Source organism: Myodes glareolus, chromosome 1 (genome assembly GCF_982192425.1).
Source record: "Myodes glareolus chromosome 1, mMyoGla1.1, whole genome shotgun sequence".
Lineage (NCBI taxonomy): Eukaryota > Metazoa > Chordata > Mammalia > Rodentia > Cricetidae > Myodes > Myodes glareolus.
The window spans coordinates 114,447,317-115,024,032 of record NC_142026.1 but is presented as its reverse complement, the minus strand read 5'-3'; the positions used below and the strand labels follow the sequence as shown (position 1 = coordinate 115,024,032).

At 43.0% G+C, this 576,716-nt stretch overlaps 4 protein-coding genes, 1 long non-coding RNA gene and 2 pseudogenes across 13 annotated transcripts; 3 read left to right on the top strand and 4 right to left on the bottom strand.

Moving 5' to 3' along the window:
- Positions 1–58,326: 58,326 nt before the first annotated feature.
- Positions 58,327–62,648, bottom strand: Slc35d3 (solute carrier family 35 member D3). The gene is made up of 2 exons (XM_048425367.3): positions 61,062–62,648; positions 58,327–60,100 (listed from the first exon to the last, which is right to left on the bottom strand). The coding sequence occupies exons 1-2, from the start codon at positions 61,498–61,500 to the stop codon at positions 59,271–59,273; spliced, it is 1,269 nt and encodes a 422-aa protein (XP_048281324.2). The 5' UTR covers positions 61,501–62,648; the 3' UTR covers positions 58,327–59,270.
- Positions 62,649–70,656: 8,008 nt separating this feature from the next.
- Pex7 (peroxisomal biogenesis factor 7) lies at positions 70,657–141,226 on the bottom strand. 2 transcript variants are annotated; one of them, XM_087911556.1, is made up of 11 exons: positions 141,023–141,226; positions 139,359–139,416; positions 137,771–137,921; positions 123,401–123,478; positions 122,906–123,014; positions 111,192–111,298; positions 109,781–109,894; positions 106,583–106,638; positions 89,191–89,290; positions 74,228–74,326; positions 70,657–71,833 (listed from the first exon to the last, which is right to left on the bottom strand). In XM_087911556.1, exons 1-10 carry the CDS (start codon positions 141,135–141,137, stop codon positions 74,267–74,269), a joined length of 948 nt encoding a protein of 315 aa, XP_087767682.1. In that variant the 5' UTR covers positions 141,138–141,226; the 3' UTR covers positions 70,657–71,833; positions 74,228–74,266. The 2 variants fall into 2 exon arrangements, with proteins under 2 accessions (XP_087767682.1, XP_085545069.2); XM_085688943.2 differs by lacking the exon at positions 74,228–74,326 and having other exon boundaries at positions 141,023–141,221.
- Positions 141,227–148,875: 7,649 nt separating this feature from the next.
- Positions 148,876–149,443, top strand: LOC125408123 (small ribosomal subunit protein eS19 pseudogene; annotated as a pseudogene).
- A 23,573-nt stretch (positions 149,444–173,016) lies between these two features.
- Positions 173,017–381,137, top strand: Map3k5 (mitogen-activated protein kinase kinase kinase 5). Of its 2 annotated transcripts, none has more exons than XM_048424974.3 (30): positions 173,017–173,795; positions 236,194–236,333; positions 249,498–249,521; positions 254,299–254,492; positions 255,973–256,141; positions 257,182–257,288; positions 260,436–260,606; positions 280,431–280,543; positions 290,473–290,632; positions 292,803–292,956; positions 300,931–301,038; positions 310,504–310,553; positions 313,313–313,408; positions 316,696–316,777; positions 327,765–327,898; positions 332,342–332,469; positions 332,867–333,003; positions 339,511–339,616; positions 343,910–344,067; positions 346,446–346,623; positions 347,390–347,410; positions 357,652–357,829; positions 357,921–358,089; positions 362,742–362,927; positions 366,210–366,315; positions 370,549–370,792; positions 375,690–375,820; positions 376,644–376,756; positions 378,664–378,740; positions 379,764–381,137. In XM_048424974.3, exons 1-30 carry the CDS (start codon positions 173,330–173,332, stop codon positions 379,822–379,824), a joined length of 4,161 nt encoding a protein of 1,386 aa, XP_048280931.1. In that variant the 5' UTR covers positions 173,017–173,329; the 3' UTR covers positions 379,825–381,137. The 2 variants fall into 2 exon arrangements, with proteins under 2 accessions (XP_048280931.1, XP_048280932.1); XM_048424975.3 differs by having other exon boundaries at positions 173,018–173,795; positions 375,708–375,820.
- Positions 353,361–355,239, bottom strand: LOC148123559 (uncharacterized). Its single transcript, XR_015739201.1, has 2 exons — positions 353,963–355,239; positions 353,361–353,698 (listed from the first exon to the last, which is right to left on the bottom strand). It is a non-coding gene; the product is annotated as an uncharacterized LOC148123559 (long non-coding RNA).
- On the bottom strand, positions 355,077–355,327 carry LOC148123558 (Nuclear RNase P; annotated as a pseudogene).
- A 7,036-nt stretch (positions 381,138–388,173) lies between the features above and the next one.
- Map7 (microtubule associated protein 7) lies at positions 388,174–524,327 on the top strand. Of its 7 annotated transcripts, none has more exons than XM_087911523.1 (19): positions 411,196–411,336; positions 411,699–411,838; positions 469,735–469,833; positions 471,799–471,876; positions 489,133–489,296; positions 490,569–490,686; positions 494,246–494,356; positions 500,578–500,691; positions 503,524–503,672; positions 508,927–509,042; positions 509,329–509,600; positions 511,735–511,963; positions 515,755–515,929; positions 516,237–516,338; positions 516,675–516,725; positions 517,014–517,071; positions 519,010–519,109; positions 521,050–521,273; positions 522,944–524,327. In XM_087911523.1, the coding sequence occupies exons 2-19, from the start codon at positions 411,706–411,708 to the stop codon at positions 522,952–522,954; spliced, it is 2,304 nt and encodes a 767-aa protein (XP_087767649.1). In that variant the 5' UTR covers positions 411,196–411,336; positions 411,699–411,705; the 3' UTR covers positions 522,955–524,327. The 7 variants fall into 7 exon arrangements, with proteins under 7 accessions (XP_087767661.1, XP_087767669.1, XP_087767649.1 ...); XM_087911530.1 differs by having other exon boundaries at positions 411,319–411,336; positions 503,548–503,672; XM_087911535.1 differs by lacking the exons at positions 411,196–411,336; positions 411,699–411,838 and adding an exon at positions 388,174–388,316.
- Positions 524,328–576,716: the final 52,389 nt, after the last annotated feature.

The window sequence follows — 576,716 nt, the reverse complement described above, 5'->3', positions numbered from 1 at the left end:
CTAGGTGAGAGAAAACTTCCTGGTCTTCCTCCACCTCGTACAAGGACAGTGGTCCCACTGGACTAGAGCCCCACTCCCACAGTTTCATTTAACCCTGGCTTCCCCATTAAAGACCCCTTCTCCAGATCAGTCCCATTGGACTCAAAGTGATTGTGCCAACACACACGACAGGGAATACTAACCCATAACTCACTGTCTGAGTCAGCGTACTGTTGCTGTGAAGAGACACCATGACCATGGCAGCTTTCTAAAGGAAAACATTTAAGTGGGCTGGCTGACAGTTTCAGAGGTTTAGTCCATTGTCGTCATCGTGACAGGACACGGGGTGTGCAAGCAGTCATGGTTCTGGAGGAGCTGAGAGTTCTACTTCTTGATCCCCAGGTAACAGAAGGAGACTGTGTGCCACACTGGATACAGCTTGAGCATATGAGACCTCAAAGCCCACCCTCACAGTTCTACCCACATGGTCACACCTACTCCAACAAGGCCACACCTCCTAATAGTGCCACTCCTTAAGGGCCAAGCTTTCAAACACATGAGCCTATGGGTCATTTCTATTCAAACCACCATATTTATCATCTATAGAAAACATGTGGTGTCATAATCTTGGATACTACATAGTACTTAATTTGATATCTTGGCCAATCATCACATTTTTCTGTCATTTCTGCATATATATATATATATATGTATATATATATACTGGATGATCAAAATACATTCTTTTGGCAGCTTCATTTTAAATCAATATAATTAAAACTAATACAAGTTTCTCTTGGAAAATAAAGATTGCAAGCATTTTTTTCATAATTTTAACTTTGAGGAAGGTATTTCTATTTTATAAGCTATGATAATACTGAGCAAATTTATGATAAATTACTTTGAAATATGAATATTGGTAAACCCAGGGCTGATAATTATTACAGAAAAATATTCTGCAAAGATTTGATTTCTCATACAAACCAGTTTCATGTCAGCCTGAATTTGATTTTAAATGCAAATTTGTTCAATGGTATTTTATTGTTTCCTTTTACATTTTCTCTGCTTTGTGGAGACTGTGAGAAAAAAACAAACAAACTGACCCCACAGTTTGTATATAACTCAAACTCCTGTTTATCTGCTATCACTAAGTCATTAACTGCAAAAGAAAATTGAATTTAGAACAGCCTGCTTTGTTAATGCCTGAGCCATCTGAGTCTTCACACGTAAAAAGCCTTCTATTCCACCAGTTGAATCCAACTTTAAAATTAACTTCTGGTTCCAAGTTTGTGAATATTTGCCTTTTAAAATGATGTGATAGTTTTCAAAACCAGAAGTTTAAACTCAAAAAAAACCTCATAACTCCCCAAAAGACTTTATCACAATATCAATGTGTACGTTTTATTTTATAATAATTCACTAGTAAACTTTTACTTGCCAAGAAGGACTAATTATTTGCTAAAGATGTGGGTATGTGCTTCAGGGACAGACTGGTAAACTTGGCCCTGGGCAGGATCTTGGTGAAGCTAATATAGAAAGCTTCTCGCTGCTGCTGCTGCTGCTGCTGCTGCTGCTGCTGCTGCTAACGAAGACAATGACAACGGTGATGATGATGATGATGACGATGATGATGGTGATGATGGAGATGATGATGGTGATGATGATGATGATGGTGATGATGATGATGCTGACGATGACGACGATGATGACGATGACGATGATGACGGTGATGATGACGATGATGATGGTGATGATGATGGTGATGATGATGACGATGGTGATGATGATGACAATGACAACGATGATGACGATGATGATGGTGATGATGACGATGATGACGATGATGATGGTGATGATGACGATGATGATGATGGTGATGGTGATGACGACGATGACACTGCCACTACTACCAACCTGGGCCAGGGCAAAAGTCCTGACTATGTAGCCAGATGCATTTCAGACTTCTTTTACTTTTTGTTTGAATCTAAAGAAAATATATTCATATATCAGTTATTGAAAAATGAGGACATATTAAGCTTAACAGGGTTGATATCAAAATACAAAAAAGGGAGAAATCCAAAAATTTGAAAAGATGAAAAGTTTAGCTTCATTTCTGTTGCTGTCTGAAATACACTAACAGAATCAACTTTCAGGGAGAAAGTGTTTGTTTGGCTCACAATCCAGGTTAAGCCCATCACTGTGGGGAAGTCAAGTCAAGAACTTAAAGCAGTGAGTCACATCTAGAGTCAAGAGTTCAGAGAGAGCGCATGCACGCATGCTCAGTGTGTCTCTACACTTAAATGGTCACCATATCCCGCCTAGGGAATGGAGCCACCCACAGATGGCTGAGGTTTGCCACGTCGGTTAACATAACAAAGGTCATCCTTCACCCACGCTGTCTTCCCAGATGACTCTAGAGTCTCTCACACTGACAATTAAAATTAACCACCACAATGATTACTTACTATTTGATTCACACTACCCTTGATTTTATTAGAGAGTATTTCTGGTACATTCCCAACTAAATCTTAAGCATGATGTTACTTAGTCTCCACAGATGAATTACTCATCTTTCTATCAGATCTTATTTTCTCTTCTTCTTTTTAAACCTTTTTCTTCCTTTTCTTTGCACTCTGACAATGATCAACGAGATACTTTGAAAGACATACAATCGTATGGGCAACTTCCTTATAAAATGAAAAACGAATCTATGTTTCTTGAAAATAAATTTTGGTGCTCAATCTGGTTGTACAAGTCTATAATCTCAGCAACTTGGAAGGGTGGAGGCAGAAGATCAAAGGTTCAAGATTTGCTGAGATACAGAGTAAATTTGAGACCAACCTAAAGTAATTTAGTGAGACTCTGTCTCAAAATATACAGAGGGAGAGTTCTGGAGATACAGCAGTTCAATGCTCAAGCCCTTGTCTCCTCCATGGAGCCCTGGATTCCACTACTGGGGAGAGACAATTCTAGAAAGAGAGAGACTGTAACCTAGAAGTGTACAAATGAATGCTAACATACTGCACCAATAAACTTGGTGTTACACTTTTGAAGTTCCAGCATTTGAGAGATAGAGGCAGAAAGATCGGGAATTCAAGGTTATCTTGTCCTTTCTTAGCACCGTGAGCCCAGCCCCAGGCTGCATGAAATCCTGTCTCAAACAAAAGATAAAATAAGTTTCTATTTTCCCGTACAGTGCCATAGGCCTAAGCCACAAACTGTGTTCTGCTTCACACAGCATAATGGTCCAATCAGATTCACTTACAAGGCAGAAGCTCAAAGATGAAGTTACTCTTTATTTTAAGAAGGCAAGGGCAGATATTCACTGAAACATGAGGTTCCTTCCGAGTTCTTACAACTGCCCTCACTCAACTTCTGATTGGCTAGCTTTCCTATCTTCCCAAACTCTATGTCTGTCTTCTCTGAGGAAACTTGTAAGAAGACCTACTGACTTTTTAAAAAAGAAGAAAGAAAAGAGGAAAGAGAAACAGAGAGAGAAAGATAGACAGAGATCCCCTATTGGGTAGCTACTACTATATCCCCACTAATTTTGCTTTTTAAGAAATGTGATTCTTCTTAAGGGTGCCACCTTCCTAGAATACCTGACCTCAACAGTATATAGTTATCGGTTATGGCAAGTTAAACAGAAGTCTGCCAGAGGTTTCTGGAAAATGTTTGCTTTCTTCCTGTTCCCTGTCCTCTTCTGAGGAGGAATAAAAACAGCAGGCTGAAGGTTGAAGGGTCACTTTGCCACCCTGAGAGGACAGTGCTGGAGCAGTGTTCATAGATAGCGTCATGAAGCTGCTACACAAAGCCTCTGCCACCGGTCAGTCTCTACGCTTGGGGTTGCAGTGCAGACGTACTCTGGGTCACTCACTAAGTCAGGTTTCTATCCACTGCAGGCAAAGGCAGGGTTAATTAAGATCCCACTTACAGTTTGTTGCTTGTCTCTATCTCTGATACTTCTGATATCTCTTCTGCAGTCAGTGCCTTCCTTCATTGCGTTTCCACTCCTGCCCAGCAGTACCCACCCCTCTCTAGCCCAGGACAGGCCTCGGACTATGAGCCACTGGAATCCCCATCTTTTGGCTGCTAGTCTTACTCTTTTCTTTCATTGGAAAGTTACATTTTGTCCTACCAGTAGTGTTACATTGTGTTCTACCAAGACGGTTTACACTCTGTACTACCAGGAGTGTTACATTGTGTATATACCAAGACTGTTACATTCTGTACTACCAGGAGTTTTACATTGTGTATATACCAAGACTGTTACATTCTATGCTACCAGGAGTGTTACATTGTGTATATACCAAGACTGTTACATTTTATGCTACCAGGAGTGTTACTTTGTGTATATACCAAGACTGTTACATTCTGTACTACCAGGAGTGTTACAGACAGAGTAAGCAAGAGAGAGCGAGAGACAGAGACAGCCAGAGAAGCAGAGAAGAGAGAGAAAGAGACAGGAGGTGAAAAAAACCCACTTTTTCAAAGAGAACTTAGTGAATGTGCACAGAAGGTCCTCTTAGTGGCTGCAGCTGAGGATGTATCCTGTCAGACCCCAAGGGCAGGCCAGTACAGGTGCCTGAATACTAATACATTGTGTAATACCAGGAGTGTTACACTCTTTATTACCAGGAGTATTACATTGTGAACTACCTGAAGTGTATCGTTGTGTACTATCAGAAGTGTTACATTCTGTACTATTTGAAATATCGTATTTTGTACTACTTTGCATAGTTCCTTGGCTTCCTATTTCCTGGCTCCTACCAGTTGTTCATGGGCATATTTCCTATAAAACATTCTCAAAGGAGTCCTTATTTTCTGGACCACTTCTTGGAAACCCAACCTAAGACACATTCAGAGATAGCTGTGCAGAACAGGGGTTACCAGGGATTGATCCAAAGTAATTTATAAAATAATCAGCTTTGTGTTTCCTTGCTTTCCTGTTTTGTTTTTGAGATGGGATCTTTCTGTCTAGCTCAGGCTAGCCTCACAATCATGATCTCCCTGTCTCTACTTTCCAAGTGATGGGATTATGGGTGTCACTACCATGCCCAGATGGCAAGCCAATTAGTTTAAATGACTGTCCCATGTCTGGAGAAAACCTCAGCGCTTGTCACACATCCCAGCATAGACCATTCCAGGAACTTTTAGAAAGTTCAAATGCAATAGTTATACATACATTTCATTGGTTTAAATACACTGTAGCTGATATTGCTATCAGCTAAGACTGCCCCAGCTTGATACCAACAAGAAGAAAGAAACACAGAGAATTCCGAAACATATAGTTGTTATAGTGTTGATTGGATCTCTGTCACACCTGAGAGGGGCGTTAGTGGAGACACTTCCCAGCATGGCGCTAGCTCCTGTAGGAGTTTAGTTGATGCCCTCAGCCTTCTGACACTTCAAAAACAATGTGATTATCTATTCTTTTGAGGGATCAAAACAGGGGTTCTCTGTGTCACCCTGGCTGTCCTGGAACTCACTCTGTAGACAGATTGACCTCGAACTCAGAGATTCCCCCATCTCTGCCTCCTGGGTGCTGAGATTAAAGGTATGTGCCACCACCACCAAGCTATGATCACCAGTAAGCATGCCCTTGGCCATAAGATATCCATTTCAGAGTTCTGTTTTGCATACAAAAAGCTGTTTTATTCACAGAGCAGATTTTTCTTATCTTGATCTCGATGCTAATGAGACTGACAACTGCCTCTAAAGACCTAAATCGATACTTTCACCGAGAAAACTGCCCAGTTCTGCCAGGGAAACTCAGAACAAACTGAACTGAGCCACTGAGGCCTTGTCCATCAGTACCCAACTGAGGCCCGAGATGGAAATTAATGACTCATCCTCCCTTGAGGTGATTGGATTACTTCTCACTGCTTGGGGCCTGTTGGGTTTGTGAGGAGACACACAACAGCTGTAGTTACATCTCTTAGGAAGCAAAAGGACCCTCTGAATCAATGCTGGAAAGGCAGAATACTCTTTCTGGTTTGAAGAAGAAATCAATTTCTTAAAATTGAAAAGTTCTCCCCGCTTTAAGGTATCTTTGTTAATAATACATTGCCCTATGGCTCCTACTTTTTATTGAATCTCGTGTTAATTTAGCGTTCTACTATCCTAGCCAGCAGGATATGAACAGGAGTCCCTGATAAACCTAGAGGGGAGGAATGGAGGGTACAAGAAACAGTCTTTGCTTCTAGCATTCTACCAAGCTGGGTTTAGAAAATGCCCTCAATATAAAGATTCATTAATTTTAAAGATTCACTGAAATATGGGGCTGGGAGGAAACTTCCACTTCAGGTTCATTTAATATTGAGCTCAATGTTTTTGACTGTAGAAAGAGGCAAGTGACCCTCTGCCATTCTGAGACCACAGAGCCACATACTTTGCCCTGATCTATGGTGGACAAGGAGGTGGCAGTGTACCTAGGGAAGGTTTTTCTATTGCATAATCAGAGACCTAGCCCAAAGTCCCTAAATAAAGAAGAGGGAAAGTGTACAAATGAAGCGACCCTGCAGTTTTTCACAGCATCTGTGTACGTGTGAACCCACTGGAAACGTGAGAAATTTAAAAGCCCACAGGAAGTCAAGAGCCACCCTGTTCCACTCGGAAACCTTGGGGCTTGCTGCATATCTGCACGTTCATCTTGCACATGGCCCAACACGCTTGCCACCTGGTCCTTCTGGCAGGAGCTCTCGGCTCCAGACCTCATCTCGCACTGACTGAATAAGCTAAACCCTCAAGAGGGAAACTTAATTGGTCTCACTCACTGTTGTGCCAGCGTGGCCACTGGCTCCCTACCCTCAGGTCAGGTGCCCAGTCCTAGCAGCCACCTGATGTCTGCGGCTGGAAGGAGCTGGGCCATTCTATAGCAAAGGACCTTGGTGACAGAAAGCAATGAGCAACTTAGCAGCTTTAGAGGGTTTGTTTCCCAGAAAATACTGACAAGCAAAATTATAGCATGTGATGTATATTAGAGTTTATGTAATATAAAAGTAGTCTAACATGTCATTTATCTTTGTTGCAGCCATATAATGCATCTATGGATTTAAAAGCAAGAAAGATTATCAATAGGTACCAGTGGAGCATTTGACAAAATTCAATAACTATTCATGGTTATCTAAAAACGCCATTAAGATGGCAAATTGCAAACCTATTAAAATCTGTGACAGACAAGAAGTTAGAAGCTTTAATATAGGAAGAATCCTTATAAGATAGTGAGTTCCTTTTATTAACTCACAGTGGAAAAAGATGGAGAATGTTAAAACATAATACGTACATACAAAAAGAGTCTCAGGAAAGATTAATAGGCAAGTAAGTGAAGATTGAAGCATATGAACTCCCAAGGTATCTAGCTGCATCATATACACAGTCTCCTGCAATGATGTGTAGTATGAGGGCCGGCTTGTTGGGGTTTCCGTCCCGCCCAGTACCCCAACAAGCCAGCAAGTCCCAAGGAAAATAACACAGAGTCTACATTAGGTTATAAAACTGATTGGCCCTTAGCTCTGGCTACTTATTAGCTCTTATAACTTATGTTACCCCATTATCCTTATCTACGTTAGCCATAATGGCTCCGTACCTTTCTCAGCTTGGCAAGTTACATGCTGCCTCTTTAGTGATCTGCGCAGGAGTGGCGAGAGAACTTCCCTGCTTCCCAGAATTCTCCTGTTCTCATTGCTCCACCCCTACTTCCTGCCTGGCTTTCCTGCCTATACTGCCTGCCTGGCCAATCAGCATTTTATTAAAATATGATTGACAGAATACAGACAATTCTCCCGCACCAATGATGTTAGATGAGATCAGAGCTGTTCGGGATGGTCTGACCACGCACCCTGCCATGATTTCAGGAACACACCTTGGTGAAACTTACAGTTACCTTTTTTTTAAATATATGATTTACCCAAAGCTTTTTATTTTTATCAGTTGCTTTTCTAATGCTGTGATAAAACACCATGACAAAGGAAATTTATAGAAGACAAAGGTATTTGGACTTATGGTTCTAGAGGGGTAAGAATCCATCACAACAAGGAAGTCGTTTGGCATGGAGGCAAGCATGGCAGCTGGAGTCGCAAGCCCAGAGCTCACATCTTGAACTGCAAGCATGAAGCAGAGAGAGTCATACTGGAAATGACTTGGGCATTTACACTCCCAAAACCCATCTCCAATGACATACTTGGTTCAACAAACCCATACTTCTGAGTCTCACAAGACAGCTCCAGCAACTGAAGACCAAGTATTTAAATATATGAGTCTGTGTGGACATTTTTATTCAAACTACCACAAATGTGTTTTGTACTGTCACTGGAAATGTATCAGACATGTTCCAATATTTGTGTAAGTAAATTATCACCCAACATCCCTTACAATGCAGTAAACTATAAACAATGAAACTGTATAGCAAATATGAATTATAATAATTTACAATGTTTATTATAAAATAGAGGTAACATCAAAAGCTAAGAAGGAATTCACACAAAATAGTTCACAGTCTTATTTTCAGGTAGAATATTTGTATGTTATCTATGGCTTTTATTTTATTTCTTTGTGCTTTCCCTACCCTGAAATAAAATTTCATAATATACAGGAATTACTCATGGAAAGGGAAAATATTTATAAAAATATGAAAATAAATTCAAATTACAGAAGAGGAAAATTGTGACGGTAACACATTCATTTCTCTTGGATATCAGTAGCAAAGAAAAGTAAATAATACAAGCACTCAACCATTTTATATTTTGTCAACCTAAGGAGTCAAACATAACAGGACAGAGGTTATGAAAACAGTTTAGAAAACTAGTCAGCTGCATGCAGTAAGTTAGCAATCACAGGCCAGAAAAGTAAACTAGCAATGAGAGAAACACACAAACGCATGCTTCTCAAGGGGTGATCCTGTGTAACTGACTATTCTAAAGCTGGAACTTAAAGAAAATAATAAACTCGAAAGCTCTTTCACATTTTCAAAAGTGGTGACATGGTGGTGATTAGATGGGTGTGTTGTTTACAATTTTAGAAGTTATAAAATTGTATAATCTTTTGCAAGCAATATTCTCTCTTGCCAGAAATCTTGTTTTGTTTTGTTTTATTGACAAACAACAAATACTCTTTATTCCTGCTTTCTGGGCCATGTGAGGTAGCAGAGACAAGGGAAAAAGTAGGGGAGAACTGGGGCTACAAGCTCTCCCCTTTCGAGGCACATACAATAGGAAAGGGGCTGAAGGAGTTTTGCTGACAACCCGAGTCCTTTATCTGGTCAGGAAAGAAGGGATTCTGCCACAGAGAGTCTTCAGGGTACAATTATAGCTGCAGGCACCACTGTTGAGTACCAGTCTTACTGCTTGAAGCTAGCCCCTAGAGCTGGACATCAAACCCTCCATGGGATAAAGGGAGGAGGGGGGGGGGTTCAGCTAAATCTGTCTCTAGCTCGTTGTGGGCAGGTTAGCAGATAAGACCTGGCTTGTTTCAGTCCTCTGATGACATGAAGCTCTTGTTTCCTAGCAAGGATTGTCCCTGAACTCAGCCAACACTTTTGGTGGTATGAGCATGCTTTCTGGGTAAAAGAAGGGGTCAGTTTTTTAACAAGACTGTGATCTCTAGAGGCCTCTCTCTCTCTCTCTCTCTCTCTCTCTCTCTCTAATGTTGCTGAACCTGGAGCTGGCAGATTGGTTAGACTGATTCTCTAGCCAGCCCACAGAAAGTAAAACTCACATTTTTCCACAAGGATGCATTCATTGTCAATATCCGGGTTCAAATCTTTGCTGCCTTGGCTCCCCCTAGAGCGATGGACTGTAACCTGAAATTGTGAACTGAATAAACCCCGTCTCACGGAAGGTGCTTCTGTCGGGATATTTTATCACAGCAACAAAAAAGGAAGCTAAGACAAAATAGAAATTTCCCTAGATATTCTGAGGATTCGGGCTAGAAAAATAATAGAGAGAAGGTAGAGAGTTTAAGAAGAAATTAGAGACCTAATTATAAAGGTGTGTCTGGGGCTACAGTGATGGCTCAGTGGATAAGAGCATGTGCCATACATCATGAGGACCTGAACATGTACCCCCAATGCCTGCATAAAAAGATAAGTATGACTGCATGTGCCTGTAACCCCAGTATTGAGGGTTGGAAACAGGAAGATTTTCAGAGTTTGTTGGCCAGCCAACCTAGCCAAAATGGCAAGCTTCCAGTTCTGTGAGAGACCCTATCAGAAAGAAAGAGAGAAAGAAAGAAAGAAAGAAAGAAAGAAAGAAAGAAAGAAAGAAAGAAAGGAAGGAAGGAAGGAAGGAAGAAAGGAAGGAAGGGAGGAAGGGAGGGGAAGGAAGGGAGGGGAAAGAAGGAAGGAAGGAAGGAAGGAAGGAAGGAAGGAAGGAAGGAAGGAAGGACGAAAGAAGAAAAAGACGGAAAGTGATACAAGAAGACAACCAGAATTCTGCTCCAGCCTCCATATACCCACACATTTGCATACTCGCGTGCATACACTGCACAGATATTTTTGTATACACCACGGGGAGAAGAGAGAAGGAGGAGAAAGTAGGATGGAGGGAGAAAAGGAGAGGCAGAGGCAGAGGTGAAGGGGGTGGTGATTTCATGTTTCATGCCAGGTTCCCTAATCAGGCAGGCACAGGCTCTTAGATATGGACATCTTGCCTAGGAAAAACCATCCCCTGGTGGGAGTTTAGAAGGACCTCATCTGCATTGCTGTACAATTCTCTGCTTCTCCAGGGAAACAAACGCCTGGGCTGGACAATTGGTTTCCACTAGACTAGACCCTGGCCAGGCAGCAAATTTTTATCCCTAGAGTGCAGATAAAGCCCTGGGAGCTATGGCAGTGTGGAAATGGGTAAGTTTTGATTTAAAATACTGCTTCCACATTTGAACTCAACATCTCCCTTTGTTTTAGTCTGTTTACAATCTCCCAGACCTATCACTTCAGGAAATCTGATGCATTTTTGTCTACTCATTAAATTATTCTAGAGTGTCCGCTTCTCATCCCCAGAATACTCACTTGATTTCAGCAAAGGCTTTTTCTGGCAATATTGTTGCTCTTGTCAGCAGATTCAGCTGGGAAAAAAAAATGTGCCTAACTTATATTTCGGTGTTTGTGATTTATATTTCCTTTTTGTCTACCATAGCATTCCATTTTCCTGTGTAACTTTATTATTTAATAACCTTATTGATGTGGGATTCCCCTCTGTATGCTGTGAATATGTCTTATTACCATTGGTTAATAAAGAAACTACTTTGGCCTATGGCAGGGCAGAATAGAGCTAGGCTGGAAACTTAGCTGAATCCTGAGAGAAAGAAGGCAGAGTCAGGCAAACACCATGTAGCTGCCAAAGGAGAAGAATGCCAGAACTAAGTCATAGCCTCGTGGTGATACACAGATTAATAGAAATGGGTTAATTTAGATGCTTAAGAGCTAGCTAGGGATATGCCTGAGCCATTGGCCAAACAGTGTTGTAATTAATACAGTGTTTGTATAGTTATTTGGGCCTGGATGGCCGGGAAACCAAAGCATAGTCTCCTTTTACACCTTATAATCACTTTATTCATCTGTATTAATTTATTTAACTACCCATGCAGGCAATGATGGTTTTAAAGTATAACTTTGGTGTCTGCGCTACTTGAAATGTTTCCCTAGGACAGATTCCTGAACACACAAGGAAAGGACACATGTATTAAGAACTTTTTTGTTTGTTTTTGTTTCTTAGAGGCAGGATCTCACAATGGAGCCCAGATAGCTTCAAACCCCCAGGGGTCCTCATGTCATAGACTCTTGAGTACTGAGATGATAGAGACAAACTCCCATGCCTGGCTATAAAAACTTTTTTGATGCACATTTTGTCATTGTTAGCCAATGGATAAAATGGTAACAGTTTATACATTCTAATAGTAGCTCCTATTAGTTTGATTACCAATATTGATAAACCTTGAAGTATGCCAATTTCACATGAGATAAGGAACAATTTTTTTTTTACATTTTTGCACATATTGTTTTTTCTTCAGCTAGTATTTACTGGATGCCATCAGATGCCATGCATTTTTGTAGGTCCTTTACCTACGGTAGTGATTAAAATATTTCCTGTATAGACTGTACGTACTGCAGGAGGCAGATAAGTTATAATACAATTTCAAGGCAGATGACCTATGAAGTACAGCGAGATACCGGTGTCATTAGGCATAAAGTGGTATTTTAGATGGGAGACAGGGAAAAGCATAGCTGATAAGAAGTCTCAAGGAAGGAAACAAAGAAAATAGAATAAGCAAATAATATTTGTGTGCAAATATGCAGAGAAAAGAATGAACTTGCTGTGTCCAGGAACTGCAAGAAGGCAGAGTAGCCTTTTGGGAGGTGGGTGGAGCATTCTAGGATCGGACAGACTTGCCATTCATTTAGATTGTATTCTGAGAATAATGGGAATATCCGATGGGTTTATGGAAGATCAATCATTCTAACACAAGTAGGCACTGGATGGAAGTGAGTTTATTGGCGAATTCGTGGAGTAAGTATAGAAGGAAATATGAGAAACACCATTGCTTCTGGGAAAAGAATTGGGTGACTGGGGAATGAGGAAGAGATGCTGTGTTATGGAAAGATCAATTTCTGGGGCTGGTGTGATGATTTCACTGCAGGAAACAAGACTGGAAGGATGCGCAGCCTGTGAGAGGCGGTGGAGCTTGACCTCGGGGGAAGTGGGGCTGCAGAGACGTAAGTGATCAGATGGGCACATTTGCACAATAAAGAACTGCTGGTGTGGTCCTGAAGAATGAAGAGGTATCGGCAGTGACCTCGAGATGCTTGAGCAATGCTGATGATATGGAAGGCAGAGCCAGTTAACAGGGACAGGATCAGCCAAAGGAGGATGGCAGGCGAGCTGAACACAGACCCAGAGGTGTCGATGGGACATAGAAGATTTTTAAAGGGACGTGGGACCAACAACAATAATTATTGACAGGAAAAGCAATGTGAAAGTGGAGAATTGATTGAGGAAGATGAAGATCACTGATGGCTTTGTTAAGAGCAGTGTCCATACAGAGCTAGATTAGTAATGTATACTAGCGTACGGTCAGCGTTTTAGCTCGTCATAAATTTTATCACTTTAATTGTCCATTAGTATTTTAGGCCTTTTCAGATTGAGTTCAAAGAAAGCTCTGTGTGTTCCTTGTATTAGTTGTATATGGTTCCCCTGGTTTTATCTTTTTTCGTTTTAATTTTTTTAGACTTTTTGTTAATTTAAATGTTTGTAAACATCTGCTATTACTTTTGCAGGTAGAGTCATTGACTTCCTAAGAAGTAATAAATTCATGTGCATTCTCCTCATTTTCTTTTTTACCTTTTCATATTTTACATTTAACTTTACCCACTTGAAACCTATTTTATACCAAGGAATCCATCTAACTCCCTTACCTTAACTCCAGTAATTTTTTTAAAAAATCTATATTCCATTTATTGAGCAATCATTTCTTTCCTTTCATTTTTATGTTGCTATCTATTATGGGTTCAAATATATCCTCCAGAGAGATGTGACCATTTTCCTCATTTGCAAATAGGGTCATTGCAGATGTGATTGCTGAGATGAGGTCATATAAGACTAGGGTGTGTCCTAAATCCAGACGACTAGGGTGCTATTATAGACACCGATGCAGAGAGGAGAGAGGCAGGTGAGCACAGAGACACAGGACTGACAGACAGCCATATGAAAACAGAGGCAGAAACTGAGTGACCACAAGCCATAGAAGCTGAAAGAAATTGGTCCCCCAGAACCTTCACCAAGTTCATTCTCTACCAACACCTTGATTTCAGACTTTCAGCTTCTAGAAAAATAGAAGAATACGTTACATTGTTTGAAGCTGAGCTGTGATGTTTCCTTACAGCAGCCATAGGACACTCATACATCATCCTGCACCATACAGGGAATTTTCTTTTAACTGGAGTCTGTCTGTGTGACTTCAGTAATTTATATAATTTAAGGTACCCGCCCGCGCTTTCATTACAATTTATTTTAATAGCATTTTTCCATTGACTATGTTTTCTGAATGTTTGTAGGTAACCTTTGAAGTTTCTCTTAGCTATTGTTCTATCGCTATGAAGAGACACCATGACCAAAGCGGCTTATAAATGAAAGAATTTAACTGGGGACTTGTGTCCAGTTTTAGAGGGTTAGTCCACGGCCAGCGTGGTGGGAAGCATGGAGGCTGGTAGGAAGATATAGTGCTGAGAGCTGTAGCTGAAAGCTTATATATGATCCACAAGTTGCAGACGGGGGGGCGGGGAAGAGAGAGAGAGAAAGAGAGAGAGAGAGAGAGAGAGAGAGAGAGAGAGAGAGAAGACGGCCTGGCATGGGCTTTGGAAGCCTCAGAGTCCACCACCAGTGACTCACTTGCTCCAACAAGGCCACACTTGCTAATGCTTCCTAAACCGTCCACTAACTGGGAAGCAGCCACTCAGACCATGTGAGACTGTTGGGGCCACTCTTCTTTAGACCGCTGCAAAGCTGATTTTTACACCAGCACCGTTGCTGGAAGAGATGCACCCCGCCTTATTCCCCCTAACACAAATTCAGTAATTTTCATATATACATTGCTTGATAACTTAACAATAATTTTTAAAAAATCACATTACAGAGCGGCAATTAAGCCCAGTGGGGGAGCACTTGAGAAGAAAGCATGAGGCCCCGGGCTCAATCCATAGCACTGAAGAAAGAGCCATGGTACAAGACTAAACAACAAAATCTGCACTTTCCAAAAGTAATCTTTGCTGTTTTAAAATTCAGTTTTAACTTAGAACAATTTACATCTTTTCCAGATATTTGACACAATATGCTTTTGAGACACTTATAGATCATAAAACACAACAAAAATGTATATTTATAGTTAAATAAAATTTTTAAAATGATTATTCTTGATCATTATGTATATCTCTTTAATTTCTTCATGACTTAAAATTTTCAAAAACGCCTTTCCACCTCTTATCTCAAGTAGACAGAGAAACAGGAATGCGTTTGATGAAAGTCTCCACATTCCCCACACACCCAGCACTAATCGTGATGTTTACCCCAACCCCACCCTGTTTTCCTACATCTTCCCCTTCTCTGGATTCTTGCCTGGCCCAATCCTTCAAGGTCCCCCCCCCCCCCCCAGGAACTTCTTGCACCGTGCTTCAAGCCACCCATGTTAGAAGTATTATTTCTTTGCAAGTATTTCTTTTGCAAGTATTCCTTGCTAAAGTTATCACTTCCTGCCTATAATTAATCTTGTATTTATGTATTATATAACAACATTAACTAACTTTTATCTATAGCTTATTAACTTATATTAGTTTGACCAACTTTTTTTTGCTACATTATACCTGAATACCCATTAGTCAATAAAAAATTAGGTTGGCTAATTCTACTTGTTCCTCCTAAATTTGGTCTTCCAAATTACCAGTTTTGGGGAATACAAATGATGAAAGCTGGTGTTCTTACAAACAAGAACCCAGCATTTAAATGTGTCCTTACATAGGTCATAGGTCACTGTTAGTCCCTGTGCCTATGCCTCCACCTATTAGACACCAGTACTCCACCTACTAGACACCAGTACTCCACCTACTAGACACCAGTACTCCACCTACTAGACACCAGGACTCCACCTACTAGACACCAGGACTCCACCTACTAGACACCAGTACTCCGGCAACATTTTCCCAAGTGCTTTGGTGTGCTAAAATCAGAAAGAACGCACATAAGTCCGGTCTTCCTTTGCTCTCCATCCTGTGGGCCCCTATTGCTTCACCCAGACCATGGCAGGTGCTTTGGGGCTTCGGGGCTTCCTTTTGGCTCTGCTTCATATGCAGCAGCAGCAGGAGAGTCTGTGAGAAAATCCAAGGAGGAGAGGAGGCACTAGCCAAGAGCAAGCTGATCTAGTGGGAGCTGAGGTATGGGGTGAAGATGTGCCTCTTGACCAGTCCACCCTCAGAGCGATCTGTCAAGTCTTGAGGACCAGGTTAGTGCCTGAGAACACTCCCTGGGCCAGTGACCTAGGTCAGGGTTACCCAAGCATCACACAATTGCATGTTTTCTGCCAGAATCAGGATCTACCATGCACTTTTTATCCCTTCACCCATTCAACAAAGACTTAAGGAAGTCTCTGGGACTCAGAGACCCAAAGTTCTTTGTCCAAGATCTGATCAGAATCTAGAGAGGCATGTTCTCTGATGATTTCAAGATTGGGTACTCAGTTTCAGTTCTTCTGAATCTGTCTGGATTTAAGCAGATTTGCCTTCTCTATATATGAGAATTTGGACAAAATATTCAACTTTCCTTTATTTCAACTCAGGTTTTCTTAAAAATAGAGTTCAATGAATTAAATATTAAATGAGGAACTGCATCCAAAGCATTAAGTAATAGCTGTTATCCCTGATCTACTTTTTTAATAAAGTAATTTCTTTAGCTCATTCTCAGCCAAGAAGAATATGCTAGTTGCAATGTTTCTGGTACACTTTGAAAATACATGCACAATAATTTCACTTGGAAATGGTTTACCTAAAGTCGTTTTGGCATCTACAATGCATGTGATACATTTGAGAATCAAGATCACCACACTCCCTTGTATTGCTCGCAGTCTGTGCTCCTGTAGAATAGAGTGCCAGGCTTCATGATAGCATACATTTCCCTTGTGTGTTATCTCTTCTACCTATCTTACAATAACAGCCATTAAATGCTTGATTACTGCAGTGTTTTGTACCTAGGAAACAGCCTGTACCCTTTTTTAATACCCAGGTCAAAGCTACACAAGATTCATTAGACCACAGTCAGACCATCTGGGACATCAATAGATAAATAAATCAGTGATTAGGAAGGTGACAACACGGTTAATCACATGAAAGTTGGATACCCCCTACCCAGAACATTTGAGAGGGTTTCAGCTTTTAGATTGGGGCGGAGGTGGGATATTTACATATGCATGTTGAAAAATCTTGGGGCTAGTACCCAAGTCAAGACAGGAATTTGTTCACGCTTCATGTGCACCTTGTACACATAGCCTGAAGGCCATAAACTATTATGGTTTCAGTGCATCTGCATTTTGACTGTAGCCAATTCTGTAAAATTATGTGTGGAATTTTCCACTTGTGACGTCATGTGGGAGCCGAAAACATTTCAAATCTGGGATGTTCTATCTGTGTTGTTGAAGGACTTTGCACATTGAAGACAAGAGCAAATCCCAGTGGAGCTGCCCATGGAGGCTCCACGTTCACACTCCCAAGACACAGCCTATGAACTCTTACTTACTGTGGATCCTAGGACAGAGATTCCCCGCCCCCTCTTGGTGGGGTTGAATAAAAGCAGGATTCTCCAACCACTCTTCTATCCATGAGTGCACACACAGATTTTTTGTTTCCCACTGTGGTTACTGCCTACCATTCAGAATCAAATGCCAATCACACAGATGTATAGGGAATCTGTAGAGAACAGGTTTTCCAGTGGTTGGGCTGTGGAGAGTCCTCGGAGCAATTCAGAAATTCTCTGTACATGTAGCTGTTGCTTCAACCCTCATCAAAGGCTGCTGCCCTCATGAATCACCTTACCCATTTTTACAGCCCACAACCGGAATGGTGACCATATCTGGGAATAGCCAAGGGCCTGTGCTGTGGACTCAGCCCTATCAGTTACCAGCAATTCCTGTAACCATGAGCAAGTTCCATCTTCTTGGTCTTTTCTTTTTCTTCCTTTTTTTTATAAAATGAAGAGTGTTTTATAGAATTCCTAAGATCCCTTCCAAAGTCAATATTCGAGCAAACAGATTCTAAACTGTCTCAGTGACAGTCTTTTCAATATTTAAATGAAGCTGTCACATCATCTCTCCTCTGCAAATGCTCCCTCCCCTTCCCAGTGTCCCTGTCACTTCTGGTTTCCAGATCCCTCTCTTCTCTGGCCATTCTCCTCTGGAAGTAGGCCAGCTCATAAGCTCGGTTCAGATAAGGGGCACAGCGGAGCCTGCCTGGGACTTCTTCCAGGGCACCTGACCACTGCCAGAACCAAGACTGGCAGACTCAATTAGAACATCTGGTCACCTCCCTTGTCCCCACAACCCCGTGGCGCAACCACCAGCTTCACGGATCTAATGAACTAGATTTGAAACATGAGCTATTAAGAAATATACCTGCTGATATTTCCAAGACGTTTTAACTTAAGTGCAGAGAAACAATAAGAAAATTCATCGAAATACATACTCTAACCCCCCTCAGTTCCCAAAGAAAGACTCCTTCTGAAGGGATGGAGGGCAAAAAGGAGAAGGAAGAGCCATCACCCACCAGGCTAAACAGCCAGAGATGTTGCTGCCACCATGTGGTAGTTACTATATTCCGTCTATGTATGGATAGAAGGACTGCTGTCTAATACCTGAGAATAAGATTTTCATTTAAAAGTCCAACGCTCACATGACTCCTCTCCTCCAAGCTCCTATAATATCAGAAGGGCACATTCTTTAGAGAAGCCCCTGACAAACGACATCCAGCCACAGGGGAGCAAGGACAAACCAGTGCTCAGTCATACCAAAGTGAGTGCTGGACAGTTTCAGAACCACAATCTCTCTCTCTCTCTCTCTCTCTCTCTCTCTCTCTCTCTCTCTCTCTGTCTCTCTCTCTCTCTCTCTGTCTCTCTCTCTCTCTCTCTCTGTCTCTCTCTCTCTCTCTCTCTCTCTCTCTCTCTCTCTTTCTCTCCCTACTCCTCTAAATCTCCACTCCCACCAACTCCTACCTTCAGCCAGTCTGAGTGTGTCACTGGGAGAGATCAAGTGACAAACTTTCTCATTCCTTTTCCCACTACCTGAAAGACAAACCCAACATTTAAGAGTGATCATTACCCAGACTGGAGAGGATACAACTTTCCAGAGATGGTGGCAAAAATGAAAAAGAGGAAAAATATTGGAAAGGTATTTCAGGGCCGAGACAGACAAAGAAGGGACTGCATGTGAAACCGGAGCTTGTGACACACACACACCCCAGCCCGCCCCCCACAATCCTCATCCTGCCCTTCCTACTTCTTTTCCTCTCTAAGCCTCCAGAATGTTGCTGCTGCACATGTAGCATGAAGTGGGGAAAGAATGAAACAGAATGGCCTAGAGACAAAATAGTCTACGGCAGCACTTTTTAAATATGCACACGGGGTGTTATGTAAAGCTGACTGCAATGCCCCTATTTTCTCTAAGGACCCCATCCTTAGAATAGCATACCTCATTATGATAGCCTGCTTCTGTCTCTCCCTTTAAGAATTCTTCAAGAACATCTTATTGTTCTAATGCATGAGGTATGGATCTACACACAGTGTGTGTGTGTGTGTGTGTGTGTGTGTGTGTGTGTGTGTGTGTGTGCGAGAGGGCATCAGAAGAAAATCCAAATATGTTCTTTAGGAGCATGATAATGGGGTGGGCAGACCACCAAGGTTGAGAGGCCCTACCATAATAACAAGCAGGGACCCTTGGAGTCAGGGACCCTGAACACACTCACTCACTACCCTGCATGCCAAGCAGAGAGGCTCTGTGTAACAGGGATTGACAACAATATCCTGGAGGGACAGCAGAAGGGAGGGAAAAGAATATTTGAATCCATGTGTGCATGTAAGGCTACAAACAAGGGCAGACATGGAATATGCTTAAACAATGAACAGCCATGGCTGGCTTAGTTGGAGGTGCCTCAGATAACAAAGTTCTGACCTGATCTCTTCCAGAAAGTCACCCCAAGATAAAAGGCACCTTGTTGGAGCTCCCCAGAGTGCCACAGGCTCCTCTTCTCTCTTGTGCACAGCCTGAGCACACACCTTTTCCAAAGGGTAAATACGTCTGACTCCTGTGTGTTCAACTGGATCGGAGGCAAGAAAGTAGAGTGTGCCCTGAGCCCCAGACACTGCCCAGGGTGGGGAAGAGGGCCTGATGGGCAGAGGTCAGGCCAGTCATACAGGCCATTTAATTACCAGTTCAGAGAGCAGCTGTGTTAGGAGCAGCAGGCTTCTCCGTGGCTCCTATCATATTTTACTACAACTTAATAAAGCGTACAGCTTTTAAATTTATTGTTTTTAATCACTTTTATTTTTTGCTAGCCTTTAATTTAGACTCATTAACTATGGCTGTGTCTCATCATGCCATATACACATGCATGTTCTGGGCCCTTACTTAAACAGTGTGAAAGAAAGATATGTCACCTTGAGGGTCAGGAACCAACACTTCAAAGCTTGACACACGGATTTGCTAAGAACTTTGAACTAAAATAACAGCCTTAGAGAGAACTAAGGTCTCTCTGATCTCCCACGTCCCACATCCCATCACTTTCACTCTCTTTTCCCTCAAATGTGGTACCAGCTTTCTCTAACGGTCTCCTCTTTGGGCAGGTCCTCGGGGTGGGGGGGTAAGTGGTAAGAAAAGCTAGACACCAGAGCACAGGAGAACTTCATCACACACAGACTGAGGTCTGTCCCTCAGGTTCATTCACAGATCCTTAAAAACATCTTCCCTTGTCCTCTAAAACTGATTATATCTTCCACATCCCCTCTTCTAGAAATGGGGCATTTAATCTTCCAGGTATCGCTAAGTTATTGGGCATTTACTTACCTGTGAGATGGCCATATTCATAATTAACTTACATACCTCTTCGCCTGTGTACTTATACTGACTGCTCATTTCAGGGGACTCAATTCCCAAACCTTTGCTGTCAGGGGATAGAGAGAGTATTTTCTTCATCTCTCTGATGAATGCATGAGTGGATAGACATATAGACAGAGAGACAGATGGATGAGGAAGGAGGGAGGGAAAGGAGGGAGGGGGAAATAGGATATTTTATCTGGGGATATAAATAGGATATTAGAAAAGAAATATGGATGAGAGAAGAGGAAGAGGACTTCCACTTTAACTTTTCTGAGTTAAGTGGGTGTCAAATCTTTGTATTCTCAGTTATGAGATAAAGAGTTTATTAATGTCCCTTCCACTCATCGGATTCCATGTCTCGGATATCCTTATAATTTTGGTGCGGTGCAGGGGGTGGGTATTTGTGTTTGTCTGGCAAATACGTTGTGTCTTCTTTGTGATTTTCCCCTAAAAGTTTGAGCTGATCTGAGCTGTCAATTATGATGTTTCGGTAGGAAGCTGCCATCCATTTAGCCACAATTCCATTGTGCCGCAGTTCCCCGTGAGAGAGAATTTGTACCAACAGCAGCCGCCTGCTGGTACGCTCCATTGCAAATAAGCACTCTGTCTTTGAGGTAGATAAGTGGGCGGATGGGCAAACAGAAAGGAAGAGGGATGAACAAACATCTTTGCTCTCTAGCATTAGGTAGCATTCACCGGGGGGCACCGCGGAAATTAAATGGCAGGTGTATGTCTTTCAGCAATTATAGGATTGGATATTGTCCCAGCTCCAAGAACAGGTGCCGAGTGAAGTCTGTAGCTTGAGTCCACACAGGTAGGGCCCTCTGTTTGCCCTCTTTCCAAAGGGCTCAGCGGCATTAGTATTAGATTCTGCTCCCTTTCCTCTGACACCCCAGAACTGCTATACTGCCTTTGCAAAGGTAGCCAAGATGCTCGGGGCTATAAAGACAAGAAAAATTCCTGGGGCTAGAAACATTTCCCTGGTCCCTGGTCCCTCACACATCTTAGAATTTACAGAGAGTCCCTAACAAGTCAGTCTATTTTCTTCTTTAAACTGTTTCATGTAAACACAATAAGTAAATAAACACATGGGCACACCACCATGTATACTCCAGGCCACTTTCAAAGTAGGTAGATTTTCAGCATCTTAAGAGCAAGGATGGATTATGAACATTCCCTCAAGGACATTTTCATCTAGGACTTTTCTCAAGGCTGCTTTTTCTTAATTCTATGAAATAGCTGTGTTGTTCGGTCCTCCCTGGCTCACACAGGAAACCCCACCCACCAAAGCTGGTGTTAGGGTCCCAGGATAAGAAACTCCAGGCACAGGCTTCTTCCTTGCCCCTCAGCTCAACTAAAGCCTTCAACTGTCAACTCCACCTTGTGATTGTCCCTTGAGCGGCCACTTCCTGCAGCTGCCATCTGGCTGATTAGAAGGTCTAAAGGCCTCTGGAGACAAGCCCTCGGGGCATTTCTCCAACCCTTTAGGAAACAGAAGGAAACAGGGGATTCTAATTAGAGACCCAGAGACCACTAATAAACCATTGGAGCAGTCTTCCCGAGAAGAGCTCCTCGTGTATCTTTCCCACATCTCTCCCAACACCAGCATCTCTGCTCTGGCCTCTTCTTTTCTGTCTTTCTCCTCTTCTTTGCTTTATTTAATTATAAATTTGAGCCTCCAGCCCATGAACCCATAACTAAGAATTTCTGCTCTTGTATCAGGCCTTTGCAGCTACCCTACTAGTTCCCATCAGTTACCAGGTGTGGAAGCCTACGCTGGGAACCCAAAGACTGTGGCAGTATGAAATCATCTCTTAAAGGGACCTACGGCATTGATGTATATATCTATATCTTATACCATTTCAGTCTATTTCCTGTTCCTATGTCCCTTCATCTCAGTACGCTTACTTTTGCTCAATATAGCCACTGGTTAAGAATTTAGGCTCTGAGCCCGGAGCTAAACTTCAGTGAATCCCAGCTTTACCCTCCACGTTCTGTATGTCTTGCCTTCATTCACATATCAAACAACTTACTCAAAGCCAAACAACCTTTAAGATGTCTTAAAAGGAGTGGGTTCCACCAAGCGGTCTGGCTTCATGCACTAAACCACTGTGCTGTGTTGCTTTCCCAACTGCACAAGCCTGTTTCACACAAATATATAACACAGAGCTGGGTCATAGCTCAACGGTACAGCACACAGCTAGTACACTCGAGTTCAGTTCCGAGCACTGGAAAAACATAACGTTTAATAAATATATAAGTTTTTTACGTACTAATATACATCCACATAATGATTTAAATAATTTGATAACCCTAGTATTATTCTATCAATACCTGTTCACAAAAATGTAAGTATGTATACATTTTTGTCAGTTTTGAAAAATAAAACCTTTCCAAATAAATACTTATTATTACATGAACACTTCTTTATTAGTTAACTGTCATTTGTAATTTAATTCTTTGGAAAATGACTTTTCCCTTTTCCCTGGTGTTTAATGGCATGTTTGAATTTTTCTTGCTGATTCTAATGTCTTTCTTATGTATTAATACTAATCTTTTGTCTGACACAGGTTGAAATATTTTCCTCAACTTTTAATGGTGAAGGGTTTTACCACCTTAAAACCCATGTATGTGTCTACATATAAATGAGCCATCAACTCCAGGAGAATGAATTGACTCATTTTCTTTGCTTCTAGTCCTTCTCAAAAGCCATTTTTAAAGCCATGATCTCCACACAACCATCATGCATGTGTAATAAGCGGCACAAATAAAGAAAGAAATGTGTTGCAAGCAAACTATATGAGAATATTACTGTTGAAGGATCTCAGCTTTTAGAACCGTAATCTTCTAGTAAGTTTGAAGATGGAGGGAAAGCAAACTGATGAATGATTCACGAATGAGGTGTGGCAGCCCAGAGCGATTGAATGACTTGCTGGAGTCCCAGCATTATAATTGATCAAACAGAACCGAACCACAACCATCTGGCTTCAATACCAACTCCACAGCACTCAATTGCTCTAAAAACCAAGACTGTGGTTAACCTAATGGTCGTGGTCCATGTCATATAATCTGAGCACTCTGGAGGTGGAGACCCGAAGACCAGAAGTTCAAGGTCATCTTTGACTGAAAACTAAGTTCCTGACCCTCGTGGGATACATGGGACCCTGCCTAACGAAAAGAAAATTAGATCTCCTCCAATCCCGCATCTATTGTCTCAAGACTATCACCATTGTCTCAAGGACCTAGTGTGGCAGGTTTACTTTCGCCATTTTGATGAAGTTGTCAGGATGGTGGCATCTCACTGTTTGGGCTCAGGAGAGCTAAACGTGCCCCCACCTACTGCAAAATGGAAATGCCCAGACTACTGGCTCAAAATCGAGTGGGCACGCGGGGTTTTTTTTTTTTTCTCTTTTTCCACGGTTGTTTTATTTCCCATCCCTTCCCTCCTTCCTAACGTTTTTCATTTGCTAGTTTATGTCACGATGCCAGGTGCACAGGAAGACTTGCGGGGTGAGAAAAGATGGTGACTTGCTCCAGGGAACGGGTGAGGGCTGTGGATAGGATCCCGGGAGGACAGGAAAATGGGAAGTGATGGAGGCTCGGGGCCTCCAGCTATCCCATTCCTACCTCACTTAAAACACAAAAATTCAAAACTTGCTCAGAATTACAAGGCGGCATTTGACATTGGAGCCCCTTTGGGGGCACGGATCTCCTAGGTCTGCCTGGTCTCCGGTCCAAATGGCCGGCAGGACCGGTCCTGGTGTCCCAGAACTCAGTCTGCAGGCACTGTGTCATAATTAACTCTTTTCCTCCCCTGTGGGCGGTCTCCAGCCCACCACCCGCGACCCCCACCAAGCTGGCAGAGATAAACAGAGGCCTGGGGAAGACAGAGCCATGATGCCCTTTCCTGTGAGATCGGCTGCAGCCCAGAACGCAGGCACTTAATTACCCGCCCTCTAGGACTGCTTTTTGATACTATTCCTAGAACCAATTAGCCTGAACCTTTCATTTCAATGCAACTTGAAAATGCACAAACAAATGACTATGGCACTGTATTTTAACAGTTTAAACAGCTCCGTTTGTTCAGCTAAAGGCGGATGTATAGCTTAGCTTTCCAGAAATACACAGAAGGGCACTTTGGGGCTGATGAATGCCTGACAATGACAGCTGCGAAGTCACAAAGGAAGTACCACTTAGGTGGCAACTGCTAATGAGTTGTCTTTGGGAAGAGAAAGAAACGAGTTGTTAGGATAATGAAAAAGCCTAAGGAAAAATCTTCTCCTAACCACTTTATGAATTAAGAACTCCCACCATTACCCCTTCAGGATATGATCTGCTGAGACCGGCCAGGTGAGTGCTGAACCTGAACTGAGAGAGGGCTGTTTCCGAGCCCCGCCCCCCTCTTTTTTTTTTTTTTTGACTTCCACATTAAATAGCTACATCGACCCAGGATCAGCCCATCGTTGTGTCATATCTCACAATACATCATCTAGGCGATACGTGTGTGTGTGTGTGCGCGCGCGCGTGCGCATGCTTAAAAGCTACAATTAGCAGAATTTCATCAAAAAGCCAGTAAGTAGCTTATTTCAGGGAACACAGTTAAAGGTTATGCTAAAAACTGAGAAACTCCTTTTCACGTTCTCTTTCACTTTTGACATCATGTATTCAGAATCAATTAACAACTGGGTTTCGTGAACTTAGAAATCAAGCGAAGATTTTAAATTTTAATCTTCACTTCCCTTCTCATTTAGAGACGGTTTTTAAATATTAGTTTAATTGATTTTCCAGCTGGAGCCTAACCCTAACCAGGGTGATTTTGAATTACATCCCTAACAATGTAAATCCAAAGGTAAACATTTCCCTGAATTAATACGGACCTGTCAATTTGCAAGTCAGTAGACTGATCAGAAACACAGCCTGCTTCTAAATGACACCGGCCTGAAACGATCACATCACATTTGTCGCCCTAGAACCAGGTCCCACGCAAACGAAAGGCCGGAAGAAGTTTTGAAGTGAAGAAGGAGCCTATTTCCAGTTGAGAGAGAACCGGGCTGGGTTAGTCTCGCTCAAAGGACGTGTTAACTTAATTTGGGATGAGGAAGCAACATCCGCATATAAATCTGCGCTGATGACAGAAACCAGGGACACAGAAGTCACCTGCTCAGCCTCGCTCTTGAGTTCTCCTTCCAAACTGTCCCCTCTTTATCTTCTGATCTGGACTTCCTTGGTGAACAATGTTCTAGTCTTCATCTTCGTTCCTGTCTTCATCAAATCCTGGAGTAAAAAACGGCCCCTCCAATGTTCTGTCTCTTAGGCAAATGTGCACCCTTCTGCTGGACTGGTTTTCGGCATACAAGTCAATAGCATTAGGTTTTGAGTCTTATTCTGGTGGTACTTGTCAGTGGCCAAAGAATAACACCAAGAGACCAAACACAAAAGTGAATGAATTCTTTGTGTCCTTCGGTTCTCTGTTTTCTTACTTGACTGTGCGACCTCCCCCTTCTCACTGACCTGTCTACACCCTGTCCCCATCCCCCTCCACCCCAGCCCAGAACAGTCTTGCCCCTCTTCTCATTAGAGTCCATCATTCCCTGCTCCAGGGCTCCTTGGGTATCATTATAGAAATCTGTTCAAAGAGCCTTACAGTTTATGCAAGTTTTTAGGTAAAAACCATTGAGGATGAAGAACCTGTGATCCTGATGAGCCTGAGATTATCCAGAGAACATGTCTGCCCTCTGTGACCCTCCCTTATTTCCTAATGTTCCTCTCACCACAAAGAAAGGGAAGCGCTCCCCTCACCTGCTGTTCCTGTGGAATTCTGCATTCTAGGCTGTGGGCTATTGGTCTCATTGATAAAGCAGTCTAAAGATTGATAAAGAAGGGAGCTCAAGGACCATTTTATTAGAGTTTGAAAAGAAAAAAATGACAGGGCAAACAAGCTCTAAGTCCCCAAGCTGCCAGGAAGCAGGAGCCAGAGAAGAGGAAGGGAAGTCATGACTGTTAAGTAAGAAGTTGAGATAGAAGGCCTGGAGACGGGTTACTGGCAGAGAAACAGTGAGGACCCCAGAGTATTGGGAGAAACATGTTATTCTTTTGGCCGGTATCTGACAAAGAGACAGAAAATAGAAAGTTGTGGTTTTTAGTCAGAGTCTGAAAAGCTGATGGGCTTAGCTGGGTTGCTGAGAAGAAGCTCTGTAAACAACTACATGGGAGAGGGGCTTCTGGAAGGGGTTAGTACTTTATCTCCTGGGGGGGGGGGCGTAATTATTCCTCCTTTCAGCCCAACAAGTCTTCCTGAGTCAAACTTCCTGCGGGAGAGGGGCCTTTCACCCAGGTGACTGTTAGGCGTACATGAATTAATTCTAAGAGAGGAGGGTATATCAGAAAATGTTCTTGCCTCTATAGCTTATTGGAATATTACATCTCTATCCAGGGCCAGAAATGGGACTCAGATTCCATGCTTTTGACAGTTAATGGGCTTCAATAGAACCCTGATACCTTCACCTTTTCATCTGGTATCTTAAATCCTAAAGAGAGATGATTGTGAAGTTGGTCTTTCTAATATTATTGGAGAAACACAGATGGGGTCCAAAGTCAATGATGAAGAAGGGTACATCCTCACTGGCTTCCAAAGCTGCTAATTCCTATCTAGTGATCTTAGACTACCTAACATTTCTTCAGGGCTTAAATCCCTTACAACCATCCAGAATGAAAATCAATTTACAATCTTGGGTTGATATCAAATGAGGGTTGACCTTCATAGAGCAATGGCACCAGAATATTTCAAAAGGAAAGGCCTTTTGTGCAGTCATCAAGCCAAGAAGCCAGGAAAGAAGAAGAAAAAGGAAGAGAGATAGAGGGAAAGAGACACAGACAGACAGACAGACAGACAGACAGACAGACACACACACACACACACACACACACACGAGTGGAATACCCAAATTTGCCTTCCTTATCAGCTGGAAGTGAAGTTTATTGGAAGGAAAGAGGGTAAAGTTACTTGTTGGTGACATGATCAGAAATTTCCAGAATTTTCCAGTTCTTTTGCAACAGTCACACCCTTTAACAGGTCATGTGCTTCTTTGGGTGGATTTTGATCTTGTCACATCAAAACATCATTGACTTCTGTGCATTTCCTTTCTTGAAAAGCCAATTTAAAACCATCCTGGAATGGATACTGATAGCTTTTCCCAAAGAAAACTTGAGCAGTTTATTATTTAAGGAATGTGTGCCTAGCTGTGTTTGGGCCTAAACTGACTTCAGAGCGTTGGTGTTGAGATTCCCGGGTGACAAATCCTTTTCAATTCAATTCATCATGCAGACCACTGTGGCTTTGTCAGGATGTATACTTTTGGATCATTTAAAGACAGGGATACATTCTGAGAAATTTTTTCAACATTTGACAAATTTGTCTTTACATTGATATCATAGAGATACTAGAGGCACAGAGTCGAGTCCGGAGGACACTCACTCAGATTTCCAGGTTTCTGTACCAGAACAAAGAACTGGATCAGGGACAAATGGATAGTGATACATATAGAAAGAGTTGTGCAAGGCACTCCAGAGAATGGATGTGAACTAGAGAGCTGGAAAAGGTCCAAGGGCCTTGACTCCTAATCCTTCATAGGTTGTTGAAACAGTATTCTCTTTCTCCTGTGATTGTGGTCTCTGGTTTGTTTGTTTTGTGTGTGTGTGTGTGTGTGTGTGTGTGTGTGTGTTTGCTGTTTGTTTGGTTGGTTTTAGATTTATTTATTTTATGTAGGTAAGTGTTTTGACTTCACCTATATATGTGAATCACATGAATGTCTGGTACTGCAGAGTCAGAAGAGGGTTGTCAGATCCCTTGGAACTGAAGTTACAAATGGTTGGGAGCCACCATGTGGGTGTTGGGAACCGAACCTGGGCATGCTGCCAGAGCAATCCATGTTTTTAACTACTGAGCCATCTCTCCAAGCCCTAACATGCTCTGTTGTCTGCAAGTAGCTCCGTTAGAAGGGGCTCCCAGCCTCCCTCTGCCGATTGTTTTCTTTCATATTGTTAATCTAACGGTACTTTCTTCATGCTCCTCTCCTGCCACACACCCACCTACAAAAATGAAGAAAGCACAGCTAGTCTATCACTAGGCAACAAAATCCTGTAGGAATACTGCCATACTGTCTGCCTGTGTCTTAAGGAATGAGTGCCTTTTCCTGTACCCAAACTCTTCTCATTCATGCCAACCTATTCTAGTGAATGGGGTTTCTTAACACTTAACATCTATAGAAAGTAATAGTAAGAATGGGGGCTGAACCCTATCTCCTCACTATCAATAATTTTACTCCATAAATATGTAAAATAATGTTTTAATAGCCCATCTATATCACAAGAGTTGTGCTTATAACAGAATTTGGGTTGCTAATTAAAAACTTTAATATCCATAATATAAAGACACTAAGGACCAACTGAATACAACTAAAAATTGTAATAAGAAGATGTGACAAGTCCAGAAGACCTTTAAGTAATTGGGATCCTATAGTCAAAGGAAATTAAAGTCAATTTTCATTTTTAATTATGTGGGGCTTTTTTGTTCCAGAAATATATTCAAGCTTCCAAGCATAGAAAATAATGATAAAAAGTGAATAGAATTAAAATATGATTCCAAAAAGTTTAAGGGATAAAAAAATAAAACTGAAACTGTCTTACTCTGTTTAAATAAGACTCCAATGAAGACTTTAAAATGGTTAATTTTATGTCAAATAAAGCAGAAGTAGAAACTGAATCCTTTGAAACTATCCACATTTAGGTTAAAAGTTTTAGATAATCAGCTTTTAAATGCTCAAGAAAATACAACTCTAAAGTTTGGACCTGGAAACTCAAAAGTGGAAATGCTGACAGCCCCCACTATGCCTCTTTCCAGTCCCCACCCCCAACATTGTCATCCAGACTGGTTGTCCACATCTGCAGTACAGCGGCTGAGAGCACAGGCGTTGTTGCCAGGAAGTACCAAGCGGTTTCCTGAGCCAAGAGTCCAGAAAGCACTTGTATTTATATGGCTGTAAGAATTTCTTCACTTGAAAACATACAATAATTTATGTATAGTACAATAGTTCCTAAATACCCAAAGATATTTTGAATGGAAATTCAAAAATGTCCTCAAATATTGGGTTCTATTGCTATGGAACAAGCCTTCTGTATACCGTGTGACTCTCAAATACTGGGTTCTATTGCTATGGAACAAGCCTTCTGTATACTGTGTGACTATATGTCACTATGATTGGTTTAAGAAACAAGCTGGCTGGTCAATAGCTAACCAGGATGAAGCTAGGCAAGAAAGCCAAACTGGGAATGATACAATGAGGAAGGGAGGAGTCAAGAGAGATGTCAGCCAGAAGCCGAGAAAGCAGGATGGTTAGAAAATAAGGTAACAAGATATGAGTCACATGACAAAGCATAGATAAGAAACACAGGTTCATTTAAATGTAAGAGCTAGTTAGAAGCAAGCCTGAACTACAGGTCAAGCATTTACAATTAATATTAAGACTCAGAGTGACTATCTGAAAGCAGATATGGGATAGGGAAACTCTACCTACATTCTGGACGATGTTCTCACAGGAACCCCAGCACTTCCCTCCCTAGACTTTGTATGTTTAGTGCCTTACCCCAGTTCTTCCAACTTATTAGTAAGTTCTTAAGGTCAATTATTTAGTTTCTCTGAGCCTCAGGATCCTCATTTATACAAAAGGAGAAATGATACTACTTCACAGTATTTCAAAGGAAGTTAAAGGAGAGCATTGGGGAGCATTTGGCAAAGTGCTTGCCTGTGGTTGCCATTCAATACTGGTTTCTAATGTGTTCTGCCAAAGAAATTATCCATAAACATCTTCTCTCTCTCTCTCTCTCTCTCTCTCTCTCTCTCTCTCTCTCTCTCACACACACACACACACACACACACATACACACACACACACACACACACACACACACACACAGCTAGCTGACTGTAGACTGTGGATACTGTCTACAGGGGAGAAAAAGCAGTATCTTTTCTTCACCCACAACAAGGCTCACAGCTGACACCCCAGCACAAGATGGATTTATGAAAGGAGAATGAGTAAATTTTCTTAAGTGATGTTTTATGTGGCACTAAAGCCCTCAGAAATGAGGCCTAAAGACCCCAAGGGAAACTGTGGTGTAACATGAAGGGCTTGCCCTTCCCGTTACCCCACAACCAGCAAGCCCCAAAGAAAATCACACAGAGGTCTCCATAAGTTATAAAACTGATTGACCCATTAGCTCAGGCTACTTACTAGCTCTTGTAGCTTATATTAACCCATTATTCTTATCTATGTTAGCCACATGGCTCGATACCTTTCTCAGCAGGGCAGCTCACATCTTGCTTCTTCCGTGATCTGAGCAGAACTGCGGAGGGAGCTTCCTGCTTCCCAGAATATTCCTATTCTCATCGTCCTGCCTCTACTTCCTGTCTGGTTTACCCACTTATACTCCCTGCCTGGCCAATCAGCATTTATTTAAAACATGATTGACAGAATACAGACAATTCTCCTACACTACTGTGGATTGCTATGCTAGGAATTAATGAGCAATGAACAGTCATAGAGAAGCATGACTGACCAGATAGGGAAGATGACCTAATGGTACTAAATTGTGGGGGAGGGGATGGAGGTTAAGCTCAGCTTCTTGGTGACTTCTGTGTGTTAACAGGGCTCCTCTGGGATGAGGGGCCAGAGAATTCCCTTAAGATCACCTGTGGAGAAAAGCCAGAGAAAGTGGGGGTAACCTTGCTTCTACAACTTTCTCAATTGCAAGATGTCAACAATGTGACTATCATGGTCTGAAGGCCTCAACCTTCCTCCATGTCTCCTGCTAGCCTCTCTCTTTTATTGACTCATGCCCTCTCTCTGCTCAAGACTGTTCCTCTCAAAACAAATGTTAAAAGCCAAGTTTTGTCCACATATATGTATATGGACACATATATATTCTCCAATAGATTTCTTATTGGGGTTTTATTAATTATTTTATTGTTGCACAAGGTAGGGAGTTTCCTGACATTTTCATATATGCAGAGGATCATATTCACCCAATCTATTATCCCCCCTTTCAATCTTGATAGTCCCGCTACTATTTTCATATCCTCTCCTCATCCCCCAGATTACATACATGGTAGAAAATGCCTGATACTCAACCTAGTAAGTTTGGTTTATTAATTTAGTATAATGATCTCTAAATCCACCCATTTTTCTCAAATGGCATAATTTCATTCTTTATGGCTACATAAAACTCCATTTCGCATAACCCCCTGGTCAATTATTCAGTTTCTCTGAACCTCCAGATCCCCATTCATAAAATACGGAAGATAATAACACTCTACAGCATTTTAAGGGAAATTTTCTTTGTTCATTGATGGACTCTAGGTTGATTCTACAACTTGCCTATTGTGTCTAGAGTAGCAATAAACATCGGTATGCTGGTACTCCGGAGACTTTGATTTCTTCACTTCTTTTCTTTTTCTTTTTGAGGCAAATCTCAGAGATGAATAGCAGTTCTCTTCTTAGCTTAGTGAGGAACCTCCCAGAGTTCCCTAATGGCGATACTAATTTACATCCCCAGCAGCAGTGTGGAAACAACTTCCCCTCCCTTCCCCACACCATCTTCACCAGCACTGGATAGTTTTCTGGATGACAGACATTCGAACTGGAATGAGATGGAAATCTCAATGTAGTTTTGCATTTTTAATTTGCATTTCCCTGAAGGCTAAAGATATTGAATAATTTTTCATGTATTTCTATGGCCATTTGCATATCTTCTTTTGCAAATAGACTATCACTTAAAGATGGGGCAAGATAACCTGTAACATGAGGGGGCTGGCTTGTTGGGGTTTCTGTCCTGCCCAGTACCCCAACAGCCGGCAAATCCCAAAGAGAAATTACATACAGGACTCCATAAGGTTATAAACTGATTGGTCCATTAGGTCAGGCTTCTTGTTAACTCTTATAACATATATTACCCCATTATCCTTATCTATGTTAGCCACATGGGCTCGGTACCTTTCTCGGTGTGACAGCTTACATGTTGCCTCTTCAGTGGTCTGTACAGGAATGGCTGAGAGAGAGCTTCTGCTTCCAGAATACTCCAAGTCTCTTTGCTCCACCCCTACTTCCTGTCTGGCTTTCCCACCTATACTGCCTGCCTGGCCAATCAGCGTTTTATTAAAATATGATTGACAGAATACAGATAATTCTCCCGCACCAATAACCTAACAGCATGCTCTCCCAAAGAATGGAAATACAAAATAATGCCTCAAAATGCTGGAATATTATGCCCTGTATAAATATGTGCTGTGTCTAGGGAAGAGTTAATAATCTCCTCTTTCACTGTCCGACTGATAGGACCCACTGTAGGACCTGAGTCCACCCTCAAGCTTCCACTCACAAAGCGCTGGGTGCAGATGGCTCAGGACAACACTCCAGGGAGAAGAGAATGTCAAGAAGAAGAAGAAGCACAAGGCCACGCCCTTTCTGCACTAGCTTTAACATTAAGAGGACATGTTTGATTCCCTCCTTCCATTCCATCACTGGCTGCTCGCTTTCTTTCTAGCACCACAATACCAAATATATTTACTGCTGTTTTTACAGAGTCATGAGATACAAAGTGTTCACTCAACCTGTAATTGTCCTGGAAGGAAGGAAGACATTCTTAAGACATTCTTGTGCCCCTCACGTTGACCACAAGATAGGCACAGTGGTCCCCTAGAAATTAATATTTCCTCAGGAGTCTTATGCTGGAAGAAAAAAAGGGGGTCTTTGGCTATAAAGCCAACCAACCAAGAAGAGCTTGTCTTCCAGGAAGAGGTTTCACGGTGCTGACCACTTCTCAGACTATGGAAGAGAGTCTGTAGCTAGATTGTGAGTGATGGGTGAGACAACACCTTGACCAGGACTGCCTAGTTATGCATATCTCTTGGCCTCTATTTAAAGCTAAACTTCCTATCAGGACCCTGAAGATAAACTTGGGGTCCTTGTTTATTCCTCCAACATGATCAGGCAGCAGAGGATGGCAAATGCTTGCGTTCAACTCACTGTCCTGTTTTCATTCATCTCAGGATCCGCAGTCAGGGGAGTGGCATCCACAGTTAAAGTGGATTTTTCTATCTGAAGTAACCTAACCTCGACAATCTTCACAAAACATAAACAGTCTCTCACAGGTATGCCCAGTGTCTCCTAGGTGATCCTGGATATCGTTAGGTTGACGATCAATGCTAACCTAACATAATAAAAAGCAATTTCACTGCCCTAAAACTCCTCTATGCCCCACATATTCATTTTCTACTCTTTGGCCACTAATAATCACTTTTTATGTATCTCCAAAATTTTGCCTTTTCCAGAAAAGCATATAGTGGAAATCATAAGGATAAACTTCTTTCAATTAGTAGCATGTATTTTAATTTCTCCCATAGCTTTTTATGGCTTATATCTGGAAATTCCATAGCTAATTTATCGGCATCACCGTTTAAGCTTGAGCAGTTATAAATAGATCTACTATACGATTTCCATACGGACGTTAATATTCAACTTCATTGGACAATATATTAGTTAATTTTCTATTCCTGTGACAAAACATCATGGTCAAGGCAACTTTCAAAAGGAAGTCTTTATTTGGTTCCAGAGTAAGAGTCCATGACCAGTAGGGAGACATGGCAGCGGGAACAGCTGAGAGCTTGCATCTTGAACCACAAACAGGAAACAGAGAAAGAGTCACTTTGGAATGATATGTGACTTTTGAAACCTCAGAGCCCACCCCCAGTGGCATACCTTCTCTAACAAGGCCATGACTCCTGAGCCTCCCTATCCTGAACAAGGTCCCAAACTGTATACCAAGTACGGGGACTACGGGGGCAGCTCTTGGGGGCAGCTCCCCCAAGCCACCATAGACAACCACTAAGGACCACTAACTACTGCTACATATGGTAGGGGTATGTTTAATATTGTGAGAAGCCACCAAACTGCCTTCCAAAGTGACTGTGCTATTCTGTGTGTTCAGCAGCACTGAAATGCTGACAATGCGAGCTCCAGATTCGGGCCATTCTGATAGGTAAGGCATCTCACGGTTGCTCTACCTACATTCCCCCGGTGACTTGCAATTGGACAATATATTAGTTACTTTTCTATTGCTGTGACATATTTTTTGTATGTTTACATGTTTATATTTCTTTTGTAAGTTTTCTTTTTTTTTTTTTTTACTTTTTTTCTTTTCTTTTTTGGTTTTTGGAGACAGGGTTTCTCTGTAGCTTTGGAGCCTGTCCTGGAACGAGCTCTTGTAGACCAGGCTGGTCTCAAACTCACAGAGATCCACCTGCTTCTGTCTCCCAAGTACTGGGATTAAAGGTGTGCGCCACTACAGAAGTATCACTTAAAACTTTTGCTTCATTTTTTTCCAGTGGTTTTGTTTTGTCTTGTTTTGTTTTGTTTTTTAATCATTGAATCTTGAGAGTCCTTTACATATTTGGGATAATCAGCCTTTAGGGGATATGAGGTATTTTTTTGTCAATATTTTCTTCAAGTCAGTGGCCTATTTTTCATTCTTAAAATTGTCCTTTGGAAAGGGAAGAAAATTAGTTTTAGTGAAGTTCTGTTTATTACTTCTTTTATGAATTTTGTATTTGATGTTTCATCTGAAACGTCATTGCTAAACCCTTTGGATTTTCTTTGGTGGTATCATCTAGCATTTCTATGGGTTTGTATCGCATGTAGGTCTGTGATCCACTTTTGTTTGTGAAGTGGGTAAGACTTATGTCAGATTCATCTTTTTTTGCAAGTATATGTTGAGATGTTGCCTATTTTCTCTGTTGTATTTCCTCTTCTCCTTTTTGAATACCAAAGGACTATGTTTTTATTGGTCCATTTCTGGACTTGACACTCCAACCCACTGATATATTTATTAACTCATTTTTCCAATCCCATTGTCTGATTACAATAGCTTTACATTAAAGCTTTTGTTTGCCTCACTATTTTTGAGACTTGGCTTCATATAGACTATACTGGCCTTGAATTTATTATGTAGTCAATCTTAACCTTGACCTTCTGATTTTCCTGCTTCTAACTCTTTAATGCTGGAATTACAAGCACGTTCCACCAACACTCAGCGTTATGCAGCACTAGGAGTCTAATCTGGAGTTCAATGCATACTAGACAAGCACACAATCAGCTGAGCTACACCCCAGCCCTCCATTGATCTCCTGTTTACTTTTTACCAGTAATAATTACCTAATTACTTTAACTTTATAATAATGTATAACATAAATTCTAATTGCTCTTAATCAATAAAAACCCAGAGTCAGATATTAGCAGATGAAAGCTAAAAGACCAGAGAAGCAGAGCAACCAGTCACTAGTCCTTACCTCTACAAAATCCTCAGACTGAATGGGGTATCCTGTCTCTACAAGTCCTCAGACTGAGTGCTATCTCTATGAAACATCAGACTGAATCCTGAACTCCTGTCTCCTCCAGCCTTATCTTCCTCTCTCCACCCAGCTTTATTATTTCCAGTCTCTACCTCCCTAGTGCTGGGATTAAAGGTGTGAGTCACCACTGCTTGGCTCTATTTCTCTTTTAGACTGATTCAATATTGTGTAACCCAGGGTGGCCTTGAACTCACAGAGATCCGAGTGCCTCTGTCTCCCAAGTGCTGGGATTAGTGTATGCCACCACTGCCTGACCTCTATTGTTAACTAGTGTGGCTAGCTCCACACTCTGATCTTCAGGCAAGCTTTATTTGCTAAAGCACAAGCAAAACCTAGAATAGCCTTGATTTTTCTGTGTAGCCAAGAATGATCTTGAATTTTTGGTCCTTTTGCCTATATTGCCCTGCTTGAGTACCTTGTAGGCATATGGCACCCTGTGCAGTATAACATGCTGAAATCCTCAGACTTCATGCAAACTTGGCAAGTGATCTACCAAATGAGCTACATCTCCAGGCCTACAGTAAATTTTAAAGTAAGAAGTCTTCCAACTTCATTCTTTTCCTTCAATGTTGTGTTGACTCTCCTGAGTTCTCAGGTTTTTGACACCCGTGAAATAAACAGCTTACTAGGTTCCTGGAAATCTTTCTCTCCATGTTTTCCATTAATGTTTAGGGCTCTAGGGCTTTTTCCCTGTTGACAGAGGTTTCTGTCCCACCAGGTCCCACAGTCGTTTATTCCCAAATAAACACACAGAGGTCTACATTAAATATAAACTGATTGGCCAATTAGCTCAGGCTTCTTATTAACTCTTATAACTTATATTAGCCCATAATTCTTGTCTATGTTAACCACGTGGTTTGGTACCTTTTCGGCTGGGCAGTCACATCTTGCTTCCTCAGTGACTGGGTCACAACTCCAGACTGAGCTTTCCTCTCCCAGAATTCTCATTGCCCCGCCTCTACTTCCTGCCTGGCTACTGGCCAATCAGCATTTTATTAAAGTATGATTGACAGGGTACAAACCATTGTCCCACAGCCTTTCTTCTGATAAATGACTCAATCAATAATCTCCCTTTCAGAAAAAGAGTGTGTCCAGAGCAACACAGTACAAGGTTATAATGTTAATACTCCAGATAAATAGACTATTCCAAAGAAAAGGTTCTCTGCAGGAAGTAAAGGGGAGTCGGCCCCATCACCTCCCAGTCTCAGAAACCCCCTAAGATGAACCCAACAATGCAGAAGTCCCAGAAATAGGTGGAATGTGTACATCAATGCCAAGTTAAGGTAAGGGGGGATCAGAGGAAAGTCAAGGCTGGGAGGCCTCTTCCCAGAAAGGAAGGAGGAGAAAGGAAGGCTGGGAACTGACTGGGAAGCCTGTGTCACTAAGGGACTTGACTATGACTTTGCAATTCCAGTTTTATGTCTCCTCTTTTCAATTGTCTCAGTAACAACAGTGGCAGATCGCTGAGAGCTTGGTCACAGCTGAGGAATTAATGTCTGTGTTTACTGGTTTTTTAAAAGATTTTTAGAGGAAAAAAATAGACCTTGCTTATTAACTGTGAAAGGGAAGCTGCTCAAATAATTACCCCCGCATTCCTGCTTTGTTGGTAAAGCACTAAAGATGGAGGGAGTCTGATTAAACTGTTACCTGCAAGAGACGCTCTCTCACCTAGGCCATGTGAGTCAGAGACTGACTTCCCCCAAAAGGCACAAAAACCGCCTCCCTGGTGCATGCTCCCCCACCCTGGACCATTTTTAACTCAACGATTTTCCAGCCTTGCATAGTTATGGAATAGATACCATTTTCCTTATAAATGAACTGAATCTGGACTTTGATGTTGAATAGCAATGAAGAAAGTTATTAACAAAGATGAGATTACACTTAATGATTCACCTTTGAATTTTTATTCTCTGATTTCTGTTAGTGCTTCTGAAGGAAAACAGATGGGGCCAAACTCATCACAACCAGCATTTACTTAGGTTGCTTCAAAGGAAGAAGCGTCTTTGTTGCAGGGGAATGGTTGGAACCCTGTTTAGTTTCCATTTCCTGCTAATGGGCACTCTGTTTTCTATTTTACAATTGGGATTTTGTTTTCTATTTTGCAGTTGGGATTCAAATTCCATATTTCACTTTGATGCATTTGCAAAGAAAGATTCAAATTGTCTGTTGTTTCCTTTCAGCGTGATATTAAGATCTCAGTCTATGCCTTTCTTCCAGGTACTTAATAATTTTTCAAATCGATAACTTTGTTCTATGCACAGAGGTTTATTGGAAGGGGGGGGGGGGGCTGGAACAAGACGAAGGGGATGAGTTGTTCCTGAGATGAGAAAGCTCCCAGGCATCTGTAAGAAGTTTGAGGCGAATTAGGAAAAAGCAGGCTGGGAGGAGTCTGCTGCTGTGGGTGGCAGACTCGAGAGGCTGCTCTCAACCTGACATGTTTCAGATCTTCTGACACGGTCATGCAAGCAACAGAAACTTATATGGTTTTTAGTCTCCCAGGTAGCAGGGAAAAGATGATGTGGGAGGACGAGGGGGGGAAAATGAGTTTCTCAGTTTTTTTATTTAAATTACTTTCGAGCTAGTTCTAGAATGTGGCGTAGCTGATCAACTGTTCAGTTCACAAGGGCTCACATCGCCTGACTCCTTCACAGCAGGGCCAAAGCTTCCCGAGGGCTCATTCTAACAGATCTCTGCTCAGCTCTCTCAGATGATGGTGTGGAGGGACTGGTCTGTGTGGCTGTAGGGTTCATGGCCTGAGACGAACATCCCCGTGCCTCTAGTGAGAACGTCAGGTGAAGAAACACAAAAGGAAAAATACTGCAGGAAGTCTACTAATAGGCCCCTCTACCCTGGCGGGAACAGCATACACAGGGTGGCAGACGCCTTCCCAGAGAAGACGACAGCTCACAGTTCATTGAAAAGGTGGACAGAAGTCATTCAGGGAAAGGAAACACGGGTGACAGTCTCGGCTGTGTGTTTCCCGGATGTAAGAATATGCTATAGAAAAGCAAAGTTTGGAAAAGAGAGGCCATCACAAAGTTCCACAGAGGCTGTGCGGATTTCATTCTGGAACGGGTGGGACGCCATTGTCGGCGTGATAAAGGGGAATCATTCTGGGTTTGTGTTAACAGAGGCACTTCTGGCCATAGCCTACATTGACTTCCTCGCCAAGGGACTCCAGTCAGGGCTAGCTGGCTGGGATAAAAAGCACAGTGGAACCCCTGTACATATGAGAACCAAAGAGCATGTAAGACTCAGGAGATATTTATAAGAAAGGGAGAGGCCAGAGGAGCTGGTGAGTAAAAGCCGGGGCACTGACCTCAATGGTATGATTTGGGACTCAGAACAAGAGTGTCAACGAGGAGGAAGTGGACTAAGAGGCACAAATGGGCACAGCTTGAATGGGATGCATTTCACCAGTGGGAATATCCCTCGGACCCTTCACTGCCCCTGGGATGGCTTGTCTTGCCCCTTGGACACAGCACCGGGAGAGCTGGCCCTGCCCCGTGGGGGAGCTGGCCTCCTCACATTTGGGAGAGATGGCCCCCAAGGCATGAACTTAGGAAAGCCGGCTCAACACCTCACCTTGAGGGTTGCTATTCCAGTGTACCAGACAGACCAGTCAACTCAGCTACCACCCAGACCCACATCCTGGGCCTTCAACTGGCTCACCCTAACATCTACCACATATGTGACCAGCTAGAGTGTGTGAAGGTCCCGAGGAACAGTAACTGCGGGATCTCTATGACCTGAGCCACAACAGGAGGTCTGAGAGGAGTTTCAGTGAGGGTCCAGTGATGACGGTGTGCCAGAGGCTTTGAACCACACCAGTGACTCCACACAGTGATCATTCTATGGGTGTAGCTGATTGGACAAAAGGGTACACTGCTTGATACACAGGAGCACCCAATGTCACTAGACTGAGAGAAGAGGCGCTGGGGTGACAAAGGAGCAAGGTGTGTGTGTGTGTGTGTGTGTGTGTGTGTGTGTGTGTGCGCGCGCGCGCTTTGTTTTTAATTGGTTTTGGGGGTTCCTTTGGGGGAATACTGAATGGGAGAGGAGAGGATATGGATGGAGTGACTGGGAGGTGAGCGGAACTGAGGTGCATGATATGAAATTTCCAAAGAATCAATAAAGAAATATGTTTAAAAAAGAAATATCCCTTGGACAACTGATACAGAAAAGTAGAATTCAATTAGAAAGATACATTTGGGTGCCACTGGGGTGTTGAAGTCGCCCATGAGGAGATATGGACCCCTCAGTATGTAAGGGGCTTTGGAAAAGAGATTTTCAAAAAGAGCAGGCAGATGAGCAAAACTAAAGCCTTGAGAGCGCTGTAGACCCTAGATCCTAGGCTGAGTGAAGTGCCCAGGCAGAGCCCAGAGCTCAGAGACTAACGATGCTGGGGATTCAGAAGAGCACAGGGAATTAGACTCCAGCTTAGAGCAGCCCAGTGCTAGAGGCAAGTCAAAGGGAGTGCACATGTGTTTGTGCAAGAGAGAGAGAGAAGTAAGTTCTGAGTGTACCATGGATTTCTTGCCTAGAGAAAGGCTTTACCCAGCATTCACAAGGTTGAATCTCCAGTATTGAAAAAGAAAATTGCTACATAATACATGCACATTTATCTGTATCTGTACACATATGTTTAATGTTTTTCCTTCCTGTTCAGTAGGAACTCTGGGTCTAGTCTAATTCTCATGTAAAATAGCAAATACTAGTATATGTGGTCCAGGGGTTGATACTCCTGGTGTATGTGGTTCAGGGGTTGATACTCCTGGTATATGTGGTCCAGGGGTTGATACTCCTGGTACATGTGGTCTAGGAATCCACCCTCACAGTGTATATGGCCTGGAAACCAATACTCCAGTCACACCACCATACATCAGAAACTTCACTGGGGTTTGTCCCTTTGTTCTCTAGAAACCCCACCACATGGACATTTTTTGCACTGCCTCTAATCAAATGTCAGGGAAACTGAGTCAGAAATGTTCTCTAATCTGTCCAGAGCCTCCTGCTGATAGCCACACAGCTGGAATGTGGTTCTAGGAATTTGTGGCAGGCACTGGGACTAGAACCCTAGTCTTGCATATGCTAAGCATGTGCTCTACCACTAAGACACACAAGCCTATTTCTTCCAAATTTGTCCAAAGCTAAAGTACTGATACCCTGAGGTGAGGGGACGGCTTTGCATGGAGACTTCTCCTTAGAGATCTGTTTCCCCATCAGTGAAATATCATGACTGGGCTGGGAGGCCTCAAACTCAGATGTGTTTGGTACAATTTGCAGTTAAGACCCAAGTGGCCAGCTGCAGAAACCAACCACTGACAGTCAGAGCACGTAAAAATCCATCTATTTGAATTCTTGCCCCTTTAACTCCCATCTATACACATGAGCACACAATCCTATTCTTTCTCGACGCTATTTAAGTCTAGGAGGAAGTGGGCTGATTTTAGCACCGAAAGGGGCTGGCTCAGCATGCTGAAGTCTTTGCACTTAACACCTTTCCTTGGCGGCTTCAGAAGAATGCATCCAATAAAGGATTTTAGAAATTGTTTTCTTTATATCGGCCTTCTTAGAATACTTAAATTTAAATATTTTCTGGGCATGGCATGGTGACTTGCAATTTCAGAGCTTGGAGTGCTAAGGCATAAAGTTCAAGGCCACCTTGGGCTCCATAGTGAGTTCTAGGAAAGCCTGGGCTACACAGTCAGAAGATGTTTTGTTGTTATTATTGTTGTTGTTTTAAAAAAAAAAAGCCCTCTGGTTTCAATGCCCAGCACAGTATAAAACAAGCATACTGATAGAAATCTTGGTTCCATAGTAAGTCTGAGGCTAGCCTGGGCTATATGAGACCCTGTCTCAAAAGTCTTGGTTCCATAGTGAGTCTGAGGCTAACCTGGGCTATTGGAGATCCTGTCTCAGAAGTTTTGGTTCTATAGTAAATTTGAGGCTAGCCCTAGGCTATATGAACCCCTGTCTCAAAAAGTAAATAAATAATTTACCTTTTAACTTCCTTCTGCTCTGTGCAATAGTGAACACTTCTGAGTATTTTGCTGGTAAATTGTCGTGAGAAGAACACGCCCAGGTTACCAGCACCTGGATGACTGAATCTTTTGGAGAATTATTTGTTCTTTGTTCTCATGGTTATAAAGCTTACTTGGTAATTCAACTCTCTGCCTCAGAGTGAATTTAGAAGGGCTAGCTAATTATAGCTTTACATGTAAAACACTCTGACAAATTCGAAGTAGGTAGAGAGCTTCTTAAATTGATTATAATGTCACATGGTTTCTACTGAAATTATATCACCTGGGAGAATGTCAAACTGTCCTCATTAGCAGATCACAGAAGAGATGTGTTTGAAATTCAGCTTAACAGAGACTTGTGAATTTTTAAACTAGTGACGGCTTGTTACCTGAAATATTCCTGTTTAGATTCTTTGAGTCAATCCCTTCCCCTCTCCACTGTATCCTCACCCTTTCCTTTCCTCCAGCAATGCAAAGCTGTGTTGGAAATAAAATTGGTAGCCCTACCACAACCTCCATGGACTGTGAGTTGGCCCTGTCCTTAAATGCCACAGGTCCCCAGCCTTAATTCCTGGTTTGCACACATCTTTAACACTGTTGTGTAGAGCTCAATATGCAGGTTCAAACTCCATCCTTTCTGAGGCTGCCTTTTGTAGCCTGAAAGGTTAAGGCTGATGTAACATGAAGGGCCAGTTTGTTGGGGTTTCTGTCCCTCCCAGTACCCCACAACCGGCAAGGTCTCAAAGAAAATCACACACAGGACTCCATAAGATTATAAACTGATTGACTCATTAGCTCAGGTTTCTTATTAGCTATTATGACTTATATTAACCCATTATTCTGATCTATTTTAGCCATATGGCTTGGTACCTTTTTCAGCTGTCAGCTCACATGTTGCTTCTCTGTGGTCTGGGCAGGAATGTGGAGGGAGCTTCCTGCTTCCCAGAATTCTCCTAGTCTCTTTGCTCCACCTCTACTTCCTGTCTGGCTTTCCTGCCTATACTGCCTGGCTGGCCAATCAGCGTTTTATTAAAATATGATTGACAGAATACAGATAATTCTCCCACATCAGGCTGAAACAGTTCAGGTGGGCTAAGCTCCGGAGTGATGCAAGAAAGTGGCTGGTAAGGCTGGAGAGATGGCTCAGCAGTTAAGAGCACTGGCTGCTCTTCTACAGGTCCTGAGTTCAATTCCCAGCAACCTCATGGTGGCTCGCAATCATCTCTAGTGGGGTCTGATGCCCTCTTCTGACCTAAAGGCATTCAAGCAGATAGAGCCCTCGAGTAAATAAATAAATCTTCTGGAAGGAAGGAAGGAAGGAAAGAAGGAAGGAAGGAAGGCAGGCAGGCAATTGGTACATCTCCTACCTTACCGGGTAGTATGGGATAAAGAAATGAGCCTCCTGAAACAGACCAATGATGGGACAGAGTCCCTGTCATAAGCTGCAAGGAGACAGGATTCCCAAGCCCAAAGTCAATGGTAGGCTGGGAAGTTGGCCCAGTGAGTAAAGTGATTGGCTTGCAAGCGTGAGAACCTAAGTTTAGCCCCAGAGCCCATATTAAAAAGCCAGGCAGGTCATGCATGTTTGCAATCCCAAGCACTGGAAAGGCAGAGACTGGCAGATTCCTGGGGCTTGCTAACTAGATATCTAAGCCTGCTTGAGGAGCTTTCAAAAACAAAACAAAAACTCAAAAATAGGGGCTGGAGAGATGGCTCAGAGGGTAAGAGCACTGGCTGCTCTTCCAGAGGTCCCGAGTTCAATTCCCAGCAACCGCATGGTGGCTCACAACCATCTGTAATGTAATGAGACCTGGTGCCTTCCTTGCAGCAGTACATTGTATGCTTAATAAATAAATTTAAAAAAAACTCAAAAATAAAAACTCAAAGCATGAACGGTGCCTTAGGGATGACATCTGAGTCTGTCTTCTGGACTCTATGCCTCTATCCTCATGTGTACACATATGCACATGTACCCCTCCCACATACACATGAGTCAGTGTTACATCAGGCATCATAGAATAAAGATAAGCTAAGGAAGCCACTCCTTGAGGCACATGAAGGTCTCCTTTGCACTATCAGCATCAATTTTATCGTTTGTATCCATAACCTAACAGAGGCTATCTGGAGTGACTGTTTCCCTTTCTATAATGCTTTGAATGTGAATTATTCCCCACAGCCTCGTGTGTTTTAAGTGCTTGGTCCCAGTTAATAGCGCTGTTTTGGGAGAAGTTTAAAAAAATCTCTTGAAGCAGTAACATGATTTGAAATAATAGTCAATTTAGATTACTGTTTGGGGGGAATTGTGAAGACTGTTGGACATGGGACCTGGCTGGCAGACACCAGGCCATAAAGGAAGGGCTTGAGGCTTATAGGCCAGTTTGCTTCTTACCCAACTTCTCTGCTTCCTAGTTCTTAAATATGTAAAGAGTTCCAGCTACACAGTCCTGCCTCCCTGAACATCACTGTGCTTTCCTTGATGTGTGGATTGTACTGGCTCAAACCATGAGTCAAAATAAATCCCTTCCCTGAACCTAAAACTTGCTTTTGTCAGATATTCTGTCCCTCATTTTTCTTAAGCCAGGGGCCTCTCACTGTAGACCAGGTGAGTCTTGAACTCACAAGAATCTATCTGCCTTTGTCTCTCAAGTGCTGAGATTAAAGATGAGTACCACCACACTCAGCACTAACACATCTTGTACTTTGTTCATTTCTTTTCTCTTTTTCTTTCTTTTTCGGGGGGGGGGTTGCTTTTTCAAGACAAGGTTTCTTTGTGTAGCCCAGCCTGTCCTGGAACTCAGTCTGTAGAGACCCTAGCCTGGGCTCCAACTCAGAGATCTGCCTGCCTCTGCCTGCCGAGTGCTGGGATTAATGGCATGTGCCACCATGGCCTGGCTCATTTGCTTTTCTGTGTGTGGCTCTGGCACTAACACAATTTTCAAGTTATTTTGATCAATCTAGTCATTTACATAACCTCAGGGAAATTATTTTTCTTTTGCTTCCCATCTGAAAAGATTGCAATAATTTGCTTTGGATTCTGTCTTACTCTCTTAGATTTGTAGGTCACCTACCATGTGTTTCTTGCCTTTCTAAGAGTATTAGTTCTTTTGAAAGCAAGAACAACATCTTTAAAAACATAAAAATGTATTAGTTAAAAGCTCTTTAAAACAGCAACATGGTTTGGAACAATAGCCAATACATATCATAAACATTTATAACCTAATAACTGGAAGTAACCATCAAAGGTAAGGATGCAAATATGTAGTTACAGCAGCTCCCATGTTCAGCCAAAGCTTATGGCCGAGGGCTTGTGCCATTGCCTTCAGTATCCTCTACCAACCTATTTTTCTTGGTTTCAACATCTTTAAGTTTGTTTCTCCCCCTCTGTATTTTTCTATGCCATATGAAACTTGGTTTTGGCATTGATCTCAAGGTAAGTCCAAAACAAGGCTACTTTGGATAGCAGGCCAGACATTCACCTGACTCTTTGGGAGAGGAGATTCCACAACCAAAAAAAGCAGACTTCCAGTGTTTCTCCTACTAATTGAACTCTTCACCTGCTTCTTCTATATCAACCACCAACCAGCCATTTCTATCTTAGGTTGGCGAATTTGTATAAGGCACAGATAAGCTTGCTTAGGAAATAACTCTCTCAAACAACTGTGGAACTCTTAACAATTTATTAATGTTTCCTCTGTGGAAACAGCTTCCCCTAGGGAACACAGCCTTATGTTACATTTCCTAGGATGCCCAAGATGTTGTCCAGAGCAGAGTGTTGATGGATATATGTTAATTAGGTGATTGGTTGCAGAGATGTCACACAAGTCAGTCCACTGTTGCAGAAAACAAACAAAACTGCTATCTAAACTGCTATCAGGCTGAGCAACACTGGTCCTCTCAGGATCCTAACCTAGTTTCTTCAACTGACACCCACTCTCCATCTCTTTTTTCCAAAGACCTGTTTTCCCAGGATTGCTATCAGAAGTAGTCCCCTACAAAACACCTTAGATTATATTCTTGTACTCAGCATCAACCAGTTTGTACCATCTCAAGAAAATATCTTACAGTGACAATTATTCTCTTAGCAGAGTAGAACACCCCTCCTTGGGCAATTCATGTGAGTCACATGAATGGGGGGAAATGAGGAAGCTACTTGAGGATGCGTGTAAATGGGTGAGGGAGGGATGTCATTGACCTTCTCAGACAGAGGACTCTTTATGAACCCTGAATACTGGTATTACTGAGTATTTCAGACGCAAAATATGCACATATCTGTTTTGTTCCTTAAGATGTCTGTTCAACCAAGCATGCAGCACCTCATTTAAATAATTATCTAATGGAGTATGGCCCACTTCTATGCCGTGTCTTTAGGGTGTTCAACCAAGAGACTCTCTAGCATGCTTAGGGATGTTTGTTAATTAAAAGATGAGGAGAATGAACAGGAGGATGTCCAGCTTTGGGAGAGTAGACAAAGTTAGGCCAATAACACCAGGAACTATCAGCACACCCTAGCAGAAATTAGAACGTGCCTTCACGTGCACAGAGGGACCTGTGCTGAGACCACTGCTAGAGGGTTGCCCTGGCTAATCTTCCACAGCTGAGCGCTTCCTGTTTGTCTCGCCTTGCAAATATCCCTAAGGACACTTTTTCATTACTGAATCTGAAAACGAAGCCAAACAACTAAACTTGCCTGTCTCTAACTGCTCAGCTTACATAACGCATCTCTCACCCAGGTTTAAGGAGAGCCTCATCTTTCAACAAGAGAATAATAACCCGCTTTAATGAAAAGAGAAGAAGAAATTAGATGTTGTCTGTGCTGTAATTCGGTGCTGATATTTTCACAACAATCCCCAAGCAGAAAATTCAGTGTGGATTTCTGCAAGTTGCCAATTTTCAAGGGTCCCTTTGTTGCCAGTATGTTGTTGTTCATTTTCATAATAAATGTGTTTGGGGAATTTAGGTTGGTTTAGGAAATAATGCGGGTAAGTCGAAATACTTGCTGGATGCACCAGATGAGATTTGTGCATTGAATAAGCACATACTTAATGTCAACCAGATTCAAAAAAAACCCAAAGGCACAGGAGACTGACTCCCACCCTGCTCTGTGGCTACCCAGTCTAATGGGGACAGAAACATATGTGAACATCATATATAAAAGCACAGGATGTGGTCCCATGTCAGGTGTTTTAATAATTCTTCTAGAAAAGCCAGAGGAGGCTGGCAAGATGGTTTCCACCATCTTTAGATGGTGAGAATACCCTACTTAAACCATGCTGACACTGTTTATGCAAAGCTAGTCAATTATCACATGTTTAACTTCAGATGAGTTGTTGAGTGCTGGGGATGTGGCTCAGACCATTCAGAGTATATAAGACCCTGGTTTAAATCCATAGTAAAAGAAAAAAATAATATAAAATTAAAGAGTAGGCAGAATATATTCATTATTTTGTTTTATTTTAAGGATCTATCCCTGGAGCTCTTTGAACATCTTGGTTTTCAAAGAGGAAAATGAAGCTCCCCAAGGCAACAGAAAACTTTGCCACAAGGTACATGCTCCTTGTGGTTGCCACCCAACTCATTGCTCCCTCCTAATTCTAACTGCAGACTTGGTGCTTAGGTTTAGGATCTTTGTCAGCAGGTGGTTGGCTGCTTCCAAAGGCAGCCATTCCTCTGACTAATGGGACTACTAAACTTCAGATTCTCCCAGACCAACAGCTTCTATTGAAAGCTGAAAGAAGACCTCTAGCCTTACACAGCCTTTGTGAGGTTCCTTCCACTTGTGGGAGTGACTGTAGCTGTCCTTTCTCAATTGGGACCGCCAGCCTACAAATAATGACACAGGGACTTGCTATTGATTATGAGAGCTTGGCCTTAGCTTAGGCTTGTCCCCAACTAGCTTTTACAACTCAAATTAACCTGCTTTTATTAATCCTCATTTTGCCACATGACTTTTTCCGTTCCTCAGTACACACTTCCTACTTGCTCCAAGTCTGCTGGTGAAATCAGGAAGCCGAGATTACTCATTTTCCTCCTCTCTCTCCCCAGAATTCCCACCTATCCTCTCCTGACTAGCTATCGGCCATTCAGCTCTTTATCACACCAATCACAACAACACATCTTTACAGAGTGTACAAATATCCCACAATAAGTAAGTGCATCTTCTTCTTCTTCATTATCATCACTTTCTAGTTGCAGGTTCTCTAGGTTATGACACACATTGTGTTGGTACTGGGATACTACCCCATGACACGGGTACTCCTGAAATCATCTCAGATATCATTAAGGTCTTACGGGCTCATCCTCTTGGTGTTCTTAAAGAAAGGCACCCCTTGGTAAGCTTGGTGTCACAGACCTCAGCAACTGGGGAAACTGAAGCCAGAGGATAGTAAGTTTAAATCTTGGTTGGGTTATACAGTGAATACAAGTGCAGCCTGTGCCCCTTAATGAGCCCTGTCTCGACATTTAAAAATCAGAAAAGGAATGAAGATATAGCTCAGTAGTAGAGTGTTTGTCTAGCATGTGTGAGCCTCTCAGGTCCAATCTTCAGTATAACAACAACAACAGAAAAGGGAGGAAGAGGGAAGAAGAGGCAGGATAAGGAAGAGAGAGAGAAAGAGAGAGAGAGAGAGAGAGAGAGAGAGAGAGAGAATTTGCTAGTTTCATGTCAACTTGATATAAGCTAAAATCATCTGAGAAGAGGAAACCTCAGTTAAAAAAATGACTCCATAAGGCAGGGCTGTCTATACACAAGCCTATAGAGCATTATCTTACAGCGATTGATGGGGCAGGTCCCAGCCCATTGTGGGTGGTGCCATCCCAGGGCTGGTGGTCCTGAGGTCTATAAGAGAGCAGGCTGAGAAAGACTTAATGTGCATATAGTAAGCAGCACTCCTCCATGACATCTGCATTAGCTCCTGCCTCTCAGTTCCTGCCACAATTGAGTCCCTGCCCTCACTTCCTCTGATGCTGAACAGTGATGTGGAAGGATAAGCCAAGTTAACCCTTTCCTCCCCAAGTCGCTTCGATCGTGCTCTTTCACCACAGCAATCGTGACCCTAGGTCAGGGATGGGGGGAAGAGAGAGACGGATTCCCTTGCCTTGTCTCTATCCATCCTCTTCTCTGGCCTCTTCTTCCTTCTTCCTTCGGTTCACTTTCTTGCTAGCTCCTTTTTCATTTTTCTTATCATTGCCATTCTATACTGCCTACCTTCAATGACATAACTCCTCGCTAACTTGGTGGATGCTAACTAGTCCATTAAGGCCTACATTTCTCCATTTTGGAAGTGCTAGGCAGGGATTCCAGGATCGCTACAAGTGGGGCCACATTAGAGCGACTTCTGATATAATACACCCAGTCTAGTCATTTCCTTTTTATTAGTTTTATCGATCACCATCCCCAGAGGAAAGACAGAAACCCTGGCACAGACATTTTGCAGAAAAACTTGCAGCTGCCAAGAACTCTTTCAAATCCTGCTCAAAGATGAAAAGAAAGGCCAGGACAGCTTCACCCTTTGTTTCTTGTCTGACCTATTTCTACCTTCCCTGACTGAATCATTAACAATGTTCTGTATTATTTTTTTCTAGACAAGTATCCTAGCCACTCCAAAAAGAAAAGTTTCTTTATGAAGATGTTTATTGAACTGAATGGAGGAAGGTTGAAAAGCTAACTGAAGTGAGCCCTAGGGCATCAGGATGCTGGGCAGGGCCACTTTGGGCTAGCAGAAGTCCAGTCTGCACCAAGCCATTGTACTCAGCTGCCTTTGACGCAGATGCCGCAAAGCCTGGTCCTGCATCAGATTCAACCCGCAGCATCCGCTTGTCCAAGAACAGCACAGTAGTCAAGTCAGACATACCTCTCAGACCACTTCAAGGGGCGTTAATAATCCACCGTGGTTTCCTACTGAATGAGAAAACTAAAGTTGATTTTTCCTTTCACAACTTGGATTTCTTTTTATCAGTCAGCCAACTAATATACTCATTGAGGGTTAGACCATGGTCCAAGAGCAACGTTAGGCACATGAAGCATGAATGCAGATAAGAAGGCTGGAATGCCGCCTCTCTGAGGTCTACTGCCTGGCCTGTCTCCCTTTCTCCCATCATCTCTCCATATGGTTAGGAAATTAAAGGAGAAGATCTTTACTTACAAAGTCATTCATCAACTGAGAAAGGCAATGCCGTCCTGCAATTGCAGGCGTGCTCTGGAAGGCTTAGGTAATATTGAGCAAAGTGGATTTCCCTTTGTAGCATTGCAATGACAGTAAGTGCCTACAGAAATGGCTGCTTACCAACTTGGTAATAATGTTTATGAAACATATTGCAGAGTTTGGAAGAGGGCCACTAGGTGCATTGCAAAATGTAAAACCTTTTCCTTTGTGCCTGTCCAATTCATCAGAAAACTGATCCTCGTTCCTTAAGGAAGAACAGGAACTAGTCGTTTGGACGGAGTTACTTATTATAGACTGCTGTAAGGGACCTGGGCATAGCAATTATTGATGAGGAAGGATGGGAGTCCTCCGGAGAGCCTGGCAATCAGTGGGAAAGCACTCTGCATATAGCCAGGCTATTGGATTCCAGCCATGACTGCGGATCCAAGGTGGGGTGCCACAGAGCGGAGATTTACAGATGTGGTGTTGTACTAAATCACACAATAGCGCACTAGGCAAAACTGCATGGAAAGCTAGCCCCAGGATCAGCAGCACTTCCTATTTGTTGAGCAGTCTTAAAGTGAGTAGGAAAACACATGTAGAGTTCAGTAGGAAAACAAAAGTCCCCAGGTTTGATCATATTACGTACCCCAAACATCAAGGTAAATAGATTTTTATCCAGACGTTTGGGGTCAGATGATTGGAATCCAGTTTTCTCTCTTCTCGTCACCAAGGGGAGTGGACACCGAGAAAGGGTGTATAACATACCGTTGTCACCATAGCAGGCACAGGGACCAATTTTGCCTGCCCCATTACTTAGCGTGTCAGCAAAGGCATCAGGAAGCCAGGCTCTTGCCCCATGTTCCTGGAAGCCACCCTCCATATAGTGTTCCTCCTTCTGATTGTCCTCTCAGAGTGACAAACTGTCAGACATTACACCTCTGCCACCTGCCCCTAAAGGCAAAATCCAGGGAGTCTCTTCCTAGCATTAAAAAAGAGGACCTCTCCCATGCCCCTTCTCTCAAATGCTTGTTCCTTCCTCTCATTTGCTAGAGCTTGGTTACAGGTGTTTTCCCTAAGCCAATCACTGGCCAAGAGACACCAATCTGCAATGGTTGATTTAAGCACCGCACACCTAGTACCTAAACAACTTTAGAGTTTCCTGTGCCAAGAAGACCGGGGAAGGGCAGGGCAAATGCACAGACCAGCAACTCTGCATGTGGTAAATTTCCCAAGATATTCTCCTGTATGAGTTTGGTGTGGTGGGGTGATATTTTAACAAACTGTTGTATTGTTAGCTTTGCCGTGGTTGTGACTGAGTAGTCGCAGAACCTACCTCAAGAGAGGAAACGTCTAGGTTGGCTCCTGGTTTCAGATTGTTTGGTCCATAGTTGCTTGTGCCCTTGACTTGGGTGGAACATCATGGCTGCTGAGGCCTGCGTCAGAGGAAGGCAGTACATCGTTCACAAAAGACATCAGAGAGCACCGCAGAAGAGGGCCAGGGACAATGCTTCCTAGAAATTATCCTTGGTGACCTACTTCCTCCCACCTGGTCTCTTCTCTTAGGGTCTACTCTCTCCAAATCAGGGCCAGCAGGTGGAATCCAGTGTCTCAGGACACCAGCTGTGGACAACACTTCCTTTTGAAACCATAGCATCTGTCTTCAACCTTCCAAAGAGTGGTTAGAAATCATATAAAAGAAGCCAGCCCTTTCATTTCCGAGGACACTTTCTAACCCTTCTGGTTGCTTCTTAAGAAAAACTATTGAGAAAATGGGAGCTTGAGCCCCCAGTGGGGGTGACCCTGAGGAAAGTCTCCCTTCTGAAGTAGAAGAAATAGCTATGTAGCCACAGGGGGGGCACAAGGATGGATAGGAAACTCATGGAGCAGGGGACTACTGAGCCTAGATGTCAGCTTTGCCTTTATACGTCGAAACGCCCTTGCCTAAAGAAGCTTTGAGTATCCAGTAAATTGTAAAGCGTATCCCAAAGCCAGCTTTGTATTAGCAGCATCTTCAGTAAATCAAGAGTCCAGGAATAGGTTGAGAAGAGCAATCTGAAAAGTAATTTCTAAAGAGCAAGAACTCATTGGTCCAGACAGGCAAACAAATCCAATTAGGTGAGAATCGCCCAGGGCTGGGGAGGATTGGGTAGAAAAGAGAAACTTTGTGATGACTACATGACTTCCTAGGGTGATAAAAAAAATGTTCTGAAATCAGACAGTGGTTGTCCAAGGTAGATTCTCTGTCCCTGCAATAAAACGCTAAGCAAAAACCTCTTGGTGAGGAAAGGGTTTATCTCATCTTAAAGCTTATAATCCATCACTGAGGGAAGTTAGCGCAGTAACTAAGGCAGGAAATGAAGCAGAGAAAATGGCAGAACACTTGCCTTGATCCCCAAGGCTCTCTCAGCCTGGGCCTTTCCACATCCATCATTAGTCGGCAAAATGCTCCCAGAGACTGTGTACAAATCAATCTGATGGAGACAACTTCTCAGTTGAGGTTCCCTCTTTGCAGATGACTCCAGCTTGTGTCAAGCTGACAAAAACCAACCAGCACTGTGGCAATGATTGCACAGTTTTATAAATATATTAATACATAATCATCGAGCACTTAAAATGAGCAATTTTGGTGACACCTACATATTTCGATTATATTCTTAAGATTTTTTTTTCTTAATGATCAGTGCAGAAGCCATCAGCAGCATTGAGCAATGGAAGAGGGAGAGGGAGGATGTGCCAGGAATCCTGGGAAATCCAGTGAAAGGGCTGACCTTTTCAAAGTTATAGAAGGTGAAAAGGTGAAAGAGTTATTTTAACTTGGGTATTAAAGGAGCCATTGATCCAAACACTGGCTAGCCAGGTATATTGAGTTATTACAGCAACGGAGCCCTTTCATCTACTTGGCTTGTCAGAGTGCCTCAACTCTCTCTGGTCACTTACAAGCAGAACTCTCTCTCTCTCTCTCTCTCTCTCTCTCTCTCTCTCTCTCTCCACACACACACACACACACACACACACACACACACACACACACTTTCTTAAAAAAAAACGCAGTCATTCATTCCCAGGAAAAAAAATAAGATGGACAAACTAAAAATCAGTCACTGCTCTTGGATCCATTTAATAACTGAAGACAAAGAGCAAACTGTCACCCCTAACTCTGGGGAGCCGTGTGGATGGAGAAAGTTACTGCTAATCAGAATCAGAAGCCACTAGAGCTATGATTTGTAGAAATACTTAAATGATGATTTTCATAATTTATGGATGAATTTGACTATCTATGACTACAATGAATAACTAAGTGGGGACCACAGCCTAGGGTGCACTCATCCATCCATAGGTTTGACACCCAAGAATTTCACAGCTGGAAAAGGGTTGAAAAAGGTCCCTTAGCCTTCAGGTGAAGAGTGACTTGTGACACATGTCCAGAGCATGTCCCTAACAAATACCTCCTTTCCGGGTACCAAGATGGAGCAGAGCCTCTCCCACCTGGCAGAAGGGCTTTTATTCCTCCTACATTAAGCCTCTTTAGCTCTCCTGACTCATCTATGAGGAGGGGAGAGGTTAAGAAACATTTGCAAAGAGAAAAGGTCTAGGGCCATAGGTTCACTAAGACCGGGACTTCATAAGAATGCATATCCAAGATAGGGAATCGTCCAAGGTTTAGAAGAATGAAGAAAGGATTGATGAATTGAAGATGGGTAGATGGATGATGGATGGATGGGTAGATGCATGCATCCATTCATGGATGATGGATGGATGGGTAGATGCATGCATCCATTCATGGATGATGGATGATGGATGATGGATGGATGAGTAGATGCATGCATCCATCCATGGATGATGGGTGATGGATGATGGATGGATGGGTAGATGCATGCATTCATCCATGGATGATGGGTGAAGAATGGGTACAAATGACACATTTATATATTACAATACTATTCAGTAATAAAATATTAAATTCTTTTTCTTGCAGCACTATGGATGGAGCTGGAGGATTCTAAGTTAAATTAAATAAGTCAAGCATAGAAAGACAATTACCACATACTCTCACTCAAACGAGCAAGCTGAAAAATCTTGCCTTCATAGAACTAGAGTGTTGAACAGTGATGACTTAGAACCTAGAAAGAAGGGTGGGGGACTTATCATATACCACAATACAGTTAAATAGAGGATCCTACGAATCGTCAGTCTAGGGTGGCCATGGCTCACAACAACTAATATATTCTATAAATAACTAGATGAGAAGAATTTGAAATATCTCTACACAAAGAAATTATAGATATTTATAGGAAAATGGCCTATATAAAAACCTATCTCAGAGAAATAAAAATAAATAACTTCCAAATTAATTAATTATTCTTCTCCAAGTAATCAAATAATCCCCCACATATGCAAAAAACCCACCTGTCAATTAGATCAGGATTTGTGAATTTCACCTGCTGTGTTTTATTTTGTTGTTTTTTTCTGAATATTGCCAGCAATGACCTAGAGAAGCAGACAAGGGGTGACCCCGCTGTAAATGACTGGTCTTATGGGAGTCTAGATTGCTGGTCAGCTGCTCTCCTTTCTCCAGTTACAAGCATCCACATTCTCCTCTATGCAGCTCTGCCAATCCTTTCCCACTCTTTCCAGTTGACTTATGCCACGAGCATTAGTTGACAGCTAGATAACATTCAGAGGGAGGAGGCCAGCACCAAGAATGACAGTCTGACACCTCGTCGTGTTGTAGAGAAGACTTACGGTGAAGTCACAGGGCAGTGGAAGGCAGGTTTCTTTGGTGGTCTTGAGAGTGAAAGATAGCGGAGGGATCTGGAGAGTTGGGTGTGGCCTGACAGCCTCTAGCAACCAGGCAATGAGTTCCAGTGCTGACTTGTGACCCTGTAATATACTTTCTCCCAGGAATTCTTCAGTGCTGTCATGCTGGGTGTTTTTGCTTTCAAATTTTAGCATTTCTTTTTTATCCATCCCTGGTTTCCTTCCCTCTGCTTACAGTACCTGTCTTCTCTTGTGTTCTGTCTGCTCTTTTCCTGAAAGACCTTAAGTAGAGGCTCCCAAGTTTTGTCTAAATAGTGTGACAATGACAGAACTTTCTGAATTTTTCTTATCATCATAATCACCTTCAACCTGACTAGATTGTGATGTCAAACCATCAGATTAAATAGACATCTAAGTGTTGATATAGGGACATCTTAAACATGTAATCAGCATTCATAACTAGCAAGTGTTGTAAGAATATTATTTTAAGATGTGCTAGCTGGGCAGTGGTGCTACATGCCTTTAATCTCAGCATTTGGGAGGCAGAGGCAGGCAGATCTGGTCTATAAGAACTAGTTCTAGGACAAGTCCCAAAGCTACTCCTGTCTCAAAAATCAATAACAAAAACAAAAACAAAATATGTGTTATATTTTTATGCTGTGCAACATTTGTTTAACACTGCAAAATGTGCTGCATTCTTTTTTCTTTTTTATTATAATACTGTTTGACCAATAGCTTAGGCATATTCCTAGATAGCTCTTACATCTTAAATTAACCCATTTCTATTAGCCTATCACCATGAGGCTGTGACCTACTGATAAGGTTCTAGTCTCTCTCCTTCAGCAACTATAGGGCATGTGCCTGACTCTGCCTTCTTTCTTCCAGCATTCAGTTTAGTTTTCCAACCTATCTCTATTCTGCCCTGCCATAGGCTAAAGTTTCTTTATTAACCAATGGTAATAAAACATATTCACAGCATACAGAGGGGAATTCCAAATCATCTCTCCTAAATGAAAAGGAAGGTTTTAACTTTAACATAGTAAAATTACATATAACAAAACAGGTATCAAGCAAGAATTAATTAGAATATTTCTTTGTGAGTATAAAGCTTCATATCTAATGTATCTTTTATCATAACTAAGGAAAACTCTATCTGTCTTCAACTCCATCAAAGAACCCAGAAGGATATAATATTACCTAAGTAAACAGTAAGTACATTGTAAGCAACCTCCAAAACTCTAGAATTAACAAAGACGTCTCTCTGCCTGGAGAATACCCCAAAGTTCTTCTGTAATGTTGTGGCATCCATCTTCAACCCACAGGCCCATAGTATCTGGTAGACTTTTTTTGACATAGCGTTAGCAGCAAAAACTGCTTGGCTCCTTTAAGAGTCGGGTTTCTGGTTTGTGCTGGCAGCAAGAATGGCTCTGGCTGAGTGCTCCAAGTTACTTAATGGTGACTTAGACCCACTACATTTCGGGAGCTGGGGCATTGAGCATGGTTCACAGAGGCAGTAAGCATACCTCCACCATGTTGGATGGGGCAGAGCCAACAAGCAAAGCTGCAGTGTTAGTCCTAGACACACCTGTTTAACATTAAAAAAAAATAACTTTCCCAGTCAGAAAATATGTTGCATTCTTTTATGTTACATGTGTTTAACTCTGTGAAGCTGTGTTACTTTGCCTGTCTAAAACATCTGATTGGCCTAATAAAGAACTGAGCAGCCAATAGCAAGGCAGGGGAAAGTATAGGTGGGGCTGGCAGGCAGAGAGAATAAATAGGAGGAATTTTGGGAGAGAGACATCAAAGATCAAGAAGCAAGAAAAGGAGAGGAGAAAAGAAGGGGCCAGTCACCCAGCCAGCCACAGACTAAGAGTGAAAGTAAGATTACCAAAGAAAAGGAAAAAGCCCAGAGGCAAAAGGTAGATGGGATAATTTAAAAACACTTTCTAAAAATAAACCAAGCTAAGACCAGACATTCATGAGAAAGAGCAAACCTCCATGTGTGATTTACTTGGGAGCTAGGTGGTGCCCCCCCCCAAAAGAGCCAAAAGAGTAAGAGCAATAAAACAACCAAGAACAACAAGTAAACTCTGAGTAGAAAAAAAAATACCTTCCGTTAACATGGATAGGCCTCTTCCCATTAGTTTTGAGCCTTAGGAACAACACTAAAATTTCTAGAAGGAATTCTGCCTTGGTGACTTCTGCACAGGAGCCATGCCTGAGTTTGCCACAGATTTCAGACTAGCTACCCCCACAATCATGAATACCTAGATGCCCCCGTCTCTCCTATTTATCTAAGGAACTCTAAAAGAATGTTTCATCAAGTTTGTTGGCAAGAAAGAGTTCCTCTTTTTTGCAATATGTGTAAACGCACACTTGTGATCAAAGAGGAATTTTGTTCGGTACAAAACAATTATTCTCTGATGGTATAAAAAGAAATCCCAGGCTTCCTTCAACTCTGCTGCTTTTAATTAATTCTCAGCTTTCTATTGGTGTACCAGGACATTGCCCTCTGGCATGCCGGTGCCAAAATTAGTGCTTTTTCGCTTTCTCTTTATAAAGCCATTGTAATTCTGGGTTTTCTTATTTATCCACCCCTAACTTCTGAACTATGGTGGCCCTCCTGAAAGCAACCGCCTGCCTGGAAGAAGCCGGAAAGCAGGAGCAATCAGAGCCACCATTCCATTTGCTCACCAGAATGCAGACACCTGCCAATGAGCCACAACATGACTTCTGCTTCTGCTTTTTAGATTGTTGTGACTTTTTTCTTTTGTAGATGACAGAAAAATATAAGATGCCACTATCTGAGCCTCCCAGGAAGATGCTGGCTAACAAGAGTAACCTCAGTGTCAGGGTCCCTCTCTTGCATTCCTTTTGGTGGCTGCTCCATTTGTTCTATCTCAGTTGGCATTTGCACTGCTATCTCAAATGAGTGGCTTGCTTTCTTCAGTACAAGATGGTATTTTACTTCTTTATAGTTTTTCTCACTGGAAATTCTTTGTTGTTGTTTGTTTTATCATTTTAAATCCAACTGCCAGGGTAATTTAGAAAGTCCCCAATGGCAGCTGGGAGGTGCAGCTCAGGTGGTAGAGAGTTTGCCAAGCAGGCAGGAAGCCCTGGTTTCAGTGCACAGCAGCACAATAGAGTAGGCGTGGCATGCTGGTATTCTCAACACCAGGAAGATCAGAAGGTCAATGTCACCATTGGGAACGGTAAAAGGAAAAAAAAGCTCCCAATGGGTTGGAACTTGAACAACAGCCCCTGTATTCCACACGTGGGAAGCAGCTTTCAACTGCCCAACAGCACATAAAGGTGTCTGAAACAAACTCAAACAACCCACCTCTTTACAGATAGGCTCACACTTTATTTTGACAAATATAAGATAGAAAAATATCATAATGCGAATATAGCAGTTGCTCTTTTTGTAACAGAGTTTGGGGGTGTGCAGTATGACTTGGGTTGCTCTCCAAGGCAGCCTGTTTCCCTTCTGACTGTTCTACAGTCAACACTGAATTATATTCCAGCCACTGCATTTGCTTGAGAGAGTATTACATGAGGGAAAATGGACTTTTTAAAAGGTTATAGCATTCAATAATAAATATTAGAAAGCAAGGAACCCCAACAGCCTTTAAGATATATAATTACAAAGAGCAAACTTTAGACTTCATCATCAAAGCTAAGAACACATGTCTTCAAAATAGCGTCAACATTTCCTATTAATATATAATAGAATAATAGAATACTCATTTAAAAAACGAAGGAAGGAAAATTCGAGTAAACAGGATATTGCAGATGACCCGAAGAGTAAACAATTCAGTGCATTAATAAATGCCATTTCAACAATATACTCTTTGCCTCGCAGGCAATAAAAACTATAGTTCTGTCATCAGAAATGTGCCCCTGAATGTGACTTTGAACTTATTAAGTGATGTCATCATTGCTACAAGCCATCTTTGGAAGGGGTGGCCGAGGGACTCTTGGTACATGCAAATATTTGGTTATGATTATAAAGACAAAAAATAAATGTCCAGGAGTCTGAAGCTGAAATCCCTTTTTGATTTTGTAAGCACCTGCACGGGTCTCTTCCTTCTGTGGTACCCCAGGCAAAGTCCCACTAAGTAATTAATAAATAAGAAATAGGTGCTCATTCATCTCTGCTGGCCCCTTTCAGCTTTTGCTGTCTTCTCTTCCCCTGCTCCTCAGATAAAACTGGAGGCCCTTCCTTAAACGTTATTTCTACCATATAAAATAACCGTATGTACATATGTACATACATGCATGCCTTTTTCAAGGACTGGGTAACTCCTCATTTTCTATCAAATAATCCTTCTTCATATACTTAGTTCCCCTCACTAACCTCCACACTTCCAAGTAAGCGTCCTTTAAGGACTTCCTACCCCCTTCATCAGAATGCTCTTCTATGCTTGAGCTCCCAGCGACCAGTGAGACTCCTCTGGGACTGCCCCTTGCCTCTTGCCCACCTTGATGTACAGAGCCACCTGCCCTTTCTGCACCCTCCGACCCGCTATTTCCACCCTCGGCAGGCAGCTCCTCCATAGCAAAAGGTATCAGGTCCCCACTTGACTGTGGTTCCTCTGCTGCCGCCTGTGATTCCAAATCCTCATAGTTGCTCTGTCTTCTGGTCTCCACGAATTTGGCCACGCAGTAAATAATGGAGCCCAGGGTGTTCACCACGACTCCAGCAATAAACAGAGAGGTAGGCTCCACGTCGCTGAAGGCCACCATGCCCACCGTAATAGTGGCAACGCTCTTCACCACGCCCACGAAGCTGGTGGTCACCGCGGAGTTGATGTAGGTGCAGTGCAGTGTGGTGAAGTTCATGGCACAGCCGATCAGGATACAGGCCACGAAGATGGAAACCATGGCGGGGTCCTTCCAGCCTGGAAAGGTCCAGGCGTGGATGGAGTCGGTGCTGGCGAATGAGCAGATGACCAGCAGAGGGGTGGCGGAGACCGCGATGACATACTGTGCGGTGAGAGGCCCGTGCTCCGTGTCTGCGCTCGCCTTCTGGATCAGCACCAGGTAGGCGGCGTGCACCAACACCGCCAGCACGCCGGTTACGTACCCAACGGGGTCGCCTGTCAGGTCACCAGCTCCTGAGCGCACCAAGACGGTCGAGTCAGCGCGGGAAAGAAAAAGAGAGGAGACACAGGGTTGGTGCGGGTGGGCATCCACTCCGGGAAGCGTGTCGCGTTGGAAAAACATGCTTAGCGTCCCACTTCTGCCCACGAATTTCCCGGGTACCCAACAGAAGCCCTTCGTGCCTCCATTATTGTGTCAAAATGCGACAGTCAAGCCCAGTGTCTTCCTTTAGCCAGGATGAAGGTCACCTAGAGCTAAGATGCTCTCGGGGTGGGCGCCTTGGCATCTCTGAACCGGCACGGAGGCACGGTGCCTCCACCCCGCCCCGTGGGCACCGGAAGGGAGAGGGAACCCCAGCTAGTGGCCTCACCCCAGGCGCGGGCTGGGCCCTGGAAAGAGGGTTTCCCCTGCGGACAGCAACTGGATCCTGAAAGATCCTCCCGGATCCTCCTGGCTCCTCCTGGCTCCTCCCGCACCTGAGCCCCAGGCGGATCCCTTCCGTCTAGTGCCCGGGTACTCCGAACAAGCCTGGGTCACCCAGGCTTCGTTCCCATCTCCCAAGCTTCCCGAGCCCGTGTGATCGAGGAAGTTCCCGGCCCCCTTCCTTCCGGCTCAGTCCGGGGCTGGACTCCAGCTCTCCACTCTGGCGACTGACTCTCCATCCCTCCCGGAGGAAAGGGTTGAACCAGAAAGACCCGGGTGGGGGCGACGTGCTGAGAAAAGGGGCGGGGGGCGGAAGCCGGGGCACCGGGGGTGAGGGGAGGGCTGATGGAGGAAGCTGGCTAAAGACTGAGGAAGGCTGCACTGGGTCTCAGGAACAAAGTCCTTTTTGTGAGCCCAAGGACCACTCAAAGCTCTCTGCCTTGCTCTGCCTCAGTCTCCCCGTCTGGCAGTAAGGGGCGTTGCATCGAGTGGTCCCCGCTATCTCTACCGGGAGGGGAGGGTGGACCGGGGGTTGGCGCGGGTCCCGCTCACCTGCCAGGGCGGCGCCGCAGGTGGTGATGAGCACGGCCGCCAGCACCCCTGGCGAGGGCGCGCCGTTCTTGAGCACCAGCACGCCGATGAGCATGGTGACTAGGGGCAGGCAGCGCTTGAAGACTACATACATGGGCAGGCTGAGGCCACGCAGCGACCAGAGAGTGAGGCTGGACTGCAGCGTGGAGAGCACCGCGACCCCCGCGAAGGAGCGAGCCAGGCTCAGGCCGAAGGGGGGCACTGCGATGAGCCCCAGGCGCCGCAGCAGCTCCAGGCTCAGCGCCGCGGTGGAGCTGGTCAGGCACTGCACCAGGGTCAGGAAGGAGAACTGGTAGCGGCTGATGAGGAACTTGAGCAGGATGTTGAGCGAGCCGGAGAAGACCCCGTGCGCGATAGCCACCGAGATGCCCAGCACTCGGCCCCGGCACAGTTGCCGCATCGCGCCGGCCTCGCCGCACTCGCCGGTGGCGGAGCTCCGGACAGGCGGGAGGGTAGAAGAGAAGCGCAGAGCGAGGGCGGCGGGGGCGCGGAGACGGTGGCGGGGCGAAGCGAAGGGCAGGGAGTGCGGGCTAGGTTGCCCAGGGTAGCTCCAGCCAGGCGTCCTCGCAGCTTGGCGGCTCCTCGTGCGACTGCCCCGCAGCTCCCGGGAGGCGGGGGTGGGGGGGACTCCGAAAAGTGCCAAGGGTGGGGGACGGGTCTACGAGGAGTGGCGGGAATCCTAAGGACCGCGACTTGGAAGTAGGTGAGGAGCGGCGATGAGACGTGTCCCGCGCGGTTCCCGGGTCAGGCTGGGCTCTCTGCGGAGTGCGGGCTGGCGACTGGTCCACTGCCCTGGGGTTGGATGAATCTGCGCCCCTTGGGCTCCCAGCGCCCACCTGGGTTGGCTGTCGGGGTGCGGCTCTTCTTCCCTCCCACAGTGGCAGAGCCGTGGGTTGCGGGCTGGGGGATCCCCTGCACAGCTAAAGACGGTATTAGAAACAACAGCGCCCCAGCATTGAACACCGTTCATTGGTTGCAACAAGTGACGGCGCCCCCAGCCCGGTGGCCCGCGAGTTGCAGCGGATTTTCCACCCACGGTCTCTCCCAGCGATGCACGGGAAACAGACACGTCGGTGCTGAAGGGCGGCGGGAGGGGGGCCCTGACACTCAAGATCCCAGTGCCTTGAAAGAACCCGCTGCCGGGAATGCTTTGTAGCCCGGAGGCTGACCTTTTCTGGTGCCAGGCGAAGAGCTTGGAGTCTGCACCCCTTCCAAGCAAAGGTCCTGGGATCGTGGCATTGCCCTGCGGGAGCTTTCTCATAAAGGATGGCATCTCTGCAGGGGATCATGGAAGTGGAGGGACACATTAAATTTAGGCAAAGAGACAAAATGGGCCAAACAGCAGAAACTGGAGTTGGGGTGAGGAGGAAGGGGAACGACGACAAGCAGACAGTACTAGTAGTGGAGGAGCTTGGAAGGGAAGGAAGCAGCCCCAGAGGTGGAGGGGTAGCGCCAGAGGCGTGATAAAGAGGGATAAAGTAGGTGGGTGCGGCAGCGAAGAACCTCAGACTCTCCACCCTGTCGGGAGTTTCCGTAGAAATGGTTTTAGCATCCCTGGGAACCTGCTGCAGCCTGCTAGACAGTCATGGGCAACTCTGGGGAGTAGGATGGTGTGGATGTCGCTTTCCCTGGGCAGGAAGTAACACCAATGGCCCTCAGTACTTGTGAAAGGTGCGTGTGTTCCTTTCTCCCTGTGACCCTCCCTACCCCCACGTCAAACCAGTGAGACTTTGATCTGAATTCATTTGCCGGGAAGTTATGCTCTGACCCACAGCGAACTCAGCAGGAACGCAGCGCCAGACTAGTTCTCACGCTGTTTGAAATGTATAGCCAAGGCCAGGCTGTGGCTGAGAAGCGGGGAGTTCGAGATCTTCGCATTGCGCCCCTTTCAGTCAGTGGGATCTTGTCTCTTAGCCACCGGGATTTCAAACTCATAACCTTAAAACACCGCACCTCCTTGCCTGGACACATGGGATATACATATTTCCTCAAAATCTAATATCTCCTTTTATACGCTTCTATGCTGAACCCGATAGTAGAATACACGTGTAGAAACTGATTATTATTTCATCGTGGGAGAAAACCGTTAGAGCGGGAATCCCAGGTTCACTGCAGTTCCTTGTCCGGGACCAGCTTTTGTGCTGCGGGTGCTTTGTGGTGAGAGCCCACCATCTCAGCCAGTCCTCAGGCTCCGGCTAGCTAGTGCCCAGTGTCTAATACAGCCAGCCACCTGCCTGTCCCTGACAGGTGTGCACTCAGGAGAGTCTGGGCCCCACGGAGCTGACTTTGCAGGAGTGAGTCCCAGATGCTTTGTGCTGAACGCTTCCCCTTCCCCGGGGAACTCTTCGGTTTTATTACTGTAAGCTGTGGTCACACACTATTAGCTATTTAAGAGACTCTGGTCTTCAAGGGTCTAGGAAATAACGAAGGCTGAAGAAGCCGTACAAATTACGTGTATGCGTTAAAGGTATATTCAAAATATGCAGAGAACAGAGATCAAGACTAGACGTGAACTCTTTTTTTTTTTTTTAAGGTTTTCAATAGGTGACTTTTCTCCGGACCACTCCAGTCACAGGGCTGCTGCAGCAAGACATCCTATTATTAGCGGATATTACAAAGAAGTGGTTGTACAGGCCTAGTTTTGAAATGATTCATTTCTGCCAGCAATTATAATTGCTTCCATTTGTGAGCCTAACATTAGGTGGAGGATTGGGGGCTGACTCAGCTACCTTACCCTTCTCATTTAGGCAAGACTATTTAGCTTAATATTTCTGGTCTACAAGGTATGAAGCAGCAGATTTTCCTAGCTGTATTAGATAGAGTTTTCTAGTAGGACCTAACAAATGAACCCCATCTCCAACAAAATTAGTCACTAGATAAGTTCCTAAAGAAAATCAAGAAAAAGGCTGTATTTAGCAAGATCAGTTGAACCAGAATTTGAATCTGAGGTCACAAAGCCATTTGACCAATTGGCATCAAGTTACCAAAGGTCGAGACACAAGCTTTAGAGCTACTCAATAAATATTACTGGCATAAAATCAATCTTTTCGTTCATTCATTCAACAAACGTAGTGGGCAAATATTCTGTGCTGGGCAGTCTGTTAGGCGGAGGACTGGAGGATGAGCACTCAGCTGGTCCTTGGGGAGTCACACGTGGGGGAGGGGCAGCACCAGGCAGATAAGGCAGCAGGGGAGTCTTGCAGCAGAAGACAGGGACCCAGGAAGGCAATTATATTAGCTTGACGGGGAGCAGAGAAGGCTTTCTGAAGAAAGACGAATGGTTGTAAAGAAATTTACTTTACCATTTTTAATTATAAATGTGGCTCATGCTCATTCATTGTCGTCCAGACAAAGGAAACAAGCTATAAATAGCAAGAAAATGGTGTCCTCAGTGCTCAGCACCCTCCACCCTACCATGGCTCATGGTCGACTGCCCTGCAGTCTTTTATACATGTGATCATATACAAACTCTTCTTTAAAAAGTAAAATTGGGGAGTTGGGTGGTGGTGGCACACACCTTTAATCCCAGCACTCGGGAGGCAGAGACCATGAATCACTGAGAGTTCAAGGCCAGCCTGGTCTACAGAGTGAGCTCCAGGAAGGCTCCAAAGCTACAGAGAAACCCTGTCTCAAAAAAAAAAAAAAGTAAAATTGGGAGACCATTCATTTGCACATACTGCTCGTCATTTTTAAAAACAGTTTGTCATAATCAACTTTTAACATAGTTCTATTCTTTATTCACAACCTTGTTGACTTCTTCACTGGACTGTAGTTAGTCTTGGTGACCCACACAACATGACAGGAATGAGTATGTCACTGAGGCTTCGATCTTGGATTTCTCTTGACCACTTCTGGGGAGGATCAGTGCCCTCCTGTATGAACAGCTCACACAGCCTGTGAGGAGTCCACACAGTGACTGGAGTCCAATTTCAGATTCTCATGGTTGAGTGGTGAGCAACTTACAGACTGAGCCATTATCAAAAATACTCTTATATCTTTCTCTCTCCCCTCTTCTTCCTTTTCCCCTTTCCTCCTCCATTTCTTCCCCTTCTTCCCTGTACTAGGAACTGAACTTAGAGTCTCACACATACCAGGCAAGTGTTTTACCACTGAGCCATATCACCAGCCCTATGAAAAAGTTCTGTCTAGACAGGCATTCAGGTTTTATGAAATGCTGATATGATACGTATGGACCTCTATACTTCTTCCAGGACATTCTGAGAACACTGGAGGTGGAACAGCAGGGTCACAGGGGAACTTACAATATTGACTTGTTGCCAGATTGCTTACCAGAATCAGTGTGTAGCCACACTCTCAATTTAACCAGCATTGGATTTTATCAGTATGTTAAATGCCTGTCAAAGCAATATGCAGAAAAGGGAGCAAGATCTCACTTTCATTAGTATTTCCTTACCATCTGCGAAGAACAGTCAAACATTTTGAAGGATATCCAACACTCCTCCTACTCCTATGAACTCTCCAGTGATATCCTCTGTCTACTTTTGTGTTTTGTTCTCTAGTAATTTTTAAAAAGATTCATTATTTTTCTTTATCTGTAATTGTGTATGTTAATGCCATGTGTGTCTGGGTGCCTGAGAGGTCAGAAAAAGTGTTAGCTCTCCTGGGATTGGAGTTACAAGCAGTTATCTCAAAGTGGGCGCTAAGAACCGAACATAGGCTCTCTGGAAGAGAAAGAAGAGTTATTAACTGCTGAACCATCTCCCCAGCCCTTATCTAGTGATTTTTAAATGTTCTTTATAAATTCTGGAAACCAGGACTGGGGAGATGGTTCAGTCACTGAACCACGATCATGGGGAACTGAGTTTGGTTCCCAGAACCCATACGCATATAGTCAGATGTGGTGGTGCAGACTTGTAATCATAGCATTGAGGAGGTGGATACTCACCCAGGTGACGTCCTGGCCTCCCCAGTCACCCAACCTGGCCTTATCATTGAGTTCAGTGCCAGTGAGAAACCCCATCAAATACCAAGGTAGAAGTTGTTCTTTGGCCTGCATGAACATGAACATGCATTCACACACACACACACACACACACACACACACACACACACACACACACTGGCTATTAGCTAGCAGGGGCTAATGCATCCTTTAAAGGATATCCTTTCTTTCTGCCCCCTCTCCATTAGCTCTGCTAACCGTGTGCTTGCTATTTTAGAACTTGCTGTCAATCTTTTTCTTTAGTCATGTCATGTAACTTTTAAAATGATGAGTAAGAACTTGCCAAGCCAAAAGCATAACATCCAAGGTATACAGACGAGTTTAAGCAAAGATAGAACTGAAAACTTGCATGGTTTCCATGGGCTTTTGTGAACATACCGGTGTTGCTGGAGGAGCCTTGCTACAGGCAGTCACTGGGACGGAGCTGTCCAGTTAGTGGAACTGAACTGTTTCTTGTAGGCAGTCCTAAGCACAAAGGTTTAACACTGAAACTGAGATGCTTCGGCGACATTTAGATGAGTCTTTGGCAGCAGCACAGAGAAGGGTGGCTATGGAGGTACAGAACTAGAAATAGAGCAGCTACTCAGAGACTGGTGGCAACTGTTCAGAGAGGCTGGGGTGATAGTGCTTGAATTGAGGAGTAAAGGGACAGGACACAGTGATCTGTTCAGTGTGTGTGTGGAGAGGGCAGAAGGGTTTGAATGTAGGTCTTTAACTGACCTAAACTAATGTTTAACTTGAATCTTCCTTGGCAACTAATGAGAAAGCACACACAGGAGGAAGCTGCTGGTGTAGTGAGCAAGATGATTTTGGCTGGAAGAAAATGGATTCACAGGCTCATGGGAGAACATGCAGCGGAAGGCAGGAGGCAACCAGTATTTCATTCATATGTATAAAAGTTTCAAAAACACTTTTAAGGAGATTGGTGCATCTAAGAAGGGATCTGTTAGTAAGAAATCACTAAGGGTTCATTTCTGGAAAAGCCAAAATATTAAGGGATTCAGTGAAGAAGTGTGAAAGACAAAAGCAATATAATCTAGAGTGAAGATGGACTCCACAGGATCCCAGGCTTACACTCAACTTCTTCACTGTTTAGGCTGGAGAATGTAATTTTGTTATTCCCCTCAAAATGGTGACAATCTAGTCACAAGAGCTCACATCTTGATTCTTAGGAATAAAACTCATCTTATTAGAAAGGCAGTCATATGGCAGGGGCAAAGGTTTGGAGTCTGCTATGCAAGATTTCAGTTCAGTTTATTTATTACTTGCTGTCTCTTGTGACTCCAGACACCCTGGCTTCCCTGTCTAGAAAGCAGCATGGCGCTGGGCAGGTAAGTAAAAAAAGATTTAATCCTAGCACTCGGGAGGCAGAGACAGGTAGGACTCTCTGAGTCCAAGACTTGTCTGGTCACATAGTGAACTCCGGGACAGCCAGAGCTACATAGTGAGACCCCATCTCAAACAAAACAACACAACACAAAACAAACAAACAAACCCAAAAAGGACTGCATACATGGAGCATGTCACACATTGCCCTGGTGGTAGATGAGTCATGTGGTCCTTCACAGCAGGTGCAGCGGCAGTCTGGAAAGCAGGTAGGATGGATGCTCACAGCAGGTGATCGGGACATCTGTGCTGATTTCTTCCAAGAATGACTTTTCATCCAAAAGTTTCTGAATTCATGAGCTATCAAGGTTTCAAAAAGCATGCCCCTTCACTTTTAGAGCAGAATCCAGCTGGGCCCCTTTTCATCTTTCAATACTAGCTCGAGAACCAACTGGTTAATACTTACTCATAGACAGATGCTGAGAACCTGAGCTATGTACCAGAAAGTCAGAGCATAAACAGCCCTCACATGTTGCAAGGAGGCTGCTAGTTAGTTCCCAGCCTCTTAATCCCAAAACAATCACACAGAAATTGCATTAATTAAATCCCTGCTTGGCCCATTAACTCTAGCTTCTTATTGGCTAACTCTTATATTAATTTAACCCATTTCTATTAATCTGTGTATTGCCATGTGGCAGTGGCTTACTGGGTAAAATTCCCAGCGTCTGTCTCTGGTGGATCCATGGCATCTCTTTGACTCTGCCTCCTTTCTCCCAACATGCCATTTAATTTTCCCCACCTACCTAAATTCTGTTCTATCCTATCAGGCCAAGTCAGTTTCTTTATTCATTAACCAATGAAATCAACATACAGACAAAAGGACCTCCTATACCACCACATCACTCACATCCCTGAACACAGGGAAAATGGATGGAGAGATGCTAGGAAATTTTGTTGTCCTTGTATTTTTGTTTTTGAAAACAGGGACTCACTTTATAGCCCAGGCAGCAAGCTCCTCTTGCACCCTCTCAAGTGCTGGAATTATAGGCATGCACCATCACACTTGGCAAACTTTTTAAAAGAGCTTTTGGCTTTTTTTGATAGTTTCACTTATGAATAATGTGCATTATCATTATTATAACCCCCTCCAATTTCTCTCCCACCTCTGTTAGTCTTCCTCCCTACTACACTCCTTCGTACATCCATGACTTTAGTTTCTGAGACCCATTGAGTTTGTGTGATCAAGAATCTGGAACCATCTGCCGAAGCCTGTTTGAATCTTTAGTAGGTACTGAAGAAATGACTGTCCCTCCCCTAGAATATATCAGAAGCTAGTAGTTCAGCAGAGAGGGAGAAAAAGGTAACCTTCATTTTATTTACTATTATTATTATTATTATTGTTGTTGTTGTTGTTGTTGTTTTGAGACAGGGTTTCACTGTGTAGCCCAGGCTATCCTGGAATTCAACTCTGTAGACCAGGCTGGCCTCAAACTCACAAAGATCCACCTGCCTCTGCCTCCCAAGTGTTCAGATTAAAAGTGTGAGCCACCACCTGGCTAATGTTAGCTTTTAAAACTGAAGGTTTTTGTTTCAAAAGATGCATGGTATATTCTTACGATAATCTTTCATATTCAAAGAAGAAAATAACTTCATTTCATTATAAATATGATCTGGATTTAGTGGTGTGGGAGAATTGTCTGTATTCTGTCAATCATGTTTTAAATAAACACTGATTGGCCAGGCAGGAAGTAGAGGCAGGGTGATGAGAACAGGAGTATTCTGGGAAGCAGGAAGCTCCCTCCACACTCCTGCCCAGATCACCGAAGAAGCAATATGTGACCTGCCCCACTGTGAAAGGTACTGAGCCATGTGGCTAACATAGATAAATATAATGGGTTAATATAAGCTACAAGAGCTAATAAGAAGACTGAGCTAATGGGCCAATCAGTTTTATAACTTATGGAGATCTCTGTGTGATTTTCTTTGGGGCTTGCCGGCTGTGGGGAACCGGGTGGGACAGAAACCCCAACAAGCAGGTCCTCATGTTACAGTTTACTACAGGTTCTACCAACACAGAATAACCACTGTGGACCCATCTTTATTGAGATACACCTTGGTGAGATACTATTAGTTCCAGTGGAGGGAAAGGACGGGGGACAGCTGTATGCAACTCCGAGGTCACAATTGGAAGAGCTGAGTGCCCTGCTCACTACCAACCACTGCAAAAGGAACTAGTAGTATTTCTGATTCAGGATCCAAGACAACAGGTGTCCTTGCCATGACATGATCCATTCATGTAAACATGTATACTCTGAGTGTCTCCTATGTGCCAGGCCTGGTGATAAGACAGTCTGGGTCTTCAGACCATGGACACTGAGCTACATGACTGATCATGCTTCTCATTTATGAAGTTGGAAACCTGAAAAGCAAGTCTTTGGTCCAGTCAGTAGCAACTTACAGAACTCTGTGGTTTGCATTTCCCAACCCTGTTCTGGCTCCACTTTGTCTCGTGTTCTACTTCTAAATTTATGCTGTTTTATTTTGTGTCTTGAGCTGTCTTTATCTTATGTTTTCTGGAATAAGACATAAATTTGTATGGCATATACACTTGGATTCATTTTTGTTCTGATTTTTATAAGTATATTTTGTTCTAAAATTAGGATATCCAGTTTTCCTAGCACCACTTATTAAAGATGCTGTCTTTCCCCCAGTGTGTATTTTTGGAATATTTGTTAAATATCAGATGGCTGCAATTATAGGCACTCATGTTTGGGTGTTCTATTTTGTTCTATGAATCTATGTGTCTGGTTTTGCACCAGTACCATGCTGTTTTTTATTTACTATAGCTATGCAATATAGCTTGGAATCTGGTATAATAATCCCTCCAGCACTGTTGTTTTTGCTCAGGATTGCCTTGGCTACCCTATAAACTTGGATTGTTTGTTTTTTGTTTGTTTTGTACTGTATTTTTTTTCTATTTTTGTGAAGAATGTAACAGAGATTTTGACTGGGATTGAGTTCAGTTTGTAAACGGCTTTTGGTAGGATGGTCATCTTTACAATATTGACTCTTCCAGTTCACAAGCATGAGGGATCTTCTCATCTTCTAATTCAAGAGCTGATGAGCTAGTTTGGAGAATTAAGGTGCTGACCACCCAGTCTAACAATCCAACTTCCATCAAGACCTACACGGTAAAAACTAAGAACCTACTCCTGAAAGTTGTTCTGTGACTGCCACACTCATATGGCACCCATGTACACACATACATTCACACTCAGAATAAATATTTATTAAAATTAATATTCTCGAAGGTTTAAGAATCAGAATTTCTGCCATTTCTATAAAGCATATTTGGCATATAAAATACGAGCTATGCAAAATGCTTTGTTCTACTAACTTTCACTCTAAGGTTTTCCAACCACATTTGTAATTTCTTCATTAAGGGAGGTAGCCAGGAGGGTTTAGGGTATAATTTAAAGCCACTTTAATGTGCATTAACTAGAAGACTTAGTAGGATCAGGGCATGGTGGGGCGGTGGGGGGAGAGATAAGAGATGGACAAGGTCTCATTAGGTAGTCCAAGCTGGCCTGAGACTTGCAATCCTCCTGCCTCAGTTCTCCAAGGCCTGGAATTATAGGTGTGTGCTGCCACATCTGGCTAAAAGTTCTGATAGTGAAGAAGTGGGAAGAGAAAAAATGTCATGGGTACATTACCTAAAAGGATTTAAATACAAATTTAAAAGTAAGCTGCTAACTCACGGCACTCTACAGTTTACAGCACAGCACCATCCTGAAAGAACTCCCCTCTGAGTATATATCAGACACATGGTAGATGCTCAGTAAATAACTGCCAAATAATGTAAATCTACATTAGAGATCACAAATAAACATAAGTTACATCTACATTAAATACAAGAATATATCTACATACAGAATACATTTTTAAAAGGCAACCACATTAGGATGTCACAAAATGATATACAATCATGAAATGCAGTTTATTTTTATATTTATCGATAAGAATGGTCATATTTTACATTCAAAATGACAAATTTTGAAATGAAATATATTACTGTCCATGTAATCTACTAACCTCCCATATTTTTGTCCATTTTACAATACAGAGATAACATTTTAATAGACATTACAATATATGTCATAACAATAATTATTCTTTATGATTACAGAAAATATGGCTTATGTCTTACAATATAATACAATGTCTTTATCAGCTGCCTTAAAACTGATTTCAAAGAAAGTTTGAAAATTCTGAAATCTTAGAATCTATAAAGGCCTGATTTATATCCTTTCGGTAATTAATGCTTTGTTAAGTAGTTCATCGGTCAATATCCCAGTTCAGACTAGGGTGGCATATCTTAGCCAGGAACCGTGAGACAAACAGGGTTATAAATCTTTATGGTTTCATCCCAGGAACAGTCAGCTACCTACAAAACACAAGCAAAGTCAGAAAAGCATACAGGTGCACAGAGAGAAAGCCGGCAGCAGATGCCAGCCCCGATCACTTAGCATGTGGGTCACTTACTACTAATCATCATTTTAAATAAAATACACAGGGATCTGTTTCTGATTGAAAGTTCTCTTTTAAAGATATGTTTTGGGGACTGTTTCCAAATGATTGAAGCTGCCTGGGCATTCCCTTCTTCACTAGAGAGCTATATAATTCCTTGCCTCCTGAGACAATGTTGAAAGATGTACTTCTAGCCTGAGAAATGAGACTATTTGCTCAACAGACAGTCTAATGTTTTTCTGACAGCAAAGGTATAGGGAGAGAGCAATAAAGCATGATGGAACAATATCCATATAGATCTGAATACATGCCGGAAGGTATAAGCTGGGGTGGACAAATGTGACAAAATGGCACTTGTGAGGTTAGTCTGGAATACACTCTAGAAACCGGAAGCAGCTGCACCAGTGTCAAAAGCCTTCACAGAGCCATGGCATTCCAACTGAAGGCCCAGAGCTGAAGCCAGCGCTTAAAACCTCTAAAAACGGTCCCTTAAAAAGGGCAAATTGTCTATCATTACTTGCCTAGCCTTAAAGTCAGATTTGACACTGTAGGATACAAATATTAATTTACTCCTAAATACATGTTTTCAAATGTTGAGACTCTCAGGCAAACACCAACTATATCACAAAAAAAAGATTCAAAAAAATGAGGTTTTTGAATACAAAGTATCTATAAATTGTGTTTCTGAATCCCAATCCATTCCTCTTCAATTCAATTTCTTACTTAGTCACGATTTATAATAATTAAAAAATGTTAAGGTCTCTGGGGAGAGCTTGGGGGAGTGGGAGGGTGGAGATGGAGGAAGGGCGGATATAGGATCAGGGAAGAAGATATCTACATTTAGGGAGCCATTTTAGGGTTGGCAAGAGACTTGGCTCTAGAGGGGACCCCAGGTGTTCACAAGGATGTCTTCAGCTAGGTCCTTGGGCAGCAGAGGAGAGGGTGCCTGAACTGTCCTTGCCCCACCATCACACTGATGATTATCTCGAATATCACCATAGAATCTTCGTCCAGCTACAGATGGAGATAGAGACAGAGACCCTTATCAGAGCAACAGACTGAGCTCCCAAGGTCCAGTTGAAGAGCAGAAGGAGGGAGAAGATGACCAAGGAAGTCTGGACCGTGAGGGGTTGGTCCACCCACTGAGACAGTGTGCCTGTTCTAACGGGAGCTCACCAAATTCAGCTGGACAGGGGACTGAATGAGCATGTGATCAAACCGGATTCTCTGAATGTGGCTGACAATGGGGGCTGACTGAGAAGCCATTGATAAAGGCACTGGGACTTGCATGTACAGGTTTTTTGGGACCCTAGTCTATTTGGATGCAAAGCTTCCTAGGCCTGGATGTAAGGGGGAGGGCCTTGGACTTCCCACAGGGCAGGGTAGCCTGCCCTCTCTTAAGGAGGGAAGGGGAGGGAGGCGAGTGAGTGGGGGAGCCAGCGGGAGGGGAATGGGAGGAGGGGAGGAAGTGTATATTTTTGAATGAAAAAATAAAAAAAAAATAGAAAGAAAAATTTAAAAAAAAAAGAAAAATGTCAAGGTCACTGAATTAACAAATGTTCATAAGACTATACTTGAATAGTAGTATAAGAAAGATAAAAACTTTAATGATAAGGGACTATATAGTTATTTAAATTAATGCAAATAAGTATGGCATTCCTCTGTCATTTACTAAGTTCTACAAATTGAAACATATTTATAATAAATATAAGGTTTAAAAATCCAGTATTTACTGAGAAACACAAGCCCCCGAGTCTCCATGGACAGCACTGTAGTAGCCTCTTGGGGAGCTTCTCATGAGTTATCATCAATACCAGATGGCTGCTGGTCAATACCCAAGGCCTGCAGTCAATAAGGGGTTAATTATCTTAGTATTTCACAGCACCCATCTATGGCCAACCTAAACAGTATGCTAAAACTGCTCATAATAAAGGCTGACAAAAAGACAAAGATTTCTAAAGTAGAAACCACTATTGAAGGGATGGACAGCTAAACCCATTTGAGGAGTGGAATGGAAACTTAATATAGTAGAAGCTTCCTATAATACATACATACATATACACACATACATGCATATATACATACATACATGAAGATAATCTAAATGAAACTGCCAAATAATGGGGAAGACAGAGCCTCGACAAGACATCACTCATGACCAAAATTCCAGTATCAGGAATGGTTAAAGTCTAAATGAGTTCTTATCCCAAGACATCTCATGGAAACCCCCAAACAACCTAGACTACAGTCAAGGCTATTGGTGCTATCCACACACTGACAGCAAGGCCCTATTACTGATGACACTACCTACCTACAGAACTCACTGAACATGGAGAACTCAAGCTGGTGACTACAGAGAGGCTTCAGCTTTACATTCTAGCATCTTTGGTACAGGAAGGTACTCTGCATGCTACCAAAAGAGAAATACAAACACCTGTTGGAAGAAGGCTGCTCATTTGTTTCCCAGATGCCCAGAACAGAAATAATCACATAGAAACTCTATTATTTGAAATATTGTTTGGCTAACAGCTTAAGCTTATTTCTAGCTAGCTCTATACCCTAACTATCCAGTAATCTGTGCATCACCACGAGGTCGTGGCCTACCGCCAAAGTTTCAACGGACTCAGATGGCAGGCTCCGGTGGAGGCATCTGTCTCCTGTGGGCAGCTCCATGGCTTCTCACTGACTCTGCCTTCTTTCTCCCAGCATTTAGATTAGTTCTCCCGCCTAGCTCTACTCGGCCCTATCACAGACCAAAGCAACTTCTTTATTTATTAACCAATAAAAGCAACACATATACTTCCCACATCAAACACGAACAAAGCTAAACCTTTCACTCTATAAGAGTGACCTACCTGCAAGATATGCTGGTGTAATAGCAGCAGAAAACATGTAGGAATAACCAACTATCTGATTTAAGCTGATTTAAGGTCCACTCCACGAGATGGCTCCCCATACGCACTATGCTTGGGTGGCCAAGAACCTGAGATTAGATTAGACCTAGGAAAACCAAACTCTGCTGTTCTGCTACAAGGACATAGAAATAAAATGATTCCTAATGGCATTCTGTTATACATCAGTGCCTTGCTCAGTCATCATCGGAGAAGTTTCCTCCTGCAACAGATGGGAACAAACACAAAGACCCACAGCCAGACATTATGAAGAGACCGAAAGATTCCTAAAAGGAATCAAATCCTTCCCCTCAGGGCTCAAGGAACGGCAGAAGAGGAGACGGAGAGAGTGCAAGAGTCAGAGGGGATGGAGGAGACCAAGGAATCGAGGCCTTCTGGACAGCAGAGCTGGTACACACATAAACACCCAGAGAATGGGGCAGTGTGCACAGGGCCTGCACAGGTGTGCATCAGATGAGGCCTTTGAGCCGCTCCCACTACCCTAGCCTTGTTCTCAGGTGGGGCCTTTGGAACAGTATCACTTGGGGTTGACACATAGCTAAGAGTCTTCAAACCCAAGTCCTTAACAGATTTCAAACATTAGGAGGAGAAATATGCTGTGTATACATTCTGGAGTCGCGGATCAATAATTTTAAGATTATAACTCCTGACCTAAAAACTGTAAATGAAGACCATCCTCCAGCTGTGTGGGAAAGTCGTCTGCAGAAATAAATAGCTAATATGCAGCTGGGACTGAAAGCCTCAGACACAGAGCACAGTGGACAACAATTTCCTTAACTGGGTTTTTGGCACTTAAGTAAGGCATAGTTTTTTTGGGGGAGAACTTTATTTGTAGAAACTTTTTGTTGTTGACTAAAAGAAACTCAAATTTGGGAATTAGCTCACATCTATGACACCTCTCTGCATTCAGGATGCAGAAGATCAGGAGTTCGAGGTCATCCTCAGCTACCTACTGAGCTTAAGTTCAACTCTCAGGCTACGTAAGACTCTGTTTCACACAAAACAAAACAAATTGTCAAAGTATATATCTCCTCCCCAACAACTACAAATTTTGTCAGAATTATTCAATAGATACTTAGGGAAGAATTCTCTTCCCTCTTTGAAGAGGTAGCGGTGGATGTCGCTGATGTAATGGCAAACAATATATGCAATATTTTCATTTAAAAATCTAAGTTTGACAAGGAAGAGAGTTGTAATTCCAGAGGCAGAATTGTGAATCTGGTGGTGTTCTGGCATAGTACAGCCAGTCTCTGTATTTAAAAAAAAAAAAAAAAAAGACGAAGCATGAACAGTCTTCAGGAACACCCCAGCCCTCCCCAAAGCACTCCTAAAACCCAGGTCTGCATCTTCCTCCTATTCTGCATAAGCTAAATCCAGAACTGGCACTCAAAAACATGGGGCAACACTACCAACTATTTAAGCTATAGTAACAATTGTTACTAACAATAATTTAAGTTATAACAAGTTAATGTTGCTATTTATCTTATCTGAGGTTTATTATATAATACTATTGGACTCTGTTGGGTTCTAACTGGCCTGTGGTGATTTGTATATTAGCCCACAGTGCCAAGTGAAATATATAATGAGTTAGTAAACTTCAAACTAACAAAAAGCAAAATCTGCTCTTGAGGAAACACCAGCTTCAGACAGGGTGAACACACCGTGAGACTTGCACAGTGTGCTTTGTGTCAGCCAGAGACACAGAAACATGCTGGAGGACTGACTAGTTTCTCACAGCATTCACGGATAGGCGTAAACTATTTAAGCTCTTCTTAATGTGGAAGACTAGCCAGAAAGCACATGTAGGCGTCTGCTGAGCCGGGGTCAGTGGGAAAAGGGAAATGTCTGGTCAGGGGATAAGGAAGACTGAAGGAAAAGCCAAACCTCCAAAACCTCCAGCTCCGAGTCAGCAACTAACTTTCTGATGAAAACCTTCTGAATATGCTTCAGGGTTCCCAGGGGCTGGCTGCATGGCATGTCTCTCTCTGACCCACTTTCCTTGCAGGGTAAGTATATATGGATGCTCAAGGGTAAGAGCCTCAGGTTCCACAGCCTCCACCCAGGTATCCCAAGTGGAAATGTATTCTTGAACTCATCCCTTAGCGCTTGTGGATCTATTTAACCTGAGCCCCATATACAGAAGAACTCAGAATTGACATGTCAACATTACAGGTAAAATGGTGATTTGTCAAATTGCTACATTTTTGTACTTACTGTAAAATTTGAAGAAATTAATCCATTTCCATTCTTTTCAAAACTTGCAGCCTCCCAAGGTAGTGAAAATAATTTAAAGGATTTATGATTTATGCCATGTAAGTTCCACTGTAATGATCTCATTTTCACTTTTATGCATTAAAGTAGGTATTTCTAATTTTAAAAATGTTATGCTATAGAAGTAAGAAATTCCCACTATTGTACTAAATGGTCAATTTCTTTAGAACATTCAATGAAGCATTATCAAAATAATGGAAATTAATTGTTCATCAATACTAGCTAAATATGCTAATGGCATATACATCACAACATCACTAGAGATAGAATGCTTGAGATCAATGATATTGATAAATATTTCAGCACTTCCTGTGTGCTAATGAGGAGACATGCTACACAGATCCAAAGATATGAGTGAAACAAATGTGTTCAATAAAGAGTTCATGAAAAAGACTCATCTTTAGTAGAACAAATAAAATATGAGAGAGCAGGGCTAGCAATAGCTCCTCACTTAACAGCACGAGCCATTCTTTCAGAGGGTTAGACCAGCATCACTGAGCAGCTCACCACCATCTAAAACTGCGGTCTCAAGTGTCAGACACCCTCTTCTGGTCTCGGTGGGCACCATGTACACATGTGGTACACAGATATACAAACAGCCATACACATAAAATAACAAAATACATAAAATAATAATTAAAACCAGAGGACACATGTAATACTAACAGTGCTATGGATTCAACTTGTAGAGAATGAAACTACACTGGAAATGGCAAACATGAGCAATAGAAAATGAATTTATATCTTTGATTTTATTAATTATTAAAATTCACATGCCACTGACACAGCAATTCATCTCAGATAAGGTGATGTGGCCATTCATGTAATAAAGAATCACCACAGATTCATCAAGAAATTTACTGACAACTTTTCCATTTCCTATTTATCACTATAATATTTTCTCTCAATTTTGTGGGCAATTGCTTTTGCCCTTGGGAAACTTGCTCCATCTACTGTAATTATCTGCATGACATATGGCCTCCTTAGCAAGAATAAAGAGAACTAACAGAGACATGTAGAAAAAGGGTTTTGGAAAAAAATCACTAATGGTCAACTTCACGTTTTGAAAAGGCAGCTCAATCACTGTTACCATGTGATGATCTTGGCTGTCAATTTGATGGGGTCTAGAATCAATTAACACATTAGCCACTCACCACTCTTGTGAAGGACTCTTTTGAAGCAGGATAAGACCCTAAATGTGCGCACCACCTTCTCGTGGCTGCCAGTCAAAGGACAAGAAGAGGGAAAGTTGCTTTTGACGGCTTTTCCCACTCTGCTAGCAGGCTCATCCTGCTGTGCTGACCCCTCTGCTGGTGACAGAACCATCGGCTTTTTAGGGCTTCCAACACAGACAGAAGACCAGCTGCTCTCCAGGAATCCTCCAGGCTCTCCGTACAAGACTGGGGAAACGGAGACTCTCAACTTCATGAGCCTCATGTTCATCATTACGGTATTTATGCAAAAGTAAAGAGTTGACTAATATGCTCTGAAGAGGATTCTAGATTCACTCACTCACTCATTGACACAGCACAAATATCTAGTACTTCACATTGTTCTGCTATGTCGCTTCTAACGTCAAACCATTTAGTTTACACTCAAAATATGTTTTAAAATTTAAAACAATTATTTCTAAATTAAAAAATAAAGGAGGGAAAATGGTAGAAAGAACATCACCATCCTGGATGGCGAAAGGTAGAAATACAGTGTTATAGGCGGGTGGAGGACAGTGAGGGAATTTAGGAATAACAAATAATAAAATACAATTGGTCTGCAACAGGGCTGCATAGGAAAGTAAGAACCAAAATTAGAAAGGAACACAGTTTATAGCACATCTAAGAGATAAATATTAAAAGTTCAGATTCTGCTCTAAAGATTTCCATTAAAGGTTTCTAGGCAAAGATGACGTAATGACAACTTTAACTTGTGGGTCTACAAATCAAGACTGGCCTATAATCTACCATTAGCACTGTACAACAGAGCTAACACACTCCCAACAGTATAGACAAGCTAGCAGTAATCCCATTGGTCCTCCTGAGTCAAGAGATAGGGGTTTTCACACTCTAGTATTCTATAGCATGCTTTAGAGACACTGGTAAAGTAAAATCACAGATGTGATGCCAAGCTGAATTAGGGAATGCAAAGAAACAAGCAAATTCAGATGACTTTCAGGTTTCTAGATAGGCTCCACTGTTCAATCATTGACCAGGTCAGGAATTCTGGAGCAAAAGCAAGACACGCAGATTACACAGTGAAAGTAACTGGGGAAACGAGTCAAATAACTAGCGCAGGACTAAATGATAGCCCCAAGCTGAAGCTATTCCTCGGGAGAAAATCATAACTCTGATTTTCTGATTTATCTGATCATTAAATTATGATAAAGTCATAATTTAAGAGAAAAAAATGGGGCTATTGGAGAACAGCTGTTTCTGGAAGTAAGAAAGAAACTGGATATACATTTAAAGACATAACGGCCAGTGGCGGCGCACACCTTTAATTCCAGCACTTGGGAGGCAGAACCAGACAGATCTCTGGGTTTCAGATCAGCCTGCTCTACAGGTGAGTTCCAGGACAACTAGAACTACATACACACATACACAAACAGAGAGAGACAGAGAGACAGAGACAGAGACAGAGAGACAGAGAGAGACAGAGACACTGTCCTGAAAAAAAAAGATAAGAAAGCAAGAAGACTTTTAAATAGCAGATGGGAAAGATGGGGAAGGGTGTCTGTAACTGATGGAAGACAGACTGGGTAAGGCGGTAGATTGGAAGCTGCCTGAAGAGGCAGGCTAATGAAAACTAGACTATTAGAAAAGAACAAGAGCATTCGACATCACAAGAGGAATGACAGAAGAGCTGAAAGGTGTGAGAAGCTGAATGGACACCAGCAAAAAGTAGTACAGGGCTGCTGGTGCCTAGCTCCCTGGTTGGGGAGGGCGCTAAGATTAGTTGGTGTATTGTCCTGCTTTCTATTACTGTAATAAGACACTGAACAAAAGCAACTTTAGGGAGGAAAGGGTTTATTTTAGCTTACAGTTTATAGTCCAGCATGGAGGGGATTCAGGGCAGGAACTACGGCAGGGACCTGGCGGAAGGAGCTGAAGCAGAGACCACAAAGAAATGCTGCTTGCTGGCTGCTCCCTGTGGCTTACACAGCCTGCTTTCTTTTATCACCCAGAACCACCTGACTAGAGATGGCACTGCCCACAGTGGGCTGGGGCCTATCACATCAATCATTAATCAAAAAGATGCCCTACAAGCAATATGACTGAGGCAATTTCTCGGCAGTAATTACCTGAATTTCACCATGAGAAAATAGTTAATTTTATTAAAATGAACTAATAATGTTCATGTTAAAATATCCTAATGAAACAAGGGAACAGCCATTGAGGGAGCAGGCCAGAGACAGAGACCTCTGTAGGACAGGGCCGAAGCCAGGGAACTCCATGGGAGCAGGTCCAAGTCAGGGACATCTGTGGCAACAGGCCTGAGCTAGCAACCTCCACAAGAGCAGGCCCCAGGCAACATCCTTCAGAGGAACAGGTACAAGGGAGCCACTGTTGAGGGAGCACGCCTGAGCCTGAGACCTCTGCAGGGCCAGGCGTGAATCAGCGACTCCCAAGGGAACAGACCTGAGCCAACAACCTCCACTGGGACAGGCCTAAGACAGCAAACTCAGCCAGTGACTTCCACCAGAACAGGTCTGAAGCAATGACTTCCACAGGAGCTGGCCTGAAGCTGCTGTGATCTCCATGGAACAGGTACAAGGGAGCAACCACCGAGGGATCAAGCCCAAGCCAGAAACCTCTGCAGGACCGGGCCCAAGCCAGAAACATCTGTGGGAACACGCCTGAGCCAGCAACCTCTGCCTGAGCAGGCCCAAGGCAGCAACCTCAGCAGGAACAGCCCCAAGCAAGCAACCTCCAGGAGTAGGTCAGAATGACCCTAGAGATTGCAGAGAAACCCCAGGAGCACTGAGTGACCTCTGGGAACACCGAGTGACCTCTGGGGTGACTGAAACCATGGCCCTAACTGCACCATGAGGATCAACCATCTGAGCCTTAGAGCCACGGGCACCTGGAAGATTGAACACCAGAGACACAGTCCCAACTACACCAATCAGAGGAAAATATGGGTAGACAGGGTAAGAACACACTCAACTCCACAAAGGGCAACACTACACCAACAAAAACTAAAACAGAAAGACTTAGACACTCCAATATAGATGAAACAAAAAAAATACCTAAAAAATAACTTTAGAAGAATGTCTGAGGCCCATAAAGAGGAAATGACAAATTCCCTCAAAGAAATGGAGAAAAAGACAAATGAAAAATTGGAAGAAATCAACAAAGACCTTAAAGAAAACCAAGAAAAAGCAATCAAACAGATAAAAGAAGCTAGTCAAGACCTGAGAATGGAAATAAAGACAATAAAGAAAACGCAAACCGAGAAAATTATAGAAATGGTAATTATGAGAAAACAATCAGGAATCATATGCAAACATAAACAGCAGAATATAAGAGATGGAAGAGAGAACCTCAAGCACTGAAGATTCAATAGAGAAAAATAGACTCATTAGTCAAAGAAACATTAAATCTAAAAAAAGCTTAACACAAAATACCCAGGAAATATGGGACACCATGAAAAGACCAAACCTACGAATAATAGGTATAGAAGAAGTCCAGCTCAAAAGCACAGAAAGTATATTTAACAAAATCATAGAAGAAAACTTTCCCAATCTAAAGAAAGATATCTATATGAAGATACAAGAAGCTTACAGAACACCAAATAGACTGGCTCAAAAAAAAAAAAAGTTCCCTCGCCACATAATAATCAAAACACTAACCATAGAGAATAAAGAAAGAATATTAAGAGCTGCAAAGGAAAAAGGCCAAGTAACATATAAAAGCAGACCTATCAGAATTTCACATGACTTCTCAATGGAAACAATGAAAGCCAGAAGGTCCTGGTCAAGAGTTATGCAGACATTAAGAGGTCATGGATGCCAGCCCAGACTACTATACCCAGCAAAACTTTCAATAACCATAGACAGACAAAACAAGATATTCCATGACAGAATCAGATTTAACCAATACCTAGCCACAAACCCAGCACTACACAAAGAAGAAAAACTCCAACCCATGGAAGTTGGCTTTATCTACAAAATCACAGAACTCACAGCAGCAAATCCCAAATAAGGGGAAAACACACACAATAACATCACCAAAAAACGAAAACTAAAATAACATGAACTAACAATTATTGATCATTAATACCCCTTAATATAAATGGACTAAACTCACCAATAAAAAGACACAGGCTAACAGATTAGATACAAAAGCAGAATCCATCCTTCGGCTGCATACAAGAAAAACACCTCAACCTCAACGACAGACATTGTCTCAGACTATACGGTTGGGAAAAGATTTTCCAATCGAATTGACCTAAGAAACAAGCTATCCTAACAGCTAACAAATAGACTTCAAACTAAAATCAATCAAAAGAGACGAAGAATGATATTTCATATTAGTCACAGGAAAAATCCATCAAGAGGAAATTTCAATACTGAATGAACATCTATGCTCCAAATACAAGGGTACTCTCATACGTAAAAGAAACACTTCTAAAGCTAAAATCATACATTAAACCCCAAACATTAATAGTGGGACTTCAACACCCCAATCTCACCACTGGACAGGTCAGTCAGACAGAAAATTAACAGAGAAATAAGGGAACTAACAGATGTTATGACTCAAATGGACTTAACAGACATCTATAGAACATTCCATCCAAACATAAAAGAATGTTCCTTCTTCTCAGCACCCTCTCATGGAACCTTCTCAAAAACTGACCACATGCTAGGTAACAAAGAAAACCTCAACAAATATAAAAAAATTAGAAGAACCCCATGTATCTTACTGGATCACCAAGCTGTAAAATTAGAATTCAATAGCAAGACTAATTTCAGAAAGCCCACAAACACATAGAAATTAAACAATGCTTACCTGAATCATCAGTGGGTCAAGAAAGAAATTAAAGACTTCCTAAAATTCAATGAAAATGATCACACAACATACCAAAATTTATGGGACACAATGAAAGCAGTGTTAAGAGAAAAGTTCATGGCACTAAATGCCTACATAAAGAAACTGAAAAAAATTGCAGACTAGTGAGTTAAGAGAACATTTGAAAACTCTAGAACAAAAAAAAGGCAAACTCACACAGGACACTCAGGAGGACTAGATGGCAGGAAATAATCAAAATGAGATAGGAAATCAACAAAATAGAAACAAAGAAAACAATACAAAGAATCAATGAGACAAAGAGTTGGTTCTTTGAGAAAATCAACAAAACAGACAAACCTTTATCCAAACTAACCAAAGGCAGAGAGAGAATATCCAAATTAACAAACTCAGAAAGAAAAAGGGGGACATAACAACAGGAATGGAGGAAATCCAGAGAATTATTAGGTCATATTTTGAAAACTTGTACTCTACAAAATTGGAAAACTTACAGAAAATGGACAATTTTCTGGATAAATATCACTTACCAAAATTAAATCAAGACCAGATAAGCAAATTAAATAGACCTATAACTGAAAAAGAAATAGAAACAGTCGTCAAATATCTTCCAACCAAAAAAAGCGCAGGGCCAGATGGTTTCAGTGCAGAATTCTGTAAGATTTGCAAAGAACTAATACCAATACTCCTCAAATTGTTCCACACAATAGAAACAGAAGGAACATTGTCAACCTCTTTTTATGAGGCTACAAATACCCAAACCACATAAAGACATTAGTAAGAAAGAGAACTACAGACCAATCTCACTCATGAATACTGATGCAAAAAATACTCAATAAAATACTAGCAAACCAAGTCCAAGAACAATCAGAAAAATCATCCACCATGATCAAGTCAGCTTCATCCCAGAGATGCAGGGATGGTTGAACATATGAAAATTTGTTAATATAATCTACCATATAAACAAACTGGAAAAAACCACACATGATCATCTCATTACGTGCTGAAAAAGCCTTCAACAAAATATAATATACCTTCGTGATAAAGGTTGTGGAGAGAGTAGGGATACAAGGAACATACCTAAATATAAAAAAGGCAATATACAGCAGTCCAACAGCCAATACCAAACTAAATGGAGAGAAACTCAAAGCAGTCCCACTGAAAGCAGGAACAAGACAAGATTGTCTACTCTCTCTCTATCTATTCAATATAGTACTTAGGGTCCTAGCTAGAGCAATAAGGAAACAAAAGGAGAGCAAGAGGACACAAATTGGGAAAGAAGAAGTCAAACTCTCACTATTTGCTGATGATAAGATAGTTTAATAAGCAACCCAAAAATTCTACCAAGGAACTTCTACAATTCATAAACATTTCAGTAATGTAGCAGGATTCAAGATTTATTCAAAAAAATTAGTAGCCCTCCTTTACACAGATGACAAATGGACTAAGAAAGAAATTAGAGAAACCTCACCCTCCACCATAGCCACAAATGACGTAAAATATCTTGGAGTAACTCTAACCAAACAAGTGGAAGACATGTATGACAAATTTAAATCTTTGAAAAAAGAAATTGAAGAAGATACTAGAAAATGGAAAGAGCTCCCATGCTTTTGGGTAAGTCAGAATTAATATAGTAAAAATGGTAATTTTACCATAAGCAATCTACAAATTCAATGCAATGTCCATCAAAATCCCAGCAAAATTTTTCCCAGGCCTCGAAAGAACAATACTCTAATTCATATGGAAAACAAAGAACCCCAGATACCTAAAACAATCCTACACAATAAAGGAACTTCTGTGGCATCACAATCCCCAACTTCAAACTCTAATACAGAGCTACAGTACTGAAAACAGCTTGGTATTGGCATAAAAACAGACAGGAGAACCAATGGAACTGAATCAAAGACCCAGATATTAATTCACACACCTACGAACAACAAAGATGGAAAAGAGAAAGCATATTAAACAAATAGTGCTGGCATAACTGGATATTAACATGTAGAATAATGAAAATAGATCCATATGTATTGCCATGCACAAGACTTAAGTCCAAATGGATCAAAGACCTCAACATAAAACCAACCACACTGAACCTCATAGAAGAGAAAGTGGGAAGTACACTTGAACGCATTGGCACAGGAGACCACTTCCTAAATATAACCCCAGCAGCACAGACACTGAGAGAAATAATCAATAAATGGGACCTCTGAAACTGAGAAGCTTCTATAAAGCAAAAGACATGGTCAACAAGACAAAACGGCCTACAGAATGGGAAAAGATCTTCACCAACCCCACATCAAACAGAGGGCTGATCTCTAAAATATACAAATAACTGAAGAAATTGGTCATCAAAAGAACAAATAATTCAATAAAAAATGGGGTACAGACCTAAACAGAGAACTCTCAACAGGAGGATTCTAAAATGACTGAAAGACGCTTAAGGAAATGGTCAACATCCTTAGTCATCAGAGAAATGCAAATAAAACAACTCTGAGATTCCATCTTATACCTGTAAGAATGGCTAAGATCAAAAACACTGATGACAACTTATGCTGGAGACACTGTGGGGTAAAGGGAACACTTCTGCATTGCTGGAGGGAATGCAAGCTGGTACAGCCCCTTTGAATATCAGTGCAGCAACTTCTCAGAAAATTAGGGAACAATCTACCTCAAGACCCAGCAATACCACTTTTGGGTATATACCCAAAGGATGCTCAATCATATCACAAGGACATGTGCTCAACTATGTTCACAGCAGCATTGTTTGTCATAGCCAGAACCTAGAAACAACCTAAATGCCCGTCAACTGAAGAATGGATAAGGAAATGTTGTACATTTATACAATGGAGTACTATACAGCAGAAAAAATAATGACATCTTGAAATTTGTAGGCAAATGGATGGATCTAGAAAACATCATATTGAGTGAGGTAACCCATACACAGAAATACAAATATAATATGTACTCATTCATAACTGGCTTTTAAACATAAAGCAAAGAAAACCAGCCTACAATTCACAATCCCAGAGAACCTAGACAATAAAGAGGACCCTAAGAGAGACATACTACATGGATCTAATCTACATGGGAAATGGAAAAAGACAAGATCTCCTGAATAAATTAAGAGTGTGGGGTCCATGGGAGAGGATAGAAGGGGAGGGGAGAGGTAAGGGAGGGGAGCAGAGAAAAATATATAGCTCAATAAAAACAATAAAAAAAAATCCTGACGGGAGAAAGAATTGTGGAAAGAATGTGTAAAAATTCCTAAATCTGCACCTGGCTTACACTCTGTGAAAGCATCACTGAGCATTCAAAAGATCAGCAGAGATGCTGCAGAGCACAAAGGCTGGAGTTCTAAAGATAAATTAATACAGAAAGAGAATTTCAGTTATGTAAGTGGGCATATTACAGGCCAAGTGTCCCAGACCTAACAACAGGAAAGGGCTCTCCCATTCAGACATAATGAGGGTAAAGGAAGAAAGAGGAAATGCAAGAACTGTATGAATCATGATCAGACAGAAAAATATCAAAGAAAAAATGTCTTAAGTGACAGTAACTAAGCTAGTTAACAAGCGAAGACACAGAGTATTTCTCAGCAATTGTCCTGAAAGAGCACCCCTAGACATTTATTTGTCAGGTTTGAAGCCTTTAAAGAGAAGATCTTACACTCTGTCGAGAAGAAAGGTGGTGTAAGAACACCTTTGGACCTATTTTTTTCAGATCTTTAAGAACGGAGACACTAAAAAGAACAAGGATTATAAATATGACTCACACAATCCTGAGAGAACAATCGGCAAGGTGCCATCATTGCTAGATCACAAGACATTGAGTAGCTCTGGAAAGACACTAAGAGGTGAGAGGCACTTTATAAGAGAACAAAATATGAACAAAGGGTAAAATTGTACTGACTTGCAATCAATGAATTTGGCCACACAAATTCAAGAAGGGTAATTAAGGGAGATCAAAACTCTCAACAATGGTGAACATGGCAAACTTTCTGTAACTACAAATTCTTTGCAGCCCCTCACAGCTGGAGTGCACAGAGTGGTATGTGACTGAAGCTGGGCTTCTCCAGAGGACTCATGGCCCATATGGTAACTGGCACTGCCAGACAGAAGTGAATAAGGTCACCACACGTCACCCTGCTCTACGTAAGCTGCCAGCTGTCAGGAACCATATGAGGGCCCCAGGTGAGACCAACACAAGAACTGATGGGCCCAAATGGCTGACTCAAACCTGCAAGCAAACAGAACAACTGTTTTAAGCTATTAACTGTAGAGTGGTTTAACCAGCAAGAGAAATGTTAAAATGAGGGGGGTAGTGAGGGAGCGAGAGAGAGAAACAGGCACTTCTGTTTCTAGGGTATCATGTCTGGCACATCTGAACTGTGGGTTACAAGTTAAAGATCCTGCTTCTCCACTCCTAGCTGCTCTCAACAGGAACTATACTTACTTAATATAAATGGAATTTGGTTAATCAAAGGTTATTGACACATGCCAATTGCCAGGCTACAGAGAATAGGTGGCTTTGCAATAAAATCTTACTGCTGTGGTTGATTGATAAACCTCCTGTCACTTTTAATAACCTGGTCTATGAGAGATCTTTTCAGGCGTGAGGAGCCACTACAACCAAGGACACAGAGGAGCTGCAGGTGCCACCACGGTCCTGGCCCAGGTCTCACAGAGAACAGGAAATAAAACTATGTAACAATGGATATTCAATGTACATTTGTATCTGATCCTTTAGTATTGCCTCGTTTCAATAGTATATTATAGCCTTTTCAAAATTAGAATAGCAAGTAACTGCAATTACCTTTATTTCTGTCGTTTCAAGACAGGGTTTCTCTGTGTAGCCCTGGCTGACCTGGAACTCGCTTTGTAGACCAGACTGGCCTTGAGCTCACAGAGATCCACCAACCTCTGCCTCCCCAGTGCTGGGATTAAAGGCATGTGCCATCACCACCCAGCACAATTATCATCTTTAAAAATATCAATAATAATGTTTCTCAGAAAAGGAGCCGGATCATTAAAGGAGTATTATATTTACACTAAAGACAATTCCATTCCATTTTCTTTTTTTGATAGGTTATTAAGTCAGTTTAAAACAATTATTTTAGTGGTAACTTAAATGTCTGAAAGTGTCTCGGGACTATTTTAAACTTAGAATCCTATCATTAAGTTCCTAAAATAAAATAAGGCTAGGTGCTTACTTCAAGTTGGCTGTACAGTGGTGAAAAGGGGGATTTTCATTTTAACTTTAAAATTCAGTACAAAAGCCAAACTTTCACCAGCATCAGGCCCCACCCATCATGGTTTCTTGCCTACACCCTTTCAGCCTATGCTCGATGCCCCTCATTCCTCAGCATGTGATGGCGTCCCAACCTGACCTTAAAATTCCTCATGCTAAAACAATAGGATTTTTAATGAACTCTGAAAAAATATCGCAAGCTCTCAAGAGAACAGAAGAAGAAAAATACAAAGTTTATTAAGTAAAGCAGAACTTCTCTTCTGCTTTCTTCTCCATCGGAAGCCTCCCATTGGGCCTGGAGTGTGGAGATGGGTGAGAGTCCAAAGAGAACCCATCTGCCAGTTGTCTGATTGCTTAGTGCTGCAGCCAGGACCACAGGCCCCCGACTCCTGCCAAGCTCTGGGGACAGAGCACTCCATTTCATCTTTCCCTTTTCCTGCTGCTTCAGGAACAGGCCAAAGAAACTCTACAGCACTTTGGATATGGCATTTTGAGGGAAGGCTCCTTTTCCTGTCAGAGAAGTCAGACTCTCCCTCCCCCCCTTTAATTATCCAAGACCATCAGAGACAGACAAGACAGACTGCCTGTGACAACCAAAGGGGCAAACACCCCAGCACGGCTAGACAGGCTTTTCAGGAGAGCTGCGGCCACTTTCCTGCAATACCCTCTTAGCACTCAGGGAAGTGCAAAGGTCGGGTTAATTGAGTGAGTGCTCCCTAAGGGCCACATGCTCCACAGGGAGCCACCCTGAGGGCCACACTTTCCACGTGTAGAGCTAGCAGTTAATTGTGCAGAAAGAAAAGCCATGAAATTGCACCCATTACCTCAGTGGGACTCTGGAGACTGAAATCTAAGCCACAAGTAAACTCTGTATGATGCTCCACTGTTTCCAGAAGTGGATCAGACTTTGAAAAATTCCAGAATCTGTAACAATAAAAAGAAAGAGGAGATAAAAAGAAAATGCGAGTCTAAAACACTTCTATTAACAAATAGATATATGGCACAGGAAAGATTTTTATCACAACAGGCTCAACTAATTCATAAGTGCAGGCCCCACTATTGATTTACATAAAGTATCTAATAAGGAAAGCATGTATTCCAGTCTATTAGATCAAAGAACAAAACAGAATTACCATCTGCCAAGTATTTGTTTAAAATTACTGTGTTCTCATTTTGATAGCTTGTAAAAAGGAAGCTTAAAAAGTTTTTGTTTAGAAGCTGAATTGTTAAACTGTCCAAGGCGCTGGGAATGAGAGACACTGCTTTCTTTCATAGGCGTTTCTAAAAGCAATCACGCCTGAAGACACGAGTATCGGATCAGATGAACTCTTAACATTTTGTGATTTTTAAATTCTATTTCATTTCTTAACAAGTAGCATGAAAAGCACTCAGGTTTAATTTACATTTCAACAGCAATTCAATTTCTGTAAAATGAATCTGCCCTCTTGTGAACACCACTGTACATGCTGAAACTCTCTTTCAGGCATAGCCTATCTTAGAGATTCCCCATCAATGTCATTTCCAGAGTCAAGCCAATATTTTATATTCTACTTCTCCTTTATAAACTGAGAATGACAATATTTACCATAATACAGCTCTGATTTCTGTTGTTCAGAAAATTATGCTCTATTTTCAATACATAAAATAGTACTTGAGTTTCTTAAAGCTTTATCCGCCTAACATCTTTCTATTTATTCTAAACATGCTATAAAAACAGCATATTCAGAATCCTAGGAATCATCTCCTAATTCAGCTTTTCTAATGATGTACAACATGCAGCACACTGAAGGTTGGGCTGGTCCCTCTGAAAGAGAGCAAACATACAGAACCAATAGTCACGGTTTGTTTAACCTGGTGGTATTATTTCCCTAATAAACACAGTGCTGGCCCTATTAAGTTCTGAAAAGGACTCTTGCTATGGATAATCTCCTGTGTGGATACCAGAGAGATACTGAACAAATAGCTCATTTATCTGATTACTGAGAGCTACAGAATATTTAGGGAGAGAATTTTACTTCTGAATATGTGCCTTTTAAAAATAAATTGAGGGTAGAAGCCACAGACCACAGAAATGCTAATGATAGTTTTCTTGTTTTTGCATACTTGTTCCTAGACAGTGAATTGCACCAAGATCAAATTTTCTGAATCTTAATGATGTTTATATAAGCAAAAGTCAACTTGTAATTGTACAGTCTTGTTTCTAAAAACAAGTTACACATTGATTTGCATTACTTGAGACAATAATCAGATGATTTTGCTTGTATCCACAATGTTCCAACCATTTATAATGGTCTTTAAAATATGCATTTAGCATGACAAAAATGAGTTAAGGGAAAATTAAGGTTAGGAAAGTAAGTTGGAACCTTCAATGAGAGTAATAAATAATAATACATCCTATGAAGTCACATGTGTTTGAAAGGGAGAAACTTCAGGATGCTGAGCTTCCTAGTGGTCCCCAGGAAAGAAACACATCATCAGGCCCTAAATTTGCATCTACAAGCACACTGCTCATCGACCACTCAGTAAGAAAGTCTCTGTTGGGAAGTTATAGACAAGACTATGGTTTATAATGAAACTGTTGTTAAGACATCTTCAGTCCACAGAGATGTGTCACCAGCTGCCACTTGTCGGCCATAGGCATCACCAAAGGATCTTTAGTGGTCACCTGACATAACCTAGGTACTCAGCTCTCTGGTCTGTGCATTTAGGTTTATTTCAGGAGATTGGGGAAGTCGAACCACCTTTATATATACTGCAATAATTGGCTTCTTATATTAGAAGTTTGCAAAGATAATGAGCAACAGGTTCCCAGAATACAATTTGTTATAGCTGCTGAAAGCCACTTGAAGTAACGCTGCACGACAATGAGAGTGGGCGTCATGAAAAAGAAAATGCCTACCAAGGACACATGTGTGGAGCCATCCAAATGACTGCAAGTGTGAGGGGGTTGAGAGACTTCAACAAAGGCGATTCAGATATGCTCAGCATGCAAGTAAATAGGCCTTAGAGGCCTCAGAGTCCTAAACCTCATCACAGTCACCATAAAAGCAGGGTTATCTATCATGTATCTGTGAATTTATTAAAAAAAAATCCCTCAAACAAAAAACATGTTAAAGTTCCTACAATCTTAAAAACAACTAAAAGTCCTAAGTAAAATACCAAAACAACCAAGCCACCACCACCAAAAAAAAAAAAAAAAAAAAAAAACAACCAACCAAGCAAACAAAAAAATATCAAGAGCATACATGAGAAACACTGGGGTAAAAATTAAGTGAAGATTGTAATCCACCAGCAAATGAGTCTGTGAAGGATTTACTAAACATGTAGAAGTATGGCTTCTAGTTTCTTTTCTCTTCTACTTTCTTGTATCTCTTCAGTTTTCTGAGACAAGATTTCATGTAGTCCAGGGTAGCCTTGAGTTGACTATATATCTAGGGCTAGCCTTAAACTCCTGATCCTCCTGCTTCTTCCTATGCACTACGATGACAGGTGTGTATGCTATCCCCACTATGTGCTGGGGATCACATGACAGGTATGTATGCTGTCCCCACTTCCTATGTGCTGGGATCACATGACAGGTGTGTATGCTGTCCCCACTTCCTATGTGCTGGGGTCACATGACAGGTGTGTATGCTGTCCCCACTTCCTATGTGCTGGGATCACATGACAGGCATACTATGCCAAACCCCACTTCTGAAGTTTCAATTTTCTTAACCTCGAGGAAAACAGGAGCCAGGAAAGTTAAAGCACATCTACTTAATACTACAATTAAAAAAATTGATATACTGAATTTTATACTATGCCAGCAGACTATAATTTATCTTCAAATTGCAAATGACATTTTTAATAACAGAAGAAATACTTGTATTACTTCCCCCAATCCTCTGCAATAGGAAAAGCAATACCTGTAATAGCAGCCATAGTGGGTATTTCAGTAAGCACACTTCCAGAATGGCTACACTTATCTCCACTCAAGCTCCACTAAAAAGAGTGAGTTATGAGAGGCAAGTGTGTGTTTCTCCAGGTTTCCTCATTGTGCAATATGTGAGCAGCTGCTTTTTCCTTGCAGATTTCTCCTGGACTCAAGGCTTCACCACAACAGATCAGGGGCTGCCCTGCCCTTTTCTGGTAGAATCCAGCCCATAGACACCATTAGCTGGGCAGATAAGACACACTGTTTTCAAGCGAAATGTTTGTTTTGGTGCAGCATATACACCAGTTGGTGCCCTTTTGTCTCTAGGCTGATAAAATCACTGACTATTTAGGCTCTCTGATGGGAAGTAAATACTGGACAGAGACTCCAATGATTAAAATATGACAGAACTGTAGAACATTTCTCATTGAAATTGGAGATCATATTACAAGTTACTTTTTGTCTTGACGCCACAGCTCTTCAACAAAGCAGTATAAAGCACTATTCAATAGAACATCAAAACTATTTCAAGAATTAAGCAGAAGCTACTTTGTTTCACTGAAATGTAATCTAAAATATCTATAGTAATACTTCTGAAGTTTAGGCCACAGATGAAATCAGTAAAAACAAAGTATTCTTAAACCTCACCCTTTCCCTTGACCAACTACAGCCTGTGAGTTAGCTACCAATTCTTTATGACTCTGCTTCCACTTAAAAAAATAAATAAAGACAGGGACAAGTTTTGGCTATTTTCAGTGTGTTGCCCATATTTTAGTTATAACTGTATTTTCACAATTTTAAATAGCACTACTGAATCACCTCCATTTGTGTTGATAATGGCCAAGTAGTCTCCAGAACAATGATCATACAATGTCACACATCTTTTCTATTCATTTAATAATTTATCAACAATCTATAGGCCCTACTACATGTATATTATGATGCTAAGCACCGTAAGCCAAAGAAATATGGCTCAGTCTTCCTGCAGCTCACAACTCAATGGAACAGACTGACAGATGGAATGGACGGCTCCCCATTCTAGTTTTAATTGCCAAAGAACTAGGAAGTTAGTTCAGAGGTTGAGCATGCACTTAGCATTGATGTGAGGTCTGGGTCCAACCTCTAGCAATGAAAATAAGAAGTAAATAAATAAAATCAAAAGCTATCAAAACACATATGGCAGCAAAAATGACATGTGCCCCTTCCTCCCCAAAGACAATGCAGTATAATGTAAGAATGACAGCCTGAGTAAGGGACAGTGAGCTTGGATCTGAAGGCTGAGGACTAGTCAGGTAGAAAGTAAAAATGCAGTAAAGCATTTCTGCCTGGGTCAGTAGAAGCCTGGCAGTAGGTGAAGGGGCAAGAGCAGAGAACCAAGCCTAGAACAGGGAAAGGGGAGGTGTGGTTCAAGAAGCTAACAGAGTCAGGATGCCTCTTATAGCCCAGGCTGACACTGAACTCACTGTGCAGGTGAGGATGACCTTGAACTCCTGATCCTTTTGCCTCTAGCCACCAAGGGGACAAGGACAAGAGGCTCAATGCAGTCAACCTAGCCTAATCCAGAGACCCAGGTTCCACTGACAGACCCTGTCTCAATAAACAAAGTTGGTGGTTTCTATGGAAAGGCATGTGAAGCTGTCCTCTGGCCTCCACCTGTGCACACACACACACACACACACACACACACACACACACACACACACACACACACAAATCTGCTCCTGATCATTACCCATATCTCAAGGAACACAGAGATGAAAGTTCATTTTACAGCTAAGGGGAATAGGTCACGGAAAATCCTGAGATCCCTAACACCATAGCCAAAGTGCACATTCTACGAGCACCATGTCCATGACCTTGTCCACACAGTCCAGGGTGTTCAGGAGATCACAGAGAGGCACCATCTAGATTCTAGAGATAGTTTTGATTAACATTCTAAAGGCTCAAGCAGGCTTGTATCTTGCATCAACTCAGTTTCCCCCACCTTCTCAAACTACACAGAAAATTCCATAAGCTAAAGCCCATGCCAGAACTCCATCAGCCAGACAACTTACACTCAAACCAACACCCTAAAGGATGATGAGCCAGCATAAACGTGAACTTCCGTGACACAGAGTTCAGGAATGAATTTCCTCTTGTAGTATCCTTGAAAGCACTGACTCCATCCTCCCATCTACTGTGCTTCTCTTCCTAACTTACAGCGACTCAGCCGGTCAACTCTTTTGTCACCAAATGAATTCCATTTTTGGAGTGCAAGTCAAGAAATTAGAAATCCCTGTGGTGTCGAAAGAAGTTGATTGTTGAGTGGCACATAAAAACCACCACAAAGACTCAGGGTAAAGTCGGCCCACTATTTTAATTGTCTTATCACTCCTAGGGGAGCTTAAAAATAAAAATTGTAGCCTAGCAAGACAATTTACAAAGAGGAAAAATTCACCCACTCAAAAACATTTATTAGTATCTAATGTTTACTTATTTGCATAAATGGAAAGCTATTTAGCTTTTTGTTTTGTTTTGTTTCTGGAACTAATACTGTAACAAAAATCAAGTTTAAAACTGAAAAGCTCTAATTGCCTGGTAATGTAAAATAAATGAGTGGTTAATTTTGGAAAACTACTTAATAGTTTTCAAAAATGACTTTTAAAAAGCCACAAATATCCAGAAGCTACACCATGTTTACAAACGTTCAAGGTGAAACAATAAAAATTCTAGACTTAGCTTCTCTATCAAAATGAATGAATTATTATAGTTCAATTAAAACTTTAATCAGATCAATATTTTCAAGAGGCAGGCTCCAGTTCATCACAGTAAGCATCAAGCCCAGGAAGCACACAGCAGGCAGCCTGGAGTACTTGACAAATTAAAGAAACCATTAGGCTGATGGAAGGCTGGCTCTGGGAGTACTCATGGCTGTGATCCACAGGCATGCAGGATGAAATATCAAGAACACCACCTCTCAGCAAGAGGAGGTAAAAGAAAAAGTTTCCATAGAGTTCATTGTTTATCAAAATAAAGAATCATGAAACCTTTTTTGTGACTCACTTTTAAATGAATATTTTAGTAAAAAGGAATAAAGTTGAAAAAACTTACAAAATAGTATCAACATCAATATCTTGATCAATAAAGTAGTAAGAACAGCCTATGTACATATGAATTGTTAACTACTATGGGAAAGTGGGGACCAGGGCTAATGAGAATTCTGCAGAACAAGCAGGTGATGCTGTTGAGCAAGTGTTCTTAGAGCATCACACCTAAATAGTAAAAAATTGGTGCAGGAGAATTGTCTGTATTCTGTCAACCATGTTTTAAATAAACGCTGATTGGCCAGGCAGGAGGTGTAGGTGGGAAAACCAGACAGGAAGTGGAAATGATGCAAGGAGAGCAGGAGAATTCTGGGGAGGAGGAAGTTGATTCCTCACACTCCTGCTCAGATTACCGAAGCAGCAGGGTGTGAGCTGCCCCACTGAAAAAGGTACTGAGCCACATGGCTAACATAGATTAGAAAAATGGGTTAATCAAGATGTGAGAGTTAGCCAGTAAGAAGCCTGACCTAACGGGCCAATCAGCATTATAACTTATAGAGATCTCAGTGTGATTTTTCTCTGGGACTAAACAGCTGGGGGGCCGGGCAGGACAGAAACACAAACAAGCAGGCCCCTTCATGTTACAGAATGGCACCCACATGGATAACTGCATCCACAGAAAGCCTGAGAAAGCTTGGGAAAGACTAGAGGAAAGCATTTCAGTTTTCAATCTTAGCTGGAAAAAAGCTGAGCTGTTTTAAAATGCAGGCTTTCTGGGCCATCCCGCCAGGGAAAACTCTGACTCTTTCAAGCAGGTAGTCCCGACTATGAAAACACTGTTGCAGCTTGCTTCCTGGCAAGGACCTTGAAACGCCTTAGAGCTTTTGACTGTTGTTTTCTCTATATTCCTTAGCAAATTAAAGACCCATGTGGTCAGAAAAAGAGAGATATACAGTAAAAAGAGATTCAAAGAGTAAGAAAATCTCTAAATGGTTTACAGTGTGTTAAAAATATATACAGGCTAAAGGTTAAAGTTCTCAGAGTAAAAAAAAGAATGAGTAGCCTGGGAGGCAGAGACAGACGTATCTCTGGGAGTTCAAAGGTAGCCTGGTTTACAGAGGGAGTTCCAGGACAAAGATATACAGAGAACCTGTCTCAAAAAGCCAAAAATTAAAAGTAAAAATAAAAGAAATAGAGGTTAAAATAAAGCTGCATAAAGATGGAAAATATACAGAGAATCTTGATACTGTATGCTATTATGCTCTCTTTGAATTGTTTAAATGCTGAGGAAGGAACAACAGCTGCTAAAAGATATTTGCTGATAAATGCTGCAGAATTAATCCAAGATAGGTATTTTGAAAATACCTTGGCTTCAAAATTGAAGTCAAAAGGTATGTTACTTTGGAGAAGAGATTTTGCTTTCGTTTCCACAGAAAATGAGAGGTTCTGGATTTATTCAGAGTTAAAAAAAAATCACCTTTGATCAAGGAAGGCCACCTGAAAAATATCCGGTAGGAACAGATGGCCCACAACAGACAGAACAGAACAGAACAGATGGGCCAGAACAGGTTCAAGACTGCTGCCTGAGATGATCAAGACTCACAAGATACTTCAGTCAGGACTTGATCATAACTCTAAATTTTCTTTAGGTCCCCATAAGATTATCAGCACCCCCAACCAGCAGGAAGTAGCCTGGAATACTACGCCCACATTCCCAAAAATGGACTATAGATATTTTCCTTTGTTTTTCTTTTTTTAAAAAAAGAGGGGGAAGTGGTGCGGGAGAATTGTCTGTATTCTGTCAATCATGTTTTAAATAAACGCTGATTGGCCAGGCAGGAGGTGTAGGTGGGAAAACCAGACAGGAAGTGGAAATGATGCAAGGAGAGCTGGAGAATTCTGGAGAGGAGGAAGTTGATTCCTCGCACACCTGCCCAGATCACCGAAGCAGCAGGATGTGAGCTGCCCCACTGAAAAAGGTACTGAGCCACATGGCTAACATAGATTAGAAAAATGGGTTAATCAAGATGTGAGAGTTAGCCAGTAAGAAGCCTGACCTAATGGACCAATCAGCTTTATAACTTACAGAGATCTGTGTGGTTGATTTTGTCTGGAACTTGTGGCAGTGGGGAACCGGGTGGGACAGATACTCAAACAAGCCTAGCCCCTCATGTTACAAAAAAACATTAAACTTATAGCCACTGTCCAGCTGTGTTCTGACCACTTCCTAGCTCTACCACATGAAATACTCAATGTTCTTATTCTGAAACTAAATAGTTATGAATTTATTCACCAAGGCTGTAAGGTGTAGGGTGTCTGCACAGCATAGTCAGTCTCCTTTCTTACCTTAACTCTCTACTCTGCAGACACTGGGCACAGAGATAAGGAGGAGACAGGGGAGCCAGACAGAGATGGGGGAAGAGATAGGAGAAGCCAGACAGAGATGAGGGAGGAAAAACGAGAAGGAGCCGGACAGAGATGAGGGAGGAACCAGAGGAGATAAACAAAGCCGGAGAGAGAAACAGAAAAAGCAGAAAGAAAATCAGTCCCAAAGGGGCTGAAAGCAGGAGTAAGTATGCAGAGTAAAGTAGTTCCTTCCTCAGACCCTGCTGCATGCTTGTCCCCCTTTCCACTAACTGTAAAAGGTTTCTGGTCTACACCCATGTGCACATGCAGGTACACACATGCCTACATGATAGAAAGACAAGAAACTGCTGAATCTAAGTTGAAAACAGATAAACAACTAGTGTTTACAGTCTCTTTAATAGTTCGTTACATTAAATGGAATCCATATTCTAGACTGGGGTTTCAGAATAGACCTAAAGAGTGAATTATTTACCCCTGAGTTCTCAGGGCATATTAAACTGTGACCAGCTGACGTGTAGAACCCAGCTGATCTGAGCAAACAGGCTCACTCTTGTGCAAACAGCAAGCAGGAGGAAAGACCAAGGTTTTCTGCTCAACTACCGCCATACCTCTTAAAAAACGTAATGCACAGATGAGGTCCCTAACGGTGCAGCCCTTCCATCCTGGCTGCAGAAGCAATCACTCTCAATTCTTCTCATCCTTGCTTCTGACTTTATCTTTCTAAATAATATATTCAGTATTTACTGAAGCTTTTTTTCCATTTTCAGATAGTCTTTTACTTCCCACTACAGAATGAGACAAAGTAACACATCCTTAAGAGAAAATATACACAACCAAATTTATTTCAGTGCCTTAATGAAACTACACAACAGAACTCTTAAAAATATAATGCATATTTGCTGTCAAAATCCATAAAATTTCCACTGGAACTAATCACCACAATTCAGAGTTCAAAGCAATGCCTCACACTGCACTGAAGCAAGGCTTAATCCCTCGCTCCCGTTCCGTCTATTCATGTGTTTGCATTAGGCTATGGATTAGACAGGCACATGGGCTGATTCTGAAAATGTTCTGTTCTTAAAAATCAGGGCACTTAAAATCAGAAGACTCACAAGTTCTTTTAAACCAATGTTTGTTCTCTCATTTTATAGAAAATTACTTTAATTGTTTTACTTGGCATTTAATTTACCAAGTTACAACAGTTTCACCTCATGAAAAGAACTTTCCAATATGGCAATAATTGACACAGGATTTGTACATGCCATATGGGAAGTAAATAGCAACGCAGAGAATATGACATGTTACTTTGCAGTTGTAAAACAAACTGAAATATCTGCATGCGACTCCACCTTATCGATGGAGACACCAGCCCTAACTTAAACACCATAAAACAACCCATTTGTCCTTAAAAACATTTTCCCATTCACACAGGATGCTATGTATTAAGTTCTATTTCTTAACGACTACTTCAAACATAACTAAAGTGAAATCATGTTTCTGGGCTTTTATAATCAGAATAACAAGAGTTGTCATAAATTTCAATCTAATTTAAATTCACTTACATTTGTAAACATTTATTTAGCATGTCCCAATCACTAGAGGCAAACAATAAATTACACAAATCCTATCCTGGGATCAAACAATATGCTCTGTTAACACAAAATACATGTAATACTGAAGTGTCCTTGCAAGAATTAAACAAATATGGGAACAGGTGTCCTTTTTAAAAAGAAAGCCAAAGACAACCATATTGAGATAGCTTACTTATATCAGAGAAATGTATCAAACTGTGCTGTAACACAGAAGAGTGTGCCCGGCTGGCAGAGATCTTTATGTTTAGCATATCTTGGAGGTGTAGCATTTAGACACGTCTTTGATCATTTTATTAATTCAATCACAGACCTTGCAAAGGTTAACAATTAACATCATACCATTAGCCATGTGAGGAATTAGAAGCCATCTTAATTAGACAGCCATCAGAAGCTACACTCTGCAGCTCAGCCACATTTCTTCTGTTTGCTTTTACTGACCTTTTTTGTGGGTAAGGGGCTAGGCAAAGCTGAGAGGAACGGTTTGTGAGACAGAGTGCATATTCAGCTACACTATCTGTTGACTTTGGCTGACCTTTTTTAGGGGATGGGGGAAAAGGAGAAGTATCTGCCTGCGGAAATCTCTGCTAATAAACACAAGGATCAAAAGCCCATCAACCACAGCAGAGCTGAGACTGACGGTAGACAGGCAGGTCCCATGAGTGAATGTGATAACAATTAAAGGGATTTGGTAGGTAATGCGTTTTGTCCAGATTCTAAGTTAGCATAATCCAATTAAAGATCATTTTCCTGCTATGCAGTAAAATAACCGATACTTATCTTACTCCAAATTAAATATCATGTCATACTATTAAAAGGCATTAGTAAGAAACATTTTAGTATCATATTTAGCATGAGAAAATATTTTACTTTTCCTTGAGTGTTTTTATTCTGAAAATTACCAATCCACCCAAAAATTTCAAGACAGATATAATAAATGCCATATACTTCTTCTAGTTCACCAACTATTAAAAATTTACCACATTTATTTAGCTTCTCTCTCTCTCTCTATCTATCTATCTATATGTGGTATGTGTTTATATAATATTTTTGTTAACTCATTTAAAACTAAATTTCAGGCATTGTGCCTTGAGTATCACTGATTTTGCTAATCAAAAATATTAGAACATATTTTTATAGTGAAATGGTATTATATAAGTACAAAATTTTTTAAAAAACTAAAATTAATTGGCTGTCTGGTTAACACCAGATACTATGTGTATAGCTTCTATTTAAAGATATTTAAATGTCATAAAAACATTATGAAATAAATAAAGGCTGAGGGATATGAACCACATAAGAGACTAAATATAACTCAAAGTTATACATTAAATAACTGAGTATATAGCTTAAGTATACCAAATAAATATTAAATATGTAATAAATATTAGTAACTAAGTATAAGTATATAATTAAGTATATAGAATGTATATAGTTTATATATACATATGAAAGATATAACAAAAATTCTAGGATTGCAAACTCTTTTTCTATTATATCATGCTGTCTCCATAAAGATTCTTTAATAAAAATGTACATAATATCTAGCAATTTAGAGAACGAACTTAAATAGTATGAAACCCAGAAGTGCCCTCCTAGCTATGGATCTGAATAAAATGCTGCCCTATTCACTGCGGCATGGTGAGCCCTGTCTGGTTCCCACAGCGCCATCCTGCTAGGTTCATTTCTCTCACCTTCACAGTGCAATAAAAATTCCTACTCCACGGCTCCTCGGTGGCTTTGAGCAATATAATTATCTTATTAATATAATGCTAGGTAAAGCATGAATGATTAACACCTCAAGTCTCCCTGAGGTACTTACAATTTAAAATAGGAAACTTATTACTATTAGCATCTAATTTAGAACATCTGTATTTTTCAGACACTCATGTGCCGAGAACATTTTGGGTACTACCTCATCAAATCCTCTAAACATGTCTACAAAGGAGGCATCATTTCCTTTAATCAGCGTCTAGCGAGTGGAGGAGGCAGCCTTTCACCTCAACTACTCAAAGGTCCACATAGCCACTGCACTGGAGATGTCCACAGAGTGTTCAAGAATTTCTCCAAAGAGAAAGGGATATGAAGGGACAGGACTGGCTCTCTGTAACTTCCTACCCCAAGTTTTACTTCTCTCCCAACTACAAGGGGAAGAGAGCAACAAAGAGCTGAGTATAGATTGCTTTTCTTGCTCTAAAGTAAAAGTGACTACGTCACCTTTGAAGATGAGAGCTGAAATGGGCTTTAAGTCCAAAGAGACACACGGTCTTCTGTCACCGCCAATTATGTCATTAAGGCTGACAATAACAGGACACTTAGACAGCACCTAGTGTGCCAGCATTTGTGTATGTTAGCTCACTGGGTCATCACAACAATCTCAGGTTGTATGTCCCATCCTCTCCATGCTAGAGATGTACAATCAGGTAACACGGCTAGTAGATAGCCCGCCTCCATTATGAGGACACCCAAGTACACACCAAACCCTAATAATTCTACAAGTATGTCTTCGATCATTCTCTATCTGTATTTGTGACTACATCTCTCTTACTATACCAGCAAAACTGACAGGCTTAAGCCTGCTTCTCCTCTCCAAACCTACCATTTTATCATCTCCTGCCATGATTTGAATGTAAACTGTCCTCTTTAGACTCATGTACCTGAACACTTGGACCCCAGCTGGGGATGGGCCTTGAAGTGGGACCTCACTGGACCAAGGACTGCAAGGGTAGGCCTTATGGTCTCTTAGTCCCAGGAACTTCCTGTCATGTCCCTGTCTCCTGAGTGTAGGTAGACACAATGTGAGCAGCTGCCTGCTTTCCTGCTGCTACCTCTAACTGTAAACAAACTCATCTTTCTTCCCTGAGATTGTATCTTCTCTTGTATTTCATTATATCAACAGGAAAAATTAAAAACAAAATAATTAAAAATTTTGAGTAAATATACATTTCCTTAGCCATTTACTTCAATCTGTCCATTACAATGCCTGGCAGATAATAACAGACATGTAAATACCTGAGACTTTTAAGGCTGTACACATCTGTCTTGGTTACTTTTTATTGCTGTGCTAATATACCAAGACCAAGGCAACTTATAAAAGAAAGCATTGAATTGGGGACTTACAATTCCAGAGGGTTGGAGGACATGACCGTCCTGGCCGGAAGCACGGCATTAGGCAGGCAGGCAGGCATGGTGCTAGCGCAGTAGCTGAGATCTAATATCCTTATCCACAAACAGGAAACACTGAGCTGCCTGGGAGTGTTGTGGGTTTTGAAACCTCAGAGCCTGCCCCAGTGACGCATCTCCGCCAATAAGGCCATACCTCTTGCTTCCCAAACACACCCACCAACTAGGGACCAAGTATTCAAACATACTAGCCCATGGTAACTGTTCTTATTCAAACCATTACAACATCTATACAGTTTGGTAACTGAAAAGGATTAAAGCATTGATAATGCTAGGTTAAGAGAGACATCATGCATAACTTGAGTACACACAGTTTGATATTAATAGCAATAAACTCTTGTCATATTTTTCTTGCCAAAATATGTATCTTAAAAAATTAAGTTTTGGGGACTGGAGAGATGGCTCAGAGGTTAAAAGCACTGGCTAGTCTACCAGAGGTCCTGTGTTCAATTCCCAACAATCACATGGTGGCTCACAACCATCTGTAATGAGATCTGGTGCTCTCTTCTGACATGCAGGCAGACACTGTATACATAATAAAGAAATAAAACTTTAATAAACAATTAAGTTTGGGTTTGATTTACTACTAAAGGTCAGGTATAAAAATATTCTAAAGGTTTCAATATCTATGAAAATATCAAGAATCTAAAGTGTTAACTCTGAGGCTAAAATGATTATTTCATTTTTATTATATATGAAAACTTATATATCTTTAACTACTTGATACATATTTGTTACAACATAGAAGACATGTTGATTTTTCTAATAAAAATCATCTTTGGATGACTTTTTAAGGTTGTCACACATACCACAAACTTAATATGCTGATTTTGTTTATGAACTGGCTGATATACTTGGTACAAAACGAAATACAAGCACTTAAAACTCAAATCATGTTTATGCATTGGTAGCAAAGCAAACTTAGCTTAATAGGATAAAGAATTAGCCTAACAGAGAGTCTAACAGGAAGAAGTAAGATGCTGAAATCTATGATGATAATCTTCACAGCTACATGAGAATGCACTATGAAACATGTTTAATTTTTATTACACTTATTTATGTGTTGGGAATGAAGAAGTCAAAGGACAGCTGACAGGAGCGGGTTCTCTCCTTCCACCATATAGGGCCCAGAGGTAGCACTCAGGGCATCAGTTAGGCTTGGTGGAAGGCCTCACCTGCTGAGCTGTCCCACCAGTGCGTCTATGAAACATTTTAGACTTAGTATCACCTTGAGTGAAATTCAGAAACAATCAATGTAAAAGAGTGTAATATGAGGGGGCCTGTTTGTTGGGGGTTTTTCTGTCCTGCCTGGCCCCCCAGCTGTTTAGTCCCAGAGAAAAATCACATATAGGACTCCATAAGTAATAAAGCTGATTGGCCCATTAGGTCAGGCTTCTTACTGGCTAACTCTCACATCTTGTTTAACCCATTTTTCTGATGTACTTTAGCCATGTGGCTCAGTACCTTTTTCAGTGGGGCAGCTCACATCCTGCTGCTTCAGTGATCTGGGCAGGAGTGGGAGGAATCAGCTTCTTCTTCCCCAGAATTCTCCTGCTCTCTTTTCATCATTTTCACTTCCTGTCTGGTTTTCCCACCTACACCTCCTGTCTGGCCAATCAGCGTTTATTTAAAACATGATTGACAGAATAGAGACAATTCTCCCGCACCAAAAGAGATTGCATCACAATGAGCTATTCTTGGTAAATCCATCACAAACTGAAAATACTGTAAGTTAAAAATGTATTTATCATTCCAAATTCACCTAACTTTCCACCATCATGAGACACACTGTTGTGTCTGTTCCTCCTGGAGGTCACAGGGTCATAGGACTCTGACTCTCTGCTGCTGATCAGCATGGAAAGAGAAGATTGGCAAAGTGGTCAACCCTAAAGTTATATACTCACAAGCCACACTAAATGGACTCAGCAGGCTATATGTATATGTTTGTGCATTTATGTATATATAACAATAATAACCAAAGAAAAAGAGGCCATCAATTTGAGAGGAAGTGAGGTGGTAAATAAGAGAGGTTGGAGAGAAGAAAGGGAAGTGATAAAATGATGTAATTACATTTTAATTTAAGAAATTTTGAATTAAAAAGAGAAAAAATATTTTCTACTAAAATTAAAATTTGTAATTATTTTTTAAAAGAGAGCATTGGAGCATACTGCTAGTCCAGAGAAAGCTAAAATGTGAAGTACTGTTTCTGCTGAAAACACACTGTTCTCATATAACAATAAAATAAAAGTCTGAAGCAGAACCAGCACAAGACAAGATATATTTTTATGAAGCATACTGTGTCTTAGCTGTAGGGAACTTAACCATTTTTTATAAAACCCCAAGTTATGACTCAACTTCAACTTTACTAAATAATTTACCATGATGGGGCTGCTGAGATGGCTGGCTCATTAGGTGAAGGCTCTTGCATCCAAGCCTGATAACCTGACCTGAGTTTGATCCCCGGGTCTGCCCAAGAACCTGAGTTGTCTTCTAACTCCCAAACATTTTCCCCCATATACATATAAATAAATTTTAAAAAGCAGCAAAACAGGCATAGGCAGTCTACACTGTGACATTATATATTAGTTTTATAGCTTTTATGACTCACTGAACCATGATCTACCACACAAATAAAAGACTTAACGCTCCTGTTACATATCGTGCACACACACTTAACTATAACACACACAACACACACTTGCATTGTAGACACTAAAATAATCAAACATCATCAGTTTTAATATAACACCCATCATGCTCACTGCTCTAAAAGGAAAATAACAAGGTCATCAAAAGATCAACATGCAATCTCAGTTGGTGAAAGTGATCAGTTTCAGACACAGAAACCTTTGGAAAACCAAAGTCCACATCCTCATCTGAAAAGTCCCTTGAGCCTCATAAGTGACAAGGTGTGACAGGGAAGATTCTGAGTCTCCTCTGCATCCTGCTCAGCCTAGCTGAGACACAGACACACGTGACCATCTTTTCCATGCAGCTTCTGTCATACACTGCTCTGGGCCTCGTCCTGTTTTCGGTGGTGTGTGCCCTTCTTCCCGCCAACATTAATTCTCTACTGAAAGCAGTGTCCTGCTACGATTTCCACACGCTCATCTCCACTCAGTGCATTCATTTTTGTGGACTCAATTATCAGCAAATTAATGGACTTTAAGACCCATATACACAGCTCTGTCAGCAGGTGACTTTCGCTCCACAGTTCCAGCCTGACTGGGGTGGATGGCAAGCAAGAGACAAGTTTTTCCTCCTGCCCATTGGTGCTTTCCTCTAAAAACTCCAGTATTGCCACAAACTAAAAACCCTACAATCATGCCTTGCTACTTTAATGTGGCTGGATGTGGTGCCTCATGCCTTCAATCCCAGCATCAGGGAGGTGGGGGTGAGAGAATTAGTGCAAAGTCATCCTTAGCTGCACATGGAGTTCACAGATAGAGTAGGTACATGAGGCAAGACCAAACAATAACACAACACCCTCTATCTCACCCTGGCTAGAGTGTGATTCTATTCCCCAGTTTGACAGCATTCTTTTTTTTAAAAAAAAAAATTTGCAACTTATTTTTATTTTATGTCCACTGGTATTTTTCCTGCATGTATGTCTGTGTGAGGGCATCAGAAGACCTGGAACTGTAACTATAGACAGGTGTGAGTTGCTATGTGGGTACTGGGAATTGAACCTGGGTCCTCTAGAAAAGTAGCCATTGCTCTAACTGTTGAGCCATCTCTCCAGCCAGTTTGTCTGCATTCTTATACAGGCTCCTTCCAGAAAAATAAATTAGAGGCATGCACTTTCTCTCAAGGCACCAATTCAACCTGTTCCATCAGAGGGACACTGCATGAAGACAGCCACGGGAACCCTGCTGATCACACACTGACTGAGAAGGAGAGGAGTGGAGCTCTGGGGGTTAAGGTGACAAGGCTGGTTAAGGTCAATGCTTAGTGTCCTCACACAAACTCAGCAGACTTTACAGCACACGGGACAAGGGGATGTGGCTTACAGAGTGACTAGCTAGGAGGAAAAGGCAGAAAAGGTATATTGTTAACAATGCAATCCATTACCTCAGAAAAGTTACCCAGATACAAATGCTACTCGAAATTGCACACAGTATGTATTTAAAAAATCTCGTACCTTACAGTGAAGTCATAGGAACAGGAGGCCAGCACCGAAGCATGGAATGGAGAAAACTGCAGGAGAGAGAAGTCAGGGGTAGTCACAGCTGCTACTCCACCAGTCGCCCCATAAACACAGTCAACTGAGGCTCACCCACGGGTGTCACTTAAAATTGTGCCTTTCTGGGTCTTATGTACTTATTTTGACCTTTCAAGTATTCATTTATAGCAAAATTTTTATTTTTACGTTCTCCAAAGAAAATCCCTTAAGTTCTACAGAAATAATTTATAACATGTACTCCTAAATGTTGCTATTTAAAAAAAAATTAAATACAAATTCTTACAAGCTACCTAAACATAACTCTACAAATATAAGGGACTGAAGTGTGTCAGTATATAGACAGACAATAACTATAGCATCTGCCCATTATATGAATACATTTGATGTTAATACACTCTCAGCAAAATAATCACTTAAATGTTAAATATAAATTTTTAAATAATTTAACATTATGTATATATCATAGCTCATGAAAAATGATACCAAGGATAAAAATGTAAATTTTTAGCCCAGTGTCCCAATTTAAATGGGCAATGTCCCTGACAGCTCATGCATTTGAAGTGTGTTGCCACTGTTTTAAGAGTCTGTGCAATCTTTTGGACATGGGACTCGCGGTTGAATTTTGAGCTACAAGCATATATGTGGGGACTAGGAGCGAGTTCACTTGTCGCCAATCCAGGCAATATGAGTAGGCTGCTCTGCATGCTCCCATAATCCCAGACCAAGTTAGTCCAAGTCAACTGCCTTGCCACCATAAAACTGAATTACACCTATTTTCCCTAAGTAACTTCTGTCATGAGATATAACCAGTATATCAGGCAACAGCATCAACATAAATGATAAACAACCTGTTGACTGTCATTGCAATTTTTTCTTTTTTTCTTTTTGGTTTTTCAAGACAGGGTTTCTCTGTAGCTTTGGGGCCTGTCGCAGAACTAGCTCTTGTAGACCAGGCTGGCCTTGAACTCACAGAGATCTGCCTGCCTCTGCCTCCCAAGTGCTGGGATTCAAGATGTGAGTCACCACTGCCTGGTTGGCATTACAATTGTATTTGATGAGTATTTGTTTTATTAACACTGTTATGTGTGTACTTTCACTTATTTATATTTAGTGTGGAATCCTAGGGATTGAAGGGCCTCATGCATTCTGAGAAAGCACTCTGCTACAGAGCTTAATCACAGGCTTGATCTGATTTTAATAGCTACACATACATATATAACTGCATTTGGTAGAGGAAGGTCTCCTGCAGCCTAGGCTAGCCTCCAGTTTGTTAAGAAGTTAAGGATCATCTTAACTCCTGATCCTCCTGCTTCCACCTTCCAAGTGCTGAGACTGCAGACATGTACCACCATGCCCAGCTTTATGTGGTAATGGAGATCACAATCCAACCCCTAACTACACCCAGATACTATTTTACAGTTTCCAAAGTACTTTTACCACATTTACCTTACTTCAGTCTCAGAAAAATCTGAAATACAGAAAAAAAGTATTTTTCTACTAATAAAACCTGTCCATACAAGATCATTATTAAAAACGTAAAAGAACTTATTTTTACTTTTGCAGTAGCTGGTGGTTACCAGAGAAACTGACAACTCAAGTGCAAGGAGCACGTGACCATGGATTAGAGAACACGTGACCATGGATTGCTGAGTCCCAGACAGGAGACCCTCTTACATTAGGCCCCTTCTACAAAGTTCAGAGCACACAGGAAGAAAGGGTGGGGAGACAGCGGGAGCTGGAGGAGGGAAGGGCTGCTGTCAGACAACATCCTCTGAACACAAGAGCTGTTGTACTCATGGACTCACGCCGCTGTACTCCTCATAAGACCTGCCCAAGATCAGAACAGAGAGCAGGGCAGCTCAAACAGCAGGGGGCTCATGAGGCCCTTCTCTAACTGAGAGCTACTGTCAGGTAATGGCTGCTGGGGGACCGAGGGCCAGTTCTCTCTGGGAGGATGCCCAGGCTCCAGGGGATGGTCCTACACCCATGTGTATGAGATGCATCTAACTGGATTATCCCAGGGGGTTATTAAGAAAGTTATTAAGAAAGGGGGAAGGGAATGTGAAGTTGAGAAGGGGATGTGCCAGGTGTCTTGGTAAAGCTGGAGGAAGAGTAGAGATGACCAAAATATTTTGTATGCATGTATGAGATTCTCAAAGACTAGATTTAAAAAATTAAATTAATGAAAGTAAAATGTTACTAAGTATTACATAATATTTAAAATTACATAGGCTAATATAATTTAAAATATTAACTTAATGATGATTTGCAACATTTAAAATAGGGCTAATGCACGACTTTCATATTGGAAATATCAGTAAAGTATTTTTTAGCTCTTGGTGTAAAAACTTGAAAATCAGGAGACACCACTTAATCAGGAGTCTTTACAGAAACAGCAGAATCACCAGACAGGAAGCTAAGGAACTGAATTAAGTTCCCTTACAATGAGGTAAGTCTATTGGAAGCAGCATTAAAAAGTGAGTTCCTCTCCTGTTCGGACTAGAAAGTTTCTACACCCTGCACATTAATAGCTTTTATATACATCATCACGCTAGAGAAAAAAACTACCATCTCTCCAAATCATTGAACACACACACTCAACAAATAGACAATTATGAAAAATATAAACCCTAAATATAAACTACTACAGCTAAAAATGTTAGAAGAAATAATCAATTGACTAATAACAAGATGAAAAAATGGTTTTTATTTAACAGCTTACTCAGATGTATGACCCAATTTTAGCTTTAAATATTATCATTAATTGGATAACAAAAGCACATATAAGAAGGAATCAGCAATCCAAGCACTTGGGAAGCTGAGGTAGGAGAACTATAATTTTGAAGTTACCTGGCCTACACAGTGAGATCCTGTCCCAGAAAACCAAAAGCCACAGACATAGCTCAGTAGTAGAGCATTGCCTGTGCCATGGATGAAGGAGTTGAACATTCCCTAACCTGTGCCATGGGTGTAACAGTAGAGCATTGCCTCGCCTGTGCCATGGATGAAGGAGTAGAGCACTCCCTAGCCTGTGCCATGCCCAGGCTTGATCCCCAGCTCTATACAACTTCAATCCCTAAATACTTTTATACAGGCTTCAGTGATTATACTGATGCTTGTGTTTTTATTCTATGTGTAAAAAATAAAAAGACTTACTTTCACCTTCCTAATAGCATACTTGTGACCAAGAAGTTCAAATATAGGTTGTCGTACATTCCTTAAGTCCCAGCCTCTCAAACTACAATCAACCGCTCCTGTCACCACCAGGTTCTGAAAACAATTCAGAAAGAATAAATAAATAAAGAGAAACAAAGCTATGACATCTTTGCAATTAAACAGTACTAAGGATTCCCCACTAGAAACAATAACACACTTTTGTAGTTAAATATATACCCCAATCTATTTTTTAAAGTTGTATAACAAGCAAGAAAGGAACCAAAATAGTCATTTCATAACAAAAACAAAAATATACAACATGAGAGGGAAGAAACTAAATATGTTTCAAGTACAAGACAGAACACCACACACAAGAGAAAGAGGCAAAGTCTCAAACAGCATTGTAGATTTTCTAACTTACTTTTTCAAGTAGCAATAGATGTACAAGGGTTTAAAATATTGTGACAACTCAGCCTGTCTTTCTCTTTAAGAGGTTTAAAACATGCTCTGAGGTCTTACCAGGCATTAAAAGGCAATGTAGTTCAGTGATAGAATACTTGTCTCATAAGCATAAATGTGTCTCTGAGTCCAATCTTCAGTACGTACACACACACACACACACACACACAAACACATGTGTGTCGGGGGGACCAAGATGACACAGTTATTTGAAAAAGCAAAGTGTTTGTTTCATTTGTTTTTTAAGCCTAAATACTTCTATTGAATATACATATTTTCTTTTTATTTAAAGAATTCTGCCAGTGTGGCATTCCTTCAAATTTCCTAAGTTAATTTAAACCTAGGGAAGAGAAAATAAAATAGGTAATTTTAGTTCTCAGCCAATAAACTCCTTGAGGTATATAGATAGGTATATTAACATATTTAATTCATCCCTATATTCCTACTTTTTAATTCTCATGCTCAGATATTTTAGCTGAAGCTTTAAAATGTTTCACATTGGTACCACCATCTTACAGAAGTATAGAAACTGTCTGACTTTAAAAGGAAAATAAAACAAAATCCTAAAAACTGATAAACTGTCAAATTGAAAATTGAGTTATGAACAATTTGGTGGCCTGACTAGACACCTGAAAAAGAAATGAATGCAAACTCTGGAGTACCAAGGTTAAGAGCAATCACACAAATACAAATACATAACGTGTAAAGCAGTTTCCAAAACAAACAAGAAAGGCTGCACTGTTGAACTCTTAAGAATATCTATTCCTTATTTTGATGTTTTAGGAGCACTTAAATCCAATTCATGTTAATGCAGGCCAGGCACTTATTTACAAGTGACAGGGACTGAATTTAACTTAATGGTCCAGAAACAGCACCAAAGTCCACATCAACAAGACAGATAAAGGCACAGGTTACCATTCAGAGGAGCGCTCTGCGTGGAGCCGTACTGTACCTCGTTGTATTTACACCAGTCACAGCTCAGGATCTCTGTGTGATGTGCTGGAATCACAATTCGGACTCCTGCAGTCTTCACATCCCAGATTCTCAGAGTCTGATCACCTGATAGAAAGGGAAGACCTGGTCAACCTCCACAGCCCACTTGGGTGCTCAGAGCAAGGGCGAGCTCATCACAAGTCAAGTGAGAAATGCCACTGCCAGGATACTGCATCTAGACACATTTAAGACCATCACAGGGCATAAGAACTACAGTTTAGAGCAATACCATGGTAGTGCTTTTACATCGAAGAAGGGAGTCTGACTCTCACAATGAGACACCAAAATGGAGATGTTTTAACCTTAGGAGTATCTGTTGGTGTCTGTGTTGGTGCTAGGAAAGAGCTCAAGGCCTCAAGCACGAGAAGCACACACTGTACTGCTGAACCATGCCTCTGGCTCCTTCAGGATTTTATATATGCTACATTCTAATGGAGCAGCTAGAGGGAAAATTTCCTCCTTGGGAAAACAAGCTTTTAAAAATTATTATACTTTGCATTATTAAAATAAGGTTGGTACTGTTTAAATACATAGTCACTTTGATAGATGAAAGTAAGTAATATTTTGGGATCTAAGAATGGCAGGGATGAAAGAAAGAATCTGAATGGGAAGAGTTCTGGTACATGTGAGAGCTTCAAATATCTTCAATGGGCCTAAAAATAACCACTATCTCCAGTTTAGCCACCAGCCAGTAGAATTTGTTTCAGAATTCCAAACAGTCAGGATTAAACAATCTCTTGTGGTCTCTTTTAGCCCTCGGTGCCTACAGTAGTGACGTGGATGCCCAGTGTCTGGTCTGCAGCCACACCTTTCTTCCAAGGACAGCACACGACCTCCACACCAAGGGACTCTGAAATGACCTAAGGCTCTAGAAGGACGCAGACCTCAGCTGGCAGCCAAAGGTGAGTGTTTAGTTGTTTTGCTAAAAAAAAAAAAAAAAAAAAAAAAAAAAAAAAACTATAGGAGAGAGAAAAACCACCCTTCTACTCTATCCTCTCTTTGGTCTTACTGTAAACATGCAATCTTATTTTACAAGTTTTTCAAAATCCCCTCTCTTAAAACAGAATTTACCAAGCACAGCATCTGGAAGCTGCTGGTAACCAAGCTTATCACCACGTGGAGAAAGTTGGGCTATGGAGTCATCAGGACACAGGGACAAGTCCAGGTAAGAGACACATTTCATAAAGACCTGGGTAGATCTAGTTCCATCACTTGCCGGTGAAGAGACACAGCACTACGGAGAGAGTAAATGGGATCCTCCCTAAGAATCAAGTCCCAGAGGAAAACACGAGGCTTCTATTGCATCCCATGGAACGCCAAGTGATGCTAACTATCTTCTCCAAGCTTCCTAACACTAGGCTGGAAACCATAAAGTCACTTTAGCATGAATAAACACCATCTGCAGTCCAATGGGCTTGTGTTCCCTGGGTAATTCCCTTATCTGAGGGTGTGAATGGATTCCAAGCACCAAAACATTACAATTGAGTACAGAGTGTACAGAGTGAAGAAGTAACTGACTTTAGCACAGGGAAAGCAGACATCATTAGAAGACAAATATGACCAGTCATGTACATGCCTTTAATTCCAGCACTCGGGAGGCAGAAGCAGACAGATCTCTGTGAGTTTGAAGTCAGCCTGGTCTACAGAGCAAATTCCAGGACAGCCAAAGCTACACAAAGAAACTGTGTCTTGAAGGAAGGAAAAAAGAAAGAAAGGAGGGAGGGAGGCAGGCAGGGAGGGAAGGCAAGCAAATATGGTTGTCCTGGGGGCAGTAGGGGAGGGGAGGGCCAATGGCTTGCAGAAAGTAAGGGTCCTCAGGCATAATTCTCCCTCGTGATACCAGTGCTGCTTACAAAGACGTGCTATGAAAACTCAAACTGCAGACATAAGGTGACACAGCGCCCATACTGAAGGCTGAGTAAATGGCTCCTCTATTTCTCTGACACAGTATCTGGCTCTGTACCACAGTATTTAGGAAGCATTTCTGGTAAAAAGCTGTGGTTTTTAGGCCATCCATTCTGCTGTTAAGGAGACTGTCTTGTAAATGTGATGGTCCTACTTCCTTGATAGTTATACACAGTTGGCACTCTGTCCTCGCCAGTGTCTCCAGGTAAGTAAGGGACCTTCTAGCCAAATGAAACAATGATATGCCCAGCTCTTCCAGTCCCCACGACATACAATGGTTTTTCATTTGTCTGGCTTTTTAAAATGGTATCTCCAGCCTGTTGGCCGTTTACTGTCATCTAGGCATTTATGAGGACATTACGGTGTTGCCAGAGACCTACCTGAATTAACAGAGTCTTACAAGGTGCAGGCCTGCACTGATAGCGGACCCAGCAGAAGAGGAAGTGCTATGTACCAAGGCTAAGCCCACACAGCAGGAAGTGTAGGGAGCTTGGGAGAGGCTGCAAAGAGTCTGAAAGTGTGGTCTAAAGGGAACTGAGCACCAAAAAAGCAATTTGGGTCCCAAATAAATGAATTTAATTGAAACACCAGATGCCTGTCAGATGTAATATGACTTTTTTCTTAAAGTAGAACGAGGCTTATCTAAGAACCAGCTGGAACCCACACTCAGGCCTGGCTATGACTTATGCAATTATATGGAGTCTGTAATAACAATAATTTAGTTTTCGTGGTTCAAAAGAAAGTTTACTTCATATGAATCCTCTTTATAGAAATAGAACAAATATTTTTCCTATTGACCCCACAGTTTATAAACATGAATTCTATTAATATAACTACCAGAACCACACAAAACATAATGTCCTGAGAGAGCACTGCTATGGGAGACAAGCCTAGATGTGGCACTCTCCTAAGTCTTCCTTATTGGTATTAACGGCTAATGACAGCAAATTTCTACTTTCCAAATACTCCACAACTCTGAAGGTAACGAAGCCCTTCCCATCCCTGCTGTGTGTGTGGTATGTGTGCATGCTCTGTGTGTGGTAGGTATGTGTGCTGTGTGTGTGTGTGTGTACTATGTGTGCTGCATGCGTGCTGTGTGTGTGTGTAGTATGTGTGCTATGTGTGTGTGTGTGTGCTGTGTGCATGTGTGGTATATGTGCTGTGTGTGTGTGTGCATGTGTGTATATAGTATGTGTGCTGCATGCATGCTGTGTGCGTGTAGTATGTGTGCTGCATGCATGCTGCGTGTGTGCGTGCGTGTGTAGTATGTGTGCTACGTGTGTGTGTGCGTGCTGTGTGCATGTGTGGTATATGTGCTGTGTGTGTGTGCTGCGTGCATGTGTGTATGTAGTATGTGTGCTGCATGCATACAGTATCTTGTGTAGTATGTGTGCTACGGTTGTGTGTGTGCTGTGTGCATGTGTGGTATTATGTTCTGTGTGTGTGGTATGTGTCATGTGTGTGTACTGTGTGCATGTGTGGTATGTGTGCTGTATGCGTGTTGTGTGTGTGGTATGTGTGGTATGTGTGTGATGTATGTGGTATGTATGCTATGTGCATGCTGTGTGTGTGTGTGGTATGTGTGATACGTGCATGCTATGTGTATGTGTGTGTGTGGTATGTGTGCTGTATGTGTGGTATGTGTGCTGTGTGTGTTGTGTATGCACAGTGTGCACATGCTGTGTGAGTACTATGTGAGAACCAGTGATGTAAGCATTTGCCCTTCCACTAAAAAAAATAGTATTTTAAGTCGGGTGGATCAAGCCTTTAATGCCAGCACTCGGGAGACAAAGGCAAGTAGATCTCTGAGTTCAAGGCTAACCTGGTCTACAGAGTGAGTTCCAGGACAGCTGGACACCCAGGGTTCCTCAGAGAGAAACCTTGTCTCAAAAGAAAAAAGAAAAAGAAAAAAATCATTAGCATAAGCTTTGTGATTGAGACGATTTTTATGAGAAATCTTGCTTTGTTTTAGCAAGGCTTTATTATGAGCCAGATGACAAAGCAAACTGTTTAAGACCGTGATACAACTCACAAACTTAAAGGAAAATAAAGGATTCTCAGTTCTCTCTGAATCCAGCATTGAAGCTGCTCCGTAGGTTTTTAAAGCAGATGGATATGTGTCTATGAACGCCAGTGTGGCAGCTCCCATTACATCAACAGAAATAACACCATTAATTCAGCAGCTCCAACAGAGCTATTCCAAGACAAGGAAGCACTTCCCAAATAAGGCTAATTGCTTGATTCAGCTAAAAAAACCAGCCCAAACTCACTCCTCCCCAAGGGCATTTTGATTCCCAGAACTAAAAAGGCTCCGAACTCTGCAGCTGTTTAAGCTTCCTGGACGATTGTAGTGACAGCAGGTTTGGAACCACTAGGCTAGTACGTTGTTACCTAACCATACATCTAAAATTCTATAGCCAGTCGCTTTAAAGACTGTTGGCAGGTGAGCCCTGGCTGTTCAAGGGCAGCATGTATAGTAATAAAGGCCAGCTGGATGCTCTTCAGGACACCCTGTCACCACACATTCCACGCCTTTGTCACCTCACTCTTATGAGGCCACTCAGAAGAGGTCTGGGCTCAGACACTGTTTCCTCAGGGAAACGTGAGGAGTCACTCTATTTCCAGAAGTTGGGTACTCACTCATATTATCAAATGAGGCCTCATTCCCGGGGTCGTCCCCTGTACCCAGACAGTGTCTAAGTTCGATGCACACTAGCTTAGTTATGATAATGACCTGATATATTTACTACAGCCACCACTGTTTTAGAGGCAATGGAGAGATATAGGTTAAAGGTACATAGGTTGAAGTGAAGAAGCAGAACTGGACGCCAAGCACTCAGACTCCAGAGTCCATGTTCCTAGAATATCACACTACTTATCATCCTGTGCATCATCAACACCACCATCACCTTCTTCCTCCTCTTCCTTCTTAGCTGTTTTCTTACTAACATGGCTCAAGGAGGGTAAGAGAGCTCCATTCTTCGTCACCAACCCTCCAATGCTGAGCAGCAGTGGGTATTCAGTGGACTAGCTGACAATGTCTCAAAAATCAAAATGAACCCACAAATGATTTTAAATTCTAGTAAATAAGACTCACATTTCTTGTGTAATAATAATCAAGAATTTTAGTGTTCAGCCACGAAAGGCATTTAGTTATAAAAGAGCACACAGCTGATGTAGGAAATCGCTAAGGAAGAGTATTCACGTGGTGGCACACCTATAGAGTCCGAATGCTAAGGAGGCTGAGGAAGCAGACCGCAAGCTAAAGGTGAGTCTGGGCCACACAGGGAACTTCGGTGACTCAAAAATCATACACACACACACTCAAGATAAGCAAAGGAAATCTGCTCAGAGGTTGGCCTGACTTCTCTGGCTAAGGTACAATCAGTTTTATTACCATACCTGCTTTCCATACCACAAATCCTTTTGATAATTTTAAGTCTTCTCAAATTTATTTAGTAATCAATCTACTGACTGAAAACTAGCATGAAGGAATATTTCACAAAATGGCAAACATTTTTGATAAACCAACTTTCAATTAAGTTTTAGGATAGCTTTACTGAATCAAATTTCACAGGAAAGGTTTTAAAAGATTCTTTGTTTTAAGGAACATATTTTATAGCTTACATAATTTAATCCATCAAATCCCACTGATTTATGTTACACTCAAGTGTACAGTCGTCTGAATGAGTGCTGGCTCTCATAACTGATCTCCCTACTATCACCTGGCCAAGCTCACTCCACCCTCCTCACATGTACACTGGATATCACCATCTATTTCCATTCTCAACTACAAGAACTAAGGCTCTGAAGGAATCAAAACATCACATCCCCTTTCCCCAGGGACAGCAATTCACTTAGGAATATCTACACAAACCCATTGGAACCCATGACGGAAAATAAATCCTTCTTAAATGTATAAGAGAAATCTCACTTTTACTCACGGGTAGAAGTCAGAATTAAAGCAGGGGTTGAAGCTACTGTCTTGCCATCATCTGATGGTGAAGCCAACAGAAGAAAGAGCCCTACATCCAGTTGTGTCTACAAAACCAGATCTAATTCCAGACATTGTGCCGATGGCAGCAATTACATTATCATCTGCCGTAAGTCAGCTTGGACACTCGCTTCTTTTTTCTTTTCTTTTCTTTTTCTTTTTGGCTTTCCAGACAGGGTCTCTCTGTATAATCCTGGCCATTCTGGAACTCACTCTATAGACCAGGTTTGTCTCAAACTTAGAGATCTGCCTGCCTCTGCCTCCCAAGTGCTGGAATTAAAGGCATGCGCCACTGTCATCGGCTGCTTTGACCGTTTTAAAAAAAAATAAAAAACAACAACAACAAAAAACTTTTAACTGAAGAAATCTCAGCCTGTATGATCACTGCTTCTATTTCTAACATAAAAGACGAGAGTAGTGTAATTCTAGAGATAGTCAAAGGGTCAGTCTGTGGATTAAAAATGCTTTTTATATACTATTCATTTACAGGGTATGATTAGCTGTAATTATACATTGCTTTTCTTTCTTTTCTTTTCTATTCAGTATCAAACACTGATTAGTCTACCCACAACAGCCACAATCAGCATTACATATACCAGAACACACAAAGGTCATTGGTCATTGAAAAAGGAAGAGGTAAAGGTGACTCAGCTCAGATAAAGGGCTAATCCACAGACCTGTGACAGGGATGTTTAAACAAATGCACTGTGTCAGTTCAATGCCCAACACCACGACAAGGAGGAAGGGGCAGTGACTCCCTTTGGGTTAAAGGTATAACTCAATGGAAGAGTGGGCTTCAATCTAGCACATGCATGCACACATGGAAAGGGGGAAAATGAAGGTAGTCTTATAATATAATAGTAAGGTAAAAGGAATTTTTAAAAACTTACCAGTAATTCAAAATTTTTAATTAACATTTTTATATAAAAATTATGATTGTTAAATTTAATTTATATTTTAAACATTACAAATTAGAACTCCCAGCTTCCCTGGAAGGGAGGAACCCTTCAGTTCATTTTGAGGTAGGTGTAGTCTATATCATTAATTCATTCAGTGTTTGAAATGGCCCCTTTGAAACCAGAGACTGTAAGGTGAAGGGTGGTCCTTCTTTAGAGGGAACTATGCCAATTCCAACTCAACATCCTTATAAGAGTTTAACTCCCTCTGTGGTCTGACTTTTCAGTAATGGTAAAAATACAAAATGGTAAAACTCTAAGCATTAAAATGAACTGTGGTCAACTTACAGATTTGTTTCACAGTAAGCATGAAACCTATAACATTTACATTAAATTAAAAGCATTAAAGATGAAATCAAGGTATTTACATGGCTTTACATTTCAATTTCAAATAAGTGCATTACTATTGCTACCATTCACTTGGTCTATACACCTAGCCTTAAGAGTAGCTGTGCCAAAGAAAGATGACACCCACATTCAGCTCTAAAGGAGAAAACTGAAGAGCTGGATACACGGCTCCATTGAAACAGTGCTTGTGTGGTGCACAGGGAACCCTAGGTTTGATCCTCGGCACCACACAAAACCTAGCATTGGAAGGAGGAGCAGTAGTCCAGGGTCCAGCTGGGCTTATATAAAATTCTGCGGGGGAAAAAAAGGAGCTCATTGGGTACTGAATCCTCATAACTTATACTACTTGTCGTCCTTTCATATGGCAGGGACAGAGGTTTGGTTATACAGTCCAAATAAATTTACAAAGTTAACAGATGCCTTTTAGCTGCATACAGATAACAGAAAATCATCTTGAACTGATTTGTGCACACTGAAATTCCATACTTGTGTTAATGCAGATATATATACCTTTAAAAGCTTATGTGTTTTCAGGGAAAAAAAGGACCAGACACCAATTAAAACAAGTAGCCCAGGTGAGCCAGCCTCTCAGAATGCCTCTACTGCAGTTTCCTCAAAATTCTACACACAGACCAACTTCAAAACTGCTACCCAAGATGGTTCAGCATCACAGACTACTCCAGCCAAGACTTCAGATAAGCTCTACACCTTACCATCACACAGAGACTAAACAAAAATTAATACGGCTACCTCTTCCAGGACTTGACCACTATCCCAATTTTCTCAGGGTCCCCTAAAGATGTCATTGCCCCCAGACAACAGGAAGCAGTCTAGAGAGCACAATGTCCATATTACCAAGAGGTGGAGTGGGTGGTTTTGGTCATTCAGTGGATATTGTTTAGGGGGGTTGGTTATAAGCTGTTATTGATCATAATGGGGAAAAGGGAGATTAGAGTCAGGAATCTCTTTCTGAAGAGAAAAAGGAGGATATAATATAGAAATGATAGGATAAAATAGTAGATTGTGGAGTTTACTTCTGAACTAAAAACAGCTACTAGTCTCAAGTATTTTATATTAGTATGAATTTTTGCATATTGATACAAATTTAAGGTTATTTTTGTTACACTGTATATACATACACATACACATACACACTCTTAAGTATATTTCTACTTTTGTTTAAGGTATTGTACCTATGCACCTCATTTAACAATGTAATGTAAATTTCTAGTCCTTAAAAGATATCTAGAATAATAAAGAAATACAGGTTAGTGGTTAGTTATCTATACCAGTCAAACTTATATTCATGTTAGGTAGGTTTTCAAGGTCAAACAAAATTTTAAATAGACAGATGTTCTTCAAACACTTCAAAGACCTACATAATATAGCATTTAAAATGTTTTAATAACATAATGCTTTTCACGACAGTGAGACATGACTGTTCCTGGCAGCACCAATTTACTTAAAAGAAAAAAAAAGACGATGGACACTGAAGAACCTTCATGTGGAGTTTCCCTCATTTGTAGCAAAGTTAACCACTTGGCACATAAACTGCCCTTGCCTCAAATGCTGACAGAATGCCGTCCAAACTGAACAACGAGAACACACACACACACAAAGACGACTGGAAAATTTTGCCATGACAAGGTAGAATAGTCCTTCAAAGTTCTTGTTTCATGGAAAAGTCTGTCAGACATTCTGGGCCTGTAGGCTGAAGATGGATGCCCCAGTGTTGCAGAGGAACCTTGGGGTAACTGTCTAGGCAGCTAGATGTCTCCGATGTTTCTCACTTTTGGAAGTTGTTTGCTTTGCACTTCCTGTTCAATCAGATATATCAGATATACATATATATATATATATATATATATATATATATCAGTTATATCTTTCTTGGGTCTTTAATGAGGTTGAAGATTAGATAGTTAGAGTTAAAGTGTTCCATAGTTATGATAGAAAGTCAATCAGGTACAAAACTTTGAACTCACCAAGACAGGATAGATAATGGAGCATTTTCTTTGAACTTGCCAAATACTAAGGGACTGAACACTGTGAGGGTATTTCTTACTTGATAATTGTTCTTATTATATATAGTTTTACTATGTTAGAGTTAAAGGTTTTCCTTTTCATTCAGACAAAAAGGGATAAATGTTGTGGAATATTTGTGTACTATGTGAAGATGTATTGCTGTGAATGGCCAACAGCTAGGCAGGAGCTATAGACAAGACTTCTGGGCAGAAGGAGGCAGGAGATTCCATTGAGAAGCAGAATGAGTCGGACACACAAAATGGGAGAGAGGTAAAGAGTCACGTGGTAGATGTAGATTAATAAAAATATGTGTTGGGGCTGGAGAAATGGCTCAGGGGTTAAGAGCACTGGCTGTTCTTCCAGAGGTCCTGAGTTCAATTTCCAGCATCCACATGGTGGCTTATGACCATCTATAATGAGATCTGGTGCCCCCTTCTGGCATACAGGCATACATGCAGGCAGAACACTCAATAATATTTAGAATCTGCCTCAAAAGCCAAAGCAAAAGGAAAAAAAAACCTAATAGAAACAAATAACACAACCCCTAAATAAAGCAACCAGAACAAAAGAAAAAAATAGAATAATAAAAATATGTGTTAGTTTAAGTAATAAGAGCTTCTGGGACAAGCCTAAACTGAGGCTGAGCTTTCATTTAATAAGTCTCATTATTTGTGAGCTGATGGTCCAAAGAAAATTCAGATTACATTAAATCTTCAAAAAAATGGAACTAGAAAAAAAAATGTATCACTAGACTCACTCCAAAAGACTTAATATTTTGGAAAAGATTTCATTTCAATCACAGATTTTCAAGAAAGCTAGAATTTAAACTTGGAAATTTTAGGGGTAACAGTATTCATTCTATAAGCCGTATAAGAGTATACTGCTCTTCATTTCAAAAATGAATACTGGTTATTTTTATCAAGGAACAAGTATTTCTTAAATTAATGATATTTTCACACATAGATATTATTTCGGTAGGGTAGTAATGGTGCATGCCTTTAAACCCAGCACTCAGGAGGCAGAGGCAGGTGAATCTCTGACTTGTAGGCCAGTCTGGTCTACAGAGAGAGTTCTAAGACAGTTAGGGTTATACAGAGAAACCCTGTCTTGAAAAAGCAAACAAATGAAGCGATATTACCATTTCCTACTATTAGAATCTCAAAAACTACATAATCTAAATGGATAAAATTATCTACAGGTTTTTGATTGTCTTCAATCAAACAACAATTTGAGAACTTAGGGAATATCAGTATTCTTAATTTTGAGAATTATAAGCAACTAACAAAGGATCTCTGTGAATCTTACTGCTATGAAAGCCAATTCATATAGTTCAGCAGCTCAGGACACTGATAACAGTTTACTGACAAGGAAGGGACACCAGGTCTACCTAGTGGCTGCCTGCCTCTGGCTGGATTGTTAAATACAAAGACAACACTGGAAGCTCACTACCTCCTTCTCCAGCTACTGCCTTCTCTCTCTAAACAACAAACTGTGAAGAAGACCTTCTAATTCTCTCTCTCCCTAAGGTTCCAGGGATCAACACAGATTTCCTATAAAAGGCCAGAAGTAAATGTTTTTGCTCTGGGAGCTATCAGGTCTTTATAACAACTACTTAACTTGCTAGGACTATAAGAAAGCAGCCACAGCCGAGATGCAAATGAGTTGATGTGGCTATGTTCCAATAAAACTTTATTTACAAAACCTGCCTGTGAGTCATTTGGCTCTGAGGGCTGTAGTGCCTCCATCTGTCTCTCTTCTATCTTCCCTGGATGCTCTGGTTACATGAAATGGCTTCAGTTAACCAACTATAAGCCAAGGACACAATTTTATTCACCAAGACATGTATCTCAGGTCCAAACTCAACCTTCTTGTTAAAAAGCCCAATTCTAAAACAAGACAACAAAAGCAAACCTCCTCTTTCAAATGTATTTTTAAACCTGTTATGACATTATAACCACAAATCTGTCTGTACCAAAAAAACTAATATTTATTGTAAAAGGGCTATATTCACTGAAACACAATCTGGGGACTCAGCTTTAGGTTAATTTTTGCCAAGAAGCTGACCAAAAAAAAAGAAAGAAAGAGAGAGAGAAAGAGAGAGAGAGAGAGAGAGAGAGAGAGAGAGAGAGAGAGAGAGAGAGAGAAAGAAAGAAGAGAAAGAAGGATTGAAGGAAGGAAGAAAGGAAAAAGAAAAAAAAGGAAAAAAAGAGAAAAGAAAGGGCCGTGGATGTAGCTCAGTACATGCTTGGCAAGTCCAAACTCTGGGTTCAACCTCCAGCATTAAAAAATAAAAGATAAATAAATTTAAAAAACCTAACTATCCTAAGAATCCAAAATGGATACACTACACTTTCATTTTCTCTGAATTTAGAGAGTACACAGCGCCACCTAATGGTAAAAAGGTAATCGACCCATAAGGCTTCTGGGAAATTAAGAATTATTTACCTGAGGTTGAAGCAAAACAACCAGGTATGTGGGGAGACCAGATTGTGCTGTAAATGACACTTTCATGCCCTCTAAAGGTATACAGAGAATTCTGAACAGTTGGATCCCACTGAAAATAAATGAGAAAATCAATTACTCAACAAAGGTAAATATAAATGTACTTTTATATATGCTATGTATCACTGTATATGTAAGACATAAATAACATATACATTTATATACACACAAAAGAGACATATATTTCAAAGATTTTTAAGATTAATTTTTACATAAAATAAGATTTTCTTTAAGCAACTAAAACAATCACCACTAAGCTAATTGTTAGGTTGTAGCCAAGACTAAATTTTTAAAATTTTGACAAATATTTAAATATATACTTTGGAAAAGAAAATTAATTGATCATGTTTAAAGCTACAGAATATTTTAGAAAATAAAATATTCAATGGAAGCTTGGAAGGAAACTATTTGCTTTCAAATGCAGTAATGCTGACATACCACTTTGACAGTATGATCCCATGAGCCAGACACCACAAGTTGTTCACCTCTGGTTTGGCTCCAATCAACACTATACACCTAAAAAAAAAATTAATGTTTAGAAAGTAAAACAGCATCAAGTTAAATATTATATTTTAGCTCTTTATATCATTGTCAACCTGCAACTCACTGTATTAAACATTAAGCGATACCCATTTCTACATGGCGTCTGAACAACAGAAATGATCCTGTTGGTTCACCCACTCTGTCTTAACAGAAGTCTGCAGCTTCAAAACCTCCGTCACCAAGACAAGGTATACACACTTTTAAATCATAGCACCACAAGGAAATATCAAAACAGACAGGAAAGTTATCTTAAAGTCGGGCATATGGTGGAGCACTTTTATTCTCAGCACTCAAAGACAGAGGTAGGTAGACCTCTGTGAGTTTGAGGTCAGCCTGATCTACAAAGCAAGTTCCAGGGCAGCCAGAGATGTTACACAAAGAAACCCTGTCTCCAAAACACACACACACACACACACACACATACACACACACACACACACACACACACACAAATAATAATAAGGAAGGAAGAAAAAAAGAGGGAAAGAAGGAGGGAGGGAAAAAGAGAGAGGAGAGGGGGAAAGAAAGGAAGGGAAAAAAAGAGAGAAAGTCATCTTTAAAAGCTTGCTTTCCCAGCGTTCATCAAAAAGCATTAAAACTCAGTTGGTATCCCCACACGGCCTTCAGCAGAGCAAACCATACAGGAACCAGGGACCTTCCTGAGCTCCGGGCGGGCAGCTTTGGGTACCCAGCAGTGCTGCCCCAACACAGTCCTTTGTCTCGGTGCACCAGTTCAACAAGGAGCCAGAACACTCGCAGTTTGCATTCTATCACTTTATACAATAAATTATACACACATTCCTACTCTAACTTGCATTCGATGACATATTGCTAATTATCCTTTAGGAGAGTAGTCCACACATACACCTGAGCTTGTCGTCATTTCTGGTCAGCAGGCTGTTTTGAGTCTAAAAACTCTACCTCTACATACGTGTTGGAAATATCAGTGTTTATGGTTTGTTGTGAAGAGGCTTCAGGGGAACATCAGTAATACCGACCTGGACTTTATTTTAAATTTTGATGCTTTGTCATTTAAGACACTGTGGTGGTTTGAAGAAGGATGGCCCCCACAGGTTCACTTATTTACCAGGGAGTGGAACTGGTTGACAGGATTAGAAGCATAGGAATGTGGCCTTGCTGGAAATAGTGTGTCCCTGGGAGTGGGCTTTGAGGTTTTAAAAGTCCACACCAGCCCAGTCTTTCCCTTTGCCCACAGACCAAGACACTGCTCTCTGCCTTTGCTCCAGTGCCTTCCTGCATGCTGCCAGCTCTCTGTCATGATAATGGACTAAAACTCTGAAACTGTCAGCCATCCCAATTAAATGTTTTCCTTTGTAAGAGTTGCCATGGTCATGGTGTCTCTTCACAGCTACAGAAACCCTAAGACAAGTACTGTGGTGAAGAGTTGGCTTAATACTCAGAAAAGCAGGCTCCAGCAGAACGCGGGGCTGGCTAAAATGTTTGTAGGCTTAATAAGCAGAGGTGAACCAGTGACCAGAGAAACCGCCAAAGACATAAAGGAGCTGGGCATAGTAGCACATGCCTTTGAAACCAGTACTCAAGAGGTAAAGGCAGAGACATCATAAGTTTAAAGCCACCCTGGGCCGCATAGTAAGACCCTAACTCAAAAAGAGTAAAAATATATAACTAGGAAGATTCAGTACCCAGCGATTAGGGCTAGGAAACACTAAAGAACAACACCAAGGTTCCAGGCAACTGTGAGTGAGGGATATTTACAAAGTGAAGGACTGGAGGAAGGAAGGTAACATGAAACTTTACACATTCAGGGTGTCTAGAACAAATGGGTAATTGCCCCAAGTTCTAAAAACAGTTCACAGCCCGAGAGATGCTTGGGAATACCGCTGAAAAGAGAAACCTGGGCTCCACTGGATTAGCCTCGAGTCAGTTCACTCACCTTGTGAACAGACACTAAATACCTAGTAATACGGGCATGAGGGTGAGACAACAGGACACTAGACAAGAGCAGCCCTGGTGCACTTACACGTTTGTGAGAGCAGGCATCTATAAACGCATAAACATAAAGTTGTGCCATTTCCTAAAACCTGTGAGAAAAACTAAAGACTACCAAGACTTAATAAGGGTAGCCAGTTCCTTCTCAATACCATGAGCAGGAAAGAACCTGCCCAGCAGAGACTTGAGCATTATAAAATAGTAGCCTTTGGGGAGAGAGAGCAGGAAAGACTTGAAGCAATAGACAATCCTGCGCTCCCTCAGGAACAGAGAGCTAAGAATTAAGAGGGGACATCTTAATGGCCATGTCTAAATTTGCTAATTCTGCAATGTGACTGTCATCGCCCATTAGCTCCCACTTAAGAGTACAGCAACTCTGACTGCCCTCCCCATCCCTTCCTGCCTGTTTTTATGCAGTGAAGCCTTTCTCCAGGCCGCATGAAAGCATATTTACAAGTACAGATTAATGTCACTGCCCTGGCCAAAGCCTTTCAACATCATGTGGCCTCTGCATCTTTTCAGTTTCACTCAGGGTTCTGTAAGATTCATTCACGATGATTTGTACTGCCCAAAGGTCAAAATCATGCAAAACTATGCATGGCTTTAGAGAGCATACATATGTAAGCAAAGAAAGTGTAAACAGAAAACTAAGAAAGTGCTGTTTCTGAGAAAAAGGAAAGGCAAAGGGAGAGTGTAAGACTATGAAGAGGTGATCAGGGACCCCGGAGCGTAGGTAATCCTTTATTTCTTATGCTACATGGTAAATATTTAAGTGTTCGATGTTCCATTTCTACATCTTATATATACTTTATATATATATGAAATATTTCCTAACACTGTAAGAAATCAGCAATGCCCTCCCATTTATCTTCACTAACGGCCAAATGCTAACTGTTCCAAGCCCAGGCCTCCATCTGCCCTTGCCTTCCCGGTTCCCTCTACTTTGCCTTTCACACTGCTCTTCTCACTTTCCTGCCTAACTCTGCATTCCTATTCTCCTCAGACTCGAGAACGTTCTTCCTGCCCCTTCCCACTGGCGGTACTGTGCCCACTCTCAGCCCTTGACATGGCCTCCCTTCACGGAGCATGCAAGAACCTCAGAACACAAGGTCATGGCAGAGCTGTCCATTTTCCCAGCTGGGCAAAGCATGGTGTCTCACACTCAGCAGCGCTAAGAGACGCTCTTGGAAAACACAGTGACCCCAAATGAAAGCACATCTTGGTCTCTGTGTGCTCGTCTGTTAATTCTCTGTTCCCTGTTCCCCCCTCCACTACCACTCGAAGAATGGGCAGAGCAGACAGTAGAATTAAATATAAATGAAGAAGAAGAAGTGCAGTATCTGACTTGAAGTTTTAAAAGCAGGGTACTTACTATAAAGGCCTAACTTATGAAATTACTCTTAGCACTGGGTAAAATTAATTGGAAAAATATAGAGAAAAACAAACAAAAAGTCACTGGCAATATTTTGTGTCACTTTACCAAAGCTGTACCTCATCAAAACCTGTTTGAAAGGATATATTTTATAACTGAAACCAACTCCCAGAGAGCTCGTGTTAATCTACCCTAACATACTGCCCTTTTGTAAGCTGGCCTACTTAATTAAAAACAGTCAAATAGAAACCTGCCCAGGATTCTCACTTACCTTTGCATGAACGCAAAGGAGGGACAGTGACTTTTAATTACTGAATGATTAAAAGGGGCTATATATTTCTTTTGCTAGTACAAATTCTGAATCTTTTTCAGCATGAAAATTTGAAAGCCTGTATGAAGCTATAGAGTATTTCACAGCAGTCGACATTTTGTCCGTCATTCTGCTCATCTTGTTTCACTGTTTCCACTACCAACTGACTGCTGGCTAGAATATTGTACCGACTGACTGCTGGCTAGAATATTGTACCGACTGACTGCTGGCTAGAATATTGTACCAACTATCAGATCAATTCACTCCTAAGTGCTTCAGCAGATAAGGGCTTTCTTTCAACATTAGCATAAGGCCATATGTATCCCTAACAAGATTAACAGTGGGATTAACAGTGGTTCCCTAACAGCATCCAGTATAAATGTCTCCTGATCCCTTCGAGGCTAGGATGGCATGCCCCTTCCCATATTGCTTTCTCTCCCCATCTTCCACTCTATCTGCTGAAGGAATGAAGTTGTTCACTCTGCACAAGGCTCCACGTGCTGGCTGTGACCATTTCCTCATGGCAGGCCTTCACTCTTCCTATTTCCTTGAAATTGGAAGTTAGATCAGGAGGCTTAATCAGATTCAGTTCAATTGTTCTAGCCTTCTATTGAATCAGGAGGCTTCTAGCTTTTGATTGACCCGCTTTTCGTGATCCTAGACTGCACAGAGGAGGTTTCAATCTTGTATTAATGGTTTTAGCATCTGCAGATGACTCTTTCCCAGAGTCACTATTTCATTAGTGGCCACGAAGTGCCAATTTGCCATTATTCCTTCTGCATATGTTCCACGAGATTCTATTGTAAGGAACTTTCCAATCAACTTCTTGTTTTCTTCACAATGAATTCTTACGGAGACGGCCAGGCCTGCCATGATCCCTCATTAGTGGTCAGAAAAATGGAGTTGGCAATCCAATTAATCTTTACCAGTGGTGACTTTCTTCTGATTTTCACAATTTCATGTGCAAAAAATACACACGATTGGGCGGATGTGTGTGTAGGTATTCCGTGTTTTCATTTGTTCCTTCCAATGCACAGACTGTGACCTTTGGCCACTGAGAGTCCCTTCAAATTGTCTCTTCGCAACCTTGGGCATGGCTCTAAAGTCTTCTCATAGCTTTCTTGCTTTCTAACACAAAAAGATGTCTTAGATTCACCGTGTCTATTTCCTATTCGATTCTAGAATTACTGACTTCTCCAAAGCCCACTGTTTGTGCTAGAAGACTGCTGTCTGGGCACTAAAGATGCTCACCGCTGAAGAGAAGGGAACACTTCTCTACAGGGCAAAGACCAGGGAAGACACATCCTTAACAGAGGAAAAGTGAACCACGTTTACACAGCTAGTTCACCCACAATTTTAAGACGAACATTCTATATATCCTCTTTATTCCTGAGCTCTTACAGGAAAGTGTTTGGTTTCAATGGCCTAACTGCTTCTAAACATCATCTTATGGATATAGATGAGACCTTCAGAGTAACAACACTAATTTTTCTGAATGAAGTTTAAAATTTATTTCTATTATCTCTCCATTCATGAGATACACACATCAGAGACAGCAATCACAATACTGTATTTGTAAAGTCATCTGAAATATTGATTTCTAATACCTGGCTATGGAGCCAGCTACCAGGCCCTAGCTCATCTCTCTCTTTTTTTTGTCCTGCTTTAAATTATGATTTCTAATTTTGTAAAACATTTTCTAATTTTGTAAAATGTTTCACTGGTCCTAGGTCAAAATTATGAGTCATAGTTAGAGAAACCTCACTTCCATTTTTGCGTCAGTGCCCTTCTCTCCACTTGCTTTATATGCAACTGATATTGTTAGTTTTAGAACTGCATTTCCGCTGTTTCTTTTGAAATAAATATATAGCATATATTTAAAACAAAAAATATACATAATTTAAACTACATAGTTGTATCTATTACACTATATTCCTCTTACATAAAATTAAGTATTATATATTTTTAAATAATTCTTACATGAGATACTTCATATGAGCTTATAACAAAAATAAGAATAATTTCCAGTTTCACATATAAAGTTATAAAATAAGACCAAATAAAGTCAGTCTTGGTGACACATTCCTATAATTACAGCATTTGAGGTGGGAGGGTCCTGAGTTCAAAGCCATCCTTGGCTACATAGCAACTTCGAGACCAGCCAACACTACACAACCATTGTGATAGTTTGAATTTAACTGATCCTCATAATCTCATAGGAAGTGGCACTATTAGTAGATATGGCTTTGTTGGAGAGGATAGGTCTTGCTGGAGGAAGTGTGTCATGGGGGTTGGTTCTGAGGTTTCCTATGCCCAGTATCTCAGTTGACTTCCTGTGGCCTGTTGGCTACTCGAACACCACTTCTGCCTGCACATTGCTATGCTCCCTGGCAAGACAATAACAGACTGAACCTCTTAAATTGTAAATGAGCCACTCCAAATAAATGTCTCCTTTGTAAGAGTGGCCATGAGAGAGCAGGGCCTGGTGGGCACACCTCTAATCCCAGCACTAGAGCAGCAGAAATAGGCAGAGCTCTAGGAGTTTGAGGCCAACAGTCTACAGAGTGAGTTTCAGGGTAGCCAGAGCTCTGACACAGAGAAACCTGGTGTAGGAGTTCCTTCTGTTTGTTTGTTGCTTTCATTGGATAATGAATAAAGAAACTGCCTTGGCCTAGTTGGTAGGTCAGAACTTAGGTAGGTGGAGAAGACAGAACTGAATTTTGGGAAAAAGAAGCAGAATGAGAGACGTCATGGATCTTCTGCCTGAGACTGACACTGGTTAGAATCTTGCTGGTAAGCCAGTCAAGTGGCAATACACAGATTAATAGAAATGGGTTAAATTAAGTTGTAAGAATTAGCCAATAAGAAGTTAGAGTTAATGGGCCAGGCAGTGTTTAAATGAATACAGTTTCTGTGTGATCATTTTGGGTGTAAGCTAGCCAGGCAGTCGGGATGACTAGCAGCCCACTCCTCCTGTTACAGAAACCTTGTCTCAAAAGAGCTGCTGTGGTCATGGTGTCTTTCACAGTCAACAAAGACTCTGTCAAAACAAAAAAGATCTGAAAACTAAATAATTCTCCTACATATGTCTCCTAACAGGTTCTAAAACAGGGGATGGCATTCTAATTCTTATCTATGGTTCCCTGCTCTTGCTCTGGAGACAGGCCTAGTATTGACACCCATTGACACCCACACTGAGTACATGAGAAAGATGACAAATATAGTAGCAATGATCATGTATGAAAATCCTTCTCTACCCAAACAAATTTTCTTACCGCTTTATCTATTTAAAACTACCATTCTCTCATCTTTAAATTAGATGAAAGTTTTGAGTTTGGATAAATGGAATATGAATAATAAAAACTATGCATGGTAAAGCTACTGTTCTGGTTTCATTTCTGTTGCTGCAAAAAATACCCAACACAAAGTAACACGGGGATATAGAGGGCTTGTTAGGCTTACAATTCCAGCATATAGTCCATCATTTCAAGACAGTCAAGGCAGGAACTCAAACAGCTGGTCACATTGTATTCACAGTCGGAAGCAAAGAGAGAACCAGTGAATGATGCTTGCTCACTGCTCTCCTCACTGACATTATTCCGCACCCCTTGCCTGGGGAACAGCGCTGCCCACCAGGGGCTGGATTCTCTATAATCCTCAACAGGCCAACCTGATCTAGATAACTGCTCATTAAGACTCACTTTCAGGATGGCTCAGGGTTGTGTTGAGTTCCTAGGAAAAACTAACCTGCACAGCCATTAAAGGTTCTTTACATCAACATTCAAACTATTATACTCTCCAAAACCTTAGACAGCACGCACATGGAGATCATCAGAACTGAATGCCTATGAAGTTAAGGCAGTGATTTCCTAACAATGTTACATACTGGAGTCATCTGGGACTCCTTAAACAACCCTGACAACTTGCCCCACCCCACCCCCACATTGTAACCTGAGCATGAAAACATTTCAATGCAACCTTGGTAATGCTTAATGTCTGAGAACAACTCAGTTAAATATTTTGCATAATTTTTTCATATTAAATTGGAAATTTCAAATGTCAGAATTCTAGTATAGTCCTATCTAACAGCTAGCATCTGAAGCAGGTTAAGTGGAGTTATATCTGCTTCTTCAGTGGTAGCTGTTAGATAGGACCATACTGTACTTGGGCTCCACTGGGAAATGACCCATACCTACTTGCCCAACTTCCTCTCCCACCAATGCACCACATACTGCTTGCTCCAGTCAAACCAAATGATTTGGTTCGTTTGCAAGACCCCAGACTACTGGAGATTGGCATACAAGTCTCATACATGCCTGATGCATACAGCACGTGCTACCAACATAGGCATGTCTAGCACTGAGTACAAGCACAGATTTTAAAATACTACACGATGCTCCTCTACCAGTGATGGCAGATATTAGCTCCTACTGGCAGTAAAATCCAAATAAAGAAAACTAATTAGCACCTATCTAACTAGAAGCTAGTTTTTTCTAAAGTTTCTGAGTTTTAGACTACCATTCTAAAGTCTACTAAAATCTACTCTGAAATAAATGGCCAACTGTGACCAAATATACAAGAGAAATACATATCATGTTAATTTTTCTCTATACTTATACAATCCTTTGAGAGAGAAGCCGGAGCACAGCTCAGCAGGTGAGTGCTTGCCTGACATGCACAGGGAACTAGGTTTAGCATCAGCATCACCAAAAATGTAAACAAAAATATAAACAAATGAAAAGGGGAAAAAATCCCTTTTGTGGAGAAATCTTTTGTTCAGTTTTAAGCATAAAAATACGCCAAAGGGACCACACAATTATCAAATATATGGCTGATTTTGTTTTATATTAATATTTGGTTGGTATCCATCATTACAGATATCTTAGCTTCTGTCATTATCAAAGGGTAGACTTCATTAATTCACATTTAAGGACTTAAGTTACACAGCACATTATTACTATAAAATACACAAATGCAATTTCTCTGTGACAGAGCACTAACAGTGGCACACTCAGCTCAAAGGTCAGTTTTTATAAGCACTTGAAAACTACACTTTTAGCCAGGCCATAGTGGCGCACACCTTTAATCCCAGCACTTGGGAGGCAGAGACAGGCGGATCTCTGTAAATCAAGACCAACCTGGTCTATAGAGTGAGTTCCAGGACAGCCAGGGGTATTACACAGAGATACCTTGTCTCAAAAAAAAAAGAAAAAGAAAGAAAGAAAGAAAGAAAGAAAGAAAGAAAGAAAGAGAAAAAGGAAAAGAAAAGAAAAGAAAACAACACTTCTTGTAAAAAGAAAAAATGAAAGCAGGGGATGTAGCATCTGCCTAGCATGCATGAGGCCCTGGGACATGAGCTCCATCTTCAGTGCCACATAATACATGGGGCCTCGCCATACAGACTGCAATCCTAGCATTCAGGAGGAAGAAGCAAGAGGATGGGAAGTTCAAGGTCATCCTTGGCTACTGGAACTTCAGAACTGGAGGCTGGCCTGGACCAAACTGTCAAGAAAGAGAGAGGGAGAGAGAAGTGGGGGAGACTGATTCGGCAAAATGTTAAGCCTCGCTATTTAGAAGAACACATTTTCAGTGTTTTCAGAAGTACTGCAAACTGCAAGTGAGAACCTGGAGTGAGTGTCTCTGCACCCACCTTAACCTCGCTTTCAACAGCACAGTGCTACTGTAAGTCATGAAGCAGAGAAACCAAATTCTCACGTCACCCTCTTCTTTTTTCTTTATTCTGCTTGCTGAACTTTGAATTCTTTCCTATTCTTCCACCCCTTTATATTTGGCACTGACTACGGCAAAGTTATTTTAGGGGATTAAAAGATATGACAGCCCCTGCAGACACCAATTAAACAACACAGAGAACAATCGGTTTCTGCCTTGACACTAAGCCGGGCGGCACCCTGGCCCACAGAACCATCTCCTCCACCACCCCTGATGTTAAGATGCTTTCTTTTTTCTTTGACCCCAACAAGACCTTCAATCTTCAAGATCTAAAGCTCATCTAAATCTTGGATTTCTCCCTTTTTGCTCCATCTGAAAGTTGACAGTCAAGATATTCTTTCCCTAGAAGAAGCACAATAGAAAAAAAAAATGGAAGAGAAGAATAGTGGAGATGAAAGGGTTCGGTGGGGAAATGTGGGGGGTGACAAACTGGAATGAAATATGTATGAAAACCCCATATGGAAACCTATTACCATGTAAGCTAATTTTTAAAGTTAAGATTAAATCTAAGAAATCAAGTACCTAGAAACGGGCATGGTGGTGCACACCTTTAATCCCAGCACTCAGGAGGCAGAGGCAGGTGGATCTCTGTGAGTTTGAAGTCAGCCTGGTCTACAAAATGAGTTCCAGGAAGCTAGGGCTGTTACACAGAAAAACCCTGTCTCAAAAAAGAAAAAAAAAGGAAAGAAAGAAAAAGAAAAGAAAAGAAAAGAAAAAGAAGGAAAGAAACCAGTGTTTTATTTCCTGCTCTCACTATGAAAGCACACACCACTGCTCATATCAGTCAGTGCTAGAGTTGAAGCATCCACAGGACCCTGACCTAAACCACCACTGTGGTTTAGAGATGAAGGGAGCAGGGCTTAGAAAAAAATAAATAGTTTATCCAGGGTTACTCAAAACCAAAGATACCTACAGCCATGCTGGGTATCTTCATAAGACTTAGCTGTGCAGGAGACAACCCACTGCTTGTTTTACTTTGTAATGTAAGTTTCCTGAACACTGGTGAAAAAAACAGAACTGTAGATACTTACTCAGTTACAAATTGATTCAACAAATAGACATTAGTTTCTGACCTGAACCTATTTTGTTTCCTTTGAACTCGGACTAGGAAAAGGACTTGATCACTCATGTGATGAAAGCATACCCACCAACCCCAGGTGATGCCGTGAGTCCTCTTTAGGCGGCACCTAGAGAGATGGCTCAGAGAGTAACAGTGCTTGCTATACAGGCATGAGAACCTGGGTTCTAATCCCCAGGACACCATAAAAGGTGAGGTGTGGCTGTACACCTGTAACCCTAGCACTATGGGGGCGGGAGACAGAGATCACCGGAGCCTCCTGGCTGCCAGGCTAGCTCTGAGTTCAGTGAGACACTCTGTCTCAAAGAAATAAGGAGGAGAGAGATAGAAAATGAACCAGTATCCCCCTCTGGCCTCTGTACACATACTCAAACACACAACATTTATGCTGCCCCCATACATACTCAAATACATAACAAATATGCCGCCCCCCCACACACTCAGACACACAACATACATGCCGTCCCCCCACACACTCAGACACACAAATTACATGTCGCCTACACATGCACAAACACAGAACATATATGCCGTCCCCACACACACTCAGACACACAAACTATATGTCGCCTATACACACACACACAACACATATGCCACCCCCACATGTACACATATATAACACACATGCCCCCATATTTGAACACACACATGCAAATATATAAGACACATGCCCCCACAAAATACATATCTAAATAAAATTTAATATTTAAAAATTGTATGAGAGGAAAACAATCTAGAATTGTACACACATACACATAGCACAAAACAAAGTACATCTTCAACTCAAAACAATCAAAACAAAAACCCGGTTTCATAAATATAGAATAAACTAAAGAGATTCAACACCAGTTCAAATACCAAGGATCTAGGGCTTTACCTGTGAACCCAGAGTAACCCAGCATTGAGACACGGCAAGGCTAGGGAAGCTGCACGTCCATTTCAGAAGCTATCACTAGAACTGAAGGCTCAGGACTATGGAGGACCAATAGTGACATTTCAGAACATATTCAATGCAGGACAGCAGAGAGAGGAGTGTCAAAAGAGAGTTCTAGAGGGCAGAGGTCATGTCAGCTGAGGGCAAGATGAAGAAATGCCAAGTGTTCTAAAGGGGAAAACCAAAGAGACATGAGGACTATTCCAAAGCCTCTCTCTAGGGGCTGAGGTTCAGCTCTTCAGAATGGTGTGGGAAGCAAGAGTTAGCTGCTAGAGAAGGCAGATTTGAGCCGGGTGGTGGTGGCGCAGGCCTTTTATCCCAGCACTTGGGAGGCAGAGGCAGGAGGATCTCTGTGAGTTCAAGGACAGTCTAGTCTATGAGAGCTAGTTCCAGACAGTCTAGTCTATGAGAGCTAGTTCCAGAACAGGTTCCAAAGCTACAGAGAAACCCCATCTTGAAAAAAACAAACCAACAAAAAAGCGTTTTGAGCATGAGAGAAGCCATTTTTTCTGATCATTACTAGGACAATCTGAAAGACAAATGCATTAGCTCCTAAAATAGAAAAATTCATAAAGAATGGGGACATTCTACACAGAATTTCTTTGAAAATATATAGAGATCACCGGTTATATGAAAATGGTCTATACATTCTTTATAGACTTAACACATGTTAAAAAACAAGTGACCATATATCGGCATGAATCCTGTGGCCCGTGACTATTACATTGGAACAGATGAAAAGCGATTGAAGACAAAGGAAAACACTAGAGCAGTACTGCTTCCTATAACCAAAACGGACCTCATGAGCTGCCCCTATCAGCCTAGTATTTACATAAATAATCAATAAAAGGCAACAAAATTATAAAAGCATCCTAAAAGAATAGTTTCAAAGAAAGAAAGTAAAAATATTAAGTTATTTGTAATTCAAATCATATAAGAACAGGCAAAATAAGCAAGGTGTGGTAATTCTCATCTGTGATCCCAGCCTTGGGACAGGGAAACAGGGAGACCACAGCTCAGGGTCCTTTCCAGTTACCCAGAGAGCCCCCATCTCAAAGAAATGACAACAAAACTGTCAGCAAAGATGATGGAACTCCAAAGCTTCTGGACTTTGGACTTGTTGCTCTATAGGGATTCTTTCTTTCTTTCTTTCTTTCTTTCTTTCTTTCTTTCTTTCTTTCTTTCTTTTTGTTGTTGTTTTTGTTTGTTTGTTTTTTGAGACAGGGTTTCTCTGTAGCTTTTGGAGCCTGTCCTGTAGACCAGGCGGGCTTTGAACTCACAGAGATCCACCTCCCTGAAGGGAGTCTTTCATTGAACACCCTGAAACCCGAGTTCCTCTATTTCCCAGTGATGGTTCTAAAAACACCGTAATTCGCCACCCACCATTCAAGGAGCCGTCCCAACACGAGAGAGTGATAGAAAGTGTTCATGATTTTTAGAACTAATTGTAGAAATACTGATTTTTTTAAAAAAAATAGCTGTAAGTACACAATGTTCTCTAGGATGCTCACAGAACTCAATTTTTATACAAAGCACTAATGTTCTTCCATCCAATTAGTAAACACTTGTTGAAGGCCTACGAGACAGCGTAAGCATAGGTAAAAACTTGAAAGCACATTTGCAAATCTTTGAAGACTCCATTGTTACTTGGAGGTGAAAACATTTAAGATAAAATGTAAAACGCCAGGAAAGAATGGCCTCATCTGACAGGACCCACACGTGGGTCTAATTCTACCTTGACTAAAGGTCAGACAGCTGGAACTACTGCACTCTCAAGATTATTGTCAACAGGTGAGGCTAATACCCAGCCCTGGTATGTCAGGTATTAAGAAGTAAATCTGTTTCTATCTCAAACCGAAGTCTAAGGATCCATCTAGGTTCCTACTCCCTTAGGGAGATAACTATGGATTCCACCCACAGAGTGGTTTGCCTACAGAGTATTTTGGTCTAGGGTGTGAGTATTCATTGTCTTGTTCTGGCAACAGAATGTTTAACTAAGAATGTAGCCCGTAATCCTTCAACTGATATGTTCATTCCTTGTATCATGTCAATGTGGGTTTTGTTTTGTTTTGTTTTGTTTTTTGTTTTTTGTTTTTATCTTATTCCTACCTCTTGGGGTCAGGGTATTTGAGCAACTGGAAATTAAACACAGGCGACTTTCAGTACTCACTGTATGTCCCTCCAGTGCTATCCTATGTTTCTGCTTCTTATTTTTCTATATCTATGTTCCTAGGAATTCTAATCCTCACGCTCCTACCCTGGAACATAAGAAACCACAGCTAGGAGCCCAGTAAAAATCAACCCCCATAAAGGTGGCTTATGACACTCATCGCATTCCCTAAAACCTATGCACGCATTTCAGTTCTTCCAGAGTCAAAACTAGTTCCTATGCCCCATATGACTTACACACACAAATTAAAAAAGTGAATCTTAAATTTCCTTTAGTAAACTCAGCTCCTAGCTGGTATTTGACGCTGCTGCTTGGATATATTCTGGGTCCCTCTGAAGCCCAAGGACAGTGGTGACAGAGCTGTGAACAGCCCGCCCACCCTCTCTTAGGCTCTGCATGGCAGACCTGTTCCCAGAGCATAAGGAACGTCAGGGCGCTGGGTGGAGGGAACGAGGTCACAGCACACTGCTGGAGGCACTGGCATGGCCTGGTGAGCAGCCTGACCTTTTCTTTCTTGTGTTAGGCCAAGAACTACTTTATATTCGAAAAATAAAATACTAAGTGACACTGCTCTGAACAAGAAACATTAAAGCTTAACCTTGTCCCCTGCAACCATTTCCCCGTGTTCATTCACAAAGGGCTTTCAACCGAAGTCTAAGACAGAAAAGCAACCATCCCAGAGAGACGCCCATCCTACCTCCTGAGTGTGTTCTCTGTAGACTTGCAGGGGCCCTGTGGCTTTGGCAGTATCCCAGAGCTGCAGTGAGCCATCACCACTACAGGTGACAAGGACATGCTCATTGTTTTCACTCCAGGTGACATCAAACAATCCATCATTCCAGTCAAAGCTGCAGCAGAGTTAAAAAGATACATCCATGAACTGCTGGCCAGAAAGTGACCGACCATCTGTAAGTGTAGAGTTAGCTTTCCTCCTCAGTTTTTCACATATTGTAACACACATGACCTCATAGGATCTTAAAAAGTATGAGAGAGAAGTCAAGCAGGTCCTTCACAGAAACGGGTTCAGAAAGGCAGGCAGAATGGGTCAGGGAGTGCAGGCAGATAACTAGAAAGCTAAACTAAAGGTTTGCAGCCACTAATATGACGCCATCTACCGAGGGCAGGCCGTCACACCTGCAGCTTGCTGTAGCCTGTGATTCATGGCACGCACCAGCAAGCACTTCAAAATCCTGAGGCCAACCATTTTAAATCCTCCCATAAATCTTTCCTCTGAGCTGTAAGAGCCGTACTGCATAGATCTTTCGTCTGGGATACGAACAGGTAGTCATCTTCTGACGAGACCTCTTTCCTCTGCCTTTGACTAACCCTGGTGGAGTATTAAGAGTCCATCAATCAACATGGAAGACGGGTACAGAGAGAAGAGAAACACTGGGTAATCCATAAGACGGGCATTAGCTATTGCTTACGTAAAGCTAAATTACAGTAAGACAGCAAAGATGGGCAGTGTCACAGGGCACCCTTTTGGCTCACTGTTTAAAACATGGAATTTCTAAGTGGACACTAATAAGCTCGAGAAACCTAAGCAGAAAAAATAATTTCTATATTATGCTAATGCAAAAGTTTCTTTTATATTATAAATCAAAACCCATTAGTACCAAATATTCAAAAGGGAATTGTATTAAGATTTTGACAGTGGTTGAGAGTCTATGTAAGCTTAATTAGAGTCACCGTAGTGGTTTGAAGGAGAATGGCCCCCCCCAAAGCTCTCATATGTTTGAATGCTCAGCCCCGAGTTGACAGACATGTTTAGAAGAGTTTAGGAGGTGTGGTATTTGTTGGAAGAAGTGTGTCATTGGGGGTGGGCTGTGAGATTCAAAAGACCTGTCCCATTCCCAGCATGCATCTCATCTGGGATACGAACAGGTAGTCATCTTCTGACGAAACCTCTTTCCTCTGCCTTTGACAAACAAGGCCTGAGGATCAAGATGTGAGCTCTCAGCTGTTCCTGGAACCCTGGCTCTGCCATCATGGACCCTAACCCTGAGACCACCAACCCACATTAAACACTTTATTTTATAAGTTGTCTTGATCACAGTGGGTTTTGTTGTTGTTGTTATTGTTTTGTTTTGGTGTTTTCTCGAGACAGGGTTTCTCTGTTGCTTTGGAGCCTGTCCTGGAACTAGCTCTTGTAGACCAAGCTGGCCTCAAACTCACAAAGATCCGCCTGCCTCTGCCTCCCCAGTGCTGGGATTAAAGACGTGCGCCACCACCGCCTGGCTGACCATGGTGTCTTATCGCAGCAATAGGAAAGACAGCCACTGTACCTTCTAAAAATCTGTAGTCCAGATTCAGTTTGATCCAATACTAAAAGGGTTCCACAGCCTAAAGGAAAAAAAGAAAGAAAATAAGGCCATGCTGTTGGACTTTCCAGGGGACACCTAAGATGAAGTATTAAGCAGTATAGACCTGCTTTAACTACCACAAATGTCCCTTAAAACAACTGTGACCACGTAAAGGATTAGAAGCTACACAGTGTGCTTCAGTTATTAAATATTCAGCCTACATCTGGCCTGACTGGAACCCAGACACCAGTACAGGGGAAAGATACCCAAGTGCCAACTCAAACCTAGCCAGCGGCTAGGCACACAAACCTTTCAGGTTGGTGCTAACAACTCTACTAACAGAAGAGAAATCTCACGCTTATAGACCCCCAAGACCGTGACTCTGCCTTGCTGATCCACATAAAACACGTCTAACATGGCATTTTAAAATAAAGCATTGTGGAAATAGCATATATTCTTTGGTCAAATGTTTAAAACAGTTTTAACGTCAGTTCCCTACCAGCAATTACTTTTGCTAAGATACTAGTCTCTTTCTCTCCCCTGGCCACCCCTCCCTCTCTACTAACATCTGATCAAAATGGATCTACGCTTGAACTATACAAGGAAAAATGGCTAATTATGAAGCTCACATGCACACCCAGATGCTTCTAGAGTCTTAAGAGAATTATGCTTTGAGTTCCTGTGATCAGTACGATATTTTCATTTGCGAGGTGTTAAAGCTCTTCCACTGAAACATGGCTGATGACAAAATACAATTCTAGGTCTGGAGAGACAGCTCGTCCCCCAGGAGCACCGGCTGCCTGCAGAGGACCCAGTTTCTGGTCCCAGCATCCACTTCCTGATTACCAACCACCAGAAACTCCAGTTCCGGGGGATCCAACGCCCTCTTTGAACCTCCTCTTCTGACCTCAGATGGCACCAGGCATGGCCGTGGTTCACAGATATATATATATATATCTGTGCTTATATATATATAAGCAAAACCCTCAGACACATACATACACACACCCTTCTAAAAACCAATTCCTAAATATACCAACTCCCTATAAGTAACCTTTATAAAAGACTTAAAGTCCTCATCCGAACTGGGGCCCAAGGACGGTAAACCTGACCATGCAAGCACTAAGAGCTAATGATCAAAACTATAAGAAAATAAGTTATTTATCACTGATTTTCAGAAATCATTTTTTTCTACACTAGACAAAACAAATACAACGGATTGCTAACATTATGCAATGGCTTGACACATACTGTGTAAACAACAGATGGGAGGCGACTTAAAAGAAGCCTCAATATATGGCTTGGGCGTCTAGACAGCTCTGCAAATTTATTCATTTTCCATGAGACAACAAAAGGTACTTTGTCTGTTTTAAAGATAGCGTCAGTCTCCCTAGTTGAGGGTGGCTTTGAACTCGTGACTCTGCTGCCTCCCCCTTCCAAGCGCTAACAAATGCATCCTTCTTAAGGAAGGAAAGACAAGTTGTAGATTTCCCCTGGCTCAAATGCCAACTGTGGCTGGGAAAGGGGACCAAGGAGGGCAGCCCGGCCCTCTGTCTCCCCCTGGCGGTGGCGGGCGGCACCGCGCGCGCTCAGAAGCGCGTTCCCGCGCCCGCCCCCGCGGCGGCGGCGGCGCGGCCCGGGCTCACCCGCGATGCCGTAGTTCTGCGCGGCGGCGCAGGCCAGGCGGCCCGGCAGGTACGGGGAGAACTCGACGGCGTAGCCGTGACGGCCCGGCACCCGCAGCGTCCGCACCGCGCTCATCCCGCCCGCCCGCAGCCCCGCGGCCTCCCCGCCCAGGCTACGGAAACTGCCGCGAGGAAGAAGCACACCGCGGAGACTCTCTCAGAGAACTTAGGTAGTCCAGGAAGGCCGGGCGGAAGTGAGGACGCCGACGCCCGGAATCCTGGATTCTGATTGGGCCACGTATAAGGGGGCTGACGCCATGGAGACCATTTTTCTTTTGGGCAATCATCCTCCATTTGCTCTGGCTGAAATCAGCTGACCTTCTAGAAGTTGTTCTAGAACTAAGGGAGAAGGTTCGAGTTAGGGGACACTTCTGACAGCTGTTCATGTTCCATCGCAGCCTCTGTGGCGGGTCAACTTGTGTTTTTAATAATTTCTTGATCTTTCAAAACATTGCTATTCTGTTATTTTTCTGATGATTACAAAATAAAAACCACAGCAAACTCTGAAAGCAGCTAATGAGTTCAAAGATAACAAATAGAGTGCTGTGTTGCCCAAGGTAATTTGAAGCGGAACAATGGAGCTAAGGGAAAGAACTGTTATCATATGCAATTAACTGTCTTTAGATGTTATATAGTTGCACTGTGCTCATATCTCCGGGTAATTAAGGAAAACTTGGAGTCATTAGTTCGTTCATTCAAACATTTGCCAAGCATGTGCAGAGTGGAGGATGAATATGTAATTTGCCAAACCAAACACTGACAAGTGAAAGAGATTATTGTTACCTTTAAACCACTCAACCTGCACAGACCAAGTCATACGCCAAGCACAGGGCTAGGTTTTTCATGAAACTCAAAAGGTGCTGCTGGGGTCCGCAGTTGAACTCAGGAGATCACAAGATAGGAAAACTGTTAACTGTACTGAACATGCTGTTGATGTTAAGATAAACATATTACAAGTGTTTTGGAAGGGAAGTGGGCAGGAAAAGCTTTAGGAAGGGGGTCATCGGGGTGAATGCATGTGGTGAAGTGGGTTTTCCTTTAAGGGAAGAGCTGGAAGCCATTGTGGGATCAGAAGAAAGGTGAAAACCCAGGAGACCTAAATCTAAAAACCCAGAAGACCTAAATCCGTAAGAGATGGAAGCTCTTAGTGCTCTACATGCAGATAGAGGGCATGGTGAAGGGTACTTTATGTAGACAAGGCGTCAGCAGCACTTTCTGTGCTCAAACGTGGTCTCGTACACTGTACACAAGGAACGAGACTTTGGCTGCAGTTTAACTAGCAGAGAACTATTCAGACTTTCAAGTGTGAAGCATTAAGTGAGTTTCATTCACTAGCAGCGCTAACTGGAGACTGGAGATTAGTGATGGGAATGCCATTTAGAGACTTTAGCAATAATTCAAGCAATAGATGGTAAGCCAAGATGGGGTAGTGGTGTTTTGTTGAGAGCTATGGTAAAGGGTGGGGTTAAGGGTCAAATAAAGACGAAAAGTTCAAATTTTTCCCAACTTTCTTACTTAGTGCCTATATCAACACAGAAATTGTTTATTGAAATATGAACAATGGGAGCTTGTGGTGATATTTTGTTTGTCTTTTAACAAGTAAAGCTTGCCTGAAGAACAGAGTGCAGAGCTAAGACACTAGAGGCCATGCAGTGACGGCACACACCTTTAATCCCAGGACTCTGGAGACAGAGGCAGGCAAGATTGATCCCATCTCAAAGAGAAACAGAGTCAGGGAATGGTGGCCCACACCTTTAATCTCAGCACCAGGGAGGTGGAGATGGGAAGTAATAGGGCTGGGCGGAGAGAGGATTATGATGCAGAAGAAGACAGGAGCTGAGAAGCAGTCTGAAGATAAAGTCAGAGGGTGCAGTCTGAGAATTAGTAGAGACAGGATCTCCCCGTCAGTCTTAGGATTCAAGAGAAGTAAACTGGCTTTTTGGTGGTTGGCCACACTGCTTCTCTGATCCTTCAGCTTTCACCCCCTAATGTCTGACTCTAGGTTTTATTTATTAAGACCAATTAGAATTCATGTTACAGGAAAAGAAGCAAGTTTGGGATGACAATAAACTCCAGTTTAGCATGTCGAATGCAGATTGTGTGTAGTGCTTGATGCAGCAGAACAGAGCCCTGACAATGCATGTAGATAATATTTAGGCCATGGGAATGATTGTTTTCCCTTAGGAAGAGAATGGTATAAAAAGAGAAGAAGGCTAAAGACAGAAAATGGGGACACACTGCCACATGAAACCTTGGCAGCGAAAAAGCTATAGAAGGTTAAAGAGATCCACAAGATTGATACTGTCAAGCTGGGAGGATTTGCATGCTATCTTCTTATGTAGATTCAGATGCTTAAGGAGTGGGTTAGACCAGGGTTCTTAATGCTATGTCTGGTGAGTTCCTGGTTTCCATAGCTGTACTGAGTGCAGAGTAGACCAAAAACTGTGGCAATTATTATGATCATAGCAGGTAAGGATTTGCTATCAGAAGCTCAGATGTTTAAGAAATGGAGCATTTCTTTATTTTTTCCCAAGGAATTTACATATACGTCCCTATGGGGAGCCAAAGAAGGCTTGAGTGAGTGTGTTGGGGAATGTGGTGCGGGAGAATTATCTGTATTCTGTCAATCATATTTTAATAAAACGCTGATTGGCCAGGCAGGCAGTATAGGCAGGAAAGCCAGACAGGAAGTAGAGGTGGAGCAAAGAGACTGGGAGTATTCTAGGAAGCTCCCTCTGTCAGTTCTGCCCAGACCACTGGAGAGGAAAGATGTAAGCTGCCCCGCTGAAAAAGGTACTGAGCCATGTGGCTAACGTAGATAAGGATAATGGGGTAACATAAGTTATAAGAGCTAATAAGTAGCCTGACCTAATGGGCCAATCAGTTTTATAATCTTATGGAGTCCTGTGTGTGATTTTCTTTGTGACTTGCCGGCAGTAGGTTATCGGGCAGGAACAGAAACCCCAACAAGCCGGCCCTCATGTTACAGGAATGTTATTTTCAGCTGTGTTACTTTTGTTTATGCTGCATTTTATTAACTGTGAAGCTGTGATTCTCTGCCTGTCTAGAACACCTGATGGTCCTAATAAAGAGCTGAATGGCCAATAGCAAGGCAGGAGCAAGGACAACAAGCAGAGGGTATAAATAAAGGGAGAAATCTGGGAGGAGAGAAAAGAAGGAGCAAGAGGGGGAGGAGAGGAGGACACCAGGGGTCAGCCACCCAGCTACACAGCAAGCCATGGAGAAAGAAGTAAGTATACAGAAATAGAGAAAGATAAAAGTCCAGAGGCAAAAGGTAGTTGGAGTAATTTAAGAAAAGCTGGAAAGAAGCCAAGCTAAGGCTAGGCTTTCATAACTAAGAATAAGACTCTGTGTGTGATTTATTTGAGAGCTGGGTGGTGGGCCCTCAAAAAGCCAAAAGAATAAAACATCACGCAGCATGAATGTGTAGAGAACAGATGAAGACCTGAGGGAATGTGTGCTGCTTAACATGGGCACAGCCATGTCAGGAACAGCAATGCCTCATACCCATGGGAACAGCCAGAGCCTTTCCAGAGTGAGGCTGAGAGGGACAGATGGTACAGACTTCCTCTGCTCTAAGTGTGAACCTTGATAGTGTGTGTAAGTACAAGTGTGTACTTGTGATTGACTAGTGCTTATAAAACCTAGCAACTGGTGGCTTCGGCCTCCCAGACAGTTGCAGCCTGAGACTGTTGTCCTCTGAGAGCCTTGTCCTCGCTTCCCGCAGAAACCAGCTAACCTCCTCCTGTGCTGTACATAATAAACATGCTGACATTCTGGCTCTTGATGTCAGCTTTCCAGGACATGAGTCTGTGTGTCTTTTCTTCCTGTGTGTCATTCCCTCACTACCGCAGTCAGGTTTCCGGGACCAAGTCATGCTGGAGGCAGCATATCCCCCTTAACTTAGAAAAATCCGATCTTAACTTGTTTAAGGCTTTCGGCATTCAAAGGAGGGCATGTTAGCCTCTGACCTAGATTATAAAGCTCATCAAGACAGCATCAGGATGTTGTTCACTCTCCAGTAATTAAACGGGACCTGGCAAATGGTGAAGCGTCCTGTCTTCAGACAGCTCCCCCAGTTGAGTCTGAGCGGGCGTGTGAACGTGCACTTGAGTGTCATGCTGGACATTAAAAAGATACCTGAGGTCTCCATAAATTAGCGGTCATATCTCATACTTCTCAAAGGAGGTAGGTGGGCTACCTCCTTTCAACCTCTTCTTCATTACTGACTTTGCAGAGTCACCTCTTAAGTTGTCCCTCCCCAAGGACACCTCAGTGCTCTTGTTCAGTGAGTACATGCCTTCACCAAAGGTTTGGCCAGCTACTATGCCAAGTAGCTGGAGGTAGGGGCCACATAGGTGCTGGTCACCTAATCGAATGAAGGAAAAATAATGAACCTGTAGGAAAACACAATATCCTAATTGTCCTGTAGCTCTGTTAATATATATGAAAGGATATTGATCAACTATTTAATCCATAACATCAGGATAATAAATACGTAGAGGCAGACTGGCTGGGAACTATGCCACCTCTCACTTCCAAATGAGACAAGCCCCCAAATCTTACTCTCTATTACCTCAGAATCTTGTGAGGTGACTTTCTTAAAGCAGATTCTTAGGACACTTCAGGGGCATATTCATTCAAACTCTCAGGATAAAATCAGACACAGGGTTTGTTTGTTTGGTGCTAGGGACCAGCCCAGACCTTCTTAAGCAATGCACATGCTCTAACATACAACCAGCTGGACCCACAGCCCAGAAATTTATTAGACCATGAGTACACTCCATGTAAGACTTACGTCATCGTGGAAGCTTGCGCCCAACGGAGGCATTTGTATATCTGTTTGTCCCAGGACCTTTGCACCCAGGTCCAGCGCATGTGGTGGTACTTCACTTGCTTTCCCTATGTGCTGTTTTTGAGGATGATACAAGATGGATTACCCAATCCTGAACCGGTGTCAACGTGAAGATCACTCGTGGTTGCCGACACTGGCAAATCCAATCCCATGTGAAACTGTTATTCTGATTACATAAAAGGCTCTCTGAACTCACAGGCAAAGGAGCAAAGTAACCGGCCTGTGCTTTTCAAAACTAATGACGGGTAAACCAAGAGTTTAGCTGGACTCAGTGTCACACATCTGGAATACCAGCAAGTCACAGACTGGGAAGAGAGGGGGCCAATTGAGGCCTGCCTGGGCTATAGAGCAAGTTCAGGACCAGCTTGCTCTAAAAAGTTATATCCTGATTCGAAAACAAAAAGAACGGGCTGGAGAGATGACTCAGAGGTTAAGGATACTTACTGCTCCTGCAGAGGACCCTAGTTCAGTACCCAGCATCCATATAGGGCAGTTGGCAGCCACCTGTAACTGCGGCTCCATGGGATCTGACACTCTCTTCTGACGTTAGTAGGCATGGGACTCACATCCACACCCCCACACAGATGCACATAATCAAAAATAAAGTATTTAAAAATAAACACACAAAAAGTAAAGAACTGTTGTTGGTTAATGCCCTCTGCAGAGATAGTGTAACTCATACCTCATGCCAGACAAGCGTCTCAGCTGGATCCTGAGCCAGGAAGGTGCCCTTCTTCATCACAGGCACAAGCGACAGAAGTATTCAGTGAAATTTCACATCTATGTTAACTTCCTGTCTGTGTTCATTAAGTTTGTTTTTGTAGGCACATGTTTTAGTAAATATGTGTGTGTATACATGCATACATATGTACACATACATGGATACATATATAACTTGCAACTTAATTTTAAACATTCAAAATGATAGGTAGACAATACAAGAGCAGAGAGAAAGATAGAACAAATGCAATAAAATATTAACATTTGTAAACTTATGCAAAAGGAAATGTGGAACTTCCCTACACTTTTCTTCTGCAGTTTCTCTGTCTGCAGGCATTTAAGATGAAGAAGGGTCTTTTAAAAAGTCTGATGCATTAAGAAGAAACTCCGATGACAATGTTAAGTCAACTCAAAAGTTTGAGAATTATTCAAGTACCTACTGTTTACCAACTTCTCCTGCGATTGACTGTTCCTCTCTATTGCCTTCCAGAAGGAAAACATTCAAGAAGCTTCAAAACAAAATTAACTCGCCTTTCTCCACCTCCCTCACACAATTTGCCCACGGATTTCTACTGAAAGATTTTTCTGTTCTTCGCACCCACAGCGTTTCTGTTGTTGGTTTGTTTTTAAGGTGCCACCTACGCAGGCACAGTCTTGCCTTCCTATCCCACAAGAAAACTCCGTCCTCTTTAGCTTCTCCATCAAGGCTGAATACTTTCAGAAATTCCAACCAACTCTAAAACTGAATTTCTAAATTTGAAAGAACAACAACAAATGCTTTCATCACAAGTCTATGAGAATTACAATTGCTTTTCTTCTTTTTCCTTTTATTCTCAAGACATAGAGCAACTCCTCTTTGTAGCAAATTTGATGAAGAGAAATGTTTTTAAGACAACTGTTAGATTAAGACTGCCTTATAGTGCAGAAAGCATGACAAATGACAGGAGAGCTTGCATTTTGACAGAAGAACCTTTGATATTTGGGGGTTGTATTTTCCTATTTATAAAATAAGAATGGTGGATTTGATCTTTTTAAAAATATTTTTATTATAGCATTAAAGCCTGCTTTAAAAAATTCCCCATACCAAAAGGATATTTATATTCAAACTAAGCCCACCAGAGGGTAGCCAAGCTTTATTCTATGCTTGAATGATAACTGGGCAATGTTTCCTTTTATTGGGGAAGTAATGCTGAGCAACCTCCCCACTCTCAAACTTAATTAATAAAGTCAATAATTATTAGAATTACTCTCCTTAAGGACTACAAAACACTGTCACAAAAATTAAAAGAAATGATCTGAACCTAAATTCATTTTCTTTAAAATCTTAGTATTTGTTTTTGAGATATTCATCCAAATATCAAAGATATACAGAAGTTTATTTTAAGAAAACGATGTATGCACACAGTTAATAAATATTTGGAAAGTAAGTAATGAGAAGTGAATTTTCTCCAGATCCTTTAATTGAGTCTTAATTTTCAAAAAAGGAAATGTATCCAGTTTCCTATATCCATGTTGTTCTGAACCTGAAGATTTAACCAATCTACGGAAAACATTTGAGGAATAAAATTATGTCAGTACCAACCACGTAACAGCATTTTTCTTCTTGTCATCTGTCCCAAGACAATGCAATTTGTGCAATGAAGTTTTCTGAAGAAGTCTTATGAATCATGCAGAGCCTCCAGGCTGACATTAGCTGTGTAGAACATCATCATTTGCAGAGCGATGGAATAGTCTAGGTCAAGAGCCAAAGACATCTTTGGCTAACTTTCGTTCCTTTAGACAATGCTTTGCTATCAACCTTTGTATCTGACCTAACATCAGCTTGACTACCAGATAAAACTCTTAGTAGAGCTAAGCAGAGAGATTTGTAATCTCCACCAACCCTAAAGCTAAGAATTATTATTATGTTTTTCTTTCTTTTTTCTTCCTTCCTTCCTTCCTTCCTTCCTTCCTTCCTTCCTTCCTTCCTTCCTTCCTTCCTTCCTTCCTTCCTTCCTTCCTTCCTTCCCCCTTTTTCTATTTTTCAAGACAGGGTTTCTCTGTGTAGCTCTGGCTGTTCTTAAACTCATTCTGTAGGCCAGGCTGGCCTCGAACTCACAGATATCTGCCTGCCTCTGTCTTCAGAGTGTTGAGATTAAAGGAGTATGGCTCTGCTGTCTGGCTATGCTAAGATTTCTGTAACACATAAAAAGTATAGAAGAGAACCTCCTCGGGAGCCGCGGCCACGTGCGAGCGACAGGCCCGGACATGCCTGATGGCCACAAATCCGGGAGCCCAAAAGGGGTTATAGGTGGGCAGCGGAGGGATGCCTGGAGTTACTGTAAAAGACGTTAACCAGCAGGAGTTCGTCAGAGCTCTGGCAGCCTTCCTCAAAAAGTCCGGGAAGCTGAAAGTCCCCGAATGGGTGGACACAGTCAAGCTGGCCAAACATAAAGAGCTTGCCCCCTATGGTGAGAACTGGTTCTACACACGAGCTGCTTCTACAGCAGGGCACCTGTACCTGCGTGGTGGTACCGGGGTTGGCTCCATGACAAAGATCTATGGAGGACGGCAGAGAAACGGTGTCAGGCCCGGCCACTTCAGCAGAGGCTCCAGGAGTGTGGCCCGCCGCTTTCTCCAAGGCCTGGAGGGGCTGAAAATGGTGAAAAAGGACCAAGATGGGGGCCGCAAGCTAACACCTAGGGACAGAGAGATCTGGACAGGATTGCCGGACAGGTGGCAGCTGCCAACAAGAAGCATTAGAACAAAGGATGCTGGGTTAATAAATTGCCTCATTCATAAAAAAAAAAAAATAGAAGAGAACCTCCTCTTGACTGTAGTCCATCTAGGTGAGTATTTCCTCCACTATATAGGGAGTTCGAGGCCAGTCTAGGCTACATAAGACTTAGTCTAAACTTTTTAAAATTGCTTTCCAAGGGAAAAAGGTTTTGTGTGTGTGTGTGTGTGTGTGTGTGTGAGAGAGAGAGAGAGAGAGAGAGAGAGAGAGAGAGAGAGAGAGAGAGAGGGAGAGAGAGAGAGAGAGAGCGCTTGATTTACTTGTATATTCATAGAATATTTCTGAAAAGAAAACAGGCAAACATGTCACAGTTTCTCCAGGAAGAAGAATGGATGCTAGGCAGTAGTGGCTACACCTTTAATCCCAGCACTCGGGAGGCAGAGGCAGGCAGATTTCTGAATTCAAGACCAGCCTTGTCTACAAAGTGAGTTCCAGGACAGTCATGGCTACACAGAGAAACACTTTCTTGGGAAAAAAAGGAATGGAGACACTGAAAGTCAAAATTGAACAAGATTTACTGACTAATCCCTATATTCTTTTAGTTTTTAATTGTGTACCACAAGAAAATATCAATAAAAACTCCTATAGTACATCTTAGATATTATTCCATATCAACACATATTTTTATCATATATATTTTTAGCAACACAGAAGTTTCCAAATTTACTTGAAATGATTTTTGACTGTTTTTACCCCAAATAATATTGCTAACAAGAGGTTTTGGAGGTAAGCAGATAGGAAAAGCAGGCTCCGCCGCTAATCATCAGGACAAAGTTGTCAGGAGCCTGGTGAAGCTGAGATCGCTTTCTCTTGAAGTTTTAGCAATTGAAGAAGTTAATTAGCTAAAATAGGAAGAGGCTGGAAAGATGGCTCAGTGTTAAGATCCAAGAGGATCCAAGTTCCATTCCCAGCACCCACTTTAGGCTACTCATAACAACCTGAAACTCCAACTCTATGGGGTCCTATACCCTCTTCTGGCCTTCATACCCACATGTACATGGCATTGTTTTTCTCTCTCTCTCTCCCTCTGTCTCCCTCTTCTCTCTCCCTCTCTTCTCTCTTCCTCTTCTCTCTCCTCTCTTCTCCAAACATATACAATTTTAGAGATCTTTTAAAACACAAGAAAAGACACTGTTACTGCTGTTACTACTGCAGCTACAGTTGTTTGTAGCTGCTTTTTTCCTTAAAAACACTGAATGGTGGGTATTAAGTCATATGAGTCTAAGATCATATACCTTTTGAAAGGAAACCCTCCCCACAGACACCTAACCCTACTAGCCAGATGTGTAAAAACAGGAAAGTGAGAAGCAGTAAGAGACATAATTAAAACGGGAAAGCATGGAGCAATTAATCTGGTTTTACTATAATTAAACTGCCCAACTTGAATAGTTTAGGTTAAAAATGGGGCTCTTCAAGAAATTAAATTAACACCACCCCCATCCCCACCACCCCCACCCCCCACCCCACCTCCATGTGGTGGTTCTCTTCTGCCTTGTGGCAGCAACCATTACTTGTTAGGATGAGATTCCGCACCCTTCCCTACATCAGACTCATGCATTGAAGTTCTAACTTCTCCATATGGCTGTATTTAGAGACAGGGCCTACATGGCACTAAATAAAGTTAGGAGACAGCATGAGAGAGTGGTCCATATGCAGTGGACTGGTGTCTGTATCAGAAGAGAGTGCCACACGTTCGTTCCTATCTTCCTTGACGTGGAAAGGCCGGTGAGGGTCCACCGCAAAGGCCACCACAGGGCCAAAGACTGCGGGCTACAATATACGCTCTATCACAGGTTTCTAATAAGGAATCCCTTAAACTGCTCATTTCATACATGCGCCCGGGTATAAACCTCTAGTTCCCAGACCAGCAAACAACCATCCCTTTTGTAAGTTGACAGGGTTAGATGAGGTTCCTGGGATGCCTGCCATTAAGGAGCTGGCTCAGTATGCAGGGATGCCTCTAACTGATACTCCCTCCTGTCAGGGGGACAGAGACACAGCGCCATGCTGCCACCTTCAGCAGCCTGAAGAGTTAGCCTAGGCTTTGAGGGACTTCCGCTCAGGCTGTCCAAGGTTTGCAGTTTTGGTGCTGAAAAGAATTTCAGGATCAGCCAGTGTGTGCAACACAATTGGTAGTTTTAAGAATTATATTTTACATATATTAAGCCTATGTTAAGAGTTAAGAGAATGAGGCACTTAGGAAAATGTAAGACATAGTCAAGTGGGAGTATGTGCTTCCCACGGGAGACTATGAGAAGGTAAGACTTAGCCAATTATCTTAGGATTTAACTAACTACCCAAGTATCTATGTAACATGAAGGCCGGCTTGTTGGGGTTTTCTGTCCTGCCTGGTTCCCACAGCTGTTTAGCCCTAAAGAAAATCACACAGAGGTCTCCATAAGTTATAAGCCGATTGGTCCATTAGCTCAGGCTTCTTATTAGCTCTTATGACTTATATTAACCCATTATTCTGATCTATTTTAGCCACATGGCTTGGTACCTTTTTCAGCTGGCAGGTCACATCCTGCTTCCTCAGTGGTCTGGACTGGACTGGGAGGAATCAGCTTCCTCCTTCCCAGAATTCTCCTGTTCTCATTGCATCACCTCTACTTCCTGTCTGGTTTTCCCACCTATACTTCCTGCCTGGCAAATCAGTGTTTATTTAAAACATGATTGACAGAATACAGACAATTCTCCTGTACCAATCTCAGTCAGGGTTTCTACTGCTGCGACAAAACACCATGACCAAAAAGCAAGTTGGGGAGGAAAGGGTTTATTTGATTTACACCTTCACTTTGCTTTTCATCACTGAAGGAAGTCAGGACAGGAACTCAAGCAGGGCAGGAGCCAGGAGGGAGAAGCTGATGCTGAGGCCGTGGAGTGCTGCTCTGGTTAGGTTCCTCTGGCCTGCTCAGCCGGCTCTCTCACAGCACTCAGGACCACCAGCCCAGGGATGGCACCACGCACCGTGGGCTGGGCCCTCCCCCATTTATCACCAGTTGAGAAAATGCCTTATAACTGGTTCTCATGGTGTCATTTCCTCAGTGGAGGCTTCTTCCTCTCTGATGACTCTAGCTTGTGTCAAGTTGACACAAAACAAAACCAGCCAGTGCACCCAGTGTGAGTACAGAGTAACCAATCATCCTAACATTGGCCTTCAATGACTCAGGTTGTGTCTCAGAACATTGCTAAGAAAACCTCTTTACCTCCCCTTTATTTTTTGATACATGGTGGGAGGGTGCCAGTAGAGATGCCATAAATAAGGCAAAACCAGAAGTCACTAGTTGCATAAGAAGTTGAGTGCATGTCCTTTCCCCATAAAGGGGTGTCTGGTGAGATTCCTAGAAAACTGGATTTATGGCTAGGAAGGACTAGGAAGGGTCCCCAAGTAGTTAATTGTGCTGGAATCCTTGCTTTGCTTCTGACAAAGGTGTCAATTAGAGTTCAGAGTGAAAGGGTTCGTTTCCTCCTCACGTCCCCCAAGTTTTTCATCTTTTTCTTCTGCATCACTAAGCAGTACCTGGTGATGCTGCTTGAATGTAACCTGTCCTCCATCAGCCCATGTGTTTAAACAATTCATCTCCAACTGTTGGTGCTGTTTAGAAAGGCTGTAGAAGCCTCAGGAGATTCGCTGGAGTAAGTAGATCACTGGGGTCAGGGCTTGAGGGTTTGTAGCCCAGCCCGACTTCCTGTTTCTTAGTTCAGCTGGTCCCCTGTTCCTGCTGCCATGCCTTCCCCGGCAGCTGTTAGGTCTTTCCGCCACAAGAAAATGATCCCCCAGAATTGTGAGCCGATAGAAAAATAAACACTTCCTTCCAATCAGGTCATAGCAATGAGAGAAGAAAGGAAGCATCTAGAATGTGGACACAATGACTAGATACACTCATTATTTTCAACCATAAGATGACGATGTATGTAAACTAATACAACAGGACTGAGCAGAGAGGAACAGAAAAGGATTCGAGAGCCTCGGAGAGCTGGGAAGATCAATGGAGGCCAGGACTAACCAAATCTTGACCTGTTTTTCATGAGAAGAAAATGTACATATCTTCTGAGCCTCTATTATATTTGGATTTCTATTACATGTAGTTGGTGAATGGAACACATGCTTCTTGAAGGTAACTAACTTTACCACGCACTGATATGTGAAAGGTTTGGTTTGTGCATTCAGGCAATGCTACTGTGGAAAGACAGCCTGTTACCACGCCCTCAGATTTTGCTGTAGTTTTGTAGAATGGGCTGGGAAAATTCTAGAACTTTTTGTATTTGCTATATAGGGGTTAACAAAATATTGAAGTAAGCAGTCATCAAACAGCTGGAACATTGGCAAAGAGTGATATGGGAAGATTTACCCAGTCTAAGCTAAAAATAGTGCAGCCCGCCTGGGAAGGACAGAGGCTGGGCCAGCTGGGGTAAACTGTTGACGGTAATTCTGGCCATAAAGTAGTCGGGTTGGGTGGGGTGGGGCTAGGGCTCCAACATACTGCCTGCCCCTTGCTGTGAGATACGTGAATATATATTGTGAAATAGTCCATCTCCCCTGAGAGATTTCCTGAAGTATATAAAGCAGTTTAACATATAGCTATTAAAAGCCTCCCCTCCCCCCCCCCACACTGAATTTCAGGCACCTTGAGGCAAAGTTCTGTGTTTCTAATTTGTTTGTATCTCTGATGCCTGGAAGATAGTCATTATGTAGTAGACACACCATAAATGCTGGACAGCTGGAGTTGAACTTGAATATTAAGAAATAAAGTTTGTGTTTGCTTCAGCCTCTCCCCGTCTCTTGCTCCACACCCTTTCCTCCATCTGTACCTTCTGAGAGGAGTTCTGGGATGCTAAGGGTTTCTGCAGGAGGACTGCTTGAAATCCATCATTAGAAATATGTTCCCTGTGCATTTATAAATGGCTTACCAGAGGATTGCTCTTATTATGCATATTTGTAATCTTACCACTTAGAAATCTCAGGCTGGACGTTGGGAGTTGAGATCTGGGAGCCAGCTTAGCCTACATAGTGTGTTAGAGGGTAGCCTGAGCTACATGATGATCCCCTGTTTCAATAAGTAAGTTAATAAATAAATGAGCGAGTCATGTGTGGTGGTATGTGCCTTTGTTCCTGACGCTCAGGAGGTAGGGGCAAGCAGGTCTCTGAGTTTGGGACCAGCCTGGTCTACAAAGCAAGCCCCTGGACAGCCAGGGCCACACAGAGAAATCTTGGATCAAAAAACTAAAGTAAATAATAAAGGAAGAAAGGAAGGAAGGAAGGAAGGAAGGAAGGAAGGAAGGAAGGAAGGATGGAAGGACAGATGGACTGCCAGTCCTTCTTACTCTACTTATAATAATATCTGAAAATGAGATCTGTGAAATGATTTTCCAGGATTATCTTAACTATCTCTCTGTATAGTACATCTATCTATCTATCTATCTATCTATCTATCTATCTATCTATCTATCTATCTATCTACTTACCTACCTACCTATATACTATCTATTTGTCTGCCTGTTTATCTATCTATCTGTGGAAGCATACAAATGCTCACACATAATGGTGAAGATTAAGATTACTTTGATCAAGACTGTTGCCAGTGTTGTAACAGACTACAGGACAAAGAATACAGAGGCTTAGTCTCAATATGCTTCACACTTCTCTATTCTATTTTGCAAATTTTTAGATTTTGGTTTCTTCCTTTGTAAAATGGAAAGGGCAGGCCAGAACAATCATTTCCAGCTAAGGAGTTTTGGAGTTTACACAGAGTTTAAGCAAACTAGGCTAAGTATTTCGAAAACCTAGTAGAAATCACACATTCCCAATGCTCCAATGTGGGCCAGTCTAAAATGTCCTTATTTATTTTTGTTTCTAGAAAAAGTGGCTTCTGGTGGCGGGGTAACTTCTGACTGTGGGGCCCTGGGGAAAGGACAATTGGGTTACTTATTCCCATCCCAGCAACCAAACACCTCAAGGAAGCAGAAAGTTTCACCCTAACTCGTGGCTTTAGAAGGCACCGCCCATCATGGTAAGGAAGAGAAGGTCTGAGGGGCTGGAATATATGGGGTCTTTTGTGGGCAGCCTGACCCCAAAGCAGAGTGCTTGGGCCAGACAGAACCAGAATTCTATATAATTTTGAAAGGTGAGCCTCCCGTGACCATTTTGTTAACTATGCCTCATAGGCCAAAGATTCCATGGTCTGTCCAAATAGCAGTACTAGCTGGGGACCAAGTGTTCCAACACACAAGCCCACAAGAGAGATCTCAGACTCAAGCCCTAACTATCTGAAAAGGTTTTTTGGCATTATTTAGCTTAATGTGTAAGGATGTGCAGAGTCCAGACGACTAACATGTGGTCCTGCTGTCTGTCCTGCACACCTACCTTGCTGGGACTCTCGCTAGAAGCCATACTGAAGAGGGGAGGCACCAAGGTACTTACGCCCATCAGAGAGATTCTTTCTCCATCCGTTATAACCTAGACTCCAACCAAACATCTCAGCTTCACTTAGAAAAACTTCCTTTTGTGGTTAGAATATACCCATATATTTATTATCTATCCTCATTACCATTTATGGGTTCTTGGCATTGTTGACCTGAAATAGAAGCCATTTTTGTACGAGCGTTTGTTGCCCTTTAGAGAGTAACTTCCAAAATTGGCCAATACCATGGAAAACAATTAACTAACCGTGTAGATGAGCATGGCTACATGTCAGGTTTCTGTAAACAATATGCAATCATATTTAAGCTGTTCTGTTTTTATAATTACTATAGTGAGCTCATAAATATTCTACTTGCGAACATTTCCCAAGACACCTAGTTTTATAAGGCTGGTTTATCCTTCCTATAAAGATTAACTGGAAGTAAGATAGAAATGCGTTGTGTTTTCTGCCAGGTGAGTCATGGTCTTGAGTAAATTGACAGATTGTCATGGTTTTTTTTATTATTTCATTTTATTTTATTTTTTTCAGATTTTTTTTTCAGATTGTCATGTTTAAGGCTGCATGTGGTAGTTATGGGTTAAAAAACTTAGAAACAAGAAGAATGGATGATGTCCTTCTTCCTCTGAGCCCTGGACAACATTGCCCTTGGGTATGAAATAGACCTTTCATGGATGTTTGATAGAGGGGATTCCAATCATCATCTTAAACCATCAAGCATCATCTTCAAATACACAATGAACACTTAACCTGATGAAGGCCTTTAGCGGCCCTTCAAGTTCTAAGAGTCCATAATTAGGAGCCAATTGTACTCATTTCTACATCGTTCACCACTTGTTTCTCAATCACGCTTCCTTGTTCGAAGATTTTGAACATGTGGAATGGAAGACGGGACAGCCGGTGTGAAATATGGTATAGCAGCTCCTCAAAAAAGTTTAAATATAGATCTGGGCGTTGGAGGACACCTCTGTCATCTCAGCACCTAGAGAATGAGGCAGAAGGATTACAAGCTGGGGGTCAGCCTGGGATACACAGTGAGGCACTGTCTTTAAAAGAAAAAAAAAGCAAGAAACTTAGAACTACCAAATAATCCTAAAAGTTCACTTTTGTGTGTATATTCACAATTGGAAGTAGGAACTCAGAGACTTTCAAGTCCAACACTGTGTTGCTCGCAATAGTAGAGAGGTAGAAGTGACTACTGGCAGATGATGTGGTCTGAACGATTTTGTTATGCCCCAAATGCCAAATTCATATACTGGATCTAGGCACCAATATGATGGAGAACACTAGGAGATAAGACCATTGTAAGATTAGTGACTTTGAAAACAAGAAAGAAGGTAAGATGGAGAGAGAGTGTGTGTGTGTGTGTGTGAGAGAGAGAGAGAGAGAGAGAGAGAGAGAGAGAGAGAGAGAGAGAGAGAGAGGAGAGAGAGACTTGGTATGCAAGCTTGATGACCTGAATTCCATCCTCAGAGCTCATATAAAGGTGAAAGGAGAGAGCCAAGATTGTCCCATGATCTCCATGTGTTCTGTGGCACGTGCCCGCCTCCCAAAATAATATATATGAATTGAGAGGGAGGGAGAAAGAGAGAAAGAGAACCTTTCCTCAATCTACCACATGAGGACCCAGTAAGAAGATTCTACCTGTTAAATGTGAGCCTTTGCTCCCCTGCCAGATCTTCCCGATCTTGTTCATGGACTCTAGAAGAATGAGACGTAACAACTGCTGTTCATAAACTACCCTGTTATAAAGTTTTTGCTAGGGTAGACTGTGACAGGAAGTGACCAGATGGATGAAATGTAGTAAGTATCGAGTAAGTATTGAAAAGTGGGATATTCGTTAGACTTAAGGTGAAGGATATTCTTATATGGATGAACTTTGAGGACATCATACTAAGTTAAACAAAATAGCCAGAAAAGAATAAATATTGTGTGTGTTCACATATATGAAGTACCTAGAGTCACAGAAACTGGAACAGCTGGGAGAAGAAGGGAATGGGCAGTTATATCGCTTGGCGGGTATGAAGTTTCTCTTGATACAATAATACTGGAAACGATTGGTGGTGATTGTACAACAATGCAAATGTATGCATCACAAAGCTGCACACTTAAAAAAGATTAAAATGGCAAATTTTATAAAATGTGCATTTTATCACAATAAGAAATTAGAATTTTAATAAGATTGTTGGTGTAGAATATATATATATATGTATATATATATATATATATATATATATATATATATATATATATATATATATATATATATATTTCATAGGTACAAAGAAAAAGCTACCCAAACTAAAACTTTGGGTAGCTGATATAATATAAATGTAGCCGAATATACATTCCCCCTTTGCTTTATGGAAAGGCAACAATTAAGAGAACAAACACTTAAGTCGGAGACCTGAGATTGAACCTAAATCCAGGGTCTGTGTGATGGAGAGAATCTAGCATCTCCAGGTCTACTTTCAGCTCTTGATCATATGTAATGATGGACCCTGCCTTCTCCCAGTGACTGGAGAGATGTGGGATAGACACCTCCTCTGCAGGCTCAACTCAGTACCTCCTCGGCAGGGTCACATCAGCTGGCTCCGCTACAGCTCCATCATGATAATCCCACCCTGAAGGGCTGTGTGGGTTGCATACATGGTAGGTGTAATTAACTGTGAGTTCTCAGTCAGTAGAGGTTATTTTAGCTGTGTGTTTTCTAGGTTGGCCTAACCACTACCCATAGTTCACAAGGAAAATGGAAGCTTCTAGGTCCCATTCTCTCTTACTCTTCTTCACAATCACTCAGAAATAAGGATTCCTCTTTGCTCAGTTTTACTTACAATAAGAAAATTATTATCCCAATGCATACCATTGCCCCTTAAAATATTTCCTCAGGAATTTCAATAGCTGCAAAATGGCATAAGTTCAAGTTTATTAAAAAGTAATGTCTTTTAAAAAATTCAAAGCCTGTGTATTGTTCTGAAACACACCCAGTAGATTCTAAAAGTAATAGTTGTTGGATACTATTATTGTATTATTTAATTATTGCCATGTAACAAATTTCCCCAAATCTCAATAGTTGTAAACAATCATTAATTATCTTACTGTGTCTGTGGATTAAAGCCTCATCCTGTTACAAGGCTGCCATCAAGGGGTGAGGCAGGGTTCTGGTCTCATCTGCAGGCTTGACAAGATCATCACAGCTCACATATATCAGTGTTGGCTGGATTCATTTCCTTGCTGGCTAATGGCCAGAGACATCCCTCGGTTGCTCACCACATAAGACTTTCCACATGGCGGTTCAACATGGCAAATGGCTTTTCTCAGAGGATGGGAGGAATGGAAGAAGGGAGAAAGACAGAAGGAGAGGGAGGGAAGGAGAGAGAGAGGGAAAGAGAGAGAGAATGAGCAGGAGGACATTAAAGGGTTTCTATTACCTCATCTTAGAAGCCTTGTCCATCCTTTGCTGTGTCCTCTATTGTAGCTGCCAAGGTTTTTCCCTTCTCCTGGTGATTCGCAGGGCCGTGTGACCTCCGGCTCCCTGGAGACTCTGCACTAGCTCTGGCTTGAGGGGATAACCTAGCAAGAACCTGGTTCTCTTTGTTATGGTGATTCCACTTGTATTCAAGGTCTTAGCAATGGGCCCTTAGCCTGACTCCCCAGCTGACCCTGCCCCCCCAGCTGACCCTGCCTGAGGAGCGGGAAGACTTTAATCTTGTCCTCCTGCTCCTGGATGGGAGGAGGCTTTGCATTTTCAGTCCTTCTAGCCCACTGGTATAAATACCCGACTTGAGTTTAATAAAGTTGCCATTTACTCTGGTAAATGAGCAAAGGTCTCTTTTGTGTGTGTGTCTCTTTTCCAACCCTCAGGACAATCGTCCATTCTCGTGGGCTCGCGCAGCCTGAACCGGGTGTGGGTATCCATTGGGAAGTGCAGACTCTTACACTCTATAAACAATATTATGTCAGTCCAGCCCGTACTCTTTATGGGGGTTACGGGGTTTATGCAAATATTGGGTAGAGATCAATGGCTCCATCTCTGAGCATCTACACACCAAAGGGTTAGAGATACCTACTTACCAGTTTGTAAAAGTAACTGAATTTAACTTTTAGAAAATAGCCTTTCTTCTTCTCTTTAGACTCATAGTTCCATTCTTTTATTCTCCTCAGACTTTTTGCTAATGCTTATACTTTTCTATAACTATACCCAACACTATTTTACAATCTTCCTTATGTTATATCATCATACTATATTATATACGTAAACTAAAATTTCAATTAAAACATTTTCTTTGATCCATGGATTTTATATTTTCTAAGTTTAATTATCATTTATTTATTATTAACATTAGTAGAAAGTAATTATATTATGAACATATAGCATTATATTGGTCAAGCCTACACAGAAATTAATTATTTTAATTAATTATTTTAATTAATTATTTTTAATTGATTATTTTAATTAATTAACTAATTATTTTAATTAATTATTTTTAATTGATTATTTTAATTAATTAACTAATTATTTTAATTAATTATTTTAAATTTATTAATTCAATAAATAATTATTAACAAAAAGCAATGTGCCATTTCACTTAAACAATGGGGCTGCTTGCTTTTCTCGTTATACTTTCTTGATCATTATTTAGAATGAGTCAAGGCCACAAGTTATAAACAGAAAATGAAGAGTTTGCTAATGCCAATTGTTAAGTGTCTTGTTTTCAACAGAATGCACATCATATTCCCGTCAAACCAATCCAAACTTAAGAAGCATGTGAAGAAATAATAAACAAGCTGATCAGAGGTTGATGGATGATAAAGAACCCAACTGAAAATTAATGTGGATTTAGAGGATTCAATAAACATCTGGGGGAAAATAATGAAAATATCCCCTTTGCAAAGTCTGAATAACTATTCGTTGAAATAGAAGACACTGACTTAATCCCTTAAAGAATGTTTAAAGCCTTCCTTCCACACTAGCAGCAGTGTGCAGCGCACAGATGAGAAGCCTGGCAATGAGACAAACATCCCAGAGTTCTGTCTCAAAAATCTTTAATTGCACGCTAGAGAGTTGACTCAGAGATTAAGAACACTGCTCTTCCAGAGGTGCTGAGTTCGATTCCCAGCAACCACATGGTGACTCACAAGCACCTGTAAGTCATCTGGTGCCCTCTTCTAATGTGCAGGCATACATACAGATGGAACATTTTATATATATAATAAATAAATAAATCTTAAAAAAAATAAATCTCTCATTGCCAGGAAGCATGGGAATAACCAGAACAACAGCAACGTTTTTTTCAGGGCCCTTCTCTACTACTGCATGGGCGGGCTCAAGGTAAGAGGGACTGACTCCAATTGGGATGCTCAAACACTCAGAGACAGGACAGGCAGAATCATATTCATGCTCATGGCAAAAATATAATTACAATATTTGGTTCCAAGTAGACATAATGGTTTAATAAGACTGTCAAAACTCATTGGTGGGGGTTCAAGAGATAGCTCAGCTTCTACTTCTCTTGTAGAGGACCTAGATAGGTTCCCAGTACCCATTTTGGCAACTCACAACTGCCTGTAACTTGAGTTCCATGGGTTCTGATGCCCTCTTCTGGCCTCCACAGGCACCTGCACATACTGTCACATACCCAGGCACAGACAGGCATGTACACATGATTAGAAAATAAAATGTAAATCTTTTTAAAAGTCATTAGTAGTCTCCTTGTTATGGGGCAGGGCAGCTATAGACAAAGCTGTACCTGTTTGGGAAGGGAGAAAAATCACAGCTGGCGCTGAGAGCAGCTTTTCCAAGCGAGCGGTGCTGGAAAGGTGTACGAGCTTCATAAGGCCAGTCACAGAAAAAAAGAAAAAAAAAAAAAAGAAAAAAAAAAAGTCATTAGTAGTAAAAACACGAAGGACTTTTGTTCGATTGTTCCACTGACACACATTCAATCCCGTTCATGCTGGGTAGCAGGATTAAATATTAGGATAGCATCTCTTGTGTGATTTACTACTTGAGTACTTAGGAAATATTGATAGTGTCACAAAGGCTATAGGAAAAGTGGGTGGGAATAATACTATGGGAATTCATATCAAAGCTGTTAGGGCCAGCAATTCCTCCAAGCTACAAAGAGTAGCCACGAACTTGCAGTCACCATCAATTTCTTCTGCTCACACCTCTGACTTTTCTCTTGGGGGTTGCCATCCACGCTATGGGTCCATAACTAAACAAGCCTGGGCTTAAGACTTCGTGTAGTGAACGTGGTTCCCAGTCTATGCATGGCCCACGTAGCATTAGTTAGGGTCACCCCTTTGCAGCACGGTGGGGACGTCTTATTTGTTTTCCACTTTGAAGAGGAATGTTCCTGAAATAGTCAGCTCAGAATGAACAAGGTGTGGGCCTTAGAAAAGTTTTGTACTACATTGAGGTTATTCTGTCCTTTTTGTTTCTGCTTTTTTCTTTCTTTCTTTCTTTCTTTCTTTCTTTCTTTCTTTCTTTTTTTCTTTCTTTCTCTTTTTCTCTCTTTCTCTTTTTCTTTTTTTTTTATTTTGGCTTTTTTTTTTGAGGCAGAATGTCTTTGCATAGGTTTGACTGTCCTGGAACTCACTACATAGATGAGGCTGGCCTGAACTCTCTTCAGTGCTAGAATTAAAGGCGTGCGCCACCACACCCAGCTTGCCCTGACCTTGAATGAGTAGAAAACACCTTGTCCTGAGATTTCCTAAAGTTGATTTCTGAATAGCCTAGGTCTCTTAAAATTAGAAGTCAGAATAAGTCTAGAACATAAAGGATAACAGAACTACCTGTATCTGAAAAGCAGAATCCTAGCTAAGCAGCAGGCAGGGAGTTGACAAGAGGTTTTAGATATTTATAAATGTTAAGGCTTGGGTTTTATAGCGCAAGGTCATTTGTTTTACAGGTAAACTTTCCAATTCTTTCCAAGAAGAGCAAGGAATGCTGTGAATCACACTAACATTGGAAATCTATTGAATTGGAAACAACAGGGCTCACGGTGAGTCTCTAAGACTCCAGGCCTTCTGCTTTCGTGGTGACTTCGGTGGGTGGGGTGCGTGATTGTCTCACTGAAAACCATTGCATTCCCAAAGGGTGACTGGAAATGTATTGGTACTAAAAGGTGAAGCTCAAAGAACCAGAGGGAAATTTAGCAGTGTGTGTGGGGAGAATAGGGACTTCAAAGGCAGGAAACATAAGCAAGGAATTTCAAAGAAAGAGTGGGGTGCAGTTCTAAATCTCTTCTAATAGTGAGGTCTTTGATTTTACAAAGGTACAGATTGACCTTGTTGCTCAACGCTGCCCTGTCATTGGCAAAAGAGTGACTTAGGAATCTGAGAGATTTGATTTTTACCCCAGGATTTCCTTCTTTCTTTCCTCTGTCCCTGCCTCCCTCCCTCATACTCGCTCTTCGTTTTTTTAAAAAATGATTTGTTGTTGTTCATTTGTCTTGTTTCTCAAGACAGGGTTTCTCTATGTAGCCCTGGCTGTCCTGGCTCTGTAGACCAGGCTGGCCTCAAACTCATAGAGCTAGGCCTGTCTCTGCCTCCTGAGTGTTGGGATTAAAGATGTGTACCACTGCCACTCGAATTTTTTAAATTGCATTTATTTATCATTATTTATTTTGTGGAGAAAGGGCATGTGTCGTAGCTCACCTGTGCAGGTCAGAGGGCAACTTGTGGGTTCTCTCTTACCATGAAATTTCAGGGACTGAACTTAGGGTATCAGGGTTGGTAGCAAGTGCCTTTATCTGTGTTATGACATCGGACATTGAAAAAGAGAACCGTGCCTAATACAGAGAGTCTGAACCAATGAAAGTGCTGGGAATAAATGGTAATGCATGTTCAGTCTTAGGATGGGTCATTCACACCAAACTCTCCACCCCAAAGATCGGAGCAGGGGGTTTCATGGAAGAGGGTATGGAAAGAAGGTAAGACCCAAAGTATCGGTAGGAGTACAGTGAGATGCTGTCTTCTGAATTTAACACTGGTTATAACACATATGAATTCACAGGAGCCATGGTCAGCTGTACCAGACCTGTATAACATCAAGCCATTTAAAACTCTAGCATGGTTAGAGGAGGGGCTTCCAAGGCCTCACCTCCAGCTCGGGAGCTCTTGGCAGTTGATAGCTGCTATGAGTAGGATTGTTACTTTATTGGCAGTGTGGCCACCGATAGGTTGTCCATTCTCCAGTGGATAGCGCACTGCTGACCACATGGGAGGCACTAATTTGATTTAGTGGGTTCTAAAAACAAAGGGCATGAAATCAGGAGAGCGATGTTTTGGGGGGAACTCCAGCAAGTGTTGAAGGTAGGGAGTAGGGTATATGTGTTCATGATACATCATACATAGTTATGAAATTTTCAAAGAATAACTAAAAATACTACTTAAAAATAGAGAGCAAGGCCTGTGGTTACTTAAATGAGATAAAAATTCTTTGAAAACCACACATGGTTTGGAGAGAAGGTAAAATTATCAAGGTGAGAAAATAAAGGAAAATGCAGCGATGTTAATGCTAAGTTATACTGGCCTCATTTACATTGTTGATCAAGTATGTAAAACATAGTAGACATTAGCTATGTCCGGTAGGTGACAGCACTCCACATAAGAGCATGCCAGAAGGAGAGAAGTTAATAACCTATTTCTTTCTGGAAGAAAATATATTTTCTAACCATTCTGATTTTCTTCTCCATGTTTCTTGCATTAGCAGTGTTCATTTCTTCCCAAATAATACTGTTTTAAATATATACATTGTCCTTTTGCAACTTACTATTTTTGACATTTGTTTAAAGATGTTTTCTCTCTATGTATATACGCATACATGTATATATTTTTATGTTTTTGAAATGCACACACACAGAATTCTGATTTCAGGTAGAATAAGTCTGCCCTTTTCACTTTCTTTAAAATTATACTGGTTAGTGTTAATTATTAACTTTAATGTAAAAGTTAGGATCTGTTTGTCAAAAATTTAAGTTAATTGAGTTTGAAATTCATTGACTTTACAAATTAAGGTAAATACAAGTTAATCTGTCTTAGGCATCTTGTTTTCCCATGCATGTTTATGATAAAACTCTCTATTAGTTAAATGTTTTTTTAAAAAAAAATCTTTCCAGATTATTTTTGTTTCTTAGAGTGGAGTAATTTAAACACAAAAGCATGGCCATCTTTTCTTTAACTTTTTCTTTATTTTTGAGAATTTCTTACATGTATACAAAGAAATATGTTATACAATCATATCTACCCCAGCCCCCCTCCAACTGCCTTAAAATACCCTCCTATCAACTTGGTGATTTTGTTTTTGTTTCTAACAACGCAGTAAGATCAGTCAGTGCTGCCCACATTGTCTGAGAGCAGAGCCATCCACTGGAAAGTGGAAAATCTATTATTAGTGGCTACATCTTCAACAAAGAGTGACTCCCCATCCCAGTAAGGACCCATCGCCAATGGCTCCTCAGTAAGGGGTGGGGCCTGGAGGTCCTCCACCCATCTGTTCTGGGATTTCAGCTGCCTTGATTTTGTACCAGTCTCGTGCAAGTAACTGATGCTACTGTGAGTTCACGATTGCAATACCTGGGTTATATCCAGAAGACTGAATTTCACAGCACGCATTTCCAACCTCCAGCTCTTACATCCTTTCTGGTGATGGTAGGATTATATACAGATGCCCCATTTAGGACTGAATACTGAGTCTCTTTCTCTCAGCCCTTTGGATCTCCCCATTGGCTACTGCCCCCTTCAAAAAGATGCTTCTTCAACCAACCCTTGTCTATGGTTATAAATAACCATAAACAGAAATATTTACAAGCCAAGTGGATAGCATGATCATTTAACAAAATAACAATAACTGTTTCCAGTCTTGGGCCTATGAGCTCCCCAGTGATGGACTGTTGGTTGGGATTGCAGTACCAGCATCGGAATTCTTTTCTATGGGGTAAGACTCAACTCCAAGCAGAGTGGTTAATTGATCCATAGCTGTCATGCCATTATTATTGTGCCAGTAGACACATCTTGCAGGGCAGATCACTATTGCTGTAGGCAGGATTCAGGGTTGAGTAATGCTATTGATGTGTTTTTCCACCCTCAACAGCCTCTCATGACCAAGAAAGCAAGCCACCCAAGAAGACATTTCCTGGTCAGTTTGAGATTGATTTCTCTATGTCCCGCCATCTTGTTTCATTCATACTCTACACAATTTTACTTCACTTCTAGTTTTGTTTGTATTTTCACTTATTTTAATGTGTGTGTATGTGTGCAGAGTGTATGTGTATATAAATACATTTTTATAAATCATAATGACCCAACTCTAGTATTTGGAACAGCAGCCTGAATGAAGCAAGCCTTGTGTCTTTTTGTTGAAGCTGAATCTTGCTGGCTGTTGGTGTACTTACTCCATGGTCCTCTGTTAAAATTACTTTGATCTAGATACATGTTCAGGTTCAAGATGTTTTCTTATTTCATTCTAGGTCAAACTATTTCATAGGCCAGTAGTGGTATGACCTTCTATCAAGAGACTTAGAATATCTGGTTTTCTCTCTTTTTTTCTACATTGGTAGTTATTAGTATTAATTCATTAAATGTAGCAAATGTTCATATTTTAATTCTATCATTTGTTGTTTATTTATTGGTAGGCTACGTTTATAGAGAGGAACTTTTCCTCTTTCATTTATGTGGGCACTCTCAGAAATACCTGGGATATGCATGTTTCTTCTTTTTCCTTTTGAGACAGCGTCTTACTGTGTAGTCTTGGAAGGCCTTGAACTCATGACTCTACAGGGTCAGCTTCTTGAGTTCTGGCGTTATAAGACTGCACCTGAAAGATATTCTGCGGCAACCCTGGCAGGCCCCCTGGTGGGCGGGAGATGGTGTCAGGTGGGAGACAGATAGGTGTGCCGTGTTTAGAGAGCTGGGGTATAGAGTTTACCTAGTGGATATTGGGAACGGTATATAAGAGTTAGAGGTTATGAAGGGGAGGGAGAGAGAGAAGTGGGGGGGGCAGAGAAAGAGGAAAGAGAAAGAAGAGAGAAGAAGGGGGGAAGGGAGAGAAGCAGTAGTTACCTCTCCAGAAGAGGAATGGACAGAGAAAGAGCTGGAAGATGGAGAGAGGGACGAGATCAGTTTGTCTTGGCGAAGGGGAGGGGGAGACTGGGGGTGGGCAGGGCTTGTCTCTTAAAGGGACAGGGTACACAGGCGACGGGAAGGTCAGCAAAATGATAACAGCACCCATGTGTCCAGTTCACACTGGGATGTGGGAAGTGCTATAAACATTTAATTCATTTAATCCTTCTTCTTGGCAGTTCACCCACTTTATCCATGTTTAACCAATTAGTTTTTGTAGCTTCATTATTCACTCAAGAATTTTTTTTTAGATTTATTATTTATTATGTATACAGTGTTCTGCCTGCAGGCCAGAAGAGGGCACCAGATCTCATTGTAGATGGTTGGGAATCACCATGTAGTTGCTGGGAATTGAACTCAGGACCTCTGGAAGAACAGCCAGTTCTCTTCATCTCTGAGCCATCTCTCCAGCCCCTTAATTCAGGAATTTAAATGTGCAAGTGTGTTTAAATTAGTTGAACTTTTTGTCCTTATCTCTATTCAAATTCTCCCATGTTTGACCTATCAATGAGGTCAATAACACATCCTAGGTTAATTAATATTGCTCTATTTTTTATTTTTAGAGTTTGCACTTCTAGCCTTTATTATTATATTATTATAACTGTGTATAACAGTATCGTAATTCCAAAGTCAAAGTCTACAAAAATAAGAAATGTTTTATTCAAGTCTTCTCTACATTTTTCCTCTCTTTCCAATTTTTTAAAAAAATGCTTTCCATACTAAGAAATATACAAACTTTAATTAGTTAATTTTGAGACAATCTCTCGCTATTGCCCAGAACTCACCGTGTAGGATGGACTGGCCTCAAACCTGTGATTCTACATCACTGCTACTTCTTGAATGCTGGGGTTACAGACCTACATCATCATTCCTAACTAACTGTGTCCTCCAATAAATAGGCAAAAATGTCTACGCCCATGTAAGTATGTCAATGAAGTCGTCCAACAATTCTGTACATTAATTACCCAGTCTACACATCCATTGTACACATCCTGGGGCCAAGTTGTCCCCTCTGGAGAACGACTGACCCACTCTCTGTTACTGTGAGCTGTATTTGTCTTTTCCATACCCCATACTACTGACGTGTGCAAGTCTGTTATCCTTATCTTTGTCCAGCATGATGTTTTGATTACCCAGTTATTGGTTTTGTTTTTAATTCATGCAATTTTTATAAGGCAAACAGTGTTATTAAATTGTAAGTGACTCCAGTAAGCTGCACACATTCACGGGGTAGAACTTGGAAACATTGTGGGAAGAGGGAACATAGCAGACTTGAGACTACTATTCTCAGAAAGGTCAATGTTCAGCGCTGGGTTTCTGAGCATTTCCTTTATCTCTTGCTAAAAATAGCCATGCCTAAACTGTGCAAAGAGCATGGTTCATGCTGGGCACCTGCTTTCCTTGTGGAGTCTGGAATCTTGGCTACCCAGCCTCTGAGCTTCCCTGGTAGGTAACATTTCACAAGCACTGATTGCTACCACGTGCTGCTGAGGAAACAGTGCCCTGATAGGCTGACTCTACTAGGAGGATTCCTAGTTAGGTTCCTTTGGACATAAACACGAACCACATGCTTAGCTGTGTGATTCCTCTTAGTGAATCTTCTACTTAGAGGAGACCTTCAGGTAGAATTACATCAAGAAGGTATGTGTATTTATGCATTGCTTCCACTACTCAAGTTCATCGATCAGGTTTTCCATGGTGTATAATCTGCTGTTAATTGCATCTAATTAAAAATAAATTTTAAAATGTGCAGTGTGGCATACGCCTTTGATCCCAACACCTGAGAGGGAGGCAGATTTCTGAGTTAGGGGCCAGCCTGGTCTACAGAGTGAGTTCCAGGACAGTCAGGGCTACACAGAGAAACCCTATCTCTAAAAAGCAAAACTAAGAAAAAAAAGAAAGAAACAAAATTTTGAAACTGTTCCCACTCCCTTCCATTTGGTTCTGTTTTGTTTTTTTCCCTCTTCAATATGCTCATGCACTCGTTTGCATCCTATATTTTCAAAAATGATTAACTGTATTAAAGTCTTTGCTATGTCTTCTAGTCAATTCTGTGGTTGTATTTTAGTGATTTTTTTTCTGTATTATTGTTTTTGTTCGGGGCGCTTTGGTACATGTCACATGTATTTTACCCATTTTGTTACAGCTCTTCCAAAGTTTAGATTTTTTTTTGATAGACAATTTGTTACTTATGGGTAACTTTACTTATAGGTGAACTTTCTGGTTTTTAAGCTAACCTAAAATGCCTCTGCTCTCTTCATGTATTCTGTGAGGTCTGTACCCTGGCTAAGGGAGGGTGGGGTGGAACATTAGTTATCTCTGGCTCTGTGTTAGCTATGGTATTTGTTCGTTTTAGGTCCTCCTGATAATTATGCTATGCCCAGAAGTGGCTCTGAGAAGCATTCACCAGAAGACTTAAAGAGCCCTGTACACACATTCCTGAAAGTCTTCTCTGCTTCCTTCTCTCAGGTTCTAACTGCCTCATTCTGTGCTCAGCCCAGGTCTGCTGGCCTCAGTTTATCACAGCACCTGCCTTGAAATTCCTTCTCACCAGAAGGTTCATCTCGCTCATTCCCCCTTTTTCCTTGTCCTATTACTGCTGATAGTGCAATATTTAAATCATAAAAGTGGTGGGGGATGAATATAATCAAAACATATGGCATAAAATTCCTATTTTCCTAGAGATAAAAATATTTTAAAAGAATAAAATGTAGACAGTATGTTGCCATTTTCCTAAGGAAGTGAAATGCAGCTTTAGTTTCTCACTACTCCTTTGAAGTAAAGAGATCTAGAATTTTCTCAGTGTAAATAACTAGAAAAACCAGGGGTGGGGACTCCAATAATGTAGTCTTTCCCTCTCTCTCTTTCTCTGTGTGTGTGTGCACACATGTATGTATGTGCGCAGTGCATGTTTATATGTGTGCATCTGTGTATTCAGGTACATATGTAAGTGTGTGTAGAGGTCACATGTCGACTCTGAGTGTCTTTCTCAATCGCCCTCCATCTTATTTTTTGAGACAGGATCTCTCCTTAGTCCTGGAGTTTATCAATTTGGCTAGGGTGGCCAGCCAATAGGCTTCAGGGATCCACCACTCTCTGCCCTCTCCTGGCTCCCAGGGCTAGGGATCCAGGTGCACACTGTGTCTCTGTTTTTTGTTTTTGTTTTCTTTTTTTTTTGAAGCACTGGGGTGGGATAGAGGCTCCCAACTCAAGTTCTGATGCTTGTGAGTCTCCAACTCTTGAGATAAATCTTTATAAGTGGGATTTCCATGTCAAGCATGAATGTATATGAAATTTTGCTAGATATTAAAAATGTCTCTTTACTTTTTTTTAATTGTATTTTTTGTTAAGACAAGTTCTTGCTAGGTAGCCTAGGCTGGCTTCAAATGTGAACTTTTTGGCTCGGCCTCCCGAGCTCCGGGATTACAGGCCTGTGCCCACACACTCATTATCTTCATTATTTTCCATTCCACCGGAAATGAGAGTGTCTATTTCTTTAGATCCGGTCTCAAAGTGTGTGTTGTAAAACGTCAGGAATTTTGCCAACGCATTTAGCAAAAGTGGTTATATTAATATCATTTTTAATTTGTACTTATGAATAGAGTGGGATTTTTTTCTATATAGATAAGAGTTATCTGTATTCCCATGACCATGAATTGTATATGACTTTATGTTTCTTTCTAAATATTTTTTTAAGGGGCAGGAATGTATGCGGAAGTTTCTGTCCCCCAGTAGCTCCCAAATATCACGCTGAGACTTACATTACATTAACATTACATTAACTATGCTCAGTCGGTGGCTCAGGCTTATTACTAGCTAATGCTTACATTTAAATTAACCCCTATTTCATATCTATCCCCGCCACGTGACTCATGGCTTGTTGCCTCGTTTTCTACACATCCTGTTTTTTTCTGTGTCTGGCCAGCACCTCCCCTGACTCTGCCCTTCCTCCTATCAGCATTCTCAGTTTGGCTCTCCTGCCTAAAACCTTCTTCTGTTCAGCTATTGGTCAGTCAGTTCTGTTTATTAGACCAAACACAGTGATTGTCTATTTTCACATAGTATAAAGGAATATACCACACACAGATGGCTCATTAGTTAGATGTACATACTACTCTAGTAGAGGAGCAGAATTTCATTCCCAGCACCTTTATCAGGCAGCTCACAAGCATCTGTTACTCCAGTTCCAGGGGTCTGCCGCCTGCACTCTGAGGGCTCCTGCATTCTTATGCACACATCCACAGGCAGACACAAGTGAATTACGTCTTAAAAAAGAAATTTTTATCTTTTTCCTATTTTCAGAAACGCACGATTATGGTACCAGTCTCAGATAACATTTTATTTATCTACCTAACGCTACATTTGCCATGGAAACTTGTTATCAAGTTTATAATTTTCCTCTTAGAGTTTTAAATACCAGTCCTGAAGTTATTTTTATTTTCCATGTTGTAAAATATGAACCCTTATATGTATTAGGTACTTGCTTAGTTTAGGGCGGTCCTTGCGTTGACCTTGGGTGGCTTGTTTCCTCTGGATTCATAGAAACTTGGGAGCCTTAAGAAGCACTTGTTTAGGAGCTTGGCAACGCACGCTTACTAGCTAGAAACTGGAAATGACCATGCCATTCAGAAGAAAAGGAACTTAGTGACTGTTTCAAAGGACCTTGAGTGGCAGGTGAGCTGCCCAGGCTTCCACTGTTTGGGGAGTACAAAGAAAAACGCTGTTAAGAGTGCAAGAATTAGGCATTGCTGTAGTCTGAGTTAGTCGCTCCCCCCAGGTTCCCCTATGCAACAGCACCAAGTAAGGCTTTGGGGAGCTTGACATGGGATTTTAATTTTTGGTCTTTTATAATTTGACTCACTAACCTCGAGTTAGGAAATCCAAATCCTTTATCTTTTGCAGCTTGCTCTGGTTTTCCCGACATGACCTAACAGCATTCTGGAAGAGTTCTCTGGGAACTCACCCATCTGGTTTCGCTTCCCAAAATAAGTGAGAGCTTTTTGATTGTGCTCAAACCATCGACCCATTTCTTTTGTGTGCGGTTCGATTAAAGAAAAAAAGGGAAAAAAGGAAGTAAATCAATTTATTTCTTTCAATTTCGGATGATAATTTTCCCACGCATCTTCTATGTTAAACATCTGGCCGGGGGGGGGGGGATTTTAAGATGATAAACCAGAATATGAAATCATTCAGTCCGGGAGCTAATCAATTACTCATTAACGATAACAACGTAAGCCACTGGAAATTTTACAAACGCAAAGCACTAGCGGCTGCCACGATAAATTTAGCCGACCACTTCTAAATTTAGCGCCCCTGTCATTTATAAACCACTTTCCATTTGAGGCCTGGGCTCTAGGGCGCTAGCTGGGATCCTCCCGCCTCTCGGCACGCGGGCCACCCCCGGAGCTTCCAGCGCCACACGCGGTCCGAGTGCGTGCGGCCCACGAGCGGACCCGTGCGAGGCGCGGTGGCTGTGCCCAACGCTGCCACCGCCTGGTGGGCTGACTCTGACAATACAGGCTAGAGACACTTGTTAGCGCCTTCCGTAGGGGTGCGCACCCGGGGCTTTTCAGTCCCCCTTGCAGGTTCTCTAAGGTCCGGGAGCTGTGTGCTCGGTGCAGGCTGCAGCTTCCCAGCAGCGCCCTCCCCAGGGGCGGGCCCTGGCTCTCGGTGCTGCAACGAGTGGGCGGCCGGAGGCGGGTGGCCGAGACGACGAGCGGCTGCGAGACCGACGCTGGGACTAGGAGGGCGCGGTGATCCGGTGAAAGAGAAGAGGAAGGAAGGAGGAGGCGCCCCAGGAGTCGATGCAGGGGAGCTGCGGCCGAGCCGGGAGGCGGGTGTTTTCGGGTGCGGCCACCGAGGTTCCGGGACGCGGCCCGGGGCAGCCCGCCCACCCCGCGTAAGGTGTTCTCCAGGTAGCGCGGCACCCAGAGGGCGCCCTCGCCCGGCCCGCGCTCCGCCGGCGACAACGCGCGGCTCCCCGAGCGCGGCGCCCTTGAGCCGCAGCGGCCGCGCAGGTTGGCCGACGACTGGTTCGCCCGCCAAGAGGAGGAAGCTCTGTCCCTTCCCGCTCGCCGCGGCTGGCGTCCCCACCCCGTGGACTCTCCACCCTGCAGCGGGCGAGCGGCGTGGCCACGGAGGCGCCGAGGAGGGGCGAGCCGCCTCCGGGCAGCGGCGTGGCCCCGGGGGACAGGGCGCCCGAGCGGAGGCGGCGGCGCGGCGGCGAAGGCGCGGCGCGCGATGGCAGCTGCCTAGCCCGGCGTGCACGGAGCAGCCCGGAGCTGTGGCTAGCCAGACGGTGCGTCTGGACTGGGGAACCCGGGGTCGCTGGCCCGGCAGCCCGGCAGGCAGAAATGGGCACTGAAGCCGGCGAGGGCATCACTTTCTCCGTGCCGCCCTTTGCGTCCCCGGGCTTTTGCACCATCCCGGAGGGCGGCAGCTGCCGGAGGGGAGGAGGAGCGGCGACGGCGGCGGAGGGCGAGCCGAGCCAGCTGCCTCTGCCGCCACAGCCACCACCACCGCCGGGCAGTTTCTGGAACGTGGAGAGCGCGGCCGCTCCTGGGACCGGGTGCCCTGCTACCACCCCCGGGAGCAGCGCCACCCGAGGCCGGGGCAACTCTGGCAGCGGGGGCGGCCGGAGGACCACCGTGGCATATGTGATCAACGAGGCAAGCCAGGGGCAGCTGGTGGTGGCCGAGAGCGAGGCCCTGCAGAGCCTGCGGGAGGCGTGTGAGGTGGTGGGCGCCACCCTGGAGACCCTGCATTTTGGGAAACTGGACTTCGGGGAAACCGCCGTCCTGGACCGTTTCTACAACGCAGGTGAGTGGCAGCTTCTTCGCCGTGGCCGCCGCCGAGTTTCTCTTGGCCGTCATCGTGGAGAATGTTTTGTTTTGTTTTGCTTCACGGGCGGGAAGCAAGCTTCCTATTTACATCACACGCAGTGGGAGCAACCAGAGAGATTGCGGGACTGTCCTGGAGCCCGCCGCTCCTACCAGAGGGGGTGTGCTGGTGCAAGAGACTATTTGTGCGGGAGATTCGCTGATTTATGCGGCGGAGCCCCTGGGTCCAAGTCCAAGGCTTGAAGAACATTTTTTTCAGTATTGCGAGATAATTGTTTCAATCAGTTCTCGCCAGTCGGTGTATCATTAGGTTTTACTTTCACACACACCTGTGGCCCTCCGAGGTGCTGTTCTGTTCTCAGTCTTGGGAGTAAGGAAGAAAGCCTTATGCCAAGCAGTCAGCCGCCTGCAGAGTGTACAAGTATAGGTTTTCAAAGCATGGCCTGACCTTGCCCAACTCATTTCACCTTCAGGTTTCGGTGGCTTGAATTTCCCATCTTCTTACCAATTTGAACAGTCAAATAACTACATCCTAGAGTAAAACTACAGTGGACTACATCACATGTGTGTGATCTTTGTTAGAGTCTTACCCAAAGAACCAGTGTGTGTGTGTGTGTGTGTGTGTGTGTGTGTGTGTGTGTGTGTGTGTGTGTTAATTTGCCCCCGATACTGTGGTGGGTTTTGGGAGGGTTTATTATTTAACATTGTTTAAAGAGTTCCTATGCTATCTAATGGCAGTTTTGGTTGTCCATTAAAGTGATTGCTAGCATCATCTATGGGAAGGGAAGATGTCTCCCTTTTTGGCCCGTTTCTGAAAGTCTTAGAGAGTGCTCATGACTGAAGCAATTAGCCGTCTGTTAGCAAATGCCAGGAATGGCAACGTGCTGCCGAAATGCAATGAAATCAAGTAAATAGATGTGCTAAATTTTATAATTGTGGTGGTGGGAAAATCAGGCTTTATGTCTTCAATAAGCTGCTTCCGTTTGTGATCGCAGGTTTTATATTACAATCTAATTCTCTTACAGCCTCCCTTCCACACACCTGAAGTAGGCTTATGTCTGTCTTGGAATTCAGCCAAAGCAGAATATTTTAAGAACAAGAAGAACTTCATGTTAAGGAAGCCAGACTAAATAAACTGGGAATTTCTGGTTTGGGTATTTTTTAAACAGTCTGTGTCTTCATAACTGAACATGAATATAATATATTATAGCTTGGTTCTCGGGGTGGCTGGCTATAAAAATTACATAAACATAACTTTTCTAAAAATTATAGCGCTCTTATTTTTGGATTATATTTTGGAAGAAGCTTCAAAGGACCAAATGATATGAGAGGAAAAAAGCCAAATAAAAACTTGAGCTTATTTTTATTGCAATGATAGAGTGGGCATATTTTCCCTGGGAGTCCGGAAAAAAATTCTTAAACCATCAGCTAATATGAAGGAAACTTTTCTAACAAGGCCGTCCCCTGTTAGTCTCAAATACCGTCTCTGCAGAAGGGAGAAAGGTTAAAGAGAGCAGACTTCGGAATCTGTCTCACCTAATCCTGTGACCCAGCCTAGGAGAGGAGTGTTACTTAATTAGGCGGGATAACTAATCAACCCAGCGCTAGTCCTAGGACTCTTAGGCAGTGACTGGTTAGTGCAGAATGCTGACCCTGAAAGTACATGGGGGCCTCTAGCTGCCTTTATGGAGGGCACATTTGCTATTGGAATCAAAGAAAGTATTCTGCTGGGGGATTCTGGGATCAGGAACTGGCAAAGGTTTGCAGAGACATCAGGTGCAGCGAGGAACAGCGGTAAGTCTGGAGACTCCCTCGTTAGCGGCCAGCCTTACAGCTCACTGTTTCTGCCACCTTAGACAGGCCCGAGTCTAGTGTCTGCCCAGCTGGATGATACCTTTGTCTATTTGTTTGCTTTGTTTTGTTTTTAGAGACAGGGTTCTCCGTGTAGCCCTGGAACTCCCATTGTAGACCAGGCTGATCCAGAGCGTAAGAGATCTGCCTGCTTCTGTCTCCAAGACAGAAGTGCTGAGATTAAAGGTGTGAGCCACGGCCACCAGGCTGTTAGAAGGTCTCTTATTCAGCATGAAGCTGTGATGGAATAGGGGTGGTGCCAGTTTTGTCCTGACCCTTCGTCTTTCTAAACTGAAGGCTTCGGGCGTTGATGGTAGTCAGACTCAGGTTTTCCCCTGATGTCTAAGAGAGTGGTCACTCTCCTTCCGTGTGAGCTGGCCAGCTGATTTGGTTGTTGTTTTGTATTGTTTTCTGTCAGAAGCCAGACAGAAATATTTGAGACTCTGCAATCTTTCAGGTTTCTCTCACAGGTATCCAACTCTGCCATGAGAACTTCCAGAAGCAGTTTCTAAAGAAAAGGATTATGCCATTGAGAGTCTAAGGCTAGCCTGAGCTATACAGTGAGTCAAAGGCTAGCCTGAGCTACACATTGAGACAGTCTCCTTTTCAAAAACAGAAGCCAAATGAAGCAAGCAAAGAGAGTATGGCTGTGTGTGATAAAACTGTACTGGTTGCCAGTTTCAGCTTGCAGGCTGGCTAAGCATAGAAACTGCAGGTCCCTGGGTCATGCATGGCCTTTTCTCTATACCTGTACCTTCATCTGGAGATTGGCTCCTTAGGGCACAGTTGGAAGGGCATGGCCCCTCCTGGTGGGCTGTTTATCCAGTTCTGATTTTGGTCCTATACTTGTGCCTTTCAGTAGGAGTAATTTTATATGAAAAGTTCACCGGGGCAGAAGTGGAGAAAGAGCTGAATCAAATGTTTAAGATTCTGTGTATCAGTGCAAACAAGAAAGCAGGCGTATTGGAACAGGAGCTTCAGGGTCTGGATTTTGGTCCTGTCTCTTCTGTAATCTTGAGTGAGTCATTTAAACTTTCAGGAGAGGATGGTTTGAATGACCTGGTCTGTTCTTTAAATTTTCAATCTTATTACAGCAAATGACTCATTGTACTTCATAGAGATTTGTAAGTGCTCATTTATGGCCTGTCCTTGGTCCTGAGGAGATCAGAGAGTGGGAGGGTGGAGCCTGTGACTGGGCTATCACAGGGTCACAGAGCCCATGGAAAGGTCACCCAGAAGCCACAGATTCCCACACTCAGAGCGAGGGTAGATGGGTTGAAGGGTAACTTTTTTTCTTGTGGTTTGAGACAGGGTTTCTCTGTGTAGCCCTGGGATTCCTTGAACTCGCTCTATAGACCAGAGCTGGCCTCGAACTCAGAGTTCCTTCTGCCACTGCCTCCTGAGTGCTGGGACTAAAGGTGTGCTCTACCATTGCTGGGTCAAAGGGTAATTTTTTTTTTTAATGTCCATTAGTGTTTTGCCATGGATCCTCAGAAACTGGAGTTACAGACAGTTGTGAACTGCCATATGGGTCCTGGGAGTTGAACCCAGGTCTTTTGGTAGAGCAGTCAGTGCTCCTAACTGCTGAGCTATCTCTCCAGCCCCCACAGGGTAGCTTTTTAAAGGATGTGGCACCCGAAGCCAGATGGGAGACTAAGCAAGGACAGCCCAACCTGGGTCTTGTTTATTGTTATGATTTCTTCTCCAGCGCTGGAAACTGCACCTTGGGCATGCCGGACAGGAGCTCTGTCCCTGAGCGGCAGCAGCCCAGAGCCTGGGTGGCAACATTTGGAAAGGAAGGATGGAGCCCAAGTGGTTCAGCTTAGAAAAGCGAATAACGGGATAGAGTGTGCCCGTACTATTAGACTTTCCCCTATTCTGTGTGCTGATGTCTGTTTAAAGAATGCATTGGAGCTGAAGTTTTCACTGAATTCTGGATTTTATTATTATTTATTCTGGTTTGTTTCCGGACTGTGTTTGCCCTTCTCTTCTTCTGTCAAGTAAAGCTGATTCATGCTTAATTAGTGCTGTTGTGAAAACCATTCATGCGTCTTCAAGATAGTTATGGCTTTATATATAAGAGAGTCTCGCTCAGAGGTGGTAGATACCAAGCCAGACCACACCTGCTCCAAGTCCTTTGCATGGTAGGCAGTAAAAGTCTGCAAAGGCTATGGGTGTCATTGATACAGGGTGCTGCCTTTGTGAACAGACCTTCAGTGCTCAGGATTTGAACTTGCTATGCAGTGGAGGATGACCTTAAACTTCCGATCCTTTAGCTCCCATCTCTTGGATGCTGGGTTTATAGTCTCCCATATATATAGTAGAGGGGTTCGAACCCAGGACTTCATGCATGCTCAGCCAACCAAGCAACATTCCCAACTCTTAAAAATACTTAATGGGCACCAATTCTATGTGTATCACTGGAATGACCTTCCGTGTCTCCTTATTTTGCTTATGAAAACACTGAGCCATAAAGAAGTTCTGCGTGTTCATTCAGGTTCAATGATTTAAGATTGCATCACACCTTTCCTCGGTATCAGTGCGCGGATTCCAGATTCTGGCTTTGCCAATTTATGCCTATGGAGCCCATGCACTACTCTAAACACTCGGGAAATGATGTTTCTGATCCCTTACACTGGGGTTTTGAAATGCTCCTCTGAGTCTTAGCCCAGTGGCTTTTGCTCTGATCCTTTTTGTCAAATGCCTCTGATGCATTTGGTAGGAGGAGCATCAACTTGGATAAGGGAAGGGGCTGAGAGAGCCAGTGCGGGAAGAGAAGGGTGCTCCGCGAAAGAGGAGGTGCGAGCAAGATGTGAGAATACTCTCACTTCTTTCAGCTTTCTTCCTCGCCTACCGCACTTAGGGCCTCCAGCTCCCCGCTGATGTAAGGCTTAGGGACCTTGCTTGGCTCAAAACCACCTACCTTCCCCTTGGTGGGCACTGGATTAGATGGACTGCCCACTTCCCCTTTCCTTGCCATGAGCCATTATTGCATCTGCCGGGGCCTTCCTCTTAGCCTGACTCATTGAAGATTGCAATCTCCTGCTCGGTGTTTCATGCTCTAGCAATAGTGGGGAGCCGGAAGGAAGCACGTGGTAGCTGAAATTCTAGGCACTTCAGCTCTTCTATTTTCATCCACATTGTGTTTTCAGTGGAGTTGAGTTTGCGCTCAAAGTGGCCCTTACGCTGTTTTGCCAGAGTGGCATCTGATCTTTCCGGGCTTCGCCTCCATTGCCTCCAGCTCGCCTTCTTAGGACTTCCAGTTCTGCTTGGTAAAATAAAACATGAACCTTGGACCCCTCTGTCTTAGACTGAGTTCTTCAAAGTTTTGCTGCTGACTTCTGCATTTCTGCTCTCATGTCCAGCCTGGATTTTGTAAGTATTATCATTCACTTTGGGAGAGAGGATGAAGTGTGTATTCCCAGTGAGCCAGTAGTTCCCATGAACCAGTTAAAAAAAAACTCAAGAGAACTGAAATGTACTTGCTAAGACTTTGTTTTTCTAACTAAAGATATTATAACACGAAGAGAAAAAAAAGAACAACAACCTAATATAATGTTCCTAAAAAGGAAAGATATTTTTGTACTATAGATGAGCTCGTAAGGAACTGGGGAGATGGCTTAGTGGGTAAGGTGTATGCTTCACAAGCCGGAGGACCTGCGTTCAGATCCTCAGAATCCGCGTGAAAACAGACCGCAAAGGGAATCTGTAGTCCTAGTGCTGGAGACCAGAGCATTGCAGGGGCTTGCTGCTAGCCAGTCTCGCTAAAATGGTGTGTTCCAGGTTCAGTGAATAATAAAAACCCAGAGTCAGATATAGAGGTTAATGCTGAAGATCAGAGAAGCAGAGAGGCTGGTCACTAGAGAGTTCTTTTACTTCTACTAGTGTTCAGACCAAAGGGGCAATCCTGGCCTCAGACTGCATCCTCAGATTGCATCCTCAGACTGTACTGCTCCTCGGATTGCATTGAGCTCCTGTCTCCTCCTGCCTTATATTTCTCTCTCTGCCCAGCCATATCACTCTTGTCTGCACCTTCCTGGTGCTAGGATTAAAGGTCTGTGACTCCCTGGTGCTGGGAGCACCTTTGTGTGAGCTCTGTTTCTCTTTGTAGACAGATTCAATCTCCTGTAGCCCCATGTGGCCTTGAGGCCTGGGATTAAAGGTGTATGCCACCACTCCCTGGCCTCTAATGGCTTAGCTCTACACTCTGATCTTTAGCCAGGCTTTATTTGTTAAAACATAGCAAAATATCACTAGGGTAAGGGACTCTCCTCTTAAAACACAAGGACACAATATGGAGAGCAATAAAGGGAAACTCCTGATGTTGACCTCTGGCCACCTCTACATGTGTTAGTACAGGTAAACACCACGTGAGCATATGCACATACACACACACACACACACACACTTAAAAATGTTAATTGTGCACTCACCCAAATCAGGTAGGAACTGGGGAACATGACTCAACACTAGAACACTTGGCTAGCATTTGCAAGAACCCAAGTTCAGTCTCCAGCACTCCAAACAGCAACACCAGCAACCACAACCAAGGACAACCATAGCAAGAAGACTCTTGCAGTGTGGTGGCCCAAGCCTTCAGTCTTAGCACTTGGGAGCTAGAGGTAGACGGGTTAGGATTAAAAGGTCACCCTCAGTTATAGAACGACTTTGAAATCAGCCTGGACTACATGAGACTGTGAGGACATAACCTCAGAATAAAGGACAGGTCTTTGCATATAATAGAAGTAGGGGAAACGAAGAAGTAGAGTTCATCGTTATTCACCCATGATGCCACGGGTGAGTGAAGACTGTATTTTGCCGATCAACACAGCCGTTTGTGTTCGCAGCCTCTGACCGGCACTGCCCCGTGGCCTCTCTGTACTTTTCAGTCACTCTAGTTCTCTAGAGAAATAAGCCTCAGTCCAGTTTGCCAAAGAGGAAACAATGGTAAGTTCACTGGATCCAGGCGACCCACCTACCTACCTCTGGTTGCTTGAACTTTTAAGAAGAATCGTCCCTGTGGTCACCCACACATGCTTTCTTCTTGTACTGGCATGCCATTGGGTCAGCTCTTGCTGCCTCATTTAAACCTGGAGTACAGTGCTGCCTCTTGGTTTCTTGGATAACTGGCTAATTGAAACAAAGTGTGATTTTCCTAAATGAATTGTAGTAGAACCCTTGCAAGAAAAAATGTGTGTGTGTGTGTGTGTGTGCGCGCGCGCGCGCACGCATGCACACACGCATGTATGTATGCGCGCACGTGCATGTGAATCTAAAAAGAAAAGTTCTCACTATAAAAAAAAAATAGATTCTTTTTGGAGCTCCCATTTCTTACCCCAAATAGCCAACTACAGATAGTCCCGAGTGGCCTTGCTTCCTGTTCCTATGGCCGTGGTTTCTTCCCTCCGCTTGGCTGACTTGGCCTGTTTGAGACGTTGCCAGCTGGTAGCCTGAGCTGGTTCCCTCTCTAGGTGAGAGCCGTGTATAATGCCCAGCATCGTCTGGCCTCTCCAGTGCTCTTGGCTAGTGCCAGTTTCCTGGGAGTTCGCCGCTACGGGTCAGTTCCTCTGTGGTAGCCACAGGGACTATCCCCTGCTTCCTGTTTCGGAGGCCTGGTCTGAGTTCTGTGTAGTTCCTGTTCGGGGCTCGATTGGTTCACAGTTTCTTGTGGTGGAATGGGAGCTTCATACGCATAAAGCCCAGTGAATGCTAGGTCTCTGCACTACAAGGTACCAACTCTGTGACCCGCCTTAGCGCTTCTTCCAGCCCTTCTCCTCAAACACCCATCCAAATCAGTATAGCTACAGGAGACTGCTTTTTTTGGTCAGGGACTCTAAGGTTCTCTCCCCTCCCCTCCTTTTCCTTTCCCTCCTCTCCTTTCATTTTTATATTAACTTTTTAAAGAAGCATAAAAACTCAGAGACAAAACACAAGCTATGCTGTGGTGATTGTCTGGGGGGAGACGAGACAGAAGGGAGAGGGAGAGGGAGAAATGTAAAGAGGGTCTCCTGCATAGCAGGGTAGGGCTCTGTGACTTAGTGCTAACCAAGACACACAGGGTGTTATAACACACTCCTTCCAAACAAGCCTCTTCTCTTACAGTGGGAAATCAACAGTGAGGAAAGCACCAGCCCATGGTACGTGATTTACCCATCCAGGAAGTTGTATTCCTTCACATAGGGAGTCTGAAAATGCCCATGACCTGTCTGTCAGTGCCCTCTGGCATCTGCAGCCTCTTTCATTCATACCTATGAACTTCTTGCTCAACAGAGGCATGGGAGAGCTGCCCTAGTACGTATCAGGGGATGCCCGTCCATCCATTTGCTGACCACAAACTATATGAAACCAAGTATTTCCTAAGCTAGGAAACTCTTCCTCATTTAAAAGTCTTGATTACCCTGGGCCTGGGAGATGACTCAGTTGGTAAGGGGCCTGCTAAGCAAGCTTGAGGACCTGGGCTCAGAGCTCCAGAGCCCCATTAAGGAAGGAAGGGAGGGAAGGAGGGGGGAAATAGTGTGGTGAGTTCCCAGAGGGTGACTTTGTGGGAGAGAATAGATAGATCCCTTAAGCTCATTGCCAGCCAGTCTAACCAAATCAACAGACTTCGGTTTCAGTGGAGACCATGTTTCAAAACACCACGATAGAGACCGAAGAAAGATGCCCTGTGTTAACCTTGGACCTCCACATGTGTATCTGGATATGCACTCTTCTCCACATGCATACATTTACACTAGCAAGTGCACACCACACATGCACACAATAAAAAAAAATCCTTGGCTATCTCAATTTGTTAAGTAGAACTTAACCTGAGGCTGGAGAGAGGACTTGGGGATTAAGAGCGCTGGTGACCCAGCGTTGATGTTTTATCTGAAAAGTGTCTTACTCCTTAGCCCTTTTCACACTGGCAATCCTCCTGTCTCAGCTCAGTGTTGGAATTATCAGCATGCACCATCCTACCCAGCTCAGATGCCTCTCGATGTCCTGTTCAAGCTTTCTAACCTGCATATTGTAAAAAGCATAGTTTAGAGCTGGGAGAAGCAGGACCAGGATTGCCATTCCTGCATCCAGCGGCACCGCTCTCCCCTCCGCCTTGGCATTCCTGTGTATATCCTGGTCACACTGGTGCATGGGTGGTTTCCCGTGATCAGGTCAGGATCCAAGTAGGACGTTCAGTGCTCTGTCATCCGCTCTCGATCTTCTTAGCTGAACTAGAAGAAGTATATGTGGCAGTGTATTGTCTGTATCTTAAAGAATTCATGACTCGGTCAGTGTTAATCAAGTGATTGATTAGTCAAGTCCTCCCACCTTTTTAGTAACCCAGGTTGTTTCCCCACTGTAACACTTGGTGTATGTGGAGTGTGCCCAAATACTCACTGCAGGTGTCCTCTGCAGGTGACCAACAGTGAAAGCAGCAGCTCAGATATCTTAGTCCATGGTTGTCACAGAATCACTGTAAGGGTGAACCGTGGTGGCGCTCTTCACTCTGGTTAGTGACTTCTCGCCAGTTTGATGACATCAGCTGACATTTTTTGCTGTCAATACCATCAAAGGAGACAGGAGCCTAAGCCAAATGCTGGCTTATCAGCCGCTTAAGCCAGGCTTTTTTTCCCTCCACCCCGGGTGAATCTTGAGCCGGATTCTGAGTATGAGAGTCGGAGGGATCAGAGACAAAGATAGAGCAAATATCTGTTCAGTGGAATCATGTACAGTGGAGACAGGCTCCCATCCTAGCCTGTTCTCGCTTTCATGAGTGGTTCCCTTCTGAGTCTGACTGACTCATTCCTCATAAGATAACACTTGTGCAGTAGTTCCGTCCTGATGGTTTTATTAACCGACTGAGGCAGCAGATACACTGGAGAGCTTTGAAATAGAGATGTAAGTCTTTGGGGGAAGAAAAGGTTTATAATATGTGACTGTTTCCATGGGAACAGCTGACATTGAGGAAGTCAAGAATTTCCTGTATTCCACGTTCCTCCCTAACCGGCTAACTAGAAATAACAGTAGCAGCAAAACCACCTCGGGGGCTGGCGGTGTACCTCAGTGTTAGCGCCTCCAACTATCAAGGCAGGGGCGCTGGGATTGGTCCCAGAACCACTAAAATAAGTAAACATTCTTGAAGTGTAACTTGTGAACCATTTCAATAGGAAAAGGAGTACCAGGAAGATGAACCAGACATTCAGATGTTCATGCAGCTTCTGCCCAAAGACCACAGTTGTTAAACACGTTGCCATACCTGGGTCGTTTCTCTTCTCTTTAGAGTCATTCTAGAGAACACTGAAAGCCTCTCCTCTCTTCTGTTTCCCTTCCTGGGAAAACTCTTCATGGAAATTCCTGCTTTGTTCTATTGTAAACAATGATTTTCAAATACATAAAACCATAATCTACACATACATGTATGCCAAATATTTAGTTAACTATTTAACTCTGTATTTAACTATGCATTTCATTGCACATGTGCCAGGGTCCGTGTGTGGAGGTCAGAGGATAATTCTGTGGAAGGATTGAACTCAGGTCATCAGGTTTGTGCAACAGGTACTTTTACCTGCTAAGCCGTTCCACCTTCCCTCTGCCTCATTTTTTATGCATAAATCATGACTTCGCTGTGGCTCAGCGTCAACAATGTCTCCAATCCGTATTTGCCTTTTATTATCCAAATGGAATTTTATTTGTTTACTATTCTTATTCGGGGCCCAGCCATCCAGGAACTTGGCATTCAAATGATGCCATCTGCCTCTGGGAACTGTTTAAAAGATTGGGTAAAATGACATGTGTAGAGCATCTAGCCCAGTGCCCAGCACACAGCAATCATGTTGTTTATTTGAGTATGTCTTGCCTGAAATTAGAAGGCCAAACTCATGTCTTTGGTATGTAGAAGTTTAGAGCAGCTACGTGTCCTCTGGAATAGGCTTATTTTCAATCTAAAAGAATAAATCTATTGGAACCTGTGCAGAACACCAACTGTGTTCTCGTTGGTAGCAACAGCGATTTCCCAGCATAATAACGAATCTAGGTTTGCAGGCGCTACAGGAATCATCCTGACATTCTTGGTGGGTTTATGGACTCAGAGCCTGTACCTCTTACTACATCAAAACCTTGAGGATGGTTATCCTGTTATTCAAATGGTACCATGATCCCCACCATGATTAGAAGCCTGTGTGATAGCAACATGCTCTAGGGCTTTCTCAGGGCAGGATCAGCTTCAGATAGCAGGGTTAGCAGACAGAAGGAAGCAACAGTTGTTTTAAGTCAGACAGAGCTCCAAAGCACCAAGTGTAGAGATGGAGAGACTGGCCAACCTTCAGTCACAGGCATGAATGAGGGCAAGAGAGAGAATTAGGATCTTTTCACTGGAGGGCCAGACTTTATCACATATCCTCTGGGAACTAATTATCCAGTTTGAAAGGTGCGTGCTCCTTAGGTTTTCTTCTGTTGATTTGGCTGTTATGCAGTGTCAATGGGTAATGTGCACACCTGATAGAAATGCAAGTGCTTCTTCTCCGTAGCAATACATACACATATCTTTTGATATAGATTTAATTGATTTCTACCTTATAGAAAAAAATGACTGATATTTATCCCTACAGACTTGCCTTACACACTATTAACCAGTATTCCATCTGTTAGCAAATTCATTTCTACTTCTCTGATTATGTGTGTATCTGTTTCTAGTGTAACTTCTCATTTGATCCAGTTTCTATATCTAATATATATGTAAAATGTTTTCCCATTAAACAATGAGTTAGTTGGTCAAGTGTGGTGTGGTGGCCAATACTCCAGAGACTGAGACAAGAGGGTTACAAGTTTGACCACTTGCTTGGGTGACACAGCAAAACCCTGTATCATTAAATAACAAAAGAAAAGAAAGGAGAAAAGCAAGAATTGAGACGATAGCTCAGTCAGTAAAATGTTTGCCAAACAAGCATGAGGATCTGAGTTCAATCCCGCCTAGTACCCACTAAAAGGCTAGTAATAGTGGACCATATTTGTAATCTCTCTCTCTCTCTCTTTCTCTCTCGTCTGTCTGTCTGTCTGTCTGTCTGTCTGTCTCTCTCTCTCTCTCTCTCTCACACACACACACACACACACACACACACACTAATATATAATTTTTTAAATGAGGCAGACATATGCACTCCCTCTGAAAGCTCTAAACACCATTGCACTTGGTGATGACCAGATGGTTGCTCTGGTAGCTCACACAGCACCTTCGAGGACTCCTAACCAGTTGGGGAGAAGCTTCCAGGTCCATACCAGCATGACTGTGCTGTGCTCCGTGACTCAACTATAGAATTTTGTATGGTAATCAAGAGCGATATATGGTAATACCTTATAATGTTTGGGGGGGTCTCTGGGTCTAAACAACTGTATGAGACATACCCTAGCAACATTTGAAATTATTTGGGGGTCATGTGTATAGCATTAACATATGCTAATCTCACTGTGACAAAGCCTAGGTTTGGAAGAATTGCCTTGGGAAATTGGTTGGTCCAGTGAAAATTTCAGTCTTCAGTTCTGGACAATAGAATTTCGTTTTCCCCAGAACTCCTAGTTTCTGGGGTATGCTGAGTTTTTACTGTTTATACCACAGAGTAAGAAAAGGGTTGTAGAGCATCTAACTGAGCAGAGAGCTTGGTTTACAGACTTACTGCACTTTTCAGTGTGGGCAGGTATGGGTGGCTGCAAAGCAGAGTTGGGGTGCAAGTTGCTTGGCATGACCAAGTGGGATCAGAGAGCAGTGCTGTGCTTGTTCATGAGTTATGACAGAACCTTTTCTTGCCAAGCAAGCCAGCGCTGCCAAATATTTTCTGTGCTTAAAGTACACTTGGCTGTTGGCAGATCTGAAATAAAACCTCAAAGGAAATGCTCCCCTAGGTTCCGAGCAGAGCTGTCGACCCTTCTCGGTCTGAAAACAATAGTTCTCAGCCTGCGGGTCACAACCCCGTTGGGGATTGAATGACTTTTCACAGGGGTCGCCTAAGACCGTCAGAAAACACAGATATTTACATTGTGCTTCACGACAGAGGCAAAATTACAGTCACGACGTAACAACAAAAAGAATTTTGTGGTTGGCAGTCCCCACACCATGAGGAGCGGTATTAAAGGGTTGCAGCATTGGGAGGGTTGAGAGCACTGTGGTAGATCTCTCTTTGTTGCCTCTGAAGTCTGATATGATGGGTTGTCAGCATTATGAAGTCTTCGCACAGATACTTAGGCTTTTTCTTCATTGCTATTAATGTATAGGAAATTTACCAATTCATTTAGCATATATTAAAGGGAGTGACACATTTGTTTCTTCAATATTAATTTGGCTTATATTAGATCAAAATTTTTATTGTTATTATTTGTGTGTGTGTGTGAGAGACCTGTGTCACAGCACACATATGGAGGACAGAGGACAGCTGTGTGGAGTAGCTTCTCGGCCTCTACCTTGCCACGAGTCGCCGGATTGGAACTCAGGTCTCCACACTTGACGTTTCAGTTGCTAAGACTCTTTCCCTGTTGAGACATCTTGTCTCTCGGACCAATTTTTAATGACAAAAATTCATACTATCTTTTTAAATTTTTCTTTTGAAGAAACAACTTGGATGCAAAGATGTAGTAATTAAGAAGGCAAATTGCAAGAGGATTTAAAAGCTGGTAACGTGTAAACATTCTCGGCGTTCATCAGTGGCAGAGTTAGAGGCGGCTTACGTGGCTCTCTGTAGAAGTCCAGACTGAATCCTTCTGTAATTTTACTCTGTTTAAGGCACCTGAAGGCAGCCATGGAGCAGACAACTCCAAGGTGATGAATTAGTAGGTGTCTGAGGCTAAGGAACCTTCATGGAGTATTATTTATAACTACCATTGCCCGGGGCTCGTGGGTGTGTTCATGATAGCTCCCAGATAGTTAAACCTTGATATCCGTGACACTTCTCAGCTTCAGCAAAATCTTGCATCTGTTTGTTACTAAAATAAAGATTTGACCTACCTACTAGTTCCCTGTAATCCTAAATCACACGTTCTCATGCTTGGTGACATAGTAACAGACAGTCCCCTCTCCCTGCCCCTGCCTCCAGTCTCCAACTTTACAGAACTCTGCATAGTAAAGATTTCTTTTAAACCAAAGTCATATTCATCTTGCTAAATAAATAGTGAACGTTCTTCTTGATGGATAGATACCCTCTGCCTTTCTAGACTTGGCTCTGGTGATCACTTATTTCCTGGCTGCGTGGCTCAGGCTGGTTTTGACGCCCGCTGCTTCATCGTTCAGAGTGTTGAGATTATAAGTGTACCCCACCACCCTCGACTGGAGAATCTTGGAGCGATCCTAGAAAGCAGGAAGTTGTCCCTGCTCGAGAACTGTCACCATGTGTCGTGACACTGCTTGGGAGCTTGGGTGCAAACTCATACGGTTGCATCTGTGCCTCGTCATGCTTTCGTTTTCCCGCGGTACAGCTATTTTGATCATTGTTTTTGTTTTCTGCTAAAATAATGTCATTAGGTGCCCTGGAGTTAGTTTGCAAGGAAGACGCAGGAAGAGGTCCTCACTCTTCTGTTTTGAAACTCCGCGATCTTTGGAGTGTTCTTGGTTTGTTTGTGAGACCGTGAGACTTGTGCCCGAAGAGAGATTTGTGCCAGAGGCTAAGCCTCATTCCAGTTGAGATTTTCCAAGGGAATAAAGGAGACTTAGACTGTGACTTGAGACTCTGAGACCCGCTCTGCTTCCAGCCTTCAGTTACCTGGTGTAAATGCTGAAAGATGAACCTGAGCCTTGGGCTAAGGGAGAAACTGCTGGTGACTTTAGCTCTACTTGAGAGAATTCTCTTTTCAGCACTTGTAAGTGTCCTGTTTCCCCACAGAAGAGCTGCTCGGCAGAGCTTCTGAACCACAGTATATATCTGACATGTGGTCACAGGAGAGTTTCCTCCTGAGTCAGCGTATCACAAAGCTGTTTGTGAATGTGACCCCAGCACTCATTTTCATCCAAGAATAATCACAGAACTATTTACCCTTCGACGTTCCTTCTCTTTTTAAGAGCTGTGTAATTTTAAATTGCACGTTTTGAATAATAACCTTTATTTACTCCGTCTGAACCTGATCTTTGGTAAAGTTGCTAAGTAGGTTATTATTTGCCTCTAGGATTCAGTATGCAAAGCAGAGCTGATTCGTTTTTGGTCTGTTCACAGTTGAACGCAATTGTTCACATCAGGAGCCTCAGAGCAAGGCTGAGAGAAGCCCCAGTTCCCACACCTCTCCAGGGCATACCCCAGTGATGGAGGTGGGGGGACACACGACTTCCCACTCTGTCCCACCTCTTAAAGGTGCCCAGTGGCAGCATCCTGGGGCAAAGCCCTTAGCGGCAGGGGCACCTCTGGGGAGGCAGTCAAGATCAAACAAAAGCAGGGGACTCAGCAGTAAATTGTTCTTTCTACATACATATAATTTTTGTTACATTTTATTTAGAGGTGTGTCTTTCTGTCTGTGTCTGTGTGTCTGTGTGCGTGTGTGTGTCTCTGTGTATTTGGCAGAAGTGTCTGTGTGTGTGTGTGTGTGTGTGTGTGTGTGTGTGTGTTTGGCAGCAAATGCCTCTACCTGCTGAGCCCAAGTTGAATGTTTAAAAGAAATAACTGGAATTGAAGGTTACAGTATTAAGGAACTTTGGTCAGGGAAATTTCCGGAACGTAAGCAATGTCAGGTGGGGAGAGGGCTCTGACTGACTTCTGGTGAACAGGCAGAAACGAGAGATTTTGAAAAGTGTGTTTTTCTGCCCGTGAGATGGCTCTGCTGGTAAAAACACTTGCTGTGCCAGTTTGTCTGCCTGAGTTCTGTGCCCAGGTCACACGATGAAAGGAGGGAGCCAACTCCTGAAACTTGTCCTGTACCTGTGCCCTACACAGTCTGTCTAATAATAATAATAATAATAATAGCAATAATAATGATAATGATAATAAATAATGAAAGTAAAATTTAAAAATTAAAGAGCAAGTGAATTGGTGAAAGAAGCAGGAAGGGAAGGCAGTTGCAGAAGCAGAAGGCACTGCTCCCCGTAGAGGGCACATTGGCTCGCCCTGCTATTGTCTGTGCCTGAGAGGCAGGACAAGGTCAGCATGCCCTGCTATGTGAGAACGTGGAGCACAGATTTCCAAGGCCTGTGTCAAGAACCCTTGGAGTGAGGTTAAGATAGTAATAAGGGTGCATAAACCAAATTACATCTACTGGGTTTTGTGCTGGTTTTATTTTAAAGTATAGGCAGCCCAGCCAAAAGTCAGTGTTTTCTTTATTTGACTTTTTTTTTTTTTTCGCAGTGCTGGGGTTAGAGGCACATGGTCTACCTCTAAGCTACAGCCCTGAGCATCTCATTCTGCTTTTCATTGACTTAGAGTTGCTTTTCTGCTGCCATTCAATAACTTAGATGTATTGGAACTCACAGCGAGGCACCTTAAGCTTAGGAGTTTGTTACTGGCAGGACTCAAGTCTATAGAAGTGTGGGGCTTTTTCAGGAACTGAAATAAAGAGCTATCTAAGGCCAGCTAAGCTTTATTTCCATCTGTTCTCAGCAATCAGACTTCAGAGGCTTTCGGAAGTTAAGGAGCCGGGCTGGAGACCACATTCGTTTGTTGTTTCTCAGCTTCTTGAAATATTTCATTGCTTGTAGCGCCAGCCATGCATAAAAATTCCTCCCCTTTTAAAAGTGAGATCCTTTTGCCCACTTCCCCATTTTATAGATCTGCAGGGGAAACAGTTCACATTTTTCAAAGCTGCTTAATTTTTTATGCCTTCTTCACGGTAGTTTCCTAGCCAGTGTTCAGTGGGAGACTGCTCTGACCAGATTGTTAAGTAAGCCCGAGATTCATGTGAAGACACTCCCAGCTACCAGCTGTGCCCGTGCCTTTGCTTTCATGGTGCATTTGCCCATTGCAAAAAGAAGCTGCCCAATCAGGAACAATCTTTCTCTGAAGAGCTGCTGATGTTTCATCTGTATTTTGGGGATCAGCATCCTTACCCGTCTCACTTACTGCACTGAGAAAGGTGCCCTGCGCTGACCGAGGTTTCTGGAGATGCCCTCCTCCATCTCTTGTGCTATCGCCACCACAGCAGGACAGGGAAGGACCTGTCACGGAGAAACACCTGAGGTTTCTGACATCCTTAAGGGTGACTTTAGTAGGGTCTAGGTCTTCTGCTTTTTTTTTTTTAAATGGAGTGGGAAACCATTATCAGTTCAAATACAGCTTTATAATGATGTTCAAATACATCTTCTGCAGTCTTCCACATCCAGGGATACCATAATCCAAGGATGCCCAAGTCCTGCATTAAGAAATGGAGCTGTGTTTGCCTGTAATCTATGAGCATCCCCCGTTATTTTCAAGTCATAATGTAAATGCCCACTGCAATGTAAATGCTGCATAAGCCATTCATGTAAGAAGAAAAAAATGGTACATGTTTAGTAGAGACTCCATCTCCCCCCGCTCCCCATGCCTTTTTCATTCTGTTTAGCCAAGGCCGGTTTCAAATTCCCAATCTTCATGCTTCAGCCTCTCAAGACCATGGTTCCCAGCTGGAATTAAGATTTTTTACAAGAAGAAAGCCATGGAAAATTAATTTTCTCATAAGATATTTATTAGCTTGTACTTTTTCTAAAAGAACTCCTTTAGAAACCTGGTGTTTTGAAGGCTACATTTTAACACTCAGATACAAAGTGAAGAATTGAAATTTATTAGAAATTTTATTTAGGTCAAGTGGTGGTGACAGCACATGCCTTTAATCCCAACACTCAGGAGGCAGAGACAGGAGGATCTCTGTGAGTTTGAGGTCAGCCTGTTCTACAGAGCGAATTCCAGGACAATCAAAGCTACGCAGAGAAACCTTGTCTCAAACAACAGCAGCAGCAACAATAACAACAAAAGAGATTTAATTTAGTCTAATAAGACTCTCTGTGAGATGTTTTATTTAATTTAGGATAGCACTGCGGCATTCATTTGCTCTCAGAGTCTTTAATAGCCCCAGACATCTTTAATCACAATCGCCTGTCCCGTTTGCTGAGCTGGCGGTCCGAGTTCCCTGTGCCCTGAAACCCATAGGTGGGTTGATGAATCTGCTGAGGGCAGTAAGTGAAAACCTGAAAGAGACTTGTAGCTCTGCTGGTTACTGTGGGTAAACTGAGGCACCGCAGGTAAGGAGAACAGAGCTGTCAAGAACCCTCCCTCGACCCACTTGGCCCTGAGACCCCTGGTGCCTAGCTATTTTTGTTTGCAAATCCTGAAGCGTTCCCAGATGTCATCTTCCCCAGCCTTTCCTTGCTCGTTCTTGCTTGATCTTGTACTAAAAGGAAGCGAGCCTCGGCCCAGAAGTGATCCCATTGAGCAGTTTGGTGCGGATTTGTAGGCAGGGTGTTCAGACAGTGTCTGCTTGCTGGGATGGGGTAGAGGGCTGGCTCTTGTTTTTTCTTTAGCAGTTCCCGTGCTTTGGGACTGTACCAAATAGTTTCTTCCCTACCTTATGACCTGTAGTGTGGCCAAGATGGTTCTCTGGGGACAGAGATTATTTCTTGAGATGTGTGCAGTTTAAATGTGTCCACATGTACCCCCAAGTGGTGAGAGAAAATAAAGACTGTCTTGTTAATAGAGAATAGAGGGCTGGAGAAATGGCTTAGGGGTTAAGAGCACTGACCGCTCTTCCAGAGGACCTGGGTTCAATTCCCAGCACCCACATGGAAGCTCACAACTGTCTGTAACTCCAGTTCCAGGGGACCCAACATCCATGGAAAAACACCAATAAACATTAAAGAAAATTATAGAATTGAAGTCATGTATTATAGTGACCGAAACCGAGGCTGGATTTGGAAGACTTCTGTCCTCCAGCTGTTGCTTCTGTGTTCATGTTTCTCTAAGAAACTGGGTTTTTATCTGCTGCTGTTGTGTTTTGTTTTGCTGGGATTAATCTTTGGGCCCTGTGAGTGTTGACCAAGTGCTTGGCACTGAGCTCCTCTCCAGAGCTCCAAGCTTCTTCATCTACAGGATGGAAATACAGGCAGTTACTGCCCTGCAGGCTTCCTGAGAAGTTGAATGTGGTTATGCCTGTAAGGAGTTTTCATGCCATCCTGTAGGCCATGGACCACCAAGAAAATGAGGATTTCAAGGCAGTATAACCTAGCATCTTACCTGATCTATAATCTGCCAGAAGGGTTTTTTTTTTTAAATGTACTTTTGTAACTGTAAATTAAAGAAAAACGTTGAAGGGGATCAAATTTTAAATTCCTAACTTTTATTAGTAGCCTATGTGAATAAAGTCCTCCATAGCTAGGCTGTTAACTCTCCCATATTGTAACAAACTATACCTACGATGATCAATCCAAAAAGAAAGAGGGTTTATTTTGAGTCCATTTTCGGGTTTCCGAGCATAGTTGATTGGGCCTGTTACACAACCTCAGATGATAGGGGAAGCCTGTTTACTGTTTGATGACGGGAAGATAAAAGAAAGAAACAGTGGAAGGGTCCAAGATTCTACCACCTAGAGGCCTAACTGCCTTGCACTAGGCCTACCTAAATCTCCTAGAGATTCTACCAGCTCCCCATAGTGCCACAGCTTGAATGACAGACTTCCAACCTGGGGTCTTTGTGGGGGGGCATTCAAGATTTAAACGGTGGCATTAGGCATTAGTGGCTAAAGTAGTAGAGGATGTCACATGGGAACCCAACCTGGTCACAGTGGTTCCAAAGCAGAGAGTGATCTCTTTCATAGAACTGAGAGCTGATGTCCCAGAGTCACTCATCCCTGTCATGAAGTATCTGTCATGAGGTGGGGAAATCCTGCTATTTAGAGCGAGGAGACTCGCTCTGAATCCTATCTCTTCTGTTTCCTTTTGAGAAAGGATCCTTGAGGTCCTTGAGTGAGAAAGCCGACATTCTGACACCGTGGGGCAGATTAACTGAGAAAGTACGCACAGAAGATAAGCGTTGTCTTGACCAATATTTATGTTTTCGTGTTGGTTTATTATTTTGAGAGGTCCCTGTTCCATTTTTTTTCTGTTGTTCTGTGACCACGTAAAACCTATTTGGCTTCACACAGCAGACTGTTATCTGACCCAGCTTAATGGGTTGAGTGGGCTCCTGGGTGTGGCCCTACTTTGTTGGGTCTATAATCACCTGGAGACCGTAGCTGGGCTGCAGCGTCCCAGAAGGTTCTTCCGATGACTGGGTATTTATTTAGCTGTCTGCTTGCCTCAGATACCCCTCCCGTATGTGCCGTATGGCCTCTCTGTGCAGCTAGGTGGGCCTTCTCGTCTGCCTTCTGAGAGAGCATCCTGTGAAAGAGCGTGCCAAGAAGAAGGAAGGAGAACCTGTTAGTTATCTCAAGCAGATCTCAACTTTTTAAGAACATCCCTTCTGCTACATTCTCTTTGACCAGAGCGGTCACATTGCCAAGCTGGAGTCAAAGGAAGGGGAATGCCTCAGTGGGACAGAGGGCGTGTATGCTTAGAGGGGTCAGGAATTGATGGTGGCCATCTTTAGAAACACTTGCTGCAGTCCGAAATTCTTGTGTACGTCACCCAGATATGCACAAGTGCAGCTGACCAATCAGGCAGGTCGATAGCGCTCATCCCGTTGTTCGCCCCTGTCGTAGCCATGTCTTGGAGAGCAGCTGAGGCTCTGGTTTTGAGAATGGGCATTACGTTTCTAGAAAGTGGTCGTCGAAAATAGAACAGTTACAGAATTTGGAAAACTGTCTTCCTCTATAAATTACCAGGGTCTGTAGATAGGCCTGGTAGACAAGTGTCTGTCTGTCCTGGATTTGTTTCTGTTGTAATGAAATTGACAGAAGGGAGCCTGGGGGAGAAAGGAGTTTATTTTGGCTTACAATTCCAGGTTACAGCCCATCGTCTTGAGTCAAGACAAGAACAGCAGACAGCTAGTCACATCACACCTATCGTCAAGGGTAGAGAGAAATGTATGCCTTCTTGCTTGTGGTGCTTGGTTCAGACTCTCTTTTTGAAACAACAACAAATACAGACAGGGACTCCCTAGGCGACCACGCTGGCCTGGGACAAGTGAACCAGGTGGCCCTTGATCTCACAGAGAACTACCTGTCTCTGTCTCCCAGGTGCCTGGATTAAAGGTGTGCACCACTACCACGCCTGGCAATTTCTCTTTTTAGTCAGTTCGGCACCCCTCGCTTCTGCAATGAGCTGGGTCTTCTTCCCACATCAATCGACTTAATGTAGGCAATCTCTCACAGACGGTCCACAGATCAACCCAGCGCAGACGCGCTGTCTCTGAAATTCTTCCCGGATGATTCTAGGTTGTGTCACGTTGACAATTAAACCAGCCATCAGGCAGTCGCCACCCCAAACCTGTGACTTTTTCAAGTAAGAGTATCTGCTTGTATGCTGACCCTACTCCCTGAGTGTTTGAGCGTGTTGGGGTGCCATGGCTGACCAGCGGTGGGATGCAGTCATTCACATCTGTGAGATGAAGGCACCAAACAAACACGCCGAGACCCTATTTACACGCGCCGCTAAGCCGGTGGTTCTCAACCTGTGGGTCGAGACCTCTTCGAGGTCAAATGACCCTTTCATGGGGTCTTTTCACAGGGCTCGTATATCAGATATATGATATTTACATTACGATTCCTAACACTAACAAAATGACGGTTATGAAGTAGTAAAAATAATTTTATGGTTGGGGTCACCACACCACAAGGAACTGTGTTAAAGGGTCCCAGCAGAAGGAAGGTTGAGAACCAAGGCTTCTCAGCTGACTACTTAGGCAGAACAGTGGGAATACTGCCTTTTATAAAAGCATCTTGGATATACTATTTTCCCCACTGAGGGCTGGGCTGTTGTCACCTTTATCCTCTCCCTATGAAAAAGGCAAGGTGGTTTTCAGAGACCTTCTGGTAGCAGAGGTGATAGAAACCTCAGGAGTCTAGGAGAAAGAAGAGGCCTTCCCTGAGGGTCAAGTGCTTACCAACTGTGTTTCCCAGACTGCTTTAATCTGCAGAAGGCCTGCATCCCCAGAGGGGTTTACAACCAGCGTCAGGCTCCAGATAAAGACAGGTCAGGAGGTTCTTTTCCTCAGGACTTTCCCTGCTTCTTCCCACTTGGCTTTGGAAGCATAGCCAGTTTATTTTTCTTCTAGTGTTTTTCCTAATCTAAATTCTCCTCCAGCCTTATCCTCACACACTCGCTGTCTTATTTCTGGTGCAATCCATTGGCAGGCTGGAGCAGTTAGGAATGGGAGCCAACCCCTCCCATCCCTCCTTACTCTTTGGCTGGGGCACACCTGAGAGTCATGTGCAAACACTGGACAGCTCTTGGCGGCACGTCCTATCGAGCGTACTGTTTACATTTGGAAAAAGCCTTGGTTCTTCTATTAGTGAACAGAATGTCTCCAGTTTGAACCGCACAACGTTGTCGGAGTTAGGTTTTTCTGTTTGCTTCCTCCCACCTCTACCCCCACTCCCTTTTCTGCTCTTCCTTCAGCGTCTCGGGCTGGCTGTCAGTATAGATTTCCCTTCTTCTTCTTGTCACTTGCTCCAAACGTGGCAGGAAGATCCTCAGCTCAGATGGGAAACAAAAGATATCTGCCTGGTTTTCTTTAAGGTCATTGATTTTGAATTTGTATAAGGAAGGGAGAATAAATTTGTAGAATATTTTGTTTCCTTTTTCAAATGTGACCAAACACTGCCTAGGGATTTTTAATCAGGGTAGATTTGCTGGCTGGATAGAAGATGCTGCAGTCTTGAGTGTTGGATTTTTCCTGCTTCTGGGGACCTCTGGGTAGCTGCCTTTCTTACCTTTCTTCCCCAGTGCTTCTCTTCTGAGCTGCGCTGCTCTGAGGGGACCCTATAAGCAGCATCCTGCTCTCGGCTCCTCTCATTGGCTCCCGACCAGTGGAAAGGACTACTTGTTAGCCCACCAAGCAGGGCCCTGGGGGTGACTGTGGCCCCCTGGGACCAGCTCCAACCTCATCCCTCCCTGCTTGCTTACCTCTGAGCGGACAGTTTGCAGGATTTTCTCCATGCCTGCTCCAGCCACACTCTGAGCATACTCCTTCTATGCTTAGACCCCCTTAAGGGTCTATAGTTTTCCTGGACTGGTATTTCTGGAACCGGCAGTTTAGGAAATAGGAGGATTCTTCTGGATGCTTTGTGTCTTCCTTTCCTAGACTCTGCCTCCTGCAGTTTCTGGATAGAGTTGCCTCCTGCTGGTCAGAATTCTGAGAGCCTTCTCCTAAAGCAGCCTGGAGGGGTCCTTTTCTGCCTGCCGTAGTAGCTTAGCTTAAGTCCAGTTTCTCATAATGCTGGCCTCTTGATGAGGCGTGTGCTGTTGGGTTAGGATCATTTGGTTCCTGGTGTCCCTGGTATTCCCATGTGATTCTCTGAAGCATTTGTCATGGGCTGTGGGCTTCCATAGGAAACATCCGTAGGCTGTGCGGTGTATAGCCAGCTAAGATTTTCTCACGGTCTACAGACTGGGAAGTCCAACATCAAGGCACTGGTAGATTTGGTGTCTGATGAGGGCCACTTCCTCACAGACAGCGCCTTCTAATTATAGCCACAGGTGGCGAAGGAGACACGATATCTCTCTGGGCTGTCTTTTATAAGGGCGCTAATTCTGTTTATGAGGGCTTGTGTAATATACTGAGTAAACATTAACAAATACTACTACTAATTAAATTCCTCAAGCAGCTGTGATTTTCTATCCACAATGTATCGTGTAAGAACTCAGGAAATCAGCCGGTTGATACTGGTGCATGCCTTTAATCCCAGTACTCAAGAGGCAGAGGCAGGAGGATCTCTGTGAGTTCAAGGCCCACCTGGTCTACAGAGTTCCAGGACAGTCAGGACCACATAAAGAAACCCTGTCTTGAAAAACAAAAGACAAACAAAGAAATCGGGAAATCTTTTGTCATTTGTTCTATTTTTGCTGTGGCCTAAAAGGGGAAGTTGATCAATATAGGAAGTGACAGTGTCTTGCAGTTTAGTGCAGAATTACAGATTGTAACTGCTTTGAAGTTTCATTGTTTCCAGAAGAAAGGAAAATCCAGACTCATGACAATTAACTGCCTTGGCCTGAATGGTCATGGTCTGCATGCTGGTTTGTGCTGAGTAGGTGCAATTGTGGATGCTTAGACCAGCTCCATGCACATGGCACACACTAAGATGACGGAGGGCATATGGACTCACTGAATACACTCTGTGCATCCTATTTGCTGCCTTTTGTGTCTCTAAGAACAGAATTCAAAAGTCAAGCAATGGCCTTACTCCTTACAAAACAAATTTACCATATTTTCTTGGCACTTAGAGATGTCCTACTTAAAATTAGGAAAAGACCTCCCTCCCTTCTTCTCTCCCTCCCTCCATTGTGTGTGTGTGCGTGTGTGTGTGTGTGTGTGTGTGTGTGAGTGTGTGTGTGTGTGTGTGTGTGTGAGAGAGAGAGAGAGAGAGTGAGAGAGTGAGAGAGAGTTTGTTTTTCGAGACAGGGTTTCTCTGTGTATCACCTAAAACCATTTTATGCAGTGGTGGGGATTGAGAACCCAAGACCTCTTCTTTGCTAGGTGAGTGCTCTACCAACTGAGCCACATTCCCTGCCTAAGTTAAAAATGCAAAAGTGTCGTTTTTAGCATATTTTCACTTTTCTCTTAAAGGTTCTGTGGGATTTTTCTTTGAGAATTGTTGACAGAATTCTACATGTTCTTGGGAAATAGGGGACAATTTGTGTATAGACTTTTTTTTTTAATTGACTTTATGTGTGGTTTCAACATAAAGATTATTTCATGAAACCCCTTTCAGGATTTTCCCAAGATTGCGTTTTTCTTTGTTACAGCCTGGTTTCTGTCACCAATCCCTGCTTGTTACCCACAGTGGAAATGCAGGTAGCGTCTTACTCGCTCACCTTTGCCCCTTATTGTTTAGAGGCGTGCCTGGTGCACAGTATTTATTCAGCAAATGCTTATCGAATGAACGAGGAAGCGAAGTTACACAGAGTAACAGTTTGCTTTCACAAATCTGTATGCATTAAGTGGAAACACAAAAACAGAACTCCTACTGCGAACATATTGTGACCAAAAGCTCAAAACAGGTTTTGGCAGGGTGGGCAGGCTCTCTCTATGTTGCCCTAGCTGACCTGGGAAGATACAGACCAGGCTAGTCTGGAGTTGACAGAGACCTACCTGTCTTTGCCCCATTAAGATGTGTGCCACCATGCCCCCCTTGCCCTGCTCAGACCACTTCTTTATTTCTTTCCTTCCTTCCTTCCTTCCTTCCTTCCTTCCTTCCTTCCTTCCTTCCTTCCTTCCTTCCTTTCTTCCTTCCTTCCTTCCTTCCTTCCTCCCTCCCCCTCTCTTTTTTTTTTTTTTTTACGGGTTATTGCTATACAGTTTTGTTCTGAGACTCACTATGTGGACCAGATTTAGCTCGATTTCACGGAGATCCACTCCCTCCTGAGTGCTGGGATAAAACACATGTATCACTATGCCTGGTACATTTTTGTTTCTTAAGATAGAATGCACTTAAATTTAATAATTTGTTATTTAAATAAAGCCCTTACACTTTTGATTTTCAGTCGCTTGCTGATAGCCTCTTATTTTATTGAGTTCTCTGCTACATAGACAAGGGAGACGGGGCAGGTGAATTGCTTCTAAGACCTAAGTATCTCAACTGATTGCCCAAAGTGTCAAATTATTTGATGGGGCAATTGTAAACATTGAGTAGGTGGGTGAATCCTATAGGTTTTTTAGATTCCCAGGAGCTGGAGTTAGAAACGGTTGTGAGAAGCCCATAATGCATGCTAGGAATTAAGCTCTGGTCCTCTGGAAGAGCGAGTGTTCTTAACTGCTGAGCTAGCTCTGTAGATCCCAAATAGGTTTGATTATAGGCTGGAGCTGCCCCTCGATCAGCAGAGTACTTGCCTGTCTTGGGTTTGATCCCCCCTTCTGCATAAGCCAGGCATGGGGGTGCAGCTGTTGACAACGTGAGGAGTAGGGAGGTGGAAGCATAGGGATAGCTTCACTTACATGGCAAGCTTGGGGCTAGCCTGAGCTACATGAGACCCTTTCTCTATACCACTTCCACCATCCACCCCAAAAGAAAGGAATCCTCCTCCTCATTATTATTGTGTTGTTATTGTTACTAATGCAGAGTCCTAGAAGAATGTCTCAGAGAGCGATTGAGACATTATAAATTCTAAGACAGTTTTTAATTTTGATTAAATTTTTATCACGTGTAAAGTTATGAGACATTAAAATGCGTATCATAGGATGGCATAAAGAAAAAATTAGTTAAAATAATAGAAGTGACTTTTAAACTGTAAGAATTTGTTATATAATAACTTTTTGAGGTACTCTAAAATAATAAGTAAGAAAAATGCTGGGGCAAAGAAAAAAACGAAGATTATTTGAATTTTATTATGGTATAATGACACTCAATTGCAGTATATCTGAGTGAAAGGGAAATGAAAATGGTATTTGTTGCTAAATTGCTGAAGAACCCAATGTACTGAAGAGCATTTTGCAGACATCTTACATTGGCTGCTGGTATTAAAATAGACTATTTCTTTGATTCTAATACTTTTATGTAACATCCCTGCCACCACTGTATCACTTCAATTGTTTCCCCATTTTATTGTCTAAAATGCATTCGTGTACATATTACAACATATGGGAACAGTTCTCTAAGGTATATAGAGCTCCCTGGTTGTGTCCCCTGGAACTCCAGTGTTTCAAGTAGGTGAACCCAGCAGCAGCATTGAATCTGGAGAACTGTTGGTATAAGTATGTCTCTCACACATGTGTGGACCGATCTGACTAGTCAGAGGACGCTCCTATAAACTCTTGCTTCCTAAGACAGAGACAGCGCCTTTGACCCTGTTTCTCTAAAGCCCTGATTTTCTTCTTGGAGGCTGTGTTGAAACTGATAGGCTGTTTGAGTTGTGTTTGGTTAGGTTGCTAAGGAACACCACAGTCCTGACTTGAAATTTCCCAAGAGGTCTAAGGAGTGGGTATACAGTCAGAAAGTGAAGCGAGGCAAGGAAGCCCTTGGTTGTTCAAGGGTTCTGCCCCTGGGGCCCATGGAGAAAACTGACTGCTGAACCAGGCTAGAACTCAAGCCCTCTAGACTCTGTGGCCTGCACGGTTTAGAACAAAGCAAACCAAAGATTCTTTCTATCTATTTCTTCTGTAGCAATGATACATTAGTGTTGTCAGATCACAATACTGATTCAGTGGAAGACTCTGGAAAACTCCAGTGGCCTGGAGTAAGCCTGGCAGCAGATTTCATGCATTCATTCAACCATTCTCCAGACTCGCTGCTGCTGCTGGGCTCACCTATTTCAAACACTGGAGGTCCAGTGGACACGAACCAGAGAACTCTGTATATATCTTAGAGAACTGTTTCCATATCTTGAATATGTAAACGAATGCATTTTCATTATAAAATGGGGTGAACAAAAAGGGAGCCTTTATGGAGAATCTCTTGGGAGACTCCTGGGGGTAATTCTGATAAATGGGAAGAGGGAAGAGAGTTTATTTTTTGCGTGTGCTGAACTGATGCCCACTTGAGGCTGACATACCTCGTCCAAAATTCTCAAAGGTGTAGTTTCCATTCTTCAACTCCTGGTCCTCACCAAACTCTTGAAGGCATCTTTTGTCCCACACATTAGCTTTCTGCCACCATAACAAAACACCTGAGATAATCAACCTTGTAAAGGACAAAAGGTTAATTTGAATTCAAAGTTTTAAGAGGTCCGAGGAGGCCATGACTGGTTGACCCTGCTGATTTTGAGACTTTGACAGGGCCGTATATCATAGTATCATGAGCACATGGCCTATCAAAAGAACCTAGTTTGCTGGGCAGTGGTGGCGCACGCCTTTAATCCCAGCACTTGGGAGGCAGAGGCAGGTGGATCTCGATGAGTTTGAGGCCATCCTGGTCTACAGAGCAAGTTTCAGGACAGGTTCCAAAGCTACACATAGAAATCCTGTCTCCAAAACCAGAACCAAGCCAAACCAAAGCAACAGCCTAGTTCATGACCAGAAAGCAAAACAATCAAACAAACAACAACAAAAACTCAAGTAGGAAGTCAGGGTCTCATAATTCTCCTCAGAGTCACTTAGTAGGGCTTCTTCTGGAAGATTCCACTATAGTCGGACCTCCCAAAAGAGCCAGAGCCTTTTGTGCCAGCACGAACCAGGAAGCTCTACCCTAAAGATGTTGCTGCCAGTGCTGAGTCAGGAAGACCTCTTTTAGAGGAGCTGAGGTGTCCCTGTTCGCCGTCAGCAAATAGAGCCCATTTGAAAAAAAAAAAATGTGACTACGAAGAGGCAGCACTTAACTCTGTTCTTTTGAGTCTAGAATTTCTTTCCAAGCTTTCTCAGGTTTTTTTGTAGATGGAGGCTGCTCATTCATTTCCCGGCCGCTTGGACCTGGAAACTATATTAATTACCACACTGTTTGGCCAATCGCTTAAGCATATTTCTAACTAACTCTTACATCTTAAATTAACACATAACACATAACACATCAGAGTAGTACTGGCAAACCTCCTTATGTTTGGAAAGAGGTCATTTCCATGTAGTTGACTTAGTTGTACCATCCATGATCAGCTCCCTGGAATGACTAGGAAGATGCATCTTTCCAGCCCCCTCTTCATTGCTCAGCTTCTTTTCTACTTTCCCAATATCTGCTGAACGTCTTTGTCAGCCTCAACTTTAATGTGACTTTGACACCATGTGTCTATGTTGTCTCTCGACTGTGGTATTTTGTCTTCTCTTCAGTTCCCTTTCTTGTTTCCTACCCCCTTTTCTCATCCAGTCATCTTTTGTGTATCTTATGTGTATATCTTATGTGTATAAAATAGTATTCTAGTCTGTTTGGATACTGTGAATTCCAGGTTGGAAGGGAAGTCACTTGTCCAGAGAAACGGTCACCAGAAAACAGCTTTTCATTTGTTTAAGTTCTGTGCAGGGTAATATGCCATGGCTCATGAAAGAGTACGGTCCTGGTCTGAGGGTATGAAGGATGGGAGGGTGCATTTCTCGGGTGGAGCAGAATTGTGCATAGAGAGCCAGAGGTAGCTCGTGCAAGAGGCTTGTGAGAGAGGCAGGAGATCGAGGGAGGATGGCATCAGAGACTAAACTTAAAGGTCCCAAGTCTCTTCCTAAGCCACTAAAAGTGGTTCCAGGCAAAAGGATAGTGCTGTCATCTTCACTTTTGTACAGACATCAACATGACCATTGTACAGCAAATGGACTAGAGAGGGGTCAGTAAGGAAGCCAGAAGGGCAAGATAGATGAAGATAGCCTGAGCAGGAAATAACACTCATGGCTTTTCCATCAGTGAGTGACTGGAGGAGGAGGAACCCTCAGAGGCATTAGCAGCTAAGTGAAAGGTGTAATGGTTTTCTCCACACGTGAAGACAATTTGGTCTTGTCTGTGAACCTTGGGACTACGTCTCACTCCGTTCCCTCCTTCATAGCCATAGCTGCCACTTATCAGCTGTCCTTTGTCCCTCTTCCTCATACTGTTGAAGAACCTTCCTGGGGTTTCTTCTACAGATTTCCCCCCCTTCAGCCCGGCCCCTGAATGTTCTGGAAGCATTCCCCCATTGGACCCGAGATACCCTAGACCCTGCTTTTCTCAAACGGACTTTCCTAATATGCCTCATTAACCAACTCAATCTTCCTTCTTCCTAGGAGTGCCTTTCACTGCCTTCCCTGTCTGCCTCGTAAGGTTCTCCCTCCCTACAGGGCCCACGTCTCTGAATGTCAAGGCCAGGTTAACACTTCCCATGTGAAAGGTCATCCATCTTCTCTCACACCTTCTCTGCCTGTCTTGTGGCATTTGGGACCTTCAGATAGATCCCATTATTTACAAAGTGCTCTGTGGTCTCCTTCATCTTTATATTTCACTCAGACGTAGCACAAATGCCTGAACAAGACCGAATAGAGTATCTCTGGAAGAGTGAATAAGTACACCGCAAACCTTTTGGCCTGAGTCAAGAGAATCTTTAGGTAATCAATGTACTGTATCCCAGTGTTTAAGCCTCTGCTTTTAGACAGGATTGTAATAAGCGTACCCAAGTGCTTTCTAGTCCTTCTAAATTCAGGGAAAATCTGTCCATGGTTCCCCTGGTGCCACAGAGTACCTCCTTGTCATTTATAGCCTGGTAAGGCCAAGAAGGATCTATGCCCTGTCCTTCGCAGTCCTTGTTTCTGAACATTATCCCGACAGTAGATCGAACCCAGAGCTTCGCACGTGCTGGCCAGGTTGCTCTACCACTAAGTTCCATCTATGGTCCCTGCCCAGGATTTTTTTTTTTTTAACAAATCCATGATGACTCACTGTGGTGAACTAACACTAGGTTCACAGACTTTTATGATAATAATTCTAGTATTAATAGCAAAAAAATGTAATAAAGGTCTCTATTGCTGTTTTGGTGGAATGATAACTCAGGTATAGCAATTCTCAGGTGGATATTGTTGTGTATAGCATTTATGGATACTCTGATCTTAGAAAGATGTCATGCAATAAGCAAGCAGACAATGAGTTTTTAGTGTCTCCCTATTGGAAAGAGTATGATGGAGAAGGAACAACGCCTCTTGGCTTCTGTGGTAGAAATCCTGGCAGAGCAACTATAAGGAGAAAGGGTTTGTGTGGGCTCATGGGTCCCAGGAGTCAGTGTATCGCAGTGGAGAAGGTGTGTTGGTGGCCCCTGGACAGTCTGTGGTGGCAGGAACTTGCAGAAGCAAACAGAGGGCCAGACTGGAAGTAGGGATAGTTCTATAACCCTAAAAGTCTGCCCCTATGGTCTGATGTCCTCCAGCTAGACCCCATGTCTGGAATGTTCCGCAAATTCCCCAAACAGTGCCACCACCTGGGGACCAAGTGTTTAAACCCAGGAACCCGTGGGAGGCATTTTGCATTCAGACCATGACAACACGTTACTGGGGTGGGCCGGAGTAAGGGATTGTAGGTGAGCTGGTGAGAACCAGGAGGTAATAGTATGAGAGCGAATGTCTGGCAGGAGCTTGGGCCAGGCACAGAGAGCAGAGCTGGGCTTCTGAAGCCCCATCTGTGCACTTCAACCCCATCCGCTTTGCAGCCTGAGCACGCCCTCCTCCTTCCCCACCCATCTGCTGTTCTTAACCAGCCTGAACTTCTGCACTTTTCAACTCTGCCTTTCTGTGCTTCCGTCTGTCTGGAACAGCTTTCCTCTTCTTGCTGGCATGAAGTCATCCCAGAAGAACAGAGCCAGGGTGCTTGCTCCCAGCTCCTGGCTACAGCACGCTCTTACCTCCCGCCTCTCATCACCCTCCTGCAGGGAGAGATAGTCTCTCCCTTCACTGCCTTCTATGTGCCATAGACATTGCTCCAGGGGCCCTTCCTGATTGAAATTACAGGGGATTTCTTTGAAATTCTCCTTGCCCTCTAATGCAAAGTCTTTAAGAGGAGGCACGCATATGGCAGAATCATCTCAGCTGTGCCAGCGCTGAGAACCTTGCCCGGACCAGCAGAAGTATTAAGTTATTGTTGAAGGCTTGAATGAATGATGAGAAGGAGACAAAGAGTGAGTGAGAGAAGGAAGAATGAAGGGAGGCAGAAAATGGATGTAAAATTCTTTTTAAAAAGAACGTTGAGAAAAATAAATTTAAATTAAAATGATTCCAGAGATGTTTCTCTAAATTTAGCTAGTGCCTAAGTGATTGCCATGGTCACTGTGATTGCATCGAGTCCTAATCAAACTGAAAATTCACCTACATTTCTAAGGGTGGCAACCTCCTGAAAGTAGGAGTGGCTTGGCATTGCCTTTTTGAAGTCAGCATGTTTTCGGTGTCTTACATATTTGGTGGGTTAGATTACAAGAATGCGCGCCTGAATCTACTTTCTGTATAACCACATCCCTTCCAGCCTGGGCTGGAAAATAACACTCCAGGCCAGAAGACAAGAAGCTTGACAAATTGTTATTCTCTTTGCAAACAGCGTGCAGAACTTCTCTAGGCTGAATCCTTTTCTTTAGACTTCACAGCACATCATAGCTTGGTTGTTTAGTCAAAGAGAAAGGACTGTTCAGTTCTGCACTTTTGGGCTGTAATTGCCAGCAGCTTCTGTATCGCGGGACATTTTGGTAGTTTCTTGTTCATAGAACAAAAGGAAGAAGCAAATAGATTTTTATAGTATGTTCCTTTTTGTCTCTGTGTTTGTGTATGTGTTCTCTGCGTGTGTGTGTGTGTGTGTGTGTGTGTGTGTGTGTTCACTTGCATACTTGTGCACATGTGTCAGTGGGAGCCAAATGTTGACTTTGGGTGTCTCCCTTAACTGCTCTCTGCTTTATGCTTGTGGGACAGAATCTCTTACCTACTGAACCTTGAACTTGATGAACCAGCAAGACTGGCCAACCAAAGAGCTCCATGGATCCAGTTATCCCTGCTTCCCCAGTACTGGGATTCTAGGCACATACCAAGGCTTTTCACATGGATGTTTGCACAGTGAACACTCCTCACTGAGCCCTCTCCCTGGTCCCTGTATATTCCTTCTCTAAAAGTCACCACTAGGACTGGAAAGATGGATTAAGGTACTTGATGCTAAGCCTGATAAATGGTTTGATCTGTGAGTCTTGCACAGTAGAAGAGAACCAACTAATGCAAACTGTCCTTTGACCTGTGCATCTGCATGCATATGTGCATGTGCACACACATGCAAAACAAATAAATATAATTAAAATTTTTTCCTTATTAAACAGGCCATTACTAGCTTTGACCCAAGTCCTTGTAGCTATATATAGAAGCCTTTGCGTGATTTCTTGAGTGTTTCTTAATGCTCGTATGCTCCAACTTTCACAGATTCCCTTTGGGTTGTAGCAAGACAGTCTGGAATTCAGATCCTTTGACTAATATGTGATTTCAGTGGAGATGTTGCTGTAATTCCAAAATAAACATTTAACATATGTAAGAATTCAGGATGATAAATATTTTGGTGACCTAATCAAAAATGAAGGTGGTAGGATCATCAGCCAGAAGAGTGAACGGAGTCCAAGGAGAATTACTTTGTGCACACGCACACACACACACACACACACACACACACACACACACACACGCGCACACACACACGGACTAGATAGTTAAAAAAGAAAAAGTCATGTGGGGATCAGGCCATTGAAAACAATGAAAAAAGGCTATCACTCACTGGAGTTAGAAGTCACGAGAAAGTTTGATCTAGCAGGAGTCCCAGAAGAAAGGAACGTTCTCCAAAGTCATCGTTCTGATAAACGTAGTTGAGAAGATAGAGCATGAAAATTTGGAACCTCAGCAGTTCCTGAAATGTGTTGCTAACACATTCCTGGAAGAGCATCACTGGAAATGTCTGCATTTTTCAGCGAAGCCGTGGAAGACGGAGACAGTTGTAAACACACTACAGGTCTGGGACATGGTACAGCTGTCTTCAGGAGGAGGAAGAGGATGAAGTGTGTGGGAATGACAGATCTGGGACCAGTTTCTCCATGAGTTTAAAAAACAAAAAGCAAGCCTAATTTTGAAGTCAAGACTTAATGTTTTTTTGAAAGGTTTTGAAAATTGTATGTGTGCATGTGCATGTTTGTGTGTGTGTCTGTCTGTCTGTCTTTCTGTCTGTCTGTCTGTGTTCATGTAAGTGCAGGTATCCAGGGAGTCCACACGAGAACAATGGATCCTCTGGACCTAGGGTCCAGGTCTTGTAAGCCACCTGACACGGGTGACGTGGGTGTTCGGAACTGAGCTGGGATTCTCTGCAAGCGCAGTACTCACTTCTCCACCTCAGAAATAAGTCTTGACATCAACACACTCTGAGCTTGTTGACAGGTCCATGTTCTTGCCAAAAAAGTCATTTCATGTGTTGTTTTCCTAATCAACAAAATCACTCAAGCGCAACATGAACTCCAACAGATGGTCCTGAGAGGCGTAGATCGTCTCTCAGAAACCCACCAGAGAGAGCTGTGGACTATCCTTTAGTAACTAATGAAAGGCTGGAAGCACAGAACCCCGTGACTCGCCCAATCAGTGTGATGTGGAGAGAGATCTGGGCTCCTTCTCTGAGTTCTGCTTTGGTGGCTAAATTGGGGACAGGGATGCTCATAGGCAGGGCATCAATTCACCTGCTCTGTCCAAACAGCCCTGGGTAGCTCCTTAAATCCTGTAGGGACATTGCTTCACAGCCTATCCAGGTTTCCCCACCAGCTTCCTCACTCTCTGGCCTCTGAATCCCAGCATCAAAAAGAAAAAAAAAAAAAAGATTCCCAGCATTTTGTGTGTGTGTTGTGGTTGCAAGATCCAGTTATGGGACGGTAAGTCTTAACATTTTCCCAAGCACTTCCTTTGCTTTGTCCAAATAATATTCTAGAAGCTTCCCAGATTGGGTGTTCATACTTGGTGCAGAAAGGCAGGACAGACACTTGGTGAAGTTGAACCGTGAACAGCAGCGACTCTTCTGTGCCCACACATGCATCTACAGGGCTCTATACACGATTCGGAGACTCCTGCTTTATTTAGGATTTCCTACTTTAGGGCAGAAAATGCACACGCAAGGGATTCTTTTAGAAACTTGGCATTTTGAGTTCTCTTGATTTGTTCCTGGAAATGGACATTTGACTGCCAAAGAATCCCTGTCTATCTGGTAGACCTGCTTTTATTTAGATAGCATCTTGCCATCTGGGCCCAGCTTGCCTTGTAGTATGCTTATAACATTCCTTGTACCCTTTCTGTGGGCTGGTACTCTGATGATACCTCTTGCGTGTTGGGTTCAAATCCAGGGCTTCACATGTGGCAAGTAAGTACCACTGAGCCACACCCCACTTTATATTAATATTGTTCTCTCCCCCTTCCTCCTTCCATTTCCAGTATGGCTATTGTTTGGCCATGCCATGATAACAGTCTCTGCTTAGGCTGCTCAGAGTGTGACTGCTGTACCAGCGTCCCAGCAGTCATGCCTCTCACTCATCTGGAAGAGAGTGAGAAAGGCAGGTTGTTGTCATTCTTGCCTGCCACAACTGCATTGGAACCTGTTTGTATTGTTTTTTAAACCAAGACACCCTGGTGATTCATGCCCACATTAAACACACATACCAGTCTGAACTTGATAATTTTTTTTTACCTTATAAACTCCCACGCATTCTTTGACTCATTATTTTTGTATACTGCCTTTGAAAGACTCTAATGACCTATTAATAGTGAAACGTGCCTCTGTCACCCATTTCCAGCGGGCACCATCTTGAGGATTCGTCAGTATGTCGTCTTCATTAGGAATCACATCCTGAGAGGCAGCTCTGCCTTGCTTTCCGCCAGAAAGCGCTTTGACTCGTCACTGGCTTCTTGTGTTTTCCTGGGCCAGATTATACCCAGTGCAACTCTGATAACTGAGCAGGAAAGGACTGGAGGTGGTGTAACCAGCAGGGGAACCTGTCAGAGAAGCCATGCTCATTGTTCTTGTTGTCCGAATGTTTTTGGAGGAAAGGGGATTTTAGCTGATTTTTTTTTTCAAAGTTGTTTGCTGGAGGAAAGTAGAAGTAGAAGCAAGACTAAGAACTAGAAAGACTAAGAAGTTAGAAGAAAGACAGAGATGTGGCTCAGTGGTAGAACACTCACCTGACATGTGTTCACTCTTCAGCACTGGGAAGAATAAATGTTGGAGACAGGCTGGAGAGATGGCTCAGTGGTTAAGTGTTTTCTGGTTTTTCAGAGGACCCAGGTTTGGTCTTCAACAGCCCTGTCAGGTGGCTCACAGCTATCTGTAATTCCAGCTTCAGGGGATCCAATGCCTCTTCACAGACATACAATCACACACACACACACACAGACACACCCGCACACACACGGCATATTCTCACACAAGTACATGCACACGAAGTTGTTTTAAAAAGAATTTAGAGAGAAAAATATTTTACTTTTATGTTTAAAGTATTTTAAAAGAGTTTGAATATTCTAGTAATGGAGTATGTTCATCCTTAGAACACAGATGTACCACCAGCTCCCAAATAATGATGTGGAGACTTCTTATTTATTTTGAAAGCTTGGCCTTAGCTTACATATGTTCCCAACTAGCTCTTAAAACTTAAATTAACCTGTTTATATTAATCCATGTTATATCACGTGACTCGTTACCGTTCCTCCATACTATGCCTCCAACCTGCTTCATGTCATCTCACGGGTGAACCCCGCCTCTCTTTTCCCAGAGTTTCTCTGTGTTCCTGGAAGTCCTCTTTATCCTTTCCTGCCTAGCTATTGGTCACTTAGCTGTTTATTAAACCAATCAGAAGGCTCCTTAGCAGAGACACATCTTCACAGTGTACAGAAAGATTATCCCAAATCACAGAGATGCTCAAGACAAAGGTCACCAGGGTTGCTGCAGAAAGGTGGTGGGAAAGAACACTTGATGGTTTCTCCACATTGCCTTTTCTGTTACAAAAGCAGAGAGAGAGACAGAGACAGACAGACACACAGACACAGACACATACACACACACACACACACACACACACACACAAAAGAAGAGAAGGAAGGAAAGTGAGAGGTTAACTTACTTTTTCAGGGAGCCCATATAAATACATACATACATACATACATACACACACACATATTGAATTACTGGCTATAGGTCATGTATGTCTTTATTGTCAAACAGCACATGTAGATTTCATCTTTCCTGTGTTCTCTGCATGTAGCACTAAGTGAGCAAGCAGCAAAAACACAGCAAGCAGCTTGCATGAGGCATGGGTGAGAAGAGCCAGGCTTGTGAATCTCAAAGTCTCCTTTGAAAACAGGTGTGATTTTCATGGCCAGGACCCTGGGCATGCTGGGAGCCCAGGCATTCCCATTTCTACTGCTCAAACAAAAGGGAAAAAGGCATTCCAGGGAAAGGTCCTAACACTCCTAGTCACCCAGGAGCCAGAGACAGGCAGAGCCTGCTGGCTTTTCACAGCAAAGCCTTTCTAGGTCACATCAGCGCTGTGTCATTATCAGGCAGTGTGTTTGTGCTCATGGTGGAAATTGAAAGTGCAACAGAGCCACTTTCCTTCCTCGCATTTGTGTGTAGAGAAAATGCACTTCTAATAATCTGACCTAAGAAAGGGGAAAGTTATCATCTCCTCAAACAACTCAGAGAAATTAAAACGATTTAATAACCAGCAAGTGCGTGCCAACTGCCATCCTGTCAGCCCTGTGGATGGGAAGAATTAGGTCCCCTTCAAATCCTGCTGACACCAGCTTTCATTAGAAGAGCAGCCATTTATTTCCACTAATGTGAAAGTGAGTCTTTCTTGACAAGATGGCTAAGGAGCACAATAATGGGTCCAAATGCCGAGGTCGGCAGCCTGCGCCTTGCACGGTTGCTGGATGAGTGGGCAGTTTTAAGGCGGCTTCCAAATCAGTGGTTCTCAGTCTCTTAGTGAAAATTAGAGTCACCTGATTCTAAAAAACAAAGCCCTGTTGCCCACGCTACCCACCCTCCCATGCAGTGTACCAGGACCTCCTGGGTAAGAACTGGGCTCAGTGGATTTTGCAGTGCCTCTGCTAGCAGTGTGTACCTAAGACTGAACTAATCACACTTTCCATGACCAGGCCTTGCAAGTGTACTTTGTCTAGCCAGGCGGTCCAGGTGTGGGCATCAGTGAGCATGGCACAGGGTGCATGGGGCCGAAGGTACCCGTAGGCTTTCTGCTCTAGATTGCTGGCCTGGATGGGTCTTACTTTTAGCCTGATCTTGATGTATCTCGGGAGGGCTTTGGCTTTTGTTAAATTGTCAGCTGACTGTCTTGTAATCCTGATACAATGATCACAGATTTGGGGGGCAAGCAAGAAGGAGGTAGGTGTGTGTGTGCGTGTGTGTGTGTGTGTGTGTGTGTGTGTGAGAGAGAGAGAGAGAGAGAGAGAGAGAGAGAGAGAGAGATTTTAGTTTATATATGATTCTTTTTAGAATATATTGTATACACACATATACATTATGTTTTGGAGCAATTTTAACTTCATAGTGATATAGGAGAAGAGATAATAAAGAACATTGTTATTCTTATTCCCTCCCTATTCCTGTAGCTATACAGCCTCTTCCACTATCTGCCTCCTTAGCAGGGTGACATTCATTACAACTGATGAACTTTCCCTGGCTTATCATTATTGCTCCCAACCCATAGCTTGCAATAGAATTTATTCTTGGTGTACATTCTACAAATTTGGATCAATGTATGACATCATATAGCCACAATAACAGTATCATTCAAAAGAGTTATACTGCTCTAAAAATCTTGCATAGCTGTCCAGCCCTCTCAGCCTACTGGCTACTGGCAAGCCTTGATCCTTTTGTATTTCCTCATGCCTTTTTCAGAACGTCTCATCATTGAACTGTGTGGTATGCCGGCCTCTTTGACCTAGTAACACACCCATCATGTCTTCTCATGAGTTGGCAACTCAGTTCTCATGTCCCATGTGTGCCGCAGTTTACCTACTCACTTATAGGAGGATATCTTGGTTGCTACTAAGTTCTGATGATTACGAATGAATTATGAACATCTGTGTGCAGGGTTATTCTCTTTTATCAGAATAACTTTCAACTCATTGGACAAATGTAGGGGACTACAATTTCTAAATAACAGGGGCAGATTCTGTTTTGTAAGGATCTGCCGATCTGTCTTCTGCAGTGGCCGTACCATCTTACCATCCCTCCCGCCAGGAGTGCATTTTGGTCGCTCTGCATCCTCAGCGTCCATGTTGCTGGTGGTCCATCCTGATGCCGTTCAGTGTAGTCTCACTGTTGTCTCGTGTGCAGTTCCCTCAGGGCAGGTGCTATTGGTTAAATTTTCATGCTCCTTTTTTTTTTTGCCACCTGTTTCTCTACTTTGCTAAAGTGTGTGTTCAAGTGTTTGCTCTACTTTTCAGTCTGATTGGTTTCTTTGGGGTTTTAATGTTTTGTATATTTTTGCACAGTTATTCTGTGTCAGATATGTCTCTTGAAAAATCTATCTGCCGCTCTGTGGCTTATGTTCTGATTCTGTCCTTTTCATTGGCATCAGAAGGCGTTGGTGGTGGTGGTGGGGATAGGGTCTTACTGTATTGGTTGGTATGAAACTTACCGTGTAAATCAGACTGGCCTAGCAATCACAGAGATCCGCCTGCCTTTGCTTCCCAAGCACTGGGATTGTAGGTGTGTGCCAGCATGTCTGGGCCGAGGCAGAAGTCCTTAAATACATCCTGACTATTGTTTTGTGGACCATACTTTTAGTGTCCTGTTTAAGAAGTGACCTCCCTGTCTGTCGGCAGTCACCTAGTTATTTCCTTGTAATTTCTTCCAGGAGATTCAAGTTTTAGACTTTACACTCAAGTCTTTGATGCACTTGTAGTAGTTTTTCTGACGCGTGTGAGGTCTGTGTCTAGATTCATATTCTTTTCATATGTAGAAATGCAGTTGCTGTAGCCTCCTTTATTGAAAGACTGCCTTCGTTCCATTGCATAACTTCTGCTCATTCTATTCGTGTGAACTTATTTCTGGTTTTCTTCCATTCACCAGTTCATTTGTTTTGATTTGTTTTTTTGCTCGTATCACATTGTTTGATCACTGTAATTTTATACTATGCTGTGAATTTGAGTAAAGCCAATGCATTGGCTAATTTGGTTGTCAGATTGATAGATCTGGGAAGAAGGACTAGCTGCAGAATTCCATCAGGTTGGCCGGTGGGCATGTCTGTGGGGACATTGCTGATTGATGTGAGAGGACACAGACCACTCTGGACAGTGCCATCCCTGGGGAGGTGGTCTTGGGCTATATAAGACAGCAGGCTGACCACCAGCAAAGGAAATGAGCGGTGAGTTGCCTTCTTCCATGGTTTCTGTTTCATTTCCTGCCTCCAGCTTCCCTTGACAATGGATTGTAACCTGGGAGTGCAAACCAACCCTTTTCTTGTTACTTTTGGTTGTGGTGCTCATCTGTGCGGCAGAGAGCAAACTAGTACTGCCAGTTCCCTGGCTTCATGCTTCTCTGTCTACTGTATCAGCCATCCTGAGTCTTTTGCCTCTTTAGGTAAACTTTAGCACAGGGGTCCTCAACCTTCCTAATGCTACGACCCTTTAATACAGTTCCTCAGTGGTGGTGACCCCCCACCACAAAATTAGTTTTGTTGTTACTTCATAACTGTAATTTTGCTACTGTCATGAATAGTAATGTACAAATCTGGTATTTCCAGTGTTCTTACTGGGGTCATGACTCACAGGTTGAGAACTGCTGCTTGCGGGTCAGCTTGCCAAAACTCACAAGGATACTTTTTTGCTTGCAATTACTTCTTTCCACCTCTCCATCAACAGAGGGGAATGGCTATTTTGACAGTCTTGAGTCTTCCTCACACCTATGTACATGGACCACCTTTCCACATACTTAGTTCTTCGATATCTTTTATAATAGTATCAGGGTTTTCTTTATATAGATCTTACACATATTTTATTAGACTCACACATGACAAAAATTCATTGTTCAAGGACTGAGAAGAAAGCTCAATTGGTAAAGTGATGACCTGAGTCCGATCTCCACAGATACACTTCAGAAAGCCAGGCACTGTCAGCATTCTCGCACGGGAAGGTGAGGGCTCACAAGCCATCATCCTTAATGAACGACTTACTGACAGTTAATAGCTTCTGGGGAAGAGAGAACCAGCTTTGTCTAAGAATGTGGCCCGTGGTGGGTCCACTATGATTTAGTTGATGACCCCACACCCATGAGGATCTAGGCAGCAAAGACTGGACTTGGCTTATTAAGAGAAAAAAAAATGAATCCAAAGTTGGGAAGGGGAGAAGAGGTAAGAGATGGATTTGGAGGCATAGCAGGTGAATCGGACCAACATAATTAATATGAGATTCTCAAAGAATTGATAAAAATATTGCATTAATAGAAACACAGAGTGGTACACATTTATAATCCCAGCTCTGGGAGGCAGAAACAGTAGGGTCCCTAGGGACCGCTAGCCAGCCAGTTTAGTCAGATTGGAGAGCTCCAGCTTCATTGAGAGACCCTGTCTCAAAAATTAAGGTGCAGAGAAATCGCGCATGTACTAGAAGTCACCCCAGCATGAACATGCGCACACATGGCACACAAATTCATTTTGGGGAGGTGATAATATAATTGATATTGTATTTTTAATTTCAAATTCTATTGTTGTAAGTATATAGAAAAGCAGTTGGTTTTGTATATTAACCTTTAATTTTGAATCTTTATTTTTGACCACTTACAGTTCTGAGAAGTTTTTTTACTTGATTTTCACTGTAGACAATTATCATATTGGTTAATAAAGACAAGTTTTGTTTCCTCCTTTTTAATCAACATGCCTTTTACAAATAGTCCCCAACTTATAATGACTCAATTTTTGATTTTCAATTCTGCAACAGTACAAATGTGGATAGTCATTCTAATTTCATTCTGTCCAGATATAGTAGTAGTGAATGTAGTATATGAAATATTTAGTATATGAAATACTTATTATAAAGTTGTTTTTATGAAGAAATGCTTTTACCCAACTTGATTGAGATATTATGATTCTATTTAAGGTAGGTCATGAAGGCCTGATGTTTCATATTTAGGCTTATTGAAGGCACAGTTTTGTTCGTTTGGTTTTGTTGTTGTTGTTGTTTTTATTTGTTTGGGTTTTTTTGTTTTGTTTTTGAGACAAGGTTTCCCTGTGTTAGCCCTAACCATCCTAGGTCTAACTAGGTCTAACTAGGTCTGTAGACCAGACTGAACTTGAACTCATAGCGATCTGTCTGCCTCTGCCTTCTGAGTGCCGGGATTAAAGGCACACGCTACCACCGCTGGCTTGAATGCATATTTTAATTGCAGGATTTTCAACTCACAAATTTGTTGAATATAACCCTGATGTAAGATGAGTACTATTGTCATTTTTTGTCTTATGCAATTTGTTAAGGTTTCAGTATAATGTTGTAAAGGAACAGTGAGATGAGACGCCCTTGCGTTTTCCTACTCTAAGTTGGAAAGCTGTTAACTCACCATTACTTAATGAATGTTAGCCCTGAGTTTTTCTGCAGCTATTTGAACACAGGCTTTTATCCTTTTTATTCAGTAGCAATTGTGAATATCTTCTTTAGGCTTCCGCAGATGTACGGTAGCAATTAGAGAGGATTGCTATTGAAGCATTATTTATAGCGGAATAGTAATTTTTCTTCCATAGTATTTGGGAATATGTATGATAATGCATGAATGAAATGTACCAAAATGTCTGGTATCTCCACTCAATAATTAGCAGTCATTTTAGCGCATATATTCTGTGACAGTGGCGATTATATATAACATATTTATATGTGCTATCTATATCTTCAAGACAAATCTCACTATATTGCTGAGATTGGCTTGGAACTCACTGCGATCTTCCTGTCTCGGCCTCCAAAGTGATGGGATTCTATGTCAAAGACACATTTGTTTTATTTTCCAGGGCTGTTAACAGTGAAATCATTACATTTTTATCATTTCCCTCGATGTGGCTGGTGCAGGACAATCTGTTTATTTTGAATAAACGCTGATTGGCCAGGCAGGAAGTATAGGTGGGTCAACCAGACAGGAAGTAGAGGTGGGGCAATGAGAATAGGAGAATGCTAGGAAGGGTGAAGCTCATTTCTCCCATTCCTGCCCAGACCACCAAGAAACAAGATGTAATCTGCCCAGCTGTGAACGGTACTGAGCCATGTGGCTAACATAGATACGAATAATTGGGTAATATAAGCTACAAGAGCTAATAAGAAGACTGAGCTAATGGGCCAATCAGTTTACAACCTAATGTAGACTCTGTGTGATTTTCTTTGGGGCTTGTCGGACTGTGGGGAACTGGGCAGGGCATAAACCCTAACAAGCAGGCCCCCTCATGTTACGTGTGGCTTTACTCTTGTGTGCATGTTGTTGATAGTCACATTGCTGCAGTCATCTCAGTAGTCTGTTTAGCCAGGTTGTTGACGGGAACACGTGTGCAATACCGTAGTGAAATGTGGTAAAGGTTACTGGAAACCCAACATCAAGACAAGCAGTGGATCTAGGAGTAAAAACCATCTGCCACGTAGAATTATTTCTTCTTTCAGAATAGTCATAATAAAAGTCTTTCGCATTTACACAGAGTTAAAGTGATTCAAATAAATGGTGGAAAATTACTGCGTTAGTACTGAAGCTCATATTAATAGGTCTGGCTTGTCTATGATGTTACACTCAAAGGAATGGTATGGAACAGTTTAAGAAAACAATTTGTGTAATACATCTTCTAAAGTGAGCCAGCATAACTTCGGAACCTTTGTAAACACACCACTTGGTTCCTAGTGGGATTATGGATGGTGTGGTTTCAAGTTCTTTTATTTTCTTTCTCTGTCTTTCTTTCTTTTCTATGTTGCTCTGAAATAAATCACAATGGGCAGAAAGAACTGGGGGAGAATCTGGGACTGGCCAGATGGATTAAACCAGTTCCCAAAGACTATTTGGACTTTCAGTCCAGGACTTAAGGAACACATGGTCTGACTTAAAGCCACTTTGTCTTGTGGATGTCTGGGGGGTAAAACAGAAAGTCTTGACCTTGGCATGGATGTTCCCAAGTAAAACATGTGAAATGTGAAATACGTGAGAGAAATCATGAGGATAAAGGTGAACTCTTGGAGGAGAGGTAAAAACAAAAACAAAAAAAGAAAAAGGAAAGGGAATGTTAGGAAAGAGGTCCTTGTGCTTCACACCCCTTCCCTCAACTGCAGGACACTGACCAAAGCCAAGGTGAAAGGCTGCACCAAATGGGATGCATTTTGCTCCAAGGTGCATAAGGGCTGACATTTAAAAGCTGGTGAGGTCATTCTATACCACTTATGAAATATTCCTTCTTACTTGGGCCTGGGAGATTTGAAACCAAGCAGCTTGTCTGTAAGACATGTGACCAGTCTACGGCTGAGTTCTTTGTGTCACGACCAGGCCTCTGTGGGCATCTATGGCCACTGTCCCTTGGAAGAGCATTTAATATGCAGTCTCTGCTCCCTTGCTCAGAACCCAGTGAGGCTCCTGGAGATCAAAAGGAGACTCAACCAGAAATGGCAGTGGGCTAGGTAGACATATTGTGAGTGTAGCCATCTGGGACTATATGAGGAGACCAGGACATGAATTTAGTTGGCCACCCTCCCATTTTCTGGGATCTTGTAGCTTGTTGCTCTCCAAACCTTAACACTACCTGCAATGCCGACTGTGCCCCTGCCTCAAAGTGTCTGGAAAATGCTCTTTACAGATTTTTGTCAATACACCCAGAGTTCCTGTGCAAAGAATGAAACTGAAATTGCTGAGTACACGGCTCCTGTAATCAGGAAAAGAGTCGGAACCCATCTGTGGCCTGTTGTTGACAAGGACCCTGCGGTGACAGGAGGTTGTGAGGTGGCGTCCAACGCAGGGCTCAATCTGCTGCACTGCCTAGTGGTCACCAAGGGCTTCTCATCTGATGGAAGTGTGAGCTTGAGGGTCTACGGCCAGGGCTCCTGGTGTTGCTGCATGGTACAGGGTTGGGCTTGGACAGGGTATCTTCAGTCAGTTGTACCCCTCCCTGCAGGAGGTGCACCTTGGCCATTACTAATGCCCAGCAGGTCCTGTTCACTGATGGGTTACATTGCTTTACACGAGCAACTGCGTAAGATTTGATCACATCATCAGGGGAACCCCCATCAACCAATCAGATCTGTATTTTAAGAGTTCAAACTGCCCAGTGTTTTCTCATCACGATTACTACTTTTTGCCTCTATTTTTTGCATGGTTATTTGATTGTCTGTTCTGTGCTAGTCTTAACCAGCTTCCTGGGGCCCTAAATAGAGTGTGTGTGTGTCTTTGTGTGCATGCACGCATACATTCATACGTGCATGTTCCATTTGTTTTGAATCCCTAGGACCCAGCGTATAGTAGCGGTTTAATGACCACAGGTTCAGTGGGTGATTACACTGGTCCCCCACGTGTTGGAGCTGATGTGGCTTCCATTTACTCAGTCTGAGAGCAGGTGGCTCCCGTGCAGGTGGACCTGGCCCTTCAGTGATGCTCAACTGTCATTATAGCTTGCTAGCTGCTTTGCTTCCAATGGTTAATTAGGCAGTTAGAAACAGTGCTGGGCTTCAGGAGGCATGCAACTCGCTTTCACATGATTTAATTTTGTTCATACCTTTGGAAAGTTTATAGACACCTCTGAATCCCATGCCTCTGAATCCGATGTGTTGGTGTGAGGATGGACACCCCTTTTGGTGTGAACTTGCCCTTTTGGGGGAATCTCTTTGACCGTTCTAGGAGGTGGTTGCTTTGTTTCTCTTGTTTTAGGAGCATGAATTAAAAACTATCCTCTTCTATCAGATGTTATTTCTTCAAGGTGTCTTGATTAAGCAGGCAATTACTTTTTCCCTCACCCACACCCCCATTATAGACAGGCAGACACTGTTACAGTTGTAGAATAGTGCATGTATGTGTGTGTATATGTATGCATACACACACACGAACAGACAGTTGCTTTACACGACTCTTTGTTTTTGCAACTGTGTAAGGTTTGATCACCTTGTCAGGGGAACCCCCATCAACCAATCAGATCTGTATTTTAGAGTTTAAGATGTTCAAAATATTTGGTGTTTAGAGTTCAGAATGCTCGGTTGCATACACACACACATATGTATGTATGTATGTATGTATGTATGTATGTATGTATATGCAACCCAAATAAATGGTGGAGGGATTTTTTTTTTCAAGAGAATGGACCCAAACTTCTTGTAGAACTCCGAGCCTCCGAGTGATGGGTCTAGAAAGAGAATACATTTAATAGTAAGTTCAAGCGTATTAAGGCACAAGTAAAAACCAGTATCTTTCCTCCTAAAAGCCAGAGGCAGTACTGGAAGTAAATCTCCCAAAGTGATTGTACAACTCCACTCCTGTAAACTTCCGGTAGCTAGAGCAGCTGGACGGGTGGCAAACCTCTCTTCATGCATCAGAGATGACGTGTGTACACATTTGCAGATGGTGGAGGAGGAGACTCCTGGATGTTGCAATCACAGAACTCTGGGACCTGGCCTCCCTTCCCAGTGTCCCTGTGCTGCCTTGACCCTGTGTCCTGCTGCACCTTCCTTCTACCTCCTTCAGAATCTCCCTTCAGAACCAACCACTCCCTGTTCTGTGCTCTGTAAGAAATTTCATTTGACCCTGGTCTTGCGCTCCTGGGCCCAGCTGTTTCACTCACGGAAGACTGCAGACTCCGCTAACAGCTGCTACCAATCCCTTTGACCCCCACCCCCGGCCCCCATGGTGTCTGTCATGGAAGAAACAACAGAAGCCTGTTAAGTAAACAAGCGGGAGAGCAGAATGGAGTATTTCCAGACTGGGGTGTTTGGGGTTGCCCCAGAGTCTACTCCACAGTGTGACAGGGAGACCTCGAAAGGCTCCCTGGGAGAGTAGAGTTGGGATGGTGCTGCACATGGCAGGAGCTGCCTTGATGTTTTCTTCCGGCCTTACTGGTGTCTGTTGTGCAGGCTCATGCCCTTTGCCCCACCGGGGATCAGCCAAGGCCTTTTCCTCTGCGATCGCCATCTGTGTGGCTGTGTGGTGAATAGACGGATAGCTGTCTGTTCACGTGACACTTCTGTAATTTTGCTCATCTTTCAAATCAAAGAGGAATACCGAAATTCCTAGAAAGTGAGCTCCTTAAGACCATTTAGTTTTAGTTGACACTGGGAGTAAAAAGACTCACTGGTTGCATTTCGGGAGGTCAGTCTGTCAGCACTAAAAAGGTGATTTGGCAGTGAAGGGTTTTAATCCTATTCATTTGCCTGATCTGTCGTACTCAAGGAGGAAGTGTAACACCCCCCTGCAATGAATTGTTGAACTCGAATGGCATGTCAACACATGCGCTAGGAATGAAATCATACTGGCAGAATCATGTTTACACATCTGTTGTCTCAGAATTGCAGAACCATTAGGAGAAGATTTGTAAATCTAACGAGGTGTTGAGCAAAAGTGTGGCAGGAAGGCAAGACCAGGTACCTCTTGGCACATAGTTGAAACCCAGTGAGAAACGTCTGTTGCTGACCCTTTAGGAATCCTGAAGCACCCTGGCGATCATTCACACCTCTGAGATCTAGCTAGACTTACGAGCACAGAGGATGAAGTCAAGTGGGGAATCCTCCAAGCTTACCAGAGTGAGCAGTCTTCTCTGCCAGATAGACAGTGTACATCTAGGTTTCATTCATTTCCTACATCCTGTCTGCTAGACAAGTACCCTGTTACTGAGCTATACCACCAGAGCAAGAAATTATATATATACATTCAAGACAGGGTTTCTCATTGTAGCCTTAGCTATCTTGGAACTTGCTCTGTAGACCAGGATGGCCTCAAACTCACAGAGATCCACCTACCTCTGCCTCCATAGTGTTGGGATTAAAAGTGTGCACCACCACCACCTGAGGAGAAAATAAAATCTTTTTAGACGAAAAATATATATATTGTGTGTAGCTAGGCACCACCTTTCATTTTCAGTGTTCATACAATTTAATTACCATGTTACATAGTTTTCCTATAAAAGATAAGGTTTACTACCACAGTACCTTGTAACACTTAAAATGGTTCTTTTATTTTTTTCCGCTTGATTTCATGTGTGATGGGTGTTTTAACTGTGTATGTGTGTCTGTGAACCACATGTATGAGGTGTCCTTGGAGACCAGAAATGGGTGTTGGACTCTACTTATAGATAATTGTGAGCTGCCATGTGTGTGTTGGTTATTGAACTGGGTCCTCTGGAAGAGCAACCAATGCTATTTGATCACTGAGCCCTCTCTCCAGCCCCATTAAAATAATTGTTTTCTTAATGTCATGAGATATTCTGTCCATTTTCAAAACTTTGTCTCACAAAGAGTAGTTTTAGCAGGATCCAAATAAGATCTACATTGAAACTGACAATGAAACTGAATTGAAGTCCCTTCAATCTTTGAATTTCAATTTTTTTCTCCTCTCTCTCAGTAATTAAAAATAAATAAAACCAGATCATTTTTCCCATATGTTTTTCTAGAGTCCGAATTGTGGTTATTGGATCGCTGTGCTCTGTAAACATAGCACACATAGATGAGAGTGAGAAAGCTTTCCTTCACCAAAGATCGGAAAATATTTCAATCAAAACAGTCAAACATGATGGAATTGCCGCAGCTATTTTTGCTGGAGAGCAACGTCGGGATGTGTAATTTCTCTCTGGCGGCTCTCTGTTGACTCTGTGAAGAGGTTGCGAAGGTCTAGAATGATAGACAGTAGCACTCTGCACGAGATGCATATCCATGAGGAACAGGCTCCTTCCCAGACGGTTGCTGGAAGTTCATGCAGCTGAGACAACGGTCAGTTCTCTGGGTCTAATACTTGGTGTTCATGGGAAGTGGGGTTACTCATGTGAGATTCTCACAGCTACACAGTTCTCGGGGTGCTTGAGACTTTGCTGAAGCATGACAGAAGATTCGACTTGGAAATTTTAATTAAAATTGATCAAGCAAGGCAAGAAATAAATAACCTACACTTCATCTACAAACAGGAGCACATTGAACTTTTTGGAAAAAAAAGTTCAGACTTTTCAGTTGAAAGTTCAACTGAAGTTGAAAGTTCCGACTTTTCAGTGTCTTAAGAAAGGTTAATTACTTAGGGCTGTGATATACTGCATGAAATGGCTTGGTAGAGAACAGAATGTGTGATGATTCAAACCCCATACCTTCAGGAGTGTAAGGATTCTGAGGAGCAAACAGCAGTTGGAAATGTTGATACAGATATGTGTGCCGCCATGGAACCCTCACTTCTACCTATTTCTTCCTCTACTCCAGAGGGTGGTCCCTGCCTTATAATAGAGTTTAGGATTTTTTCTACCTCCCGCCCCCACCTTGAACTCATGGCCATCGTCCTGTCCTTGTTCTGAGTACTAGGATTACAGATATGAACTACCACACCCACCTAATGCCGCATATTCCTTCTAAATCGTCCCCCAATCTATCGTTATTATCATAGTATTAAGAAATAAATTCTTAGCCAGATGTGGTGACTCACAACTGTGATATAAGCACCTCAGAGGTGTAGGTAGAAGGAAGTTTGAGGCCAGTGTGGGCTATATAAGAAACCATAGTAAATAATAAATAAATGAATAAATGCATAATTAGACCCTATTGGAAACTTGGAAAGAGAGTAATATGACCTAATATAAAATCCAATTTTGTAAGCCAAGCAGTGGTAGCACACACACCTTTAATTCTGTGATCTCTGTGAGTTCTAGGCCAGTGTGGTCTACAGAGCGAGTTCTAGGACAGCTGAGTCTACACACAGAAACCCTGTCTTGGGAAACACACCAACAAAAGACCTTAATTTGTGTTTTTTTAATAAACCATAGTATATAGGGGACTGTGATGTGCGTAATAATTGAGGTGTCTCTTCAGTGCCAGCCGATGGGCAGAAAAGTGCCCGTGAGAGAGAGACAGGCATGGTGATGGGTGCTAGCAGTCCCTGTAGTGGGGAGCCATTGCCAGGCAGTTCCTGGAGTTTTCTGGTCAGCCAGCCTGTTACTTAGTGAATCCCAGGTCAGTGAGAGACCCTATCTCAAGAACAAGGACATAGTGCCTGATGAATGACACCTAGGGCTGTCCTACACACACACACACACACACACACACACACACACACACACACACACACGAGCTGTATAGAAAATAATATCTTCGTAAAGTATTGGCCCAGTTGAAGATGCAGATTGTGGCTTATCTAGCTTCTTTGTGAGCTGGTGTGAAGGATTCCTTGAAAACAGAATTTGGGTACTATCAATGTTGTGTGCTCCAAACTCATTGCTGGAAGGGAAGACAACTCAGTCCACCTACAACTAAGAATAATTATTCATGAACCTTCTATGCTTGGACCAGGCTTTGGTCTCTGGCCATTAGGTTCTACAAGACTGAATAGTCTGTAGTTTCTCCCGGTCCATCATTTCTCCTTCACACAGCTTCTTTGTAGGCATATGCGAGCCAGGGCAAAGTAGGGTTTGGCGGTCTCCCAAGACGCTGGGTTCACATCTTGTTCTGTTGTTCTGGTACCATCGTCACTCTCACAAGTGACAGGAACACTAATGAATTCCTCTGAGTGCAAATGGAACGCACAGAAACTCAGGCAAGCCACCATTGGCCCTATGTCCAGTCATGCCCTCAGGATTCAGGTGGGTCCAGCCATTCCTGGTTAGAGAGTTCTCTCTGTGGAAGGACCCCAGCTCTCTGTCCAGAAGAATTCACCAGCTAAAGTGAAAGACCTCAGCCTCCTTCCTTCCATTTCATCTTTCTTTTGTCTTTGCCATGCAATACTTCCCTTCCTGGACTTAAAATATTCTTTCTTTATTACTCCTCCTCCCAGCCACAGAATCTATCCCCGTTGTCCTGTCTACATTCATTAACCCCTTTGGCGCCCTAATCTTTTGCTGGTATTCAGATGTACTATGCTAACCCTAACATCCTTTATCTCTTAAGGGTCATCTGATCTCTTCATTTTCTTACGAAATATCTTTATCAAATGGTGCAGGAGAATTATCTGTATTTTGTCAATCATATTTTAATAAAACGCTGATTGGCCAGGCAGGCAGTATAGGTGGGAAAGCCAGACAGGAAGTAGGGGTGGAGCAAAGAGACTGGGAGTATTCTGGAAGCAGAAGCTCTCTCAGCGACTCCTGAGCAGACCATCGAAGAGGCAACATGTAAGCTGACAGCTGAAAAAGGTACCAAGCCACATGGCTAAGATAGATAAGGATAATGGGGTAACATAAGTTATAAGAACCAATAAGTAGCCTGACAAAATGGGCCAATCAGTTTATAATCTTATGGAGTCCTGTGTGTGATTTTCCTTGGGAGTTGCCGGCTGTGTGGTACTGGGCAGGAACGGAAACCCCAACAAGCCGGCCCCCTCATACTACAATCAAAGATCCTGGCTAATAATCCTGTTTCTCTGCAGGTCTTTGGAGTCTTCTACCCTCATAACCTTTATTTCCTCATTTCATCCAACACCCCGAATTCTGTTGTGTTCACCTCCTTCCTCATGTGGTGACAGCTACGTAATGCTTGTGGGCAACAGAAATGGTTCCTCTCCCGCCCCATCATTCACAGCACAGTTCTAGACCTTCTCAGGCTCACTTATTTGGGAGAAAGGTCTTTGCAGCTGTGAACAGGTTAAGGCTTATAAGATAAGAGCATCTTGGGCTATCTGGGTGGATCCTAAATGCCACGCTGAATATCTTGATAGGAGATGCAGAGGGGAGTTTGACATTCCGTGTACACACAACACAAGCCTTGGCCCTATGACATTTTCGTTTTGGACTTTTGACTTTTAAAATGCAGCAGAAGTTTCTGTTGTTTCATGGCAGTCAAATTTTTGTTAAGTTGTTACAGTGACCAGGGAAGCTCTTTTAACATTCTGGATAAAATGATTAACCAGAGATGCTTTGGTTTTCCCCAAACAAACATGCCCAAGAACCAGCACTTGGGTGGCGAGGCAGCACCTCACCAGCACTCCCACCAGAAAGAAGGCCCCTCTTGACCTTGTCTCCCCTCCTCAGTGTTCACTGTGATGACCTCAGCACTCTTGCCACTCTACATCACCCTCTTTCTTCACGCTGCATTTTTTTTCCTTCTTCTCCGGATGATAGATTACGAACAGGGCTGCTATGAACATTTGTTGCATGTCTTCTGGTGAATACGTCTCTGTGTTTCCATTGGGCATGTAGCAAGGAGGGGAATTCCCAAGTCCTTGTTCACAGTTTTGCTCGGTACTGACTTGACAGTCTCTTCTGCACCCACTGCTCCCTGTCACGGAGGCTCGTAAATCTTTCCCTCTGATTCAAATCTTTCTGCTGAGAGTCAGAGTCACTACCGGCATGAGTGTATGCTTATAACGTCTAGCAATACATATACGTACATACACATTTCTGACTTTTAGTGTGAGCTAATTTAAACTCAGTTCTGGAAAATGAGAAGTTTCTGTTTGTGTCCCTTTCTGTGTTCATGATCATCTTTAATTATTTGGGTTCAAGTCATAATCTTTCATTTTTCTTTGCCTGTGTTCATCCCAACCCTAAAGTCTACTGCCCACCTCCGTACTTTCTCTACCTTATTTTAGGGGCCCATCTTCTTCTGGGCATTTTGTAAGTGACTCCTCCTCCTTCCATTTTTCTTTTGTCTGTCATCCACCCACAGACTGTAGACTTATGCTCTCAAAACAAGCTTTGATCCTGCACACTTCTAATTAAAACTCATGGGCCTGGGTAGATGGTAGACAAAGGCAAACTTATTTACGTTGGCTTTCTATTTATGTTTCCATAAACTTGACCTCAAGATCATTTCTAGGAGAAAGACTCAGATAAGTCTTCATCACCAGATACTGACTTATTAACATTGCCTTCATAAATGTTTTTATGCTAAATTGCTCAACGCGCCTCCTCTGTGCATTTCTTGCAATGGCTGCGTATGATTGTCATAGAATCTTTATTATTTTTTAGTAGCCATAAAATCCTAATAGGTTTGTACAGTTTTTATTTTTTGTTGTTGTTATATACATGTGTGCATGTATATGTACATGTATGTCTGTGTTTGTGGCAGTCAAAGATTAATATCAGGCGTCTCCCTCAACCAATAGCCACCTTAATTTTCAAGACAGCCTTTCACTGACCCTGAGACTTTCTGATTCAGACAGTATGACTGCCCAGTGAGCCCCAGATGTCCTCCTGTCTCTGCCTCCCCGGTGCTGGGATTCCAGGGGTGTGTTGCCGTATCTGGATTTTTGATGTGAGTTCTGGGGATAGGACCCAGGCTGTCATGCTTACAAGCAAGCTCTTTATAGCTAAGCTACCTCTTCAGCCCTGTCCAGCTTTGTAAATGCCACCTCTGCAGCTGCCAGACGCCCCTCTGAGCACCTCTACCAGGCCTCCGTTCTCAGGTAAAAAATCAGTAGCTTCAACAAGCTACCTCAGTCTAATTATGACACATTGTTAACTAAGCCAGTTAGTACTTGGCTGGGTTGGGGAGATTCCATTTTCATTCCTTTAACCATTTGAGAATGGTTAGTGGGCACAGGTGCCTGGAGAGATGGCTCATCTGGGAAGAGCACTTGTTCTTGCGGAGGATCCTGGTTCAGTTCCCAGCACCTTCATGGCAGCTCACAATCATCTTTAACTCCTCCTCCAAGGGATCCAGTACCAGTTTATGGCCTCTGTTGGTACCAGGCACACACACATAGAGCGTGCATCTAAATGTATGCATAATAAACACATAAGATAAAAATAATCTTTAAAAAGGAAAGAATGGTTATTTGATGGAGATGTACTTCAGCGGTGGATTGTTTGACTAGTATGCCTGAGGTTCTAGATTCAGTTTCCAGTACAGAGAGAGAAAGATAGATAGACAGAGGGAGGGAGGGAAGAAGGAAGGGAGGGAGAGGGAAAATGAGAGAGAGAGAGAGAGAGAGAGAGAGAGAGAGAGAGAGAGAGAGAGGATGAGAGAGGATGTTTCATGTGTGAATCACCATGCATGTTAGTTTGCTGATAAGGCAAATGTGGACCTGCATATTTCATTGACAGAAATGTACATCAATATACACAATAGAGTTAGCCAGGTGACGGCTGAGAGTCTGGTGCCATGCTGCCAAAGCTAGGTGCAGAGATTGTAGGAGGAATTAACACTCTGTCAGAACAGTGATGGAGTCTTCTTTTATTCTTCCTGAGAATTCCAACAGGAATTCCAACATTGTCAACGTTACAAGAGGAGTGTTGTAGTTTCCCAACATTATATGCTTACCACTTTCGAAAGGTGACGTATCTATAGAGTCTTCAGAACCCTTCTAGGACACCGTTTGCAGATCCTAAGTAACATTTTAGAAATCCCCATAAAATGATTTAGTTGTAGCTCACATCAAATGATTCTTAAAATAGGAAAAACAGTGGAATGCAAGTGATATTTCTGTCAGGAGTCAAAGGATGTGTATTTGGGGGATGGCTTGTTCTTTAGGGGCCCCTTCTTGCTTCATCCTTTGGGAACAGTTGGCCTAGTGTCCTGTTTTTCTGTATTTCTCTCTGACCGTCCATCTGGCGTCTTTCTCTTCATGGGCATCTCCTGCACTGTGTCTCATGGGCTGAGACTGCTGTGTTTGGCTCACTCTTCGTGGCCCGCGTTCATTCTCCAGCTCTGCAGGCGGACAGTGCCCTGTTCACTTTGGTGTGCCTCACCTCGCCACATGGCACCGAGTGCTCCAACTTCTGAGTGCCCCTATTGATTTTTCCACAGTGCCAGCTGCCTTGACCTCTTTATCAGCACCTGCCAATGTGTGTTTCTAACCCCTCCCAAAGGAGGCAGGACTCTGTTTCCTTTTTAACTTTCACAGTACATCACAGATAACAGAGCCGTGTGATAGGTATTCAGGATGTTTGTCAAATTAAATTGAAGTTAGTACGCTGCCTTGGGAATTAACCCGTTGTGATTGGATAGGGAGGGCCTGTGTGACAACTTGGGAAGCTCTTAGAGATTGGCACTGTGCCATCGGATGGGCAGCTTCGTATAGACTGTGTAGTACTAGCCACATTGATCCTTGGGCTCTCACTTTGTCATGAGCTGTCTGATGTTAAAAAAAATCTATTGAATAGATAAAAATTAGCAAGAGATTAATGTGTTTTTTTCCAGCTCTGGGTTTTAGGAGCAGCGGTGACTCGTATGGGCTATTTAACTATCAGATACAGTATTGTGAAAGGAAAAATTCAATTAAAGAGGAGAAAAGCAAACTTCATATATTATGAAGAATGTTATTTGATGATCAAAGTGCAATTGGGCTCAACAGGTTTGTTATTGCCCTGAACTTCATTATGCTTTAGTAATCTACCACTAAATCTAATTTTATGCTCCATTTAACATTAACCCAGTTGGGGCAAGGAAACAAAGTATACTTTAAGTAAAAATTTTGGTTTTTTTTTTTTTTTTTTTTGGTTTGGTTTTTAAGCCACTTAAAATGACTGGCTTTGTCTAGGGTTATTTAACGTGACAGCTTTACTTGCAACATTACCAGAGAACTCAACTGAGTAGTAATTAAAAGCACTTGCTTGGACTGAACACGGTGGTTTATGCCTTTAATCTCAGCACTCTGGAAGCAGAGGCAGGCGGATCTCTGTGGGTTTGAAGCCCGTCTGGTCTATATAGTAAGTTTCAGGTCAGCCAGGACTATTCAGTGAGATCATTCTCAGAGAGAGGGGAAAGTGAGGAAGGGAGGGAGGAAGGAAGGGAGTTTGCATTTGCTCATGAATCATGTGAGAGGAGGAGCATGCTTTGGTCCCCAAGTCTGCTTTGTTCAGACCTCATTTGTGTTCTAAGGTCATGAACTTCCATCTCCTGCAGGTGAAGGATGTCACTTAGGGAAGACCTAAAAGTGTGGACTCTGGAGCCAGATTCAGGGATCTGAATCCTGGTGCTTCTGCCTTCTAGTCAGTCTGTGCTGATGTGGTCTCTGTTTCAGACAGTGATAGACCACCCCCGCCCCCGTAAGTGTGCTTTGGCAAGTGCAGAGTATCATGTTTGTTCATTGTAATATCCTCCTTCAGAGTGCTGTCATGCCTTCCGGTCTTTCTCATGGAAGCTGGTTTTCACCCGTTTGTGTCCTACTGGTGAGACGTTACCAAAAGAGCCAAAAGGTTGTCATAAAGATTTTTTTCAAGTTAGATAATAAAATACAGCTCCTTAGAAGGTGCTATATTGCTGAAGGCTCTAGCTAAGGAAAAGGCAAACAAAAGACGTAAAGAACATAGCTGTTGGATGGGAGGAAACAAAAACCTTGTCAGTTATAGATGACACAATTGTGTAGAAACCCCAAAGAACATACCAACAAAGAAGTGAATGTGCGTAGTTCAGTTTCATCTTGTAGAGTAGCCTATGAACAATGAACTATTACAAATATCAAAAAGTATATTCTTCACAATAGCACCCCAAATTTGAAACCTACTAATTTGACAAATTGTGTATAGGGTTGGCATATTGAAAAATTATAAGATGCTAATTAAATAAATGAAAGGAGACCTGAATAAATAAAGATATGTTCCCTCTTCACAGATCCAGAGACTTACTATATTAGGAAACGGTCCCAAGCGAATCTCAGGAGGATTATCTTTATAACTGTCAATATACAGTGTTCTGTTAACAGCCTGTTCTACAACTCATACAGGAAAGTTGAATGACTGCTGAGTGTTGGCCCAGAGCTAACCAGGTCTTCTGTGGCTAGCGTGTAGCATTAAGTCCCTTCATGCACATATCCAACACTTCCACCTGGGAAGCACGGGGTGACATTAAACCTCGTGTCCGTGTCTGGCGAGCCGTAAGAAGGGAGATGAGTGACTTTTTGGTCTGAGGTGGAATTTTTCCTGAAATCATCCAGATGCTGTGACCTCAGCGAGGCTCCATACTTTCTTTGTAGAAACCTGTGTCCTGCCACCATGGAACTGCTCCTGTCTGTGGCTTCAGGTTGGGAAGTGGGGAGATTTGTACAACCCAACTAGCATTGCAGCAGGTCAGTGGTTTCTACACAGGACGGTCATAGATAGACCTCAGGTTTAGGATCTGGCAATAAGGCGGCAGAATTTAAAATTTGGTAAGGTTGTATAGTAAGGTCTGAAGTTTGAAAGAAAAATGCCTGGCACTTCCTGAATCTGTTATTGGAAATTCAGGGAAGGCCTTGCTGTTGAGAGTTTCAAGGTCCTGGGAAAGTTTGTAAACTGACTAAAGTTGGTTACTTGAACAGTTGTTTTTGTAGAACTTTGGGGCATTGGATTTCCAGGCCAACCATGTCAGGATGAGAATCTTGGTTGAAGCTGTGAAAATTACTTTTTAATATTATTGATTATTTTTGGGCGGTATAGTCATTTTCTGTGTTTTCCATATAGGTAGCCAAAGCTTCAGCTTTGACTTTGTTATGGACAGTTGAGGCTCCTTAGGGGTTCTTTTAGGGACTTTGGAGGACCCCTTAGTTCCTTAGGGGTAAGAGCAGCTATGCTGTGTACTGGGACGGGTTAAGGTCTTGTTGATCCCTAAAAGCCCTGTGGGTATTTTGTGACTCTCTTCATTGTAGAACATGTCCCCATTAAAGTCCAGTCTCTAGAGTCTCCATGACCCCTCTCTGATATTACTAGAGCTGTAAGGGCTTTATAGAGGTGACTTTTGTTCCCTAGTCCCCTAAGACCTAGCTGATAACAGGGCAAGAGCCAAAGTAATGCCCTCATATTAGCTTTTTTAGCCTATTGGTTTTGCCCTTAAGCATGGCTAGGCACTAGAAAGGTCAGTTATACCCATCATGGAGAATGAATAGTGGGTTAAAATATAGTCGTATGACAGATTTTAAAATAGGACTCAGTTTTTAAAGATGTCAAAAGGTTGAAGCATTCTGTAGAAACTGTAAGCTATTATTACGATGAAACATAAAATATCTTCTCATTCAAAGTAAATATTTAACCAGAAAAGTGTTTCATGCCTATAACTTTTTGTATCTTTTTTCTCAAACTTGTGAATTCCTTTTTGTCTTACTTTCCTTTACAAAATCCTTGTGTAATTTGAATAATTCTTAAAACCCTACAAGCCAGGGCATAGACACACCTGGTCACTTTGTTTCCCCCAAAATGTGTTTATTAACACTTAAGTTGTTAGTTATTTGGTCATGTTTCTCTAATATTTCATTTAAATTATTTGGTATTATTGTTCACATAGCCCAAGTAAATCTCTGTTTTAAAAATTTCAAATAAACAATTTGTTAGATGTGTTTAAGTCATATGAATTAAAAGGACTTATGGCTAAGGTTGTGTGTATACCTGTCTATTTATATGGCATTATTATTATTGGGGGACTTTTTTATACAAACATCTCACATAACAAATATCTGTAGGTGGCACAGATACATAAGCAGAGATACCAACTCATAGATCCAAGCTCACAACTGGGACCAACAGTGACAAAATGACCCAAAGAATTAAATGAGATTAACTCTTAGGAAGGCTCTAGCTGGAAACTCAGAGAACCTATAACACATTTGCGTCAAACTGAAGTAGACTCTTAATAGAAGCAAGGCAGAGAATTTGTATCTCAACAACATAGTCTTATCTAAACACATTGAGAAACTCTAGCCAGGTTAGATAGGGCTTCCTATGTAGGCTTAGGTTAAAGAGCTAAGCTAGCTCAGGTAGGCAGAGGTCTAAAATTGAGGCCTGTGTATACAGTGAGGAAATGCTCAATTATCTAGGTCTTGATCAAACTTGGACTGTGTTTTTGATAATACATCCCAGGATGAGTCAAAGGGAATAAAAGACAAGAGACTGATCGTGGATCCTCCTTGGTATGCAGCGTTCACCCTGATAGTGTCTTTTGCAGTTAACAGAAGTTCCTTGCTGTCTGAAGTGAACCCCAGTCTCAGCATCTAGCCTTCTTTCTGGGAGTACCCAGAGGAAGGTGGAGCCTTCCATTCTGTGGAGGTGAAGCCGCATTTCACCGCAGAGTCCAGGCTGTCTGGTTGGTTGGTCATGTTTTGAGAACCATGAAACTGGCTGTGAGGGAAAGGGAACTTGCTGATCTGGAGAAAGCCCAGATACCCAATGGTCCCTTGGATCAGGAAGTATGGCAAGGAGAGGACAACAGGTGATATATAACCAGCATCACATGTTCTTCACCCTGCAGCTGTGAAGTGCCAGACCGGGAGCGTGGGCATGGGCGGGAGGAAGTCCTCATGGCCTGTGCTGATTGCGCCCTGGATGACCTGTGGCTGTCATGGTGCCACTTTCAGAGACACTAAGGAGGTTCCCCTGAGCCTGTGGATTGTATTGACAATTCCTCCTTTTTCTAGGACCTTCAGGACTTGTTGAAAAGTAGTTTTGGTCAGGGTCTGTCAGGGAAGTGAGAGAAGACACGAAAACACGGCACTTCAGTTTCTGTTCTGTTGCTGTGGTGAAACACCATGTCTGAGGTGATTTGAATAAGAATGGCCCAGCAGGCTCATATATTTGAACGCTTAGGTACCAGGGAGTGAAACTATTTGAAAGGATTAGAAGGATTAGAAGAATTAGAAGGTGAGCTTCTGTTGGAGTGGGCGTGGCCTTATTGTGTGTTACTGGGGGTGAGCTTTGACGTGTTAAAAGCCTACTCCAGGCCCAGTCTGTCTGTCTGTCTGCACCCACCCCCGTTCCCCAGTCTGCCTGCAGGTCAAGATGCCAAGCTCTCTGTTACTGCCCAGCACCTGCCTACAGGCCTGCAAGCTCCCTGTCATGATGATAATGACCTAAACCTCTGAAATGGTAAGCAAGCCCCCACCCCACCCCATTAAATGCTTTCCTTTTAAGAGTTGCCTGGGTCATGGTGTTTCTTCACAGCAATAGGACACTGACTAAGACTGATCAAGGCAACTTGTAAAAGCAAGCACGTAGTGGGGGGCTTGCTTGTAGTTTCAGAGGGTTAGTCCATGTTGTCACGGTGGGGAGTGTGACAGCAGGCATGGGACTGGCGCAGTAGCTGAGAGCTGATGTCCTGATCCACAAGCAGCAGGCAGAGAAAGAGATGGGAGATGGGGGAGGGGCGCTGGTTTGGGCTTTGCAAACCTTAAAGCCCATCCCCAGTGACACAACTCTTCTCATGAGGCCACACCTCCTAACCCTTCCTAAATAGTTCCGGTAACTGTGGACCAGGCATTCCAACATATGAGCCTATGGTGCCCATTCTCGTTCATACCCCCACAGTTGGTCTTCTGGGTCATTTATGAGAGGTCAGTATTTAACAACGAGAGATGGGGTGTTTACTATCGTGTTAGGTGATAAATCTCATAGCACTGTTTGTCTTTCTTGAGACTGGCTGTTGTGAGTGTGGTACTAGGAGTCATTAGGGGCTCGGCTTTGATGTTTGCTTAAGGCGTTGGAAGTCAGTGGGTCAGTCTTCAAGCAGACAGGATTGGATTATTGGAAACTGAGGCAGTTTGCTTGTCATTTGTGACCTGCCTGTCTCCTACTTGGGGGAAAGTTTGGCCTTTTCTTACTAAGTTAACATATACAGTTACCATATGGCCCAGATTTCTGGTGTTTGTCCGAGAGAAATAGAAACACATCTGCAGAAAGTCTTGTATTACAAGAATAGCAGCTTTGTTCTAAGTTTTTCCACCTGGAGGTGATCCAGATGTACTCCAACCAGTGAACAAGACATTTATGGATGAATCTCAGATGCATCTCACCAGGTGAAGGGAAACAAACCCAAAATGGTTTGTGTGAACTGTATGGTGATTCATTCCGATGATGTTCTGGAAAAGGCAAAACCATAGGGATAATAATCAGATGGCTGTCACCAGGGCATGGCATTGGCTTGGAGCATTAATGGCAAAAGGAGATCCTGAGAGGAGAAGTTGGAGGGAGGGGAGTATTCTGTATCCTCCAGAATACAAAACAAATCGCTGATGTGAATTAAAGCAGGAAAAAGTGATGCTTCTTCCGAGTTACTATGTTATATTACTGGGTTTTAAAATCAGATCAATAAGTACTTCTTAATGACTTGAATAGCATCCCCGATGGTTCTCTTCCTTCTTCAATGTTCAGACCTAATGAATAGACCCATTTTACTTATATCATTACCTTGGATATCTAGTTCCTCAGTCTATCAGAAAACCTTCTGTGCTGTTTTCATTTAATTTTACCATCAAATGCCAGTCACTCTCTAGAAGCCTTCTGGCCCTACTGTTACTTTAACTTAATTGACTTTTTCTTTTCTTTCAAATCTCTTGTTTCTCATCATCCACTATCTTGCCTGGCTTCTCTTAGCCCCACTGTAGGCTCCCTCTGTTTATAGCTGTGTAACTGTCGAGTGCTGGTACCTGGGGGAGGCGGAAGCCATGTTGGAGGCAGGAGGAAGACAGCTGCCTGGATGGAATTTGATGATCTGTTTGTTCCGTGTGTTGATTTTTGATGTGTAAATGTTAAGGATCCCCCAAAGAAAAGGCATGGTTTATGTTAACAGTTCCAGCAGTCAGTGTTAGCTTTGAGGGGATGGGGCTTTGGAAGTGACGTTTTTATCTGTGAATCTGTGGCTTTCATCTCTGTTGCATCGACTTTCTAATGGTGAACCCTAATTTCAGCTCACTAGGCAAGGCAGGTTCTGCATGTTTGACATTCCGGGTTCTATCCCCAGCACCACAGAAAAGAGACCTTTGTTTATTTCCGGCCTGATTCTCACATTCAGTTACACAGATGGTTGAAGGCCCTTCTTCTGTGATGGTGGGTTTCTACCTTAGCAATCAGTGTTCCTAAGAAAGACGGTGTGAAGTGGCAGGGAGCATAAAAGAAAGGCTAAATCGTCTTTCCGTGATGGATATTTTGGTGTTTACATTGTCAGTTACTTTTTTTCTTACATGAATATACCTATAGAATATCTGGGTTATCTTTTAATGCATTAAGATTTGAATTTACCCTATTTCTAAGCAGTTTTCTACTTTATAGTTTTTGATGGCTGCATAGTATGCTTGGAACTATCAACAATTATGTGTGTGTAATAGGCAACTTTATTGTTCTGTGAGGACATATATAACCATTTTTTAAGTTAAGTTTTTATTAATATATTATTTTGTTCACACTTATTTGTAAGTACAATTTTAGGTTCATTATAGCAATTTTCAAATGAAGTTTATATTTATTGATTCTCTCCCCTGCTTCTTCTTTCCCAGCCCATTTTCCCCGCCAGGCTGCCTCTCTCTTCCCCTGCTGGAACCACCAGAACTGCCTTTATGCCACATAGTCCTTCTGCCCCCAGTCCCTTCTGCAGTGCCTTTCACCCTCTCAGCTCCCATTTAGTTCCATCGCTGCCTGCCTCCCCTCCATGTTGGGTACATCATATTAGTTCCCTTTATAAATTTTTATTGATGTGCATGAAGGAGATGGAGAGTAATCTCAGTTTCGTTCCTGTGACACTGTTTTCAGGTTTTCGTTACTTGATATGAGGCATTGTTGATTTTGGAATATTTGCATCTGTGATTATATTAACCTCCCTAGTCGCAATGGTCTGTATCTCCAGGTCTTTTTTTTCTTTTTCTTGATCATGCTTGCCACAAACTGATTATATTAATTAATAATTCATTTTAAAGATAATTGTGGACTGGCTAATGCATTTATGTTTAAAAACATAATCTTGTGTGTGACTGTGATAGTCTATGGATCTTTTACTAGTTTTCTAACTGGTATGATTACCTTGTTGTAATGTTGAAACCAAGCAGAGCCTCAGGTGCTGCTTCTCACCTTTGCAGCTTTTCCTTGCTTTGCAATACTTGTTTGACTTCTTTCTTGTTTGTTTTTTTCTTAAAGTACAGGTTTTTTGAATTCTTATAACCCACTTCCGGCAGACCTGCATTCAAAACTCAGTGGTAAACAAAGAGGGAAAATCCCTCCCTTCTCTCCCCATTTCCTCCTTTGAGTACTGAGTTATTGAAGCACATGTGTGCTTACTGGGCATGACACAGGCGTCATCTTCTGGTTTTTCTGCTCGCAGATATTGCCGTGGTGGAGATGAGCGACGCCTTCCGGCAGCCATCCTTATTTTACCATCTTGGGGTGAGAGAGAGCTTCAGCATGGCCAACAACATCATCCTCTACTGTGATACTAACTCCGACTCTCTTCAGTCCCTGAAGGTAACAACACCCTTGATCACTCAGCCTTTGACCTCCACACCAACAGCGAGGGCGACATTTCTGTCACCCAAGACATTCTGCACAGGTTCCATTTGGGAGTTGTTATTTTTGTTAGTGTAGTAATTGGGCAGGGATTACTGGTAACCTTGTGAGGTCTAGCTCGTTGGATATAAAAATGTGATCATACACTTGTAGAAAAGCTTGGTTGACTTCTGAGTTCCAGGTCAAGTTTCAGCCAGTAAGATTGTGTTAATAGGAAGTCACCAGTTAGCCCTCGTGGTGGCAGGTGACTGTAATCTCAGCTTTTCTGGAGTCAAAGCAGGAGGATCGTGAGTTCTAGGTCAGGCTGGGCGACATAGGAAGAGGTCCTGCCTCAAAATGTCAGGAACAAAACACGCATCTACAGTAACGAACTCACAAAACAGGAAGTCATGAGTCCATACCTTTGATAAAGATCATATGAGATATGCCAAGCTTCGCCAGACGGCTAGGGACTTCTCTCTGCCCACCAGGCTCCAACTAAAAGTCTGCTTGCTACTTGACAGTGCTTTCGATAAGACCCTCTCACTTCATAACCCAGAAAACTGTGCATACTTTCAACTAAAATGGGAGAAGACAACAGAAACGATGTTTTCTGTAAAATTCAACCTGCTGTAGTATTGTTTTCTCCATTAATAGGCAACTGCCAATATACAGGCATTTACTCATCCAACATAGTTGGCTGAAAGGCTCTAGCTACGAGGTGTGTAGCACACAGCTTTAATCCCAGGACACAGGAGGCACAGGCCGGTGGCTCTGTGTGCATGCAAGGCCAGACTGGTCTACATAGTGAGTTCCAGCACAGCCAGGGCTACATAGTGAGAACCTGTCTCAAAAACAACAGAAGAAAAAAAAAACCTAAAAGACTACTTGCCAAGCAAATGATTTTACCCTGTGCAATTACTTGAAAAGCAGGCTGTAAAAACCAGGGCTGCTGCTGGCTCCGAGATCACTCATTTCCTTTCTGAAACTGGCAGCGAGCTTCATGAGGCCTTTTCTCATTTCTCTCCTCCAGTTTCCAAATCAGAGTCAACTTGGGAGATGAAGCCTTAGAATCCAGAATCTCGTGGCTTAGCTGTTGTATCTAGACATCCAGCCAAAAATCAATGCAAAAAATCTTAGTACCAACTCGCCTTTACCACACACTAAGGCCTAGATCCTCTGAATGACCTACAGAGTCTCATTAAATAAACACATTTAACTGCCTACCAGACACTCGTTGTTCTGGACATGGGAGGCATAACCCAGCGCAGTCCTAAGACATTCACACCTACTTGGCCTAAATCTGTTTTTTTGTCAAGAAGTATCTTCTGAGACGCCTCAATCGCTCTTTGACTTGCTGCATGCGAATTTGTGTCTGTGTCTTTCTACTTTTGCTATATGAGCAGTTGCTAACAGTGGGATTGTTTCATATATTCTTGGACTTCATTTGTCTTGGGATCAAGCTCTTTTTTTGGGTTTTATATTGACGTCTTCGGTCCATTAGAGTTGACTTTTCTTAGTATGATAGATATGAGTCCAATATGAGCCCAGTTTCATTCTCTCACCCATGGACATCAGCTAAAAAAAAAAAAAAATTTTAGCATCATTTGTTGAAGCTGTTGTCTTTTCTTTAGGGTGTGTTTGACATCTTTGAGAAATACCAGATGGCTGTAATTATGTGTATGAAGGCCAGAGGACACCCTCAGGGAACTCTCTACTTTATAAAAAGAAGAAAAAAAGTGTCTCTCATTGGCCTACATCTTGCCAAGCCATCTAGGCTTGCTGTCCATCAAGCCCCAAGAATGAGCCTGTCTCCATTTTTTTTTTTAACTAAGGGCTGAGATTATGAACACATACCATCACACCTATTTTTTTTTTTTTAATGTGGGCTCTGGGGCTTAAACTCTGGTCACCACAGCCCACATTTCTTATTTGGTCTGTTTCTAGCAAGGTAATCCCAAAGAGTCCTGTTTCAAAGAATGGAGACAATAGAGAGCAGTTTCTGTAGCCCCTGAGTTCCTAAAACGTCCTGTGCTGCTGAGAAAGCTGGCGCTTGCACAGGCCCAGCTGCTGCTCAGCTTTATTCCCTTAGGTTGTAGTTAGCAGTAAGCGCAACTTGGCCACTCTTACCATCTCCTAGCAGCAAGCAGAGCTAGAGTGAACAAAAGCAGCTGCTTCACTGGCCAGTGGTGGCTCAGACCTTCCATCCCAGCACTCGGGAGGCAGAGGCAGTCAGATCTCTGTGAGTTCGAAGCCAGCCCTGTCTACAGAGTGAGTTCCAGGACAGCCAGGGCAGTTACACAGAGAAACCAACCAACTAAACAAACAAAACAACTATTTAAAATTATGATATCATAGAAGAAGCAAATAAAACAAACGAGGGCTCTCCCTCTAGTTCACAAGTTAGATGGAATCAGAGAATTCCCTCTCACTCTAGCTTCACTTACATATGTGGCTTGGATACCAGGAACACGCAACTGTGGTGTAGGAGGTCCTTCTGTCTATGGGTTGCTTTCACTGGTTAATAAAGGAACTGCTTCGGGACTGTAGCAGAGCTGTAGGGGAACAGAGCTAGGCGGGGAAAACTCAATGGAATGCTGGGAGAAGGAAGACAGGGAGAGAGAGAGAGACACCATGGACCCACTGCCAGAGTAAGACATGCTGAATCTTTGCCGGTAAGCCACTGCCATGTGGCGATATACAGATTAACAGAAATGGGTTAAATTAATAAGAGTTAGCCAATAAGAAGCTAGAGCTACTGGGCCAAGCAGTGATTTAATAAATACAGTTTCTGTGTGGTTATTTCAGGGGCTAAGTTAGCCAGATGGCCTTGATGAACAAGAAGCCCTCTCCTTTGCAACACAGATGAGCTGCTTTATTTTTGTTTGCTGCTCTGTGTTGGAGGCAGCAATCATTCTCTCTCTCTCTCTCTCTCTCTCTCTCTCTCTCTCTCTCTCTCTCTCCTTCCTTCCTTTATAAACTTTCATTTTATTTATTCTTTGCATCTTTCATACCATGTGTCTTGATCCCATTCATCTCCCTGTCCATTCATATCCACCCTCTGCCCTTGCAACCCCCTTCAATAAAATGAAATAAAATTTAAGAGAAGAAGAAAAAAGAAAGAAAAATCTCATCACAGAACCTGTGAGTCCCACAGTAAACCTTTTGTCCAATATCTTTACTTGCAAGTGTTCATTGCAAAGAGTCACTGGTCTGGTTTGAGGCCTCTGGTTTTTGCTATGCCACCAATACTAGGCTCTCACTGGTATTCCTCTTGGACATCCTGTTGTTGCCCTGTGTCATGGAGATCCTGCAGCTTTGGATTTGCAGGACCCCTACATGTACTCCAGGAGATCATAGATGGGGAGGATATTGGGCTGGGCCAACTCATAACCCTGGTTCTGGGTCTGGGTAGTTGCAAGTTTGGTCAGCCTGCTAGCTCCCCCCTCGTCCTCACCACCAGGGTCAGCTCTTCAGCATTACCATGGTTAGTTCAGCGTAAGCAGTAATAAGCAGCGGGAGGGATTGGTTCTCCTTCTTTCAGGGCCTCAGGGTTGACTTACCCCCACACCTGCACCAACAGGGTCGGCTCTACTGTGCTGCCCACTTGCCCCAGCGCTGCAGCTGGTAAGGGAGAGGGTCAGCTCCTTCACCTGCTGCAGGTGGCCCAGGCAAGGAGGGGAGGGCATCTTTCCCTTGCCCTCACCTCCACCTGGCAGACAAGGGGAATATGGCCGATTATTCTAGTCTCATATCCTCAGGGCCAGCTTACCTACTACCCTGCCAACAAGGTCAGCTCTTCCATGTGATGCAGCAATTCCTATTTGCCAGTGAGTTCTCAAAAAGAAGTCATAGAAAAAAAAAATCTTAGCAATGTAGGCTTCTTGAAAAAACTAATTAAAAGAAACTAAAAGTTCTTTAAAATTAATCTATGGCTGAATTGCTTGAAAGAATATTTAGAATCCAATCTTGTCATGCATTTGTGGTAACATATATAGTTATTTATGTTTTTATTGAAAATATTTTTTCATAAAATATATCCTGATCATAGTTTCCCCTTCTCCAACTCATTCTAGCTCCTCCCAGCTCTTCCCTGTAACATGAGGGCCAGCTTGTTGGGGTATCTGTTCCGCCCAGTACCCCACAGCAGGCAGGCCCCAAAGAAAAATCACACACAGGACTCCATAAGGTTATAAACTGATCGGCCCATTAGGTCAGGCTTCTTGTTAACTCTTATAACTTATGTTACCCCATGTTCCTTATCTACATTAGCCACATGACTCTGTACCTTTCTCAGCTGGGCAAGTTACATGCTGCCTCTTCAGTGGTCTGCGCAGGAGTGACGGAGGGACCTTCCTCTTCCGTAGCCTTATTCTATTCTCTTTGCCCCGCCTCTACTTCCTGTCTGGTTGACCCGCCTATACTGCCTGCCTGGCCAATCAGCATTTTATTAAAATATGATTGACAGAATACAGACAATTCTCCCGCATCACTTCCCCACCTCCCCACCTACCCAACTCCATGGTCACTCTTTCTCCCTTTTTTAAAAAAAAAATCAGGTAAGCAAAACAAAGTAACTAGAAACACACATGTCCCGAGAACAAGCACACAAAAAACAAACCCATAAAAGTGCAGAATCAGAAACTGTAATGTGCAAGCAAAAGTCCAATGATCTCAGAAAAAGCTGCATAAGACAAAAAGTCTACTAAAATACCATTGAGTTCATTTTGTGCTATCTAGTGATGGGCATGGGGCCTGCCCTTAAGTGTGGTTAATAAACCCATAAGAAATTAACTATTTTTTAAAGTGTTTTCACTTTGAGAAAAGGAAAGTTGACTCTTGCTTTGGGATTGTTACGTTTTCACAATTTTCTTCAAGTATCGCAAGAACTTCAAGTACCTGCTTGAACGTACAGATAAGATTCTTGGCTGAGATTTATCTTTCCGTGAAAGTAGGGACTGCTAATAACCGTTAGCTTCTGATTATTTCATGCATTTGAAATGATCAGAGATAACAGCGCAGTGAGTGCAGCGGGAAACGCTGGAGTGGTAGCGGGTATCCGGACTCCACCGGCCAACTAGCTGTGGTCCCCTACAACTTGATAACCGTACAGTAGACACAGACAGCAGATTACAAGGAGAGGCATACACAGCTGCTGACATGCAGACACTCGGGATCACCGAGTGTAAAATCAAAGCAGGACAAGAGTTGAAACTAAGTACTTTCTTAATGTGAGAGAGGGAAGGGGGGATATATTCGGTCTCAGAGGAGGAGTGAATGGGTTTTGCCCCTTCAGAGAGAGAAAGAGAATGTGATATGCTTGAGTGTGTATGTATATCTTTGCATTATGCACATGTGTATAATGTTTATACACACACATATATATGTATGTATACATATAGGTGCAGTATGCACATGGAAGCCTAAAGTTGATGGATACCTTGTTCACTGAGGTCGAATGTCTCAGTGAAACTTGGAGCTTACTAGTGCTGTTGGTCTTGTTAGCTAGAGACAGAAATTACTGGTGGGCTGCTGATGTGAGATTCTCTTCCGTATACTGTTAATGCATTTTATTACCACTGGTTAATAAAGAAGCTCTTTGGGCCTGTGGCGGAGCAGAATAGAGCAGTCTCCACCTACAGGCTGCTTTGCCCACCTGGCATTTATGTAGGTTTCTGGGGATCTGTTCGTAGGCCCTCATACTTGCAAGGTATGCCCTTTAACCTCTGAGGCATCTCCCCAGCCCTGAGTGGAGTGTTTGCGTTCATGCAATGAATCCAGCTCCGGGCCTGATGCTACGCAGTTACTCTACCATGGAGCTATGTCCCAGGGCATGGAATAAAACAATTTTTTTATGTGAGATAAATACCTGGGTCATAGTTCACTTGGGCTCTGACAGTGGCATGTAGTGCCAATTCTACTCTTTCTGCCTGCTCATTAATCTGCTACAGGATCTGACCTTTAAATATATAAGGATAGGAGATAGAGATAGAGACAGAGAGAGAGAGAGAGAGAGAGAGAGAGAGAGAGAGAAAGAGAGAGAGAGAGAGAGACAGAGAGCGCTCTGCAGGAGAAGGTCAGAGAGGTCTTGGTTCTGAGATGCCTTTTACTTCAGAGTGCTCAGCATGGCAGGGTCACTCTGGAATACTATTTCTTTGAGCCCTAACAACCATTTCTTTCATCGCCAGAAATTCTTTTAAGACAAAACTCCTCCTATGCTTGGTGCCTTTCTTCTCCTCCCCTTCATCTGGGGACATCCCCCTCCCACATGTGATCTACTTGCACAACAGATTAGAATGAAAATAAATAAATGCTGCTGTGTGCATTGGTTGGGAGCTCAGAGCCCTTCTGGGGCATGGGTCAGCGACTTGCCTCTGCAGCCCTGTACCAAAAGCAAAACTGAAATCCAGAAAACCATTTGTAATCCTGACGACAGGGCTGGGATAAGTGGGACAGGAACTCATGCCTGGCAGCAAGGTGAATTGGCACAACTTATAAGAGGGCAACTTGACAATGCCTAATAGTGTTAAGCATACAGAGATGGAACATGTATTGTAGAAAACATGGCTTACACAGCTGAAGAAATACTACCAAGAACATTTAGGTAAGATGGTCTGTAATTCTTCTCCTCAGAAGAAAGAGTAAATTTCTCATAGGAGAATGACAATCTTTCGGTAGTCATTTAGTAGAATATTATAGAGCACTTAAGATGAATTCACTAGAATGTTACACATTTACATGTATATTTCACGGTCATATGGGAAATCATATTCTACATTTATGACATCATACCAGCTATACAAAAATGTACTGATGTGCTTGACAATGCGGTAATACACTTTTACATTATGAATGGATAGAAGTGTGCTTGGAATCACAACATTCAGAATAGTTACCTCTTTGGGGTGGTGGAGATTGAATTGAGGGGTGAGGTGCCATCAACTATATCGCTAATGAAATCTAAGTTTAAGTGAGACTGTGAGGTAGACTTTTTATACACTTGGGACACTTGCCAATGAAATGTTCTGAAGGAAACGATTGTTTCTGCCTTGTTGTTTTCTTTGTACACATGATAACTGCATACATTTGCATATGATTTGGCTATCGGAACTCCCAAATATTTTTAGTTTCTTTTTCCTTGTGTTCTGGCTGTGATTGGAAATCCCAGCAGCATCGTTTTCTCTTTCTGAATTGAGCATCTGCTCTTCTGTAAAAGGAGCCAGTTTCTTTATTAATTAACCAATGAAAGCAACACACAGAAAGAAGACCCTCCTCCATCACTCTTCCCTCATTTGCTCCACTGCAGAGGAAATGCCTGTGTGCATGTGACCAACGGCGATGCGGCTTGTGCCAAATGTGATGGCTATGTTGATTATTCCTTAGTCAAGAGATTTTGTTGTATTTCTCTCTTAAGCTATTAACTGGAAAGTGCTTTAGAGGTGGAAATTTCCCTAACAGATCGTTGTCTGTGGCAGTCTGTCTGTGTATTTATCCCCACACTGTTTTTGCTGGCTGTGGCGCATGCACATTGGCCCAACACACCTTCCCCTTGCCTGAGTACATTCATTATTTCCTCGCTGGCAACTGATCACCATCTCTCAAGGAAGTGACACTAGAAATCTCATGTGCACAAACCCAAATCTGTAAGAACATCCTTAAGTCAGCTCTTAAAATCCAGCTGCTTTTATACAGCAGAGCAGTTCTTTAAAATATTAAAAGTAGATTTACAGTGTGATCCTGCAGTCCTTCTATGGCTGTGTACACAAAAGAACTCAAAGCAAGACACGACAGAAATATTTGTGTGCCCGTGTTTCTGGGAAACATTGTTCGTGGTGGCAGAACAGTGGGAGTGACAGCAGATGTCTGTTGATGAAGGAATGGATGAACAAAGTGTATATACAAATGATGGGATATTAGTCAGCAATACAGGAGATCCTGCTGCGATGGGGTTGGCTTTCGATTGGTTACACGGTTGCTTCTTCAAACAGTTCTCTCCAGCTTGACCTGTGACCTTTTCTCTGCAGGTACAGAGGGAGCCAATTTCCTTTAAAACTTGTGTATGATGTTAGACATTAAATCTAGTTTTCTGATAACACACTTATGGGTCACTGAAGTAAATAGATGTTGTTGTGAAAGAGTTATGATATCCATACTCTACGTTTTGATATTTATGCTCGTTTGTAGTTCATTAGAACATCCGGATAATTTTTATTGCAAATACTTTTAAGTTTAAACTTAATTCTTTTCTGTATCACATAAAAACCACTCAGATTACAAAATGCTTTGAAACTTACAAAAATGCGCTTTTTTTTGCAATACTGTTTCCTTCTCTTAAAGCTTTATCTTGCTGGAATTTAGTTCAAAATTCAGTTATACTTGAAACTCAATTTTAATTTTTCCAAAGGCATAGAACACTTAGCTTACTAATGAATTTTCCCCAACACTTTAAATCTACCAACTTAGATGGTTGTACAAAGTACTCATTCATTAAAACTTCCTTAGAAGCCACTTAAAAATATGATGTTATGAAATCCTCTGGCAATTAGTGAATTGGAAGCACCGGCCGCCCTCCTTTAAACAGCACTGCTGTGGACCCTGGTGACAAACTCCTGCATGGTTCACCAGCTGCCATCTAGAATCAGCAGTTTGTAAACTGACGGCCGGACATCGTCCAGGTCCTACTGCTCATCCCATATACTTTCTATATCACAGGAAACCCCATACATGTACTGTATCACAGGATGAAGTCCTGCATCCCATACACTTACTGTGTCACAGGAAACCCTTTATCCTATACACTTCCTGTATTACAGGAATCCCTATATCCCACATACTTACTGTATCACAGAAGCCCTTCATCCCATATACTTACTGTATCACCGGAAACCCTATATCCCATATACTTACTGACAGCCCTGATGTAGGATTCCCCTCTGTATGCTGTGAATATGTTTTATTACCATTGGTTAATAAAGAAGCTACTTTGGCCTATGAGAAGGCAGAATAGACCAAGGCAGGAAATCCAAGCAGAGATGGAGGAGGAAAGAAGGCGGAGTCAGGGAGACACCATGTGGCTGTTGAAGGAGAAAGATGCCAGAACTTTACTGGTAAGCCACAGCCTCGTGGTGATATGTAAGATGTAAGAGCTAGCGAGAAATACGCCTGAGCCGTTGGTCAAACAGTGTTGTAATTAGTAACCTTTCTGTGTGATTATCTGTATTGTTAAAAAAAATGTTATAGGTGTAATGATTTTCTGTACGAAAAGTCACAAGACATAGGAAAACACTGGTAATTTCAAAGATGGAGGACCCAAATAGGATGCTGGGTTTAGCTGTCATGATGATCAGATTCCACAGAAAGGACCACTGTAGAATGAACGCACCTACAGCAGAGTTCTCCCACCAAGAAATACTGTTTAAATGTGAAAAAAATGATAGGAGAAAAAAGAGGAGGAGGGAGAGGAAAAGGAGGAAGCAAAAGAGGAGGAGGAAGAGGAGAAAAAAGGAAGAGGGGGAGGAAGAAGAGGTGGATGAAGAGGAGAAAGAAGAGAAAGAGAAAGAAGAGGATGAAGTAACAGCACTCCTCATATTGTTTTATCCATAACCATAAACAACATGGGTGCACAGTATCCCTAGATCTGATTGGCAGGAGTTAAGTTGTTTGCTTTGATGTGATGAGTACCTCATGTTACATATGGCTTTTAAGTACCTCGGGTAGCTCCACCAATTTCCGTCATTTAGTTTTAACCTATGATCCAGTGAGAGTGGCAAGTTAAGTACTCGCTCTCTGGATTAGACAGAAAAGATTTTCTTACGGTTAAGAAATTAGCCCAGAGGTACGGAATTTCGGACACACGCAGCTGGCGAGTGTCAGGGCGATGAGTCCTACCTTCTTTGACTCATCGTATTGGTCATAATTGATGACAGTGCTCGCATGGTGTGAAATGAAAGCAGAGGACACGTAAGAGCAGCTCTTCAGGGACACGGCATACTGGCTCCAGCCAGCAGAGGCTGCGGTCATGTTCCACAGAGGCGTTGGCTCATCAGGCCTTCCTAGCACCTCCCTCCATGCTCCTCCATTTCCGTGCCTGGTGTGCAATGGAACAGTGGCTCCTGTTCTAGGGAAGCGAGGACGTACCGCCGTGTATTCAACAGATTTCTAAGTGATGGACATTTAAGGTGCTCCTGCCTCTGCCGTTGCACTGTACACTGTTCCAAAATCGCTCAGCATAAAGACTTTTGGAGGGCGGGGCTCAGTTGGTAGTGTGGTTGCCCAGTGTGCAAGAAGCCCTAGCACTGGCAAACCCTGGGTGTGGTAAGCACACTCCAGAAGAAGAGGCAGGAAGGTCAGGAGTTCAAGGCCATTCTTGCCTACATGGTGAATTTGAGACCAGTTTGGGTTACACTGGGATTCTGTCTAAAAAACAGAGAAACAAGCTGCATTTGACCACTAAATGGTTACAGAACGTACTTCCTTGTTCTGCTGTTCAAAGTCTTTTATACTAAGGTAATACTTTTACCTAAGATAACACTCTCTTCTTATTTCTGGGTCAAAATGAACCTTCTGCTTTAGCTCAATGATTATATTACAGGTCTTTGTCAAATGTTTCTTTAATTCTTTCTTCTATGTATAGTCCCAAATGAAGTGTCTTCCTTGGTTCCCAAGGGTAGCCTTTATTGATTCTTGCATGAGCCCCTGCTTTCCATCTGTTGCAGCCAGATTACCCACCCACTCACGTATTGCCTCTGTGGTTTGCTGTGTTCTTCACAGCTCAGCTTCTGACCCACCTTCTTAGCTGACCTCCAGTTCGTTAAGAATATCTTCTCAGGGCCGGAGAGATAGCTCAGTGGTTAAGAGCACTGACTGCTCTTCCAGAGGACCTGGATTCAATTCCCAGCAACCACGTGGCAGCTCACAACTGTCTGTATCTCCAGTTCCAGGGGATATGACAACCATCACCCAGACATACATGCAGGCAAACACCAAACGTAAAAATAAGAATAAATCATTAAAAAAAGGATATCTTCTCTGAGAAACCATAGCCTATGCCATTTGTATCTTTCTTCTGCCTTTTAGCATGTGTGAGTCCTTTTATGATTGTTACCTCTCTTATTGCTGTGATAAAATAACTAACAAGAAACAAATTGTGGGGGAAGCGATTTATTTTAGCTTCTGATTCGAGGGACAGTATATCATTGCTGAAGTTCATGGTAGGAGTGTGAGCTACCTCCTCACAACAGTGAGTACAGAGATGGGTAAAAAAATAGATACATAGGTAGGTAGAGATAGGTAGATGGATGGATGGGGAGAGAGAGAGAGAGAGAGAGAGAGAGAGAGAGAGAGAGAGAGAGAGAGAGAGAGAGAGCAGACAGAGGAAGAATGGAATATAACCCCAGAGACTCACCTTCCAGTGACAAGCTTCTTCCATCTAGTCCCTACCTCCTCAAGCATCCGTTCTCAACCAGTGACCCCTCTTATGGGGAAGAGCTGTCAAATGACCCTTTCACAGGGGTTGCATATCAGATATCCTGCGTATCAGGCATTTGCATTACAATTCAGAACAGCAGCAAAATTATAGCTACAGAGTAGCAACAAAAATAATTTTATGGTTGGGGGTCACCATAGCCTAAGGATTTGTATTAAAGGGTCACAGCAGTAGGAAGGTTGGGGGTCACCATAGCATAAGGATTTGTATTAAAGGGTCACAGCAGTAGGAAGGTTGAGAACCCCTGCCCTGCAGGTTTCACAGCCTCCTGAAACAGTGCCACTCCCAAGGACCAAGTGTCCACATGAGCTGGTGTGGGGGGGGGCATTTCACACTCATTTAAAATGTAAACAAGTCTATTTGTTTGTTAACTCCATAGCCCAGGATGGCTCGGAACTTGCTATGTATCCCAGTCTGGTCTAAAATGTGCAACCAGCCTCCTTAACCAGCGTATTGTGAGTCTGGCTTGCAAGTGCTTTGTACCAACAAGATGGTGAGGTATTGAAGGACATCATTGCGCGCGCGCACACACACACACACACACACACACACACACACACACACCCTGCTCAACACTGTCCAGTACAATTTCCTGTTCGATCATTTTTTCTCTTCTGCTGTTCTAAAATATGCAAAAAAAAAAAAAACCTTACATACTGCTGAATCCTGAAGCTCTTTGTGGCTACCCTTGGCCCCCTGTGTCGATTTAGCACCCAGAAGCTGGCCACTCGGCTAGGCTCTGTCTCTGCTCTCACCTTGCTGGGTCTGCCTGCTCTCCTGAGCCAGATGGACTCTCCAGAAAGACTCCGCAAATGCCTTCCATTTCCTGTTTCCATGACAACACCCATCCCATCTTTCCTCATATGCAGTCCCATTTTCTATTGTCCAAAGCGTGCCTTCCTCACCAGCAGTGAGGCTAGTGTACCACAGTCTTGCCCAGTTTCTCTCCCCAGTGCCTCTAGTTATTATGATGCCTAGAGACAATAGGAATGGACGTGGCTGCCTTTTAATGCGAGCTCTGGTGGGGAAGCTGCGCGTCTAAATTATCTCCAGGAGCTCACTCATTGCAACCTAGAAGACGGGGATATCGTCCGTGTGGTGTAGTTATCCCATTATGTGTCTCACTGAAAAGCATCTAAATTACACTTACTTTTGTTGTCGTCCTTGTTATCAATGTGTGAGGCTGCCGTTGGCCTAAATACCCTTTATTATTTCCAGCTACCCGGCATGATGTGCTCTGTCCGTTCCCCGCTGTGAGAGAGACGGTACTTAGGGAAATCAAACATTTTGATACTTTTCCCAAGGAGCTCCTGCCTAATTAGGTTATTCTCTACATATGCTTTCTCCAGAAGTAAGTTTTAGGTTATCCTATTTGGGAATTTGTACATGCTGTCTGTAACATGTTATTAAACTGAGGATGACACTTTTGTGTTCTCTTATCTCCCCTAGAGAGATAATAGATTGTCAGTTTCTCATATGCAGAAGCTTAAATATATAATTTCTGACTGAAAATATCAGTACCTTTCCAATGTTTTTCTGACATTTCTCATCACGAATATAAATGGTAACACAAATTTACCTGTATACAGTAGTTCAGTAAGAGTCACTGGTTTTTTGCTATACATTTGCTAAGGTTTTTTTTTTCTTTTATTTTTCAGGAAATTATTTGCCAGAAGAATACTGTGAGTATTTTGCCTAATTTTCTAAAAATATGTAATGTAAGTCTTTTCTTTCCCATGAATTAATCTGTTGTTTTTTAAATCCTCACAGCTGATCGATTTTATTTCTTATAGTTCTTTCTAGAACTTCTCATATATTGATATAAGCACAATTGTGTTCTCTAGCCCATCATAGTGAAATATTTACAATGGGAAACTGCACTAATACCTGCTCCTTGTATATATAATTATGTTTCAGGAAAGACTTTCACAGTACATTCAGTGTATTGGAATTACAGTTGGTAGTAACAGGCATATAACAAAACAACAATATATATGTGTATGTTATTCATATATCAGTACACATGGATATATACATATAGGCATATGTTTATATGTTATATATGATCTATCAATATATAAAACACATATTGTTTGTTTTTCTATTTGTCACGTACCTTCTATGTTGAGACAGTCACATTCTTAGGTTAGCTATTTTTTTTTCCCCTAGTGCTGGGAACTGAACCCATGGACATGTACGTAGTAGGCAAGCGTTCTACCACTGAGCTGCCTCTTCACACAGAATTAAATTAACATGAAAAGGCATGGAGCATTTAAACTTTAAAATTTAAAAAGGCTGCAAGAAAAATGTACTATTCCACAGCAGAAACGGGAATGGCCTTGTGGGCTGATGAATGTGTGTTTCATCTTAGGGAGTAAGGAAGTGTTTAAGAACTCTAAAACAGATATGCACCTACAATTTAGAATGAAAATAATATATGATTTAAGACTGCACGTGATTTCACAGGAGATGATGGGATTAGCATTGCAATTGGTAGTTTTTCTTTGGGTCAGACAATTGAAAACATCGGGTTAAGATTTCACCTCGAGGAAGACGCATTGCAGCGTGGATAATGTGGCCACTGTAAAATCTTATCCTTCACATCTCAGCAGGAAATGGGCATTTACCACTCCATGCTTCGACGCAGTGAAGCACATTTTACTCAGTAGGTATCAGTTCAGCGTGAACTGTACGCCAGGCCCTGTGCCCTCCCTAGGAGACTCACACCAGTGGCTGAAAATGAAAACAATCAGAGGCAGGTGGATCGCTGTGAGTTCGAGGCCAGCCTGGTCTACAGATTCTAGTACGTCCAGGGCTACACAGAAACCCTAATTTAGAGAGGGAGGGAGGGAGGGAGGGAGGGAGGGAGGGAGAGAGAGAGAGAGAGAGAGAGAGAGAGAGAGAGGGAGGGAGGGAGGGAGGGAGGGAGGGACGGAAGAAGGGAGGGACGGAGGGACGGAGGGCACATGTTCAGTCATATTTGTAAGTGTTGTATGTGATGGAAAACGTGGGAGTGCCAGAGTTTAGCTGTGTAAGAAGACAAGTAAACATTTTAGGAAATTAGGGCAACATGACATGCTGCAGAGATGGTGGCCATTATTTTTTTTATTTATTCATTTATTTATAAAAATTTCCACTTCATTCCCGCCTCCCAATACCCTCCCATTCCCCCCACTCCCTCTCCTCCTCCCTCTCCAGTCTTAAGAGCAGCCAGGGTTTCCTGCCCTGTGGGAAGTTCAAGCTCTTCCCCCCTCCCTCCAGGTCTAGAAAGGTGAGCATCCAAACAGACCAGGATCCCAGAAAGCCAGTACATGCAGACAAAACAAGACCCAGTGCCATTGTCAATGTCTTCTCAGTCAGCCCCCATGTCAGCCCCATTCAGAGAGTCCGGTTTGATCACATGCTCGGTGGCCATTATTATATCAAGGTTCACCGAAGAGTCAGCATTCCCTGAGCTTGAAGGGCAGGAAGGATAAGAGGAGTGTATACCTTGTGAGCAAGCTGCCCATTGATTTAGGTTCTGCTGTGATCCAGGGACAAGGGTGTCCTTTAAAGGACTTGACTTGTGCACACTTCCTTCAGCGTGTTTGAATACTGTGACGTTTCCTCCCAGATGTGAGACTCCTTTTCCACACACACTTACGTCCCTTCATCTGGTTCTTAAAGATTGAAAAGCAACATCAACACTGCTAATTTTTAAAACAACAAAGATATAATTTGTTAAAGTAAGACTAGTTTTGGTGGCTTTTCTATGCTTTGGGTAAGAGAAATGACAGGTTTTAGATTTGAGCATCAGTATTTCACACACACACACACACACACACACACACACACACACACACACACACACCACGTGTAAAAATGCATCATGTTGCTTCCTTGCTCCTCTTTCCTGCTCCGGCAGTGACTTGAGTCAGAGGGTTAAGTTGGGTGACTGTGCTCTGAGATCCCGATACCATCATAGAAGGACAGTTTAGTCTTTCTGGTTGGACTCCCCATCACTCGATTTAAATCAAGGACCACTTGATTTAAAACTCAGATCTCCACCTCTGGAAGTCCTTCTCCTACTCTGACCGACAGACTCATTGCTGCCTCTCTGCTGCTATCCGGGTGTTTCAGAGCATAACAGGCTTCATAAATAATCAAATCTGGCCTTACAAGCAGTTGGTACTTCTCATGCTTGCAGCGACCTGTCACTTAGATCTTTCAGGTCCCTGGGAAGGTGCTGTTGACTGGGAGAACAAGTCTACCACCCTGTGAAGGTCACATGAGGAGGTTTCCCCCACCCCCGGCAGCAGCCACATGCCCTACATTGAAAGCGTTTGGGCTAAAATCTTAACTGTACCAATACTAGGAGCTGGAGCTAAGACTGACTGTGCGCCACCCTACCTGTAAAAATGGAGCCAGGAACCTCTTTTCCTCGTGTCATAGTCACGCAGGCACTGAGGTGGTGGTGACAGTGGGCCCATGCTTGTCTTATTCCATGCAAGTACTAAGTTAATGTTTGCCAGGTAGGGCAGGATGGAAGAACACACTCTCCATGTACTCGTGAGGCTGGGGCTCCTATCCTCTAGGAGTGATAACAGAGTTTGTCACATGTCCAGCCTACTGCTCAGCGCTCTGCGTGGGCTTTTCTTCATGGGTTTTCTCTTAGAGGTCCCTGACATTTCATCCAGCTATATCAAATAATACTGTGGTCCGTGTTTACATTCCCATCATGCACCGTTGTTCCCTGGTGGAAAATTTTGCCTTCATTCCCAGTCTCTGGATCTAAGAAATCCATGCTCTTTAAAAGTGAGCATCCCAGCCCAGCCCACTACCAGTTTCAATCTCCTGGAGGTCTTGCCATGGTTGAGCTGGAGATAGGGTTCTGTGTGGGGTTTGTTACTGGAAGTTCCTCAGAAAACTGCGTGCTCATCAGTGAGTCTGGACCTGCAGACTGAAGTCTTACTTTCTATTGACGTGACCATTCTTTGCAGGAAGTCACATTTGAGTTAGCTCTGGCTCCTCCTCCTCCTTCCTGTATATAGGTGACTGCTCCCCTGACCCAGCTGATTCTTCATGTAGGTGTGGAGCACATGCTATGCTCTCTCCATTGCTGTTACTCCGATCTGGTTGTGGCGCCCAGCCTTCTGCCTCCTTCCCTTAAGTCTGGTCTCTTTTCAGTCCATCCTGTTGTCTACCCAGAATGCCAGAGTGCACAGCCACTGTTACTGTCTTCCCTGCCCTGGATTCTCTGTAGATTTCTTCACTGCTCAGAATACATAGTTTAAAATCTTTTGCTTAGCCCTTGCCCTTCCTTAGGCCCTAAACTGCAGTGAGATTTGCTGACCTGGATTGTACAATCCAGTTCCCTTTGTCATCTTCCCAATAGTGTTTTCCTTGGCACAAATGTCCCCGCATTTGGCATAATCTGGAAAGTGCTAGGTTAGTCAGCCCAGGTCTCAGTGAGTGAAGGGAAAAGGCACTGGCTGAAGCTAGCAAGGGGGAGGATGTGCAGGGGTCAGGCACCTGGGGACAACAGTATAAACATCACCTCACAGGCCCTCTGGCGGGCTTCCTGGAGCTGTAGGGACCCACGTGATGTAGGTATTAAAGGCTGGCTGGGAACCATGTAGAGAGAGGCTGGTGGGTAGTCAGCATAGGGGGGATAGTAGGCAGGGGAGACAGTGAAGACCAATTGCAGACTCAGCCTGGTGTAAGGGGCATGGACCTCAGTGTTAGCAGAGAAGAGGGGACAGTCAAATCTGAGGTTTACTATTGGAAGAACTAGCTAGGGCTGTGACAGTCTCAGATTTCAGTGAGTGGGAGGCAGTGCAGTGTGTGTCTGGAGGAAAGCAGCTGTATTCTGGCCTTCCTCTCTGCACCACCTTCCCAGGGAAGCCTGTTCACCATAGCTCTCAGGATTTTGTTCTCTTGATGTTGTGTTTGACTGAATTTTTGATTCCCTGAAGGATGGAAGTTGTGCTTAAATTATTCTTGCTTTAACATGTGTCCTAGTAACTATGCATACATTTATTTATTTATTTATTTATTTATTTATTTATTTGGTTTTTCAAGACAGGGTTTCTCTGTAGCTTTAGGAACCTGTCCTGGAACTAGTTCTTATAGACCAGGCTGGCCTCAAACTCACAGAGATCCACCTGCCTCTGCCTCCCAAGTGCTGGGATTAAAGGTGTGCACCACCACCACCCAGCAAGTACATACATATTTAATGGTTGATAAAGGATACTTTATCATGTGTAAGTCCTAATTATACTGAAGTAAGCAATTAAAGAAACTGGAAAAATTTTATTTTCATGGATCATAAATAAGAAACGAATCCTTTCTGTTTCCCGTTGCACTCAGCGTTATTATTTAAAGTAGTAATTTTAGTCCCTGAAATGTGGCCTGGCACTTTCTTGTCAGTGTGGTGTCCCTAGACAAGCTCCCTACCGCCTCGTGTCCCTGTCTCCACAGATGTGCACTGGGAACTACACCTTCGTCCCTTACATGGTGACGCCACATAACAAGGTCTACTGCTGTGACAGCAGCTTCATGAAGGGCCTGACGGAGCTCATGCAGCCCAACTTCGAGCTCTTGCTGGGGCCCATCTGCCTGCCTCTCGTCGACCGTTTTGTTCAGCTTCTGAAGGTGGCGCAGGCGAGTTCCAGGTAACGCGGTGCTCACACTGGGTGATGACCGTGCAGCGTTAGTCTGCCTCGTGTCTCTGTGTATCTTGTCACATGTTCCGAGTTAACAGACAGGAAACCATGCGCAGCATCCTCTTGGTGGAAAAAAGAATAGGTGTGGTTTTAGTTCCTAAGTTAAATCTCATTCACTTGGTTCATAAACAATTTGGCTCGAAATTGTTTTATAGTAAAGACATAACAATAGATAGATAGATAGATAGATAGATAGATAGATAGATAGATGATAGATGAATAGATAGATGATAGATAGATAGATAGATAGATAGACAGATGATAGATGGATAGATAGATGATAGATACATAGATAGATAGATAGATGATAGATGGATAGATGATAGATAGATGATAGATGGATAGATAGATGATAGATAGGTGATAGATGATAGATGGATAGATAGATGATAGATGGATAGATAGATGATAGACAGATAGATGATAGATGGATAGATAGATAGATAGATAGATAGATAGGTGATAGATGAATAGATGATAGATAGATACATAGGTAGACAGATGATAGATGGATAGATAGATGATAGATAGATAGATGATAGATGAATAGATAGATGATAGATAGATAGATAGATAGATAGATAGATAGATAGATAGATAGATGGATGATAGATGATAGATGGATAGATAGATAGATAGATAGACAGACAGACAGACAGACAGAAGACAGATAGGCAGGCAGACAGATGAGGAGAGAGAGATAATCTGTTATGATTATCCATCAGAACAAATGTCCAGGGACTTTTAGTGTAAGGGTCAGAACTCTGTAAAAACTTGCTGGAAACATAGTTTAGTTACGAATAATCTTCTGGCCAGTGATTTAGCTCAGCAGGTACTCACTGCCAATCCCGACAACCTGAGCTCAGTTGCCGGAGCTCGGATGGTGGAGGAGGGTGACTCTAATCGCCACACCTATGACATGGCAAACACAGATGCACACCTATGGGTAATAGGTAGAAAATGGAAAATAATTTTCTTGAGACAGTGTACCTCTGACTGGCCTGGACCTTTCTATGCAGTCTCAGACTCGTGTGCCACCGTGCCTAGCAAATATAATTTTTTTTAAAAAAAAGAAGAATCAGCGGTTTCTGTTAGTGGATAACGATACTGGACCAGAAAGCAAAGTTGTATTATATTCAAATCATAGGCATATCTAATTTATTTGAGATAATTTTCATTCCGAATAGCAAGATGAAAAATAAGGTTTGGACAGTTTTTGAAATATGGCAGAAGTTAAGAAGAAATACATGGCCTCCCACCTCCCAAATTTCTTAATAATGCCAAATATGCTAGATGTTCCTTTGGTACATATTAATGAGCTAAAAACTACTTATGGACAAATATTATATTTTTCCCTATAAAAAATTACTGTTTCTCACTGAATTGTTTTCTAGAGTTAAACTCTTTGAAATGTGTGGTTTTTCACCAGCCAGTACTTCCGGGAATCCATACTCAATGATATCAGGAAAGCTCGCAACCTATTCACTGGTAAAGAATTGGCGGCGGAATTGGCAAGGATCCGGCAGCGAGTGGACAATATCGAAGTTTTGACGGCAGACATCGTCATCAACCTGTTGCTTTCCTACCGAGATATCCAGGTGAGGAAGATGCTCAAAGTGTCTCTTGGGTAGCATGCTGGGGGAGGAAGGGATGCTGGTGTTGGATTTCAGCCAGCTGATAGGTAATCCACGTTGCCGCGTGGAGCCGACTGATAACTTTCCACCGTGTGATTTCATGATGCGTGGAAGAGACTCCCACATGGGAACTACTGGGGATTATGACATACTCATATTTACTCCCCAGTTGCTCAGATACCCAGCTCATGGAGGCTCGGTTCTCTGCTGTGAGCCTCGGGCACACCTGTCAGTCAGCCAATGAGAGCTTTGTTCTGGCAAACAGCAGACATTCCTACTGCTTTCTGAATGTATCTTTCACTGCCTGAAATTATGCTACTGAAAATTGACAGTTCCAGGAACAAGACAGATGCAACTGATTCTCTGTAAAATAGCGATAGATCCTGTAACACGACACACCGAGACACTGTATCATCTCTATTGCTATCTCCTAGATATTTTTAAGATCTGGAAAGTAGGGTAAAATCTCTCAGAGAAGGATGTGCTGTCAGCATTGTGGTTTGAAATCCAGATAACTCCAGGTTTCTCATTTCTGTATTTGGCCTCTCGACCCCATGTGAAACTTCACCCATGAGAGAGGCTCAGTACTTGGTGAACTGTGGCAGCCCGGAGCCTCTGGCTAGAGGAACTCCCTCACAGGAGATGAAATCATTTTGCTACTTTAACCAGAAGTTCAGTCCATAGCTCCCTGGCCCTTAAAGTAACTGATGGAACCCTGCAGACCGGAAGTCTGGCTGTGTGAAAAGAGCCAGTCATGTTTCTGTGGTTTGTTTGTTTTGTTTCTTTGGGTTTTGTCAGATACCGTAACTGTATTTTTTCATGCTTAAATCCGTGTAATAGGAATGTCTTAGGAGAAACACAGCAGTTGCTTCTTGGGTTTTCAAAGGTCTCAGCAGATTCTAACATTGCGTTTAATCCCTTTCTCATCTTCAGATGCTTGGCTGTCAGAGGCATTTGGAAGTTTCTCTTAATGGTTTAATTCCGTGCTGTTCTTTTGCTGACAGGACTACGACTCTATTGTGAAGCTGGTAGAGACGCTAGAGAAGCTGCCGACCTTCGATTTGGCCTCGCATCACCATGTGAAGTTTCATTACGCATTTGCCCTGAACAGGTGAGATACTCCCTCCTGGGGTGGACTGACGTGATGGCTGTACGCTTTACAGGGTCCACTTCCCCGCAGCTTCCAGCTAGAATGGTGTACTATATCTCCTTTAGCCACGTGACATACTAAAGGCATACCTTCTGATTTCTGTTTGTGTTTGGGGGCCAGGGTTTCACTGTATCTCTCAGACTGACCTTGAGCTTTTGGTCCTCCTACTTTTATTTTTTGAGTACTGGTATTACCAGCCTATAAGACCATGCCTCTTCCAACTCTCTCTCTCTCTCTCTCTCTCTCTGTGTGTGTGTGTGTGTGTGTGTGTGTGTGTGTGTCTTTTTTCTCTCTCTGTGTTACTAAAAACCTCTTGTGCTATTTGTAGATTTCAATTTGTATCATTATTTTCTCTGACAAAGTTTGTGTTTGCTATTTATACTCTTATTCAGTATCTTACCAATATGACACTACTTTTAAGCAAATATATTTATCCTTAACATTGGTTAGGAATTGGTTTTAAAACCTTTTAAAGGACCCCAAATCCAAGAATGTTTAAGTCCTTATATAATGGAATGGTATTTCATGTGACATAGACACATCCTCTATATATTTAAAACCATTTTTAGATAACTGTGATATCTAACACAATATGATGCTATGTACCTGTTTGTTATTTTGTACTATTCAGGGAAAAAATTCTCTGCATGTTCTGTATAGACATTTCCCCAAATATTTTCAGTGCATATTTTTGAACTCAGGACTGAGAACTTACAGACACATGGGTGATGTGGGAGAATTGTCTGTATTCTGTCAATCATATTTTAATAAAACGCTGATTGGCCAGGCAGGTAGTATAGGTGGGAAAACCAGACAGGAAGTAGAGGTGATGCAATGAGAACAGGAGAATTCTGGGAAGCAGGGAGGTTCCTCTGCCATTCCTGTGCAGACCACCGAAGAGGCAGCATGTAACCTGCCCAGCTGAAAAAGGTACTGAGCTGTGTGGCTAACATAGATAAGGATAATGGGGTAATATATGTTATAAGAGCTAATAAGTAGCCAGAGCTAAGGGCCAATCAGCTTTATAACTTATAGAGATCTCTGTGTGATTGGTTTTCTCTTTTTTTGGCATGCCGGCTGAGGGGTACCTGGCGGGACAGATACCCCAACAAGCCGGCCCCCTTGTTACACCTGGGACTGCCTCAACATGGTCCTTCACACAGTGACTGACTGAAGTATGTGGATGGTTGTGAGGAAGTGACTGTCCTCCGCCAGAGACAGGTTTCCTCAGAACTGCTGTGAGCGCAGCGCTGAGCAAAACTCCACTGGTGACATTTTAAATGAAGAGCCCCTGAGTCCATCTGAGTCACTGTTGACAGAGCCCCTGTCTGTTCCCCCCGCCTGCTGTCTGCATCATTGCTCACCTCAGTCCAGAGGCCCAGCTAGACTCATCAAGGAGGGTCATCCCTGCTCTGACCACGCGTGGAACTAGAATCCTGAGTATCCAAAAGTTACTTAGCTATGCCATAGTTTTCTTTCATGGAGAGAAGGGTGGCTATGCATGGTGCTGCCAAAGAAAATGGTTAAAAGAAGGAGGGAGATGTAATTTATATTGAACCCACTGTGTGCCGGATAAGCCTTGATTTCCCTCGTTTTTCCAGCTGAGCCTACTGCAGCCTGGGAAGGTTGAGTAATTGTCGCTGAAGGTTCCCAGTAGACACATGCTGTTCTCTAGAAAGCCAGCATGATTCAGCCAGAATGTCGATGTTTCCTTCTTTACCCAACTCAACTGGAGAACTTGCCAGCATTACCAACAAGTGTAGAATAAAAGCCCTTTTTATCTTCCATTTTTTAAACACCCTTTACATCAGACACCTAAGACCTCCATAGCTTACCTACTCTACTTTCAATCACACCCCCTTTTTTTAAAGTAAAGTGTATTTTGTAACAAAGTGAGAAATATCCTATGAATCCCTTAGAATTTTTGCTCTATGTGTTTTTTTTGTCTCTCTTTCTAAAAGTAAAATCCAATGGAATGAAAAACTTATTTGTATAAAGCAATGTTCTAAATTCAAGGTGTTTTATACAGATGGTAAAAGGGATTTTGTGAACAAAGGATTTGAAATAGTGTTGAGAATCTGAGAATACATATGATGACTTTTATTTGATATGTATGATAATTTTATTTGAAATGTATCTTGTATACCATATAGCTTATTCATTTAAAAATGTCCTCTATCTTTGATTTTAGTATATTTATTGTGTTATATGTCATTCCTACAAGTTATGGAAGTTTTTCACCCTACGAGGAAACCTACCCATTAACAGACACCCTCTCCCCCACACCCCAGATCCTCTTGCCCCTGGTAACCATTAATTCCCCCTTCTATCTCTGTTGGTAGCTCTTTTAAATCTTTCACATGAATGGAATCATATTTATGATGGCCTTTTGTGACTTACTATTTTTATTAGCACAATATTTTCATTATTGAAGAAATGTAAAGTATGATCTTGAGAATTATCTGCACCTATTACTTAAAAACGAACTCCATGAACCTCAAGGCCAGTCTCTGTAACTCAGTGAGTTCCTGTCTCAAAATAAAAATAATATAAAAAAAGACTGGGGACATAGCTCAGTGGTAGAGTGCATGTCTAACATGCCTGAAGCCTCATGTTCAAGTCCAGTACCATACAAACTACATAAAGCAACTTTCTTAGATACTTGGCCACATGGAGGAACCAATCAGACCTTGGATGGATTTGAATTTGGGTATTATCTGTGAATTAATTTGCTCACTGTTTTTGAACAAAAGCCTTTGAAAAATGATGTCAAGAGTTTCTCTTTGAAGTAGTTGGTCACAGGGGTCACCTTTAATACTCCACAGACTTGGACCTGCTCCTAGGTGACTGTGAGATTAGGATTCTGGATGGGTAGGTCTCTCATGTTGATCAGAGAAGCAACTGCTAAGAGCTCCCTGACAGACCCAGTGGACATGCATTAGGATAAGAAAGCTGAAGGCAAGGTCCATAGAGGAATCTGAGAATCTAAGTGTTTTTATTCTGCCAAACTTTACTGATGTGAATCAATACATAAAATAGAATTTTTAAAAGGCAATTGGTCTATAATTGCTTTTGTGATCTCTGTGGAAACCTTATTCTCTACTTTAGGAGAAATCTGCCTGGAGACAGAGCCAAAGCTCTTGACATCATGATCCCTATGGTACAGAGCGAAGGGCAAGTTGCTTCAGATATGTATTGCCTTGTTGGCCGAATCTACAAAGATATGTTTTTGGATTCCAACTTCACTGACACTGAAAGCAGGGACCATGGAGCATCCTGGTAAGACTGAAGGATGGGACCTCTCCACCCACTCCCAGAGTCCATGGTACTCACAACTGTGTGCAGGTGACGGGGCAAAAGCATTTCCTTCTGTCCTTTGGATTCAAACTTAAGTGCATAATTTTTATAAAATTGACTTAACATGGAAGGATAAGTTTGCATAAATTAGTTGGAGAGAGTTTAAAATGTAATTTGATTTGAAGTGTATGCTACGAAAAGCAGAATACCAGTTTGTAAGAAGAATACTGAAAAGCACCCAGAGACTTGAAGGAGTAGAGAAGGCGTGCAAGTATGTGGGTAGGCAAACTTAATATTTTAAGGATTTTAATTGTTCCAGCAGGGTTTATCATGTGATTTGATTTCTAAAGTTTATTTAAAAGAATAAAGGGCCAAGAAAATAGGCAAAGCAATTTTGGAGAACAGATGGAGGGATTTGCTCTATCAGACAATAAAGCTCACTATAAAGCTAAAATAATGAGATCGTAGTGCAGCTGTAGTCTGGGTAGATGAAACACTGGAACAGAATGGTTTATATCCACGAGACTAGATTTATAACAGGGTATGGGAAGGTAATAAGCCAGAGGAAGAAATGACTCTTCAACAGTAGTACTAGGAAATGTATTTATCTCTCCAGGAAAGCAAATAAAGTTGCCTCTCTATTTTATTTTCTACCTTACTTTATTTTACTTTTTTCTGGCAGTAGAGAAGGATCAAACCCAGGGCCTTACATATGCTAGGCAAGCCTAAGTGACAACCCAGCCCAGGACCTCTTTCTTAAGCTCTGTGCATAAATTTAATTCTCAGTGAATTAAAAGATACCAAAAAAAAATGTGCTAAGGAAAATACTTTTAGCATAAAATCTGTAAATTATGCTTATAACTTTGGGTTAGGAATCAATTTCTTAAAGAAGGCTTCAAAATACTAAACAAACAAGCAAGGAAATCCCTAAACACGAGCAGAAAGGGAAAGTTTTGAAGGTCTGACTGTCTTAATGTGTGCCGCTGCTCCTTAGAGTTATGGCTTTGGGGAGGGACTGGGTGGCTTCTGTTCTGCTGATCTTCTTGCTGATGACCGTTATAACTGTTGGGGAAAGTTAGAAAGCAGTTATGTGTGACCAGAGAGCCAGAACCTCGAGAGCTTTGTTAACTGACCCTTCCCCCATAACCCTCTCTGGACTACACGGCACGGGACAGTTGGAACTCAAACAGAAAAAAAAAAACCACAATCTTAATGGCCTAGGAATTGATGTTTGGTGGCCAGAGTGCTGAGAAGTAACCCTTGAGTACTGAACGTGCCATAGAGGGAGGAGAGTCAGAATTTGCATGTGAACTCCCTGGCTGAACTTTGGATGCCTGTGCACAAAGTGAAACTGAAGGAGCTTCCGAGTAACGTGGTAGCTGGAAAGTGACAGCGCTGCACAGATGTGTCAGCAGCTGCTGGCTGCAGCAGGGACAGAGGTTTGAGTTTGCAGTCACTGGGTTAGAAAATCTCAAAGTCTCAATTGACACTCTAAAACGTCAAGCCTTAGGATGGAGGGAGTACAGTAATTTAAGATTATCCCAGAGCTGGGCGAATATAACTAAAACCTAGCCTCCGTATGCTAAGAAACATCAACAATACTTTATTTGCCTCTCATAACCTATGGTGATTTGAGTGAGAATAGCCCCCATAGGCTTCTGTGTTTGAATGCTTAGTTACCAGGAGAGGAACTGTTTGAGAAGGATTAGGAGGTGTGGCCTTGTTAGAGTAGATGAGGTCGTGTTGGAGGAAGTACATCACTGAGGGTATGCTTTGAAGTTTCCAAAGCCTACACCAGGCTTTGCATGCATGTTCTCTCTCTCTGTCTCTCTGTCCCTCCTTCCCTCCCTCCCTTCCTTTTTATTCTTATCTCTCCCTGTTTCTGCCTGCTGTCTATGGATCAGTATATAAAGCTCTCGGCTATTGGTCTAACACCATGGCTGTCTGCTTTCTGCCATGGTGATCACGGACTAAATCTCTAAGATTCTAAGCAAGCCCCCAGTTAAATGCCTTCTTTTTGTAAGACTTGCCTTGGTCGTGGTATTTCTTCACAGCACTAAAACAGTAACTAAGACAGAAGTTGGAACCAGGGACTAGGGTATTGCTGACCATATTGTTGTTGGAGGGATGTGAATTGGGGACTTGGGACTAGAAAAGTGGCTGAATGCTTTAAGGGGGAACTTAATGAGCCGTCCTAGTAGGAGCATGGAAGACTATACAGGCCCGGTTTCAGAGAGGATCCATATTAGCAGCTAACCTAGAGACTACTCTTGTGATATTTTGGCAAAGAATAGCTTTTTCCCCCTTGTTCTAAAAGTATACCTGAGGCTAAATTCAAGAGTTTTTAGATTATTGTCGTTGACAGAGACAATGTCAAGACAGTCTAGTATTGACTGTCATGTAGTTATGATCACTCTTATGCAGATCCACCATGGAAAGGAACAAGTGAGGCAAAGAGAAATACAAAATGTACAGTTTGAGGAGAAAAAGAGCACCAGGAAATGTAACGCTGGGGCCAAATCTTGTGTTCAAGGAGATGAACAGATCAAAGAAAAGCCTGATGCTAAATGGGAGAAAGGGAGTGATGACCTCAGGGCAAGACCCCATCCACCTAATTCTGCAACCTGTGAAAGGAAAAGGTCTGACGGATTTCCTAGGCTTAATCAAAGGAAGGCTTATATAAATATGTTCAAGGAGTGGGGCAGGTTCCTGCTCTAGCAAGCAGAATTTGGCATCTTTGGCCATGTTATTTTGGCTTTAGAGTCAAGGAGGATGCAAGAATAAAAGGGTTGTGAACTTCTTCCACCGGTTAAGGAAAGCCACTGAAGTCAGATGTGCGTCAGGGGAGTCCCTGCATGGATGCCTGGAGAGGCTTTTGCATAAAGCTGTGAAGGTAAAGCCTGGATTGTGTTGGAGATCCCAATGTATTGGAGATGCCAGATCCCTGGGATACCTGCCAAGGAAAGCTGCTGACGGGATATGGAGCCATCCCAAAAAGAGAAATGTGTCGCAGTCAAAAAAGCTGGAGTGAGATGAGGAGAGTCATCTAATATAGAGTTTGGAATTTACCCTGCTGGGTTTCATCTTGCTTTGGTCCAGCATTTCGTCACTATGTTCCATTTACTCCCTGTAGTAATGGTAACGTATATTCTATGCCATTGTGTGTTAGAAGTAGGCCATTCGCCCTTTGATTTTGATTTTACAGTGGGTTACAGTTAAGAGGCTGCCTTGATTCTCAGAAGAGACTTTGGTCTTTTTGAACAGTGTTGATACTATGGGGACTCTTGAAGCTAAACTAAATGGATTTTTGCATTATGATTTGGCTCCAAGCCTATGGGGCCAGTGAGTCTGTGTCCCCCATAGACTCATATACTTAAATGCTTAATCACATTTCTTAATGTTTGAGAAAGATGAGAAGGATTGGGTGTGGCCTTGTTTGAGGAAGTCTATCACTGGGAGTGGGTTTTGTTGTTTTAAAAGCCCATACGAGGCCCAGTAGGCCCTGCCTCCAGCTGCCCTGCTGCTATATATGGATCAGTATGCAAAGCTCTCAACAATTGCTCCAGCACAGTGCCTGTCGGCTCCCCTTCATGATGATCATGCACTAACCTGTAAACAAGCCCCAATTAAATGCTTTCTTTTATAAGAGTTGCCTTGGTCACAATGTCTCTTCACAGCAAGGGAACCATGACTAAGACATAACCAGACTCCTAAGAAAAAAGAGAATCCAGACTCTGCAACATATTCACTGTATCTATTTCTCCATGAAAAGTTACTGAAGATGTGAGGAAAGAGAAAAGTATGATCCATGATCAAAAGAAAAGCCAGGCATAGAAACACATCCATGGGGTTGATCATGGTGGTGGATACATGCCCATAATCCCAACACTCACATCCTTCTTCTTCGGTGTCTGGACAGGACTGGGGAGGAATGGGCTTTCTCCTTCCCAGAATTCTTCTGTTCTCATTGACCCACGTCTACTTCCTGTCTGGTTGTCCTGCCTATACTTCCTGCCTGGCTACTGGCCAATCAGCATTTATTTAAGACATGATTGGCAGAATACAGAATTGTCCTGCACCATTCAGTGGGTCCTAATTGATAGCCCATAACACGTTGTTAATATGGGACGCTGAAATACTCACATTTAAAGTGTATGCCGTCCTACTAGCTTAGAGGAAGACCTTAAACACAGCAATGGCTTGAAAGCCAAACATAAAACTAATGGGACAGTGGTTTCCTAGATCCTTCGCAGGAAGCTGTGGTTTGAAATTTTGAGTTTGTACTCAAATGATTCCTACAACACAAAGAGTTTTGTTGTATCTCTTGACCAAATTTTTTCCCTCTCCTATAAAAAGGAGTGACATAATTCTGCAGCATATTTATTATTGTGAGATTTACATGTTAAAATATTCATCACGGTAGGGGGATTAGAAGCTGTTGTTTGAGGAGTTTTGTGCCCAGAATGAATGCTTGACTGTGGTAGCAATAGTGTGCTAATAATGATCCCAAACACGTGGTTTTCATGGTCTCTGAATTCAAACGCATTAGTCACAGGAACAGTTGAAGTATTTCTTTCCTCTTTTGAAAACAGGACTTCGAACTCCTGAGAGGTAAGTCAAGGTTGTCTTACGTTTACTTAAGGAAAGCAGAGATTTTTCTGTCTTCTTTTGGTTTGGTTTCAGTTTTGCCGGTTCCTTTTTCATGTTTCTTGTTTAGCCCAAGATCAGCTGTCTTTGTGATCAAGGTCTTGAGGACCAGCCAACAAATGTCTTTGTTCTTACGATTTCATTCTAAGCTACGTCTGAGTTTTCTAGTAAGAGTAGGAACAGCTGCTAAGAGTTAGTAGACTCAATGGGAGACCTTAGGAATTCATCATGTGTCTTGTATCGATTCATTTAGTAATGGGAAAATGTCACTTCACCAGGGAGCCTGCCCATAACTTACCTTGAGAGCTGTCATATTCATTTATCTTCCTAGACACTAAGACTAGCCCCGTCTTAAATGGATTTATTTTTTAATGCTTGTACACTGTTTAGCTGTTGCATTTTCTTACTGTTTCGATCCATCTTGAAGGGCATGCCCTTTTCTTGCTAGCACGGACCCATGCCTCGCTTTCTTTCGCTTTCTTTCGGTTAGAGCTGAGAATGAAAGCTGCCTCACTGGGGTGCCGACATTAAAGGACACTGCTGAGTTTACCGAGTACCTCTTCAGATGTGTCCGGCAGCACACCTGCCCTGGGGCTTCCATCCCAACCTCCTGTCTCCACTGACCTTCTTTCTTGAGTCATAATCGTCTCTGTCTTTGCTCGTCCACTGCAGGTGCAGGGGTAAAAAAAATGCAGTGTCATAGCAAGCAATCAGCCTCTCAAGCCTTGAGTCAGAACTTGAATCATTTCGTGTTTGTTTGGAGAAACTGTGATCCATGCTCCATAGAAAGTTTAAGGACAAGAGCTTTGACTCAACAGAGAAGGCCCCCCAGGCAGTTGTGGCAACAGTGATTCATAGCGCCCTTTCCTACAAGTCCATTTTAAATATTGTTAATAAACCCAGTGTTCCTGCCTCATGGTGGAAGGTGAAAGTTCCATCCTTCTCTGTGCATATCACCTGATGCAAGTTGAGCTGTGCATGGCATCCTCCTACTGCCCTAGGGACACTCCAGTGCACAGCTGATTTCTGAGGGTTTTAGTTGGGGGTTCAGAATGTAAAAATACAAAATCAGGAAAAAAATGATATTTTTGTTTTCTTTCAATTTTCTGCAATGTGATTTGTCATTACATTGGACTTTGTTTTTTGAACATGATGCGACCCAAAGGGTAAGGTTGGAATGAATCCATATATTCCTTCCTGTGGTGACTGAAGCACTAAAAAAGCAAAGATTGTTTCAAGTGTTTTTCATGGTCATTGGCTCAGTTATTGAGTTCATTGAAGCCCTGGGGGTGGGCTGGAATCATGTTACTACATTCATGTCTTGGCATTCATGGGGAATTAGATGTAAGACACCTAAGGATCAAAATCCATGGGAACTCAAGTTCTTAGCTGCAATGCTGTGGTAATTGTGTATAACTAACGCAAGCGGTCCTTCCATATACCTGATTTGTCTACACTACTTATAAGAAATAAGGACAGATCACCACGCCAGAGAGGTACCATGCCTCCTTTAAGACCTTATCTATAAAGAAAGAGCTGAAATGGTCACACTTAGTTCTTCTGTGGCACAACCAGCCTAGAATACTGGTTTGTGTCTTTGAGCATATATCTGCACTCTCTGTTTGGGATTTCATCTAATTCACTCTCACTGGATGACATAGCTATAGGACTGATAACTTTTGAAGAACTTGTGTTGCCATGGTTTGTGTTTCTTATTTAACTATTGGGATTTATGCATCTGGCATTAATCTTTGTTTGATATATATATATATATTTTATCAGCTATATTCTTTCCAGTGAAGTTGTCCTGCTTAAGTGGGATTGGGATGTGGTAGATTTGCGAGTGAAGTTCAGAAAATAATTTCTTAGACCAGAAGCCCTGGGTGACTGGTCTAAGCATTTTGCTATTTCTTGAGTAGGAACAACCGCAGCTATCTTCTATAACCATAATGCAATTGTTGTACTAGCCAATTTATAACAGCGGCCTCTTTGACGTCAATAATTGTTAGAGGATCAAAACACTCAACCTTTTGTTTTCATTATCTCGTGGCAAAGGGGCAAAGAGACCAGAATATTTTGACAAAGGCACACTATGAAAGTTACTTCTACGCTGATCTTGGAAATATAAATTGACAGAATCTTTCTGAGATGCAGTTGGCATTGTGAGTATAGAGCTCTGAAATAATTCATGTTCTTTGATGCAGTTCTGTCATTTGGAACCTATCCTAAAGACAGAGCAGATGCCAAACAAAGATTTACTTACAGTGGCATCCACTACAGTGAATTTGTGATAACAAGAAATAAGAAACCTAAATGCTAACAAAAAGGAATTGTTTAAAATGAAGGATAGCATCCCAATAAAATGGAATGCTATTCATTCAAAGTTGTGGGTCTATTTTCTGTGTGTGTGTGTGTGTGTGTGTGTGTTGTTTGTTTTGATGGTGGTGATACAAAATATACCTTAAAAGAAATTTACCACTCTAACCAGTTTTGAGAATACAGTTCACCAGCATCCAGTACATTCATACTGTTGTGTCTTTTCAGCCCTGCCTGTTCACAGACCTCTGTTGTAAGAAGACTGCTTGTTTGTTCCCAGCTGCTCAGCTCCAAAATAATCACATGGAAAACATATTATTTGCAATACTGTTTGGCCAATAGCTTAAGTGTATTTCTGGCTAACTCTTATATCCTAAACTAACCCATCTCCATTAATCTGTGTATCACCACACCACGTGACTGTAGCTTACCGGCAAAGTTTCAGCATGTCTGACTCTGGTGGCGGCTCCATGGCTTCTCCCTGACTCCACCTTCTTTCTCCCAGCGTTCAGTTTAGTTTTCCCCGCCTACCTCTGTTCTACCTTGCTATAGGTTCAAAGCAGTTCCTTTATTCATTTACCAATAAAAGTAACACACAGACAGAAGGACTTCCCACACCAGACCTCTCTCCATCTTCTAAAACTGAATTTCTGCACCCTTTAAATAGCTTCCACTCCTCCCTAATCTGAGTCCCTGGGAATCACGATTCTACTTCCTGTTTCTGTGAAGCTATTGGAGGTACCTCATATTTGCTTTGTGATTATGATAACTGACTTAGCATAATATTTACAAAGTTTATGCATGTGATAGCCTATGCCAGCATTTCTTCCCTTTTAAGGCTGACTCCTACATAGCTCTCTCTCTCTCTCTCTCTCTCTCTCTCTCTCTCTCTCTCTCTCTAGATATATATATATGTATATATATATATATATATGCCACATTTTGTCCCTCCGTCTCCAAACATGTTGGGGCTCCTATCTTTTGCACATTGTAAACAATGCTGCTGTGAATATTGATATACAGATATCTCCCCAGAGATCTCAATTTCAGTTCTTTTGGATGTGCATGCTCAGAAGAAGAAAATTGTAACTTTAGAAAAATGTTTCTGGTGACATTTATCATGACATATCAAATTACAAAGCAGATTATAAAACAGCATGGTTTTTCTCTTTTCAGGAAAAAAAAAAGATTTTGTATAAATGAATGAAAGAAGCACTGTTGGGGACTTTTAAAATTCTTCCTCTGAAATTTCTGTTGTGAGGAAGGAGTGTATAAGTAGTTGGAAGTAGAGAGAGGGCCGTCCCCTGGTCGCCAGGTCACGGTGGCAGGGGAGGCGACACTCATTTCCTACGCATGCCGTCCTGCTTTGCCTTGAAAATTTCATGGGTGATAATTTCAGGGGTCTCTAGAGGCAGGAAAGAGCGTGAGATTCTAATCTCATGACCCAGGTGTCACCAGCAGAATCACAGCTATTATGTCACGAAGGAAGAGAAGGGGCAGCGAAGTGGAACCTGAGTCCAGTTCCTCCTGGCTGGGATGCAGGCACTCTCCAGCTGGCAATAAGCAAGTCAAGAACACTTGCTTGTACTCAATGGGTATTGTCCATCTCAACCAAGATGCCAGCGTGCATGGGGTCTTTTTTATGAGAACACTGCTCACTTTACAGGTGGTGCTAATCAGAGGACATTTTCAAATTCTGTTACCTTGAGAGCATGAATGAGAAGTGATTTGTTTTAAATGTAATTATGATACAACTGCATTTAGATGCAAAATATCGCTTCTCAAATGTAATACTGAACTGAACCTATTACAACGTATTGGCTCCCTTTCAACAAATATTTAATACTAAAACATAAAGAGTGACAGGAATGGAAGTAACTTTATGCTATTATTCAAATATTGTTGGAATTCTCTTCCCATGTGAATGGTAAGGTCCCCGCCCCCAGATGAAGTTGCCTTGATTTGATTTCTGTTCCTGTGATTTCATGTGACCAAAAGCGGCCTTGAGAAGCAAAGGGTCCATCATTGAGGGAAGCCGACTTAGGAAGTCAAGGGTGAAACCCGAAGTGGGAACTGAAGGAAGCAGAACACAGAGGGATGTTGCTCCCTGGCTGGCTCTCCCAGCCCTGCTCAGCTTGCTTTCTCACCAGCCTAGGCCCACCTGCCTAGGGATGGTGCCTCCCAGAGTGGGCTGGGTCCTCTGCATCAGTTAGCCATTACAGAAAAGCCCCATGGACATCCATCTCCACAGGCCCATCTGGTCTAGGCAGTTCTTTAGTTGAGGGTCCCTCTTCTTAGGTCATCGAGTTTGTGACATGCTGACAGCTGATGCTGTGGCGGAAGTTTCCTCTACTTTAACATTACTCTTGGCTCATTTTAGTTCTTTCTTAATAATTTTTTACTACTTACCACTGTATATTTCTGTACATAGAGGTGTACTCATTTATCCTTCTCCTAATTAGATTGTAAATATTTGAGCAATGTAAAACTTCTTCTTTGGTGTATTTTGTGGGTATATTTTAGTAGTATTGCTGTAGCAACGTTTTCTTAAATGTTAGTTTTCAGCCTCATAGAACTGATTAACTGTATATGTTGAGACAATGTGTTTTCCTAGAAGATATTAATGTCATTAGAAGATATAACTTTTATCCTTAAGAAAAGCAATTCTCTCTGATTTTGTGCATTTTATGTTTTTCTGTCCAACTTGCCTCGGTTTTACTTTGTGAAATAAAAGAAACAAAGGAGGTGTCCCTGACTATAGAGTGCTCGCCACATAAGCATGAGGACCTAACTTCAGTTCCCTCCTGAAAACCAGACACAGTGGCAATCAGGAGGTAAACACAGGCGGTTTCCTTCTGTTCAGCCATACTAGCTCAGTCAGTGAGCCTCACGTCCAGCGAGATACCCTGTCTCATAACGTCTTAAGGGACACCTGTCATTGACTTCGGGACGCAACATGTGCATGCACAGGCATATACCAAAAAAAAAAATGAGATGAAAAGCAACTAAAATAATTTTTAAAATACAGACCGAGGGTAGAGAGTGCTAGGAACGAAGGCTCAGGCTTTGGAATCCAGCAGAGCAAGGTCAAGTAGGAACTTGACCACTTCTACACTGCAGGACTTGCTCCAGTTTCCTTATTGTTGGGAACGCCCCCTGGGCTCAAACAGTTGTCAGTGCTCTAAATCCCGGACCCCAAGTGTCACTACCTAGTAAGAACTCAATAATCAGAGGCTGCTACTTTTGTAACCTCTCTTAGTAGTTTGGTGTTCACCACAGATTTCTCTGGTAGACCACATCACAGGAGCTGTTATAGTAGTTAGTATTAATAGCGTTCTCCGTAGGAAGACCAGCTCCAACAGCTCCTAGCTCAGGCTCCTAGGTTTGGTGCATGTCTTCGTGGATGTGCATTCCAAACTCCAGGACTCTTCTGTGGTTGTGATGCTAGCATTTTTTCCTGGCCATTCCTCCAGTGGCTGGCTGCTCCTTTAGGTTGAGTCTCAGAGGGAGAGCAGAGTGGATGACAGAAATCTGGCGCTGGCGTGAGTTTGGACTGTCAAGAAGTTTGCTGCCACAGTTTGCTTGCTTTAAAATGACTCGGCTTCAGCTGAAATCATTTCATTATTTGGGCATCTATGTGTACTTTTTACCAAGTGCGACTCTTGAAATAAACGCAAACTCAGTGGGTCTCAAAAAGAATGAAGGTTTGAAAGGGAATTGTAGGGAGGGTGGGCTCACAAGGATGGGAAGGAGGCTGGAGGTAGTTTTTCAGGATGTAAGAAAACTAGAGGGGATGGGATTATAGTTGTTAAATCACTTTATAAGTATATGAAATTGTCAAATTTATTAAAATTTTAAAAGTAACATATATATACATATTATACATATATAATATGTATAGAGAAAATTTATATCGGGGAACAAGGAAATACAAAAATACAAATGCTCACAATAGTGATCTACATGTTTATATGACTGGTATTTCTAATCAATAAACTTTTTAGTAATGAGAATCATATACATATTGTTTAGAAGAAGCTAAACCTTCCCTAGCTATACATTCACTTCCTGTTAAAGGTGTTATACAGGGAAATAAATTCTTTATTAATAATGTCCTCAATATATGTATTAGATAATAAATTCCAACAATATTAAACTGTGGCACAAGGAGGGTGATGTGCAAACCACTAATACTGTCCTAGGATGGAGTTTATGACCATATGGTTTATGCAAATGGGGACCGAGTGCAGTAGCAGAAGCCAGCAGATCTCTATGTCGTATGACCTGCTGTGTTCATCGCTTGTTACCTCTGGCCCTTCATTGTATGTTGAGTGTAGTTGCCGGCATTGATTCAGGAGGCCCAATGATTCAGGACTTGGGGACTCACTGGCAGCTGGAATGGCAAAGTCTCTGCTGGCCTGAAATTCACATTCTAGTCGGGGGGATAGAGTAGACCCTCTTGTCGTTAGTTTATATTCTGAAGCATACAGGATGAGCCAGGGCTTCGTTTTCTTTTGTACCACTCTAATATTTGAATTTCAAGAAATATTTTTATTGTACCCACATTTGTCATGCCCAGTGACATGGTGTTGTCCACTGAGGAGTATCTTTTGATTCTTTTTAATATGAGTACACACACACACACACACACACACACACACACACACGAATATGTTATACCTATAATTCTGTCCCTTTTTGTTCCTTTACCACAGCAGCATTTTTTTTCTTCTCATTCTCTTCCTTTTTCCCTTTTTGCCTTCTTCCCTCTTCCCTTCCTCTTTTCTTCCCCACCCCTTTCATCCTCTGTTGAACTCTCTGCTTAGGTCTTTCCGCCATTTTATTAAAATCTGCAAAGAACTGACTTTCAGTATTGCTGGGCTTTAAGTTGCGTATCTACTTCCTACTTCATATTTCATTGATTTTTAAAAATCATTTCTTCTACTTCAGTGATAATAGATAGCCCTTTTTGCTAGATGGAAGCTTGGAGCATTGATTTTTTTTCTCAATCTTTTTCCTTTCCCAGCACATTCTGTTAAAGGTATAAGTTATTCTACACCCCAGAAAAGTCAGTATATTGGGCTTATTATATAGTTACATTCAAATGTGGTTGTCAGGGTGATTTCTACTGTGATCTTCAGAAGTGGGATGTCCAGTATCCAGACATATCGTTTTTATTGCTTTCTACTTTGGTGCAGTTATGAGAGAGAATATATTGCATTATTTCTGTTCTTTGAAAGCTGTTTAGAGGTCCTTTCTGCCCTAGAAGGAAGCCTGCAGGTGTGGGGAGCAGCATCTCAGAAAACACAGATTAAAATGGCTTGCTGTGCTGTTCAAATCTCCCCTACATCTGTTGTTATTCTTGTTTATGTGTTTCATCATCATGGAGTATTTTATAATCTCCAGCTACTATTGTAGACTCATCAAATTTCTAAGTTCTATTATTTTTTGTTCTGTATGCGTTGAAGTAATGGTAATAGATGCATGTCGGACTATTACATTTTTGTACTATAGTCTTATCACTATGAAGTACTCTGCCTTGCTTTCTGTCTTTGTCTCTTATAATGATTCTTGTATGAAGTTGGCTTGTTTCGGATATTAATAAAAAATCATATCTGTATACATCATTGTAACTTACCTGTGTCCTTATACTTAAAGCAACTCTTTAAAATATATGTATTTGTATCTTTTTCTTTCTTTGCTCTTCTTGTTCAATTCTGTTTGTGGAATCTTTGTATTTTAAGACATGGACATTTAATGTGGAAACTGAAGCGTGGGCTTGTATTTTTATCTTGCTGTTCATTGTTTCATGTTCTTTGTTCATTTTTTCATGCCTGCATGATTTTTAATGAAATAATTGAGCATTACTTTGTCTTGTCTAATAGCTCATTAGTTCCTTAGTAATGCTTCTAATTACATTCCTTTAGTAGCTCCCTAATGGTTACTATTACATCCATCCAAGATCTCTAAAGTACAATAACTGATAGAATGGATTTATATGTGCATATATATGTATATCTATATGTATGTGTGTATGTATTCATTATATGAATATATATGTGTGTGTCCACATATCTATACACTTTATGAGAGTGGCATGCAGTCTGTGGTCTGGGTATTCTAACAGGGTCTCACAATGGAAACATGAAGAATTCAGTAGTTGTTCATCCCATGAAACTGAACGTCGTACCAGACCCAATCTGCTATTGGAGTACTAAAGGATTCATGGAGTACTAAAGGATTCATGGAGTTGTTGATTTTGTCTGTGATAGAATTCCACAGAAGGAGGTGAAAAACCAGTGGAGGAATGCCTCAGAAACAGAGTAGCTGAACCTGCCAGCGGGAGTGAGGGCAAGCAGGCAAAAGCAAAAGCTTCCTTCTTCCACATCCTTTTATGTGGGTTGTTTGTTGTGAGAAGATATGGCCCAGGTTAGGTGAGTCTTCATGTCTCAAGTATTCAGATCAAGAAAATCCCTCACACCAGCCTGCAGTCCACAACCCCACTGAACCTAGACAACAAAGAAGACCTTAAGAGAGACATTACATGGATCTACATAGGGAGGAGAGTAAGACAAGATCTCCTGAGTAAATTGGGAGTGTGGGGGCCATGGGAAAAGGGAAGAGTGGAGGAAGGGAGGGGAGTGGACAAAAATGTATAGCTCAATAAAAATAATAAAAAAGAAAATCTTTCACAGGCCAGATATGGTGCCACAAACCTTTAATCTCAGCATTCAAGAGGTAGAGGCAGGTTGGCTGATCTCTGAGCTAGAAGCTAGCCTCATCTACAGAGCCAGCTCCTGTCTATGGGACAGCCAAGGCTACAGAGAAAAACAATCCCCCCCCAAAAAAAAAGGAAAAAGAAAAAAGAAAGTTTCTCACAGGCAAGCCTAGAACTTGTGTTTTATTTAATTCCTGATGTAGTAAAGTTGACAACCAAGGTTAGCCATCACAAGAAAGGGTAAGGAACCTTGATTTAAATAATCAATAGAGGCTATAGTTAGTTGAGTTTGTATATAGCTGTGTATTTGCCCATTTTGATATTTGTTCTTTCCGCAACTCAGATAGACTAAATCACTCTTCTTTGGTCTGAAAACACTCTGATGGTTTTTGTGGTATGGATCAACCGGCAATGAGTTCCAGTTTTTGCTCGTCTCAAAGATCCTACTTTATTATCCTAACTGTGAAGTTGCATTTCTGCTAGCTTCTATCATTTGCATGAGAAACATTTCTTGTAGCTTCTATTATTTGGATTGCAAAACCAGCTCAGTTTTACTGACTCTCTAGGGGTTTTGTGCCTTTAGTCTTGTCTTCTCTAGCTAAATTTCTATTATTTCTTCTTTCCCTTCCCCCTCCGCTTTCTTCCCTTCTGTTTCGGGACTCCAGTCATGTATGATGAAGGCTCATCCACGGAGCTCCCCTCTGGTCAGTTTTAGGATTTCTCTCATGAACCGAATGGGGTGATGCCTACCGGTAGAGACACTGAAGCAGGAAAGTCCCTTGTGCCCACACTTTGGCAGCAGCTGGGCAGCCGAGCAAGGCCTTTGACTGAGCAATATTTTTTCCTCTGTGGGTTTTTGGTCTCAGGATTTGGACTGTTTTATTTTATCTCTCTTGAATTTTTCTAAACTTCCTGAGTCTGTGGGCTGATGTTTTCAGCAGCTTTAGAATATTTTTATCCCCGTCTTGAGCTATTCCCTGTGTTACATGTCCACTCTCTTCTGGGCACATAAGGACACATATGTTGGGCTTTTTAACTAGGTCCCATATGTCTCCTGCCCTGCCTTCTTTTCCTGTTCTGATTTCTTTCTCTGCTTCATTTTAAATACTTCATTTACTGTTTTGTGTCTGTTGTTCTGTTGTAGTCAGTGTGTTTTTATAAGCACGTCTTTATTTCCACACGTGGAGTATGTGAGATCCAGATTGTTTGATATTTGTAAGACTCCATCTCTGTGTTGTTCTTTTTTTCCGCTTTGTTCATCTCTTCCTGTTCTCTTCGCCTCACGCATCGTCAGTTTACAGTCCGCATCTTAAAGACCGCACTCGCCAGCGAGGCCATCAGCCTTCCTGGCCCATGCGGACTCTTTGTGAGTGGTTCACCTGCTCTGACTTCCCGTGATTCACAACTCTTCATCTTGCACCAGGCATCCTGCACTCCAGAATTAAATGAAGACCAAAAGTCACGCTGTGTTCTCGGACAGAGCACGGAGGACAAGAAGCTGCTGATGTCAGCCATTGCGACTGAGTTGAACTGTGCCTGAGTTCAGCTTGGGTTACCTAACCTGTCTGTTTTGTCATTATCTTGGCTGTGACTTTTTGACTTTTGACAGAGAGCCTGGAAAGTCTGCCTACCTCTTGATCCCTTAAACACTACGGGAGATTTCCTGTCCACATTTTGGGGTTTGAGATTTAGCTTTATTCTTCTGTTTCAAACCTTAGTAAATTTCTTGTTTCTTCAGTGTGTGTATGTGTGTATTGTGTATGCATGCTCATGTGTCTGTATGTGTGCCTTCAGATGCATGTGTACATGTGCACATGTGTGAAGGCTAGAGGTCACCATAGGGTATTTTCCTCAGCTTGTTTTTCAGACAGTTTCTCAATGCACATGGAGCTCATTGATTCTCCAAACCTACCTGGCAAGCATGGCCCACATATCTACTTGTTTCTATTCCCTAGTGCTGGGGTTATACTGCTGCCCCACCCAGATTTTTCTGTGGGGGCCAGGAGTCCAAACTCAGGTTCTTGTGCTTGCTGAGACATCTCCCCAACTCTAGTCATATCTTTATGGAATGATACCTTTTATATATGTATTCCAGGCTCCTTTGTCTAATGAGACTTTAACTCACTGGCGCTTGGGCATTAGCCTCAGTTTTCACCCTGTCACCCCAGCATGCCCCATCCCAGGGTCCTATAAAACCCAACCCATCCTTCAGTGTACATCCTACGGGAAGACTTCTGCCATATCGTCTGAGGCTCCTTCACATTTCCAACTTCTGCAATTACCAGGCAGCCCATTAGTTTCAGTTCTCCCAAATAGACCTACAAATCGACAGTGTCTCTGCTTACACCAGGGCGAGCCCCAGATCTCCCTTTTTAGAGCACTTCCTTCTCCAGAATTGTGTTTTATTTTACTTTAGAGATGTTAAACTTTCACATTTTTAAATGACATCATTTTCAAAGTAGTTTTTAAAAAGTTTTTTTTCCATACAATATATTCTGATATATTCTGATCACAGTTTCCCCTCCCCCAACTCCTGTAGATCCCTCTGGCCTCTCTACCCACCCAATTCCACTGCCTTTCTTTTTTATCTCTCTTTAGAAAACAAGCAAATAAAAACCATAATAATAATAATAATAATAATAATAAAAAGAATACAGGAAACACACACACACTTCATTTAAAAAAACAAAATTAAAAGCCATAAAATACAGGCAGAAGGCCGGTGAGAAAAACACTGTCCAAACACAGAGTCTTAGGACTGCTTTTGCTGTGATGAAACACCGTGACCAAAAGTGACTAAGGGAGGAAAAGGTATCGCCCTCCAAGTTCCATATAACTGTTCATCATCAAAAGCAGTAAGGGCAGGAACCTGGAGAGGGGTGCTGCTTACTGGCTTGCTCCTCATGGCTTGGTCAGCCTTCTTTGTTATAGAACCCAGAAACACCAGCCTAGGATGGCACCACCCACAATGGACTGAGCCTTTCCACATTGGTCACTAATTAAGAAAATGCCTTACAACTGGATCTTATGAAGACATCGTCTCTGATGACTCTAGTTTGTGTCCAGTTGACCTAAAACTAGCCAGTACAGAAAGCACCGTGAGACAGAAAGTTTACAAAAAAAAATGAGTTTGTTTTGTTTTATAATGGTCATCTGTTGCTGGACATGAACCTACCATTCGGTGTGGTTGATGTACTCAGTGAGACTCCATTGGAGAGAATCGATTTTTTTTCTTTGCAAGCAGATGCCAGTTGGAGAGAGGTTGGTTAGTGGTACAAGCCCATGCCCACTTCTTCTCAGCCCTGTGATGGCACCCCATCTGGTCTGAACCTGTGCAGGCATGCTGCCAAGTCACTATGAATTCATATGTGCATCCATCCTATTGTATTTTGAAGGCACTGTTTCCCTGGAGTCTTCCTGCCTCCTCTTCTCCATAGCTCCCTGAGCCCTCAATAGAGGGGATTGACGAAGACATCCCATTTAGGACTGGGTGTTCTAAATATCTCAGCCTCTTCACACTGCTCAGTTGTGGATCTCTGTGCTGTCTCCCATCGCCTACAAGAACAAGTTTCTCTGATGATGGCTGAACTAGGCACTGATCGCTAGCAGAATTGCATTAGGAGTCATTTTATTGCTGTTTTTCCTTAGCAGAGCAATAGTATTTGGTTTTCCTCTAGGCCTATAACCTGTCTAGTCTCAGGTTCTCACCTACCTGAGCCGTGTCAGGTATGAGTTCTATCTAAGAATTCATGAAGAATTTTTAAATCCAGTCAAAAAGTGGTTGGTTACTCCTACAACGTTGGTGCTACTATTGCTCCAGCGTTTCATGCATGCAGGTTACTATTGTGATGGCAGAGTCTGTAGCTGGGGTGGTGGTTACCTTCCTCTCCCAGCAGCATGCAGAGCACCTTCCAGTACCATGAACACTCGTCAGTAGGGGTAAAAGCTCTATATAGGCACCAGGGTGTTCAGCGAGATATGTAAATGGAGTCTTTAGCAATAGGGCCTTACCATTGGTGTGTGGAGAGCAACCAATAGCCTCGGCAGTAGCCTGAGATGATCATGGGTTACCATGGGGCCTCTTTGGCCAACAGCTCAATTAGATGCAACCCATTTACTTGGCAAAAAGATGTCTCCCCTTAATTTAAATGGTGAGTCCATTTCAATTTCTCTTATGTCTGTATATATTTTAAGAAACTTCTACAGTAGTGGGTTTCCATATGATGCCTCAAATGCCCCTTTTTGTTAGTTGCTCCTCCACATCTTCCTACCCTTACCTATCTCTTCCACCCAACTCCCTGTTTAAGGTTCTCACTCCAGTATCACCAATTGTCTCCCTATAACTGTATATTATATTTCCCCCTTCCTTGAGAGATTGTATTCTCTCCACTAATCCCTTACCTAAGCTCTGTGATAATATGGATTGATGCATGCCTATCACAGGCTTAAATGCAAGCATTCACATAGAAGAGCAAACGTACACTATTTGTCTTTTGGGGTCTTTTTTCTAGAATTTTAATTCAATGATTTTTATGGTTGATTTCAGCAATCTCTGTAATATATAAAAGTATGGTAGATAGATAGAAAAGATAGATAGATGGATAGATAGATAGTTAGATAGATCCCTTTCCTTCTTGTATTGGTTACTTTTCTTGTTGTTTTGAATGAATACCTAAAAAAAGAACTTGAGGGAAGAAGAGATTATTTGGTTTCATGGTTTCAAGGATTCCAGTCCATCATGGGTAGGATATTCCATACTCTTTAATTCTTTATTGAGCAATATTGTGTGGTTTGATATTACTTGAAGAAAACAAAATTTGATTTCTCTCTTCTCCTACAGTTTTTTTTAAATTAAGTGTCCCCTTGTCTGTGAACAAGGGTCTTTAAGACTTAAATGAGAACTTGTATGTTGTGACTTCCCCTGATGTGACCCTCGTTTTCCATTTAGAATGTACATATCTGTATTTCTAAGAGGATACAAATATTTTGAATAGTTGGAATTTCCTTTTATAGTCTGCAAATATTTCTCAAACAGAGTCAAATGATGAAGATTAATAATTATTTGGGTTTTTTTGTTGGAATTTAGACATTTGTTCTCCTTTATAGTAAGCCCCTTGAGGAAGACACAGAATCTTCAACATTCCGAAAGATGGGTTTTTGTTTAATGTTTAACTTATTTTAAATTATGAGAAATACCAAGTACAAATGAAAGCCAAGAGTATAAATATACTACTCTACCACCGCAGCTTTGGTATTCCCGTCTTTCAGCTATGATTTAAATAGAATAACTTTTCCTTACGTAATCTTTTTAAAAGCTGCCTCTTCAAATGGTTATTTATTGGGAATCTAGTCTGGTTGCTTCATTCTGATTTTCTTTTTGAATAAAGATTCCATTTCTCATTTGTTCATCTCTAGCAGATTCTGTTGGGGACAAGAATGCTTACTTTTACTTTTCTTCTTCATGTCCAAATGAACTAGTGTCACTGCCTGCTTAATATTGCATATGTGGGATCCCTTAGGTGGCCCCGAGGATGTGTCACCTTGAAAACTGCAGCAGATATGCAAACACTGGTCCTTGTGAGTGTGGGTGGGCTTTCCGGGATTGACATTCGGGCTCCTGAACGTTCAGAGAATGGTTTTGTGCCCTTCCAGCTGAGATTACTGTACAGCAGCACAGCCTTGGACTTCATCAGTGTCTTCCTGTCACCGGCATTTTGTTGTTTCTGTCACTTACCTGGGACCCAGCCCTTCAGGGTGTTGCCCAGGTGATTCTCCTCAGTGCCTTGTGTATCTTAAGGCATTAAAAAATATGTTCAGAAGTTTCATTTTAAGAATTTATGTCACACATATTTCTGGTAGATGGTTGAAGACAAGAAAGTTTTAAAAGATGGGGTCACTAGGTCAAGGATGAATTAAGTATTGGAATCAGAGGATATGGGGAGTCAAGGATGTGCACTCACTTAGGCATTAAATCCTAATAGCACACTCGATTCTGGGGCGGAAGCCAATGGAATATTTTTTGCTTGGGCACTGGAGTTATGCAAACAGAAGTTACTGCACACCCAGAGTTTCATGATTGAGAAAGTAAACTTGTACATTTCATCTTTTTTTTTCCCCCACCCTAGGTTCAAAAAGGCATTTGAGTCTGAGCCAACACTACAGTCAGGAATTAATTATGCGGTCCTCTTGCTGGCGGCTGGGCACCAGTTTGAATCCTCCTTTGAGCTTCGGAAAGTTGGTAATTGCAGCTTGATATTTTTAGAGGGAATCAAGAAACTGGACCCAAAGTCATGTAAAGGAGAAGACCCTTGTGCTTTTTGCTATAGCTAATCTAAATTTCGGGGTAGGGGTGCTAATGGACCCCCTGGATCAGAATTTCATACTAGTGTACAGAACTTGTGTTGGGATATAATTCCCAGTCTTACTGTATCTTTTTCCTGATTCCTGTGGTTACAACTCCAACTCATACTGATGGTACAGGGTCCTTCCTCACACCCCAGGTCTCTGGGCCTGTTAGTTTTGTGGGATATCAGACGTGTTTAAGATCATGTGTCCAGGTGCTTCCAAAAGAAAACAAAAAGCAGAGAGACTGATGGGGAAGGGGGTGCACAGCTGTAAGCCCAGCATGTGGGAGGCAGAGGGTTAGAGGACCACCCGCTAACCCTCTGCATCACCCGCTACATGATGAACTCAAGGATAGCCTGGGCCACACAAGTCTCAAGACAACAGCAAAACTAAAATGGAAGGACAGGAAGGAGGGAGGGATGGAGGGAAGAAAAGTGGGAGGGAGGGATGGAGAAAGGGAGAGGAAGGAGGGAGTGAGAGAGACAAAAGAACAAGGAAGGCAGGAAAGCAGGCTGGCTAGCTGGTTGACTTCTAGTTTGTTTGTATTCGTTGTTTGCTCTAAACACAGATGCCCCTGTGATTTCCTGGTGGTGGGAGTGAAGCCCACTAAGTCCCTAAAGTAACCATAAAGTAGTTGACACTCTCGGTGATAACTGGTCCCCTCAGAGACGATTTCTGAATTGTTGCCCTTGATAGAACGTGCCCTTTGCTCCTGTAGCAGTTCTGTCATCTCATCTGCTGGTCTTTGGAATAAATTAGGATTCACATCTTTGTGAACCAATTTTGAGTGGTGGTTTTGATTTAGTTATGGGGTAGCATCATCATCATCATCATCATCATCATCATCATCATCATCATTATTATTATTATTATTATTATTATTATTATTATTGTAAGTTTCTAGATCCCGGAATGTCTTCTGTGGTAACCAGATGTTGTTCTGGTGAAGAGTTAAGCCCCTCCCTAGAGACCTTCCCAACTCTCACAGGCATTATTACCACAGCTACAGAAGTCTTGTGCCTTATTTTTCACTAGAGAATAAAAACACTTATGTTAGTTTAATTATTCGCTATAAAAGAAAATTTTCTTAATATTTTAAACTTGAAAATAGTTTAAGTATCTCTAAGGAAAAATAAAGTCCCTGCTTTTTGAAAGCATCTCCTAAGAAGGACTTTCAAAATCTCCATCATGAACTGTTCTAAGATATTTTTGAAAGTAAACAGAGTCCCAGGCTCAAGGAATGATAAAATCTAACGCTGACCACTGCTGGGTTGCACTTGCCTTAAAGCACAGAGTTGGATCACTCCATCCTTTGTCTAAAATCAAGTGAAATAATTTTTTGACTGATAACTAAAATCAGAGAAATGAACATCAACTTGTGCCTTTTAGAAATCACTCTAAAATATTGCATCTTAATTTAAAAACTTACCATAGCCCAAACTCGCTCTCCATCAGTGGTCTCCGCATCTTGTGGCTGTGTTCTTTGGGTGGGGCCCTTCAGTCTTTATGGGATTTGACCCTGATTTGCATTTGTAAGTCGAGCAGTGACAGTGGTTTGGAAATGCACTTATTCTTGCTCTCATTTTTACGTGGTGTATAGATGAGAACAGCCAGCTCACTGAGGTTGGGAGAGCTGGAATGTAACTTCACAGAGTAAACACTGTGTTTTCTGCCAAGAAGAACTCATAACGTAGGTTGAACGAGCACTTAAAACATGGGGATGGCTTTAAGGTTTTGGAAATTGGGCTGGGAAGATACCTCATTCGGTAAAGTATATGCTGTGCAATCAGGAAAGCTTGATTTTGACTGCCCTCCTCTCCCAGCCCACATGAGAAAACTTGCTGTAATGGGCCACCTGCAGCCCTCTTTGTTGGAGACAGACAGGTGTGAGCCTGGGGCTCCTTGGTAAGCTCTAGACCAGCAAGAGACCCCATCTCAAAAATAAACAAATACGAAGAGAAACGGCACTTGAAGAACCACACCAGAGGTTGCCTGCCGGCATCCATATGCCTGTGTACACACAAACACCCTCCAGATACATTATCCTCATGGATAGGGACATGCACAACAAAAAATTAAATTATCGAAACCTGGACATTTCATCAAGTACGAAGACTTTCAATTTGACTTGATGTGAATTTTAGCTTCTATAACAGCTAAGTTTCAAGGTTATACAATACTATCATGTAAAACATAAATTGCATACCCTCATTAAATGATACTTAACTTTATATGTTATATTTCATTCAGTCAGAAATTATGCCAATCAAAAATGGGCTGACCTAAAATTAATATTAATATAGTAAGATTAGACTATGTATATTTTTAAGAGAAATGGTTTAGGCAAATAAATTAATAAACTATAGTAATAATATATCGTAATGTACAGGAAAGGAAAGCTAATGGCATGTTTGGCATTTTGGGGTTTTTTTTTTTTTTTGAGACAAGGGTTTCTCTTTGTAACAGCCCTGGCTGCCTTGGAAGTAGCTCTTGTAGACCAGGCCGGTCTCGAACTCACAGAGATCTGTCTGCCTCTGCCTCCTGAGTGCTGGGATTAAAGTCTTGTACCACCACCACCCAGATATAAGAATCAATTAAGAAGTAATTCTTAACTATCATGTCTGTAGCCAAAGATTCTTTTAGTCCTTTTCCTATTCCTTTAACAAAATACCAGAAGATGCATAGTTTACTTAGACCACAAGTTTGCAGGTTGAAAGTTCAAGATCAAGGCGCTCCATTGATCTGGTCTGGTCTGTATCCCATTATGGTGGATGTCAAGAGGCAACAGTTACATGATGGTGCAGGGATGTAGGTTCAATAGTGACTAGACCGGCTCTAACTTATGTAACAGCTGACTCTCTAGGAGCTAATGAAGGGCTCCATTAAAACGACCTTGATCTCTTCTGAAGACAATGAGGATGGTGACTCCAGTGAGCTAACCACTTCCCTTAAGGCTCTATGTTTTAAAGGTTCTAATACTTCCCTATACCACTATACTAAGCCCCGGGCTTCTAGTACATGAAGCTTAGAGGTAGATGTTCAAGCCATGTCCGAACGATCACACACTCTTGATTGTAGTTATGGGTTTGTCTAAGGTTATACTAATTGCTTCATAGGTCCTAACTTTTGGGTAATTTATGGTTCAACTACTTAGAATTAGCATTTAACACATAGGGCAATATCTTAAACCTTCTATTTTAAGCTTCATAAGCTTTAAAAATTAATATTCTAACATTAAATAAAAATAATTTCTTACACAGTCTGTGGAACTTTTTAAAGATGATACATTTTATAGAGAGTCAAAATTACTGTTTTGGGCCCATATTCAGTAATAGTTGTGTAAGACAAGGAACCCTATTTTTGGAAATTGAGATGGATTAATATTTTAATCTCATTTTCTCTGAGCATTAAAAAATATAGAACAGGGCCACAAATATAGCTCAGATTGGTATCCTGGCATGTAGGAAACCCTGGGTTCAATCCCCAGCAACATGTAACCAGTTCCTGGTGGCCATACCTGTAATTCCAGCACCCAGGAATGAAGGCAGGAGAATCAGAAGACCAAGGCCAGTCAAGAAAACTCTGTCCACTTCACCCAAAAGCAAAAACAAAACCGAATCAGAACAAACAAAGCCTCAAAACAAAATAAAAGAAAAATTATGAAATAAATGTATTACTGAATATAAAAATCCACATGTCAATAAAGATTGAAAAAATTAAAACAGAAGCAAAACCCATTTCCAACCACAAAGGACTCCCTTGTCCCTTATGGACAGAGCTTGGAAGGGAAGGGTTAAATACTTTTCCTTTCTTTTAAGAAAGTTCTCTGGCTTACGTGTTTTGAAGCTCCTCTTCAGTTGAAGATTGTTCCTTACAGTTTTACTCCCAAGAAGGATGCATTCTTTTGGAAAATACTGGTTAATTAAGTAGAGAAAAAGGTAAAGCTGATGATGACAGCGATGTCATGGTAAAATACTGGGGCAGAGATTTCCAGTTAGAACTGAATCCATTAAGTAAGTACCTTTGTTTAAGAAGCAGACATCTTGCCTTATTTACATGGTGTCTCAGCAATTCCCTGATGAAACTGCTTGTCACAAAGGAAAAGATGTGCACACACGTACTGCACAGACATACGTGTAAGCAAAACACCCATATACATAATGGAGTAAGTAACTTGATAAATCTTCCAAAAAAAAAAAAAAAAAGAGCAGATATATCTAAAGGGAAAGGCCCTGCAAAGTCACCAAACTCAATCACTATTTTAAGTGATTACCATTGTTACATTTCTCTTAATTTGATGAAGTACATATTGTCCCTTGTGAAATATTCTCACCAGAAATGTTTAACTGGAAGCTTAAGGTCCAATATCCATTCAGTAGGCACCATGAGATCTAATAAAGTAAGTTAGACAATGCTATGAAATGCCAGTAGGCAGGTCCAGAATACACGGGTAATCTATCAGACAGCATCTCTGCTTTGAGGAAACAATAAACAAATCTGTGTCATAGGAAAAGAAGCATGGCTGGGTTAGGTAGATTAAAAGATATTTGGAGTCATAAATACCAAATGAAATTAAATAACCATTTAATTTACTAAGCTTAGTTATGGAAAAACCTATGGGGAACATTTTGGTAAAAATTAGAGGATTTATTTGAGTCAGGACAAATCTAATATATAACCTTAGGGAATTATTGCTGTTGTAATGGAGAAAGATTTATAGAAGAATTTTCTAGATTTTTTATAATCTGTAAACATGAAATATCTGTGATTTAGTTTGAAAAGCTCAGCAAAAATTATCAAGAAGCGGAAAGACTAACCATTGTCCCCAAACTGATCATTCATTGCGGTGCTTATGTATGTATGTATGTATGCATACACACATGTAGATCTGTTTGGCTCCTCTGTGTTTCTTAGACATTGCATACTAAACTAGTGTTCTACCGCTAAATTACACTCCCTACTCCCTTACTATAGTATATTTTCTAGTTGTATATGTTTGAAATTCTTTATAATAGAAAGCCAAAATGAAAGAATTAATCTCTGCCTTTTCGGAAACTTCCAGAGCTCTCTGGACTCTGTTCTCCTCGTTGCAAAGGGTAATATCCCCTCGCTTGCTGTGTTGTGTGCATTGAAAGAGTCAGCGTGTTTAATGTGCTCAGTGCTAGGCAACTAATGAGTGCTTGGTCAGAGCTCTGTGTCCTCATTTCCCCGTAAAACAGCCTTGAATTTAGTCGCAGCCTCCAGGTAGAACTATGATGATAAAAGCTATACCATTGAAAACTCCCCGGTGCTTACGAGTCAGCCAGTTCTAATGAGAGCTATGTTAAAATGCAAATTATATCAGCAGACAGTTCAGTGGAAGAAGCTGTAGGAAGTTATATGAAATCACAAGGATGCAACACCCATTGCTTATAACTTAAGCCAAAAAAGTTTTACACAGAAGAAACTTACACTCTTGGTAAGGAGTTGGTAAAATCATAATTGATGGAATTGCATTCGCAGTTATGCATAAAGACCTTTAAAATGGTCCAGTGACACACACCTGCCCTCCCAGCACCTAAGATGTTGTAGCCTAGAGCCTAGTATAGTGCTCCTTCTGAAGCTCTGCTCCGTGGAAATATCCAAAATACGGATGTGCTTCTGTGTACTGAGGTCCATAATGTCTATGTGCTCATGAGAAAGAAAGGTCTCCTAAATATAAAAACATTAGCAGAACTGAAAGATGGCTCAGTCAGTAAAGTACTTGCCTTGAAATCATGAAGACCTGAGTTCAGTTCCCAGGAGCTACATTGAACAGCAAAAAATAAAAGCAAGCCAGGCTTGGTGGCACGTGTCTTTAATCCTAGCACTCGGGAACTAGAGGCAGGCAGATCTCTGAGTTTGAGGCCAGCCTGGTTTGCAGAGGGAGTTCTAGGACAGCCAGAGTCACACAGAGAAACCCTGTATCAAAAAAGCAAACAAACAAACAACAAAACCAAAAACAAAAAAGTAAATAGATAAATAAGTAAAGCAAGCAGACTCAAAGCTGGAATGGCAGTTGCTCTTGTAATCCCATTGCTGAGAAGGCAAAGACAATGGATCTCCCAGGCTCGTTGCCCAGGCAGCCAATTCAGAGGTTGTAACACCCCGACTTGCTCTCTGGCCTCCATACGTGTGCTTATACATGCTACATACATGTGCTTATACATGCATGCACCTGAACAAACACAGGTTAGAGCCATGTTTTAACACCAATCTTAAAAGCATAATGGTTTCACATAATAACAAGTTTTGTTTTTTTAAGATTTATTTATTTCTTATGTATGCAGTGTTCTCTACACATGTCCACAAGAAGAGGGCACCAGATCTCATTGTCGATGGTTGTGAGCCAGCATGTCATTGCTGGGAATTGAACTCAGAACCCCTGGAAGAGCAGCTAGTGCTCTCAACCTCTGAGCCATCTCGTCAGCCCCAAATGTGTAGCCCAGGCTGGCCTTGAACCCATGATCCTCCTGCCTCTGCCTCTGTTAGCAAATCCTACCAGCATGCACCAGCACAACTGGCAAAACCAAGTTTTATGCATCGTATCTGAAGAACGCACAAACTCATTTGCAAAACAAACAAAGCATGAAAATATGGTTAGTCACAATGGTTTTAAAAAAACACAAGGCAATATTCTAGTGGCATGCACCTCCCATCTCCAACACATCAGCAATTAGATCTTCATGATGAAGAGGTTACCGAGTACATACACAAAGCTGGGTATACAAGAATGTAATAAAACATGGCTATCTATCCATCTGTGCTTTGGTAAATAATTTATGACTTGTTCATATGCTAAAACACTATCTGTCATTAAAGATAATGCATTTTGAGATTGGTGAGATAGCTCAGTGGGTATGAGTACTTGCCACCAAATCTGATGACCTAAATTTGATCTTCAGATTTCCCATGGTTGAAGACAGTCAACTCCACCAAATTGTTCTCTGAGTTCTACATGCACACTGTGGCGTGAACATGACGGATGCATAGACACACACGCACACACACACCACACACACACACACACACACACACAGACCACACAAAGGGAAGTAAGTAGATTTAAAACATTTTTTGTCCAAATATTGAAAGGGTGGGGTCATGATCCTATGGCAAATTTATGCCATTGTTAAAGTCAGATATCATTACCATAGAATAACATTCTAGATTTTTTAAAAATCCTGAATTTTATTGTAACTATTCTTGTTTTACATCTAAGCATTTTCAGAGTCGCTGTTTGGAAGTTTGAGAGCAGGACTCTCTATTAGATTGTGTCTGGATTTTACTTGTTCCTGGAAGTGTCACATAATAAAAAGTTGTTTATTTTCACCCAAGGTTGGTAGATAAATTTTTAATGTCTCATTTTTTCCTGCCTACTTTTTTAACTTTTTTGGAGTGGGGCTGCCCAGCTCAAAGATCTGTGCTGTGTTTGCACAGGCAGGTGCAATTGGTTCCAACTTAGGAGATTTTTTGGTGGCAAACTGTTCTCTTTTTAATTTATCCTCACAAAATGTGAGGATCATCCAAATGCTCATTTTCCCTTGGAATATTTATGGTTTAAGTAAATTATATAATAAAAAGTAACTTAAAGTTAAAGGTTATTTTGTTTTAGTTAAAATTCTCAAAAGGGTAAAATATTACTCTCCGAAAATATAAAGTAGACAAAAGTAAAATATTTTATTTAAACCATTTAGTGTGGAAATCTTAATATGACTATAATTCTGGTCTGGGAGGTGGTGGTGCATGCCTTTAATCTCAGCATTTGAGAGGCAGAGGCATGCCAATCTCTGTAAACTGGAGGCCAACTTACTCCACAAAGTGAGTCCCAAGACAGTCAGGGCTACACAGAGAAATTCTGTCTCAAAAAAAAAATAAACAAAATCATACATCTGAGTTATAGAATGTTTAAGAATTAATAAATGCTTTAACAAGAAATATTAGGATAAGATTTCTACACTTGATTTTCTTTGAAGCTGGTTTATGTTCTAACACGTCACAGATCCTGGGGATTATATATCCTACCACACAGGGATTATTTGTACAGTAACTGGACAAAAATTACAAATTAGTAAGTAAGCTTCTATTCATGAACCTTTAACAGGCAGTAGATGTACTTCCCTTGAGTGGCCTTCTGCCTCTGTAGCCTGTTACAATGATATGTCCTACCTTTTAGCCCTGTTTTTAAATAACAAATATAAAATTAGATGATACTGGGAATTGGACTCAGAATCTTATACATACTACAAAACACATGTGTTCTACTGTGAATAGCACTGAGCTATCTCACCCCACACCTTTTATCCTCTTCTTGTTCTATAACAGTCTTGTTAAGTTGCCCAGGCTGGTCTTGAATTCTCTCTGTAACCCAGGCAAACCTTCAACTTCTGTCTGATGCTGTAGCCACCTCCACAGAAGCTGGGATTATAGGCATGCGCAAGTAGATCAGGTTTCAAATCCTTTTTAAGGTAATGAATACTAAGAGCATTAAGCAATTCTGCAAGGATATATATTTTAAGCAAATCAATATAATGAACAAATAATACAAAACAATTATAATAGAATGTAAGGAATGTAGACAAGCAAATATGTCTTGAACAAAGTTGAAAAATTCACATTATATTATCAAGCCGTGTTAGACAGTAGCAGTAGCAGGCTGGGGCTGTAACTGTAGGATGCCTGCCTCTCATGCAACAAATGTCACCAGTGTAACAAAGAGAAAATGGATGGTACTAATGAGACAGCACTGTCTAGAGTCTTTGGCTTTATAGGTTCCTAACTGATAAGATATATGTAATATAGTAGCATTTCACTTGTATTTTAAGAAATAAAGCTTGCCTGGAGATTGGGAGAGTAAAACAGCCACACTGGTGAGCCTTTCAGCCCGGCAATGGTAACACACACCTTTAATCCCAGTAGCCACACCAGTTGCCATAGAAACCGGGCAGTGCAGCCCATTAATTCCAGTAGTGCATGCATTTAATCCCAGAACTAAAGGGGATTATAAAGAGAGGAAACAGCTCTCAGGCACAGTCTCATTCTGAGACTCCTGGAGACAGGATCGCCCTTTTGGACTGAGATTGAGGTAAGAACCAGTGACTGGCTGTTTTGCTTTTTGGATAAAATACAATTGAAATGCCACTACATTATATTGTGAGTGTATATGTATATGCACACTATTTATACAGACATGCACTTGTGTTTCCGTTTACTGATAGATTTTTCAACCTACAAAACACAAGAAAATCCCCTTTCCCATTATTTCACGATCCATGGTAAAACAAAAATATACTGGATTTTCTCATCTTACATGTATGCTCATGGACACATTAAAATTCCAAACCGTGGCACACAAATGTTGGGTTTTTCAACTAAAGATAATTTTTGCTGGGGCTGGAGAGATGACCCTGCAGGTAACACTTGTTTCTCTTGCAGAGGACCCAAGTTCAGTTCCCAGCACCCACACCGTGGCTCACAACCATCATAGCTCCACTTCAAGAGTTCAGACACCCTCTTCTGAGCTCTGAGGGTGCCATGATGCACACACATATATGCAGGCAAAACCACTCATACATATAAAAGTAAACAAAGAAAAAAAGAATACAATTTTTAAAAGATATTTTTATTTTCTTCTGTGTACATTTTGTTTGGTAAGACATTATGCCCTTCCAATGCATTTGATCCACATCAAACATAGAGCTATTTTGATCTTTCTGTACAATGAAAACTTAATTTCATGTCTAAATGAAGAGTCAGCCCTGCCTACTTGCGGTGTAACACCCTACTTCCTCTTCTTTCTCCTAGGGGTGAAGCTGAGCAGCCTCCTGGGTAAAAAGGGGAATCTGGAAAAACTCCAGAGCTACTGGGAAGTCGGCTTCTTTCTGGGAGCCAGCGTCCTGGCCAATGACCACCTGCGCGTCATTCAAGCATCTGAGAAGCTGTTTAAACTGAAGACACCAGCGTGGTATTTATCAACCCTCGTGTGCTTCTGCAGCTCTGTTTATTAGATAGCCTCACACTCTTCAGTTTTACAACTTCTACATGATATTATTTCTTCTTAGGCCAATATCCGGAACCTACAGGAAAAATAAAATTTTTCGTGAAGAAAATGCATTGAATTAAAAGTTTTGATGACCTCAATGACGTCACTTAGCTTTTCCTAGACATTGGCCTTCCCAGCCAGTGTCACTCATGTGAACTGTAGAGGCTGCACAGTCTGTGCCTTCCAGTCCGACACATGCCCCAGATCTGAGACCACATCTTCGTCTCGGCCGCTTTGGGCTCCATTCCAAATGCATGTTCTTTGTTTCTTTCACGATTCAGTCTCAGTTTGGGCATTCTCGTTCTTGGTTTTCACTCTGTTTCACTCCTAGTGTGAGAGACACATTGGAGTGTTTTCTGATGTGTGTGTGTTTTGTTAAAATTTTCAGACTTTTGGGGGGAGCTATCCAAGTCTCACCATTGTCTGTATAGTATTAGAGAAATAACAAAATTCTTTCTATACTTTGGACTACTTTAAAAATAGTGCTAGTTCTGTTCTGTCACACGTGGTTACTGACTTTCAGGGTAGAGATGTGAAAAAGTTTAGCAGCCGTGCAGAGAAAGTCCCTTCCTAGAGCAGGTCTGAGTACAGGCTCTGAGTGCCCATGTCCCCAGAACTGACTTCCATGTTAACATAGTCCTCCTGGTTCCTTACAGACTTCCTCATCTGCAGGTCTCTCTCTCTTAACCAGTCCTCCTCCATGGCATCCCTGCCCAGCCTTTCCTCTTCATCGAAATCCTTAGATCTGGATTGATCCAGTTTAATAGTTGTCACAGCTGAGGGATAAAGCCCATCTTCGTTTGGCAAACAAGGTTCACCCTCCACCTTCCCAAACCCGCTCTTGTTCTGCTCTGGGATTCACACTGCACTCTCCATATAATGAACACGTGGCACCGTGGTGTTTACACATCTGAATTTAGCACTTGCCTAAAGATGCCTTTTCCAGCCTCCGTGTTCATCCACCTGGGGGAGTGCTCATCCATCACGTTTTGAGGAGGATGCTGACTTCAGACCTTCGTGCCCCCCACTCTCATCCCATCCCGCTTTCCCGCTTCTGACGTTCTTCAGTATGTCTCTGTCGATGCTGAGGTCTTTCTTTAAATATATCCCCACTGACTTTATCCATGGTGGTATTATACCTTTTATATTTGTCTCCATGGCACTGTCTGCAGCTTGGGGACAAGGGGCTGTACCCACAGTCTCATGCGTGTCCACAGTAGGCTTTGAGTCAATGCCATGAACTAAGTGAACCATAAGTGATACACTCGGTCATATGTGCGCTTTCTTTGTGATGACTTTTCTGGTGGCAGAAGAGACTGAAGTGGGGATACAAAGAGCTGTGCTTTAGTGCCCTGTCTTCTGTTACCGAGAAAGCAGACAGCATCCTGTGTGGTAGTAAAGCAGCCGCACAATAATGCCTAATTACGTAATGTCAGCTTCCATGTCTGTGGTCTGCAAAGTGCTGACACAGCCACCATCTTGCATAATTATCTTTTTCCTCGTTTCTCCTTTTTCTTTTGAGGCACCATCTGTCTTCTTACGTTTGTGGATATTTGTATGATTCCTAAGCTCAATGGCTCAGAGTAAAATAACCTCTCACGAAGGATCTATTTCTGAGACATTCCTTGAAGAGGCATATTTAAACACACATGTGTCCACCTTGTCCTCAGATTGAATATAGGCATTTAAAACTCATGTGTTACAAATAGTCACATATATGTATTTTTAAAAATGTGTTGCTGGGAAGGGAGCTCAGCATTTGCCCGGCATGCACACGTCCTGGGTTTGATCCTCAGTACAACAAATAAAACCATTTTAGGGAGATGTTTGACCCCGGGCCCAATTTACTTAAACATTCTAAACATGAGTTTTCTCGTCTTTCAGAAACATACTTTGCTGAATTTTTGTGAAAGCTGAACATGTGAAAGTACCTGCTATTTAGCACATAGTAAAACATGTTTGGTAAATGTGGAGGCACAATTATAAGGACAGTCACACTCAGAGACTAGAAAGAACACCTAGCAGGTGAAAGTGGGGTTGAGGGGAGTAGGTGGCCCTAACTCTGCCCCGTTTTGCGTCCTTTAATTCTCAGGTACCTCAAGTCTATTGTGGAGACAATTTTGATATATAAGCATTTTGTGAAACTGACCACGGAGCAGCCCATGGCCAAGCAGGAGCTGGTGGACTTTTGGATGGATTTCCTGGTTGAGGCCACCAAAACAGACGTTACTGTCGTTAGATTTCCAGTGAGTACCTTCATTTGCATCTGCATTCAGTTCTGTGTTGCTTCCTGTCTTTAAGGAACATCTGCCCCGCTTGATTTTAACTGTCCTGTGTGAGCACTTGCTGACCAGGCTGATTTTATACAGGTTGACTTGTTTTGCCTGACTATGTAGAGCTTTACCATCGCTTTATATTTTGAGATATAGTATAGTTAGTATAATTAAGTCGCCCAAACTGGTGTTCCACTCCTGCCTCAGCCTTCTGCATGCTGAGTGTGGGATTACAGGCATGTGCCTCCATGCCTATTTTAGTTGAGTTTTGAAAATAATGACTCTTCAAACCGGAGAAATGAGTTACAACTTGATGTTTGGGGCAGGGATTTGAGTTGCTCGTTATGATAAGTCCGGAGGCTGCTTAGAAAGCAATAGAAATATTGTGACCTTGGTTAGGTCAAGGCGGCTCTTGAGCCCAGACAGAGTCCAGACGTTGTTGGATACTGCAGTCTTCTTGCCCTGTCTTCAGTGTTATCAGCATTGTTGTGCCGAAACTATCGGCTCACTTGTTTGCAGTTCTGTCTCAGCCACTGTCAGCCAGGTAGGTCAGACAGAGTTGCCCTGTGGCCACATAAGCCTGTGGAGCAATCACTTTTTATTGCTGCAACTCTAGAAAGCGATGACTTGCAGTTTGGCCTTCAATTCAATTTGTCTAATTTCAACTCATGTGTGTGCGCGTGCATGCATGCATCTTTGTGTGTGTGTGTGTGTGTGTGTGTGTGTGTATACGCGCACGCATGGGTACACAGACATAGACACAAATACATACATACATATATATATATATATACACACATATGGTATGTGTGTATATACATACTAATGCATAGACAACTTTGTTTGTTGTGTATGTGTGTGCCTGTGTCTGTGTGTCTGTGTTGTGTGTGCAGCCATAGGTCATCCTCTGTCATTTCTCAAGAGCTGTCCACTTATGTTTTGAAATAAGGTCTTTCTCTGGGATTCGGCTAGGTTGACTGGTCAGCGAGGACCAGAAATTCACCTGTCTCCGCCTCTTTTGTTGCTCAAGACAGGGTTTCTCTGTGTTGCTTTGGCTGTCCTAGAACTCGCTCTGTAGACCAGGTTGGCCTTGAATTCATAGAGATCCACCTGCCTCTGCTTCCTGAGTGCTGGGATTAAAGATATGTGTGTGCTACCAGTGCCTGACCTGTCTCTACCTCTTTCACAGTGGGATTATACAAGCATGCACCACCGTATATGACTTTTTACATGGGTGCTGGGGCTCAAACTCAAGCCTTTGTGTTTGCATGGTAAGCACCTTACTGATTAAGCTAACACGCATGCACACACACACCTTTTAAAAACTGCATGGTTCATCTTCACAGCTAATGCATTCCCATCGTACTACACTCAGGATACACCAGATTCAGAGTAATATGACAATGGCATCCAATCCATGTCTTAATAGCAATTGGCTTTGTGTGCAAATTGTTTCCAATGTCAAAATCTTACATCCCTTGTTTGCACTCTGTAATCCCAGTCTTCCATATGCAGGGGATGTGACAATCCCCAATTCTTTTCATAAACCCCGATTTCTAGTTTCTGTTGATAGGATCATCTTCTTCACTTAATTCAATCCATTGCTGGAGTGAGCATGCTTTGCTCTGACTTCCCCCACAAAGCCTTGAGCTCAGCAAGACCCTCAATTGAAACATCTTTCAAATTAAAGCACTCTGCTCTGTTTCTTAGTGCAGATAATGTGCAGCCTAGGAAGGCCCGTACCTCGGAGTGAGCTGGCAGCTTGCCCCAGGGCTCTGAGTAACAATAAATATGCTGCTGAAAGCAGAGTGCACGCCCTCCGGCAGAGTTTAATGGACTGCCGACTTGATGAGCTGACTGTCGACAGGATAGGCGAGAAACCCGCGGGAAAGGAGAGTTCCTGCTCACCATTCCAAACTGCTTTACACATGTTCAGTGTGAGCCAGCCAGTCTGTTGTAGTGTAAATACGTGAGTAAGAAGTAAGGCCGGGAGATACCGAGGAGCTGTGAAATTATAGACTCTAGGTCAAATAGACTTTCTTTTCTTTTCCCCTTTTAAAATCTTTCCCCTGTTTTAAATTTTCTCGCACCTTCCTTCCACTCCCCCTCTTCTCTTTTCTAGACTGAGGATCAAACGAAAGCTGAGCAAGTGTTCTGCCACTAAGGGACACCCCTAGCCCTTGCCTAAAACAAAACATTAAAAAAAAAATGGAGGTGGGCGTGGGGGACAAGCCCTCACTATGTATCAGACTGGCCTTGAATTCCGTGTGTATCCCCAACTTGTTTCGAACTTGAAATTCTCCTGCCTCAGCTTCAAAACTATTGGCATTTTAGGCACATGCCACCACATCCATCTTAGGGAGTTTCTTAAGCAAGAAAAGACCCATAGTTCCTTAAAGAAAATATTATCTCATCCGAATTGATTTAATTTTTAAATGGAGGAGGGCTGGAAGATAGCCCAGTCCGTAAAGAATTTGCTGTGTAGGTAGGGGTACCCGAGTTCCACCTGGATAGCCCACATTTAAAAAAAAAATCCAGATTCAGTGATATTCGTCTATAATTCCAGTACCAGGGAGGCAGAGAATGGGAGAGCCACTGGCCAGCACACCTCGTCTGCTCAGTTCCGGGTCAGTGAGAAACACTTTCTCAAACACTGAGGTAAGGGCTGGAGAGATGTATGGCTCATTGGTCCTCTTGCAGAGGACCTGGGTTTGATTTCTAGCACCCACATGGTGGCCCACAAGGGTCTGTAGCTCTAGTTCCAGGGGATATGACGCCCTCTTCTGGCCTCCTTGGGTAACGCACACATGTGGTGCCCAGACATTCATGCAAAGTAAATGACCCACACATAAACAAAAATAATTTTTTTAAAAAAGCAGATGTCCTTCTTAAGGAAATGCTGCTGATCTTGTCCTCTGTCCATATTCACACATGTGCACAACACTTACCAAATACACATATGGACCCACACAGACAACACTAACAAGTACATACACACAACAAAATGGAGGCTCTGGTGGTGTAGAGCAGTAGAGAGAGCTTGCTTAGCATGTGTTGAACTGTAAAAAAAAAAAAAGAAATATTGGTCAAAAAAATGCCATAAACATGCAAAATAGACAACAATGAAGCAAGAAAAATATTTAATGCAAATGCCGAATATGAAAGTTAAAGAAGGCGATCGTATGGAAAGCTAATTAACCTGATTAAGTAGACAAGAAAACACAAATTGGGGCAAGAAAAGGTTCTGGGTCTGCTGAACTCAAGTAAGTAGAAATTTTACACTCAGCAAATATCCAGGGACAAGAACATTTTAGATTTTGCTGGTGGACATTAAGATTTGCCAGGCTTTCTGGAGAATTGTCTAGGGAGGGGATGTTGAGAGAGACTGTGGAAGGGACTGTGGGGACTTCAACTGTATTTGCAAGGTCTGTTTCTTTAAAAGCTGTCATGAATCTAATGCAGTAGGACATTGCCGGTGTGTTCCGTGGGCATCAGCATTGTGTTCCATGGGCATCGCCATTGTGTTCCATGGGCATCGCCATTGTTTTCTGTGGCATCACTGTTGTGTTCCGTGGGCATTGGCATTGTGTTCTGTGGGCATCACTATTGTGTTCCGTGGACATGGCTGTTGTGTTGTGTGGGCAGAGGCAGAAAGGCACATGTTATCTTTCAGACTCATTTATGACAGTTTGTTTGGCAGCAATCCCATTTCTTCTCAAAATATTTCATGCTTTATTTGTGACTGTCTGGTTTTGAAGAAACTAAAATAGAGTGCTTTGTGCTTATTTCTTCCTCTCCTACTCCAGAATTCATAACTTGAAAACTCACAATTTCTTTCCCAGGCTTTGTTGTCACACTGAGATCAAAATTGTAGTTTTCTAATTCTCATTTTACCCAATGCCTTGACAATGTGATGTAGACACCCTCAGTGACCCACATGCCTACACTCTACCACCGACCAGACCGCCCCCTACCACTGACCGGACCCCTCCCCCACTCTACCACTGACCAGACCCCCTCACTCTACCACTGACCAGACCCCCCATTACCACTGACCAGACCGCTCCCCCACTCTACCACTGACCAGACCTCCCCCCATTCTACCACTGACCAGACCCACACTCTGTTTGGCTTTTTATAATTTTTGAGACAAGGTCTTACCAAGTTGATCATGCTGATCTCAAACTTTACATCCCAGCCCAGCCCCCAGAACAAGTGTGCATCACTATCGCTAACTAAACTCTCGTACACTTCATTTTGTATCAACTCTATAAAGCGTGAGTCTACCAGGAAGTTCCAAGTTGAGAAAAAACTGCTTTCCAGTTAATCACATGTCTATTTTTCTGTATTTGCATATATGAATAAGCGTTGTAGAAGCTGCTAAGACATTATTTTCAGAAATAAGAAAAACATATGGTAAATACATAAAATATATACAAGACATAAGTCATAAAGTAGCAGAGAGGAGTGAGGGAGAGAGACATACGCACATTTGTACATGCACACGTTTGGTAGTAAATTGTCACTGTATTTGGGTTCCCTCGGAAGGAAAGGCCCTTCCGGTGCTGTGGCAGTCACTGTAGTATCTTATCTTCACAGTAGCAGCTTCTGTGACTCATGCTTAGGGGTCTTTGGTGGTCTTGATTAGGATGATCACATTATTTTATGAAGTTCATCCAAAACCCAAAAGAGAATGCATAAGAAAATGTATTGGGAAACTGGGATTGTTTCCATTTATCTCATTTCCATATTTCCCTTCTTGTTATTCAAAGAAAAAACAAGCAAACAAACATGACCAGAGATACTGGAAAGTTTGCAAAATTATTTGGATGGTCCTATTCATTTGTACTCAGTTTGGTTAACTTTCTTTCCTTACCTCCATCAGGAGAGGCGTGAGGAGGGGGGTTTGCTTCTCACCTTGCATAAGCCTGAAGACCACCAACTTATCACCTAATGCCAGGAGCCGGAAGGGAGGAGGGGCCTGGTGCTCAGAGGCTTTGAGAGACTTAGATATACACAGCCTGCTAATATAGCTTCTGTTAGGCCTTGCCCTGCTCTCCTGCTTCAGAAGTCAGCAGTCATTGCAACGTTGGCTAGTGTGAAAGGCAGAGTATACACCCCATGGGAGCTTTATCCAGCACCACAACTCTGTTCAGTTGTCTCCTTTTCTTGGTTGGTCGCTCTTCTCTTCTTTCCCTTTCTCCTCCTCTCATCTCTTCCCTTCCTTTTCCACTTCCCTTCCTTCTTCTTCACTTTCCCCTCCATTCCTCTGCCTGTCTGTGGTTCTTTTATGTATGCTACAGATTCCTCTTATTTTGTCATTTCAAGGGCAGATCGAAGGGCTTCACAAACTTTAGGCAACGATAACCTTGTTTTCGTTCCCTGTCCCAAGTTGAGAACACACAGTGTAGAGTTCATCTATTAGAAACATTTGGGATGACAATAAAGACATAGTTTAACAGGAGAGGGAGTCCATAAGAGGCTGTGCTTCTCTGAAATAATGTACCCATAGCATTGCGGAACAGGGGCTGTCATTTGTTGGGGAGGAAACTTGAGAAGATGTTTTGGGAATTCTATCTTTTGTTCTCTGTTACTTGTTTTAGTATCTGAAATGCTGGGTTGTTCAAATGTAGTTGGAATTTTCTTTAGGCTGTCAACCAGCTTCCAAATAAAGACACAGAAACTTATTATTAATTATGCATGCTCAACCTTAGCCTAGGCTTGTCCCACTAGCTCTTTTAACTTAATTTAACCTGTTACTATTCATCTATGTTTTGCCTCAAGACTCTTTACTTTTTTTTTTTGTTCTGTATGTCCTACTTTCCTGCTTTCTCTATGTCTGTCTGTCTGCCCCCTGGCATCTCCCTGGTGTCTCTTTTTCTTTCCTTTTTCAAACGCCTAAATTCCTCCTCCTACTTATTCTCTCTGCCCGGAAGTCCTGCCTGTACGTCTTCCCTTGCTATTGGTCATTCAGCTTTTTATTAGACTAATCAGGTGACTTAGGCAGGCAAGGTAAAACGGCAACCCATCTTTACATAATTAAACGAATGCAACACATCTTTGCATAGTTAAACAAATATTCTACAATGTAAACAAATGCAACACATCTTTCTATAGTTAAACAAATGCAGCACCTCTTTGCATAGTTAAACAAATATTCCGCAACCTTCAGCTATGACAGCACCATTTCTACAGTGTTGCTTGAAAATCGGTCTTCAGTCTTAATCAGTAGCACTGAGCTTGACTGACTAGAATTGGAACCTTGGTTTACCCAGTAAGGGACATAGTCCTGAGTCAGAATGCAAGCTCTCATTGTGAGGAGATTTGTGGGAAAGCCTCTTATTTGATAGTAAAGGCCTTATCAAGAGATAAATTGGTGAGCTCTAAAAGCTTTTTATATTCAGAGTAAAAGAAAATTTGGGGGTTTTCCTGCTCCCTTTCTATTTCTATGTATAAATTAAGTTACATACATGCTGTATTATGGTAATCTTAGAGGTGAAATAATATATATATTGTTCCTGGTATGTGGCAGTTTTCTGACCCATATGCTTGTCCTTCCTTGCTCAGGCTGCATTGTATGTTTTAGTGTATTGGGAGTTTGTTATTTCTTGAAGACAGAGCCGTGGGAAGGCTTTTCTCCCCAGTTCTATCTGGTAAACTTGTTTGATTCATGATTGCTTCTGAATGTAATTTTTTAGTCAGCAGAGCACAAAGAAGCATTCCAGCTTCTCTGTAATGAGGTGATGGCTTTTCCTTTCTTCCTTCTAAACATCCTTAACTGTTAACTGTGTACAAAAAATTCAGGGCTTTGGTCTAGAGATATAGTCCAGTTGATAAAATGTTTGCCTAGCATGCACAAGTCCCTGGGTTCAGTCCCCAATGCTTCTAAAACCAGTAATGAAGGTCTGTGGGCTTCTGGGAGTTAGAGTCAAGATGATCATAGTCATAGTCAAAGTCATAGCAAGTTCAAGGTCAGCCTGTGGTACCCACAAGCCTGTCTCAATTTAAAAAATGGTCCTTAAGGGTCTATACAAAAAATAGCTATCACAACTTAAAAATTAGGGAGCGTACAGCATATTGATGTTATTCCCTCTTGGTATGAAGTATTAGTAATAATTAAACTCTTTCGTGTAACTTTTCCATGTAGATTCTCAACTAGCTTATCATATGCCCTTCATAACATCTCTAAATAAAATAACAGGAAATTTTATTTCTCTTATTGAATATTCTAGTTTTATATTGAAGGCAGTGCAAAGATAATTTTAATATTTCACATAGCTATATCTGATTCTTTGGGTTATATATAAAACTCTTTCAACAAAATCCCAAATTATTTATAAAACCGTTTTCATGGGAAGAAGTACCATACTACCAGCTTCTTATGATAAAGTGTGACAGCAGAGATCTGGAATTTCTATTCTAGAAATAGAATCTTTTTGGTGTATAGAAGTGTTTTTATCATGTTTCTTCCGTTCTTTGACACATTTATTTTAATAGAAATAGCATATGCATTACAAGATGATTAATTTAAGCTTTGGGAATGAGGTATGTATATTGCTTTGTAGCTAAGCTGGCCTGAAACTCACGATGTAACCCAGACTGACTCTGAACTTTCAGGGGTTCTCTGCCACATCTCCCGAGAGCCTTGCTTAGAAGCATGAATTGCCATGCTTGCTGAAGCTTTCCAAACCGGACCAGTAAGTTCTCCAGGGATAACCGAACTATGGACTTTGAACTATGACTTCCAGTCTGTTAGCAATAAATGCTGATGTATTGCTGGACCTTAGGATACCTGTATATCATGGAAAAACTCAGAAAGCTCCTAGCGACTCTCCAGAAGTTAAGGTGTTTTCCGTGGCTGATGCATCTGTAACCTCTTCTACATGGTGTTGGATTTACTGTAGCAGTTGTCACTAATGCAGGTTTCTTTGCCTTTTTTCTTTCTAGGTATTAATATTAGAGCCAACCAAAATCTATCAACCTTCCTACCTGTCTATCAATAACGAAGTCGAGGAGAAGACAATATCTATTTGGCACGTGCTTCCTGATGACAAGGTAAACGGCAATTAAGATAAGACTTTCTGCCTTTCCAGGCTCACTTCAGTAAAAGTGCTGATTAGGGGGAAATAGCTTGACTGTGTTTGTCTTGGCATACGTGCATGCTGCCATATAAACATTGCTAATTTGGGGTTATGAGTTTCATCAATTAGTCGGATATACTTGAAATAATTCAGCTTTTTAGTAGCGACAGTATTAACCATTTCAAGTGTGCTAAAAAATTGGGATATTTCTTTGTTTGAGAAATTCGTGCTGTAAGCTCAGTTATGCCCCCGAAGAAGTAACTTTTCAAAATTATGCCATAAAAATAGGTTTTAAAACTGAGGTTGCAAATGATGTATGTCTTAATTCTAAGAAGCTGGTTAGGACAAAGCCCCTTGTAAGCTATTGTTATCTTTGTACCTGCTGCTTGTTTATCTAAATAGCTGCAAAATTTCAGATTAGTGCTGACTCAATGTGGTCTGGATAAAGTAAGAGAGGATGGACTTCCGTTTGGTTCCTGAAGGGTCTTAGACCCACCCCCACCCCCTGTTCCTTATATGCTTCTGGCGCATGCGATCAACCTTCGCATGTTGGTTTGTTTTGAGACAGAGTCTCTACTTATAAGGTAGGCTGGCCTCTGCATTTCAGTCCTCAGCCTCAAGTTCCAAGACGACAGGCATGATTTTGTCCATTCTGATGCACATGCCACAACGCTGTACTGTTGCAGTCCACACAGAAGCATGCCAGAGGACCTGTCCGAGCAACAGGAAACGGTGTAGATATTAGAGAAATCTTAGGAGAACGTTTACTTGAGGGTTTTTTTTTCTAATTGTTTTCCAAAATACCCTTAATTTTCTTTAATCACCATTCATTCACTGGTTCCATGTGCAGATGTTGGCTGAGCTGTTACTGTGTGCCAGGCACTTACCAGGCCCTGTATTAAGCAGCGGGAAAAGTACTTTTTACTAGATGAGTGAAACTCCGCCTCTCATGCCACTTTCTCCCTGGGGAGGCAATAAACCTGCAGGTGATGAGCGAAACCCGCAGGTGTACACAGAGGCCGTAAGGGCAAAATAAAGCATGAGCTGGGGGCGAGTTTGCGGTACTGCTTGCGTTAATAGACCTGAATTTGTTTAGACTTTTGTCACTGCTTGCATGCAACATGGATTCCCTAAGTTACAGTGTCCTTATCTGTACAAGAGACAATAAAATAATAATAATAGTAATAATAACAACAACAGTAACAACAACAGCAACATCCACCTCCAAAGACACGGCACTGTTGCCATGTCTGTAATCCCAGGATTTGGGAGGTTTAAACAGAAAGATCATAAATTTAAGACCACTTTCAGAAGCATAGTGAATTCTAGGCCAACCTGAGCTAAAGGAAACCCCGCTTGGCCCCCTTTGAGTTTGTTGTGAACAGTGTATGAAGTTGTGTAGATAGGGTGCATTTCACAGAGTCCTTTACTATACTGAACGCCACAGATACTTTAAGGATAATAGCAACAAACACTATTTAAATGGCTGCTTTTTGTAACCCTATTTTTAAGACCCCAGAATTTAACCTTGTTTCATTCTTTAAAACATATGAAGGTATCGTTTGGGAGAGTGTAAGTATCCAATAGGTCACAAATTGAGCTACCTGTCGTATAAGCCTACAAGCTAGCCATAGGTTGTGATCTTTTGTGTTCTGCTCAGAGTGAGTCCTGGGCACATATGCACACATTGTTAAGAAAATCGCTGTATGATTCTGATGTGTGGCTGTGGTTGAGAACAAGTTTAATCATGGGTGTGGCCATACCGAATGACTTAGTTGGGGAAGAATCATTGTGTCCTTGACTTTATGGCTCAACTGGGCTCTTAGGGGTTGTAGTTTCCGAAGGCTCTCTCCTGGAAACCTCAACATTTGAGTGAGAAGTGGCTTCAGATCTGGATTTCCACTCTGTGTGTCCCACCTGGTTAGCAGAACCCACATGCATTAGCCACCGCTGTAAGGAAGCTCCGCAGGCCCATCCATACAGCGTGTCTGGAAGAGTAACTCATGCTTTGGGGTAGTCACATCCGCTGGGCTGAGCCTTTCCCAAATTCCAGGCATGGCCAGGTCCTGTAACCTCTATCAACACAGCAGCCGGTCACCTGTCACGGAGCTGTCGTTTATAGAAGAAGGGGTGCCTTGTGTTTAAAACGACCAGGCAGCTACCCAGAAGTCCTGGCATTGTACGTTATTGTATGTCTGAATGCAGTTGGTTGTGTGAAGCCTGGTAAGGTGCAGTGCTTTGGCAGACGTACTAAATGCCGGATAGCATGGAATCACGGCACGAGTGTGCCCAGGAATCCGTCTTCAGAAGTACGTCTGCCAGCTGCGTCTGAATGGCTTCTTTCAGAACTGTGGCCTTTCCAGGTCCAACCTGTGGAACCCTGGCCCCGCAACTACTTTCCTAGGACAGCTATGGATTGGCTGTGCTGGAATTTTACACTTTGCCCACTAACAGTTTTTGATAACTGTGGAATCTTCACCCAGCAAAACACAGCTTACCCCTGCCGGGACCTGCCTCTATGAGCAGTATTACTGTGAGGCCTGGCTGTCTAGCCCTTAATGAAGATAGTCCCAAAAGATAGTTTTGTCTTTTCCTGTAGTACTAACTTATTCGTAAAGGAAAACTGCCTTGATAAGAAACTTTATGACAGCTAAGACATTCTCTGCGTTCATCACTTTGTAAGGGGACAATGGCCGACATCCACATCAGTAACATTTCTGGTACATAAGTGAGTTTGGCCCTGGAGCATCATGCTACATGGAAGGAACATACTGTGATCAGTGTGACACTCTTGATCCTGACTATAAGGACTTCTGTGGTTCATGGGACCATGCTGGGTTGTGAGGAGGACCTCTTGGACTTTTGCTCTGTGAAGTTCAGTGAGGAACACTGAGTAGAATATGATGTCTTTGGGACGCTTCAGTTAGGACTTGGAGTCTGGGTTTTGGCTGTGGACTAAGGAATGATTCAGGTGGGGAGAGGAGAGCAAATTCCAACAGAGACACCATGAGCAAATGTGAACATGGGATGCTCACCAGGGGGACGTGATGCTGGCGGTGGCAAATACCCTGTAAACAGCATGGTGTAGAATCACAACCTGTTTCCTGAGTGAGAAAGGAGAACTTGGACACATGCTGATAGGAAACGGTTCGTCACTGAAGCCACTTAAAATCTAAGAGCTGTCAAGAGTGCAACCCGGAGCCGCCAGGAACAGGGTCAGAGTGAAGCCCCGCAGGTGTGAAGGCCGCTGTTACCTATTGCTTGCAGGGTGACCTGGGCGTCTGTGTGACGCTTCCTGTAGCCTCCATACATGGAGAAAAGACAGTGATGGTATTTTAGGGGATGTTGCAGAGAGTGCCTGAGATAGTTACCAGGAATTCTCCAGCAATAGGCTAAAGGCATAGAACATGCATTTATCATGTTACCGCTGTAGCTGGAAGACTTAGCGCGCCTTGACGTAGAGTTAGGGAATCTTGGAGCCCGAAGGGTCACAGGAAAGAGTATTGAAGGAACTAGTTAGAAATGAAGTAGCTAGAGATGTTGTACTAGGACAGTGGGTCTCAGCTGCGGAGTGACGGGTCATTTGCAAAGGAAAAAAAATAATAAGTGTATGGCTCAGCCACTCATTAGGAGAGAAACTAAAAGGGAGGAGTAAGTATTAGGAGGCTCAAAGTCGGCTGGGGGTCGCTCCAGTAGTTTAGAAGGAAAAGGTGAGCGAGCGGTAGAGGGCTTTTATTTTGGAGCCGGGTACTTGGTGACCTGCAAGCACCTACAGAGACGAAGCTGAGTGTAGTCAGCATGACTGTGTGTGTTCTTGTCGTGTTGCTTTAAAGTGCAGTGCCTGTTCGCAGCACTTTGAAGTGGATGCAGACATGTTCTTATACTGGGGCAAGGGCAAGATGGGAAGAGATTTTCAGAGGCTTGACCGGAAAGCGCAAGGTTACCCAGGGACACTTGGATCAGAATGTGGCTAAAGGAATTAGCGACAAACACGGTCCCGAGAATGAGCGCAGAGCCAATAGAATTTGGAAGACAGGAAACGAGCAAACAGCGAGCCAGAGATTTCTGGAAACAGTGCTGCTTCTGACTGTTGTTTTTGTTTGCTCTTCCAGAGCGGTTCCCTGGTCAGTGAGCCAGTGGGTGTGGTGGGGGGGCGTTCTCAGCTCTGGGACAATTTTAGGAGCAGCTTTTACATTGTGCTGAGAGAACTACATATGTTGTGATATTCACTGAGTATATGAGGAAGGGTTATTTATTAGTTAAGGCATGAATTATCTCTGTGCCTACTTCCACCGTCTTTAAAAAAAATACTACTATTTTATGAGCATTTTGCTTGCATGCATGCACGTGTACCATGAGTGTTTCTGGTGCCCGCAAAGGTCCCCTGGAACTGGACTTATGGACGGTTATGAGGCACCATGCAAGTGCTGGGAACCACACCTGGTCCCTCTATCAGTGCTCTGGACTATTAGGCCGTCTCTCCAGCCCTCCCGCTGCCTTTTGGCGCTCGTGGACCGCAGTTGTGGCATCCCATCCGTATAATCTTCATATTAAAATTGTCCTTGTCAAATGTCCCTTTGGTTTGTAAATTGATTCTCTGTAAACTGCTCGCTATTGACATCATTCTCTCTACCTTTTACCAGCAGAAGTGGTAGGATCTCAAGAAAGACAAACCTTTATTACCAGCCTTAAGTCTGTAACTAATCTGTAAGCAACCAGTTTAATAGATTGTTTGGTAAGCAGGAAATGGATTATGACCTAGAATGTCGTGATTTTCCTAGAATTGAAAATATTGCTTTTTATTTGTCATGTTTCTTTCTCTACCTGCTCAGCAGTTTCTAAACTGTGGGATGAACTGTTGTATTGTCTCCAGACTCTATGCTTCATACTGCAATTTTCCAAAACCTTCAGACAATGTACACCAGTTCCTGGAACTCTTGGAGAGCTACTTTCCATTCATGGGGCACAAGTACTTAATCCAAGCTGTGTCCCTTCTCCCCATAGGTGTCTGCTGTTGAGAGTCAGCACTCGAGAAAAATCTGCATGGGTACCTTGGAAGGAAAACCTAGATCCAGAGAAGCCACATGCAAGATACTTTGTGTGGCTACTTGAAATCCCTCCCTTTTAGGACTGAATCTTAAGCAACTGTTGGCCTGGGTTGTGCTTTTCAATTGCAAGTGTGGCTGCCAGGGACCCTTCAGGACTTGAAGGCTACCTACCCTCTCAGATCCCAGCTCTGGCCAGTGGCTATGTAGAGAGAATATGTAAATTGTGTGGAGGAGCATTCTTACCCAGTTCCAGGGAGACATGCTTTCTCGCTCCCCTGTTCAGCTGCATGGCCAAATAAAATAGAGCAAACACTCAGAAAATGGCATTTCCTCTCCTGAGGAATTCTGAGATGGCTTTCTGAGGGGAATTTGTGTCCGCGTTCTGACCTGAGTTCTCTGTAAGCAGCTGGCTGTCCTTTCGTGGTCTTAAACCCCTGCTACAGGCATTGCCTCACGTGAACAGCATCCTAGAAGGGAGAGCCCAGCCCTGCTGCTCAGAACAAAACTGCCTCATGCCTAAACCAATCACCAACGTAGAAAATGAACGTATTGTGGCCAGTTTAGATTAAATTCAGTGTCCTACCAGAACCTGAACAACTCCAAAATCAAAAAATGAAGCAAACCAACAACAACAACAATAAAAACCTTTGCTGTTGCTGCTGTTGGCTAGGGAGGAGCCGCTGCTACCCTAGAGAGCAATAAGGTCTGACAGAATCGAATTATTAAATTATTACTGTCATCCTCATTGTTAGCCCCTAGTTCTTATTCTTGCTCTGGCTGGGACATGGGATCTAGAGTGGGCCAGGTCCTAGAAAGTGGTGCTGTGTGGTGGTTCAAATAGGTGACCATGGTGGGTCTGTTGGGCCTCCAATCTGCATCTTAGACCCTTGTAATTCACTTTGTAGCTCAGCAGTGCCTCCCTGTGGCGAGTCCCTCTCTCCACGCAGGCAGTGTAGTGGCTGCATCTTAGATCCTAAGCTTAACAGCACTGTATTGGAAGGTGTCCTGGCCAGGTAGTCCTTGGGGAATAGGATATTTAGGAAGTGTTCCGCCCCTTGCCTACTGAATCAGCCTGGTCTATTCAGGAAAACCTTCCTTGGTTTCTCCCAGAGCAGGGCTGTTGAGAAGCTTGTTTTGCCGGTGTCACCTATCTGTGTTGATGCTTGCTGTGTTCAGTGGCTGCTTTGCACACTCCCCAAGCCTGCTCTGCTCTCATCCCCGCTTGCAATCCTGACCACGATCTTGGGGACAGCTCAGTAGCAGGCTTTAGAGGTAAGGATGTGTTGCTTGTGAGCAGTAAGCAGCTCAGCAGTGTAACTAGGCTACATAGTTATTTAGACACTGACCTTGGTTATAAGCATTTTCACGTGTATATTGATCTATATATGTGTGCAGGCAAGTACACATGCATGTATATGTGTGTGTGAAGGCTCTGCCCAATTCTTGGTTATTTTATATGTGGCCCCTTTTTTTATGTACATGTATATGTATATATACATAGGCACTTTCATGTGTATACCAGACCACATATGTGTGCAGGTACACATGCATGTATATGTGTATGTGAAGGACCTCATTGGTTATTTTACATGTGGCCTTTTTTATGTACACGTATATGCACATTTTCATGTGTATACCAGTGCACATATGTATGTGGGTACACATGCATGTCTATGTGTGTGTGTAAAAGCTGGAGGACAATCTCAGGTGGCATCCCTCTGAGTGCTCTCCACCTCTTTTTAGACAGGGTCTCTGAATGGCCTGTCACTCACCGGTTAGGCCAGAACGGTAGGATGGTAGGGCTCAGGGATCCTCCTGTCTCTGCCTCTTCAGTGATGGGATTACATGGGACCTACCACTCCCAGGCATGTTTACATGGGTTCTAAGGATCAAGCTTGGGTCTTTGTGTTTTCAGGGTCAGTGCTCTCGTGAGCCAGTCACACCCTTGGCTCTCTTCTAGCCCTTTCTATGCTGTCTTCCTTCCCTGGATCTTATGACAGTAGAGCCTGTTTCTATGCTAACTCAGCTCAGATCCCAGTAAGGCGCTCTGACATTGGTTTTAGAGTACTTTGCTTCAGACTTGAGAGGCTCTGTCTGCGCTCCTGGTTGCATGGCCCTAGCAAAGACTTAGGCACTGTGGATAGAAAATGTAGCTTTTTGAGTTGCTTTTGCCAAGCGAAGAGTTTTGGACCACCTCAGAGCTGCAAAGTTGAGCATCTATTTCACTAGCCCGTCCAAGACTGCAGTCTCATAGCAACAGTAGGAGCTGGCTTTCCTGGTGGTTTTACTTTAGCATGCTATTAATTTTATGTCATGGCTAAACATTTTTTTTATTTCTATTCTAATTTTTACTGAGGGAATAGTTAAGAAGATTATTAGGGTAGTTTTACCCTTATTGGAGGATGAGGTCAGGCGGGGAAGCCATCTAAGAATCCCAGGTTTCCTTTGTCATAAATCTTAGCAAGATTGATGGCTTCTGTCACTGTTGACGGTTGCAAGATGTGAAGCCATTGGTTTGGTGGAAGAGCTTGGGACATTTCTTCATTGCCTAGCATAAGTTCAGCGTCATCCATTAGGTCTTTTCATTACAACCAGAGTTCTGTGGCAGGTAACTCTAATTAGCTGTCAGTCTCCTGCAGAAGGAGCAATCACCCGGATGCTTGGTAAAGGAAGTCAGTTCAATTCAGCATCTGATTGACAGTTTAAAAGAGAAAATTAATCCTGTCGAGTCATTTTTATAGGACTGTCTAGCAAAGTTTAAAAAAATAAAACTGCTTGGATGTTCTGAATAATTAGCCAAAACTGTGAGTATCTGGCAGCCTTCTTAATCTAGGAACATGAGTGGTTAGGGCATAGACCCTGGAGTTAGCCTTCACTGCGAGGAAGAACTGAAAGCCAGGATGAAGGACAAGGCCATCTGGACTAGCATGCAGGCCCTATACTGGTCCGGTTAGGTAGGCTTAGATATAAGGCTCCCCCATTCATTGCATCCTAATATGTCAGTTTGGGAGACATTGAGATTTCCAAACATTTGTATAGAGACAGTAATCTGAGGATAATTATGTGATGGTTATTATGATATGCTTAATCATAATTGAGAGATAAATTTTCAATTTTTTTAAATATGGACTCTGTGAATCACCCATATCTATCTCTCACATAATAACCCAATTTTTATTTTCAAACACTATTAACATATTAAGCTTTGGATAAATTAGGTAATAATCCCTTAGAGTTGTAATAGGCACCCTGTACATGCATGTACAGTTTCACATACCACACACGCGCAGTTTCTGAAAAAAAGAAACAAACCAGTTGCCCGTTTAATTGAAAAGTTTTACCTTTCCCACGCTGGCTATGGCGCTAGGCATCTGGAATCCCAGCGATCCAGAAGCGTGATGTGCCAGCCTTTGCTGACTCTTCATGGGAGGCCTTACCCTGTCTGAGAAGTGGGGATAAGGTGGGCGGGGATGGAGTGAGAGGCAGGGAGGGAGGGGAAACTGTAGTTGGGGTGTTAAATGAAAAAAAAAACTTTTAAATAAAAAAGAGGCAAGAAGATGGCTAGTTCATGGCCAGACTGGACTACAGAATATGCCCCCTCTTTCAAAGTCAAAAGGGAAAAGATAATTCAGAGAGAATTATTTTTAAAACCTTACAAAGACTTTATTTAAATTAATTGGATTTTTTTCTCAGAAAATAAACATTGCTAAACCTGTGGAGGTAGCTCATGCAGTATAGTGTTCTTCACAGCTGAGAGCTGAGCTTCACTCCCAGAACCAGCATAAGAAAACCGGGTGTGGTGGTGTACACCTGTGCTCCCAGACCTGGGGAGCTCGAAACACGCAGACCCCCAGGGACCAAGTGACAAGCCCCAGGCCAGTGGAGAATGGATGGCATCAGAGGAGCCACACGTGAGGCTGGCCTCTGGCCTCCACATGAGTGTGCATATGTGTGCTTCCACATGTGTCCTCAAATGCACAAACACATACATGCATGGAAAATCATTGGCAAGTATGCAAAAAGAAAATAATTGCTGACCACAGCAATCTAATGACCGTGATCACTGATTTATTTTTGTTTGTTTCGGTTTGGGTTTTACTTAAAATTAAAGCATAAGAGTTACAACTAAAATTAAGGTTTACGTTTAATGACAAGAACTTTCAGGTTTTTTTGAAAGCTGTTGTCTTGAAGTAAAGGAATTCAGTAAACATCACCCTTGTGAGTTCAGAATGAAATGAAGGCTCCCAAAGATAATGTGCTCATGAGGAATTAGGCATCAGGAAAAATGGCCATGCTATTAAAATAATAAAACTAAATTGTTTTATGATGTTATTTTTCATTATTAAAAAAATCTTAATATTTTTTGTCATTGCTCTTCTCCTGTGTTCCAGAAAGGTATACACGAGTGGAACTTCAGCGCTTCCGCTATCAGGGGAGTAAGGTACGTTTTCCCGGACATTCTGTGTGCTTAGAAGACATTGCTCTGAAATTTTCATAGCCCAGATAGAGCTCTAAATCATAATTTAAACTGGGAAAACATTTCAGGGATCCTTCTTTGTTGTCAAGAGTCAGCCACCAGCTTCTCTGCCCCTGTGATAAAGAGCACCTCGTCATCATGGGCCCTCCAACTGATAGCATGATCATTACTCCGGGGTAAATGTGAACCGTGGCCTCGAATTGACATGTGGCTAAAAAGGAATTGTGTGGAGGTCCTCTCCTGCTCGCTGGCTGACCTTTTGGTTAAGGCTGGAAGATGTCTTTCTGTCCTTTAGGTTACCAAGAGGTCTGCAGGACATCTCCCAGGTTATACCTGGGATCTCGTCTTCATGATGATATACGATAGGGAATTCATGAAAATTTCTCCCAAGGTCACAATTGCTGATGCAATTGTGTTGGTGAGGTCACAGTGACAAATTCGAGTCCAGTCCTAAAATCTTGTCATAATGCCAGTGGCTCAGGGGGGAAAAAAAAAAGAAAAGAAAAGAAAAACTTTCTCCTGGGAATTAGAAATAAGGTCAGCGGTCAGAATCGGGTGGCAGTGGTTGAGTGTCTGGAACTTTGTCACATTAGCAGCCTGTGCCACACCAACTCATTCAACCTGCAAACCAAATTGCGTTTACTACTGTTTACCCCCCCCACACACACACATAATGGGAATGGGAGACAACAGACTTCTGCGGGCCAGTTGTGCAATATCCTGTTGCTTTCGCAATTGCTGTAATTGGCTTTGTTAGAGCCTGAACTGGCAGCGCGGTGAGTCACCGATAATTTTAGTGTGCCCGGTAGAACAACTACCTGTTACCTCAGGAATGATCTGAATAGAAACAAGCGCGATTACGAGTCTGACTCACGACTTTCCAATCAATACCTTCTCAAATAAAGCTGTCCGCTCTTAATATTTAATCCTTCAACCACTCATTAGCGAGGTACTCTTTCTTTATTGCTGCCTTCTCCGGCAATCCGTTTAGTATCGTAACAGTGCATTACACCTCATCAGCTCTGTTTTACAGTGATTTAGCTCTTATTAATTAGGCCTGGCAGGGCCTTCCCAACACTTCTTGTGACTCATGTTGTGGATGTGGAATGCCTCCCTCTGGTGATGGCTGGTTTACATGTTGGGAAACTTGAGTTCTGGTCTGTGACTTCAAAGACAGCCGGCTTTTCCTGGCTTCCTCCTCTATAAAGAAAGGATGACAAGCCAAGGAAGGGGCCATCCAACTAGGTCATCATTTTGCCTTGCGTCACCTCCGAGTGTGGCCAGCGCAAGCCAACGGCATGTGCTGAGCACCAGCTGTGTGCCCTATTGAGTCCTGTGCTGCTAAAGACGGAGAAGAGACAAAGACCTCTTGAATAATTCACAGTCAAGTGGGAAGGGGTAGCAAAAGTCTAACAACCAATGGCCGCGTGACGTGAGATGAGTAGGCTAGGAATACATCCAGAGAGGAGCGTCACGGGGACTCCTTCTGTCTGGAGTAGAAACAGTAAAGCCAGAGGGGGAAAGGATCTCATCTGGGCCTTCGATGATGACAAGAATCAGTTTTAGAAGATTGAAAATATAAAGTCTGGGCATGCTGGGACATGCCTACAATCCTTGTATTCACTGGGTCAGGGCAAGAGGATCATGAGTTCAGGGTCAGTCTGGGCCTTGTAGTGAGCTTGAAGCCTTTCGAAGGCACACAGGAAGACCATGCTCAAAAAGCCAAATGAAGCTGTGCATCTTAAAGGAAGAAATAGCAGGTGCAGCAGTGATAATACGGCCTGATAAGTTATGTTCATGGACCAAGTGGGCACCTTGGCTTGTTTTATCGATAAAATGTGTTAGACAGTAGCCACAGTCTCAACTGTCCTAGGCTTCCATGCTCCAGTAGCCGAACTGAGTGGTTTGGCCTGTAAAACCTGAACTATTTCCCTGTCTGACTCGTTACAGAAAACATCGGCCAACTCCTGGTATAAACTAGTGTGTCCTAACTCAACTTACCAACTCAGACTGTTCACATTGTTCTAAAGCAGTGATTCTCAACCTTCCTAATGCAACAACCCTTCAATAGAGTTCTTCACGGTGTGGTGACCCCGGCCATCAAATGACTTCATTGCAACTTCATAACTGTAATTTTGCGACTGTTATGAATTGTAATGTAAAGATCTGTGTTTTCCAATGGTCTTAGGCAACCCCTGTAGAAGGGTCGTTTGATCCCCAAAGGGGTCACGATCCCCAGGTTGAGAATTATTGGTCTAAGGGAAAGTACTTGCTAGGGCCTCACCAAGGGCTGGGCCACATGGCTCTGCTCCTTCAGCTCCGCAGCTAGTGTGGCGACTCTGCCGCTTGTACAAACTGTTTCCCTAGCTCTGAAAACACGTCCCATAGGCCCGGAGTCACTGAGGCTAGCCAGCCAGCTGGGATGTGTGCGTCCCTCTTGGAACAGGTCAGTGCTATACCAGACAGGACTCGTGCCCATGTCAAACCCAACATGTGGCACATGAACTTTCAGCACCCCAGAGCAGCCCTGTTCTGCACGTTTGCGTAGGAATCATATATAATTTTAGTATTATGGTCTGGGGACTATCAGTCTTGAAAGTGATGCTTATCACTTCTTGTCCTAAATGGCAGAGACGTCACAGCAGGGGTGGATATAAGAAATATCCATCTTTTCTTCTGCATTAAAGGACCTGTCTGAATAGAGTGGGGTTTGTTTGTTTCAGTATCTCCAAGTTTGAAGAGCGCTGCTGCTTTCTTTACGTGCTTCACAATTCGGATGACTTCCAGATCTACTTCTGCACAGAGCTGCACTGTAAAAAGTACGTATCTGCCCTTCGCTTGGAGGGGCTGGTTTCACATGGTTACCGTTTTCAGGTAAAGCGGCTCATGTGGCTTCTGTGGAAAACTGATGACAGAACGGTTGTACAGGCTGCTTCTTCTTCTTCTTCTTCTTCTTCTTCTTCTTCTTCTTCTTCTTCTTCTTCTTCTTCTTCTTCTCCTTCTCCTTCTCCTTCTCCTTCTGCTTCTGCTTCTGTTTCTTCTTCTGCTTCTTCTGTTTCTTCCTCCTCCTCCTCTTCCTTCGTTTGGTTTTTTTTTTCCTTCTCCTTCTCCCCCTCCTCCTCCTCCTCCTCCTCCTTCGTTTGGTTTTTTTTTGTTTTGTTTTGTTTTGTTTTTCAAGACAGGGATTCTCTGTGTAACAGTCCTAACTGTCCTGGAACTAGCTCTTGTAGACCAGGCTGGCCTCGAGCTCAGAGCTCCACCTGACTCTGCCTCCCGAGTGCTGGGACTAAAGACATGCACCATGACCGCCCAGCTAAGACACTTTATTTTTAAGATTGCTTTAGACGCATGTGGTATTGGATCCAGGACTTCTGTTTAACATCAGGCCCTTGCTTAGTCAGTGTATCTTACACAAATGAAACGTCAGCCGAGGTGTGCTGGTAAATTGTTTAATGCCATGCCTCATTTTTTAAAAGTTTACTTACTATAGATGAGTGCCAAATTTTCCATGAACAGATTATTTAGCATAAACTTACTCCTGTCTGCAATGGATGCTCTTAATCCTACCTACTAGAAGAACTACCTGGTAAGCATTAAATCAGTACCTGAGCCCCACTCCAGAACAGTTATGCTGGATTCTCTCTGGTGGGCGCATAGCCTAGGATCTGGCCTGTACCAGTAAAAGAGATAGCCCAAAAACCTGTGACCATGTTCTCCCCGGGTATATTTCTCTTAGTTAAATATTTCATATTCCCTTAGAACACAGTGATGAGCAATAAAGTAGAGGAGAAGCGAATAGCCACTTAGCAGCCAAAACGTGGGCGGAAACCAGGCTGAGCTTAGGTTTTATTGAGGGTTGACCTTTTTTCAAATGATTACCATAATAAATGTCTGATAGGCTAATTCAGTAGACAGTATTTGTTCTTGATGCTCATCCCCAGCCTAGTATCGATTTTGATCTTTAGTGAAATCCGATTAGATAGGTATGATTACCATCTTCCACAAAAGAAGGAAAAGAAATAGATTTTTTAAACCACCTTAAATCATATAACTTTTTTAAACTACCTTAAAATCAAATAACCAGTAAGGATAAAACTGGGGACTTGACCCAGGCCCATGTGACCTCGAATCCATGCTCCTGACATATAATGGCAGATTGTGTTATATTCTCTTATGGTCATAGTGAGAAGTTTTTCATTAATGGCTGGTGTGTGTCTTCATCTCAGGTCTTAATCTTTAGCTGTAAAGCCATTTTAAAGGTTCTTTTTGCTTTCTTTTCCCTCTTAAGCGACCTTACTTTTGATTCTAACTCATCCAGATATTTAATCTTACTTAGGATTTACTCTTATTCCACCAAATCATGGGATTTAGCTTTATTTTGTTTTGTTTCCATGCCATCGACCTCCAAGAAATGTGCGGTGGGAATGGAGAGTAAGAATTGGAGCGTGTGGGGGAGGGAGGACACAATCAAAATATATTGCATGAAAATATTGTTTTCATTAGGAACAAGGGAACTCTGTAAATAGGCCACAGACTCCAAAATCGCCTCATCCATTGGTTCCCATTAGGCAGAGCAGCTCTTGGCCCTAAGTGTTAATGAGTGTTTGTTGAATGGGTGGAAAGATAAACTGAAGCACAGAAATAATTTCTGAGTTGTGTAGGTAATCTCATCACATGATAGCCTGTTTTGTGTGCTTAGCCTTGCATATAGCATGCCCTGCCTGTGAAGCCAGCAGCCCACGTATCCAGTGCATCCCTTAGTTCATATGTCAACCACTGGCCTAAACTTTACTACTTTACTCAGAGGGTAAGGGGCAAATTTATTTCTCACTTACATTACTGGGCTCTGAAACTGACTTCAGAAATAAAGTCTAACAAGCATTTTAAAATGTCATCAAAAGAGAGGTGGCTCACCGGGCAGTGGTGACACGTGCCTTTAATCCCAGAACTCAAGAGGTAGAAGTAGGCAGGTCCCTGAGTTTGAGGCCAACCTGGGCTATAGAACAAGTTTCAGGACAGCCAGGGATATACCGAGAAACCCTGTCTTGATAAACAACAACAAAAGGAAAACCAGAGAGATGACTCTGTCTCCAGAGCATATATAAGTCAGTCTGTCTAGGTCACATCCGTGTTTCAGACTGACTTTATAGGATCTGCACATATAATGATGGAAGTGCTCAGGCAGGAGATTTAAAGGTACTGGACATTCTGGAATAGCCAGAATACGGCTATTTTGTTTATTTAATAACAATAGCAGGAACAAAATAGCATTAACGTTTATGAATGCAGTGTTGTGCGTATGTACTTTGTAAGGATTTCTCTAAGTATCTTCCCAGCCTGTGGAACAGGTACACCCCTGCTTTGCAATTAAACAGCCAGAGAAGTGGAAAAGTTTGCCTAAGTCACATAGAACCCAGTGATCTTGATTTGACTGCCAAGTCTACATTCTCAATGTTTTTATGACTTTGTCTAACCTCAGTGTTCTAGGTTCAAGTTACATTTACTAGTCTTTGCAGTCAGAAATTTCTAGAAAAAATCCTCCCAATCTGATATTTCTTTTTGTGTTCCCACCCCTACACCCCACAACTCCCCCAAAACACATAGACTAATCCTGGTGGTTTATTTGCCTAAAGACTCTTGGTTCTTGATTTTTTGCTCTGAAGTCGATTTGGGATCTATTTACTTACAGTGGTTGGGCTGAGAATCTTTCCACTTGAGAGAGCTGAGCCCATGATATTCATTCACCAGAGACTGGGGCAAGCCCTGTGGGGCAAGCCCACTTCCAGTTGCTCCTTCCGGTTGCTCCTCAGCAGGGTGACCAACCAAGAGGCTGATCTCTGCTGGGCTGCCAGGTAGATACAGGTATTGTATTCACTAAGATTCATGGGCCATTCAGAACGTTTTTATGAACAGGGCTTGTGTGCCATGACTGCCCCATTCCACTGACTGATGTAAAAGTTCTGAGTACGCCGGTAGCAGGTGAGGCAGGATGTTTGATGTGTTTAGTGCCCTAAATGAATTCTCCACCTAAGCTATTGTTGGCTTGTGATGGGTTTACTGAGCGAAGTGAAGAAGCCCGTGCTATGAATGCCAACTCTCGTTGTAGGTTCTTTGAAATGGTGAACACCATCACGGAAGAGAAGGGCAGAGGCACGGAGGATGGCGACTGTGAAGGGGACTCTTTGGAGGTAAAGACTGGAATAAACTGCGTTTTACAAATGAGCCATTGAAAACTGACTCCAAGGGGGATGGGCAGGGGTGAGGTTCATCACTGAGGGATGAGGTGAATCATGGAGGCACTCCATTGGAGTCTAAATTTTCTCTTAGTAAGAGGGCCTGGAGAGATGGCTTAGCGGTTCAGAGGCACTCTGCTCTTTCAGAGGACTTGTGTTCAGTTCCCAGCACCCATGTCAAGCAGCTCACAATTGCCTGTAACTCCAACTTTAAATTTACATGGTAATGTGAAGTAAAATTGAAAAAGAAAAACAAAACTATAAACTAAAACCCATGATCAGTTTATGTATATTTTAGGTCATTTTGGTAATATCATCCCATTCACTGAACTAAAAAACAATTAGCTAAAGTCAGGACCGGGAGGGGTTGGTCCACCCACTGAGACAGTATGCCTGATCTAATGGGAGCTCACCAAAGCCAGCTGGACTGGGACTGAAGGAGCATGAGATCAAACCGGACTCTCTGAATGTGGCTGACAATGGGAGCTGACTGAGAAGTCAATGATAATAGCACTGGGTTTTGTCTCTACTGCATGTACTGGCTTTTTGGGATCCTAGTCTTTTTGGATGCACACCTTCCTAAGCCTGGATATAGGGGGGAGGACCTTGGACTTCCCACAGGGCAGGGTACCCTATCCTCTCTTAGGACTGGAGAGGGATGGGGGAGGGTGAGTGGGGAAGCGGGAGGGAACTGGGAGGAGGGGAGGAAGTGGAAATTTTGAATGGTATTATTTATAAAGCAATAAAATTTAAAAGAGAAAAACAATTGGCTGTTGCTTAGTAGAGTGACAGTTAATATACTAACCAACCATTAATGCTGTCTGTGGTTATATTCTGTGATTATCTAATGGTTATATAAATTTTATATTAATAAATAAGCCCTAGGCCTCTTAAAGCTATAGAAAGATGATAGTTCTAATTTGGAAAAACAAATTTCTCCATGTGTTAACTTGCTGGTCATAGAAGTAGGAGATAATGATACCTATTTGCATGTCTTTTCATTCTGTACTTTTAGATTTGGGGATCAAAAGATTGTATTGGACTAGGTCTCTCAACTCCAGTTTGGGGACTGGGAACTAATTTCGCTATAATGGACCACATAGCACAGATTTAATTGCCTTAGATTTGTGATTCATTTGTCTAGCCTTCGTCTCTTGTCGTGTAAAAGGGAAGTACATCACGTTGCAAAGAACTCTCTTCAGTGTTAGCAGATGGGGCTGGTGTTATGAGAGGCTCTTCCTGGCTGGGCACGTCCACCAACAGCACCATGACCAGTTAACTAAGGAGGAGACTACTAGTGTTTCTTCCTAGGAACAGCCAGAGAGTTCCGCTAAATCAACCAACCTCTCAAAACCCAGCATGCAGTGTAATAATGCTCTAAGTCATGACAGCTCTCCCAACGCACCCTTCTCCCCTGAGCATGGGCAGACCAAGCTTATGTGGTAGAAAACACCTGCCCCCTGAGTCTCATCAGAATAATTTAAATCCACTGACAGAGAATGATTTCTATGGTATTCTCAATGGGCTGTACGGCCTTGCCCAAGAATTCAAGCATCTTTTGTTTTAAGAGTTTGGACTCAGTTTGCCATTTTGCCTCATCTTATCATAGTTGCTCAATTAGCGTAGCATCCTTGACTGGTTAAAGTGATCTTCTGGGCTGAAGGATGGCGAGGTCTATAAGGAATCCTTCCTTTCAGTGCCTTTCCATAGCCATGGCTGAGTATCATTCAACCTTAACTTACATGTTTGTATAGTGTATAACTTTCCAGTATGTATTTAATGTTTCTTAAATATTTTCAACCTTTCCTATTTAAATTGTTTTTTTTTATTGCTAGTTTATTAAAATGAATTCCTTCACTTCCTGACCATAGACTTCTTCAAACTTCAACCCATGTATGAAAAACTAAAAGTAATTCCTTTTCTTCTCAACCTCTATACCGTATGAGAAGAATTGTCTTAGAGATCATCCTTAAACAATGGTAGGGATTTGTATACACATCAACTATTTTGTATTTGCTTCAACTGGAATTCACTATCCATGAAGCCTTTTGAGTGCCTTATCCCAACAAATAGATACTCTCGGGAAAGATGGCTGACCAGGAGACTGGGAAAGATGGCTGACCAGGAGACTGGGAAAGATGGCTGACCAGGAGACTGGGAAAGATGGCTGACCAGGAGACTGGGAAAGATGGCTGACCAGGAGATGCTCCTTAAGGTCTTTATCTTCGCTTAGGACATTGTCAACATTCCGCAGATAATGTTAATTTGGTTCCATAAGCTCCAAGTTCATGGCCAGCCCCAGATTTCCTGACATTTGGGAAGCTTCTTAGAAATCAGAGTTAGAATCTTTCTCATTTCAATAACAAATGATGGGATGGGTACAAGCTGCTTCTGCTTGTGACCAGATCTCTCCTGTTCAGAAAGTCGCATCTACTCCCGCGAGATCTCTGAACTGGAGATAAGAGCCCTGCGTTCTGGTTCTAATTTTGCCAGTTATCAGCGTTGTTTTATGCCCTTTTTGTCTGAGATAATTTCATCCCTTAGACAAGAAGAGTTGAACAAGAAGGTCTTGACTGTCTTTTCTCAGCTTTAAGTTTTGAAATAATCTTCCAGATTCATACTCTGGTGGTTTGAAAGAAAATGGTCCCCAAAGGGAGTTGGAGGTGTGACCTTGTTGGAGGAAGTGTGTCACTGTGGGGGTGGCTTTGAGGTCTCTTTTCTCAAGCTTCCCTCAAGTGTGACAGTCGACTTCCTGTTGCCTCTGAGTCAAGATGTTGGACTCTCAACACCAGCTCCATGTCTGCCTGCACACTGCCATGCTCCCCATTCTGATAAGAATGATCTGAACCTCTGAAACTGTAAGAAAGCCACCTCAATTAAATGTTTTTATTTAAGGGAGTTCCCGTGGTCATGGTGTCTCTTCACAGCAACAAAAATCTCTAAGACACTACAAACTGTCCAAGGTTGTTTCAAAGATAGCATGACATCGTGTCTCGGAGAATCTTCCTGCCCTTCTACAGCAGTGTTTCCTTTTGATTCAGGGCCTTGCATTTTGACTCAAGGCTGTACTTTTTCTGGAAGGGTTATGAGCCCATCTTCCTAGTAATTTAATGTGTTGGTTTACAATGAAGTCTTCAAGCCATTGCTTATAACTAGCCATTAAGGTTTGAATGCTTACTACCTGCGATCCCTGTATTCTATTGCTTGCCTTCTAATACATCCCTGTAGAGTGAGGGCAGCTCACTCTATGAGATTATGGGTAATCTCATCCTGAGAGAGGCTCAGCCCCAGCCACTTACCCTCCCTGCCTTTCCTCTTGTAACCCTCAGAGACCTCCAGTTCAGACTTAATCTTGGGGCTCTCCAAGTTAAACAGTTCTTTGCTGCTCTTTGTAGAAGGACCGCAAAAATGTTTGTGTTTCTTGTGGTCATGCTCAAATATCTGACAAGAAGCAACTCAAGAGAAGGCGTTCTAGGGGATGCAGCCCATCATGGTGGACAGTTTTATTTTCAGTGGGGGCGCATGTAGTTCTAGGGGATGCAGTCCATCATGGCGAGGAAGACATGGCAGTGGAAGCAAGAGGCAGAAGGTAGACAGGAACTTCAGGTCTGCTGTACTGACCTGCTTCCAACAGCAAAGTTACTGAAGGTTCCACAATCTTGCAAGAACAATCCTATGAGCCAGGGACCAAGTATTTAAATATATGAGCCCATGGGGATAATTTCATGTTCAAACGCAACGAGGAGGTCTCTGTATCATGCAGTGACCCTAACTCTCTCTATGTAGTTTCTCAATCCACCCTGTGGTCTAACCATTCTATGCCCTTCCCTGTCCCATGCTTCCCAGCGGTTGACAAGCATTCCAGCTATCACGCCTGGTCGCCATATCTTTCTGACTTTTTAAATCGTTTTTAACCTCTCCCATTTCTCACTTGGCTCTGTTTCCATTGAGGTTTTGCCTGGTTTTCTGCCCAGACTTTGCCCACTATATTGTTTACCATTCAGCAGTATGCCCCAGACTGTCAAGAGCTAACACAGAACCCTCTCTGTCATACACGTGTACCTTTGTACCCCTCTGATGCATCAGCTGGCACAAGACTGAGGCGTCAGACCAGCATGCTTTGTGAACTTGTCTCTACGTTGTTTCCAGTGAACATAGGGAGAAAGCTGGCCCCGTGTGGGTGGAGCGGGAACAAACTCCGTAAGAGAACAGTTTCCTTTGACTCGGACAGCTGTACGGTGATGGAAAACCTTACCATTCCTCTGTCTGTTGACTTGTAAACAGAGGCTCAACGTCTATTTGAAATGATCATGTGACAAACTGGTTTGTTTCCTTTAAGATCCCATTTCTGTTTCTGTGCCAATCTGAAACATGAATGTACAGTTAGGTATCTGAAGAAAAAAGTCTATCCTTTAAAGTATTGTTGAGATGTGGTGTAAGATCAACATCAGCTTGATAGTTATTCATTCTGTTGATCTTTTTCCTCTACCAATTTAAGTTCTGTACCTAGGGACCTGCACTTGAGCTGACAGAAGGCAAGGAAAGAGGAGGAGGCACAAAGCTTTAGTGATAACCGATAAATATATATATATGTATGTATATATATACATATATATATGTATATATATACATATATATATGATGCCCAGAAGTGACTTTCTAGACAGCTAGAGTTTAATGTGGATGTACATCTTAATAAATGTCTCCTTAATAAATGTGAGAAGGCATTAATACAGAATACAAACTATATTAATACCCTTTCTCTCTAGGTCCCTTGTCTGTGCAAGGACTGGGGGAATCGCTGATCTGTTGTTTGTTCTTGCCACTCAGATCTTCCCTGCCAGCTCTCTTGCCGTCTCAGTTTAGATTGTTCTGGACAGTCAACAACGAAAAAAGAACGATTCAACATGTATTTCCACCTTTGTTTGAAATGCAGCTGCTGTCTCCCTTAGCAACAACCTGACTTGCTAACCTATTGCCATAGAAATAGAACACAGATTTTATAAGCAGTGTAATCATACCTTCAAAAGACCTCCCCTCTTCCCCGCCCACGTCTTTCCACATTTGTCATTGGACAGGTTGCTTAGATTATCACCGATGTTTGTTTCAGGTCTCCCACCCTCAGGTCTCCCACTCAGGCAGATTTCCCTGGACTGGACGTCCTTCATCCCTAGATTAAGCACCTAGCATGGGAGTATTGTCTAATATAGTTCTGGGTACTCACAGTGGATGCTCAGTGCTGCCATCAAGCAACTGAGCCCTCCTTGCCCTCCTGGGTACTCAGCCACCATTCTAAGCTCACTTTCCTGTCCGTCATGTAGATAATTCCCGGTCCTTACAGAACAGCCAGATACCGCTCATCTCAGTGTCCTTCAGAACTGCCTTTTTGATTTATGTCTTTGTTTTGTAAGAATAGAAAAATAAGCAATAAGGCACGCAAAAAAGCAATTGCCATTGAGGTGGTTTATTTTAATCATATTTTTTAAAAGATCTGATTTTTATTTTTGACTGATTTTTTCCCCCCAAGTAGGAGATGCTTTAACAAAAGTAGTCTTTGGATGCTTAAGTTCCTGAGAGAAACTGGAAGTCAACTGGCCCCACCCGCATACATGTTCTTCTCTGGATTAAACCAGTAGCCCTATGGCAAATACACTTGCAACCAAAAATAAACTAATGCTGAACCTTTTTTTTTTCCAAACAAGGTCTCACACCCAAGCTGGCCTCAAATATAGTCGAGGCTGCTCTTGAACTTCTGACTCTCTTGTTTCTACCTCCCAACCTGATACTGACTCCAAATCATTTGTTACCTGCTTTTCAAAGTCTTGGTATATCCCAACTTAGTTATTAAGCAAATAGTTACTGAGTGCCCCTGCCAAGTAACGCTAAGATGAGCAATGATGATGTAAACAAGTGGGGAAGACAGGGCCAGTGGGAAGTGAACAAAGGGCTCAAAGGTAGCTCCTTGGCAGAGCGCTTGCTTGGCATGCACCACACCGTGAGTTCAGTCCCTAGCAAAATGGTGATAACCTGTGACCAAAGGGAAAAGAGAAAGCCTTGGAAGCATGCCAGGCCATCTTGAGAAGTCAGTGAATGGTTGATGAGCTTGTGCCGCAGCACAAGGGAAAAGCCGCTTCTGGGGTCATCCACGCTGGAAGAGACTGAGGAGAAAAGGCAGGAAATTGGGAGCAAGTGGCCAGAAGGATGATCATGCTGTGCCAAGGAGTTTGCACTTAACCCTGAAAACAACCAGGAGCCAGGAATGCAGAGCTGGCAATCCTAACATGGACGGTCACTTCAGAACTTTGGATATTTCGAAGTTCAGAGTCATCTTCCTAATCTTATTAGAGAAGAAAGCAACAAGGGTGGAGGCAACAGGGGTTAGTGGAGACTTTAGAAGTAAGGCTTGTCAAAGATGCACCCTGGTACTCTGAGTCCTCATAGTATTTGTCAATGGCTTTGATGTAGGGAGGAAGGGAAGGAAAGATTTGAGTCTGATAGGTCAAGGTTACCAGGCATGTGAGGGGGTGGTAAGTGGGAACAGACAGCACACTGGAACATCGTTATGATGCTGGTCTTGAAAACAAAATACTCATTTTTGAGCTATGTGTGATGGTGTTCCCTATAGCATGTTGTTTTAGTTACTGTTTTATTGCTGTGAAGAGACACCATGACCAAGGCAGATTTATAAAAGAAAACGTTTATGGGGGACTTGCTTACAGTTTTAGAGGGTTATTCTATGGCCATCATGGTGGGAAGCACCGTGACAGATACAGTGCTAGAGCCCTAGCTAAGAATTTTCCATTCTGATTTGCAGGCAGCATGCAGAAAGAGAAAGAGGGAGGGAGGGAGGGAGGGAGGGAGGGAGGGAGGGAGGGAGGGAGGGAGGGAGGAAGGGGGAGAGCCTCTTGTGGCTTTTAGAATTTTAAAGTCTACCCCTAAGGGCTCAGCTCCTCTAACAATGTCATGCCTCCAGCAAGGCCAAGCTTCCTAACCCTTCCAAACCAGCTCGTCAACTGAGATCTAAGCATACAAATCTGTGTGCCTATAGGAGCCATTCTCGTTCAAATCACCACACATGGGCAGTGGGAAGACCACAAAGTCTTGATTTTAAAGATCTGGCTTTAGACCACAACTCTGATACTTTCATTGGAAAGAGACTTCTGGCCATGTGTAAATTAGAGGTGATCATATGCCTTTCTCACCATGAAACACAGACTTCTGGAGCGCAAGTGAGGAAGGCGATTTGAATTTTTTTCTTTTGAGTTTTAAAGCCCTGTAATAGTATAAACTGTTGACAGTTCTCAGGCTGGTGTATAGGTTTGTTTCTCTGAGAGGGACAATGGTGAGGTCGAGCGTCTTTGTTAGTGGTCTTTGTTAGTGGGATCCCAACCAGCACAGCACAATGTTACCATATTCTAGACATAGGAACTGGGTATGGTGATAAACTCTTTGGTTGGTATTGTTGAGCTAGTCTTATTGCATTTTTACCAGATCCTGTTTCATGTTCCAAGTCTGGGCGAATGCTTGTCACATGCCACATGCCCACCCTCACATTCATCTTCTCTCAGGCAGAGCTCCCTGATCATCTTTAGAAAGACTGTCCTTCCTCTCCACATTGGGTGTTTATTCCTAGCATGGGAAGGCTCTTTTGTGTAGCTCTGGTACCTCACAATGGATGCTCAGCCTTGCCATCAAGAGAACAGACACCTTTCCAGAATTTGCCCTATGTCCAAGAGATATGGCCCAGCTGCCTTCAACTAGGGCTTTAAAATCTGTTGGGGCCAGGCGGTGGTGGCGCACACCTTTAATCCCAGCACTTGGGAGGCAGAGGCAGGTGGAGCTCTGTGAGTATGAGGCCATCCTGGTCTACAAGAGCTAGTTCCAGGACAGGCCACAAAAGCTACAGAGAAACCCTGTCTCGGAAAAACAAAAACAAACAAAACAAAACAAAACAAAAAAAAACCTGTTGGAAACAACCTGAAGCTGATGCCAGCATGGATGGGCTGTTGGGTTGTCAGAGTCTGATTACCCTACTGTCTTGGTCATTTGTCCTTTTTATTTTTGCCTTTATTTATTTGAGACAGGATCTCATTTAGCTCAGAATGACCGTTGAACCCTTGTTTCTGAGGATGACCTTGAAGTTCTGATCTACCTCCCGAGCTGAGGGTGGGAGAAGCGTACCATCCTGCTTCTTTTTACTATTTGCTTAGTGTGTATATGTTGTGGTTAGAGTTGCTATTGCTGCAATGAACACCATGACCAAAAGCAAGTTGGGGAGGAAAGGATTTATTTGGCTTACACTGCTACATCATAGTCCATCACTGAAGGAAGTCAGGACAGGAACTCAAGCAGAGCTGGAACCTGGAGGCAGCAACTCATGCAGAGACTATGGACGGGTGCTGCTTACCGGCTTGCTCCGTCTGCTTTCTTATAGAGCCCAGGACCACCAACCTAGGAATGGCACCACCCACCATGGGCTGCCTCCCCCCATTAATCACTAATTAAGAAAATGCCCTCCAGACTTGTATGCAACTTGATCTTATGGAGCCATTTTCTCAGTTGAGACTCCCTTCTCTCAGATGACATTGGCTTGTGTCGAGGTGGCATAAAACTAGCCAGCACAGTGTGTATGCCCAAGAAAGCATGTAACTGCCCCCAAAGGGCGATCAGGAAAGAACTGGAGTCCTTCTGTCGCCTTCACCATGTAGGACTGAACTCAGGTCACTTGGGCCTCCACGGTTAAGTAGCCTTGTTCCCCGGGTCATCTTGCTGGCCCCATGCTTCTTTTTATAATCTTTTCTGTCGTTGGTATTTTATTTAGTATTTTATCATTTTTCCTGTATATCTGAGTGTGAATTTATTTATCTCCTATTTAAGGCCGAATTTCTAGAAGTTGCATTTGATTGTTGCAAATCTCTCTAGTCGGTTTTATTCTTTCTTATTTTTTAAATGTCTCAATTTATATCTTTATGTAGTATTTTTCAGTTTCTGGACCATTAGAGTTTCTACTTCAAATTTCTGTGCTAGAATTAGCCAGGTGTGGTGGGTAGCACACACCTGTAATCTATCCCAACAGTCAAGAAGTAGAGGTAAGGGAATGATGAGCCCCAGGCTAACATGAGCTACATAGCAAAACCCTGTCTCAAACAAAATATCTATTAGCTATATGCATTTCTTAAAGTTCCACTAAAGCCTCATTGCTTGTGTTTGTCTATTTTTCTTTATAAGTTTGTCAGCTGTACTGTGTGTATTTCAAGGCCATTTTCTTAATGATCATAAAAATCCATGACCATAATCATCTTCATGAACGACACATTGACATTTAATGTTAAATGTTCTGGCTTTTATGAACAGTGGGAGCGGGGGCTGTCCCTAATTCTTTGACTGGCTTTTGGGAACCTGTGCCTCAGACTGGTTTGCCTTGCCCAGCCTTAATACAAGGAAGGTTCTTAGTCTTACTGCAACTTGATATCTGTGTTTTGTTGATACTCATGAGAGAAGCCTGGCCCTTTCTGAACAGAGGAGGAGTGAATTGGGAGGGGGAGGTGCAGAGGGGAATGGGGGGAGAAAATGAGAGGACGGGAGGGAAGGAAAAATGTAGTTGATATAAAATAAATTAGTTAATTAAAACCTTTTTCTGGATTTTAAATGTAAGAAATTGTTTCCTTTTTTAAAGCAGACAGCAGAGATCACAAATCTTCACTGCAGATAGCTTTAGACAGCAAGGGGCTCTCTCCTACCTGTCTGTATCCCTTTTCTGGGTTCCTCCAGTGACACAGCTTGGTCACTGAAGGATCCTAAACGCTTCAGTTCCTGTCCAGGGCTTCAGTCTTGCCTTTCTGTGTACTGCGCCTTTTGATGTGCCGCCTCCAGGTCTGAGGTGGCCTCTACATAGTGTTCTCTGTCCCCATTAACTTTGATCCAGGCTCCATATTTGACCAGTATGCATGACCCTTAGAGGCTCAGGACTGTTTATTTTTACATAAAAGATCAAAAATGCCCTCTATTTTTCATTTTTAAAATCCCTTGGGGGATTTTCAGTCTTGCTTCTGTCCTGGGTCCGTGGCCCACTTCCGTTCCTGGGAGTGCTTCTCACTGCTTTTGTCTCATTTGATCCACCAAACAAACAAAAACACAGAGTCACCTTGGAAGACTGACTTTTCTATCGCCAACAGCTCAGACCTTCAACTCTTCTCCTCCTCCAGCCCTTCCGGTGCTTTCATTGTCCTAGGCACAAAGGACGTGCTTCTGTAGCACCCTTGGTCGAGTGACAAGATTAGTCAGAGGTGGTGGACATTAACGGATGTAGTGCCAGTCAGCTGGTGAAAGTCGGGACCCAGTGGGGTATATACTGTGATGGGCTCCTAGAGAGGCACTGGCACCCTCAACCATGAAACGACACGGCACTTGTCAAGAACACGCTACCTGTATTGTGTTGACAGCGTCTATTTTTTTATTCTGACAGGAGTTGTTACTTTTAAAAAAGTAGTTTTTGGAATTTTTCCTACTTTCATCAAGTTTTAATTATCATGCAAAATAATGGGTTTCGTTGTGACATTATCATTAGATCATTATACTCTCTTTCTGAATGACCCCTACCTTCCTCCGTCCTTTCCTCCCTGCTCACAGTGCTTCCTTCTGCTTTCATGGCATCTATATTATATTGCTTGCTCTTGTTCCCCTAGGAAGTCCATCTTACTATTTCACTTGTAAAATAAGGAAATGTTAAAATAAGGAAAGTCTTTGTGAAAAGGCTTGGTGTGCTCTGGAAGTACCTGAAATCCCAGCACTTGGGAAGTAGAGACCAGAGGATGGTAAATTCAAGGTCAATTTGGACTATAAAACAAGCCCCTCTCCGAAACAAACAAATTTTTTGAAACAGTGTTTTGAATGTCGCGTTCATCTAACGTCTCACTCTTCTGTCCCCCGTCACCCTTTGCAGTATGACTACGAATACGACGAGAACGGTGACCGAGTCGTGCTAGGAAAAGGCACATACGGGATCGTCTATGCAGGTCGAGACCTGAGCAACCAGGTCAGAATTGCTATTAAGGAAATCCCAGAGAGAGACAGCAGGTATGGTGATGGTTGCTAATGAAAGCTGTATTCTAAAGTGTTTGGGGCTGTTAATAGTGTGGCAGAAAAAAACTTGGTGGTAGTCTGATTATTGGAACTGTCCGGAAACTCTATTGTGTTAGTTCATCTCATTTCTGTTCGTTTAGAGATTTGTTTGTATAAGACTTGGCTGGGGGTAAAGAAAAGACTAACTGGGAAGGGAATGGCTTTCAAAAAGCAGAAAGGAGGACATGGCCCTATGTGTGTTGGCCATGGGTCTTGCTGGATCAGTGTGGTTCATGACAAAAAGAGAGGGAGAAGCAATGCAGCCATAGTTTCCAGTGCCATGTAAGGAAGTGCAACATCTTGCTCCTCCAGATCACTGAGCAAAGCAGATCGCTGAGCAGACTGAGAAGCCAACAGCCCTTGTAAGCTCCATCAGGGAAGACAGGTGACTGCTCCCTGAACTAGAACTCTCTTAAGGAGTCTAAGTCTTATATCAAAAATGGCTTGGAAATAACTTTGACTATCTAGTCTTCAACTCCATCAAAGACCTGAGAAGGAAAATAATATTCCCTGAGTAAACAAGAAGTGCAATCAAGCAACTTCCAAAAGGTACAAGAAATGACAGAGACAGCCGGCTACCTGGGTAATCACTCAAAGTCTCATTTGCAATGTTGGAGCAATCAACTTTGGCTAAGGCCATGAGTATCTGACAGACCATTATCAGAGGCAGGAAAATTTGAAAACTGTCTTATCCTGTGTTGGCAAGGTTTGTCAGCTGTTTTTGCTTGTATCCTGCTTGTCCAGTTTGGACACTGCACATTTTGTCAGTAGTCGAGACATGGGCAGTTCTTTGCCCAAAGGCCAGTGTTACCAAGAAGAAAACAAGCTCCAAGTGGAGTGTCTTCAGTGCTCAACATTCTCTCAGGAATAGATCAGTGCTGCCAGAATCAATCATGTCTCATGTCAACAGAATCCTAAATTATTTACATGCCATTTTCTACAGTCCTTTGAAGTGTTCGAAGATTACCTATCTATGCAGAATACAATCTCTGTGCATCTAAAGAACCTGACTAGTCTAACTATAAGTATGACAAACATGGATGACTATTGACCTGTAATTCTTAATACCTATATAGCTTAAAGACTGAGGCTTCATATTAAAAAAAAATTAAACAGTCTTTAACAAATGTGCAACAAATGAGGACAATGACCTCAGAATGTAAACAATATATATAGGTATCTTGGTCAGAGGTAGAAATGTATAGTGCAATATGTTAAATATATCCTAAATTTGCATCAATATACAGAATATCTTAAGCAGAGGTATAAACATGCCTACATACAAAATGACAAAATAACTTTGCATAGGTGCACAAATATTGTAAACAGAAATAGGAGCATATTCAATTTAACAAATATAATTTGAATTTAAATCAATATACAAGAATCTACCAATGTAAATTGACTATAAATAATAGCTCACAAGTAACACACAAATCTACCTATTATCCCTTCCCATCTTTTCCCTTTTTTTTTCCGCAAAAGAGATCCCTGAGCCTACTTTATTTCCACCCCCAATCCTATAACCAACCTCTAATAGATGTCCCTAATCCTGAGGACAGTTTTGTTGGGAGAAGGGATATCATTTTCTAGAATTACTTGCAGCTGTCATGAGGGCGATGTTATTTCTATGGGATCCTGTGAAAACAAAAATGATGGCTAAGTTTCAAGATTACTTTCTGGTACAATTACATATAGTCTCTGAGTAGTCAATAGGGTTTTTCTGAAATTCTTATTTGAAGTTCTGCCCAGAAAATTGTAAGAAGGTGCACCATCTCAAGTAGCCAAGTTGGAATCATCTTGAGCAATTTGTAACCCAAAATCAATCTTAAAGTGAAACTATTAGCATAGTGGTATCATATCAATCAAATGGAATCATTGTTGTGGGGCCACTTTTTTTTGAAGACTTCAGAGATTACTACAGGAAAATTTATTGTTCATTGTAGAAAACTTAAATATTTTTCATATCAAAACGGAATGTTTGAATTTCTAGACATATATTCAATGAAAAGTACCATAGAAACAAAAATAGAAAGGGGAGAAGTAAAATGTTTTGAAAGCAGAGTTTTGGTAACAGTAGTCCCATGATTTTATCTTCCTTCTGTCCCCACACCAGGTGGCTCCTGATATGAGACAGAAACTCTGAATTTTTCCTTTAACAACATGCTTGGATTTAGAGAAGGATAGCCACTGTCCAGCTCCAAAGCCAACTTTGATTTTTAATAAGTGACGAGCACCATTATATATGTCTGTTTAGATAGTGAGATCTTACCCTGCAGAGGATATTGGTATCATAAGAGATTTCTCTTGGCTTGGTGGTTCTTTCTGGATAGCTGTCTTAAAGGCTATTGGCTGAAGGAACTCCCACAACAGAAGAGACTGCAGCTTCTGGCTTAAAGAGATATACTTAATGGGTCACCAGAGGGAAGAGAGGAGAGGAGCAGATGAATTATTGGAAGAAACAATTCCAACTATACATAATGGGGCCTTGCAGAAGATGGAATCACTTGTAGGAAAAAGGCATCCTGGGAACTGAAAACCTCTGGTAGAAGGATTTCTCTTCTCTCTACCCTAGGGTACCGCCTGAGACGTTGTGTCTGCAACGGCGATTCCTCTCTCAACCTGCTATTTCTGGCTCTTGACTTCTTTTAGTTCTTCTGATAGCACTCCTACAATCATGGAAGATAAAATTGGATTATTCGTTATTCTTTCATGACCATACTTTAGTGCAGGCTCCATGATGAGCTTGTTTTGGCCATTCTCCCCACGACCCTCCAGTGACAGTGATGATAGGTTCCATGTTCCCCTGAACTCCCTGAGTAACCTGTGTCCCAGCTCCTCTTGTAAATCTACAGGCATCTCAAAGTTAACGTGGCTAAAACAATATACAAAAGGTTAAATGAGTTGTTGCTGCTAGGTTGCTTTAGCCACATCCCTTCTTCATTCCACAGATGGATTTACTGCACTTGGAAGAAAAACACTTTTCGAATTAACTTGCACATTAGGTTTATTCAGATGCTACTATACACACAATGCATGCTAACAACAAAATAAATGTCCTTGGTTCCTGTTCATAATGATACAGTCAGTATACATCTTTGAAAATGCCTGCATGGCGGGCCCTTCCCTTAAACAGTCAGTGCGGGGCAGCTTCCTGTTAAGTGTGCAGAGATTGCAGGGAAGTGTATGAAGAGATAGCAAACAGGTACTTCAGTCCATGTGCCCTAGAAGAAATCTGGATATTCTATGGGAAAGACGATCAGTCACCACGAAGGATCACTAAAGGACATACGTGGTGGCTACAGTTGATGCACAGTGGAGTACACTTGCTCCCCGTCCACAAAGAGGGAACCTAGCAGCAGCCATGAATAAGGAAGTTCTCTCCACCTTGGCACATGCAAGAACAATGACCTGAAGTCAGCCGGTTTGCTTTTTTACACCATGCTGTTTTCTCATTCCTGCTTAAACTATGTCAAACCTGAGCTGTTCTGCCGTGGCCAGCAAAGCTCCTGTCTGTTTGGACCAGATGGTGTCACGATTTACCAGTGAAAGCCGATTACATCATTGCAAACTGACTTGTTGAAATTTTATTATTTGATAAGCTGTGTAATAACTACACAAGTATTCATTGATCGTGGAATTCTTTGGCATCTATTAGATTTATAGTACTTTGTATAGCTATCAGAAGTGCTGTACTCCTCCAGAAATATAAAATACTATTAGAATTTTATAGTCATCAAGAATAGGCAAATAATTTTCAACTCTGGTTTACACCTAGTCAGGCAAAATCGTGACATAGTAGCTTTCTGAATTCAGAAGGTAAGGGATTTGAATCAGTGAACTGAAAGACACTGGACCATAAATGGTTTTGCGGTTTCTGCTAAAAAGTTTTTAAAAGTGGGCTTTTGAGAAGTTGTGGATGAATGCTAAAGATACCGGGAATTTTGGCCTTCCTGAACAAGAACCTCCTGAAATAGTAATTCTGTTTCTGAAGCCAGTGGAACAGGATGCCATGCTGATAGGGAAAGTCGGCTTTGTGGATGGTATTTCCCGGACTCATGTCTTAAGTCTGTCACCGGCTTTATGATCTTGGGTAGTCATTCTCTCTCTGAGTTTCTTCTTTCGTCTGTAAAATGGGCATCCCTAATAGTGCATTTAGTTAAATGAGTTAACATATAGAAGGAGCTGTGAACAGTGTTTAACACTTTTCTTCTTGGCCTGACACAGCTGCATTGTCAGAGTTTACAAGAAATAAAGACCTTAGATGACCTAAGGATTAGATGGTGATTGATTTTGTTTATGGGTGCAATTTGACTGTCCTTTTCAACGTGCATTGCTTAAATTAATACTCTAAAGTCTGACTGAACGCTTAGCTGTTGACATTTACACATCTTCCAGATACTCCCAGCCCCTGCATGAAGAAATTGCCTTGCACAAGCATCTGAAGCACAAAAACATTGTCCAGTATCTGGGCTCCTTCAGTGAGAACGGCTTCATTAAAATCTTCATGGAGCAAGTCCCAGGAGGTAAGAGCTGCTTTTCTTGCTTTCAGAAATGCAAATTTCTAAGGCCTGGGAGAAGACCTAACTGAATGGAATTATTCATGTTGAAAGAAGGTTACATAGGTGACATTGCCTTTATGCTTATGAGCAGATATTAAAGAAAATTTGAAACTATTCAGCTTCAGTTGTCATGACTTGGATTAAAACTAGCAATTGAGCATCCTGTTACTTAGACTGTGTTGCTAACAGCTGCCTTCAGAGTAGGGATATTTTCATATTCGTGTTTGAGTCCAGGTAACTAGAGGAGTTTCTGCCCTACCGTGAAGAGCCACTGCAGTCTGGATCAACTCGTGTCCCATTACTAATATGCTATACGGAGCTCACTCGGATGAGTTTTACCCACAGTTTTCTTATTTTACAGGAAGTCTTTCTGCTCTCCTTCGTTCCAAATGGGGCCCATTAAAAGACAATGAGCAAACGATTGGCTTCTACACAAAGCAAATACTGGAAGGATTAAAATACCTTCATGACAATCAGATAGTTCACCGGGATATAAAGGTAGGGTGCCCTGTGATTCATCCTCCTGGGATCCTTCCTGGGTGACTATTGTGTTTGAAAATACTAGGAATAAGGAAATCATGGCTATAGCAGAGCTGTCAGTTCTGGTCCATGCTGCAGGTATGTTCGTGTTATTGTGTTACATGAGGAATGACCAGCCTTCTTACCCAGTGAAGCCAGTAGACTTCTAAGAGCACTATGGGGTGGAATGCAGTGTCCCCAAACTACGCAGAACATGATCTCTTCTGGTACAGCTGCTAGGCCTATTAATCTTCATACAAACTTCTAAAATAAAAAAAAACCTAGCTTCTCTTGAAAAAGAAAATTCAAAACTAATAAACTTGTTTTGCGGGGGACTGGAGAGATGGCTCAGAGGTAAGAGCACTGGCTGCTCTTCCAGAGGTCCTGAGTTCAATTCCTAGCAACCATATGGTGGCTCACAACTACTTATAATGAGATCTGGTACCTTCTTCTGGCCTGCAGGCATGCATGTAGGCAGAACACTGTATACATAATAAATAAATCTAAAATAAAAATCTTGGTTTTTTTGAAATTAAAATATAATTCATCATTTTTCGTTTTCCTTTCTCTCCACCCCTTCCCATATACCCTCCCTTGCTCTTTCTCAAATTCATGATTTCTGCTTCTTTAATTGTTGAGATATATATATTCCTAAATATATAAATATAATCTGGTTAGTATGTATACTGTTAATTGATTGCAGGATTGACCACTTGGTCTTGGATAGCCAATTTGGGGACTCCTTCTGGGGAAGACTAATTCTCCTGCTGCCATTCTTTAGTTGCCTGTAGTTCTTTATCTTGAGTTAACACCCCATGAGATTCCCTGTTGCACATGCAATAAAAACCCAGAGACAGATATTGGGGTTCAACCTGAAGATCAGAAAAGCAAAGCATCCAACCCCTAGAGGAACCTTATACCTCTACCAAATCTTCAGACCGAATGGGCAAGATCCTGTTTCCAGGAATCCTCAGACTCCACACTCCCCTGAGTTCCTATCTCTCCCCGTTTATATTCTTCTCGTAGCCCAGTCATATTGCTTCTGTCTTTACCTTCCTAGTGCTGGAATTAAGGGTGTATGATTCTCAAACACTAGGACTAAAGATATGAGCTACCACCACCTGGATCTGTTTCTAGATTGATCTTGTTCAGCCCAGGGTAGCCTTGAACTCACCGAGATCCGCCTGCCTCTGTCTCCTGAGTCCTGGATTTAAAGGTGTACTGTTGGCAGAGACCACTAGTTTGCTTTCTGTCCACCCTTACTCGAAATAATCACACAGAACTCTGTATTGATTGCAATACTGTTTAGCCAATAGCTTAAGCATATTTATGGCTAACTCTTACATTTTAAATTAACCCATTTCTATGAATTTGTGTATTGCCATGTGGCTGTGGCTTATTGGCAAGGTTCTGGCATATCTGTCTCCAGCAGTGGCTGCATGGCTTCTCCGTGACTCTACCTATTCTCGATATATATCTTTTCCAGTCTGGCTATATTCTGTTAAGCCATTGTCTGAAAGCAGTTTTTTTTTTATCCATTAACCAATAAAAGCAGGATATATACAGAAGGACTTCTCACACCATTTTCCCTTTTCTCTTTAAATAAAAAGGAAGGTTTTAACTTTAACATAGTAAAATTACATATAACAACAGGTATCAAGCAAGAATTACAGTTACAATATTTATGTTTTATCTTTTATCATAACTAATGAAAACTATAATTATAATTATCTATTCTTCAACTCCTTCAAAGACTCCAGAAGGATATAATGTTACCTAAGTAAACAGGATGTGCATTGTAAGCAACTTCCAAAACTCTAAAATTGGCAGAGACATCTCGCTGCCTGGACAAACCACCCAAAGTTCTTCTGTACCATTTCAGGCAGCCATCTTCAGCCTGCAGGCCCATAGTATCCAGCAGATTTTTCCATGAAGCAGGAAATTTCAAAGACAGTTTCACCTATATTGCCAGTTTGTCAGTCACTTTCTTCTTTGTCCTGTAGAATGTCTGGCAGATTCTTTTATGAAACAGGAACTCTGAAGGATTGTCTCACCTTTAGGCAAGTTCAGCAGTCATTTTTCTGTGGATCCTAAATGTCCCGCTTATACATCATACCATCAAGCAGTCCAGCCAAAAGCAGTTTCTTGACCAAATGGCTAACAAACTCCATAAGGAGCATCTTTGATGCCAATCATCCTCTTGAAGTAGATTGGTGCTGCCAGGACCAGATGTGTTTCATTGTCATGAAAATCCTAAGATTTTAAATATTTTAAATGTCATATTCCATAGGTCTCTGAAAGATTTGAATAATACCTATCTAACTGAAATATGTCTTTGTACATCTAGAAAACCTAACTAAAATGACTACAAGCTTGACTATCTATTAACCTGTATTTCTTAATTGTACATTACATTTTTAAATAAGCTGCACAAACACAATACTTTCATCAAGAGCAGAAGTATACATATAACAAAAATTGACCTTAAATTTGTATCAATAAACCAAGATCTATACCAGTGCAAAGTATTCATCTCTATAGCATATCCCCCTTTGAATGTAAACAAACATTTATAAACAATCATTTAGGGAATTTGGGCATAGTTCTCTTCCAAACTGCTTCCTGCTTTTCTTGGGCAAAATAATTTTGGGGGTTGTTCACAGCCACCTTTCAGGCAGTCTTGGTCTATCAAACCAAATTAGTCTGGAAGGAATCCACAGGTTCTCATCCTCTGTGGAAACAGAAGAAGAATCTCTTTTCCAAAGAAACATATCCTAGACTCAAATTTTGAAGTCAAGATACCTTTAAAGTATATATGTTTGTTCAATTTAGCAGGCCCCAGAATCCAATGTCTCTTTGCAGTCAGAAAATTCAAAGAAAACACAATAACATATATAATCCAGACTCTCTGTGTATATTCTGAATATATGTGGCTTATTTTTCTTTCTCTATTACTTTTTCTACAAGTTACTCTGTCTCTTTAAAGACTTTGTTTTATTTAAAAAAAAAACCCGTTTACTTCTTTTTATAACTCTATACTCTTTTTCTTCTCTCTCTGGCTATATTCTGTTAAGCCATTGGCCGAAAGCAGCATCTTTATTCATTAATTAATAAAAGCAGCACATATACAGAAGGACTTCCCATACTAGTGTGCACCACCACCCCTTGACCTGTATGGCTGACTAGTGTGTCTGCTTTGCATTCTGATCTATAGGCAAGCTTTGTTTATTAAAACACAAATAATATAACACTGCATTTCCCTTTTCCATGTTAGTGTATCTATTGGTGTCATACTTGTATAGGCCTTGTTTAAGTGGCCATATTGATGAGATTTCCTAGGTGTAGCTACGACATTTTTAGGAGAAGAAATCTCACAACAAACTTCCTGTTGCTCTGGATTTGACAATCTTCCTGCCCCCTCTTCTGCCATGACCCTTGAGCCTTTGGAGTTGTGCTATAGATGTGTCATTGGGCCTAGGTACCCCACTGTCATTGTTCTCAGCATTTTGATTAAAGTTTTCTAAAATGGTCTCTGTCCATCGCAATGAGACATTTCTTTGATGAGGGCATAACAATAAATATTTAGCATGGTGCTATGAGTTACATTTAGTAGAGTGGTAGTTATAAGTTCTTCTCCAAGACTCTTAATGACTTCACAAGCCCTTTACACTTTGCTAGCATGATTTCCCTCTTGTTGAGTTGGCCTTGGGTCCCATTAGAGAACTGTTGGTTACCATCAAATGTGCCACTATGCATCCTTAAGGATATTGTTCTGTGCTGGTCGTTATTTTGGTCCAGAGGCATCATAGCTGGCTAGGACTATTGATTATATCCCTCTCTTGGAAGCCTATGTAGCGTCTTCTGGTACAGTGAAAGCTAGTCCTCATGGAGGAGGCTCTAAAGTCAGAACCAGCTTGGATCCTCCAGGTCTTGTGTCCAAATTATATGGTATATTCAGCAATAGAGACTTACCTTCAATCTCTGGGAGGCAACCGAGGGCAATGGCAATAGTCATGCATTGGGAGTCTCTTGAACAACCCCAATCCTCGACTCAGAAGGGTGCTTCTCATGCATGATGTTGGGTTTTTGTTAGGTTTGGCTTTGGGGGAGAACACTGTCAACCCAAATGTGAAATTTTCATTTAAATAGTGTGTGTATGTGTGTGTGTGTGTGTACATATACACACATATGTGTATGTGTGTGTATGTGTGTGGATAGATAGATAGATAGATAGATAGATAGATAGATAGATAGATAGATAGATAGATAGATTTGTCATATATGTAATTTTGGTAGATAAATAATAATATGATTCCTTATTATTTCTTCAGATATCCTTGCTGTTATTTAACCCTTCTCTCTCCTTCTGTATTAATAATCTCCCTCTGCCTTCCCATTTAATGCCCCCTGTTTTTTCTATTTTTCCCTCAAATCATATGTACCCAGGTATTCCTATTGTTCCTCACTGGCCTGCCATGGTTCCGTTTTACTTTCCTGGTTTCTTTGGCTGTTCTAGGCTATATATTCATATATGGAGACTTGGAGCTAGGGGTCACAGATGAGAAAGAGCATGGGACTTTTCTCTTTCTGGGTCTGGATTACCTCACTCGATGTGATCTTTTCTAATTCCCTCCACTTACCTGCATAAGTTCATGATTTCTTTGTTCTTTACAGCTGAATAGTATTCCACAGTATGTATGTACCACATTTTTATTGTCTACTTGTCATTTGAAGGGCATTTAAGTGGTTTGTTTCCTAGCTGTTGTGAATGGAGCAGCAATGATCATGGCTGAGCAAGTATCTATGGAGTCAGACGTAAAGACCTCTGGGCATATGCCAAGGGAGTGGTATAGCTGGGTCATGTGGTAGATGTTTAGCTTTCTGAGAATTCTCCATATTGATTTCTATAGTGGCCACATCAGTTGCAATCCCACCAACAGTGAATGAGGGTTCCCTATGCCCCTGTAGCATTTGGTGTCGGTTATTTTGCCATTATGACTTGGGTGAAATCTCAAAGTTATTTCAGTTTGCATTTCCCTAATCACTAGGGACCAGGTCATTTTGGAAGTGTTTTTAGTCACTTGTATTTCCCCTTTGGAGAACTCTGTTCAGATTTCACGCCTATTTTCTAAATGGGTCATTTTTTTTCAGTTTTGGGGTTTGCTTTGTTTTGACTTTGATTTTTGCGGTCTTTGTGTTTTCTGGATACTAGTCCCCTGTCAGATGTATAGTTGTGAAGACTCTCTCCTACTCTATGGCCTTCTCTTCACTGATTGTTTCTCTAACTGTACAGAAGCTTTTTAGTCCGTGAGGTCCCAATTTTCCCTTGTCGGACGGAATTCCTGGCAAATGAAGTCCTCTTCAGAAAAGTCCGTCCCTATCCCTGTATGTTGTTGGGTTCTGCCTGTTTTCTCCATTAGCAAAACTAATGAATTTTTGACAGAACCTGGCTTTCTTAAAGTGTGTTCCTTTTGTAAACAAAGCCAAAAGTACACCAGGAAGTAAAAAAAATGAATCACATTTTATTACGTTTCTTAGAGTAAGCAAGGAGAGGTTTTTGTTGTAGTTTGTTTTACTTTGTGTGAGGGGGCACACCTCCTGAACAAAGAGAGGACATTCTTGGGGAGCCTGTCCATACATATTGACTTTGGAAGGGGCAAGCACGTGCCTGCGCATGTGTGATTTAAGGTGTCCATCCTAACTGTGTTCACTTTAAAGGCAGTGATCTCACGTTCAAAGGGTTAAAAAGCAAGCATAATACTGAGACTCTAGAATGGTAGTGGGCAAAGATTACTATGGACTAAAAGAATGGGCGTGACGATAGGACTGTGGTGGGGCACAGACTACTAATCCCAGCACTCGGAAGCACAGGTGGGCAGATCTCTGCGTTCGAGGCCAGCCTGGTCTGCAGAGCAAGTTCCAGGACAGCCGGAGTTACACAGGGAAACCCTGTCTCAAAAGAAAGAAAGAAAGGAAGGAAGGAAGGAAGGAAGGAAGGAAGGAAGGAAGGAAGGAAGGAAGGAAGGGGAGTGATTGGGTAGTGGTTCTTCTCAATGTGAGGTCTCTTAGATAGGCAGCAGCATTCTCCAGTACTGCAGGTGATGTCCTGAGTGATGTAAAACATGTAAGAAAACAACACAGGAAAGAAAATAAAGTGACTGGGACCTTACGAAGTTATCAGTTATGTAGGTGCTGTGCACAGGTAACCCAGGCTGACTGTAAATGGTGGTGAGCTTTCCCTCAAGGTCATGTTTGACCTTGTGACCTGAACAGGCGATTATAAAAAATTGATAACATATCAATAAAAATTTATATCAAAAATTCTGTATTGAAAAGAATTCTCTATTGAGATAAACTACTAACAAAGAACACAGGATGAATGTCATTGTTTGTTCTGAGGGCATTTATTTTTTTAATTAGACTTAAGCCAACCACAAACAGCATCTATAAAAAGATGACATTTTGATTGGAGCATTCTTTCCCTAGGGTGACAATGTATTGATTAATACCTACAGTGGTGTTCTCAAGATCTCTGACTTCGGGACATCAAAGAGGCTTGCTGGCATAAATCCCTGTACCGAAACCTTTACAGGTAGGTTTTTACACTAATGATACCGATCTTGGATAATTAAAGATGCGATTGCTGAGCCCGAGTGTAAGGTGAGAGATGAACTGAGCCAGGGTTCTCACGGAACACTAATGTCGGATTGCCTGGTGCTCACCGGTAAGTATTCTCTGGGTCCGGCTTGCCCTTCCTGTCTTCTCTGTGTGGCTCATTCTGTACTTTATGCCACCAAAGACTACTTTCCAGTCTCAACTTTATTTGTTTTCTTTTATTTGCTTTGCTATTTTTTTTCTATTTCCTGTCCTTTTTTTCCCCGGTTTATAGCCACTCTGACCCTCACATGCTATTTTTTTTAAACAAACATTCCCTAGCCCAGCCTCTCTGAGCCTTACTCATCCCCAAATCACTTCCTATCCGGGCTCCAATTTCCCTCTTTCCTAGTCTGTTTTCTCCCAGGAATCGATTCCCTTACTCCACAATATAAATAACCTTAGGAATTCAATTCAGAAAAAGGAAATGACTCATCCCCGGAGGAGGTGGAGGATGAGGAATTAGGCAACGCAGGGGCTGAGCTGCCTCCAGTGCAAAATCCTGGGAGGGCGGGGACAGCAGGTTCAACAAAGGTGAAGCTGGCCAAGAGGGAACTGGAGCCCAACAGATGGGTGACTGCTCATTAGATCCTGGCCTGCAAACTCATCTCTGCTCCATATTCATAAGCTGACGCTTCAGAAGTGTTACGCTCTGTTATTATTAGAGAAGGGAGGGAGGCCAGGGCCAGAGATTGATATAACCAAAACAAAAGCATGCATGTTGCCCATATCAAGGTACATTGTATGAAATTCCCAAATAATTAATAAAAATATTATGTTGGGAGGAAAAAAGAAAAAAATAAAGAGGCAATGATTTATCTTTGATTTAATGGAAAGCAAAATGGCCAGATGTCCTCATTTCTAAATCCCCTGGGGTAGATAGAAAAGCATCCATTGTGTGCATGGAGACATTGATGGAGAGAAAAGGGAGGTATCCGGTAGTCGTGGTAGTTTGTACATGATGGGGCTCAGGATTTCAGCCCGCCCTTTGACCTTCAGCCCACAGTCAGTCTTCCAAGTCTCCAGCTAGCCCTGTGCCTGTGCTGGTGGCCAGAGAGGCAGAAGGATGAGGAAGACATTCTCAGTATGTTTCTCAGATTCCTTCATCAGCACCACCTCCCACATGCCACACGGTGTATTCCCGACACAGGATTACCCATATTTACAATGTATTTTTAAAATATATCAAACCTACCAGCAACTCCCATGTTTGCGTTTCTTTCCTCGTTCTCTATCAACTTGGCAAGGGGCGAATTAGATTCTGCCCAGATTCGGTAACTTGGGAGGTGATAATTCCAACTTCCGTGCTAGCTTTGGACAGGATGCTGATTTAATAACCTCTTCTCATCTTAAAAACTTGTCTGTAGTCCCCCAAGGCATTGTAGGGAAAGAGTCCTCACCAGGGCCCTATGCCTGTAGCTCTCCCAGTGGCCACACAGGAAGGTGACATTTATGCCAGTGACTAATGATTTCATATCTTTCTCTAGTGCTGATCTGAGAGCCACGGCATGCAGACCTTGGTCCTTGCAACACAGGGGCCTTTTTAGCCCTAACTTGATACTCTTAGGGGCATCTCACGGCACCTCATCACCTCTGGTGGTTGTGGACCTGGCTCTGTTTCACCTCTTGGTGATTTGATTGAGGGGAAAGGCAGTGGTGGTCTTCATTTATAGAGCACTGACTGTATACTTTGCTTGGGTGCACACCAAAATTTGTATAATCCTGAGGTATCATTATCCCTATTTATGGTGAGAACATTAGGGTTCAAACAGTTTAAATAACTTGCCCAAGGTCACAGAACTGGTTAGTAATAGATCTGAGGTTTGAACAAGACTTTACATGCTAAGTGGAATTAATTATCTTCGCCTCAAACCTTTCCCACCCACACTCTGTCTCCACGGAGGGCCACTCTGGACCTTGGCTGTCACTGACACCTTTTCTCACGCTCCAGCCCAGTCATCCAGGAAGCGTGTCTGTCCTGGCTTCAGGATATATCCGGAAGTGGATGGGCAGTCGCCCGTCCAGTGCCGCCGCTCTCCTGGCACACCGCCTTGCACAGCCTCTGGTTCTCTGCTTCCACGTTTGCCCCCTCCTGGTCCTCAACACCGCAGCCAAGTGATGATTTCACATCCACCAGAGCCCTCAGTGGCTGCAGTTGAGGGTAGACGGAGCCTAAGCACGTACATGGGACAAGACGTGACCTGCTTTGGAGGCCAGTTTTCAGACCCCATCTTACTGACGCAGCATCAGAAACACAGACTCCCCTGCATTTCCTCATGGTGTCCAAGCTTCCCTGGGTTACTGCACAAGGCCGGAACTGGGGCCAAGGGCTCCTGCCATTCCCCATCCATACCATCATACCTTTTCAGCTGTCTGGCTTTGCATAACCCCTCATCTCCCTTCAGCTGATTTGTATCCACTCTTACGGTTTGTCTTTAATAATGGCTCTTGACCTGTCTGTCAGCCATTAAAATTGTGGATCTTGAATAAGAAGAAAGGAAGGAATCAAAAAGAACAGAAAAGGCATGACTGCTTCTAGAGATGGTGGAGGAGAAAGTTTATTGTAGCTAAAGGGAGGGGGGCATTGGCAGAGGCAGAGGCAGGGATATCTAGGAGAGTCCAGAATGGACATAACTAGGCTGAGCTAGGCCATGTGGGAAGAAGGGGAGGGGAAAGAGAAAGAAGAGAGGGGAACCAGGTACAGCAGCCAGGAGGCCAAAGGTACAAAAAGGGGCAGTTAACCAAAATATATGAGGAAGAGCCTCTAGGGGAAGGGCAGTCCAGCCCCTGGACTGAAGCGTTCAGACTGGAGGACTGGGTGTGCCAGCCATACCTGGTAACGGGTGGGTGATGCTGGAAGACCCAGGAGGCCGGTCCACGTTGATCAGTTTGAAAGGTACCGCAGACATTTGTCTTGGGTTTGAAAGGCAACAGTTCTCAACCTTCCTATTACTGTGACTCTTTAATACAGTTCCTCATGTTGTGGTGACCCCCCCCAAACAGAAAATTACTTTCGATGCTACTTTATGGCTGTAATTTTGCTACTGTTATGAATTATAAATATCTGCTATGTGAGATATCTGATATGGAACCCTGTGAAAGGTCGTTACCCCATAGCGGGGCCACAACCCACAGGTTAAGAAATGCTGTATTAAAATCCGCCACTGAGGGCCACGGCAGGAATCGCATCTGTGTGATAGACAAAATCACATACTCCAGAAGTTTGGAGATTATTTTTCATCCTAGCTCTCAGAATCTTGGTGCCGTCATGAGTTAAGAAATAAGAATGATCTCTTTTTCCCTAGTTATTTTTGTCTGCGCTGGGGTTCACACGTATGCTAAGTAAGCACGGTGCCGCGGAGCCATATCCCTCTCTTTATGGACTCCCCCTCCCTCCCCTTGAAACATGAAGAATCGTGCAATTCATGAGTGCCATGCGAAGCCTGAATACAGGCATCGCATTGCTTAAGGTGGCACATTGGTCTCCACAAACATCTAAGCATTTGTGTGAAGGCGTGAGTCTCCTTTCTAGCTTTGTTTTGTTTTGTTTTTTTAACATTTAGAGTTATCGCTACCTCCTGTCACCTTGTTATAGAGTAGGAGCCGGAGCTCCTTTTCTCTGGACTGTAACAGTGCTGACCGAGCTACCGGCGCCTGTTCCTCTCACACACGCACTTTCTCCAGCTCCTAATAACCACTCTCCTGCTCTCAGCTTTGATGAGACCGGGACGTGTCATTGTCCTGACTTCCTTTGCATACCATAGCCATCCCCAAATAGAAACATGAGAGTCGAACAGTGGGTTTGAGAACTGGGAGCTATGGCTTGAAAGAGATCATTGAGTGAACTAGATAATCTCTGGAAAAGTTCATATAATGAGAGCCTTTATATATTGGGAGAACTGAATGTAGAAATATGTGTTGTGTTCCCCATTGTTCTGGACAAACAACCATGGACGGAAGCTTCCACAACATCCCTTAGAGGGATATATCAGCCGTATACCACTTTAAGAGTGAGAACACCCCACTTGTAACCAGATGCTGTTGATGAACCATTGGTTTCACTGATAAAATCCATTGTAAACACTTCCATTTCTTACTTTCCTTGACTGCAGAGAAAACTGGATTGCAAAGAAAGGTGGGACATCAAGATCTGGACCGTATTTTTTTAACTGTCATGTTTAGGTAGAGAAAGTGAAATGGTTATTAAGTATTAGTCTTACATTATTTCCAGGTACTCTGCAGTACATGGCACCAGAAATAATCGATAAAGGACCACGAGGCTATGGGAAGGCGGCGGACATTTGGTCTTTGGGCTGCACTATCATCGAGATGGCCACTGGAAAGCCGCCGTTTTATGAACTAGGAGAGCCGCAAGCAGCCATGTTCAAGGTCACATATCACAGATAAAGATCTGTCTGGATGTTTTGTGCATGTATGACTGTCAGAGTTTGTTAGAAAGGAAAGCTAGGGAAACACATGGTACAATCCAGTCAGTGCAGGGAGTCCGGCTCTTCCCCACTCTGCCGTCCACACCTGTGCCTCGACCTTGGCTTTCTCAGTTCTCAGCTGTGACTCAATGTAACCTTTTACAGCACAGTATAAATGCTACAGGACTCAAAGCTCTGTAGGAAATAGTGTGAATGTTTTCCAAATAGGAAAAACGGAAGGACATTTTGGGGCTGGGGATCTGTCACAGTGGGAGAGCACTTGCCTAGTGTCCCTGGGTTCAATCCATAGCACAGCAAAACATACATACATACACATGCACACACATGTTCGTGCACACACATGTTCGTGCACACACACATACATAAATTCTCAAAACAATATTTAAATCTATTTAGAAATCACATCTAATTATTTTCCTTATTTCTCTATCACAAGTGTTTAAAGAATCCATTTTTATAAAAGGTATAATTACCGCCTTAAGTAAATCAACCCTATTTTCATATGTCTGTTCTTTTAGTGTGTTTAAATGAGTTAATTGTAGGAAGTGAGAACACACTGCACCCCAGTGTAGAGGGCAGTGATATAGAAATGGGCCTCAGATTTGGAAACCCGAGGTCTGGGTAAGGCAGTGCCGTGCCTGAGACCCTATGATCTTCCCCAGCCAGGCTGCCTGTTTCCCAGGAAGCGAAATTCTGTGCCTGCTCTGTAGTAGAGACTTCAGAACATCCGTTATCCCAGCCTGGTGCCCGCCACAGCTCAGCCCTCACTCCATCTGCGTGTGGTTTCTTGCAAGGGTCCCTGTGTTTCTTACATACCTTCCACGTTTGTACAGAATGTGATCTACTTTAAGCCTGTTGAAAAACTGATAGAACACAGTTGATATGAACATGAAGAATATATGTGGGAGGCTCTGTGTTCTATCCCTCGCTCTAAGCTCTACCCTTGACACTGAAGAGAAAAAAGTCCAAAACTCAGAATGCTGATCAAACCTGCAAGAGCAATGAGAGGCAAGAGTGTCTCTCTCTTCTCCTGACTGGTCTCTCACCATTCTCTAGACTTCCTGGGATGCTGGGAAGAAATGCCACTTCACGGCCCATACTGCAGTGCTTAGTATGTAACAGTTAGGCACACCTCCATCGCTGAAAGGCAGCCTTGCATGTTCAGGGGAAACTCCACTGTCTCAGGCTAGCTCATCTAGCCACTGACATTGACTGACCGTATTCTCATACAGGCTTCAACATGCTCAAGGTATTTGGAACATTGGACAAGTTACTTGACCTCCTTCTCCTCAGTAGATACAGAATGGGGAGAATAAGATGATCTCTCCCAGAAATCTTTGGAGCAATATGAGAGCTAATCTGTGCAAAGCGCCTAGAATGACTTTTAACATAGAGTAAAGGCTATATGGCTATTACAAATATATGATTATTTATAAGAATGCATTTATATACATCAAAACCACATGAAAAGATCATTATATTAATTTTTTGCATGTGTGTAAGAGAGTATGAGTATGTGTGTTTAGTCACTGACCCATACATGTAAAAGCCAAGGGACAACTTCTTTCTTTCCACCTTGAGTTCCAGGGATCAAAACTGGGGTCCTCAGGCCTGCTTGACAGACACTTTTAAATGAGCCATCTCACTTGCTCCTTTAAGTTTTTTTTAAATACTAATGGTAGGAAGTAGATTCTAACTGTAATATGAAATATGCTTTAATTTCAAAGTGCTTTTAAGTATTTCTTAACGCTGGTTATTTGAGATGGGGAAATACGAGTTACGCAATAGGGGAAAGACCGTGGGCCTTAAGCAAAACAAATAAAGATGCAACCTCAGGTCACTGAAGCCTTACTTTCCTCATCGGTATAAAATAGACGATATTTAATTCACCAAGTTGTTGAGTGGATTCGGTGAGACGTGCAAATGGGAAGACTCCAGCCGCACAAGGCTGGCATATTGCTATTCTGAACAACTCAGTGATCGCAACAGACAGCGTTTTTTGAGTGCAGGGTATACTAATGAGTTAGTCCTCAGTCTTTGAAGGACTGTCTTAGTACTTTGTAATGTGAATGTCTTCAACTAGTTACTCTATCTACATCCTTCAAAACGTTAGAAAAGCACTCCGTATGCTGTCTGTAATCTACAGGAAGTGCATTCCAAGTCACCTGGAGACAAAACACGGGCAGGTTCAGGACATGTTTAATTCCTGGCACCACGGAAGGGAGAGAAAGAAAGAGGGGACAGGGGAGGGGGGAACGAGCCGGGAGAGAGAGAGGATCAACGCTCAGGAGACTCATTCTGCTCTTGAATCCGCTTCAGGTGGGGATGTTCAAGGTCCACCCAGAGATCCCAGAGTCCATGTCTGCTGAGGCCAAGGCCTTCATCCTGAAGTGTTTTGAACCAGACCCTGACAAGAGAGCCTGTGCTAATGACTTGCTTGTTGACGAGTTCTTAAAAGTTTCCAGCAAAAAGAAAAAGACACAACCCAAGCTTTCAGGTATGTTGTAACGCGAGGGTGTGGGTCAGACTCTAAATCTTAAGCTTTTAAGAGGGAAAATGTCTCCGTAAGTAAACATCTGTGTTCAGAATCGCTGGAAATTGGGATACACAGCGTATTGTTCTTGGTCATTCGGTTCTGTACCAGGAAGTCATGTTACTATGAATTTCACGAATGCTGGGACCTCGTGCCTAATGATCTTCCATCACATAGACTATAGTTACTGTACCAGCCTCTAGTACATTCTAGTGTTGGGAATTTCACAGTGTGAAAGAGGTAAACTGAGTCCTTCAGAGTTGAAACTCCATGTCGCCACTAGTGGGCTACAGGCTATAGCAAACTTGTTAAATTTCCAAACAGCTGGGTAATACAACTTTTTAACTGCGGGCAGTAGGACATACCTGCTACTTCTCAGAGAATATATTTCAGAATAATTACCAAAAATGGAAGGAAAGAAAGGATGAAAGAAGGAAGATAGGTAGGCTGGTTGCCACTGATAGTTAGAACATAAGTTATAAGTGAATTTTGTCAGTAACTCCATCGTTTATTTCAGAAAGAGAAATGAGGTAAAGGAACCATTTGTCCTTGGCATGTGGATGTTTATACTGGATAAGGGCAGGCAGATGGATATTTGGAAAAGATGTTGATCCCGTTTCAAGCATTTGGTTTTTTTGTTGTTGTTGTTGTTGTCGTTGTTGACTTTCCAGTTTAATAATAAAGCTATGTGTGTTTATTTATGCTGTTCCCATTTTTTTTTTCTCCACAGCTCTCTCGACCGGATCGAATGGTGAGTTGGCTTCATACCATTGCCCATCGGGCTGAGAACTGGCAAATTGCGATACACTCCATACTTTCAGGGCAGCCTCCCCCCTGCCCTTTGCTTACTCGGGAGGCTTCTGAACACCAAGGATTTGTACAGCTGTCAGCCTGCGTTATTGCCCTGAGTGCAGGGCAGTGATCGTTTGTGAAGTCATCAGTTCGGGTGACGGGTGTATCTTCTTCTCAGTAAGCTGCTTTTGGCGTCTTGGGAAATCTCAATACCATATACCTTCGTCTGGCATCTTAGGACAGACATGGACTCGAGGGGAGCAAGAGCTATGGTTTTGCTTCCTTGGGTCATCTTTTGCAAATCATAACCAAGAAGCCGAGTTTGCCCTCAAGTCAGCTAAAGCATATCAGAGACTACTAAAGAAAGGGGCGTGGCTGCGGATGAGTGGTTGATGGAAGCTCAGGTGGCTTCAGTCGCCTGTTGTGTGTGTTGGGGGGGGGGGGGTGGCACGCATGGGTCTTTGAGGCTTGTTCGGGTGTCTCAAAGCCTAGAGCAGAGGCCCATTCGTTAGGCTTTCCCCAACGCGGTCACTCCAGTTCCTTCTGCAGTTCTGAGTCGGGGGTTGGCTCTCAGATGCATAGAGACAGGTTTAGACCTCCTTTCTCCGCAGGCATCCTGGGATGTAGAAAGCCGCCCCTGCATTTTCACAAGGTAGACCCTGCAGCACTGCTTGGCTTTCTGAACAGCCTGCTTTGCACAGAAGTCAGGGACTTTTTCGTTGTTGTTGTTTGTTTATTGTTTTTACATATGTGACATGCAAAAGCTTACTTGTTTTAGCTTGTCACCCTGTGCTGATAACGACACCTACTTCCCAGATTTGATTCTGAGACGAAAATGATATTCCGGAAGAGCCTTGGAGCTGTACCCGGCCGCTCAGTCTGGCCTTGTTTGATCCCTTCCCACGTGGCATGGTTTTCATTCCCAGGAAACATTCCCATCACATATGCATTAACATCAGTGAGCTTCACTGTGCTCGGTTAATGAGTTGTACTTCTACCCACAGTTTTCCATGAGCATGCGCCTTGAGCTAGTGTGGAGATGTAAGGCGCCCTCTGCTGGTCAGCTGTGACTCCCGCGTCCTCTCCCTCTGCATTCAGGGTAACTCCGCAGGAATTTAGACTCTGCCCTAGCTTTATAGTCTAACTCTAGTTAAGACAGTATAAATCCTTAAGATTTTTAGAGAGTCAGTGAATGAGTGTTGGGGTCGGAGCTGGGTTACCTTGTTGATAGAGTGGCCTGAAATATGACTTACCCTCCGGTGGAGGCAAGGAGACCCCTGCTCCTGGGGTTGTGAGAATGAAATGGGACCACGTGTGACAAGACAGCTGTGACTGTTCCTCCACTGCTCCCCTTTGCTGGCTCAGGCCTCCTGTGCTCAGCCCCACCCTGCCCCCCAGTGGCTTGTGGAGAAGGTGAGCCACAGCCTGTAGGCCCCTGCTCTTTCCCTCAGGGCCCTCCTGATTCTCCAGTTAGAACCCCCTCAGACCTTCCGAATTCTCTGAGCTCTCCTTCCCAGAGATTATCTATCCCATTTACCCAAACAAGGTGGTGGACGACAAAAGAAGGGACCCTCCTAAGTCTCCAAGAAGATTGTTGGGGCTCTCAGCTGCACAGATGTCAAGACCCACAAATACTTCCCTCTCCTCCTTAGGAAGCAAGGTACATGTGCTAAGCCAAACCAGGATCCAAAGTAGCATCTCATTGCTCCCTGGAGTTCCTGTGACCTTTATACCTCCTGTCTTGTCGATAAACCTATGACCATGACCTGGGTTTCTGGATGGTAGCTGGTAGGACACCTCTTTCCTCGGGGTATTTGATAGACCATCTACCTGTTTCTGTGTAGAACATAGACATTCCCCTTCCAGGAAGTCTCTGCCCCAGAACTGTGGTGACCCAGCACTGCTGGTGTTTAGCATACTCACAGTAGGGATAAAGCTAGCCATAGGATTCAGGCTCAGATTCCCTGGTACTCTTCAAGAAATACTAAAGAAGTAGCAAAAGAGGGCAGGGAACCAGGAAGGGAGCTTGATCTGGGGTGGTGTCACCAGCCAGCAACAGATCCATAACCTTGTAATAACAGAAATGTCCCATCTTCACTGTCCAACGCATCAGACACTGGACCTTTGTGCTTGTCCCACATTCAAACACGGTGCTTATGACTGAGGCATTTAAGTGTTAATGTAAGTCGCCATCTGAGGCTTCCAGCTACCGTGCTGGACGGTGACACCATTCATTGATGGTTTGCTTAATAGCATGGGTTCAGTAACGCTGTCCACATAGCACAAGGAGAATTAGAGGTGGATGCGCAGTATGCAGAAGTGACTCAGACTGAGATCCTTTTGCTGGGATTAACCGGGTACTTGCTAGTCATTAGATGCCTGGCCTTTCCCACAGTCTGGAAGTATAGCCCGGACTCCTGTTCTCTGGAAGAAGCTCGGCGACTCTTAAAGCAGCTGAAGTGTTTGGGCAACTGGAGACAGCCAGGCCGACTGGGTAGGAGGCTTTGTGTTAGAGGGAGCGTTGTCTCTAGGTTGTCTTCGAGGAGAAGAACCCAGACAGTCGGTCCCTGGTGCTCTTGAAGAGCTGCTCCTGTCTGAGATTTCCTGATGGAAATTATAGTCAGCAAATTCCCTCTTTCCCCAAATGGAAATACACCTCGTTTCTCTATATTAGTGGCCCTTTCTCACCGAGATGGAAATTCTCAGCAATCTGGATCCCATCCACAGATGGGCCACCTGCCCCTTCCCCAACCTATCCCTGACCAGATTCTGGTAAAAACGTCTTTTCAAGGATTTTTCCATTGACCCCTAAAATTTAGTGATGCAGACCGTTCTCTAGAGACATACTTCTGAGGTGACCAGTCTGTAGCGAGGCTCACCAGCCTCTTCAGATTTCCACAGCCAGCTCCCCATAGCCACGGGCTACGTGGGACTTGGCAGAGCATTGGCGGAAAGGCTCTCCGTGACTGGAAACCTTTCCCAGCTCCCTTCCTTTTTTACAGTCTGAGAAACCAGTGTATCCATATCTGAGTCGGGACCCAGGCCTCCATGCTGTTAAGGGCCTGTCATCTTGTTCCTGTGGAAGCCTGGTTCTTCCTCTCAGGCCCACAGAGCTCCAGAACATGAGAGAGGAAGCCAAACAATCTAGAATAGATTCCCCCATAAGCATGTAAATGGGTATGTGCCCCAGTACCCTTTCTGTCCCATTTCCCAGCCCTAGGAACAGAAGCATCCATCAAAGGCCCGTTCCACGGCTGGGGTGTGGGGGATCCTTTCCTCTCAGCCTCCCCGCCTGCTCACCCCGGTCGGTGGCGTCTGTGGTGAACTGATCTTCCTCTGACACCCCCTTGCCTGGCCGGCCACTTCTCTTCTCCCCTGTACCATCACAGATTTATATCATGAAGTTTCGTATTTACAGATCTCTGCTTTCTATTCCTGGTAGCCCAGGATTTGCCTGTCCACTTGACCTCTGAACCTGAGTTCAGAGTTGACTACAGTTGCCAGTCAGACCTCTAGAGGCAAATCCAACAAGAATGTTCTCCGTTTTCTCCATTTCTGTGGGGTTCCTTGCCCTAAAGGCTGTTCCTTCTTGTCCAGCCATGGCCTGTGCAGGCCTCTGAGGCCTCAGCCACCCGTCCCCTCGTCTTCTGGCTGTCCCTCGTCATTCTCCATTGCTGTGTCCTCTCCCCTTTCTGGAAAATATCAGCTTTGTGAAGCCGGCTTTGTGTTCTTCTCTGGCCCTCCCCTACATTATGCCATCCCTTGCTTTAAACCCCTTCTAAACCATGGGTGACGAGGATCACACCTCTGACCCCAAAACTTCTTCTGAACCTCAGACCCGTAGCCAATTGCCCTGTTCATTTTGCAAATGGAGTGCTCGAATAACAGCCTTTGTCTCCTAACGAGAATTTCCCCTCCAGCTTGTATTCTCTGTCATCAGTACGTGAGTAGTGGATACATCTTTTCGGTGTTGGAGGACAGACACCGTGAGGGCGTTCTGATTTCTCATCTTAACATCCCCTTCTTCGGTCTGTCTGGAAGTGCTGAGACTGGGCTTATAACAAGAGAAGCAGTTTAGGGGCAGGTTCGCAAATTGACTGATTGCCCATCAGACTAAGAATGAGCCAGGACTATGTTTGGGGTCCTTTCATCCTAAAATGACAAGCCCTTGGTTCCACCCTTAAACATGTACACTTTTGCAGGGTGGTGGTGGCGCATGCCTTTAATCCCAGCCCTTGGGAGGCAGAGACAGACAGATCTCTGTGAGTTCAAGGCCAGCCTGGTCTTCAAGAGCTAGTTTCCAGGACAGGCTCCAAAGCTACCTGTCTCAAAAAACAACACAAACAAACAAATAATAATAATAATAATAAGTATACTTTTACCCCCATTAGGTCTCCTTTTAAGCAGTCGGTATCCATAGCAACTTTAAAACTCACAGGACACAGGCTTTCTCATTACGGGCTACTCAAACCGCATGATGAGACCACAGAGGTAAAAAGCTGGCCGACTTAAGGCCTTGCTCCCTCTCTGTAGACACACACGCATGCGTGTCACACAGAGTACGTTTATAGAAACACAGGATTGGCATGCCTTACCTGATAGCACAAATAGTATCGATCTGTTCATTACCAACAACATCAGTTCTGTTGTGAAATACAAGTGATCACAGTGCCGGTTCCTTCTTTATTGGGGAAGAATGGAGTCTAACTGACTTATGAACTTACACCTGCCTGGGCTGGCCAGAGCTCGGCATCCTCCTGCCTCAGTATCCCAAGTTCTGAGATTACAGTATGTGCCACCAGAACCTAGCTCAGTCAAGTTCTTACCAATGCTCCTTTGCTGCCTGTTGAATATCTGTTTGTGGAAAACATTTCCATAACATTTTTCTGACCAAAAAAAAAATTATCCATGGGCTGCTCTAGTTTGCTTTCTTTTACTGTGGTAAACAACACCAGAACCAACTGGGGGAAGAGTTTATTTGGCTTACTAGTGACGGTCCATCCCAGAGGGAAGCCAAGGCAGGAGCTGAAGCAGAGACCATAGAGCAATGATACTCACTGGCTTGCTCAGTTCCCTTTTTCTTTCTTCTTCTTCTTCTTCTTCTTTTTTTTTTTTTGATTTTTTGTTGTTGTTGTTGTTTTGTGTTTTGTTTGGTTTTTTGTTTTTTCGATACAGGGTTTTTCTGTAGGCCAATCTGATTCAGGTAATTCTTCAACCAAGGTTCCTTCCTGCCAGGTCACTTTAGGTTTGTGTCAGTTGACAGCTGAAGCCAACCATGACGTGGACTGAAGAGACAGCTCAGTAGTATAGTATAGTGCTTGGCTACCTGCGTTTGATCCCCAAAATTCACATTTAAAAAAAAAAGTCAGCCATAGCAGTGCATTCTTGTGAACCTAACACTGGAGAGGCAGGGACAGGGAGATTCATGGAGCTCAGTGGCCAGCCAGCTTGGTCTACGGGGTGAGTTCCAGGCCAGTGAGAGGCCTTGTGCTTAAAAAACAAAGTGTGTGTGTGTGTGTGTGTGTGTGTGTGTGTGTGTGTGTGTGTGAACATTACTTGAGAAACAATACTGGATTTTGTCCTTTGGGCCCTACACATATCATAAACACATGTATACATATCTACAAACACATGCATCTGTATGCACATACAAAATACTTGTTTATTGTAGAAAGTTTGGAAAACATTTTACCCTAATTTGATCATATCTTCTCGAAAGAACCACCATTAATATTATAGCATATATAGTTTCATATATTTTCTTCCAGTTATATGTATAGCATGTAACATTTACACACACACACACACACACACACACACACACACACACACACACGTACGTATGTACATTGAAGTCCAGTGCGGCGCGCTTCCTGACCAGCAGGAATGAACGCCACTAAAAACGAGAATTCCTTCTCTGTACACGTCTTTATTCGGAGTACTCCGTTGAGGAAAATTGGGGGAAGGGAAGAGAGCAGGGACAAGAGAAAGCTTAGAGAGAGGAAGTAGAGCCCAGAGGCAGCTGCTTTTAAACGGTGGAGAGGCTTGAATGCTGATTGGTTGATGCCATTTGCTGTTCTGCGCATGTGCAGGCAAGGGTGCTCAGCCCCACGTGGCTAAGCCAGGTATGGACTAGTATACCTCCAAACTGCAGGACCACCTGTGCCTCCAGGTGGCTCCCTACATCTCCCTCTTCTCTTGTTAATAAGAGCAATAAGGCAAAACTATTTTCCAATCTGGTCCCCACCTCATGCTGTGTGGACTGATTAAAGAAAAGAAAAACAAGACACACCCTTCCCGTGCAATGGGACAACTACCCTGGGAGTGCTAGGGCTGTGTCTGCACACCCTCCGCCTATGCATACCTTCCTCTATGCCGTGGGATTATCTGGTCCCTAGAGGGTATGCATGGCTAATTGCCTATGAGCTCTTTTGAGGCTGAGAGCCAAACTTGGGGTGAGGATACACATTCCAAGGCTGCCAAGGCCTGTGCCACAAAGACCTTGTCCCACCTCACTTGGGCTAGCAGGTAGCACACCAATCAAAGACATACAGCACTTCCACCTAGACACAGCATGCCAAGAATATCTCTGCTCCCACCCATTCCCAAGGAGGGAGAAAGGCAGAATAGAGTCAGTCAGAAAATTGTTAAGAGATAAGAGGTTGCACAGGGTGTTGCTCAAGGCGATAACGTGAAACAGCTGCTCTTGACACCGCCCAGAAGGTCATCTCTGCTGCCTCCGCACGAATCTTCCACAGCAGGATACTCAGCATCCACTGGGTCATCTTCTTCTTTATTTCTCTTGTCAGTCTCGCTGGCATCCAGATGTATGTCAGCATTCCTAGAAAAACATAAACAAAACTCTCCTCCCAAATTAACATTTAAGAGTACTAAAAACTCTCAGTGTAAAAATTCAGCACAATCAGTACTGGAAGTAGGCTGGTTTTGAACTTAGAGACCTACATGTCTCCGTTTCAAAGAGTAAATCTTGTTTGCCTGTGCCATCAAAGCAGGCCTTAGAATTAGATGGAATTGCTTTCAAACAGAGCGTCTCTGTCTGTTGCTGTTTTTCCAGCAATATTTTGAATTAAAAATTAAGTGTAAAGAATGCAAGAGAAATCCTTTCTCTGGGGGAAGCTGCTACGGCTATTCCCCCTTTTTTTGTCTAAAACCAAAAAGTTGTCACTGGGAATTGAACTCAGGGCCTTTGGAAGAGCAGGCAGTGCTCTTAACCTCTGAGCCATCTCTCCAGGCCCTTTTCAAATGCGAAAAAAACCTCTAGGTAGCATTGCTTATTCTACCCGTTGCTTGAGGCAATAGGTCCACCTTTGTTACCTAGGATACGGTAACCAGGTTGACACGCTTTTATTATGATAAATACGACCAATTCTTTGAGGGAAAATGGGCGTCGACAATCGATCTAGCTGCTTCCTGCTGACTTGGGGACGATGTGCATTTTTTGGGGGATAGATGTTTTTATCTAACTGAATTCTTGGCGACAAATGTTTTTATCTGACTGAATTTTTTGGCGGCCGCGGCTGAGGCACGGCCCATTGTGGCCCATTGTGGCGCGCTCCGCATGGCCCAAAGGCATGGCCCCGCCCCGGGCCGTGCGCGGGCTCGCCGTTTATCCTGTACCTGCGAACTGTGCACCCTGCCTCACCTCAGGCATTGAACTCGCACTACCGGCCGTGAGTCTTTTCCAAGCTCCGGCGAGGGGGGGCATCCGCCCACCCGTGGGGGGGGCCTCTCCTGCCCGGTCTGCCCACGGCGGAGGACCCGGTTAGGGCCGCGGGGGGCCCCAGTCTCAGACCTTCCCAGGGGCCAGGGAGTGACGAGCACTCAGCACGTGGCCCCGCCGATGAGCTATGGAAACGCGGTTTTTCGCAGAGCTTGTGCTCAGAGCTCAAGTGCTGGGATTAAAGGCGTGCGCCACCACGCCAGCCCATTTCCTCAATCAAAATTAAAGTTTTCTGTACGTGAGAGCCAGAGACTGAGCTCTCTTATCAAAATTAGGCGAAAATCACCTCCAAAAGCTCTGTGGCTCTTTAAGAACAGGGAAGGCAGTCTTCAAACATGATCAAGCCCGCCTCCCTACGAGACTGTTGCCTCCAGTCTCTAACAGCGAGTACGCAGGTGGACGGAGAGGGGCTGGAAGCCGCGGTCTCCCGTACCCCATCGTCCTCATAGTCCCGCTTTTAGTTACCTCACTTTTTTGGCTGCTGTTTTTTCACACTCCTCCTGCACTGAACTTAAGGAATTTTTCTTCACCGTTGCTTTCTGTACCTTCTTTCAGATACCTTAACTTTGATTCTTTCTATTTTCTTTTCTTTTTAGGCCTATACTTTTTCCATTCTTTTTCCTCCCCTTTCTGGAGGATTTAACTGACGTCACTCACCGCTCCACGTGGCAGAGTTCTGAAATTCACGGCTCTCTGTTCAGTGTCTGATTTCAGCTCCTTCCCGGGCTTTCAGCACCAGTTGCGGCGCGCTTCCTGACCAGCAGGAATGAACGCCACTAAAAACGAGAATTCCTTCTCTGTACACGTCTTTATTCGGAGTACTCCGTTGAGGAAAATTGGGGGAAGGGAAGAGAGCAGGGACAAGAGAAAGCTTAGAGAGAGGAAGTAGAGCCCAGAGGCAGCTGCTTTTAAACGGTGGAGAGGCTTGAATGCTGATTGGTTGATGCCATTTGCTGTTCTGCGCATGTGCAGGCAAGGGTGCTCAGCCCCACGTGGCTAAGCCAGGTATGGACTAGTATACCTCCAAACTGCAGGACCACCTGTGCCTCCAGGTGGCTCCCTACAGTCCAGAATCCAAAAGTACCCAGAAAAGCTGAAGACATAATGAAAGGTCCCTTATTGTTTGATTTAATTGTCAACTCAACACGTCCTCAAACCTCCTGCGAAGAGAATCTTAGCAAGGGATTGCCTAGATCAGTTGGCCACTGGGCATGTCTGCAGGAGATTATTTTGTATAGCATAATTAAGGTGTAAAGACCTACTCATTGTGAGCATCATTCCCTGGGTTTGGGTCCTGGACAACCTTGGCTTCCCTGAAGTGATGGGTTTTAACCCCGAATTCTGAATTAAGATAAGCCCTTTTTCACCTATGTTGGGTTTGCCAGGATTTTTCCCCCTAACAACAGGAAGGAACTAGAACAGTTTCCTGGCTTTCAGATGCTTGGGAATCAGAGGTAAGAGTGAGTGATCACAGACGTGTGTTGGTCCATGGCCAGCGCCCCTCTTAATGACTGCTGACTTGCATAGCTGTGAATGGTGGGAGGGGGCCCTGCTGACTGATCAGCTATTGTCTTTGAGACTCGGGTGATCTCAACTCGACCCATCTTAAGAGAAATTAAGTAAAAAGAGGTTTGTTTCCAAGCAACCACGGATTCTTTTTTTATGACTTTACACTTGCCTTTTTTAGTAAGAGATGTTTATAGTGTTGAGACAGTAAAGATGTTTCTGGCAAAAAAAAAAAATTACTGTCTTTGAAACCAGTGTGGAGAGAATGTAGGGAGCTCCTATTATGATTTCTTAGTTGCCATCAAAATAAAACAGAAGCCCATGTTTGCCATGGACTTAGGGTCTGGCAACTAGGAATGGCCTTAGCGGTCAGTTGATCCCTTGGTTTCCGAAATTCCGTTAGCAACAAATGCTTTGTCAGATGCATCCTCAGGTTGCCATGGCATGTGGCCGTCAGCATATTTGTCTGAGGTAAAGCAGTTTTGGAACCTGCTGCACAGCCCCTTAGCATCCCATTCCTTCCCACTTGCAAGGCAGCCGCAGAGGCTAAGGTGAACCCGCACACTTGTGAAGATACAGCCGCAGAGGCTAAGGTGAACCCGCACACTTGTGAAGATACAGCTTAAAGTCGTACATCTCATCCTGTTTCTAGATGTGGGAACCGAGACCTGTAAATATTGGTGTAAGTCATCAATTAAAATAGATCAGAATCCAGGACCTGCTGAGCCTGCCACCTGGTTTTCCCACCCCGGGAAACATTCCTTTCAGCGTTCAAGAGGTCCTTTTCCACTTAGCTATGTTGTACAGAGCAAGGCAGGGTCCATGATCACACGACCAGTTTCCTGTATGGTGTGATTTGTCTGCTCACTCCCGTCATGGTCTCTTTGGTCGATCTGCCAGTCTGTGTGGTGTTTTTAATGTGTCTGCTGCCTCTGTCTCTTCTCCTGTCACAGAGTATCTCAGAAGCATCTCCCTGCCGGTCCCTGTCCTGGTGGAGGACACCAGCAGCAGCAGCGAGTATGGCTCGGTTTCTCCGGACACGGAGCTGAAGGTGGACCCCTTCTCGTTCAAAGCCAGAGCCAAGTCCTGCGGGGAGAAGGATGGGAAAGGGATACGGACACTCTTTCTGGGGTAAGGAGCTGACCTCTTTGTGTTGACGTACCCTGGGAAGTGTGCGGCGTCAGGAAGGAAACCCTGGCTTACGCACCACCCGTTATTACAGCATTCCAGACGAAAACTTTGAGGACCACAGTGCGCCCCCTTCCCCCGAGGAGAAAGACTCCGGCTTCTTTATGCTGAGAAAGGATAGCGAAAGGCGGGCCACCCTCCACAGGATCCTGACCGAAGACCAGGACAAGGTCGTGCGGAACCTGATGGAATCACTAGCCCAGGTAAAACAACAGTGGGCACTTCTCTTCCTGGAGATTGGCAGTTTATTTGTAATGTAATTTGATTTCTCTTTCTTTTGAAGATAGACGTCCACTGTCCTGCCCAGGTTGGGCTCGGGCTATCCCTCTCTATCTCCTGGTTAGGTGGGGCTACAGGAACATTCCACTGTTCCTTGGCCAGATCCTACACGTTTCCCATGTCCTTCTGACATGAGCTTGTGGCAGATGCTCTGAAGTGTGAGGATGCTGTAGGACCATGAGTCAGAAGATGCATCTGCCCCTGGGAGACTGAGGCAGGAGAATGGTGCCTTCTAGGCCACCCTGGGCTACACAGGGAGACTTTGTTTAAAAAGTAATAATAAAAGCCCTCTTCTTGGATAAACAAAGAAGAAACCTTAAGTGTAGAAACTCTTTGTGAATATTATTGTATGTTGAAAGCAGTGTTATTGCTTTTTACTCTTTTTCTTGCTTGTTGCTCAGTTTCCATTCCATCCTTCCCTCTTTCCTTCCTCCATCCATCCTGCCTTTGTCCTTTCTTCCTTTCCCCATCCATCCTCCCTCAGTCCTTCCCTCCTTCCTCCATTCATCCTCCCTTGGTCCTTCCTTCCTTCCCTCCTCTATCCCCCCTCAGTCTTTTCCTCCTTCCTTCTTTTCCACCCTTTTTCCCTCCCTCTCTCCTCCCGTACCCCTTCCTCTCTTGCTTCCTTCCTGTTCTTATGTTGTTGTTTTTTTTTTAACAGAAGAACTGGTGGTATTAAGGTATTCACAGCCCTGCTTGAAATAATCCAGTGTTGAGACTAATGGACCCTCAGCAGTCATGTGTGTGCTCTGTTTGAGTCCACATTAGTGTGCATAACTTAGTGGCCATGCGCATATACACTACCTGGATGGCACAGGCAGATTCTCATGTTAAGGAACCTCCACCTGGCCCCTCCACAGCACTTTTGCCGTTCTTCCTTTGTTCATTCCGTCAACACACAAGGATTAGGCCACGTGGAATAGCTGTACCTCTGATCACTGGAAGCATCAATGGGTCTAACAGAACCCTGGCTTATCAGGTCATTGTAGTCCCACAGGGAGGGACTGGCAGCAACGAGCAACTGTGTAGTATGTCACAATGCCTGCGCACAAAATAACTAAATAACTGTTTTCCCTGTTACATTAGCTTGCTAGGACTGCCATAACAGAATGCTACAAGCCAGGTGTCTTCCACAGCAGAAATTTGCTTTCTCACATTTCCAGAAGCATACAGTCCAAAATCAGGAGGTGAGCACATTGACTGTCTTCTGAGAACTCTCCCCTATGTGGCTGTGTCTCAAGATGCCCTTCTCTCTGTGTGTGGGCACCCCAGTATCTCTTCCATTTTATGAAGACCTCAGTCCCAGTGGCTTAGAGCTCCATCCTATGACCTGACTTAACCTTAGTTATCCCTTTAAAGGTCCTTTACCAAACATTTACCCAAGGAGTTGGGCCTTCCGTATATGGCAGGGGCAGGGTTCACAGTTCCACTCCTGGGGAAAGAGTTTCCCAGGAAAGTATTAGGTCTGTTTACAGACACAAGGAAACTTTTCCTCTCCATAGATACACCAGAGAAAATAGAATCCCATGGTTCCAGCACAGTAGGCCACAGCTCAGACCTCTTGTGAATGCAAGCTGTCGTCCCATAGACCGTGAATCCCGAACACGATGCCTGTTGTCCTCCATTGGTCCTGTGGACACCAGGGACCCGACCACCTGCGTGAACTGCTTGCTCATGGCCATGGTCACTGTGGGCTGTCCATAGCTTCGTTCCTCCTTGGGTCCTGGGAAAATGCCTACAAAGATGATAGAGGAATGGATCAGGCTATTAATGGCTCTGTGTCCAACAGCTGGCCTGTTCTTGTCTTTCATCAGGACAGATGTGGAGCCAGGCTCTCTTCCTTGCCTCCTTCTTACTGTTCGGCTCCAGCTGTACCTTGAGAGCCCCCACGAGGCATCTGTGCTGCTCCTTGAACCTGCACATTGTGTCACCATAGAAACCCCCAACATCTACCTTTTGGATCCCATAAGAACAATGTGTGTGCCAAGAAAGACTCTGGTTGCAGGAAGAGCTTCCGTGGCACCACCTGTACCTTCTGAGAGAAACCTTGGGTGGCCCTAGTGGAAAGCTGTCTCAAGCAGTGACCTACAGGCCCAGGGAATGGGTGTTCTGGCGTGAGAGGCAGTCAGGCCTCTAGGTAGAGAGATAGGGTAGTGTTCATGGATGCTGGGTGTGCCCATGGGAGTCAGTCAGGAACAGGGCAGGTTGAGTGAGGAAAAGCCAGGCTTAGATGGAGGGAGCGGGTACATGCCGTACAGTTCAGTCAGTCACTCAGCAAACACTGCACGTCTACCAAATGCCAGCTCTGTTTCAAGTACAGAGGATAGAACAATGAACAAAACATAGCTCGGTATCTCACCGAAGCTGACATTCTAGTAGAAAAAGGAAAAGAAACTGGTAGCTGTTTGTTAGATGGATCATAATCATGCCTGACAGTTTCTCTGGCCATTATTCATGTGTGTGCTCATTCAATCCTCAGGATGCCAGTACTAAAGAGTTGTCCTGTTAGCAGCCACCTTTTCCAGACATGCCTGGAACCCCAGCATTTCTGAGCAGAGATGGAGGATCCTGGGAGTTTGTGGTTAGCTAGCTTGGCAGAAAGAGGAGAGGGCTTTAAGTTGAGTGAAACACCTTGTCTTGTAATCTTGTAATAAGGCAGAGAGGGATAGAGGTGAATACCCAATATTGACCTATGGTCCTTCACATGTATGCATATCTGCCTCTCTCTCTCTCTCTCTCTCTCTCTCTCACACACACACACACACACACACACACGACTGGAGAGGACTTTTGCAGAAAACCTGTGACTGCTTGGGAAAGGCTCATCGTCAAATGCTCCCGTTGTTCTGAGCCACGTTTGCCCTGCAGATCATGCTCACAAAGGAAGGCCCTCGAGTGAGTTCACACAGAGGGGCTGGCGTGAGCACAGAGGGAACGGCTGAGCAAGTGAATAAAGTCGTCTGGACAGGAAGCATTTCCCAGAGCAGAACGTGTTCTTTCATAGGACAGCAGCATGCACGCGTCCAAAAACCGGAAGCAACATGGTTTTGTTTTGTCTTCTATTTTAAAGCAAACCTGATGTCAAAAATAAATGCTCACTGTCCGTGCCATTGGCAAAACAGTAGCTGGTTTTTCACGGAGCTGAGCTCCCAGTGTCTGAATAACTCGGTTTTCCTTCCTGATATCTTCCTGGTGTTATGAAGTTCCCTCTGGCTGTCATTTAGTTTGTGGTGAGAAAAAAACAAAGCGTATAATTGTTCTCGGTGTAATTTTAAAATGTTTCCTTAATGACAGCCTTTAGGCTTTTCAATTTAGACTTTTCTCATGAGAACTGAAACAAGGAACCAAGCTCCCAAATCAAGATTTTATGTAGACAAAGAAGTCAGTCAATGGTGCTCTCGAAATTTTTTTGATGGTATTCTGATAATTGGAATTATTGGCCCAGTGGGGAAACTTAATTTTAATAATATAGCAAAAAATGCAATATGAAGTGGTAATGAGCTTAGTAAGAATTCTGTTGGTTCTTGAAGTTAAATGAGGATCAATAACATCTTTAAATTAGGCTTTTTTAAAGATTTATTTATTACATATACAGTATTCAGCCTTGCAGAATAGCATACTGCCAATAGAGGGCACCAGATCTCATTAGAGATGATTTTTGAGCCACCATGTGATTGCTGGGAATTGAACTCAGGACCTCTGGAAGAGCAGCCAGTGCCCTCAACCTCTCAGCCATTTCTCCAGCCCCAGATTAGGCTTTCTTTACAGAAGCAGTGTGCCAGGCTCAAAGTAAAATAAATAAATAAATAAATAGATAAATAAATAAATAAATAAACTTACTTTGAAGGAGAGATCTATTTAAATATATAAAAACTGTCTTTTTATAACTGATCACTCAGCAGTTGTTAAGGAATCGCTCCAATGGGGTATGTGAGACTGGACCGTTTAATGATGAGGAGCTGACTCTAAAGGAAGGGGAAGGACGAAGGACCTGCTGTGATAGTCACACACAGCCAGGAGCGAGGTAGCCCCTTGGTACCTGGCTGAGCCTGGCAGAGGGGAACCTGGGCTACTAAAGCTCCAATGGGTCCATCTTCTCCTCCTTGGCTGCTGCTGCCCTTCTGGTGTGCATCTCTTTTCCCTGCCTATTGTCATTCTCAGCTCCCTGCATCTACTCCCTTGAGTGCACTGGACACCCTCTTTTATGACCTTTCTGTGGCAGACTTGGAGACTGAGATTCTCCGGCTCAGTGCCTCTCTCTCACTCTAGTGTCCAATTAACGTTTCTGAGAACAAGAGTCAAGCTGCCTCAGCTTAGCTCCGTTTGGGCAAAGCATTGCCTAGCTGACTGTGTCCTGGCTACCGAGCAGTGTGAAGGCTAAGTGCTGTTTTTCCAAAGGCTGGTTAGTGATGACTCCTGACAGGAGCGGAGCCACAGAGTTCGAAGCATGCCCCCTTTTCATTAGCAGGAGGCCTTTTCGGGGCCCAGTTCTTCCGAGAGAAGACAATGAGAATGGGAAGCTCCTGGGTGATGTGTTCGGTGCAGAGTAATTGAGGCCTATGGGTTTCATTTTCAGGGTGCCGAAGAGCCTAAACTCAAATGGGAACACATCACGACCCTCATCGCGAGCCTCAGAGAGTTTGTGAGGTCCACTGACCGAAAAATCATAGCCACTACACTGTCAAAGCTGAAACTGGAGCTGGACTTCGACAGCCACGGCATCAACCAAGTGCAGGTGGTCCTCTTTGGCTTCCAGGATGCGGTAAGTGCTTACCGGCAGGGTGCCCTTGGCTCTCCCCCACAGGCTCTGCTAAGTATTGTTACAAAAATAGGATACAATTGCAATTCTGTTCCCTTTCACCTATTCAGTCAATTTCATTCTCTTTGGATGACAGATGTGAGACATTTATTGGGTTCCCCCAAAGATAAGAGACCCAACAGATTAACCAACATGGAAAACAGCAAGACTTACAAACACTCCCGTGGCTGGTTTCTCCTAAGCATCCTGTGGTGCCTTGCTGTTTATTTTGGCGGCCTCAGAAGCATGGTACACTTAATGCCGTACAAGAAATGCCATCTAGTGGCCATTGAGGAGAATGCACTAATGTGCCTGGGAATGCTCTCTGTTCAATAGGGGATTCCTCTGCCCGCCTTGGTTTTTCTCCGGTTTCCATATAAAACATTCTTAAGAGGTTCGTTTTATAAGTGTTCACTATGTTCTAGCCAGGAATATAATTAAGAGTACAGACAGAGAGAAAATTAATTCACAGGATTAATTAAAGAGAGAGGCTACCGATGCTATGCAACGCAAAATAGAAGCTAGTCTGCAAGTCTGATTCAAGATTCTTCCTGTTATTCTTGAGTAAGCCTTCTCTGTAGACCTGTGTGCCCCAGATACCCTAAGCCGCTCTCAGTCCCCTTATGGAGATACAGGAGACAGAGACAAAGGTGTCTTGATAGTATCTGTGATGTGGATACAGAATGACACTGTATGGTTTTATTTCAATTTTACAAATTAATTAGCTCTTAATGTATTGTCGCTCCGATATGTAGACGGTTTCTTGACCTTTGTATCTGAAATAACAAATAACCCTTCATTCAAAACTAAGTTCCTGCCCTTCTACAGCTGCTGGTGTTCTGAGTGGAAACGGCCTGGCCTCTCTGCTGTGTGAGGAACAGGAGGAAGGGCCCTGACTGGACTGCCGTCCTGAGAATGGATGCAGTCAGCAAAGCCCAGCACTAACATTAAATGCTGAGACGTGTTTACACTGCCTCTGTGGAAACTCCGCCATCTGCAGTGGAGTGAGATGCTTTAGCTAATTTGTGCTTGCCCAAGAGGTTGGAAAGCAAACTGGCTGCAGGATTCAGAGTGAGAGCTCTTTAGCTGTGATCCCGGGCCGTGGGCCCAGGTCAGACACAGACATGCAACTCCCTCGCTCCTGGTCTACTTGCTGCCCGCCCAGTGTTCTCCCTGGGCAGTATGCTGAGGAATGAAGCAGTGGGCAGTGTGCTGTGTAGTGAAGACCTGGGCAGGGCAGGGCAGGGCTATAAAGGATCGGCTCTTGAGAGAAATAGTCCAGTTTCCTAAAGGATACACCGGTTAGTTACATAAGCAGGTCAATCCACTTAAGAAATGGAAGCGTTTCAAAGTCAGTCCGAAAGAATTTCCTGGAACAAATGAGGTCCAAGAAATAGCTCATTTCCTTGGGAGTAACTGCGACAACGAAGTCCTCAAACTGACTCTCTCGTAAATGGAATGGTTTTTGATGAGACTGGACCAAGGGAAAGACTGGGTGACTGCCCTTCCAGCTCTTGGCATAAGTTCACGGCTCAGTCACCATTTCCCAGCTGCCTCCGGGGTCTCTAAACATAGCCCTGTTCCCACAGATGCGACTGTCAACCAGGATGTAGTAGAATCAATCGAAATGCTACGAGAAAAGTTTGTCTTTAGAAAGTTAATGCACACAGTATTGTACTAACAAGGGGATTGTTTACTCTCGAAAAATAAAGAATTCTGAGATGGGTTGTAACGTGGATGAATCTTAAAGAATGTTATGCGGCCGGGCGGTGGTGGTGCACGCCTCTAATCCCAACACTCCAAAGGCAGAGGCAGGGCAATCTCTGTGAGTTCAAGGCTGTCCTGGCCTACAGAGAGAGTTTCCGGACAGCCAGGTCTACACACAGACAGACCCTGTCTGAAAAAAAAAAAAAAACAAAGCAAAACAAACAAACAAACAAAAAGAATGTCATGCTAAGCCAAAGAAGCTGGTTACAAAAGGCCAAATACTTTGATGTCATTAAGTACCCAAAGCAGTTAGACCCCAGAGACAGAAGCAGGTCAGGCGTGCAGAGACTGTTGGGTAAGAGCGAAACATAATCGGAGTGAGTGCCGAGTTCCAGTCGTGTAAGAGGCAGGGCTCTAAAGATAGACTCTAGACATCGGAACAATAGTGTGTGGGTATGTAGTGCCTCAGGGGTCAAAATCATTAATGTTATATTTCTAAAACTCATTGGATTAAATAAATGTGATTAATATTGGAAATTTTATATCGTATGTATTTCACAATGGTTTTCAAAAAAGACAGAGAGGTCAGGTTGTGTCTATGTCAGTGTCTGTTTAAAAGGGTGGAACTTTACAATCAGTGTAAAACATTATCCTTACAACAAAGATTTTTTTGTGTGACTAGGATTTCTAGGATATTCGAGCAGATTATTCCCCTGTATAGAGAGGCATCAGCAGCAGTGGGGGTGAGACTGAAAAAGAAAAAAAAAAAAGACCAGGGTTGTGGCAAGGCATCGGTAGTATACAAATGCTAACTAATATCGGCTGAATACGCTTAAGCATTTGACTGTGTTAAGTGGCAGGCATAACATTGCAGGGTAGAGTTTATCTTTATTGAAAACCCCTCGAATTCTCCCTGCTTTTATGCCTTTCACCCCAGTCTGAGTACCGAAGATTCAGCATGCCCATTTCACCAGAGGCCTTCCCACTTAAATACTGGCCTGAATGAAATGTGATCATCTAGGTCCAGTAGCCCAGGTTGGCCTCAGACTCATGAGCCTGCCTCCCGCCTTAGCCCCCTAAGCATTGGGGTTCCCGGTGGGTACCAGCACACCTAACTTTCAATCTTAGTTTGAAGTGACAATGTTTGTTCCTGGTGACATGGAGAAATTATTTATAATTCAAGGTGACGAAGGCTCTTAGTTGTTTTTGTAGACAGACATTCACCCAAGTGCTTAGATCAGCTGGGGTATTTGCAATTAGAATATTAATGTAGACGAGGGCTGGTGAGATGGGTGAAGGTGCTTGCCCCTGAGCCTCATGGCCTGAATTCAGTACTGGGAACCTACACAGTAGAAGGAGAGAACTGACTCCACAGGCTGCCCTCTGATTTCACATGCATGCCATAGCATGCACGCGCGCACATGCGCGCGCGCGCACACACACACACACACACACACACACACAGGGCGGGGGAAGAGAATAATAATAATAAATAATTTTTAAAATTAAAGTAGGCTAAAGGTCACTTTTTTTCCCCAGGTCAATAAAGTTCTTCGGAATCATAACATCAAGCCACACTGGATGTTCGCCTTGGACAGTATCATCCGAAAGGCTGTGCAAACAGCTATTACCACTCTGGTTCCAGGTCAGGAATCATTAATGGCTACGTAATTAGTACTTGCATATGTTCGGTGGCTCTTCCCCTGTCATTTCATTTCTGTTGTTTCTTTAGTGTTCTTTTAATAGAATTAATTTATTTTTATTTTATGTTGTTTTGCCTATATGTCTGTGTGAGGGTGTCAGATCTTGGAGTTATAGACAGTTGTAAGCTGCCATATGGGTGCTGGGAATCGAACCCAAGTCCTCTGGAAGAGCAGTCAGTGCTCTTAACCACTGAGCCATCTCTCCAGCCCCATTTCTTTAGTATATTTAAGAACATTGGTTGTCTTTTAAAAATGATCTCAAAGTCACTGTCTTACTTTCTTTTGCTGTGGTAAGACACCATGGCCAAGGCGATTGACAGAGGAAGGGTTTATCTAAGCTGCTGAGTTTTCAGCTCCCGAATGCGAGGGGCCATCACATCATGGGGGAGGCTTGTCCGACGGAAGCAACAAGCCCAGAGCTCACATCCTGAACCGCAAGCATGAAGCCAGCCGAGACGGCAAACTAGGATGGCTAAAGTCTTTAACTCTCAGAGCCTGCTCCCAGTGACACACCTCCTCCAGTAGGCCACCACACCTCCTAAGCCTTCCCAAATAGTGTCACCAATTAGAGACTAGGTACTCAAATACATGAGCTTTGGGGTGGAGGGGGATTCTCATTCAAACCTCCACAGTCACCAAATAACATGTCTCTAGTCCATCTGGTATACACAGTGATACACCGAGCAAAACATCCAGTGTGAGGGTGGGAGATTTGCTTTGAGCAGTGTTCTTGGCCACTGACGGAAAAACTAAAACCTCTAAGATGCCCCGACTAGTTACGAATTTCAGTGGATAGATACCTGTGCACACAGACTTGTTTGTCGTCCCTGATGCAGTGATTCTCAAGTCTTTCAATGCATTCAGCAAAAATCACAGCTCTCAAGCCCATATCAGACCAGACCAGCCAGTCTTCTACAGTTGTGTCCCAGAAATTGGATTTTTTTTAAGAGAAAATTAAGAATAAAATGCTTTAGATCCATTGCAAAAATTGAGAGGAAAGGTGCAATTCCCTATATGCTCTGACACGGACATCGCCTCTCCCAGGATCAGTATTCTCTACCCGAAGGGCTCGTTTGTTAGGACTGATGAGCTTGTACTAGCATATCATAGTCCCTTGTGCTCTTTATATAGGAAGACTTCTAGATCTGCGTCATCAGTGGGTTTGGTTGGATACAATGATGTCTGCCCACTCTTGAATTATCATAGAGAAGATTTCTCTGGCTCTGAGAAGATCCTCTATGCTCTAGCTATAGCAATCCAGTTTGAGCACAGCTCTCAGACAATTTTGATGCATGGCTGGGATTGGAAATCATTGGCCTGAACATACCCTGCACTGTCTTGGCAGTGAAACACAAAAGGCTTAAGTGTTGATGGACCAAGGTTTATAAAGTCATGTCCTTTGTAACATGAGGGCCAGCTTGTTGGTGTTTCTGTCCCGCCCGGTACCCCAACAAGCCAGCAAGCCCCAAAGAAAATCACTCAGAGTCTACATTAGGTTATAAACTGATTGGTCCATTAGCTCTGTCTTCTTATTAGCTCTTATAGCTTATAGTAACGCATCATTCTCATCTATGTTAGCCACGTGGCTCAGTACCTTTTCCAACAGTACAGGTTACATCTTGCTTCTCTGTGGTCTGGGCAGGAATGGGAGGAATGGGCTTCCTCCTTCCTACCATTCTCCTGTTCTCATCGCCCCGCCTCTACTTCCTGTCTGGTTGACCCACCTATACTTCCTGCCTGGCCAATCAGCATTTTATTAAAATATGATTGACAGAATACAGACAATTCTCCCGCACCATTCCTTCTCTGAGGCAAACCTCTGAAGTAACTGCACAGTTTATTCACTAATAAAAACTTTTTCAGTTGAGTATTTTATACCTGCATTCTAAAGGTAGGAGGGAGAAACTTCAGAGGATCAATATGAAATATCTTAGGTCACCAATTTTTAAGTCATGTGAATCCTTCTCAGTTCCAGAGATACCTTGCTTGGCTCGCAGGTGTGGAGGAAGCATCCGCACTGCCTCTGCTTCCTAAGTCTGTCTGCTGAGAGGCAGGCCCTCAGTTGTGGTTTCTGAACACCATCCGTTAGCACAGTGCTCCTCCACCTTCCTAAGGCTGCGACCCGTTCACACAGCTCCTCCTGCGCTGGGGACCCCCAACCAGAAGACTGTGTTTGTTCCTACTTCCTAACTGTGCTTTTGCTACTGTTATGAATCGTAATGCAAATACTTTTGGAGACAGCAGCTTGGCAGAGGGGTCCTGACCCACAGGCTGAGAGCCCCCGCTCTAACCGATGGAGTTTGGGGTCCTGTTGAAGTGGGAGGAGAAATATAAAATGACCTTGAGGTACCACGTGGTGGCAGGAAGTAAGGAAGACTCTGCAAGGACAGGGGTTACGGGAAGAGCACTTGGTCCACCTTAAAGAAATTCCCGCTAGTCCATACTGGAACAACAAAGTGAAATGAAGTAAAAATAGTATTGGGTTATAGATCTGTATTGGTAGTTTTTCTATCATTATAACAACTTCCTAAGTTTATAGAGAAAAAGTTCCTTTGGGCCATTGTTTTGGGCTTGTGGTGACACATCGTAGCGCAGACATTCATGGCTGGGAAGCACAAGAGACGAAAAGCAAGAGACTGGGTTCCACGACCCACTGACATAAACCCCTCAATGACCACAGCTTTAAGGTTCCTCCACCTCCCCGTGGTGCCATACCAAGGACACAGCCTTTACTACCTGGACCTCTGGAGGATGCTTAAGACCTAAACTATAGCAAACCTAACAGGGTAAAACCCTGTGGGTCCAGGATGAGATAAATAACTGACTATGTAAATACAACAGAGTCAGAGGGCGTGAAGGAACTAGGAAGGCCACCGCTATGCAAGCACTAATAGCCATAATTATTGCAGGCAAGGACCGTGAATGGCTGCTAGAATTAGTAGGAAAACAGTGATGAGATGCAGGATAGTGGGCTCTTTCCTAATCTCTCATTGCAAAGTGTTTACTCACTACAAAGGGAAAACAGTAATCGTGGTGGCAGGGCACACAGACTTCCTCGACCAATAAAAACATCACTAGTAGTAGCAAGACCCATGGACCATGCACCTCTTGATATGAGGGGCACAAGAAGGACACAGCATCAGGGCTGTGATTTTTTTTTCTTCAAAGATGCAGTCTCAACTTGATCATGGCAGTTTATCAAGTGTACCTAGAATAAAGGACTTTCTATACAATATCTGAGTAGCTGTCCTCAAAAGTGGGAAGTTCTTAGGAGACTAAGACAAGAGAATCGTGAGTTCAGGGCCAACCTGGGCTACCAGAGACTCTGCCTGAATGAAACTAAGACAAACAGAAAAAGAAAAAGGGTGAAGGTCATGAGAGTTAGCACAGAAATACCCGTCACGGATTGGAGGAGACCAGGAAAGCGGGCACTGCCGTGAAGGAACACTGGTCAGGAAAGGGACAGACTCAACAGGAAAGCTGGTGCCAGTGTCAGGGTGTGCGGCTGTGCAAGCCTGTCTCCCCGGCACGTGGGAGGCCTAGGCAGGATGGCGGAGACAGTAAAGACATTGAGATCCTGTTTTTATTTAAAAGTGAGAGGAAGGAAGGGAGAGCAGGAGAAAGAGAGTGAGGGGCTTCATAGTGTCCGTGTTAATTTCCTGGTTCAGACAGCAGGTCTGAAGTCACATGAGATGTTACGGTTAGGGCGAGCTCCCCCTGGATACAAGCAACACTCTGTGTATCATGTAATGTCCCTGTTACTGTAAAATGGTTTCAAAATAAAAGTTATAAGTGTGCAGACTCCCTGTTCCCAAATGATCGTCCAGGACAGAGTGCAGTGGGAGCCCCTTGGGAGTCCTTTTCTCAGGCTGATCATTGGGAACATGGAGTATTTCTTGTTACTTCTCAAGTGCAGTGGTGACCAGACAGAGAACTGCTGAGCATAGACACCAGGATGGCCTTGGGAAGCTGAAGACGACTGATAAGACAGGCTTGTTTCTGGCATAGGAATGATATTTAGAGCTGCCCAGGTTCCCCCTGGAAGAGCTGTGAACCAATGCACAGAAATCCACCTTCCCTTGAAAGAGCAGTTTGGGTAGACTGCATGGGAACCGATGCATCTTAATGCATGACTCAGTCGATCTTACTTGTTAATACTGTATTTTGCCACGTAGAGCTGAGGCCACATTTTAGCCTCGCATCCGAGAGCGACACAGCCGATCCAGAAGACTTGGATGTCGAAGATGAACACGAGGAATCCCCTTCGAATCAAACTGTCCGGAGGCCTCAGGCCGTCATCGAGGATGCTGTGGCGACCTCAGGGGTGAGCACGCTCAGCTCCACTGTGTCCCACGATTCCCAGAGCGCTCATCGGTCTCTGAATGTGCAGCTTGGAAGGATGAAAATAGAAACTAACAGGTAATGGGAGGACATGGGTTGGTTGCCTTTTTTCTTATTTCTACAAAAGTGAATAATTTGAGTCTGCTTTAGAAGTCCGGCCCACAGACTCCGTCATCACCCCATCCTAGAAAGTTAACTGCTTCTCTTTCATAAAGCAAGAGGTGTTGATTTTCGCTGTCATAAAATCGCACTGTCTGCCTCTAGCAAGGGCGAGCACTCGTCTGCTTGCCGCTCTGCTTCACGTGCACTGGGATTTACAGGAAAATTGAGTTGTCATTTCACGAACCCTTTGGAAACATTCTCGGGGCAGCCTGTTCCTGCCAGTAGACAGGGGAGAGAGAACAGAGAGTGCCCAGGATTTGGGATGTCCAGTTCTTTTAGGAAAAGATCTTGTGCTCAAAGGATAAGACTCAGCCTTGCATCCAGAAGCATGAAGGTACCCGGCCACATCGGTGACCCTCTATATGTGGTGTGTCGCGATCTGTCTGGGGTTTGTCGCTGAGGATTTGCTGAGTGTTTGGTAGTGTAGAACCCACACCATCCAATTATCAAATTAGCAGTAAGTACTGCCTGTTTCTTACAGATGTTGGCGCGGTTCAAAGTCCGAGGCCTTATGATTTACAGCTTCCTGTGCCTGCCCCTGCTGACATGTGGGAAGCTGGCTTTATGGCTCTGGGTCTATAATGAGAACTTTCAGTGACTCAATAAAAGGTGTTCAAATATTTAGAAACCTTTGCTGAAGGGTTAGTTGTTCACCAGGGTAAGGAACCTTCTTATTCTTATTGTAAGTTTTTAAAAGTTAGGCTTCAATACGAAGCCTGCTTTTGTCTGCATCCCTACTTATCTTTGAGGGCTTTCATGGGGAAACGTTTTAGAATTCGGTGGCATTGGCTCTGATGTCCATCTGCCAGCTTTGTCCTCTGATACCCAGCCCTGCCTTGTTCCTCCTTTCTCTGGCAGTAGCTGGGTTTTAATAACCCATCCATCATGGTGGCTGCTCACTTGATCACTTCACTTTGCCCTGCCAGTCAATACTGACTGGAGCTGGTTCTGGAACCCCTGTTCTGGTCTCTGGGGGAAGAAAGGTTCCCCAATTACTATGCTGCTCCAGGCCTGCCCATCCATGGTTTCTGGTCAGAGTGAGTCTGCAGGACAGCTTTTCTGTTTACCAGAGAGCCGGGCTGGCTGCTTGTCTGCTCCCAAACCTCTGTCTGGCCACCCTGGCTATGCTGGGACAGGACCTGCCTCTCTAAACCCATCCTGGACGTGTGTGTAGTTCTCCCGTTCCTGTTTGCTTTGCCTGGTGCTCACCGTCTGGCCCTGTCTTCTGTCTACCATGACATCTACAGTTCCCAGAAGTCATGGTCTCCCTGCTCTTTTCTTCACACCTTCACATGTCTTTCCTGAGGTCCTTTTGGTTCCGCCTAAAGATTTGCTTCGGAAAATCTAGCCACCTCTATCGAGAAGGACATGCGTGTTTACGATTTACATTACTACATAGCTACCTTTTGTAATGACCTACACATTTGTGTGTTTTCTCTATATGCTGATAGCTGATTCTGTGAAACCTAAGGACCAATGACCTCTTTCCTTCCTTAGTATTTCATCAGAAAAGTGATGAGGCACAATGTTTCCTTCACGAATAATTTGAAGAAGGGTAGATGGTTTGGTAAAAGCAGAAAAAAAAACCAAACAAACAAACAAACAAAAAAATGGGCTGGTAACATCTGTCATAGTCCTCTTATGCTTTTAGTTGAATATTTATTATTATTTTTTAATTTTTTCAATCCTTTTATATAGGGTCTCATGTAGCCCACCCCGGTCTTAAACTCGGCTTGTAGCTGAGGATACCCTTCATCTTCCTGCCCATTTCCCAGGTGCAGAGATTATAGGCTCCACCTACACTAACCTTCAGTTGACTGTTGTTAGGGGGGTGTAGCTCAGTGACAGGATATTTGCCCGACATATCCAAGGCCCTGGTTTCAAGCCCCACTGACCCCAACTACACACAAAATGTGTGTGTGTGTGTGTGTGTGTGTGTGTGTGTGTGTGTGTGCATGTGCACACGTGCAAAGGAAAGTGGATATATTTAGGAAGGGGTGAGCTTAGGCCCAGAAGAGATGGTCTGCCATGCAAGCATAAGGGCACGAGTTCAGGCCCCAGCACCCACATAAAAGCTGGATGCGGCAGCACATATCTGTAATGCTAGCACTGGGAGTTGTGGCCCAGAAGATCTTTGGGGCCTAATTGAATCTGTGAGCTCCGAGTTCAGTGAAAGACGCTGATGCAAAAAATAAGATAGAAAGCAATTGAGAAAGACACATGGCATCGAATTCAGACACAGACACACACACACACACACACACACACACACACACAGAGAGAGAGAGAGAGAGAGAGAGAGAGAGAGAGAGAGAGAATATACTTGGACACATACAAATATATACACAAAGTCTTTTTATTATTTACTTGGTTTATGTGCACTGGTGTTTTACCTGCATGTATGTCTGTGTGAGGGTATTAGATCCTCTGGAACTGTAATTACAGACAGTTGTAAGCTACCACTTGGGTGCTGGGAATTAAACCCAGGTCCTCTGGAAGAGCAGCCAATGCTCGTAATTACTGAGCCATCTCTCCAGCCTCAACACACAAAATCTTAAGCTTGTCATTATTAGAATTGCTGGTGACGCTATATCAGCTATACCCAGCTCCTGACTTAATTCTAAATGACAGAAAGAAAGCAGGTAGCTTTTTTAGAATATATATGTCACTTATATTTAGGCAAACCCTTAATAAAATGTTCTGAAAACTTGGTTCTTCCAAAAACTCTTAAAATGAACTCAGAAGTCACTGGCTGGTTATCTGATTTCCCTGCTCTGAGGTTCTAGAATTGCCCATCAGCTTCACTGCTATGGACCCGAGTTAGCAAACTGGCCTCATGGCAGCTCCTTGCCATACTTTCCTGAAACAGAAAGGGAGACAACTGTCAACCTTACGCATTATTTCCCTGCTAACTAGCATGTGGTGACGCTAAACGCATGGGCTAAATCCACACTTCAGGTGAGTGGTCTTAGAGCTGGACCGGGAAGAGCTGAGGTGGCCTGGTGAGGCGTGCTTACAACGTGAAGTTCCTGCTTCTAAAGACAAAAGGGAGCTGCATATCCTAACTGAGTTCCAGAAAATGTTCACATCCTTTGAGAAGACAATAGCAATATGCTGTCACCTTGCTATAGGTCTATAAATCAGCAAGGCAGACAAAGATAAATTCCTGACCAAAAATCGCCCATTTGAAAATTCATCCAGAGCTTGCATCCCATTCTGTGACTGTCATGGGCGCTGGTGTCGACAGAGAGTCTTTGTTCAGCCTGCTGCTAAACAAAGTCCCTGCTGTTTAACTCACCTAACTGTGCACAGTATTTTCTCCGCAGGTGTCTTGCCTTTGTGTCTTCTTCAACCCTCCTCTCTCTCCTATGGGGCCCGCTTTGTCCCACCTCTGCTCCCGATTCTCCTGTGACCCCTCTCCTTCACAAGGGCTTCAACTTGGGGCTCAAAATAGGAACCCCTTCTTGGGCTTAGCCCTTTGTCTGTGTTGTGGAGTTTTCACAGTAATCCTTTCTAGAAGTTTCCCGTTTCCTTTTAACAAGTGAGAAAACTGGAACCCAGAAGCATTGGGAAATGTGTCTAAGGTGAACACAGGAAGTGTGTGGCCGAGCCAGGCCACAGAGCCAGGCTTATCTCTCAGTTTCAGCATGCTGCCTACACAGCACAACATGTCAACGGAAACACACAGACGTTTGGCCGTGTGTGATCCTGGAGTAAATCTCTCAATGGTTAGAAAGTGAAATGGAGATCGCTTGCTGAGCGCTGCCAGCTAGGCAGTAATTTGTCTTGAAGGTTTTGTTAATAATTTTGTGTTTTATTTTTTAGATTTATTTAATGTGTATGAGTGTTTTGCTCACATGTATGTGTATGCACACACTATGCCTGGTACCCTCTGAGGTCAGAAGAGGGTATTAGATTCCTTGAAACTGGAGCTTTGGATAATTGTGAGCTGCCATGTGGGTGTTGGGAATTGAACCTGGGTCCCTTGCAAGAACAAATGCTGTTGACTACTCAGCCATCTCTCCAGTCCCAATAATTCTATATTTTAAATTTGTAGGACTGCCGATCAGAATTACTCAGAGATAGTTTTCTAGAGGACCAGAACATCAGTTTCTATAGGCTGGAGCATTTCCTCCAGGAAAAACACACTGGGTACCGCCAGCAGGTCACAGGTTGGTTTTTAGTTGCTGAGGGAGCCTACCATGGTCCAAAATGAGCATCAGAAGTTATCTTTCGGAAACAGTTGGAAGTGCACCAGACCCACCTCAGGAACTGAATGTGCCAGGAGCACGGCTAGCTATTTAAATGTCCCACTCCCAGAAGTGAGGGCGAAAACAGCAGTACTGACAGGATTGCCACAATAACCATTAGCCTTTATTGAGGCCTTGTGTGTGCCAGATATTATAATGGGCAGCCTCACCTAAGTCCTCCAGTTTTCATAGTTTACAAAGAATGATTGCAGCTGGGGCAGTGGTGGCCCACGCCTTTAATCCCAGCAGAGGCAGAGGCAGGCAGGGCTCTGCATTCAAGGCCAGCCTGATCTGCCGAGTGAGTTCCAGGACAGCCAGGGCTACACAGAGAAACCCTGTCTCAAAAAGAAAAGGAAAAGAAAAGAAAGAAGGATGATTACAAGTCTCCACAGATCTGCTACATGCCCATCTACTGAGAGCTCATTAAATATGCCCTCTCTGACCTAAGCCCAGAGCCACTGGCACCGAGTCTTTTCTTTCTATAAAATCCCTGGGCTCGCTGTCGCCTGAGAAAGAAGCCCACGCCGACAACAGCTGTTACCTCCTGCTTCATCATCCCCCAGTGTGACTCTCTCCTGCAGATTACTTGAAGAGTTAGTGCGGAAAGAGAAAGAGTTACAAGCGCTCCTCCATCAAGCTATTGAAGAAAAAGACCAAGAAATCAAACACCTGAAGCTGAAGTCCCAGCCCATAGGTAAGCAGCAGAGAGTTTCCAAGTAATCCTCTCTAGGCATGACTGTTCCGTCAGGGTGCCACAGAAGGCTGGGAAGCCAGCAGGCAGGTGCGTGTCACAGCTCAGTCATAGCTCCGTGACCGACCAGCCAGCCAGAATTCTGTTGAAAAGATCCCCTTCTGAACTGTAGTGACTGATCATCTTCTGTGAGCACAGTGAAAATGCAGGCTCACAGTTACTCTTTCGGGGATAATGTGTTATTGAGGTAAGTGAGGATCTCCACTGTTTCCGCCTTTCTTCTTAAAGATTTCACAGTACCAGAATAAAATAATGCTCCTTTGTTACTTAGCATTTGCATTCAACACATTCCAGCTTTCTCCCCTCTGATTTGGAGGGACTTAAGTAGGATAAGCTTACAGGGGGGAAAAAAAAGTCATAGGTTGAAACATGTTTTCTGAGAACTTGTAAGTTGTATCTAGAGTTATTTGTTCGGGTATCTGGATCTTCTTTATTAGTACAAATCATGGGGCAAAGAGCTTATAATTGTATAGTATTCTGCTAACTGTTCCTCTTAGTTGCATGGAAAATCCAAAGCATAATTTGGGTGCACAAAGTTAATTCTCAGAAACCCCGAACTTCAGATACAAGTGTGAAGGGGGCGTATCATTGCAATGTTACCTCTGACTTTCCATTTATTTCTGTTGTCATTTATACAGCCTGTCCTTAATTGCTTCTGTTAGTTCTTCTCTGACAGCCTGCAAATTAGCAGGAAATGTCCATGAATGCTGAGTGTTCCAGATTACTTCCATGAAGCTAAAGATCCCCCCCCCCATTTTGGTTCTAGATATCCCTGGGTTTCCCACGCGCCGCCTGAACTCTCCTGGCACAACCACTGAAGATTCTGAACTTACTGGCTGGCTGAGAGACAATGGAGCTGACGAAGACACTATAAGTCGGGTAAAGAGAAACTGTCTGTGGGCCCTGTGATGTTCTGCTTTTCTACATAATGATGCGTTTACTATGTGCCAGGTACCTTAGACACAGAGGACACCCTGCCAAGCAAGTTAGTCATAGTTCTGCCTTCCTGAGATCTAAACATTAGGAGAGAGAGGTGAATTCCACTGATTAAAAAAAGGGGGGAGGTCTTACACCAGCAAATTCTGACATAAAGTTTTTAGGTGTGTGGGAGCATGTGTGTGTTTATCTGTGTGTGTGCATCTCTGTGTATGTGCTTATCTTTCTGTGTGTGTGTGTGCGTGCATGCGTGAGAGAGAGAGAGAGAGAGAGAGAGAGAGAGAGAGAGAGAGAGAGGTTCTCCCAAAGGACAATGAATGAGTCTAAAGGTGCGAGATGCATAAAGGCAAGAGGTAAGGCAGACAAGGGCACCGTTGTCCATGACCTCTAAGGATTCTACTGTTTGTGTGCTGGAAATAAGGAAGAATAAGAGTGCATGGAGCTAGAACTACAGGAAAAATGTCCTTCTGTTGCTGCCACTTTTGTTAATTTTTTTAATTCTTTTGTAACATTATTAGCCTCCACTAGGAAGTAGCTATTCATTTGTTCCGAGAAAAAAGTAGGTGTACCTAGTGGATTTATGTCAGAAATACTTCCTATGTAAATCATGTGTCTATTACAACCTGATTCCTCTCTCACCATCATAGGCTCAGAGTTAGCATGAGCATTTGACTTGAGATTGCATGTATAACACATACATTTGCATTAAGATGTACTACTTGAAACTGGGGAGATGCCGCTGCAGTCAAGAGTGTATACTGTTTATAGAGCACCTGGCTTTGGTTCCCAGCACCCACGTCTGCTGACTCACCAGATATGATTCTAGCTCCGGGGGCTCCAATGCCCTCTTCCGCAGTTCAGCCACATCTGCACTCTGTGCACACACCCACATACAAATACATATACATACACACAATTAGCAATAAAAACTCTACTTTTAAAAGATGTAGTATTTTTGATTTGCTATAAAGGACCTCTTAATAATCCTATACTGTCATCAGATTTATATCTACAATTTAAAATAACTAAAATAAAATTTTCTTTTCTCAATATATTGGACTACATAAAATTTATGGTCTCCTTCGAAATCTACATTTAACAATTGGTTTCTAACTAAATTAAAATAACTCCCTTACTGAGAGAAAACAATACACCCAACTACGTTCTCCAACATTTATCCTCTTAGGCTTGAGTCACACTCAAGGAGGAGGAAGTAATGACCCACTAAATCATTGTGCCTTCTATTTGTTTTAAAATTAAAAGCTCCGCTCTTGTCCAGGGCTGACTTTGCAGTGGATTGCAGGGAAGTCCCTGCTATTGACTATGAAAGAGTTCAAAGGCTGAGTAGAGGCAATAATGTCCCAGGAATATTAATCTACTTGGGAACGAACAGAGCTGCAGAGCACTGGACCTGTTCCGTACAAACACTAGCTGTCAGCAGCCTGTGTCATTAATGACAAGTGAGATTAAACCTGCCTCTCTTCTAATCCGTAAGCAATGCGAATCATACGAATGTGTTTCTTTCTAATTTGGTAACCAGATCCAGAAGATTGTTTTTTGTGGCTTTCCTGTTAGATTCATCCTTTTTTTCTTTTTTGGTTTTTCGAGACAGGGTTTCTCTGTGTAACAGCCCTAGCTGTCTAGGAGCTAACTCTGTGAACCAGGCTGGACTCGAACTCCCTAGAGATCCACCTGTCTCTGCCTCCCAAGTGTTGGGATTAAAGGCATGCACCCCCACTTGCCCGGCTTAGACTCATTCTTAATTATTAGAAGTGTTTGTCTTGTGGACAGCTTTCATTTTTTAAGGCTACATAAAGCATCTTATTCCATACATACTGTGCTTTCTGCAGTTTCTGGCTGAGGATTACACGCTCGTGGATGTTCTCTACTACGTGACGCGGGATGATTTAAAGTGCCTCAGACTAAGGTACCGCTTCCCCTCCTTACTTTTGGTTGCCATGAGGAAAAGAACCCCGGGTTGAGAACAGGAAGCCTGGGTTCCTGCCCTGCAGGGTCTCTCACTGGCTGGCTCTGCAGGCTCAGGAAGGGCTGTGTCTAGTTTTCAACCCTCTGAGTCAACTGAGTTAGTTGGGCCAGCCTATTGGGGGGAACTCTAATAACGAGTATTTCTGTTTAAATGTGTGGCAATCAACTGGAAGAGAGTTCCTAAATAATATCAGACCAAAGCCATGCAGATTCTCCGAGGCTGCCGTGCAGAAATGCTCACAATCCTATAAACAGCAGATCTGTCGCTGACTCACCAGCTAGACTACTTTGTATCATCTGGTACAATTCCTTGGCACAGCCCGGGCAGATCTGTAACCGACAGCCCTCTCTATAAAGACACAGTTCCAGAATGCTGAAAACATCAACTGCTGTCTTGTACTTGGTACTTTCAGAAATGGACAGGAAAGACATTGTAGTGAGGAGCTGCGGGCAGGCCTGCTTTTCATCCCGCCCGGCTCCTGCATGGCTAGCTTAGTCCCAAAAATAACAACACATAAGTTGTATTCATTTAAATACTGCCTGGCCCATTATCTCTAGAGAATTAGTTACTGGCTAACTCTCACATCTTGATTAACCCATTTCTAATAATCTGTATCACACCACGAGGTGTGGCTTACCGGGAAAGATTCAGCATGTCTGACCTGGTGGCTGGCTCCATGGAGTCTGCCTCACTTCCCTTCTTCCCAGCATTCTATTCTGTTTACTCCGCCTACCTAATTTTCTGTCCTATCAAAGGGCCAAGGCAGTCTCTTTATTGACCAATGAAAATAACACAATAGACAGATAACCCTCCTCCATCAAGACATGAAGGGTAGTGAGGAAACACCATGAGTGCAGAGTACATCAGTACACATATGCCTGTGCACTTCATGGCCCCTTTTCTGTTCCAAGGGCATTTCCAGGGGACGGTGCTCTTCAGCTTGTTCTTCTGTCTTTTACACAGGGGAGGGATGCTGTGCACACTGTGGAAGGCCATCGTTGACTTTCGGGACAAACGCGCCTGACTGTGACTGATTTAACCTTCAGCGGGGACTCTGACCGTCAACACAGAACTGCTCTCCTTTAAGGGAGGGGAAGTTGGAGAGGAGAAAGAAGCTGCACTTTAAATCCAGTATTTGTTTACTCGTGTCAAAAAAAACAAAACGATAGACGGAACACACTGAAATTTCCTGACTTCTGTTTCTACGAGACTCCTAAGGACTCTCCGCAAAGGCTGTCGCAGTCACGCTGATTAGCACCCTAAGGCCGAGGACCGTTGTAGTCTGCGCACTCTCATGGGGATGGGGATGGTTTTCGAGTCAGCAGCTATTGCATTCTCAGCCCAGTGTTTAGCACAGAACAGACAGGACATTTCGTGTGACAGTGTACCACTGGATCAAAACCAAAATGTGACCGCGACCTTTTAAGGATTCTGTGTGTGTGTGTGATGTGCCCTGGGCACCTGAGCAGAAATGCGTAATTTGGATCGTTGTACAAAGTTTTCTTTCGTTCTTTCTTTATTAGTGCGCAGAACCTAAGAGTTATAGTTTCTACTCTCTGTACCGGTTGTCACATTGACTGTATTTTGTAACTTAAGTGTCTGGCCCGAGTGTGTTTGTCGGAGGTGGTCATGTACTACTGAACCGCACCAGGTGCACATCTGGATCACGGTGATGTTAGCTTGTTCTAAAGCTACCCGCTGTGTCTTATTTACTCCAGAAGTAAAAAGATTGCCAACATGCTACTTTGACGACGTCCAGAACATGGTTCTTTTGTGATGATGAACTAAATGACTGGGTTAAAGTTTGGTTGGTTTTTTTTTTCCCCCAATTATGACATTAAGTAGGATGTGTCTCTACTGAAGCAATGAAAGGACAGCTGGCATCCAGATTGTTCCTTGGGGACAACAGAGGGGCGCAAGAGAGTGGTCAAAATGAAAATTTTTTAAAGACTCAGTGTATTTTTCCCACGTTACCTTGGAAACGACAGAAGCCATTCCATGTCTTAAGAGGTTTGCAAGAAGGAATCATCTGGACATCATTTTCTTTTCTGTCTCCTTAATGTGGTTCTCGTATTTGGGGATTTTTTTTTGAGCCAGATCTTATATTTTTATGAGCCTTCCCACGTTAACAAGATGAGATCTAAAGCTCATAGATGGATAAATAGGATGAACTTCCTACCTTCGCAGGGATGTGATTAGGACGTAGGACGGAAACTGCAAAGGTGTGGTCGAGTGGCGTGACTTAGCCCATACAGAAGTCTTCAGTAACAGGAACGGGCTTTATTTCTATGTGAAAATAAACGTACAATGCATCATACTGCATCTGGATATATGAAATAGTCTCCTGAATATTTTCTCACTTGACACTAACAGGGCTGATCGTCTCGAAAACACTCTAACTTTGGACAGGTCATTAGTCTCTTGACTCCTTTGTGGGAATTTTGAAGAAAGTTGGTTAAGACACAATTTGTCTCATTAATTCCAATGTTTTAAATGCTTCTTTTTTGCACTATATGTACATAGGATCGAGCTACCCATTTTCAACTAACTCTTCAATTATACTGTCTGTCCTTAGGTCTTCCCCACCCCCAGTGCCGGTCTCTGTTGCCTCCCACCCCACCTGGCTTTGAACCTTCTTAATTCACAAATATGTTACAATATGTTCCCAAGTCACCATCCTTAGGCTTTTGCTAACACTTTGTATCAAGCACACAAGAAGGTAGTGCCATTGTGGGTCAAGGTTCATGAAAGGTTTGTATTGGGAAAGCCTTTAGCATCGCCCATACCAGGGCTTCTCAATTTGGATTTATGTTCAAATGACCTAGATGCTTTTGAAGTAATATAACAGAGTACTTGCTTAGCCCTATGTAAGACTTTAAATTCTATCAACGCCATACACAACAAGAAAAAGATACTGATCTGCCACCTGAAGGAGTGGCAGGTTCCTTGGGAGTGGAGAAATGGCTCAGTGCTTAGGATGCTTACTGCTCTTTCAGAGGATCCAAGTTTGGTTCCCAGCTCCCACATCCGACAGACAGCTTATAAGCTACCTGTAACACCAGCTCCAGGGGAATCTGCCTCTGGCCTCCTTGGATACCCAAACTCATATGCACATGTGCACACACGCGCCCATGTACACACACACACACACAATTTAAAATAAATGTTTTAAGAAAACAAAAAGAGGACTAGACACATTTTAAAAATTCCCCCATCAGCATTTAACGTGATCAAATTACACCTCGTGTCTGGGCCCAGTGAGAAGCGGAGAGGGAAAGGGCCCTCTCAGGGTGGTAGTGAGATGGTGACTTCAGTTAAGGTAGAGACTGTGACCACTCCTTAGCCCAGAGGAATGCTCCCTCCTGACCTGTGACCTCCGACAGATTGGCCTCTGTGAAATGGGGAAACTGTCTTCCTCCAAGGTCTGTGCTGAGACTCAGACAAGGACAGCGCAGGTAAGGCCCTTAGTCGGTGCTTAGCGTGTGGTAAGAGCTCAGGGGCTGCCTGCTCCTGGGATGGGTCCTCACTCAGAAGCACCTGTGAGATACTGACTGTGGACCAGGAGTTAAATGAGTCAGGGGTGAGTGAAGGTGCCTGCCGTGCGAGCCTGGTAGCCTGTGATCTACCAATCCCCAGAACTCAGGTAAAGAAGGAAGGGGGGAAGTGATTCCCCAGTTGTCCCCTTAGCTCCACACGTGTGCAAGCTGAGTTCCGCACACATACACACAGCACAATAAATAAATAAATAAATAAATAAATAAATAAATAAATAAATGCTAGGGTACTAGTACATGCTGTGGTATAAGTTAAGACACAGTTCTTGCCCCTCAAGCCCAATGTCAGAAGTGGAATCAAAAGTGTAGGGAGGACTAAGCATTAAGAAAAGCTTTTCAAGACAAGAAAGGATGAGAACTAGGAATATAGTTTAGAAAAAGAAAAGTTATGCAGGGAAAAATAAGATGGCTTTTCCAGTGGGTCCAGTGTTGTTGTTGTTGTTGTTGTTGTTTTAAACAACATTCTTGTCTCTTTCTCTAAATTCTGCTGTTGCATACTTTGCACCCTTCATTGCTAGGCCACTACATAAAGGAGTTTGACAAAGATGAACTTCACCCATTTGAAAGGCTATATGACGTGTAAGACACTGTAGCACCATCAAAGCAAAATAAACGACGCCCGTATAGCATGATTAATAAAAACACAGAGGCAGAAATTGGGGTTGAACCTGAAGGTCAGAAAAGCAAAACAGCCAGCCACTGGCTCTTAGCTCTACCCCAGACTGAAATGGCGATCCTGCCTCCAGGAGTCTCAGAATGAGACTATGGGTGAGATATGTTTCCTCCCATCTTATATTTCTTTCTAGTGCTGGGATTAAAGGCTTGCACTATTACCCCTGATTTCTATGGCAAACTAGCATGGCTACTGGGATTAAAGGTGTGTGTCACCACTGCCTGGTCTGTAAGGCTGATCAGTGCAGCTGTTTTAACTTCAGGCAAACTTTATCAAAATACAAATGAAATGTCACTACATTTCCTCTTTTTGTCTAATATAAAAAGGGAAGGCTATAATTAATATAAGAAAAACTATACAATAAGTACAGTGACTATATACAATATATACAGGCAATAAATATATCAACAATGTCTAGTCTATTTGCATTCAAAAAATTTAGAGAACATACTCCACAGCTACCCTATCTTGGTGAGTCCAAAGTCTTACACCTAATTTACTTTTCTATAACTATCCAATCTTTAACTCCCTCAAAGGCCCAAGAATGAAATAATAGTAACTGAGTAAGGAGGAAGTGCAAGGAAGTGACTTCTAGCAAATGTGCGAAATGACAGAAATAGCTAGCTGCCTGGACAGTCACCCAAAGTTCCTCTGCAAAAAGGTTGGGGCATCTATCCTTGGCTTACAGGCCTACTTATCTGATAGACTTTCCTGTGAAGCAGGATATTCTGAAGGGCTGTCCCTCCTTGTCTTGACAATGTTTGGCAGTCACTTTATTTGTGTACTGCTTATCTAATTAGGACAACATACTGTCAGCAGGCGAGACGGGCATTTTCTTGCTTAGCAGCTTACTTTTGCCACAAAGAAAGTAAAATCCATGAAGAGTTTCTTCAATGCCCATTATCTTCTCTGAAGTAGACCGGTGTTGCCGGTAGTAGACATGTCTCATTGTAATAAAAAAAAGAACCTAGGTTATTAAAACATCTTAAATGTCATATTCTATAGTCTCTGAAGTGTTTGAAGATGACCTGTCTATCTAAAATATGTCCTTGTTTGACCTTGAAAACATACCTAATGTGACAAATTCGATTATAACAGATGACTAATTACTAACCCTGTATTTTCTTTTATCCCAAACAGTTGGTAATAATAATTTTCAAGAACTAGAAATTTGCACTACATTGTTAGCTGAGTTGTTAGTAGAGGTACAATACCTTGAATAAAGGTAGAAATATATGTATAGTATAGTCTAACAAAATTAATCTCAAATTTGTATCGATATACAAAATTTGTATACTATATACAAAAAAATCAATCCTATATAAAACATTTAAAACTAGCAGTTGCTTTTTAAAAATAGAATCAATAATCTATCTTTTTATCTTATATCTATATCTTTTATCTGTATCTTTTATCTACATCCTCTTTTTTTTCTTTTCAGAGTAGATTTAATCTACCCTTTTATCCTATAATATCTATATCCCCCTTTAGAAATATCACTAATGCCCACAAGTGCAGACAGTGTATATGACATCAGCAAGGATATTTCAACCTATGGACAAATAAGATAACTCAAAGTCCCTGCCATCAAAAATGTACATCAGATTGAAGACCCAAATTTGCACTAAATTAGGCAAGTGTTAAACCCAGCGAGTGCTATTGAAGTTCAGGTAGGCCACTGAGCCAGGGCAGGTGGACACATTCCATGTAGGAGAAGGCTGCTGACTGGCTTTCCGAGGTGATAGTGAAGGCCCAGAGAATCACCATGGGCAGACAACAGGCTAGGAGGGGATGAAGCATTCTGAGGAAAGTGAGTAAATCCATTAGCCAGGAAGAAAAATGCTTGCTAGCTTGTAAAAGTTAGCAAGGAGGAGGGGTCCAAGGACCTCTCAGGGAATGGGGATAGGGAGGGAGTAAGGTTGACATCAGATGATGTGGTAATAGGTACTCTCTTAAAAAGGTTTGAGCCAGGGAAAGCTGTGTAAAGTCATCTTGTATTAGATGATTAATAACCTCGTGACACAGTGTAAGGGTGAGATGAACTGAACAGGGCAGTTCCAAGCCTGTCTCAGATCTGAAAGAGGGTCAGGCTGGTAGGAAGCCAGGGTGGCATGAATGAATTGTGAAGATTTGAGAACTATGGGCAGTGATGACAAGGGAGAGGAGGGATAAATGCCGAGCCCATGTGGGTAAGAAAAAGATTCCAAGAGAGAAATTCGGAGGGGGTGGAGGTGTGTTCTGGATATGTAGAATTCATAGCAGAGTATGATAGAATTGTTCAGGGAATATTGAGAATAGGCTAAGGGGTTATTTCAGTCACTAAAGTGCTTGCCTTGGAAGCTAAGGACCTGAGTTCAATTCCCAGAATAACATTAAAAAAAAAAGCCAGGTGTGGTGGTGTGTGCTTTTAGTTCCAGCACTGGGGAGGTGGGGACAGGCAGATTCCTGGGGTTTGCTCACCAACCAGCCAGCCTAGAAGCAGCTCTAAACTAAAGGAGAGACCCTGTCTCAAAAAACATGGTGAGTAGTGTTCTGAAGGACACCAAGAGTTTGACCTCTGGTCTTCACACACACACAAACATGTATAAAAAAAATACACATACACACAAAATCTAAAGACTGTGTTGGAGAAGGTTGATACTGAGTCAGGAGTATATGTTCTAGACTTGAGCATCACCAGCTAATCACTTGAGCTAATTGTTAATGGGGATGACGAGAGGCAAGGCAGAGAAAGGAAAGCCATGGCTTGAACTCTGGGAAGGACGGAGATCTCAGGAGCAAACGGGAAGGAGGGGGGCTCCAAGTCAACAGGGGAGCCTGAGGAGTCAGTGGTGAGTGAACCAGTAGAGGGTAATGCAGAATCATGTCCACATATAAAATAGCCAGGGGATTGGGGGTGGGGGTGGGGAATGGTGTTGTGCTTCCATCATGAGGTGATGGACCTTCCGTCAGGAGGTGAAGGCAGAAGATTCAGGAACTCAGCCTCAACTACACAATGTTTGAGGTCAGCCTGGGCTACATGAGTCTCTAAACAATAACAACGGCAAAAACCCAAACAAACAAACAAACCAAACCAGTCAACCAAATAACAAATCCCAGATGTCTAGGGGAACAATTGATTGAAAAACACTCAGTAACTTGGTATTGTGACTCAGAAAACTACTATAGGTGAACAAGAAAAACGGCATGTCTTGTTTTTCAAATAACTATGTCTCAACATCCCATACTTGTTAATACTTTAGTTGAACAAAACATGTGACAACGGATGGAAAGTGAAGAGGACAGACTGTGGGGAGCCAAAGGGCCCTGGGTGGAGAGGCATCTGGGAGCCAGGGAAAAGAGCAGGAGGTAAGCAGAGGCTCGGCTCCACCCCGGGAGAGGAGAAGGAAGCATGGGAAACTGGAGAACTTTTGAGCTGGATGTGAGCACCCAAGGCAGATGGCTCCTGTGTTCCTAGTGAAGAACAACCTAAAGGGCAGTATGGTGGCATCTGACATTTAACAGATGCCATTCCCTCCCTGATCAACAGTCTACTGTGCAGCAGACACTGAGTTAGGTTTGGAACTAGGAGTCTGTCCAAGGCTTTACGTGCTGGGTTTGGTGTCCTTATTGCAATTAATTTGGAGCAACTGAAGCACAAATTCATCAAAAGAATAGGAGTGTGGACAAACACCCACCAGATCAACTAATACCAAACAGCACATACCAATAACCTCTTTCGATTTGTTTGTTTGTTCTGAGACAGGGTCTCACTATTTAGTCTAGTTAGCTTCAAACTCCTGACAATCCTCCTGCCTCAGGGCTTAAGGTGGTATAGAAACACCCAGTATAAAATCTTGACTTAGGTACTTTGTAGTGTCAGTCAAAAGGCTGAAAACAAATCACTTCCTTTTCTAGGGGTCTGCCAAATACTTGAACTACATACAGCAAAGAGAGTCTTGCTGGTGTTCAGAAAAAGGTGTCTGTCCTAAACCCTCCTGAGTTTACCAAGGAAAACATCTTTGCTGAGGTCCAAGCTGAGTTCTCTGTTGAGAGCTTCCTTCTGCTCACCCGGGGCTTTCTGTGTGTTGATCCAAAGTGTAAGACGGATTTGAAGATGGTGGAGGACTGTCTCACTGTTCAAAGAATGTTTGCCTCTTCCACTGTAAGCATGGTGCTTTGGAATAATCCATAAGTAACCAAAATAAAACCAAAACCAAAACAAACAACCAAAATCAAACAAACAAAAAACAACCTATGAATAAAGTGATACAGTCCAATCCTGGCCTTGGAGGGACACTGTTCAGACCCTCTTTAGTGTCCTCGCTACATTTTGTGGGGTTTCAAAGTATAAAGAACTCGTTGGTTATGCTGAGAGAGCCAATGGTGGGGACCTGTCTTTCTGTGTGAAGGCAGAATTGGTTGCCTGCTGTGTTCCTTCGCTTTGTTCCTTCTTTTGTTTCCATTTCTGTAGCTTACTTAACCACCCCCTCAGCATTTTGTTGCTTATCATTTATTTTGCCTACTCGGGCAGAAATTTGTTTCTCAGTTGCTAATGTTTCTTTTTTGAAAACCGCCTTCCCCAAGCCCCTAGTCCTTCAAAGCAAGACAGTCACAAGACAGTTTACTAGTCGGAAATCAAGAATAAGAAAAACCCCAGCAGACAACGCAGGTTTCACTAACGCGCGTACTGGGGCACGCGTACTCATCAGCCACGCGGGCCAGGTGAAAAACCAGAGCGCAGACGGAGCCCGGTCTCGGCGTGGAATCCTGCCGGTGTACTTCGGCTCACCACGTGGCATCATCTCCTCGGGCGACTGTCACCGCGAACTCCGGTCCCCAAGAGGCTGAACTGACCTGACGGCTTCAGAGTTCAAAGGGGAACCGAGCGCTCGAACGCCTTCACCGCCGCTCCGGGGCCGCGGGTGGACGCTCTCCTCACTCACTCAGGCGCGGCGGCGACCTCGGGCGACAGGCGGAGGTGGCTGGGAACCGCCGGCCGGGACACCGAGCTCTGCCGATCGCTCTGACCGCGTCCGTCGGGGCGTCTGCGGCGCCGCACCTGCCCACGAGGGGGCGCGCCGAGCCCGGGCGGCTTCGGGCGAGCTCTCGCCGTCCCCGCCCCCCGCCCGCGCAGGCCACGGCTCACCTGTCTGGGCCGCGGGCCCGGGAGGCGGGGGCCCGGCGGGAGCGGAGCCGAGGAAGAGGGCGGAGCGGTTCTCGGGGCGCGTCATCGGAACACCATGGCGGAGCAGGGAGCTGGCGGCGACGGCCACAGGGGCGGCGACGGCGCTGCGCAGAGCGACCGAGGTGACGACGCGGCCGAGATGGGAGGGGGTCGCGGGGGTCGTGGGAGTGGGGGGGGGGGCGTGATTCCCCTCCGGCGCCAGCGATCCTCAGGGGCCGCGCGACCGGCCACCGCCGAGCGCCCGGGGGCCACAACAGGTGGAAGCAGGCCGGGGCGCGCGGGGAGGTCGGGGGCGCGCGGGGCGTCGGGGGCACGGGGCTGGGGGCGCGGGCGGACGTGAGAATCCCAGCGGGCGAGCGGCGGGAGCGCGCGGCCAGGTGCGCGGGGCGGGTGAACTGTGACCCGAGCGCAGGGGACCGACCCGGGGGGCAGCGGCCGACGGGCTCCCGAGCTCTCGGATCACCCGGAGAGAGCGCCGGAGAGAGCGCGGTCTTGAATCCCGACTCCGTGGAGTTTCTGCTACTCCTGTGGCGCCAGCAGCCAGAGTCGGGAGCATTGGCTCTGCCACCCGGGTTGGCCCTCGGGCCTCGGTGTTGACGATCTGCCTCCGCCACCACCACCACCGGACACGCAGGGACGTGGCTCACACCCTCGGAATGTCTGCCTACTCGCGTCCATCTCACTATAATATGAAGCCAACTTTTTACCCCCTCCTCGTGATTTTGTTTTTCCTCTTCAGGGACTGTACTGCAAATCATACCCTCCCGCCTAACCACCCTCCTCCCGTTCTATTCCTAGCCAGTACGCTGTTCCTTGTACCTTCCTACACTTGGGATGGGGGCGGGAGACGCTTTGTTATTTTAAAGAAATGTGAAGTTGCAGACCCCGTAGTTGCAAGCTGTTACTGCTTCTACACACCCACAACAAGAAGCAATTGTTTTCTAAATGCAAAAATCGCTCCACCTCTCTTCCCCCACCCCAACATACGCGTTTAGAGGGCAGTCTTATTTTTAACATGCAAGGTCCATGGAGCGTGGCAGTATTTTCCAATCACGAATCTACAATTGTACCTAAGCTCCTGAGGTTGAGACTGACAAAGTGTCCTGAATGTATTTCCAAGTCAGGCTACATCCTATAGGGTGGTTGACTTTTGTCTTACTGTATCAAAAGTTCGGTGATCATTATTTTGGTTTGGGTGGAGGAGATGCCTGAGTAATTGAGGAACTTAATTAGGTGGGAACTGTCCAGGCTTCCCAATCCAGGGCATGCTTGGTTGTGAATAAGGCATGGATAAGTAACACCTTCTAGAGAAAAAAAAAAATGTTATAGTGATCTAATAGGCATCAGTTTGTCCCTTGAATGCTTTGTAGATCTGCATGGGAACTTGTTGAGACAGAAACGAACTTGCAGCTGGAGTATATTCAGTGCCTGATCGCGTTAAGGAATGAACTGGCCGTGTGTCTTAACAGTTCGTATGCAAGTCAACCATGCGTCATTGAAATATTTTCTTTTTAAAAATTATGTTTACTTCGCACGCGCATGTCTGTGTGTGTGTGTGTGTGTGTGTGTGTGTGTGTGTGTGTGTGTGTGTTTTGCAGGGGAAGGTGTTGTGTGCATGCCACAGCCTGCATGTGGGAAATTAGAAGGTGGCTCGTAGGAGTTGGTTCTCTCCTTCCATTATGTGGGTTCTGGGAATCAAACTTTGGCTTGGTAGCAAGCGCCTTTACCATAACATTGACCAGACTGAAGTATTCTTTCATTAAAAGTGGAAATTTTGGGCTATTATTTCCTCCACATCTTTGCCTAGAAATTTAATTTTCCAACAAACGTGTTTTGTGTATGATCAACATAGGTATGTGTGTATAGTCTTATATTTCTGGCCCTGTATTTTTCCCCATTTTTCTCTTTCTGTTTTTGTATTCAAACACACCTGTGCACAACAACTTCCGGGAGTCAGTTCTCTCCATCATGTGGGTCCTGGCGATGAAATTCAGGTCAAATACACATTTAAACACTCCATCATTTTTAAATCATAGACTTGTATGGGATTTTATTTATTTATTGAAAAGAGGGGTATCAAGGCCCGTCTTTTATTACCACAAAGAAGTAAAAGTTACCACCTCAAAATGCCACTTCTTTCCTTTCTGTTTTTTTGCTTGTTTGAGACAGGGTCTTGCCATGTATCCCTGGCTTGTCTCAATTTTAGGCTCCTCCTGCCTCACCACCTCACCCTCCCACGTCCTAGATTGCCTGTGTGCCGTCTTTCTCAGCTACAGATGGCAACACATTTCTCAAAGCATTCATTTTGTTTTCTTTTTAGATATAATTATTTTGAGGTAGAGTACTACCTTAAGTGGTTTTTAAATTTTATGGCCCCGCGCAAAGGCTATAATTTAAGGGCTCTTCAGATTAAAATCTCGGGTTATTACAAAAACAATACCTGTGATATGTTCAAGATTATAGGCTTAAGTGTTCATATGTGTGTGGCTCGGATGGATTGAACTTCGAGAGCATAATACCCATTTAAAGGATGCTATATAAATGCAACATTCAGCAGCATTTCTGTGGATATATGTTTCGCTTTTGCTCCAGGGTTGTGACTATGTTATTTTAAAAAATTAATTTTTCCTGAGGATGAACCGCTCTTTCAGTATACTGTAATATTTTTCTTGCTCATCGTCAAAGGGAAGCAAGAACTAAAAAAAAAAAAAAAAAAAAAAAAATGCAGTTACCTTGGAAACAAATTTGTATTTCACCACTAGAGGATGTCAAGCCCCTTTCTTACGAATATTATTGTGAGCAGTCAAGTTCACAGGCAATCACATCACAAAACTATTTGACTCAGAGTCTGTGTACCACATTGTATGCACATGCGCATGAGCTATGGAAAGTGACTGTAGAGAGTAAGTCCCCCATTTGCCAGCCTCCTGTGAAAAATACTGCAGAGTTCAAAGGCAACGCTGCTTTTTTTTCTTTTTTGATGCTCAAACTTTGAGGTGCAAAGGGATAAATTAATGTCCATAACTGGTGACTTCTGTCGCCATCCTTTGGGAAGAAATTACTTAGAACTTGGAACTGAGTTTTTATTTCTCTTTTAGCAGGACTCTGGTGGGAGAACTTTGACCTTTTTTACTTTGGTCATTGTCCCTTCTGTACAATTTTTCCAGAGTAGTGATCTTTGTGGTCTTGCTTGGCTTGAAGAGACTGACTTAGATCAACACAGTAGATGCTCCGGTGGTTCTGGGTTGTAAACCCCTCTCTATTGAAAGCCAAATCCTAAGAATTAGAAGTCCTTCATTCGGTGCAAACTCTACATCTCGCCAAGTCATTGGCTCTCAACCTTCTTGTTTCTGCGACCCTTCAATTCCGTTCATGTTGTGGTGACCCCCCCCCCCCACCATAAAGCTATTGTCGCTGCTATTTTATAACTGTAATTTTGCTACTGTTGTGAATCATATGTAAATCTCTGATGTTTCTGATGGTCTTAGACAACCCTGTGAAAGGGTTATTTGACCCTCAAAGGGGTTGTGAACCCCAAGTTGAGAGCAGCTGTACTAAGAAGAAGGAAATGTTAACCTGAAGCAGTCATGCCTCTGTCACTACTCAGGCATGTGTGTGAAACACTAATTTACATTGGCATTGTCTTTAAAACATTCTGACACACTTGTGTCATGAGACCTGAGAACAAATTATTCAAAGAGCACAAGAGAATTTATTAAGTCTGGTCATGTTAGTACAAGAACTAAAACTATTGAGGCTTAAACTAATTTGACCAAGAATGTGTACTTTCTATAGATTATTAAAACTATGGAGGTTGGACGGTCCTTAAATTTGGAAAGTGCATCCACAGGCAGATATGTACAGGTTCTGAGGGTTCAGTGGAGAAAGAATCACTCCTGGCTGTGGGCATCGGAGTACTTACTGCTGATAGCACCTAGACTTCAAACGACAGGTAGGTAGGTGGAGAAAGGGAAAATAAAGATACTGGCATGGAGAAGTGCAAAGGTTAAGTCATCTTAGCAAGACAGCTGTGAGAGGCTCCAAGTAAGTGTCTGGGGAAATGAGTCTGAGACGATGGTGCATTGAGGCCAAGCCAAGGAAGGGCCAAAGGTCGAGCCAAGAGTTTGGCATAGTGTCATGTGGGCAGGGACTAGTGTGTCTTGATTAAGCATTGCTAATCAGATAGTTTTCTGTGCCCGTGAATTGGGACTCTTGATTGCCCATTCTAGTGATAGAGCCGTGATGTTCCTTTAACATGGGCACAACCTCCACAGGACTCTGCTGCTTCAGGACAACTGTCAGCAGCATATGAGGGACATCTGTCTAAAAGACAGATGAGACAGATTTGCCCTGGAAGCAGGGGAGGAGGGCTTCCTCTCAGAGTAGCTGTGTAGACCAGAGGAGGGATGCAGTCACTAGAGAGATCGCTGGCATGGCCGTGAGCACGGGAGGGGAACAACTAATTCAGGACTGGAAGGGGCATATGTCAAAGGATCGAGGGGAAAAGGGTGATCTAGGGAGTGATACTTCAAACCTGGTTCATTAGTTTATTCCTGACATGGCCATATTAATGACTAGGGCTTGGCTTTAGTAGAAGAAAGTGGGTGGGGGGTGGTGGTCTGTCTTATATGAAAAATTGTGCAGCAAAGGGGACACCGAATAGTCACTGATGACACCAGAGAGCCAGGTGGACGTGTGTGAAGCAGGAGGAGAAAATCAGAGGTCAGGTCTGGGAGCCATTCCAGGAGAGAGTAATTCTTGGGAGGCGTGAGGAAGAGATCAGAAAGAAAAACTGCATATGGATGACCCAACATTCAAAATGGAGGAGGGAGAGCCATCTGAGGCAAATAGAGAAGTAAAGGATGCCCAAGAGGGACAAAAAGGCCAAGCATTCTAAGACTGAAAATTTAAAGCCATTGCTTTGGATTCAGGTGTCCACTGATCACTGCTAGAAGAGGACTTCAGTTGTTGGCCCAAGAGTTGGGTGCTTCCAATTATAAGCAATTGATGCTTGAGTAGTTTGGAAGACCAGATAGCTCAGTAGACCTTCCCATAATGGTTGCCAGAGAAAATCAATACATTGAAAATCCTTCACTAAGTGGAGAGCTTTTTTTAAAATTTGCTTTTTAATTTGCATGTCACTTTTAATTCAGTGTACAATTAACACTATCAACAGGACAGAAGAGTTCTGTCACCCTCAGACTCCCTTAGGCTCACTTCCCACCCACTGGTCTGCTTGGCATCTTTTGCTTTGACCTTTTCCAAAGTCTTAGAAGTGGGAACATGCAGCAGGGTGTGGTGGCACACGTCTTTAATCCCCTCAGAGGCAGGTGGATCTCTGTGAGTTCCAGGCCAGCCTGGTCTACAAAGTGAGTCCCAAGGCAGCCAAGGCTACATAGAAATCCTGTCCAAAAAGAGATGGGAAAACAATGTAATCTTTGCAGTGCTCCCCCCAAAAACTTGGCCTAATGCATCTGAGATTTGAGCACGCGGTGATACACATTGGCAGCTCCCTGTCCGGATGCTGATAAGTAGGAGGCCCTGACTGCTTCCCCATCTACCCACTGAAGGACCTTGGGTTACTCCTAGGTTTTTGCAGGAAGAACAACATTGTTGCAAATATTTGTACACCATCTTTGGTGTTAACTGGTTTTCATTTAAGGCAAATACATTATTGTCTCTAGTGCATTTAGATAAGACCTTGCCACACTTCCTGTGTGGCTGTATGGCTTTCTCTTTTTGCGAACATCATATGTGAAATTATTTTTCTGTATCCTTGTTCGCCCTTGTCTATTTTGTTGATTTGATGATTTTAATTTTTGCCATTCCAAGTTTTTTGAGTAAATTTGAGTCCTCTCAAAGTGAGGTATTTATATGCTTGATGCTAACACAGCCTCTTCAGTGACATCATGTTGAACCCAAAACCCAAGTATAATGTGGAGTTTCTGTCTGGTGGGTCGTTCTTACTGTTCTGTGATTCTGGGGATTGAACTGAGGGCCTTATCCATGGTAGACAAGAACTCCAGCTACGTTCCCAACCTAGAGTCTTCATTTGGCTCTGTCTCTTTTTTTCTTTATCCCTGTGGATTTTCTTACTTCCTGTGCAGTCCAGGCTCTGAGATTATGAGCTGAAGCACTTTGACCCCACATGACCCATGCCAGTTCACAGCTCCCTTCCTCCCTAGTGCGTCTGTGCTCTCACCTCTGGACCTTGGAAGGGGCTTTTATGTTAAAAAATTGTAACTAACCTGGCACAGTGATGCTGGCCTTTAATCCTAGCACTCAGGAGGCAGAGGTGGACAGATCTTCCTAAATCTACATAGGAAGGGCCAGGCCAGCCAGGGCTGTAGAGTAAGACCCTGTCTCCGAAAAAAGAAAGCAAGCTGGAAATACTGGTTATACACCTTGCCTTGTGATACGTTCCTCTTTCTCGCGGTACACTGTGTTATGGAGATGAACACTTAGTACTAATTTTCAGTCTATGCAATGTACTCACCGTGCCCTGTGATCTGTCACTAGACACTCTATCCCTAGCAGGGACCAGGTCTGTGTACTTGTTGTACTGAGGCTTGTTCTTCTCCAGGCTCCCTAGTGATGGTTCCATCCATCTCCTTACTTATCCTTTTAATGCATTGTAGTTGCTTGCAATGTAAGTTAAAATGACATTTAGCTTTTTCTGGTTTGTTAAGTATTATTCTCCTTAATATATTTCTAAATTTGAGAATTTATTAGCCAAATGAAGAATTTTATTTTCTTTAATTAGGTGCTACTTTGATTTTTCCTTTCTTCATAATTTTCTTTAGTATGTGTGTGTGTGTGTGTGAGAGAGAGAGAGAGAGAGAGAGAGAGAGAGAGAGAGAGAGGGAGGGAGAGAGAGAGAGGGAGAAGGGGGAGAGAGAAAGAGAGAAGAGAGTGGTGTGTATGAGTGGCGTGTGAAGATGTGTAAGGTGTGCCCGCCTGTGCCAGTGAGTGTGGAGACCAGGGAGCATGGCTGCATTGATTTATCACTTTGTGCCTTGTTCCTCTGAGACAGGAGCTGACTGTGGAGCTGAGCTCATTGCCATCAAGTGCACTCATTCAGAGCTGCCTTATACCTGGCTTTATACATGGATACTTGGAAGTTAACTCAGGTCCTCAAGCCTCTTCATAAGCCCTCTTACTCACTGAGTGTCTCTTAGCCTTTTTTATTTCCCTTCTGGAGAAAGGAGGGCTGGGACCAAACCTGGACCCTTTTGCATGTTAGGCAAATGCTCTGCCACTGAGCTGCACCCCAAGCTTTGAATGTTAATTTGCAGATAAATGTATTTTAGACAATATGAAAACAAGTTCATTAGAAAAATAAACCGAAAATAAATAGGACTTAATTACATGCAATAATTCCACTTCTTTGATGCTCCTACAGAGCTAGTTCTGAAATCCATGTTTATTGCTGCACTATTCAAAATAGCTAAGAAATGGAGCTGGCCTAGATGTTCATCAATAGATAAATAGATAAAGAAATGTGGCCCAACTGAGCATGGTGGTACTCTGCTTTAATCCCAACACTCTGGAGGCAGAGGCAAGCTGATCTCTGTGAGTTCGAGACCAACCTGGTCCACAGCAAGTTCCAGGACAGCAGAACTACACTGAGAAACCCAGTCCCCCCACAAAGAGAAAGAAAGAAAGAAAGAAAGAAAGAAAGAAAGAAAGAAAGAAAGAAAGAAAGAAAAAGAAAGAAAGAAAGAAAGAAAGAAAGAAAGAAAGAAAGAAAGGAAGGAAGGAAGGAAGAAAGAAAGAAAGAAAGAAATTTGGCTCAGTATATACAATGGTTTTTTTAGCTATAAAAGAAAATGAAATCATAACCTATGCATGGAAATGAATGAAACTAAAAAATATTGTTAAACAAAATAAGCCAGACTCAAAACAAAAATTTCTCACATATGTTGAATTTAGATTTAAGAGTGTGTATGCTGGAAATGGAGGCAGAGCTTAGATGTACCTCTGTAATCCTGGTACTTAGAAGATGTAAGCAGGAGAATCAGAAGTTCAAGGCCATCCTTGGCTACATGAGATCCTACTTCAAAAAACGGCTTGCATGTAAAAAGAAGTCATCTAGAGGGTGTGAGGGTAATGGAATTCATGTGGCTTGTAAGCAGAAGTGGGGGGTTATTTAGGGGAAGGAGGGGGAACCAGCAAAGTGGGGATTAAGCAGGTAGGTATTAAGCAAAGAAGATGAATAAAGACTGTATAATAACGCATGTGGATGGAAAGGCTAAGATGAAACTGTTACTTTGTGTGCTAACTTAATTTTAAAACCCAGTTGCATGAGAAAATGCCCAGAAGGATTGGCACAGCTCACCAGATAGTGCAGGTGGGCACAGCGACTCGAAAGAAAGCAGAGTGGGAACTCGGGAGTGGTTTGCCATGTGTGAACTGCAGGCATCGTAAGTAAAATCTGTGTTTCTAAGTTTAGAATATTACCATATGATTATCTTAAAATTCTGTGGCTTTTTAAAAATTGTCCACAAAACCTCCTCGTTGGAGTTGGCTTTCTGGTAAATAGGACCATCCTGTACTGTGCCATACCTTCTGTATATGAAACGTGTGTCGTTGACACTCCGTTGGATATAAGAAGGAGCTAGACTCCAGGGAAAGTTTGTATTTCAAAGTGAGATTCTAGGAAGAGCCCCTTTCTCCAAACTATGCTGGGTGGCGCTGAAACACATAATAATTCAGCTATGAATAAAATGGGTCCCTACTTCAGATAGCTTGGCTGCGTCTCAAGATTTTAATCTAGGTCTGTGGTTCTCAGAAGCTCCTCACCTGAATCTTCTGTGTGGCAGACACCACGGCAGGACCTGGTTGACAATGTTCTGCCTTCCAGCTGGATTGGTTTCTATTCCCGGTGCTCTAAATTAGCCCGGTGACACTCTTAACCACAACCCTAGGGGCCTTATTTGAATAAGGCTTACTCCTTGGGCAGACAGTCATGTTGTTGAAACAATGACCGAGGTCGCATGCTAGAGCGCCATTGGTTCAGATCAGTGGTTTTTAGTCTTGGCAAAGAGTTAAAATCACTTGGGGGATCTAGAACTCCCGCAGTGCCCAGGCAATTACCAGAGAATCTTGCAGGTGGGAGCCAGGTGGCAGTGGGCTTAAAACTCCCCAGGTGGCTCCTGTGTGCAGTCCACACCCAGAACTGGTTTCAGCCCGCCTCCTGCCTCATGCTTTTCCACCTGACTTTGTGAGTAGGTTTAATTTGGAGGTGTCAGGTGCACCTCGCTTACAATAACCACATGGAGAATCTTGACAGCTGCTTTCCTGAAGTTTGTAGAGTTTGGGTCCATTTCTCTCTCCAAAACTGTTTGAAGGAAGTATAGATATAAAACTGAATGTGAGTACATTTGTTCAGACAAGCATTCACAAATTCAGTGGCACACTTGTGTACTTTTATATAGAAATGTGAAGCTAGACCAAATGTTACGTAATGAGCTCTGGTTTTTTAGTTATACACACACACACACACACACACACACACACACTTCCTTTAGTTTTCCCTCCGTCTTCTTCCTGCTCCCCTCAGAAAAGGGAAAGGTTCGTTTGGGCTGAGTAGATGGCATCTTGTCACAGTGTGTATACTCTCCTCAGAGAAGCTGCTGGTGACCCTGTGGCCTCTAATCTCCTTGGTTCTTCTATCATCTATAAATAGTGAGCAGGGTATGACCTCCTCCATCTGTTCGCTTTGGTCCTCCTGTGAGGATGCTGGATGCTGATGGCCTTTAGGCGAATGTTCCCTCCTCTCTCCCTCCCACCAGGCTCTGTGGTGCCCAAGGCTCGGTGGGTGCTTAATCTTTTCACATGAAGCTTTTTTTCTCTGCAGGATTCTTCACACTCCAGATAGCATCTCCAATTAGTTTCGGACGCTAGGACACTGTATGTACCTAGAGGGCTCCCGTGTTGCGTTTGTGCCTGTTTCTGCGAGTTTGCAAAGCCATCTGTTGCAATCTGTTGCCAGGGCCAACCGGCGGCATCCCTGGTTCGTTCCTCCCGGCAGCTTAACCTTGGGTACAAGATCTAGGACCAACATAAAAAGAACTGACCCCTAAAAAGAGAGTGTCTTTGATTTCTCCTCAAGATTATACTGAAAATGATTTCACGTGACACCAGATCTTGCAAGGACGAAGCAAGGCCTTGCTCTTAAAACTGAAACTGCTCAGGAATAATACTAATTAGTTAGGGGTGCAAAACGCTGGGCCTCCACCACCTACTGCCTGTGGGATCCTGACAAGTCACCTAAGCAACCGCGGCTTTCTTTTTAAACCATCCTCTTAGGGAAGAAGCGAGTTGCCGTGTAGAACAGTCCCTAACACAGCGAGGTAGGAAGGGTGTATGACCAAGGGCTGATCCTGCGTCACCACGCACAGATGGGCATACCCCGACATGCTGAACTCCCCCTCAGGCAAGGCTCTCCTTAAATCGGTGAGCTCACCACGGTGAGGGCATGGGAATGCCTTGCCGACTCAGCCAGTTGTGACTGTATGACCTCACTGTCCCAGGTGAGGCCAGGAGAAAGGCGGCTCAAAGCAGCTCCTCACCTGTCAAAATGTCACGCAGTGTTCCGTGAGAAGGTTGCGCCGTACCAGTCTGTGGGACGCTCGCTGCGATCGTGTTGTGTCCTTGAGTTAGGCACCGGTGTCAGCCTCTGTTGGCTCACTTTCATTTTACTTTTATCTTATACAAAGTGACTTTATTATTTTTGGTTCTTTATTAAAATATTATTGCTGCAGAGGTTCATTTGATTTAAGCCATGAAGGCGGACTTGCATTCCCTTTGGACCATGAGGAGGGGCTGCCCAGTTCCAAATGAGTTAAAGGACTCCCTCCCTCCCTCCCCTCCCCATAGTCCATGCACTGTCTATGAGGAAAACAGGGGAGCCATGGAGCTCACCTCCACCAGGCTGCAGGAGAAGCAGGAGGCAATGTGCCTTCTGCAGACAAAGTACCTATGTGAAACAAGACATCAGAATGTAATTTCATGTCTTAAAGTCACCAGTTTTAGAAGCTTCCTTAAGTTGCAGAAGTCTGTCCTGGTTGTAGAGGGCGCATTTCTCCCAGTCCTGGTTGTAATGGGTGCATTTCTCCCAGTCCTGGTTGTAATGGGTGCATTTCTCCCAGTCCTGGTTGCAGTGGGCGCATTTCTCCCAGTCCTGGTTGTAGTGGGTGCATTTCTCCCAGTCCTGGTTGTAGTGGGTGCATTTCTCCCAGTCCTGGTTGTAGTGGGTGCATTTCTCCCAGTCCTGGTTGTAGTGGGTGCATTTCTCCCTGTGCTGGTTGTAGTTAGTGCATTTCTCCCTTAGGAAATGATATTCCCAAGCCAGGCTCAGTTGTAGTGTAGGTTTTGTATCTTATTAGAAAATAAATAACAACTTAGCAAAGTTAAAAATGTGTTGCTTCCTCAAATGAGTTCTGATTTCAGTTCCCTAGCTGGTTCCTTCAGGGTTTGTGTACAGCAGCCACTGTGGTGGTTGAAGAAGCAAATGTGCCTCAGGATACATCTGAAGTATTAAAATGTAACCTTCTTCAGTGACGGTATGTTATAGGACATGAGAGCTTTTTATGGGCCAGTATACTCAGCATTAAGAACAAAGTCAGAATGTTTTTATTCTAACACTGGCTTTATACTTTCAAGCCCCGTTGTGAAGGTACATCCAATACATTCAGTGCTCTGTATGGAATTTTGTAAACCAAGGTGCAAGTAGAAGAGACGGCTCTGCCATTGGAAGAAAGTATTGAAGTATATCGAGAAGCAGGAGATCTGTAGGAGTCAAATGACTTTAGGTAGCAAAACCTTGTAGCCATGTAATCCAGCGAAGCCTCGCAGGACAAAGCCCTGCTTTTGCATTTCACACTCAGTCCTCCGTGGGCCTAGCGTCCAAGTCAGGGATTCCATTTCAACTCACTTCCAGGTTGAGCAACTCCAAGAAATACCTGCTGCTCACTGATGAGAGTGTAGAGGGCAGGAATATGGTCCCACCCATCACACAACTGGCGCAGCATAAAATCCAAACCTTTCATGGAATTAAAGCCACAGAGAATCCTGAAGGTGTCACAGGATGCCTTGTCAGACATGCGAGAAAGTAAGTCTCAGAACAATTTGGAAAGAGAGACGGGATGTGTGCAATGCCAGAGGAAAGGGCCAAAGGCTGCTGTAAATCCTGCAAGTGGTTCAGAATAGGACTTGGAGTGTGGAGCTCAGACAGCTGGGAACTGAATATTCCAAACCACTGTGAAAAAGATTCCGTGCTTTACAAAGCATCAGGCCTAGGAGTCGAGTTCGGAGATAAATCTGTTACTTAGCATGTACAGGCCCTGTGTTTGATCCCAGCCACCAACCAACCGGTCAACAACTGCTTTTTTAAAAAAGGGTTAGCTCATTAGGAGTACTGGCAATTACTCAAGAGAGTACCGGCTGCTCTTGCAGAGAATTTAGTTCCCAGCACCCACATGGTGGCGCACAGCTGCCTGTGACTCCAGCTTCAGGGGCTCTGATGTCTCTTGGTACCGGGTACACATGTGAAACACATACATATATGCAGACAAAACATAGAATTGTGTGGGGGCCATCCTGGCCAGCAGGAATGAACGCCACCAAAAACGAGAATTCCTTCTCTGGTCACATCTTTATTTGGAGCATTCCCTTGAGGAAAATTGGGGGAAGGGAAGATAGAGCAGGGACGAGAGAAAGCTTAGAGAGAGAGCGTTGGGCCCCGAGGCAGCTGCTTTTAAACGGTGGAGCGGCTTAAACGCTGTCCTGATTGGTTAATGCCATTCTGCTGTTCTGAGCATGTGCAAGCAAGGGTGCAGGCAAGGGTGCTCAGCCCCACGTGGCTACCTCCAAACTGCAGGACCACCTGTGCCTCCAGGTGGCTCCCAACAGAATTGTGCACATAAAATAGAAATAAATAAATGTTAAGAACCTTGGAGTATGTGTCCGTGTCTATGTGTGTGTGTATACATTCATGCGTGTACCTGCGTGGAATGTGGTCTGAGGACAATCTAAGGTGTCTGTCCTCAACTTCCACCTTATTTGAGTCAGGTTTTGTGTCTGTTTCCTTCTACCTATACTAGACTTGCTGGCCCATAAACTTGCAGCAATTCTGCCATCCCATCTTCCATCTCCCGCTAATGTGCTGTCCTTGCTGGCATGCATTCCTACGTCTGCCTTTAGATAGGTTCCGGGAATGCAGACTCAGGCCCTCACACTCGCATGACAGGTGCCTTAGCCACCAAGCCATCTCCTTAGCACCCCCAAATCACTTCCTCATTTCCTGTTATAGGTGTATCTTTCTGGAACTATATTCCTAAACAGGCAGTATCCATATATTCAGTATTGCAATATTTATAATCAACGACTTGGTTATCCAAACACCTATCCTTTTGTTTACAAGTCAGATCCTTTTCCAGTGAGCTGGACAAAGCCTTTCTCTGGGTGCTAAAGGCGAGGAATCATCTTTCAAAGGTGTGGCAGTTGGGGGCAGGGAGCAGTATTTCCTCCAGACCTATGTAGAAACTGGTGCCAGGTAGTTAGGATTCTGAAAAGTGAGTTTGATTCCCTCACCACAACACGGCATGTGCCTGGAACAGGTTTCAAAGCACTTCAAAGATTTGGTTGACTTACCAGAGTGTAGCCATTTTGCCTCATTATAAAAAGTATAATAGTACAATTAGGGTGCTTTAGGAAGTTTGCCAAATAAAATTGACATGGCATGGACCTAGATGGTGGGTATGGTGGGTAAGTGGAAGGACTTAGGAGATAAAGCGGGGGTGGGGGGTCCAGTGAGTGCTTATCAACCTGTCCGTCTTTCTGAGGCGTTTTTTTCTTCCCATATAGCCCCCCACTAAAACCTTAATGGCTTTAGCTCAATCAAAACAAAGAGAAAAGTGTTTATTGAAAACAAACAACACATATACCAGTTTGGTAATAATATCTGGTTCATGGGAATTAAAGAAATGCTTCATATCTTTGCTAAGAACAGTTACTGCATTTAGAATCTTTTGGGCTTTGCATTTGTAAATTTTTAAAACATCTCTGCTTCCCATTGCATCCTACATACATGAGCATCTTATCTTACAGTTCAACTTAAGGCTTTTGATGGCCTGGCTGGCTGCTGACAATTGCATTTGTTGCCATTCTCGCTGTTGTTTTGTGTGATTGAAAATGGACCAAGCCCCAGACTTACCCTGCCAGGGTCGTACCCTTGGGCCTTTCTGCTAGGTACTCTAGGCCACTTTCAGAACAGTCATCAAGGTCAAAAACCGCTGTGTCTGTTTCTTTGTCAGAATTGGTTCTAGTTGTCAACTCATAGGTGTTTACAGTTTAGTATTCAAACCTTCACAAGCTGTTTTGGCTTTGCTTCTCCTCTTTGAGTCAGGGTCTCACACTGCAGCCCAGGCTGCTTCCAGATTATAAACTGAATGTCCTTGGCCTCCCAAGTGCTGGAATGGCAGGTACAGACTCCCTCCTCCCTCCTCAGCTGCACCCTTCAGATACTTCTCATGGAAAGCATGCTGTCCCCAGCTTGACCTCCCAGGACCCTAGCCACAAAATTATATGCTTAAATTTCTAAATGAGACAGTGGGTTTGACAATAGGAGTGTATTGTGTGTGTGTGTGTGTGTGTGTGTGCTTTGTATTCTATTTAATACTAAGAAAACCAAAATGCTTAACTCTCAAAATGATAGAAATGATTTATTTGCTAATACTTTAAGCTTAGCACTATTAGATTCTCAGTGGGAGATCATTTATAAAGACAAAAGGGGATTTGATAGAGCCAGGCTGAAGTATCCTGATCCCAATTGTAGACCATCATTTTAAGAGTATTACTATATTGGGAAATTCTATGAGTAAATAGTATCTATTCTACTCAGTGACGATTATGACCATTGACACATAGACTTTTGACATGTTGGCTGGAATGTGGGATATGACAAACCTTTGCCATCATCTGCCTTTAAAAAGTAGATATCCTTGGATGATGTTTGTAGGCATGACCCACTGTTATAAGTCTTAACAGCAAAAACTGGGATTGGTAGGAAATCAAGACTGGAGGGGAAAAGCCCTGCCCTACACTTGCAGGTAGTAAGTCTCACAGTTAAGGAACATCACTTCAAACAGATCTTCACACATATGTACATGTTTGCTATGTGTTGAGCCAAAGATACTTGTGTTTCTGTTTGTCTGGGCTGATATACTGTATCTCCCACCTCCCCACCCCCCCACAATCAAATTTTCCCCAAGATTCATGCAAATCATTAAATTATCTCTCAAATGATAAATTTTCATAGTCACAGTGGCCTTCCCTTAATCAGTTGTCTCATCTAGGAAAGAGCTGTGTGTCTTCCTAGTTTTTTCAGTGGGTTTCGTGAAGGGGGGTAAGAGATTGAGGGGCATCAGAGGTGCAGAGACCAGCCCAGTGTAACTGTCTCCTAACCAGAGTAGAGTGGATGTTCACTATTCTGTTGTTCAGCCTTAAGGCCCGAATCGCTGGGGCTCTCAGTGGGGTGAGTGGGGCAATCCAGGCGTATCCACTTATGAAATGCAGCCATATAAGGTTCATCTTTATGGTAGGTGCACAGATCAATGACAGCAAAGGAAGGGCTTATCTGAGTCTTCTTTTTCCTTTGCCCACTTCCTCCTGGGTATATAACTCGACTTTCCACCCTCGCCAAGTAGGAAACAGGTCAGAAAAGAGCTGAGGGCCCTAAAAGCTCAGCCCATACACAGCACATTACTCTAACATCAGCACTTCAGCTGTGCCTGGCTGCCCAAAGTGATAAGAAGTAGTTAGGCCAGGCGGTGGTGGCACACGGCTTTAATCCCAGAACTCAGGAGGCAGATGCAGGCGGATCTCTGTAAGATTGAGGCTAGCCTGGTCTACAGAGTGAGTTCCAGGACAGGCTCCAAAGCTACAGAGAAACCTGTCTCAAAAATTCAAAAAAGAAATAAAGGAAAGAGAGAGAGAGAGAGAGAGAGTTAGTTTCCAGCCACTGCTTCTAGTTGTCTCCCAAAACTACATTAAAGTAGAACTTCTACCAGGCCTAACGGTATGTCTGTCATCCCAGAACTGTTGATATAAAGCAAGTGAATGGACTGGAAATTCGTCCCTATGTTAACACTAATTCTATTACCCCCAAATCTTCCATGCTCAGAGAAAGTGCTTCTCAAACAAGGCTCCACGGCTCTGCTGTGGCCTGGAATGTTTGTCGAGTCCTGCGGTTCTTTCCTCTGAGCACGCTGTCATTTGTCATCTCCTCTGAAGCACCTTGAGAACCGTGTAGTGCCAAGACCAGAAAATAAAGACCATTCTGCTCTGCCTGCTGGGCGTCTGCTGAAACCTTTGGCACTGCGAGCAGTTTTTGCGGCTTCTTCGTGTTGATGGTGTGTGTGTAGTGAGCCTTTTGGTCATCCATGTGCTGCTGCAGCTCCATAGGCCTTCATTTTGCTATGTGTGAGGCTGACCCCTTCGTTACGGATTTATCGTTACCATTGCTGTTATCATTATTATTAAATTATGTGCATGTGTGTGCTTCTGCATTTTTGTATGGGCACTTGAGTGTAGGTGCAAGAGAGTCAGGACATGGGCATCAGATTCCCTGGAGCTGGAACTGTAGACAGTTATGTGTTAGTTAGTGTTATATGTATGTATGTTAGTTATGTATGGCGTTAGTGTTAGGAATCAAAACTGCACGCTCTGCAAAAGCCATGTAAATTCTTAAGTGCTGAACCGTCTCACCAGCCCCCACAAGGGATAACTGTCCTAAGAAGTGGTCACTGTTAGAGGAGAGGCCCTTCCATGTACAGTCCTTATCAAGGAGTTCAGAAGTCCATGTGATGTATGTCAGTCAGTAAGGTATCAACGATGAGAATCATGAGCAAGAGAGCGAGAAGCATTCTAGCATGATCCTAGGTTAAAGTTTAATGCGACATTTGGTAATATTCCCAAGTCGCCTAGTGAAACAGGGCTAACGGAAGGGGTTAATACAAGCTTAGCATAGACCTCGTGGCCATGTAAATGAATCTTAGAGGCTCCACTTCCGTCTGGTAGAGCAGGGAAAATGCACTTCATTGGCAGTGAAGTGGCTAATGTGTAATGAAGGTTTATAGAAACATTATAAAAGGCACCGCAGGGCTCCGGCAGGCCCTGTTGCTAGCTTTGCCACCATGACCACAGCACTCACTGTTCTTCCCATAAGCCCGTGGCGAAAGGTGGTCACATAAAGATCAAAGCAACCCTGCTTTTTGATTTTCCTCTCAAAGGTCAGCATGGTTTTTGTTCAGCGTTCTTTGTGCTCTTAGCAGCATTATAGCTGCAAGATGGTAGAACGTCTGCTTTCTTCACCGCGGAAGCCATCCTTGAGTGGCAGCGTCCTCGGAAACTGTGAGGAGCCCCTTAACTCCAAGGATGGAAATGGCAAAGCACCACTGGGCCCCTTTGTTCCTCAGGGGTGGCTTGATCCCACGTCAACCTGTGCTAGCATTGCTACTTTCAAGTCATCTGAGGTTTTAAACTTGCGTTCAAGTGTGGGTTTCTAAAATCCCCTGCTGGAAGTAAATTACTACTCACCTTGAGGGGGAAATGTACCAAATATTTTTTAAATTACTAAGTCTGGTAGTTTTCTAGGATTAATCACCCCATTTAATGAAAAAAATATTGAAAAGAATTTTTTGATATTTCTGGGCTCTACCGAAAAGTAAGTAACACACATATATAGAATTTGTAATTTACTAGTGGCAGACACTCAACCCAGTGATAATAATTTCTGTTTTTAACTATGGTCCAAATTAGGCTTTCTCCCTCTGCAGTGTGTTTCTTTATAAAGCTCAGTAGGCTTTTGGAAAGGAAAATTGTAGGTATAGTTCTCACTGATTAGGCGGATCTCTTTTGTCCATTCATGGGCTGATGGAGGAGAGTTGTCTGTATATTGTGTCATTTTCATTGATCAATAAAGAGACTGCCTTGACCCCTTGATAGGACAGAAAATTAGGTAGGCGGAGTAAACAGAACAGAATGCTGGGAAGAGGCCTATGAGGCAGACGCCATGGAGCCAGCCACCAGGTCAGACATGCTGAATCTTTCCGGGTAAGCCACACCTTGTGGTGCTATACAGATTATTAAAAATGGGTTAATCAAGAAGTGAGAGTTAGCCAGTAACTAACTCTCTAGAGATAATGGGCCAGGCAGTATTTAAATGAATACAACTTATGTGTTATTATTTCTGGGGCTAAGCTAGCCGTGCGGGAGCTGGGCAGGATGAAAAGCAGGCCTGCCCGCAGCCCCTCACTACAATGGGCTCTGCTATTTTCTAAATCTCTGCTTACAGCATAGAAGGCTGGGAAGCAATGATGTGGCCATGCTTGCGTATGTGTTTGGCTGCATGTGCTTAGTCGCTGCATAGCATTGCTGCCGCTGGGTCCACATCTCGAGCTCACCTTCTCTAAGCATGAACAGGTCTGACTTTGTCCCATGTTCTCCCACGTCAGGAATTAGAGCGTGGCCAGAGGTGTTGGCCCAGCCGGCTGGGAGAGGAGCACAGTGACAGAATTCACAGTATCCTTGAGTTTACTTATTTTGTTGGAGGCAGAGCCTCGTTACCTAGCCCAGGATGGTCTCAGTGTTTCAAGCCTTCTGTCCCAGCCTCTCAAGTGCCGGGCTTGTAGGCATGTACCATTGTACCTAACTCTGCTTTGTTTGAAACTTTGAACATTTGTCTTATGACTATGACAGTTTTGCTTTAATATAATGCTGATCTGGTTGTAAGTCTACCCTATTTCGCTAAGCAGTGTTTCATTTGTCATAAGTTTATACAAAGTCTTTATTAACACAATTTTAACAATTTCAAGAAAGCAATGGCAAAAATCTTCTTACCTACCAAGGCCTACATGCCCTCTACCTCACAGGGACTAACGTAAGGCCGCAGGTGGCACGCCAGGACAGTTACACTGCATCTAACTGAAATGACTGCTGTTTCAGCAGGGTATGGTAGCACGCACCACGGTGCCATCCCACGCAGCGTGGGCAGCTGTGCAGGAGGATTTAGACTTGTGCAGCATTTAAGTACCAGGCCAGCCTCCGCTACATGGCAAGATTCTGTCTCCAATTAATTCATTAATTGATCGAGAAGGAATAGCTGAGGAGGGAGGGCATTCAGGAATTCCAAGTGGTACCCGTTTTACTTCGAGGAGGGTTTAAGTTGAAGGTCTTGCTGTTCCCCTTCTCCCATTTGCCCTTGTTGAGAATCAAAGTATGAAAGGCCAAAGGAGTTGGGGTGAAGATGGTAGTTACTTGATGCCCCTGAGGGATTAAGTCTTAAAACTGTAAGAGCAAACTGCTCTGTCCATTCAAGTTTGGATTGAAGCCAGGTGGTGGTGGCGCCTGCCTTTAATCCCAGCACTCGAGAGACAGAGGCAGGCGGATCTCTGTGAGTTTAAGGCCAGCTTGGTCTATAAGAGCCAGGGCCAGGACAGGCGCCAAAGCTACACAAAGAAACCCTGTCTTGAAACACAAAAGCAAAAACAAACAAAAAAGTTTGGATTGAAACAGTTAAGAACCTGATCTGGATGACTCAGCAGACAAAATGTTTGCCGTGCAAGGATAAGCACCTGAGTTCAAACCCCCAGCATCCACATGAAAGCTGGCCCTGGCAGTCCACGTCTTTAACCCCATTGGTGAGAGGATGGAGACAGGCAGGTCCCAGGAATGCACTGGGTAACCGGTGTGACTGAAATAGGGAGTCCCAGGTCCAGTGAGAGAGGTGTCTCAAAACAAAGGTATAAGGTGTTTGAGGAAAGCAGTTTCAAGTCCACCTCCAGCCTCCGCGTGCACCCACGTGAGCGAGCATACCAATATACCACACACCCACATACTCAGAAAAGAAAGTGCTATCAAATGCATGTTTGTCTTAAATGAGGAGATCAAGCCTTGGTATTCCTAGGATTGTGTTAGATCAAACTCCTATATCAAAGATTGGGTTGGAACCTTTAAGAAATTGATCACAGGCTGGTTGGGGCGGAGGAGACTCACTATTATTGTGTGATGTTGGACTGTTTTCTTCCCCATAACTGATCACAAACATGACTGTGACAGAACTAGCTGATACCAGAATCAGGGTTCCTGTGGCCCCAGGACAAAAGCGACTTGACTCCTGGGGCAAATGGCCTGAGCTTTATCCTGACTCAGTGACCCGCATGGCTGTTTAACTTTGGCCTCTTTGTGCCCGTTTTCTGCTAGCCAGGTGGCAGGAACCTCTCTTGGCTCTGTGGTGAGTAACCACAGTGACATCCCACTGACCCCAGTAGCATCTGCTGTGCAAGACTGAGGTGTTCCCAGCCCGTGGGTCCCTGTTCTGCCCCTTGACTTGGACTCACGGTTTGTTTGGAGGAGACTTCTGCCCCCCTTCAGTCATGCTTTCATTTTTCCCCCCAGTAAAGGCTGTCAAAACTAGCTAAAACTAGCTTAGCGTGTTAAAGAGAAAACAAAAGCCTTCTTTTGGCGATTTTCACACATTGATACAAATCTCATTTCAGGATCTCGCTAGAGGGTGAAGAGTCCAGTCTTTGTCATTGGAGGAGATCCCCTGACAGAGACACAGAAAGGAAAACCACTAATCAGTTGGGCAGGGTGGGTAATGACTTAGTTCTGGTCTTCTATGGGGTTCTGTGTCCTGTAGTCTCTTCCCTGGTACCTCCAGCACGTGGCACTCCTTGGTGAAAGTTGTTATTTGTGTGGGCAAATTAAGCTCCAGGTGGCTTTTGCTTTGCTGTTGTTTCCCTCCTTCCCAGTTAAGCATTTGAGGCCTTGTGAGCTCGCCTTGAAAGTAACGGAACCACATTCTACTTTTGTCCAAAGTTATAGCACATAAGTTAACATGGTTTTCTGTGGTATGAGGCCACCTGTTCATTTCCCGGATGCCCTGACTTCTGAAATAATCACACAGAAACTATATTAATTAAAATGCTGCTTAGCCAATAGCTGAAGTGTATTGCTAGCTAGCTCTTACATCTAGAATTAACCCATTTTCATTATTTTATATTTTACCACAAAGCTCATAGCCAGGTTCCAACTGGTAGCTCATGTCTTTTCCCTTTGGTGGCTCCATGGTGTCTCGCTACTCTGCTTTCTTTCTTACAGCATTTAGCTTAGTTTTCCTGCCTAGCTCTATTTTGCTAAGCCACTAGCCAAAACGTTTCTTTATTAGCCAATAAAAGCAACATTTAGATAGAAGGACTTCCTACATCATCTCCCCTTTTCTGTTTAAATAAAAAAGGAAAGTTTTAACTGTAACATAGTAAAATTACATATAACAAAACAGGTATTAAGCAAGAATTACAATTACAATATTTATATCTATTTTATCTTTTATCATAACTAAGGAAAACGATAATTATAGCTATTCATTGCAATTTTTTTCAAACTACCAGTCTAAATCAAAACGTGCCCTAACTTAATTAAATCCCCAAGCCTTTGGAGGAGAACGTTTTTGAGGATTTATTCATTTTAGTGGGATTTGCCAGCAATTATACCCAGCCATGGGCAGGGCAATGCAAGTAAATGAAACAGTGGATCTTGAGAGAGTTTATAGTGGAGTTGAAAACACCTTGAAAATGAATGCAAAACGATGGGCTCATTCCAAGTGGCTGTATATATATATATAGTAACAGTTGATATTTATAAACCATTTTTATTGCTAGTACTATATTCATTTAATCCTTCCCTTCAATCCCATAAAATAATGGAGCCATCATCCCAGCTATCCAGAGAAAACCGGGACCCGAGAAGTGCAGTCCAGTACCCAGAGTTTATTTCACACGAAGGATCAGCCTGAGAGTCTCTGATAATGTGAGTTTTTAAGTACTGAAAAAATTTTGAAGAGCAATTTAGAGGTGGAAGGATTGCTCCTGACTTTCTAGATAGATTTGACTTTGATTAAAAGGCAAAAGGAAGAACAGCTAGCTCTTTTTCCCCTTAATTTGGTGATTGGCATTTTTGAAATGTTATTTGTAGTAAAAAAAAATTATTAAGAGTTTTTATATATAGTACAAATTTTAAGCAACCTAAAAATTCTGAGTCTTAAAATGAGAAAACTTATTTCGGAAGATAACAGAAATCATACTGCTGTGTGCTTTTGAGAGAATAGTCCAAAAGAGTTGAAACTGTGTCTGTTGTTGAGACCTGCTCGGCGGTGCTGCTGGGCCATTGGGATGGGGTGTCCTAGGGAGCAATGTAGTGGAGGCAGCTGGGACTCCTAACTATGGTTCCACATTGTAATTTTTAGTGGGAAGAGGTACAGTCTCCAGTTTCTGGTCTTCATTGGAGGTCCCAGAGACGTGATGCTGGTTGGCCTCATGAATAAAAACAGCTTATCTTGGGGCTGGAGAGATGGCTCAGCAGTTAAGAGTGCTGGCTACCCCTTTAGAGGATCCAGATTTAATTCCCAGTACCCACATGGCAGCTCACAACTGTCTGTAACTCCAGTTCCAGGGGATCTGACACCCTCACACAAACATGCAAGCAAGCAAAACACCAATGCACATAAAATAAAATTAATTCGTTAATTAAAAAACAAATCAGTGTATGTTGAGAGAGTTTATAGCGGAGTTGAAAACACCTTGAAAGTGAATGCAAAGCAATGTTGTCCATGTACACACACGGGACATACACGGGATGTTGATTGTCAGGAGAGCTTGTCATCTCTGTCCTGCTCTACTCATCATAGACCACCTAGCTCGGGAAAGGAGAGTTCCGCGCTCCCTGCTGAAGAATTGGCTGTTGTTGGTGCAGGCCGGACTCCTTCTCCCCCTCCACCCATCCTCTGCTCTCCTCTGCCACCCAGAGGAAGAGGGAGCTGCACGGTGGCCTCCCGCGGCAACCAAGCCTCTGCTTGTTGAGTTCCGAAGACTCTGCATCCTAGGGCAGCTGGAGGGAGACGGAGCTGCTTCTGTCCTCCTTGATTAGCCTCTGTCAGGGTTGTCAGGGCAACTGTTAGCAGCAGACAGTGTGTCATCTTTTGCCCTCTGCTGTATGCCGAATGTTCCGCTGCGTGGTAGCAAAAAGAAGACAGGGGAAAGTGGCGCAGCAGGAAGGAGAAGCTGGGATCTGATTGAACAGGTTAGGCAGTCGGAGGGAGGCTTCTGAACCTGCACGTCTCTAATAGAGTCGTCCTGGGATGGGTGTGTGTGTGCGTGCGCGTGCACGTGCGTGCATGTGTGCGTGTATGTGTGAGAGTGTTTACTCACCAGCGCATGTGCCTTTGGTGGGGAGTAAGTAGGAGGGGGCTGCTGCTAGGTGAGGGGGAGCTGCAGGGCTCAGTTGCCAAGTAGCTGGTAGTATCTGTCAGCTGTTTGCACACTGTTTACCCATAGGGGATCTATTACAAGTGCTCAAATGAACCGGCAGCTTAGGAGCTAGCAGCTTCCTGGGAGCTGCAATTACATAAGCATATATTTTTAATATAATTGTTGAACAAGTAGCAGCGGTATGCCTGGATCCGCTACAGCTATCCGACAAGAGAGACTGAAGAAGACCCATGCAAGGCCAATTCCCCTTGGTTTATTCACCATTAATGAGGAAGATGAGCAGCAAAAGAATGGAAATTCCAGAAGACCCAAAGGTATGCATTAGCCCTCCCCTTCGGCTGGAGCTGCCGGGATCCAGCACTGTTTCTTAAGCTACTATAGCATAGCTTCCCAGCCTTACCCACGGTGCCTGCTTCTCAGAGTACTCATAACATAACACAGCTCGCTGGTCGTGTTTGCACACCCCCTAAGCAGAGGATGATGAATTGGGAATAATTTTTTGCAGGTTTAGTTAATTTGAGATCAGCTAATTTTAAGACCCAAACTGTTTTCCTAGTATAAAGGTCTTTAATATCCACTCCTTCATTTAAACAGGGGCCAGCAACTCTGACCTCATCCAGGGAAAGAAATTTGACTTTGAGGGGTTAAAAGAATAACCCTCACCTACCTGTGGGCACATTAGATTCTTTTCATATACTTTAATGATACGAGTTTCTCTGCAAAAAGAATGGATTAGGTAAAGTGGTAAAGCCCCTCTCTATGGGCAGAGGATGAGGATGCTTCCGGGGTGTCCTCTACTGAGATGCCGAGGGAGAAGGAAAGAAGGCAAAGTTCCACAGCAACCACAGAGGGCAAAGCCAGGGAGCCGGGAGCGCACTGTGGCGTCTAGCAGCTGACGGCTGCTGCCAAGCACTTGTGTAGACGGTCAACCGTGCTGAAAACAGAGGTCCAAGTCGTGTGGCGTTTTCTCCTACTTATGACATGTAGCAGCTGGCCAGGCTTGAGTCCCATGTGCTATGTCATCCGAAGCAGTGCCTCCCAGCCACTCTCATGCATTTTTGGAGAAGGACTTTCAGGCTTGTACTTAAGTCTTCCAGCATCGTGATTCCTGTAGCTGCCTTCCGCAAAGCACGCAAGCTGTTGTTCCCTCTAGCAGATGTGGTACAATTTTGTTATTTTTATAAACTGATTAAGTTTTAGCTTGTATTCTGTCACTGCCAAATTATTCTGTCACTGATATTAGCAAATTCTCCACAGTGTGGCTCAGAGTACCAGCACCGCGTGGCAGCCACAAATGGTCAAGCAACAGTAGGGTGAACGTGAGCAGTGTCCACCAGCCGTTGCTGCCTTCTTGTTCCTGGCTCTTAAGGACTCGAGTTGCTTTCGTTAAAAGTAATGGGCACTGCCTACTTTAAACCCAGAAGTATGTGTTGCTTCTGGTTTTAAAGAGAGGTTTTAGTAAATAGACTCTCGTCACTATGGTTGATTTCTATTTATTGTCTCGGCTTCAGGAATCCAGGGCTGTTGTAGAGGGAAGGGGAAGGTCCTTCTTGTTTGCCCGGGAGTTGACGGTTGAGCCAGAGCTCGTGCAGCTCTCAGTGGTTAGTAGCAGCTCATTCAGCCTCTGAGGAGCTGGGAACTTTTTAAACTTAATGCATATTTGTTGAAGCTTTCCCACGGTGTATTTGTCAAAATTGGCCCTTTGCTTGAGTGTCCTGGGACAGTCATTCCGGATAGCTACCCACTGTGTTCTCAGTCGTTTTCGGGACTTTATCTTCCTGGCGCTGTCTTTGTTTTGTTTTTTGCTTGTTTGTTTATTTGCTTTTTAATTTTCCTTCTACATGAAAACTGCCCTTGGATATTTTATTTAAAAGAAAAGAAGAAAGGGGAAAGTCAGAATTTCTAAAGATGTTTGGGTTTTGGCAACTTATGCACCAAGAATCTTAAATCAAGGAGTTCTTGACCCTCTGCCATGTGTCCTTTTTCATGCCTGCACACATGCACAAACACACACACACATACACGTGCACACACACTCACACATGCACACACACACTCACACCAGGAAAACAAAAGATTTGAGGGTGCATGTGCAGGATTTTATCCTAATAAGGATAACCAGAGTTTCTTTACATCCCTGTGTGTCTCTAGTTTGAGACACAGGCAACAAAATGAGCCAATGAATAATTCTGGATATCTCGGAGTCTGCTTAATGAGAAAAAGTTCTTTGGCTCTAATTTTTAAGTTTCTCTTCGGGCGTCTGATCAATAGGAAATGTCTACTTTCTACTCCAGCTCTGCAATAGGAAACTGTCAGCAGTGTTTCATTTCTGTCCAGCGTGATAACTGTTACCCACGCACGGCTGTAGAGCACTTGAAAGAAAGCTAGGACAATAAAGAAAGTGATTTATTATCTTTAGTTTATTAAAATTCAAGTCACTGTGTATAGCTATTTATGGTATATCTATAGTATAGACTATATGACATAGATTTGTATTTGTATTGTCTCTGTTTCCTCCGTTCTCACTGCCTCCTAGTGCCAGACAGCAGCCTGCATAGACAGTTCATCCCTCCTTCTCCTCCAGGTGTTCCTTACAGTTGCTCCTGTTGTAGTAAGTCATCTTCTGCAACTTTTAATGGGGCTTCTATTTCCAAAACAGAACCTGATGATACAAGTTGTCCTTTATGAGTGACTATTAAGATAAGCAATCAAATTTGGTTCTCTTCCCACTCCACAGCTTAATCCGCCAACCATGTCTGAACCTGGTGCACAGTGCTGGTTTGCATGCCTAATGCCTTTTTTTTTCCTCCTGTTATCATCAGTAGTAAAGAACCTTGCTATCTGAATTCATTAAGCGGAGAGCTTCTGGCTAGGATTACCCTGGGTAGTGTGGGTTCTGTCTTTTCAGGTGTCCATACTGTTGTAACCATCACCAGGCTCTCACAGGGATGAACAGTGCCGTGCAACTGCCGTCTAGACTCCTGGATAGTGTGGCCTCTGAGTTACATGGTGGAGTGGGTCGGGAATTTGGTCAACCGATAGACAAGATCAATTCTTAGAGCAGTGAGCACTTGCCCATGGAATTGGAATGCACATGCTTCACGTGCCCTCCAGTTGCTGACACATAGCATTTCAATAATATTGGAGCAAGCTAGGCCGATGTGTTTGTACACCTCCAAATGCTGGGCCCCTGTGTCATGCTGACCTCGGGCCTGTCTGGGCCAAAGGTACTGCTGTGAGTAGCTGCCTGTGCTAGGTTCCAAGACATCCTTGCTGCGTGTTGCTAAGCACGGCCTGTTATTAAGTGATGAGACGTTTTTTCTTTGAGCCAGTGTTCATTAGCTGTTGTTCGTTGGGGCATTGTAGAAGTGTTGTGATGCAAAGAGAATTGAGTGTTTTTGCCCTCAGAAGTGTTAACTGTCTAGTAGAGGAAGACAAATGCAGCCAATAATATGAGTGGAAATTGAAATGAGGGGGGGCTCAGGAGAAAAGAGGGAGTAGAATGGTGTGCCCACGACAAAACAGTTAGCCTGCTGTCTTCAGACTGCAGCAACAGGAGCACAGCAGACACTTGAAACCTATCCCTGACATCTGGGTGAGGGTGGGAAAACATCTGGAAGCATACGCAGGACCCAAGGTAGGAAATAGGATGAATGGTTGAAAGGCTTCTTTAAAGATATCAAAGCCAGGCTGTGATGGCACATGCCTTTAATCCCAGCACTTGGGAGGCAGAAGCAGATGGATCTCTGTGAGTTCCTGGAACTAGCTCTTGTAGACCATGCTGGCCTCAAATTTACAGAGATCCACCTGCTTCTGCCTCCCAAGTGCTAGGATTAAAGGCGTGCGCCACCACCGCCCGGCTCGACTGGACAGATTTTTACACGCCTGATTCCATGCTTCGTCTTCCAGCCATGCCATGCAATGAAGGCCTCTGTGACAGCAGGTCTTCTCCCTCACATGCTTTGGAGCCTCGCTGTGGTAATAATGCTCCAGCAGGGAGGGATAATGTCATAACTGAGATGCGAAGCCATATTTGATCTACAGGTATTTTTATTTAGCATCTGTTGTTGTTGTTTTTGAAGAGGCTTCCATTGAGAGAGATTTTTTTTCACAGTAATCTGGATTTTAGCTTCTCTTCTGTCTTGGGTTGCTTTCTTACTAACTAAATGCAATTTACTGAGAAAGAGGTTTATTTCCAATTATAGTTGCAGCCCATCATGAAGGGAAGTCAGAGCATGAACTCAAGGTGGGAACCTGGAGGCAGAAACTGAAGCAAAGACTGTGGAGGGGTGCTTTTTGTTGCTTTGCTGGTTGGCATAGTTTGTTTTTTTTATAAACCCCAAAACATCTGCCCAGGGGTGACACCACGCACAGTGAGCAATACCATCCCATGTCAGTAACCAAGAAAATGCTCCAGAGCTTGTCTACTGGCCAGTCTGAGGAAAGCATTTTCTCAGTTTGTGTCCCTGGCTTGTGTCAGTTGACCAAAACGAAAAAGAAAGAGAAAAATCCAACCAGTATACCTGGAAAAATTGTAAGGCATGCCACACCTGGTCATTTCTTCTCCTCAGTAATTAGCAAGAGCTAATTGGCAGCTGCCACACAGAGACGTCATACTTCCAGCAACCCCCTTCTGTAATAGAATGTGCACTAACTGGTCTACCTCAGTTGCTGCATCGTCATGCCCATTTGCTTTTAAAGCCCTTGACCTAAAAAAAAAAAAAATAAGTCCCAAACTCCTTACCCTGGACGTGAGTTTCCTGTAGTCTGGTCCTTTCTCTCCCATCATTCTCTTCCCTTTTACCCTTCAAACTCTGTGCCCTAGCTGCACCAAAGTCCTCATATTTCCCTGCCCCTCGTCCTCCTGTTCTGTGTCCTTCTCGTGGTCTTACCTCCACCCTCTTCCGCTTTCTTCTCTATCTGGATATTCTAACACGTGGTTTGGAATCAGATCAGGTGTCCTCCCCTCCAGACTTCTTCCTCCCTGGGCTTCTCTTAGCCCTCCCCTCTCACTGCCAGCCTCCCAGTCTTGCTGCAGAAGGGCAACCCTTCACTTGCTTCTCTCCTGACGCTCATCTCAGAGTGACTACCCCTGCATACCCCAACTGGTGCTTCTTTAGCCTGGAAGCCTAAGGGCCCGAATGCCTCCACTTTATACTGGGTCTGGGCAGTGTATACAGTGCCAGAGAAGGTAAAGTTAGCATCTAGAATAACTTCTACAGGCTCTGAAGGTCTGGTAGCGATTTTAAGAAACGGAACTGACTGACCTCCCAAGATAATTCTTGAGAGTGTGTCTGCTCTGTCAATCACGTTACTCTACACACTGCAGTCAGACAATAATATCCCAGGATTTGACTTCATTTTGCTGTTTTCTTTTATTCTGCTATTTCCTCTGGTGCAAAAATGAAGGCATGTACTTGCCAGGTGTAGTGACTACTTGGCTTGTATCGAGGCCAATAACACTTCCTGCCCTTCTTTAACTGTTCAGATTAAATTGTAGTGAAATACAGTTTCTCCTTGAAGTCCTAAGACAGTAGTTCTGAAAAGCAGCTTTCCTCCCACCCCTTAAGTTAAGCTGCATGTACAGAAACCTTGGCACATTCCCTGTTGAGGGAGAACCCTGCTGGTTAAGGTCTGCAAACGGAGTATGATCTGCCCTCTCCCATACATGCTCCTGTTGGACCCACGGTGATCTAGTGACCATTATGTCCACCTGATAAATCACGAGTCCTTGTTCACAGAAGAGTCTTGGGACAAGGCAAGTGAGCACCGCTCTTGCTGGCCTCACACATCTTCCTGCTTCTCTCTTCTTTGTCCTGTCAGACATGATCATTGTCTATGACCAGTGTCCTTTCTTAGCCATTTCAGAACAAGGTAAATGGTTTTAGTAGGGAAATTTAGCAGTTAGTGAGGCAGAAGGTATCCGAAGCATAGGAAACCCCAAAGCCCACCCCCACAGTGAGTTCCTTCCTCCACCAAGGTCACACCTACTCCAACAAAGCCACACCTCCTAATAGCGCCACTCCCTATGAGAAAGATTATGGGCCAACTACATTCAAACTGCCACAGGCCCTAAATGTAACTTTATTCAAAATGTTTGTGTCCGCATAGAAAGTGTTGGAGAAGGACGACAGTAACTGATCTGTAGCTTTCTCTTTGTGGGGTTTCTAAGCATTTGTAAAGGAAATGGCTTGAGCTGTGTCCCAGGCATCTGTGGTAGGGAAAAAGTCACTCCATGTCGCTGTGCACAAGAGAGCATGCTCAGCCTGAAATAATAGATTTTACAGATAGATGCTATAGAAAATGGAATGTCTTGAAATGGAAAACTAGCAGGTTTAAATTAGATAGACATGGTTAAAAGACAACTGTTCAAATCATAGAAATGAGGCACAATTAAATATTGGCTTAGAAATCCCCAGCTTGTAACTTTTCGACATTATTTGTTGGAAGATTAAAGTCAGCTTGAATTGAGTCTTTTGTGTCTACTAATATCGATGCTTCTAGGAGTAGCTTTAATTTGTTGTTCCTAAGAAGTACTCAGATGAATTGCTAGCACCTTCATCATATTGTGCTTCTTGTTTTGTCTTATTTGACTTTTTGTTTGCTAGTTTGATTATTGAGATAGTAACTTACATAGCCCAGACTATACTCAAATTTTAGAAATTCTGAGTATCTAGGAAAAACCTGACTTATTTGGGGTATCCTCTGTGTTAACTTACAAAGGCAAGTAATAGCACCCCAAGCCGAGAGGCAAAGGCCTGCAGTGTGTCCCAGATGAGCAAGAAGACATTGCCTTTGAAGTAGCTACCAGAACGCCATTCCACGTATGCTGACTACAGAATTCAAGCACTATGTTTGAGGCTCTCATCCCAGTAAGGGTTTGTTTGTGAGAATATAAATTATTTCTAGAGTCCAAAGAATATAAACCCAAGTCCAGTGTGGAGTCTGGAAACAATATGGAATATGGTGTTGAAATGGAGTTGCGGAGTATGGATGAAGGACTTCATCCATATATTCAGTTTCAGTCTTTAATATATATGATTGGAGCGGCTAGAATCATCTCATTAAAGACCCTGGTCTTAGTCAGTAGGAATAAGGTATTAAAGTAACAGAGTTCAGTATTAGCTCCTGTCCTAAAACCACTGGGAACTATATCATGGAGGCTAGGACCACCTCTGCATGGTTAGCAGAATTATTTCCAACATTAGGAGTCAAGCATTATCAAGAGACGGCTTGGAATGGGGTTGAAGAGCCAAGACGCTTACTATATGAGCCCCCTTAAAAATCTTTCTGAACAACGTAGCACAGAATCTGTTTACAGTTCAAAGAAGTCTTCCGTGTTGATAGTTGCCCTGATCCTCCATATGGGACTGCACAGCTTCAAGGCCCACCTTTCTTGGGGACGTAGTGGTTTATGGTGGGAAAGCAGAGTGATGACCAGGCTGAGAAGTGCACAGTGGCCCCAGATCCAAGGCAGCTGCTGTGGTTCTGTGAAAGACTGTGTGCTGTAACAGGAAAAGTGCTGCTTAGGAGTGCCTCGTTCACTCGTCCCAGCCTTCTCACCTGTGATATGAAAGAAGGAAATCATGCTCAGGTGTCGGTGAGAACGCGAAAGACTTTATGAGTACATAACTCACCTCTGGGACAAAGCTGGAGCTCACAAAACGACAGGATTATAATGGCGATTTGTAACCAAATGACCCTTATTTCTTTCCACTTCTGTTTTGTAAGATTTATTTTATTTTTAATCATGCATATATTTTGTGTCTCTGTGAATATGTACAAAGATAGCCAGCAGAAGCTTGAAGAGGGCACCAGATCCTCAAGTTGGAGTTACTGGCCGTGGTTGATGCTGGGAACTGAACTTGGGTCCCCTACAAGAGCAGCGTGTACTCTTAACTGCTGAGCCACCTCATCTCTCCAGCCCTCTCTCCACTTCTGCCGAGTCCCGTTGATTGGCTTTACAGGGACGCTACCATACCTGCCTTTCTACGGCCTTGCTCAGTGTGTTTACGTAGTTATGCTTCTACAGGTTGAATTCACTGCCTTTATTTTAACATGTGTGTCTAGGGATGTTGCCTATTTTCTTTTCTCTTTTGGAGACAGGGTCTGGCTGTGTAGACCTGGCTTGTGGTTCCTGCAAGTCCTGGAGCTTGCTGGGCTTGAAGTCAGAGATTTCCCCCCACTCTCCAGCCCACGTCTCCTGGGTGTTGGCATTCAGGGCTTGCATCACCACCCCCAGCCTTGAGGAGTTTTTAGTAATTTTCTTGCCACGGCCCTGTGTGACTGGATCCTTGTTCTCTGTTTACTCACGTGGATCAAAAGTCTTAGATGTCAGGTAGGTTACTCATGAAGTACTCTGTAATTTTCTTGGGCTTAATGAAGGAAGTAAATTACTACATTAGGTCAGATCACCTCACTTGTTACAGATACAATTGAGGGAGTGTACTTTTTTATTCCTTGAAATTAATGGCAGACTCTTACTTAGTCTTTGTTGACCAGGGAACAATAGCAAGGATTCATCTTGAAGTGTTCAAAGGAATTGCTTTCTTAAAATCTTCAAGTTCGAAGTTGGGCGTGGACATGCCTATCACCTGACGGGAATTCTCTAGAACTCTAGGCAGGTTTCTGCTGGCGCGGTTAGTGACAGATGCTTGTCCTCATCCTGGTTCATGCCAACCTCCATTTCAGAACTTCTTTCTCTGTGATAGTCTTCTTTTGTTCATTAGTCAACTGGCAAAAAATACCGCAGAGACGTATGATGGTAAAGCACCCAATTAGATGATGTGTTATCAGACGTGTGTGTGTGTGTGTGTGTGTGTGTGTGTGTGTGTGTGTGTCTCAGTCTTGGTATCCTGAAGCAGTGGATTCTGGGTACCATCTGGTTTTCTGTGTGCCCCCCCCCCCTTATTGTTCTTCTCTTCTCCTTCCGCTGTACCCGATCCTCACCTACTTGACCCCATTTCCTTCCCATAAGGATGTCCCCAAGCTAGGTCTCAGGTTTCGCTGATCCTGAGTTCCAGCCAAATTATAAAGTATGTGCTTGTTTGCTGAGTCACTGTCATGCCGTGCCCTCCAGCATCCTAATACAGAAGCTCGGGTGCAGTTGAGGCTCCCCGAGCATTGCTCGTGTGAACAGTATCACAGATAAAATTTTAAATTGACAGGAACGAATCCAGCAGGCTTTTACATTTATCATCCATAGTTCTAGGACACGTGCCTTCGGCTTCCCAGTTGATACACATTCTTTTCCCATTAAGCCATTAGGGAAATACCTTCTGGAAGCCAGTCCTAGACTTCTGGACCATGGGTGGTGACTGGGTTGAGGCACAAGTCTGGCATCTCAGGAGCTGCAAGTCAGAAAGGATAGGGGAGAGCAGCCAAGGAAGTCTGGTTCTACAGGCTAGAACCGTCCAGGGCCAGGACTTTGTTCCAAACCTGATAGAAGATGGAGATCAGTTTGATCATTACCCTGCCTGTGGTTACTACTGTGACTTTTGTATGAAAGACCTTTGCCCGCCAGCCTTCATGCGGAGGTGATTTGTTGGTTTTAAATTAGACCACATTATGGCCTCGAGACTCTACTGTTCTGGTGGTAGATCCTCCTGGAAGCACCTTCTGCTGTCATATTCCTGTTCGTACCAGAGCTAATTATGAAATGCTCATTTTGAGTTTGTGGTGTGCAGTCACGACCACATTTGAGTTGTGCACATGCTTTCCTTTCAAGCAACTGGAATTCACTATCAAGGTCATAAAACCTGAGTTGTAGGCCGGTGAGAAATGATGTAAGAAATCCCCAGTGATTTTAAACTCCTCCTCCCACCCCACCCCCACCCCCACTCCCACTGGCTGCTCTGCGCATCAGAAAATGTCCTGGAAAAAGACCCAGAGCTGCTGCTAAGTTAGCAAAACTCAGTCTACCCAGTCGCCTCCCTGCCTGTCCCTGTCCATGGAAGTGCGACTCGTTAAGCCGCCCCCGGAAGTTGCCTTTTATGCTTCTCTTTCATAAAGCCGTCTCGGCATCAGATTTTTTTAAGGCCTAGAAAAACAGGTTTCTTTGTGGGCAGACCTTTCAGTCAGCATTATAAAGATGCAAAGTGGCAGCTGAGACCTGAGTTTCAAAGGCTCAGCACTGTGGGCTTTTACCCTAGGCTTGCTTGGAAGCCATGTTTTCTTTTCATGAATGTATGCAGGCTAATTCTCCCGTGCGTCTGCAGCACTAATCCTTTTCCCTGTCTGCATGTGGTGGAGCTCACCGTCCTGCAGCTTCCCATTGCCTCCAGCAGTGTGGACTGCTGTGACAGTCACAGGGCGTGCGTTATGAACAGAACTCTAAAACAGCTGCTTCAGCAACACTTCTGATCAGTAACCAGCTTTATGTATTTCCTGTCAATCCAGTTAACTTGAGACTCCTCTCCACTGCCTTCTGTAAATGCAGTAACATGTTTGAAGCTGCACAGCCTTCACACCAACCCCATGCAGGCGTTCTGCAGTCCAGGGCTGTGCCCAGACTCGTTTCCCCTCCACCTACTACATCCTGAAGCCAGCCGTTCCCCGAGGCCCACAGGCTCGAGCAAGCGCTGATGTGTCTGTCCTGTACTAGGCAGTGTGCTACATCTATCCATATATGTGAATGCGTGTTCCTGCAGGCCTAGAACCTCACCCCTGGGAGCCAGCATCTGTGTGAGTCTCAGATTTTGGCCTTTTTAGGAATGTGTGTCTTTGGCCTTAAAGGGGAGGGGGTGTTATAATTGATAGTAATTAATTTAAGAAAAATGCTAGCAAAGATAACATAATAAATACCAACATGTTCATGATCTCAGCCAGTAAACATATTTAAACATTTTATAGTAAAAGGCCTAATAATGGTGTGTGTGTGTGTGTGTGTGTGTGTGTACACATAATCTGATGTCTAGGGACATCGTTTTCCTGTTCCCCTTCCACAGTCAACTTATGTCTGTGCCTCCATCTTCCCATTGTCCCCAGGAGGGACAGTATTTACCCTCCCCAGCCCTTTCTGCGTCTTCGATACATGCACACATGTATAAATACCATATATCTGTCACTTTACAGTTTTGTGCTGCACCCCCATCTAGAGTGCTAACTGCTGCCCAGAGTTCTGTGATGGACAGGCTTAGCATCTATATCCCCTGCTGATGGGAGTTTTTAGTGACTACAGCTTTGTTCTGGCTCTTATCCTGTTGCTGGTCTGAAGCTCCACACCATACGCTTTCAAGGACTGGAAGGGCCTGTGCTCATTCCTGGAAGTGGGTGGTGTGTGCACTCACATGTGCAGAAATGCTCTGCTGCAGTGCTTTTGTCAGCATGCTCCCTCCCAGGCAGAGGCTAGCAGTCCTTCCCCACATCCTCACTTAGGCTCCACGGAGCCAGACACTTTGATTCATGAATTGGACAGATTATAAAGTGGTATTTGATTTCAACAAACAAAAATAGGAGACATTAACTCCTATAAATTCTTTTAGTACTAGAAACGACAGGACCACTGAGATGTTTTTCCTCTTGAGGAAGGCAAGAGAAACCACCACACTGGTAATTAGATTTCCGCCTTTACTGTGAGATTGGGGGACTTGAGGGAAGGCAGTTTTCACAGCATTGCCCTGGAGGCTTTGGTCAGAGCTGGCTGCAGATATAGTGCCTCTGGTCTGCAGACCTGGGCCTTTTCATTTCCTGTCTGTTGCTTCTTCCTGTTCTAGGTGAGCAGAGACTGCAAGGTATGCCGATTAAGCCAAGCTTTGATCCAATGACTTCTCCCAAAATTTCACTGGGGTGAAGGATATTAAGTGAAAAGGAGGAGCAAGCATTTGGAGATTCCTCAGGAGAGCACATATTGAAAACAGTACTCACAATCCGATTGGCCAGTCATCTGTGGGTTTCCATTATTCATGGGTCCTTGGGCTTTATTAGCATGTGTAAAGTTTAAATTCCACAAATGCTGTGCATTAGCATGAATAATTAAAAGGCCAGGAGGTAGCACGGTGTGACTGAGGGTTTCTTTACTATCTTGGAGGCTATTTTAGTCACGGAGAGGAAGCTGGAATGTGTAGACAGCGACTCTGAGGACCTCAGTTGTTGCTTTTAGCCCAGCCACACATATGTATGGCTGCCTTATTTTCCTGGAAAAGGAAAGTTGCTTTGCTGGGGGAAAAAAAATCAATGTTCTGTGGTATCTGTATTGGTAAGATACGGTCTGAATTCCTAGAATACTCAGCATTACCAGGACAGACCAAGAAGAACACGGCTTTGTGCGCTCATAGTTTTAAATTGCCTTGGTTCTTGTCCTGCAAACTATTAATCCCAGATTTTGGGCATTCTTTAGGGAAGTCTAATAAGTTCACACTGTTACTGTGAATTTTGGGGTGTCCCAGCTGGGTTGCCAGATGATGCTGGGGAAATCAGGGTCCCCTCTCAAGAGTCTTAGTCTCATTCACAAGATAATTTAAGAATTGACTTAAACAGAGGACAATTTTATTAGTCTTTAAAAGAAAAGACCCTGGGGCAGTAACACCATAACTCTTATCAGCTGCCTAGAGGAGAAAAAGGAAAGCAAGAAGGGAAACAGCCATGTTGTGTGATACTGGCATGCAGCTCCAATGCATGGCGTGGATAGGGGCTTTAGAGAAAGAACAAGGAAACCCAGGTACCAAAAAAAGCTTACTTAGGTTCTGGCCAGAATCCCAAGGAAAGATACAGAAAATAGTCAAAATAGCACCTTTCAGCGCAAGTTTTCAGAAACATGGACAGAGCCAGCAGAACCTCACGGCTGCCTGGCCTGAAGGAGCTGTGATGGAGAGTGGGGAGGGGAGAGTACCTCATTAAAAGGATAGTTATTCTGCCTAACTCCAGCATGACTAATATGTCCACCTTCTTAGAGGGCCTTTACCCAGGTCATCGACCCTGTCTGACTAGAACGCCAAGTCTCAACTCAGGCCAGAGAATCCATTCTCTTGACCAGGAGTTTTCCGTTAACGGTCCTTTCCACCCTGGTACCCAGGCTACCTCAATAAACCATCTTCCCTCCGGGGCCCAGCCTGCACTGCTCCACCATACTGTGAAGCTGTGTTTCCCATACAGGGGTCTCTTACCAACACTGGGGGAAATGAAATTTCCTCTCAGAGCCTCAGGAGTCTCTACTAAGATGCAACTGGGATTACTGAAAAGAATTTCAGGGCAGAGCAGACAAGCAATGTCACCAAGTTTACTCACTGGGAGAGAGGAGGAGAGTCAGGGGTGGGCATCAGGACTCTAACTACCCAAGCTGACCCCGTTGGTCTCCACCCCCTGACGGTTGCATATCACACACTTACATTACAGTTCATTGACAGTGGCAAAATTACAGTTATGAAGTATCAACGAAATGATTTTATGGTTGGAGGTCACACAACATGAGGAACTGTACTAAAGGGTCATAGCATTAGGGAGGTTGAGAACCTCTCTACTATATAGTCTTTCTGCTTTTTTCCTTTTGAAACAGGGCCTCATTCTGTAGCCTGGTTGGGCCCAGACATCACAGACACTACCTCCTGTGTGAGCCTCCAGAGTCCTGGGATCCTAGTGTGCACTCCCCAAATAGGAGTTCACACTGTGCTCCAGGCTGTTTCCAACATCAATGAAGGGGTGTTTACTTGAGATAGCTCTAGGCAGCAGCTGGGCAGGTCTTCCTGATAGAAATGTGTGTAAATGCTAGACACTAACACCCATCAAATATTAGCAATCGGTTCCATGAAGCAGGAGTTAAGAGAAGGAAGACCTTTTAAAGAAACAATACAGACCTAGGAGCAACAATTTTCCTCTCCCGGAGCACGTGTGAAGCCGAAGGCATTTGGAATTTTTATCTGAATAGTTGTTTAGTGTGATGCTGGCCAATATTAATCAACTCTTTCCATGTGACACATGCTTTATATACCTAATCTGTAGTACCATGCTGTTTGGACACTGGCTCTCAAAGAGCCAAATAGCCTATTGTCTCTATGACCTATACCCAGCCTTGGGCAATTTGTTGTAGCAACACAAAACAGGCTAACTCACAGTCTCTGCTTCCAGACTGGCAGGTTAGCAATAGCTGTCCTTGAGGCATTCCTTAACCTTCTTATCTTTTGAACTGTAGCCCATTTTAAACTCCTGGCTAGACTTGTAGACCCTGCCCTTTCCTGTCAGTCTCAGTCCTGCAGAGAAGGACACGAGAAGCCCAGGAGAGAAGCCCAGGAGGCAGACTCCTTATCTGGAGGACTTCAAAGTCACCTTCCCTTTTCTACAACAGTCCTTGGAAGTAAAGGACCAAGAGAAAAGGGACAAATTCTCTCCCTTGACAGTTGAAGTAGCCTTGTGGTTCAGCTCTGGTGTCTCCAGCTAACTCATAGGAACCCCGGTTCTTTGGAATTCCTCGGGAAGGAGGTCTCAGTGGTACATTAACGGTTGATAACTGCACCTGCAGCTACAGCTGATTGCCCTGGGTGTCGTATCCGAGCGGGAGGGTGAGCACGTGAGCGGGATTGAATCCACATGTGACTTTTTCCCTTGTAAATCAGCATACAGAAAAGGACGGGTGATCCCAAGCCTAGCATACACACTGCCTGGCCTGAAGGGGCCTCTCCACCGCCTGTGGGTCTTCTATGTAGATGGAAAGATCGTTTATGTGCTGTGGGATGGGAAGGCTCTGGGCTCGCTTCTGGCTCTGTTGCTGTTACCAGCTGTGACTTCAGGCAACGTGTGTGACCTCTGAGCCTTTTCCGCCCAGCCTTGTCAAATGGTGACGCTAACAAGCACTGGCTTCAGCATTATCCTGTGGTTGAAAAAGAGGACACATGTGAACCTGCAGTGTTAGGTTAAACAAACTGAGAAGGAGATTTATTGGCCTATGTTCATGGCATGTGCATAGACAGAATGCAGGGAAACCCCTTTCCTTGGAAGTGAAAGAGCCATCAAGCCTCAGAGTAGCTGACCCAAGAGGAGGCCAGAGTGAAGAAAATGCTACAAAACACATGTCATGGATACAGACACCTGCAGTCCCGTTACTCAGGACACCGACTGGGGAGGACTATGAGTTTGCTCCTAGCTGGTCTACATAGTAAGGCCCTATCTCAGAAGAAGGGGAGATACCTACTCAGCAAGGAAGGTAAAGTGGCTTTTGGGAAAGAGTCATGATATTACTATAAGCCCTTATTACGTTTCTTTTTTTATTGTTTTTATTGAGCTATATATTTTTCTCTGCTCCCCTCCTTTCCTTCCCCCTCCTCTCCCCTTCTACCCTCTCCCATGGTCCCCAGGCTCCCAATATACTCAGGAGATCTTGTCTTTTTCTACATCCCATGTAGTTTTAGATCCATGTGTCTCTCTCTTAGGGTCCTCATTGTTGTCTAGGTTCTCTGGGATTGTGAATTGTAGGCTAGTTTTGTGTTGTTTTTTTTTTTTGCTTTATGTCGATAAGCCAGTTATGAGTGAGTACATATGATATTTGTCTTTTGGGGTCTGGGTTACCTCACTCAATATGATGCTTTCTAGCTCCATCCATTTGCCTGCGAATTTCAAGATGTCATTGTTTTGTTTCTGCTGTATAGTACTCCACTGTGTAAATGTACCACATTTTTCTTATTCATTCTTGGTCGAGGGACATTTAGGTTGTTTCCAGGTTCTGGCTATGACAAACAAAGCTGCTATGAACATAGTTGAACACATGTCCTTGTGGCACGATTGAGCATCCTTTGGATATATACCCAAAAGTGGTATTACTGCGTCTTGAGGAAGTTTGTTTCCTAATTTTCTGAGAAATTGCCACACTGATATCCAAAGGGGCCGTACCAGTTTGCACTCCCACCAGCAATGGAGGGATGCGTGACAAAGGAGATCCAGCTTCTCTGCCTAACACTGGCATTCAAATCCTAATTCACAGCATCGGTTATCTGTTGTGTGCAACCAGCCACTCCACAGCCAGGTGTGTCACACACAGTTCTGCGGTCTGGACCAGCTACTCGCTTATGCTCACTCAGGCTCCTTTCAGTGAGGGCCTGGTAACTGTCAACAGGGCTGTCCTTGGTCCTTGTTCTCCTCCACAGGGCCTTCGACCTCGCTCCTCTCACCAAAATATTCCAGCAGAATAAACAGCCGGCGGGTGCTGCCAGTTCCCTGAGGACCTAGCTTTGGAAGTTGCCTGTGGTTATCTTTGCCATGTGCAATGCAGGGTCAAGTGTGTCTACTCCTGTCCTAAATAAAGGAGTGAGAGAGGCCCTGCTTCCTGGTGGAAGGGTGGCCAATCAAATTCAAAGAAGACTGTGACTCAGCAAGGACCATGACTGGTGCCTTCTCCCACAGCTGCTAATGTTCCCTGACCCCATGCACAGCACACTGATTGAGGGGGATGCTGACAGGGATGCATTTCCAACCTGGGAGCCAGTGTGCTGCACAGCATACATTTTCCTCAACATATTGGAGTGTACTTAATTGGAGATTTGCTTGTTTTTACTTTATGTGTGCAGGTGTTTGCTTGCATCTGGGTGGTCCACCATGTACATGCCTGGTACCCTCAGAAGACAGAGAGGGCATCAAATCCCTTGGAACTGGATTTGAGACAATCGTGGGCTGCCTTGTGGGTGCTGGGAAATGAACCCAAATCCTCTGGAAGAGCTGCCAGTGGACTTGACCACACACACACACACACACACATACTCCTGAGTGTGCTTGTTTGTATGCGGCATTCCAAAGCATGCAATAAAAAGAAGCTTGTCTTTTACACTTTGCTTCCAGGACAAGGTCACTCTGAGCTCCCATCTTCCACCATTACAGTGGCCTTATTGAGGGTCTTCAACTGAGTTGATCAAATAAGTTGTTGAAATGATTGACATTTTCATTTGCTAGGAACCTCAGAACAAATCTATCTAAACTATTAAAGTATTACCTTTGTTTTCCAGATGATTTTTCACACCCCTTGCTTTTTTTATTTGAATGTGTTTTTGTTAATAGATCGGGATCTTTGATCAAAATAGAGATCAAATTCTATCACATTCATATATTCAGATGCGGTGGACACGTGTACATAGCTGTCTATAAATAGCCCTGTATTTTAAAAGGCATTTTTATATGTGTAAAATCATCTTGCTTATTATACACACACGATAGATGGGTACAGCCCCCCAAGTCAAGTGTGACTGGTGGTGAATGGATGGTGATCTCTCTGATCACACAGCCCTGAATCTTTTCTTCCACTCATCTATCCCTCTTAGCTGAATCTGACTACCTCCCTTCTCCCTCTAATCTTAAAGCATTCTCGTTCTGTTTCTTCTCTGTAGACAAGCATGCTTTTGTAGTAACAGGTGCATGTGACAGCCTTTAACCCAGAGCCTCCATATCCAGCGGAGTCCAGTGTCCCCGCCTGCGTCTGCTACCCTTATATGTAGGTGTTATTTTCTTTGCTCTACCTCCCATCTGTGGACATGCAATGGCGGACAGCAGAGCTTCCCTGGGTGCCCATTAAAAAGCATTAACTTTCAAGTAAGGATCTAAATACAGGTTCCTTTTTCTCTGACAAAGTATCTTAAGAGGGGGTCTCCTAAAACTCTTGTGCTCCAAAAGATCAAGGATATGAAGTAATACTCGAGGTTTTAAGTAGTGCATCACACCCTAGAATTCAGCCTCCAGGTGGCAGGTGCCCTTGATTCTCTCCTCTAAGACCCAGTAAGATGAAAACCACATCCCCCCCGCCACCCCCCCCCTCCGCATGTCGACTTCCACTAACTCAGCCCAGCGACTGCCTGACAGACTAGCTCGAGTCACCTTCCATACCAGGGGCTACAACCCCTCAAACCAGAAAGTGCAAATAAAAAAGGATAAGATGAATTTATTCTTACAAATAGAAAACAGATATGGTATTTAGGACTCTAAAAAGTTTAATCACTTGTAACTTTGAGAGGCAGTGGGATATATCATTCCGATTCTGTGGACCTATGATCAGAGTTCAAGGCTTCAGCAAACAGCTTCTCAGTGGTAGTTGTGTTTTAGCCTGTGCCACCTCACTATAGAATATATCCTACACTTACAATCTAATGTCATCTTAGACCTACAGGGAGACAAAAACAGAGGTATGAGGATCCAATGTACTCACATGCATGAGGCCCTGAGTTCAGTCCCCAATGACAAAAGAATGTAAGGAGTGTAAAGACGCTCGGTGTTTACACTACATGTTCTTGCAAGGAGATACCATGGCCATGTGGTTGTCATTTACTTTTCATAGTAGAGCACAGATCTCTGCATATAGCTATTTGCTTACCTGCCCTAACCGCTTCCTGTTGGAATATGGATTCCATGGTTACATGAGGACAGGGAAGATTTCCGTTCCTCCTCTCAACCCCCGATCAGCTTTGTTAACTACGAAGAGGGCTATGAGTTCTGTAGGAGTGCTGAATGACTGTTTATTGTACAGAACAAATGTGTTTGTTGCAGCATAATTATCCCGCTGTTTCCCCAACAGTGCCCTCTTTCAGATCAGATCCAAAGGCAAATAGAGCAGCCAGTCATGTGGAGATGGCCACAGGTGGATCGTTTAGTGCTTTTGCTTTGGGTTTCAATTCTATACTTAAATCTAGGATGTCTCCTTATTTTATACAGCCCACTAAATAAAATGTTTCACTCACGTCTTACAGATGAATTTGGAGTGCCAGGGGAGGTGACATATACCTGTTACCTCAGCACTGGGGAGTTCAAGGTCATCCTTGGCTACGTAGTGATTCCCGGGGCCAACGTGGGCTACATTTGATATCTGTCTCAAAAAGAAACAAATAAAAATCAGTAAAATATTTGGGAAAACAGCTGGGCAGTGGTGGCTCATGCCTTTAATCCTAGCACTCAGAAGGCAGAGGCAGGTGGATCTCTCAGTTCGAGGCCAGCCTGGTCTACAGGAGCTAGTTCCAGGGCAGCTAGGGCTGTTCCACAGAGAAACCCTGTCTCAGAAAACCAAACCAAACCAACAACAGCAACAAAAAGTATTTGGACAAACAGAGGGGGAAGGGGAGATGTCGTCCAGCTGTGCTTCCACTGTCTGTCTCTCTCTGACCCTTTCTTACACACTGACGGTGCACTTTGCACACACCTTGGTCACTGATGGTGCACCTTGCACACACCTTAGTCACTAACGGTGCACCTTGCACACACCTTGGTCGCTGTTACTGCACCTTGCACACACCTTGGTCACTGTTGCTGCACCTTGCACACACCTTAGTCACTAACGGTGCACCTTGCACACACCTTGGTCGCTGCTGGTGCACCTTGCACACACCTTGGTCGCTGCTGGTGCACCTTGCACACACCTTGGTCGCTGCTGGTGCACCTTGCACACACCTTGGTCGCTGTTGCTGCACCTTGCACACACCTTGGTCGCTGTTGCTGCACCTTGCACACACCTTGGTCGCTGTTGCTGCACCTTGCACACACCTTGGTCGCTGCTGGTGCACCTTGTACACACCTTAGTCGCTGTTGCTGCACCTTGCACACACCTCGGTCACTGTTGCTGCACCTTGCACACACCTTGGTTGCTGATGTGCACCTTGCACACTCCTTGGTCACTGACAGTGCACCTTGCACACACCTTAACCAGTTCCCTCACCAGCGCTGTCCTTGTCTGCATGCTTGTGTCAATACCATTAGCTGCCTACTGGCATGAGAAGCTGGGGGAAGCCACTTGATAGACTGAGTTCAGGCACCACAGGGTCGCAAAACTAGGCTGCCAGTTCTGAACAGCTTTGTCCTAGGAACAAGAGGCTTGCTGGTTGTCCTCTGTCTTTGCACAAGTAACTCATCTTGGCACCAGAAAGCATTAGTATAAACTGGGTCAGGTAATAGGTTGAATAGTAAGAAATTATTCTATTTAACTATTTTTGACCCAACATGACATTTAATGTTGTTCAGTCTACAAAGCACAATTGAGGAAATGCATTTAAATTTTAGACTCTCATGATATAATATTAATCCATTTAATTTAAAAAAAATGCTACCTGATGAAACCAGGCTCAATAATCTGAAAAGTTATATAGCTAACCACTTTTACTTTCAGAAATGTCATTAATGTGCTAACCATGGCAGAGTCCTAACTGGGACAATGTCAGAAGTCTTTGCGGCATGAAAGAAGCATCCGAAAGAGGGACAGCAGTTGGGAGAAGGGAGGTGGTGCACATAAGGCTAGTACCGCAAAGGGAGCGTAGACAAGGCCAAGGCCTACCAGGCAGATCCGTGGTGGAAAGGCTGACCATCCAGGCCCACAGAAGCAGTGAGGATCAGACTCTGCCTTTGAAATAGTACAGGGAGGTAAGTGGGCATGGAATGAGCTCAACACCACATCCCACTTATCCCAAAAGGACGGCTTCAGCCTCAGACTCGGAAAGACCACTCTGTTTGCTGATGTCTGAAGTCAACTTGAGGGATTTCATTTTCCCTTTATCTTAAATAAGCAAAATGTAAATAGCTGAAGGAAACAATCTATGCAATGCTTGATAATATTACATTGTAATCAGCTTGATAACTAAAGGAGGAAAGAGTCAGCTAATAGACCATTTGGTGGTTTGGAGGATTATTGAGATTCAAATGTCCAAAACCAGGAGAAACACCCCTAGAATAACATGAGAGCCGGAGAAGCAGCGTCCCTTCCTCCTGGAGCAGGCCGAGTGTGCCTTGTACAGTGTGCGGAAGTGCAGCTTCACTAGCAAGGTCACACTGTGACTCTGTGTTAAGATTAAAACAAAATACAGATCGAGCATTCCTAATCAGAAAGCTCAAAGTCCAGAAAGATCCACAATCATTTTGAACTCTAGCATGGTGCCACAAGTGGAAAATTCCACATCTGTCCTTCATGTGATAGTTCCCTGTCAAACCACAGGTGCACAGCACTGAAAGTACCGTATAAATTACCTTCAGGCGGTGTGTCAGGACCTACGAGATGTAAATGAATTCCACGTTTAGACTTGACTCCCATTTCCCACATTGTGTGCGTGCGTGCGTGTGTGTGCGTGCGTGTGTGTGCGTGCATGCGTGCTGCAAAATCCAAAGAAAATTCGCCCTCAAGCAGTCATGGTCCCAACCACCTCAGATAAGGGGTACTCAGCCTGTGTAAGAATCCATGTGATCTGATGATGACTTTCAAGTAAAATGTTCTATAATCTTCTAATGATTTTGTATTCTTGGCTCCTCAGCTTTCTTGGGCCCATTCTATTTTGAAAGCTGAACTTGATAAATACAGGATTGCTAATTATGAGGCATGACCTTGAAGGCCTATGCTTACACATGTTTCTTTGTGCTTGTCTTTAAAGACATGGAAGGATTCTTAGTCTCCCAAGCTCTCGGGATTATCTCTTTGTGAGGGAATGTATATTTGGAAGTGGAGTTGAATGTCTTCATCATCAGCTGTTCTCTACTCAGAGCTGTCTTAGGAATCTCTGAGTGTAATTGATGCCGATCCCAAATTTAATGGCATGAGCTTGCTGTTCTAATTCTGTTAAAGTGTTTCATGGTTGCCTTGGCAACTGTGGCTAGGTTTTTCACAATTATAACATGGAAAATAAAATTAAACTCATCAAATTAGAAAACTGACAGAAGGAACAACATTTTGTCTTTTAGTTTAAAATCTAGTGTTTTAGTTGTGGTTATCTAATTGTAAATCATCTTAATCTTAAAGTTATGCGATGCCTAGTTTTGAATATTCTTACTTCTCTAATCACAGATCTTTTGGTTTGGTTTGGTTTGGTTTGGTTTTCTGAGGCAGGGTTTCTTTGTGTAGCACTGACCGTCCTGGAACTCAGTTTGTCTTCTAGGCTGGCCTCGAACTCGGAGATCCACCTACCTCTGTCTCCTGAGTGCTGGGATTAAAGATGTGTGCCCAGCCAATCACAGATCTTGACATCCATTGCTCTCTCAAGAGTCTTATTCTTTGTGATCTTCTATTAATGTGGTTTAATTTTTTTTTCTATTGCTGTAGATAAATCCCTCCTTCCCAATGCCCGCCACTGTCCTTCACTTGCTGTCTTCCTAAGATCGTGAAGCCACCGTGACTCTGGCCTCCCTAACCTGCCCTGTGTTTTCTTGCTGCTAGCATCTATCCATGCAGAAGATAGGAAACCTTTTGTGAAGGACCGTCAGAGTCCTCCTTGTGGTGAGAAACCTGTTGTTACAGATCACAGTGGTGACATAAGGACACTTCAGGTGTTCAGGTGTCAAAGTAAATAAGTGGTAGGAAGGGCTGAGTTGAAGTCTTAGGCAGGAGTAGAAGGAAAGGAAGCAGTTGTTGACGTTGCTAATAAAGGCTGCAGAAGCAAACCTCTTGTAGTGGAAGGTTCCCATGAGGACTAGGGAGACGGCTCCCTCAGTAAAGTTCTTGCTGTACAACATTAGGGTCTGGGTTCAGATCCACGGCACCCACGTTAAAACCAAAAGCCCCGTATAGCAGTGAGTGCCTGGGAGTCCAGCGCTGGGGACACAGGCAGGAGAAGCTCTGGGGCTTGCTGGCCACAGTCCAGCTACGTCAGTAAGCTTCCAGGAACCTTAGAGACTCTTCCAACAAGTAAGACGGATAGTAATTGAGGAGAGCATCAGATGTGGATTCTCTGTCTCTCTGTTTGTCTGTCTCCCCCTCCTCTAGGGAGAGTAGGATCAGTTCTGAAAGCTCATCTTATAAAACATGATAGTTTGCCTATAGAGATAAGGCCTTAACTTGGAACCTACTAAAATCTATTCCTGTTAAAGTCATAAATTGTAAAAGAAAAAAAAAGGGGGGAGTGGTGGTGAAACATGATCTAGGTAGGGTAGAAGTAGACCTTTGTGCACAGACTGCCTATGCATTGTCTGCATCATTATGACGTGCTATGCCTTAGTTCTAGTAGCACATACACACTTCATTAAGAGCCTCACATGGACGCTGGGCAGTGATGGTCACGCCTTTAATCCCAGCACTTGGGAGGCAGAGGATCTCAGTGAGTTCGAGGCCAGCCTGGTCTACAGAACAAGTTTCAGTACAGCTAGGGCTGCACAGGGAAACCCTGCCTCGGGGGAAAAAACAAACCAAATAAACAAACAAAAAGTGGCAAATATCATAAATGAATATATCTGTTGTTCTATAGAAGAAACTTACTTTATCATGTTCTGGATATTTTATTTTATTTTAATTAGCTGAATGTGAACATAATAGAAAATTGAAATTTAAGTGTGCATTTAACTTAAGACTTACGTTTAGGGAGTTTTGTTTCTGGTGAATGCCTTTTTCCTTTTTCCTAATAAATACACCTTTTCACAGAGGACTCACCTCTGTTCATTAGCGAATGAAGTGACTGCCTTCACGGGGTTCTCATGTAGCTTAAAGATTTTTACCTGTCCTCACTAATAACTGAGCCACACGAAAGAAATCATGATCAGAAGTCTCCAGGTATTTCTCACCTGTTTGTGCCTAAATATTTAAAACTGAAAATGCATTTTTCTGATGATAAGTGGCAGTGAAACACCAGGGTGTTTGAATAACACAGAAAAGGATTAAAGCTGTAAGTTAGCTGTAGTCATCCCTCCGCTTGGAAGTAGCGCGTCAGCGTTTGTGTGCTTCATCCTGGCTTCTAACAACGCATGTATCTGTTTAGAACGTTGGTGTGTCATACATATGTAACGTTGTAGCCATTTTTACTTAGTTTCAGCCGCATTTTTGAGACATTGTTCTGAAGTAGTTTTGACAAGTGTCCTCTCATTTCAGATTCCTACAAAAAGAACTGGTGGTTTATCGTTATAATCTGCATCTTTTTGACTGATGGTAATGATAAGCATTTTATATGTTTATTGGCATTTTCCATCTTGCACAAATGTTTATGCCTTCAGGCATTGTCTGTTTTCCCCCAGCACTGGGGGTTAAGCCCACTGATCCTCACTTGCTAAGCAAGTACTCTACCACCGAACTACACCCCCAGCCCCTTTGACATTTCCTTTTGAGATGCGTTTCTCCTAAAGAATACTTATTCTTATAAAGAACGCTTACCCTTTTCCGTCCACGTCTATAACAAATAACTTTCTCGTGTCAGCATTAGCGATTTATTGCTGTTACAGGGTTTTGCTTAAATTGTTGCGATTTGAGCTGATTTGGTATGGCCCTCAGTGATCAGTCACTCAACTGGTTTTGAACAGCAATTGACCTATAAACGGTAAACTCCTAAGAGCTGACGAACCCTAAAGCCTGGAAGCCGGGGCAGGATTAACCCAGCTCAGATGCACTCAGCCTTCCAGTTCTAACTAGGTCAGTCTGTAGCGACTCTCCCAGGCTCTGGGCTATTTTTATCAGTGTTTCTTCTGCCTATGAAAATTAAAATTGAGAAAACCTACAGATGCTTCCCATATGGTTGGTGTTCGTCACATGTGCTGAAGGTTCCGTCTGAAGAAGCAGAGTGGGAGTGGATAGGATAGGACAGCAGCCACAGCAGCAAGCCCCTGCCTGCGGGGAGGTTCAGCCCTTCTATGAACCTCTGTCCTTCTCCGGGGGTCACCTCTATCCGGTTGACTGCCTCGCCTGCTATTTAGTGTGGTGCTTTATGAAGGCACTGGGTGGTTTTCCCCGTCTTCCCTCTCTCCATGCCACTTTATTCAAATAAACATCTCCTTGATTTTTATGACCTTGGTGGATTTTCCATCGGGCTTAATGAATGGAACGGATAGCGGGCGCTACCCCCACATCAGGGACTGAGAGAGCCTCTGCTTTTGTAGCCGGTTGTGCATGTTCCCGCATCTGTTTGTTCAGGCACAGGGGAGTGGGCGATGATGGTTTACCACCCTAATTGGTCCATTAGACCTACTCGCCAGCGCATGAAGTTCTAGGAAGATGGAAAAAAAAAAATGTTCATGCACATCAGACTTGTGGAGCCTACTAATGGAGGGTAATATCTATAATATCTATTTTTGCCATCTTTAAAAATGCATTATAGATTTATATTTAAAACCCCAAAAAGCAAGAAGAATTGATTATTAAGTCATCAAATTTAGTTACCTTCTTCTGAGGCAATCTGGTGACCCTCTAAATTAGATTTCCCCTAAATTTCCTATCTGTGTGCTTCTGCTGACGCACTTGAGTAGGAAAGAGAATTTACTGCTGTGCTGTGCTGATTTTAGGGGAAATTATGTGAAGCTGTATAGTGTAAATGGAGTTTTAAAAGAGACTCTTGTAAATAATATAATTTAAAAATATATTTTAAGGGGGTGTGGTCCATGCTGTAAACCCAGCACTTAGGAAATGAAGGTAGGAGGAAAATTAAAAGTTCCAGGCATCCTCCAACGCATAGGGAGGTCACATCCAGGCTGGGCTACACAAGGCCTGGTTGAAACAATAATAATAATAAATAATAACAATAATAGCAAAGAATTCCCATAACTACTCGGGATAGTAAATCCTTTTGAGAGGAAAAAGAGCCGAGAGCTCAATTAAGTCGGGAACCTCATAAAATTACTTGCCTTAAGGATTCTACAAATTTTCATTGTTATTTACTTGTCATTTTTTAAAAGAGGAGACATGATTCAAACCACTTCCCAAGTGCATTTAATGTGTGAAGCCTGTCCTTTTGGAAGCAGAACATGCCCTCAACAGGTCCTGAGCCTTTGGTTAAGCCTTCCTTGTGCTTGCAGGTCAGGAATCATTGAACTTGGGTAAGTTTATTTTGTAACAGAGACATGTACATTAAATGTATCCTAACGCATAGCAAATGTCATCAGTCCTTTTTATGTGCAAATACCGGCAAGGAGAGAGAGCTGAGGCTGTAGCTCCTTGGGAGAGTACCCGCCTATCTTGTTCAAGGAACTGGGTTGGCTCCCTGATACCGAGGGGTGGGGAAAGCTAAGGAATTCACCAATTGTTTGAGAGTTTAATAACTCAGTAAGTATGTAGTTAAGGGGACTGGGGACCTGGCCCAGCAGTTAAGAGGGCTGACTGCTCGTCCAGAGGACCCAAGTTCAATTGCCAGCACCCATATAGCAGCTCATAGCTGTCTGTAACTCCAGTTCCACGGATCTGACACCATCACAGACATACTTGCAGGCCAAACACCAATGTACATAAACTAAAAATAAATCTTTTTTTTTTTTAAAAAAAAAGAATGCAGTTAATGCACCATCCATCCGCATCCTACTGGAATGGCTGTTTGGGGAAAGAAGAAAAACGGGGTGAGGGGGTGAGATTGCTTGTTAAAGATGATGCTGATGTTCATAACATGGTAATGTTACAGTTCAACAAAGGTAGCTTTTATTCCACAATTCCTGACTATTACAGTGCTGTCTTCAATAAGCACATGTACTTAGCTTTTATCTTACTTTATGGGGGAGGAGCATAAAATATATTTCTTCTTGTTTTTGTGTTAGAACACTGCCAGTGTTTCATTTGGCTCAAGTTGTTCAACATTGGATACATCCTGGTTCTAGGAGGACCTGACTTTTCTAGAGATGGATCTTCTAAGGTTAAGTCTGAGATAGGAGTAAGATTCTCAAGTCAGCTATACCCCATGGGGGAATTGCTCTCTGAAACTACCCTAGCTCTTGTCTTCTGTTCCAGACTTCCCTTTGCCACAGGCCCGTCAGTCCCGCCTCCAGTTGCTTTTTTGCTTTCTTGTCATACTTAGTTTTGGCTAGTGTGAAATCAGAAATCACTGCTTTTCCCATCTGAAATCAAATTGATTTTTTTTATTTTGTAAAGGGGAAAGGGAAAAGCATCTGCAGATGGTATACCATGTGAAAGAATAGATTTGATTCTTTCTTCTGGAGTTGGAACGAGTTGCTTATAATTGAGATAGAGAAAGGAGGGCATGCGAAGCTCACATTCCTTTCTGCCTTTTGCTTTAGAGAAGTTGTGCTAGTCTATTTTAGAACAACATGAATTTGAGAGTTTTTTGCATTCAATTCTGTTTCCACTTTCATTAACGTTCCTGTGTATATGAAAGAGCCCACAGTTGCATTCAATTTTTTAAGATCAGGAATAAATAGTGTTTCAGAAGTAGCCTCAACTTAAGCCTTTTTCATATAACTTCAGGCCTCAGGAAAAATTGAAGAGCTGCAAGAACGGTACAAAGATTTCCTGAGTACTTTCCTCTCTTAAAGTGTTGGAGATGGAGAGATGGGTGGCTCACCAGCTAAGAGCACTGGCTGCCCTTCCAGAGGTTTCCTCCATTGTTAACTTAATTTTTAGCTTGTTATAAAAAAAAAAGTTTCAAGTAAACACACACGCACACCAAAATTAACTAAACCCAGACTTAAACTTTTCTTTAAATGATTTTCCTTTTAATGAGCGTGGTGTTTTGCTTTCGTTTCTGTCTGCTTGAGGGCGTCAGATCCCTCAGAACTGGAGTTATAGACAGTTGTGAGCTACCATGTGGTTGCTGGTAATTGAACCCAGGTCCTCTGGAAGAGCAGTCATTGCTCTTAACTGCTGAGCCATGTCTCCAGCCCCAAGAATTTAACTTTTGAAGATTTTTTTAAAATTTATTTTTAATTATCCTTTTTAAAAAAAAAAAAAAAGCGTCTTCTGGGCATATTGCATTTCTCAGGTGCAATAAGCTAACTCCAGTAAAACACTGTTGTCTGACACCACTTGTCTCCAGGATGGAAACTCAGGGTTGTGCACTGTATTTCCTTGTCTCTAATCTTAATGTTTCCTCAGGGTCTTTCTGTGTAGTTACTAACACCTCAAACATGAAGAGTCTAGACCGGTTTTTCTGGGGTAGAATCTCTATTTGGGATTTAGCTAGTGGATGATAAAATTTAGGTTCCATACTTTGGGCAGGAATGCCACAGAATGGTATCAGGATGCAGGATTTGTCCCGGCCCTGCTGATAGTAACCTTTTCACCTGGTTGTGGCGTGTCTGCTAGCTCTTTCTCCACTATCAAGTAGCTAGCTTTTGTTTTGTAGTGACTTTGTTGTGGGAAGATATTCTGATACTTTGAAAATGTGCTCCTCTTGCTCATAAGCTTACCCATGAGTTTCAGCATGGGTTTCTTCCTGGAGCAATTCCTCTCTGTCAGATGCTAAGTAGAGATTTGGTAATTCATTATTCTCTCTGCATTTATTAGTTGGCCTTCTGCCATAAAAACTGCCTCCCCTTCTCTTAGTTTTTATCAGTATACACTAATGAATGTTTACTTTCTTCTATTAGCTATAGTTCTTTTGCCAATTATTTTTTATTTATTTCAGCATATTTTTTATGCTAAAGTTCTCTCATTTGATCAGTGAGACCCCTTTCAAATTTTCACAGTTCAGTGGGTATCTATGATATGTATGTTGTAAAATTACAAATAATCTAAAATTAGGTTGTGTCCTATATAAATTAGGGTGATCTCCTACAGTTCAGTATTGTGTAGCCACTAGTAGAGGTATTTTGGAAGTTATACAGAAGCTTTCCAGATGGATTCTAAGATAGTATAACATGAAGATTCTGGGGTTTGTATTACACACATAGATCTTTGAAAAAAAAAATCTGTAAGAGCATATACTAAAATGCTTGTATTTATATCTAGACTGAAACCGTAGCTTATTGTAAACATTATGCCCATATATATTTTCTATTTTCCAGACTTAAATTTGTTAACTTTTTGAAGAGTAAACCTTCATATTACTGGAAATTGACAGTACCATTGGCCTTTGCAATTTGGAGTAAAGCTTTTCCATCCTGTGGCTCTTAGGGAAGATTAATCAGTCCGTTTCTGTATTTGTAAAAAGAGAGAACGCCTTTCCTGCCAGAGGATCAAGGCAGGCTCCCTGCAGAGATGCCATTGGCTTAGGCTCTGGAAGCATCCCAGAGGTTTAACTTAGATGACTGAAGAAATGGTCCAGGTGGGAAGAAGAGCAGGGCGCGTCAGGAAGCACAGGTGGAGCAGCTGAAGCATCCATTGTGTGTGTAAAGGGGATTCTGGTATTGGAAGAAATTAAGGAATATCCCCTTTGAAAGTAGGTCATGGGCCTCGTTTCTGTTTCTGAGCTAACATGGGATTCCAGCTGTCAGGTTCTGCCACCAATCCTCCACATAGGAAAATCCCCTCTGAAATACATTGTAATTAACCTGAGTGATGTGACACCAAAATAGAGAGCTCAGATCTAATCGACCTCTTAAAATTCATCAGAAGTGCCTGGAGAAATGGAATTCTTTCCACTGGAGGAAGCAGTAGACTCTTCCAGCAGTTTCAGCTTAAATCCTCCCAACTAACCAGGCAATTGGCTTTGCTTGGTTGTTTAGTAAGATGTCTGACTTCCAGTATGCAACTTTTTTGACATTGTTTTCTTTTACTTTTGAGATTATATTTACATCATTTTCCCTTCCCTTTCCTCCCTTCACACCCTCCCATATACCCATCTTTGCTCTGCTTCAAATTCATGGCCTTTTTTTCCTCATTAATTGTTGTTACACACACACACGCGTATATGTGTGTGTGTGTCTAGACATATATATTCCTAAATATAACAGCCTCAGTCCATATAATGTCATTTTAAATAACTTCAATGTGTAGTGGCATTTCAATTGTACATTTAATCTCTCCTTAAGTAATTTTCATTCCTTTAAGTAGTAAGATACCAGTTTGACCCTTATTCATCTGTCAATATCATTCATTAATATAGTTTTGCAGTACACTGAAAATGAAATAAAAATGGAGTGATAAGTTGAGCCTTTCGATGTGAAAAAGCAACCGAGAGGATAGCTGGAGCCGGGGCTGAACCCCCTTCCAAGCCGACTTCTGTGCAGCTAAGCGTGAGTCAGCACTCCCAGGGCTACTCACAGCTGAGTGCTGGGCACAGGCACCTCTGGAGCCACTTGTCTTGTAGAAAAGCCTTTGTCCCCCTTTCTCTTGGTGACTGTCATTGTTCTGCTGCATGAATGCATCTCCGATTAGCTAAAACACTGTTGTTCTCAGGGAAGAGTGGAGCACTGTGTCCGCACAATGTCCTCCCCTGTCTCCCTTTCTCCTCTCCTTGTGGCACTGGGTCATTTCCCATCAGCAGGGCACCCTGGCCTAAATGCTTCCTGGGTGCTCAGCCCCTCCTTCCTTAAAGAGCGTGTGGTGCACTAGAGCATGGTGGGAGAGTTACAGAGAGACCCACACTTACTTACAGGGGACCCTCCCACACTCTTAAATCCTCAGCATCTGCTTGTGTACACTCCACACATCTTTCCCTGTACTCTAAGTCATGCCTATGTTTCTTATAGTACCTAATGCCTGGTAAGTAGCTGTTAGACTGTACTGTTCAAGCAGTCATGTTCAGCAAGGTACAATTTTTCCATGGTATGAATGACCAGAAACTGAGTAAATTTGTGGATTTAAGACTAGCTTCAATGCGGTTCATCTCTGTGCTGCCCAGGGCCCTCATCTACAGAACCGGCATAATCAAGTTATCGCGATGATATCAGATCAGCCCACATGCGTGACGCTCTCAGAATAACATTTTGACCCCCAATAGATCATCATTAACTTTGAACTGCTATCCATAACAGGGAATTTTTCAGGCTAAAGATCAATGGCACCAGGGTTGTGAAACCCTATATCACAGAACTTGTCTACATTATCCAAGTGCTTTTTACTAGCATAAGAAAGTGGGGGGAGGGTGGCAACAGCAGCTGTGATGGTGGGTCCTGAGGCTGTTGGGTGTTGGGGTGCACCGGGGAAGCTAGTGCTCCATTAGTTCTGGTGAGTAATCTTTACTTTCAAGGACTTTCTAAAGGGTTCATTGCCGAGTCCAGGGCGTGCTTGAGTCTTTCATCTCAGAAACCATGGTGTCCAACCTCTCACCAGGGCCATCCAAGTCACTTACCCAAAGATACTTAAAATTTTTCTTTTCTTGTAAAAAACCCGTATCTTCTATTTGAAATTGGGCCCATAACCAATTTAAATTCAGTAGGTGAAGTGCTTTTAATCAAAGTTTTCTGGACTCCATGCCATGTGTGTGAGTTTTCTATTGTGACTCCACACGAAAGCCCCTTTAAAACTCAGTTTTAGTGGTCAGAGCTATAACCCTGCACTGTGTTGACAGGAATAGGAATTTCATGAGCTTAAGGCCAGCCTGGGCTATATAGCAAACTCTGCTTCTGCCTTGACTTCGTAGGGAGCTACTGTCTTTAAAAAGCAAACGAGACTGGACGCATGGTTCGGTGGTTAAGAGTATCTACTGCTCTTGCAGAACCCACACTTAGCAGCTTATAACCACATGCACACAGACAGGCCCCTCCCTGGCCTCTGTAGGCACCTGCACACAGGCAGCATATACCTACATGGAAATGCACACATGCACACAGACATACAAATAAAAATACTCTCTTTAAAATAAGCATTTTACGGTGAAGTAAAACTGGGCATGGAGAGGTGGCCCTCTCCAGGGAAGAGCACACAGTTGATTGTCTAGTGCGAAATGATCAGCCCAGAAGGCATACACATTGGTGACACCAAATGGGCAGGGCGGGCTGTGTTTGCAGTGACAGCTGGGGAACAACGGGGCCATGAATTTAAAGATGCAGGGAGGAGCACATGAAGTGTGTGGAAGGAGGAAAGGGAAGGAAGGGAGAAAAGCTGTTAAAATACAATCTTAAAAATTTTTTTTAAAAATTAAAAGGGGGGAACCCCTTTAAAAGTTAAAGCAGAATGGCAGCAGAGACACTGACCCCAGAGTTCCATGTGACTTCCCACTGGCTGAAAGTGGCAGATTCTCAAGACCTGCACGCAACAAGTGCAGAAATAATTTCCAGAGCGTCAGCATTTGTATCGCTTGGTCCTTGCCCTCCTCTTTGAAGACTTTTATCATGTCTTCAAACCCGAAAGCAAATCAGTGAACAAAGCAGCTAAGCTTTAACCCCCCACCCCCTGCAGTGGCTCAGTGGCTCTGTGGCTGTCCTCAGCAGCAGAGGGAGAGAAAGAACAGAGGTCTCTCTGCATGACCGAGTCCCAATGACTGCCATCGGATGCTTGGTTCAGAAACAGAGTTAATCGGAACCCTGAGGGATGTAAATGCCATTGTTAGAGCATCCCAAACCAAAAGGCAAAAGAGCCTGGAGAAATAGAAAATGATGCATAGATAGATGCTTTGGATCAACAATTTATTATTATTATGATTATGATTATTATTTGCTTCATGCACAGCCTGCCCCCAAACCATGAATCCCTGAGATTGGGGTGTTTCCCAGGCAGTTTTTAAACCAGGAGAGGCCTCTCAGCCTGCAGCCCACGCTCCTGTGAGCTTCAGTGACTCTTTTGAACACAGCTTTTCCTTGGTTCAGCGAGCAGGGCTACTGTTTCAGAACAGGGCTGCGGGGTTGGCTAGAGGTCTCATCACCCCTTGGCTGACTCCCGAGCATACCCCGAGTGTAAAAGAGACTCTTAGTGTGATTACACAGCCCCTCACTGAACATTTGGTGTCTGCCCGGCTGAGGGACGCAGAGCAAGAAGAGAGAGACATGCAGCTATGGTGCAGCACATTCGAGAAGGGGGCTCGGGATGGAGGATGCTGAAATGGACTGTAAGTTTCCCGGCTCAGCGTTTTGTGAGAACTTTAATAAGGATCTACAGAAAGTTCATGTCCTCTAGGCCAGTTCTGACAGATTAGCACTTTCGGCAGGTGGGAGCTGCTGGCTGAAATGAGAAAGAGCCATCTAGTTTGGGTATTTTTAGAAAGTGAGTAGATTTAAAGCTAGCTTCGCTGTGTTATATAAATGAGGGTGTGTGCCTGTTCTGTCCGAGAGCCTCTCCACTGTTGTCCCTGCCTCTGCTTTTCCTCCCACAGAGCCAGACGACAGCCCCAACAGCTCGTGGGGTCTCCCTAAAGACCCGCAGCCCCACAGCAAACCCCACGTGCGGCTGTGCTGTCGTCTGAAGAAAAGTTTGGTGCTTGATTTACTGACAATGTCTTACTGCTCCCAACGTTTCCCCCGGATCACATCAGAAGGCTCTTTGGGAAGTGATTGCTTTTCTATATAGAGTAATGCGTTTGCAGAATGCTGCTGCCGCCATTTGAAAAGGCTGTTTCTCTTGCTCTCCCCCTTTCCTTCCTGCTTTTATTTCAGAAACATGGCCTGTTTTCCTCTCGTCTTCTCCTACCAGAACATGTTCCTAGTCTTGGCCTATGAACACTGATGTCACAGGGGCTCTACAGAGGAAACGTCATGTTTCGAGAGTTACTTTCATCATTTTAGTTTCTTCTGCAGTAGACGTTCATCAAACTTAAGTTCCGAGAGTAAGGAAGAACTTATTTACTTTTAAGTGTATCTTTATGGGCATCGCTTATAATGTTTACTACACAATACTTGCTATAGGAAAAACATGAATTTTATGTAGTTACCAATCTCCGGCAACCACTAGAAGATGATTTATAGTTTGAATAATTGTTATTTATAGTTTATGGCTAACATTAAGAATCAGGATGGCATATTTGGAATAGATCTGAGGTTTGATTTGAGTTTGCCTGTAAGCTCTGACCTTTACTAACTTGAGATGTCAGGAAAATTATCAATCAAAGTTATACAAAAGTTCATACTCTGTAAGTGTGTCAGTATTGTACATCTCAGATTTGTTAGGATTCCATATATATTAAAGAAAGGCAAAATGCCTCCTTATGGTTTACTTAATTGATTTCCAGATTCCTTTTGCCCTTGAGTGTGTTTGACAGAGACAGCCTTCTACCCAGAAAGAAAGTACATTTACATGGCGAGGGGTGGGGAGTGGGGGCAGAGGTCTCCTGTGTCCTTGGCCCTGAGTTTGACCCTCAGCATTGCTGAACAACATAAAGCAGGTTTACGAAGAGTGTTTGTGTCTTGATGAATAAGCAGTGGGTTTCGCATTATTTAGAGATGGTGGACGACGGTTCACTCAGCACAGAAATGGGATAAACCTACAACAGGTAAATGTCAAGTGAAAAGAGGTGGGTGCTAAGCCGGAGAAATCTTAATGTCGTAGATAAGTTCTCATGTGCTACCGGGTCTGGGTCCTGCTGTTGTAGTTTCCGCCTCTTGATGCGATATTAGACCCTGCAGAAGCAGGGACCGCGAAAGCTTTGTTTCCGTTGACTAGTATCAGTGTGACCAGCGCTTTAGAGGGGGATGAACTGACTACACTTAGCTATGGATGCCCTCTGCCCACACAGAGCCCAGCCGCTCAGCCATGGACGTGCACACAGGTGGGAGAAGCCAGTTTCCGTTTGTCCCTGGAAAGGAACAGTCGCAGATGAGTGAGCACTGGAAACAAACCGCCTCTCTGCTGCTGTCTGGGCAACCTAGCGCACACCACTTCCCACCACCTCGTCGTCTATGGTGCTCACTGACTGAGTAGCTTCTGGAAGGCTAGCAGACCCCCAATCCATTCGTAAGTTAGTGAACCCATACTAGCTCCAAAAGAACAGAGGCATAGAAGAGGCCACACTTCTGTTTTGCTTTTTGTTTTGTGTGTGTGTGGTTTACAGAGTTTCTCTGTGTCCTGCAACTCGCTTTTTAGACCAGGCTAGCCGCAAACTCACAGAGAGCCACCTGCCTCTGCCTCCCAAGCATTGGGATGAAAGGTGTGCACCACCATACCCAGTCTGAGACCATACTTATTTTCTGGAACTTTTCTGGGCTGGATGATGTTTAGATTTGTGAACAAACAGCCATCAATAAGATTAAAATTGTCAAGCACCATCATTTACTGACCTACATCTTCCAAGACTTCAAAGTATGCCAGGTCAAATGTAATTTAACTTACTTCTCCTGACCAAAACACACAAACACTCAGCAGGAGTGAACTCTGCGGGGGGTGGGGTGAGTTAAGGACAGAAAGTTCTTTTTCTAGGAAATGTGCGTTGTTCCTGACTCTTACTGTCCAACCACAGTTGCTGGAGTTTAACCTAAAACTCTGCGTGTGTTCTAGAAATGAGATGGCTTAAAGGGAAAGGGAGAAGATGTAAATCAGTGGGGGTGGGGGATATAACAAGGCAGTGTCACATATTGCCACCTGAAGGTGTGTAACATCCTGAGTTCCAAGACTTAGCACCTATCTTCTGGGGTGCAAATCATACATGCAACTAAAGCCCCTAACCTATTCTGATAGTATTTTATTAATGGATATTCTCTCAACTGAAATTTTACTGCTGAATTGAAGGCCCTTGCATAAGTTGACACTGTAATTTGTTTCTCATATCGAAACCTCAGAGTAACATAAAATTTTTATTGAACTGTAAGCTGACAGGGTCTTTCAAACCTTCAGATTTTTAACACCCGTAAACAGCTAATATGTGATTACCAGGCATGAGTCAGAACAGTTGTGGTTCTTTATGTCAAAGAGATTTTGCTCCTAAAATATAAAGTGCCCAATCATTTATTAGAGAAGTACATGTGTATAAATAAATTCCCTGATACTAATAATTAGGCTTCTTGCTGTCTTACTTCAAAACATCCACAGAAGTCTTTAAAAACATAATTCTTAATGAGAAATTACTTTTTTCGTTCCTATTCTGTTTGAAAAGGTAATGCCACAAACCATTTCTACACTGTAATCTGTTAGCTTGTCCAAGTATGTTTTTAATGTCTTTAAACACAGAATAAAACATGACCAAAGAGCAAGTAACATGACAAACGGACAAGAAAGTAAAAGTTAATGTTTAATCTTTCTGCTTACTTGATTTGATCCAATATTAACAATGCAAAGGTTTCATGTTTTTCTTTAACAACCTTTATAAAGTCAAAGATTAACATTTTATGTAACATTTTCAGATGTCTTAAGGCTAGGGGTGTGGCACATTCTTACAATGTGAGAAGCTCTGGGTTGATTCCCTGGAACCAATAAGAAAGCTTCTTACTTTGTGTAGATCTGTTCTGCTGTATATTTCTGATAATCAAAATTTTCAACTTAAGGTGGAAGGAAGATGATTGGGAGCTCATCCTTAACTCTGTAGAGAACACAAAGCCAGCCTAGGCTATGTGAAACCTTATCCTACCCCAAAGAATAGTGTGATATCAGTTATTGTCATTATTTTTTTAAAGAAAAAGCAAATATATCATTCAAAGATGTTAGCTACATTTAAATGAAATGAAATCACTAAGAACTAAGAAAAGATATTTAAATATTTGCATTTTTCTATATGTGAGAACTCTTCCTTACCAAATGTGGAACTTGGAGTCTTCTTTAATATTCCTCAGTGGATTCATAGGGGAATATTAAGTATGTTTAAAGGTTTACAGTGGGTGTTGGTGGCCCGAAGGGGCCCGTGTACTGAAGTAGTTCTCAGTTGTGTGAAAGTGTGCAGTGCTTTAGACTTTTTCATACTTACTTTGCCTCTGCCGCCCATAATCTACAACACCTGAGCTGATTGAAATCCTCTAGAGAAACTAAGCATCGCGTTCACCATGGGTGTAGAATCAAGTAACGTGTTCTCTGTGCATCTAGTAGAATTGTGTTCCTCATTATATTAATTGTGCCTCCGGCTTCCAGCAATTAATCTTTCTTAAATTTAAATTCCAAAACAGATCTTGGGTGTGGTGTCTATCATGATATCTACTCAGCAATTTCACAGCCAACAGCAGCAGAGGAGCTAAATTCTCCCGTGATGGTTGATAAGGCCAGGTTCTGTAAGTTACAACCAAGCAGGTTGTGAACTTGCTTCTTTTGGAGGGTAAAGACAGCGCAGAAGATCCTTCTAACCTACAAGAAAGGGACAGTCTTTCCAAGGGACACATAGCAGGGGGTGGAGCCACATGCTTCCCACCTCTTACCCCAGTACTGGGCTGTGCAGTTGAAGCAGGAGGATCGAGAGGTGGAGGCCAGGCCGTGCTTTGTAGCAAGATCCTGTCTCCCAACATCAAAGCAAAACTACCAGCATCCGAGCAGCAGAAACCACAGCGGAGTAGATTTGTTTCCTTTTACCTTTTATGGTCTGAGTGAATTTCAGGTATGAAATTAAGGAGATGGATCCATTTAAAGGGCAAAGGTGTGTTTGTTTTCAGTTGTCTTTTTAAAACAACACTGCTTCTGAGATTTATTCTAGGTAATCAAAATATGCCTCAGCACTATACAACCCTTGACAGAAATGCTAAAGAAACCCCACTGGCACGCAATCCTGTCACCACCGAGCAAGCTTAAGAGCCTTCCTGTAACCACTTCAGAATCGGTGCTCAGAGTCATAATTTAGTTACAAGCCATAATACTGCCGCTAAGTGCCCTCATTGCTGGTTATATAATAACCCATGGAGGGATATTTCCCCGTGTTACTTTTGATTTTTTTTCCCAATTGCATGTTGTTCTAATGGACCATCTTTAGATATAAAAGTATCTTCTGTGTTTTAGGTTATTTCCTTAAGGTGACGTTTCAGAGAGGGATTGTGGAGTCTTTAATTTTGAACTTTTTAATGTCTGAATAGATATTACTAAATTCCTTTTTATTAATATACTGTAATTTTGATTGTTTATTATTTATTATTATTTTATTATTACTATTTGTGGAGGTGAGGATGGAACTTTTCTACCAAGACAGTGACCTACTTCCCCAGCCTGTGTTTTGTTCAGTTTTACTTTTAAACTATGTCAAGAACATTTAGCATAAGACCGGCCCCTGATGTTTTACAGTATCATGCAGTATTGTTTCCTCTGTGCTGTGCTTTACGGCAGCAGCGTCTCTAGAACTGATCCATGTTCTGAAGCGTTAAGGTATTGGCCAAGCAGTATTGCAAGCAATGGTTTCTGTGTGATTATTTTGGGGCCAAGCAGCTGGGAACAAACAAGTGGCCTACAACGCTAGCTCACTAAAATGTTGAGAATACTGATGCCCAGTTGTATGTAACTCACCATAATCACACATTGTTCTCCTGCCCATAACTAATAGGAGATTAGTCTCTTTATTACAACATGTATGCTGATGGTAAGAAAAGTCCTTTACAGACTATGGAAAGTAGTTAGATCTCCTAAGAGCTTCAGATCCCGAACACACAGACACTGGCTGTTGTCTTCAGAAGGTGGATTATGACAATGCAAACCCAGGAAGCTAAAGAACTAGGGTAGAATCCTAAGCAGTGCATTTGAAGATGCAGAAGCAGCTTGGATTTATTATAAATTAATGACATAGGATGCTCATTAATTATTAACTTTGTTGAAATATGCTGAATGTTTTACATGGGTTTTACTGCCAATAGCTGTCATCAGAATGGTTTGAAATTATACCCTTGAGAAAAGTAGAAAGGTTTTTACCCCCGTGCATTTTGAGCTGCTTGTTAGTTTTGCAATATAGGAAAGGAAAATAAATAAACTTTCCTTCTCCCTTTCTGAGTTCATTATAACAACAGGCAGATTAAAAAGCAAGCAAGCCGTTTCTAACACATGTCGCACATGTGTGCGTGGATGATCCATAGAGAAACTGCGTGACAGGCATCACTTTCCAAGCCTCGTTTGAGTGCCTCCCTGCTGGAGGATGTTGTGGGGAAGGCAGAAGGCGGAAGCTGGGCTGCTCTGGAAGTGTGTGCTAATGGGGAGCGAGGCCAGTTGGATGTAGGAGTTTCTGACTCAGAGAAGGGCCACCTGAGCACAGAACTTTCCTTTAGAGGCTTGTCTTTTGTTAAAAGGAAACTTCCCTATCTCTAGAGCTTTTCCAGGCCTAGTGTTAACCAAAATTCTCAGTGCAATGTGATATGGGCTTTCATATTCTTATCTCTAACCATGTTTTGTCTGGCCTGTCCTAAATGCTGTCATCAGCCACCTCCAAAACACAGAATATTAATTCATAGTATTTTATGTCTCCTTGCCCCAGAAAATTTAGCCACTGTTTGAAACACTATTGTACGTATCAAAAAGTGCTTCTTACAGATGGCTTCCGCAGTCCTAGCTACTAAGGGGAAATTCTTTGCGCCTAAAGTTTGAGGCCAGCCTCAACTTAGGAAGCCCCCATCGCAGATTCTACTGTTGCTGATGAAGGTGACTGCAATGACAATACTGAGGATATCATTCGAGCCAGGCTGTGGTGACTTAGGAGGCAGAGGCAGGCTGGTCTCTGTGTGTCCAAGACAAAGCAAGTTCCAGGACAGACAGGGCTGTCTCACAAAACAACAAAAAAGCCAGACTGTGGTGCTGCACGCCTTTAACACCAGCACTGGGAGACAGAGGAGGGTGGATCTCTGCATTCGAGGCCTGCTCTACAGAGCCAGTTTCTGGATAGCCAGGGCTACATAGAAAACCCCTGCCTTGGAAAACAAACAAACAAACAAAAAAATCAAGATAATCAATTACTAATCATTTTGTAAATGTTTAGTATTTTGGCCAGTTATTTTATTGTAGAAATTACATTGTTTTAAATATATATTTATGACATTATAAAGGGAACATTCCTAGTTTAAGAAATTAAGTAAAGAATTACTCTGTGAAATAAACATTGGATTTTAAGTTGTTTCTAGCTAGCATGTATTAGAAGGGCAGAAGCCCTGACAGACGCTACACCATATATTCATCGAGCTGTGTTCTTCCCCTTCCAAGTCCATGCCAAAGTGGGGATGCCCTTCCTTAGTATGTTCCTGAGGCCGACACCTGGGTGCCGTGAGAGCAGGGTACTGCCTGCCTCTGCTCACCTTCATGCCCTGTGCCTTGCATGTTGTGCGTGGGCATTCTGTATGTAGGCAGGTAAGGAAAGGGCTCATCTGGTCACCCTTCAATGCATGGAGCACTTTCAAATACAATAGAACATTTTTTTGGCCTTGGCCACTAATAAAAGGTTTGCTTATTATTTTCTTTCTTCTTTACCTTGGGTCATGTATCTGTCAAGCGTTGCTATGATACCGTTTTGTAGAATGGGAACCCTTCATCAGATTTCACGATCCTTACATAATTATAGCCTTTTGAGAAGCTGGAGTCACAGGAGAGGCATTTATATAACCATGTTGTTTAAAGGGCCTCATTTCAAGCTAGGTTTGTATGCAGTGTTTTCCCCGAGACCACAGAGCATCGTTACCTAATCCCCAGCTTATTCCTTCATAGGCTTGAAATAGCTGCTTACTTGTGACTCCCAGACTTGGTCGCTTTTTTTGGAGAAGCCAGCATTTTGGTGTTCGTGTATTTTAGCAGCACAGGGCTATATGAGGTCGTTGTTTAAGAAAGCGTCTGGACAGTTGATGAGATAGCTCAGCAGAGAAAGCACTTGTCTCCAAGCCTGACGACCTGAGTCTGCTCTCTAGGACCCAGGTAAAGAGGAATGAGAGAAGCCACTCCACAGAGCTGACCTCTGACCTCCACACATACACTGTGGAGCCTGTGCCCCCACATATAAACCATCACACAATAGTAAATACAATGTTTAAGTTAAGAAAAAAGAATCTGTCGGCTAGACATGCCATCCTTGTACTGAGGAGACTGAGATCAGGGGAATCACAAGTTGGAAGCTGATCTGAGCTACATAAACAAGGCCCTGTCTCAAAAATAAAAGTTAAATTGAGAACCAGATGTGTCTATGGCTCAGTGGTGGACCCAATAGTCATGAATGCCTTTTTGAATATGAAAATGCCTTTTTAAATTTCTTAAAGTAGTAAGTACTTGGGCATTATTTTTTTCTTTTCAAAATAATGTCACTGATTCTGCCAGTCTTTGGGGCTTAAATTTGGCCTTAAATATTACATTTTAATAAGCCTGCTTGGTGCTATACAGCTATGCCAGCACCCAGGAGGTGTGGCAGTAGGATCATAAATAGTCCAATTTGAGTAGAAAGACCCTGTTCAATACACCTGAAAAGTAAGTAGTACAGTTTAAGATGTATAAATCCTAAATCAAAATATAAATATTAATTCAAATATTGAGATTTCTTAACTCATTTCTACTTAATCAAACTTAAAAATTATGAAAAAAGACCAGAAGCCTTCAGTTCTTAAAAATATTCATGGTATTCTGTGTTTTAAAATATTTGTAAGATTCTGTAAAGGACAACATGCAGTTTTATATATATGAAGCATTTGAGGAATAAAAAATTAAACCACGCTAGGCAGTGGTGATGCATGCCTTTAATCCCAGCACTCGGGGCAGAGACAGGAGGATCCCTGTGAGTTTGAGACCAGCCTGGTCTTCAAAGCAAGTCAGGCTCCAAAGCTACAGAGAAACCCTGTCTCAAAAAACAAAAAACAAACAAACAAATCGAACACCAAATCTGGAGGTAAATAGTACAGGAAACCCAGTCCTCCCGAAAGCACACTGTAAGTCCCTAAGAAGTTCCCAGTGTCTCTGAAGATGTCCACAGTGGCTGTAGGTGGGGAACCTTGCCATCATGGTGATCTTCCCTGGTCCTCACTGGTGCTTTCTCCAGAGCCTGAAGGGACTTCCTCATCCTGAAATTGAAAAGCAGCAAATATGCAACATATAAAATGTCTGCTTTCCTCCTTGAAGCAAGTCAAAATTCTGGAAACTGAACCCAGCCTCTTTGCAAGAACAGCCAGCACTTTTAACTACTGAACCATCTTCCTAGCCCAAGATTTTAACTGTGGTAAAATATTCATCAGTATATAATTTACCATCTTAGCCAGTGTTGTTTTTGTTTTTGTTTTCTTTTTTGTTTGTTTTTTATGTTTTTGTTTGTTTTTTGAAACAGGGTTTCTCTGTAGCTTTGGAGCCTGTCCTGGAACTCCTCTTGTAGACCAGGCTGGCCTTGAACTCACAGAAATCTATCTGCCTGACCCTGTCTTCCAAGTGCTGGGATTAAAGGCATGTGCCACCACCACTGAACATCTTAGCCAGTTTTAAACAGAGTTCAAAGTCTAGTGGTATTTGGATTAAATATGTTCATTTGTAGCTTCCATGTGTCTTCGTGCTCTTTGCCTACCAAACAATAATTCCATTCCTTTCTGCCACAAACCCCACGGCTCTTGTGGTTTGTGTGCCTGTGACTTTAAGCTAAATGTGTTAGTCTGTGACCCATTACTGTAAGGAAATAAATACCCAGCATACTGATTACCTTGTAAAGCGTAAAGGTTGATGCTCATGATTTATTCTGGAGTTACTGATCTAAGATTAGTGATCTCACTGCTCTGTGCTTCTGACTGTCAGCACATCACAGGGTGATGGTGAAGCAGAGAAAAACTTTCATCATAAGTCAGCCAGCAAACAAGAGAAAGGCAGCCTTCAAGGCCATGCCGCCAGTGACCTAAGGTCCTCCCACTAGGCCTCAGGACCTAAAGCTACCACCCTGGGTGCTTTCTAAGATAAAGAACACGAAGATGTAACTCCAGTTCCGGGGAGCTAAAGCCCTTTTCTCCACTCTGCAGATACCAGGCATGCACATGGACATGGACAGACATGCAGGCAAAACACTCGTGCACATAAAATCAATTTTAAAAATTCTTTTTAAGTTGAAAAAATAAAGCTCTGTACCTTTTTATAGATTTAGAAATTAACCTCCAACATTATTTATTTCAAAGTAGTTTTACTTCAAAGGGCATAATTGCAGAAAACTCCATAACGTATGGACGATTGGAATGCATTTGTCTCAAAACCTTGAAGTTGTAGATTTGGGCCATCTGTCATATCGTACTTAAAGTCTGGGAGTAGGGTGGGTTTGCCTCCACCTTTATATATTTGTACCCTGGGGGGGCGGTGAAGAGGGTCAGCAGGGGTGTCTCCTCCCTCCAGAGGGTTCGCAGCCTGAAAAGCAAACCGTGGAGAGCTGAGGCTGCATTTTTGAGGTGTGTCTTTCAGTGAGAGCAGGAGTCAGGGCTGCAGAGGAGTGGGGAGGGTTTGGGAAAGAAGCTGCTGCTGAGTTTGCCATAAAGCTGGCCGTGTGCAGGCTTCTTAGAGGAGGCTCAGTCCAGGCCTTGTGAACGTGAGTGAAAACAATCACGTTTTTTGCTCGCTAGATTTTGCCTGGAAACTGAGAACCACTTTTCAAGTATGACTGACAAGCCTGTGTGGCCCATGCCACACAGTGGGCAGGTGCTTCTATTCCATTTGATAATGGCTTCCGATCGCTCCAAAGAAGTACTTGAATTGGTGGCTACTTTGAAACTGTGGCAGTTGTTACACCTGCCCCTAGATGGGTTAATAAAAAGCAAATATAATTCTATAGTGTGAGCATCCCTTGACACCTTGATAACCTTTAGGTATAATTTAAGCATGCTTCTATTGGCTTTGTGGTTCTGTCTTAACTCGTGGCTTTTCCAGATCACCAATAGAGTTGAAAGGACTGAAGCATGGAGTCCATTTGTGGAAAGCCTGTGAGCGGCCATAAGACTGTACACCCACTTCCGGCTGCTGGTTTAGGGAACGTGGAAGCCACTAATTAGCTCTTAATCCAGGAAGCCCAGACTTGCCATTATTGGTAAGCAATGAAAAATGTGGAATTAAACTAAATTCTGCAGTGCAGTGATGCTAAAATGCACCAGCATGCTCTGGGAACCTTTTAAAACCCGGGGCTCCCTCCCTGGGGATTGTAGTTCAGCCGGTCTGGGTAGGATTCTCCAGGCCTCTTTGCGTTAGGGGCCCTCCGGCAATTCTCTAGCAAGTCTCTTAAGAGAACCAGTGCTTTAAAGCAGACAAGCTTTGATGGCTTAATCTGTAAAGACTATTTTAAGTATCCCATTAAAAAAAAATTTAAAGGTTTGTGTTTGATTCAGAACACCCTGGCAAGAAACTGGGCACATTCTCTTTACAGTGTTTGTAGCCAATAGAAGAGCCGTCCGCTGTGGCAGGAGGCGGCACACAGGTCTTCAGCATAAGGTACTGATGGCTCTCCTGAGATTTGCGATGATACACATGATCCAAAACCATGGGCTGCTGCTTGCGTTGGAGCAGCACAACCTATCTATCTGCCCCAAAAAAAGGCACAAGCGGCCGACGTTAGGAAATGATTGTGGGAATGGCACCCATCTTAATGTTGCTCTGATTGACTCTCGTCAGCGCCGTCGGCCTCATATCCTGAAGTCAGTGCACTGCATTACCACAGCACAAGTGCACTTACCACGGGCGGACTGGGTGTTTTCTAGTCTGTAGTCCAATATTATGACAAGACCACCAACACAATGGACTTAAATGAGGGCAGTTTTCTTTTGTCTGACAGTTTCAGGGACGTCAGCCTGTGCCTTGATCAGTTGGCACCATTGTTTTTGGTCTTGTGGCATGCTTACCCCAAAGCAGGAGTCAGGGGCATGTGGCAGGAAGGGTTGGGATTTATTGTTTCCTCTCTCAGGACATGCCTCCAGTGAACTGTATTTAGTGAGGTGAGGCCCACCCTCTGAAGGTTCTGTCATCTTCCCGTAGTTCCTGGGCTGGTGAACTAGCCTGCAATACGTGGCCCTTCAGCTAATGCAAACCACAGATGACATAAGAAAGGTTGATGGCTTCAGGAATCACTCCCCGAAGACATGCCATTCCTGTGTACTGACTAGTTAGTCAGAGGTGGGAATGTGGGGAGTAACAACAAGAGGGGAGACCTTCCAAATGAGCTCTGGTGGGTGTCTGATCAGGGAGAGAAGACCAACCTGGATTACCCCCAGGAGGAATCGGGGAGCGGGCACCACAGCCAGACACTGTCATGGGTCGGCAACTGGTTTTTGTTTTGTTTTGTTTCTCCAAGACAAGGTTTCTTTATGTAGCCCTGGCTGTCCTGTAACTCACTCTGAAGACCAGGCTGGCCTTGAACTCCCAGAGATCCACCTGCTTCTGCCTCCTGAGTGCTGGGATTAAAAGCATGAGCTACCGCCACTCATCAGCGGCAGCTGCTTGGTAAGGGTTTGTTCATCTTCCCCCAAATCACTTACTGTCCCCTAAGTTACCCACATCCCCCCTTCCCTTCTACTCTGTGAAGCAGGTGTATAAACTTCTAGTTCTTACTGTCTGCCTGTTTTAATGAAATTTAAAAGCTTTTCAGATCAAAGTCTGTCATGTTAATGAGCTTCCTTCCTGCATGTAGCTAGGAATTGTGCTCTTGGGTCTCTGCCCTGACTCGTCACGGTGACGGTCCTCTGGTCTTAGCTGGTGCTTTACTCCAGAGCCTGAAGGATTTTTCGCATGTCCTAAAATTGAAAAGCAGCAAATATGTAACATATAAAACGTCTGCTTTCCTCCATAAAGCAAGTAAAGATTCGATATTTTGACCACAGACAGCGGAAAGGTATAATAACCCTTCATGAAGGAATGTGACAGGTTTTTTATCAGGGTGATTGAAAGCTGTGACTCCGCCCTTTGTCCCCACTGTGCCATACAGGGCAAACTCCTTCCTTCTCTCATTTATGGTACCCTCTCCCTGGGGACAGTGCTTGCTCACTGACCAGAATCTGCATGGATATCCTGTACTCCAGAGCCCTGCCCCTTGTCTGTCTCTGTCTCCAACAGAGCCTTGCTCCTCTTTCTCCTAGTACCTAGCGTGTTCCATTTTCATTACCTGTATGCTTCTCGTTTTGGAGACTTTAGCCTCGGTGCCATCATCACTGTAGTAAACCTGGATCGGTGCCTGCTCATTATGCATCCTGCTGTGTACTGGAATACTGTCCAGCCTCACCTCCCATCTGCCATACTAGTCTGTGTGCTGCATAAACAGGACAGCTGGCCAGGCAGCTTTAGCCTTCACGCTCCTACGCTAGCCAGCTGAGCTGAGCTGCCTAGCCTGGCTAGCAGGCCATCCTAACAAAGCAGTCACTAACTGGTTCCGTGCTGTTGGTTGAGCCACCAGCCTGATACTGCCCTTCAGAGCTGCTGCTGAGCCAGCCACTTGCTGCTATCTCAGTGTCAGCCTCTGGCTCCCAAGCTTACAGCTTCATTACTGTCTTCCAAGGCTGCCTTTGTTCCAGGTCTGTCTATCAAACATGTGGAGGGGGAGAGAAGGATCCACTTAATATAACAATAGCAGTTTACTTAACACAATAGTATCTTAATTATGTACTAGAAACTAGTTTTCTGTTTTCTTTTCCCCTCCTTCCCTCTCTCCCTCCTTTTCTCTTTCCTTCCATCCTCCCCTCCCTTCCTTTTCTTTCTTTTCTTTTTTATTTCTTTCCTTGTTCTCGGTAACAAGAGGAAACAGGGTCTCTCTGACATTATACCCCAGGCTGACTTGGAACTCATTATATAGCCCAAGCTTCCCGAGAATTCACAATGAACCTTCCACCTCAGCCTCCATGAGAGCCAAGTGAATTTAGTGGGAGGAAAAAAAAAGAAAAGGGGTGAGCGGGCGGGAAGGTGTTGGAGTGATGAGGAGAGACAGCAGTGGGGCTTACTGAGTGTTCTTACGCATTTCCGCTTCCTGTGTCCAGTTCAGTAGGGCACAAAGTCAACATGACTCGTTTGGACTGAACACAAGTTAATAGGGCTGAGGCTGAGCAGCACACTGATCAGTCCTGAACAGCTATGCTCCAGAGCCTGAATTTTGGTAGAGAGCATGGCTGGAACATTTCCTTCCTGTCTCCTCTCAGCTTGCTGTATCATCTTTCCTTCTCTTTCCACCTGGAGTCTTTTCATTAAGCAAGGGGTGGCATGGGAAGGGGTGAGAACGAGAGAACAAGTAAATTTTTCTATTATTTTAATGACACTCTAGCTTCTGTTATATGATCTGCAGAAATCTAGACCTCTAAGAGATGGCTCAGCGATTAAGAGGAATGCCTGTTCTTCCAAGGTCCTGTGTTCAATTCCCATCAACCACATGGTGGCTCACAACCATCTGTAATGAGATCTGGTGCCCTCTTGAGGAAGAGACATGGTCAGTTGTCCTCATCAACTTAGACCATGAAACCCAATATATGGGCTTCATGTTCAACAGAACCACCATATACAGGCTGTCCATGCATGCTTCAGTATTGCCAGAGAGTAAATTCATTCATTTTCATTTTCTATAAATGTGACTTTGTTATGAATCCATCAGTGGATGAAGTGGATACTGAGTGAATATATGCTTGCCTGTGAATGAATGAAGTGGATACTGAGTGAATATATGCTTGCCTGTGAATGAATGAAGTGGATACTGAGTGAATATATGCTTGCCTGTGCATGAATGAAGTCTCATAAGGCATTGAGGGAAATTGTCGACAGGACAGAGCATCAAAACTCAAACCCTATTGTTTCTCTTACCAGAAATGTTCAACCACATAATTCTAAGCCCAGCACTTAGAAGGGAGAGGCAACAAGAATGCACCAGCCCAGCTTTGCTCAGTAGTGAGACCCTGTCTCTAAAACCCTAAAGTCAGAACCCACACAGTGTGTCTTCTCTCGGGCCCTTGGGCTGCCTAAGCCTCTGTCTTCCAGAAGAAAGTCTCAAAAGGAAGCATGATGACGCCCAGCGTGGTAGTGTGTTCCTGTAATCCCAGAACTTGGGAAGTAGAGAAGGGGGATCGGGAGTTCAGGAGTTATCCTCAACTACATAGTGAGGCCAGCCTGGGCTATAGAAGAGCCAGTGCCAAAGAAAAAGCATGATGAATGTAGTCAGGGCTGGGCAATCCAAGGTAGACTTAATCCCTTGTGCTGAGCGTTCTCTGCTCCTGCATTTTCATGTCACATCTCCATCTCCTACCTTGTAAGGAGCCTGAGAGGGCCCCAGAACTTATCCAGCTTAATGCCCAGGTCAGTGCTCTTGACTGGGGTTTGACTCTGACGGAAAGCAAGAATACCTAAATCACAGAGCACACAGTGTGTGTGTAGGCCAGCGGAGTGGGAACGGGCCCAGGAGGCAATTATGCACCAAAACTGAACATAACCAAATGTTTCTTCTGTTATTTCTGCCTTAGCCAGCAATGAAAATTCCAGTATAGCCTGGGCTACGTAGTAAGACTCTAGCAGCAGGGGGTGAGCAATGAACATGAAGTCGGGTGGGTAAGGATGTGGAAAAAGTTGGGAAAGGTAACCATGAATCAAAAAACGTTGTATGATATCCTCAAAGAAGTAATAAAAACATTATTTAAAAAAGGTCAAGTAGTATTAGGAAGATGCCAGTGTTGTCAGAGTCAGAGAAAACAAAGTAATAGTGTGAAGAATAGCTTGACCAGTTTCCTGAGAGCTAATTGAGCTCAACTATGATAAACGGACGGGGCTCTGGACACTTGTGTAATGGTGATTGCAGGTCACAGCGCCTTTATAAGAGTGTCTGTGCCAAGAGTGAGCGTGATGTGACGGAATGTGACCTGTGTCCCTGCAGGTGACCGCTGGTGGCAAATGCATCACCCTAGTGGGGGAATGTGGACCGTGGGTAAGGCCAGGACCAGGGGCCGTTCTGACCAGTTGTGCCCTGAACCCAGAAACAAAGGAAGATTTAATGTGGATCACTGGGGAGGGGTGGGGCCATTGAGAGCAGGAAGGGCAAAGCCGCAGATGTGGAAATGGCTAGGCGTGAGGAGAGGAGGCTGGCAGAGCTGGGCGGTCACTGACAGAAACTGGGATAAAATTCGTCTTTCAGTGCCTAGCACTCATCTTAGTGAAATTACACGTAATTCATGTCAGAACTTCAAAATATTTTACTGATTTATTACAGAAGAATAACAATTATTGACGTTGAGCAGCAAGCTTCACTGATTAAATTCTTCCAGCTAATACTCAGGATTTAATTTTTTTCCAAACTAGTATTTTAAACTGTGTCCACTGTTCACTGAGGGCTGTTTCCAGGAGATGTATATTTTTGCTTAAGCATGAAAGCTTTTCTGTCTTGTAAGCGGAATAGTAAGTCTGTAAAATATTGCCTCTATTTGTGTTGATTTTCCTTGAAGTAAATCATTGTCCTGGTACACTTTGCTTTAACTAAGCAATGAAGTTGAATTCTAATTATGTCTCTTTTCCAAGTTATTTAAATAGTTCTTTCTAATTACAGACCGAACTTAATTGATTTAATCTAATTTTATAACTGTACCCAGCTGTTGACTTTTTGCTGGGTGATAATGATACTCTCTGATTTCCTGTCTCTCATGATAACTGGAAACCTCTCCCATGGTTAGACGCTCCTCCCTTTGTGTACTCTGCCCTGTATTTTGCATAGTCATGCACATAATTCCCAAGGGACAGGGATGCTGTGTGTGGCAGCTAAGTCACCAGCGAACACCGTCTAACCTGGCGCCTGCCGCAATAGGTATTGAAAATGAGGTTTTCCGTTTAGAGGCTCGTCCTAGGTCAGAAGGAAAGTTTTCCATCTGTTTGCTTAATTGTTTTAAGGTAAAAGCACTTTTCCTGGCGCTGAGAAGGTGGCTGAGTGATTACTCCAAGTGCAGCCCCTGGCACCCAATGCCTCTCCAGGGATTCTAGCACTTTCTTCTAGACCCTCAGGCACCTGCCCTCACAAGTTCACCGACACAAACATATCTCCACAATTTTTTTAATAATCTTTTTGTAAAGCCTTTTCCTACCTGGTGTACACTTGTAATCCCAGCACTTGGGAGATGAAGGCAAGAAGATTAGCAGTTTAAGGTCATTCTTGTCTACTAGTAAACTCAAGGCCAGCCTGGGCTACATGAGATCCTGTTTCAAACAAGCAAACACACCTCCCTCTACCCCCCCCCCCAAAAAGAGTTTTTAAATTGAATTTAAATTGTGTCAAGTTTAGTTCTATTGGCTCGGCGTCTGGGGAGCTATAAGACGAACCAAGGGATCGTCTTCAGTAGTAAACAAAGCAGCTTAGTAGGTGATGCCTCTTTCCCAGAAAATATGTTGAACATATGTGTTCTAAAACATGCTTTCCCTCATGTTTGGCTAAGGTGGCTGTTTCTTGGGTGGTTTTAGAACCAATTATCAAAACAAATGTCATAAATTACTTTAAGAGACAATGGGATTTGCTCATCTCTGAGGCTGAAAGGCTTGTCTCTGTTCTTCCCCATGCCGTCAGCTGGAGCTGTAATAGCCTTGTGATTTCCTACACAGTGCCAGCGATAGCCTCTTTGTGTTTGGATAGTGGCTCTGAAATTCCTCACATTCTTGCTTGATCAGTTGATTTTAAATCTTGTCTGATAGAACGCTGAACTTCTTTTTTTTTTTTAACATTGACTAATGCTGCAAGCTGAAAATTCTACATCTGGCTTCATGTGATAGGTTTCAGCCAAAATACATGTAAAAAAAGTATATTAAATTACTTTCAGGATAGATGTACATGAAATATAATAATTTCATATTGAGACATAGATCTTATCTCCAAAATACGTAATTTTGTATATACAAATGTTCTGAAATTAAGAAAAAAAAACACAACACAAAACAAAATCTGGAACATTCTGATCCTGAGTATCACGTCTGTTGTTTTCTCCTGAGGAACACTATCACAAAGTTGGCCTAGGTTTCTTCCCCTCAGAACCTCAAGGGCTACTCAACCTCTATTTCTGATACCTAGCCTCATGAGTTTTAGTGGGGCGCTGTCGGATAAATGTAAAGGAAGAAGAATGCTGAGGCTGGCTGGGACAATGAGTATGTATTTGTCTTGAGCTTCGATTGTTGCTACACAAACTCATAGTGATTATGGCTCAGAATTTAAGTGGAAGAAAAACTCTCTGTCGTGTGAAATACCCAAGCTAGCAGGTGTTATGAAATTGCTTTATGCCTTCTTAGAATGCAAATTTCACAACTAAAGTTGGATAAATAGTTAATATCTATGATTGAAATGTTATAATAACCCTGGCAGGTGTAGCTGAATGGATAAGTATGAGGAATGATTACATATAAATATATAAAGTGCTTATCTGTGAGGATAGCAGCATCTGATCGATAGTAGTGTCTGGATTGAAACTATTAGATTAAACATGGAACTGCTAATATCCAACAATGATAAAATGTGATGTTGTGTGTTCTCAGTTACAATCCCAACCTGAATGTGATGTCGTGTGTTCTCAGTTACAATCCCAACCTGAATGTGATGTTGTGTGTTCTCAGTTACAATCCCAACCTGAATGTGATGTCGTGTGTTCTCAGTTACCATCTCAACCTGAACATGATGTTGTGTGTTCACAGTTACCATCCCCAACCTGAACGTGATGTTGTGTGTTCTCAATTACCATCACCAAGCTGAATGTCCACAAAAACCAATTAAATGACAGAGAGAGGAACTGAGTTCTAAACTCTGACTGCTTTCCAGTTCATACTCTCTATTTTATTAAAACTCATAACTAAATCCATGCATGATGTTGTATGCCTATCATCCCAGGACTAGGGAGGCTAAAGTAGGAGGATCATGAGTTCAAAGCTAGCCTGAGATCCTGTTTCTTTTTTTTTCCCAAGGAACACTGTACAGACCAAGTAAGTTTTATTTAGCAATATGATGCATATACATAAATATTTGCATAAACACATGCATATACATATATAAATCTAATGACAATTAATAAAAATAGGCCATAGGACCATCATTAAGTTTTCTTTTTTTGTACTGTGAGACCATGGAGACATAACTAATATTCTGATTCTTGTTCCTGACAATACTATTTTTCATTTATAAGCTTTAACAATTTTAGCTGAAATTTACAGGCATTTCTCTATATATGACTCCACAATCTGCAAAGATAGACTATGCTTTCTCCTTTCCACTTAATAAAACAACTTTTGTTTCTTCCATAATTATAGTAGGTAGAATTTCCAATAGGCTGCTAGAGACAAGGTCTAGTGCCAGCAATCCTTACCGTGTTCCTGATCTTAAAACAACTCCCAGATTCCATGACTGAATATGATTTGGCTATAAATAGTTATCTATGATGTTACAGATCTCTATACCTAATTATTTGGGCTGAAAAATCATAAATCAATTTTGAAATTTGTCATTATTTAAGTTTATTCACTATATAATGTTTTTATCTTTCATTCCATAAATATAATACATGATATTTGCCAAAGTGGTACAATGGTTCCTTTTTATCAATAATGGGAAAATTCTTTGCAGTCACTTGCATTTTTGGTGTGGATAATATTTTGCTGAAGAATCTTGACTCTACTAGGAAAACCAGCAACACTGACACTATAAAATGAATATCAAACTCCTCCCCCCATTTTTTGGTGGGGAAGTTTAGAGGAATTGGCACTTATTCCCCTTTAGTTGCTCACTATAAGTTGGCAATGAAGCTGCATGAGCCACAGATTTCATTGTTAGTGATTTTCTTTATTGCATTTAATCTCTATCCATTATTGTTCACCCAAGGTTTTCTGTTACTTTGTGAGTCAATAGGTTGAAGGTGCACGTTTATAGAAATATATCAATTTCACCTTGCTTGTTCATTTTGTTTGTGTTCAATTGTTTATGGTGATCTTTTGGGCTCTTTTGTTTCCATGATGTTTTGTAGCATACATTTCATTTGCTTTCTTTCTTCTTTTTTCCTTTTTTTAAATTTTAATTTATTTATTTATTAAAACTTTCCACCTCCTCCCCTCCTCCCATTTCCCTCCTATTCCCCCCACTCCCCCTCCCCCTCCCTCTCCAATCCTAAGAGAAGTTAGGGTACCCTGCCTTGTGGGAAGTCCAAGGCCCTCCTGGCTCCATCCAGGTCTAGGAAGGTGTGCATCCAAACAGACTAGGCTCCCAAAAAGCCAGTACATGCAGTAGAATCAAAACCCAGTGCCATTATCATTGGCTTCTCAGTCAGCCCTCATTGTCAGCCACATTCAGAGAGTCCGGTTTGATCACATGCTCCATCAGTCCCAGTCCAGCTGACCTTGGTGAGCTCCCATTAGATCAGTCACATTGTCTCAGTGGGTGGACGCACCCCTCGTGGTCCTGACTTCCTTGCTCATGTTCTTCCTCCTTCTGCTCTTCATCTGGACCTTGGGAGCTCAGTCCAGTGCTCCAATGTGGGTCTCTGTCTCTATCTCCATTGCCGGACTCACCCTCTCCTCTGCTGCCCAAGGACCTAGCTGGGGACATCTCCTTGGACACCTGGGAACCCCTCTAGAGCCAAGTCTCTTGTCAACCCTAAAATGGCTCCCTTAATTAAGATATCTTCTTCCTTGCTCCCATATCCACCCTTCCTCCATCTCAACCATCCCATTCCCCCCAAGCTCTCCCCAATCCCCCCTTCTCCCTTCTCTCTCCCCATCTTCCCTTCCCTCCACCCCACCCTAACCCCTGTGCTCCCAAGTTTTGCCTGACAATCTTGTCTCTTCTAATATCCAGGAGGATAAATATATGTTTTTCTTTGGATTCACCTTCTTATTTTGCTTCTCTAGGATCATGAATTATAGGCTCAATGTCCTTTGTTTATGGTTAGAATCCTAATTCCAGGACTAGGGAGGCTAAAGTAGAAGGATCATGAGTTCAAAGTTAGCCTGAGACCCTGTTTCAACCAAGGGTTTAGATTTATCCCAGGGGAGAGCTCTTGGCTAACAAGCACAAGGCCCGAGGTTTGTTCTACAGATCCATTTTTTGAATGTGCTGTAAAATCCAAATTCTGACCAAATGAGCAGTTCATTCATTAGACCATAAAGCTGTTCAAAGAAGGCACTCCATCATGTCATAGGTTCAAAGGTCAAAAGGAAGCCGTGAAAACCCCCTGGACCTTCAAAGACAGGCCATCACAGTGTACATAGAAAGTCCCAGCGGTGTGGACTGTAGAGGCTCAGTCACAGCCTGTCTGAAGCTGCACAGCTCTTAGGAGAAACAGTCTCCAGTGCCTGCTGTCTCTGTATTTTGGCCTTGAGTGCTTCAGGGAGTGTCCCAAGGCTGTCCACAAGGCGTCTTGTCTGTATGCTTCCTCTTGGTCTTGTTCCAGCATGCTCATTTAGACCTAATGGAATAAAGCTTTCAAAGATGCAGGAAGATCACCGCAGTTTCCTAAGGCTGGCAAAAGCTTACTGAGCATCATGGTATATGGCTCAACTTTCCCATTTGAACATGAAGAAAAGATTCAAGTAAACAATATTGTCATTTAAAATGTTTTCTTTTCCTACCAATAAATTTAAAGGTGGTATGTGTAGCTCTATCTAATAGTTTCCTAAGAGTTTTGATTTTTTTTTAATTTTGAAAAGCCAAAGATAAATTTCTCTTTTCATTGTTTGGTGAGTTTTTTGCTTTGTTTTTGCTTTTGTTGGCTTTTGGGGGGATAGGTACTGAGAACCAAACCCAGAGATTTACACATGGCAGGTAAGGTACCATACTCCTGGATTAACTCTCCAACCCCATGTTGTTCTTATATAGTGAAATTCCCTGTACTATTAAAATTAATATGAATAATTTATTTTTAATATTACAATGATTGAGGGTTTTAAGGCTTATTTTCCACTTGGCATTATAAAGGCCTTTAAGTTTCTCTCTCAAACTTCAGAAAGACTGATTATTAGCTTTTCCCAGGCCAGATCATACCCTGAAAACCACGCCAACATGTTCAGTCTCTGCAGGGACCCCAGGGAGGTGATTGTAGCGGAACTGAAAACCTTTGAAACCAGCGCTGCACCAGCCTTCTCTGTCTTATCTGTTGTTTGCTCCCCTGGAACGCTGTCACCAAGTTAGTCTAGGTCTTCTTTCTCCAAAGCTTGGAGGAAAGAGAAAGCCAGTTTGCTAAGTGTGTAGGGAATAAGAGGAAGACCCAAATGATTTTGTATGATTTGCTACCAGCAAGGCATTGGGTTGCCTTCCTAGCCATTATTTTCTCAGCACCAAGTCTCTTTGCTTTCTTTACCAAAGGGAAACTGAGCCTTAGCTTAAGTGGTACACAGAGGACTCACACAACAGAGGCAGGTTTGCTGGCTCCGAGACACACTGCTGACATGGAAGTCCCCAGAAGTTGGGAGAAAGGGCCTGAGCAAACTTTCTGTTTGCCATGTCCGTGTGCATTGTTAGCACACATCTTCCTGATTCATCTGTGATGTAGGCGTTATCTCCCCATTATCTGCTTGTCACTCAGCCAATGAGAACCAGGTTTCAGATCAAATTCAGGTCTGCCTGTCTTGTCCTTACTATAATCACCAAAGAGATAGTGGGCGAAACATGGAGTCCTGTGGCAGTGGAGCACAAAGCCTGGCATTCACGCCTGGCACGGTGGTGCACACCTGTAGTCCCGGCGCTTAGGAGCACGGCGAACACAGGCGGATGTAGCTGAGAGTTCTACATCTGCATCGCAAGCAGCAGGAAGAGCAAAGACACCACAACTGGCTTGGGCTTTTGGAACCCCAAAGCCCACCCCCAGTGACACACTTCCTCCAATAAAGCCACACCTACTCCAACAAGGCCACACTTGCTAATCCACTCCCTAATGACCAAGCATTCAGATACATGAATGGCCTCTTGGGCCATCCTCACTCAAACCACCACCCTTTCAGACTCACGCTTGCACAATGGGCTCTTTACTGAGTCTCCTTTTTCGTAACTTTTTAAAAGACTTTTAAAATGTATTTATGTCTGTATTGTGGATGTGACAGAGACAGGGGAGGTGTGTTTACATGTATACTGCTTCCTCCAGAGGCCAGAACAAAGCCTTGAATTCCCTTGAGCTGGAGTTACAGGTGGTCAAGAGCCATCAAACCTGGGCTTGGGAAACCAAACTCAGGTCCTCTACAAGAGCAGCAAAAGCTTTCAACCACAGAGCCCTAATCTTTGTGTTCTCAGGAGTAGCTATGCTAGCTGGATGAGATGCAGTCCCAATAGAGTTGTTTTCTATTCGTGAGTTTTGTTGTTATCAATTGCTGTTGCAGTATTGGGAACTTAGGGTCTTATGTCTGCTGAGTGCTCTAACCACTGAGCCACACCCCAGCCTCCATGCAGTGTTCACTTCATTTCCCTGACATTCGGCTTTTTGTACAATAGAGCAAACTAGAACCAGACGAAAGAGATGAGCTTTTCTTGGGGCTGATTCGGATGCACGACTCACACTGAACATAGCTGTGCGTCTTGTTGGACTTCTCAGTTGGGGTTGGTATTTGTCATAAGGAAGAAAATCAATCAGCATTGGAAAATTAAATGATGTTGGGTGAGTACGCCAAACAAGAAAGACATGAAAATGTATGAAATATATTTTAAACCAGTGGTGCGATTATAGTCTGGTTATTTAAAAAATAAAATGACCATTTTTTGAAAATTTGCAGTCATACTTTCTCTCCCTAAGTCTCCAAAGGGTTGGGACTGCAGCCATGCTCTACCAAGCCAGCTGACTCAGTGGAACACTCGCTTTAGTATGTTTTATTGTGTGTGTGTGTGTGTGTGTGTGTGTGTGTGTGTGTACCAAAAGTTGGATTTTTTTTCTCTAGGAATCTGCTTATTTCCTCTAATAAAAAAACTTCTAGAAGGTAACATAAAAGTCAAGGGTTAGAGGGATGTTCTTAAACAGTTTTTTATGCATTGGCAATGATAGTAAATAAATAAATAAATATAGAAAATCAGCTGCTGTTTGTAACATGAGGGGGCCGGCTTGTTGGGGTATCTGGCCCATCCAGTACCCCACAACCGGCAAGCCCCAAAAGAAAATCACACACAGGACTCCATAAGATTATAAACTGATTGGCTCATTAGGTCGGGCTACTTATTAGTTCTTATGACTTATCTTAACCCATTATTCTGATCTATGTTATCCATATGGCTTGGTACCTTTTTCAGCTGGGCAGGTTACATGCTGCCTCTTCGGTGATCTGCGCGGGAATGGAGGAGTGAGTTTCCTGTTTTCCCAGAATACTCCTGTTCTCATTGAATCACCTCTACTTCCTGTCTGGTTTTCCCACCTATACTTCCTACCTGGCCAATCAGCGTTTTATTAAAATACATGATTGAAAGAATACAGATAATTCTCCCTTGCCTCAGAGAACAAGAGAAGGAGGGACAAGGGCAGGGAGGAAACACATCTTGGAAAGCGCCTTTAAACTTGGTCTTCATGAGGCATAATCGTCATCCCACTATTTAGGTTCCAACCCCTTGGTCAAATGGAACCCTGTTTTCTAGGTAATATCCTGTTCTGTCGCCGTCAAACAGGACATCATAGATGCCCATGGGTAAGGACTAATTAGACTAGGGAGGAGAGGCGAGTGCCTTTCTTGAACAGGTCAGAGGACTCTGATGTCACAATTGAGCAGAGATGCAAAGACAGTGAAGCACAGACCCAGCTGCTGACCCCACGAGGAGGAGAGTTTCTGAGTACATGCTCAGAGTCTGAGATGGACTATGGAGGCAGCTGGTTCTCCTGGAGCCAAGCAGAATGGGAGGTGTTACCCCATCAAGACCAAAGCACACCAAGTCTTCCAGGCCATGGTAGAGACCTTGGATTTCCCTCCGGGTATAGTGGGCGGTGTCGCTGGACAGCTTTGAACAGAGGGAGAGTATGAAGTGTTCTCTTGTGGTGGTTGATGTGAGGAGAGACTGAAGGGGCCGTGACGGGGTCAGGTAGACAGTGATGTGGTCAGAGACACTTGCAGGAGAGGGGATCACAGTGTTCAGATGATCTCCGAGGAAAACAGAAAGAACTAATGAATTAAATGTAGGGAATAAGAAGAGAGGCAACGATGACTCCATAGGACCTGTTTAGCTGAAAAACAGTACCTGAACTGGGATGGGGGTGTTGAAGGCGGAGCAGCTGTAGAGGCAGGAGAAGGGAAGAACTGGGATTTTGGCATGATTTCTGAAATTGTAGCAAACATCTTTTGAAAATGGATTCAGTCACGTAATTTATTTCAAACAGCTGTTCTGGACATGGCGAATCCTATATTTGTAAGAACCAGAGAAATACCTGTGATTTGTGCCCCTCGTTCCTCTCCCTGCATCTAAGATTCTCTGCTGTACCGAGGATGCAGTTAACTACAACACTTGCCTGGCAGCCGTGAGCCAGTGAGTGATCTGGTACCCAGCACTGAAAACTGAAATAATACTAATTTATCTTTGAGTTGAACTTGGGACAGAGCCTTTCTTAAAATCCTAGTGTATATTATCTCCTGGTTCCCTTTCGGTGATTTCTGTGATTACATTTGTGGAGTTTTTTAAATTCCTTGTTTGAACTTTCTAAGAACAGAGCTCAAAGACGATTTCCTGTAGAGGCTGGAGCTCAGGCAGGAGCATTTCCCATGAGTCTGAGGCCAGTCTGAGCTACATACATAGTAAGCACCAGGGTGGCCCAATGCGTCCTATCCAAGGCTGTCTCAAAACAACAGCGAAAAGACTTAGTTTCCAGGCTGCCTTCTGTGTGAAATGTGACAGCAAGGGGGTGTGCTCTTCTGGGCCCTGAAGCATGCCATTGATACAGGATTGGTCCCTTCTGCTGCTGTGCCCTACCTCCTGGGTGGGTATTGTAACTACTACCTTGTATTTTTGACCCGTGCCTCCTACCTGATACAAAGGTTAACAGTAAATACTGGATAACTGGATGCTTGTGAATCAATTTTAAGGAACTAATGAAGTGTCTCCTTTTGTCTCACCCGCAGCGCCTGATGACTGTAAAGTACAAGAAAAGAAAACTACCCCCAGCCGCCCCACTTCTACAGTTGCAGGACAAAATAGCAACCACTCAGGAAATAAACCAGGTAAGACGTTATGTGGAGAAGGGAAAGGTTACTTCAGAAGCCTCCGTCACATGGTAAGTAGAAACTAAACGTAGAATCTAGGAGTGTTTGGCCGTGTCCTCGCCACCAAAAGCCTCTCACACAGATTTGTGGTGCAAAAGTCAAATCTCTCGGTCACCTTAGAGTTCTCTCTTTCAAATGGAAATGAAAACTCAAGACTTTGAAAATCGTTTGACAGTCACTGAGATGCCATGCGTGGACACATTTACTGTCAACAGTGCTTCTCAACCTTGCTAATGCCGAGACCCCTTAATACAGGTCCTCATGCTGTATTTAGTATGTGGTAGTTTCGTTGCTACTTCATAACTAGCTTTGCTACCGTTTTGAACCTTAATGTAAATACTTGTGTTTTCTGATGGTCTTAGGCAACACCTGTGAAAGGTCATTCGAACCCTGAAGGGTTACTACCCACAGGTTGAGAACCACTGATCTAAGAGGGGCTGCGTTTGAAGCTAAGTTACAACACAGTTTTTGAGCCCGTATGGCCAGCATTATTGTATATCTCTTTTGTGACTTTCTGAAAACCCACTCAGATCTTTACAGGTCTAGACACCCACACAGTAGTAGTAAGCCTTCATCTGGTTCCCTGCCATGATCGTAACCTACCTACAGAGTAATTTTCTATAATTGCTTATGAGTCATGATCTGTTCCATTTGGTGACACAAAGAAATAAACTGTCTGTAAACATAATACAAACATCTGAACAGGCAGCGCCCTTCTTCCCAGCATCCCACAACCACCATGAGCTTCCTGGGCAAGGTGAGCATGCCACATGATGATGACGAGAGTCCACACATTCTTGGAAACCCGCTTCATGCATTATTCAAGCTGGACCACTCAACTTCCGTGCGTCAGTGAGAATGCAGACAGACATGCCTGGGTCCAGGCTCACAAAGCATTTCTCCTTTCTACTTAGATTCGTCTCTTTGACATGTGGGAAGCAACTTCATCCAAGTAGACAATGACTTGTCATTTAGGAGGAGGACAGCAGTGGGTATTGTTGCTTGAGCAGGGTCAGCCACATTTTAATGAGCAAGCTGAGCTCTCCCCATTACCCAGCCACCTCTGCCCGCCCACGTTCCCACCCACAGCTAGTACTTATTGGAGGCTTTTCTGTGCATGGGACTGGGGAGGGTACTGAGTCCCCATGGGACTTCCTCTAGGAGGCTTTCACCCCTTAGATTCATGTAAGCACCCTATGGCAGTAGAAGTCCCTTTGGGTTTTGTTTGTTTTTACTGTGCTGGAGATCAAATCCAAGGACTTTCTTTATGCTAGGCAAGCGTAAATAATGAACTATAAGCATAAGCCACTAACTATATCCCAACCTAAAGAGGAAATTCACTTTTCAAATGTTGTTTAGATTTCATTTATTTTACGCGTTGGGGAGCAGAGTGTTAAGTAAGAGACTCTATCAAGAAAATAAGGTAGAGAGTAATAGAGCCAGATACCTGGTTTCCTTCTCTGGCCTCATTGCATACAGGCACGTGTGCAAACACATACACACACACACACACACACACACACACACACACTCACACACAAGCATGCACGCACTCTTCTGAAAGGGAAGCACTGTATTGTATGTTCAGGAATTGCCTCTTCACCTTCGGAGCCCCAGATCTCATATGACCCAGATCTCTCAGGGTTACTTTGCCTATGGGGGCCATACCATATATTTTCCTTCTCTGACCTCATTGCATACAGGCACGTGTGCAAACACATACACACACACACACACACACACACACACACACACCAGCTGTGATACTGGGAACCAAATTCAGGTCTTCTGCAAGAGTAAAGAACTGTTATTTACCACTGAGCTATTGCTTCAGCCCCTTGTCCACCAAAGATTTTCAACAAAAGATGTATACCAGCATATATCTTTTTTAAATTCACTCTCGTGCTTCCTATCTCATTTCAGACCCTCCGCCCGTGCTGCGGGTTGATGACCGCCAGCGTCTGGCCCGGGAACGCCGTGAGGAACGAGACAAGCAGCGAGGTAGTCCAAGCCCCTGATTACGCGTGTCTGATCACTCACTGATGGCCTTGCTGAAATGCTAATTTTTCTGCTCTAGGACAAGGGACACAACACTGAGGGAGCAGGCATCACAGTAACATCCGTGATGGTCTGTGTGCATTGTGTATCTGACTGGTGGCTGGTGAAGCCGCCTAGTGTGTGATCCACGCTTAGGACTAACACCACACAGCAGCCATCGCGGCCTACAAAACCGACATAGGAAAAACAGCACAAGGACAGTAAACAGGGTTCCTTTTTTTAGGTACAAAGGTATGAGACGTGACACTTCCCAGTGTCCACGTTGAAATAATCCTGCTGTTGACTTTACAGACAGGAAAGGCAGACACCTGATGCCAAGGTTCCTGCTTTTCCTCCTGTCACCAGAGGCCCTCATGAAAGGTCAGCTGCGTGGTGTTTGCCTGCAGCCACCTGGCAAGCTGAGTCACAGGACTGGCTTTACCAGGAAGTGGCAAGCATAGCACTCAGAGGAGGAACAGTCTTGTGTTCTAGAACGTTGGCTGTGGAACCAGTGCCAGCCCTTCCTTTATTTGATATCTTTGTTTCCCAGAACTGAACTATTTTTTTTTTACTTTTTAAAAATTTTTTATTTTTATTTTATGTTCATTGGTGTTTTGCCTACCTGTGTGCCTGTGTGAGGGTGTCGGATCCCCTTGGAACTGGAGTTATAGATGGTTGTGGACCTTCATGCAGGTACTCAGAATTGAACCTAGTCCTCTGGAAGAGTAGTCAGTGCTCTTAACCACGGAGCCATCTCTCCAGCCCCTAGAACTGAAATTTTTTGTTTGTTTGTTTTTATTTTTTGTAGCTTTGGTGCCTGTATTGAAACTCGCTTTTAGACCAGCTTGTCTCAAACTCACAAAGATCCACCTGCCTCTACCTCCCGAGTGCTGAGATTAAAGGCACCACCGCCTGGCTAGAACTGAACTTTTATATTGAGTAATCTTACTGTTTCTATCCAATAACCATTTTTTAACTTTTATTTTTGACAATTTTATATAGCTAGCATTTTGATTACTAACCCCCTCAGCCTCTATTTAACACTAAGGAAGCTAGGGCCTGAGGTCTTTGCAGAAAATAGCCCATGCTTTGCTGAAGTCATGTAGCGTAGAAGAGCTAGCTCATCCACTGAGGAACCAGCCTCTCTAACCCATGCCTTTTACTGCTCCTGATCGAGAACCTAAGTGTGTGGCACTGGTGTCCTGGCGACACTGGTGACGTTGTTTTAGCAGAGGCCTATTGCTCTTTCTTGGCTAGCAAGAGGATGTCATTTTGTTTGTTGTTTTGGTTTTTACTTTTGTTGACTTGTGTTTGGGGGTAGGGAGATCCAAACAACTTTGTGGATTGGTTCGCTGCTTCTACATTCATATAGGTTTTGGGCATCAAATTCAGGTCTTCAGACCTGTAGAAAATCACTTTACCCACTGAGTCATCTCGCCAGCTGTTTTGGTTGATTTGGGTCTTACTGACATAGGGTCTTATATAGCCCAGGCTGGCCTCGAACTTAGGATCGTCTGCTTCCTTAGCACTGGATCAGCCCAATAGAACACACCTGCTGCTGCTGAGACATTTTTAAACACTAACTTACTGAGAAATAATTCAACTCTGCTGTTTTTCTGCGCGTGGCTGTTTCCTCCTAGACCTACTGCTCCCGTTTCCTCCACGCTTCCTGCAGGCGGGCAGTCCTGGAAAGCAGGCTTGTTTTGACCCTTAGGCCTCCACCTCCTCCCTGCACACTGCTCCCTGGCAGTAAAGTCAGACAAGCTGGTCTGCACAGGAGTGTTCAAAACCAAAGACTTTTAGTGAATAGAAACACTTTGAAATATGCACAATACAAAAACCAAAGGTTGGTTATGTCGGCTGTTACTGTGCTTTCAAACTTTGTAGTGCTACATATATGGAAATATTTCAGTTCTGAGATGTAGTGATACATATATGGAAATATTTCAGTTCTTAGATGTAGTGATACATATATGGAAATATTTAGAAGGAAACTAAAAAATTATTGGCCAGTGATTGTGATTATTTTCTGTTGAATGTAGGTTTAAATTAATATTGAAATCATTTTAAAGTTATTTTTTTCTTTGTTGATTTATTTGCTTTTCAGTCCTGAAAATTCAGGTAAATTCAGGAGTGGGAAAGGAAGAAGTATCGGGTGGTTTTAAAAGGCATGGTCTATTAGTACTGGTGAGCAAATAGACAGGGTCTATTAATATTTTCTATCTTAAGTCTGAGTCATGCTTTAATGCTTTTATGGTCAGACTCAGACTGTCACTTGGCCTGTTCTTTCTCTATTATCCTTCTGTTTTTTATATAAAATCCAGCATAATTCATCCTTGATGAGACTGCTTTGTTGGTTGGTTGGACATAGGGCACATGCTCTCTGAAAGCTTCCCCCCCCACCCCCATCTTAAAAGCTTTATAAATGGTCTCCTCAATCGCTCCATTCATCTAAATCAATTCAGGCTGTTTTTTAAAACCCCTCTAAATTTCCACTTCTCTCTTGCTGTCTCTCTTCTAAGCTTTTATATATATATATATATATATATATATATATATATATATATATATATATACACACACACACACACACACACACACACACTTTGGTAGCAATGTCTTTGTCCTGATCATTTGTTCTGATGTGTTCAGCCCTCTCTCAGGTGATGTCAATGGTTCTCACATCTGAAGCTATTCCTAAGGCGGCAGGTGGTCCCGTTGTAGCAGAACTTGTTTTGGTTTAGAGGTTTTTGGCATGAGTCTCTCTCCATAGCCTAGGCTGACCTTAGACTCCCAGCATCCTTTCCGCCTTAGCCCCGAGTGCTGCAATTACAGGTAAGAGCCACCACATTCTGTTTTAAACTCAGCTACGCTGTCATCTGTCACTCACACTGCTTTGTCTTGGCAATATCTGTGTCTTAATCAATTGTGCCAGCACATTCCTGGCCCCAAGAAATTGGGGTCGTATTTTGTTTTTTTTTTTTAAATGGGGGTAGCCATTTTTGGCATCTCAGCTGTTGCTAGGGGTGCTGGAATCTTAATACTGGTCTGAGCTACCAAGTGCTGTGAAGACATAAAAGCCCGAGTTCAGATGCTCACATAGAGCTGGGGCATGGTGCTGCATTATATAACCCCATCTCTGAGAGGAAGAGACAGGCAGGGCCTTGGAACTCGCTGACCAAGCAGTCTAACTGAAACAGTGAGTGCCAGGTTCAGTAAGAGACCGTCTCAAAAGTAAGGTGGAGATGGATGGTAGAAGAAAGCCAGCGTCAATCTCTGGCCTCTCTGTGCACACACACGAGTCAACACCTGTAAGCATGCATCTTTCCGCAAGTATATACCACACATACACACACACACACACACACACACACACACACTGAGAGAGAGAGAGAGAGAGAGAGAGAGAGAGAGAGAGAAAGAGAGAGAGATCTTCCTTGACTAGCCAACACTGTTCACTGATGCATGTCTATTCAGGTTTATTCAAGGGTTATCTGTAGCTACCAACAGACAGTTTAGACTTAGCCTAATCCTTTAGCTCAGGCTTTCCCTATTCCTAACCCAGTATAAGAGTAGAAGTTGAGGGGTTGGGGATTTAGCTTAGTGGTAGAGCGTTTGCCTAGCAAGTACAAGGCCCTGGGTTCGGTCCTCAGCTTTCAGGGGTGGGAAAAAAAAAAGAGTAGAAGTTGAAATGGTCTATCCCTGAAGCCATCTAATCACAAGTATCACTGGCTCTGTCTTCAGAGTAAACCTTAGATCCATGTAGAATATCTTCTGCCCGCTGCCTTTTCCCTGGCTCCGGCCTGACGGAAGTGTATCTTTATCACAGACACTACCCTACGATCCTTCCATTGAGACTTCTGTGTTAGATCCCTGCTGACCCTCATCTCCAAGCCTTGGTTGCAGGTCACAGTGCTTCCTCTCATGCTGTATTTTGCATAGCTGTTGTATCTTGTGTGTATTCTGGTGCTGTTTTATATGCTGAGGAACTTCTTCTGTTTAGATTTTTATATACCTCCTTGGTTATACAAATTTAAAGGCTTTTTTACTGTGCCCTCCATTTCTCAATATCCCAATACATGGCACAGTGCTAAATATAAAATGTATGTTAGAAATTTTGCTGATCTTCCTTAAACTATAGTCTTCAGTGGAAGTGATGATAGTGTTTATGGAGAACTGACTGTGAACAGGGGAATATCCTAGATACCTCATTGGGTATTGTCACCAAGACTAGCAAATTGCTACCATAGTTACACTTGTTGTGTGAGCTCGTCATAATAATGTAAATGGTTTGTAGATTGTCAGCTTGTTTGAAAGTATATTGTGATGATTTAAAGAAGTTCAGAGAATCTAAAATGACAGTAATGATTAGTAACCCTTTGTTCTTTCCTCTGTGTTAGCTGTGTCAGCATGTGGTAAGCATATACACAGTCACCATCACCGGAGTGAAAACTCCCCGGGTAGTAAAGTTCTTTGAGTAGATAGCAGTGCTATATTTCAGAGGACTGAAATACATTTCTCAAAAGATCATAAGTGGTGCATAAGTCCCGGGAGGGATACCGAAGAAGGGGGATTGTGTGTCATCGCACAAGTGTAGTGCATAGGCCTTGTGTTGACTCAGATTTGACACAAACCAAGAGGGCAAAATGTAGGACTTTATAAGTGCTGAGGTGGGTTTTAGTAACTTTGGGGGGGGTGCTCCAATCTATTAGTAGAAATAGTAGGTCCTGTAACTTATTTCAAAGACCATTAACAAGGATAGGTGCATTTCGCCTTTATTGGACAGTGAACATTTTACTTTAAATAACTTAAGGCAAAAGTAAGCACCACTTCATTTATTGGAGACAGTACTTATTATTATTATTATTATTATTATTATTATTATTATTATTATTATTATTATGTACTTATTGATATAAAATCTTACTGTGTACTGCAGGCTGACCTTGAACTCTTGCCGCTACCTCCTGAGTGCTAAGATTGTAGATATGCACCTTCATGCCTGGCTCCACCTCTGCCTTTTCAAACCTACTTTGTGTTATTTTGGTTCATGTGTTCATTTGACCAATAAATACATATTTAGTTTTGAGCCAGAAATTGTAGGATATTGAAGATAAATTTCCCTAACTCCTAGGAGTAGAATAATAATAATACATAATGTTTTAGCTAACATTTGTTTCTCTCACATTCCTTCGTTTCAATTAGGCTGTGAGATTGTCAGTAAATGTCCGAAATGCGACTTCTTGTACCTTCTGCTGCTAGTGTGTCCATGTGTACCACCAGGATCTCTTGTTTGTTTCCAGGCCCTTACTTCCTCTCATTGCCACATTGTCTGTTCTCACCCGTTAGGATACGACTACTATCACGTCACAGCTCTGCTTCAGCTCTCTTGGTGACTTTTTTTCCCACCCAGTAGAAGCCAGAATCCTGTGGTTGGCCTCCTGTTCCCTAAACCCACCAGGCAGACCCTTGAGTAAGAACCAATTGCTGTTGGCTCCAACTGGAGCAAATTGAGAAACCCACATAACTCATTCTCTCTCCCTGTAAGTTTTACTGAAATGCTGCCTCCGTGGTAGGATATTTCCTGACCTCTTTACTCAGATTTGCAGATCCCTCAAATTAAAACTCCCTTTTTCTCTCTAGTATTGTCAACATCTAAATAGATACTTAACTTACTTGCTATTCCGTCGGCCTGCACTAGGGTACAAACCTTTCATAACGGAAAGGGTTGTACCTTTGCCAATTCTGAAGCCCAGTAGCAGAGCCTAGAATAGCCTTGTGCATAGTAAATGTCCAACAATTAACTGTTAAATGTTGAACCAAGTAAATCTATGCACTTTAACTGCAGGTGGTCACAGCAGGTATTGCAAGTTAGTATAGTTGTCTGATTTTGACCTCCACGTGCTATTAAGATTAATACTTGTGCAGTAGTTTGACCAAGTTCAGGAGAATATTTAAGGAATATTTAGCAAAAAAAAAAATCCTTCATTTCAGGAGATACAAAGTTTTGCTTTTTAAAAATAATATAGAGTTTGAAGTGTTAGGTTTAATTTTTCAAGTGTTTTGGCATACTTTTGGTAATTTGGTAAATTAGCTGAGGTAATTATGTTAGACTTTGCCCTTCTAGACAAAGTTTTATTATTTTGCCTGTTTTTCTAACTTCAGTGTGTTATCAGTTCAGGGACAGCCAAATCAGTGAGTCAGTGGAGAGAAGTCGTCATTCTCAAGAATACGGTGAAGCAAATTACTATTTGCTAATTTGTCTTTTGCAAATACCAAATTTTGTGTATGTGTTGTTGTTGCTATAGTACCTAGGTTGTTGCACGTGCTGCAGGTAAGCAGTCCTGCACTGAACTACACCCCGACCCTCTGAGACCAAAATCTTTACGTGACTGTACTTTCATTCCCACCTGGGGCTGTCTGGGCTTTTCTGGGTTCCATAAAATCACGGAAGAGGGATGGAGATGACTTAGTGTGTAAAGACTGCTAACCCCAAACCAGATTCCACATGCGTACTACAGCATGAATGTGCCCAAGTACACTTATACATATATGAATGCATAAAATAAATAAATGTAATTTAAAAATTTTAAATAATCAGTTGTTATAGAATATATATATTATTGATACAGCTCTTGTAGAGCTTATAGTTCTTTAATTAGAGCTCATGTTGGCTTTTACAGCTAAGTTTAAAGCTGTCCAAGAGATCTTTTAGAATGTATTTTCAAAAGAACACAATAATATAAACATGATTTTAGCCTTGGAACAAATTTCAATTAGATTAGCTGAGATAATTATATTAGACTTTCCAGCCATAGCTTTTTCACTTTGTCTTTTTTTTTAATGTATTATCAATTCAGGAACTATTAGTGAGTACAATTGAGAGATAAATAAATTATCATTTCAACCTGGTATAAAATGTTCATCTCAAAAATACTGACAAGCAAATTAGTATTTATTAACAAACACTCATTGATGGTATAACCCTAACTAGAGTCAATGTGAAACCTCTTGTGATTTTTAAGAGAGGTTTTGTTCCCAGGAAAGCTTTGGAGACTTTAAAGACTAGTCTCAAAAGAAGGAGGTGAGGGTGGGGGTGGTGAGTACCGACATCAGAGAGGGGATTGTGTCAGAATTAAGGGAGCAGGGAGCAGCCCTTCCAGGCAGCCTCCCATCCAGATACCAAGCGTGTACACTTAGCTCATCTGTGATCATTCTCAGCACTGGCCGTCCAACGCTGGCGCCTGGTGAACTCCTATACAGATGTTCCTAGACTAGCAGGTGGTTAAGAGACGACTCTGAGACCAGACGCCCCCTGTGGGAGGAACGTGGACATGAGACAGGCTCAGGCTACAGGACTAAATGGTTGTCTGTGGATGGGTGAAGTCTGCAGATCAGATAAATAACGTGGCTGACCCATCACTTTTTTATTCCTAAATTTACTTTGCCTTTAAGTGTGAGCATAAAAAGATTTTAAACCTGAGCAGTAAGAATTCTTATGAGCAGATGATAAAGTCTAAGATGACGTTGCATAATGGGGACCTTGCCTATCTCTCCGGCATGGAGGAAGAACATTAGTCACCGGGAGAGGCTCCAGCCCAGACCTTTTACCAGAAGGCTCATTGTGCTTTCAGAGTGAGACATTTGGGAGTTTGCAGGTTACCTCACTTCCATGTGTCTCCCAGCAGTGCCTGTCTCCGAGCACAGCTGTGAAGGTAATCGCTGTCCATGACTCGGAGTATGAGCCCAGCCTCTTTCCAGGTGATGACAATGGAGGAGCGTGGGCAGTCATGTGACTAGGTGCCTGACACTAAGTTTGGATTATTTTTAGCTAAGGAATAGCAGATAGAGGGGTGTCTGTGGTTCCTGGGATGGCTTTGTGAGACAGCCAGGAGAGGACAATGCTCAATTCTGTGAGGCGCGTCAGAGATTAGGGTTGGGATGGCAACCAGAAGTTCCAAGGACAGCCATTGATCAAGCAGAGGCTAAATACAGATTAGAATTTCTGGGAACTTTCTCTTTGTCTTGCTTCCTTGTCTCAAGTCCTCCTCCCCACACACAAGGGGAAATTTCTAGGGTTTCCACACGTGTAAACTGCTGTTCCAGCACCTCAGTTCCATTAGCCTTCAGGCACAGGGAAACAGGCCAAGTGGAAACCCCTTGCACAAGAGACAGTGTTGTGGGCTGTTGGTGGGTGTCCTGCAAGGCCATGCCAGACAACTCTCTAGTGCGTACTCCAGTTACAGGTCAAGGGAAAGACAGTTTTATCCCAGCACTTGAGATACTGAGACAGAAGGATTACCCTGAGCTCAAAACCAGCTTAGGTGACTTTAGTGACTTCCAGGCCAACTTAAGGTACAGAGTGAAATCCTGTCTCAAAATAAATAGATAGATAGATAGATAGATAGATAGATAGATAGATAGATAGATAGATAGATAAAGTGGGAAAGGCTTGAGTTAAATTCATCAAAGTGAGTCACTTTCTTGAGAGTCCTTTAGTTTCCCCTCCCTTGCTCCCTCCTGTTCTTTCACCTACCCACCTCCGTGCTAGGGATGGACCCCAGGGCATGCTTTAAATCATCCACTAGACTAGACATTGTGAGCATAGGCAGGCATAGGGCTGGCACCGTGGGTACAGACAGGGTCTGAATGGAGCTGGGGAACTCTCCAGACTGCCGCTCAGGAGAGACTTCTGACAGGAAGAGGCTTGAGTGTCAGACTACCAGGCGGGAGAGATGGTGGACAGAGGTGGCACCGGTGAGGGTTCGGGGAACTGGCGGGCTCTCTAGATTTGTGTATTGAGAGAAGCAGATGTGAAAGAGGGGACTCCAGCGCAGAAGGGGCAGGAGAGCATGCAATAGCAGCAAGAGGGTTGGGGAACGCACACTGGACGTGAGAGCGGAGGAGGGGCCTGGGCTTTCACACTTCACACAGCATTCCCAGAGGTCTGCCAGAGAAGACAAGCCACAGCAGGTTCTGCTTCAGGGTAGGCGAGACTGTGCAGGCAGATTCCAAGCTGTGGAATCAGCTGAATTAAGATCCCAGCTCTAGTTCTGCTACACCATGTGATCTTGGGAACATTGTTTAACTTCTTTGGATTTCCTCGTTTCAACTCCAAGCCTTCTTTGTATAGAATATTTTCGCTTACTACGTTTTTATTTTTATTAGTCTCATGGCTCTTCCTTTTCCTTGGCAGGCTGGAGATCAACTCCAGGGCCTTGCATTCTAGGCAAGCATGCTGCTGGTAAAAGAGCTGTACGCTGAACCTTTTAAACAGCATATCTGGTTATTTGAGGGTTAGCCTAATTAAAAAAACTTCAATCTTAATATAGGATTGATTTTATTCCTTCTACCATTTTGGGGAGAGGGTGATGAAAATGGTGGGACTTGAAACAAGGTCTCAGTGTGTAGCACAGTCTGACCTTGAGCTGGAGATAGGCTTGCTCTGCCTCCAAGGACTGGGATTACAGGCGTTGCTAGCATTCCCAGATTCTTGTAGCATTTTTAAAAACTCCTGGCTCACTGGTTAAGAACAATGATTGCTCTTCCAAAGCCCTGAGTTCAATTCTCAGCACCTACAAGGTAGCTCACAACTGTCTCTAATTCTAGTTCCCTAACACCCTCACACAGACAGACACGCAGGCAAAACACCAATGCACATTAAATAAATGTTTTAAAACGAACAAACTTCATCTCCTTTGTTTTCCTTTTACAGACGGGGGGGGGGGGGGTACTGAGCGGGGTGGAAGTGGGAGTGGCTCTCATGCAGATCAGAACTGGTCATCTCAGTCTTTACCAGCTTAGAAGTTCCCTGTGTTTTGCTATGCTGTTAGCAATTACCGTTTTCTTTTCATTTCAAAAGTCATTAACTTCTGCAACATCTAGAGCTGTTGCCTCAGCTTCTTTTCTCTCTCTCTGTGTGTGTGTGTGTGTGTGTGTGTGTGTGTGTGTGTGTATGTGTGTGTTAGAATCTGAATCCAGAGCCTCACACTCATACCCTACCACTAGGCTAAAACTCCATCTGCATTAAATGAAATGAGTGAAATATTTCCTACATGAATGCTCGAAGTCCTGTAAAAAAAAAAAAATTTACTCTTTATCCCTAGATTCTCTTATTTTTCCTTCCCACAGCCCCCTTCTTAGAATCCATGAGCTGAATTAAATGACATCTCCTTCAAGGAATTATTTCATATGTTTATTGTTTGCAGTGACCAAAAAGAAAGAGAAAAGGGCATTTATTAGCATTTATACAATTACAACAAGCATTGGAGTAAACTATAAATGTTAAAGACCAAACCTAAGGCCTTGTATATGTTAGGCAGGAGTTCTAACAATCTATATCCATAGCCCTAAGATTAAAACCTTCACATTTCAAATGAAAACAAAGCAAAGCATGGTGCATGCCTATAAAACTCCAGCACCAGAGAGGCAAAGGCCAACCTGAGTTCTATAGTGAGTTCCAAGCCGGCCTGAAATGCATAGCAAGATACTATCTCAAAACAAATAAATTATACACACACACACACATAATACATATAATTAGAGATTGTTGTATACTTTTTCTCTAACTTAAAAATCAGCTAATTTCCCCAAGATTTCAAAATATTAATATTATATTATTTTTATATCATATTATATGTACTATGTTCTTATTCCTGCCCATTTTGACTCTTGGTGGTATTATTAGCTATCATTATCCAGTGTTACTAGGAATGCTTCTGCACCTTACTTGAAATTCAAGCTGGGGTTGCAGGTTAATGATAGAGTTTAAGGCCCTGGGTTCAGACCCTAGCACAATAAAAAAAAAAAGGGAAAGAAATGAAACAGAGGCAAAACTTTAGATGTTGCAGAAGTTGACAACATCCATTTGTTCTCCATTCTGTTCCTCATACAGCAGTGAAATATGTTCTCCACCTGTATAGATATAAGCCTGCTCAGAAGGACCAGGACCGTCACAGACTGTATGGGTGTAGGTAGGGTGTCCACCTAGCCTGCAAGCACACTCTGGGTTCTCTTCCTTACCTATATCCTATTTGCTGAATGCTGTCTGTGGCACTAGAACAGGAGTTACCAGGATTAGCACGCAGCCTCCTTATTTCCATGTATTGGACCCATGCAGGAGCATGGCACTCCACCAAGTGTTCTGTGTGTCACCACGGGCTCACCAACAGCCCTGCCAGGAAGTCAGTGCTGTCATCTCAGGAAGAGGAGCGCAGTATCATCACTTGGTCAGTGCCCCAAAGCTGGTCAGGGGCAGGATCCCGTGCAGCTGTGTGTCTACCCCAACACCTTTTCTCCATCCTGAATCCTCTTGGCAAATAGGCACTGTGCAGTTTCTAAGTAGAATCCAAACTGAGAGTGCATTTCCGTTTTGTGTGGCATTAACACGGTGTTATCATTTCCTTGCCATTAAGACATCCTTGGTTGCAGCAGTTCAACTGGGACTGGCTTGCTCATGTCTGTATCACAGAGACTTGGGAGGTGGTGTCCACTTCCTTTTATCTCAGAGCCTGTGGACTAGTGGCAAATATATAACTTCAAAGGATGAGAGGATTGCGCAGTGTTTCGTGGTTTGTCTGGGCATGTTCTTCTGTTACAAAGCTGAGTTTGTATGAAGTTAAATGAAAATGTCTGTCATTGAGTTAAAGGTGTAACAAGTTTCATTGGCCATCAGGGCTGCTGCCCTCACAGAATTCCACTGACTGGGTGATTTCAGCATCAGAATTATATTTTCTTTCTGTCTGGAATCAGGTATGTGCCAGATCAGTGCTTGGTGCCGTGCCTGCTAAGGGCTCTTCCTCAGAGCGCAGGAGGCTCAGTGGATAAAGGCCCTTGCCACACCAACATATCATACACACAGAGAGTGTAGAGATAAAATAATACATATTACATACACACACACACAGTGGAGAAGGGGGTAGAGAGAGAGAGAGAGAGAAAGCTCTTCTATGTATTCTTAAAAGAAGACTAATTTTGTCAGCAAAGGGCTCCCCTCCTTAGTGACCCCTTTGAACTTTTTCTTATTTTATAGTTTATCTCTTGAAGCAGGGCCTTCTGCATAGCCCAGTGGCCTGGGACAGTGGTCTTCCTGTCTTAGCTTCAGCGCTGAGGTTATAGGCATGCACCACCACGCCCAGCTAGTTCAGTCTTAAATACCTTCTAAAGGGTGTACTTCCAAAGACAGTCATGCTGGGGTTAGAGCTTTAACGCAGGGATTCAGAGTTAGGGGACACACTTCAGTTTATAGCAATAGATGATTTCTTTTTCTTTTTTGCTTGTGCTTCTTTGTAGGTTTGTTGTTTGTTTGTTTGTTTTGAAGGAGGGCATCTTTGTGTATCCGTGTCTGCCCTGAAACTCACTCTACATACCAGGCTGACCTCTAACGCAGAGATCAGCCTGCCAGTGTGTTCCACCACCACCTGACAATTTTTGTCCTTTTGTTCAGAATTCTTACTGAAAAAATATGCGTGACCTCAAGTTAGATAATAGTTTGAATTACTAAAAAGTCATATAAATATACTTTAAAGTCTTAAAATAATGAATACCTATGTTGGCCTTCAGTTTAAAAGATCACATGATCTGTTGTTAGCAGCTCATCCTAGCCCTCACCAGCAGGCTCTAAGATGACCAGAAAGTAATATTTGCTTTTCCAGCATTGTTTGCCTTTTCTCTGTATGACTGTTTACGAACACTGTTGCTGGGGGTGGGGGGGAAAGGGGGCAATAGAGTTTCCACTCCCTGTGATAGAAAAAAGTTTGACCAAAGAGATGAATGCCGCTCCAAGTGGGGTTTGCCTAGTGTGACTAAGCAAGGCTACAGTTGGTCCCCTAGTAGCCCCTTGACAATAATAATCAATAAGGATTGATTATTTCTTGTAAAATTAATTACGTGAATAATAATGTCAAAGCTTGTACTGTGTAGCACAACCATGAGAGCCCTTCATTGTCTTAACTGAAACGTTGGTGGTCAGTTCTCCTGAATGCTTAAGTCCAGAGAACTATCTCACTGCTTTAAGTATAATTATATTTTAATACTCACAAAAAAGTTCCTGTGTTTTTCCACAACTTATTCTGATAGAAATCATCCTGGAAAATTTACACAAGATTGGGTCAGCCAATCAGTTCACGGTGAACCAGGAAGTAATTATTAGATGTTTGGATGTATTCAAGTAGTGAAACTTATGGGTAGGGTGGGTGTGTGTATGTGACAACTTTTGCTCCATAGAAATCAGAGATTAGGAAATGCTAAAGCTTGTGGTAGCTGTCAAGAGGTCCGTCCAGAAGACCGGATGTTGCAGGGTCTCTGCACCTGCCATCAGTGGACCCTTGTCTCAGATCTACCTGTGAGGCTTATTAGAAATATAAATTACTGTCCCCATCACCACCAGAAAATAAAAACTGAGTGTCATTTTGTTTTTAGTAACCCTGAACATGAGGGTTGGAGCCCAGGGGTTTTTTTCTAACTAGATGCTTTTACCCTTTACCCCTCAGACTTCCAAAGTTTATTATGCCGTGCATGACAGGTGTGAAGCCACTGCCTTCCAGAGTGGATTAGCTGGAGATTGAACAAGTATAGAAGGAACGGCAGGCCACTTCCCGCCTCCCACCCGACTAGCTTTACCCGGAATAATTACACAAAAACTGTATTCATTTAAACACTGTCTGGCCCATTAGTTTCAGCCTCTTGTTGGCTAATTCTCACATCTTGCTTTAACCCATATTTAGTAATCTGTGTAGCACCACGAGGTGGTGGCTTACCGGGAAAGATCCTAACCTGCGTCTGACTCGGAGAGGAGAGTCAAGGCGGCTGCCTCATTGTCTTCTTCCCAGCATTCTGTTCTGTTTACTCCACCTACCTAATTTTCTGTCCTGTCAAAGGACCAAGGCAGTTTCTTTATTAACCAATGAAAGTAACACATAGACAGATGGCCCTCCTCCATCAAACAAGAATAGAGGAAAATCATTGCTGGGAAGCAGAGCAAGAAATTCAGGCTAACCAGAGTAAGGAGGCTGTGCTGAGAACAGGGCAAGGAAAGCAAGCAAGATCTTAGCGATTGGGAAGCTTGCATCTAAAGTAGAAGTCAGTCGCAAATGTTTATTTCATTTCATTTCTGCATTGCAACGCTGGGATCAGACAGATTCACAGGTGTTGTGCAGGCGTATTCCCTCTGGGTCACTTTCCCAACCTAGTATCCTTCAGACTTTCAAGTGTTCCCTTTGACCCAGCAGTTCCACTTCTGCATGGACATACCCACACATCTGCAGAGATCTGTGCTAGCACAATGGTGTGGCTCAAAGTCTGAATTAGAGAAAGAAAAAAGAAAAGGAAGGAAGGAAGGAAGGAAGGAAGGAAGGAAAAAAGGAGAAAGAAAAAGAAGAAAGAAGGAACCTAAAAATATTTCAAGTAACTTATCAAGCAAGTGGTAATTGTCTATTTAAGCAATGTATAAATGATAAGATGCTATAGAGCCATTAAAAATGTAGTTAGGTTCAGATTTTCCTATTTTATATTAGTTTTTTGTTTGTTTGTTTTGAATTTCGAGACAGGATTTCTCTGTGTAACAGTTCTGGATGTCCTGGAACTCGCTAGGTAGACCAGACTAGCCTTGAACTCACCGAGATCTGCCTGCTTCTGCCTCTGAAGTGCTAGGATGCCCAGCACGTTTTTTTTAAAATATATTTTAATATGAAAGGATCCCTAAGAGACTTTAAGTAGAAAATGCGCAGAATAGTTACAATCTGGAACACTATGAATGGTACCCCTGTCTCCTGGAGTTAGAGACGGGATATAACAGGTTCCAGGAAGAGGAAGGCGGCCGTTTCACCTTGGAGAGTCATCATAGGGCCAGGTGTAGTGCACATCCTTTAATTCCAGTACTCCAAGGCAGAGGCAGGCAGATCTCTGAGTTTGAGGCCAGCCTGGTGTACAGAGCGAGTTCCAGGACAGCAAGGGCTACACAGAGAAACCCTGTCTCAAAAAACAGGGGAAAAAAATCTACCACTATAACCCACTTTTCTGTGTCTAGTGTCATTAAGAGCTTACCTGTAATGTGTTCTCAAGTAAAAACTCCAAACATTATATACATGGGTGCATGTGGCTAAAACAAGGGCATCTAACTGTAGGAATTATGTGCACCTGTTAAGTTTCAAGAAGTTTCAAGAAAACTTCTCAGTGTCTTTTTCTATTCAGTCATTTGGTAAATAATATGTGTTCTTTACATCAGTTTTTAGCCTGAGAATTTCTCTAGGACCTTAGGCTTTTATAGAGGCAGGAGCTTTGCAAACTAGTTTCCTCAATTGAGATCAGATAACCGAAATCCAAATGGACGTGATCAGAGTCAGGAGCTACTCATCCGCAGAGCTTCTAGGGGAAGCCAGCCCCTTCGCGTGCCCTCCCCTCACAGCGCTGGCTCCCCCTGAATTGTCCTTGTCCTTCTGTCAATAGCAAGCCAATCAGTTCTTTCATAACTTTGAAAAATAGTTAATGCTTCAGAATTGCAAAAAGCATTGGCCCAAGTGTGGTGGTACATGCCTGTAATGCCAGTGCTTCTGGGGTGGAGAGGCAAGAGGATTAGAATTCAAGGTCATTTTAAGATTCATAGAAAGTTCACAGACTACGTAAGATCCTAGATAAAGATTTTATGTTCCTGATTTTGCTCGGACTTCGTCACCTACAGTGATAAGAACATGAATATTTAGTTATCATAGTTAAAGGAAATACCATATTAAAGAAAATGTCTCTGAAGGTAGGTTTGCTTCCCAAAATATGGAAGAAACATATATAAAGGAGAAAAAAGTTTTCTGTCGTTGAGCAATGGTTCTTGGTTCTCTGTGTATATGTATAGGTGTGTTTGGACGTTCCTATTGTATGTGCAGGTGTGCACACACATCTATGCATATGTGTGTGGAAGCTGGAGGTGCATGTCAGGTGTCATGTCTCAAGCCATCCACCATGTTTCTGAAACAGGGCGCTGGGTATGAGCTTGCCAATTAAGCTGGCCAGTTGGTATAGGGTTCTGCATGTCCCAGCCTCTCCAAGTTGGGTGCTGGGGAAAGAAATGAGGTCCGCATGTTTGCAAAGCTACCACTTTAGTGACTGACTGAACTATCTTTCCGGCCTGTTACCAGTGTTTTAAAATTTTTACAATTGTTATTTGATAGGGCTAGGTATCAAACTGTGCGCTCCCTGAGTGCCCAAAACGGCCTCTTGCTCTCTCTCTCCTGGCTTAGCTGATTCACTGCGATGAACATGCGAGGCACCTAATTCATTGCTTCTCAGCTAATTTTCTCCATGTTGCTTTGTACTTCCAGAGAACCAAGGCTATGTATGAGAGAAATGTAGTCATAACTGGGCATGGTGGCTTCCCCCTGTGATTTCAGGGGCCACGTTTAGGAGGCCAAGGTGGAGGATTGTCATGAGTTCAAAACCACCTTGGGCTACATAGTGAGTTCCAAGCCAGCTTGGGCTATAAACTCTAAATAGATAGATAGATAGATAGATAGATAGATAGATAGATAGATAGATAGATAGACAGACAGATAGATTGATAGATAAATAAGCAAAAGTAAAAGGGAAGGCATGAAAAAGTGAGGAGAGGTGGGTTGGAGAGGGGCTGGAGGATAGACTCTTTCTGAAGCAGAGTGTTATTATGCGCTCTACTTCAACTCTTGGTAATCCTCCTGCCTCAGCCTCCCAGGTGCAGGGTTTGCAGATATATGCCACTGTGCCTGGCAGGATGTCGCACTTTTTAATTTGCCATTGTGATGGTGGTGTGTGTGCGATGTGTGTGTGAGGAGCGTGCAGGCAGGCACACATGTGGCAGTCAGGAGACCGCATTAGAGTCTGCTCTTTCTTTCCACTGTTGACTGCAGGGATGCAACTCAGGTCATTGGGCTTGTGTTGGCATGTGCTTTTCCATGCTGAGCCATGTCACCAGCCCTTTTAAAAAGAGATAGGGACTGGTGCTGTTGATCCTAGAGCCTCAGAGCAGCGCCAGCATGCAGCCTATGCTATAAAACTACCACAGCCAGCCAGAGAGCTATACGTATTCCCAAAGAGCAGAATTCAGGGCAACCTCCTTGACGTAGTGAGGAAAGCAAAGGCCAAGCTGGATCCTCACAGACTGACAGAGCCCGTTTGTTCAGTGTGGACCCCTTACCCAGCGTTAACTATTCAAGTCCTAAGCTTGCCTGTGTCGGATCTCCCTGTTTGCCCCCAAAGCTGCGCGAGAAATCGCCTGGTTAGAAAGAGAAGAGCGAGCCCGGCAGCACTATGAAAGGCACCTGGAAGCGCGGAGGAAGAAACTGGAGGACCAGCGGCTGAAGGAAGAGCGGAGGAGGGCTGCGGTGGAGGAGAAGCGAAGACAGAGGCTGGAGGAAGACAAGGTGCGGCCACATCCCTCTGCAGAGGAAGGTTGCCCTGCTTCCGTAATGCGGGATGCGTGGTTGCTATGCCGTCGGCAGTAAATATAGCTGCAGGTGTTGGGGAGCACAGCGCGGGATGGGGGCGGGGGTGGACGGGAGAAGATGACTGGTTGTCAGTGTTGCTGCCGAGGAACGCCGAGTACTCATGTTCCCATCTGATACTCATTGATCCTTTATTCAGCTGTACTGACGTGCTAAAATCCCTAATGTGGGCTTCCATAGGGTAAACATTTCCTTTATAAACATTGTAAACATTTCCACTCAGGTAATATTTCCACATAAGTACTTCACTTAACACTCATTCAAACCTTAAATAAGTGTTGTATAAGTTTCTCAAAAAAAAGGGGGGGGGGAGTTATGCTCAAAATTGTTTAGTTACACAGAGTTCTACAACATAGGAAGCCATGAGTGTCCTTGTCAGGTAAGGTGGAATATGTTTATAATCCCAACACTGAGAAAACAGAAGCAATAGGATTGCCACAAGTTCAAGGCTAGCCTAGGCTATGTACCAGACCTCAAAGAGAAAAGGATTTTTCTTTCTTGGAGCACTCCCATTCTCGAGAGTTCTTTCTAACTTTTCCTTAGTATTCACTCTGCTTGTGGGTAGAGAGAAAAGAAAAGTTATTGTGTCCTCAATTTCTGAATTCCATTTTTTAAATATGGCTCCATATGAGGCTGGGTATATAGACGTGGACCAAATACTTGCTAGCATGCATAAGGTCCCGACACCTTGAATCTCTGTGGTACACACACACACACACACACACACACACACCAAACAACAGCAGCAATAAAAACCCCACCAGTTAAGTGAGTCATAATGGGCACACGCCTATAGTCCTAGCAGTCAGGAAGCTGAAGCAAGAGCCTCACAAGTTTGAGGCCAACAAGACACTATATAACATGTATAAAAGTAAATAAAAACACATGCTGAGAGTCAGTCTAAGTGAAGACCTGTACTACCATGGCCCTTTCTGTGTGTTGGTGAAAGCGTCACACCCAGAGGGAAGTATCTGAGTATCTGTTGTACACAAGGGCTTTTGAACTAGGAACTAATGGTTGCAGAAACTATCCAAGATGGTTACTGTTCCATCTTAAGAGAAAGTACAGAAGTTAGGAAACAGGTTATAACAGCAATATAGGAGGGCAAGAATATAGGTAGTCTATTCTGCCTGAAGTTGCAGAACCTTCAACCAGCTAAACCTAACCACTGGCTCTTCTGTCCCACATAAGGAGCGCCATGAAGCTGTTGTACGGCGAACAATGGAAAGGAGCCAGAAGCCAAGACAGAAATATAACCGGTGGTCGTGGGGAGGCCCTCTCCATGGGAGCCACAGCATCCGCAGTGCAGGTAAATACAGATACCACTTCAAGTCTCCTCTTTGTGTTTGGTTTGGTTTTGGTTTTTTTCTGGACAGTAGAAGTGCATTTGCTCCCCCCACCCCGCTAAATATCTGGTTGCTGAAATCATTATACACTAGTTAAATGATGCTCCCACTGTCTGAGAGTGCGAGGGTGATGGAGGTAAGACCCAAAGACCTCTCTTTGCCTCCACGTGAGCTCCTTTCTGTTTGGGTTGCAGAGTCCTCTAGAGAGAAAAGTATGGAGCGTTTCTAAAACTCGAGACTGAACCGTGTCAATGATCCATTTGCATAAGGTCTTCATGGCTGTGGGATAAGTTAACCCATGTCCCTTTCTCCTCGGGAAGAATCTCAGCAGTGTAGCTGAATCAGGGTCAGTTCCGGGAGCACATGTACCCTGACGCTAACATGTGCAGCACTGATGTAGGGGAGGAGCATGTGCAGGTGCCTTAGACAAGAAATACTTTTGTACTGTAAATTCAATACACTTTTATTCTTTCATAGTAGTATGTTAATTCTTTTTCATTTGTGTGAGTCTGATACTCTTCTTTTTATTTTTAATCACGCCTTACCTTCTGTCCCCAGGTGGTTTTGTTGAGTCATTATTCACCTTCTCCATTTAGCAGGGGTGGACCAGCACATCACAGCGTCAGGGGGTACTAGAGAATCTGGTACAGACACCCATGTAATTGCTGACTGCCTGCTTTGTAGGTAGCCCCTCAGACTTAGGACCAGTTCGCAGACAGCTGAACCACCAGCTCCCTAGTTTTCATGCATGCCACTGTCCTTCACAAGGACCTAGATCTGAGATGGGCAGTGTTTCCTAAGTGCAATGTCATGACTCCGGTGACTTAAGGGTGTTAAAATAATCCCACTTTCTCTTTAAGTCATTTTTAATAAAGCCTATTTAAATGTCTTTTAGCTAAGAGTCACCTGTAATCAAAGCGCATCCTGTAGCTAGCAATACTACATACTCATAGACAGCTTCACTTTTAGCTGAGTAGTTGAATTGTTTGCATGTTTGCTGTATTTTTTTCATTACTGTTTTTATAACCCTTTAATTTTGTTTTAAGTTCAAAAAGTATAACCACAGTTTATTTCCCCGTAACACTGAACCAAACATAGAAGCACGTTTTCCCCCATGTCTCTTTACCACCTGTGATAGAAGACACACCAAACCTGTCATCGTAAAAATGACAGGTTTATATGTGATGCTTCATCTAGAAATAGTTTTCATGAATGTCCCATGAAGAAAAGTGCTCATGGTAAATGTTTTTATAACCATATTTTTCTTTGAGCTTCATGCTTCCTGTCTACATGACAGAAATGCTCTGTTATACAGTGCCAAACATCGTTGAGAAATAATAAACCTACTCAGCCTTACTTCTTGCTTTCTACATTGCTATTCAGAACAGTAAAGCCAGTGATGCACTTAGGAGCTGTTAGGTGAAACCCAGGTTGTAATGACTGGCGGGCGCAGACTACTGGTCTATTAGAAAAGAGACCTTTGTGTGGGGAATGACTGGAATCTGTTGAGGTTCTCAGAGACTAGGATGATCTGCTGTGCTGTCGAGAGACGTCCAGTTCTGCTCACTTTTAGCACCTTCACTTCATGGCAGCAGCTGTGTGAAGCCAGCTCCTACATTGCTAATCAGGCCAAGCCCTCCAAGCCTAGAAATGGTCCGCATTAAAGTTAGCATCGTGTCTAACCAGGGGACGTCAGCTTGCTACCATGAAAACAATTTTATTTGTAAAATCACCGATCCTTTAGTGAAATTTTTGTTCCGTGAGGAGGAGAAATGCATGGAAAGTCTCAGCTGGCACACGATGGCATGCCTCCATGGTGCCAGCATGTGAGAGAGTGGATAAAAGACTGTCTGACTCATTTTTTTTTTCTGCTTACTAGGAAATAGAACTGAGTGTTTTTAGTAACCACTGAAACTCTAGAGGCTAGGCTTACTAAAGGTACCACTCCCCTCAGCTGAAGCTTAGTGTATAAACATCAGGAAATGCTGCCGTCGAATCACGTGGGCATGGCTTTCATCCTTCCTCAAGCACACACGCACATTCATCCTCAGGGTGGTCCTGTTAGTGTTTCCCCTCTGTCTTCTATGTCTCCTCGTTCCCCGAACCCTGTCAGAGAAATGAAAATATAAGTCTTAGTAATCATGTTAGGTCACTTTTTTCCTTTTTAAAAACAGTTCAATTCCAGCTATAAAAGGTAATCTCAGTTGAAAAGTCATGTCTCTTTAATGAGTTATTACCAGTAGATTATAGATAATCGTCAAAACAGCTATGCTATAGGGCAAAATTCACCAAAAATGTTTACTGCCCAGATTATTCAGACCAGTGGGAACAGTGCCATCAATGGTGATGCTACAGCGAATATCTCTGTTGTTCTTTCATTAGCCACTAGGGGAGAAGATGGCGCTGCTTCTTTAACTTCAGCCATTGTAGGTCAGAGCGTCCAGGCACTGCTGACATATGGGCAGTGAGATGGTAGGTTTTTACCTCGTCCATCCAGGCAGCATGACCTTCTAATGAGTAAGGTTGTGATTTGTTTCTGCTGTGTTGACAACGAATTAACAGAACTCATTTTTAATTTTTTTTTGCCTTTATAATGACAATTTCCCTTCTGATTTGAACCCCAAAACCATTCTTAAATTATTTTACTACACAATAATTTTAACAATAATACTCACTGACTTAGAATTCTGACTTATATTGCTACCAGTTCTATTGGGCGAGTTTATGCACTGATTCCACTTTTGATGTCTAGAGCCACACACCCCCAGTACTAAGGAGCAAACCCAGAAGCATGGCACAGTTGGCAAACTCCAACCACTGAACCCTTTTTGTTTATTGATTTTTCTATTTGAAGACAACCTTAGGGCTTCAAATACAGTTCCCTTACCTAACAATGGGTCCAACCCCCAGGAGAGAGGAAGAAACAGGATGCCGGAAGGAGAGACAAAAGGAAACGGGCAGACAGACTTGAACTTAGAGGTGCACCCGCAATCCCTTGAATTGGAGGTCAGAGGTGTAGGAAATCAGAGGCTAGGCCAGGTCAGACTAAGTCAAGTCAGGGAGTGGGAGCTTGCAAAGATCCCAGGCTGGCCTCGAAGGTACTGCTCTGGCTAGCTTGCTAGTAACTGGAATCTAGGCAGGACCCAGCAGCAGGCCCTGGTGTGCATTTTAGCCCAGGTTGGCAGTGTATTTTCCCACTGAAAGCCCCTGTCCCGGGCGTCTTTGCTTCACAGTCGGCCTGCATCACTTCTTTCCCTTGCCCTTGGGTTTGTCTTCATCAGCTCGTGTTATAATAGCATGCTTCCATTTAAACTGCTAAACTAAAGGTTTAATGTTATTTCTTTAAAAAATGAATTTCATTTCTAGCCTTTAAGTGACTTTAGTATGTCCACTCAGAAAACTGTGCTGTTATGGAAGATCTAGAAATAATGCTGATGCCTCCAGGCCTCTTCTCCTTCCGCCACTGAACAATTGCAATCCTGCATGCCGGCTGTCAATTAGCATTATCTCCATTTGTTTTAGATCCAGACAGGCGGTCAGTTTCCACCATGAATCTTTCGAAACACGTTGATCCTGTCATTAGCAAGCGGCTCTCGTCCTCGTCTGCGACTTTGCTAAACTCTCCAGATAGAGGTACAGTCAAAAGGAAAACGAAACCTGTTCTGTTGCTTACTTGATGTTCTCTTTCCTGGATGTGTACAGATGGAATTAGCATCTGAAGTTGCTCTCCCTGCCTTTCTTAAATAGGAAGAAAAAACCTTGAGAGTAAAAAAGCAGTAAGCAGCTGACATCACTTGCCTTGCTACGAGAGCATTTCTCGTTGCAGAAGGCGGCCGAACGGTGCTTTTAACAGTGCAAAGTGGTGCTTCCCTCAACCGTTTAGCAAATGAACTCACCCACCTATCCACCAGAAAGCAGATGATCTTGTTCTGAACAGTTCCTTTCTTTCAGTCATCCATATGTTGGGAGTTCTAGGTGCCCGCTTTCGAAGAAAACTTTAAATGATTCATGACGGCCGAGTTTCACTTTACCGACCTGTTTCTCGTGTGGTCGACCATTCCTTACGGCATTCCTCACATGCATGATTGGTTGTTTGCTGTCCATTCATTTCAGTCTTTAGGGATTGACCTAATTTTAAGGCTGTCATCACCTTGACGGCCTCCCGAACAGGTTAATGATCGTGGTCTTCCAGCCAAAGTCTTAACTGGGGTTTGTGTTTATACATCCTATGGATTTACAGTACATGAATGTTTAGTTATTCATAAACTGAAAGTTTTATTTTACATCATAAAAGAAACAATCAAGCTTTTAAAAGAAGCTCCTTGTTTTAATAACTAAGATGATTTGAAATAAAACCAAAGAATTATTGTGTAATTAAAAAAAAGCACATGCTCTCAAAAAAAAATCACAAAATATGGTGGTTTTGAGTACATTTTTAAGAAACTGGAAAGTGTCCTGTCTTAATCTTTAATAAGACTGTAATGTGTGCATGTTCTGTGTGTATGTCAGTTCATATATTTTGTATTTTGTATTGTTATGGTACCATTGTAATATATAATATTATATGAATGTTGCAACTTTATAAATTGGTAAATGTTTGAATAATTTTTTATTCTTGTCTGCTTTTTTAAGCAAACTGTTTCTTTTTTAAGCTAAATTTGCCTAAAGCATTGATATTAGCATGTGATCAAGTATTAGGGGCTATCCATGTTAATTTATTGTTAATTAAATTTTCCTTCATAAATATGCAGATGAGAGCAAGTGTACTCTGGGGAGGGTGGACTTGTGTTTCAAGCTCATTCCCTTAGTAGAACATAAGATACAGATACGGTGTGGATGTCCATGTCCCTTTCCTTTAAAGTGGTCGCTTACCCAGCACCTTAATGTCACCCTTCTGTGAACCTGGGTCTGAGACAAACCACAGATAAGGATTTGTAATGCTCTTAAATCATGCCTTGCTTTCCTGCCTCCACCAGTCCCAGGTAAAATGGAGAGTAAGGACGCAGGCTATAAACAGGGTGATGCCCTATCCTGTCTCTGAGGATTCAAAGTGCTGAATTCTGCATCATTTAGAAATAAAATTACGTTTAAAAACTCTACATGATGTATCTGATTGGATTTTCTTAAAGTAATGTGGTTTGGGAATTAAGATCCATTGGGTAGCCCATCTATCGATTCTGTTTGGGTTGACTGAGTACCTCAGAGCTTGAGAATCTAACTTTTAATGACTCTCGTGGTAATGATTATGGAGAGGGATTGGAGCTAAGACTAGCAGCCCCTCCCATGCAGCTGTTCTCTGGCTCCGCAGTTCTCACCTCTGTGGCCTCCACGCGTGCTTTCTTTGTTCCTGTTCTATAGTCCTGACTGGTCTGGAATTCATCATGTAGACTAGGCTGGCCTTGAATTTGCTTTAGTCCTTCTGCCCGTGGTGCTGTGATTACAGCCATGCACTACCTACCACATGATAGGCATTCTCTGGCCAAACTGGAAGAAGGGTTAGGATGCCAAGGCCAATAGATCTCAATAACTAGTCTGTGGCAGGATTCAGGAAACTGCTCCTTGAATCTAGACACCAGGCTGCAGAGTTGAAGGTTAATAAAGCGATCGGATCAGAGGGAAAGCTCTGGAGTCACCTCTGCTCTCCTGCCCCCATCAGAGGAGCCGGAGAAAGTTCTTGGTCTAACCGATCATACTGGCCTGGAAGGGGCTCTCATGATCTAGGAAGCTTTGTTTGCATGTTTGTTTTGGTTCAGCAAAATCTTGAGTAAGATTACTTTTCAAACCGGGTGGTGGTAGGTGGCACACACTTTATTCCCCAGTACTCAGGAGGTAGAGGCAGACAGATCTCTGTGAGTTCGAGACCGGCATAGTCTACAGAGTGAGTTGCAGGACAGGCTCCAAAGCTACCCAGGGAAACCCTGTCTCAATAAACCAAAAAAAAAAAAAAGAAGAAAAAAAAAAAAGAAAGAAAGAAAGTAAAAGGCTTTTTTGCACATTAGTTATGCTTTTTTAAAAAAATAATTTAGATTTTTTTTAGATTTATTTATTTATTATGTATACAGTATTCTTAGTATTTTGCATGTATGCCTGCAGGCCAGAAGAGGGCACCAGATCTCATTACAGATGGTTGTGAGCCACCATGTGGTTGCTGGGAATTGAACTCAGGACCTTTGGAAGAGCAGGCAGTGCTCTTAACCTCTGAGCCATCTCTCCAGCCCTTAGTTATGCTTTAATATCTCACTAGAGAGAGTTCTTATCAAATTCAGCTAGAAGTTTTTATCTACAAATGTCAAAAAAGAAAAAGGCCTATGCAATGTTATTAAATTGTTTGAGCTTTCTCTGGCCTGTAGCAGTAGCCTTAAAGCTGATATAAAGCTGAAGTCCTAAAACCAGGACTGATGGTTGGCTAGAAAGATCTGCACAGCTCTATTGGTTATGAAGTGTACTGAGATACTGTCAGATTACTTAGTAAATAGCCGCTTTCCCAGACACTCCAAACACAATGGAGGCTATGACTTCCTTTAAACATATTTGTGATTTGGGGATCAGGAGACGGCCCTGGGGGTGAAATAGCACACCAGCCTGAGGACCTGAGTGAGATCCTTCAGAGCCTACGTTAAAAATCCAGGCAAAGGCAGCCGTGGTGATGCACACCTCTAACCCCAGCACTTGAGAGGCAAGTGGATCTCTGTAAGTTCAAGGCCAGCCTGGTCTACATACTGAGTTCCAGGACAGCCAGACATAGTGAGATCCTGTCTTGGAAAAAAAATTAATGAATTAAATCTTTAAAATTTAAAAAGTAGATCCAGACATGGCAGGACTCACCTGCCATTCCAGTCCCTCAGAGTCAGAGGCAGGCAGATCCGTAGGACTTGCTGAGTCTGCCTGGTTTAATGAGTGAGCTCCAAGTTCAGACAGGAGGACCGTGTCTCAGACAGCCACGTGAGAGGAGAGAGATGCTCATCATTTAAGAGCACTTGCTGTTGATGAGTTCAGTTCCCAGCATCCCTGTCAAGTGGCTTAAAATTGACTATAGCTCCAACTCTGGGGCTTCCAATGCCCTCTTCTGGCCTCTGTGACCACACACACACACACACACACACACACGGCATTCATTCACAGATATACACACATCCATGTAAATAAAAATAAACCATTTTTTAAAATTAGATAGACAGCAGTTGGTGAGGATACTTGACACATGGCCTCCACCTGCACACAGGTGGACACGTGCTTACACCTGCATACACACATGTATGAATCAGGTGCACACAGATAGGAGGAAGAAGAAAATACTTTTATATCTGAATATAGTGCCGCATGGACTGATAAGCATGTGATTTCTCATTGATTGTCACTAGAAGCTCTGCAACAGAGATGATGTTGCCCTTTGGAAATTTGCATGAAAGGTGCATAGCCTCATCTTTAATGCCACCCACTTAACCAGATTTTTCTCAAGAAGGAACAACAGGGAGCTTAAAAAGAGGGAGCTTAAAACTGTCTCCTCTTAGCTAAAATGAGTCTAGACAGTTTCAGGTGGGTGGAGAAAGCCTACTCCATCACCTAGGAGGCTGAGACAGGAGGAAGGTTCATGGCTCCCTGGCCTATGGACTGAGACCTTGTCTCCAGAATAAGTAAATAAATAGAAACGAGACAATACATTCTCACTGTGAATCAGTATCGTAGTCCATAGTGACAGATTGCAGATAAATTCTGCCCAGAATCATGCTTTTTTCATTCTTGCTCTAATTCAAGTTAATGGCAACATGTATGGAAAGCTTCAGGTAGCACATAGGTGTTCTTCTAATGCCCACAGTCAGAATCTAACGACATCTATACAAGTTCCGCTTGGCACCCATGACCTGAAACCCAGCAGTGACTGTGTGCTCTGGGAGACACATTGTAGCGTGATTTACACACACTGAGCTAGCCCAGATCTTTTAGTTCTGGTCATCTGAAACCATATGGCTAGCCATGGTCTGGAATGTATCTCCTGAGTTGGCCTCCCCTGATCTGAGTGGTCTGTGCTGGCAGTGGTCAGCATCTCATGCCAGTGCGTAAATAGGAGCCATGCCAGACAGCCCCACCGTGCAATCCTCCCTCGGCATTTCAGTCTCCAGATCAGGAAGCCTACATTAAGCGAGGAGAATGCTATTCTCTACAGACTTGCACTAAAATCTTAACCTCTCTCCCTCTCCTGTCTGTTAGTCATGAGTGTAGAAGTGGTGATAGTTGATGCCTGAAGACTTGCGGGAGTAGTTGAGTCTTCAAGGGAGAAAAGAAAAGAGCATGTCTTCAGGGCTTATTCATCTCTTCAGTTCTGAACCTGTCACCATATAATTTATCTGTAGAAGGACGCCCGCCGTTTCTTTCCCTTCTGCATTGGTTGAACATATAGTTCTGTTGAAGGTTTTCAGTTTATCCATGGTGTCCTATATTAACTTTCACTGCTGCCTTTGTGTTTTTAGTAAGTCTTAATACTAGAAAATATGTAACCATGGAAGCCAAGTATAGTGGTCCAAACCTGTTATCCCAGCCCTTGGGCAACAGAGCAGAATGCCATGAGTTTGAGGCCACCTACAGAGTGTGACCTGTCTCAAAAATAAAAAAAACAAATAACAATAACTTAACCATAAAGAATCTCCTAATAAACAGGAAATCTAATGGAAAAGTCATTAATTCTTAAATGAACTAAAGCTTTGATCAGAAAAATCACTCTCAAAATAAAGTTGTGTCATTAAAGGACTTCTTGGAGCTTGGTTCTCCCTGGGCAGAAGCAACTGTGTTCGGGGTGGCAGTGTTTAGCACTATATGGGTTTTATAAGCTAAACCAGATTCCCCCGAGTTTGAAGTGCCATTCCTCTAGGAAATGGCATGTAGAGACTTTCCTGAGCCACACAGGGCGGCAGTCCGGAAGAGTGCGGTCGGTGATTGTTCTCTTGCAGTCGCACCTGTGGGAACTTGCGAGCTTCTTCGCTGGCACCTCACGAGCAGACCTTGTGTGTTTTGGCGCGCCATCACTAGATGCTAACACTGTAAACAAATTCCTAACTGGCATGCATTTTCTAACCATGGCCTTGCCAAATCCAGGTAGTCTGGGACCGATACGTCATCGTGTTGTTTTAAGTTTGTTTTCTAAGTTCTTCAGACGTCACCGGTAGTCTTCAGGTGCATAACAATATTGGACTTTGGAGTTTCTGCCTAATTTTCTCTTCCTTCAGCTTTAGCCTTGATCCTCAGCCGAAAGTTTTATATTGTGCCAAACAGGGACCTGAAAGAGCCTGGCTTGCTGAGTGGAAAGGTCAAAAGAACCCCATACAGACCTTTGCATGAGCCTTCTTTCACCTCCCCAATTACCCTCAACAATCCAGGGCGACCCATCATAGTTTAACAGCGCCCCCATAGTCCTGTATGTAAATCTAGTCCTTATTTGCTAGCTCCAGTGAGACTGGTCATTTGAAATGTCCAGGAAGCCCTGTGTCAGGTGGGTCCCATCAGTCTGCTGCGCACCGTGATGCCCATCAGATAGGTGCGCTCATACTGCCAGTATGAATTCATGATAGTAGCAGATCTATAGCTGAAATGGTATTTCCATTTCAAGACCTATTGTTTGCTTAACAAGAATGATGAGCAAACTCCACTCCAGCTGCCCTTTTAGAGCTAAGACACTGTTCATGGTATAGCTCCTCCCCTCGGGTGGGGATCCTTTGCCCTGACTCATGGTCACATGTCCTCCCTGGAAAGTCTGGGCTGTCTCAAAGGTCCAGACTGTGGAGGTATTGAGTATGATATTCTGCATGCTCTCGGCTCTAGAAACAATGTTGCTAACCTCTTGCTTATGTGGTGACATTTAGCTCGCCGCCTGCAGCTCAGCCCCTGGGAGAGCAGCGTTGTAAACAGACTGCTGACGCCCACACATTCGTTCCTGGCCAGAAGTAAAAGCACAGCTGCCCTGTCTGGAGACACAGGTAATGCCGTCCAGGCACAACTTTCTGGTGAGGTAAAGTCCTCCTTCCGAAGCCTCTCTGCTCTTCCCACGTTCCTTTAACCCCACCTCCATCACCCTGGTGTGTGCGTCCCTCTGTTGGTGTTGGCTTTGTGCTGTTGGCATTGTTTCCTCTTCGCATCCACCTCAGCTTCTTATCTGGACACCAGACGCCAGGCAGGCAGATACCACCCCTCGCTGTGATCTCATGGTCTCCATCTGTCTGTATGATGGGCAGAAGAAAGTATCAGTTACCTGCTTTTCTGTCTGCCCCTGTATCTCAGCAGATGACCAAGGGTGGTAGATATAATTTAACAGTTAATACGGCTATGCAGGCTTGGAAATAAATCAGCACACGCCTACAACTTAAGCTCATAGTTTCTTACTGTAGCAGCTACTCCTCAGGTGCCAGGCTTGCTAACGTAACCTATGAGCTGGAACCTTCTGAGCCCTGAAGAGCTGAGAAGGCTGATTGAATTCACTTGTTACATTCCTTGGAAACAATATAGAACATACCTAATCCTGGCTGTTACATTCAAACTTTTTACAATGCAGACTCAGCCTGAATGGACCAATGAAGTTAATGAAAAGCGAGGGTAATGTATCCAGTTGGTGTGAACCACCAGTGCAGGCTTTGAGTAACATCTCTGTCCTGATGATGGGGTTTAGATTTCCTGACTCTGCTGGCACAGTTGGCCGGTCTGGAACAGGCCTAGCAGCTCTCATCCTTTGCACTTAGGAAACCACAAGTCCTCTGTGAAAAGTCCCCTTTAAAAATGCTGTCTCTTCATTCCCATTAGTCTGCTGCACAAATAAACCGCTTGACAATTTTATAGTAACTCTCCTCTGTAGTGCCCAGTGAGCTAGCAAGTGTCAGCTCTTGAGGCCAGACTGCAGATCTGGGCATCTCAGCACCTCTTTCTGGGGATCAGTGCAGTGGCTCATGTGTTTCACCAGACCACTTGGAGAATCTCAAGGGTGTCGGCCTCCCCCCCCCCCCCCCGCCCGCTCCGCACTCACACTTCATCTGGGGCTTTTTTGAAGGAAAAGGTCCAGCATCTCAAGACAGTCTGTCTTACGCCACAAATTCCATACTCCTTTGCACACGATGAAAGCAGTCCTCAGCCTGTTGAATCTTCCAGGCTGTTGTCCACCATTTTGTGGACACTCCATAGTATGTGGCCATCACACTCCTGAATCCATGCTGTGTGTTGTCTTGTTCCAAAGCTGAACTTGTCTTTCTCTGCCGTTTCTGTCAGCACGGACTCTTGGCAATTCTTTGACTCCCCTCCAGTCTTCTCCACAACGTTTCATGTCTGCTCATTGCTTCCCTCCTGGCCCCCTTCCTTTCTGCGTTATGCTCAGTTGGGGTCCTTTTATCTGTAGATTGGCTCTTTATTTTATGGCTCTTCTATTTTTTTTAAATTTATTTTGTTGCTACCTTTCAGTAGTTGATTTTAGTGAGAAACAGAATATAAATTTTGAGTTGACTATCTACTGATACTTTCTCTAGGTTATTATTGCCTATTGCATTGATAATAGGTTATATTTAATGTGGTTAAAAGCTTCTGGTTTTTATGAAGATTTCCATTTGGACCGATGCATGTAAATATATGTCCTCTAGTTGTTTTTTCAGAGACATTTGTCATATATGTTGACTGAGGGGTCCTGTCCCACCTGGTTCCCACAGTCATTAAGTCCCAAAGAAATCACACAAGGTCTACATTAATTATAAACTGATTGGCCTAGTATCTCAGGCTTCTTATTAACTCTTATAACTTATATTAGCCCATAATTCTTGTCTGTGCTAGCCACGTGGCTTGGATCTTTTTCGGTGAAGCAGTCACATCTTGCTTGCTCTGGTCTGGCTTCCTCTCTGTCTGGGTGACAACTGCAGACTGACTCTTTCCTCTTCCCAGTATTCTCCTCGCCCTGCCTCTACTTCCTGCCTGGTGGCCCTGCCTATACTTCCTGCCTGGCTACTGGCCAATCAGTGTTTGTTTAAATTACAAGTGACAGGGTACAGACCATTGTCCCACATGTTTATTTTGCTGTGTATGCTCCTAATTGTTTTGCTCCCATATTAGTTTTCTTTCTTTCTTTCTTTGTCTCAGGCACAGTGGTGGCCATCCTAACAGTAACATTCTTGCCATTTTAAATAATTGCATCCTGTCTCCCTATATTTTCTATGCCTTGGCTTTGAGGGACTGAGCAGAAGTATGTATCAGCTTGCCTTTAAATGAATAAATCAATTCTTTTCTGGCTATGATTAGCTATCCCTGTAACAAATCTAAACACCTGGAAAGACTTGGTCAGTTGATATTTTAAATCTCTGTCACTTTCCCTCACGGCTCCTGAACTTGGCTCCTGAGACAGTTGTAGACCTCACTTTCCTGCCTACATGCTTCCTCATTCCACTTTTTGTTCCATTTTAGACATGACTAGGAAAAGTCTGTTCATACACCAGCCATCATATAAAAATGGCATCACTGAGACAGGGTTGTAGTAGAACCATTGGTTCATAATCATACACGGCTGCTACTGTCCACAAATATTGGGTTGTTTCTGTGTCTTCTTTAGTCATAACTGAAACAGACAAGTAGCATTGTATTCCAGGTCTTTTACTTAGGCACCTCACGAACTCACATGTATAAGGAGAGTTGAGGAACATGAGGCCGGGTGCCGTTAGGTGGTAACATCTTCTCTCTACTTTTCTCTCCGTCTCTGCTCTGCTCCTCCTCCTGAACCTGCCTCTGGCTTTCTTCACCTGCTCCTCTGGCACTCTTGTGTGTAAAACCATTCACCTGCACTCTAGTCACCCCCATTTGTCCTCGTTCAGCGTCTTGCAGCCCCATCATCACGCCCTTCAAAGCTCCACACCCTAGAAATCCCGTGGATCGGCCAAAACTCTTTGTAACTCCGCCCGAGGGCTCCGCACGAAGGAGGACCACTCATGGATTAGCGGTGAGTAGCGTGTGGAGAAGCTGGTGTCTGGGAGTCGGCTCTGTCTCTGTGCAGAGCGGGCTCTGCCCTAAGGTGTGCTCTGGGTACAAGATCAGATGACTGCGGCACACCATCCCGCCCATTCTAAACCCAGCTGGCTGTGCGCTCCAGCCCACCACTGCCTCTCCACTTGGTGATTTGCTTCTCCCTATACATTTAAACTTGAGGATGAAACTGTTCTTTGCACGAGTACAAACGCGTGGCAAGTCTGTTCCGCTGGGCCATCTCTGTAAATAAGTGGTTAGAATACTTTTTGAAAGTCAAAAACCAAGTCGCCTTTGCAGGGAAATGGGCCTGTCCTGCTGCCCTGACCATTTATCCCAACCATTTCCAGAAACTGGCTTTGCTCTGTAGGTGGCTCACTCAGAACCAGAGATGGATGTCTGTCTATTCCTGTCAAAGCCTGTGTCTTAAAACGTGGTGAGGAGAAGTATCTGGAAGCATTTTTGGTTCAGTAGGCACCTCTTGAAAGGCCAGTGAGCTCTACACTCCAGGTTTGTGAAGTGAAGGATAGTGTGTGTACTTGTTACTCCTGACAAGGGAACTAGACACATTTTTGGCTGATGCTACTGTAAATGAAGTGAGCTCATTTGTGTGTCTCCGGGAATCCAGCCTCATCTTTGTTTAAACTGCGTGCTTATTTGCTGTGGTTGGAAGGCGCAGACATTGTTCTATAGCATTGAACCCTGGACTTCAGTCCACCACATGTCATTGCATGTCTGTCAGGATAAAAGTATGACCCTGGTTATGAGAGGCTGGAACCTTTGGGGAAAAAAAACAAAACTAGCCAGACAGCAATTCTGATATTTGGCGAGTTTTGCTTAGAGGTGGATTTGAGAGCTGTGAGAACTGGATGCTTTTCCCTACAGCAAAGTTTCTCGTGAGAGTTTGATTCATAACTCAGACAGGCTTTTGTCCCTGTAGCCAGAGGCGAGCCTACCTGTAGCCAGAGACGAGCCTACTTTTGACATCTGCGTAGTTTCACTTCTTTAGCTTCATAACGCTGTGGAGAGCCAGGCTGTGGACACAGGGTGATAGTGAAGCAGAGCGGTTGGGGCTTATTTACAGAAGGACAGACTCTTAGCGCTTTTAGAAAGTGAGGTTTCAGGTTGACTGGGACTAAGGAATAAAGGATCACCTCTCGACCCTTCTGGTTATGTGTTAATCTCTTGACCTTTCTGGTTATGTGTTAATACCTCCTCTCTGTGTGATGAGACTTTTCACTGCCTTAGGATCAAATATTTAGGAGAATACTAGTGTTAGAAAAATGACTTCTAGTTTTGCACTGTGGAATCCAGTACTGATTGTCTATATTGAATGTCTGGAAAGCAGCTAATTATATAAATGAACTGAAAAATTAATTTTTTAAAAGCATGTGTGTTTGGGCTAGGATATGGCGTGGTGCATGAGGTGCTTGCTGTGCAAGTATGAAGACTTGAGTCTAGACACCAGCATAAAAGACTCTTGTCTTATGCCTCTGCAACTTCAGCCCTGGGGCACAGACATAGACTAGGCAGACACTAGCTAGCCAGTCTAGCTGAAATGGCAAGTTCCAGGTTCAGTAGGAGACCCTATCTTAAAATAGAAGGCAGACTGACTGTCATCAACCCCTGACTTCCATACATGGGTAGGCACAGCGCGCACACACGCGCACATACATGCTCACACCAAGGGTAGAGTTGTAGAATCCCCTCAATTCTGTATTAGTTTTGAAGAAGTGCTGCAGTGTTCTGCATAGTGACTACCATTTCCCATTCCTACCAATCACACACCAGGACTCCAGGTTCTCTGTATCTTTGCCGATACTTCCTATTTCCTGTTTTTGTCCTTATAATATCAAATCTAGTCTAAGTGAGTGACATCTCATTATGATTTTGATTTGCATCTCTAGTGATCAGTAGCGTGTCACATTTTCTTCAGAGACATATTGGCAGTTGGTGTATCCTTTTAGAGAGATGTTTACTAAACTGCTTGTGTCTGTATGTGTGTTTTGCTGATGATCCATATGCAAGGGACTTGCTTTTCCACTGACCCCAGCCCAAGCCCATTTGAAATCAGATAATGAATTGTTGCATTGTGGGAGTTCTTTATTCCAGATAAGGGCTCTGAATCAGAGAGGCTTTCCAAGTGTGTTCTTCTGTAGCATAGGTCACCTGTGCAGCCTTTTGTTACTTTGACCTGTAGCAATTTTTCTGATGTTCATTTGTCCATTTTTGTATTGTTGCCTTGTTTTGGATCCATAAATTAGTAACAGGTCCCATGGCATGAAACTTTTCTAGTTATGAGCCCCTTTTTACAGGTTTAAGACTCACATTTGCATCTTTATCCATTTTGAGTTCATGTTTGTGTGTTGGATAAAGGGTACAGTTTCACTGTTTTTCCTCTACTTTGGTGCCATTTGCTGAAGACTGTTTCTTCCTGTTGAGTGGTCCGGGCTCTACAGTATCTCGACTCTTTATTATCGTCTGTTGGTCTACCTGCCTGGTTATATATCCCAGTGTCCTACTGTTGTAACTATTACCACTTTGAAATATATCTTAAAATCAGGAAATATGAGAGCTCCAGGTTGTTCTTTTTCAGACAGTGAAGTCCCTGTGTGTTGGTCGTCAGCCAGGTTTGAGCAGCTGGTACGTGTTCTCAGCTTTGTGGAGTGGGTTCAGGGGAAAGATGATTATAGAGACTCACACCAGGATTAAAACCAGGAGCGCCTTTGTGTGTGTGGTGCCCAGACAGGTAGCCGGATGTGAGAGCAGCAGAAGAATTGGAAAGGGAAGGACCAATCCCCAGGGTGGGATTGGTCCCCTGGCCCCTGGTGGTTAAGGAGAGAGAAGGAAGTCAGCAGCTCCGTGTTGCCTTGAGCAAAAGTTGTCAAGGACAGTGTTCATTTCCCCAGGCCCTGACTCCAGAAAAACCCAGATGATCAGAAAGCCCCAAATTCCTCACAGTGTTGCCCTTTTTGACTTCCCACTCTGCTCTCCTTGATCTGATTTAAGACAAATCAAAATATTTTTACAAGCTGCCTGTAGTGGCACACGCCTTTAATGCCTGTGCTTGGGAGGCAGAGGCAGGTGGCTCTCCATGAGTTCAAAGCTACCCTGATCTATATAGTGAGTTTCGGGACAGTCAGAGATACATCATAGAGAGATCCTGTCTCAAAAATACTCACACAAACACACACACACACACACACACACACACACACACTCACACGCACACACATGAACCAAGAAATGAGTGAGCAACAGATAAAGGCACTCGCTGGCAAGCATGATGATATGAGTTCCATGCCCAGGAACCTCACAAAGTAATAAGCCAATAAGTAAATGTATGTTTAAAGGAAGAAGAAAGGACTTGACTTGGTACCTGAAACACTTCCTTTAGGAAGAAAGGTGGGCCTTCCATCCTAGCTCTGGACTCCCGGAGGCATACTGGCTCATACCTGCCGGCTTCTGTATGCTACTCAGGAGGGACCCATCTGGGGGTTGCAGCTCTTACCACCCAGAGACAACAGCTGCCCTTCATGGCCCTACCCAGTCCCTTTGGGAATTCAAGATGGGGCAGAGGGGGCCATAGAACTGGCCTCCACCCCATGGGGAAGGTCCCTCTTGCCTTCAGCTCTTCTGTGGTAGGAACTCAGCAGAGACAGTGGAAATAGTTCACGGTTCCTGCACTCGCGGCCCAGTCAGTGAGCTTGGGCACTACTCAGGAAGTAGGCGAGCAATTGGAAGGAACATCAGAGGGGAAGGGGAGGAGCATTGCAACTGTCCTTGTGGGAAAGGAGAGGAGGCGTGGGAAAGGAGAGGAGGCGCATGGGCAGCTCCTCGCTGGGCCTTCTCTGCCTGGTCCCTTGTTCCCTTGCCCTCACTTTTCCTCAGAGGTGTCCAGCCAGCCTCCCTGCCACCCATAACAGGACACAGTCTCAGGTCCTTCAGTTTTTCTCTCTTCTCCCCTGCTTTGTTCCCTCCCTCCTCCATCCTCTCTCCTTCAGCGTGAGATTCCTCAGACACTTGTCTAGGCCTCCCCTTCCCGCTCCTCATACCCTTCACCTCCGCCTAGTCTGTGTTAACTGTGGCCCCTCAGAGTGCTGGCTGAGTTCCTAGTCAGCCATCGGCGGAGGGCTGATGTGTTGGCTCCCCGTTATCTCTTTCTAGGAAAGAGTAGCCTAAACACCCTCATCCTAGCCCCACTTTCCTTGGGGAGACTGACAGCCTTATATAAGGACTTGTCTACAATAGTCACATAAAAGGGGACTATGTGTCTGGAGTAACAGGCATGTAAACCTTTTCTTTTCTTTTGTTGTTGTTTTGTTTGTTTGTCTTTCTGAGACAAGGTTTCTCTATATGACAGTATTACAGCCCTAGCTGTCGTGGAACTCGCTCTGTTGACCAGGCTGGCCCCAAACTCACAGAGCTCCACCTGCCTCGCCTCCCAAGTGCTAGGTTAAAGACATGTGCCACCACTGTCAGGCACAGAATTTTTTTTTAACAACTTAGCAATAATATTTTCCAGAGTAAAAGAAGAAAACTACTAAAGAATAAAAAAGTAGATGCTGTGCTTAACAGGTTTTTTTTTTGGAGAGAGAGAGACTGACAGACTGGCAGTGTAGCTCACTGGTTCAGCACTTGCCTTGTTTGCATGAAGCCTGGAGTTCAATCTCCAGTATGGTAAAAAGGAAAATTAAAAATTAACAATGAAAGGACATTCAATGAAAATGACTTTTAATTTTAACATACGTAAGAGACAAGGTAAATTCACCCCAGGTGATTTTAGACAGGAAGGATTGGTACTTTTAAAAGTTTATGTTTTTTCTTTATTCTCTCTCTCTCTCTCTTGAGATTATAATGTAATTATATCATTTCCCCCTTTCTTTTACTCCCTCCAACCCCCCCCCTTGACAAAAACAATCCGAATCATCCATCCGGATCTGCTTTTTCCATGTCATCCATGTTAATTCAGTTATGATGCTCAGCCGTGAGCTAACAGGCCTTTTCCTGAAGTGGAGGGAGAGAGAGGGAGAGAGAGAGGGAGAAAGAGAGAGAGAGAGAGAGAGAGAGAGAGAGAGAGAGAGAGAGAGAGAGAGAAAGAGGGAGAGAGGTGGTTTAGAAATTGTCTTAAATTCTTTAAAACACTAGATGGTTAGTAGTTCATTGTTGGATATCATTGAGTATGATTATGTCACTCAAAAATTTTAATTATTGAGTTTTTCTGAACTCAGAGCCATAAAAGAGAGCGAGAAAGAGAACACAGCCCCTTCCACATTTCCTCTGGCTTCCGAAGGACTTTGTCTCCATCTAATCCCAAAGCAAGAGCTCCAGCTCCGGCCCGCCTTCGGTGAGTGTCCTGTAGGATGCTGGTGGAAGTGTCCACATTGGAGAATTAGCATCTGTCCTTACTGTCTACCATGCTCACATCATTTGCCTTTGACTTAAGGAATAACAAGCTTCCTGTAAGCAAAAGGGAAAAGGAACGGGCCTCTTTAGGGGCTCCTTTCAGCATTTATCACATGCAAAAAAAAAAAAAAATACTCACAGCTTAAGCATCTGCTTCCACTCGTGGGTGTTCTGGTTCTGGTAAGCCAGTCCTGACACACCTTTCGTCCTTGTCATGTCTTGCCCAGGCTTCCATCCAAGTCCATGCCTCATTTGCCTGGCACACCCCGACCAGCATCCTCCTTGCCTCCTGGCTCAGCCAAAGCTGCTTCCGCTCAGGCCCGCCCCTCATCCCCCGGCAACATCCGCCCTGTCAAGAAAGAAGTCAAAGTGGAGTCTGAGAAAAAAGACCCCGAGAAGAAGGTTGCCAGTGAGCCTCCGGTAAAGGGCAGAGCACCCTTGGTGAAGGTAGAGGAAGTCACCGCTGAGGAGGGGACGCCTGCGGAGCCAGCTGACCCTGGTGAGAATGGACCCACTGGTGCCAGGATGTGGGCTAGTGTTCTCTGTGTTTGCCCTTTTCAGACATCGTTTCGTTTAGCCTTTCTTTTCTTATTGGATATTTGAACTTCATGTTCTCATGATCTCGTCTCTCCTCCCTCTTCTCTCTTTCTGCTTCCTCTCCTCTCCTGCTTTCTCCCTTCCTCCACTCTGTATTGTGACTGCGCTGTGTGGCCAAAGATGACTTTAAATATTTTTTCAATATTTTTATTTTGTGTGTATGAATGTTATGCCTGCATGTATATCTGTTTGCGACATGTGTGCCTGGTGTCTGTGGAGGTCAAAAGAGGGCATCAAAGCCCCTAGACCTGGAGTTAACAAGTGGTTGTGAGCCACCATGTGGGTACTTGGAATTGAACTTTGGTCCCCTGCAAGAGCAGTCAGTGATCTTAACCAGTAAGCCATCTCTCCAGCCCGACCTTGAACGTAATATCTTATCTTTCTGTTTCTACTTCCCAAGTTGCTAGAATTTCAGGGCTGGTTTTATGAGGTCCTGGGCATTAGACTCAGACTCTTCCATTGCCAGGCAAGCACTCCAAACTACTTCCCAGCCTGTTTTTAAAAAGATCTTCAAAGGATTTCTAAAAAATAGTTTTAAATTATTGCCTCCAGAATTTTTCAAACTATAGGTCCCTGGCCTTACCTCAGATCTACTGGATCAGAGGATGAGGTGAAGGAATAAACCATCCAACCAAGATTAGGAAACCTAATAGTTGTCCTCTGGGAGATAACTCAACGTCATTCAGAAATATGGAGTCACCTGGAATTAGGAAGTCGATATTTTTCTTGCTGATATATTTTCATATAAAATAGAATTTGAAGTTTGAGGATGGGAACCAGAACAAGCTGACATGTTAGAGTGTGGAAAAAGAACCCAGTGCTGGCTTCAATCTGAAGGAGGAAATGGGGACCCCCAAGAAGCAAAACGCCAGGGAGAGGACTGGGCCCTGCTTCTTACTAGTGATCCCAGCTGTGATGGAGCCGGAAGCATGAGCTCTCAAGGCCTGTCTGAGATGACAAGTCAGTTGGAGAGTGCTTGTCTGGCGTACATGAGGCTGCAGGTTCAACCCCAAGGGCAGCAAAGAGCAGGAGAGGGAGAAAGAGCTCTGTGGATTGAGTAGAGCTGTGAGCCTGAAAAGCGGGGTGGGGGTAGGCAGGGGTGCTGAAGTCTCGGGTACCAGAGCACCAAGCTCTGGTGTCACGCCATCGTGTGCAGTCATGACAAGGCCCGCTCAAGTAGCATTCTCAGTCATCTTTCTAAACCTAAACCTTGTAAACACAGTTGAAGCTATGCTGCCTGATACGTGTATGGCCTGCCCTGACGAGGCTGTCCCAATGTCTTAGGTCTTGAGATAACCCTGGGTAGATTTTTCAAGACAGAAGTCTCACTGTGTATCCCAAACTATCTCTCAAGTACTGAGATTAAATGTAGACACCACCACACCTGACCAGAAAGAGAACTCTTAGCAAAATAGAATGGTGCACACCGTGATCCCCATGTCAGGGGACTAAAGCAGGAAGATCATGAATTAGATGCTACTCTGGGCTATCCCTGACTACACAAAAAAATTGTGTCAAAAAAGGAAAAAAAATTTTACAAATTAATCAAAATAGAAGGAGCCTCTTCATTGGGTATCGCCTGCCTGGCATGAGTCCTAGACATGTGCCCTGGGTGCTAAGGATGCTTATCCAAAGGCTTTCATACTCTGGTAACAAAGTCACCAAAGCATAGGGTACTCGTCATGTGACAGAAGGCAAATGGAAACCTCATCTCAACTTCACTCAGAGTAAAGTCCCTCAGAACCTAACACAAGGCTCCCAGTACACGTTTGTAGATGTTGTTAACTGATTTAACTGCTATAAAAATGAAACTTGGTGGCAGAGTGTGAGCTCTGTGGAACGTCTCACTTACATATGCAGTTTTTGTTACTGGTTGCTTGGTTACAGATAGTCAGAAGGCAGGGAAGCCGTGAGAACACACACAGTGGTGGTTTGAGAATGATGAATCCCAGGCCTGGGGCATGGGGAAGGCCAGTTTTGTTTTGTTCCTTGGGTTTTGGTCCCATTTGGTTTTCTCCTTGTACCTGTTTGTACAGCTGCTCCAGTCTCTGCCCCTGTTCCAAGCACAACCCCTGCTCCAGCTCCGGACCCAGCCCCAATCTCAACACCGTCATCAACTGTGGCTGCCACTGTTGTTCCCAAGACTTCTGCAGGCACCACTGACCCAGAAGAGGCAACGAGGCTGCTGGCTGAGAAGAGGCGGCTAGCCAGAGAGCAGAGGGAGAAGGAGGAGAGGGAGAGGAGGGAGAAGGAGGAGCTGGAGAGGTAAAGGTGGCGCGTGCCCTCACACTCACCCTTCTTGTAGGGAGCGCAGGGCTCTTTTGTTCCGTCCTGCCTGGCTAGCTTACACTCAAAATAATCAAATTACTGCTTGGCCCATAAGCTCTAGCCTCTTACTGGCTAACTCTCACATATTAGTTTAACCCATCTCCATTAATGTGTATCGCCACTTGACTGTGGCTTACCAGCATGAGTCTAACCAATGTCCGTCTCGGGCAGAAGAACCATGGCATCTGCCTGTCTCCGCTTTCTTCCTCCCAGAATTCTGTTCTGTCTTCCGCATCTACCTGAGTTCCACCCTATTAACTAGGCCAAGGCAGTTTCTTTAATAACCAATGAAAGCAACACAAATACAGAAGGGTCTCCTATACCATGACCTACGGCCAACAATGTATTGACCTTCCATTCCTCCTGCTCCTTCTCCAGAAGGCTGAGGCTACAGCTGTGTGCCATGCCTGGTTTATTTGGTTCTGAGATCGAACCTGGGGTTTTGTTCATGATGGGCAAATACTCTACATCCCCAGAACTACTTTTAAAATCAAATTTTCTTCTGAATAGCAGCATACCAACATGGATAAGCAAAGGTTTAAAGGAAGGAAAATGTATCATATCTAATTCAAGCAATTGCATACATTTTATATAGCCCTTTCTGTTCTCTGAATGCTTGAAAAATGTATGTGCCAATGCCCAGGCAGATACGTTTACAAATCCGTAAGCATAGTGAAGGTTCAGTGGCCAGGTCTGCTTTTGCACTTACCACATCCCCAGCCTTTAAGTTTCTTCATTATCTTTGTATTACTGTAAAGATGCATACTACTTAGTTCAGATAAGACTCCTCTAAGCTGGGCAGGATATTTAACTGCTCCAGAGTTGCCTGCCAGACATATGCTAGTGTGGCAGTTTGGGCAGAAGCATTACATGCAGGAAAGGCAAATCCATAACCCAGAATAAGTATCTATTCCAATAAGGACAGAGCATTGTCCTTTCCATGGAGGAAGTGATTCAATGTAGTCAGCCTGCCACCAGGTCTCTGGCTGGTCACCCCAGGGAATGGTGCCATATCTGGACTCACTGTTGGTCTCTGATGTTGGCAGATCTGGCACTCAGGAATAACTGCAGCCAGGTCAGCCTTGGTGAGTGGAAATCTGTGTTGTCAAGCCTGTGTATAGCCCCTGTTTCTGCCACCATGGCCACTTTGTTCATGGGCCCATTGTGCAATGACAGAGATAGCTGGGAAAGAGGCTGACTGTCCACAGAATGAGTCATCCCATCTACTTGAGTATTGAACTCCTCCTTAGCTGAAATTCCCTTTTGATAAGATTTACATGAGACACAAGTATCTCCATATCCTTTGCCCTTTTGGAGAGATCTGTCTTCATGCTTCTTCCCCAGATGTCTTTCTCACCAATTTTCCAGTCATGCCCTTTCCAAGTCCCTCAGCCAATCCTTTGGCTTCAGTGCATGAATCAGTGAACAACTGCACACCTGGCCGTTTCTCCTTCCACACAAAATGTATGACCATGTATACTACCTGAAGGTCTGCCCATTGTGAAGATTTGCCTTCACCAGTGTCTTTCAGGGTTTTCCCCTGTTATGCCGCAGCTGTCCACTTCTTGTGGCACCTACATAATATGCAGAACCATCAGTAAACCAGGCCCTAGTCTTCTTTTTCCTCAGTCACCCAATTATAGGGCACATCCCAGAGGCTACAGGTGCATACTTCGCAGCAAACCAGTAATAGAAACCATAGGTATTTGGGCAACTTCATATAACTTGCTTGTGCCTTCAGAACTCACTCAATCATGTATAAACCACTTCCATTTGATAACAGATTGTTGTTATACATACCCTACTTTATAACTTAGTGGGTCTGATCACACCAGCTCATTGTGGACAGCTCAGGTCGCATGGTAACTTGGTGGCCCTTTGTCAAATGTTTAGTTTCTACTACAGCCAAATAGCAGGCCAAGAGCTGTCTTTCAAAGATGAAATAGTTGTCTGAAGATGATGGTAGAGCCTTGCTCTAAAATCCCAAAGGTCTCTTCTGTGATTCACCTATAAGAGTCTGTCAAAGACTCCAACCAGCATCCCTACCTGCCACTGATGTCTCCGGTACCATCGGGTCTGCTGGATCATATGGTCCAAGTGGTAGAGTAGCCTACACAGCAGCCTGGACCAACTGAAGAACCTTCTCCCCTTCCAGGCCCCACATAAAGCTAGCAGCTTTCCGAGTCACTTGGTACATGGGCTACAGTAACATACCCAAGTGGGGAATATGCTGTCTCCAAAATCCAAATAAGTCCACTAAACATTGTGCTTCTTTCTTGGTGATGGGTCAGATGCAAAAACTTCACCTTAAAAAGAGTATCTCTGGATCCCCTGCTCCTGGTACCAACTTCTGTCTCAGTTAATATTCTACTGCTGTGAAGAATACCATGACTACAGCAAACTCTTATAAAGAAAAGCATTTAATTAGGGCTTGCTTACAGTTTCAGAGATTTAATCCATTCTCATTGTAGTGACACACAAGCAGACATGGTGCTAGAGAAGTATCTGAGAGTTCTATAGACATCCTGAGCCACAGGCAGCCGGAAGAGAGAGTGACATTGGACCTGGCTTAGGCTTTTGAAACCCAAAGCCCCTTCACCCTGTGACACACTTCCTCCAACAACACCTCCTAATCCTTCCCAAGTAGTGCCACTCCCTGATGATGAAACATTCAAACATATGAGCCTATGGGGGCCATTCTTGTTCAAACCTCCACAACCAGGGAAGTGCTCTAGTTTCATTCTGTTGCTCTGATAAAACGCTCCCATCTGAAACTTAGGGGAGAAAACAGCTCATTTGGTATACTCCTCCAGGTCATGGTTCGTCTTTGAGGAAAGCCAGGGCAACAACTCGAGCAGGAAGCTGAAGCAGAAGCCACTGAGGCGTGCTGCGCTCTGACTTGCTCCCAGGGCTGCGCTTTGCTAGCCTTCATATGCAGCACAGCCTGCAGTGGACTGGGGCTCTGCTACATCACTAACCATCACGACAGTCCCCACAGACATGGTCACGTTCCCATCTGATCCAGACAATTACTCAAGTGAGGGACTCCTAGCTCAGACTCTGTCTTCAGATTCTGTCAAATTGATAGTTAAAGCTAACTATGATGGTTTGCTTAACTGGGCACCTGAGGCTAGTAAGGCTAATGTCAACAGTTGTCCTTGACAGAGCTGGGGAGGACCTCAGGCCTGGGTAGGGCACCCTATTGGCTGTGCTCACCCTTCATTCCATGGGAAGCTTCCAAGGTCTGTTCTCCTGACCTGGCACAAAACCTTATTATCTCATTCTAAAATGCTCCCTTGGGTCTGGAAAGGTGGTTTATCATTAAGAGCACTGACTGCGCTTCCAGAGGACCCTGGGTTGGACTCTCAGCAATCACATGTTACAATCATCTGTAACTAGTTCCTGGGCATCAGGTGCCCACTACAGGTACTAGGCACACATGTAGTACACAAACACACATACACATGAATTTTTTTTAAACTATGATCAAGTATTCAAGTCTCCCCCATTTAAAGATGAATTGTAGATCATCTGAAAAAACAAGTAGTCCCCTGAATGTCAGTGGTTCTGGCAGAAATGAAGCTGGAGAGGGAGGATTGTTCCATAACCAGGTTAGAATATAACCAAAGTGGGGGCTTCCCTCCATATCTTTGAACTACTGCCTTTGCCATGTCTGGCTTCTCTTCAAAGAAGTGTCGTCATATGCCTTCATTCTTGTCCTTTCCCAGACAAAAGATAGAGGAATTGTCTCGAAGGGTGGCTGAAGAGCGAAGTCGCCGGGAAGAAGAATCCCGCAGGCTGGAAGAGGAGCAGGCCCGAGAGAAAGAAGAGCTGGCCCTGCGCCTGGCTGAGGAGGAACGGGAGCGGTGGGAGAGGGAGGAGACAGAGCGCATGCAGAAACAGGTATGGGCCCTGCCCCAGACTGGGGCTGTTCACAGATGAGCCGGGTGCAAAGCAGGTGTGGACCCAAAGCATGTACTGACAGCTGCTCCAGAGGGGCTTGCTCCCAGATGATGGGGCTGCTAAGCAGGTGCCAGGCAGGCAAGGGGGACCTGCTCTAGAAAGGGGGGCGGGACACCTCCCCGATGAGGGAGATACTGCACACCGCCAGCCTAGGCCAGTGGTTGCCATGCCTCTGCCTGATAGTGGCGGGAGCTGGGTTGCCGACGAGCTAGACTGGGGATAGGCAGCAGAAGCAATTTGTTTTCAGAAAGAAGAAGAAGCCCGAGCCCGGGAGGAGGCAGAGAGGGTCCGGCAGGAACGGGAGAAGCATTTCCAGAGAGAAGAGCAGGAGCGTCTGGAGAGGAAGAAGGTAGGTCTGGGGCAGAAACCTGGAGCCAGCATGGTTCCACTTCCTTCCAGGATCTCAAACTGCCTGAAGACCAAGAGACTAGAACTTCGGTCAGGAACAAAATGTTCTCCCCTTGCCTAAGAAATATCCCTCGGTGGTATTAATTCTGAGAAAGCTGCCAGTCTCTGCCTTCCCCAAAGTAGTTAGTTCTACCACAGAAGCTAAAATAGCTCCGACCTCTATGAATAACTCCGTTTAGGGTGGAGAACTGTGAACTATGTGATTGCCAGAATTGACCAGGCCGGCGTGTGTGCTTTCTGCATCTCACCCACTCTTTCTTATGTGTTCTTTTTGCAGCGACTTGAAGAGATTATGAAGAGAACTCGGAGGACAGAGACAGCAGACAAGGTGCTGTCATGGCTTTTTCTAGCTATTCGTTTGTTCTGTGAGACAGGGTCTCATGAACCTGACCTTGAACATCCTACACCCCCTGCCTGCTCTTCCCACATGCAGGGACTACAAGCCTGTGTCGTGCTAGCTCTAACTGTTCTTGACATGGCTTTCTCCCCCCACCTCCTCCTTCACATCCTCATCCCTTTGGAGGTCAAACCCAGGTCCTTACAGATGCCCAGGAAGCATTCTACCACTGGGAACTTCAATTTAAAATTTTTACATTGATTTTTCTCCTTTTTCTAGAAAACTGCTGAACAAAGAAACGGTGACATCACCAAGGGAGTTCTCACTGGAGAAACAGGTAGTGTCAGCTGAGATGTTACTGTGGAGGTCAGAGTGGGTGAGGGCTACATTCAGTTCTTCCCTAAGGGCTGCAGAAGAGTGTCTTAAGATTCATGTGTCTATTTCTGTCTGCTGTGTATGTGTGTGTGTATATGTATGAGTGTCTGTGTCTATCTGTATATTTGTGTCTGTGTGTGTCTGTTATGTGTATCTGTATGTCTGTGTCTGTGTGCATATATATGAGTGTCTATCTGTGTCTGTGTGTATGTGTGACTGGGTGTGTCTGTGTGTGTGTGTGTGTGTAAGCATCTATCTGTGTGTGTATGTGTATGTATATATGAGTGACTGTATGTCTGTGTATCTGTATGTATGTGTCTGTGTGTATATGAGCATCTATCTGTGTATGTGTGTATGAGCATCTATCTGTGTGTGTGTGTGTGTGTGTGTATGAGCATCTGTCTGTGTGTGTGTATGAGTGACTGTCTGTATGTCTGTGTATCTGTATGTGTGTCTGTGTATCTGTATGTATGTGTCTGTGTGTGTGTATGAGCATCTATCTGTGTATGTGTGTATGAGCATCTATCTGCGTGTGTGTGTGTATGAGCATCTGTCTCTGTGTGTGTGTGTGTGTGTGTGTGTATGAGTGACTGTCTGTATGTCTGTGTGCCTGTATGTATATGTATCTGTGTGTATGTGTCTCTGTGTGTGTATGAGCATCTATCTTTGTGTGTATGTGTGTCTCTGTGTATCTGTGTGAACTCACAGAGGTCAGAAAAGGGTGTCAGTTCCCCTGGCGCAGAGTTATAACTGGTTGAACTGCCTGACATGGTTGATTATAACTTCTGAGTCATCTCTCCCTAAAGGCTTTAGATGGACACATTTGGATAGGGTTTGTCTATCTGTCTGTTTGGGTTTTGTTTGAACTAGAGTCTTATTCTGTACTGCAGTCAGGATTTGAATTCACTGTACATCTGAGGGTAATCTAGAACTCCTTACCTCCTTCCTCAAATGCCCAAGTGCTAGGATTACAAGCCTGCATTCCAGCTGAAATTTACATGTTCATAACTTGTATTTATGAAGAGCCTCAAAAAAAAGATTTAAACATTATTTTTGTTAGCCCTGACTTCAAAAGAGAGATAAAATTTAAAACGTGCTGGTTTCATTGTGACGTGTTCATATACTGTGGTTTTGGGGTAGATTATTGTTTCTTGAGAATTTAAAACAAGCTTAAAAATGAAATTAACCTAAGTTTTCGTCCTCCTGTCTAGTTAGGATGGCTTTATTTCTGTTTATGATTCTGGGATAGTGGAGGGCACATGCTTAGCTACTGAGACTCTAGCTGTGTTTTTCTGCATATGAATCCTATCACAGTTTTGCTTTGCTGAGACAGAATTGAATCTACAGCCTCTTGCATGCCATTGGGGAGTCCACCTCACCCAGCCCCTTGCATGATGTGGTCTTTCCAAGAATGTTAGTTACCATTGGCATGGGCTATCAAGGTTTACAGAACTTTAATTTAGCCCATCCTAGATTTAAGTAAGATGCCAATAATGTTAAGCTGGACTCCAACATCAGTCACAAATTAGATGGCAAAGTTAGGGACGGCACACTGTGGCCTTCTATTTGTGAAATCTCTGTGTGTGTGTGTGTGTGTGTGTGTGTGTGTGTGTGTGTGTGTGTGTCCAGAACTAACCTAGTATAAATAAAAAATAAAATAGTAACATTATTTGTGCCCTTCAGGCTGCTGAGCAGTAAGAATTTTGCCCGTGTTAATGGATTTCGTGCTCACAGTGGCTAGCCAGGCGGGTCCCCTTATCCAGAAAGGATTAGGGTTTGACCTGCCCAGCATCCCATCGGTAGTATGTTGTCGAATCAAGTCAGATATCCAAGTTCTGGTTCCTAGGGGTTGGATTTGATTGGAGGAGATTATTAACTGTGCTCTTCTTGGTGTGTCCAGAGGTATCTGCACTACCACGTGTGAGCTCCCCAGGAAATGGAGAGTCTGCAGACAGCCCTCATGGAGTGGCCTTACAGCAATCAGAGGTGACCACAGAGAGGTGAGTTAAAACCTGAGGCCTCTCTCATCGCCACGTGCAATGCCAAGCACAGTGTCCTCGCCCCCAGGAGAGTGCCAGCGTTTTAATTGGAACAATGTTTTGTAGAGCTTGTAACTCTAAGAAAAAGAAAATCACCTTTTTCTTCACTCTTGATGGTGAGGTTTGAGTGACTATTAAAGACTATTACAGCCAGCCCAATTGGCACCAGCTTCCAATCCCTATTTCTTGGAAGTCTGAAGCAGCAGGATGAAAGTGCAGGGCCAACTTGGACTACAGGGAGAGCAAAAGCTTGGGTCAGCTTCCTACAAAGAAGGGAGGAAGAGGAAGGGGGAAAGAGTCAATTCATCCTGTACTGAGAATTTTGAATGCCATTGCTTTTGTTATATTGAAAAGCTGGGTACAGTAACCCCCAGCACTTAAGAAAGAAGCTAAGGCAGGAGACTGCTACAAATTTGATGCCAATCAGGACTACATAGCAAGACTGTGTTAAAAACAAAACCGGTATGATGATTGATTCATGCCTGTAATTCCAACTGCTTTAGACTAAAGCAGTTAAATTTCTGCTAATTTGAGGACAGCCTGGACTACAGAGTCAGACCCTGTCTCAGCAACAAAGAAGAACACACAAAAGAAATAAAAACAAAACAGCCAGGCACAGTGACACACACTTGTAATCCCAGCACTCGGAAGATTGAGGCAGAAATATCCAAAATTCAAGATTATCTTTGGCTACATTTCATTGAGTCTAGTCTAGCCTACAGAGCGAACAGGGTGAGACCCTATCTCAGCAAAAAAGAAAAATAAATAAATAAAACAGAGAGAGACGTACAGAGACAATTAGAACTCATTTGCATTCTCATCGGCCACGCCTAAGGATTCCTCCGTGCCCTTTGTATCCTAAGCAGGGTTCTCATCAGGTCCTGGAGCTGCTGTCCTCACCTGTCTTCTTTCCCTAGCAGATTCGTCACTGAAAGCGTCCAGAATTTTATAGGGATGGGGTCTCACACTGGTTGGCCTAGAGCTCACTCTGTAGACCAGGCTGGCCTCAAGGTTGCAGAGATCCCCGCCTCAGTCTCCTAAGTGCCAAGATTATAGTTATCTACCAACTATGCCCAGAAGCACATAGAGCTCGAAAGGATGGGACCAACAAAATGAACCAACAAAAGTAGCGGTGACTGTCGCCCACCCTGATGACCTGAGTCATCCCTCAGAACCCACATGTTAGAAGGAGAAGACGGTCTCCTGCAAGTTGCCTCTGACCTCTGCATTCACATCACGGCGTGTGTATAAACATGCCCAAACACAATAAATAAATGTAATTTATTTTGTCTTTAATAATTGAAAACCAGGCGTGATAGTGAACACCTTTAATCCCGGGCAGAGGCAGAGGATCTCCGTGTGCTCAAGGCCAGCCTGGTCTGCTCAGTGAGTTCAAGGACATCCAGGGCTATATAGAGTACCCTGTCTCAAAACAGAAAGAAAGAAAAAGAAATGAAGAACTTGATAACCTTTGGTAGTGATCTTTTCTAGCAGATTGTCCTATTCGAAAGTATTATAAGCAAAAAAAAGAAATGGTTTTTTTTAACCTAAGATGCAAATTTGTTACCGCTCCCCAACTCTCCCCCATATTTGTTAATAGTGATGTGGTCAGTCAATGGTGTATCCTTATTTGTTAATATTTAGGGGTACACATACACAGGGCTAGGGGACAGCTCTGTAATGTCAGCTCCCTCCTTTTACTTGTTATGGATTCTGGGGAGCAAGCTTGGATCATCAGGCTTGGATCCTGTGTCAGCCAGCACCTTCACCTGCTGATCCATCCCTATGGCCCCAAGTTCCTGTTCCATTTCAAAGCTGTAAACTTATTTTAAAATAATGTTTTGCTCTAAAAATAAGCTTAACTCTAACTCTTTCTATTTTTGATCTCGCACATTCCCCAGTTCTCCGGTTTTGGAAAAGCAGCCAAATGAAAATGGGATGTCTGTTCAAAATGAAAACTTTGAAGAGATCATAAACTTACCTGCTGGATCCAAGGCATCCAGATTAGATTTAACCAACAGTGAGAACCCAGAAATTCCTTTGAAACCCATTTTGGCCTTTAATGATGAAGGGACACTTGGGCCCCTACCTCAGGTAGATGGTGTGCAAACACAACAGACCGCAGGTGAGCGCGCCTTCCACTGCCTCCTGTAATTGTCAGAACTGATATCTAAGAGAGGGTCAATGGTTGTTTTGTTCTTCGTAGGAACAAGTAGGCCACTGTAGAAAAGATTGTGCATGGATCTTCGAAGTTGAATTTTGCATTGCTTCAGGCGACTTCTAGGCCCTTTCTGGCCTCCCAGGGAACACCCACCACTGGGTGCCAAGCATCAGAGAGGCTTCGTATTGAAATAGACTCTTCTATAACTGATGCTCCACTGGCCAGTTTCTTCACTGGAAACAAAACTGGGGCTTTATCCCTCTTCCTCACGTCAAATATACTTAAAGACTGCCTTGGGTTCTCTTGCCGTTATCTCTCATTTGTGGTTTGCAACCTCGATTCACATGTTACCGCTGCCTTTTTAAAATACAGCACAACCCAGCTAGGATAGCAGTGGTCAGAACAGCACTCTAAACCAGGGCCTCAGAGCCCGAGGCTCCTCCATTCCTTGTTCTGGGCCTTCCTGGGCCTCGCTTGTTCAGTCTTCAAGACAAGTTGACCTCAGGTCTTCAGGCAGAAAGAGCAATAACTATACTGGTAACCAAAATAGAAAGTAGTGTCAAATATTACTACTTCAGTGGTCATTAGCTCCATGACACCATCCCAGCTGTGTCAGGGATAAGTGGACTAGGCCCAGATCTCTCTCTCAGCAAGCCCAGGTTTTGTCTACCTGCCTTCCCAGCAGTTCACATTCACCAGCATTCTTTATACAGTTCTTATGGAGAGAACTGGCCAAATTCCAGAGTTGAAATGGAGTCTGTAGAGAGGGCTGTGAACTCTTTAACACTTTAACAAGGGAAGAGGCCCCTGGTGAGCCAGTGCCCAAGTGAAACTTAACCCTCTTCTCCTCTAGGCTATTATTGGCTTTAGTGAACTCCATCTTCTAGGCTGTGAAAATGCGTGTCTAGCCCCCTATTATCTGGCCTTGTGATTGTTAAGCCTGTTTAATGTTCTCTTGGTGGAAACAAACATAGTGGGTGCTGTTTCCTGGTGTCACATCCCGGATTTGTTGGGAAGGTTTTCTGCTTCTCTCCCCATGCTCTAAATCACCCTGTAAGCTGTCATGCCCTTCTTAGTGCTCGCCCACCCTTTCACCACCTTTCCCTGGGGAATCATCTCCTTTCCGATCTTGAGTGGTGTAGTGTTCCCTGGGGTGACTACTTATTTAATAGGCAATTCCTTCATCCTCCATTGACGTTTGGAGCCCTAAGCATTGAACCGAGGATGCAAAACAAATGAATGGAGTTTTCTTAGAGGTTATGAATTTAAATTATCAAAGCATGGAGTTTCTAAGTCAAAGATATTCCCTAAACCGAATTGAAAGGGCATGCATTTTTCCTAGTACTGGCATTAGCTTGAATATGCTTGTGAACACCCACACACTCTCCTTGTTTACGTTTGGCTGTTTTGTGCTGCTGGGGATCAACCCTAGAGCCTCCTGTGTGCTAGGCAAGTGCTCTCCCACTGAGCTACACGTCCACAATTGCTTATCCTTATGCATGCATGATACTGTATAAAGTCATGGTGATTTTATTTTAGAAACATATAAATGTAAGATATTGCCATAGTATTCTGTAAGTGAGACTTTAGATGCATCTGTATTAATCTATTTTCTTTTCTGTCTCCTCATGTAGAAGTCATATGAACATTTTCTCTGAAGAACCAAAGCAAACATTTTCTATAATTAATGGAATTTCAGGCTCCGAAGGAGCACCTCTCTCCAGTTTTCTAAAGAGTTCTTGACCATCATTTTGAAAAGACTTATTAAAGCCAGCTAAAGACAACAGACTGGGCAGCTTTTCTAATCGTTTCGCCAATGTTCCTTATCTCGAGACCTTGTGGTGGCTTTTCCAGTGTGTTCCTTCTTAGCAAATCAATATTTTTCTGCATTCTTTAAAAAAAAAAAAGCATTTGACTATAAAATAGACTGACAAAGCTTGATTTTTCACACAGATCTTTTCATTTTTAAACTTCAGTATATAAAATTGGCAAAAATAAATACCTTTTACAATGTAATACTTGAAAATGAGTACCTCTTTGCTCTCCAAGTAGAGTAAACGGGAGTTGTCTAAACAAACCTCTTGCGTAGGTGTTACTGCAAACGCTGTTTGTAGAGGCAGAAGATGGCCAGGCCACCAGGCTCTCATAGACACAGCTTGTACATGGGCATCCTGCAGAAGACCCAGCTGCCACAGTCTTTCTGAGACTTTACCGACAAGGTTGAAAATGTGAAAACTTTTTTTTTTTCAGAGCAAGAAAGTAATCTGCTGTCCTCTTAAGTAATGTATTTATAAAAGCTCCTTTTTCAGACAGATGAATTAGAACAATGGCAATGCGCAAATATGCTCTGGTAGATACACTCCATCTGCTGCCGGGGGAGATTCTTAGGACGGCACGGGCTATCCCTCAAGTTTGTATGTTGCTGCTGTCCCCGGTGACGGTGGGACTTATCTCTTTGCCTTACGTGATCACAAATGATGTGGGGGAAATAAATATTTAATATTCTTTAGATCAAAAAAGAGTTTGGTTCTGCTCGTTTCAGAGCAATGAAAACGTGATGGGATGTGGACGATGGGGACCACGGACCTCCTCAGATGTCCTTGGTCTGCATGGCGTCCATTAACTCTTCGTTTCTTGTCATTCTTCGCCTTGGCTGCCGAGCCCGGCTGTACAAACTTGCACTTTCATTTGCTAATATAAATTCAATTTTATTTTCCCGCTTAAAAGACAACTAATGAGGAATGGAGAAGGGATGCTGAGGGAAACGGGTTTATGTGGAGTGTTATGGGAGATAAATTTCTACCACTATGATGTATTGGTTTTATACAAAGAACAAATGATTAATCTATAAGAGTTAATGAGAGGCTATTCATCTATTGTATTGTTTCTTTTAAATCCAAGCACATAATCTTTACCAACAATTTGTAATTTGTTAAAACATTAATTTGTGCGGTTTCCCTATTATTTGGTTGTCCATGTACATCTAGATACTGTATTAAAGAAAATCTGTTCAACAAAGTTGTTTTATTTATTTAAGTCTACCAAACATGAAACACCAATAAAGTCTTTGACATAGTTTTATCTGTAGGGTTTTTATGTTTTAGCTTCGTTCAGGTAAATACTCACAGGCACACACATATTCTGTCAGTAAAACAGTCCTCGCTCAGCAATGAGGCCAAGTCACTTTCCTGCCAAAGTCCACCTCTTCCCCATGATTAATTCCTGAGTCTTCAAATTGCCTTCCATTTGAACTTCATTGGCATTTTCCCAGCTTCTCCTGTATGGAATAAGTTTATTAATATTCAAAGTAACCATCGTGTTTTGACTGAGTTGTCTTTTTTTGTTTATATATTCATTAACAAACTACAAGCTTTCTAAGTGATCAAGTTTTAATTAAAGGTGATATGTTTCATCACATTTTGTTAAAAGCCAAAGTGCCAGACAGTGAGTTTGACCTTGATAATGGCTGGTTGCTTTCTGTCAGCTCTTAAAGACACTCCCTCAACGAAGTCTTCAGTGGGGCACTACATTTAAGTGGACTGCTTGGGGCTCAAATGTAACCCTCACATTGGGATAGGTTTGAGTGGCTTTTAGTTCCTTTCTACACTGCTGAACACTGGGTAGGTCAGTCAGTTTGGTCATTCTCCAGTCAGGGTTCATTTAAAAGAAGCTTCTGGCTACTCCAGAAAGGTAAACTTGTATGTTTCTCCTGCATTTCCTCACTACCTGAAACAAACTGAATTTCTCACATGGATGCAGAATAGCAAGCTGAGCCACTGGAAGCTTGGGCAAGTCCCTTCCATGTACTTAACTGTTCCTGCCAGCATCTTCCCTGATAGACTATTGGTGAATCAGGCACCCTGGTTAGGCAACAGCATCTTAAACCTGAGGAAAGGTTGGAGAAAGGTTGTGCGAGTCTAACTGAAAGTCATTAGCTTACAAGAGTGCTAGATTTTTAAACTTCATTAACATTTTGACTCCATACATTTTTCTTGGCAACGCTTCCCTTTCAAGCTGCGTTCACCAAGGAAAACCCCATAATATTCCTTATGCTAACCAACACTGCTGTTGACGTAGTTCATAAACTTGGTATTTCATATGCTGTCTAAGGGACTATCTAGGCAAGATAGACATATTTATTGCATTGCATAAATATGCATTATGAGATTTTTAATGATTTTATTGGAGGTGTTATTTGAAATGGGGCACCATTTTGTCATGCAGAGCCATCTCAAACTCACCATCCTCCTGCCTCAGCCTCCTGATCCTGAAATTACAGTGGGTTACCACACCAGCTCACATTCAAGGTTTATGATTGCAACTTTTGAAAACATATATTTACAATGGTCTTACTGTTTAGCTCAGGCTGGCCTCGACCTCATGGCAATCCTGCCTCAAATTCTGAGGCTGCTATTACAGGGTGCCAAATCAACTATTAAGTTTATGTAATTAATATATATTAAAATACATATTATGCATAATATATTAAATATTAAATTTAATAATCAACAATAAGTTCACACATCTTAATGCAGTTTTTAAAAAAGATAGACTCACTATATCAGTTTGAGGCTTAGTTCATATTTTCTAGCTTGCTTGCTCTTGTGATTGCTCGCTATGAGACAGTTTTGCTAGCCTCAAATTTGCCATCCTCCAGTCTCTGCCTCCTGCCTCTTTAGCCAATGGAAATCAGTTACTCTTTAGTCTTTTCTGTGCTAGACATTAAAATACATAATGAGCTGTAAATACAGTCACTGGATCATGTTAGCAAAAGCGTGGTTTTGAAGATTAACTCTCAAGAAGCTTCCTCCCTTCCTCCTTTCTGTTTTCATATGAGAACTAAAGCACACTTAGAAATGCTCTAGGTTGGGCTGGCGAGATGGCTTAGCCACTAAAGGCTAGGTTCACAACCAAAGCATCAAGAGAAGTATAGGTTGCATTTCCTTACATCTGGTTGGCCCCTCACTGTTTGGAGGAGACATCTGAAGGCTTTGGGGAAAGAGGGAGAGGACGATATCATGTAACCAGAAGGGATGTTTTATGTTGTTTGCAATTATCTCGTTTCCTTGATGACTGGTTTTTATGTCTGACAGATTTGACTTTGAGTCTTAGCAGTGAAAAGTCTCTTTAGCAATCAGGGCCATGATTAAGAAAGGTAAGAAGAGATGTAAATTGTTTTAAAAGAAGTAGCCACGGGCTGGAGAGATGGCTCAGCAGTTAAGAGCACTGGCTGCTTTTCCAGAGTCCTGTGTTCAATTCCCAGCATCCACATGGTGGCTAGCAACCATCTGTAATGGGATTTGGTGCCTTCTTCTGGCCTGCAGACATACATGCAGACAGCACTCATTAACCACCCCACCCTACCCCCCAGAAGAAAAAAAGTAACAAGAAAATCCTGTTTGAATGAATGATCAGTTCTCTGATGCTTCACGGGACAGTAGAGGGAAAGAGTCAGAAGAAAGGAGAAGAAAAATGATGAAGCCTTACTTGGGTCAGGTACCAGGTCTGCAACTAATTCGCCTCAGACAGCCCGCTGAGTAGATTGTGTGATTTTAGCTTTTATTACTTTTTACTCTTTGGGGGGCCCACCCACCACCCAGCTTACAAATAAATCACACATGGAAGCTTATTGTTATACCTGGCCTTGGCTTGGCATATTTCTAGCCACTTTTCCTTATTTTAAATTATCTCGGGCTGGAGAGATGGCTCAGTGGTTAAGAGCACTGTCTGCGCTTCCAAAGGTCCTGAGTTCAATTCCCGGCAACCACATGGTGGCTCACAACCATCTGTAATGAGGTCTGGCACCCTCTTCTGGCCTACAGACATACAGACAGAATATTGTATACATAATAAATAAATAAATATAAAAAAATTATCTCATCTACCTTTTGCCTCTGGGCTTTTTCCTTAAGTCTGTATATCTTACTTTCGCTCCTGCTCCATGGCTGGCTGGCTGGCTGGTTGGCCCCTAGCATCCTCCTCTCCTTGTTCTCTTGCTCCTTGGTCTTCTTCCTCGCAGATTTCTCCCCCTATTTATTCTCTCTGCCTGAAAATCCACCCTCTCCTTTCTTCTGCCCAGCTGTTCCGCTCTTTATTGGACCATCGGGTGTTTTAGACAGGCAAAGTAACACAGTTTCACAGAGTTAAACAAACACAACCCATCTTCGCATCATTAAAAGAAATGTTCCACAACAAACAAATGTGACACATCTGAAGATAATATTCCACAACACGTGTGTTTCTCTTAAATTTTTTCCTCTCAGTGGGAAATGAATGCCCATCTCAGTAGACAGAGTTGGGTGATAAAGTCTTACGCACATTAGTCACTGTTCAATAATGATACAACAGTTTTCAGATGACTGGAAGACGGCCTTGGAGAAGGCAGACTGGTAGGGAACGGAGCTGATGAGTGGGAATGTCACTGTTTTCAGTGTTTCTAATGGTGTCCTTATGCCATAAGCACTGTGATGAGATGCTCGTTGTGGGCGTTGTACCAGGAGAGCTAAGCAGAAAGGAACCATTGTCTTGAGAGCTGTATAACAAGCTTGGGGTTTCTAATCGTTTCCGGGTGTTACTGTGTGTTGTTGTTGTAATTTATCAACATCAGCCTCTCCCAAGAATTACAGTTACTTGTTATTTCTGTATATTTGAGGCATTTCCTGACATCCTTAGACACACTTGTCCTGTTGACACCAGGACATGCTAACTGCTTTTCCAGAGGTCACCATCGTCGGTCTTGGGCACGGGAGGAAGCTAGAGAAGCAAGGGAAAGGATGGAGCCCTTCACATTCTGGCTTTACTTAGCTATGACTTTTCCTCCCTACGTGGAGTTGCCCCTCCCAGATGCCAGAAGAGAGGGTTTGGCGAGGTAACAGCTGTATCCCGTTCTTGAATTGGGGTATCAGAGAGAGTATTCTTGTTTGTCTGTTGCTAGTTATAAAGTTCTCCCTACTTCTCAGCTGGGCCTACCTGTCAGTTATGTCACCAGTGGCTTCTGGCCAGGGCATTGACCATGCTCTACAGTTGTGGATTAATTGATGGACAGTTGGCAGAATTAAGGGGGTTTTTGTTTGTTTGTTTGTTTGTTTGTTTGTTTGTTTTTCTAGAAAGGGTTTCTCTGTGGAGCCCTGACTGTCCTGGAACTCACTCTGTAAATCAGGTTGGCCTCAAACTCAGAGATGCACCTACCTCTGCTTCCTAGGTGCTGGGATTAAAGGTGTGTGCTACCACTGCCTGGTGAGGGGGAACCAGCTTTAGTGACTAATATTTTGCCAAGGTAATAACAATAAATGCATTCTCAAGGCTTCTCTAGGATCCATTCCCTGAAGCCTTATATCTTGTACTGATGGAGGAGGGTTATCTGTCTATTGTGTTATTTTCATTGGTCAATAAAGAGACTGCCTTGGCCCTTTGATAGGACAGAAAATTAGGTAGGCGGAGTAAACAGAATAGAATGCTGGGAAGAGGGCAATGAGGCAGAAGCCATGGAGCCAGCCACCAGGTCAGATATGCTGAATCTTTTCCGGTAAGCCACCACGATTACACAGATTATTAGAAATGGGTTAATATCAAGATATGAGAGTTAATCAGTAACTAACTCTCTAGAGATAATGGGCCAGGCAGTGCTTAAATGAATACAATTTGTGTGTTGTTATTTCTGGGGCTAAGCTAGCCATGCAGGAGCCGGGTGGGACGAAAAGCAGGCCTGCCCGCAGCCCCTCACTACAACAGATCACTGTCCTAGATCACAGTCCTCTGCAGGAACAGAACAGAGTCTGGCAACCAGAAGCAAGAAGCAGAAGCAAGAAAGCTAGTGCAGGCTTTACAGCTGCATTTACAATGTAAGAGACCACGCCCAAGTGGGCTGGTATCTTAAATGCTATTGGCTGAAGGAGCGGAATGTGCTCCCACAGCAGTTCCCTTCGTGACTTAAAGTACTTAATCCTCATCACAGGAACTAGAGTTATAGCTCAGTGGTAGAGCATTTGCCTGACGTGTGAGGTCCTCCGTTTCATCTCCAGTACCTGAAAAGCACTCTTGTCATAAATCCTGCCTCCATCCCTGCCTAATGGCACATGTATGTCATCCCAAAACTGACGGGATAGAGTGATGTTGATGAACCCCAAGTAGCACTGAGGATGCATGGCCACCCCCAAGAAATGAGGATAAGGCAAAGAAAGAATCTATCTAGAATCCCAGCAGTAAAAGGGTGCTGACGCCATGGTTTTGGATGTCTAGGCCCTAGAAGCATGAACAATAAAATGCAATTATAAGAGGTGGTATTTATGCCAGGCAGCGGTGGCGCACGCCTTTAATCCTGGCACTCAGAAGGCAGAGGCAGGTGGATCACTGTGAATTCGAGACCAGCCTGGTCTACAATGCAAGTTCCAGGACAGCCAGAGCTGTTACACAGAGAACCTTGTCTTGAAAAACAAGACAAAATGACAAGAAGAGGTTTTATTTATTGTGTGATTTTTTTTAAGTTATTTTTCAGGGGTGGGGAAGGATACACGTCACAGACGGAGGACTTGTGGGAGCCCATACTCTGCTTCCGGTCCTGGGTCAACTGGTCAGTCTTGGCAGCAGGTGCCTTCACCCACTGAATCATTTCATTGGCACCACATTCTTCAATTCTGTTTGCTTTTAGGCATGGTGGAGGAGGAACTTAAAGCCAACTTGGGCAGCATAGTACGAGACCATCCTAAAAAGGGGGATGGGGACAGGGCTAGAGAAACGATTTAGCAGTAAACACTGCCACTCTTCCAGAGGTCCTGGGTTCAAGTCCCAGCACCCACATGGAAGCTTACAACTGTCTGTAGTTTCAAATCTAGGGTATTTGATGCCCTCTTCTGACCTGGGATAACAGTGAAGCATGTTACATACGTGTGTATATGTGTATGTGTGTGTGCAGGCACACATTATATATAGGAAAAGCAGCAGTGAAGCATGTGATGTGCGTGTGTGTGCACACATTATATACAGGGAAAACATTCACACACAAAAAATAAATTTAAAAAAATAAAGACTAAGCAGTGGTGGCGCACACCTTTAATTCCAGCATTTGGGAGGCAGAGGCAGGCGGATCTCTGTCGTTCAGGGCCAGTCTGGTCTACAAAGGGAGTTCCAGAACAGCCAAGACTCCTGTACAGTGAATCCCTGTCTTAAAAAATCCAACCAAACCAACAACAACAACAACCCCTGTATACCCTGTTGTAATGGCAAGATAATTTAATGATAAACTCAAAAAAAAAAATAGTCGGGTTTCCTCAGCGTGAGACTTCTTAGATACACATAATGAGGGTGGCGGCTGGGATAAAGTCCTGGGTATTGAATCAGTCTGGAGGTTGGATATTAAGTGTTTCAGATACTGGGTTCTGTGTGTAAACATATGTGTGTGTGTGCATTTATCTCTTAGCTCTGTCTACCGGGAGCAAAATGACACAGAACTATTGACAGCCCACTGACGACAAGCCTAGGACCTGGGTAGTGATTACTAAAGCCTGCCCCTCTAAAAGGACCCATAGTCCTTCACAGAAATGGCCTCAACTAGTCAAACAAGAGAAATGGCTACTTTCTGTGAAAGTCTATGCGTAGAGACAGTGACTAGCTCCCTTTAAAAGTGTTAATCATCCTCCCAATAAGCCAGGAGCCTTGGGCATTAAACACCTTCCCTAAAGACATTCAGTTGTGAAGAAGAAGAGGCGCCTGCTTGCCACTCTTCTATACTTGTCTGTAGAAAGAACAAATTGCTATGGATGGATGAATGGAGGAATGGATGGATGGATAAATGGATGGATAGATGGATGGCACCCTTCTGGCGCTTGGATTCTGCAGGACACATTTCTTAGCTATCTTTCTGGAAACTGATTCATTCAGCATGGTGTTGAGGGTTGGCCTGAAGTTATATGTCCTAGCAATCTTCCCAAGTGATTGTTAAAATCCAGGTTCTCTCTTGGTGTGTGTGTGTGTGTGTGTGTGTGTGTGTGTGTGTGTGTGTGTGTGTGATGCCTCCTCCAGTTGATGTGTTGACCTGACATCAAGACTCCTTATCTGGTACTCTGATCCATGTGTTAGCTGTGTTTGGTCCACAGCAGCCCTCCTGGTGCTGAAATTGTCAGCTACTCTCATAGGAGGGAACCAGGAAGTATTTACTTCTGTGTTTTTCTGGTAGTGACCATGGTCACCTGGAGTGAGCCCTGGGTATGCCTGTCCCTCAGGGTGTGCATTAATGGGACCTGGTTGCTCTTCAAAGGGCCTCTGGATACAGATTAGATCTTCAAGCAGCCGGAGCCCCTGCCTGGTTCTCACAGGCAGCCTATCTCCCCTGTTGGCTCTGGCTTGTCCCCATCTCTCGTCAGCAGATCTCTGACCAGACCATGATACACTTTGTCCCCAAGACTTAAAGAACCACCAGACCGTGAGAGCCATTTGCAGCCTCACTGAACAGCAGCAGGAACTGCTGCAAACTAAAGGAGCTCCGAGCATTCAAATCACAGAGATAACGCTCTTCAGTTCTCGATGGTCTGAGCACCCTTGCTGAGCGCCCCTCCCTGTTTCCATCTCTGACGAGGCTATTCTCCACCAGCCGGCAGCTCACACCATTTCCCAGTGCCCCCTGGCCCTCTCTTGATAATGACATCATTACTCACCCTCCAGATGGAAGTGACAAGGGTTGCCATGACAAAGCAAACAGGCTGTGCTGGCAAGGGGTTTTTCTGTGGGTGTGTGTATAATCTGAGCTGCGGCTCTCAAGGCTGAGGAAATCTGACAGACTGGAAATCACAATAAAATAGAAACGGCTCAGGCAGCTTGACAAGATGTTTTAAAACACACATCAGTACAATGAGGTCATGAAAATAGGATCCTTCATCGTGTCTAATGCCGAATAATCCAGAAGTCATCTAATTCTAGACTTATAGTACGTTGATAACATTAACTGTGACCAAAAAATGATTGCTTTGCTTTTGTCTTTATCTTTTCTTTCCAGTGGGGGTTTGGGAAGGGTGTCTCTGAGACCGAGTTTCTCTGGGCAGCTTTGGCTGTGCTGCCTCTGCCTCCTGAGTGCTGGGATTAAAGGTGTGTGCCACCACACCCAGCCTTCCTTCTGTCTCAGATCTCCAGGTTATTTTTTTCTGTCAATCAAACAAGAATGATTCCGTTTAAGCGGAATCTGCGGCAATATGTATGACAGTGACCATTTCTGCTAAGAGCATACTCTGGGCAGGTCTGGGTGGCCTCTCTGGCATCTTTCCAACACCTGATAAGGGTTATTATTCAAATTTCAAAGAAATGGAGGGATTTAGTTGTGTGAGCTGGCGTGTATCTGGAGCTGCCTCTGGAGCCTGCGTTCCCTCTTGCAGACGCAGTCAAAGGACCGCAACACAATACTTCCATATCTAACGTCACTATGTGTGCTGGAAAGAGAATGTCTAAAACATAAATCGAGAACTAAGCATCTAGGAGCGTTGCATGTCTGCTCCTACCATAGCCCTGAAATAACATAACAAATAAAGCAAGCATCCAAAATCAACGGTCATGGGCTATATGTATTAACACGTCTGTCCATTTTGTTTGCCCCGTTGTTGCCATGGAGACAGAGCTCCTCAATTTCTCTGGAATTCAAACCACCCAAGGGATATGACTGTGCAAGCTTTGAGAGAAGCCCAGTAGAGAGAGTTACCGTGCAAAAGCCTAGGGCCCTGTAAGGTTTGCTCACTTTCCTTCTCTCTCTCTCTCTCTCTCTCTCTCTCCCTTTCCTGTGCTCCTTAAAAACTGAATGGTATGGATCTTGTAATGAGACACAGATCTCATAAAATGGCCCTCCATTCGCAAGCTTCTCTAGGTGAAGAGAAAGAAACCTTCTTGGTGACGGGCATTTCTGGCTCACAGCAGCAGCAACCACCTCACCCAGAACAATTCTCTGAGGGCTGGGAACCATCTACAGACCTGACAGACGTCACCTATACCCATTGGGACCAATTAGACCTTTCACATTATGTAGTCCAAACCGGCCTCTAACTCATAACAATCCTCCTGCAACGAGGTGCTGAGGTTAAAGAAAAAAGCCACTACATCTGACTAATTGAAGTTTTTATGCTTATATTTTACATTGAGATATATTTCTCTGTGGCTTTGGAGCCTGCCCTGGAACTGGCTCTGTAGACCAGGCTGGCGTCAAACTCACAGAGATCCACCTGTCTCTGCCTCCCATGTGCTGGGATTAAAGGTGTGCGCCACCACCACCCAGCTTATGGTGGGATGTATTTCTGCCTTCTATAAGCAACAACGATGCCTAAAAACAGAAATCCCTTTATATAAGGCACAGTGCTTTAATGTGCCCCCGAGTGGTGTCTACCAATACGCCTGACCTGGCACTATTTTCTTTCTCGTTTTATTTTCTCGTGATATGTATTAAAAACAAATAAACAGAACAACAAAAACAAACAAGCAAATACCTTAGTTCATAATGGGGCCAACTTGACAGCCACTGAGTGGTGACATCTGCCAAACCCGAGGACAACCTGAGGACATCCCTGGGAGCCCCCATAGAAGGAAAGAACCAAATCCCTTAAATTACACTCTGACCTCCACGTTTGCCTGTTGCTGGCACAGGTACACATACACACACGCTAAATAAAGAAATATAATTTTAAGCTCCAATGTGTCCAATCAAAGCATTACTAACTATTTGAGCTGGAGAGGCTCAGCAGTTAAGAGCACTGATTGTTCTTCCAGAGGCCCTGGGTTCAATTCCCAGCACCCACATGGTGGCCCACAACTGTCTGTAACTACAGTTCCAAGCGACACAACACCCTTACACAGGCAAAACACTAGTGCAAATAAAAATAGATAAGTATTTTAAAAAGTGTTACTAAAAACATATATATGTATATATATATATAATATATATTATATATATATAAATATATATATTTATCATCAATTTTTTCCATGGACACTTTTATGTTTATAAAAGTGTCCATGGAAAAAATTGATGATAAATAGCACCAGAAGGAAACTATGTTAATAATGATAAGCTTAATTATCACAATATAATAACTGTAACATGAAGGGGCCTGCTTGTTTGGGTATCTGTCCCACCCAGTTCCCCACTGCCACAAGTCCCAGACAAAATCAACCACACAGTTATTTTATAAGTTATAATGCTGATTGGCCCGTTAGGTCAGGCTTCTTACTGGCTAACTCTCACATCTTGATTAACCCATTTTTCTGATCTATGTTAACCATGTGGCTCAGTACCTTTTTCAGTGGGGCAGCTCACACCCTGCTGCTTCGGTGATCTGGGCAGGAGTGGGAGGAATCAACTTCCTCCTCCCCAGAATTCTCCTGCTCTCCTTGCATCATTTCCACTTCCTGTCTGGTTTTCCCGCCTACACCTCCTGCCTGGCCAATCAGCGTTTATTTAAAACATGATTGACAGAATACAGACAATTCTCCTGCACCAAATAACAAAGCTATGGACAAGCTCATTTCTATCTTTATTTTTCTTCTTTTTTTCCCCTTATCTCTGTAAGCGAATTTATAAAGATGACTTTTTTTTTCAATTTCGTTTTATTTGTTTTGGTTTGACTTTTGAGAGAGGTTCTTCCTATGTTGCCCAGGTTGGTATCAAACCCAAAGTCTTCCTGCCTTAGCCTCCATGCTCTGAGATTACAGACATGTGCCACCATGTTACAGACATGTGCCACCATGCCCTCAGCACAAAGAATTTCAATGAATATCTATGAATCTTTCGATCATGCGCCTACCTGCTCTAAGCTTTGCCAAAAGGACAAATCACACTAAAGTTGGAAAGAGAAGAGAACTCAAATTTCAGGACTCTGTCCATTCATAGACATAATCATAGCATACATGTTGGGTGTTGCCCCGTAATCCCATCTCATAAGCCCTGTGTTTACATTTCTCATGAGAGCCCTTTACCATTTTTAAACAAAGCCATGTTCACAGCCAGAGCCAACTTGGAAGCTGGGCGTGTAGTAGGTACTCCACTGGGTTTCTTGGTCAGAGCCCTACATTCTACTTAGGGATCAAAGATTTAAAAGACACATTGATTCAAGATTGGAAGTGTTTCTTCTGACCCCTAGAGCCAGGTGTACTTAAATAATAAACTTTGAAGATTTTCATCTATTATAAGTGCCTGGTAAAATAGGAGCAGAAGCAAACAGCACCCCTTCCCTTGAGGAAAAAGAACTCTCTTTATTCCAGAAACTTCCGCTCACTCCATGATATCTTAGCATGGCTGCTCCGCTGGCTGGAAGACCTCTCAGGCTGACAGAGCAAGTCTGCAAACACTCCTGGCACCCACTGTTCATGGCCCTGCCTCCCCCCTTTCAGACTCCTCCTCCTACCACTCCCTCTGAGGCCTGTTTCTACTCAAGGCCACAGCGAGTGGGATAAAGGGAACACAGTCAGGAGAGGAACGCGTCCTCACCTTCATTTCAACAGCGGGGATTTTCTGAACTCAGTTTATTATCTTTGGGAGTGCTGTGTGTGTCCTCCTTATCGTGGCTTTTTCTATGTAGGATTTGTCCTCTTGGGAAACACACCACAGGAAGCAGATAATGAATTGTGCTATTCAAGCTTTGACTTGAAGTAAAAACCAATTGACCCTTTGCCCTTACATGATGATACCTGCTGTTTCAATTGTGTGTGTGTCCTATGTTCTCTCTCTCTCTCTCTCTCTCTCTCTCTCTCTCTCTCTCTCTCTCTCTCTCTCAAAGCTTTGTATTGTTTTATTAGACAAGGAACTACATCAGCCAGGCTAGACTTAAGCCTAGTCCTTTTGCCTTAATATCCTGAGGACTAGGATTCCAGGCATTTGTCACCCCTAAAGTGTAAGTTTTTCAAACACTACTCTGTCCTATTCAGTGAATCCACAGGACAATAGCTTTGTGATAGTCACTATCAAATCCCCAAGGACCTAAAGCCACGTCCACTGTGGGTGATCACACCCCTTAGCAGCCCTGTAAGGTGAGCTTGTTGTTGCTTTGAGTACATTTTATTTTCTTTTCTGTTAAGATTTTACTACTACTACTATTTTACTATTTTATGAGTGCTTGTGTTTTGCCTGCACGGATGTAAGTGCATTGTGTGTGTGCCTGGTGCCCCCTGGAGACCAGAAGGCGTCAGATCCCCTGGAGCTGGAGCTACAGGTGCTTGTGAGCAGCCATGTGAGTCCTGGGAACCAAACCAGACCTTCCAGAACAGGAACCAGTGCTCCTACCCTCTGAGCTGCCTCTCCCGCATCTTGTCTTTTTAAATATTTATTTTTCATTGCTTTCAGCACATGCAAGTGAGTGCAGATGTCTGTGAAGTCCAGAAGAGGTCATCCGATCCCCCTGGAGCTGGAGTTACAGATGGTTGGAAGTGAGTGGGGGCAAGGAACCAAACTGCAGTCCTCTGGAAGAGCACACAAGAACTCTTAACTCCTGAGCCATCTCTCCAGCCCCTATTTTGCTTTCTGGGAGTTAATTTCAAAGGAAGAAAATTTGTGCCCTTTCTTTATTGGCATCCTCATCCTTTTTCTTTCTCTTCTTTCTCCTCCTCTTATACCTTGGATTTTACTGAACTTCTTAGTCCTCTGTTGTTAATTTTTATTGGTTTTAGTTTGTAATGTTGAATTACTTACCCACTATCTATTATTCCATTTTTACACCTTCTCAAAAATAAGTACCTCATCAAGACTTCCTGTAGGTTAACCAAAAGGAATATTTTTCTATTAATATAAATATTCAATTTAATTCCAGAAAGAATCCCCACTCTGTAACATCTGCAGAGCTGAATGCAAAACCAATTTTTTTCTCACTTTTTTTTTGTTTTTCAATAAAGGGTTTCTTTGTGTAGCCCTGGCTGTCCTGGAACTTACTCTGTAGACCAGGCTGGCCTTGAACTCATAGAGATACACCTGCCTCTGCCTCGAGAGTGCTAGGATGTTTGGAAAGACTGCTAATTCGTTTCCCAGCCACCCAGACTTCTGGAATAATCACATAGAAACTATATTTTTTAAATCACTGCTTGACCAATCGCTTAAGTGTATTGCTAGCTAGCTCTTATGTCTTTGGTTAACCCATTTCTATTAATCTGTGTATTGCCAGATGGCTGTGGCTTACCGGCAAGGCTCCAGTATGTCTGTCTGTGGTAGTAGCTACATGGCTTCTTGCAACTATGCCTTCTTTCTCCCAGCATTCAGTTTAGTTTTCCCCACCTAGCTCTACTCTACCCTATCACAGGCCAAGGCAGTTTCTTTATTCATTAACCAATAAAAGGAACACATATACAGAAGGACTTCCCATGCCATTTTCCCCTTTCTGTTTAAATAAAAAGGAAGGTTTTAACTTAAACATAGCAAAATTACATACAAGAAAAACAGGTATCAAGCATGAGTTACAGTTACAATATTTATATCTACTTTATCCTTTATTATATAACTAAGGAAAACTATAATTATAACTATAAATTTTTCAACTCCATCAAAGATTGCAGAAGGATATAATATTACCTAAGTAAACAGGAAGTGCATTGTAAGCAACTTCCAAAACTCTAGAATTGACAGAGACATCTCACTGCTTCAACAGTCACCCAAAGTTCTTCTGTACCATTGGAGCATCCAACCTTCTGCTCACAGGCTGTGTCACCACTACCCTGCTTGTTTGGATTTTTTGTTTTGGCATTTTGTTTTATTTAAAGACAAGGTCTGTAGCCACAACTGACCTTTCCAGTCTCAGTGGGCTATAGGATTACATCCATACCCAGCTCATTTTGCAAAAGCAATTTTCAAAGACCCAGGAAGAAAATGAGTTATCAAGAGACTAAGATACAGTAACTCTTACCTGGGGAAAAAAATAAGCAAAACAAGAAAGGCATCTGCTCACTAATGATTTAAACCCAAAGTCTACCAATGGCAAAGGGTCTGGACAATGGCCAGGAAATGGTGTTTTTTCAGACACAAACCTCCTGTTTTCAGTTCTTACTTGTGGATGGGGCTGGAAGTGCCCAGGGAAAGATGGAGCCCTTTTTCCTGAAAGATGTGGATGTGAAAGACCTGGGAACCTGGACCCAGATGGCAGGAACAGTGGTCTGGTAGGAGGCGGGAGAGCTGACAACACTGCCATGGTCATCAGAGTCCCATGGCTTTCAGCCCCACTGATGAGACCAGGTACTGCCTGTTCTTTGGCTGTCATGTGTAAGAGGGGCCTCCTAGGGTGGATGAGGACCAAATGAGACAAGAGGTAGGGGACGTTCGCACTAGTGCTAGACAGGAAACTGAATATTATCTTTGTTTGCATGGCTACTGGAGGGAGAGGAAGGACTGCAGCCACTGCGTCCTCCTGGAGAGATGTCACAGGACTCTGAGTCTGGAGGTGTGTTTGACAGGCACGGGATCAGATCCAGGGCCCAGCTTATGCTAGGTAAACCCTAACCCACCCCAAGTCCATGCCCAGTATTTTTTTAATCTTTTATATTGTAACAGAAGCATAGTAACCATAGTCAAATACAAAGTTCGGTTTTAATAATTTATGTATGTATGATGTATGAAGCAAGGTCTCAATATGAAGCCCAGCTGTCTTAGAAATCACTATGCAAGTCAGGCAGTGGTGACACACACCTTTAATCCCAGCACTTGGAAGGCAGAGGCAGGCAGAGCTCTGTGAGTTTGAGGCTTGCCTGGCCTACAAATTTAGTTCCAGGACAACTAAGGACTGTTACATAGAGAAACCCTGACTATGCAAACCAGTGACCCATCACCTCTGTCTCCCAAGTGCTAAGAGTAAAAGCTGATATCACTACACCCGGCCCATTTATTTTACAAGACATGAAAGTCTTTATCTTCAAAGAGAGAATGTATTTTTACATATAACAGAGTTTAGCTGTAGTAAAATAAATCTCTCTCTCTGTCTCTCTGTCTCTCTCTCTCTCTCTGTCTCTCTCTCTCTCTGAGACACGGTTTCTCTGTGTAACAGCCCTGGCTGTCGTGGAAATCACTTTGTAGACCAAGCTTGCCTCGAATTTACAGACATCATACATCTGCCTGCCTTTGCCTCCCTAGGGCTGGGCTTAAAGACATGCGACAACATGTCTGGTTTTAAATGGACATTCTAAATCAACTTAAACAATGTAGACTTGTTTTCAATTTAACACTCACGTAAAAATCTCCCACATCAGAATATCCCCAGAGGTGCGAAGAACCTCCGAACGCCCTCCCCACAACACAGTCTTCCCTTCCCGAAAGAAACCGGCCCTCTTACTCACTGTTTGATCTCTCCACGCTTTTTGCACGCAGCTTCCTTGAAGATCTTTATTGCTTACCTTTCTCATGTGAGTCTGTGTCTTGGCCAACTCACGGTGCCACGATGAAATGCCATATATTAAGTGGTTAGAAAGTCAGCAAAGCATCATCGCTTCAGAAGCTGGGATGTCTGAGGTCAGGGTCTGCTGGTTTGGACCTGATAAAGGCTTTTGTCCAGACTTGCCACGCCCACCTTTTCATCACCTTTATGGGGTGAGGGGGTGGGGGGACTGGGCCCTGACTGCTTCCTTTTCTTATAAGGACACTCATTCATTTGTTCACTGGAACCTACGGTGAAGCATCATAGCATGTACCAATAACCTCACTACATGGGATGCTGAGGCAGCATGACCTGACGTTCAAAGCCAGCCTGAGTTACATACTGAGCCCTCGTGCTGACAAACCATAGTCACACTGCTCATCAAGGGGCTCTCAGGCCTTTACATCTCCATAGCAACTTACAGTTCAGTGGCTTTGCTAAATGACCATCTGAGTCTGACTGAGTCTGCCTTCCCCGGGACAATGCTCATAGACGACAAAATCCTTTTTTCTCTGCTTCAGTAAAAATTAATTATTTGTTGACAGTGAATCTTGACACAAATTTATTTATAATATTGTATCTTTTGGTTCATAAAAGTAGCATATTGCAGGACATGGTGGCAAAATGTCTTTAATCCCAGTGCTCAGGAAGCAGAGGCAGGCCAATATCTGTGAATTCAAGGCCAGCCTCGTCTACAGAGCGAGTTCCGGGACAGCCAAGACTGTTACATGGAGAAACCCTGTCTCAAAAAACCAAACCAAACCAAAGTAGCATATCGCTTCTTTTATTGAAACTTTCTTTAATTTTTCTCATAGTATTTTAGTTTCCTGGCTAGAAGTCTCATGCATTTTCTTTAGATTGTTAGATCTTTGTTATTTTTAAATATTGTTATAAATGGTTTCTTTTGCTATTTACGTTTTCAACTGAGCATGGTGGAGGTTGGAAGATAGAGAGCTGGAGCCTGTCCTTGGTCACACAGTGAAATCAAAGCCAGTCTGAATGACAGGAGACACTGTTTGAAGTACATAAAACCCAGGACCGGGCAGACGGCTCAGTGGATAAAGCACTTGCCTGGAGCAGGATGCCTAGTTAGGATTGGCAAACTCCAGGTTCAATTTGAAACTCAGTGTCAACAAGAGTGGAGATTGATAGAGGAAGACATTGACATAGACTTTGGGCCTCTACATACAGACGCATGCACATATACGGAAACACACATGTGCTCTCTCTCTCTCTCTCTCTCTCTCTCTCTCTCTCTCTCTCTCTCTCACACACACACACACACACACACACACACAAAACCAAAGCCAACAACCAAGAGATTTTATTTTCTGCTGGGAATGGTGAGTCATACCTGTAATCCAGCATTCAGGGGGTTGGGATCAAGAGGAACTGGAGTTTGAGTCCTTTCTGGGCTGCATAGTAAGACCCTCTCTCAAACCAAGTAAAAACCCAAAAGTAGAACCCCCACTTTGTATTTTATAGTAGTTCCTGGTAAGTGGAAATATTGCTGGTTTTCTTTTAATTTGTCTTATATTAATACTTTTGTTAAACTGCAAGAACCCAGGGAGCAAAATAGGATTCTGGGTAGTCTGTTTTCTAAAATACGGACACAAAAAAGAATGTAGTACTTTTAACATTAAGATATAATAGTTCGACATAATACATGTTATTGTTTGTATAAATATTGATTTCCAGTTTGAGAAAGGCGATAAGGATTTATGAAGAACCAAAACAGATCAAGCAGCACCGCAATGTCTGCACATCTCCAGAAGATGGAGGCAGTGAGCCGTTAGGAAGCGAGTTCAGCCAGTTTTCAGCCGGCCGAGGCTCATTACCGACTTGAATTGTGGAGACACAGTCACAGGCCCGGTTATTTTACTCTCATTCCCAGTTTTGGCTTGCAGCCCTCTCAAGCAGCAATAATCCTCACTGGCGCTATTCAGTGTAAGGGCTTCTGCTTCCCCGCTTTGGATCTAAGTGGACTGCAAAGCTATGATAGGGTCCCCTCAGTCTGCTTGAGAACAAAAATACCTGGCGGGGCTCTCTAGCCTCCCACGAATGACAAAGGGTTCACTTTAAACGGGTGATGAGCAGACAGACACGGGTGTAAACTGTGTAATTATCTTCAACGCTTCTGGTTGTTTCTACACCTTCAATGGCAGCAGGTTTTGGAGGATAGGAAGGTGTCACGACGTCAACTGATCCAGGTTTTGGTCTGACTCCGCTCCTGTATTACAGGCGGTCACCCCCATGTCGGCACATAGTAAGAAAAGCCCTCAGTCCTGTCCACCTCGAAAGGAAGGCAAGTTTCCAGACAGGCCCTTGGCATCTCCTCGCAGGTGTCTCTGGGAGTCATCAGTGCCGCCTCCCTGGACAGGAGAGCCTCCCAGGGACCCCGAACAAGTTCTCCATACCTCTATTCTTACAGTTATTTTAATTCTTCTTTTGTTTGTTTGTGTTTTGTGTCAGGGTCTCGAAATGTATTCCAGGATGGCCAAGAATTAACTGTAGCTCAGGCTGGCCTTACATCTGGGACAGTTCTTTGGCCTCAGTTTCCCAAGTGCTGAAGTTACAAGCCACCATGCCCAGCTGATTAATTCCTGCTACGTGTTCAGTCACTTTTCCTGGGCTCTCCTATCACGTATAACAGCAGTGTTCGTCGTGGTGATCGTACACAGCAGCAGAGCTAACACAGTACTTCACGCATGCTGAGGGTGATCACAAGCCGTCAGCCCCGTTTGTGCAAAAAACATTGTTATTTCATTTACCCACTTAGTCGTCTGACAGCTTTATCAGAAGTCACTGGGTCCCACATGCAGAGGACTATCCCTAGGCTATCCAATCACTTGCAGACCTGCTGTCCATCCTTAAAACAATTAACCTGTTTAAATTTAATTTTGGTTCATAGTAAGACCGAAGTTTAAGTGGAATAAGACCCCACATTCGTTTTTCTCTTTGTTCAGGCTAACTGCATTTTCTTTTCTTTCTCCTTTTTTGTTTTTTGTTTTTTTGTTTTTTGTTTGTCTTCCAAGACAGGGTTTCTCTGTAGGTTTGGAGCTGTCCTGGAACTCACTCTGCAGACCAGGCTGGCCTCGAACTCAGCACAGATCCTCCTGTCTCTGCCTCCTGAGTCCTGGGATTAAAGGCTTGCACCACCATCACCCAGCAATTAACTGCATTTTCAAACAAAAGTTATAGTCAACCTAACAATTTCCACACATCAAAAAGTAGACATATGCCAGGCGGTGGTGGTACATGCCTTTAATCCCAGCGCTTGGGAGGCACAGGCAGGAAGATCTCTGTGAGTTCAAAGCCAGCTTGGTATTAAAAAAAAAAAAAAGGTAGACATTTGTGATGCAGAGGGACAGATAAAACCCAAGAGAAGCAGTAATGATCAAGTGATTAAGTATAATAACCAGGATATGATGCCAGGTTTGGTGGCATACACATCCTAGCACTGGAGTGCAGCGCACAACACCTGTCTGCGCTCTATGCACTACCATACAGTTTGTGAGCTTCGGGCAAGGGGCTGGAGGTTGAAACACACAGAGACTCACACAGACAGAGAAACAGAGACACGGACGGACCTCTAGTCACTGGTAAGAAGCCCTTTATTCAATAGCACCACGGAGGCTTGTATACCCAACACAGTCAGGTGGGCCAACAGGTGAAAACCTTATCCTCTAATCCTCAAGGCAAGGCAACACGTGCTCATGAAGCAGAGCTGGTAAACAACTTTGACACAGCTTTCAGTAACTCAAATCAGAAGGAGAGTAAAGATCTCTAGCAGGGAAGAGCAGCTGGAGGCCAGGACTCCAAATGGTCCCAACACTGGAGAAGCTGAGACAGGAGGATTGGAGGTTACACACTGAGCCTCCAAAAGAGGGGAGGGACTGGGAAATTGGTTGCATGGGTAAAGATGCTCACTGAAGATCCCGGGGGTCTGAATTTACCCCTCAGACCCACATGGTTGAGGAAAATCCAACTCCACAGGTTGTTCTTGGCCTCCGCAGAAAAGAATATGTTCAAAGTAACCAGCTAGAGAGAGAGACACAGAGAACCTGCAGCTGTACAGAGAGAGGTTAGCAGAAGAAGGTATCGCTCGTACTTGAGTAGGATGGCTCACCATCAAAACCACGTTAGCGCTCTCTAATTTGTAAATTTATTTTCTCATATGCCCCAGTCCTAGCTTTTATATGAAGCTAGACAAATAATTTCATGTGGAAAATAAACTGCAAGCATAAATCCTAGAAACACATGCACTAATATATATATATATATATGAAGAGAGAGAGAGAGAGAGAGAGAGAGTCTGCTAACCTGCAAATGAAAAATGTACTTTAGAGCCTATATATGTAAAGCAATACTGTGCTGATTTGTGAATATACAGGTACATCATTCAAACAAAATAGCAAATCCAGAAGAAAAATCCAAACACCTCAAAATTTTACTGTTCTGTGATAAAGGTGATATTCAAAACCCATGAGACCAATAACAGCTTTTAACAATTAAAAAAAGCTGGGAGAAAGAAAAGATTAAAATTTTGATTTATGCTTCATGTCATATAGAAAAATACATTCCCAAGGGATCAGTAATCTAAATGCAGGAAGTGAAAGCTCAGAAAGAGAACCTGAGGGGACTTAGTGTTACTGTGTAGTAGCAGTGGGGGCTGTGGTGATGACGGGAAGTCCAGATTCAGGAAAAGAAGAGCTGACATGTTGTACTGTGGGTAAGAACTGGATGGTGCAAGTCCCTTCAGAGTCAGAGTCCCTGGCTGACAAGATGGGCCATTTATGAGATATGCTATTATACTATATATGTATATATAATAACATAATATATACTATATATGGTATAATACATACTTTATATATTAGGTTCAATATGCCTTATATTTTAAAAAAGTTTTGAAAAGAAAAGAGAAAGAATTGGGCAAAGCATGTGAAGACAGATACACTGTGTGCATACTCACTGATCTGTAACGTGCTGTGGAATATTAGTTGAAAATAAGTTACCTTTGTTTATGCTGTGGAACATTTGTATAGTGACGCATTCTTTTATGTTGTGTTTGTTTAACTCTCCGAACCTGTGTTACTTTGCCTGTCTAAAACACCTGATTGGTCTAATAAACATCTGAATGGCCAGTAGGTAGGCAGGAGAGGGATAGTTGGGGCTTCTAGGCAGGGAAAATAAATAGAAGAAATCTGTAGGGGTCGTCCTTCCACACCATCCACATCCCACGAGTTCCATATTGTCCTAGGGGTTAAAACACAAGACGCACATACACAGATACAGAGTTCCAGTCATCCTCAAGAAGAGAATGCCCCTTTATTTAACTAAATCCAGGGTTAAAATACCTTTGGCCCCAGTAAAGGAAAACTCCTCCCACCCAGAGGGGGCTGGGGAAACTGGCCTCTGTGGGAGTTTTTCCCCAGGCAGGTGGTCGAGGGTTTAAGGCAATGTCAGACAGGTTAGAGGGGCCTTGGTGCCTGAGCTTCTTTGAGGTAGGTTGAGAAATTACCATTTTAAAGTAAAATAGATCCCTCAGGCTAATGTACCAGGCTGTAGCAGAACCAAGGACGGAACTAGCAGGAAGCTTAGCTGGTTAGCGTAAACATTATTTGCATCCAGTATTTTGGCCTCAGGATCAGGGAGGACAGGGTCTCACAAGTCCCCCTTTTATATAAAATATGATGACTAGCACCTTGTCTTAGGTGGTGATGGCCAGGCAGACTCTTTACCCGTCGTGGAAAAAGTATTCCAGGTCAAAATACCTTTCTGTCTTAGGTCAGAGTCTCCTCCCATTTAATCCTTACCCGTCTTTGGTTACTAGTCATACATTGAGTCCAGCCAGATTATGCTGAAAGATATTTTGAGGTGAATGCCAAAAGGACTTGACCTGAGTAGTCCTGACTCCAGCTTTATGAGATCATGAATGTCATGCTCCAGCATATACAAGCATTCCCAAAGGAGATTGTGCTTTGGCACAATCCTGAAAACTCTGCTCAGAATAGAGCCCCTTTAAGTAAGGTTTTAATAGCACTGGTGTAAGGTCCCTGGAAAGCTAACTAGAATAAATGACAGCCAATTAGTAAATTTTGTATTTCAGGGACCATGAAAAACAGTAAAAATCCTATTCTGTGACCAGCAAAGGTCAAAAAACCATATCCAGTCTGTCAAGATTAAAATCAGTATCCAAATTCTTAATTTGAACAACCATGGCATTTTGCAACCTGCCTTGAAGATACCCATAGTGCTCAGCAGAAATAGCTGACAGGATAAGAAAAACTGATAGCAAACAATAACTGACAAATCAAGGGGAAATCCAGCAGTACAGCAATAACAATATAGCAATGTACAGCAATAACTGATAGAACAAGGGTAGGAGCTGGATCACTTTTCAGGAACCCGCCAGCTCCGCAGCAATCAGGTCAGACAGCTCCATAGCAGAGGCTTTGTCCTCAGGCCTCTGGACAGATGAATCCACGGTCCACACCAGACATTCAGGGACGAGGTGCTTTGCATCCTGTGGAAACACATAAAAACCGCTTCTCTTCCCCAAATCAAAACCCAGTCCGGACCATGTACATCAGTACATGACCTGGACCTTGCCAGACGTTAGTTGAGGCCAATCCTGCCTGTGTGCGCCATTGAAATTGGCTCCCCTCGTCAGTCTCTGGGAGCTATGTGTTTAGCTGTTTAGGATCTAAACTACAACCAAGTAGATCTTGGACATACAGAGATCTGTAGGTCTCTGTCTCCAAGGAGCAAATTTTATTGGCCTGTGTTACTGTAACCGGCCTAAATATTGGCCTGAATTAGCCAACCTCAAAACATTATTTTTTTATTGGCCTGCACCATCATAGCAGGTTTTGAACTGGGCTGAATGGTCAGCTCCAAAACATCTTTTAGAATCAGTTTCACCTGAACTTTTTCAGGGGCAGAAAATAATTATCTGATCCAGTACATGAGCATTTATATAACTGGACAGAATTATAAAAATTGTTACCTTTATGGGGGCACATTGCCTCCCGCCAACATTAGAGAAATAATTAATAGGATCGACATATCTGGCTACAGATATGGAAATCTTTGTCAGTCATCAATCCATATAAGAAACATTAGGACTTTATAAATTAGTCCTCCAAAGAGCAATTAATCAAATTAAAATACATGCAATAAACCTGAATTGAAAACTCTCAATAGACAAACTTAAAATGACTGAAAGACATTTAAAAAATTTTCAAATATAACATCTTTAATCATAGGAGAAGTGTGAATCAAAAATAACTCTTGACTCTACCTTATCCCTTAAACATGATTAAGATTAAATACTGTTTATAACTTGTACTTAAGAGAAACTCCTCCACCATTGGTGGAAACGCAAACTAGCACAGTTTGGATTTACAGAAAATTAGGCAATAAACCATCCCAAGATTTAGCTAACCTCTTTTGGGTCTGTAAAACCTTTGAATCTATCACTCTCCACTTAAAACTGTTGAAGCTGTACTGTACAGCGGGGGGCGGGACATAGACCCGCTCCCTCCATCTGCAAATTGTCACCTGAGATTTGGCGGGCGGATTTTAACTATTTTTTGTACCACCAAGGCCTGGCTATTGTCATCTCCTGTGGGCTGTGTGCCCATGTCTCTCCGCCCTCCTCTTGGGGCGCGTGTCCAGCGCTCCCCTTTCTGTGTTGTCGCTTGGCTTGTGTAAGTTTATCGCGCCCCCATCACCATAGGCTGTCTCGGCGGCTGTGAGAGCCCGTGCACGGTTTTGTGACCCGCATTCAAACATGTATGGGAGCTTTCTAGTCTCCCTGAAAGACAAGCTCTGTGAAGCTGTTCTTTTTTACCCAAAAACTTTTAATAGAACTCATAAATATATCTTTTGAATCCTCTCTCAGCCCGTTTTCCTCAACCAAAATTAAAGCCCCGTGCTAGCAAAGCCAGGGATTGAATTTTCTCATAAAAATTAGGCAAAATATCACCTCAAGAAGCAAACTGTCTTAATGAACTCTCATGTGGTGACGTCTACCTTAAAATATTGGTGCTTCTCCAAAAGCACTGTCAATTGACCTCAATAGGCCTCCCGGTTCCGAACAAGAACAGAGATACTTACATTTCAAAAATAGACTCAGGAGAAGAGGAGGAGCCAGAAAGGAGGAGAGGAGGATGTCAGGGGCCAACCACCTAGCCACATTGCCAGTTACAGGGTAAAAAGAAAGGTATATAGACTACAGAAAGGTAGAATCCGAGAGGCAAAAGGTAGATGGAATCATTTAAATTAAGAAAAACTGGCTAAAAATAAGCCAAGCAAAGGCCAGGCATTCATAAGAAAAAATAAGTCTCCGTGTATTTATTTGGGACCTGGGTGGCAGGCCCTCCCAAAACAAAAACAAAACCCAGCAGTAATGCCTTGGACACACTGCTGCCTTTACCTCCCCTCTCCTCTGCCTCCTTGTCACCCTCCCCTTGTCTGCTTACACCCAAGGGTGTCCATTCACCTGGCCCTCTGCCTTCAGTCCTGTGCCTCCCTAATGGGTAGGACATGATATCCCTCTCCACAACAGACCACCTTTCCCCGATGAAAGGGTTTGCTTACTGCACAGGCCAGCTTAAACTCCCAGCCTTCCTACCTCTGCCTTTGTCTCCCTGGAACATGTGTCGCCATGCCTGGCTGCACCATCGATCTCATAGGAAACACAAATGTACCTGCCATCCCATGATTCACTTTCAGTAAGAATTTGACTAGAGGCAAGGTCTGTTACATGAAGGGAAGTTTAGCAAAGAGGATTATTTCTAAGTATTTGGTGGAAAGGAGGAAGATGAGGAGAAGGGGGTGGGGTGGCGCACACCTTTAATCCCAGCACTCGGGAGGCAGAAGCAGGAGGACCTCTGTGAGTTCGAGGCCAGACTGGTCTACAAATGCTAATTCCAGGACAGTTAGGGCTGTTACACAGAGAAACCTGTCTCAAAAAAAGAAAAAAAGAAAAAAAAAAAAAAGAGGAAGAGGGGGAGGTGAAAGAAGAGAAAAGAGAAAAAGAAAAAAGACGTAAACATTTCGCTCAGATCTGAATTCCTGTAAGAAGGCAATGTACTGGGTCTCCATGTTGCCTATAAAAATAGCCATCCTGTGGAACAGGAGTGATAGAGTATATACTTAAAAGCATGTGGGAGTCCATGAGTTCAAACCCGACTGCCTCACCAAACGAAGCAAAACCTGAAACCCTTCCTAAAAGTTATACAAGACTTTGAATACCTGATACATAATTTTATATAAACCTATACTTCCCAGTCTTCTTATATGTTTGCAGCAGAAGAAAACAAACGGTTTTCTGCAGTGTTTTCAAAACAGGATAAGGGTTTAGGGCTTTCAATAGGTTCCACCTACAAAGAATTGAGTGTCTGGGGCTGAAAAGATGGCTTATCAGTTAAGAGCACTGTCTGCTCTTCCAGAGGTCCTGAGTTCAATTCCCAGCAGCCACATGGTGGTTCACAGCCATCTCTAGCGGGATGTCATGCTGTCTACTGGTATAAAGGTGTACATAGACAGGTGCAGATAGAGTACTCACATACATAAGGTACATTAATTAAACAACAGCAACAGCAAAACAAAAAAAAAGAATTGGTTGTCTACAAACGTGGAGTGATGAAGCAGATTTCACATTGAATGAAAACATTTCCCTCACAGAAGCGAAGAAAATGCAGAATATGCATGCACGCATTTATATGGCTCATTCGTCCTGCTCGTGACTATAACAGGATACCTGCGGAAGGCTACTTGTGAGCAAAAGCTCAATTTTGGAGGCCCAAGGGCATGCTGCTCACACTGACTTAGGTCTTATGATGGTCTTTTGCTGGCCGAGTCTAAAACAGAGCGTGTGTCACATGGCCTAGAGACAGAGAGTGTGCCTGTCCAGTCTGAGTGCCTGGTTTCTCTCTCTTTATGTAAAATCACCAGGATTCAACAAAGGGAACTTCATCCTTACAACCTTACCTATCTCGAACCACTTTCCAAATGTCCCACCACTAAACACCATGGCTGGATTAACTGTCTATCCTCTTCATACCACTAAAGTATGACTTTAGGGGTGAAATCCCTGTGTGCATTTGGTGGGGAGCACAACCACATCCAAACTATAGCATACAGCAAAATGTGTATAAAGTCAGGCTTATGCGTGTGCAAACTTGGGTCATTTGAAAGGTGGGAGATGAGGTAGAAGGAATTACTGTTTTTACTGTGGTTAGTGTGTGATCATTCCTTTAAAAAGAAATCTACAGCGGGTCAGAGACGCAGCTCAGGGACTGCTTTTCCAGAGGACTCAGGTTTGACTCCTAACATCCATATGGCAGCTCACAGCTGCCTCTAACTCCAGTTCCAGGGGATTCAATGTCCACTCCTGACCTCAGTGGGTCCTGCATGCACACAGTACACAGCCATACATTCAGACAAAATACCCATACACATAAAATAATGAAAGAAAAATAATTCAAGGGGCTGGAGAGATGGCTCAGTGATTAAGAGATTTGCCTGCTCTTCCAAAGGTCCTGAGTTCAATTCCCAGCAACCACATGGTGGCTCACAACCATCTGTAATGGGGTCTGGTGCCTCTTTTGGCCTGCAGGTGTACACACAGACAGAATATTATATATATAATAAATAAAATAAAGATTTTTTAAAAATGTTCTTGCAAAAAAAAAGAAAAAGAATTCAAAAAGAAGAATTTAAAATGCTCTGAAGCTGGACATATGATCCCAGCTCTTAGGAAGCAGAAGCTAGACCACTGTCACAAGTTTAAGGCCAGGCAAGGGCAGGTGCCACCACACTTACGTGGAGGGCAGAGAACAACTTTCAGGAGGTGGTACTCTCCTTCTACTGTAAGGATCCTGATCAAACTCAGGTCATTAGTCTTGATGCCAAGCACCTTGCCCACTGAGCCATCTTGCCAGCCTAAAATCTTAAAAAGAAGGGGGGAAAATACAAATGCTCTTTGACTTTGTAACCTATGGGGTAATATCACATACCCATGACAGACTGAAAATACATTTCATTTGTATAACTTACTGAACCTCATAGTCTTTTTAGCCTACCTTATTTATTTTAAACATACATAGAAAATATACAGTAGCTTGCAGTTGGGCAAAGTCACCTGATACAAAGCCTTCATGAAATAATATTATTTATTGAATAACTGTATCTGAAAGAAGACTGGCCACCTTACACACTGAAGAGCATCGCTTCTTTTTGGGACCACCAGTTGGAATGGGACTGTGGTTTGCTGCTGTGAGTCAGCATTGAAAGAAAGGATTGGGCCAGCCAATGGTGGCACACACCTTTAATCCCAGCACTCGGGAGGCAGAGGCAGGCGGATCTCTGTGAGTTCGAGGCCAGCCTGGTGTACAAGAGCTAGTTCCAGGACAGGCTCCAGAAGCTACCCAGAAACCCTGTCTCGAAAAACCAAAAAGGAAAAAAAGAAAGAAGGAAGGAAGGAAGGAAGGAAGGAAAGGAAGGAAGAAGAAAGAAAGAAAGAAAGAAAGAAAGAAAGAAAGAAAGAAAGAAAGAGAGAGAGAAAGAGAGAGAGAAAGAAAGGGTCGGATTGTCCATTACTCACTCAACAGACTCCACAGTGCAGCACTGTGACAGAGACATTGAGTCTCTACTCAATGCTACTGCTCTTGCATCATCTTTAAGTTTAAAAAAAAGAAAAGTAAGTCGAACTATCTCAGGACAGTGCGACTTTTGCCTCGCTGTGACCAATCACCTGAAAGAATTCAAAGCAGCAGTGGTTCACTTGGCATATTATTTCATACTTTACTTCCTAGTTGCCTATCTCTGCATGCAGGGCCATGTGACAGGTGGACACCTTATGCCTCGTTCTGGCCACGGGGAAATGAGGCAGAGGGGGTTTAGGGACCTGTGTGACCGACTTCCTCCACGGAGAAGCCACTTCTCCCCCAGATGCCGTAGCTGCAGATCAAGCATTCAAAACATGAGCCTACGGGAGATATTTAACTCTCAAATCATGACAGGGCTGTCTGTGTTTTTATTGCCTGTGGCCAGGGATGTGGAACATGGATAAGCTGCTAGGAGGTGAACACCAGTAAGAATATGAATAATAATTCATTGTCCTCATGACTCATGGGAGAATAGTATGCTGACATGCAGGCCAATATGGTAGCTGAGAGGTCTAAGTTCAGCTCTGCAGGCAGCAGGAGAGAAAAGACACTGAGACAGGTTTGGGCTTTTGAAACCCAAGGTGTACCCTCAGTGATTCACTTCCTCCAATAAAGGCACAGCTATTCTAACAGGGTCACACCTCCTAGTCCTCTCAAGTAATGCCACTCCCTGATGACCAAGCTTTCAAATATATGAACTTGTGGAGGCCATTCTTACTAAAACAGGCAAATAGTAAATATCTCAGGCTTTTATGGGCCATATGTTTACCATTGAAAGTACACAATACTGATGCAAAGGCAGACATAGACCACACACAAATGAATAAGCCTGTGCTCCAATAAAACTTCATTTGTAAAAACAGGCTACAGGCTAGTTTAGCCCATAGGGTATAATTTATCCACTCAGTAAAGGTAGCATTTAGCCTGGAGGAGACTTTGTATGTGAATCTTCTCTTGGAATTTCTGACACTCTTCATTTTATTTTAGCCCTAAGAAAATCTATCTTGATAATACAAAAACAAGCCTCACCCGTTTGCAGAGTGCCCAGGCCCACCTTCAACGGGCACTGAAGGGTTGGTTCTCTAACAGGCCTGAGCATGGCAAACATAGCACCAGCAGGCCTTGCCCTTCCCCCTTTCCTCTCCCGTGCTAAACCATTAGATTATATTCCTAAAGCTAATCCTAAAGTCTAGTACCTTATTTAGCCACTTCTTTCTGCCCCACTAAAATTCCAAGGCCCAGCTATCAAAACACCAGGGTTCAACAATCAAAATTCATTATTTGGTTACACTGGTTCTCATGTCCAATCAGGATTTTTTACCTCATGCTAACACAGGCTTCCCCTTTGTCTCCTTAAAAACCACTCCTGCAGACCACCTAGTGCTGTCTTTGCAATCCAGAGGAAGCTCCCCCCACCCCCCAGCCACACACACACTGCCACATTGTCCCTCTGGGGTAACAAATCTTTGTGTGGAGGATTAGGTGTCTGAGCGCATTCTATGCCAAGGCCGTTGCAGGCACTAGATTCTAGAGCACATTGCGCCGTGAGTGTTGAGACCAAAGGTTTTGAGTAGCTGAGTAAGGGCGCTGGGGCGGTTGGTCCTCTGTTTATCCCACTTCCTCCTCTGAGAACAAAGTGACGTGGCAGGTGACAACAGTCAGTCAAGAGCAATCATCCAATGCGCCCCCAGCTTGAAATCTGAAAGTGAGCGGAGAAAGCCAGCCTATAACCACAATTATAGCAGCCTTCCCAAGGTGAGAATCGCGTCCCTTGAGTTCTCGGGTCAAATCATAACGGCTTTCCAAGCAGTTTGTTCCTATTAAACACTCATTCCAAGTCAGGCGGTGGTGGCGCACACCTTTGATCCCAGCACCTGGGAGGCAGAGGCAGGGGAATCTCTATCAGTTCGAGGCTAGCCTGATCTACAGAGTGAATTTCAGGACAAGTTCCCAGGCTACAGAGAAACCCTGTCTTGATAAATAAATAAAATCATTCCGAAAACTGTATGAATTAGCATGAGATGCAACTTGTGATTTTTAATGACATAGAAAAAATGCCCTCAAGGGTCTCGGGTCTCCTATTTTGCTCCAATCTCCCTATCCCAAGCCTCAGTCTCCCCAAGTCCCTTCAGGCCCTTCTCAAGTCGTGTGCCCCATCCTTTTCCTACGTTTCTCGCTGCTGGAGAACTTCCTGACGCGGATTTTTTCTGCTACCATTGCTTTGAAATCTGGATGGATGTTTAAAGCGGCTTTCCAATCCATGATTTGAAGCCCAGAGGGGAGGGTTGTGCTTCCACCGTGACTGAGGGGAGGAAGAGGTGACCAGGGCTCCGGTTTCAGTTCTCCCTGGGGAGGGGAGGGGCAGCCGCTTGGAGGCTTTCAAGTTTTAAGTTGTCTAGGGACACACAATTGCCACCGGAAGCATGTTTTTCTCCCTGGTGTGAATAGACCTACCCACAGTGTTGAAAGTTCTTTTGATTCTTTGCTGAGTTTACTTTCAGTGTTGAGGAAGAGTAATCGGCAAGGAACAGGTCCAGGTCAGAGGTCCTCAGACTTGAGGGGACTTTACTCTCGATGATTTCTTAAGTCAAGAAAGCCCAGGCCTCTTCCCAGAGTTCCTTGTTTTCTTGCTGCATGGGGATGTATAATTTTTGAAGATATTGTGGACTAGGCAACCATTCTATTATAGAGCTGTGTCCGCAGCCTTCTGGGGTTTCTGATTCAACAATTCAACGGGAGAACTGAGAAGGTCCCAGATGACCCTGCTGCTGCTGACCTAAGGACCATTTGAAGAATAATGACACTCTTCCTTTGATGACATGAGGAAGAGGGAAGGACCTCAGTATAGCACACTACATCAGCAACACATTGTATTCAAAATACCACACCATTGAATAGAACGCATCAGTATGTCTGTGGAAACACCAGGCTTGAGGACTGCTGCTTCCAATAACATTGTGAACCTGTCACAGGACAAAATACTGTAGTTATATGGCATTATTATTATTATTATTATTATTGTTTTTTGAGACAGGGTTTCTCAGTAATAGCCCTGGCTGTCTTGGAACTCTCTCTGTAGACCAGGCTGGCCCTGAACTCACAAAGATCGCCTGCCTCTGCCTTTCAAGTGCTGGGATTAAAGGTATGTCCTGGCACCCTGGAAGATGGCAGCATTATTATCTTCCCCCCAAAGTCAATCAGAGTCTTCTGAAGACCAACTCAAAAAAAACCACATCAATTTAAAAACAAATGGAGCGATTACTTACCAGTTTCTTTACTTTTTCTGACGCAAACAGTGTAAAAAAGTGACATTTTGATGTAATGCAGAGTATACAAGTTACTTGATATGCCCCTTGTTTCAGTGAGACTGTTTCTCATTGCATGTCATAAATGTATGTGACTTAATGTCTCCAAAGGTACCAAAAGGAAGAATTTGTCAAAAATTGCTATAGGTAGGGGTAAGGGAAACAGTTGAGCCGGTAAGGGTCCCTGCCACCAAGCCTAACTACTTGAACTAGATCCCCCAAACCCACATGAAAAACCTTATGCGTTTGCATACAGCTGTGACATTAGCACTCCCGAGGTGTGGTGAGAGGTGACAGGAGACTCACACAGAAGCTTGCTATCCAGCAGCCTGAGTACACAACATGGCAGACACAGAGAGACCTTACCTCAACAAGATGGAAGGAGAAAACTTGCCCTCTGACCTCTGCGTGTGTGCTGTGGCCCATGCCTTTAGTGCCAGTACCTGTAAGGCAGAGACAGGCTGATCTCTGTGAGTTTGAAGGCAGCTTATTCTATGTGGAGAGTAACAGACCATTGAGAGCTACCCAGTGAGACTCTTTCTAAAAAAAAAAAAATCTTTTAGAAGGATCAACATTCAATGCTATTGTACTGGCTGTTTTGGTGTGTCAACTTCACATAAGTTAGACTCATCAGAAGAAGGAGTCTCAGTTGAGGAATTGCCTCCATGAGACTCAGTTATAAGGCATTTTCTCAAGTGATCAATGGGGGAGGGCCCAGTCCATGGTGGGTGGTGCCATTCCTGGACTGGTAATCCTGGGTCCTAAAAGGAAGCAGGCTGAGCAAGTCATGGGGAGCAATTCAGTTAAGCAGCATTTCTCCATGGCCTCTGCATAAGGTTCTGCCTCCAGGATCCTACTCTGTTTGAATTTCCTGTCCTGACTTCCTTCAGTAATAAACTGCAATGTGGAAGTGTAAGGCAAATAAATCCTTTCTTCCCCAACTTGATTTTTGATCATGGTGGTTTTGCTATTGTTGCTGTTTTTGTTTGCAGCAATAGAAACCCTAACTAAGAGAGTTAGGAAATTAGAAAGAAGCCTGTATAATCTTGTCGGCTAAAAGTGTTTCAAGTTACAGAAGGAAGGATGACAGAATGACAGGTGTTCGGGAGGGAGGCAGCACAGAGAAGTCATACTTCATCAGGATCTATAGCCTGGAGCTCAAATGGGGGACATGATCTAGCTTGTACTCTGATTGTCTGCTCACTCAACTACAATGCCTGATGATGGAGCTTCCAAAGACCAAATTAAGACTATATCTGCCTAATCTTCAAAGCCCTCTGAGTTACTGACATATTACCTTGGTCATGATTGTTCACTTGTAAACATGGGAGGAACGTGTATGATACTTCATTGCATGTAGGAATCCCTATGACAGACTTTCAGAGTTTTCTCAAGTCAGCAGAGGAATAGCTGCCGTCATTCCTCCCCCCGCTCCCTCCCCCCTTCCCTCTGCCGCTCCAACTTCTTTCCCTGAAAACTTACTGTGGACATTAAGGGGCATCTTTACTTTGTGGACCTAAGGATGATTGGGAAGAAGCATATCCAAGGACTCCTACCCTGCCTAGCAACTAGAACTTGACATTGCAATTTAAGTTCATATTTTTAGTCCAGAATGTTGCAGAATATTTGTTTATATTGTGAAGATGTGTCTCTGCCTAAGGTGTCTTCTTATTGGTTTAATAACGAGCTAAATGACCAATAGCTTGGCAGAGGGGAATAGGCAGGACTTTCAGGAAGAGAAAACTTGAGGTGAATCTACATGTGAAGGAGACACTAGGGAGATGACAAGGAGACGTGAAGGGAGTTGGATGTACAGAATGAAAGAAAGGTAAAAAGTCACATGGTAAAACATAGATGAATAGAAATGGGTTAATTTAATTTAAAAGCTAATGTGACAAGCCGAAGCTAAGGCTGAGCTTTCATAATTAATAATAAATCTCTGTGTGGTTATTTGTGGTTTGGCACCCCCCCAATATGCCTACGAAGACATGTTGAAATAAAGACGTCATCGTGAGTTAGCTTACTGTTGGCACATTGCTTTTATTTATGTCAACCTGTAATTATGTATGTCACAATGTTCTGGGGGCATGTAGAACACTATGACCCAGTCCTCTCATCCTGACGCTCTGAGAACACAAGTTGACTTTGTCTGTTTGGGCTCCTAGAAAGGAGCCTGCATGGCTTATGACTAGAAGATACACATTGCTCCAGCTCTGGAGCCTGGATGTCTGAGATGAGGGTTCCCGTGTGGTCCCCTTCTGACTTGTAGACTGCCACTCTCCTGTGACCCTGGATGGAAGGAACTCACTAGCTCTCTGGATTGTTCTTCTAAAGACTCAAGTTCCACGCATGAGTGTGCCATTCTCAAGACCGAATCACTTCCTGAAGTAGTACCCCAATATCAATCATGACATTATCTTGGGGTTCCTCGTAGACACTCAGGAGTGACACAAATCTTCAGCCCATTGCAGTGATCTTGCCTGGATTTGGGCAGTCTCACTCTCCAACAGCTGCAGCATACACGGAAGTTACACAGAAAAACTTCAGCAAGGGCTCGTTGAACACAGATACATAAACAGCCATGGCTCTAATCCACTCTGAGTCACTTCAAGAATGTTCAGATTCTCTGCTCCTGATCTCACAAGGTGTACTCGTTAGGAAGACACACATAATTATTAGATTTATGATTTTATTTTCTGGGTTCTAGATTTCATGTCCACAGACTCTCGACATCTTATTACTTATAATGAAAATCACAAAACCTTTGCTGTGTTCAATGGGTTGTATGCATTTTCCAAATGGACTTTAAAAATCCAATTATAGCTGGCTATAGTGGCCTACACCTTTAATCCTAGCACTCAGTAGGCAGAACCAGGTGGATCTCTGTAAATTTGAGGACAGCTTGGACTACAGAGCAAGTTTCAGGACATCCAGTGGTGCGGGAGAATTATCTGTATTCTGTCAATCATATTTTAATAAAACGCTGATTGGCCAGGCAGGCAGTATAGGCGGGAAAGCCAGACAGGAAGTAGGGGTGGAGCAAAGAGACTGGGAGAATTCTGGGAAGCAGAGAGGTTCCTCTGCCATTCCTGTGCAGACCACGGAAGAAGCAACATGTAAGCTGTCACACTGAGAAAGGTAATGAGCCCATGTGGCTAACGTAGATAAGAATAATGGGGTAACATAAGTTATAAGAGCTAATAAGTAGCCTGACCTAATGAGCCAATCAGTTTATAACCTTATGGAGTCTTGTGCGTGATTTTTCCTTGGGACTTGCTGGCTTGTTGGGGTACTGGGTGGGACAGAAACCCCAACAAGCCAGCCCTCATACTACAATCCAGGGCTACAAAGAGAAACCCTGACTTGTTTTTACCTAAGTTTCTAAAATTCTATTTAATCAATAAAGACTCAGGAGCCAGATCCTAGGGTGAAAACCTGCTAGCTCAGAGAGGCAGAGAAAGCAGCCAGCCACTTCCTCCTCCACTGTTATTCTAGGAGAGCTTTCTCCTATGTGGTCTTGAAACAAAAGCTCCCCCAACAAGATGTCCCTCCCTTGTACCTCCCTCCCTCCCTCCTCCTCCTCTTCCTCCTCCTCCTCCTCCTCCTCCTCCTCCTCCTCCTCCTCCTTCTTCTTCTTCTCTCTCTCTCTCTCTCTCTCTCTCTCTCTCTCTCTCTCTCTCTCTCTCTCACTTTCCTACTTTGCCCAATTCTCTGTGGTGGCTTCCCCTTAACTGGTTGCTTGCTCCACCTCTTGACCAATGGTTGACTTTATTTAATCCTGTTTACAATATTCAAACAGAAAGTTCTTGGATTAAAGGTATGTGCTAGCATTGAGCCACACCACAACCAGAAACAGGTTTTTCCAGTAAATAACACAATCTCGGGGTTCACAGTGTGGTCAAATATCCTGCAACACCTTGTCTCAAAAAAACAAAACAAAACAAAAAATCGTGCTAGGATTTTATTTGCACTGCTTTCAGCAGTCCTTTAGCTTGGGCACTCTGGGTTTAAATGTTTGACACTTTACTCAGCAACTCCAGCCCACAGTTCCATCCATGTGGCCGTGTGATGAGCTGATCAAACAGGCCTCACTTCTGGACAGAAGAAGCCAATATGCCTGTCTATGCTCTCTTTCCTTTTTGCAGGTAGGACAAAGCAACACTGGAACCATACATAATCTTACTTGTACCATGGATTCTTTAAAACAGGGGAGATACTGATGGATCCTATCTCAGAATCATACCTTAAAACATAGTTATTTTGTTGTAAAAAATTTATTGTAAAAAATTATAATGAACTGCAAAAACATTTAGAGAGTATACTAATTATTCTCCTGTTGCTGTAATAAAATATCATGACTACGACTCATGGTTCCTGAGGGAAGGGAAGCGGGGTTTAGATATTAAGATGAAATAAATGATTCACATGCTGTAAACAGCTGTTATTGAGGTGGCTACTAGTGTTACTAAGAGGGCTCAGGCAGTCCATGTGGCAGGGACAGGGCAGGATTCTGTGATGTGGGATTCCCCTCTGTATGCTGTGAATATGTTTTATTACCATCAGTTAATGAATAAATCTGTTTCAGCCAATGACTTAGCAGAGCAAAGCCAGGAGGAACAGGGATAGAAAGAGAAAGTAGGTGGAGTCAAGGAGATGCCACGGAGCTGCCAAAGGAGACAGACGCCAGATCCTTACCAGTAAGCCACAGCCTCATGTTGATACACAGATTAATAGAATTGGGTTAATTTAAGATGTAAGAGTTAGAGGCGGAAATTTTTAATAAATAAAAAAATAAATTAAAAAAGATGTAAGAGTTAGTTAATAAGAAGCCTGAGCTATTGACCAAGCAATATTGGAATTAATTTAGGTTCTGTGTGATTTTTCAGGCCAGGGCAGCCAGGAAAGGATCGAGAAGCCTCTATTTACAGTTCTGTTTTTGTTTTTCCAGAAAAATAAAAACATCTATCTTGAGGAATTTAAAGACCTTTGGACAAATAAGCATCTAAAAAAAGACGGGAAAACCATCTGGAAAAAAATTACCATGAAAAGGAATAGTCTGGCCTAATGGTATGAAATACTTCCTATAGGACAAAATTTTATAAGGCTTTCAAAATGTCTCTTTTTTCTGGTTTCTACAGATATGTTAAACAAGTAGTTCTGACTCGATTAAAAACTAAAACTGGCTTTGGAGTTGGAGTGTGGCTCCCTCCTTCTCTAAACCCAGGCATGTTGTTAAAAGAAAATTGAGAGTCTTCATCTCATATCAGATGATTCTGCCTAGATTGTGATAATGCCATTAAGCTGGTAAACACCACCCAAATCTTGGCTTTGATTACAACTGCTCAGGACAATTCCAAAGTGGCCAGCTGAGGTAATGCACCCTCGTACATCACTCCATCCGGGACTTCAGACAAGCTCTACACTTTCCCATTACTCAGAGCCTAGCAACAAATGAATGAGACAGCTAGTTCTTCTGATATTTAACCACTGTTTGGGTTTTTACAGCGACCCCCTAGAGATGCCGTTGCCCCCCAGACAGTGGGAAGTAATTTTAAGAATACGAGGCCCACTTTCCCAATAGGCAGAGTGGATGATTTTGGGTTTTTCTCAGGGTTATGGATATTTGTCATCATGAAGGGGGGTTGGTCACAAATTGTTAAAGCCAGGGGCTAAACAAAAGAGATTAGATTCAGGGATCTCATTTGGCAAAAAAAAAGGGGGGGGGGATAGATATGATAGGATGAAAAGGTAGATTGTTAAATCTACTTTCAAACTAAAACAGCAATTATTAGTTTTAACTAGTTTACATTGGTATAGATTCTTGTAGATTGATACAAATTTAAGGTTATTTTTGTTATATTCAGTTGGTAGAGCATGGGACTCTTAATCCCAGGCTTGTGGGTTTGAGCCCCACTTTCGTGCCAGATAAAAAAAAAAAAAAGAAGCCATATTTTAATCAACGAGATCTGCACACAGTTATCACAGTACAGAACAAAAATTCCAAACTGGGTCACCAGCGGCTACGCTGCCGCCACTTCTCTTCCCCAAGGCCCACACATCTCTTGGCTCTGCCTTATTCATTCAGCCGCACCCATTCCCATAACACCTCTGCCCTTTGGACCGAAACACTGCTCTCTATTGGCTAAGAGACCAGTGACAACATTTCTGTTGCATGTGTTTTACTTTTGGATACAGGACCTCAGTATGTAGCCTAGGCTGGTACTGAACTCATGTTCTTCCTGCTTCAGCCTCTTAAGCACTGGAATTACATGTGTGCATTACCAAACTTGGCATTATAAATAATCCTTTGATAGAACTGTAAATATAGTAATCATGTATTTCTTTAAACATCTGTACCTTCAGGGCTGGGGCTGGGGCTCAGTTGGTAGAATGATTTCCCTATCATGCATGAAACTTTGGTTCTGAGCCCAGCACCACATAAAACGTAGCTCCAGCACTCTGGAGGTAAAGACAGGTGGACCAGAGTTCAGGGTCATTCTCAAACACCAAGTTTGAGAGAGCCTGGACTACATCTAAAAGAGTGTGACTTTTACTTCTAATAGTGCTGATATTTCAGTGTATCTCTGCCTAGAATCATAATTAGGTCATATCACAAATTTCAGTTCAACATTATCAAGGATGTAACTTCACCAATACGAATACACTGGCAACATCACATGGACAGCATCATACATCCATGAACACTTTGGGAGTTGAAACTTTGAAATCTATTCATGGACCCTGTGGGAATGAGACACAAGATGTACTGATCAGTACATTAAGAAAATACTTATCAAACTGATACAAGTACCTTAGACTGAGAGAGAAAATGGTTCTATTAATAGTTCTATTGCATATGGGTAATAATATGTGTTAGTCTATTTGTTACCTGACACTTCATCAATACTGTATATATTTTTCAATTATCTTATTACTATCATCTTGACTTTATTATCAGTTTTTTTTTGTCCTTTGTGTGCATGTATGTTGATACTAACCCAGTTTGGCCTTAAACTCATAAGGCCTCCTGCCTCAGCTTCCTTAGTGCTGGAATCAAAGACATGAGTCACCACGCCTGGCTTTAATTAAATTTTAAAGTAAATTTTAAAGTAAAATTTTAACTTAAATATCAAAATACCATCTATATAGCTGGCGCTGTGAAACATGTCATGAGCTGGACTTAATATATACCAAAGACATTTGGAAACTGAATTAAGTTTCTTCCAGTGATTTTGACTTCTTTCTGTTTTCAGTGTATGTACCAGATGGTTGCCAGCTGGATGCCTATAACTAACTCAGAAATGATCAAAATTAAGTATTTTTGTAGCTCCTATTCCAGGTCAAATTTTAGGCACGTGAATGGACTTGTTTTCCAACAACGAGCATCTCATCTTGGGGACAACACAGCAATTCACGTACCACTGCCAGGATCTCTTCCCGGATAAGAACGGATACAAACACTGTGTTGTTTGCACACACCCGGAAATAGTGATAGTGTACAGGTACACTTTCTTTTGTGTATAAAGGAGCAATGAATTCAGCTGGCTGGCTGGGGGGTGCCCAGCATCTACCAAAATCTAGGTACTAGAGGTGGTACCAGTAGGTGTGCCAGGAATGCCTATAATCCCATGGAGTACGAATTCTAATTGGTCTTAATAATAAAAACTTGGAATCAGCTATTGGGGTGAAAGATCAGAGAAGCAGAGCAACCAGTCAGTAGTTCTTACCTCTACCTCAGACCGAAAGGGTGATCCTGTCTCTAAGAATCCACAGACTGAATGACCCAGGTCCTGTCTCTTCCTGCCTTATATTTATCTCTCCACCCAGCCAAATCCCTTCCTGTCTCCACCTCCCTAGTGCTGGATGAAAGGTGTGTGACTCCCAAGTGCTGGGATTAGAGGGGCGAACCATCATTGCCTGGTTCTGTTTCTCTTTTAGACTGGATCAATTTTGTGCAGCCCAGGGTGGCCTTGAACTCACAGAGATTCATCTGTCTCTGTCTCCCAAGTGCTGGGATTAAAGGTGTGTGCCACCACTGCCTAGCCTCTGTGGCTAACTAGTAGCTCAGTTAGCAGTAGTTCTGCACTCTGATCTTCAGATAAACTTTATTTGTTAGATCACAAACAAAATATCACTACAATCCCAACACTCAGAAGTCGAAGTCAGAAGAAGCCAAAGCACAGTGCTCTAACCTTGGCTACACAGTGAGTCCCAGGCCAGACTGCAGAGCATGAAACTGTCTTAAAAATGAATGACCCATTGTACTCATTTTACAAAAAGGCAGGTTTGTAATTCTTCTAAAGTGGAATTGAACGATTGAATAACCAGATGTCAATATAACAGATCAAATTTTATTATGTTTGCCTTTTTCTTTTTTTGAGGCAAAGTCTCACTATACAGTTCTGGCTGACCCTTAACTCACTATGTAGCTCAGACTGGTCTCAAATTCACAGAGATCCTCCTGCCTCTGTCTTCTGAATGCTAGGATTAAAGGCTCGTGGATTTATAATTAACTCTTTAATCTCCTCTTCAATCCTGAAAGATGTTTCCTCATCAACAAAAGAGCTAGCAATTCTATTTCACCAGTAAATGGGTATATAACAAAACAGTGTTGTGACATGGCTAACACACCATTCGTGTGTATGTAGGTATCATTAGTATTTGTTTCCATTTCTGGACATGCAGAGAGGCTGACCTTGAACCTAATTCTCTTGCCTCAACTTCTCAAGTACCAGGGTCACAGGCACACGTCCCCATGCCCTGTTTCTTTTAAATAAAAATACTTTAGCTTAAAATTTTTTAAATATTTTGTGCATGTACGAGGTATGATGAATATGTGTTTGCGCTTGCACAGAGAAAGGGCAAAGGAGGATGCTGGGTATTCTGCTCCATCAGTCTCTGCCTTGATCTCACTGAATCTGGAAGTAGACCGGTAGCCAGCAAGTCCAGTGAACCCTGTTTGTGACCCCTAGAGTGCTGGGGCTATGGGTGTGCACAACCGTGTCCCACTCTTTATGTGGGTCTTGGAGATTTGAACTGAGGCCCTCAAGCTTATGCGGCAAGTGCTCTCATCCAGTGAGCCATCTCCTCAGCTCTGCCTGTTATTTATATATATAAAATACTTATATATATAAAGTTGAGCCATGGTGGCACAGGCCTGTAATCTCAGCACTTGGGAGGCAGAGGCAGGAGGATCTCTGTACCTCTGTGAGTTCTGTGGCCAGCCTGGTCTACAGAACAAAACAGAAACGGCCCTCCCCTCAAATTGAAAAGTATGTATTAGTTGTAAAAATGGTGTGCTTCATTGTGACATACATTTTTATTCATGTATGTAGCATACTTTGTCCATACTCACTATTTCTCATGAACTTTTTTGTTTTGTTTTGTTTTGAACCAAGGCAGGGTTTCTTTGGATAGTCTTGGCTATCCTAGAACCGGCTCTGTAGAACAGGCTGGCCTCGAATCCACAGAGCTCTGCATGCTTCTGCCTCCTAAGTGCTGGGATTAAAGACATGCACCACCTCTGACCAGATCATGATCTTTTCTTTCTTCGTCTTTTTTTTTTTTAAAAGATTTATTTATTTTGTATACAATGTTCCTCCTGCCTATACACCTCCATGCCAGAAGCGGGCACCAGCTGTCATTCCAGATGGTTGTGAGTCACCATATGGTTGCTGGGAACTGAACTCGTGACTTCAGGAAGAGCAGTCAGTGCTCCTAACCTTTGAGCCATCTCTCCAGCCCTCATGATCTTTTCTTATCTCTTTCCACCACTCTTGTTTGTTTCCTCCTCCCAAATGGTCTCCCTTCTACTTTATGCAAAACAATTATTTTTTTTTTAGTGCATACGCTTTAGAAAGATGGGTTTCACTATCACATTTCACACCTGTATATCATGTACTTTGGTCTTAATTACTCCTCTGTTAGGAATATTTCTTTGAAGGGGCACGGTGTGATCGGTAATAAAAGATCCGCCAGACTAGCTTAATACAAAATATACAGCTTTAATAAACAGAAGGAAGACTTACACCAGAATCCAGACGCAGAAGCCAGGCGAGAGAGAGCTAGGGGAAGCCCACTCGCCAGGTTTATAGATAAACTTTTGCCTTAGGGCGACACGCCCCACGAACAGAATATGATTGGCTGAACTTCCCTATCATTTCTTAATATTAGCTCCCTGCCAACGCAAATTCCCAATCAAGCCAAATCAAAACAAGCCAAATTAAGAAATATCCAGGTTTAATGGGTGATCTGCGCTCTCCGGTGGCCCCCAAGGGGGAAACCGGAAGCCACAGAAACGCGATCCCCAGGAGGGAGACCATGTGTTCTTCTTTTGGAGGGGGGGATCACTTAAGTACCCTGGGGAGTGGTCCTGACCCCTCCCTGGCCTGCTGGGATTTGAAGTCCAGACCAGGCCTGGAGGCTGGGATAGATCCGAGGGACTGGGACCTATGCGCCCAACTTAACACCTTCCACTACCCACTCTTGTTCCAGTCTCCCCAAACTGGCCCCTTGCCACTTCCCAAACCATTCACCTTCTCATTTTCATGTCTTACGTATTTAAAATTAAATCTAGATTCTGCATACGATAGAAAACATTCACTATTTGTCTGGGTTAGGTTTACTTCAATTAAAATGGAGGTCTTCAATTCCACCCATTTTTCTGTAAATAATAGATTAGTCTTTTCTATGTCTTTCAAATATTTTAAATTAACCTCTTCAATTATTTCTTTGGCTAAGAGTCCATTTTAAGAAGTCATTTAAGTAAAATAATTTTTCTAAATGTATGCCTTTTTTGTTCATTAGGTTTTTACTTTACTATTTTCAAGGTATAGAAGGAGTTACTAATTTTCTGATTTTTAAGATGAATTTTTTCATTTTTATATTTATTCCCATGGTTCACATAGTTTTTCTTTGCTTGTTTTCATTTATTTTTTCTTTAAGTAACGCTTACTAAGGAATTATGAATTAATTGTGAAGATCTCTACATTTTAACTTACCTTGAATATTTGTCTTAAATCAAGAAAAACAGTGCTGGAGAGATGGCTCAGTGGTTAAGAGCACTGCCTGCTCTTCCAAAGGTCCTGAGTTCAATTCCCAGTGACCACATGGTGGCTCACAACCATCTGTGGTGAGATTTGGTGCCCTCTTCTTGCCTGCAGGCATACATGCAGACAGAATACTGAGAATACTGTATACATAACAAATAAATAAACCTTTTTTTAAAAAAGAAAAGCATAAATTGAAGCAAACTTATTATTTGTTTGCTGGATCATTGGCTAACCTGGTACTTGTCATTTAGGGCAGGTCAGTCTTGAGTTCATGGCAATACTCCTGCCTTCTCTCTGTCTTTTTTTATTTTATTTTATCTAGCTTTTTCTGTCAGAGCCCGTAGGCCCCAACATAAAATCTATTTTTTCCTTAACTGGACTGGTATGGAGGCACGAGAAATCATGAGACACAATTCACACAGTCATCACGGAAGGGCATCTCAAGTTTCATCCATCCTGAAGATCTACCAGCATAGATAAACACCTTTTATCCCCCAGGTAAACCAAGGTGGATCCTCATTAATATTCTCTTTCCCGGATGAGGAGCTAGGGAAACACCTGCAACTTAGTCACCAGCTTTGGAAAACACCTCTCCCCAGGCAATCTACCTTTTAACAAAGGAGAAGGAGCCATACATCCTGGCCTTTGTTAGGTGGCTAACTTGCTTGTTTGGCAGGGTTGCAGCTGCCTAGTGGCCAGTGAACCTGCCTGTAAATTATTTTATATGAAATATGGGCCCACATTTTTCAAGACAGGGTTTTTCTGCAGCTTTGGGACCTGTCCTGGAAACTAGCTCTTGTAGATCAGGCTGGCCTTGAACTCACAGAGATCTGCCTGCCTCTGCCTCCAAAGTGTTGGGATTAAAGGCATGTGCTACCACCGCCTGGCTTGCATCCTTTTCTCTAGTACCGAGATGACAGGAATGTACCCCCCATGCTCAGGGATGTTTGCTATAAAAATAAAACATGCTGGTCTGAGATGTTAGCAAACCTTTTCATTTCACATACATTTCTGCAAATTTGTGTGCTCCCTGCCACGGTGACCTGAGTCAGGGGGCTGGCTTTCCTGTTCTAACACAGGTAGTTTTGCAGCCATAAGTGATGAGCAGCTCAGGTAACCCTTATAGACACACCATGCCCAACGCTTCCATTGCTGAGAAGTCACAGCAGAACAAAGAGAAGATGTAATTCTATATTATGCCTTCATTCCATAGATGGAAAAGGAAGTAGGAGGTTATTAATAATTAAAACTGGTAAGTAAAATGACATCAGAAGTCACTTAATAAGACTAAGCACTAATCGATGTGTGTTAGGCCGAGTTCCATGGCTGACAACAGCCTGAGATAATCACCTAAGAAACAGGAGAGGTTTTTTGCTCAGGCTTTCTGAAGTTTCACTACCTGCTGACTTGGTGGTGGTGTGGGCTTGTTGCACCACATCATGAGAGATGCACCTAGTGCCAGGATACACTTACCTCATGGCAGCCAGGAAGAGGAGAGTCCCATGACCCCATCAGTGCAGCAAACTTCCTCCTACTAGGCATTTCCTTCTGAAAGTCCTATCCCTGCCTACCAATTAGTGCCAAGCAGAGAAGCAAGCCCTGAACACATGGCACATTCCAGAAAAAAAAAAACAAAACTGGAGCACATAGACAACATTAAATTCACAAATTTATTTGCAGTGAGGGGCCGCGGGCAGGCCTGCTTTTCATCCTGCCCAGCTCCTGCACGGCTAGCTTAGCCCCAGAAATAATAACACATAAGTTGTATTCATTTAAATACTGCCTGGCCCATTATCTCTAGAGAGTTAGTGACTGGCTAACTCTCACATCTTGATTAACCCATTTCTAATAATCTGTATAGCACCACGAGATGTGGCTTACCGGGAAAGATTCAGCATGTCTGACCTGGTGGCTGGCTCCATGGCGTCTACCTCACTTCCCTTCTTCCCAGCATTGTGTTCTGTTTACTCCGCCTACCTTATTTTCTGTCCTATCAAAGGGCCAAGGCAGTCTCTTTATTAACCAATGAGAATAACACATAGAAGGCCCACCTACATCATTTATTGGTAATTAAGATTATTCCATTGAGCAGTGGCAGTGCACACCTTTAATCCCAGCACTTGAAAGGCAGAGGCAGGATGAACACTGTGAGTCTGAGGCTAGCCTGGTCTACAGAGTCCCATTAGAGGCCCCAAAGCTATACAAATCCTATCTCCAAAATAATAACAACAACAAAAAGAATTGTTTCCATAAATAGAAAATTGATTGACTAAATAAATATACAAGTTAGAATATATAAATACACATGTTATTAGAATATATAAATACTCATGTTAGAATCTATGTTACCTAGTATTTGACATATAGGATCTAAGTTGTCTAATATAAAAGCAACTCCTAGGATTAAGTTTATTTAATATTTCCTCTGTAATAAGTGTGTGTAAACAATGCTATGAATAGAGAAAGATATGTGTGAAGTGCACATGCAAGTGTACATTTGATATAATATTATTGATATCAGAATATGTAAATATTGGAGCTAGCAACTTCTATGGAAGTAGGCCCAAACCAGCAACCTCCGTGGGACCAGGCTAGAGCAAGCAACATTCGCTGGAGCAGGCCCAAGCCAGAGACCTCCGTTAGCTAGGTTCACAGGTCTGAACCTGTGACCTCCTCTGGAACAGGCCCAAGCCAGTCACATCCACAGAACCAGGCCTGAGCCAGAGATTACTGTGGGAGCAGGCCCAAGCAAGTGACCTCCATGGGAGCAGGTCCAAATGATCTCTGGGATTGCAGAGTGACCTCCAGCAGCCTTGCCAGTGACCTCCTGGAATGCCCAGTGACCTCTGGGGTGACTAGAATAGTGGCCCAGACTCCACCAAAAGAAGCAACTATCTGAACCTTGAATCAATTGGCACCTGGAAGAGGAATCACCAGAGACATGGCTCTAACTACACCAATCAGAGAAGATAGGTAGACAAGGTAAAAACACACTCAACATCACAAAGGGCGACACAGTGCCAATGAAAACTAGTGACTCTAAAACAGCAAGACTAGAACATCCCAATACAGATGAAGCAGAAGAAAATGAACTAAGAAATAACTTTAGCAGAATGTTAAATGAGGCCCTTAAAGAAGAAATGAATTTTTTTTCTCAAAGAAATGGAGAAAAAGACAAACAAAAACTTGGAAGAAATCAACAAATCCCTTAAATAAAAATAGGAAAAAGCAATCAAACAGATGAAAGAAATGATTCAAGACTTGAAAACTGAAATAGAGACAATAAAGAAAACACAAACAGAGGAAATTATGTGAAGAAGGACACTTGAAAGAAATCCCACACTAGCTCAGAATTGAGAATAAAAGACAGTTATTTATCTAGGAGTAGACTCAAAATCAGAATCCTCTGCTGGAAAGGAGAACAAAAACAAAATCCCGCGCCAGAAAAAAAAGGCCAGATACATGCTTTACATTGGCATAAATAGTATAAGAGGCCACACCTCACTAGGTGGGTAACTTAAAGCCTATTGGCTGTATGATTTCCTACAGCACCTTCCCCTTTTGTTTAAATAGGAGAGTTCTAAGCCTAATACAAAATTATATACAATAATGTTGTGGGAGTATCTTCCGCTGCCTCAGCCAATAGTCGCTGAAGCACGAGCCCACAGTGCGGCGGGGAGTGCCTTCCGCTCCGTCAGCCAATAGCCGCTGAAATACCAGCCCACTGGGGCGTGGTATATTTCTCTTTTAAAAAGAGACACAGATCCCGGATCAGGCTCTCTTGGTCCTGGCTCCTGCTCCCACTAGGAAGCTCACACTAATCTATTATCCCATCCAATTTTCCTTGTTTGTTTCAAAGAGATCCCTGTACCTACAAAATTTACCCTCCAACCCCCAACCCTATACTAATTATAATCAACCCCTAAATGATGTCCCTAACCCTGAGGACAAACTTTGTTGGGAGAGGGGACAGCGTCGTCTAGAATTGCTTCCTGTTCTCATGGGGGCGATGTTCTTTCTTTGAGATCCCATGAAAGTAAAATGATGATTAAGTTCCAAGATTAATGTCTGGTATTATTGCAAATAGTCTCTGAGTATTTGGAAGGGTTTTTCTGAGGTTCCTATTTGGGGTTCTGGCCAGAATGTTGTAAAAAAAGTGCACCATTTTAGCTAACCAAGTTGGAACCATCTTGAGCAGCTGGTATCCAAAACAGGTCTTATAGTAGTGCTATCAGCATCATGACATCATATCAACCAGAGTGAGTTGTTGTTGTGGGGCCCCATCTTCTTCCTGGAAGTTTCAAAGATTACTGCAGAAAAATTCATTGTTCATTGTGGAAAACTTAAACATTATTTATATAGACATATACATATATATATATTCAATGAAAGGTATGATAGAGACAAAAATAGATATGAAGAAAAGTAAATTTTTTTCTAAATTCTTTTTTCTTTCTGTCCTGACATGAGACAGAAACTCTGAATTTATTTTAACAACATGCTAGGATGTAGAGAGGGACAGAGCCAGTGTCTAACTCCAAAGCCAGCTATAGATATAAAATGTATGTGTATCAGATACCTGATGTCATAAATTGTATTCCTTTTTCTCGATGATCCTTAGTGGATAATTATTTTTCCATCTCTCAGCATTCAAGCATCCAGGGTCTCTCGAATTTTTGAAGATGAGTATTTTCCTGAAAAGCAACAACAGAACACTGCCCCAACCCTATATGCTTTCCTTACCACCTGTATGGTTGTCACCATCGTGGATGAGCTGTCATTTCTCTTCTTCATGAGGTTTCTCTTTTTCAAACCGAATCTTTATTAATTTTGATGAAATCCATAGTTTTTCTTCTCCTGTGGAAACAAGAGAAAACCCCTTCCCCAGTGTAGCACATCTCCTGGCTTCCATTGTGAGGTCAAAACATCCTTGAAATAAACTGGCTGATTTAATTCAGAAGACTTTTCTATTATCCAATGTCTCTCTGCTGCTGTTCTTCCTTTCTCATAAGCGTAAAGAAAATTCAAGGTTAAGAATGCATTATGTAATCTAATGCTGGGGTCATTTTCCAACTCTTTCTGTTTGTGTAACATATCCTTTATATTTCGATTTGATCTTTCTATAACTGCCTGACTTGTAGGATTGTGTGGTATACCTGTAATATGCCTAATATTATAATAAGCAAAAAATTGTTTCATTTTCTTAGAGACATATGCTGGACATTATTTGTGCAGGTTTATCCATGACGGCCATAACTTCTAATAAATATGTGATTACTGAAACAGCCTTTCTTGAGCTTAAAGCAGTTGCCCACTGAAAACCTGAATAAGTGTCAAGGGTATGGTATATATATATTTTAATTTTCCAAATTCTGAAAAGTGGAACACATCCATCTGCCAGATTTCATTCCTTTAGAGTACCCTTTGGGTTAGCCCCTGCAGGTAGCAGTGTTTGGTTATAGAAAGAGCAAGTAGGGCATCTTTTTATAATCTCCTTAGCTTGTTGTCATGTAATAGAAAACGCTTTCTTTAAACCTTTGCTATTGACGTGATTTTTTAAATGAAATTTTGAGGCCTGCAATACACTTCCAATTACTAATTCATCACTTTCTGCATTACCTTGTGTTAGAAGACCTGGCAGACCCATGTGGGATCAGATGTGATATATATATATGACAAAGCCTATTCCTGATTATGTCTTGCACTTGGATAAATAATGAAGTCAATTCTGTATCATCTGGTATAAATTCAGTGGTTTCAATATGCAAGACAACTCTTTCTGCATATTGTGAATCAGTAACTATATTCCGAGGTTCTTTAAATTAAGAGGTTCTTTAAAATCCCTTAGCACCATGAGAATAGCATATAATTCTACCTTCTGGGCAGAATTATAAGGGTTTTGTTCAACCTTTCTTAATTCTTCTAATTTGCAACCTGCCTTCCCTGATTTATAAAATGATCAGTATAAAATGTACGGGTTCCAGTTATTGGAGAATCATATATAATTCAGGGAAGAATCCAAGAAGTTCTCTTTATAAGGTTAAGTCTATCGCTTTTGGTATAATCACTATTAATTTCTCCACCCCAAAATTAGCACAAGCTCTTTGCCATGTTTCATTGTCTTCCCATAACTTTTTTATTTCATCAGTAGTGAAAGGCACTATAATTTCTGCTGTGTCTATACCTGCTAATTGACAAAGTCTCAATTTACATTTTACAATTAATTCAGAGACTTTTTCCACATAAGTTTTTAATTTTTTACTTGGTTTATGTGGTAAAAAAGATCCATTCTAATATAATATCGTCTGTCTACATTAAAATTCCTGTAGGAGAAATTCTGGAAGGCAATATGACTAAAATGCAATAAAGATTTGGATTCGCCTATCCACATGTGCCTTCTGTAATTTCTCTTCAACAACCATCATTTTTTTTCCCGCTTCAGCTGTTTATTCCCTAGGACTATTAAAGTCTTTGTCACCATCTAAGGTTGTGTTTAAATGAATTATTAGATCAGGTGTTATCCCAACAGTAGGTCATAGACTGGTAATGTCTCCTAACAATCTTTGAAATTCATTAAGTATCTGCAATCAGTCTGTCCTAACTTGTGCCTTTTGTGTTCTAATTTTCTGTAAACCTATTTTGTAATCTAGGTAATTGACAGAATCTCCTCTTTGTATTTTTTTTAGGAGCAATTTGTAATCCCTATTTTTGCAAAACTTTCTTTACTTTTTCAAACATTCTTTCTAAAGTATTTATGTTTGAATCAGATAGCAAAATGTCATTCATGTAATGGTAAATTTGAGACTTAGGTAACTGCTTACACATTATTTCCAATGGCTGGCTGACAAAGTGAGGCTATTGAGCATTTCTTGTAAAAGGATAGTCCATTCACATCTCCTAGTAGGCTGAGAATTATTATAAGTAGGCATTATGAAGGCAAATTTTTCTCTATCCTTTTCTTGTAAAGGTATAGTGAAGAAACAATCTTTCAAATCAATAACTATAAGAGACCATCCTTTTGGTAATAGAGAAGGCAGAGGAATTGTAGAGGGCCCATAGGTTGAATTACCTTATTGACAGCTTAGATCTGTCACCATTCTCCATTTACCAGATTTCTGTTTTACAACAAATACAGGAGAATTCCAAGAGCTGCTTGATTCTTCAATATGGTGAGCATCTAGTTGTTCTTGTACCAGCTGTTCTAAAGCCTGCAACTTTTCTTCAGTTAGAGGTCACTGCTTAACCCATATTGGTTTCTCAGTTAACCATTTTAAAGGTAGGGCTGTTGGTACCTCTAAAGGTTTGCTAGTTGCTTTATGTTCTTGTACAACCTGAATGGCTGGTGACCTTTGTGTATAGTATCTTAGAATATTCTTCTCAGAATTATGAGTTCCTGGGACTGCAGGAATGTTATCTGGGTATTCCATACTGCAGCAGATCATGAACCCATAAAATTACTGCAATATTATCCAAATATGGCCTCTGCTTCCCTCTTTGACCTTCTAGCCTAATGCAGTCAAAACATCTCGTTCTTTGTTTAAGTTGAGATATGGTTCCGATTCCTAGTAATTGAACATCTGCCTTTTGAAGCAGCCAATTTAGATGCCAAGATTCTGGAGTAATGATACTCGCATCTGCACCTGTGTCTATCAAACCAACAATTACAATGCCATTTATACGCACTCTTAGCTTTGGTTTTTGATCATTTATAGAAGTCTGCTAGAATATATGTTTCCTATTTCCTATTAAAATTTTTGATGTATCCTCCATGTTTATGTCATCATCTAGAACAATATGGTCTTTTACAGAAGGATCTGAATTTTTTAATTTTTTAAATTAATTTTTTAATTAATTTTTAATTAAATTTTTAATTTAATTTAATTGTCATCCATAGTGACTGGGAATGACTGGGCCACTTTTGGCTTGGGGGCCTGCAAGAGGACCCTCAAGGAGTTTCCCAATAGTATCAGGTTACCCTGTCTGTCTGTTATTGATCTGCATTCATTGGTCTAATGTTGGCCTTTGCCACACCTTCTACATATACCTGAGGGCTGAGTCCTACTATTTTTGCCATTCCCAGAGGAGATATTATTCCTAGGAATTCCTTGTCTACAATCCCTTCTCAGATGTCCTATTCTATCACAATTAAAACATTTGGCATTTTGATGTCTCTTCATTCCTTTGGAAATTGCTCTTCCTACCCAAGATTTAGTATTATAGTCAAATGTCTCAATGTTCATTGTATGCAGAATCCATTCATCCATAGGTACTGATCTAACCTTTAAAGGCCCAAGTATCTTTTTGCATTCTAAGCTAGCATCTTCAAAAGCAAGAGGTTCAATAAGTACTCCTTTAGCATCTGGGTCTGTTTCTCCTATTTGTACAGCCTTACTTAATATTTGTAAAAAGTCACTAAAGGGTTCTCTCTGGCCCTTTTTAACCTTAGTATATGATTTAGTTCGTTTTCCTAGTTCTTGAATTCTGTTCCAAGCATTTAAGACTGCTTTGTGCATAGGGACAAGATTTGTTCATTGTAAAGAGTTTAAACCTGTGGGTTAGTATAAGTGCCTTCACCAAGAATTTGATCTTGGGAATTCTCAATGCCTTTTGCTTTTCTCTGTTGTTCCAAAATTTTGGCCTCTTCCATGAAATTACATTTAAACATCAACTGGGCCCATCATCCAGGACTGCTGAAACTAACTGAATCCAGTCTTGCCTTGATTCTAGAAGTCCAAGTCTTTAACATCTCCTTAACAAATGTGAAATGCAAGCCATAAATTACAACAACTTGTTTAATTTCTTTTAGATCATTCATTCCTATAGGTATCCATCTACCCTCTTTGGATCCTTTTGGGCCTTTAGAACTAGATGCTTTGTCAGAGTAGATTACAGGGTAGGAAGCTAAAACCCTGGGTAAGTCATCTCTGACAGCTACTGGCAGTGTTGAATCCTATCCTTGTGCCTTCATTCCCTGTTCATCAGCTCCAATAATTTCCTCAATTATTTCAAATCTTTTTACTATTGTCTTTTGTAAAGCCTGAATCTCCTGGCCTGTGTATATTTCTAGTGATTTCATTGTGGCACCTAGCCTCTGGTCCTCATTCTGCACATGTGATTTCAAGGTCTGAAGTTTCTCCTTTAAAGATAACACCTCTTCCTTGGACTTTACTTGGTAGCATGCAGATTGCCATCTTGGAGAGATACTCTATCTGCTAACCTATCATAACTTTTTAAACAAATTTTGATTGTCAAATTTGTCAAATTCAACAGTATTAATTCTTCCAGATAATTTTTCAGAATCCTTAGTATGGATTCAATTTTGTCTGTCAAATTAATTTTATCCTTTTTAATAGTATTAATTTTTTCAGGTAATTTTTGATTTTCATGATTTTAATCCTGTCAACTAGCTGTTCATTTTTGAGCTGTAAAGATTGTACCATTCCTAAAAGTGCCACATTCCTTCTTAATGATAGAATATGAAGAAAAAAACTGAGTCCCAATATCCAATAAATTGAAGTATCACCATAATCATATAAACATCGCAGAATACAATCCATAGTATTAGCAAAAATGTTGCTAAAAGTTTCAATATTAATGTAGTCTGCCAAATTGATTTATTAATTACCTGTTATGTGATATGTAAACTATAATCTTTATTGTCCAGCAGGTGTCGTGGTTGCAGAGTTGCAACTAGAAGCAATGCAACCAGTGGCAATAAGAACAGTCCTGAGCCGCTTCAATTTCCTGCCATGGTACTGGTTAAATACTGAGAAATATGTTTTGCTTGACAAATTAAAAGCAATTAAATCAATTCAATATGTGGAACTAGAAACCCAGAACTCACGGGCAGAGAGCACAAACTGGAAGCTGAAGAAGTTGCCACACGGCAAGGAACTGTGCCAGGGAATGTGGTAGTCCTGTGTGTGCTTGGGAAATTTCCAAGTTGCTGCACACAGTAAGTTCTGCTGTGGCAGGGGTTCTACAAAAAACTGATTAGGTATAAAGCAAGTCAAGCAGGCAGGGTTGGGAGACTTTTTGGGCTGTGGACCGGCCAGGCCTTTAGGACATCCACCTGGTAGGTATGGAGTTCAAATCCACGTGGATGCCAGATGAAGAAGGATGCTTAAAAGAAATCCCACACTAGCTCAGAATTGAAACAATAGATGGTTATTTATTTAAGGGTAGACTCACAAATCAGAATCCTCTGCTGGAACAGAGAACAGAAACTGAATCCCATAGCTGGAAAAAAGAGGCTGGATGCATGCTTTACATCGGCATAAATAATATGAGAGGCCACGCCCCAGTGGGCGGTTAACTTAAAGGCTATTGGCTGTATGATTTCCTACAGCAATTTTGAAACTAAAAATATGGGAAAATGATTAGAAACCACAAGTGCAACTATAAACATCAGAATACAAGAGATGGAAGAAAGAATCTCAAGACTTAAAGATACAATAGAGGAAACAGATTCATTAGTCAAAGAAAACATTAAATCTAACAAAAGCTTAACACAAAATATCCAGGAAATATGGTACACTATGAAAAGGCCAAGCCTAAGAATAATAGGTATAGAAGAAGAAGTCTAACTCAAAAGCACAGAAAATATATTCAACAAAATGATAGAAGAAAACTTTGCCAACCTAAAGAAAGATATGCATCTGAAGATACAAGAAGCTTACAGAATACCAAACAGACTGGAACAACAACAAAATTAGTCCCCTCACCACATAATAATCAAAATACTAAATATACAGAATAAAGAAAGAATATTAAGAGCTGCAAGGCAAAAGGCCAAGTAACATATAAAGACAGATCTATCAGAATTACACTTGACTCCTTAATGGAAACCATGAAAGCCAGAAGGTCCTGGTCAAGTGTTATGTAGGTATTAAGAGACCATGGATGCCAGCCCAGACTACTATATCAATCAAAATTTTCAATCACCATAGATGGACAAACTCGGCATTTCACAACAGAACCAGATTTTTCACTACAAGCCCAGCCCTACGCAAAGTAATAGAAG

Bases quoted from the DNA above. Each gene is read 5' to 3' on its own strand.
- Slc35d3 (XM_048425367.3), bottom strand. From the start codon at position 61,500: ATGCGGCAACTGTGCCGGGGCCGAGTGCTGGGCATCTCGGTGGCTATC. The intron at 60,101-61,061 runs GTGAGCGGGACC...TGGTGCGCTCAG, and splicing joins CTGCGGCGCCGCCCTGGCAG to GAGCTGGTGACCTGACAGGC.
- Pex7 (XM_085688943.2), bottom strand. From the start codon at position 141,137: ATGAGCGCGGTGCGGACGCTGCGGGTGCCGGGCCGTCACGGCTACGCC. The intron at 111,299-122,905 runs GTAAATAATTCT...CCTTTCTATCAG, and splicing joins TTGTTTTGCTTCAACCTCAG to GTGATCAGACTCTGAGAATC. The intron at 71,834-89,190 runs GTAATGGGTGCA...TGTGTTTTGTAG, and splicing joins GTCTCCAGAGTCCCACTGAG to GTAGCTGACTGTTCCTGGGA.
- Map3k5 (XM_048424974.3), top strand. From the start codon at position 173,330: ATGGGCACTGAAGCCGGCGAGGGCATCACTTTCTCCGTGCCGCCCTTT. The intron at 254,493-255,972 runs GTAACGCGGTGC...GTTTTTCACCAG, and splicing joins GTGGCGCAGGCGAGTTCCAG to CCAGTACTTCCGGGAATCCA. The intron at 357,830-357,920 runs GTAAGGAGCTGA...CCGTTATTACAG, and splicing joins ATACGGACACTCTTTCTGGG to CATTCCAGACGAAAACTTTG.
- Map7 (XM_087911523.1), top strand. From the start codon at position 411,706: ATGCCTGGATCCGCTACAGCTATCCGACAAGAGAGACTGAAGAAGACC. The intron at 411,839-469,734 runs GTATGCATTAGC...TCTCACCCGCAG, and splicing joins AAATTCCAGAAGACCCAAAG to CGCCTGATGACTGTAAAGTA. The intron at 519,110-521,049 runs GTGAGTTAAAAC...CACATTCCCCAG, and splicing joins TCAGAGGTGACCACAGAGAG to TTCTCCGGTTTTGGAAAAGC.